The sequence below is a fragment of the Plasmodium vivax genome, chromosome 11 (genome assembly GCF_000002415.2).
Source record: "Plasmodium vivax chromosome 11, whole genome shotgun sequence".
NCBI classification, from domain to species: domain Eukaryota; phylum Apicomplexa; class Aconoidasida; order Haemosporida; family Plasmodiidae; genus Plasmodium; species Plasmodium vivax.
Window position 1 is genome coordinate 1,512,072 of NC_009916.1, and position 509,925 is coordinate 2,021,996.

The following is a 509,925-nucleotide window of genomic DNA, read 5'->3' on the forward strand; positions in this document are numbered from 1 at the left end:
TGCGAGCAAAGGCCACGGCTGTAAAGTCGTTTAACCGTTTGGTTAGCGGTTTGGCTAGCGGCTTGCTTCGCAGTTTGATTAACCGCTCGAGGGACCATCTGAAGCATGCGCCTCTTCTCTGCTTGCGTCAAAAGCGTAAAGGAAAAGGCGAAGTTTCCTTTCTCCACTGCGAAATGGGGAGAATTAAAAAAAAAAAAAAAAAAAGAAAAAAGAAAAAGAAAAAGAAAAAGGTGGAGGGGGAGGGGAATATACGGTGATGCACCCCGGGAATGCTGCCGCTGAAAGCGCCAACGTGTATGCACGTGCATATGAGCGGAAGAACTACGCAGGTATATGCCCCTAAATTCTTGCCACGACTTTTCGCCTTCTGCGCTCGGGGTTCCCCCGTCGGTACGCAATGGTATAATGTATATGTATGCCTTGTGGGGGAAGTAACGACGGGCGCTGCTCAGCACAGATCAGCCACGCAGGAACGGGGTGGCGAATTTGATGAAAAGGGTAAGCGGCGCAGGAGAGGCAAAAAAGGGGGAAAAAAATGAAAAAAAAAGGAAAAAAAAAGCTGAAGGGATGCTTTTTTCCGATCCCGAAAGTGACCGTCACGCATTTTTGGAGTGATTCCCCCCTTCTACGTAAGCCGCCAAACGATGGGTGGGGGAGGGCGCTTCTTTCCCACCTCGAGGCGGGATCGAATTCGCGAGGTAGGCGCCCCCCCGATAGGAAGCTAGAACGTGTCGCGCCACGTACATATGCGTATGTTTATATAGTCACTACGTATACGTATGCACGCTTTTTTTTTTTTTTTTTTTTTTTTTTCCTTACTCCCCCCCGGTGCATGCAGATCGCGCCGCTTTGCAGGGGAAGCACTCCCTGCATGTGCCAGTTTGGCGACTCTTGGGGAACGGCGGAGACAATTTGAAGTGGATACAGCGAGGGGCCCTGGTGGCACCCACTTGCGAGGAAGCGCGCCGGGAGAACTGCGACGAACTGCGGCGAGTACTGCAGCGAGAACTGCAGCCCGACCGACGGAGCGATATCTCCCCCCCTGTTGATGCAACTTTTTTTTTTTTTTTTTTTTTTCCCCACTGTGGAGAAGCATCGGAGTGGAAAATAAAAATAAGCGCGTGGAAGCAGCGCGCAACTTGAAAGAGGCAAATAACTAAATGCGACAAACCGAGCGCAACCCAGTTAAGGGACTCGGGCAACTTCACAAAATTTACCCGTAAGTGAAAGCCGCGGCCAGAACTGGGCGCGCAAAAGTATATAGAGGAAGGAAGGACCAACCACAGAGGAACCTACCAACCGAAATAAGCCATTTTTTTTTGCAAATCTGCAATTCTGAAGAAAGCGCACGTTGGGGGATCCTCCACTTGGGGGAAAACCACAGCCCACGAGGAGCTACGCGTATCTCTTCGCATATGACATGTGAGCAGGACGGGCAACTCGGAAGAAAAAAAAAAAAAAAAAAAAAAAAACCGCGAAAAGTGTGGTAAACGATATAAAAGTTACCTAGTTTGATGAGTTTTTTTTTTTTTTTTTTTTTTGTTCTACATTTCGAATGGCATATTTTACCGCCATCGTTGCGACACGGTTGAAAGGATAGCCGCGCGAGGAACGTCCTTTCCTCATCTTCCAATTTTTTTTGCTAACCGAGTTTCCTCGCAGGGGGCACTTTGGCGAAGGAAGCGAGGAGGGTCAAGCCGATAGAAGAGCGCAAACGGGGGGAGCAGTTCTTCGTAGCTCCCCGGTTGGGACTACTCCTTTTTGATTACGTCATTAGTACTTCTTCACTACGTTATTACTACCTATTTGGTATCTTTTTACTACCCTTTGATTACTTTTTTTTTTTTTTTTTTTTTTTTTTTAACCCGCGGATCCCCCACCCGGCTACGCAGGCGAATAAACCTACCCACTGATTCGCCCCCCTCTGGCCCCTTTCATGTCGCTCCGTGGCACCTCCACCTCCGCAGGGAGACACGCACGGCCGAAAGAGGGGCTGGGGAAAGGGGGGAAGCGCCACGCGAAGCCTGCCTGGGTAGCGCCAGTCTACGTGAGCACCCACCTGGGTAGCGGCGATCTGGGTGAAAGCCCACCTGTGTAGATACCCCCCTGTTTAGCTGCCCCCCTGTGTGGCTGCTCACCTGTTTAGCCGCCCCCCTGTGTGGCTGCCCCCCCGTGTGGCTACCCACCTCCGGGAAAGGCGCCACCGCATGGAAAAACAACCGGTGATGTGAAGGCAGAGCGGAAGAGGCAAAAATGAGGGTCGGCCACTTTTCCTTCGTGCGACTTCTCCTTTTGCAGAGTCTCTTGGTGCAGCGGCTCCCCGTGCAGAAGCAGCAGCAGAGCTCCATCCCCGCGCGGAAGCACCCCGAAGAAGAGGGGGGGGGCCCCTCCCCCCAGAACGCCCTCGCCCAAGTGGCGAACCAGATGAAAGGGACGTGCGACTTTTCGAGGGCGCCCCTGAATGTGTCTTGCAGTGAGAATGAGATAGTGGCTTTGCCGGGCGGGGAGGGCGCCATGGTAAGCGGCACCACCGGGAGCACCGCTAACGATGAACGCGCGCGGCACTGCGTGCAGTTCACGAAAGGATTCGACGTGCTGACCTTCGTTTGTCCCAAGAGGAGCAGCGAGGACTACAGCGGAGTGGAGATCAGACCGATGAGCTGCTTCGAAACAGTCCGACGGACAGACGGAACCAACCAGCAGTTGAGTGAAGTGCTAAAAGGGGTGCAGCTGGAAAATAGGGACACAGACTTGTTAAGCATCAGGAGGGTTTTTATCCCACCGACCATTTACCAGAATTTTATTTTTGAATGCTCATGCGATAATAGCTTGACGTTTTGGAAGAACAAGATGGGGGCCAGGGGCATCATGCGCGTTCACCTGAGGAGGAACATCCTTTTTGGCTGCGACTTTGACCACACAGGGGGGGTGGAATATACAGGAGGTCTGGGGGGGGAGCTGCCCATGGCAGATGAAGCTAGTGTAGGGTCGGCATACGATAGGTCAGCTGGCGGAGGGTCGGCAGAGGATAGGTCGGCTGGCGGGGGGTCCGCCGACGATTGGGCCTTCTGGCGGAACGCTGGCCCAAGTGCAGAGGAACTCGCGGAGAAGAACAAAACGGCCTTCACAAATTTCTACCCCCCCGGGGAAGTGAGCCTCGCCAAGGAGAAGGGCCTCGTGTGCGACGTGAAGATAACGAAGAGGGAAGTGTACCTGGGGCTGGTGTGCCCCCCCGGCTATGAGATGTACCCGAGCAATTGTTTCGAGAGGGTGCTACAGAAAGATGGCAGCATCGTAAGGGTGAGCGAGTTGCTCAAACACGACGTTTCGTTTCATGCGGACGGCAACAGGAGGATGTCCTTTGCCACGTTTACTCTTAACAGGAATGAAAACCCCCAGGGGTTTTCCTGCATGTGCCTTAACGTGCAGGCCCCCGAGGCGCCGCCCCTGCAGGCCAATTTCGCTTTCCACAACTACGAGTCCGCCGGCGTTCGCTTCGGTTTGCCCTGCGCCTTGGTCGCGCTCGTCCTGCTGGCGCTCTGCCTGTGAGGGGGGTGCTGCGCGTTTAGCGCGTCAAGCGGCGCGTTTAGCGCATTGAGCGGCTGGTTTTGCCGCTCCTTTTGCCGCTCCTTTTGCCGCTCCTTTTGCCGCTCCTTTTGCCGCTCCTTTTGCCGCTCCTTTTGCCGCTCCTTTTGCCGCTCCTTTTGCAGTGCCACTCCTCCGCATCTCCTTTTTTTTTTTTTGTAAAATTTTTCCCACCAATTTGTACCCCTTCGTGCCAGTTTACACCCCCCACGTTCGAATCGTTCACTTATGGCTGCTTCACTTTTTTTTTCCCCCCCCAACGAAAACTTTACAGCATTAAAATAAACGCGTTTGTTTTGGTAAACCCACTGTTGTCTTGCGTGAGGCGGCACCAGTGGAGAGGCGCGCGGGGTGCGTCACCCCATGGCTGGCGCCGACCCATGTGCGGTGAATCCTCCCCCCATGCACGCGCATAGCGCGCATAGCACGTATAGCACGTGTAGCACATATAGCACATATAGCACATATAGCACATATAGCACATATAGCACATATAGCACATATAGCACACAGTTAAGTGAAGATTGTGGGGTGGGACATTCGCGCGAGACGGCTGAATGGGGGGTAATTTTTTTTTTTTTTCCCCCCCGTGTGCACGAATGCGTTGGTGCAGTCGAGCGGCCCCTGCCAGACGGGTCACCCGGAGCGATTCGTCCACCCGCTTGGTGCACCTCCCCGCGTAGTGCACCCCCTTGCAAGGGGCGATCTGTTGCTGGGCGGGTCGCAGCATGCTCGTCGCAGCGTGCACCAACACATTCGTGCACATCTGAGCTGACTCCCCATGGAGGGGGGTGCCCCCCCACACCCCGCCTGGGTATGCGCGTTTTTCCAAAAAAAATTCCTCTTCCCTCCGCTTGGGCGAAAGACGCAAGTACGAACGAATGAGTTCCCACGCACACGCGCAGGCGCAAGCGTTCGGTCAGCCCCGCGAAGTAGCACTGCGCGCCGTCGGAAGGGACGGCCGGATTGGACTTTCCCCGCACTGATCGCTAGATAGCGGTTCATATCGGTTCATAGTGGTTCATAGCGCTTCGTACCGCCTCACACCGCTTCGTACCGCTTAACACCGCCTCACCCCGCCTCACACCACCTCCCACCGCTTAACCCCGCTTAACACCGCCTCACACCACCTCCCACCGCTTAACCCCGCTTAACACCGCTTAACCCGATGCGCATTGCGAAGGCCGCGCTGTGCGGGCAGCTGCTCATCTGGTGGCTGTCCGCCCCGGCGGAGGGGTTCACGCACACGTGCGATTTTAATGATGAGCTGAGCCTCGAGTTTGATGAGCGGCAGATGACCAATGGAGAGCAAATCTGCACTCTCAAACCGGACGTGCTGGACAAAGTGGTGATCAAATGTGGGGCGGAGAGGAAAAACTACGAGTTGCTGCCGAATAACTGCTTCGAGCAGGTGTTCACCTCAAAGTCGATAGAGGACGCGAAGAACGCGCATAACGCGCATAACGTGCATAACGTGCAGAACGCGCAGCAACTGGTGGAGTATCTCCACGGAGCTGCCGCCATCGTAAAGAGGAAGCAAAACGAGACCAACGCGGACGAAAAGAAAAGCTACGACGATGTATCCTTTCGAGTCCCACCCAATTTAGAAAAAGAACAGAAGGCACTCTACTGCGTCTGCCAAAATAAAGCCAAAATCAGGGTGCGAAAAAGAAGTGGGGAAGAATACGATAAGGAAATTTTTAACTTGGGAATTATAGAAGTGTTGATTCCCTCTCTTCCTAAAAAGATTGATGGTTGCGATTTTACTAAGAATACTTCTCCTCTGTTTACCAAAGGGTATGATGCGAATTTCTATAAAACGATTGAAAATAAAGATGATGTCATTTGCAAAGTGAAAGCTACTGAGGGGAAACTCATTGGCTTTAAGTGCCCAGCTGATTATGCCATCGAGCCAGAGGAATGCTTCCTACAAGGGTTTAACCTCAGTGGGAAGAAGGAGCAACTCCGCACCAAAATTGAACTCACAGATCTGGTGATGGACCACTATAATAAAATTTTTTATGCCCGTGTTCCCCAGAGGATATATCAAAATATGCACTTCTTTTGTGCTTGCGTTTTGGAAGAAAAGAGACTCGTCGCTCACTTTGAGTTTGCCACCACTCCAGACGATCAAAATAGTGTGAGTGAGCCACGTGCGGCGAATGTTCTGCAGGGCCGCAGTGCTGGGAGTGCAGCCTTTGGACCGGGCCCCTTCCTCCTCCTCCTGCTCTCGGGGGTCCTTTTCTTTATAATGTAGTGCTACCGTGCAGTTCAAGGGGGGGGGGGGGCGGCAGAAGCTGCAAAAGCTATGTAACACCGGCTAGCTGCTGACCCACCTTGGGAGTGTATTCCCCTCGGGGGAGGGGAGAGAAGCAGATAGAACCCCTTGCCGAGCATTTTTTTTTTTTTTTTTTTTTCACCCCCGTCACGGTGGGCGCCAACTTCGCACCAGCTTAACTATTTTGATTTGTTTTTTTAAACTTTGCTAATTTGTTGTGCCTTTTGATTGACAACGCGGAGCGGTTTGGCTTCCCTCTGCGGAGCAGTTTTGCATCCCTCTTTGGGAGTAACTCGGCTACCCACTTTGCGGAGCAGACTGACTACCTGCCTTGCCGCCTCCTCGGGGCACTTCCCCGGCGCACGCCCGACGGCTGTTCAGCTGGCTATTTTCCACCCGCGGAAGTTTGTCCCTGCCGCTTAACGTTGCTTCCTCTTCCACGGGTGACACGCGGAGGGGCGCATAATCAGTAAGGCGCTCATTTCGGGAGAGGCCGCGTGGAGCGCAACAGGGTGGAAGCGTAACCGGGTAGAGGCGTAACCGCCATAGCGCGTACCTCTTACCGATCACCCCTCACCGCTAACGCTAACGCTACCGCTACCGCTACCGCCGCCACTACCGCCTCCTTCCGATGGAGGGGGGGGGCCGCCCCAGGGCGCCCTGCGAGGAGTGCGGGGAGAAAAACATACGCATGGTGAAGCCCTCCGACAGGAAGAAGCTCTGCAGGGACTGCTTCACGGAGGGCTTCGAAGAACACGTGCACGAGACCATCCTAAAGAAACGCATGTTCGAAGAGAAAGACAAAATCTGCATTGCCGTGTCAGGCGGAAAAGACTCTAGTGTCCTAGCACACGTGCTTGTTCAAATTAGGAGGAAGCACAACTACAAGTGGGACCTATTCCTCTTGGCCATCGATGAGGGTATAAAAGGCTACCGGGATGACTCCCTAAAAATTGTTTTTAAGCTTCAGGAGAAGTACCATCTCCCCCTCAAAGTCCTAAAATTCGAAGACATCTTCACCTACACCATGGACGCCGTTGTTAGTTTTATTGGGAAGAAGAACAACTGCACCGTTTGCGGTGTGTTTCGGAGACAGGCAATGGAGAGGGGTGCACTACTGTTTAATGCCACCAAGCTGGTGACGGGGCATAATGCAGACGACTTGGCGGAGACCATTCTGATGAACATGTGCAGGGGCGACTTGGAGAAGCTCGCCAAGGGCGTGGAGGGGGCGGCGGCGGTGGAGAGAGAAGAAGTGGCCAAAGAAGAGGTGGCCAAAGAAGAGGTGGCCAAAGAAGAGGTGGCCAAGGAAGAGGCGGCCGAAGTGGCCACCTGCTGCGGCGGCGAGTGCGCGCGGGGAGAAGCCTCTACAGAGCGGGGGCAGAGGCCCCCAAGTGGAATGGACACTCGAGGCGCCCGAATGGAAGCTTCTCCCCCCACCCATGGGGAGCCCGCCCCACCCGAAGAGGAGCACCCGTTCTTCCTCCCCCGACTGAAGCCCCTCATGTGGTGCTACGAAAAGGAAATCGTTCTATACGCATTTTACAAACAGCTGGACTACTTCAGCACAGAGTGCACCTACTCCCCCAACTCATTCCGCGGGAACTTGCGGAGCTTCATAAAAGACCTGGAGATGATTAACCCGCAGTTTATCCTTAACATCATTCACTCGTCCGAATTTTTCTACCACAACAGCAGCAGGAGGAAGGTGCTCCAGGTGTGCGCGAGCTGTGGCGCCTACACGTCCAACCCTGTTTGCAAAGCTTGCCTCATCGTGGAGGGGCTGCGAAATTATAAGGACAACTCGTTTCTCTACGCCAACAAGAAGAAGGGGGAGAAGGGGGAGAAGGGGCAGAGGCGCCGCATCCCCATACGGTACGACGGGGGGGCCGCGGCAGGTGTGGAAGGTGCCAAGAGCGATGGTAGTGGTAAAGCGGGGGGTGGAGCGGAAGCTCCTGCTTAGAATGAGGTGACACATAATCCACATCGCTATGAAAGATAAGAAGTTTATTTTTTGCTTTTTTTTTTGAGCCATATGATAGGGTTGGCGAATTGTACCCCCTCCTGGCCCTCCCCACCATCTGCGCAGCCGTCGCATAAACGCCCCCCTCAGTTGGGCCATGTTTGGGTTGCTCTTTTCTGCGTGTATGTTGGGTGCAGCCCGTTGTATGTTTTTATTATTTTTTTTTTTTTTGTGTGTACGTACACCAACTGCTAACCGGGAGTGCCCCCTTTGCTCCCCCGTTGCCACCCTTTTAAGATTTGCCTTCGTCTGCTCGCTCGAAGAAAACGTAGGCATGTAGGCATATTGCCACGTAGCCATATAGCCAGCCGGTGCAGCGCCGCACGTCAGTGGGGTCCATTTGCGGAGAAGGGGAAGACCGCGCAGTAGTTATTTTATTTGCTCTCCTACAACTTTGTCATTTTTTTTTTTTTTTTTTCCCAGCTAGCCAATTTAAAAATTGTTGTCCCTTCCCAATTCGCTGTAGAGACAGTTGTCTTGGATGTCTCTCCCTCCCACAGCTGCAACTGCGGGTGTATGTTTTTGGAGGCATCCGGTTGATCCCACCCCCTGTAGGTTGGAGTGATAAGCAGCGGGCACCGGGCTGTAGTGTTACCGCGCAGTATCACCGCCAATTCCCCCTTTCGCGCTTCGCCCCTTTTTGCGCTTCCCAAAATGAGCAAAACCGGCCAGGGCGCAAACATCGTGGAGGAAACCTACCTCTCCTCCATCCGGAGGGTACAGGAAAGCATAGAATCGAGCAAGCACCATTTAAGAGAAAACAACAGGATACAAATGAGCTTTAAGGACTGCGATTATGCAATTAAAAACCACACAAACGAAGTTGCCAAGTTGATGAAGGATGCTAGTCACATGAGAGGAGTGGCGAGCACCACCATAAGTGAGTATTACAGCTGGCTCATCAAGTGCGATGGGTTTATTAAGAGCTTAACTTGTGAAGACATAAGTATGAAGATCAACGAGGTGTTCGAGGGGGTCACTGCGGAGATAAACAGCCGGTGCAAGCCGGTTCTTCTGTAGTAGGCAAGTGATCTCTTATGTGTGCATCCCGGATGAGTTAATCTATCCCCTGAGAGATGCCAATGAGTGGTCAGAAGCTGCTCGTAATGTTTTGTTACCACCCGGTGACTTCTCCCCCCTTTGTAGTTTTTTTTTTTTGTTTTTTTCCTAACATTTTTGTGCCACTCCACGTGTGCGAACTAAGCGGAAAAAACGGCTAACATAACATGCGCAGATGGAAACGCGATGGGTGAGTCGCTCACCGTGATGCCTCTCTCCTTCGCACAGTTAAGCAAATCAACGTAAAGTGGGAAAGCGACTCGGAGGGCCATCCACCCGCACCTCGCGGAGGAAGACCCCCCACACATACATACACACATACAAATATGCACACACATACACATAAGCACATACAAACATACACATAAGCACACACACATATACATACAAACACACACGCACCCTTCCCCGCGCTACTTGTACATGTGGCGGTAGACATCCAGGATGTACCTGCGACTGGCGGTGCTCCTCCTGAAGCTCTTCTGAGGCTCCATGGCGGGATACTTCTCCTTAAAGTGAATATAATTGGTTGTTATCACCTTGCCGTTCATAATTTTTTTATGAAAATACTCCTCAGCTAGCTGAAATGTTTTAAAAATTTTTTTCAGCTCACCATCGCTCAAGCATTCCTGCAAGGCGATCGCAACGGCGTTTTTTGTTTCATTTGGATAATTGCTCACACCAATGCATAGCTGCAAAAAGTGGTTGCATAAAACATTGTTAATTATGTTCGAATTCAAAATGTTGTAAAAATCTGGGCCCAATTTTTCATAAATTTTGGTATAACTTTTGTATTTAAATTTGCCAATTGACCTGTACAGGTCAGGTAAAATTATGCACACATTTTTTAAATCTTCACAATTTAAATAATTTAAAATATTTTTTATTGCCAGTCCACTGTTCTTTTCCAGGGAAGTTACTGGTTTGATTAAAATGATGTTGTTCTTCTCGCAAATGAAAGAGTTAACGTTACTGACGTGGTTCCACTCGTCCATGCTGTACCTTTGCCGCAGGTAATTCACGTACATTCTGGCGACGTCCCCTTTGCACTGATGGGACGCAGCTCCCCTTTTTAGTTCGTTCCCCAGGGCGATTAAAACTTTGGGTCCGTTTCTCATTTGGTGTTAACTTCCGGTGAAGTGAAATTGCACACGTGGGGGGAAATCCTTTTTTTTGGGTGTTCTCTGGGTTTTCTTTTGGGGGGGGTTGCTCTACAATTCGCTCTGCTCCTTCTCTGCGCAGGATCCATCCCTGTTATGCGAAGCGGTAAGTTATCTTTCCTCCGGTGTGGCGGTATGGCGGTGTAGCGATGCGGCAGCCGATTGGGGGGCACCCACCGGTTGGAAGCCGCATATATCGTGGTGACCGTGCTTCCCCTAAACGCGCAGGCAGAGGAAGAGCCCGGCGCTGACGAAGGACAACCCAAGCACGGACTTGAAGGAGAAGGCCCGCTTAAAGAGTGCCATTTCAGTGAGGAAGGTGAATACAAAGCAGAGGACGTTGCACAGAGGCATTACCAAAGATATGTCGCCCTGCCCTAACAGGTAATAATAAAGTACAGACCCTGCTTGGTTAAACAGATATGGGATTACTACATACCAATTGTTCAGCAGACCAATGGTTACACGAAAGAGACCTTTCTGTTTTTCCTCTTCCCCCCTTGCGCATCCTTTTTTCATGAATGCATTCGTGCATCCCCAGAGAAGTCCCACTAAGAGGTACAGGGCTAAGTGCATGTTTTACGAAGGCATTCCGCAGCAGCGACGCGATGGTGACTGCGTTTGGCTAATCCGCTGCTTTGGTGTGTATTCCCTTACGTTGCAACATAATTGGGGGGGAATAATTAAAATGACTTAAACGCATTCCTCGCAGCGGCTTTCTCCTTTTGCCTGCACATGGTCATATTTTTCGCAAACACGCCGGGGAAAAAAAAAAGGAAAGATGCCCCCCGGGCGTATCCCCCGGCTGCGTTGCCATATTGCCACATTGCTGCGTATCCCGCGCATTTTGCGTGTTTTTATTTTTCAATTTTTTCCCCCGAGCGCCGCAAAAAATCGCGCGAGCGTATTCCGCCGAAGAGTTGTATTCCCTCGTGCATGCGCACACTTGTGTTGGTTTGTTGGCTGGCTGGCTGTTTTTTTTTTTTTTTTCTTTTCATTTTATAATCAGCTTGTTCGCCATTGTGTTCCCGTTTTTGCAATTTCCAGTTTCGTTTGGCTGTTTGTAAGTTGTCCATCGCCGCGGAGGGGAGGCCGCGCGCGTTGTCTTTCAGGTGAGGCGGCCAAGTTGAGGCGGCTAAACTGCGTCCGCTAAGCTGCGCCACCCGAGTCGCCCCCCTCGCGGCAACTCCACTTTCAAAGGACGCACCCTTTTCGCCCAAACGTGGATCCCCCCCGGGAATTTTCACCCTTCCGCTCAGAGAACACGCATAAGCTGCGCGGCAGCTAAGGCGGCCCTCGTGTTCGCCCCTCGCGTTCGCCCCCCCGCCGCAAAATGCTGCTGGACCTGTCGAACTGCCACCTGCGGAGCCTGGAGGACTCCGACGTGATCCTGGAGAAGCTGATCGAGCAGAACGCAGACTACACGAGCGTGACCTACCTAGACGCATCCAACAACTCCATCCGCTCGCTAAAAGGACTCAGCTCTTTTGAAAATCTGAAGACCCTAAATATCTCAAACAACTGCTTAACTTCCTTGGATGGAGACTTCATCCCCCCCTCCACGGAAAAAATAATTGCTCACCATAACGACCTCACGGATATATGCTTCAAGGGGGTTAAGAAGCTACCAGGGGTGAAGAATCCATCGGGGGGAACTCAGCAGAAAGAAGTGCAGAGTGATTCGCACCATGGGGGGGAGACAAAAGAGGAGGGGAGACCCAAGTGCGGTGCACCCCCCTCGAGTGCTGTCTCTTGCCAGGAGGAGAAAGGAGAGGACTCACCCAATTCTTCCTACGGCGACTCGTACAGAAGCCACGTAATGAATGAAAAAATATTTTACACTAATGGAGACTTGCCACTTAACAGACTGGCATTCCTAGATGTGAGCTTTAATAAAATTAAAAAGCTAACCACCTTCGAGAGGTACCTACACATCATAAATAAGAAGAATCGAGAGAGGAGCCTCGAAGGAGGGTACTCAGATGAAGGACACATAAAAGAATTTATTTCTAATAAAACTGAGCAAGATGTTATGCTGTTGTTTTTTAATTCCCTAGATACTCTCTACCTTCGGGGGAATAAACTCACCAACTTAAAAGGATTAAGTGTTTTTAAAAATTTGAAAGTTTTGGACCTCCGCTCCAATCTGATTAACCACCCGGTTCAACTGTTTTACCTCCTCGACAACAAGAACTGGCTGAAGCGATACAATGAGGAGCACTCCACTGGCAGCTTCTCCCCCGGCTGCCGCTTAACTGACTGCCGGTCGTACTTCCTCTCCGTCCTGCAAAAGTACAGGAACCTCAAGTGCCTGCAAAACCTGTTTCTGCGGGGCAACCAGCACGTGCTCAGGCCCAAGCACTTGTTCCTCAGCGTCTGCGACGTCCTCCGGTGCGCCAACGCGCGCGGCCGCTTCACCACGGACGTAGCGGGGGGGGAAGCGGGGGAGGAAGCGGATGCGGTAGGTGAGGAAGCGGATGCGGTAGGTGAGGAAGCGGATGCGGTAGGTGAGGAAGCGGATGCGGTAGGCGAGGAACCGTATGAGGTAGGCGAAGAACCGTATGAGGTAGGCGACGACGCGCTGGACGCCGAGGGAGAGGAAGACCTGGTGAGCAATCTCCTCAGCGCCGCCAGCAACAGAGCGGTCAGCCAAACGGGGGAGGGGGGATACTCAGACGGGGGCGACTTAGACGAGGGCGACTTAGACGAGGGCGATTCACATGGAGGCGATTCAGATGGGGGATACTCAGATGGGGGCTATTCAAACGGGGGCTATTCGGATGAGGCCTACTTAGACGAGTCCCTCACCGATAGGGGAAAGGAGCCGTCTGAACAGGTGCAGAATTTGAGGAAGGCGGTGGTGCCCAGTTTGGAGGCCAGCTTGTCGGCCAGCTTGGTGGCGAACGAGGCTGGAGAGAGTAACCTTCCCGTGAGGCACCAGATAAGAGGAGAGAGGAATGCCCCCGAGAAGGCCAGCGAGCCAAACGGCTTGGCGAAAAGAAGGGGCCCCCCGAACGGCGCGGGGGAGTTGGAGGAGACGAGTGCGTACCGCTACCTGAGGGAGGAGAGAGACGACGTGCACGAGGATGCCGCCCCATCGGAGGAGGCACCCGAGGATGCCATCCCATCGGAGGAACTTATAGAAAAGCTCATTAACCGAATAAGCCGGAAGGTGTCCACGAATACCCCCAAGTTGGTAACACCCATAAGTGGAAGGACAAAAGACAACGTGAAGGAGCGACGTTTCCGTGGGGAGGAACCCCCCGTGATGGAGATAAGCCATAGGGGATCGATTAATGGTGGGGGAAAAACCCAGGGGGTGAGGGTCTCAAGCGTTGAAGGTGAAAGTGGGTCGACGTATGAAGGAGTGGTCAGGCAGGAGGGGCTCGGCGATTCGTCTTGCGATGGAGGAGAAGCCGACGAATTGGAAGCCGACGAATTGGATGCCGACGAATTGGATGCCGACGAATTGGATGCTGAACGACCCGCCGCTCCCCCAAATGGCCTGCTCCACGTTGCCCGCGCGCGCAGCGCAGTGAATGTCGAGGAGGACGAAACGAGTTGCTCCTTCTCCTCCGTCGTGAAGACCAACCAGGCGAAGAGCGTTTTAAAGGAAATCCTAATCGGCAGCAAGGGGCTGGACAGGTACAGCTCCCACAACTCTTCCTCCATGGGCAGCGACGTTTTTGAAGGCGACTCGGATGGGGCGAGCACTGCGGGGGAGGACCCAGCGCGGGGGGACACCACACGGGGGAAGCCAACACAGGGGGGGACTACACAGGGGGAACCAACGCAGGGGAATAATCGGAGCGGAAAAGGCGTGGGTGCAGGTCAAATTAGGGTTGCACCCCAGAAGGGTAGTCACGCCGATGCAGCGTTAACTGCTCGCATGAGGGAGCACAAGCGTGGAGAGGGCAACGGAGGGGTTCCCCCCAACGAGCGATTCTGCAGGGAAGGCAACGGAGGAGTTCCCCCCAACCCGGGATTCTTCAGAGGCAGTCAAGCGGGCAAAACGAGGGGAGCAGGTGAACCAAATGATGAGAAGATAAAATGGCTAGCTAAAAAGGGGACTCTCAATGATGAAGTCCATGTGAAGAACGCCAAAACAGCAGCTTCTGGGAATGGCGCAAAAGGAGACTGTCTCGATGGAAGGAGAAAGTCAAAGGGTGGGGGGAACTTTGCCTTGGTGACTAAGGGAGTAGCTAGCAGGAGAACCAACGTGGGAGACCCACCAGGAGAGAAAGGCACTCTGAAGAGAGCGAGCGAAAGGCTGCGCACAAGTGGAGAGGCGAAAGAGGAAAAACAAATTTCCAAGGAGGGAGAGAAAAATGAGACAAAAGTGAATGACAGGGAGATGCGGGAGGAGAGGAAGAAAGCGTTGATGGGGCTTCTTAAGCTAGACCTATGTAAAGGTGAAAAGGGGAAGAGACGTGGGAGAGTAGACACGAGTAACCACCCATGTGTGTACCAGTCGAAGGATAAAAAATGCGGTGACTACTCTGCATCTGTCAAATCAGAATCCACAGACGTAACCGAGAGGGACTCACGTAAGCATGTCCTCCAGGGGGAAGAGAAGCTCCGCTTGAATTTCCCCTACGGCAACGACTTGGGGGAGCTGCACAGGGCGAGGGGGATCAGCGTCTACGCGTACCCGGTTCGCATACAGGGGGTCACGGCCGCAGGGGGGGGGAGCGGAAAGGGGAGCGAAGGGGGGAGCGAGGAGGGAAGAACCCATGACAAAGAAGGCAGCCACGATGAGGAAGGCAGCCACGATGAAGGAGGCAGTCACGATGAGGAAGGCAACCACGAAGAAAGCAACCACCAACTAAGCAACCGCGACGAATTAAGCATGCCTGGGGAAGAGTCCCCCGAGGGCCCCGCCCCCTCCAGCAGCGCCGAAATCCTGCAGAGACTGAGCGACCTGCAAGCGACCAGCGAGAAGGACGCGACCCTCAGCAACAGCCTGGCCCTGCACCTGAAGGAAGTCTGCCTCACGCTCGGCAAAGAAAAGCAACAGAGCGATATCCTTCTAGGCCAAAATGAGAAGCTAGAGATAGAAATAAAGCGGCTAAAAGAAAGCAAGCAAAAGCTAAAGACAAAAATGAAGAAACTGGAAGACTGCTACAAGCAAAAGTGCAAACTTGTCAAGAGGTACCAGCACATGAGGCGGAGGTTCAAAGTGGTCGAGCAGGATCAGGTGGAAATGCCCGACGATGATATGGATCACCAGAACAAATACATCGAAAACGCGATGGAGCAGCTCTACGTGAGTTTTTGCGTGTGAAAGCGGGGCGTCCCTCCATGCGTCGGAAGACGCGCCCTATGTACATATCATTTATGTGTCGTATGGGCCCCATGGAGAACACGCAAAAAAGGGTATCACTTTTTTTTTTTTTTTTTTTTTTTCCCATTCCGCAGAACGTATTCTCCGACGTGTTTGGGGAAAACCACGTCATGACGAAGAGGTAAAGCGGAGGATATGCCAAAAAAAGGGGAATCATTTCCACACGTGGGAAGACCTCGGCGATGTTGTTTTCGGCCAACGAGAATAACTCATGAGTAGCTTTATTATTTTCGTTCCCCCCCCCGCAGGATAGAAAGCCTAGCCAATGTGTACATAAAAAAGGAGAAGAGCGTGGAAATACAAATGGTCACGCAGAGGAAGGTAAGTCAGACTGGGGAGTCAAAAAAAAAGGACAGAAAAATATATATAAATAAATATATAAAATAATGTATAAACAAATGTATGAATAGATAGGCACACCCAAATGGACACACGAAAAGGACACACTCGGCCGTTCCCCCCCTTCCCCGCCGCAGCAACTGGAGCTTCTAAAAAACGTGGAGGAAATCGTAAAAAAGAAAAACGAGTACTACTGCGAGCTGCAGAAGAAGAACGAAATTATTGCCAGGTGAGCGCGAGCGATAGCACTGCTGTGTGTAGCTGCACAGAATGTTACGCGTTTTTCCCCTTTGGGGGGAGTGCTCTGAGGACGCGTTACCGCCCGTGCTAACCCCTTTCCCCTTGTGTGCAACTTCCCCCGCGCAGCTTAAATAGCAATTTGGCCAAAATAACACAAAGCGTCGCGGACATGAAGAATGGCGTTCTCGAAAGCGAACAGAAGATGAAAGACTTGACGGCGCAGCTGGCGAAGAAGGAGGCCCTCCTAAAGGAATTCGAAAGGAAAAACAGCCAAATGATGGTAAGACGCGCTCGTTCTGTTCTGCGCTTGGGGGAAGTTTGCGTCAGCTAGCCAAAAGGAAGAAAAAAAAAAAAAAAAAAAAAAAATCATAAAAAGTGGAAAAAGTGTAAAAAAATACCTGAACCGTTCAGAATGTTCACCCCATTTGGCTGTTTTTTTTTTTTTTTCTGAACAACTCAGGACGAAAAGGAGAAGCTGTTTCAGAAGGAACGAGCGCAGTTGCTGGACCTACTCAATGGTAAAGGTAACAAAGGGGGGAGAATGTTCCCCTTTCCCTGCGTGTGTACAAAGTGGAGAATGTGGGAATGCTTTAGTCAGCTGTACCGAGTTGGATGTATCGCGTCTGGCTTACCCCATTTCGCGCACCGCCCTTCCCCCCCTTCGCTCAGACGAAAACGTCAAAAGCGTGAAGCACTACAAAGAAGAAATAAAATGCCTGGAAGATAAACTGAAAAACTATTTGGACCGCAATGTGCACAGAATGCACGACAAGAACTACGAACTGATGGTCGACAAGCTGCACGACGAACAAATAAAAATGCACTCCCTGCTGACCGAGAAGGAAAAAATTATTAACGAGAAAAACATCCAAATAGAGAACCTGGAGTCCCAGTTGCAGTCCTGGGCCGACGAGGCCACCAACTGGGTGGTCGTGGCGGACAAGCACACCAAACTGATAACGAACCATAACATATTGAAGGTGAGGCGGAGGGGGAAAGCGAAGGGGCGGTCTGCCCTTCAGCCAATCTGCCCATCCGACCATCCACCATTGCGTTCTTTTCTTCCATTTCATTTTTTGCCTCACCCCCTCTGCAGAAAAACTACGAAGAGCTCAAGTACAAATACATCATGGACATGAAATACGTCCAAACGAACAAAAACGAGAAAGTGAAGGAGCTGATGCGGAAATACGCATAGGGACACTTTGGCTGGGCCATTGCGCTCTGGGGTTTTTACCTGCACACGGATGGGGTGATTAGACTTCCTCTCCAGTTTTGTCTCGGCTGACCATTTTGGAAAGCCCCCCTATGATGGTACAGTACAAAAATTTTAACTTTTTTTTTTTTTTTTTTTTTAAAATGCGAAATGGCTGCAAAGTTGTTTTTGGTGTGACGTACGCATCCGCATTGGGGGTCAGCGTTTTTCCCCATTTTTCCCCACCGGCGGCTTCCTTCATCTGCGCTTTATATATGTGTCTCCCCCCAGTAGAAGCACTTAAGAATGCTTTCCTCCCTTTTTGTGGCGCCCCCCGGCAGTTGTAATGTTTTCCCCACGATCCGTTCACGCGCACAACGGGGTGCGTTTTGTTTTTTTTTTTTTTTGTCATTTTTGTCACTTGTTTGCCACTTTTTTGTTATTTTTTAAATTTTCGCCTCCGCGCGCACACGTAAAGAATCATCCGCGCATGGGCAGCTATGCAAAGACATACGTCTACATAAATTTGTATTCTGCACGGTTCACTCGTTCGGGCGGGATGGAAGCCCAATGGGCGGTAATCGCTACTGGTCAGTGCTAACCAGCGTTGCTCCGTTTAAGCGGCACCTTGACGTACGAAAGAGGAAACCAGGGGGGAACGGGGGGTACACATCGAGGGGGTATCCTTCTTATCGTTGCGACCATTCTCTAGTCAACGTTACGGGGAGGCACCATAAGCTCCTGTTTATCTAAGCGGCGTGGTGAAGCGAGGCGAAGCTATCCCCCGTTGAGGTTTCACCAGAGGGATCCATACCGCTGCCGCTCTATGCCCCCTTTAAAACGCACAAACGGGTAGGCGGGTGAACAAAAGTTGTTGCACGCGTTTTTAGGTTAGCAGCTTAGGTATGTGTTTTACTTGGTTTTTCTTGTTTTTCTTTTTTTTCTTGTTTTTCTTGTTTTTCTTTTTTTTTTTTTTTTTTTTTTCAGGGCGTACGTGCTCACATGTAAGCCACATAAAATGGGGTCAGGGGAGATGCCACCTTCGGTAGAGTGGAGGCGGCACCATCCCGGCCGCCGTTACATTTTTTGGCTCTACAAATGGGGGTGAGCGGATACGTATCGCCTACAGCTCACGGTGCACGTTATGAGTAGCACAGCGCCGGCTTTTGCCTTTCAACTGGGGTAAAATTTGGGGCGGCGAAAAGTGGTTGGCTTGGCTTCGTTTCGTTTCGCTTCGTTTGGCTTCCTCCGACTTCCTTCGGCTTCCCTCGGCTTGGTTTTTTTTTTTTTTTTTTTCCAAAATGCATTAATTTCGTTCTGTTTTTATTTGTGCCACTGTGTTATTTTTTCCCTTTACTGTTTTTTTTTCATCTTGACTTCGCTTCGCTTTGCTTCTCTTCTCTTCGCTTTGGTTTTTTTTTTTTTTCCCCTTCGTATGCCGCTAAAATAGCCCGCTTTTTTTCCTCCCGGCTGGCGTACCCACTCGTTCGTGGCCCTCTGCCCCACTTTGCTTGTGCACAAGTGAGCGTTGCGCAGTTTGGCTCTCGCGTCGTCAGCTGGAGGCACGTTGCGGTATCGTTGCCATATCGTTGCCACATCGCTGCCACATCGCTGCCACATCGTTGCCATCTCACCGCTTGACCGCTTAACCGCTTCCCCGCGTCCCCCATGGCGGAGTACCTGGAGGGGGAGGGCGGCGCGGGGGCCGAGAAGCCCGTGAGCTTCGAGGAGGAGGTGGAGACGTTCCTCATCAACCTGCACGACTTCGTGTACCACCGAAACGCGGAGGCGATCAAGAAGCTGTTCGACACGGACTTCTACGCCATTTCGGAGATTTACTTTAAGAACATCCGCTGGCCCTCCATCAAGCTGGTGGACGTCTTTTACAAGCAGAAGAATCGATTTCACAACTTGATTCACTCTCTGTATGAGGAGCTCTACTACCGACATGTGTTCATAATAAACGATGTGACGCTGGAAGATAGGAAGAACTCCTGGGACAATTACAAATGCTTATTAAATTTTATTTCGAGCATTTGTTCTGACCCTTCAGGAGATACAAACGACAATGTGCTGGTCATGCCGAACGTATGGATTTACGACTTCCTCTCGGAGTACATTTACCAGTACCAGTCCATGTGTCATTATAAGTTAAAAATTTTGAAAGAGCCAGAAGAAAATAAAGAAGGAATAGACTTTTTAATAAAACATTCGGACGTATTTGAGAGTAGCATCGTGTTGGAAGTGCTCCACAGTCTTTTGCTGAAGGCAGAATTTGTAACTCTCTCAGAGGAGGAAAGAGCCATATTTGTTCACAACGTTTTTCACGTAAACAATGAAGATTTGACCAGTAGATACCAATTTGCCTACTTCGCTTGCTGCGTTCTTCTGAAGGTGTATGTCCTGATGGGGGACTACTACACAGCGTTGAAAATCATTTCTTATATTGAGTTGAGTCATAAGGCACTGTACTGGAAGGTGACTCTGTGCCATATTAGCGTCTTCTACCACATCGCCTTCTGCTACCTCATGCTGAGGAGGTACAATGACTGCATTAAGGTGCTGTCCCAAATTTTGATATACCTCTCCAAGCAGAAGGTCCACTTGTCTAACCAGCAGAGGTACCAGCAGAGTCAAATTCATAAGCTCATCGATAAGATGTATTTCATTGTGATTATATGCCACTCGCTTAGTAACACCAGGCTAGACGAGACGATCCTGCAGAACATTAAGGAAAACTACTCGGGGAAATTCTATGCCCTTTTGCAAACAACCAATGAGCAAGCTTATGCGGATTTGTTTTACAAAGTGGCCCCTAAATTTATTGATCCCCTTTCGAACATTAGCTTCCAACTTTTGGCTAGCTTCGAAAATGTGCAGAACCAGACGTATAACTCTGACCCCATGACGACGCAGCTGAACATCTTTTTGAAGGACGTGTCCTACCAGAAGAAGGCCTTTCACTTCATCTCCTACGCGAAGCTGTACCACAACATTCAGCTGCGGAAGTTGAGCAGTCTCATGAATTACGGCCAGCAGAGGAGGCCTGCGGAGGGGGACACCGCTAGCCAGGAGAACCACCTGGGGGAAGTGCAAAAGGGAGAGCCCTCCCCCGACGAAGCACTCGCACTCGTCTCCGCCGACATCATGTGCGTTAAGAACTCCGGGAGGCAGCTGGTCTGGAAGGACGGGCCGCTCTACAAGGGAGAAGTGGTCACGTCGGTGTTCGGCTCCGCCTTCGACTTCTACATCGACATGGACATCCTCAACATCAAGACGCGCGCGCAGCAGAAGATCTTCATAGACTATTTCCTGCACCAAATCAACATGTGCAAGAACCTCAGCAGCAACCTGCAGGGCACCCCCGCCCCCCACGCCTACAAGCCCAAGTACGATAACTTCAGGCGCAAGGGCAAGGCCAAGCCGCGACGGAGCGGTGAAGCGGCGACGGAGCGGTGGAGCTGTCAAGCTTCTTAGCCGCGTTGCTGCCTAGCTGTCAAGCTTCTTAGCTGCTTCGCAGCCACCGGGCAGCTTTCCCTGCCGCCCACTTGCTCCACCCCATTGCCCCTTTTCCCCCCCGTGCCATCCACCTCACCCCAACGCTGAAAGAAATTTTTCATTTTTTGCGGAACAGAGAAAAACTCATCCACCCATCGCAAGCGCGGCGAGCGCGCGGCGCAAATGTGACGTAAAATGCCTCCTTAATGTGTAGCGAAGTCGTCGCTATGGCGGCCGCTTCCCTTTCTTGCGCCAGTCGCCTGAACAGGTCAAGCCAGGGCACTCCCGGCTTCGCGCAACTGGCCGTTTCTCCCACGGGGAGGAAAAAAAAAAAAAAAAAAGATGAACATATGAACATATGAACATATGAACATATGAACATATGAACGTATGACCGAGCGAATTATTGACCAAATGAACTGCTGACCAAATGAACTGCTGACCAAACGATTGCCGACCGAATGAACGGATAAAGCGCCGGCCACTGCGCAAGCGTGGAACGTGCTAGTGGCGAGTCATATTGGGGGAGCGCCTCCAACTCAGCACAGCTTCGCCGCGCCCTCCTTTCGCTTCTCCCCCCCGCTGCGCCGGCATGAACGAAGTGGGCTACGCGTCCCATCCGCCGCCCGAGCCCGACTTCTGGATTTACTTCGCCAGCTACCTGCGAAACGCCTGGGTGCAGGTGGGCCGTACGAGCGGAAGACCAGCGGAGGAAAAACACACGTGATGAACAAACGCAGGTGTGCCGCAAAGCAATCGTTTCCCTTCCCCTTCACGACTTCCTTGCAGTGGGCCATCGTCTTCGTCCCGTTCATTATGTTCGCCCTGTACCTCAAGCTGACCATGCGTAGGGCGAAAAGAGGGAGAAAGGAGCCACCTCTGCAAGTGCGCCGCGATGGAGGGGTCACCACCTCTACTAGTGCGCCGCTACGACGCCGCCTCACACCCACCGTGCCACCTCGCGATGCCCCCGCAGCGACCGCGCCAAGCGGTGAAAAAGAGCGCCCCGAGGAGGAAGCCCATTTTGGCGAAGCCAGAGGAGACATAGGCCGGAAGAGTCTATAGAGGATGCCACTTTGTGCAACTTCTGAAGGGTCTCTGCCCCCAGCTAAGTGGACGAGTCAACTCGCTACCCAGGTGAATGCCTATCAAATGAAAGCTTTTTTTTTAATTAAAGCTGTGGGGTATAACTCCACATGAGTTCCTTCAGTGGTGTGCCGCGCGCATGCACATTGGGGAGCGGTCCCTGAAACGCCCCCCGTCGGTTTGAGGGATTACTTCGGTGTATGCTATGCACGCATGGAGAGAAAAAAAAAAAAGACCAACATGGGGTGGTAAAGAGGTAAAGAGGTAAAGCGGCGTTTTTTCTTCTTTTTTTTTTCCCCCCAAGTAACCGCTTGCACGTGATAACTGCATGCACAGCCGTCCAAATGGAGAGTCACCACGTGGTTGCTGTGCAGATACATATGTGCTCTTCACTCTGTGGAAGTCCCGACGCAACCGCTTCCCTCGCGAGGGACTCAGCTCCAATTGGACATGTTCCTCTTCTGGCGAAACTTCGAGATCTGGGGGGAGGAAGCCAAATGGGTGTAGCGCTCAATGACGGTTGGGTCAGGTAAAAAGCGCTTCGCACAATTCAGCGACAACCTGGGGGCATGCGGAACGGCGTCGCTGCCCCAGTTGAGCAGGGCAAAGCGGTTAATCTGGAAGGTGGAGGAAGAAGCACGCACAAGCACGAATGCAAGAATGCACCAATGCACTATCTCTCCCTATCTCTTTCTCCCTATCTTTCTCTCCTTTTCTCTCCTCCCCTACCACGGTGGAGAACCTCTCCTTGAGGTTTTCATTCTTCGCCACGCAGTTGTCCGGCCCATAGGGCGGCTTAATCCTGACTTCTCCGTTGAGGACCAAAATGTCTTTGTTGCTCCAAGCGCAGTCCGGGTGCCTACAGGAGGAGGTGATGGAAAAGGAGAAGGAAATGGAGACGGAGATGGAAAAGGTGAAGGAGGACCGAGTTACTCCATGTGTCTTTTTTAGGGTTTAGGGGTGCCCCTCTCAGCGGACATACGTTTTCCATATAAAGTCGAAGAGCTCCTGCGCCTCCTGCGTCACCCCAATGCCGATGCGTGCCTTGACGCTCTCAAAGTCTGTCAGGGCCTTCTTTTCAATTTTTTCTATGAGGGACCTCTCAATCTGAGGCAGAGGGTCAAAAAGAATTTTTATTCTCCTCACTATCTCTATGTCCACGATGATATCCGTTTTGATAATGTAAAAATTGGCTGTGCCATTTTTGCCCTCCTCTTTGATGATTATAAATTTTAAGTTCGTCTCGTAGCAGTAGAGTTCTCCTTCGAATGAGTGTCCTTCCCTCGTCTTCGTTGATACTACATGGCCAAAGTATAGGGAAGGGTCGAAGATGCTTTTGCTCATGGTACACTGGGGGGGGGGGCACCTCTCAGGGCGTGTGTTAGAACGTTCAGTCGAGAGGCGCGTGGAAGCAAGTTATTTGTTTTTGCAGCAGTGGTTGCACAGGTGGGAGACACGCGGAGCGAGGGCCAACCGAGCCACTCACGCAAAAAAAAAAGGAGATGATGAAGTGCCCACTGATGGGTGAACGTGCAGCGGGCAAATGGCTACTAAACAAAACACCGTTGCCAAAGCGGGACCAGAGCAAAGTTCACCAAAAATGCGTAACTACCCAGGTTAGTGGCAAGCAAAAGGGTCTTTCCACTCGGCAGCGTTGCACATAATATGCGTATCTCTCCCCCGCATATGTGCCTCTTTCCCCCCCTTTTGGAGCAACCTGTACATGCAATTTGTGTGGACCTCCGTTTGGGTGATCCCCTTCAATGTTCTTCCTTCGCATATGAAGAGGAAGGAACTTATTTTTTTTTTTTCCCTTTTTTGCGCAGAAGGGGGCTACTGAAATGCAAGTTGAATCCCGCGTGAAGTGAACCCAGTGGGGTTGGTGCCCTTCCCTCGTCAATCAACTGGCCAAGCAGAAGTGGGGAATATTTGCGGAACGCGCGAAAATGGGATTGCTGTTCTCTCCATGGAAACCTCTCTCTTGTGTTGTAGCATATGCATTATACCTACTCACGTTTATACCTCCGACGGGGTAGATTTTTTTTTTTTTTTTTTTTTTTTTTTCCCAGATATAGCCACAGTGTATACCTCGCGATGCTGACGCGTTGCTCTTCCTTCGCACCAAAAGGGGCGCTCTTACCGTTAACGAAAGAAGTTGTGGGGTGGAAATTTTCGCTGTACGTTTAAAAGGCACCATTTTGGTGTTTACCAACTTTGCGAAAATGTACGCCTACGCGGAGATGCATAAAAATGGGCGGACACCTCGAACGGGATGTGCCATGTAGAAAGTAGCAGCTGAATTGGGGGAACTTCACCCCAATGTGAATTTTAACCTGAGCACGCACACTAAAAAGCTGATGAGTCACCCTTTCGTATACCTTTCGAACGAAAGATAAATCAAAAAAAAAAAAAAAAAAAGGCTGAGATGTTCCCGTGCAGGCGGACTTTCCCCTCCACCAGGGGGCTGCAAAGGGAACTTCCAATCGTGCCACGCAGGAATATCTACCCGCGCATGTAGCAGTGTTGAGCCTACCCACGCTGTGGAAACGTAGGGTTGATGCGAATACGAGTTCCGGCGGAACGCAGTCGAACGGGGTACACCCCCGTAGGTGTCCGTGGTCAAAAAAGGGGGCATCGCATCGCGTTGATAAGAGGCCACGATTTCTTTTCCCATCCCTACCGGATGTGCACTCGCCAGTCAGTTTGGAGGAACTGTGATTTGTTTTTTCTCTCTCAGCGGGTATGCAGTTGTGTTCCCCAGCGAGGGGGGAAATCCTCGAACGGTGGAAGTTCGCGAAGGGGGAAATCCTCAGAGTTAGGGTTAATTTTGCAAAAAAAAAATCGCCATACATACATACGTATGTACACATAAATGCGCACTTTTAACACTGCGGGGGAAGTACACCCCCCGACGAAGTGGCCTAAAAAACCGCGCTGTACTTCTACCCCCCCCCCAAAAAAAAAATGGCGTTCACTTGTGCTCACTCAAAATGTACATTCAGGTTTTCCCTCGAGGAGCATTTTAGCAACGGGGGGAACAATTTTGGAACAGCGTCACATAAAATGTGAGCTAGGTGTGGTTGGTCAAAGTGGGGAGAAAAAAAAAAAAAAAAAAAAAAAAGCGATAAAAGGTAAAGGTAAATGTAAAAACGTCGTATGTGTGATCACTTACATACGTGGTGGTTGCGCAAAGAAAGTTAGCTGCGAAGGAGGCAGTGTCTAAGGAGGGAGTTGTGCAGGACATGGTCGCGTAGGCATTTTTATATGTGTATATTGGCATGCACGTGTTTGTCACGAGAAACAGGTGAAATTTTTGGAGCTCTTCTTTTCATGTGGGTGTTTGTCCCATTTAGACTTTGGGGAAAAAAAAGGAGAGCTACAAAAAGGGGGTAAACATAACGGGGTACAAACAGGGGGACGCAAAATGGGTACACAAAAAAGGCGTACACATGAACGGGATACACATGAACGGGATACACATGAACGGGATACACATGAACGGGATACACATGAACGGGATACACATGAACGGGATACACATGAACGGGATACACATGAACGGGATACACATGAACGGGGTACACATGAACGGGGTACACATGAACGGGGTACACATGAGCGGGGTACACATGAGCGGGTGCCGAAATGGTGTTCTACAAAATTTGCAGTGAGCTTTAAAAGGAGAAGCGTGCACGGTAGCGCAAAAAATTAAAATTAAACTGACGCTGAAATGGTGCTGAAGCTGAAACGTAATTTTACAGCTACATTTGCAGCCAATTTTACGGCCAATTTTACGGCCAATTTTACCGCCAAAAACAAACCAAACGAACAGTCACACTACGACAAGCAAAACAAACGAATGTTCCCAAAATAATAGCAGCAACGATCAGCACATGTAGGGAAAAAGAATGTGCAAAGCGCTGAAAGGGAACACCCTTGTGCCATGTATCCCCAACTACACATAAGTAAATCCCGCCTTTCTTTTAAATGAACCACCATTATCAAACGTGTGTTTCGCCAAACGTGGAGTGTTTTAATTGTACACCCCTTTCTTGTTAACTTTGTTAAGTACACTGTGAGCATACGTGAGGTGCTTACATATATTTATTTTTTTTTTTCATCGAATGGTGTGAAAGTGTCATCACCTCGAGGGAGCCTCCTAACCTTCGTAGAAGCAACTGCTGAGCAAGTGATACGCGAAGGAGCGGTAGTTCGTCTGCATACGAAGCGGTGGATCCGCCTTCATTGTGTAACCTCTTCTTGGGTGTCTCCCTCCAAGGGCGCTTTGTTACCACTTCTGGGTGAACTTACGTTTTTACGCAGGGGCACCATTCGTGACGCACGTGCAGTGTATCCGCCACTGCGATGTGGCGACATCTACAAGGCGAAGACCGCCAACATGCCCCTACACTTATGCATCCCCCTTTTCACCAAAGAGGCCACACCTTTTTAAACACACCAATTTGACACAGCTGGTGTTCCAATTTTGCAAAATAAGCACCCGTGAGCCGCGCACACTCAGTGTATATGATCACACATCATACGTGCGTACGTAAACAAATGTACACATGTGCATAGCGTGTACTTACCATGTATGCAGCCTCTATATGAGTGAATGCACGAGTGTATATATGTGCACGCACATTTCGAAGTGTGCCAAGATAGCCGCTTACCCTTTCTGCGCGTTCGCCGCAGGCCCTCTGCACAGTCCACTCATGTGGTTTTAAAAAAAACCCTGCAACGAGAATTACCACCTGTGCATTTGCGAACAACGCCCTATCGGCGACCTTTCAGCCCCCACAGTACGTATGCACGTTCGTATGCATGAATATACATGTGCATATACATAAGCGTATGTTTCTTTTTTTTTTTCACTACACAAAAAAATATATTGAAAAAAATCCCCCTCTTCAGTGATAGGTGGGGAAAAAAAAAGAAGAAAAACACGGAGCTCTACTTTTAAAAAAAATTATATTACACTGTGATGCCCAACATTGATACATACAGAAGATTTACATTTTACGAATAACTGCTTCTTTCTTTTCTTTTTTTTTCCCTTTTATTTTACTTAATTATTTATTTTTTTTTTTTTTTTTCTTCTGCTTCTCACCCTTTTGAACATACCTTTTGGATTGAGATTCCTGCTGAAGCAGCTGCGCAACGGTTGCTTTGCTGCTAAGTTTGCGTTTACTGCTTAGAGCGAATTGCGGCTGCTTCATTGGGCATACATACGAGCGAATGTGTATGCATGCCTGCTAGGTATGTGCATGTATGCCAGGTGACACACTACGCGCACATTCAGTGGAACGTTATTAAGTGTAAGCAAACGTCAAACACGTGTGGGAGATTTTTATTATTATTATTTTTTTTTTTTACATGCTTTTTACGAATAGTTTATGATAATTTTCCCTTCTCGTGCGCGACCAGCCTGAGTATGCGCTGCTTCTCCCAAATTTTTGCGCTACGTTCATGTAGCGGAAGCAGCACCTTGTTTACACCTTTTCGCATACGTTACACGCGTACAGTACATACGGATGAGCACAGTAAGTACGTATGCATATGCGTACCTTCATGCGTACATACACAATCGCCAAGTCAGCCATACGTGGAAATTGTGAAAGCCTTTTGCTAATAAAAAAAAAAAAAAAAAATTATGTACAGGTCATAATTTTTTTCCATTTTCCTCACCCTGTTCATAATTTTTTTGTTCATTTTTTTTTATTTAGCATTTTTCAAGCTATTTTTTTTTTTTTAATGTTTAATGTTTAATTTTTTTTTTTTCACCCTTCCTTGTTCATACGTTTTTTCGTTCCTACGCTTTTTCGTTGTACGCTTTTTCGTTGTACGCCTTTTCGTTGTACGCCTTTTCGTTGTACGCCTTTTCGTTGTACGCCTTTTCGTTGCACGCCTCTTCGTCGTACGCCTCTTCGTCGTACTCCTTTTCGTCGTATGCTTCCCCTTTTTCTTTTTTTCGTGCCTGCATCCCTTCCTCCTTTGCTTTTTTTCGTTCCTCCTTTTTTTCGTCACAGTTCCATCCCTGCTGAGTTTTCCCCTTTCCACAATTTTCCCTTATGCGCAGCCAGCCCCTCCTTTTTGCCGTTTCTTTTGTTACACGCTTGTTCTCCATCTTTTGTTCCATTTTTGTTCCTCCCTTGTTCCATTGTTCTTCCACCACTGTTGCATTTTTTTTTTTTTTTTGTTTCCACGTACGCGACTTATTGCGCTACAGTTTGCGCGACTTTTTTTTTATGCTACCTTTCACGCGTCCTTCAGCTTACGAACGACGCAGATTTCTTTGCCTACTGCTGGCAAATTTTACGCGTTCAAGCCCAATTCGAGGAAAGGTGTACGCGACAGTGCAAGGTGAAGGAACAAAACAAACGTGGAAAATGCTTATTTGCATACTTCACCATACCCAGGGGTCTATTTTTGAATGTGATTGAGATTTAAGAGTCATAAGGGGGAGAAAAAAAAAAAAAAAAAAAAAAAAAAACATGTGTATTTTGTTTTTCGTTTTTTTTGTTTTCATATTCATTTTTTCTCCTTCCCCCATGTGAGTGTACCAAATGTTTATATAAATGCGTAACATTTTTCAATTTTTTTTTTTTTTTTTTGTGTATTTTTTCCCTTTTTGTGCGTCCAAAAGTATTTAAGCTGTTATGTATATGCACACCTAATTGTGGTAAGAAAAAAAAAAAAAAAAAAATTCGTACAGGAATGCATATTTTTTTTTTTTTTTTTTTCCGAAATGTTCGGTAGAAATATGCCTTAGCATTTAAATGTATGTGACGGGTGTGAATGTGTCCCTTTTTTTGAGACCGTCACCACTGCGCTTTTGCACGGTCGTCGCCGTGTCGAGTTTTCACCCCTGTGTAACCTTTGTTCATGTGTTCATCCTGCATTCCTCCTTTTTTTTTCCCCACCTCCCCTGTTTTACTGCATTCTCTTTGTACCCCCACCCTCTCATTGTGGGTGATATCCATGCGCAACCCCAGCTTCATCCCCGCGTGTCCATTTTTAAGGCCGCTTTTTTATGGACATCACCTGCATCGCTCAGCATATCTGTGCGTTCCAGTCTGGGTAGATACTCGCATGTCCGTGCACCCACTCGATGCATTCACACGTTTGTTCATTTAAGAATACGTCAAGCCTGCACACTGTGCACGCCAGTAACGTTCATTTAGGAGAAACCAAAAGTAATCGTGGAAGTGCCTGCACGCAGATACCCACTCGACCTGCGTTACAAGAGGTTTGCCACGATCTCGTCACGCGCAGGGATGCGCATGTGCAAGCGTGCACGTGTGTACGTATGTACGTGTGCAGGTCATCCCTGTAAACACATTCGCACACGTGCACACGCAAGTGTACAGGCTCCCTCGCCGTCCGTCAGTTACACCTCTATAGTGGCAGAAACACCCCTGGGAGCCAACAACTTGTAAGTAGAAACCAAATTGTCGCCGCCCAAGTGTTACCCCCGTATGCATGCATGCACACACACAACGTACGAGTACGTACAGATAAGTACGAGCGTGTGCCCGCAACGTATCCCTCCTTAGCCGTCCAAATTGATTTTCCCCCTCGATCACAAACATTTGTTAACATTTCGTGCATGGTTTAGCGGCCACTGTGTTGCAAGAAAAAAAAAAAAAAAAGCACAGTTGTGAGTACGTGTGCGGAGAAATACCCGCGAATGGGTCACCTGTACATACATGCGCACGTACGCATATTTGTAGCTACACGTACGTATATTTATAGCTACACATAAGCATATTTACAGCTACACATACGCATATTTACAGCCACACGTATACACACAGGGGCGTGTATTATGGAGCGCGCAGTGAAGCAGGCGCGGGGAAAAACCACTTGCCTAAGGACGCTCGACGTCGACGTGAACATGCACGACCAAGTGAAAATGAGCAACTTCTGCGTGAGCGTCACGTCGAGCGGCAGCCCGAGCGGCATCCCCAACAACGGCTGCAACGTAAATGTGCCAGCATCATCCCCAAACGTAACAAATTATGAACGCGGTCAGAACAGTTTCATGGGACAAAGCGCGAATGGCCACGAGTATAATTTACCGGCCAACCAAAAAATGATGAGTCATCAGAGTGTTCCGCCCGGCCAGCACCCCAGCGGCAGCGCGGGCGATTATGCGGGCAGTTATGGAGCTAATTATGACGCCAATTGTGGGGGCAATTATGCGGGCCGTTATGACGCCAAATATAACACCAATTATGACGCAAATTATGAGGCAAATTATGACGCCAATTACGATAGCAGCTACGATAGCAGGGCGAACGAAAATAAAGCGAACTGGCCGAGCGGGAACTCCCTGGGCAGCACACACAGCGCGAGCGGCATGCACATCGCACTGAATAATGGCCACCCGTCGTATGTAACGGATGGGGAACAGCTTTTATGTCAGGCGAAACTTCTTGTGGGCAGAACAAATTTTGACAGCGCGAGTAGCCCCAGCGGAAACGTGGCGCAGGCGGCGAACTGCGGCCCGGGCAGTTTGCAGTCAAGTGGGCACCAAGTTGCGCAGCAAAAAATGCAGCAAAAATTGCAGCCACATTTGCAATCACATTTGCAGTCAAGTGTGCAGTCAAATGTGCGGCCAAATGTGCTTCCAAACGTGCCGCCAACTGTGCAGTCACCCCCCCGCGCGAGCAACAACGCGCACAACGTTAACCCTGAGCAGAAGAATGCCAATTTGTGCAACTACAGTTTGCAGCAAAACTCTCCGCTCAACCAGGAGCACCAAATGTTGAGTGCACAGAAGGGTTACTGCCCGAGTAGTAGTAACGGCATGGCGAACGGGAATGGCTCTGGTATGGCGAACGGGAATAGCTCTGGCATGTCGAGCGGGAATAGCCCTGGCATGGCGGGGGTGCCTTACCGCCCGCACGACAATTTTTTAACCCCAAATGTGCCCGGAATGGGTGGAGCAAATATTTGCGCGTCGAACAGCGGCGCCCAAGGACACCCAAACGGCATGGCAAAGGGCACACAACAAAATCAGGGTGCCATGGTGAGTAGCCAAATGAATGCCTGGAATGGAAGTTACGACTTGGGGAAGGGCAACAGCACGGTTGCAGGGAGTAACGCTTTTCCCTATGCCAATATTATGAACGGTGAAGGTGGAAAAATGGGGGAAGAAAGCGCAAGAGCATCGGGAGGCAATTACCAAGTCGCGGTGAATAACTACGATGGTAGTTACGTTAGCAAAAATTACGGCGGAAGTGGTGGTGGTGGTGGTAATGGCCATGGCAACCTTGGTGCAAGTTGCGCTGGCGGGGCCAACGACCCCGGCGGGAACAGCCACAGCCGCGCTGTTAGCAGCGGTGCATGCAGGAGCAGCCAATATAAGGGCAACCTGACCCCCCAGCAGAATAACAACAGCAGTGTGGGGCTAAACATGAGTGGCAAAAAATCTGAACACATTTTGCAGAGCATTAACAAAGTAGTAAGTGCAAGTGGCAAGGTGGAGATGATGGTGGATGTTCCACAGCAGGGGGGTCCCATATTGAATAACATCGAGGTGTTAAGTGACTACAGTAAGGTGCAAGGCAATTTTCGAGGGAGCGAGACTAGTGCACTATCTTTTTCTAGTGTGAATAAGAACGGTGTTAAGTTTGTCGACCCGCGGAAAGGCGCCGACGGTTATGTGGCGGTGAGCGGTATTGGCAGTGGAAGCGGCATTGGTAGTGGCAGCGGCATTGGCAGTGGCAGCGGCATTGGCAGTGGCAGCGGCATTGGCAGTGGCAGCTGTATTGGTAGTGGAAGCGGCATTGGCAGTGGCAGCGGAGTAGGCCCCTACACCAGTGTGCCAAATTTTAGCAGCGCAGCGGATCACGGCAAGCAAGTGATGGAGGGTAGTAGCACACACGGCTCTACACTTGACGCCGCAGCTCACCAGTCGAATTTGTTAAGCAATCACACGGGAGGAGCTCTCCCCGGAAGTAGTAACATCGAGAACAGCTTCAGTGCGGGCGGCTCCAACCTGATCAACCAAACGGGTAGCTCCTGGACGATGCAAAACGGTGGTGGGAGCGGTAGCGGGGTTGGAAGTGGGAGCGGCCTCTACGGTGCAGGAAGCACCCCCGCGAGCAATTTCCCCAGTGGCCTACATGGTTCCGCGCAGGTCCCCCAAAAGATAGGAAACTTCACCAGGGGGAATGCCAACGACCCGACCAGCGGTAGCAGCGGTGGTGGGCACGCCAGCGACAACCATGCGAGTTACGCGAATCATGCGAATTTCGCGAATGGAAATGTGATGAGCAGTTACCACAGCCACGTCCACGGCAACTTGAGCAGCACTTTTGCGAGGGACAATGCTGAGTTGGTAATGAACGCAAGGAACGACGATAAGAGCGGTGAGGGCGGTGACGCCTTTTTTAATGGGAGCAGTGGCCACTTAGGTGGCGGGCTGCGAGCGGGGCACCCCGGCAGTTACGCGAATGTGCAGGGTAGCGCGTATGGAAGCGGTCATGCAAGCGGTCATTCAAGCGGCCATGGTACCGCTCACATCAGCAGCCACGGCACCGCCATCCCAAGTGACATGTCCAACGTGTCCGCCAAAAAGGCGAACCAGCAGTTTAACGTGATGAAAAATATGAACATGATTCAGTCGAGCAGCTACCCGGCGAACGGAACTAACAAGCACGACGTGCAAGTGAATAACATGGGTGGCTACCACCAGCCGCATTCCATGAAAGAGGTCAACAGCGGCATGACCGGTGTGCACCCCGGTTCGGTTGGCGGCGCCATGGTGAGCGGCGGCCTGGCGAGCAACGTCATGGCGAGCAACGGCCAAGCGACCCACTTTAATCCCTACGGCAAGGTCAACAACAACAGCGCCGACGCGGCGAAAGGAGGATCCTACCCTGAAAGCGGTTCCCTAAATGGAAGCAAATTTCTAAGCGGCAGTGAGTACCTTAACGGTAGTAGCGCCCTCGGCAGTGGCGCCCTCAGCAGTGGCACCTTCAGCAGTGGTACCACTCACAGTAGCAGTTTAAGTGCGCAGAAGATGAACGAATCCGCCAAGGGCATTTCATCCCCAGCGCACGGCACAAACGGGAGCTACAATGCGAAAAAGGCATTTTACGGTTCCAAGGCGAACACATCGAATTTGTATTCGCCCAAAGGAGGGGAGTACCCCATGAGTGGCGGGGCGGTCAAGGGCTCAGCTGGTATGTACGCAGGTGGTCATGGGGGGAGCAGCGGAATGGGCACTGCCCCGATGAGTGCCCCGATGAATGATCCCGTGAATGCCCCCGTGACTGCTTCTGTGAGTGGGCCCAACGGGCAGGTGAACAGCCTGAACAGCGCGCTGACCAACACTGCGAACGAAATTGATCACCTCACGAACAACCTGACCAACACCCTCTCAAACAGCATGACCAACCACATCACCAATAACTTGCAAATCGTCCACAACAATCACATCACACAAAAAATTAACAACAATATATCCATCAATTTATCCAGCGGGATAAATGGCATGAAGAATGTCAACCTGGCCAACATCAACAGTTTTAAGAAGAATGTTTTTGGCCCAGCCAGCGGGGGGGATGTGCCTCCCATAGGGGGGGTGCCTCCAATGGGTGAAGTGAACAGAAGTGCTTCAAAGGTGGACTCTCCGGAGCATTTCACCGACTCTGTGAAGTTCTCCCTGGCCAACAGCGGCGGAGGTGGCAGTAGCTATGGCAGTGCCTATGGCGGTAACAGCGTGTACGCGGGGGAAGCCGCGGCCGGGAAGCGCAGTGGCACGCTGCCCAGTTATTACCACGCGAATGGGGGGGGCGGCAATGGGAGCGCCGTTACTGGGAGCGGCGTGCATGGAAGCGGCGCCAACTACGATCTGCTAAAAATGATAGCCAAGGGGAACAACCTGAACCCAGGCGACGCAAGAAAGGGCTTGGCCATGCAGAGAAGAGGGGTGCTGGACTCAGGCGCGGCGAGCCCCTACGGAAACGCGGACAAGTTTAACGGCTCAGGCTCGCGCAGCTTAGTGGCCACGAGCAGCATTGCCCAGTTGGGCCTGATGGGGAAGGGGGCCAGCGGTATGAGCGGTGTGGGCGGTGTGGGCGGCGTGAACAGTGTAAGCGGCATGAACAGTGTAAGCGGCATGAACAGTGTAAGCGGCATGAACAGTGTAAGCGGCATGAACAGTGTAAGCGGCATGAACAGTGTAAGCGGCATGAACAGTGTAAGCGGCATGAACAGTGTAAGCGGCATGAACAGTGTAAGCGGCATGAACAGTGTAAGCGGCATGACCAATATGAATGGCATGACCAGCGTGACCACTTCCATGTACAACCATTTCCAAGATGCTCCCAACCAGACTGCCGTGAGGAGCCCCGTGAAAATGAAGCACGCAACTGCGAATGTAATGAGTCCGGGTGGCAGCATGAACGACCAGGTACATAATAGGTATGCCCAAAACGGCGCAAGTGGTGGTGTGGGCTCGAACCACCTAATGATGAACGAGTCGACACTGAACAGTCAGATAATGGGGATGAACAGAAATGGAGGCCTACCGGAAGACAACGGGCAGAATGGCTACCCAGCAGAGGTGAACACAAATCATTTAAGTAGAGACTACATAATGAATAAAGAAAATTTAGAGGCACATTTGGGCCAAAAGGGTGAGCTGTTAGGTTCGCCCATGGGGGGTGGTAGGGGGTCTCCTCCCCACTTGGATAAAAATGAGTTTCCCTATATGGGGAAAAAAAAAAATTTCAATGACTTCAATGATTTTAATGAGATGCACAGTGGCAGTGGTATAATGGCTAGCTCGAAAAGGGGCACCACCCAGCTGAACAAGGTGATGCAGGCTGGCAACCTCGTTAGCAGCAGTGGCGATAGCGAAGCGGTGAAGGCCATGCACAGGGGTACCAACAACTTGCCAGGCATGCACAGCACAAATCGGGTGAACACGTCTGAGGTGAATGGCGGGGTCGGTTTGATGGGCTCCCGCGGCGGTGCCACCAGTGGGTTGAGCAGCCCCAACCACGTGGCTATGGTGAATGCGGTGAATGGAGCTAATGGAGCGTTCCCCGCGGAGAAGGAAAACCTGCGGGCGCAAGACGTGGGCAGGATGTACAGCAAGGGCGCCGCGAACTACGGGCAGGCGACGATGCAGCACGCCGGGGTCAGCGATGGGTACGGCGGAAGCGTCCGAAGTGGTGGTATTGGCAGTAATTTTAATATGAACGTGCTGGGCGGCCAAGTCGATCCGAGCGTGAAGAGCATACATGTTGGAAGTAACCTCCACCCCCATGGGGAGCTATACACCGGTAAGTACGCCGCTTCAAATGATGCGAATAAATATGTGTATGGCAGTAGGGACAACGGAAATGTGGCGAACTATTCGTATGGAGACCACGGGGGGGTGAGTCCCCATGCTGGTGGAAACTACCCCGGAGTGAATCTTAACCAACCCAACAGTGGAAGTTTCCCCAATTCGTATGAAGGTCTGCCCGAAAATGGCAAAAGCGGACTTGGGCAGCACGGGTTCAATCAGGCAGTGGACGTCGTCTCCCCCTCCAACGACAAGAAGAATCCCATCAACTTAAAAAATATCATCAACATTAATAATAATTTTAATATGCTAATGAATAGTATGAACATGGATGGGGTGGGGGGACTAATCGGCATGGAGGGCAACCCCAAGGGGGGGAGCGGCAATTCAATGGGGGGGAGCAACAACCCGAAGGGTGGTTACTATATTAGCAGGAGTGGTGGCCCCGTCGGTAGTGGCACAAATAGCCAGCTGTACAAGGACGGCATGAATGTGGCGTATAAGCCTGGGAGTAACTTCCCGATGAAGGGAAGCAACACTGCCGCTGTTGGGTCCTCCACGGGGTCCTCCCCCTCCGGTGGGTATAGCAGAATGGTGAAGGAGAGCAACGGGAAGAATAACGCAGTTGGTGTGATGCAGGGACAGTTGGAGGTGAAAAATAATGGGGCAGCAAATGGCATGGGGATGAATTACTCCATGCAGAATGTACTTAGCAAGGGTGGCAATTTGAGTCATCCTGGGAATGGGCCAGGCATTATGCCCTCCACTGCCTCCTCCGGGGGAATCAATTTGGAGAGCCCAAACAGTTTGCTCTACAGCATAGGTAGGAATTTGCATCTGCAGGATGTTGCCAAGGTGAAGAAGTCGCGGGTGGAGTCGAAGGCGGAGTCGAAGTCAAAGTCGAAGCAGAAGTCGTCCAAGTCGACAGCTGTAGGTGCCATTCTGTTTGAAGACAGCCCCATGTCGATGGGCGGAGCGAATGCGCTGGGCAGCGCAGGTGCGAATAGGAAGAACGGTCTCGATTACAAAGTGTATGGTAAAAATGGCGAGGAAGTCCTCACCTATAACGGTAATGGGAATGGCCTCATCGACCGGGATGTACAGCTAGCCAATATGGCAATGCGACAGAACAGTCAAGAGATGAAATCTATATATGCGAAAGGATCCTACAAGAGAAAAAAAGCCGATGGTGTAGCCAAATCGAATGAAGAACAGATGAATGCTGCGGATGTGTTGGCTAGTCCCAAGAAGGCAAGGAAGAAGAAGAGTGACCAAGTGAACTTTTCCTCGGGGTCATCCAATAATGAGACAGCATTGAAGGCCCCCCAGATGGAAATGAACAGTAGGAATGATCCCTATTGGAGTTCGAAGCTACATAAGGGCAGTGACTCTACGGGTGAATGTGACAACAGTACGAGGTACATGCCCAACGGACAGTCGTGCATTGAAATTGCTGACGAGGAAGACACCACGATTGGGGACGGTGCAGGGGAAAAAAACGCGGCCTATGTGGAAGCATCTAATGAGTGTAGAATTGCCAGCGAGGGTTATAGTACACCGGGCGGTGGCGCTGGTAGGAAGTACAACCAGCAGAGTGCTGATGAGCAGCGCGTAGCCCACGTGGATGCAGTGGCAGGGGGGTCAGAGAGCAGCAGCAGAGTGGCGGGCGCGCCGAAGGGCGCAGGCAGTTTCAAGCACGAAGGTCCAAATGTTCAGAATGAGCAGTCAGGGGAAGGAAGTACTAACGGGGCATCCGCAGCAGCCGTGGCCGCCTCCGGCGCAGGGTGCACTGCTCCCCCCCCCGGGGGGACATCTCAATGGGGAACCCATTTCAGCAAGCCAAATGACAAGTGTGTAGTCGGTGATTCCCACCGAAGCAGCGGAGTTGATAGGGGCAACCACCAAGCGGAGGACCTCACCTCTGCGGAGGAGAAGCCCAGCCTGATGAATAACCCCAGTGTAAATGATGCAAAGGATGAGCAGAGTATCACCGAGATGAGCATTGCCATGTCGCTCAAAAACATAGAGGAGACCATTACCAAGTACAATGAATTGGGAAAAGCGAAGGGCCCGCAAAATGGGGAAAACGCCACCGTGGTAGGTGTGGATAATGCCATTTTGGCTAGCCAGAGTGCCAACTGGGTCAGTGACAAAAGGGATGGACACCCAAGCGCCAAGGACTGTGGCCGTAGTATTTATTCCACCATAGAAGAAATGTTTAGCGAACCTGTAGGCAGTTCGAATGAGGTGCGTGAGGGCAGGGCGGGCAGCCGGGAGGAGAGCAGCCCGAGCGGTGATGCTGATGGGAAATTCGATGCGGCGAACGAATCACACCAGACGGAACAAGGGGCAGCGCGCAGATGCGCCCTCGAGGGGAACATCGCGTACGATAGGATACGGCTGGACGATATTAGTAAGGTGAACTGTGACGAGCTGTATTTCGGCAGCGGGGGGGATCACCTGGGAGATGGAAAAGGAGCGGCATATGGTGAAGAGGCTAAAGAGGAGGACGTGGCATGCCTGACGCAGACGGGACAGGGCGATAGCAGCACCGCCTTTACGAATGACGCGAGGGGCAGTCAAAATGTCATTCTCTCCGTGTATAATTTAGAGGAGGGGGAGAAATTCCACGTAACCAATAGAGCCTACAACATTTTTGAAGAACAGAAAGAGGGGGGTGAAAAGGCGAAGGGGTTTGAGGAAGGTGGTAGCACTACAAGCGAACTGGATGAGGAGAATCGGGATGGCGAGGAACAGCATGAGGAGGGCACTATGCATTGTGCGCCTGGGAGAGTGGCGGAAAGTGGAGGCCGCGCGTTCGACGTGGAAGAAAATTCCGTTCTCGAGGTCAGCGAGGTGAGCGAGGTCAGCGAGGTCAGCGAGGTCAACGAGGTCAGCGGAGATGATGGCACCCTCATGGGGGAGGAGGCCATTGAGAATGGCTGTAATGAGAATGGCGGCAGTGGGGATGCCGGACGTGAGGACAAAATTGCAGACGAGCGAGCGGACGGAGACGCGACACCCCGAACCGAAACCGCGAGTGGAAAAAGAAGCAATGTCCTGGAAGTGCACAATTTTAGGGCAGAGCACCCGAACAAGCCGCAAAAGCTGACGCTCGTTTTGAACCAGAAGGTGATAGACGAGCTCGAGGTGGTGTACCAGAGAATAAAAAAAGTGAAGTGTGCTGATGGAGACCAAATAAACTTCAGTGCTTGTAGAAAGATTAATCGGGAAGAATTCGAGGCAATATGGAGTTACCTAGCCGGCACCCTGGACGGGAGTTGCGCGAAAAACAGGAAATTAAAAATCGTTAAAGTTGTCCGGTCGACTATGCTGCAGCAGGTTTTTTACGAGAAGGGTAAGTTGCGCGCGAGGGGCGCTCAGCGTACGCGTTCGTTTTGCGTGCTTTTCCATTTTTTCCCCGCATTTTTCCATTTTTCCCCACATTTTCTCATTTTTTTCTCCTTTTTCCCGCCTAGGAGACAAGCCTAAAGTGATCACGCTCGATTTTCATGTGAACTCCTCCGGCGAAATGTGCGATGTCCAGGGCGGGTAAGCTGCGCGCGTCCTTTTCCTCCCCCTTCACTTCATCGTTGTAGTGTGCCCGTGTCCCCCCATTCGCCGCCGTTGGACGCGTGGCTTGTCCGGCCCCCCTCTCAACCGCTGACCCTCCGACCCCCTTCCACCCATCGCAGCGTCCTACGGCTAGAAACCTCGTTCATAACAAGTGAAACCACGAAGAGGGAACTGGACACCCTGGTCAAGGGGAATTTCGACATCACGCTGGACTCCGTCTCTCTGTGCTCTTCGCCAGTTTTTAACATGTATAGGAGTAGCAGCAATTTCAGGTAGGGCGATAAAAATGAAGGAAAAAATGGAGGAAAAATGGAGGAAAAAATGAAGGAAAAAATGAAGGAAAAAATAAAGATAAAGATAAAAATATGCGTGCCGCCTTGGGATGGGGGCCCATCCCCGGCCTGTCCACCAATAGCGCAGCAACGTACGGTTGCTCTGCCCATGTAACCGCAAACCCATTTAACCGCAAACCCATTTAACCGTAAACCCATGTAACCGCCAACCGCTTTTCTCCCCCCCCCTCTGCAAAGCATGCTGTCCTCGTATCGCGGCGAAATTATCAAGTTGCACGTTTCCACGGCGAAGGCGTTCAAGGGGGTCATCGAACTGCACGAGGATGCAAGTGTAAGAAAAAAAAGAGCGAAAAAAAAAAAGGAAAAACATATAAAGGCGCGTTATACACATGCCTGTGTGTGCGCTTCACATTCTTACCTCAGCAACATGCCCATTATGTGTCTCCACTTTTCGTGGCACCCATCGGGTATGCCGTTTCGCAGGGCTTCGAGAACACCGAAAAGAAGTTTTTGATAACCACCCGCGCCAACTGCCCAGACCTTCACGAATTTTTGAATAGCTTTTATGAGTTCATTTTTTAGGCCGTCCCAGTCGTTACTCGGTTGGTCATTTTTTGAGGTGTTTCTAAATTCAGGTTGGAAAAGTGGTGTGAGCGGGATGCATCGCGGTGCTTGCGGCCTTTCTACCACGCCAACCTGGTTTACCCTGTTTTTTTTACCATTTTTTTTTCTCCCCCTTAACCCTTTTTTGTTCCGCTTTCATTTCACAACCGGAAAGCGCTTTCCCCCTCTTGTTTCACTCCGCCAAAACAGCGGTGCCGACATTTAAATGTATAATCTCCCAAAGGGGCTACCCCCCATAAAAAAGTGTTCCCTTTTTGGGGGGTACATAAATGTATAGCTGGCTTGGGAAGGCAAAGAGGAGGACGGGAGGAAGCACCTTCCCAATCTATGCGAAAAGGAAAAAAGGGATGTTTTCCCCATTCTGAACGTTTCACCTTTGTGGAAAAAAATGAAAAAGAGAAGGAGAGGCGGTTCCTCGATCAATCTGTACGTGTGCGCTCTGCCCGAGTAGGCACTGTATGCATTGTGTGCGTTACGCGTACAACAGGTGCTGGCTATACGTATGGGCCTAACATGTTGACACAAAATAAAATGGGAAAAAAAAAAAAAAAAGGAATAACCCAGCACATAAGTAGTGTTTCCAATTTGACCGCATGAGGTTGCTTAAACATCTCCTTTCGTGGCAGTTAAAACTGCTAAATGATAAAGAAAAGTGCGAAGTGGTCCTTTAAGGGGGTAAATAATAACACGGAATGGGAACGCAAACGGGGGGAGAGGCGAACAGTTAAGTTTTTTTATCGATTAATGATGCAAATTTATTTTTTCCCCTTTTTTCATCATTTCGCGTAAAACGTGTAATGAACGAGTTACTCTCATCTTAGAGGGATTCACTTTTTAAAAAAGGGCATATTTTTGCGCCAAGTAACATAGCAAAAGGGAAAGTGCGTGGCTGAGCTGTACTTTTCTCATTTATGCCGCGGCGATTTTTCGCACCCACAGAAGGATTTACCCCCTCTCTGCCCCGGATGACCTTACCCTACGAAGAGTGCGTTTTCACAACTTGGGAAACAAAAGCGAGAAGAAAAAATGTGGCTAGTCATCCAGAGCGACGACGCAAAAAAAATACGCATAAACGGGTGTTGCATACGTCATACATACAAAGCATATTTTTTTTTTTGCTTGTATAGCATACGCGCACCACATTTCAGAGGGGAGGCTGACGGCGAGGCAAACGCGGCGCGTTGTTAGAGGCGTAGGGGCTGCTTTTTCCTCGGGGGGAAAAAGCGTTCCTTCGCTACGTTACGTTACATTACCTTACGTTACGCTTCGTTTCTTTTTTTTTTTTTTCGGGGGGCAACTCTTTATGCTACGCTAATATGGCATGGCGTTTTTCCCACTCATTATTGAGTTTCATTTTGCTCTTTTTTTTTCTCGCCCGTATGGGATATTTATTTATTTATTTTTTTTCTTAACATGTTATGTGAATGAAAAAAAAAGGAATACCTGCAACAATTTTTGCGAAATTTTTTTATTTTACTTTCTTGAAACATATATAGCCTTTCACGCAAATCGCAGATAAGCTAAGCTGCATATTTAGGTTTTTTTTATTTTTTTTATGCCAACTGTTGACCCTCCTGAGTAGAGGTCGCACAAATTAATTAGTACGTCCCCCGCGCGCGTTTTTCAAAATGGTAAGTGGGAGCATTCCAGAGGGGAAAGCGGCAACCCCACGTGGCGTGTATTCATACGTATGTATGTATGTATGTATATATATATGTACCTACGGATGTACATCTGTGTAGTACTTGTACTGCGCGCCGCGCGCAACGATGGGTGACTACTTAAAATGAACGCCGCAGAAATGAGGGGGTGCTGCAGCGCGGCCACAGCAGCATGTTCCTCGTTGTACGTATGCGTGTAGGGGCCCCTTCATATATTTCTCCCCCATGTGAATATATCTGCTTATGCACCTACCCACTGTTGCCCCTTGCAGGGATCCATTAAAAGCTTCAGACTTAAGCAAAAATTGGGAAAATGCAGAAAGAAGAATAGGCCAGTGCCCCACTGGTACAGACTGAGAAAGGACACCAAAATTAGGTAACGCAAAAAAGCCTACTTTATTTTTTCAATAGGACAGCGTGCAAGCGGCAGTTGTGAAACGTGTGCGTACTGGTCACCATCATGAGTAGTACCATCACTGCTATTCCCGTTTTCTCCCCCCCCCTCCTCCTTTTTAGATATAACACGAAAAGAAGACACTGGCGACGAACTAAATTGGGACTTTAACGGATCTGCGGATGGTGCTCTCCTTTTTCTTGGCATGACAACATGAATGGAAATTTTATCGAGAGAGAGGAGGGTGGAATTCCTTTCAAAGAGAAAAACTTTTTCCACCCCTTTATTCTTGCACAGTTGCGTATTTGCTGATTAGCAATTTGTCCCTTTTCATTTCGCTCCCCTACGAACTGTGCTTTTCCTTTTTTTTTTTTTTTTTTTTTTTTAATCATAAACGGTTAAAATGTGTATTAACGCAAAACTTGACAAAAAAAGAAACGATAAATTATATGCCGCTTAACGAATGAAAGGGAAATGTCCGTGTGGAAAAGGAGGTTGTTCCGAAGCCTTAAATGTGCGAATGAAAGCAAAGGAGTGTATGTGTTCGTTAACGGTTGTGCGCCAAGCCCCTGCGCAGTTGGCTCCTGTTTTATCGCCTCAGTGGTGAGAATACTCCCCCGCAGTATGCGTCCCTTCAATCGAATTTTTTTTTTCACGCGAGAAAAAATAAAAAGAAAAACTTAATCGCAGTTGAGCGGCTATTGTGTGTACAGCTGAGTAGCAAACAAATTGGAGAATTTTTTAAAAACACGTGGGTGATGGGGTGTGCGTGTGGCCATGCACAATTTACGTAAGAATGTTGCGTTCCTCTGGTCTGCTTCCCTGGTTCGTTTAGCATGTGCGCAAATTGCGCAAGCAGGCCTAGATTGAAATTGCGAATTGTGGGAATAAACACGCGCGGGAGAATTTCGTTCACGAATACATGCATGTGCATGTGGCATTTGCGTATGCGCATGTGCGTATGCGCGTATACATACAGTACGCCCTGAAAAACACGGCTGCGAAGGGGAAACCCACGTGAAAGTTCCGACGGCACTGAATTTTCTTCCCCCTTTTACTGCGCAAAGCATTTATTCAGATCTGCCTCGTGTTGCTGACAACTTGTGCTGATTTTTCGCGCTTTCTTTTTTTTGGAGGTTCGCAGTTACACCGCTGGGCCATTTGTGCATGGTCGCATGTGTACATATGCAATGCGAATTTGCGCATGTGCGGACGCGTATGCGAAAGTGTACCTTTTTTTCCCACCCCCTGCACACGTACACACGTGCTAAAAGAAAAAAAAAAAAAAAAAAAAATGCTAATATTTCAAAACGGTAATCTCACCAATTTGCTCTTAAACAAAACCAAGAAGAGAGCACTTTCGGCCATTTTTATTTATGCAAAAAGAGGAAAGTATTTTTTTGTACAAGCGAATTTTTTCCTTCACACTTTTGTCTAAATTTTTTTAAAATTGTATGCGTATTACGAAGCGTATCAGCTTCCGCGCTCCTTTGTTACGTCGATAATTTGCCCTTTATTTTGTCCCCCCCCCCCTTCTTCTTTTGGGAACAACACAACTGCAACGATGGTGAAAAGCGCAAGCAAAAGCAATGACACGGAAATCGATGACTTCTCCCTCAACATAAACAACAGCAACGATTTTGACAGAGTCCTAAACGAAATTAAGTTAAAAGAATTTCATCATGAAAAGTCCAAAACGAGGAAGCACACCAAAAGTAAGGTAAAGCTAAAAAATGTCAACGATGTAGAAAATGACATGGTAAGCTTAAACCCGCAGTCAGACAAAGGCACGAAGAAGAACAAAAGGATTCTTAGCAAAAATAAGGGGAAGGAAAAATTGCCGCAAAATGACGTGAGCTCGATGAACGCGCCAAACGTGATGAACACGCCAAACGCAGTGAACGCGCAAAACAGCAATTTGTACGACACGCCCGTTTTCCCGCAAATCACCTCTCTAATTCTCTACCACGAAAAAGAAAACAACAACTCGGAATCCTCCAGCAGCATCAAAAATGCAATAAACGAAAAAATAAAAAGACACAACTCTAATCATAAAATCGAGAAACATACAATATATGACATCTACGCAAAGACGCTAAAAAAATTGTCAATTGAAGACGAAAGTGACGTCCTAAAAGAAAGTGATGAAGGCAACTTTTATTTTAATATGAACAAAATTTCAGACAAGAGAAAAGGCAATCTAAACTTTTCAAATTCGAACTTTTCAAATAACACCTCAGATGTGTCCTCATCTAATTTGATTCCCACGTACCAAACTAAAGGCAGTAACGTGGACAAAAAAATAAACCACCAAAATGAGAAGGACGCAAAATTGAGGGAAATAAAACATAGCGATAGGGGTGCACAACCGAAGCAGCAGCGCCATCACAGTAAGGAGAAAAAGACGCAGAAGGACTTGGAACAGCTTCCAAGAAATGAAGCCCCAGAAAGGGACGCAAATTTTTACTACGATGAGGAAACGTTTAACGCTTCGCACCTGAACAAGGAACGTCACAGTTGCAAAAATGGTGGTGATTCCTCCGATGAAAAGCAAAACGCAAAGGGAATGGTAAAAGGGAAAAGGGCGGGCGGTAGAGAACGAGGCAGAGAATCAGATAAATATGAACATGAAAGGGATACAAATGGAGGTACATACAAAAGTGAACAAAAGTGCAAATTAAAAGGTGTAAGCGCAAGTGTAGATCTAAATTTATATCTAGATGAACAGCCCTACGCGCGTGATGCAAAGCTGCCTGCAGACTTGCTCAACACGAACGAATCAAAATCGTCAGCAAAGGAATACCTCACGCAAAAGGAACGTGATTATTTGAATTTGTCCAACTCCTTGTCCATTGAAAGCTTACACGAAAATGTAAGAGAAGAAACGCAGGGTGACGAAATGGGGAATGAAAAATGTGAGATAGCTAACACAAAGGGAAATGATCAAGTCGTAAGTAACTACGATGATGATAATGTGTATGGCGCAAAGGGATCCATCCAGACATCACTAAAAGATATACCCGAAATTAATACGTACCATTCACTGAACGATCTGTTACACAAAAAAAAAAAATACATAAACGGAAAACCAAACGAGAATTACGCAACATCAGAAATAACCACAACAGATTCTGAATACTCGATAGATGAAAAACTGAATATAAATATGTCATATGAAGATTTTAAAAATAAGAACCAAAGTGACATGCTGTCTGTTGTACAGGTTAGCAAAAGTAAAGAGAAGTTACTAAAAGTAGTAAATAGTAAACACATTTTAAATATTAGGAAGCTGCTAAGAATAATGCGAGAATTTTATATAGGATTTATTGGTCTACAATTAATTTATTTTATAACGTATCTTCTCTTTGGTAACAATAGCGTCTACTTAATTCAAATTGTTTCCATATCGTGTACCTTCTTTTCGCTGTTGGATGCCAATTACCACGGCTACTTACTAAATGGCTTTATTGACCTCTGTGTTGCAATTTTTTTAAATATAGCTATTTTAGAAGACATTGCCGGTTTTAAAAGCTTAAAATCTAATGATGTGTTAAAAAATATAACCCTGTCGAATGTCGTTTTCCTGTACATCTTTTCTGCGTTTTCGTTTTTGAATGGCTATTTTATACACAAGTTGCATTCCATGGAGAGAAGAAATATAAAGCATGTAATACGGAGCATCGAGTCGAAGGCGGAGCAGGCTGTTAAAAGCGCCACACTGGCTACCTCGCCTTCCAAAAGTGTTTACTAGGGCGTTCTTAGCGTGCACGCGCAGGTGTGCTTTATACGTACATACGTACACACGTAAATAAATATATATTTATGCGTGTGTGCAGTTACCAACAAATGCAAATTCGCGAAACGGAAGAGTAAAAACTGTTTGTTCCAACTACCTTAACCTTGCGTGGCCTCTTTCTCACCGTAAAAGTGTTTTGTGTAACAACTATGTTACGCCCTCCTATACCACGTGAGCGTTGGGGAAGAAAAATGTGCGCACATGTGCATACGTGCTGCTGCTTGTATTTCCATTCCTCTCCTATTCGCGTATGTTTTTCTTTGTTTTGCTTTGTTTTGTTTTGTTTTGTTTTTGTTGTAAGATTTAGCTTTGTAGTAGCCCCAAACCTTCCTTCCTACTACACACAGGAAGAAAGAAACTACGCTTTGACGCAAGGTGCTTAAATGCAAAAGGAAATAAAGCTGTTTGCATTTAAACGTCTGCAATAAAAAACATGCGCAGCAATGTGTACTATCATACGAAAATATTCCGCTTAGCCTTTTCGCATTTAACAAATGAACGTTACGCTGTAACAAAATTCTTGCCATAATATTCTCATCAGTTCCGTTCAAATAAAATTTAAATTTTGTAAAGGCCATACTTGGGGAACTGCAAAATGTGGAAAGACCAGACAGTCTGATGGCAAAATCGGTTAAAAAAAGGAACAACACAGTAGAAGTTAATTACATAAAATGGGTTACACAAATGCATGAATTCTTTTCGCACTTTTGGGTTAGCCCCAAAGCAGACAAACGCACATTTCTACAAATGATGCACTTTTCCGTAGCATTTAGCATAACATTCCTGTTTTGCCTGAACAGAAAAAAAAAAAAAAAAAAATTTACATTTTTTTGGCTTTACCTCATTTCCCCACAGTGCGTACCATACATATTACCTGACCTGTTCATATAAAACAAAATTTTTTATCTATGGAGGTACATTATTTTTGCGTATTTTTTTTTTTTTTTTTCATATTTCAAAAAAAATAGGTAAAAATACTCGCTACATACAAATGAAAAAAATGTAAGCAATTTTATGACCACTAAAAAAAGTAGCTCATCCGTGCACATACCTGTTGTCTTATGTAGCAATAAAATGTAATTTAAAGAAGGTTATGAGTTTTTCCTGTAAACACACCATATCGAACTTATTAAAGTGTGCAAAAGGAGGAATAAGGAAAATTCTACACCCTTCTTCGCTTGTGCTAATTAACACGCTCGCAGTAATATGTATAATGCAAGAATGGCAAAAATGTGTTTTTTGAAAAAATATATATCACACTCGTGAGAGGTTTTTCCTACAACTTAGCCATTTTTTAGTTCTCGTTTTTGTTCCATTTTTTTTTTTTTTTTTTTTGTGCAATTATTTCTAATTTAAAAGGCCTGTGTGCTGTGCCCCCGTAGCCCCCCACTTACAAATCAGAAATATAAAAATTGCAATTGCCTATGTTTCACGTATTTCACTCATGTGTAGCATATATACAAATGCACACGTTTTTTGTAATTTAATAGGCCATATAAGGAAAATATTTCTCTAGAAAAAATGCAAAGCAAAAGAACGTGAGAAAAAAATAATTCAGGAAAGAAAAAACAAGCAGTTTACTTCTACAGAAATGATGTACTAAAAAAGACATAATATTACTTGAGTGTCTAATTTCTTTAGTGTGCACTATCAGAACGTACAGTACTTAACAACCCTATTTTTTCTTCTTCATTTTACATTTCACAAAATGGTCGAAAAAATGGAAAACAACAACCATGGCTGCAACATGCACGATGACAATTTCGATCTCTTAATGAAAAAAATATGCAACGAATTAAAGAAAGGAGATAAAAACAAGAACGGACTAATTATGTATAATACCTTTATTGATGTCTTGGATTTGTTTCAAATTGAGTATGGTAGTTCCATTATTGATTATTTGATGAAACATTGTGTTGTAACTGAAGACGGTTTTGTGAACTATAAGAACTTATGGCTCATTCATGACCCATCCAAAACGATGAGAAATAATTCTGAATCCGTAGAAGAATCCATTAATCCTAAATTTATGGACATTCAGGATAGGTATGAAGACATTGATAAATATACCCAAGAAAAAAACGAAATTATAAGAAAATTATACTCCCAGTGGGATAAATGCTTATTAAGAGATGACGAATTCAAGGCCAAGCTAATTAACGGGAATATTGATATCACTCCGGAATTTGAAAGGTCTCTATATTTATATGGCCCAAGTAGATCATTAAGTTTTGCAAATGTAATGAAAACGTTATACATTAACGATAGTAAAAATCGAAAAAATAGAAACAACTTTGTAAGTAAAATAAAGGATGAAAAATGGAGAAAGTTAAATATTGATGAAAATGAACAACAGTGTTTTCAAGACATACATAGAAACCCAATAGCGTGGGAAGGGTCAAATGTAACAGATGCTGATAATCTAATTCAGAATGTTGAACTTATTTCAAATTATTTAAGGGGAGAGGAAAACGTTAACATGAGGAAGGAAGAATTCATATCACACGATTTTTTTAATAATACAGTGAAAAATTTAATAAAAAATTATATTAGTAACAAAATTTCAGAGAGCGAATTCTACTTATGCTTAAATAAATTAAATATATCAGTAACCCCCCAATTAAATAACTTAATCAAATGCCATGAATTAGACAGCAATGGAAAATTTAAAGATTTCGCCACCACAATAAATAGATGCATTCCAAAAAACTTATTACATAGTTTGCAAAGAAGAGTACAGCTATATGGGGCTCAAAAAAATGACAAAGATTCAAAGTTAAATTTTTCTTATAATAATTGCTGTTGTGACCGCTTATGCCCTAACGTTACTGACGACAATCCGTATTCTAACGAGAATATTGACAAACATTAGCTATTGCATTTTAGGAGAAAAAGGAATAAACGAGCTCCTAGGAGGGAATAAACTTCGTAACGTAGGAATGTACATACGTGGGGCACTTTATAATTTTGCATTTACCTAAGTGTTTATAAGTACCGCTCTCTAAATCATGCAAGAAATTAAAATTATTGCAATTTATAAATATTTTTATATTTTAAAAAATATAAAAATGTTTATTTATTAATAAGCCCCAAAGCGTCATTCTAGCAATTTTTTTTCATGTCTTTTAGTTCGTTTAATACTATATGTGCATATGTAGTTGCTGCATGTTTCCTTTTAACCCTCATATAGTTATTTTAAAATTTCAGAATTTCTTTCCGCTTTTTTTTACTCTTTACTCATGCTGAAATTTTGAAATGATTAGATTGGACTATTTTATTTAAAGTATTTTTTTTACATTTGCATGTTCCACTTCTACAATTTAAGTATTTCTGAATGATGTACAACCTGTTACATAAATAAAGAAAACAACATTAATTATGCTAACTATATTAACTATATTTAGTAAAATTTTCCTTTTTTGTAAAATGATAAACGGTAATTGAAAAGAGAGCAAATTGTGCATAGCATAAATAATAGGAATGCAAGTAAAAAAATGGAGGTAAAAAATTATGGAAATACCATCAAATTCTTCACATAATTAGACATGTAAACTCTTATTCGTCTAAGCCATGTTGTCCTATAAACCTTACATATATATATATATATATATATGAGGTATGTGAAGATAATACGTTCTAATCTTCGTTTCCATGGAATAAACTACTACAAAATGTGTTTTTTCTCATTTTTGCTAATTAGACTTCTATAACTTAGCTCCAACTTCTGTCTGTGCCAGGTGCTTATACATATTTAGTCCTTTTTCATTTGATAAAAAAATAACATACTCGTAATTCTGCACTAGTTTAACCGAGCGAAAATGGCCACTAACGTAGATCGTATTCCCCATTACAAAGTGAAAAATTCCCTTTCTGCATATGCATATTTATCTACCCACAAATTAGACCTAATAATACTTTCCATATAAATTAAGCAATGCAAGATTTATGCTCCTATTAAAAAATCCATGAGAAAAAGTGAACAGTTTGGCCATATATTATCTTTTCTAATTGCCTTTTATTTGCTGCATCGAATTTGCAGATCATTTAATATAAACGCTTCCTTTAGAATAAGAAGGTTACATTAAAATGTGTAAAAGTACACAAACTAAAAAATGCATCCGCCACAATTCTTGGGTTTGTTTAGTTCAAAATAACATTCATTAGTGATGTTTTTTAAACACTTTAAATGTTTCGTTCAAATTAAGTGTTTTTATTGATATGAATCTTAAAACGCCTTTTCAATCTGTAAAAACGAATAATGCAATGTATTAATAAGAAAAACAAAGCACTGCAAACGTATGAAGACGTCGTATATTACTAAGAGGTTATGCTGCACGTAATTTGAGCTTTAAGGTTTTTTTCAGAGCAACAATTTTCAACGAAGCTTCAGACAGAGTCTAACTCGCTTCTGAGGTGTTCTAATGACTTATTACTCATGTCAGCTCATCATCATCACATGTATACATGTTTAAGTACTTTCCTAATGCATAGGTAAACATTGATATAGGGTTTCTTAAAGCAAGTGGTAAACCCCCCGAGGACTTTGCGAAGAGAAAGCGCACATGCACTTCGCAAGATATAGTATTCCACATTTTTCATGTAATAAATGAACTTTTCGTAAAATGTTACATATTTGCACCTTTTCTTTTTTTCATTCAAGAAACAATGATTCATAGAATGTAGAAACTATTTCAGACAAGTGTTCAAAAACTTGTAACTTCAGTTCTAACTATTAACCTAATAGTTATTATAAAAACCCATATTCGCTGAAAAGCGTCTTCTATTATGTGTTATAAACGAAATGACATTTTTGTAATGAAAGAAAAAGAGTAGACAATTTCATTAGAAAGTAACATTTTTCTTCTTTTAAAGAAAGGGAAATTGTTAGTTAAGGATGTGTTAATTAATTTTCCTCAATATTTCGATGATAAAAAACTTAATGTGAAGCAATTTCTTTAGATACCCCTTATAGATGTGGCTTATACTTTTACACAAAATAACTACTTTAAAGCTTATTCAAATTAAAAGATACTAAATTAAGCATTTACTGTTTAGTTTTTTTCATAGGTCATTCATTAAACAGCTTCATAGTTAAATAGTTTATTTTTTTTTAAATAATATCACTGTGAAGGGAGGGTTTTATTAAAAGTATGAATATGTTATTATATCCAAAATGCATTATATCTTGAGATATGAAGAAAACGAAAAGAAAAAAGTCATTCCTCAATTAAAATCCATAATATTATTCCTTTGCATATAATGGTTTCTCGTGTTATTGTAGTTCACAATACACATATAACTGCAGTTTTTCATTGACTGGACAGAAAGTATATAGGTGTTAAAGGAGTGCAAAAAACACTCTTATTTCCACATTTCTTCATTAGATCAAACTTTTTTGAAATATTTCAAACGTCTTGCCACTATCATATCTGTAAAATTTAATGAATTTTCTAAAGTAGACACCTAATATTAGGAGTAAATAGAAAATACTAAATAATGGAAACATAATATAACAAACAGATTGATGCAAATTATCTTTTACCTTTAATCACAAGAATACAAATTTTAAGGACACCTAAACTTAAAAACATTTATAAGAACCTTTAAAATCCTGCACAATTGATTCATAAAGAAATTACAAAACTTTGCACTTAATGTTTTATTTTAAAGGAACTGTAGCATGTTAACAGGGTTAAAAAATACAAATAATCTAAAGAGAAATGCATTTAATAACAAAGATAAAGCGCAATAAAAGTTTTACAAATAAATTATAATTAATTATATTTATAATATGGAAAATAGCAATACTTAAATTATATATTCATAAAAAAAAATATAATATATTAAATAGTTAAATTAATTATTTCATAGAATTAAAAGATAATAATATATAAAATTTGTTTAAATTAATTATTATGATTAATTATAATATTTAATAATTATAATTTAAATATTATTTTATAATTAATTAAATAAAATTATTAATATGTATAATTAAATTAATTAAAATAATATTTTATTCATTCAATTATAGGAAATTGTTTTATTAATTTAATTAATTATATTTATATAAGTGCTTAAATTGAAAAATATTTAAATTAATTAATATATTTTAATATGACAATTTAATTAATTCACAAAGTAATATAACAATTTATTTAAATTAAACTAAATTAATATTTATTTAATATAAATATTTAATTATTTAATAAATATAAACATATTAATTAATATTTTATTTAATATAAAATAAATTATTTTAAAATATAAATATACTTAAAATTAATTAATTAATAAAATAAATTATTTAATATAAAATTAATTATTTAATATAAAATAAATAAATACAATTAATTATTTAATAAAATAAATAAATTATTTTAATATATAATACTTAATAATTTAATATAAGGTTAATCATTTAAATATCATGAATAATAATTTATTTATTTTATTAAATAATTAATTAATTTATTTAATATTTAAATTATACAAACAAATATATTAATCATTATTTACAATTTAATAAAATAATAAATATAATTATTTATTTAAAAAATATTATTTTAGTTATTTTTAATAATAAATAATAAAAGGTATTTTAATATTATAAATTTAATTTATATAATATTATAATAATTTATTTAAATAATAAAAATAAATTTTATTTTATATATTTTTAACACAATAAATATATTAATATATTTAAATTAATTTATTTTATTTATTATATATATATATATATATAGTGATTATTTAAAAATATATTAAATGTATATATTTATTTAATTTATTAAACAGTTTTTAATATTATTATTAAATATGTGATGTATTTATAATTAATTAATAAAGGATTAAATTTAATTTAATTAAAATAATTAATTCTGTGTATTAATAAATAATATTTATATATATTAATATAGTTAAATAGTGCTATTATTTATTTTTAATTCACTTATTATTTTTCTTTCTACTATATTATATAGTTAATTAATTTATTTATAATTATTTAATTAATTAAATTTATTTATTATTTATTAATTAATTAAAATTTATTTATTATTATTTAATTAAATTTATTATTTAATTATTGCTTTATTAATTTATTATTTAATTATTAATTTATTAATTTATGCTAATTAATTAATTTAATTTAATTATTATATTAAATAATTATAATTATATTTATTATTTTACTTGTTCATCTTTAAATGTATATTACTATAATATTTTAATATATTACATATAATATAATTATTTTATATATATATTAACCGTTATTATAATAAATATTTTTAATAATTCACTTTATATAATATATTTAACGATTAATTAAATTATTAATATTTATATATATTAAACATATTTAATTTAGTAAAATTAATATTGCATATATAATTAATTAATTTATGTAACATATTTTAATAATTATTATATTTATAATTAATTAATATTTTATTTATATTTAATTAATTAACATTTTATTTATTATATTTAATTAATTAATATTTTATTTACCATATTTAATTAATATTTTATTTATTTATATTTAATTAATTTATATATTTAATATGTATTTAATAATTAATTCGTATAATATATTTTAAAATTTTATTTAATTAATATATAATTTATTTGTTAACGTATATTTATTTTATTATTTAATATAATTAATTAATTATTTATTTAATATATTTGATTTATTTATTATTTAACATATTTAATTTATTTATTATTTAACATATTTAATTTATTTATTTAATATATTTGATTTATTTATTATTTAACATATTTAATTTATTTATTATTTAATATATTTAATTTATTTATTAGTTAATATATTTAATTTATTTATTTAATATATTTAATTTATTTATTTAATATATTTAATTAATTTATTGTTTAACACATTTAATATAATTAATTTATTTAAATACTTATTTGTTATTTAAAATATAATAAACGTTTTTGTTAAGTACAATATATTAAAATTATTTTATATTTTAAATTTAATTAATATATAATTACTTTATTTAATTTTATTTTTATTTAACTTTTATAAGTTAATATTTCTTTTTATTTAACATAATTTGTTTTATTTATATATATTTTAACTGTAATTATACATAAATTATATTCATTTTTAATAAATTATGTTGTAATTAAATTATCAATTGTTGAAATATATAAGATAAATCATGAGTCTTATTCTATTTTTTTATATGTAGACTGATTTTGCTGTTGTTAATTATGTGAATGTGTGTAAATCATTTTTATGCGTATTTTTTAGACACTAAATATTACTTCACATAGCTTTATAATATTATGAAGAAGCTTACTGTTTATGAGTGCAGTATAAAAACAATTTTTTCCCCTTTAGTTTAGTATACGCACACTTATATATAAAAAAAAAATAAATGATAAGGTGTTACCTATGTTTGTAACTTTTTTCTATAGATGAAATAATTTGAAATTATGCTACATGTTTAATGTTACGCTCTAGTTTCTTTTTGTAGAATTTTTGTTAAATTTAAAAACTGCCATATTTTTTTTATTTCCCGTTTATGTTTTTATTAGACTTACAAATACTAATGCATATGATAATGTTAAGTACTTGTTCAGGGGTTTCTTAATTTGTAGATATGAATATACTCATGATTATTGTCTGTGTAACATTTTGAACCTTTTAATCACACAAATTATGGGAATACATTTTTCTTGTAGTTTTACCCTTTTTGAAGTTGTATGACATACATATAATGAATTACATTTGAAAAAAATGGAATATATATGTAGAGAGAACGATTTAGGCAGATAAACTGTTGTAGTGCAAGAGGAACAAACTCATAGTTGTTTGTAATTGGGTACTTTTGCTCCTTGGTTCTTTAGTATTTCTAGAGATCATATTTTTTAATGAATTAACCTCATTTTTCTTTTGAAAGAACACAACCATATTGAGCAGCAAGGAACCATGACACTTTCTACCCTTTTTTCCTTTTTTCAAGAATAGCTAAAAAGTCAAAATTTATGTAGAAACAGTTTAATTTCATCCAATACAACAGTAGAAACATTTCTCAAAATCATCTTCTTAAAATGCACTTGTCTACAATAGAAATTTGCATTATAAGTGTATACTTGCGTTGATGAAAAGATACATACGCTCATTCATTTTAATGAATAAACATATGAAGAAAAAAAAATGATATTTTTTTCAAATTGTATTTCTTTTTTCTGGGTATTTCTAATGAACTGAAGGAAAACCCAAAATTACATTGTTTATCCCATATATTCCTCTATCTATATGTCTATAGAATTGAAGGAAAAATGTAGAACCCTTTCAAACTAATAAATGTAAAATAACACTGTTTTACATGAACTGCGTGAATAAATTGTAAAACAGACGATCTCTTATTTAAATTTATGAAACAAAAGACATAAATAAGAAATTTGCATCCACACGTAAAGAAAAGCTTAGTGTTCTTTTTTCATCCAATAATTGTTTTTTTATGCTAAGGGAGGTTAGAAATTGTATTCTACAATACAACTGTTTCACATAAAAGTAGCTTTAATCATGTGAGTGAGTTTCTTCTTTGAAAATATTTATGTTTTTCACGCTCATTCGGAATCCAGTCATTACAATGGAAGACACAATGAATGATACCCGAGGATTTATATAGAGAAAATACCGTCTTTGAGCTACATATGATTTAAGAAATGCTGTATGAACCCGAAAATTGTTACATAAATGTGTATGTTAAATTATGTATAAAAAATTAAACACCTTAATCTTAATGCTTTTAATACAAAACCAAAAGAAAAGCAGCAAAATGCTTTGAGGAAAACATGGTACACAGACAAGAACTAAAAAAGTTAGAATTTTACGCTTAACAGAAAATTAGTGTAAATTCAAAGTTCTTCAAAATATATCGAATTAGAAGGAGACATAAATTTTGTGAACGCCCTTTACTCGGTTTCAATAAAATGTTTCATATGAGCCACAAAGAAACGTTGGCCTTTTACACATAATTTATATATTTTCGGTTATAAGTGTACATTTCATGTCTCTCGACGATCCACTTAAAACTGAGTATTTATTAGCTTTTTACCCATTCTATGACTGTTTTAAAAAGACAAAGTACTTTTTGAATAAATACAAATCTCTTATAATTTTGCGTTTCTTTCTATCCCAGAGGAAGTTAGGTCTTTTTTATCAATGTTGTTCTTACTACATTTTGCACTAATTCTTAAACTTTTTTTGGTCCATTTACACAAAAAGATGTCTTGGAATAATATTTTTCTTTATTTATGAGTTGAAAAGTTAATTAATACTTTTGGGGAACTCATGTAATTGTTATTGCTCAAGGCCCCCCCTAAGGTTGTTACCATAACAAAGTGAAGATGCATAGAAAAATATGTTATTTTAAGATTATTATAAAAGAATTTTAGGTGCCCAACGCGTATGGTTTTTGTTAATAAACGGAGATGAAAGAAAGTTTACACGGAGTAACGTACTTATGTTATATTGTTTAGTATAACGGATATGTGTTATTCCTAATTTTTATATTTGCATTCGCAAGTCCTAGTATTATTAAAGTACGCAGAACAAGACATTGTACATATAAGGCGTAATACTATTCTACATTGTAATAATGTACCAAATGAAATTTATTCTAACAAAAACTCTTTAAAAGATAAACATACTCTTTTCATCATATTAAAAGGAAGGAAAATGCTAAAAAATGTTATTATAATTAACAGCGGACTTTGAAAATGTTTCTACACAAAACAGGTATTCTTAAATGTTAAACCATCATATATTTATGAACAAAAAATTTATAAAACAAGTTCATTTATTAAAATTCGCTAATGAAGCGTGTTCATTTTTTCTAAATCGTGAAAACTGTTGCATTTTTATTGAGTAAAAGAGATAGTACCTTTACGTTGATTAGGTTTTAAGGTTTATTCTTCCTTATTTTGTAACACCCCTTTGCAAGGCATTCGGTAAAACCTCCATTTGTATTTAAATTTCACCCTTAAGTGAAAACTTTATTGTAAAGTGTACCTGTTTATGTTGTTTTGTGGTGCTCAGCAATGCAATCTAATGGACATAAAACCATTTTGTACGCATAAATGATAGGATAAAAGCGCATTCTGCAGACTCATTACTTTTTCAACTTAGTAATCGATAGTACAACATGGCAAGCGTGTTTTTAATGCTTCCGTCGTGTGTTAAGTATGAAACCTTTAAAAGGAGTAAACCGGGACAAAAGGAATTTTCTCTCAAATAATAATACCTACAATCATTTTTTATCCTTTAAATGGGTTCAGGTGAAATAACATTTCATATAAATGAACTTTTATGGAACACGAAAATGGAAGTAGACAAGCATAAATAAGGCCATATGCATGCTCTTTTGGAATAAAAAAGCAATGCAGCTTTAATTTTGGGGAAAATGCATCTCATCTTGAGTGTTCCTCCTTTTAAATGCATTTTAATTTTCCAAAAAAAGATGAACACCTACTTTGCTCATGGTCAATGTAATATGTATGTAGATGGAGCCATTTTCAAGGCAAGCAGAGCAAGTATGGCAAACACTTAATAACTGCTTCATTGGGGTATAATATCAAGCAATTTCAAGCGGATTATGATTATTGTTTTTTTCTCTAATCACATGTTGTTCATGTTTCATAGGCGTGTGAATTTGCCCTTCACCATAAGAAAAATGTATGCAGTTCATTGTGACTAGGAGAATTAACTATAGATGCAATGTTAGTTTATTTTTTTAATTCGACGTGTTACGTCACAAAAGAGGCCTTTGAATGAAGAATGCTAAATTGTATGTATATTTTTTTAGCACACGAGTAAAATTGTTTCTCACACTAACGAGAGGGGTAAAAACGTTTATATATGTGTACATAAATAATAATTTATGCAATGCAAAAGAGGGATAGCTAAAGCAGTACCAAATTACCTTAAACCAAAATCAAATGAATATAAAATATGAAATGCAATACGCATGCAGCACAAATTTTCACACATGAAATGATTCACTTTGCTCTTTTTAATTTATTTTTAATGAAATTTCCCCATGTGCGCACTATTGCTCACTTGTTAGGTGAGTTTGTGAACATACCTATTTGAATGAAAACAATTTGGTTAACCTTGTTGTACACTGGTACTACGTTTAAGAGGTAAAAATTCACGTATACCTCTCACTGTATTTCGTACAGTAAATCCTTTATCGTTGTATTATTATTCAATGCTCCTATTCTACATGCTTCAAATACGTGTACCACACGCTAAGGGGGGCTTTTTTTAAATGATACTTTTTTTTTTTTGCCAGCTTAAATATAAGTTTTTCACGAATGAAAATTTTTTTTATTTTCCATGTTATTACTTTATTTTTTGTTTGAAAATTCAAATGCGTTCTATATTTTTAAAAAATGCATAAAATGGGATTTTTCGCGTTATGCATGTATGCATCTTTTCATGTGATGCATAATTGTAAATTTTTTGAGCCATCGTTCAGAATTTTTTTCCCCATGATGGATTATTCCTGGACAAATATTTTTCCTTTTCAAGTTGTGCTGATATAATTGATACTGTTTTTTAAAAAGGGTGTTTTTGGTCCCAATTTGGTGAAAGCATCATTCCAAAAAAAAATTATTTATTTATTTTATTATTATATTTTTTTTTGATGTTATGGTTTTAGATATAATTTTGGGGTTAGGCCACTTTTTTTTTGATTATTCCTTTTTTTATAAGTTTTTTTTTTTTATGCACGTTTCCTTTATCTGTGCTCTGGTACTTTTTTTTTTTCCTTTTGGGAATGGCACAATATTTTTACAATTTTTTTTTTGGGGGTTTCTTTTCCTTCTTAAAAATGGTCACATTTGGATTGTAAAATGGCACATGCATGTATTATGTATATAACATATACATTTACATTTACATTCACATTTACATTCACGTTTAATTTAATGAGCATTTTTTCTATGTGATTTTACATTCAAGTACAGCTACTTATGTGTTTTTGTTTTTGTTTGTATGTAAAAAGTAAAATTATGAGGATATTATATATATTTTTCATTATTTGTTACCATTAAGAAGTATACATTATGGAATTTGTTAAGTGGACTTTTTTTTTTTTTTTTGTGTTTTTTAAGGTTTAAAGTTAAAAGTTAGTACAAAAATGAATGCAAGCTTTTTTTTCCCCCCCACCTTTTTTTTTTTAAAGGTAGTTTTATTTTTTTTCAACTTTTTAATTTTAACTTTTAAATTACAAAACTTCAATGAATGATAACTCACCTGTTAGCATCACTTTGCATGTTATTAACCAAACACAAAGATAACGGAAGGATTTACGAAAATTGGTTTGGAGCTTTTGTTTGTTACGCACCTGTGTACATACTGTTGGAAAGTCCTCGCTCAATTCGACAGAATACATGGAGCCTATAGATCGTTTAAATTCGAATTGCCTGTTTGCTGATAGTAACTACTATGACAAGGAGGATGTTATTAAGAATTTATATAACACAGTGCTTACCAGGACGGTTAAAGAGATAGACGAAAAAAACTACAATTTAATTGAAACGTTGGTGAAGTATGAAGGGGAGATAAATAGATGTATTGACATGAGCAACTATTACATTAACGAAGCATTCTCATCAACCTTAAAGACAGAAAAGGTAAGACGCAGGTTGAGGGTACACATCTACACCGTTTTCAATGATGGCGACAAAGAAATGAATTATCCAGCTGATATTGAAATAGCAGATTCGGAGAATATTTACAAGTATGCTTCTCCCTCGTCTTTTACATTTAACATTCATGGCTATATTTTAAATGCCGATGAAAGTGATTACCATAATGATGCTGATTCGCCTGGCGTGCATACGGTCCCAGCCAACGCAAGCAAAAATGATGATAACGATTTGAGCCATTTAGTAGACGAAAGTAAGACGAGAACTAAGGATGCGGACAGCAAATGTTCAGGCACAGACATCGATGATTTATCGGACGCGAATGAGCAGATAGATTATTGCAACACCACTGTTATGAAATTCACATCCTTCTTTTCAACCATCATGGTTATGCGAGACAAAGAAACGATTATTTATGATAAGAATAATAAGAATTATTACGATTGTGATAAGCTAACATTTAGTCGTATAGTGAATGAAAAAAAAAAGGAGACAATTAAAATATTTCTTTTTTTAGACCAAAAAATACCATTTTTCGAACTTTCGCCTCAGTTAAAGAATTTTATGCAGTCCCCCGAAGAAACCATGCCGGAAGTTATAAAGCGTATTTATGAATATAGCCTAGAAAAGGAATTAATTGATTCGAATGGGATTATGAGAACGGATGAAGTGTTAAGAGACGTGTTAGAGGTAGATGAATACGAATTTTGTGAGTTACCCAGAATTTTACAGAAGCATGTTTCCATTCAGAAGCCGATAGTTCTAGAGCACGTCGTTGATCTAGAGAAGGAGGATGAATCGGAGAGCATCTACGATATCGTAGTGGACATTTTTGAACCCTTCATCGCTTTCGAAGATGGCAAGCTTCAAAAATTTGTTCTGGATTCACATCGCCTCAGTAATTTGTTACAGTTTTTGAAAATGAATGAATCGAAGGATGGCAGCAGCGATAAAATGAGCAAGAGTCATGTTGAAAATGTGGGGAGTTCCAAAGAAGGCAAGCAAGTAGACGAGTGTGATGGGAAAGCGGACGAAGCGGACGAAGCCGTTGAGGCGAAGAGCAGCGCCGAGCAGAATGGAGATGCACCAGAAGAGGAAACCTCCCATCGTGAGAACGCCGAAGAGGAGGGCGAAACAAACGTGTGCGAAGAAAAAGGTAAGAAAGAAAAGCGGTCAGGTAAAGAAGGCTCTTCATCGCACAAGGACAGTGATAAAAAAGAAGCGAATTTAAATTCGCCAACAATTTCTATATTTGAAAAGCTAAATGGAATACAAAGCGAAATAGACAACATGGATGAGGAGATTATAAACATCTTATGTAAAATTAAACAGAAAAATAGCCTAAGGCTACGTTACACAAATTTTTATGAAAACCCATGTGGCTTTATTGACCATGTGATGAATAGCAAATTCCCAGTAGACTTCGAAAGTGTAAACGATAATAACTATATATACGACCAAGCGGCAAATATCAATGATGATAATTATTACAAACTGCCGTGGGTTCATAGGGGAATTTCAAAATATTTGTTAATTAAAAATAAAAACTTTGACGACGTGCTCAAGTCCGTCTTAAATTCAATGAACTTAGATTGTAAAAGGAAGTTAGACGATATGAATACAAATGAAAGTAAAAAGCAGAAAGTACATCTAGGTGCAGAGGAAAGTTTCGATAATAACCCCTATAAATTTAACATGAATTATAGCTATCAGAGCCAGCCAGATTTAAATAACAATGCGTATTTTTACTATCCAAACAAAAATATGAATTTTAATAATGCACCAGAGCCGTTTATTAACAACCCTATGCCAAATTTCTGCAATAATATGAATTACGAAAGCAGCAACATGCCTGTGCCTGTGCCTGTGACTATGCCCGTGCCCGTGGCTATGCCTGTGACCATGCCTGTGGCTGTCCCTGTTCCCCCCCCCTTTCCCATTGAAATGATGGCATTCAACGGGAATGGCAATAAATTGCCAGAAAATATGAATCCACAAAATAATTTCATGCAGCATAACGAACAAGGTAATTTTAACATGTATGCGCAGCAAGTTGCACCATATGCGCCATACATGATGAATTACCCCCCTTTTAATGAAATGCCTCCGCAAAACGGTTTTAATCCTTTGTACCCCGGGGCGGTTCCTATGGACGGAGTGTATCCCAATGGGAACTTCTACAATGCGAACAACTACATTCCGTAGGTGGCGCCCGGGTTGAGCGGAGGCCCACTACGCTTCCAAATGTGCGTATGTGTATGCGCATGCGTACTATATGTAATATATATATATATATAAATGTATGTATGTATATATGTGTATGCCTGGGGTGAGGCACGCACCGTGCGTGACCAGCATGACTGCACCCCCCCAAACTGATTTTTATAGTAATCTCATTCGTACCCCATTCGACTTTTTAACCGTGCACACATCGTGGTTAATTTAACTCGATTTTTTTTTTAATTGCATTTTTTTAATTTTCGCTAAATGAACGAATTAAAGCAAATTCATTTCGCACATGACATAATTTTTTTTTTTTTTTACATTTACATCCTTTTCAAATTAATAATTTTTTCTATTTATTAAAAAAAGGCGTACACGTGTACACACATGTGCAATGTATGTTACATGTGTGCGGTGTGCGTCACAAATGTGCAGCGTGCGTCGCAAATGTGCAGCGTACGTCGCAAATGTGCAGTGTGCGTCGCAAATGTGCAGTGTGCGTCGCAAATGTGCAGTGTGCGTCATATATATGCAGCGAACGCATGCCGCGTTGTACACACATATATGTACACTCGCGTAAACGCAGGCGACTTCGCAACTCAATTGTTTTTAAAATTATTTTGTGGCGGGTATTATTACATCCGTGAACATGTACCTTGACGGTCTTAGCAAAGATCCCTTGTTGTCTCTTCTGTCAATGTAATCTCCCCAATTTCCTGAGAGATTATTATATGTGAAGTTTAATGCAAAGGATCTAAAGGGCTTCTCGTGTGCCGGAATTTCAAACGTCTTCGTGTCTGGGTTATTTTCGCCATAGGGAATCATGTTATATCTCCAGATATGCTTGGGCTTAAAGTTAACTATGGGATCGCCATCCTTTATGACCAAGTAGCTGCACAGTTGGTCAAAGCTATTTTTCTGCGTCGCGTCCTTCAGTGCCCGTTCCCTAATCATGGAGGCGAGAGGGGTAAAACGTGGGCAAACATTTGCGCGAAAATTGCACATAATTTTTAGTGGCGCGCAGGGGGAAGCATTTATTCACACGAGGGGTGCACCGTGGGATGCACTATGGGATGCACTATGACATGCAGGAAGCCCCCCACACGTAAACGTCGTGCACACGAAACCTACCACAAGTCGGTCAACCTTTCATGGTCCTTACTATAATCGTCGATATTTTTGCCCTGCATTTCGCTCTGCGTGTCGAAAAAGCTGTTGTCCTTCATATCGTCTACTACTCCCAACTCCAGCATATTTGTCACATCAATAATGTTCTGGTAGATGCCATTGTGGTAGCATGTTATGGCTGACGTGGTTCCGAAAAAAGCCATAAGCGCTACCAACTGGTAACGAACATCTGGGTTGTGTTTTAATATAATATTCTTCACAGGATTGAAGAAAAATTTTCCACCATTTTTAACAGATCTGTAAATGTTCTCCACTATATAGTCAATATAATACTTGTATGATCTTAAATGTAGGATAAAATTGTTGTATCTGAAATTTTCCCCATAATAGGAATTATCATACGTGTATATGTTATACTTTTCTTTGTCCTTTACAACCCATTTGGGATGCTGCTTGCCGCCACTTAATCGAATTTTACTTTTGAAAAAAAGTCTTGCATTGTTTAGCCGCAACTGAAGGGGGGAGAAAAGGCCATATATTCGGTGTGTTGTTAGGTGAAAATTTAAAATGGACCACACAGGAGAGGGACGGAAGGATGGCTCAGAAAGGCTAAACCTTGTAGCGCTCTTTTGTCATCTCTTTCTATGCTTACCATAATTTATAAAGTGTAGTCAACGTAACATTAGGGGGAACTTATTCAAAAGGGGAAATCCCACTTGGTGAAGTATATCTGGTGTGAAGTGGCTTATCCTTTTTTGCTCTCTTTGCAAAGGGGTGAGTTTCCAATGTAATGTTACTTATTTTTTGGGTGGAATCACCTGCTTTTACGTAAACACGCACATGTTCACATACGCTTGCAAGTATTCACATTCGAAGGTACCAAAAAAAAAAAAAAAAAATGTAATGTGGGGCGTATCAAAGTTGCGGAAAATATGAACGGCTTAAATTGTTAAAGGGAGTAATGTTTCTGCTCCTGTAATTTAGAAAAAGTTTGCGTGAAAAAGAAGAAGCATAATGAAGTTATTTTACACAGGTAAAATAACTTAGCAAAAGTGGGGATTATATTTCTACGCGCTCGTAAGTTTCTGTTTTTATTTTCATCTCGTTACAGTTTCTTTTCATTAAATGTTTTTAATTGACGGTGTTTCAACGTAGAGCGGTTTCTCACTCTACGCATTTCTGTTCGGCATTTTTAACTGCGTGAAATTAGCGACGTGCGCTTATCAAGAAAAAAAAAAATAATGAAACTATTAAGGTATAACAAAGGTGCAAAAAAGTAACGCAAGACCTTTTTTTTGCTCCATTCATTTGCAACATTTTCAAAAAGGCTAAAATGATTTTCTTATTTTTTTACAATTTGTTGATAACATCCGAGCGGCAATTTTACAGGGGCGGAAAAGAAAAGAAGAACAAAGTGTAAACATGCGTATGCGCTCCAAATTCCTTTTCACAATTTTTCGTTGCGTAAACCTTTTGCAGACGCTTCATTTAGGGGGTGGAGGGAAGAGAATAAAAGCTCTACTGTTTTATATTTTGTGAACATCATCGCATGTATTTAACCGTTTTTGCGCATATGGAAAAAGAAAAAAAAAGAAGACCATTTAAACCGTTTCGAGTTTAAATTACACCCTAAAGTGGTCCAAAAAGGAGGCAAATTATATGTAGATTAATTCAGCTATTATGCAAAGGTTAATTTAATGAATTTGTGAAATGAATTAGAAAGAGTATAATTAAAAAAAAAAAACAAATTTTGTTTATAAACGTGTCTAAGAAGAAGAAACACATGTTCCTGGGTTAACAACCAGGTTAACACAAGATGACCAATCGAATTAGCACATACGGAAAGCGCACAAATAAAGTTAAAAGCCAATTTAGTGATAAATGGGGCTCACCCTTTTGTCACAATATTATTTGCACATTATCTTTCAAGTTCCACCAGCTACGGGTGTATACCCACTTAATAGTTTACGTCTTGGCGTTTTGAATTTTCTCCGTAGTACCCCTCGTCGTCCTTTTGTTCACTATCTTCTTCCTGATCAAAGTTCTCGTTATTCTTCTTGGACTCTTTTATCATTTTTCTTTTTTTAGCATTTTCCCTGAATAGGTGATAAAATTTGAAAAAAATTATGAACATGTAGGATATTTACACACATTTACATGAACGTTAAAAAAAAAAAAAAAAAATGCACAAATTTGGCTATCTGGAGGTTTAATCAGCTACAGTAAATTTACTGCTGTTTTGCTCTTTCGTTATTTTTTCTTTTTCGTTTTTTTTTCCATTACATTTCGATTTCCTTCCAGCGCTTCATGAGCAGTATGTACTCATACTCCAACCGTTTCCTGTACCGAACGGCGAGTTCCTTGCTTTTTTCAAAACCGTAAATACTTACTCGAAAATAGCAGTCACATTTGACAAAAAAATTATGCTGGTAATTTCTTTTACAGAAGTAGACGCGCCACGCCCCACTAGCATGCCACCTCACACCTTTGACATTGCAACAATACTTTTTCCAGTTAATGTTTTTTAAATTCTTTAAAACGTGTTCCCTGTTAGAGTAAATGGTTCTTCTTATGAAGGAAGATGACAACAGGGATAGAGGCAGCGGTGCATTCTTCTCAACTTCCCTTTTGTTGTATTTATAATTTAGTAAATAATTTTCATATAATTCGACTTCCTTTTCATTGTCGATGTTGATGTTGTTTATGTCAATTTTTTCACGTAGGTTTTCCTTTTCCAAAAAGGTTTTGTATTTTTCCGCGTCAAACTTTTCCTGGTGCGGTTGTATTAATTTTAGCATGTACTCTGAGAAATGTTTGGTGGGTGGAAGAGAAGTGACACACACATGTACATACTCGCATGATGTGTAGACAGACGTGCACGTCAAAACATATGGCTGTTCAACTTTGCATTTCCCCTTCCGTTTTAACTGAAACGTTTAAAGCGTAGAAGTTAAACGCACGTTTGTCACAACGGTTACATTTCGTAATATGCAGACATATTTTTCAAGCTGCATTCAAATTAGCCTTACTTCTTTTCTGAACAACTCTTTTTACCCCGAAGAATTTTTTTTGACTGAGGAATGTAGGTCCAAATGGTGGCTGCACCTGGGGTTGCAACTGCGGTTGCGCTTTACATAGCACTAAGTTGGAAATGTGCCTGTGTGATGTCTGCTCGCTGTTTGCTGTGCAGATGTTTCTCTTAGTGACTTTACGAATGGGGTGACTGCGCATAATACATGTTCTGAGCATTTTTTCGGAGAGTACACAATGGAGTTAAATTCGTGAATTATGCGGAGTGTCATTATCCGCGCTGTTCGTGGAAAAAAGGGTTCCCCTCTTTCGCAAAAAAGGGGAAAAAAAGAAAAAAATTCCTCAACATATCCCAATTTTTATGTTTCTTCGAATTGTTTCATTTTGCCGGTACTTCGTAGCCTCTCACTTTGCCATTTGTAACGTACACAAACGAGTACTTGGGCATTTGCATATTTACGCATTTATACATTTGTGCCTCTCATTTACGTACATTTTGGTATAGCAAAAATAGAACAAAGGGATTGCATGTTGGGAAAAAAGAAGCAAAGCGGCACAATAAAACGTGGTAAAAGCGTAAGTATACACATACCCCACCGGCACAAACGCGTCAGCATTTTTTTTTTTGCTACATGGCACGTGTTCGCCTCATCGCTCTCTTTCCTAACTCACATTTCTGGTGCAAATTGCGCCAAGTTGTGTAAAACTTCAAATGATTGTAAATTCTCGAATGGTAAATTGAAAAATAATCTGCGATACACAAATATGCACATTAGTTTGCGTTTTTAAAAATGAGAAAAAAAAAAAAAAAAAAAGTTTTCCTTTGGTTTGGATGGACAACTTTTTGCATTCCCATTTTCCCTTCAAGTTAAACCTTTTTAAATGACCACGAAAATAATGCATACGTGCATACATACACATGAAATATATGTAAATGTATAAAGGCAAATAATGTTTTCTTTTTACGCATATTTTGAGGAGAAAGGCGCACCCGTAATACATGGGCAGTGTTTACGATACCTTCCCAAATTATGAATTTGAAGTAAAGCCATTCTGTTTTACCGTGATACACGTTTGAAGCATGACTGCCGGGGAAGACTACTGAATGTGTTAAGATTGTACGAGCGAACGGAGAAGGGGCACACATAGATTTGCATATGTACACGTTGCGTATGCTCCACGTGCGCACCGCGTTTGCCAGCACGAAAACGAAGGCGAAGGCAAAGACGAAGATCGCCCGTCCACCTTGGTAAAATTAAAAAGATAAAAATATGCCTAAACGATTCCTGAGGAGAAATGCATTTTACCTACCAGCGTTGTTCCTGGGCGGAGCGTCCTTGAGCCACTACTTCGCATCAAAAGAATTGGACGAAATAGAAAAGGAAGCAACAAAATCCATTTGGGGATTTTCAACCGGACTAGTCATAGGCCTAGTAATAGGCATTTGCATAGGCACAAATTATTACTACATTTTTAATAAAATATTTTCGCTCTTTGATTATTTCATGCGGGATGATTCGGAAGAAAAGGGTGGGTGAACCGGCAATTGCAAGTTTTCCATTTTAAAGTACCCACATAGGTTGTGCATATGCACACATATAGTCGTATGCGTGGAGAACTGCTGCGCAATGGGTGATACGTTCAAATGAGAGGTCTGTGCGAAGCGGAGGTTCTCTTCAAACGAGATGGTGTAATTCGGGGACCGTTTTGAAAGAAAAAGGGGAGTCCATATTCACAAATGGAAGTGTTCTGCACAATTATTTTACAACATCGCGCACAGGGAAAGATGGAACAATTCGACGTGTCCATTTGTACATATCTGTAGTGTGCAATTTGCACATTTTCGGCTGCTACAGAATGTGTGCCTTGTTCGAAGGTGTACACATTTTTTTTTTTTTTTTTTTGGTTATCAAGTCCATTTTGCATTTCGCTCAAATGGAAAATGGCATATTTGAAGGGGAAGTGCCAATCGGTGTGTTTATAAATAAATGCACGTTTACATACGCACATACGTTCTCTTAAGTGTATAATCACATAGGGAATGTTGTCACATGGCAAAGCTGCTTTTGACTTCCTTTTTTTTAGCATTTGTGAATAATTTGTTTTTTTGCCCTTTGAAAAATCTAGCTATTACGTGATAAACAGCCAAAATTAAAAAAAAAAAAAATAAAAAATAAAATAAAACTTTCTCAATTTTAATAATGTAAAGCTAGCAGCTGCGGATGGCGCGAATGGCGCGGATGGCCCTGGACATCAATCCTACTGCACAGCGTGTTCCACTTTTTGGAAGGGAAAAAGGCCTGACCTTGGGCAGCAACTAAGCGTCGCAGTGCGCCTTTATCGCGTAAAAAAAAACACACACACAAACGTACATGTAGCATAATGTACGTATGCGCGGAAGGAACGCAAATGATCGTAGCTACAGATGGTTGCATAAACGAGTTGACACGCGTGGGGGGATGAAGTAAACATATAAAAGGGAAAAGGCAGGCCAATATATATACCCGCGCGCGAGTGCATACATATACACAGGCACGCGCCCAACAATTGGGTGACAAAAAATCGCAGAGCACGCAAAGAGCGCGAACTTCCTCTTAGGGAAAGACCGCCGCCTGATCGAACATGTACCACTGCCCAGTGCTCCAGGGCTGGAGCAACCATTCACCTGGACGAACAGGAAGCGTGAGATGGTGGCACCATGGAAGGTGAGGGAAAAAATGCAAAAATGTGAAGAAGTGAAAATACAAAAATGTAAATATGTAAATATGTAAATATGCAAAAATGCAAATAGCTAAAACGCAAAAGGCAAAAACTAAGAGTTGGTGCCGGGACGATAAATTATTATGCAACTTTTTCGTGGCACCCGCACAAGTGGCGCTTCACAAGTTTTTCATTCCTTCGTGGTACTCGCGCCAGCAGCGCACGTGTTGTGAGTAACCTTTCACAACGCTTTGGAAAGTAATAAAAAAAAAAAACACTTTGCGCAAAAAAAAAAAAAAAATTACTCCCCAATATACAGCATACGCGCATATATATATGCTAACCAGGCGAAGCACATTACGTGCATATGATACGCAAAAAAGAAGTTAAGTACTTTGCATACAAGCTAATAAAAATTGAAAATGCCTTATAAAAGCAGCTAAGCGAATTATTTAACTGCATACCCGTTTGCTTGTTTCATTTTAAAGATTTACGTGATTATTTTATGGGACAAGGCAGCGTCGCGCAAGTACATGACTGGCCATAAACGGAAGAGGAAAGAAAAGGGGAACCGCGCAGAAAGTCCAAGCGAGAGGGGGGACACACAGGTGAGAGTTCGCTCAAGCGCGCGAGAACATCTGCGGAAGTGCGCACAATGCCAGCGGACGAGATTATATGTTTGTAAATGCGTACCTATCGGCGGGCATGACTGCATAACATATGCGTACACGCGCATATGTGCCGTACTGCTCACTTCCTCGCCACCCGTGGACACCGCACACACCTACAGCATCGCATTAACGTGCAGGCAACTTTAACTAGACCATGCAAGTCGCAAAGATGAAAAAAAAGGAAACACAAAATGTGACAAACGAAACTGATATATTATTCCTCCCAAAAGTAAAAAGCAAAGAGCTGAAGTTACACCTCGTTTACCTCTCCCTAATATTCGTATCTTTCGTCGTGGTGATTACGATATATGTTTGTCTCATTCCGGGTGAGTCAGCTGATGCGCAGCGCGCACGTGTGTGCGTATACGCTTATGTGCTCATCGCCGGAGCGTCTAGCCCCAAGGAGAGCGCACACCTCCAACTGTTCAGAAATGTAACCATTATAAGAGGTAACACTTGAGCAACCCCCTCATACCGCTCCTTTTTTTTTTTTTTTTTTTTTTTTTTTTTTGCCATCCCCTTCCATGCAGGCCTAAACATAGAAAGCAAGCAGAAGCTAAAAACGCTGATTCCAAAAAATTTTAATGATATCGTAACATTGAACAGCAAAGGGAAAATTAAAATTCTGTATGACTCTTTAATTTCCTACAAAAATGAACATGGCTTTATATTGCTCATATTGCTCTCATTAATATATATTTTTTACCAAGCCTTCCCCTTATTTTTATGGTGGATGACAGGGACGGGGAGTATCATAACTATACTAATTGGTGCGTTTTACAATTATGCTTTTTCCATATTTTATTGTTCCCTACTTTCGACAATTTCCCCCCTAGTGACTTACTTTATTTTTAAGAATTATGGGCGTACAGTAATAGAATATTTTTTTAAGAAGCCACTTACTAAGTTTGATGAGCAGATAAAGAAGAGAGTTAAGAGTAGACTTGATTTGTTTTTTTACATTGCCCTTTTAAGGTTAACTCCTGTGTTTCCCAATGCGTTGATAAACATTTCGGTAGCGTCCCTCGCCCTTCCCGCGATCCCCTTTTCGCTGGCCACGTACATAGGGCTCATGCCCAACACGATCATCCTGGGTAAGTGCGCACGTGCGAAATTGTGCCTATGCGTGATTTGCCCGTCTGTCCGCATCGACCCGGTTCTCCCGCATACACTCATAACGTTCCACTGTCCATTTTTTTTCCTCTTTTTTCTTTCCTTTTTGCAGTTTCCGTGGGCCAGACCATCAGCATGCTGTCCTCCGTTGATATGAAGCAGAAGTTTTACATCCCCATAACGTTTATCGCCCTGCTGCTGCTTTTCCAGACGATCATAAAGTACAAGTACAGGGAGATTGGGTTATAGCTCTAAGCCGGCTGAGCCATTCGGCTGAGCATTCGGCTGAGCATTCGGATGAGCATTCGGATGAGCACTCGGCTGAGCACTCGGCTGAGCATTCGGATGAGCACTCGGCTGAGCATTCGGATGAGCATTCGGATGAGCACTCGGCTGACCACTCGGCTGATCATTCGGGGAAGGCACCCATGGAACATCGCGTTGTTTGCAGTTTGAAGAAACCAAGTCGAGCGTGCAGTTAGGACGCGCCATTCGGGGTATATCACCAATGCGCGCAGTTCCGCATGCATCGCAGCAGTTTCGTGCCCCTTACCCCTTTCTCTCTCGCTCTCTCTATGTGTGTGTGTTTGTGTGCGCATGCACAACATCGGTACCCATTCGTACATGTGCGCGCAGTTCGCCTAGTTACCACTTGATGATTGTTTGCCCTTTGTTCTTATTGTGACAAACGCGTGGTCCGTATTTATTTATTTTTATTTTTATTTTTATTTTCGCCCCCGAGTTGTTAAGCAGTGGTGAAAGCGGCACTCCTATCTGTGCGCTTTCCCCACACGTTTGCCTCCTACGTTTGTTCCCCGCGTTCTCTCCTCTCGTTTTCTCCCCTTGTTTTCTCCCCTTGTTTGCCCCGCACGCTTCTCTTTCCCCCCTTTTTTTTTGTGCCGTTTTTAGAATCCCCCCTTACCTCGAATTAGAATACTTCGCGCATTCATATTTTTAATTGCGTCCATTTTTAATTAACACTTTAATGTGGCAGCGTGTTAGCGCTTTTGTATTTTTTTTTATTATATCTTTTTTTTTCTTTTTTTATCCTTTTTTTTTTTTTTCTTTTTTCTGTTATGTGAACTGCGGACATAAAGGCGGGGGCAAATTCGAAAGGAAATAAATATTTCTTTTTTTTTTCTTGCAATGGCGAAGGGGTTATAAAAATGACGTTGTCATTTGGAAGGAGCATCACCGCGATGCAGCTGCGCAGTCAGGCCTACATTTTTGTACCTGCCCCTTCATGGCAAAGCTGTTCTGTTTGCCGTCAACGTGATGGGCATCCTCCATTCGTCTGAGTTGCGCGTTCGCTACGCCATAGACTGGAGGTTGTGTCTGGGTCTATAACCAGGGGATAGACGTTTTCCCGTGCGTCCTTACGTACCTGATGTAAAGGCCCATTTGGGATGCTCACTTTGCAAGTCCAGTAGGGAGACCAAATACGCGCACGGCCATGACCTTTCTGCGGCTTCTCTCAGCAAAGGAACACTCAGTGGGGGTGGGGAAGAACACGCACACAGGGGTGAATTTCCCCCCACTGGTGATTACCCATATTTTTTTATCTTTTCATTTTTTAAGCGCGATGCAAAGAGGCTGTTAAGACTTATTGTGCCCCTTAAGTGTTTTTTATGTCCAATCAGATGGCCGAACGGGTGAGAATGTGTGCGGGGGGTTCCACCGCGTGCGGTCACGCGAGATGTGCCTTTTCCACGGGGCATCCACCTGTATAAGCGGCCAGACGGCTATGCGGTTATGCGGCCATGAGAACAAGTGACTTGACGCACACAGGGTTACCAGTTCCCCTTTGTGAAGCAGCTTGCAAAAAAAAGCACCTCATTTTGTGGCTCCCCCGTTTTGGCGAACAAACGGCTGCTTCATTTTCGCGCGCAGGAGAAAAAAAAAAAAAAATTTAATAAAATAAAATAAAAAACGTTGCATCAAAAATGAGGGGTCACAAAACGGAGAAAATAAAATGATAAATGTATAATGTATACCGATTTTCCTTTTTTTTTTTTTTCTTTTTTTTTATGAAAAGGCGTGACGCCGCATTAACAAATGAAACGCCCGAGTGGACTACAAACTGAGCGCAGCAAAGATGAAGCGCCGCGCGGCATGCAATTCGCTCGGCCTTGCGACAGGCATATGCATTAAAATACATATGCGTATGATACAATTTTACATACCGTGTGACATGCGCTGAAGGTGTTTTCGCGGGATTGGCCAAGTGGGCGCAGTAAGTTTGCAGTAAACCCGCAACTCCCTCGCGACTTTGCCCATTTGCGCATTCGCGGAATTGCCATGTGGTTATTTTTCCACGTGCCGGCCCATCCTTTTGACTGCTCACCCATTTCGCCACGTGACGCTTTTGCAAAGTGGAGAGGCGCAATTTTTAAGGTTCCCTTTTAACTCGTTTGCATAGCTTGAGCGCCCCCCCGAAGAGGCTGTAACATCCCCTTGCGGATCTGCTTGGGGAGCGCGTTCAGCGGCCCACCACCCTGTAAGCGGCGTTACGGGAAGAACGTGGCGTAGCGTACATATATTTTACCGTGCGAAGCGGAGGACCGGACCCCAACCGCCTTCCATCCTTCCTTCCTTCCCTCCCTTTTCTGCTCCCCCCCTGGGCGAACAACATGAGCGAGGCAAGCGTGGAGGGAAACGAATTGTTCAACGCCGACGATGAGGAGGAGCAGGCGGAGGGTAACGCGGCTGATAAAGCGGTGGGCAACGCGGATGACCGGGCGGATGACCCCGCCGAAGGGGGCGCGCGCAGGAAGCGGAAAAAGGAACACCAGCATACGTCCCCGTACGTGGATAAGGAGGCGGAGGAGGACGACGATGAAGAGGAAGACGGGGGACACGACGGTGATGACGACGATGACGACGGTGATGACGATAACGATGACGATGATGGGGGAGACGCCGAGTACAGGGAAAGAAAGGCCACCAGCAAGGGGGGGGCGAGTGGACTGAAAAAGAGGAAACTGTCAAAGAAGAGGTACCTGTCGACCTTCCTAGACACAGAGGCGCAAGTGGGGGACGATGACGAGGAGGAGGAGTACGCCAGCTCCTACGTAGAGGAGTTTGAAGAGGCCAAAAAATTGGAGAAAAAAAAAATGTACGAAACGAAGCTGAAGAGTGGAACGAACCACCTAGCGCAGACCATTAACAAGCTATCGCAACGGTATGAAAATGAAAAGGAAATAAAAGATACCCTTACAGATGGGGAGACACTAACAGATGAGGAGATGTCCGGAGATGAAGACGAGTATTTCGATGAAGGTGAATGCTTGTCGACGTTTGATAGCCCCAAAATGTGGCTGATAAAGTTGTTCAGAAATGGAGTGGAGAGAAATCTAGCCATGGGAATTTACTACAAATATATGAAATTGAAAGACAACGATTTTAACATCAAGGGGGTGTACGTCTCGGATAACCTCAAAGGGTACATCTACGTCGAGGCGGACAGTCTATACATGCTAAAGAGATTCCTCTTAGGGTTCAAATTTATTAACCTAAATGAGATTACCATAGTACCAGTGCAAGAGTTAACATCCATTTTTTCCATGTGCCACTCCAAAGTCATCATCCCAAAGGTGAATGAATACGTCCGCATTAAGAGAGGAGTGTACATGAATGATATAGGCCAAATATTTGAGGTGCACGAGAAGGGCATCTATGCCATCGTCAGGTTAATCCCCAGAATCGAATATGATAAGTACAACCATTTTAAGAAGGGGAACTACCACCTGGGGTTGACTGGCTCCATGAGCAAGGGACCCTCAGCCATGTTCGATGAGCACAGTGGGAAGACTGAATCGTATTACTTGGGGGATAAATTCGAAATGAATAGCCACGGTAGCAGGGCCATCATACCTGTAGGAACTGCCATCGGAGGGGATGCCAGAAATGGCCAAACGGCAAATGAACAACTGGAATTGTTAGACGAAGCGTTACAAATTAAGAGGAAGAAAAAAAAAGAAAGGCCATTAAAAAAGCTATTCGATCGGGAAGAAATAGAACAAATAGGAGGAGTCATTGAACATGGACCCTACCCTAGAACGATAAAATATCAAAATAACATTTTTGAAGAAAATGGCTACCTTTTAAAAAAAATGAACATAAAATATTTAATCTCGGAAAATGCCAACATTACTTTGACGGAAATTAGAGACTTTAATAAAAATAACACCAATGAGGAGGACATCAACCTGCACGTGAGCAAATCTTTCATCAATAAGAATTCGCTGCACCTATTCAAGAAGGGGGAGAGGGTCAAAATTATGAAGGGAGAGTTATACAACCTTATAGGTACCATAACCAATGTGAGTGAAAATGTCTTGACCATCAATCCGGATAATTTGGCAAAAAATTTTAAGTTCCTCCCAAGTGATGTAACTAAGTATTTCCTCGAAGGGGATAACGTAACGGTTATTAATGGAATTCATAAGGGAAAAAGTGGACTCATTTCGCTACTTGATTATAAGGAAAATGTCGCTCTTATTTTTTCTCCCTCTTTGAACACCGAATTTAGGTCCTCCATTCAAGACCTCTCTGCCTGTGAGCATAGCAGTAGTGAGGGACTCGGTGGGATTAACTCCCTCAATGGGTTCTCCATTGGCGACCTGATAGAACTCACCGACAGGCAAATTGGCATCCTAACCTACATCGATAGGAACAAGCACATTAGAGTCCTAACAAGCAATAACAAAACTTTGCACACCACCATTGGAACCATCACTTCGAAGCGGTCTGCGATTGGCCAAGTGTGTAAAGACGAAAATGGAAACATCATTCAGGCGAAGGACGTCATCCAAGTGGTGCGAGGGATTCACAAAAATAAAGTGGCCGTGGTGAACTACATTTGGAAAAATAAAGTCTTTGCTAAGATTAACAAAAAGATTGAAGACAATGGGTTTGTCGTTCTGGACAATGAGAATTGCATACTCACGGGGAACCAAAATGAGAAGAAAAAAATCGTCACCCATAATAATCTTTTTAGGGTGAATAGTAGCATGCTCCCCAGGAGGGTTAATACCTACCAGTCGTTCATTGGGAAAACTGTCAAAATTTTAAGCGGCGTTTATAAGGGCCTCCTCGGAGACGTCATCGATGCCGAACGGGATGAGTTTACCCTCCTCTTGAAGATCAAGCCCAAGACCATTAGGCAGAAAAGAACCGAGTGCGCCATTGCGGACTCTTTCAGGGAGAATTACAACCTCACGGATGATAGGTATTACAACGAAGGGGGGAGCAACGGGCTGGGCGGCGCACTAGCGGGCGAGGGGTTGGACGCCTCCCCGAGGTGGAGAAACAGGAGTGACCGGCACGACTGGCGAAGGAGCGACGGGGTGGTTGGCGGTGCGAACGGTGCGTACAGCGCGAGCGCCTCTTCCCACGCCGCGCCGTGGAAGGGGACGAATGGCAGCCACCAGCTCCCGCTGCCCCCACTGCCGCACAGGAGTGAAAGCGGAGGGGGCTTTCAAGTGGAGCACGACGCGCTTCGCCCGCACGACCAGAAAGGCTTCGAAGGAAACTGGGCCAGGACTTCACACGAAAATCACCCAAACGGTAACAGCAGTTATAGCTACAATCGCAACGGGCGAGCAGGTGACCCGATTAGTTTTAACGAGCCACCTAGCAGGGGAGGAGGAATGAATGAGGATGGCAAAATAAGTGCCACCAGAGGGGGCAACCCGGAGGGAGAATTCCCCAATGGACAGTACGGGACAGGACCCGGTTCCCACGTGCTTAATGCCGACCAAAGATATGACGATCTCAGGGGAAGAGGCGGTAAAAGCGGCACCTCCAAGGGGCTAGGAAAATGGGATGACGCCCCAGGCACTGGTGGCATCAATGGAGGGGTGAACAACCCTGGAGCGACCAGTGCGTCTAATTTCATGGACGCACATCGAGACAAGAACAATGAAGGGAAGGCGTCCCCCCTTTGGCTAGTCGAAGGGATTATGATTAAGGTCATAACCCCGGGGCCCTTTTACAACGAAATTGGGAGAGTTACAGAAGTAATGAAGAAGAGCCTGTACACTATTCTAAAAATAGCAACCGAGAAAACGTCCTTTAGCATCGTGTCCGATGCCGTGATTCCTTTGAAGCCCAACAGAGTAAACGACGAAGTGCTCGTCGTGGATGACGGCAAGGTCGTCGAGGGAACTGTCCTTGACATACAGAATGACGACGTCCAGGTGAGTACCGCGCAGGGGATATTTACCTACCACGTGGGGCACATTTTTTTGTTCAAGAGGCAGTTCCCGTGAGGGGTGGCAGCGGGGCGGCAGCCGCTTGCAGTTCCAAAGGACCACGGTTCTTTTTTTCCCCCAATTTGTGCACCTTTCTTTATCATTTTTTTACGTCTGCGTGGTGTTAACGTTAATCTGTTGCCATGTTAATCTGTTGCCATGTTAATCTGTTGCCATGTTAATCTGTTGCCATGTTAATCTACTACCACGTTAGCATGCAACCGTTAGGGGTTTCCTCCCCGGCCCACGTGATGAAGCCGTTTCGTTGCTGGCATAAACAGCGGCAGCAACGTGAGAAGCTCGTGGCGGACGGTTAAACCGAAAGGGTCGGAGCAAAAAGGAGGGTGCCTATTCGGACGCTGAGGTTAAGAAGGCCCGATCCGAAACGGCACCACCTCATTATTCTGCTACATTTTACTCTATTTCGTTTATTAATATACTTTTAACACATTTTGCTACAGCACTTTTGAGTGTTTTCTTTTTTTTGCTGCTCACCCCCAAGCGCAGGTGGCAGGGCAGCCGCGCCACTTTTGTAGCTACTTCAAAGGAGGTAACCATGAAAGGGGGGCATAAGCTAAGGAATGCACGTTCGTTCTATGTAAGGTGAAGCACAACAAATATGGGCGGCTTTCTTTTCTTTTTTTTAAAGAAAGCGCTAATTCAAGTGGGGCTAAAGAACAGTGCATTTTGTGTACTTTAAAAAATAAGGGGGTGAGAAAATGAACGGATGCGGGGCCGACTGCAGGGCGCAATTTTGCGCCGCTACCGCACCTACCGCATGTACCGCCTCTTCCACCGCTACTACCCCAGGTGGGCCTCTATAAAGGCCAGCACCTTCCGAACGATGTTCTCCGGGGTGAAGCCCAGGTGCTCCCATATTTGGTTCTTCGGGGCGGAGTAGCCAAACTGGTTGATGCCCAGGTAGACATTAAAGTAGGTGTCGAATCCGTGGGTGGACGCAGGCTCTATGTAGAACCTGACAACCTTCGCGTCGTGGTGCATCATCACGGACTGTTGATACTCCTCTGACTGCTGTTGGAATAAATTCCACGAAGGGAAACTCACAATGCGGACGTTTAGATTGTGCTGCTCCGTTAGAATGCTCTTCGCCTCGAAGCAGAGATGCAGCTCCGAACCGCACCCAGCCAAAATGACCTTCTGCTTATCATTCGAGTTGTTGAAGTCTTCCAGAACGTAGGCCCCCTTTAGGACCTGTTCTGCCGAGGTGTTCTTCAAGTGGGGCACTTTATTTCTGCACAGGGCAACCAGGGTGGGAGTCTTCAGATTCTTAAAGTGGCACAAATACGCACCTGACACTTCGTTCCCGTCAGCTGGTCTAATCACATTCAAATTGGGAGTGGCTCTTAGTAAGGCCAGCACTTCAATGGGCTGATGAGTCGGTCCGTCTTCCCCCAATTCGACCGAGTCGTGGGTCGCTATGCAAAAAATGTGGTACTGGGAGAGGGCGGCTAATCTTAGCGCACCAAATGCGTAGGTGTAGAAATTCAGGAACGTTGCGCAAAAGGGTTCGAACCCCCCATAGGCAGAAATCCCATTGGTGATGGCCACCATCCCATGCTCCCTTACCCCATAGCGTATGTATTTATTTGCAAAGGAATCTCTCGTGATGTCCTTTTCTTCCTTCAAGGCGGTACAGTTAGACTCCGTCAGGTCTGCACTTCCGCCTATCAACTCGGGGAGGATCTTATTAATACAGTTTAGGGCAACCCCGGAGAGATTTCTAGTCGCACCGGGAGCATCCGAAGTGGTATACTTGGGTAGCACTTCCACCCAATTGTGGGGAAGCTCCTTGGAGAACCTCCTCATAATTTCTTGTGCCGTCTCTGGGTACTTGACGGTAAAATCGCAAAACATTTTTTTCCATTTGAGATAATTTTCTTTTTTTTTCTCTACAATATTTTCATAGAAATTTTTTACTTCCTCTGAAATGTGGAACTGCTTCTCTGGGTCTAGGCCAAAAAGTTCTTTCGTTTTTTTTAAATCTTCTTCTTTTAATGCCAGCCCGTGAGACTTACATGTCCCCTCTACCTTCGTCCCATACCCACAAGCCGTCTGCACAATGATTAATGATGGCTGCTTCGTATTCTTTTTCGCCTCCTCAATTTGGGTTAATATACCTGCAAAGTCGGTATTCCCATTGGGCACTTTTCTAACCTCCCATTTTAACCCCTCAAACTTTTTCTCTATATCTTCGGTGAACGACAGTTCTGTGTTCCCATCAATTGTTATTTTGTTGTCATCATATAGCAGGATTAACCTCCCCACGCCTAGGTGCCCAGCGAGGGAAGCGGCTTCACAGAATACTCCCTCCTGCATGCAGCCATCCCCACATATGGCGTATACGTAATTATTAAAAATGGGAAACTCCTGGGTGTTATATTTCTGGGCTAAATTATGTGCACAGATGGCCATCCCAACTGCGTTGGATGCTCCTTGTCCCAGTGGCCCCGTTGTCACTTCCACCCCTTTGGTGATGTGTTTCTCTGGGTGACCTGGGGTTAGACTCTCCAGCTGCCGGAAGTTCTTCAAATCCTCCATGGTGAGTCCTTGCTTGGTCAGGTACAGCATGGTGTAGAGGAGCGCACTGGCGTGTCCGTTCGAGAGAACGAACCTGTCCCGGTTCATCCAGCTCGTGTCCTCATTGTAGTAGTTCATTACGTAGGCCCACAAGATGTGCGCTATGGGCGCGCACCCGATGGGCGCTCCCTGGTGCCCGCTGTTGGCCTTCAGCGGCAGCTCCGCCGACAGCATGCGGATTTCGTTGATGCATTTCTCGTCAATTTCGCCGTTCATTTTGCCGGGGGGGGTGGCCACTTCGACGGGTGAGAAGTTTCGACGGGTGAAAAGTTTCGACGGCTGGGCTGTTTCGACCGCTTAACAGTTTCGATGGCTGGGTGCTTGCCCTCCGCGCGTCAGGCAAACGTTTCGATGGTTTTAAAAAAAAAATGCAAATAGTCGTAAATGTTTTTCGCCTTGTACCTTATATCCTCGCACGTGCTGCTCTGCAATTCTCTGCGGAAACAAATCGGGGAATTAAAAAAAATTTCCAAACAGGTGCGCTCGCTTATATTTTCTTGTGCTATTGCGCAAATGGGCACATGCGCGTTTTGCTTTGCTCTCTCCGTTTGAAAAAAAAAAGGCAACATGTAGTAAATTTTCTTTTCCGTGTACACGCGCGGGGCATACGACGTAGTGCTGCGTAATGTACCGCCTGCTTACACATCCGGCTGGGCAAATGCAGAATGTACGATGAAACGAACGGAAAGGAACAAACAAAATGGAAAGTCATGAAAATGGCCGAGGGGGAAGCGATAAAAAAAAACGCCTTGCACGGTCAGGTGAAAAAAAGCAAATTAAGGAACGCAAAGCGAAACGGGGCAAAGAGTGGCCAACTGACGCGACGCGAAAGCAGCATACTTCCGCATACTGCCGCATAATGGCGCCACCCCGCGGCGTACGCCTATCATACCACACGCAAAACGTCCTCACATGGAGCACATGCAGTAGGACCGACCGTACTTTTTTTGCTTCGTGGTTTTCGCTTGTAGGGGGGAGGGCGCGTGCGCGGTGTACGCGTGGCGAAAAAAAAAAAAAAAAAAAAAATAGGCAGGCAAGTAACGCGGCAAATGAAGAGGCAAACAAAGAGGCAAACAAAGAAACAATTAGCCAAGTAAACAAACTGATCGCCCCGCTGGTGGCTACCTCAAGCGCGTAACTCCGCGGCACATGCCGGGAGAAGTTTCCAGGCGACGTGGGGATACCCAGCTGCGCTGTGGGGCAGCCGGGGGTGACACATGCAAAGGGCGCGTAAAATGAAGGAAGCGCGGCAAAAGGGACGTGGAGAAAATTTCCATGTGGTTTTTCTTTTGCTTAGTTTTGTTATCTTTGCATCGTTGCATTGTTGCGTCGTTGCATTGTTGCGTCGTTGCATTGTTGCGTCGTTGCATCTCTCTCTCTATCCCTCTCTCTCTTTTTTTTTTTTTTTTCTTTCCCTTCGCGCATTACATTTTTATGAGGCTGCCAGATATGTTCACACGTTTGTACATTTCATTTTGCTTTAAAGACTCATCGCTTGACAAGCACTTGTACAAAATATTGCTGTGATTTTCGGATAGGCAATTTACTTCGATAATGCTGCAGAGAGGAAGACGAAGCGGTGTGTTTTCCCTCGTTTGTAATCACTCCTTTGTGTGCCCTGCCAGGGCGCGCGCAGCACATGTATGCCACAGGTGTTTACATGTCAGCACACGAATGCGTTTATCTGAGCGCACATATACACGTAGGACACTCCGTGCGACATACGCGGGGTGGAAATTCATCCCACCCCCTCAATCTCATGTGGGGCGCTCCAGTTTTACTGCGTAATGAGGTGATCTCCCCCAGCCATGATAAACGTTTCACTCGCGCTCGGTAAAGGAATTGCAAAAATAGGAGTACAGGAAAACTTCCGCGGAGGGGGCAGTTCGCCAAACGTACGAAGCGCGTCAATATGCGTACGCATCCGTTTGTACGTGTAAGCGCGTATCCCTATTCACCATTTTGGCTGTTCGCGCGGACGAGTGTACGCCGTCATGAATGCATTTTAAACGAAGAAAAGGAAGCAGTAGTTATGTGGAAGCGTTACTTTCAATTTTTGAAAAAAAAAAAAAAAAAAAAAATGTGGGACGTCCCTACTGGCAATACATTTCAACTCAGCGAAAGGTTACCATTCTGTTTCTCCCCTTTTGATTATCTACACTTGGGGCATTTTTAACACGTCGAGTTTTTCTCTTTTTTTTTTTTTTTTTTTTCACCTTAGCGTTACATACACATGGGGGTTCACTCATCAAAATTGACGTGGCCCATTCGATACACTCACGTTGTGTACATTTTTTTTTATGCGTTCGAAAGGAGGGCCAACCACAGGGTGACGCAGGTTGGAAGAATTGTTCAATCCGTTCCCATTTGCTCACCACGCACAGGCATAAAGAAAAATATAAAGAGGGCCCATTTTTGCAATTCCTTTTTAAAACACCGGAGGCGCAGCTGAGTGAGGCCATATGTAGTAAGTCCTGTTGCTCTGCTTGGAGGGCTCTCCCCCCACTTGGTGATGACCCACTTTAGTGAAAAGCATAGTCAGAGGGAGTGCACACGGGAAAAAATGAACGAGGAGAAAGAACATATGGTGAAGAGAGGGCAAACGGAGGGTAAAATACGTATGCCTACGTGTGCATGCTTCCTTACCTCGTTGGAAACGCGGAAGGGGGTCGTCCAATGGGATGCGTACTTCCCACCTGCACTGGCTAGGATATTCCCACGTGGGGTTACGCAGTAGCACCCATTTAGGAGGAAACAATTCCCCCCAAGTTTTTACCTCACTTGAAGGTTCACCTTTGGTATGTTCGCAACGGTCGTTCTTCTTTTGGTGAGTGGGTAGAATCCCCACTGCTAGGCACATCGCCCCCCTTATCAGCATATGTAGTGCTTCTATGCGGGATTTACTTCTGTACGGAGGCATCCCCCCCTTTGTGGTGACTCACCCCATTTGCGAGGTTTGCCTGACTGGTCATGTCAAAAGGGTGCAGATCAATCACCACCACCACAATCACCACAGTTACCACTCCCATGGGGGTCATACCCTCCTTGAGACAAAAGACTGGCATAAGGAAAATCTCGAGGGGGTGAGCAGATTTACAACGCGTCTGTCCCACGGAGAGTGTGTAGCTCCTTTCTTTGAGGTGATCTGATCCAGCTCACCAAAACGGTGATCTTTTTACTTTTTTTTTTTTTTTTTTTTTTCTAATCACATTTCTGCCATAAGGGTGGATCACCTGAATGCCCTTCCAAACGTCAAACACAACATATGAGCAACTATGCTGGTGAGAAAATTTCACCGTTTCCATTTTTTGGAAATGCGTTCCCTACCCTGTTGGTGCGTTCCTCTGGGTGGACGTCATTTTCTATCCTTTTTACAGCCACATTTTTTTTAAAAAAAATAAAAGTCCCCAATGAATGGGAAGTGTTATTTACCCATCGGACAAGTTGGCAAAAATGTAGAAAAAGAAATAAGCAAAATGTACCTTTTGGTGAAATAACACTGGTAGGTACACATGAGAAGAGAGCATTCGAGCTTTTCTACCCACCGTGCTCTCAGTTTGTTTCTTCTTCCTCTGTAGAGCTGTTGAGTCCTTCTCACCTGAGTTGCAGAGACGTAGCCAAAATGGCCCCTATGCCGAAATGGGAAAGACGCACAACGGGTTGTTGGACCCATTTGAGCGGACTACAACTTCCTTCCTTCTGACCCCCATGAGGCTTGAAGCAGGGGTAGTTACAAAAGGAGAACGTTTAGTGGCTTTCCAAACAGCGGTGTAGAAGCAAACCTCCGCTCTCCGTTTGTGTGTAGTAGGAGCTTATGCGAACGTGCACCTGGTTGGGTCATCCCAGGAGGCAAACGGAAGAAGCAATGTCGGGAGATGACCCAGCGGGCCACTCTTACGGGTTGTGCCGAAGGGAGACCACACAGCTGGGCTGCGCAACTACCCTGCGCAATTGCCCTGCGCGGGTACATTAATTAAACGTGAGAGCTACATGGCGAAGCTGACAACACCGTGGTACGCCGCATCTTCCGAACTGGCGTTTTGATGGCATCCACTCCAATTGCAGTTTTCATCGCATCCGCCTTGGGAATAGCCGGCTGTGTGGCTGACCTGGCTGCTAACTCTTGGCTGCTCCACCTCCCCGTTCAGTGGAGCCGCTCCAGCAAAAGAACGCAACTTCGACCAAGGGGCCCGTGTGCACACGTCAAACTCATTTCTACATGCCCGTTTTCGCAACGAGGCAAAATTTTCGGGGATAGAAATCGCCTGACTTGTTCAGATTTTATTTCGTCCCCACGTAAACTGCATAAACTGCATAAACGTGTTAACAAAAGAGAAGCAGTTCCACCTTCGATTGCTCTCCTTCTGTAGCTGCCTACGCGAAGAGAAGTCCTTTCCCCCCCCATTTCTACGTGTTTGCAATTCACCTGTTAAGTGGGGCCACTCACAAAAAAGGTATCATCCGGGCAGTAAGGCAAAGTTCGTGTTTGGCCAGTACGCACATTCCAGGTCAGGCCCACTCTGCTGGCACTTTGCTCATTTGACGCCTCTGCCATCCCAAAGGCATAAAAAAAAAAGGAAACCAAAACGAAAGCAAACTTTGCGAAGAGCCCAATGCAGGAAAACCCAATCGTGCAGTACATTTTGGTTAACAAGGAAATTTTGGATAAGAAATGGCCGCTGGGGTCTGTCATAGCCCAGGCATGTCATGCGTGGTGAGTTTTGCCCACAAGTGGGATTGCCCTTTACCGCGCGTTTTAAAGAAGGCTCTCCGTTTGATGAGCGGTAGCGAGGGTGCGTAAATGCGTGGATGTGTGTTTGCTGTGCGGCGAGTATGTGGACTTCGGGAGGTCTACAGGGAAGGCTGCCCCGCTGCCCACTTACCTGCACGGGTTCCCTCATAAACGTGCAAACACATGGTAGACGTTTCCCTCCCCCCCCCTCAACAGCGTCGCCGTCATTGCCGAAAATCAGGAAGACCAAGTGGTGAAGGAGTACCTCTGCGCGGAAAAAATAAACAACATGCACAAGGTCATCCTACGGATCGAAGATACAAATGAAATAAAAAATCTTTCCAACATTTTAGAGGGCGCATCTTTGAAGTACAAAATTTGGACGGAGTTCCCGGAAAACATACAAACAGCTGTGGCGTTGAAGCCGTATTATAAGGACACGGTCAAGGAGTATTTGAAGAAATATCCGTTGCTAAGGAAGTTGTGATGTGTGAAGAGGACTTCTTCGGGGGAGACATATCCGAGTTGCGCTCCCCCCAATACTTCTTTGAACGTGCTAACTGTGCATTTTTTTTTTTTTTTTTTTCTTTTCTGCGACGGGAGAAACAACCTCGAAGGGTTGACTCCCAATTGTGAAGAATTTTGAAGTTTATTCCAGCGATGGTAATGGCTTCTAGTGAAGCCTTAAAAATTTGCAAAAAAAAAAAAAACTAAAGTTGTACATGTAAAACGAATGCTATAATGAGAAAAGAAGGGTAGCAGGGTTGGATGTACATGATGTGCCTGCATATGTATATATGTTTATATATATATGCACACGCGTGGGGTACACTGATGCGGATGCGGGGGTTCACCAGAGATGCCCCCCCAACCTTCTCGCATGGGGACCCCAAAGCGTAGGAGCTCGTACATGCGGGCGCATAAACGCGCGAGTACTACACTCACATACGCAACACGTAGGCACACACTTGGCAGGTGGCTACCCATTTTATAAAAAAAAGATAAAACCAATGGGTAGTATAGCAGTTCTGAGTTCAGGGCCTCTCTCTTGAGTCGTACGCAGAGGGGTGCTTCTCTACGCGGAGTACTCCCGCTTATGATCTTTCTCCACGAATACGTCTGGCTAGCTGTATATCCTTTGGCATGATGGTAACTCTCTTGGCGTGGATGGCACACAAGTTGGTATCTTCGAAGAGTCCTACTAAGTAGGCCTCCGCTGCCTCTTGGAGAGCCATGACTGCAGATGACTGAAAGCGCAAGTCGGTTTTGTAGTCCTGTGCAATTTCTCTCACCAATCTCTGGAATGGCAATTTTCTAATTAAAAGGTCAGTGGACTTTTGGTATCTTCTAATTTCTCTCAAGGCGACAGTTCCTGGTCTATATCTGTGAGGTTTTTTAATACCCGCAGAAATTGGAGCTGACTTTCTCGCTGCCTTGGAGGCTAACTGCTTTCTGGGGGCCTTACCGGCGGTTGATTTCCTTGCCGTTTGTTTTGTGCGTGCCATTTTTTCGAGTAAATAGGAAGTTTAGTTACGCGAAAATATAAAAAGAAAAACGTATGCGTGTATGAGTATATAATTAGTATACGAGTGGGTATATATAAGTGCTTACGCGTGTGTGTGTTTTAAATAAGTGAAAGGAAAAAATAAAAAAAATAAATCTCTTTCGAATGTTTTAAAACGTATATGTATATGTCAAAAGGATGCGTAAAAAAAAAAAAAAAAAATATTTCGCAGTGAAAAAAAAAAAAGAGTACATATGCGTATATACGATGTATCCCAAATATGGTGAGCGTTTTGGACGATTTTTTTCGTTTTTTGACTTTTTGGAAATGTTTAATTTGCGCGCATGTAAATATATATATTTTGCAAAGTGTACGTTTGTGCGCGTGCGGTATGTGCTCTTTTTTTTTAAGTGGGTGGTGGAAGTGTTCAAATGGGGGGAGGCCTTTCCGCGTGCCACATGGCCGAGCTTCGCCGAGTTACTGCGTTATCGCGCTATTGCATTATTGCAATATTGCCTTATTGCTATTTTTTTTTTTTTTTTTTTTTTCTGAACTGTTAAGGTAAAAAGCTGCAATTTTGCGCAAAAAAAAAAAAATATGATCATGCGATTGTGCACAGCGGGAAAATGGCTATTTCGAGGGGGAAAGAGGGGTGTGCGCTAAGGCGGGCATACACAAGGGCGGGCGCGCGCCCTCGCCCGTAAAGTGTACATATAAAGCGTATGCCATAAGCATACGTATATATATAATACGTATATATACATATATGCATATGTACATACATACGTAATACATATATATATATATTCGTGTGTGCGGGCGCCTCCACATGGACGCGTTATGCGCGCGCGCCGCCGGTTCAGTGCACTTGGCCCCCCGATGCGCGAAAAATGCGCGCCTTACGCACACGCGTGTGCGAATACGTATCCCCCTGCGTACGCACAGGGGGGAAAAGGCGCACCGGCACGTAAAAGCATACAGCTTATGCGTGCGTCAAAATGTATATTTATATATATGTACGTATTTATATATATTTATATATATGTATACATTTATATGTGCTTGCGCGCGTCGAGTGCGAAGAGAAAGTTCAAGCGGCGGAGCGGTCAGGAGAACGCGCATACGTATGCTCCTGCATGTAAATATATACACGTATGTATGTACTACATATGTACATAAGTATTATATATGTATATATCATTTACGTATGTATGATGCCCCCCTTGTGCACTCCCGCGTGCCTGCATGTGTGCGCCAAGTGCCCCCTCATTGGGGGTAACTGCCGAGCTGCAATCCCAGGCCAAAGCTTCATCAACACGAAAGGGAAAAAAAAACAAAAATAAGAAGCGGGGAAGGGGAAAGTAACCCCATTCCGCGTTGCAACGGTTTAGCCAACTGTGCCTCAGCGCATTCGCACGTGTTTCTCCCGAATGGCGAAAAATGCCAAGGATGCCACTTCCAATTTGCGGATAACTGGGGAGTGCCCCTTTAATTCCCCTCCCTGTTCGTCAAATGGTCGGTTAAAAAGGGGAAGAAAAAAAAAAAAAAAAAAGTACCCCGGAGTTTAAATCAAAAGGACAACTGTGTTGCATCGCACAAAGTGTGGCACGCATATGCCATTTGGTAAGATAAACGTTTGCTCACATGTAGCGTTTTAAGCGGACGAATGAGGTATTGCTGTTTCCCTCTTGTGCTCCCCCCCTTGTCGCGCAATTCCAGGTTAAACAGATTATAACTTTGCCCTGTTATTTAGGGAACATAACACAGTTGTTTGGAATTTGTGGGAGGTCCAGTGAGTGTTCGACAGGCAGCACTGCGCACGTGGGAAGGGGGACACCATGCAACGCCGTCATCCTTTCCGTTCGCGGGGGAAGAAGTAATCGGCAGGACCACCGTGGCTGCTTCGTACCAATATGGCTGCTTCCCCCCCCGTGAAGGCGGAAATTAAAGATGCACCAAAGCGAAGTGGACGATCGGAAAGGGTTTCCTTTCACATGCGATTTCCCAGCGTGTACATCACCACCCAGTTGCAGTGTAGGCCCTTTTCACCACCTATGGTGTGCCGTTCCGCAGCTACACGTGTTCATCGCTATGTGTGCTTGTCTGCTCAACGAGTGAAACTATGTGGGTACCATCACCGGTTCATAGTTGTGCTGCGCCAGGTTTAAAAATAGACCCATTAAACGGTATACGTGTGAAGGGACCAAATGGGGGAACGTACGTAGTAGTGGGGTTCTTCACCGGTCAAGTCCTTTTCCTCCCCCGTTCGATCGGCATTCACATGAAGGAGCGTACCTAGTAATTTACATGTCCCAATGAGGTTGCACAATTCACCTCTGCGACCTCCGCGTGGTGTGGCCTCTGTGACGTTTCTGCCACGAGCAAAAATGCACACATATGAGGGGAGATGCTTAAAAAGACTTGTGTAGCTGTTGTGTTTTCCTTATTTTTTGCTCCCCTGCAATTGTTTGGCTTGTCAACACATTTAGCAGGTGGGGAGTTCTCCCCCCGTAGGGTTATTTCGGAACGTGACCGTGGTTCCCATCATGCGGAACATCGCAGGGGCCACACTGATTGGAAAATAAAAGGATGAACCAAAGGGGGGTGGGCGAAAAGAAGGACATCTAAATGTACCTCAAAAGTTCGTGCGGGATATATTTTACAAAATTTTTTAAAAAAAAAAAAGGGGAAGACGATTTGGGGGGGAGGAGATAAACTATACTGTGCAGTCACATATCTGGTGAAGGGATATTATGCCCCCTGAGTCTGTTCAGATTGGGAAGCCCTCTGTTGGTTGATTCACGCTGCTACTGTACTCGCTTCGCGTGCGTGGGATGGCTCTCCAAGTAGAGGGCGCGGTGCTGCCTTCCCGCCGTGGGTTTTTAAAGGAAAAGGCGATGGTGATAGCGAAGGCGGCTTTCCTTGTGTTTTTATTTTTTTCTTCCCACATGCGCTGTTAATGTATTGCCACTCGTGCAAATTTATTGCCACTGTTCGCAATTGTTTTCCGTTTTTTTTTTGTTTTTTTTTGCCTTTTTTCTTGCCCTTTTTCCCCCGCCTTTTCCGCGTGCCCTTTTGCCAAAATTGCAGAACTGCTCAGAAATTTGGGGAAGCCCCAACCGCCCGCAGCCGCATTCGAAAGAGGATAAACGCCTACATGCTGACAGCGGTGAAATCGCTGTTGGTTACATGTGACGTGCACGCGAGTTTGCCCACCTCTGGAGAGCAGCTTCTTTTTCGCGAATAGGCCACGCGCACTGCTTCGACGTGATAGCCCCATGAGCGTAGCGTGATGAGCTTAGTGCGATGAGCATAGCGCAATTGCGTGATGGCACCACTGTTCTGCCACATGTAGGCTCGGCCCACGGTGCGTAGCTTAGAGCATCTGCGCTGGCACAGCACCCCAGTGGGTATTTATCGCAAGGCTAACGCGGTCACCGCGGTGGAAGAGTGAAGAGGGGGACGAGGCCATCAGAGGAGAAGAAATTAGAAGAGAAGAAAAACCCTCTCATCAGTGAACACGTGGCGTAGACAAAATCAGTTGATGCCACCTCGTTTTCTCGCCTCTCACACGTTCACCTTCGCGTTGTGCCCCTCTGCGGTGTCTGCTCTAGCGTGAGCGCACTGGGGGAAGTTGAAAGAGGAACTGGGACGACCGCTTTGGGGGGGAGGAATTGAATCTGCCCCATTGGCCGTATATTTTCCAACCGAAGGAGGAACGGGAGAAGGTGTGCACTGCGGAGGAGTCGCTCCACAGGAAGGCGGCTTTGTAGGAAAACCACCCCTCATCGAGCCGCTTTATAGGAAGATCGCCCCCACCCAGCATGGACCTCGCGACCAGGGAAGGATTCCCCAACGGGCACCTGATGCACCACGGGGAGGCCCCGCAGAAGGGGAGGAAGGGCCAGAGGCACCTCGGAGACCCCCGAAGCTACCCCAATCACAGTGCCGACGAGTTGGACGAGGCTAACAAGGGTCACCCCAGCGGGATGAACAGCAGCCACCTCGCCGCAAACAACCACTCCGTCGCAAACAACGCAGAAAAGGAGCATGCGAATGGAGAGACAGAAGGAAGAGCCAACTACGTGAGCAAAGAATATAAGGTGCACTGGAGGGAAAAGGAAAGAATACAAAAGGTTATTAATAAGGAGAAGGAACTGGAAAAGGACTTTGCGAAGAGGGAAAAGGAATGGGTCGAATTGGAGGAGCAAATAAGAAATGATACTTACAAAGAGTGGAACAAACTGCAGCAGATAAAGAAGAAAGACATAGCCAAGATGATAGAATATGATTTAAAGGGGGAGCAGGAGAATGCGAATTTGTCTACGTCGAAGAAGAGGGAGATGAGGAACTCGAAGAGGAAGAAGGAGAAGGAGCTGGACGACTTAGACCGCCTCGACGAGATGAGGGAGGCGAGTGAGGCGGCGAGGGAAGCCGAGAGAGAGGCTGCCAAAGAAACCGCCAAAGAAGCCGCCAAAGAGGCCGCCAAAGAGGCCGCCAACGAAGCCGCCAACGAGGCTGCCAACGAAGCCGCCAACGAGGCCGATAAAAACGCCCCTCACGGGGGGGAGAACCAACCGGAGAGGAAGAACTCAGACCAACTTGCCGAAGACGCAACCGGGAAGGAACCCAATCAACAAGAGGGCAAAGACAGTGGGAGTGCGTCTAAGCCCAAGAGCAGTTTTTTTATGAATGCCTTGTCCTTCGTTTTTGACAGGAGTGGTGAGGCAGCGGGGGAGGAGAAGGGGGGCGAGGCAGCGGAGAAGGACACTGCGGAGAATGAACATGCGAAGAACGGAAATATGGAGAAGGGCAATACGGAGAAGGGCAATGTGGAGAAGGACACTGCGGAGAATGAACATGAGGAGAACCCCTGCGTGGAAAAAACTTCTGCGCAGGGCTGCACCCGGGAAGAGGCGGAGGCGCGCTCGAGCAAGCGGAAGCCCCCCGCCGCGGAACCGATCAACATAAAGGTGAACGAGAAAAAAAAAAAAAAAAAAAGCGGAGACCCGGAGAGCGCGAGCAGGGTGTCCACCAGGAGGGGCCTACAAAACGTGTTCAGCGGGACCGAGGAGGATGAGCTGTTCGCAGGGAAAAAGGGTAAGGACGGAGCAGTCGCATCGGAAGGAGTAGAAGCAGCCGCGGACAGAGCAGAAGCTGCCGCGGACGTGATAGAACAGTCGAAAAAAATTCTGGAGATGGTCCCCTCCAGCGAAGAAGAGATATTTAACTTCCCCATAAACTGGGCGGTCCTAAATCAAAAGGGAAATATAATTACAAAGCTGAAGCCGTGGATTTGTAAAAAAATAATAGAGTACATAGGCTCCGATGAGAAGGAGGTGACAGGCGAAATTAGCAACTACTTCGTCGACCAAGTGTTGAAGGAGAGAGCTCCAAAGGAGATGCTCGTTGAGGCCGAGAAGTTTTTAGATGCGGATGGCAAGAAGTTCATTTTGAATATGTATAGGCTGATCATCTTCGAGCAGCTGAAGCTGACCAGCGCTGTGTGAGTGAGCAGGGGGGGGGGTCTCCCCGTTGAAGCGGCTTTGTGGGGTGTCCCCGTTGAAGCGGCTTTGTGGGGTGTCCCCGTTGAAGCGGCTTTGTGAGGTGTCCCCGTTGAAGCGGCTTTGTGAGGTGTCCCCGTTGAAGCGGCTTTGTGGGGTGTCCCCGTTGAAGCGGCTTTGTGAGGTGTCCCCGTTGAAGCGGCTTTGTGAGGTGTCCCCGTTGAAGCGGCTTTGTGAGGTGTCCCCGTTGAAGCGGCTTTGTGAGGTGTCCCCGTTGAAGCGGCTTTGTGAGGTGTTCCTGTTAAAATGCCTTTGTGAGGTGTCCTTCTTTTTACTTCACAGAGGATATTTATTTTCCCCCTCTCCTTCTTTCCCTCTTTCCCCCTCTCCTTCTTTCCCTCTTTCCCCCTCTCCTTCTCCCTCCTTTTTTTGTTAACTCTGCCCTGCGCAGCTACTACCCCGCGAGGGAGCACACCACAACTCGCAACGAACAAATTTAAACACGTCGTTTTTCCAGCCCACTAATGGGTCAGCACGTGTGGAAAATGGTAGCCCGTGAGGGAGGTTTTTTTTAGGTGCCCCCTTTGGAGGTCAATTGGCCCAACTGCTTTTCCCTCCACCGCATTTTATAACAGGTGGGCCTCTTCACCGCGCGAGTGAAACTGCTTTTCCGGGGGGAAGGTGAAAGAGAAAGGGTTGGCAATAAAGGACCCCCATTCTCCCATGAACATTGCAAGGAGTAACCTCACCGTGAGGCTTACTCTCGATAAGCTGCGCCTGCTCCAATTTGACTGCGAACTGAAGCGGCCCGCACATGTACGTACATGCGCAGTTGTAAGGTCGCCTCACCCGCATGCACGTACCGCTATGTAGGTAAAGCGGAAGGAGAAAAGGAAACTCCTTCGCCTTCTTTGCTTCTCCTTCTCTTTTTCTTTTCTTCTTTTTTTTTTTTTTTTTCCTCGACACGCGCAAAAAAAAGCTCGCAAGGAGAAGCGGGAAGAATTAAATACATCCACCGAAGCATGTTTGCAGAAATGAGCCTTCCAGTGGGTGAACATCTCCCAGCGCAAAATTGGCACTCCACGGGGGGCGCGTAGGTAAGCAGGCAGTAGGCCAGCAGGCAAACAGGCCCGCACGCAGGAAGCGTTCCTCCCTGGGTGAAGCCCCCGTTGGAGCAGCGATCAGCACATGTAGGCACGTATACCTACCTACATGCGTACACTCATACGCGCATACATGCGTACGTGCTTCTGTGCGCACGCACGTGGGGCAAGTGGGCCACCTGCGAGGCGCGACCGCAGAGAGAGAGCCCCCGGCTGAACCCCTCGCGGCGGAGGTAACCCCTGTGGGGGGGAAGGACAGCCCAGAAGCCACGTCCGGGAAAAAATGAATACCAAGAATGTCACGCGGGAGGAGAAGAAGAAGGAGAAGGAGCTGAACGAGGCCCGCAAGGCGGGTAAGTGCCGCAGCCTCGGGAGCGGGCATATCTGCGGCCATGCATATCTATGGGCATGCTTGCATGTCCGCGTTTCGGCCTCTGTACTTTTCACGTCTCTGCTTCTCTGCTTCTCACTTCTCCCTTATCTACCCCCCCGCCGTCCCCCCCCGCGCAGGCAAAATCGAAGCCCTGAAGGACGAAGAGGGGAACGACATAAACCCCCACATGCCCCAGTACATCATAAAAGCCCCGTGGTACCTGAACCAGACCAAGCCGGGTAAGGCACTTGAGCGGTGTAGAATAACCTAATGGGGCGCCCAGCAGTGAGGCCCGCCCATCCGAATGAGCCCGCGTGAACGCTCCTCTAACCGCTCCTCCAACCGCTCCTCTAACCGCTCCTCCAACCGCTCCTCTAACCGCTCCTCCAACCGCTCTTCTTTCCTCTCCTCTCACTTCCCCCCCACGCAGGACTGAAACACCAACGGTACAGGGGCACCGAGAAGGTGAAGATAGAAGAGGAGAGAAACAAAAAGGTGTACGTGAAGAACCTGAAGCACATCTCCGATTTTTGCAAAAATTGTGGAAGCGCCACCCACAAGGAGAAGGACTGCCTGGAGAGAACGAGGAAGAAGAAGCTAAATTTTGCTAACAGACAGAACGAAGAAGATTTTGTGTGCCTGACGCAGGACCTGGGGTACGACGGGAACAGAGACAGGTGGGTGGGCTACGACCCAGAAAACTTCGAGCAGGTGTATAGGGAGTATGAGAAGATCGTGGAGGAGAAGAAGAAGAGGAAGGCGGAGGAGCTCAAGCAGAAGTACGAGCGGAAGGCCTCGGCGGGGAAGAAGCGGCGCGGGGGGGTTAGCGGCGATGGCGGGGGAAGCGGCCATGGGGGGGTTGACGATGCGAATGACCACTCCCGCAGCGACAGCGATAACGAGGAAGATGAGGCGGACCTGGGGGACGATGCGCCCAAGGGCGCCACCGGGGCGGACGACCCACAGAAGAGCAGCGTAAACGCCGGCAACCTGAATGCGAGTGAAAAGCACAGAAACGTGGCGAGGAACCTACGAATCAGGGAGGACACAGCCAAGTACCTGTACAACCTCAGCTTGAACTCAGCCTTCTACGACCCGAAGAGCAGGAGCATGCGAGAAGACCCATTCGCAACCACAAGGGGGAATCTACCAGAGGATAGTAACCATTATAAGGGAGAAAACTACTATAATAATACAGATGAGGCGATAGAATCCAAAAAATTAGAAATCTTCGCTTGGGAAACGTATAAGAGGGGAGAGAATGTTCATTTCAATGCGCAGCCGACTCAACTGGAGTTGCTATATAAAGAATTTTTGGCAAAAAAAAAAAAACTTATAAAAAAAAAGGAAGAGGGTATTTTAAAAAAGTATAAGTGTGAAGATGCAGTGGGTACGGATGGACCTGTAGGGGAGGAACTCAGTCAGTCTGAAGTTTACACAGAATATAAGCCCGTGGATCAAATCGATTCTAAGGTGAAGAGGGTTAAAATTTTGAGTAGGTACGAGGAGGACGTCCACCTCTTTGAGCACTCCTCCGTTTTTGGCAGTTACTACGATCGGGAGAGAGGGAAGTGGGGGTACCGCTGCTGCCGCTCCACCGATCGGTTTCAGAAGTGCTTCTCCGCCTGACGGGCCGGGCACGCGCATTTGGAGATGTGGAGTGAAGCGAAGTGAAGTGAAGTGAAGCGAAGCGAGCGGTTTGAAGTGAGCGGTTTGAAGTGAGCGGTTTGAAGTGAGCGGTTTGAAGTGAGCGGTCTGTTCTGCCTCCTTTTTTGTTTCCCTCCCGTTTATATTTTCATTACTTTTTTTTTGCCCTTTTTTTGCCTTTTTTTTTTTTTTTTGTCTCGAGTACGCCCTTTGGGCAGGCCGCCCGCCTGTCGACCCCTCAATTTGTACCAACGCCGTTCGAAGGTGCACCTGCGCTGTGCAGCTGGATGGGTGGTTACTTGCCAGAACTGCCAATATGGGCACCCCGATTTGAAGCTCCCTGTGTGCCATCTTCTGGGGAGTGCAAAGCGGCGATGTCATCATCGCACCCCGGTGGGAAGGTCATCCCGGGGGATTCTCCCCTAATCACCCTAATCACCCACGCCTCACCGCTAAAACCCCCCTAATCAGTTCCCCCTCTTAAGGGATGGCTGGCCGGCAGAGCCATAAAGGCGTTGTCGCCGCGGGCCCGATTAATCTTATAAGTGCTCCAGTTCTCCCGCTCCCGCCTCCTGTTGAGCTTTTGCTTTCTCCTGTTTTCCTCATCGAGCGCGTAGATGAGCATCCGTCGGTATATCTCTGCCCGCACCAGCCTGGTCCTCTTCCTCGTGTACTGTGCGTAGACTCCACCAAAAATGTAGGAAGAGAGATTGCTCTCGATTCTTCTGCGCATGTATTTTTTCTTGAGCTTAGCTAGCCGTCTTCTAATTTTGGGTTCTAAGGACCTAATGCCGGGCTTGTGCTGCCCCCTCGGCCTCTCGTACTTCCCCCGGAAATTATACTGCCACATGTACCGGTAGTCCCTCGTAATGGGCTTGTTAATTTGGTAGAACCTTTTGGCCTTCTCCTCACTCATGTTGTGGAGGCTCTTCACAATTTTAACGTAAAGAATCCGCGGGGAGTAAAACGGGATCAGCTGCTCCACCCCCACCCCGTCGAAGATGTTCTTCACGATGAAGGACGAGTCCAGCCGTTTCCTGCGTATCTCCACGCAGTAGCCTGAGGGTAGCGAAGCGGTGTTGAGAAGCGGTGCAGCGAAGCGGTGTGTGTGGGGACGCGGTGCAGCGAAGCGGTGTGTGTGGGGACGCGGTGTAGTGACGCTGCCAACCACCCGCTCGGCTTACCCACCCTGAAAGATGGCGAAGGTCTGCTGCGACCTAGACAGCTCGTACTTGACTTCCACCAAGTCGCCCGCGTGGATCTTGGGCATTTTAAAATTCCGCAGCCGCTTCATTTTGCTCATTTCCTGGAGGTGCAAGTTATGAATAAGCTGCCTGCCAAAGAAGTCGTGCATGTAGTTTTTGTAGTAGGGGATAGTTTTGGGCCTCCTCTTTTCCTCTTCAGTTTTTTTCGCCACGTTTTCTTCTTCCTGGTCGATGCAATCGACGTTGGGCCAGCTCCTGGCCGTGTGCTCGTTCCCGATGGTGTAGCATTTGAACTTGCTCAGGCTGGTGATGACCTTCGTCCGGATGTACCGCTTAATCTGCCATGGGAAAGCGGGGAGGAGGGGCGGCGGAGCTGTTGAGTTGGTCTCGTCAGCGGTGGGGAGAAGTTACCCGTGGTGGGTGGCTATCCATGGTGGGGGGTAGCCCTCCCGGAGATCCCCCCTGGGCGTGCTCCACCGCGAGTCGTTCTCTCACCATTTAACGGAGGGGCGAAGTGGGGAAGGAGCAAAACGGGGAAGTATCAAATGGGGGAGATGCAAATGTTAAAAAGGGGAAGAGGCAAATCCGCGTGAGGGCAAAATGGCATTCCCCAATATTGCAAGGCGTTACTATTTTGCGTGGAAGGTTTCGTTGCCCCCTTTTTTTTTTAACCCGTTAGAGGCGGCTCCTTTTTCTGTGCTGTGCATGAGGCGGGAAAAAAAAAAGGCGCCTCCAGGTGTAGGACGTGGCCCAGGAGGGTAGATGCACCCGGGATGCCGAAACGTCGAACTGACACACCGCTTAGTAGATCGCGAGCTGCTTCCTCTCAGCTCAGCGGTTGAAAGAAAAAAAGGGGAAGTTTGTTTTACACCCATGGGGGGAAGTTCTCGTGTAGGGAAGCTTCCCAAACGAAAAAGGAGCGGCATGATACGGCGCGGAGAACGCCTCAAAAGGGAGAAGCTGTGGTAGGGTTACACCACCTCACATTGCATGCACGTGTGGAGGAGTTCTACATCATCTCCACCACGACGATTGCTAGGTGGGAAAAAAAAAAAAAAAAAGGAAGTGCAACAGAGAGGGGGGCGGGTTTCACAAAATGGTGCACTCTGCATGTACGGCAACGCGGTTGGCACATCGGTGGATCGGTGGATCGGTAGATCGCTGCGTCGGTGCACCTGCGCATCCGCGCTTCTTCGCTTCGCTTCCGCTCCGCTCAATCCCAGAGGATGTTCCCCAGCACGTGCTTGGCCTGCTCGAAGCGGTTGAGCTTCCTAAAGATGACGCCCAAGTTGTAGGCGGCGGAAAAGAGGAGGTGGCGCCGGTCGAAGAACAGGAGAAACAAGCTGCAGTACTTGGTGTTCAAATTGCCGTAGTAGTTGGCGAGGTGGTTCAGGGGCGTGGCTGGTCCCCTGGGGCAAAAGTAGAGGCACGAAAAGCACATGCACCGATTCATGTTCACGACGTGTTCTAATATAAATCTCCTGTTTAGGAGTAGCTTGTTGGCGGAGCAGATCCTTTTCACTTGTTTGTCTGCCCGCCTCACCAACCGGATGACACTCATGTAAAGCTTCATGCACTCGGAGAAGTAGGAGAGCTGATGTAGAGCCCTTCCTAGGTTATATAAAATTTCTGCAGTGTAAATGTACTTATATGGCTTGTAGAAGAGGGACCTCCGCTTGTATTTCTTCTTTTTGTGAATGACCTTCTGGTGGTACCTCTTACCGATGTAGTCGTTGAGGAGGCAGAAGGAGGTCATCATCACTGACTCCCTGTTCTGCACCCTGTAGCCGCTGGCGTAGTTGAAGTAGGACGTCATCAGGCTGAAGAGGAAGTTCAGCTCGTCCGCCACGCCCTCGAAGCCGTCCTCCGCTTGGCTCCGCCGCCTCCGCTCCCCGCACAGCTGCAGCTTGCTGAACAGGAAGTGCTCCTCCTCCAGCTCCTCAGCGGGGTTGGCGGAGTTGGCGGAGTTGGCGGCGTCACTAGGTTGGTCATCCGATTGGTCATCCGATTGGTCATCCACTTCGCCATCCGGTTGGCCAGCCGCTCCGCCAGCCGCTTCCCCAGCCGCTCCTCCAACCGCTCCCCCAGCCGCTCCTCCAACCGCTCCCCCAGCCGCTCCTCCAACCGCTCCCCCAGCCGCTCCTCCAACCGCTCCCCCATCCGAGTCGCTGGCGCGCCCCTTGACCCGCTTCACCCCCTTGACCCCCTTAGCGCGCCGCCCCCGCAGCAGGCGCTGCCGGTTGGCCTTCCTGCCCTTCAGCAAAAAGGCATACGCGCGCGTGTGCTCGTGCACCGAGTTGACGATCATGCAGGACAGGTTGCAAACATTGCCGATGAGGTAAATCAAAAACGGATTGCTATTCTTGCAATGTAGGGTCCTCACCAGGAACAGTCGAAAGGTAATTAGAATGTTCTTATGTCTAGACCTCGAGATGGAAGACAAGTAGTTTTGGCAAAACGGTCCCGTCAATACGATGTCGCAGTAATATTTTAAAACTTTATACTCGTCCTTTTCCTTTCTCTTAAAAATGTAAACGTCGTTGAGGCATTTGACTTGCCTTTCAAAGTCCCCACTGGATATGTAGAGCCGGTTGAGGAGCAGGTTAATGCGGAAGAGGAAATACTTGCAATCTACATGCTCATTCATTTTGCAAAAATTTTTATATTCACTTCGCATCTCCTCTTTGATCATACCAGAGTAGGTGCTGTTGAAGAAGTACACCCCTACGTTGCGAAAGCGGTTGCTAATTCGGTGCTTCTGAAACTCCCTCTTCACTGCCTTCATGTAGGTCAGGAACTTCATTTTGCTAGATTTCCTATTTTTTAAATAAACGCTCAGGATGTGTATGGCGTCTTCGTACATGTTCATCGTCGTCACGATGAAGAGGCACTCCTCCAGGAACAGCAGGCTGAAATACAGCCCCAGGTAATTTTCGAACGAAAACAGGTTCATTTTCTTCCTCATCATGAGGAAGGAGAACCGCTTGCTTCGCTTTGGCGCCTCCTCCGCAGGGAAGGCCTCCAATGGGGGTCTCTCCAATTGGGGGAGGGGGGCAACTTTCCCGGTGGGGGAGCCACTGGGCGGCTCGCCTTCCTCACGAGCATACCCCGGCGGCACGAAGAGGGACCGCCACCCCCCCGGCGACGCCTCCATCGCTGCCACCGCCGCCACGTCACTTCTCCCCCTTCTGAAGCTCATAACGTCCTTCTCCATGGCGGTGTGCACTCGCTTGAAGTCCTGCTCCGTCTCGTACAGGAAGGAAAAGAAGCTGTAGCTGAACTTGTAGAATTTCACCACAATTTTGCTGCTGAATATTTCCAGCTCGACTCCCCGCGCGTGCCTCCGCAGGCGGCTGCGCAAAGCGGCGTTCGCAGCGGTGGGGGAGGCAGAGCTCGTAGCGTTAGGGGAAGAAGCGTTCGCAGCGGTGGGGGAAGCGGCGTCCACATCGTTAGGGGACGTGCCCATTGCCGCGCGCTTGGCGAGCACCCGCTGCACGTCGAAGACCAGCGCGCCCCTATAGTACAGGCGCGTGCCGTCCAGCCTCAAATCCTTGTGCACGATGTCGAGGTCCTCCGGCTTCTCCCCCCTTTTGAAAATGCGGAAGGACGTGGCGAGGAACACCACGTACTCGCGGTAGGTGTGCAGGCTGGCAATCCGCCGCCTCAGTCTAGCGCGGGTGGAGCGGTTGCCGTGTTCGCCACACTCGCCGCGATGCCCGCGATGCCCGCGATTGCCCTTGGCGCGGGTGGAGCCAAGGAAGAGCAAAACGTTGTACAGGTAGAGGAGGCCCAGCACGCTGAAATTGTACCTGACGCAGAAGTAGCAAAAGCAAATGTTCTCCCGCAGCCTAATGATGTCGTTTACATCCCGGCTGGGCAAAAAATGGTCGTGTTGGTGGAAGACGCTCTCCTTCTTTTGATACACGTAGAACATGTGTAGGATGTAGCTGTTATGAGATAGGTAGAGCAGCAGTTTGTTTTTCCTATTTAGGATCTTCAGGAGGAGGAGTTCCCTCTCTTTATTGCCCAGAGGGGTTGGGATGGAGCCCATGAACCTGAGCTTCTTCTGCTTAATGGTTAGGAGGATGCTGATGGCCTTGTTGTGCCTCTTGGTCTTGTGGAGGATATCTATGTAGAGCGTTTTTATATCAATTTCTAAGTTGTGTTTTTTTAAGTGTTCGCTCTTCAACATTTTGGCAATTATTTTTTCTGCCTTGGTGTAGTTCTGCAGGTAGTAGTGGCACTTGACTAGCTTGTACGCCGTGGCGGGGAGGTGCACGCCGCCTTCGTAGCCCACCAGGGTGTCGCGCTTGGTGCCGCGCTTGGTGCAGCGCAGGGAGGGGGGGTCATCTGGGGAGGGCTGTTCCTCCCCCGGGGAAATGGTCCTCACCGATTCGTTCACCGCTTCGCTCGCCGCTTCGTTCACCGCTTCGTTCAGCGCTCCCCCCTTCCGGCGGGCGTAGACCAACCTGTAGAAATAAATGGCGCCCTCGAACAGGCCCCGCGCGTAGTAGGCCTCCGCGAGGTGGAAGACGAGGTCCTCGAAAAGGGCGAGGTTCCCCAAAATCACCTGCACAAAGTGGCACTTAGTGAGGTAGCCATAATCTACGTGGCCGACCATCAAGAGGGCCCTCACAAACTGGGTAAATACATCCACGTGGATTCTCTCGCTGCTCATCCGGGTGAGCATCCAAAAAACAAAAATGCACTCATCGTACTTTCCGTTTAGGATTTGACTTTGCATGAAGAAGCAGATGGTGCTTTTTTCTTTATATGACCAGCCGTCCGCGCGGGGGGGTCTTTCCTCCAATGGTGCGGTTCCTCCCCGCCGCTTCCCCCTCACCACGCGCAGGAACATACGCTTCAAGAAGTGGTAACTATCGTGTGGGTTCCGCACCACCGCGAGGCATAAGCAAATGTATAAATCCACCAGGGTGTCTACTTCCCCCCCGCAGGCGTTCTTCAGAAGCAGCAGCCACTTCAACCCATTCTTATAATCCTCCAGCAGCAAATACGTAAAGGCTACATTAAAATAGAGGTGTTTCAAAAAAGGGTCCAGCTCCTTCATGTGTTCGTTTCTGTTAGCTGGTCTGAGGTACTCATCACAGGTGAGACCCTCCTTTGGGATGGCATCTCCATGGTCATCACCGCAAGAGGGGTGACCCCCTTTGTAATCGACTTGTCCCTGGGGAGACCCCCCCACGATGCGCCTCTTCTCCCTCTTGGCAATCTTCTTCTTATATATCCGTAGCACCTTAAAAAGGCAATACAAAATGAGGCGGTACTGCTTTTCCATCTTACACAGCTCAATGAGATTGTACCATGAGAGGTGATCATTCCTCGACAGATGAGCTGCAATCAAATAATAGTTGATGGCCTTCTTCACATTTTTATATTCCCTCTCTTGTATCAATCCGAGCAGGTGAAAGGGGTCGTGTAAGCTGGGCGCCAACTTAATCACCTTCTCCAGGACGGCTATACATTCGTCGAAGTTTTGGCTAATGTAGCAGCTGTTTGCCTTGTTCATTAGCGATTCTACCTCTTTGCTCATTTTCGTTGGCTCAGCGGGGGACGGGGTGGCGGAGGCTCCCTTCCCGCCGTGCCTGCCGCGCTTCGCGCTCCGTTTTCTCTTCCTCCTGCGCAGGGGGTTCTCAGTACAGCGGCCTGAATCCTCCCCGTGGCAGTCTGCTTCCTCACTATAGCAGCCCTCCTCCTCACTAGAGCAGTCTGCCTCGTCGCACTCCCCCGCGTAGCCGCCCCCTTCCTCGTCACCGTACCGCAGCAGCAGCAACTCCTCGTCGCTTATGGAGCTCGACCTGGAGCTGCCCTCCGACGGGGCGTTGCTCGAGGCCTCGCTCCCCCCCTCCAGCCCCTCAAAGGCGTACGAATCATACGTGTAGACGCGCTTCCCCCCCCCCTCCAGGCACGCCAAGGCGTCATCCTCATTGCAGCAAAGGTAAAAGTACAGCAGGTTGTTCAAATGAATGTTGCTCATGTTTAGTAGTCTCTTCTCGTTGAAGGTGATGTGTGTGCTGTTGAGCGAGTGAGCTATTTCGCTTCCACCCAGGTGGTCGCCTCCACCCAGGTGGTCGCCTCCACCCAGGTGGTTGCTTCCTCCCAAGTGGTCGCTTCCATCCGGTTGACTCACCCCTACTTTGTCGCCGCTTGGGGGGGCGCCCTCCGCTCGTTCCCTCAGCGGATGCTTTTTCACCCTGCGTAGGTCCTCTACAAACCGGGGCAGCAAAACTGTTCCGTCACGGTCAGCGTCGTCCTGCTGGCTTGCCTCATCTCCCTCATCTTGCTGGTCTGCCGCATCTCCCTCGTCTTGCTGGTCTTTCTGGTCTGCCCCCCCCTTCCAGCTGCACAGACACGGGTCGATTCCCTCATCGTTGGCCGAGCCCCAAAGCAACTTCTTTTGCTTTTCCTCATACGTTTCCACTTTGCTGCTGAAGTTCAGCAGGTGGTCAATTTCTCTTTGCAAAATCTGGTCGTTCATTTTGTTGCTCTTCACTACTGCGTAGTACTTCATCACGTCTTCGTCTTCCCGAGTGGGCTGCCCCTCCTGCTCCCCTGCCTCGACGTAGGGAATGCCTCCCCCACCGGGTGCTTCCTCCGCATCGTACCAGTTACAGTCTCCATCCCATGGGTCATTTTCAAACTGGGGGCCTTGTCCATACAGATTGCCCCTCCTCCCTCCAGGGCCTTTCCTATTCACATTAAACAGATGCTCAACAAACGAATCGCTATACTCGCTGTCTTCATTATCATTCCTTTTTGGAAAAGATCCTTCGCCCCGTTCGTTCCTTTCTTCATTTTGGGTACCCGGCGTGGTATTCATTTTTGCTACATGGTTTTTTTTCTTCTTTTTGGGAGGGGGGGATTTACCCCCTTCGTACAGATGGAGTGAGGAGACGCGAAAGAGATCCGTTTGGCAAACACAGGTCACTCTGTCGTCGCTTTAATCGCTGCCCAATCAGGGGCGGGGGAATTATTATCTCTCCTCCCCTACCACGTGTCACCCCCTCGATGGGCAAATTGCATCTCATTTGACCAACTCTCTCCCCTTTGGAGTGTCAGCATGGTGAAAATTAAAGTAGCCTCCATTTGCACGCAGTCAAGCGGGGGCGTATCCTTCGTGCGCTCCGTTGGCAGCGAAGTAGCTGCTCAGAAGCTGCAAGGAACCGCTACGCAGCGGGCCAAATGCAAACCCGCGAAACGGCGGAATGCAACTTTTCTAAGGCACCGCCCTGAGTGTTGCTAATCGAACAATGGTAAGGTAAATCAGAGCGTATTTTTTTTTATTTATTTTTATTTTTTTTTTATTTTTTTTTTATTTTTTTTTTTTTGCTGTGAAGAGGAAACGTGGCGCGGGGCAGGGGCATGCAACCTTGCATGCATGCAGAGGTGAGCGGGAGTAAAGATACATGGGGACCTATGCAACGTGCGAGGTGATAGCGGTGACGCGGTGGGCGCGGCGAGCGCGACGTGGTGCCTCTTGCAGCCCTGTGCAAACGTGTACACATGCACGTGAACATGCACATGAACATGCACATGCGTGTGTGCAGGCATGCGTGCAGCCATGCGGCCTACTCCCAAGGGGTGGGTTATCCCCCCCTCCGAACGAGGGCCACAGAAAGTGGCGCTCTACAAGCACTCACAACAACAGCATACACTATAGGTGTACATGCGAGCAGATTCCCAGGTGCACTGCGCCCCACTAGGGGCTTCCTCCCTTTGTTCAAGAATTCCCCCCAGGTGACGCTTCTTTCCTAATAAATAGGGCAACCCCCTTGCATAGCTAAAAAGTGACGCCCAAGTTAAGCGGTTGCTTTGAGGGGCTGCCCCTACAGGGCTACCGCTAACTGGGCATACGGCCGACTGACAAACCGCCCCGGCTGCGAAATGGGCCCACGTTGGAGCTCCCGGTGCGTTTGCTCCGCCCGCTTGCCTATACAGCTGTGGTAGCCACGCGAGTGTACTATCGTGTAACTTTCTCATTGTACTCCCTAGGTGGAAGGAACGGAAAAAGGGGGAAAAACACCCTTAGGGTTTTGCGCCTATTGAAATGTGTTTCACTTTCCTGTGACCGATCAATCTGGTGAAGCAAAAGGGAATACAAAGAGAAGCAGCGTTGGGGGTGTTGCAGGGGGTTTATTCTGTTCATTTTTTGTTCCCTGTCGCTTTTTTTTTTTTTTTTGATACCCCCCGGGGTAAGATTATTCTCCATTGTTCTTGTCAGGCCGGTCGGCCGCTCTTTCTTTCTTTTTTTTTTTTTTTTTTTTTTTGTCCGCTCGTTTTTTTCCTTTTTTTTGTTCTCTTTAACCGAACGTGCGCGTTTTTGCCAGCTAGGGGGAGGCACACCCCTGGTAGGAAAGGGGCCATTTTAACGAAGCGCGCATTTTTGCCTGGTTTGTTTTTTCCCGTTAGCCGCCCATTCGTCCGTTCCCCTGTGTGTGTGCGTGTGCACATGGGCAAAAAGGCAGAGTAATTGGGGCGCGGCAATTTGGCCGCAATTTGGCAGCAGCTTGGTTAGCACTTTGCCAATGTATTGCCAGCATGGTGTCACACGTTGTCAACATTTTGTCAGCAAAATTGCCACCTCTTTGTAACCGCTTTGTAACCGCTTTGCAACTGCTTTGCAACTGCTTTGTAGCCGCTTGGTCACCTCTTTGCCATATCTTTGTCAAAATTTTACCCTCTGTTTGCCAGCATTTTTCAACACTTTACCAACTTGCCGACTGCTTTGCCTCCCAAACCGGGCGCACCCACCGTATGCACGATTAGACTGAACTCATTTCGCCTAAACTGTGACCACCTCTTTGTTTCCCCTCAGCCAATTGGCGCGTAAAGAGTAAGAGCGAGGTTAGGAAGAGGCAAAACGGAAAGGAACATGTAACAGTATACTTTACAGGGTGTACCCATTTGTCGTAAGACAGAGTATTTTTTTTTTTTTTTTTTTTTTTTTCTTTATTTTTGTATGAACAGTTCATAATTTTTTCAAAGCTACTTTTCCTGCTGGAGTGTGGCTGCTCGCCTCTGACGTCCGCGGTAATGAGAAACAGAAGGGAAGATAGCCCACCGTCGCGCGCATGGGTACGCGCATCGATACACGCATGGGTACACGCATGGGTACACGCATGGGTACACGCATGGGTACACGCATGGGTACACGCATGGGTACACGCATGGATACACTCATGGTGGATGCGCAGCGTGGGTGTAAACTCTTAACCGTGCGGACTACTCGCGCATGCTCGCACGCTGTCACGCTGCCATTGTCACGCGCGCCTACCGGGGGTGAAAACTTGCGGCGAGTCCAACCAGAGGGGCAAAGCGCGTTTCGCACCCAACTTGCGCGAAGTAGAGAGTATGCAGATGCTTTATCCTATTTTTTTACAGCGTTGATTTTTCGTTGTGAATGTGACTGAAGGGGGGTAGCGACGAGTGATTTGTGCCTACCACGGGAAAAGAAAAAAAAATCGTATGGCTATGCAGGGGGAGATACACATGTGCGCATGAGGGGATAAATATATTTATGTGTGTATTAACGTGTACATGTATTTATGTGTATTAACATGTTCATATATTTATGTGTATTAACCTGTACATATATTTATGCGTGTACACGCGTGTGTGAAAAAAAGACTCCGGTGTGTGTGTGCCTGCATGTAGCAGTGTGCAAGCTGTGGAGGGATATCTTTGTTGCCTCCTTTGAATGATCCTTTCCGCTTTTCTAAATGTCGAAATTGTTCGTTGATGAGGAGTCCCCTTTTGCAGTTAGCTTACGCGCGAGCGTGTGCACATAGCTTTGCAGACGCGTGTGCGCATGCATCACTCACTTGCGTACTGTCTTTGCGATAGATCGCCGCGCACAGTTGACGTCGCAACGGTGGGGGCAGCGTGAAATGCGAGTGCACGCTGTTCACGTGAGTATGCATGTATGCATCTTCGCAAGTATTCACATATGCATGTGCATATTCATATGCGTACGTGTGTGTTACCTTCGCATCGCGCCGCACGGTGCATGTACGCAGCATACGTATGCGCATCCACGTATGCGCGTGTGCAAAAAATGGCGCAGAGGACACTCCCCCGGTGTTCGCACTCATTCCACCTTAACAAAAAAAAAAAATAATAATGAAATAATAATGAAATAATAATGAAATAATAATGAAATAATAATGAAATAATAATGAAATAATAATGAAATAACAATAAAATAACAATAAAATAATAATAAAATAAAAACTAATAAAAAGTTAGGAAAGTGCAACAAAGCGTAGTACAGCCTTACGTCCATGCGTGCATGTACCCACTAGTATTAAAAAAAAAAAAAAAAAAAAACAGCGATGGTAATTACTAATTATTAAATTTTTTTTTTTTTTTTTTTTTTTTTTTGTAGAACTACAAACACGACAATGTAAAAACTAACATTGATTTTTGAAAATTAAAGGAATACAGATATATGTGTATATGCTTGTACTTATGCGTGCAAGTACATGTGCATGTCATAGGTTTTATCCGTGTGCGCATGAAGACACTTGTGTGCGTGTACAGCTTGAAATGAAGGATTAGCACATTTTCACCTAACGACGAAATCAAATGAGGACAGCAGCGCGCGAGTGGTAATTCGCACAGGAGAGAAAAACACCAGCACATAGTTTGATGCGTCCCGTCTGTGAAGAGGAACCCCCGGTGAAGAAGAACTCCCGGTGAAGAGGCACACCTGGTGAAGAGGCACACCTGGTGAAGAGGCACACCTGGTGAAGAGGCACACCCGGTGAAGAGGCACATGTATTTTTGCTCACGCACATGTACCTCTGTGCAAGCAAATGCTTAAATGTACACAACTGGAAGAGAAAGCTATCCCCATAAAAAATGAGACCTAAATACATGCAGCCTGCGCAAGGACAAACAGAAAAAAAGAAAGGTGGTTCCATATTCATATTCATCGTGTTCTTCATACTAAGTAAGCGCGCCAGTATGCAGCCGGCGCAGTAGCGGTGTAGGAGCGTTGCGGCGAGCCCCCCTCCCGATAGCGGCGTTATGTTGATCGCGTACCGTCGCGCTGATGTTGTATCTACCCGTATCGTCAGTCGATGTTATTTTTTTTTCCCTATTTTTCCCCCCCTTGCAGCCTTCATATACATAGGGTACACGGGAATCGTCCTGCGGTCTTGGTTCATCCCGTACAGGAGTGGCTCCTTCACAATAGCCGCCTTGTTCCACGTCTTTTTTTTTTTGTTTTTGCTAAGTTTTATAAAAGTAAAATTCTACAAGAGGGAGATAAAGAAATAGAGAGATAGAAAGAAAGATAGATAGATGGAGAGAGATAGAGAGGTGGAGAGATAGATCCAGTTGGCGCGTTGAAACGGTCCATTCCGCGCATGCGCGCGATTGTTCGAGCGTTCGATTGCGCGGTTGCGATAGCGCTGGCACTTGTGTGTGTGTTTTTTTTTTTTTCTGAACTGTTCATATATTTTTCTCATTTTTCGCGTTTTTTTTTTTTTTTTTCCCGAACTGTTCATACATTTTTCACCCTTCTCACCATTTTAGTTTTTTTTTTTTTTTTTTCTCCAATGTGTGTGCATGCATTTCGCTACCACAGCTAGTTGCCGCGTTTGTTCTTCCCCCCCTTTGTATGTTCTTCGGTTTATCTTCGCGGAGTCCTGCCTACTTCTGTTCAGTACTTATGTTTACCTATAATCGCACTCATCTTCTATTACTTCCCCCTTCACCCCCTCGCAGTGCGCCTCGACGGACCCCGGGAAGGTCCCGCGCAACTGGGGCTTCTACATTGGCGACGACGTGAAGAGAAGGCGATACTGCAAAATCTGTAACGTGTGGAAGCCCGACCGCACACACCACTGCTCAGCATGTAACAGATGTGTATTGAACATGGACCACCACTGCCCATGGATTAACAACTGTGTGGGTTTTTTCAATCGAAGATTTTTTATACAGCTTTTATTTTATGGCTTGATTTGTCTGTTCATGGTGGCCCTGCAGACGTTCTACTACATTTTCATTGACAATGCAAACGCATATATAGAGGATGGGTTCCACGACAAATCTTCCTTTGTGGCTCTGGAATACACGTATGCCTCCATTGTTTTATTTTTAACGTTCGTTTTGATTTTCGCGTTGGTCCCCTTCACCAAGTTTCACTTGAAATTGATTTCCAAAAACTCCACCACCATCGAGAACATGGACATATACAACCAGGACTACAACATGTACAACGTGGGCTGCGAGGACAACGCGAAGCAGGTGGGTGCGCGCAGTGCGGTGCAGCGCAGTGAAGCGAGCGCGCTGATGAGCGGGGTGGTAGTGGCATGCGGGGGGTGCCTCTATTGTGCGCGGTAGACGCTCGGCCGACTCACCTACACGCCTCCCTTCCTTCATTTCTTTTTCCCCCCCCCTTTCGACAGGTGTTCGGAAACAACATCTTGTGCTGGATGTGTCCTTTCCACTGCATTTCGAATCGACCCGCAGGGGACGGGGTGCGCTGGAGAGTCAGCGTGGCGCACGAGAATATGATCTGAGCAGGGGAAGCTGTAGAGGTGGAGGAAGAAGAAGCTGAAGAAGTGGAGGAAGAAGAAGTAGACGTGGAGGAAGAAGCAGACGCTGGGGAGCCGCGCAGGAAGGGCCAAGCCGAAGAGACGCTCGTGCCGACACGACCATACAGAAGAAGTCACCACCACCGCCTACACACAAAAGCCTACACATCCCCCCTTTTCTTTTTAATTTAAAGTCCGCTGAACGACGCAATGAGACGACGTTTTAATGAAGGAGAAGCGCGTTCGTTTAACTTGAGCTGATAGCTCGGGAAGAAATTTCCGGACAGTTTTGTGAAGTCTTTCCGTACCTCTCTAATTTTGTCCTTTTGCCCGTTTCGCCGTCTGTCTACGCCACGCCAGCAGGGATGGCGTGTTGCGTTGTTGCAGTCCGCTGCGTTTAGCAGCCCTCTGCGTTTAACCGCTACTTTGTGGCGCGACCCTGTGCCGCTTTACATTTCAGCCGCTACTTTGTTTTTTTTTTTTAATTGTCCCCAATTTTGCCCCTTTTTGTGACGTGCCTTTGTGTGCCTTTCTCCTTCCCACGCCGACTGAAATGTGCGCGATGTGCGTAATCCGCGTGGTGTGCGAAATCCGCGTGGTGTGCGTAATCCGCGTGGTGTGCGAAATCCGCGTGGTGTGCGTAATCCGCGTGGTGTGCGAAATCCGCGTGGTGTGCGTAATCCGCGTGGTGTGCGCGCTTTGACTGGAGAGAAAGGCACTCCAATTTTTTTTTTCAAGCGCGTTCTGAAGTCGGGAGGCGTTGCGCAGGTGCGCAGCTGTGCAGCACGACGCATCTGATCAACTGCGCACAGCTGCGCACCCGCGGAGGACCCCCCCCCCGTCGCTTCCCTCCCTTTCCCCACGTGCAGTAGTGCTTCATATTTAAAATATGAGAAGTCTATTCTTACGTGACGCGGTTTTTGAATTTATTTTTTTGTAAAATTAAATTTCCACCAAAAGTGATTTTCTCCATAGGTGACAGTGTTTAGGTTATATGATTTTAAATTAACATGTCCGTCGTTGTTGTTGTTAGATGTTTGTTTGCTCGTTCGTGCGTTCGGTCGGTCGGTCGGTCGGTCGGTCGGTCGGTCGGTCGGTCGGTCGGTCGTTTTTTTTTTTTTTCCTTTTTTTGTCCGCTTGTTTGTTTTGCCGTGTGTTTGTCAGGGATGTGTTAGAAGAAAGAAGAAAAAAAAAAAAAAAAAAAAGACAAAAAACTGCTCAACCATTTCTTAATTAAAAAAAAAAAAACAAAAGCTGCAGAGGGGGTGGGCGAATTAATCAACATTGAAAGAGCCCAAGTGGGGGAGAGCCAATCAGGGGGGTGAAGCAGTCAGGGGGGTGAAGCAGTCAGGGGGGTGAAGCAGTCAGGGGGGTGAAGCAGTCAGGGGGACGAGGCAGTCAGGGGGGCGAAGCAGTCAGGAGGACAGGGCATAATGCCGCATTCTTCTTCGGGATGGATTCCCACAGGGTTGCCTCACTTGCGGATGAAAAACAAACCGCAGTAGAAGCAGGTGAATCCTTTTGAGAACTTCTCCAGGCACTGCAGGGGGGGAAAAGGGGAGTCAATCGGGGGTGCACATAAGCGCGGCGATACGGCAAACTGTACGTGTGTGTGCACGTGTGTACGTGTTACTGCATGCACGCACCGCTCCGCGGGCCTACCTTCTCCGAGTAAGTCGCGTCGCACAGCTCGCAGTGGTACTTGTAGGTGCAGTGGATGAGGAGGTAGTAGCAGACGTGCACGTACCGCTGGCACACTTTGCAAGACCGCGAGAAGGAGTTAAAGGCATGCTTGCAGTGGGGGCAGTGGCCGAAAAATGCGGCATTCATGCAGGAGGAGCCGGAGGAATTTAAATACACATCACGGTTCACTTTGCTCATGAGGCGATCCAGTTGATCCCTCTTGCTCTGTTCGGTGGAGGTCTCAGTTGGGTTCCCCATCTGAAGGAAGGTCTCCAAATTGTGGTTGGTTTCTTTTCTAGAGAATTCGATGCGCCTCATATTGTCATCGATGATGTAGTAGCTCCTTTTTTTCTTTTCGTAGTTGGTCAGGTAGATGTATAAATCGTTTCTCTTGGGTTCTTTTTTGTTGCTTCTGTCTAGATCGGTGCACGCATCTACTGTTGCGAGTTTGCTCTCCTTTGTGGGTTCACTCGGGGGGGCGTCCTCCGGCAGCTGGGTGGGGTCGCCACAGGCGGGGCCACCCTCAGGGATACCCTCAGGGATATCCGCAGGGATATCCGCAGGGCTATCATCAGGGCTATCCGCAGAGCTGCCCACGTCGCATATGGCCTGCCGCTCCAGCTGCCCCTCCCCCCGCCGCGTGGCGAAGTCGACGGCCCTTTTCAAGAACCCGTTGAACTTGACGCTAGAGGAGAAGATGTTAAAGTTGCTGGTGGTGTAGATGTAGTAGCCCCACTCCGGAGAGAAAAACTCCACGCACTGCTCGAAGTTGAAGTGGTAATTATTAATCATGGCGTATTTGTTGCTCTTGTAGCAGGAGGAGTAGGCCAAGAAGGAGTTCCTGCAGAGGGAAAACACCTTGGCGAAGAGCGGGTGGGTCCGTTCCTTCGGATACATCAGGAAGAGAAAGGTGCAGAGGGATTCTACACAACTGAGACAGCCCCGCAGGAAGAGCAGCAGGATGAATTTCTTCAAAATTTTTCTCAACAGGGTGTAGCTCGTCACAACCCGACAGAGGACCGACTGAAGAACCAAAATGAGCGACGAGTTTTCGATGTATTTGTACCTCTTATACTCCTTCATGAGGATAAACACTTTACAGATGATTACATTCCGCACGTTCGTTTTTAAAATGTTTTTTAACTCATCCATGGTGATGTATGCGTGGTCTACGTTTAGGCAGAAGTCGGCGTACTGGTAGGGGGGCTCCTGTCGTTGCTGTCGTTGCTGCTGTTGCTCTTCTGGAAATCTCGCCGAGGAGGGAGGGGACGGCGGGAACGACGGAGAGGAGTCCCCACTTAGGGCCCTCCTCCTCAACACGCAGTAACTGCTGACGAAGTTTTTGATATACTCTCCATTCTTTATGCAAATTTTTAGCCCCTTCTTAAATTTCTTCTCCTGAATGCACCTTCGGCTACTCCTCAGCATAGATTTCATCATCGCTATTTTGTATCTTATGTAGGCCACGTTCAGGGGGGTTCTACAGATTCCTCCTGTTGACATGAATAGCTTTTCACACGAGAGGTACTTCTTGTTTCTAAATTCTTTAAGCTCCTCGCTGATCCCCTTTTTGTGGAACCTCCTCAGGAGGAATAATTCATAGGGGGTCAGGGGGCATATGAAATGGTAATAAAGTTTCCCCGTTTTGATTGCTTCGTTTATTTGGTTGTGTCTATCTCTACGATTTGGTTGCTCTTCGCTCGGGAGGAGGGCCGAGACGCTCTTTCGGTGGTGCCCCTCCTCGGGCAGCAGGTCGGTCTCGTTCGACGGGAGCACTCGGAGGGCGCTTTCCGGGGAGGGGCGGTCGTCCCCCTGGAGGGTGGGCCCACCATCGCGCCCGTCACCACTTCGGCGCCCCTCACGACCGCTACGCCACTTGCGATCGTCAGGAGAGCCATGACCGCTACGCCCCTTGCGCCCGCTGCTGCTCCTCTTCATAAAGGTAAAATCGCTAACGTCTGACTTCTTCTCCTCGTGCTCGGCGCGCTCCCCTGCGCGGGAGAAGGCATCCCTGCTTGGGTCCATCTGCGCGGGCAGCTCCTCGCCACTTCCGAGGTTGCCCCCCCCTGCGAAGATGTTGCTTCCATCCTGGTACTGCAAATTGACGATGGAGTGACTCCCGTCCGAGGAGCGCGAGCTTTGCCTAACCGAGCTGCAGTCACTGAGCGGTGCCCCCTCCTGTTCATCCGCGCCAGGCAGCTCCCCTCCGTACGGCCAAGCACCCTGAGGAGGGCCCTCTTCACTCTCCTGGTCGCTTACCTCCTCTCCAGCGCAGCTGTATTTCTTTATATAGTGCTCATTGAGCAACTGGTTGTCCTTGATGTAGCTGCTTAGGTTCCTCTCCGCAGTGGATTTCTCCTTGACCTTCTTCAACTCCTCCTTTATCTCCTCATGCATTTTGCTTTTTTGCCTCTCCTCTTTTGTCTTTACTAAGGAGAGGTACCTCTCCCGGATGTCACCTGCCTCGGCGTGGTCCTTCTCCCCCATTCCACTTGACCTCAAAGTAGAGACTATTTTTTGCTTGTCCTTTCTCTTCAGATGAAACTTGCTCCCCAGTCTGTCTATCATGATATTTACAAATTCGCTTTCGAACTTCTCCTTCAGTTCGTTGAGCAGCAGGTTCACATCTGCTCGGTTGAGATCGCTAGCTGCATCTGGGTCGTCTTCTTTTGCTCCCTCCACGATTTTGCTAAGGTACTTTTTCATGGGGCTTTTCTCTCCCTCCGAGGAATGTTTCCGATCGACCGAAAGGGGGAGTTTCCCCGCGTCGTCTGCTTCGTAGGGAGACCTCTCCGCGTGGCCTTCTTCCCATGACGGCTTCTGCGCTTCTCCTTCCCATGATGGCTTCTTCGCCGCTCCCGCGTGGTCCTCCTGGCTGGCCTCCCCGCCTTCATCCGAGAAGTTAAAGTAAAACGCGGACTCGTCTTTCCTCTTTGCGTTCAGTTGGGGGGGCCTCTCCCAATGGGACTTCTCCGCATGGGAATGCTTCTTCACATGGGACTTCTTCACAGGGGGCTGGTCTGCCTTTTCCCTCTTTACGTCGCTCCTCCCCTTTCCGAAGAAGTCTTCACTGGGGGGGGCGCTGCCGTAGGGGCTGGCCTTCCTTCCGGGTTTGGAGAAGAAGGCGTCCTTCACGGAATCGTCCTGCTCCTCCTCCGAGTCGAATTTGAAGAAGTCCTCCTGCGCGGGGGGGGCGGCGGCGCTCCCCCCGTTCACCTCGCCGCTAAACCTGTGGAACCTCTCCTTCATCATCTCAAGCTCGTTGTTCAGCTCGCTGCACCTGTTCTTGATGTCATCCCCCTCGTCGCTGCTCAGCTTGCCCCCCCTCGAGTGCTTCCTCATGCTGTTTGGGTCTCCCCCGTTTGGGGGCCCCTCCAGCCAGGCGCAGTCCAACACAGCTTTGCTCTCTTTAACCACCAAATCGGCCGACCTACTCAACGCAAAGAGCCTTATTTCGGTGACGAGGAAGGACACAAAATCGCTGCTCCCTTTGTGGCTTCTACCAACCTTGGATGACCTCCTCTTCTCCTTATTCATCTCTTTTGCGAGCGGGTTGTCCTCTCCCTCCATGGCATCACTCCCATCTGAGTCATCAAACAGAGTGTGTGGCTTCGCCCCCAGGTAAAGAGGCAAGGCCATCGCACTATCGGTGAAGAAATTGGTGGGGTAAAAAACGCTACTGTAAAATATGGCATACAAATTTTTACACGTCTGCATGAAGTAGCTACCCTCTCCTGTTAGAATTATATAAATGAGATCTATGGTTAGGTTGAAGGTAATTGATACATGGCTCCAGTAGTAGCCATCAATTTTTTTTGTTTTTAAATGCTCCAGTGGAAAGGAGTCGAATTGGAACTTCTCATTCTTAAAGTCGATTAGGAAATGACACTCATCGGTGTCTATCACTAGGAGAACGCTCCACTGGTACGTTTCCTCCTTCCCCTTCTGCATCAAGCAGATGTATTTCTTTTTCCTTTTTTTTTTCCTCTCTCCTTTTTTTTTCTGCTTTTTTTTCCTCTCCTCCTCGAAGGCGAACTTATCTTCTTTGATGCCTATCCACATCTCGAACGTAAACCCTTCAGCGTTTTCGCTTTCACCGCCGTCCTTTCCACCGTTTTGGCCCCCTAACCTTTTGGCAATTTCGTTTTTTATCTTTATGGCCCTCTCATCGGTGCAGTAGTTTCCCCCCAGGAGCTCCAGGCAGTGGTCCGGCTCCACCCGCACGTAGCATTTGGATTTCCCGCTCAGCCTCAGGCAGAAGTTCGCCTTGGCCCTTTCTCCCCTCTCGTTTTCCAGCTCGACCAGCTGCTTGTTCTTCAGCTTGAACATCCACGGGGAGTCTGCAGTTGGGGGGGGAAGCGAGGCGGTGAAAAGAGGCAAATTGACGTGAAATGAGGCAAATTGACGGCGGGGCGGATCAAATGGACGGCACACTTGGCCAACTTCTCGTCAGCCCCTACCTGCACCCTGCTCCCGGTAGTTGCGGATGGACGCCGCCCGGTGGCACCCGGAGGAATCCCCCAAAGTGGCGTGCTTCCCCTCTGTGCAGCGGTAATAAGCCACTAACCCCAGGGGCTTTTTGCAAAACTGCGTCCTTACATGGATGCTGAACTCCCCCTCCGAATCGTCCCTCTCAATCATGTGGTCGCCACCCACGTCGTCATCCTGGTTGCCCTTCTCCTCCTTGCTGGTGGACGGCGCCGACTTTTTGAAGTACCCTTGGAAGGAGAAGTTTTTTTTTTTCTTCTTCTTCTCCATTTGGGTGCGTTCAAATCGGGGGCAGCTCCACACGAAGTGTATTAATGTGCTCGCTTGTGTTGACTCTCCCCGCGCTTCCACCGTTACGCGGGACGCCCTCGTCACGGAAGCAACTGGCTGGAGGTCCCCCTCCTTTTGCAGTGCGAACGTCTGCGAAATGAAGCAACCGTTTAGGGGAAAAGTCGAGCACGTGGGGCGAACGCTATGAAGACAACGTCCTCAGCACGGCAGTGGCGTTTTTTATCTTTTCCCCCGGCCCGCTTCAAACCTGTTTATTACGTTCTCCAGGGGACTCCCTTTTTCGTTTCCGCTTTGTGGGAAGACACAGCTGCGCGTCGCCAATCAGTAGCGGAGCGGTTTGCGTGCTCGGAAAAGGGAGAACATCCCACGGGGGGGGATAGCAGCGTTGAGGTTTTTATATGTATCCCCACTTCTGCATTCGCAAGCGATTCGTCGCTGCGCCCTGGTCGACCCCCGTGCAGGAAATGACCGGACACGCCCCTTCCAGTTGCACTCTGCAAGGGGGTAAGCGGTAAAGCGGCAAACGGTAAGGTGACAAACGGTAAGGTGACAAAGCGGCAAAGTGCCAAACCGGCGAAGGCTGGCCGACATGCGTAACAGCCACGTTCGGGAAAATCACAAAAAAAACATGTACATAAGTTACGCAAAAAAAAAAAAAAAAAAAAAGGCAAAATGAAGAGGGGGTTTTACCAATCGGTGGCGCCTAAATTTTATGGGCAGGGAACTGTGCAGGAAATTAACCATTGCAAGCACTTCTGCCAATTGCAAAGAATTTCCCTCCCTCTCAGAAAAACTCGAACCGATTAGGCACCCCCCACCGGTATTGCTACTTCATATGTATATGCATAATGCGCATGTTCATGTGCACGGCCCCTTTGCATCCGCGGCGTATGCAAGCAGGTAACGTACCAGTCGAGCAAAAATGTGAAGGGGAAAAAATTCCTAAGCGGAGGAACCCTTACGGGGAGAAAAACCACCGACGTTACGGCAAAGGGAAACCCCTATCATTCGCGCGGAAAATTTAAATGTAGAGAGAAAAAAAAAAAAAAAAAAAGCGACTCCCTTGGGGAAGTGCAGCAAGAGGACGCACGTATAGGTATGTACACAACACATGTACGTTTGCATACCCCCTCAAGTTAGCGTATTTTTTTGCTCCACATGCTGCCACCGCGTCAACCCAGCTTTCTAAATTTGCAAAACACACGAGCAAATGGGTAGACATACGCAACTGCACTGATGCAGATGCTAAGTAACGTCCCTCTCGTTACAACTCTGGGGAGGCAATTCCCCATCGGGGTGGACGAAGGCATTCACATCAAGTCACACAGACGAAGGGAGAGCATTTGGAGGAGTCTCGCAAACGTTTATCCATTTGGCAACTGCAGGTGAGTACGAACAAATTTGTGCAGACATTTCCATCTGCGGCACTGCACCGACACGCGCACTTCCCAAAGATGACGAACCAGGGGAACATGTACGCGGTTGGCTGAGGTGAAACGATTGTAGAAAAAGGCTATTCTGTAGGGTAGACCCATCTCCCCCCATACATAAATACACACACACACGCGCACACCCAAATGCACTACCTTGCACATACGTGAATGTACATGTCGGTATGCACTACACCGAAGGTAGGGGTATTCCCCCCAAGGAACGCTTCCCCTCTGTAGTCAATTTAGGAGAAAGGGAAAAAAAACGAAGGGGGAATGAACACCCCTATGTACGTGTGCATATAAATTATATATACATTTTTACAAACGGGCATCATCCTGCAAAGCCATAAATCTGAAAGTGGCGTCATTCAAATGAAGAACGAACAACGTGCGAGTTTTTAAAGCCTGCTGTAGGACCCATGTACTTTCGCCTGTGTTAATGCTTCCCCAAAAAAAGGAGGGGAACAAACGGGTGCTTCGGTCCATGGGAAGGGCAAATTTGTCTTTCCTCCCCCCGTTTCACAGTTGAATGGGGCGGTGAACAGCACAAAGGTAGCCCAAAATGTTACGTCTGTCTGACTGTACTCTCTTTGTAACTTCAAATTGGGTACCCCCACACTGCTTGCCATTTTGTGGAAGCGCAAGGTGGCACGGAAAGGAGCTCTCCAGTGCGTGTACGTCATGATATGCTTTCCTCCACACACACACTGCTAAATTGGCTACGTTGCATCTTGGCAGCTTTTACGAAAAGGCTCCAGCTGGGGGGAATGCTCATATTAAAAGGATGAACATTGGTGTAGAGCGCACGTCATCTTTCCGCAGAATGAAACTAATTTTGAAAAAATTGCACACGTGTGTGGGCGAATGTGCGTAGGTAAAACACTCCAGCTAGCTGCTACTTTGCTGCCTTTTTTTTTTGGAAAATGGCTATTTGTATGGCCAGGTCAGGTTTTTTTTTTTAAAAAATGGCAATTTGTATGAACGAGTCAGGTTTTTTTTTTAAAAAATGGCAATTTGCATGAACGGGTCATTTTTTTTCTTATTCTTTCTCTCTTTTGAGAAGCGCTATTTCGACGAAGTCGCGCAAACGGCCGGCGCACCGCCCAGCTAGCCGCAAAAATGGCCGACTGACGCAGGCGCCGCGCGGCTACCTATGCCCCAACAACTGCAGCTGCGTGAAAATGTTGCACATGTCCTGGTAGGAGGCAGCGGAGGAGTTGTCGAGCACGCTCTTGGCCTCATCAGCCGAAATGGAATACTCAACAGTTTTAACGTTCTTGTTGACGTAGAACAAGTGCAGTTTTCTTGTGGTGGGGCTGTTCTTGACGACGTTGTACCTGCATATGCCTATTAGGTACCACGCCGTTTTATAAATCTGTGTGTGCAGGAGGATGTAATCTTGGATGGCTGCCTTGGCGTAGTGTACCATGAGTTCCTCATCAACAGTGTAATTGTGAAACGAGGTGAAAAAAATTCGGTCCGTTTTCTTCTTATTGTATGTGTACATATTCTGAACGTTCTGAATGGACTCATCAGGCATACCATTGCTGTTGGAGAAGTCCTCCCCCTTTTCAAGGGATAGGACGTAAATCCTCGAAAAATTTCTCTCCACATCATTTTCGTTTTTGACATATTGACTTGTAGCCCCTCTCACGGTGTCCATTCCTTCGATGTCGGTCAGCAACAAAATGCTATACTCGCTGTGCATGTAGTGTGTCTCCTTCGCCTTTACATATTCAGCAAAGGAGATGACTTTTTCCAAAGCGGCCACGACGTGTTGGACGTCTGACGATTTCTGAACGATGTCAATTTTTACCTTCCCAGCATCGACGTATGTGTACATGCTGATGAGGAGGTTTTGGTTGGAGTAATTAACTACGTAGTGTTTATTGTACGGAAGGGGGAGCATTTTTTTTTTTAAAAATTCTACAATTTCCGCTTCTCTATTTCGCATTTGAGAGTTTAAAAAAAACGCGTCATCGATTAGGATAATGGTGATGATGCTAATCAGGTGATGATCGAAAATGAGCTGCGAAACGGATTCGTAGTTTACAGGGAATGTCTGCCGGTATGTTTTCTGGAAGGTAAACTTGTCTCCATGCTGTGACGAATCCGCCTTTGCATGGAAGCCTTCACTGTTGTGGTGGTTAATCAGGAAGGGCTCATACACTCGATAGCAATTCACCGCTCTGAAGAGGAGGAACAAGTGGGACTCATACGACTGATACTTTCGCAATGCTACGGTTAGGTTATTTACGCACGGCGCTTTGGCGTTATGGGTTAGCATCTTCTCTACGTCCACGTGCAGATCTCTCTGCACACGTTTGGAGTGCTTCTTCGTTTCGAGACTCATTTGTAGGGAGAACTGCGTCTCTCCCTCCGGAATGACAAGTGGGAACAACACGGTGAAGTGCTTGTCCGTCGATCTGTAGGAATTAATTTTATAAGAAATGGTCTGCTTCTCCTTCGAGCATTCGTGGTAGACCAGATCGTAGCAGGAGGTGTGCACGTACGCGTCGCACGCGTCGGTCAGGTGCGTCCTCTCCGCTGTCTCCATTGCGTCCATTCCACTCGGGGGGGGTGCCACCAACGGCGTGGAGCTGCCCTGCAGGGACAACTTAATTTCCACCTCCTTCTCATCGAACAGGAACACATGCAGGTAGAAGAGGTAAGTCCTTTTGGCAAGCTCCTCCCCCAAGTTAAGGTCACTGAGGAACATCTTCTTATTTGGTAGGGGATATGTAAACAGGGCCTGTGCCTCCCTCACGTATTCGTTCTCCCCATTTAAGCAGCTAATGGTGATTTTCCAGTAGTCCCTACTGTTGTACTTGGTAACGTTGAGGGAGAACTGTATCAATTCATCGTTTCGGATGGATTTCTTTTGGACATGCAATCGGTGCTGGTCGTCTGGGACTGGCTTGGATGCCGAGTTGGGCAGCATCAGCTTCAAGTTGTGGCGGTCTAGTCTCTGCTCGCTGCTGCTCGTGACTGACGCGAAGCTGTGGATGGTCTTCAGCTCCACCCTGCACTTGCTGAAGAGGTGCGTCTCCGGGAAGCGCAGCTTCAGCTGCACGAGCAGGGGGTCCTCCAGCAGGCCGTGCTGGCCGGTCGGCTGCGGGGGGGGGAGCGGACATGCAGCGTGGAGATAAGCGGATAAGCGGATAATCGGCCGGGTAAGCGGTAACCTACGTGGCGGCTCCCCACATATTTTCTCCCCCCCCTGCTGCTGCTTTACCTCCACCACGAGGGGCGTCAGCGCTGGCGTGGGCACCACGGCGAGGTGGGAGTTCATCCACGTGACGCTGTCCGAGTGAACGTCCACAAATTTGCTGATGAACTTCCTAGAGCACAGGTCGTTGGAGACCTTCTCCAGGATCTCCTTGTGTTCCCTCCTGATGATGAAGTTTGAGCTGTCCACGGTGAGGAGGTTGATTTTCCAATCGTTGTTGCTCTCCAGGTTGACGAGGGGGTGGTTGATGTTGTTGAGCAGCACTTCCACTTGGTCGGGCGCGTCCTTCGGGGGGGTGGCGGTTTAGCAGTTAGGCGGCTAACCGGAGAGGCAGATACGCAGTTCAGGCGCTGCGCTTCTTCGCTTGCCCCACCTGGCCCGCGCTGGACTTCAACACAAACTCGTAGTTCCTAAAGGTGTACGCGCACTGCTCGAAGGGGCCCGCCTTTACGTTCCGGCAGGGGTCCTCCTCGTTCGCACCGAAGCAGGAGCTGGCGTAGCAGAGGTCGGGGGGCATCTTCAGGCGGATCACCACTTGGTCTTGGGGGCCACGGGGGGGAGAGGAACAAAAAGGGGAAGAAGAAGAGAAATGAGAAGAGGAAGAGGGAGAGAAAGAGGGAGAGAAATAAGAAGACGACCACGAAGAAACAAACGAAAGCGCACACACATAGGCATATCCCACACGTCTACACACTCGCGACGGTCTGCACTCCTAAACGACCCGAAGGGACCTTCCCCGCAAGCTCCTACCCAGCTTCAGCGCAGGCGCGATTTTGCCTAAGCCCATTTGAACCGTGTACTTCACCCCCTGGGCCCCATAAAACGTTTTGTTGGCGAATATTTTTACGTCGAAGCTTTGGCGTAAGTCTGGGACTAAGTTGAGGAGCTTCGAGAGGGAGCAATTGGAGTTGCATGTTGGTGAGGAGGGACAAGGGGGCAGTCGAGCCACTCGGGAATGTCCACTCGAAGGGGAAGCAGCCCGAGCACGTGGGAAAGACCCACTCCAAGGAGACACCCACGAGTGAGAACACTTTGTTTTCTTTTTTCTTTTTTTTTTTCCCCTTTTTTCTATCCCCTTTTTTTTTACCTCCGCGTTGGTGGCGCTGTTGCAGTACAGGAGGGAGAGGCCGTTGTGGGTGGCCGTCGGGAGGAACACCTCTGCCAGCTGACTCGAGTAAACCGTGCACTCTTGGTTCCCCGTGCTGGAGCTGTTCTTTTCGGCGAGGGCGAAAATCCTGCGAGGGGGTCGCAAAGGGGTGCGTGCGGGTTGGTTGCAAATTGCTTGCGGATTGCTTGCGGATTGCTTGCGGATTGCTTGCGGATTGCTTGCGGATTGCTTGCGTATTGCTTGCGTATTGCTTGCGTATTGCTTGCGGATTGCTTGCCGGGGCATCCACACGACTGTCCACACAACTGCATACTCCTGATGGCGGCGACTCACCAAACGCCGTCCGAGCTGAACCCGCCCTTGGCAACCTCCACGGAGATTTTTAAAAAGTAGTTTGAGGGGTGGATGGTTCCTTCGCTGGGGAGGAAGGTTTCTGCGTGGAGGAAAAAAAAAACAAACAAGCGCACAAGCGCACACACGTATGTGTGTATGTATGTACGCATGTATGTGTGCATGTATTTATATGGGCACACTTAATCGCGCCAAGCACGAGCGCAGTTCTGCTCGTTGCTGTCTGCACATGGCTGTCTGCACGCCGGCTAAAGGATCTAATAACTTAGCGAGTGCTCCGAGTATTCGTATTGGGGGGGGACAGGCGGGGGCTTCTCTTTGCTCGAAAGGGGGTAGCGGTGTATTTTAAATTTCGTTAGCTCCTCCGTGGAGAGCTTCAGAAGATACATCTTCGACGTTATTAGGTAGTCACATGGGTCTGAGTGGGGTGCGGGGAGGAGAGGCGATAAGGGTTATCCTCCATTCGGTGGTAGATGCACTGGGTAGATGCAATAGGTAGATGCACTGGGTAGATGCAATAGGTAGATGCACTGGGTAGGTGCAATAGGTAGATGCACTGGGTAGGTGCAATAGGTAGATGCACTGGGTAGGTGCAATAGGTAGATGCACTGGGTAGGTGCAATAGGTAGATGCACTGGGTAGGTGCAATAGGTGGATGCACCTTTGGGAGGGACCCCAGACAAGTGCATGTGGTGTGGGGGTGATTACCTTTTTCTCTGGCAACTTCCTTGTTCAGGCGAATTTCTACATTTTCCTGCACCGCCTTGTCGTCTTCTCTTTGGAAGGCCAGCACGCGCAGGTTCTCTTGCGGGGCAAGCGGGGATAGCGGTGTTAGAGGGTGAGGGGGGGGCGCATGAACATCGCTTCCTCTCTCGGCCTCCTCTCTCCGCCTCCTCTCCCCCTCTCCGAGTTGGGGCTAGTCGAAGCGAGACCAGGTTAGGACAGCAGCCACACCCCGTGCACCTGCTACCCACCCCCGGGTGCCCTCGGACACAAGCTTACTGGCAGGGATCAACGCCGTTAGGAAAAATTCCTTCGCAGTCTTTGCCGTGTTGAAGGACAAAACGAGCTCCATTTCAAATTTGAGGAGGTCACTTTTGGTTGTGTGCACCTTTGGAGGGAGGAGCCATTTGGGGTGTGCATATGCGTGTGCGTGTGCGTATGCGTGTGGGGGTTACGCCCCGTTTGCACCTTCGCCGGGGTGCACTTCTCCCCCTTTGCAGGGCACATCTGACTGCTCCCCCCCCTTCACCTCCTTACCCTTTTCACCTCCTTAAAAGTGAACGCAAAGCTGTCGTCGTAGATGCAGACGACGCTGCCCATCAGCAGCCAGAATATAACCGAATAAAGCAGTAGGGACCCCATTTTGGCAACCTCCTCTCCTGGTGGTCTGTTCACCCGGGATGCTCACCTTCCTCGGCGCGCAGCACGCGCTACCATGTGTGTGGTGAGACGATTGCAAGAAGCACACCGGGTTGCCTCGTCCGCCGGTGGCCCTTCATTTTAACCCCCGCAGAACAGGAAGGAAGGAATGAAAGAAAAGGGCGCGCCCACATATGCGTACGCGTATACCTATATACACGCACCTACCTCGCTGCTTCTATCTTAGATGCAAAGCAGCCGCGCTTAAATGGGGGAATTCCCCTTTTGGCATAGTTTTCCCTCAAATGGGTTCTTTTTTTTTTTTTTTTTTTCGTGGCGATACTACCAAAAAAGGGGTCTCTTCTCTTGCAAGGTAGGCCACGCCACACACTGAAGAAGAACGATTGGTGTGTTCCTGGCTGACGCGTCTTTGCCAATTTCGCCGTGCGGGGAATTGCGCATGCGTTTGCGCGCCGCCCTTTCGTGCCGTGCGTGCGTGCACACTCGCGTTTCGCGAGCTCAGCCCTGTTTTTCGCGTCCAAAAGAAAGGATCAAAGGGGGGGGGAAAATGAGGAAAAAATGAAGTGAGAAAATGGGGAAAAAATCAAGTGAGAAAATGGGGAAAAAATCAAGTGAGATGATGAGGAAAAAATGGAGAAAAAATGAAGTGGGGAAATTCTGTCAGCCCACATCTGGGCTACCGCGTCTGCCCCCGTTCCTCCTATTAACTCGGCGCATGCAGAATCGTGGCGTGATGTGTTCAAGCGGCATAACTCATATTTGCGAGGCTCCCCTTTTTTTTTTGTTCTGCCACTCCGATCAGCGACCGTTTCAATGTCATTCTTTCTTTCTTTTTTTTTTTTTTTTTTTTTTTTTTTCGTTCACTTCTCTTACAACGAGGAAATGCCCTGACGAGTTGACCTGTTAACACTTCACGACGAGTTACACACCGCATGCAGTCTGCACAGATGGGGTGGATTCTCGCAGAGCATTGAAAGTAGCCATTTATTTTTGCTTTCTTTTTTTTCGCCTCGTTCATTCTGGCAGGGGTTACCAAGTTGAGCTAACAAGGTGAGTTAACACGGTGGTGTTATTCACTCTTTTTTTTTCTCCTCGCCTTTGCGCTTTTCTTTTACACTTTTTTGTTTTTTTCCTTTTTCGTTTTTCCTTTCTCGTTTGTCGTTTATTTGGGTCAGTTCGCATGCGCGGCCGCACTACTCCCATCGCTTCCGCCACTACTCCGATCGTCTCTACCACTGCTACTCCTCTCCCCCCCATTTGTGTATGCCCCAGCCCGCGATGCTGAAGGAAAAAAAACTTCGCGTTGTGCACTGACACATTGGCGTGGTCAGCTTAACGCCTATCCGATCATCCACCTTTTTTTTTTTTTCCTTTTTTTTTCCTTTTTTTCTTTTTTCTTTTTTTTTTTTTTTTTTTTGTGCCATTTTGAAGATTTGCCTTTGGTGTGTTGGGCGGTTCAATGGGCACGTCCTTCTGGGGTCATTTCCTTACTCCTCCCTCGATTTCAATTTTTCCGTTTTTTCATTTTTTTTTTTTCTGTTTGAGCATGCCCGGTATGCGAGAAGCCCTCTGTACTTCGCCCAGAAAGCGCCCTGCAGGATGAGTTCTCGCGGCTGCTACATCTTGGCGGAGGTGGGGGTGGAGCCCCCGGTGCAGGTGTCCACACGGGGGGGGGCAAAACTGGTGGGTGGGGAGGCCACTAGGGGGAAAGCGACTAGAGTGAAGGCGACTAGAATGAAGGACGTTGGGGGGAAGGCGACTAAAGTGAAGGCAGTTGGAGGGAAGGCAGCTGGAGGGCAAACGGCTGGAAGTGCACCCGCCGCTTCCATCCCCGCCGCTTCGCCCCCCCGGGCGGCCGTGCTGAAGGCGCAGCGCGATTTGAACGGCAGCGCGTGTAAGACGGCCAGGAAGAGGGTCGACCCGCAGGGAAAGGGCGGAACGGAGGGCGACCATGCGGGGGAGGAAAAAAAAAAAAAAAAAACCGAGCAAAAAAGAGAGCAAAAAACAGGGCAAAAAAGAGAGCAAAAAACAGGGCAAAAAACAGAGCAAAAAACAGAGCAAAAAAAAGAACCAAAAACGGGGCCAAAAAAACCGCAACAAATTGACATTGAAAAGCTAGTGGAGGAGAACGTGGAGCAACTGCCCCTGGACAGCAGGGAAAAGGAAGTGATCAAAAATAAATGGAAATACATTTTAAAAAAAAATAAAGAGAAATATGGGAAAGTGTCTGATGGGAATAAAGTAAAAATTTATAACGACGGACATGCAGCCTTCAGAGACATCCTCCAATCTATAGAGAAAAGCAAAAAGAGGGTTTGGCTTGAGTCCTACATATTTGACGATTCTGAGTTGGCCAAGGAAGTGGTTGATAGTCTGTGTAACGCGGCGAGGAGGGGATGCGATGTCATTCTTTTGATAGACTACATTGGTAGTATGAAGATTAAAAATAAATGGGTGAATCAACTGAGGGAGAGTAACGTGCATGTGCTTTTCTTTAACACCTTTTTGAGCTCCTTCTTGAACATGTTTCCCATTCTCTTTCGAGACCATCGGAAGATCCTCATCGTGGACGCCGCTGCGTACTGTGGTTCGATGAATGTGTCCGAGAGCGTCGTCCCCAGCGGCGTGGGCTGGCGCAGCGGGGGGGAAGCGGCGAGCGAGGCGGTGAGCGAAGCGGTGCACGCGGCCGACGCGACGGAGGGAGCGGTGGACGAAGCGGTGGAGGTAACGGAAGGGGCTTCCTCTTCCACTGCCGCTTCCCCTTCCACCGCTTCCTCGGCCTCCTCTACGGGGGGGGGAATCATGCCCGGCCGGTGCGAGCATTCCGAAGCGAGCCAAAGGAAAGGCAGCGGCAATGATAGCGGCAACGACAGCGGCGGGGGCAACGGCAAACGGCTGCGGTACTACGACCTGCACATAAAGATGAAGGGGCCCGCGGTGAAGGACCTGGCGGACGTGTTCTTGGACTCCCTTAAGATGGCCAAGACGTCCCTCACGAGGGAGCCAATCGAGGAGCAGCCAAGGTATGAGGACGAGGAGGGGGAGTCTTGCTTCGTGCAAGTGCTGGAGTCCAACGTGCTGAGGAAGGTTCGGTCCATTCAGTCGACCTTTGATTGGGTTATTAAAAACGGAGCGACGAAGAACATCCACATAACGACTAGCTATTTCATCCCCCCCGGGTTCCTCAGGAGGGCTCTGTTTTCTGCCCTGAACAACGGCGTGGACATTTCGTTCCTCCTGTCTGGCAATTCGGACGTGCTGGGCGACGTGCCCGCCACATACCACATTGTTAAGAAGTTCCTGCGGAGGTACCACAAGGGGGGGGGCGGCGCGAGTGGAGGCGGTGGAAGCGGTGAAAGCGGCGGAAGCAGCGGAAGCAGCGGCGGGAGTGGTGGCGATGAAGGGGCGTCCTACCTGCAGAGCCTGCGCAAGCGAGCGGAATCCACCATAGGAGAGAACTTCCGGAGGAGGCAGCACAAAGGGAAAAGCGACTTTTACTTCTTCCAGAACAGACACTGCCATGCAAAAAACCTAGTCGTAGATAACCTGTGGTGTGCCGTGGGCTCCTACAATTGGGACCGCTTCTCCTCGAGACGTAACTTGGAGGTGATGGTTTCAATCTTCAATAAAAAGATTTGCGACGAATTTGTACATGAGCATAAGAGCAAAATAGAAAGCGATGCCAAGCAAGTGACTCTGGCCCACCTCGTCAACCGCAATGCATTTCAGGGCTTCCTCAGCTGCTGTGCCTACCACTTGACCAAGTGGTCCGGCAAGAAGATCCTCGACGGGCTCTCCAACGATAGCAAGAACGCCGTTCTTAGGAAGGCCGTCGTCAACAAGTACCTCTCGGACACCTGCGTGGAGAACATCTCCCTCAACATGATGTGGGGCGCCTAGCCGGAAAGCGGCGGGGAGTAGCGGTGAGCATGGTCGGCATGGTCAGCCGCAAACTTCAGCAGCAAACTTCAGCAGCAAGGCGTCGCGGAGGCAGGCGGTTGCCTCCCGCGTTATCTCCCGCTTTACCTCCCGCTTTATTTTTTTTTCCTCCTCACTGTGCTGCTGGCCGTGCCGCTCCCCCCTGAGGGTACACAGATGAAGGCAAATTAAAAAGGCAAGTTTCAAAATGGCAACGGTGGGGGGAGGAGCAGATGCCGGAGGAGAGCCCCTCTCCGCGGTCGCAGCGGCCACGGCGGCCATTCGGGAGACAAACAAGTGACAAAAAAAAAAAAAAAAAAGGCAAGCACGAAAATGAGTAGCACGAAAATGAGTAGCACCAAAATGAGCAGCACCAAAATGAGCAGCACCAAAATGAGCAGCACCAAAATGGATCAATCTATATTCACAAAAAAAAAAAAAAAAAAGGAGGGGGCAACAGATGAGACAATCCTCAGTGGAGAGAGAACCAACTGGAGGAGTGTTATGTTTTGTTTAGTTTTGCTTTGTTTTGTTTTTTGTTTTTTTTTTTTTCATCCCCCCCTCCAGGCTACTACCCACGAGGGTTGTCCTGCCCAGCGCCGTCACCCTTGACGCATTTGGCCAAGGTGGCCAGGTCCGAGCGAAGCCGAATGTTTTCGACGAGGGTCTCCTCCATGATCTTCCTCATTTCTGCGTACGTGAGTTGGTTCTTCAGAATGGGGAGGCTGCTGTCTAACCTGCGGCAAGGGGGGTAGGGCGGTTGGTTGGTGAAGCGGCGCTCTACATGTAGGAGTAGGAAGGTGCGTTAAAGTGAGGCGAAGGGGGCGTCACTCCAAAGGGGGCACAACTCCAAACGGCGCTTCCACCGCAGTTCCACCGCAGTTGCACCGCGGTTCCACCGCTTATCCGCGCGGGGAGGGGCCTACCTGAAATGCTCCTCGCTGAGGGCGTGCTTCTTTATAAGGTGAACGATGATGGTGCTTTTCTTCTTCACGTCCTCCTGCAGGAGCAGCTGGTCCTCCCGCAGCCTTTCGACTTCTCTCGCTAGGAAGTTCACTTCGTCTAGGAGTTCCTTCGTTTGGGGGTGGTCCCCCTCTTGGCGGCTAATCATCCCGTTGCCCAGGTGGCTGTCCATCCCGCTGCCCACTGCGCCACCTCCCTGTGCACCCCTGTCGAGCGACCTCACCCTCTCCAAAAGCGTTTGATTGTTTCTTTCCAGCATTTCATTTTTTGCAACCTGCTGTGACAGCAGCTTTTTTGTTTCTTTCAATTCCGCGTCTTCTTTTTTTTTGCGTCTAACCGATAGGGACTTCCATTCGCCTAAAACAAATTTGTACCTGTTAACCTTGCGGGCGAGTTCCTCTGGGGAGTCTCTGCTGGCGTGCCCCTCTGCTCTGCAGTTGGCACCACCGCTGGAGTAGCTGATTGTGTGGCTGGTGGGATCGGCGCTGCTGGTGCGGCGCGGGGGGTAGGCACTGTTCAGGTGGTATACACTATTCGGGTGGTAGACACCGTTTGGATGAACCGACGGGGGAGCCCCCTCCGAATCATCACACGCGCCACTCTCTCCTCCACCACGCAGCTTCAGCTTCAGCTTCAGCTTCAACCGCCCCTTCCTCCTGTGGCGCTGCAGGGGTATCCCCCCAACCCTGTCGCCATGAGAGCGGACGAGGCCCCTAAACTGGAAGGCGAGTCGTTTCTCCCCGCGTTGCATGTGTAGCAGATTCATACGGCAGGCACGCAGGTCCTCCTTCGAGAGTTGCACCTGCTGACGGCACCGCTGCAACCTTTGCTGCAGTTTGAGTTTCTCCCTCCATAGGGAAACACACAGGAGGGACTTCTCCTTTAGAGTACCCTCCAACGATTTTATTAAACATCCTAACTCGTAGCTTTTCTTTACGTATGCATTCTTATCACTTGCTAGTTCTTCCAATGTGGCGATTTCTCCCTTCAGTTGGGTTAGCTGCCTCTCCATAGCGTCTACCTTAGCACTTATGTAGTTTCGCTCGCTTCCTTCAGAGTCACTTTTAATGTTAGAGGAGAGCTGGCACGACAGCTGCAGCAGCTGCTTCGTTTGTCTCTCGTTTATGTCGTTCAGAATTTTGTTCCTCCTCCGCAGCTCGGCTACTTCGTCGCGCGGCGTGGCTCGGCTGCCCCGTTTAGCGCTTTCGCCGTGTTCGCCCCGTTCGATGCGCCCTCTGATTGGATGAGCACCCCGAATGGCTCCCACCTCCGTGCTAACTTCGCTCCCCCGGCGAGACTGCCCCGTTCGTGTCTCCTTCTTCTTCCTTCTACACGCAACCCAGTCTGCCGCCCCGATTGCAGCCACCCCTACCGCTTCTTCCTCCCTTTTTCCCTCCTCCTCACATCCACTTCGCGCACTTCCCTTCGCATCACCGCTGGGTTCAAATGAGTCGTCCTCGTCAGATTGGCTTGAACTGTCCTCGTCGGGTTCGCTTGAATTGTCCTCGCCGGGTTGGCTTCCATCTCCCTCGTCGGGCTGGCTTGCATCTCCCTCGTCGGGTTGGCTTGCATCTCCCTCGTCAGATTGGCCTGAATCCTCCTCGCTGCTCTCCCCCCTTCTTAGGAGCGAGCGCTCCCCCGCCCCCAGTGCGCCGCTCATGGTGGGTTCGTCCCCCTGGAAGAGGCACTCATCGTCTCCGTTGGGCAGCGCCAATTTGTTGTTAATGGTGTTTAGGAGCTTCCTCTTCGCCACATCTATGTCCTGCAGGAATTTGAACATCGTTCGCTGGGCAGGGGGGAGGCGGCAGAGGGGAAGCGGCAGGGGGAAAGCGGCAGGGGGAAAGCGGCAGGGGGAAAGCGGCAGGGGGAAAGCGGCAGGGGGAAAGCGGCAGGGGCGGAAGGGAGGCTCCAAACAGGGCCGCAAACCGCAGCAGAAATGCAGTAAGGCGTTCACTCAGCTGTGCGCGCGTGCTCGCGTCTGCGGAGGGAGAGGACTACTTACCCGGCTCTCCCCCCCCAAAAAAGGCACACACGAACAGGAGTGCATCCATACCCAAGCGAAAAACAAAAAAGCAGGAGCTCAAAAATATATTTGCAAATGTTTGCAAATGCTCGTGCATGTGAGAACCCTTGCGTGCAGCTGCTCACCCGCGTGTACGTACACCTGGGAGTGCGGGGGGAGGAGTAAAACCTGCGGGGACTTCATTCCAGTTCGCCGTCAAATGATAACGCGCGAGGCTACAACTGAAGCGGCATCGAGTTAAGCTGAGTGGGGATGAAGCCACGTGCGCCCAAGGGGGGAGTTCAAACGGAAAGAAAAGAAAAAAAAAACATACGCGTGGTGAGTGGTGCGTTCGTACGTTGGCACATTGGCACATCGGCACATTGGCGCATTGGCGCACTGGCGGATCGCTCATATGCGCTTATTTGCTGTGGCGTGCCCTCCCCCGAAGGTGCAAAAAATTTTAGGGGAAAGAGCTGCCCCAGTGATAATTCAGGAGAAGGCCGCAATTATCTTTCCCCCGAAAAAAAAAAATGTTTAGAAGAGGTGGGGGAGCGGGGTAAGCGGGGGAGGCGAAAGGGTCCCCCCACAAGTGGGACTCAAAATGGCAACTCAGAATGGCAGCTCTGAACAGGACATACAGAACGGTCTGCCAAAAGGGGGGTACACCACGCAAGGCTACTTTGCCCGCTGCGACCACCGCGTTTACACTTGGGCATGACCGCTGGGGCAGCAGTAGCAGTAGAGCTACATTGTGAATGGCCCAACTTGGAAGTTGACCGGTGAACCGCTTCCACTGTGAAGTAACGCGGGGGGGGGGGAAAAAAAAAAAAAAAAATCCCAATTTGATCGCCCCATGTCTTTTTCGTTCCTTCTACTGTGCAGATAGAAAGGCAACAAAAAAAAAAAGAAAAAAAAAAAAAAATATATAAAATAAAATAATAATACTAATAAACCGCGCACCCACTCCAACCGCGTGAAAAGAACAGAAAGGGGGGCGCTCCCTCAAGGGGGCGACATACCACCACGGTGTGCTACCTCCCCAGGTGGTTCCCCCACGTAAACGCCCGCATACCTCACCAACTTGTTGTTGCGAATTTGTTCCTGCCGGTGAGCCGTAAAGGAGAGTAGCCTCATTAGAAAAAAAACAGGTGGCAGCAAAGGGAGAGGGAGACCCACAAGGTGAAATATCAAAAGGGGGTAGTAGTAGCAGGAGGCGTATCTGTTTCGTCTCTTTAAAAGGAATTCTTCCAGTTGCTCAAAATGGTGTAGGCAGAGGAGGTTCTCCTCACTTGTGCTGTTGCAATACTCGTTCAGGTGTTCCTTAAGGATGGCGTTTTTTTCCCTGCATCTGTTTGCCTTGTGGAAGAAGAAATCCTCACTCGGGGGGGTGGCGGCCTCGTCGTGCGAGTGGTCCTCCTGGGGAAGCTGCTCCCCTGCAGGTTGGCGGTGTCTGTGAAGCTGTTCCCCTTCAGCTTCCCGCCTTTTTTGAAGTTGCTCCCCTTCAGCTTCCCGCCTTTTTTGAAGTTGCTCCCCTTCAGTTTCCCGCCCTTTTTGAAGATGGCCATGCGCACCCCCCCCTGCCGAAGTGACAACACACGTGAGGAAGCCCTCCAGGGACTGGCACAGATCGACGTGCCTGAATGCATCGATGTAGAAGGTACTAGCCGAGAGGCACAAGCCGAAATAATCGTGGCGATCTACACTACTTAGCATGCGGATGAAAAAGGTATACTCGTTGATCCCTTGTTCGCACATGCATAGGAGAAAGGCATTTAGCAGTTTTATTTTTTCTCTCCTCCACGGATGGGGAGTGCGGGTTCCCCCCTTGGGGTCCTTCATCTGGTGCGAACCCTCCACATCTCCTTCACCATCTTGTTGTTTTTCTGCCCCCCCCTGGGGATACGCATCAATGAGGAAGGAAGCCAAATCTGCGTAGTTCCTCATACGTGGAGAGACCGTCTGGGGATGGCCCCACCGCAGCAGCAACCGTAAAGAAGCAGCCAATATTTTGAGGTACTTCCAAACGGGGTCGTCGCTGTTTACTCCTCCCACTTCCCCCCCTCCTTGGTGGGAAAACTCCAGTAGGGCTATCCGAATCAGCTCCAGTGGGCTCGACGCCTTAAGCAGTCTCCCCACTTGCAGCACATCCCCTCCGCCGAACCGGTCTAATTCCTTTTGAACGAAGCAGTTTGCTCGTTTCAATTCACTTCCGTTTGGTAGTCGCTTGTGTAGGAGCAGAAAAATAACTTCGTCGAAGGTAGCCCGCCTGCACAGGTCCCGCACGTCCATTCCCCTGTAAAAGTGGCCTACAGCGGGAAAAGGGGGGGGAAGTGCGCGCGAGCAGGGGTGTGTTGAGGGTGGCCATTTGGGTGTACCAGCTGCTGGTCACGTGGTAGGGCGGGTCACTTCGCGGTTTGCCACCACGTTGCCGCTCCTATACTGCCTCTCCACCGCCGCTCAACCTCCACTCGCTGCCACCTTTGAAGTCCAAGAAAAGTTCTGACTCTAACATGACGCATGGCTGTGGCCGCCCGCAGGTGCCCTTGACCCGGTCCCCATCCTTAGGGGAATGAGAAAGATGCCTTTTGATAAGATACACCGGGTTGTTAGGCGGTTGAAATTCGTTGCCCCTCACGGTGGAGAGGGCCCGCTTAAAGCTACGCATGCTGGTGTGCAAATTTTTTTTTTTTTTTTTTTTTTTTTTCCAAAGGGGAGGTGCGGCACTTAATTATCCCCCTTATGGGTTCTCTACCCTCCCAAAGGGTTTAACTCAGCACGGAGCGGGTTCACTCGCATAGAGTGCGTGTGTAAAGATAAGCGGTGTAGATTTACTCCTTTATACCGCCCTGAAGGAAGGGCTACCCTGGAAGGTTCCTTTCTTTTCTTTTCTTTTCTTTTCTTTTCTTTTCTTTTCTTTTCTTTTCTTTTCTTTTCTTTTCTTTCCTTTTTTTTTTTTTTTTTTTTTTTTTTTTTTATTCCCCCTGCCGCTACTACACTTGCACAAGCATGCTGGAGACCACTCACAGTTGTGTAGTTACGCCATCCCGACCATAGATTGATTTCCCCCCTCCGGTCACAAACCATCAAGTGGAGTGTAACCACGCGTAAGTGCTTGACCACCACAAGGTGAGACTCCAACTGTGTACTGTCGTTTTCTCCTTTTTCCGCTAAGTGTATAGAAGTTGTGGAGGGCTTAAAGGGAACTGCGCCGGGGTGGAAGCTGCTCATTCTTTGCTCCATCAAGGTGCCTCTCAGATAAAAAAATGGCAACCCGTGTGGCGCTCGCTCTAACCTGTTATTTGCGTTCGAACAAGCGAGGGGAAATTAACTCCCCATCGGTGGTAAAAAAAAAAAAAAAAAAAAAAAAAAAAATCTCGCAATGTTGATTCTCGCTTTAAGCAGTACACGGAGCGGCAGCAAAACTGTTTGTCCGTTTGGAGCGCTTCTCCCGTTTGCCCCTTCGCAGCGGCGCGCTGCAAATAATTCAGCCAGCGCGCGGGGCGAGCGTACATAGGTGCCTGCTAACCAAACGTACGCATGGTACTACATATGTGCGCTTGTATATATGCCCTCCCCCCCCCACAACAATGCGCGCCTCTATCCACCACGCCTCTCTACGACGACTGTACCCCGCGATTTATCTCCTGCCCATCCAGCACAGCGGACAGTGGGAGCGCCTACGCCACGGAGAGAACACCAACGGGCGAACTGAAGTACACCGTCGAGAACAGCGCCCATGAAAATGCGGGAAAAAAAAAAAAAAAATTTTTCTTTTTTTTTTTTTTTTTTTTTTTGTTTCGGTTCGCTTCGATTCGGTTTGGTTCTCCCCCTCTACATATTACTGCAAAAGGAGTGTTTGCGAAATGGTTTGTGTACCTCCTTTGACTAACTTTAACAGCCGCAGTCATGTTAGCCTTCCACTTTTAAAATGAAGTTGAGCAGAGAAAAATCGCCCGCCGCATTTTGTTTTTAAACGCAGCGCAACGCCAACACGCCGCGTTCGTCGTGCCATCATTGTAAAAATTTTGCCATCGCGTGTTCAAACGGATGTACAGTCGTGCGTGCGTATTGTATATATACGTATGAACGTACATTTGTATGTGTGTTTTTTTTTTTTTTTTTTTTTTTTGTTTGTTTGAGCGCCTGCCAGGCAGTGTCCCAGTCACTGTCCCAGTCACCTGAGTGGGTGTGTTGGCGAGGGGAAGCTCCTTTTTCACGTTTAAGTCCGTAAAAGGAATCGCCGCTTGTGTGTGCCGACCAGTTGAGGGCGCGCATGACTGATGTGCATGTGTACGTGTGTACTTGCGTACTTGTGTACTTGTGTAGTTGTGCACGCATTTGTATTGCGCGTAGTTTTACGTACGAAGGCACCCCCGAGCGGAGCTGTCCTCCCCGTTTCGCCGTCGCTTTGTCGCCCCTGCCCCCCCTACTGACCTCCCTCACAGGTGCGGAGAAGCAGCTCCAGCGTTAGCGTCACCTCACTGCGCCCCTTCGAGTGGCGCACTTCGCACCGCAAGTTATCCACCTCTGCTCCATTTTTGTAGCTCCCAAGTGTGTATAACCCCTTCGCATTTTTTTTTTGCAGGCTAGGAGCGCGGGACAGAGAAAAAAAAAAAGAAAAAAAAAGAACAGTTTGGGGGAATTTCCGTGAGAAGGGAGCCACGGCAGCAGGCGCTACCCCTGTTCGAAGGCATCGAAGTGGGGATAAGCTCACCGCAGGAGTCGCAAGCGGGTCCGTTCGTTTTCCGCTCCATTCGCCGCATAGCAGCATAGCAGCGTAGCCGCCTACCCGTCTCCGCCTCCAACCCCCTCCGTGTGCGCGAAAATGGAGCTGCTGCTGGCGAAGGCCATTTGCATATTCACCTTCCTGTGCGTGGCCACGTTCGGCTGCTCCATCCCCTACCTGATAGGGCTGCTTGGGAAAAGAAAGAATGCCGAGCATGAAGACAAGATTAAGGGCATCCTTTCCAATTTAAATTGCTTTGGCTCCGGTTTTATCTTTTCCATCGTGATGTTTCACCTCCTCCCAGAGACCATTATGATAGTGAGTTCTCACAAGCACATTGTATTGTTTAATTCATCCGACCCAGAAATTAAAACTCTTTTTATTTTTTTTTTCGTTTTTGTGGGCTTCGCCATGCAACTCGCCCTGGAGTACGTTCTCCCGGTGGACGGCAACATGTGCTGTGTGGTCAATGATAACGTCAAGTCGATGCTGGACGATAACTTTGCCAAGTAGGTTCCCTCCAGGGGGGGGGAAGCGAGAGGGAGAGCTAGAGGGAGAGCTGGAAGCGCTGCCTTGGACGCTCCGCCCCATCCCCAGAGGCGCACACCACATTGCTTCTACCCCCCCAGAGGCATACACCACATTGCTTTTCCCCTCCCGCAGAAACAAGCCCAAGAGTAAAAAGGGCGAGGCCGTCAACATCGAGATGCACAACGTGGTAAGTCTGGAGCTGTCAGCCGCATAGCGGTCAGTGGTGTGCCTATCAATGGTGTAGCGCCTACCTGCCGGAGGACGTCACCTGACCCCTCGCGACTTCGCGACTTCGCACCTTTGCAACTTCCCAACCTGGTCATCCATCCATCCATCCATCCATCCATCCATCCACTCCTGCATCTCCACCCGCCGCTCCCCCCCAGACGGTGAACGAGCACCAGTACCACCACGCGTGCGACAGCGAGAACTTCAAGAAGAAGCAGAACATCGTGAAGTTCCTCCACGTGCTGACTCTGCAGTCGTTTTTTCTGACCATATCGCTGGCGGTGCACTCCTGCATCGAGGGTAGGCCTTGAGCGGATGAGCGGTTGATCGGTTTAGCGGAGTAACGACACACCATGTGAGCGTCTCCCCCTCCCTCGCTCCGACCAGCACGGCTGCACTACCACCGCTAACCATTTTGCATGCATATCCCTTTTCCCCCCTCCCAGGAATGATCGTCGGGACGTCAGACGACGTTAACTTCGTCTTCATAAACTCCTTTTGCATTCTATCTCACAAGTGGATCGCGGGGGTGACGGTCGCCCTCTCGCTGAACCAGAACAACATAGTAGGCTCTGCGTGCGTGTGTGTATGTATGTGTGTGTGTGTCTGTGTGTGTGTGTCTGTGTGTGTGTGTCTGTGTGTGTGTGTCTGTGTGTGTGTGTGCATGCGTTAGTGCATGCGTGAGTGTTTGTCCCTCCCATGGCTACGCTGATTCATCACCGCTTCCCCCCCGCTTCACCGCAGAGCAAAAACCTGAAGATCATCCTGCTGATCATTTTCATCTTCTCCTCCCCGCTGGGGATCATCATCGGCCACCTCATAAAATCTTCGGGTACCTTCGCGCGGGGCATTACCCACCTGCTCGCAGTGTACCCGTTTGCATAGATCTCCGTGTGCATAGACCTCCGTGTGCATAGATCCCCATGTGCATGGATCCCCATGTGCATGGATTCCCATGTGCATAGATCCCCATGTGCATAGATCCCCATGTGCATAGATCCCCATGTGCATAGATCCCCATGTGCATGGATCCCCATGTGCCAACGCGCCCTTTGTTTTCCCCCCCTTAGGCGAGAAGGTCACGTGCGTGATTAACGCGATTTCCATCGGGACGCTGCTCTTCATCGGATGCGAGGTGCGCCAGCGGAGGGAAAAAAAAGAAAAAGAAAAAAAAAGAAAAAGAAAAAATATATACATATATGTGCAGACATATGTGTAGTTGCAAGGATAACCCTCCGCCTGCCTGCCGAACGTTTCGAAGGGGCACCGAAGTGACTCGGTGCCGCTCACTTGACACTCTCTCCCCACTTGCATATTTCCGCTCACCCCACGTGCTCATTTCTGCCGCCTCCCCTTTGCAGATTTTGCTGAACGAAATAAAGCAAAAGTTCAGCCGCAAGATACGGTTGGCCAAGTGGTTGAGCTTTTGCTCCTCGTGCGTCATTGCGTTTTGTCTCATTATGGTGACGCAGCACTTTGCCCCCCACACGCACGCGCATAGCCACGATCACGACCATGGCCACGGCCATGACCACCACCACCACGCCCATTAAGTGCGGCGCGGCCACCAAGTTGGGGAGGCTTGCGTGCGCGATGCATTTTTAGTCACTGCCGAGGCCCATTTGTGAAGAGCCCCCAGTTAAGCGGTGGCCCCCGTGTGGTCAAAAGGGAGTAACAGGAGAAAGGGAAGAAACGGGAGGAGCGGAAGAAACGGGAGGAACGGAAGAAACGGGAGGAACGGAAGAAACGGGAAGAAAGGAGAAACGGGGGGAACGGAAGAAACACCTTTTCAAACGCCAGAGTGATGGCAAAGCTGCCCCACAGGCATGACAGAGACAGAGCTGCCGTTGGGAGCGCCCTATCCCACGGGAATGCCACTCGGGAAACCACTCGGAAATACCACGTGGTGTTTTTTTTTTGGTGCAATTTTTTTTAAAAGCTTTTTTTAAAATTTTTAAAATTTACAGTTTAAGTCCAGCGTTCCGCGTCTGCACGCGCGCGCCGTAAGCAATTTTTAAACATTTGTTTTCGTTTGTGAGTGCCCCTTTTTTTTTTTTTTTTCTGAGGCGCGACTTCCCACATGTGAGGGGAAGTGCGAGCTGGTGAAAGGAACATGTGCAGGTGGTAAAAAATGGAGAGGTGAAAAAGAGGGGTGCAGTGGCTCACACGGTGCTGCGTAGATGCTGCCGCGTAGAAGCTGCTTAGGCGATGCTGTGGCGTTACCACTCCGTCGCTATCGCTTCGCTGCTCCGTCGCTATCGCTCCGCTGCTCCGCCGCTAGCGCCTCGCCGCGTAGCTGTAGATGAGGTAGTAGATCTGCGTGGACCGCTGGAGGATGAAGGTGAAGACGTTGAGGATGTTGCTCTTCTCCAGGTGGGAGTTGGCGAGCTTCTTCAAATCTATGCGGTCGATGTGCTTGAGGCTGATGCTTTCGATGTTTATTTGGCTGACCTTCTGGTTGCTGAGCATGGCGTAGGTGAAGTAAATCACGCAGGTGAGGATCTTCTTCATCACGTGGATGTCAATTTCGATGTTTTCGAAGAACTTCTTGACGCTCTCCGCGTGGGGGGTGGGAGTGGCAGTGGGAGCGGAAGCGACCCCCCCGGCCTTCTTCTCCCCAAAGGGGGTGTAGTCCGCGTTGAAGAGCTCCGCGTTGATTTGGTGCTGCTCCTTCCCCGCAGCTCCGTAGGTGGGCGCGCCCCCCGCCCGGTCGGAGACAAACCAGTGGAGCAGGAAGTTCTGCACGGGGGACTTCTCCTTAGACGTTAGATTGTTTAGCAAAAAGTAAATGATGTTGGTGAGCTTCTTCATGGCCAAGGAGACACTCTTCAACATGCTGATGTTTTCAAATTTGATCAAGTTGATGAAATAGAAGCAGGTGTTCATGAAGACCTTTAAAATCATTTTTATATATTCACAATATTTCGTTTTTGATTCTTGCACATACTCATCATACAACCCAATGTCATATTCTATAATATCTAAGCAGAGGTTAATGCAATGGAATTTTATGGAATATTTGGGGATAATGTTTTGCAGAATTCGGTGGGTCCTTATGTTTTTTCTCCTCTCCTCTAGCATGTCCTTGTTCATATTTTTGCTCAACAACTCATTTTCATCATTCAGGCTGATGTCATAGACGACGAAAATGGAGAGGATGCTCAGCAGGTCCTTGATGTACTGCAGGATGTAGTTGTGCTCCTTTATGATGTTGCACATGTTCAGCGAAATTTCGTTGTACTCGAACTTTAGCGACGAGTCCAGCGGAGCGTCAAGCGGGGTGTCGAGCGGTGTGTTCAGCGGTCCAGCGAGTGATCCTCCCCAGGAGAGGCTTTCCTCCCCCTCCTTGGCCGCCCCCTGCGCCACGTGGGCGGGGTGCGCGCTGGCCCAGTTTTGCACCTCCCGCTCGATGAACAGGTCGTCCGCGCCGGAGTGGAGGCTGCGTCCACCCGGGCCTCTACTACGTATGCCTCTTCCGCTTCTTGCGCTACTTCCAATTCGTCCGCTTCTTTCACTTCTTCCACTCCTTCCGCTTCCCCCCATCACCTGCTCGTCGGGCTGCCGCGCAGAACCGTGCTGCGCGAGCGCCTCCCCGTAGAAGCCCCCCTTCTCCCCCGCGCCGCCATTCGCACTCGCGCCATCCTCGCTGCTGTCCTCTGAACCGTCCTCCTCGCTGTCTCGCTCGTGACCAACCCGCTCGTCATCCTCCTCCTCATCGTCCGACTGGATTCCGCCCTGCCCCATCATGGTTGTTACTCCGCTTCCGCTTCGCTTCTTCTTGGCGCCGCCACTTCTGGAGGCAAGTCCCTGCTCCCCCCGCTTCATCCTCACAATGTTGAGCTTCTTCAGGGTCAGGTAGTTCTGGTGGATGTAGAGCAAATAGTTCTTATATAGCCTCAGCAGGTAGTAGGTGCTGGCGTAGATGACGTCCAAGTTGACGGCCCCCAGGTTGGCGTGGTTTATGAACTCCTCCGCGCTGGCTCGGTCCTTCTGGGGGGCGCCCAGCCAATCGCGCTGCGCGCGCCGCTGCCCCGGCCGGGTCCACTCGGAGTGGTGGTCGCCTCGGCCCCGTTCATCGCTTCCCCCACTTCCACCGCTTCGCTCACTTCTTTCACTTGGCTGGTGCGAAAAGTTGCACGTGCTGGCGTAGCAGAGGCACTTGTACACCAACTCGTGGTTGTACGTGGTGAAGTTGTTCACCTCGTGGGTGATCTCCTTGGCCTTCATCAAATAGTTATTAACAATCAGGTGGTTAACGAAAATGTGAATGTTCCTGACGACCCAGCTTCCAATCCACCTGAACAAGTGCAGGCCCTTCTTATCTACAAGCTTCAAAATGACAGTGACGTACGAAATGATGAGGGAGGGAAGGGGGAGGTAAATGTTCTTGTTCTGTAGGAAATTCGTGGGGAAGGTCAAAAAGGGGATGCTCGAACAAAGGTAGTGGAATTTATACTCATACGAATTATCAAAAATATTGCTGCTTAGAAATAAGTTAAACAGATCTGCGTTTTGAACCAACTCATTCACGTAGGTGGTGTCACAGAGGGAGCTAAGCAAAAAGCACGTGTGTAGAATTTTCCCATCATTATTGGCTTGCCGTTCCTTTACATTTTGCATAATAAATAGGTTCCCCTTAATAAGCTTCTTTATGTTCTGCTCGTCTATCTTGATGTCAATTTCGTGTATGCCAATCTTGTTCAGCAGGAAGATGAGCAAATTGATGCTTAACACGTTCAGGTCATTCCGGTTGTAGAAGAAGTTGCAGCAGAAGGATTCCTCGTAGATGTTCAGGCTCCGGTTGTTCAGGTGCACCTTGTTTTTGAGGTGCTCCTTGAAGTGGAAGCTCACCAGGTTGTTCCCCCCAAAAGGTGGTGGTGGCTTGCCGCTCTCCCCCCAGTTGTTCTCCTCATATGGATCCTCGCCCATCAACGCAGTTTCCCCCGTGTTGACGAGCATACGCTCGCCGGGAGGACCTCCTCCCCCTCTCCCGTTGGTATACAGAAACACCTCCGTGTTGAAATCTATAAATTTGTATACATTACTGTAGAAGTACACGGGAATGATGAAAGTCCTGTTGGTGATGAAGCTCCTGTACGAATCTGTGAAAAGGCTGCAAATAAAATCGTTCAGCACATCCTGGTCGATTCGCTTCATAAGGGAGAGGAACAGATTCTTCGTCTGCCCCAGGTCGTTCTCTTCCTCCCCCCCCGATCCTCTATTACGCTGGTAGTTGTAATGATAAATATTCAGAAGCGTGTAGAGGCACTCGTAAATGTAGATGACCGTGTATTTGTTCAAAATGGGATGCTTCTTGGTGATTAATAAAATGAACAGCTCCAGGAGGTCATCGAAAAACTCGTTGCTCTTTAGAATCAGCTTGGCATACTCGCTGTGCACATCGTAATGTATTTTTTTTTTGCTTCCACTTTGCTGCAGGAGCTCCATTTCGTCTTCCCCCGGGAAGGCTGCCTCTGCGCAGTACTTCGTTGCGGCTCTCCCGGTGGGGGGGTAGCCTCCCACACGGTTGTCTCGCATCCGGTGGAGGTAGTTTCTTGTGTAGGAAGAGGTAGACTGCCCTGCCCCCCCATCGTCATCCGCACCGCCACAACTCTTGGGGAGCCTCAGCACGTTGTCCTCAAACTCCCTGTTCAGAATCCTCTTGGAGAAAAGGCTCGACATTTTCAACTTCTTGTGGTAGTTCAGGTGCTCCGCTTTGTGCGCCTCGCCGCGCTGCGCGGCGTTTTCCGCCCGGGGGGGGTTTCCCCCGCGTTCGTCCGTGCCGCCATATGTATTGCTATCCCCTTTGTGATCCCCTCTGCCATCCGCCTTACCATCCGCCTTACCATCCGTACTGCCTTCCCCTTTACCACTGGCTTTCCCATCGGAGCTGTCCTTGCCGCCCTGGAGCAGGTTCTTCAGCCCCCGGTTGGTGCGCGCCAGGTAGCTGAAGGCGAAGCCGCTATTGTGCGAGAAAAAAAAAATGGTAATGAACAGATACACGATGAACATAATGGGGGTGATCTGAATGTTGAAGTTTATGTAGTGCGAGGACTTGATGATGCAGGTGATTCCCCGCAGGTGCTTCTGTATATTGTTAATTATGTAAAAGTAATTCTTCAAAGAATAAATCTTCTTGTTCACTCTGCTGTTCTTGATCTTCAAAATGAGGTCCACCAGGTGGGTCACCTTCTCGATATACGTCTTGTACACCAGCAGCCAGTTCTTGTAGTTGATGTTCAGGTAGTTCAGGCTGTTAAAGATGTACACGCTTTTCTGCAGGTACCGCCGCTTTGAGTTCGTAGCCACCCCGCCAGTGCGGCGCAACCGCTTATCCGAGCGATCGCCCTTCCCTTTGCCTGACCTCCCGGGGGGGACGACCTGCCCGCCGCCCCCCTGCAGGCAACCCCTGTTCAGGTAGTACCTGTTCAGGAACCTCCGCAGGTGCTTCTTATTCCCCATAATTTCATTCAAATGCTCAAAGTTGAAATTTTTGCCTGAACCGTTCAGGCGATTATACTTTTGGGAGTCTTCCACATGTTCGTCATTCTGGGTGGGCATTCCATCTGGGTGGAGTTCGACCAAAACGTCCGCCTGCGACAGTGGGTCGTCGTATTTCCTCATGAGCTCCGCGGGCACTCCCCCGCCGCTAACGCCGCTAACGCCGCGAACGGAGCGAACGGCTTGAACGCCGCAAAAGTTAACATACGTGTTGATGATGCTGGTGTACAGCACATGCACGTTTCTCTCCGCCGAGAGGTTCACCCCCCCCTCCGCTTGAGCGGCGCAGTCATTCTTCACATAATGCACAAATTCGACATTGGAAAAATTAAAAACACTTTGAAAGTGAAAATCGTAATTGAACAAGTAGTAGTGGTAGATGTAGTGCTTCAAATAATGGTCGTTGTAATTTCTGACCATGTGCAGGTAGTGGTTCACAAAATTATTTGCATTTTCGCAGCTGAAGATGGGGCTTAGAAACTCGAAGAGCGTTTTCTTTTCGTTAAAGTTGTCCTCATTTATGATGGAGTCGAAAGGGTTGACGTTGTGTCTTCCCGTTTGGTCCTCCCTATTACGTTGCTGTTCGTTTGGAGATATTCCAGCCGGGTGGTCGCCCCGCTCCTCTCCGCGCTCCTCACCGTCCTCTGCACCCCCCAGGGCGAAATTCACATCCGCGAACTGCTCCACGTGCTGGTCAATGTTGTTAAGCATATGGTCGATGATGGGAACAAACACATTTAACATATGAAAGGAAATTCTGAAGAAGATAATCTTCTCTGTGTCCTTGAGCTTTTGTATATTTACATTTTGGGTGAGGTAATAGAAGACGTTGAACTTGTTCACCCACATGGAGGTTATCAACGCGATGACGTAGTCTTTTATTTTTTTATTCTTTGCAATCATGTGCACGATGTTGAGGCTCTTCGTCAGGTGGGAGTTCTTCTCGAATATATTATACTGCCTCCAGTTGCTGGGGGTGCTCAGGTGAATGTTCCTTTTGTAGTAGTCCCTCCGCTTGGCGCGTTTGCGCGGGGCCTCTCCCTGCGGGGGGTTCGCACAGTTAGCGCGGTTTGAGCGGTTCCCCTGGGGGCGGCGCGAATCGGCACAGTGCATCTCGCCCAACACGTCTACTTCCTCCTCCTCGTCGTCGTCCTCTTGCACCACTTCTTCCTCTTCCTCCCCCATCGCTTCTCCCCCCTGCACCGCTTCTTCTTCCCCGGGGCGGTAATCCACGTGGATCAACTCCCGCACACTCTCGAAGGAGGAAAAGTCCACAATGACGCTGTCAATGATGGTGCTGAGGAAGCACTGCTGCTCCATCTCCATCCCCTCGTCGACGGTGGTGAGTACGTTCTTCTTTTCGCTGTGCTTGGCCGGGATGAACGACAAGCCGAGGAGGGACAAAATGCAACTCTCAATGAGAGAGTCCGCGTTGTTTAGGAACAAAAACTTCCTCGTCAGCACTTCATAAAAGTACAGAATAAGTTTCGTAATGGAAATCTTACTGTAATTATTTAAAACCCTATTGTTGCTCAGCCCTCGGATGTCATTGTAATCGATGTCAACGTTAATGAGGTGACTCAGTTCCACCCACTCACACAGCTCGTTGCTTAGTAGAATGTATTTCCTCTTCATCTCTGTGCTGATCGTTTTGGCTGCCTCTTCTTTCTTTTCTTTGAGTAGCTCCTTCATCGGAATGAGCAAACTCTCCTGCTCTTGGTACTCCTTCCCATGAGTTTCCTTTTCACCCCCAACGGATTTCCTCAAATGGTCCAGGTACTTCATTTGTTCCTCTCTGCCATCTGGGAAGCTGCCTGGGAACAACATATTCTCGTTTAGCTTATTCAGTCGGTTGAAGAAATCGTAGAACTTTAGCTCCCCCTCGATCGTCCTCTCTATGTCTTTCGCCTCGTCCGTTTTGTCGTAGCTGCTCCGTTGGTGGGTGAATACCCCCTGCGCTTCCTCCTGCGCTTCTCCCTGCGCGGTGGGGGGGGGCACACGGTCGCGAAACTGGCCGCGCAACTCACTGCTGCCCGCGCCGGTCGGCTCCTTCGGGTTAAGCGGTTCGTTAAGCGGTTCGTTAAGCGGTTTGTTAAGCGGTTCGTTAAGCGGCGCGTTAAGCGGTTCGTTAAGCGGTTTGTTAAGCGGTTCGTCCTGCCTTCCTCCCTCGCCGCTAACCGCGCCGCTAGTCTCTCCGCTAACCGCGCCGCTAGTCTCTCCGCTAACCGCGCCGCTGACTCCGCCGCTACCCTCTGCGCTGCCTATCCGGAGCAGCCGCTTAAAGTAGGCGTGGCGCTTGAAGGACTTGACGTAGAGGTACAGCCTGAGGTCGCTCACGTGCACCAGCTCGGACTCCAAAAAGTCGTATTTCTCGGTGTAAAACTTATTAATGGGCAGGAAATTAAACGAGCTGCAGTACCCCACCACCTTGGCGTCAACCGATTTCACCTCCCTATAGTAGTCCTCCCGGCAGTAGTTATCATTGCTATAGTCACACGATAGATTGTAGAGACCCAGATTGTCCTTGTCCTCTTCCTTTTCTTTATCGTCGTAAAAGACGCATATCTTTTTACTCTTAATGGTGTCTATTAGGTCACTGTCGGAGAGGTAATCATATATGTACTTCATTTGTTTTTTTTTTTTCATCTTCAGGCGGTACGTGGTTAGCAGTTCTTCGTCCAGCTGGGGTTTCCTCTGCCTGCGTCTGGCGGGGGGGCGTCGTGAGGGTTTACTTAACCTGCTTGGCCTGCCTGACCTGCTTATCTCCCTCCCTCGGCTTCCGCCCCCTCCGTACAGATTATCGCTCAGGTAGAGCGGGTCCTCCTCGTCGCTGTCGTAGGAGGGGCTGCCACGACCAGGCGAGCGGCTCCCACCATAGGGGGAGTCACTCCCCTCACCGTATTCGTCGCACTCGTCGCACTCGTCGAGCTCGTCTTCATACTGATCGGTTTCCCCATATGAAGCACTCTCACCATCGTAGTCCTCCTCATCGTGGTACCCCTCGTCACCGTCAATGTAGGGCTCTGCCCCCCTGTTGCCTGACTGCCCCGCACCCGTGGCCATTCGCCTATCCCTGCGTGGGTGGAACTTCGCCCCCCTCCTCCTCCTTCCCCCCTGCAGATGGTCTTCCTCAAACTCATCACGTGGGTCACTCTCCTCGTCTTCCACCGCGCAGCCATTTCTCTCCTTCTGGTTCTTCAAATAGGTCAACCAGTTGGCCGCGTTCAACACTTCCTTACTGCGTAGCCCCCCCCCCTGGGTGGGCAGTAGTCTCCTTTTCCTTTTCGCATCCACAAAGGGTTTGCCTCCCCTACGGGTGGGAGATCGTCGGAGGAAATACAAAAGAGGTAAATCCAAAAAGTTATTAACAATTCTCTCCATCTGAATGGTCCTATTGGAAATGATAAAGCAGTTGATAAATTTCTGTCTGTTCAGGTGATATGTAAAAATGATTCGCAAGGCATATTTTAAAAAGTTAAAGGATTCTTTGTCCCTCTTAAGTATATTAATGGTGGTTCTACAGTCGCGCACGATGATTTGTAAAATTAAATAAATGATTAGCTTGTCTAGTTCTTTTGTCCTGAGGAAGTTCTTCAGAAGGAGGACCAGGTAGGTCGTCCTGGAATTCACGTTGATGTTTTTGAAGAGGAAGTTGTGCACGCACATTGGGGTGCACAGCGATTCGGTCACGCTGATGTCTTTTCCCGCGCGGGGTTCCCCGTCGTCCTCTGCATCTGCGGAGACGGTTCCGCTGGCCCCAGCGCTAACCCCGCCGCTGACCACTCCGCTAACCCCCGCCTCCGCCATCCGCGCGGGGGCGGACGGCTCGCTCTTCGCGGCAGTCGCGTCGGCCAGGTTGACCTCCCAGTGGAACTTGTCCAGCTTCCTGTGGAGCATCTTTTCATTTTTCCAGAGGGTGTACATGTGAATGAAGAGCACGTCTCGCTCGAAGAGGATCTTCAGGATCTCCAGCCCCAGGGCCTTCACCTTGCAGAGGAACAGGGCGGTGTAGAGCCCCTTCGAGTAGGAGCACGTGGGGTACTGCATCTTCTTCTCGTAGTACACTTGGCAGGTGGCCGAGCTGAACGGATCGCGCCCCCCGGGAGAGCGGTCTCCCCCGGAGGAGCGGCCTCCATCGGTAACGCCGCCTCCCCCGCCTCCCCCACGGAAGAGGGCCCTCCGCTGGCCGCACACACTGATGTAGTCCACGTAATTCTTACACTTGAGGACCATCTGGAGCATGGCCCGGTTCTCCTCGTGCATGATGTTGTCCAGCAGAATTACATTCAGAAAAACGCTCATGAACTTGCTGGACTCTCCTAAAATTTGGTCGAACAGATACATCGTCGGTCTAAAATCGCACGAAAAATTGAAGCGCTCATTCATCACTCTGTTTATGCTCCTATTGTTATCATTCAGGGGGAGAGGCCCCTTGAGGATTAACTTAAAATAAATGAAAACCAGGACAATCAGGATGTACATCTCTCTATCCCTAAAATTGATGTCCGCGTTACTCTTGGTTTCCCTCATTTTGTTTTCTTTAATCACTTGGATTTTCTTCTCCTTCAGCAGGTTGTATTCGTTTTTCTTCAGCTCGAAGCGGTGCTTGTAGACCTCTGCGTAGAGCGCGTTCGTCTTCGCCTTCAGGCTTTCGTAGGCGCTCTGCAGGGGGGGGACCATGCCGCCCAATCCGCCCACTCCCACTCCCACTCCACTCAAGCCGCTTAACCCGCCTAGCTGAGTGCCACTTCCGAAGAGGCCCGCCCTCTGGGGGGCCGCCTGCCCGGACAGCAGCGACGAGTTCGTTTGGCCCGAAAAAAGGCCCAGCGAGGTGTTCATTCCGCCGGTGCTGCCCATATTGCCTGCACTGTTCTGTCCGAGAGGGTTATGCGCACCGGATAAGCTCCCCCCAAATAAGGAGCCTCCACCCAGGTTACTGCCGCCGCTTAAGTTACTGCCACCGCCGAAGCCTGACGAAGTGGTGGTCCCCCCTCCCAACATGGTCGAAAAGGAGGACGCAGATGTTGTCCCTGTGCCGGCAGCACTTCCTAAGGCGGTAGACTTGTTCATGAAAGAGAAGGACGAGTTTGGCTGCATCGCTTGGTTGGTCGCTTGGTTAGTCGCTTGGTTAGTCGCTTGGTTAACCGCTACGTTACCCGCTTGACCCTGCATGGGGTTGCCGCCGAAGGAGGAGCCCGCCCCCTGCGAGAACAAGCCCGTGCTCTGCGAAGGCATAAAGATTCCACTCTGGTTCTGCTCTCTAGACGATGTAAGATTTCCAAAGCTGCTCGCTCCGCTGTTTTGAGCAACCGGGCTAGACAAAACGTTTGTGCTGGCACTTCCGCTGAGGAGGCTGCTCGTCGAGGCATTGGTGCCAATCCGATTCGTGCTGAACAACGAGTTGGACGTGTTGCTGCCAGAGAGTAGGGACGTGTTCGTGAAGGCGCTGCTTTGGCTCACTGGGGTGAATAGGCTGGGCTTGTTCAGGCCACTAGATCCTGCACTTGCAAATTGAGAGCCCGCGTTGTTATTCTGCAGGAACTGCTGGTTCGGGTTCGACGAGGTGCTGCCCCCGAAGAGGCCGCCTCCACTCTGCTGCGCACTTCCGAAGAGGCCGCCTCCACTCTGCTGCGCACTTCCGAAGAGGCCGCCTCCACTCTGCTGCGCACCTCCGAAGAGACCGCCTCCACTCTGCTGCGCACCTCCGAAGAGACCGCCTCCACTCTGCTGCGCACTTCCGAAAAGGCCGCCCCCACTCTGCTGCGTTCCCCCGAAGAGGCTTCTTCCTCCACCGCCCAATCCGCTCACCCCCGACGTGGCTCCTCCTTGAGTGAGCATCTGGTTTGACGACCCCCCCGCGTTGCTGCCAAGATTGCCACTGCTGCCGGGGGCGCTAAAAAGCTTGTTCGTGTTGCTCATCAAGGCACTGTTGGAGGCAGCCCCGCCCTGATTGAACCCGAATGCGCCGCTACTCGTCGTGCCAGAGGGGCCGAACAAGCCGGTCGACGAGGTCGTATTGGATCCGAAGAGGGAAGATCCGGTCGCCGGCTTGTTCGCGCTGCTGTTCGTTACAAGGGCGCTCGTTGGAGTGTTGAATAGGCCACCGGTGGTGCCCACGGCCGCCCCTTTGTTGATCGTCCCGCCGGACATGAATGAGGAGAAGCTCGCCGCTGGGGTTGTGGCTGTCCCCGCGAGGGAGGGGGAGGCCCAGCGCGCGGAAGGCTCGTACGCTGTTCTTGCATTCTCTAGAGATGATGCCGCCATGCTGGGGGAGGCGGAAAGAGCGCCCCCCCTCTGTGTGCCAAAGAGACCTCCTCCAGTTGTGCTGTTCATTAAACCGCTTGGTGATGATGAAGATCCGAAGAGACTTCCTGTACCCCCAGATGGTTGAGTGGCCAGCCCGGTGGAAGGCATTCCCAAAGTGGATGTGGCCCCGACTTGATTATCTGTTCGCATAAAAGAAAAGGGAGAAGCTGCAGGTGTTGTCCCGATGGTCCCCGTGTTGGTCAGGCCACTCCCAAATGTTGAAGAATTCATTCCGAAATTGTTCCTTTCGTTGAAGAGCGTTGTGGTCGTTCCTCCTGGGTTAAACAGCCCACCAGGAGTGGCACTCTGTTGGGTAAAGAGCGAAGGGGGGAGCAAACTTGACGATGCTGCACCGGGATGGGAAGAAAGGGGATCCCCAAAATTGCCCACCTCGGCAAAGGACTGGTTGAGCATCCTCTGCGCGAAAGCGTATGGCTCAAAGGGAATGGCATGTTGCCTCAACATCTGCTCCATCTGCATGATGCTCGTCGTATTCGCATGAATTTCGTTCTGCAACTTAACGATTTGAGATTCTAAATTTTTGGATTTCTGCATGTAGTAATTGTACCTCCTTCTAAAGAGAGAGTTCTCCTGGCGACTCATGAAGAGCTCCAGCTTGATATGCTCTTCTAGATGATCTTCACTTTCATATTTATGGTCTCTTATTTTTTTTAAAACGAAATTGTTTACTAGATTGTAGAAAATGTTTTGAACCACGTAGTTGGTGAGCATGATTAGATGCTTGCACACGTTCTTCTCGCAGTCCTCTATCATTAGTTTCTTCTTCAAGCAACTTTCGTATAGGTCATCACGGTCGTCACGCTCGTCTCGCTGTGCCTCCGCGTGTTGGTTCCGCCCGCCCACACTCCACCGTGATGAAGCAGCAGATCCCTCTGCTCCCTCTGCTCCCCCGTTGCCTCCGCTGTGCGTTCCCCCCCCAAGGGGCGCGCTGCTGAACTGTTTCTTCTTCCGCCTCGGGGCGCCCCCCCCGCCATGGGCAGCCTGCTCATCGTAGCGGTCCCCGTCCCCCTGCTGCTGTTCCTGCTGCTCCTGCTCCCCCAGCGGCTCTCCCTGCTGCTCTTCCTCTTCCTCCTCCTCTGTGTGGAGCTCGTCGAAAAACCGGTCGAAGTTAAAAAAAATGTCGAAGAAGATGTAGTTCCTTCCCTTGGGCTCCTTCCTCCCGGCGCGGTGGGCATCCCCCAGGTGGTCGGAGTAGTAGCCCTTCTTCCCGGGGTCGCGCCGCTGTTCATGCCGCTGTTCATGCCGCTGTTCATGCCGCTGTTCATGCCGCTCCCCCTGCCGAACCTTCCGGTCGATCTCGTCAATCCTGTCTATGCTGTTGAAGAAGTGCCAGATGCGGGTGAGGGACAGGTTGAACTTCCTCTTAATGCCAATCATGTAGAGCAGGAAGTTTACGCACTTCATAAAGGTGATGACAATTTTGAGGTTAAAATAGGGAGTGGTGAAGTTACAGGCGAGCGCTTCCAGCGTGTTGCTCTTCAGCTGTCCCAACGAAACTAGCCTGTCGACCTGCTCAAGGTGTTTCTTCATGCGGTCGTTCTGCTCGTTGTATTTCTTCGTTGCCTCGAATAGAAGATCCGGGAAAACGTCCGTGAGGGTGCATAAAACAGACAAAGCAGAGGAGGAGTTCTTTACGAAGCTAGAGCAAAGGATTTCTAAACAAAGGCATTTCAAATTGATCACATCAATATGGGAGTTATATTTCGTCTTTATAACTTCATAAAGGATGTCGAGCAGGTGCATGGTTCGGTACTGTTTGATGCTCTTGTCCTTGGACTCACTCACTTTGTTTTGCAAATTTAAGTGGTGAATGAACACGTTCTTAAAGTTGGTTGTGCTGATTGGGTCGTCCGTTTCGACAAGTGAAATTAGGTTATTGTACTTTCGGTTTTTTATTTTGAACAGATTGGCGTCCCGCTCGAGGGGGCGCGGCTTGCTTCTCTTCAGCTCCGCCTGGAGGTGTTCCGCGCCTCGGGAGTTGGGTCCTCCGCCGCCAAGGGCGTCTCCTCCAACAAGGCCACCGCTTCCGCCGCTAACTCCGCCGCTAACTGCGCTTCCCCCATCGTACTGCTCCAGCAGGATGTAGTCGATCAGCAGGTTCTTATTCATCGGCAGGTAGTAGCACAGCTTGTTGTTATTCACGGAGGAGAGGAAGAGGAGGCACTTCTCCAGCATCTTCAAACAGTTGTACGGATACACATTCTGCTCGAAGATGTTTGCCAGGAGGTACCTCGCATCGATATTGCTACCCCTTCTCTCACTGTGCAGTTCATTTTTCAGAATGACTTTGGCCCTATTCATGAGGTCCTCATTGGAGGTAGTAAACGCGTCGTCCTTAAGCATTGACCCTTTGAGCTTACTGTCCAGGAAGAACTCAACTGCGTTTTTGTTCTCCTCGAAAAAGATTTTGATCGCCTCCTTGTTGTTATAAGACCCGTCGTTGTTCTTGCTGATGTTTTTTATTTTCTCCTCGTAGTCCAGGATCTTCTTCACGTCGTATTCGTTTCTGGTGAGTGCCTTGAGCCCGTCGAGCTGCGCTTCGTCCAGCTTGTTTCTGAAGAGCGCGTCCGCCACGCCGTGCCGGGTGAACTCGCTCTTGAGGAAGTTGTTTTCGCGCAGCAGGTTCTCCGTCAGCTTGTTCTCCTCCAGCAGGTGGTCCACGCAGTTCCCCTGCGCGAGGATGTTCGCCAGAAGGGGGGTAGCCGTGTTAGCCGCGCTAGCGGTGGTAGGGGAGTTGACCGCGCTAGCGGTGTTAGCCGTGGCCGAGTTGTTAGTAACCTGGCCGCTCTCAACCGCTTCCTTCGCAACCTGGCCGCTCGAAACCTCACCGCTGGCAACCGCTTCCCTCGCAACCCCGCCGCTGCCAACCAACTTGCAGCCCGCCAACGGGCGCAGCCTCTCCGTGCCCAGGGCGATGTCCTGGAGGAGGCGGCTGGCCTCGCGCACGCACCCCGCGTGCTGGTCCCGCTGCAGAGACAGCCTCTTGCAGAAGGACTCGTACTTGGCGCGGTCGTACTTGAACACGCCGCGCTCCACCAGGTGCCTCTCCACCAGCGCATTCTCCTTTATGAGGTTGCTAAGATAGGCGTTATTGCTCTGCAGGAACTCCAGCAGCTGGTGGTTCTTCAAAATCGCCTTAAGCGCATTGTTCTGCTCGAACAGCTTTTCAATCAGCAGAATTTTAAAGTAGTACAAATAGGTGACGTAGCAGCTGTTGTTACTTCCTCCCGTTGCGCTCACCGAGGTGGGGACTTCACCATTGGGGGAGGCTCCCGTACCGCGGAAGGCAGCAGAGCTGCCCGCTCCTCCACTCGACTCGTCCACAGATGGGGTGGAGAACATCCTCCCGTTTAGGACATTCCTGTATGGGTCCCTCTCAACGAATTTGCCGGCACCCATGAGGTTTCTATCATCTAGAAGGTGAAGAACTCTTCCGATTCGGTCACTTCCTCTAGTCCTCCCGTAGACATGCTGCTGATTGGCAATTTTAGAAAACTCATTGTACTTGCCACTAAGGGTGCATACAAACTGACTGTAGAGCTTCTTCGTCAAGTTGAAGATGTTCAAATTGGCGGTGAGTGGCGTCTTGAAGCAGAGGACCACATGCTCTATCACTTTCAAATCGTAGAGGTTATTGCAAAGGACAGAGGCGAAGTCCAGGACGTTTACGAAAACGTCCGAGTAAAAATCCAAACAAATCTTCATCTTCTCTTCTGCAATGATTTTTAGATTTTTGTACCTCATTATGGTGATTCTCCTTTCCTCGTTTAGGTTGGCCATCGTGCTTTCCTTTGCGGTGTGGTGACCCCCGCTGTGGAGGTGAACCCCACTTTGCACATACCCCCCGCTGTGCAGATACCCCACGTCGTGGCTTCCCCCCCTCGGGCCGTACTCACTCACCTGCTGGTCAACGCTGTGGTGGAACACCGTTTCTTCCATTTGGGAAAACTCCATGATTCGGGAGTGGTACCGGTTAATTACGCTCTTCAAAATGCAGACGTACTTCTTTACCAGTCGCGGGTACCCATTGCAGAGGGCCTTCAAAAAAGTCAACGCGTCGATGACGTGCTCCCCCTTGCGCTTGTATATGTGGATGATGTTGTTCGGGCCGTCCTGCGGGGCCGCTTCTCCGCAGAGGGCGTCGCTTCCTCTCCGGCGTTTGTAAAAATCGGACGCGTCCACAAGGGGGAGCGGTTCCGCTGGCAGACCCATTGGCGGCTCTGTTGGCGGCTCCGCTGGCAGACCCGCTGCCAAACCCACTTCCAACCCCGCTGCCATCTCCACTGCCAACCCCGCTCGAGCGGCGCCCCTCCTCCTGCGCCGAATCTGGAAGTCCCTCCTTATGTGATGGTCTATAAAGGCATTCCACAGGTCAGTCGTCCGCGAATTCCTTATAAACGAGTAGGAAAATAACATGTGGAAGAGGTGGAACATGAGAGTGCCAATGAGAGTTGCGCTCGAAACCTTCTTCAGCACCACGTCGTAGAGCACTCTGAAGACGTTCCCCTCGAAGATGGCCCAGAAGGTCTCCTCCTTATTGTGTGTAAACAGACTCACAACGAAGCGTAAAATGGTAACGTTCGGGTCTACCGCCTCGGTTGTTACTTCCCCCCCTTCAGATGTGGTTACACCCTTCCAGAAGTCGTCTCCCTGGGGTTGCTGCTCTGCTGAGGTCTGTCTTGACCCTTCCATCCTGTCGGCACTCTTCGTGTTCTTCCTCTTCCGCTTGGCCTCCTCACTTATCTTGGTAAAGAAGGCATAATAATGCGACACGTTTTCTTTTACGAAAGCGGAGCTCACCGAATAGGTGCTCCTCAAACTGCTCAGATGCTTCAGCTCCTTGTGGGAACTCATACAGTTGTACCTCCACGTATCTGGGTAGTAAAAATTTTGGAAATTTATTTTTTCTTTCTTCCGTTCGAGGAGGTAACTCACGTCTTCCTTACTGGGGGAGGTCTCCTCCACAAGGATGTTCTTCTTTTTCTCGTAGACGTATTTTTCCACGTTTGGGTGTAGGCACAATATGAGGAGCAAACTAATCTGCGTCGTTAGGGTTAGGCTGGAGGCGTCAAAATCGCCCAAGCTGCAGTTGCAGTCGTACCAGTAGCCCTGGCAGTCCAGGCAGCGGCTCAGGCACTGGCTGCTCCGCAGCTTGTCGCTCTGCTGCTCGTAGAGTTTGTGCCTTCCGTCGCGCGAGGCGTTCGGGGGGGGGGCGCTCCACGGGGTGTCGGCCAATGTGACTGCTGACGTACCTACAGATGCGCCCCCCGGGGTGCCTCCCAAAGTGCTTCCCGAAGTGCTTCCCGACGCACCTACTGATGCGCCCCCCGGAGTGCTTCCCAAAGTGCTTCCCAACGTGCTTCCCAACGTGCCCACCTCCTTGCCCTTCTCCTGGCCATTTATCAAGATGCTCGGCACGCTGCCCTGCGCGGGGGCCCCCCCACTTTGCGGGGCTCCGCCAAACGGTTTTTGTTCCACCCCTCCGGAGAGGTTCCCCAAAATGGGTGCTCCCCCGCCGCTGCCACCATTAGCCGCGCCACCCGCCTGCTGACTGCCGAACGGGGCGGCCTCGACTGAGCTCAACGACCCAACCACATCCACAGGCATGTCCAGTCGGTAGTACTCCTCCATCTGGGAAACGAATTTATTATTGCGAACGGTCTTCAAATATTTGAAAAAGTTTTTCCTCTTCTTCCTCGCATGAATGAAGAGCAAATTGTCCAGCTCCTTCACATAATGGTCCGTCGTTACAAACTCAAAGTATCTCGCCGAGACTACATGGTTGATGAGCTTAAACAAGCTCGTGACGTGAGTGGTGGTGGCATGAAATTTAGAAAAATATAAAAAAAGAACATCCACCAGGTTGAACAGAACGTTTATCTTGTGAGCTTTGTAGCTAAACACGTAATCCATTTTGATACAAATGTCATCGTATTTGATTAGGAACTTTAAAATTCTTTCCATTTCCGAGAGGATGTGCTCGATTAGGTCATTTTCCACCAGGTGGGTGAGGACGTAGAGGGAGAACCTGTCTGCGTTGATTCTGGCGCTGGAGGTGCGCTCCGTGGAGACCCTCCTGGGGGGGGGCAGGCTGCTCGCGGAGTTGTTGGACGAGGAGGAGGCTCCGCTGGACGTCTTCAGGTCGTCCTCCTCCGCATCCGCGTCAGCGTCGTGAGCGTCTGCCTCTTGAGCGTCTGTCCCGTCCGCCTCGTTTGCTTCCCCCCCGTCTGCTTCCCCCTCGTTTGCCGCGTCACCCAGACGGCGCCTCCTCCCCTCCCCGTCGGTTAGATTTTCCTCCCTCTCCTCGCTGCAGTACCCATACCGCGTGGTCACCCCGACCTTCTCATCTCTATTGAGGTAACTCAAAATGGAGACCAATATCATGAGGATTAAATTCTCCTTTTCAATGCAGGCCTTCAAAACTTCGCAGATGAATTCTGCCTTGGTCAGTTCGCTCCTCACACACTCGTTTTGAATCCGTTGGTACACCTCATTAAACATGTGGCACACCTGGAAGGCACTCCGGTTGAGCATCACGGAGCACTTAATCATATCTTCCATGTAGCTTAACAAGTAGGAGCAATTGTCCGTGATGTAGTTCCTCAAGTCATTTTTATTTACGTCTTCCTCTTCGTACTGGAGGAAGTGAAATGGGTTTGAAAAGAGCTGCACGTTTTGGTCAAAGAAATCGAGTAGCTCTCTCTGTACTTGCTTCAATTCGTTAATGCTTTTTTTCCTCTTCAGGATTTTTTTGTTTTTTCTCTCCTCTTCGTTCACTGCACACTCGTAGTAGATGCTCATCTTCTGGTACACTTGCAGGTACACCTCCGTGGGCGGCTCGCCCTTGGGGCTCCCCCCCGCCTCCGCCTTCATCCTAAGCGGTCAGCGGGATTAGCGGCGTTGGCGGGGTTGGCAGCGTTGACTGGGTTAGCGGCGCTTCCCACAAAGGCCACCCAACCACCCGGCGGGCGTGACGAGGTGCCACGAAGTGCCTCTTTTTCCCCTATTCCCTCAGCCTGTCCCACGCATTCTCCCTATGCTACGCGGGGCGCTCCGCTGGTTGTGCGCGTACAAGCGCGCAGCATGTAAGTTCTTTTTTTTTTTTTTTTTCACGAAGGGGTTATCCCTCGGGGGTGAATGCGCGCGGGGGAACAGGCGGGCGAACAGATGAACGAACAGATGAGCGAACAGATGAGCGAACAGATGAGCGAACAGATGAGCGAACAGATGAGCGAACAAAAAATAAATGCAAAGGAGAACCAACGTGGGAACAACGAAAAGAACGCAAAAGGGAAAAAAAAAAAAAATGCAACACAAATGCGAGCAAAATTTCACATATGGGAAAAAGAGTAAACCATATGAATGCGCAAAGTGCTTAAATTTTGCTCTTCCATTTGTTTATATTTTTTATTTTATTTTTTTTTATTTATTTTTTTTTTCCTGTTCTTGTGCTGGCTTCGTTTCCTTTTGTTCAACACCCGTTTGGCGCCCCCTTGCGCGATTGTCCCGCATGACTTTTTTTTTCCCAAGTGCATACCAGAGGGGGGCTGCTTTATTGGCGCAACTTGTGATCCGGTTGGTATTCTCCCCCCGGGAAACTTACTCATTCGCTTTTCCCTTTCCAAATGAACGCCCTACTCCTCCCATTAGCGGTAACGGGAAAAAAAAAAATAAATCACCACCACCCCCGTCACTTGTGGAGCGACGAACTGGTGTGTTCTGGAAGGGTGCCTAAGAACAGAAAAACCCCGCAAGAAGCTAAGTATTTTTTTTTTTTTTTTTTTTTTTTTTTTGTGCATCCCGCGGAGTGTATGCCGATTGGGCAAAGCGAAATGACGTTCCCGTTTTGGCTAGCTGCATACACTACTTGCCCTCCGCACGGGGAATAAGAGGAAACACAATTAACACCTCCACCCCTTTCACCCAGGGGTAGCTCCAAACACCCCACAAGTGGCATAACTGGGGAGGAACTCACCCCTTACGCGTTCACCCCCCGGGGTTCCATTTTCCCACTCGCGGGATTTTCCGAGCGGCCGCGTCGTTGCGCAGAAGGGGAGTTGCTCCCGTTGATCCTTCCATTTGCCAGCATGTGAAGTTGTGCATTTTTGCCTTTTTGCATTCCCTTCATTTTCGCGTCCCTTTTAACAACGTTGATGACCGTGGAGGGGGGAAATACAACTTCCCCCAAGTGGAGCCAAACGAAAAAAAAAAAAAAAAAAAAAATCACCTCCCGTTTGCCACTTGTAAACTAAGCTTAGCCAGCTCGGGAGGAGCCCGCTGGGCGCATCTTCGCCAGGGGTACGGCAAATCGGCCCCCCTGGAAATTTGTTCCTCGTGGCAAGCGCAAAGCGGAGAGCGGAAATGAGAAATGAGAAATGGAAAATCAGAAAGGAGGGTTGCTTCGTACGCACATGTGTGCACGGTGAACGTTCTGACGTTCTGACGCTTGGACGTGGCTGCCGCGACGGCCTCGGGAAGCCCCTCACGCGCCAACTCCGTAGCTGTCCAGAACATGGAAGATGCTCTCCTGAAGGGGGGAAAATAAAAAAATAAATAAAAAATAAAATAACATAGTGACCATCGCAGCAGTAATGAGCAACTGGGCCACGTATCCACCCTGGGGGTGATAACCCTTTGGTAGGCGCAGCTGGGGGAGCCCCAGGCGGAGTGGCCATCCCCACCGTCGAACGGGAGGTGTCCACTTGGAAAACGCGCGACAGGAACGAAAAGCTGAAGGGGAAAATTATCTTAAAAAGGGACTCCACGATTAGGTGAAACGTAGAATACTTAAAGTTCATATTTTGATTGCCCAAATAAATCATTACCAATTTTTTTACCACCCTCTTGAAGGATTCTTCGAACAATAAAATGATAATGTAGGTGAGCGACTTGTCTACGTAGTGCTTTATGCTTTTCAGGAGGAACAGGAGGTGGAGGAAGTAGGCGTTCAGGAAGGCGTGCTTCTGCGTGCGGCGCGCGCGGTGCAGGGGGGGTTCCCTGGCGTCGTCCTGCCGCTCTCCCTGCAGCTGCCCTGCCTTCACATCGCTCCCTTCCAGGTGTGGCTGCCCCGTCTGCTCATCGCTCCCCTCCGGGTGCTGCTTCCCCGTCTGCTCTTCGCTCCCTTCCTGATGCTGCTCGCGCAGGAGCCACAGGATGTTCTTCCCCGGCTGAGCAAACTCCTGCTGCTCACCCTCATCGAAAAATAAAACGCTCTCATAAAAGTGAAAACTGGCTCTCTCCAAAAAGTGGTAAACGTACAGGATAAAAATCTTTTTTAAAATATTGTCCAGAAGGACAGGCGCGTTTAACCCCGTAATGGAAATTGCCCTCCTGTTCTCCTTCGCGAAGGCAGCTTCTTCGCAACTCTTTCGCCACTGGAGCAAATCGTGCACGGAGTCTTTTATATTTCCCCTTTGAACCAACGCCTGTATTGATAGGTAGTTGGTAAAAATGGTTTGCTTCATTTCTGTTGTCTTTTCATTTTGCTTTTTTCGTTTCCATTTTGCGTTTCCCTCCTCGTACAAGGAATTCACCCACGTGTAGTGGTTTTTGCGTAACGCATTTGCACAATTGTGTAGATTTTCTTTCTCGCTGATTTTTTTTTTCCTGTGGGGAGCTGGCGTTTGGTTTTTCCCCCCGTGGGGCAGTTTTTCCTCCTCTGCTGGAAGCCTTTCCCCCCCTTCCTCCCCATGCTCGCTCCCTCGTGGGGGGAAACAAACTTCCTTTTCACATTTGAAAAAAACGCAGTAATACATGTAGTTGAAGAGGGCGCTATTTACATTTACAAAGGGGTACCTTTGGTTGAGAAAAAGGCGCAGGGGAGGCTGTCCCCCTTCTTCGCCGTTGCTCTGTCTGAACGACGCGTTCGCCTCTTCTGAGCAGTTTGCCAATTCGCCTGCGAGGTATTCTCGGTTGAGTTTGCTCAGCAAATGCTGGCTGTGAGCATTCGCGTGGTACTTCTCCCCAGCGAGCTTGTTCGCGCCGCCCCCCGGCGGGGCTCCACTCCCCTGCTTTATCTTTATATGCACGAGGGAAAGCGCGAAATAGTAAAGAAACACGACGTGCCTAAAGAGATTCGCGTCCGCGGAATGGAACAGCCTCTCGTAGCTGCTCTTCAAGTTTGCAATTTCATGCAAAAATATTTGGACTATTTCATGTGCACTCAACGAGTTGTTCGCTCCCCGCTTGCTTATTTTTTTCTCCAGTTGCTCCCTCACCGATTGTAGTATGCGAAAGTGCTTCAGCGTTAAGAATGTGTGCCGCGTGTACTCCTCGTTCGTCATTTTCCCGTCTTTGCAATTCGCGAAACTGCCTGAGCGGGTCAGATTGTTTTCCCGTTTTTCACCTGACCCGCTCAGGCAATTTTCGCCATTCTCACCATTCTCACCATTTTCACCATTTTCACCTTTCTTCATTTCGCTTGAAAACTTCTCATTCGTTGTTTCCCCCCCTGGAGGTAGCAAAAAATAATCTCGTATGTTGGCCAGATACTGAAGATACACTTTTAGGGTGTCCACGTCTTCACATTTCATGACCAACTGGGAGATAAGTTCCCTCGTTTTTTTTATTTCTTTGTTGAGTTTTTTTTTATAACTCCGTAGGTAGTTCGCCAAATTGCGGTCACTCGATTGGCAGCTGCGTAACGCACACAGATGTAGCTTCACCCTTCCACATAGCGGTATGTACTTCATGCTGTGGTGCACGTCCCCCTTCTCGTTACTCCGGTGAATTATTAAAGGAATTTTGAGCATGTCTGCCGGAAGGCCACTTCCTAAGGTGTCATACACACTGCTGGGAAGGTTCATCCCCTCCATGCTGCTCTTGTGATGACCCGCCTCGAACAAGGCTACTACTTTCTCGCAATTATTTCTTAAGTCATCGACGACGATTTGGATGTCCTGAACGTTTTGTTGGAACTCTCTCGATAGGATGGACGACTTGATAAAAATGTCTGGATGTTTTGAAATTAATTTTTTCATATTTTTTACGTTTTCGTTTTTTTCCTTCGTCAAGTTCATTTTTTTGCTAACTATATAATTGGTTATGTCTTCCTCATCGTTTTGGACTACGTTTTTGACCTCTCCTTTGACCTCGCCTTTGCGCATCGCGTACTGCTCTGTGCATTGCTCTGTGCACTGCAGTGTGACCGCGTCTTCCGAAGGGGGGTTCTCCATGTTGGCCGCACAGCAGGGATGTAAAATTGATTTGGGCGGTGGAAAGGCCAATGGCGCTAACTTGGGAACGCTCCCCTGGATGCGCTCCTCAAGGGGGAAAAAGAGGAGCCCAACTAATACGCATATGCAAGATAAATACCGCTGATCATGTGCTTATCTAAACGTACGTGTTGCAGGGGAAGGGGCGCCAAGCCAACTTAGGCAATGCATCGCATCATCGGAGGTCCCCCACTGATTGGTTAAAAAAATGGCATACGGGAGAAGGGAAAAAAAAAAAAAAAAAAATCGCGACGCAGTGCATACTTATATTTTTAAACCGGGTCGACTAGTTCGTTGGCCAGTCATCCCACGCGGCAACCGTTCGGTCATCCGTTTGGCAACTCAGTCGGGAAGCGGCTCACCAAGCAGCGGAAACCATGCCATCCTCCCCATCACATCGTCCAATAAGTTAGAAACCCAAGTTGGTGACATTCCCTTAGAAAACAACTCCTTTTGTGTACTATCACCGTGAGAGGAAAAAGAAAAAAAAAACGTTCACGCACATACGCATGCACATGCGCATGCACATGTGCATATACTTCTGTATGCACGCGGTGTGCGACTGTTCCGGGGCGACGCCCTCAGTGGTTGCGAGTGCAAATGGTACAAATGGCACAAATGGCCTATTCGTTTAGAGGAATCATCCCGACGTTGTAAGTTTCGCGTTATCGCTCAAGCGAATGGCCATGCGGAAGCGTTCACGCGCACGCGACAAATGGACAAAATGGGCTCACGCAAAAAAGGGTGCGCGGCGCAAATGCAAATCAAAGGCAGAAAGAATAGGGGGCGCCACGAGGCATGCGTCGAGGACAAAGCAACATGGAAAGCTTCGAGAGAGCGACGAGGGGTATGAAAAAAAAAAAAAAAACCCTCTGCTATCAAACAAGTGCCCTAGATATCTAACGGGATGGCAAGTATAGTCTAGTCAGCAACGTGGGGAGGAAAGAAGCAAAAGGAGGGAAGAGAGCTAAACTTTTTTTTTTTTTAAAGGATAACCGAACGGGAAGGAGGAGGTAGAGGGGGGAGCAAAACGGAAGGGGCAAAATAAACGGACGTGGTCGGGAGGAGGGTCCCTAGCCGCGAACGCAGGGTAGTTGTTAGAAATTGAGAAAAACAGAAGGGTTCGGAAGTCTCAGTTGGGAAGTCTCAGTTGGGAAGTCTCAGTTGGAAAACTGGAGGGAGGGGGGAAAGACGGTAGAGGTGCGCTAGGCGGGAGAAGCGCGTGGGATGAAAGAGGTGGGGGAGGGAGGAGAGGAGGGCGTTTCACCCGGGGGGTGAAAGAACAATGGGGAGGTCAGAAGGCACGCTCGAAAAGGTGAACAGTAGAAGGGGACGAACTGGGCATGCAGGGTCATCAAAAGGGGGAAAAAAAGGGGGGAAAAACACGAGAAAAAAATGGGAAAAAAACGCAAATTGAAAAAGAGATGTGCAAAACTCAAATTGAAAACGAGATGTGCAAAACTCAAACTGCAAAACGCGAAGTGCAAAACTCGAATTGCACAACGCGCGACAAAACTCAGGCAAAAGCTACGCTCTACAAAAAACACACACACAGACACGAAAAAAGCAAAAGGGATAGACGAGGAGAAAACACTACATAGGAAATCACTTCACTATATGTAGCAGCAAAACACGTACAGGGAAAAACGCTCACACGTAGGGTGCACGTCCACTAATACAGCTGACACACTGGGCTGAAAGGCCCCTTTTCGTGCGCTTGGAAAGATGGAGAGAAAGAGGGGTAAAATAAAGTGCATGCGGAATTGCAGAATGAAGAAAAAAAAAAAAAAAAGAAAGAGGAAAAAAAAAAAAAAAAGAAAGAGGAAAAAAAAAAAAAAAAAACTCTCATCAGCAGTACAGCACACGCATGAGGTTTCTTTTTCTACCCTCCAGGTGTGGGGGGAGGAGGAAAAAAAAAACTTTGCACAATTGAGCAGCTCTACAATCTGTCGTCAAAATATTTAACCGTCTTGGAAATAATTTCCAAACATTCGTCGAGCTGCTCCTTGGTGATGCAAAGTGGTGGAGTCAATCGGATGGTCTTGTCATGCACAGATCTGGTGATGAGTCCATTTTCCTTAAATTTGAGGCAGATGTCCCAGACGTTGATGATGTCATTTCTAAACTCAATGGCACAGAGTAGACCACGTCCTCTAACCTCACGAACGATTTTGCTGTCCTTCAGTTCTTCCTTTAATGCCTTTAAGAAGGGTCCACCTAACCTGTCTGCATTTTCGCTAAGCTTCTCATTAATTAAAACGTTCAGCGATTCTACACAAATGGCAGCAGCGAGGGGGTTGCCTCCATAGGTGGATCCATGCTCACCTGGTTTCAAAACCAACATAACATCATTGTTAGCCAAAATGGCCGAAATGGGGTAATGACCACCTGAAAGGGCCTTACCAAGAAGAATCACATCAGGTCTCACACCATAATGGTAAGTACATAACAATTTTCCTGTTCTTCCCAACCCCGTTTGTACCTCGTCGGCTACAAAAAGGACATTATATTTTTTGCACAATGCTTCCACTCCTTTGAAGTATCCATCGGATGGAAGGATAACTCCTGCTTCTCCTTGTATCGGCTCAACAACAAATGCACACACATTTGGGTCTTGCAATTCCACTTCCAATGCTTCCAAATCGTCATAAGGAACTTTTAAAAAGTTGGGAACGAAGGGGCCAAAATTATTTTTACATTTCCTATCAGTAGAGGCTGACACACATCCTAAAGTTCTTCCAGAAAAGTTATTGTTGCACACAATTATTTTGGCTTCATTTTCTGGTATTTTTTTCACTTCATAACCCCATTTTCTGCACATTTTATATGCCGTCTCGTTTGCCTCTGCTCCGGTATTCATCATTAACACTTTGTCGTAGCCAAATAAGGTGGTCAAATACCTTTCGCACACACCCAGGGAGTCGCTAAAAAAGGCTCTGCTGCAAATGGTTAATTTTTTGGCTTGATTTATCATTGCATTCAGGATGTTGGGGTGGCAGTGGCCCTGGTTCACGGATGAGTACGCAGACAGGAAGTCGTAGTATCTTCTATCTTCGATGTCGTATACAAAAACGCCACTTCCTCTCTTGAGGACCACGGGGATTGGGTCGTAGTTGTGCGCTCCATAGGTCAGCTCGTTGTTCATGTAGTCTTGGCTGCTCTTGAGTTCTTTTATGAAGTCCATTTTGGCTCTGCAGTGGGGCCCAAAAAGGTTAAAATAAGCAAGTGGGCAAATAAGCGAGCGAACAAGCGAGCAAATAAGCGAGCAAATAAGCAAGCAAATGAACAAATGACAACGTTAGGCGAATGTGCATGGGGGGACGGCAGCGCCGCGGCAAATTTGCAAAAAAAAAATTATGAACGTTCATACATTTTTGCAGATGAAAAAAAAAAATATACATTTTAGCTAGCTCAGTTAGCCATTTTGCTCGCTCAAAAAAAAAAAAAAAAAAGTGGGGGATACAACACAAAAATATGAACGTACGAAGAAGAGGCACACGAACGCGCGGTGCGGGCATACTTCGCGTATGAACTCCTCCCCTTTGCGTGTGTTGTAAGCCTCGGCGCGCACCAACACAGTTGCTCAGTTTACGCGTATGTGCCAAAACTTACAGTTTAGTTGGGGAAAAATAATATGGGGAAAGGATGCAAAAGCGGGGTGGAAGAACGTAGCGTAGAGGTTGAGTAAACGCGGGCAAAGGGGATTATTTTCCTTGTATGGAGAGAAGTGCTAAAGCGAGGTGCTTGTCTGTAGGGGGTAAATAGGGGAGAGCACAGATGGAGGGGGTTCGCTCGCAAAGCATCGCGTATGCATCGGCACAGCATCGCGTATGCATCGGCACAGCATCGCGTATGCGTCGGCACAGCATTGCGTATGCGCTGGCGCGGTATCACGTATGCGCGGTGGAGTTCATGTGCTTAGCGCAACATGTACTACTAGTACGCTCCTCCGCCAGTGCGCACGTAGGAACGTAAAAAGCTATTTCGCGCAAATGATTTTTCTCTCTTCTCGGCCATGAAAAACGTACGTGCAGATTTGAAGCTGGGCTAGTATACATAAGGGCGGCGGAGGGGGAAGAATTCACAAAGAGTTTCCTTCTTTCGTTGAAAGGGGCGAAGTGGTGAATTGCTTCTAACGTATGTGTAAAGAATTCGCAGAAAGTTGGGTTACGTTTTCTTTTTTTTTAAAAGAGAAATGATGCAGTTTTGATAGATAGAAGGATGAAAGGAAAATTTTTGTTTCGATGCGTTTGGGAATAAGATTTGCAGTTTAGGTTAGTAGCTTTGGTTATTTTTTTTTTTTTTAATTCAAATACTTTTTCTCTTCGCCACGTTCGCTCCTCCCACGTTCGCTCCTCCCACGTTCGCTCATCGCCATGTTCGCTCCTCACCACGTTCGCTCCTTCCCCACCTTCGTTATTTTTTAATTTTGCGAAAAATAGCTGGTCACTTGGAGGGAGGGGATCTACATAAATGAATGCATATTTTACCCTCTCATGCATGTACGTATGCGCGTATGCACCTACAGGGGCATGCGCTCATGGGGTTAGCTCAAAGGTGCCGATCCCTCCCTCCAAACATGTAATAAAAGTTGAGCGACCGCAGTGGTGCACTCACGTTAGTTTAGCGCATTCGCAGCAGCGGTGCACTTACCCGCCCCGGTGGCGGGCATACTTGAGCGCTCCTCCGTGGGCCGAGGGGGATACTAGAAAATGATGCAGCTACCCACTGCACGGAGCGCAGCGCACGTGCCGCATGGGTTCTACAGGAGAGGAACCGCGAGGGGATGCATACATCTGCTCAAGCGTATGCGTATGCGCATCCGTGTACGTATCTTTATGCATATCCGCATGCCTGTACGTATAGTATATATGTACCTCTACCATATTATATATATATATATATATATATTTTTTTTTTTTTTTTTTTTTTTTTTTTTTTTTGCATGTAGAGGTGGGCTCAAGTGTAGGCGACCTTTATGAGCTAAAAAATGTTTATGGGGTGGGTAGATGCTTGCGCGTGGCTGCTTTTCATGAACGTACCCGGTGGTGGAACCTCGGGGTGAGGCGCGTACCTACAACTTGTGCGCTCACCGAGGGAAAAAGAAGAGAAGGCCTCTTCCAGCAGATCTCGCACGCAACCCCCATGTGCATATTAGCAGTTCCTCATTTTATAGGCCAAAGTGCACATCCTTCGGTCATGTATATAAAAGGGCACTTACGCCATATGTTTTGCAGAGCAGAAGCCTCCCCAATGAGCACACAGAGGGGCGAATCAGCACGTGTGCCGCAGTGGTGACGGATTCGTGGCGGAGGACTCCTCATCGAACATAACGAGCTGCCCTTGGTCGGTTCATTTTGTTTTCCCCCTCTGGTGGTCCTCCTTCACAGTGAGATCCGCCTACTAAGGGGTCATTCCAAAAGTGGTACATCCCAACGCGGATGTTAATTTTATAAAAAATAGCACCTACCAATTTGCAGTACTGTGCCATTTGTACCCTCCCTTACCGCGGCACTGGCACAGAGCTGGTGAACTGACCCATGTAGCCTTCGTGACGATGGAAAAGGATGATTTTTTCTATGCCCCTTTTTTAAGCGATGTGCATAAACATGTGGGGTGGAAGCCTCCCCCACGTGCTTCTTTTACATCCCCTGGGTGACCAACCCTTTGGTTTTTACTACCGTCGGGGGGCAGCGCTACGGGGGGTGGGGGACTTTATAATTAGGGGAGCTTCAAGCACATCCCATGTGTGCAATGTTGCCATGCTGTTAAGCTGCAATGATATTACCCCATTATTGGGGGCCCTGTGGGCTGGTCGTTTTGGCTTACCCATTTAGATGCGCGCGCATGTACGTACACATGCATGAATGTAAAGTTACGCACACGTAAAGGCACACGCGTAATCGCATGTGCTTTGTGGATTTTTTTTTTTTTTTTTTTTTTTTTTTCTCCTCCGTTTGGGGGGGTGAACAAGAAATGGGGGCGCGGCAAACGCGGCTGCGCAGTAGTAGTAGCGCTTCTGTTAGTTTGTATGTATGTACAATGGGCGGTGCGCACGAGGGGGTCCTTCACAAGGCTACGGTTACGCGGTGCACACGAGGGGGTCCTCCGCAAATGGCGTCAGCGCGCCGATGCGCATTGCCGGGGACGTCCGGGAGGTGCCTTCCGCTTGGCAGCCGCGGACAATTAGCGGCCAATAGGTACCACTCGGCTACCACTCCGTGCTACGCGCCTTCCTTCCTCACTTCTCCTCGCCCATCGACTTGCCCGCCCGTATGATCTCGTCGACGAGCAGGATCTGCTGCGAGATGGCCGTGGCGATGGAGATGATTTGCTTCTTCACGCAGTAGTTGTCGTATATGCCTGCGGGTAGGGGGGGAGTGGACGGTTTGGAAGGGGCGGCACGCAGAGCGGCGTCTCCCCACAGATCATGTGGAGGCAGTAGGAGCGGCGTCTCCCCACAGATCATGTGGAGGCAGTAGGAGCGGCGTCTCCCCACAGATCATGTGGAGGCAGTAGGAGCGGCGTCTCCGCATCGCTCATGTGGAGTCACTCCGCCGCTTCTCCCCTACAACTCACCCTTCAAATGGGCGATGATCGGCTCGCCCGTGTCCAAGTCAACGCCCAGGGGCTCCGACTGGTCGGCCATGTACTTGTCGATCGCATTGAAGAGCGTCTCGTGGATGTCCAGCCCGCTATTCTCCAGCAGAATTTTTGGGATGTTGAGCAGGCTATTAGCATAAACGTCGAAAGAGAACTTCTGCTTCCCTCGGATCTTTTTCTCTTCCTCTTTTAATTTACAGTAAGCCGCAATTTCAAATGAGCCCGCCCCGGAAATAACACACTGGTCTTCTATACAGTTCTTAATGCTTCTGAGGCCATCCCGGATGGCGTCCTTTATCTGCTTAATGGTATAATCGTTGGGGGCCTGAATGTAGAGGGTACAACTCTTAGGGTTAACCACATCTTCAATGAAGGTGTATTTCTCATCGTTAATGCAAATTTCGTATACGAGTCCAGCAAATCCTACATCTTCCTCCGACAAATCGTAGACATTATTGCATGCATTTCCACCACAACAGAGGACTATACGTTCTAGATTTCTCCTTTTAATTCTCCTCAAAGCCATGATGTTTTCCTTGGCCAGTAGGTCCAAACTGATTGGGTCGATTCCCTTCTGATTGAAGACAGCAAAATTGTACATCTCGTTTGTCTCTTTAAATTTCCTTTCAATTAGGCTTTTCTTCAGCTCTATGATTTTCTTCACCTTATCGTCTGTGAACTTCCTCTCCGATGCGACTAACTTGTCTCTATCCTCCGCGGTAGAATAAACGAAGGAAGAAAAGACTTCACTCTTTTCGTACTCTAAGCTGACATTCAACACTAGGGTGAAGCACTTGGTCAGTTTGTTTGGCATGTTGGGATGCCTACAGCCATGGTCCAGGACCATTCCTCTAACCAATTTTGTATTTATACTCATATTTTTCTTAACGTCCACCACTTCTACCATGTGGAGATCTATCTGCTTCTCTGGGCTATAAATTATTTTGATGCTTTCCACTAGGTCATCTGCCAGCTTATCTGCCAGTACGATGGGTAGTTTGGTCCTAACGCACGTCTTGGCAACGTTATAGAGGAGCTCCTTATCAAAATGCTCCTTTACATTTATGGGGATCTTCATCGATTCTAATACATCTAGGAGAATCGCTTTGGCTTGATCGAACCCCTGCGTGATGATACGGGGGTGGATGCTCTCGTACAGAATGTACTTCTCCGAAAGGTATATCAACGACGTCGCGACGATGAGGTTGCTGCTGGACCCGTCTCCTAACGTCTCGTCGATGGAGGAGCATATTCGGCTCAGCATGCTCGCCGTTGGGTGCTGAATCATCATCTCGTTCAGCAGGACGTTGCCATCCTTCGTTATTTTGATCGCCCCGGAGCTGCTCACCAGCATTTTGTAGCTCCCCTTGGGGCCCAGGTTGCTCTTGATTATGTCGTACATCCCCTTGCTCGCGTTGATGTTCGTCAGCAGCACGTTCGTGGACCGCAGGCTGTCCGCCTTCTTGTTCAGCAGGTGGATGGACATCTGCGGGGGAGCGGTGAGCGTGGGGAAGCGGTGAGTGTAGGGAAGCGGTGAGTGTAGGGAAGCGGTGAATGGAAGCGGTGAATGGAAGCGGTGAGCGTGGGGGGCGCAAACAAACAGGTGCACGCCTACGTGGGAGCGGCCATCGTGTGCGCTGATCTGCGTGTGCCCCCTCCTCCGCAGCTGGGACTTACCTTTGCAAATCGCGGCGGGTGGAAAAAGAGGTTCTTCAGTTGGGTAGGCGGTCAGCTGGGCAGCTCTTCAGCTGTGCATTTGTGCAGTTGTGCGGCTATTCCTGGATGCAGCTCGGCTGTGGGCTGCTCACCTGGTCGGCCGTTTCGCGGAAGGCGGCACTTTATTTCAAGCTTTGCAGTTTCTCCAGTTGTGGCTACCTTCAAGGGCTTCCTCTCGCTGTGCGCAAAATGGGTGGTCGCTTTCTCGTTCCCTCTTCGCACGCTTTTTTTTTTTCCTTTTTTTTCCTTTTTCTCCCCTCTCTTGGCGATGTTATTTTTCCGCTGCTATTTCTTCCGCTGTTACGTCTTTGGTCCTCCCACTCGGTTAACCGTTTCTTCCCTTTTTGCGGGACGACGCGGGGGCGAAATTTGTAAACGCGCCCGGGGGGCGACGCAGAAATGCACCCGCGTTTGCGGGCGGGGCTATGCCATCCCTTTAGAGCGCCAGCCCACCGAGGAGATGCGGTGCGGGCAAAAGGCGATACAGCGCGGCCACCAAGGCGACACAGTGCAGCCACTAGGGCGATGCTCCCATGGCGTGAATAACTGCGCGCAAGTACGCAAAAAAAAAAAAAAAAAACGCGTACATGTGATTGCACAATTGCATATGGCACTCCTCGGGCACATGTGACTGCACCTGTGCATTTGCTGTTAGCCCACTTGTGGAGCGGGAGCGGCCGTAGTTTGCTAACAGTGGGCATTGGGTAACGGGTACTCTGTTGGGGCACTCTGTTGAGGCACTCTGTTGAGGCACTCTGTTGGGGGGAGCTGCAATCCCGCAGGTGAAGGCTGCTGACCCCGTAGAGGAGGAGCCCTAATTGAAAGGCAACCCACAATGTCAATCCATCCTCTCCACCCCTCTCTCTAACCACCCGCGGGGAGGAACCTACTAAGGAGCACATATAATAGAAACGGGGGAGGCATGAGCAGGGCTGCTTTTCCCCTACCCTTTTTTTTTGAATAGAGGAATGCACCGCAGGGTGTCTCTTTGGATGAGACGTCCCCACCATGTGCAGTGGTCAAAAGGGACACTTCCAATTAGCCGATTGGCTTTTACGTCAATTGAGTGCGCACCAGCTGGGGGTGGAGGACGCCACATCTTTTCGAAGCGAAGCGGAAGAACAAGGGAGGCGCCGTTCAAGCTGCGCACATGTGTATGTCCATGACCAATAGAACCCCATTTGTTGATGTTTTTTTTTTTCTCCTTTTTTTGTTCTAAAATTGGCACACCTGGAGGGGTAGCCAAACTGGGCGTGTCAACCGGGGTGCTGGCCAACCGGGGCGCACAGAAGCTGCGCACAGGATGACGCGTGCATTTCGTACAACAGGTTCACAGTTCGTTACAGTTCATGTGGGGGGGGGCGGCTCAGTGGGTTCGCCCCGTGTGCAGCCAGCCGCGTTAGCGGGATGGTGCGGCGGTGTTTTGTTTGTTTATTTATTTGTGTAAGTGTAACGGGGGGAGAGGGAAAATGCGCATAGCTATAAACGCGGCGCATGCGCAGGTCTAGGTCTGGGGGGATGCCCCCACCGCGGCAGGTAGTGACGCACCGGGCAGTAGCGCATCAGGCAGTAACGCACCAGGCAGTAACGCACCAGGCAGTAACGCACCAGGCAGTAACGCACCAGGCAGTAACGCACCAGGCAGCACCGCCTCTTTAACCTCCGCTCCTATGTGCACCACCATGGGATCGCCTAGGATCACCGCGGCCGCCCCCGACCCGCCCTAACAACAGCGCAGCTTTTTTTTCCTAATTTTGGGGGGCACCGAGTTGCGAGACACGTGGGGGTAAATCAGCAAGTAGCCCTCAGAAGGATTCAAGCCGTTGTTGTGTTTATACCCGAGTTTTTCAGGGGCGAAATGATACATGGTGCTGCTCTCTTCCTCCTTTCCAGGAATAGGAAAATCTGTAGGAGACAAAGAAGGGAACGTAAGCTTTTTATTTATGCCTTCAAATAAACTCATGTCATTCTGATTCGATGGGTGTATTATAAAGTGCTCATATCTTTTTTTGCCAAGTTGGATGGGATCCATAGGGTTAAGGGAGTCATTATCTATGTGGCCATTTTTGCCCTCACCATTACTGGGGGGGTTATTTGTTTCGTTTGTGTTTGTGCCGAACTGTTCTTTGTTGCTGGGAGGTTCATTCAGCGTGTGAGAGTAGTCGTCCTCCTTCTTGTGTGTGTCTTCTTTGAGACCGCTTTTTTGCGGGTCTTGGAGGAGGTGACTCTCTCCGTCGGGGCCCTCCCCTGGTTGGTCTTCGTCATGCGGGTCGGCATCTCCTTCGTAGTCGCCCTGTTGGTGATCGCCACGTTGGAAGGTGCTGCCACGTTGGAAGATATCGCCACTTTGGAAGACGCCGCCACTATGGAAGATATCGCCACCCTGGAAGATACCCCCGTTTTCCGCAACCTGCTCGACATCCCCTTCGTTGGCGCTTTTGACGTCGTCTAAGTCGTCCCCCTGGGCATTGCCTAAACCTCCCTCTTTAGCGTCGTGCAGGCCGTCCTCTTCACCATCGTGCAGGCCATCCTCTTCAGCATCCTTTAAATCGTCCTCCTCTGCGTCGTGTAAGTCCTCTTCTTCGACGTCGTGCAGCAATTCCCTTTCTGCGTCACTTTCGGCTTCCTTCTGCGCGTCCCTTAAGGCATCCTCCACGTCGCTTGCGGCTTCCTTCTGAGTGTCCTTTAAGGCATCCTCCACGTCGCTTGCGGCTTCCTTCTGCATATCCTTTAAGGCATCCTCCACGTCGCTTGCGGCTTCCTTCTGCATATCCTTTAAGGCATCCTCCACGTCGCTTGCGGCTTCCTTCTGCATATCCTTTAAGGCATCCTCCACGTCGCTTGCGGCTTCCTTCTGGGCGTCCTTTAAGGCATCGTCCACGTCACTCATCTCATCCTCCTCCACATCACTTATCGCATCCTCCTCCACATCGTTTAGCACATCCCTCTCCACGTCACTCATGACATCCTTCTCCACATCACTCATCGCCTCCTTCTCCACGTCACTTAACGCCTCCCTCTCCACCTCGTTTAGTGCATCCTTCTCCGCATCATTTTCCTTCTCATTCAAGTCGCTCTCCGTGGAAAACTCCTCATTATCGTCCGCTTACAAATGGGTAAGACAAAAAAACCAAACAGGTAAGTGAGTCAACGGAAAAGGAAAACAAAAATAATAAAGGGGTCCATATCGTTCCCCAAAACGAACAATCATCTGTGTAGCAAAGCACAACTTTTCACTTATGTATGACCATACACCAATTTTGCCTGAACGAGCTAGCTTTTTTTTTTTTTTTTTTTTTTTCCACCCATTTTGCATGAACCGTTCATGTAAAAATACAGGTGGACACAAAACAGTTGCAACAAGGGGAGACACATTCACATAGTGGTAACTTCCCCCACTGAAGTATCATCGTGAATTCCCACCACGATTCGATTGCACATATACGTGTGCAGAAACAAAAAGGGGCATACCTGATCTGTTTAAGTCGCTGAAATCATCCATCCTTTGAAGGCAGCGGGGGAGTTCCTCAAATCAAGTTCGTGTGTACAGTGGTGAAATTGGCAAAGTGTAAGTGTGTGGAATGGTCCTCCGCGGTTGGACATGTGTCGAAGGGGACAAAGTGATAAAGGGAAAAAATGGGAAAAAATAGCGAGCATAAATACACAATGCGAGGGAGTTTCCCAAGGTGAAAAATTGACACAGCAAAGGCTACTTCCTTTTTAACTTTTCCCCTTTTCCGCTTCTTTTTTTTTTATTTTTGCACTTTGCCGATGTAGCCAAGCGAAAGCGCAGCTGCCTTCCAAGCGCTAGTGAGTCCCGTCGAGGCAAATGGAGCGAACATACCTCTACATAATTTTTTTCCGCATCAGGGAACGTAGCACTAGCTAGTTCGTCCCCCCCCTATTAATGTACACATGGGAGGGGCACACTTTGGGAATTCCTCTTTTTTTTTATAAAATCATTGATAGGGTGAAAATGGGGAGATAACCAACGGGGGAAATGTCCACATATTTTTTTTTTTTTTTTAAGCTGAGCTAAAACGAGTGTATTAACATCGTCCAGGTAGGTATCCCAGGTGTGTAATGAGTCCCCTACGTGAACCCCACAAATGGGTGAGGCGCAGCTTGGGTGAGTACGTAACTATGCAGGAGGGTTAACGGCAGGTGATTTTCTATTCACATAGGGAAAAAGGCGAGGTGAAAAAAATCTGTGGAGTGTTCGAAGCGAAACTGTGAGAAAGGGTTCCACGAAGGGTTATATGTCGACTCGTTTAAGAAAGGCGGAAGTTCCCCCTCGTCTTCGAAGTACCTGTCATGAGAGCAGCGAATGGGGAAGTCTAACAAACGTCCACTTGTGTGTTTCCCTTTTCTTTTTTTTTTTATTGCAACGGGTTGATCTCTTCTCCCTTGCACCCCACCCCTCGAACAGAACACACATTAACTACTAACGCAGCGTTAGCAAAAAAATGTCTTTCCATGTTGAGCGGTGTAGTGAAAGTGGCTTCTTAATCGGGGGGGGGAACTGGCTGAGACGCTGGTCACAAGTTCGGTGGCAACTCCCTGGAGAAGAGTGGAGATAAAAGAAAAGAAAAGAAAAGAAAAAGGGGTCCCTCGCCTGGGCCTAACCGCAGTGATCTGCTTTGGAGACTGCCCTCAGATCTCTTCACTGGTGATGCACCCCATGCCTATTGTACAAATATGTGCAAATATGCAAATATGCATATGTTCACATGCGCAATTTTTTACCTATGTATGCCCCCTCATGTCAACACCCCCCGCTGTAAACTTTTCAATTTAAGAAATCCTCACCCATTTGTGTACATCCTGTTGTGCTACCTTTTGTCGGCGCGCCGGGGAGGCAATGCTGGCCCCAAGCTTCGCCCTGCATGTGTCAATGTGAAAAAAAAAAAAAAAAAAAAAAAAAAAAAGGGAAGCAAGCTACGGAAGCTAAGTGCAACAAATCGAAGCGACGCGAACGGGTTGGGGGCACACTGGATAAACTGAAAGTGAGAGAAAAATATATAATAAAAAGTAAAAAATAAAATAGGAAAAACTAAACAACTCGCTCATGCGCTGGCATGGTTGAGGCTCACCCATAGGGAAAACCCACTCCACCCATGTTCACGCGCAATCGCACATTTGCATGGCATTATATAAGATGCTCGAATGCATCCCTGCAGGTGAACACACAAGGGTAAAGCTCGTCAGTGTTCGTTCGTTTGCAAATTTGGTAGCCCCCCCCCCCCCCCTACATCCACTAGGAAGAGATAATAGCGTAGCGTAGTGTGGTGTAGCGCAGTGAAGCACACCTCTTTTTTGTTTTTTTCCCTTTTTTTTTCTTTTCTTTTTACATTTTTGGAAGGGGAAAGATGGCCGATGGGGAGTACAGCTTTTCCCTGACAACCTTCAGCCCCACGGGGAAGTTAGTTCAGATTGAATATGCCCTGAACAGGGTCTCCAGCAGTTCCCCCGCCTTAGGTAAGCGCTCGTGGCGATGGAGGCGTGGGGCCATTCCGCAAAATCACCCACTCACATCTTCCCCCCCTCGGATAACACTCATGTGCATGGGCATGCCCATGCGTAACTTCTCCTCCGCTACACTGCGCTGCTACACTGCGCTTCCCCCCCAGGCATCCGAGCCAAGAACGGAGTCATCATCGCAACGGAGAAGAAGAGCCCAAATGAACTGATCGAAGAAAACAGCATATACAAAATCCAGCAGATCAGCGAGCACATAGGAATTGTCTACGCGGGAATGCCTGGAGACTTCCGGGTGCTTCTGAAGCGTGCCCGTAAGGAAGCGATCAGGTACTCCCTACAGTATGGCAATGAAATTTTGGTGAAAGAACTTGTAAAAGAGATAGCTTCCATAGTACAGGAGTTCACCCAGACGGGTGGGGTGAGACCTTTTGGCTTGTCCCTCCTAATTTGCGGCATAGATGCTTATGGGTACCACTTGTATCAAATTGATCCCTCTGGGTGTTACTTTAATTGGCTAGCTACGTGCATAGGAAAGGACTACCAGAATAATATTTCCTTTTTGGAGAAGAGGTACAGCAGCGACATTGAGGTGGAGGACGCCATACACACAGCCATCCTCACCCTCAAGGAGAGCTACGAGGGGGTCATGAACGAAAAGAACATCGAAATTGGCGTGGCCTGCAACGACAAGCCCTTTAAAATTCTCACCCCCAACGAGATTAAGGACTACCTCATCGAGATAGAGTGAGCGGCGGGGCGGTGAGGCGGTGAGACGGCGAGGAGCAGCGCAGAGCAGACGCTGCAGGAGGTTGGCGGGAGGAGACCCCCCTGGTGCACATTTGTTTGAACACCGCCAGGGGGAGAGGTAGCCCTGTGGAAGCCCCGCGGCAGCCATGTGGTATCCCCCTCGCTTCGTCCCCCTTTGCCGCTTTCCATTCCACTCCCCCTGTGCCTTTTTTTTAAAACCTCGCACCGTTGGAGAAGAGTCGAGACGCTCCAACGTGTGACATCTCCCCTTCGGTGACGAACAAAACGGCATGCCGCTCGAAACGGTTTAAATAGCTACATACTCCATGTGCATACGTAGGTGTGCGTTTTTTTTCCCTCCCCGGTGAAGTAGCCTTCTTGGGGGGAAGGGCCCCAAAGGTGTTTCTCCTCCTGGTGCGTGGCAGCAACGCGGGTGATGGGGCGGTTGGCCCGTACGGCCATGTCAGTTGGGTACACAATCAAATGTAAACTGTAAATTTAAATCGTCCATATCGCTGCGATCACCGAGTGCGTTTCGCCCCTTCCAATTAGTGCGCCCCTAACTGGCAACGAAATTCTCCCGGAGTAGCCTCCCCAAAAAAAAAAAAAAAAAAAAAAAACTCCACATGCATGTACCCCGGCACAACTCGCGGGAGGAACGCTTTTCGAGTTTCCCCTCAAATTTGGCGAACGCAATTTACGGTTAGGATACGGCGAAGTGTGAAAAATGCCTCAAGGAAGTAGCTCGCCAGGCATACACCCCACGCACACGCGGACGCAGCACATCGCAGTGAACATGTTAGCAGCCAGCACATGCGCCGTTAACAGTTGACCACTTGCGAGCGGTTTGCCACCCCCCCCACGATAGCGAAACGCAGAGGTGACCCAAAATGAAGTGCCTGCGGGCCATAGTTTGTAAAGGCCGCCAGGCGGCCAGGGGTGGAAGCGCCCCGTTTCACATAAAGAACAATTTTAACCTCCTTGGAAGGAGGGACTTCAACATGGGCATGAAGCACCTGAACAAGGACCCCCCCGGTGAAGGAAAAAGCTACACGACCAACCAACCCAAGGCAGTGCGCGTACCGATCATGCGTTTTTTCTACGGAGGAATCATTCTTATGGCAGCCGTCCCTATATGCCAGACGCTCTACGAGACGAATAAGTACTACGAGGAGGTAAGCAGGGCACTTTTCCATTTGGGGGGATTCACCCACATATAGAGGCGCATGCATCCACCAGCCCCCCTCATTTGCTCGCATTTAGCACCCTTCTACATATGCACCTTCCCTCCGCTTCTTCACCCCCTACGCAGAACAAGCACTTGTACGAAAGGGGACAGAGTTAGTTTAACCAGGGGGGAGCGGCTTCTCGGTCTCTCCCATGTGGAGAGTCCACCCCTCAATCGTCGGTACCCCCGACCGGCCTTTTTTTTTCCCCCCCAACGACATTTCCATCTCCATACATGTGTGCCCTTTTGGCCACGTCTTTAATTTTACCTGCCTGTTGTGGCGCCTTTAACTGCGAAGTTGGCTGTGCACCCCCGGCGCGCGGGGTGACGGCACTCAAATGTGGGTAACGCGCCCAGCGAGGCAAGAAGAAAAGGGGAGCAGCTGAGCAGTGGAGTGGCGTTCCAATGGAGCCGCGCACCCGAATAAGCTCATTTTGCTAACACGTAAAAAATGCGAGGAGTCCTCCTTTGGCGGCGCCTCTGGCCGCGGCGAGGGCGAAAGGGAAGGAGGACAACAAAGGGGTAATGCCGATTCGCACCGGGGGGGATTTCCCCATCCCTATAGCATCCCCCTAAAGCTTAACCCCACCTGGAAGCACCTCGTCCGGTCGTTCCAATGGCGCAAAAGGGGGAAATTAAAAAAAACCTCCAACGAGACATTCTTCTGTATATATGCCATGAGTCCCACCCCAGTGGACACCCTCATGTCTCTCCTGAGCTGGTCAAAGGAGGGGAACAAATGATTGCCCAGTCGCCCCACCTGTACGTAGAAAAACAGAATGGGGTTAACACTCTGGAGCTTGCAAATGTATTTAAGGAGAAATTGAAAGCTCGTGATGAAGTTGGCCCCCAAGTAATTATAACAAATTTGGTAGTCTCCTTTCTTCCTATCAAATTTGTACCCCTGGTCTGCGTGCCCAATGCTGTTGTGTTCGAATCCGCGGAAGGTTAGGGAGCTGCCGATGCTTCCACTAAAGTGGAAGGCCCCCAGCTGGTAGGGGGCGGCCTTATCAAAGTCGTGTTTCACTCCATTGGTAAAGCTGACGTAGGTTAAGACGTTTTTGCGGAGCCTCTTAACAAAGAGGTAGTGCAGGTGGTTTTTAAAAAACTTCGCTTCGCAAAAGGGCAAGGAGAGTTCGCTCTCCATTTGGTAGAAGTGCCCCTCCGTGGGGTAGTTCGTGTGCTCCACGGGGTGGAAAGGGTTATCACGTCCATCATCTGTATGTTGATTGGGTGCCTCTTCATAAGGGGGAGGTGCTGCTTCCCTAGGCCAGCCGTAAAACAGAGCGTCCCACGTGTACACATGGCGCAGAGTATGTTTGACGTACCTGCCTGGTAACTTCAGCAACGATTCGGAGGGAATATAACCCCGGCTGATGCGTTGAAAAAGGGTATTAAAATTTACATCCCAAATGAGGGTGTGCCTTCTTCCCACGAGGAACGTTCTAAGCGAGTTGCTCTTCACCGTATAGGACCCCTGCTGTGTGTTACTTACATTGCTGAGGTCTCCTTCAAAAATTAAATTAAAATTGGCTAGGCTACTCACTTGGGGAATTACCAATCGGAGGGCGAAGTTATTTGTGTATAAGCTACTTACGTTCGCCTTGAGCTGAAGACTGTTAATCGTTTTGAGGACATACGGTAGGTTCATTTCCAAGTCGGCTGTTACCTCTCCGCGGTTATTTACATTTGTCCCTATGGCATAGCTGTTGGTTCGCTCCCTCAGAGTGTACTTCACCTCCACGTCTGTTTCTGTTAAGCTCCTCAGGTTGATTAGCGGGGCTCCAGCGAATACGTTTAGCCGATGAATCTGCTCGTTGCACTTGCTAATCTGAAGGAAAAGACCCTCCAACGTTTCGCTTTTCTTTATACCTTCAAAGAGGAAGTTCAGCTTCTCCCCCTTCACCTTCTTCACCCCCTCCACGTGGACTTGCACGCTCGTGAGCTTCTGCTCTGGGGGGGGGTTCTCCTCCATTTGGCGAAAGGTACCAACACATGTGGGGGGGGGTGGAAGCTGGCCTAGGGGTGACGCCTTAGCTGTGTGGCATCTCCACGATGGGGAGCGGCACTCACTTGGGAAAGATTGGCTAAGCCACGTGGGGCAATTCCCTCTCTCTGGTTCGCCTATCGCAGAGAGGATAGCCCCCCGGTTGCCGTGCACTCTGCAATTTCGCTTCAGTTTTGCCTTTTTTTTGGGGGGGAGGTGTGAAGCCCCCAATCCGAAGGGGGAGAAGCACCACCGGTTAGGTTAGCGGCTCGCCAATCGCACAGCTTCACAGATTAGCGGCTCGCCAAATGCATCGCTCCACAGATTAGCGGCTCGCCAATCGCATCGCTCCACCGATTAGCGGTTCGCCAATCGCACCCCTCCACAGATTAGCGGCTCGCCAATGGCATCGCTCCACATGGGGGGCAATTCGCAGAAGGTGCGTAGTAAGATGCCTCCCTAGGTGGAAAAACAAATTGCAGAAAAAAAAAAAAAAAAAAAAAGGGAAGCACAAATGGGGTCGTCGGGCGAAACAAACAATTGGGGGAAGTCCCCCCCCGGAGCGAAGCACACCACATAGCGTAACACTCTTCATCTGCGATGAGCCGCTTCTCCCCCGGAGCGAAGCACACCACATAGCGTAACACTCGTCACCTGCGATGAGCCGCTTCTCCCCCTCCGCGCCAAATCAGCATATCGACGGAGTACATATAAACGCCGTACGTGGACAGCAGCGTGCAGTTGGCGCCGCAGCCCTTCCGCTTGAGCAACGCCGCGACTGTCTGGTAGATGCTAATTTCGCCTTCTGAGATGGAGGGCCCCAGCCCCCCACCAGGGGGCCCAGTCGGGGGCGCATTCGAAGGAGCAGTCGAAGGCGCAGCCGGGGGAGTAGTCGACCTCTCATTCTGCTGCTCGCTCGACCCCTCACTCGGTCGCTTACTCTGCCGCTCGCGCTGCCACTCACTCTGCTGCTCACCCCCGCAGTAGTTGGTCAGCTTCCGCCTGTTACCCACCGAGTTATAAACAGATGTGTACCTTTCAAACGGGGCGAGGGGGCTGAACTTTAAGAAGAAGAGCACATATTGCAGTAGCCTGAGTGGGTAGCTAGCCAAATTGGTTACTTCCCACTGGGGTGAGTAGCAAAACGGGTTCAGCGAACCCAAATGGAAGATCATCAAGATGGTCATGTTTATCTGCCGGATGCTCGCCGAGTCGATTTTCCCCCGAACAACACTTTTTATGTCTCTCTCTTTTTGGCTAGCACTTTGGTCATCGCTCAGTTGCATGCTTTCCCTTTGGGGGGTGCCTTCGTAGAGGAGCTCGCGCAGTGGCCGGCGCAGGTTCAGCCGGTCAACCAGGAACCGAAGGGAGAAGAGCAGCAGGTAGGAGACAATCTTGGCGTATCTTCCACTTGGCAAACGTATGTGTGTGTTTATAAAGGCCAGCGTGTTCATGAGGATGCAGGCCGTCTGCGTGTTGAGTTTGCGTCCGCTTAGCAGAGTGGCGACGGTGGGGTCATCCGCCTGCGCCTCTCCAATGTGTATGATGTTCTGGTCCGCTTCGCGCTTGTAGGGGGTTCCTCTCGGGGTGCTGCTCTGCACCCCACTTGGGGAAACACCTCCAGCTACCCCCCCGCTTGTGCCTTGCACCCCAGAGTAGATGCCCTCCAAGTACGCACACATGACGTAGGCGCTGCCCCTGTAGTGGGGGTCATTCTTTATGAGGCTTCTAACGATGTAAACCGCGTTGACGAGGTCCTCCGTTTGTAGTTGCGTGCAGAGGGTGGACATCTTTCCGAGGAGGTCTCTTTGGTCTTCCCCAGCATCAGGCACGCTCGTCTTCCCCCTCTGCAGGTGCACCACTTTGAAGCTGCTCGACAGGAGCGCCCTTATGTACCGATCGGGGGTCAAGCCAAACTTGCTCACGTAAAGCAGGTACATGGTGAGGGACCTAGAATCCATTTTGAAGATTTTTTTTTTTATGTTTCTTAGGCACTGCTCGTATATCTGCCAGTCGTGTGTGCCCAACTTGCTCATCGTGGCAAGGATGCAGCAGGTGTGCTTGGCGCTCAGGTTGTCGATGATATTCCTCCGGCTGTAGATGCGCGCGTGGTGCTCCGGGTGGGGGCAGTTAGCGCCTGCACCGTTCAGGTGGATTCCCCCGTTGGCGGCTTCGTCCCCGGGAGGACTTCCCTGCCTGTTAGCCCCCCCCCGCAGCAGCTCCATCATCGCGCGGATGATTTGGCTAAACTGGCCAGGCGGGGCCCCCCTCCAGCGGTCCCCCGAACGGTAGTCCCCCGAACAGCGGTCCTCCCATCGCTCTATCTTCCCATTCCCCTCCATCAGCGAGAACGTCGCCAGGCTGGTAAACATATTAATAAACTCAACGTACTTCAAATTTGGGTCCTCCAAATGCCTCTTTGCATGTCGTCGGATGAGCTGGTAGATCCCTGGGTGGACGTAGCCGAAGCGCGCGTACGCACTGGTGATGTTGAGGAAGTCCAGCTTGTTAATTTCGTTTCCTTTTTCTTTTTCTTTTTCGTTTTCTTTTTTTAAAATGAGGTGGGAAAAGAGCGCAAAGAGGTTGGCGTCCGCGTGGTTGAGCTTGCTCAGGTTGTTAAGCAGGTTGGTCAGGTGCTTCGTGAGGAAGCCCTCCAGGAAGGCGCTGCGCCTGGGTTGTGTTGGGCTCCGCGGGGTGGCGTAATGCGGGGTGGCGCTCTCCCCCGTGCCGCGCTTCCCCTTGCCCCCCTCCTCAGTGCCGCTTCCCCCTGTTCGCGCGAACTCCCGGCGCAGGCGGGCCTTCACGAGCCCCAAAAGGAAGCGCGCCTTCTCCTCGCAGAGGTACCTATACGCCTTTGTAACTACGGTGACGACGTTCGACGTGCACTGGTTGGACAAGCCATTCACAACTTCCCTCCTGGCCAGCTTTCCCAAGGCAGCGTTGAACAGCCTCACATTAATAATCCCCACGTTGACATAGCTATTTAGGATGATGACCAGTGCCTTCACATTCACCCCATCGAGGTTGGCACACACATACTCTGCGATGGCGTTGTAGAGCACCCTGTCTCGGTAGGCGAACGAAGAATACGAGTGCGTTACGCTGCTCACGAAGATGTCGGAGCATTTGTTCTTGTCCTTCTTAAGTTTTAAAATTATAATTATTTTGAGGATGTCTAGGAGCGACTTGTTCTTTACGCTCGACTTGGTGCATGCGTTTAGGATGAGCGCGATGCTCTGCTCGCTGATGTGGTTAATTTTTTTTACGCTGCTTATTAGTCGTTCGATCAGCGCGCCGGCCGTCCGGCTGGCCTCCTCCCCCGAGCGGTTGCCACCCGCTTGGCTGCTTCCAAATTGGTTGCCTCCCACGTGGCTGCCACGTACGTGTCCGCCGCTTACATGGCCCCCCCGCGTGAGCAGTACCCGAATGAGCACGCTGATGTCCCTCTCCGTGAGGTTCCTACTCACTCGGTCGTAATTGTGGCAAACGTTGTGGAGCGCCTGCCCCATGGGGTCCCAACCACCTTCATGGCTACCTCCTCCGTGGGAACTAGCAGGGGTGGCCACGCCGAAGCTGCCAATCGCTTTGATCGTGTTCACCAAGTGTCTGTTCATTTGAAACTCCCTCATTATCTTTTGCGAAGCGAGCTTCAAAATCTCGTCGTTCCGCACGTTGACCTTTGCCAGTGCGTTGAGGACCAGGCACAGCTCCTCCATGGTGAAGTGGTATAGTAGCTTGTCTTTCCTGGGGGTGTTTGCACAGTGGGGGTCACCCCTGTGCGCTTCGCCATCGGAAGCGTTGCCAACCGTTTCTTCCCTAACAGCAGCGGTTGCCGCGTCCCCTCCCTGCTGCACCCCCCGCAGGCACTTGAACTTGCGGAGCACCCCGACATCCGTAGTGGTGATCACCCGGCAAACGTTCTCCCAAAAGGCCTTGTCCTCAAAAGGAGCCTTTGAGAGCTTATTCAAGCAGAGAGAGATTTCCTTTGTATCTAGCAGGTGCATGTTCTGCAGTAGCTTCTTGCTGAGGTGCACCACGTCGGCTCTGTCCTGGCATCTGCTCACTCCTTTAAGGAAGTACGCAAACATGGTTTCGTCTTGGGTTCGTCTCTTCTTCGCTTCGGTTTTGCCTCTGCTTCGCCTCTGCTTTGCTTGGCTTGCTTGGTCGATGGGGCCGTTTGACCAGCCGCCCTTCGTTAACCTGTCGCTTGTACCTTCCGGGTGATTCTTCACGTGGTCACTCCTGTCACCCTCGCCCATGAAGTGACTTTTCGAATTGGGCGCCTTCTCCCACAACATGTAGGCGGCCGATTTAACTCCAAAGGGGGGAGGTGCAGCGGGGTTAGCTGCGGGGTTGGCAGTGCGGTTAGAAGTGGCATGGTAAGCGGTATTGCAATTTGCGGCGGGGGGCTGTTCGCTGGCCCGCACGGTTCAGCGGAGAGGCATTTTGCTGTGCCACAGTTTGTTGCTACTTTGTTGCTACTTTGTTATTATGCTATTTTGCTACTTTGCTATTTTGCTGTGTGTTTTTTTTTTTTTTTTTTCCCGAGGTGTGCCCAAGGAGAGCTCACCCCTACGTGGATGCCGACAGGGACCATCGGAAGGGGCCCCCCCCTCCCAGATAGGGCTCCAAAAGGCGTCATCACCACGGGTAGGACCCACAGGGGTATAGCTCTTTCCACGGATTACCGTACCGCTCAGTAACCTCCCCGTAGATAGCAGTGCAACGGAGGGGAGCCAACCCGCACGGACCCATGGAGAGCGGCAAATGCTTCGGCCTCTGTCTGCGCGCCATCCACTTTAGGAGCGCCCGCGAGTGGAAGCAGTTCATGAACCCAAAAATGTAGGCGGTGGAGGGAGGGCGGCAGCGGGCCGCAGTCGGGGCGCAGCCTGTGGGGTCTACCCAGCCGCTAGCAGGCACTACCATGGACCATCACCCTATGCCATGCATCACACACCGCCATCTTGCACCACCCCCCTGCAGAGACGGGACGAGGGTGAAGAAGATCCGCAACGTCAGCGAAAACGACCTGCTGCACAAGCACCGGGTGCACAAGTACCCCTTTTTCAAGATGAAGAAAATTGGGAAATACCAAAAGGTAGAGGCGAATGACAGCCGCCCCTTCAATCGAGACGTAGAAGTGCTGTATGACCACCGGTACGCAGACACCTTTGTGAAGCTGAAGGAACTCATTTCGGCCCACCTGGGAGGTACCCCCTTTTCTTGTCTACTAGGCGGTCTGTCATTTGGGGGAAAGGTGAACCCCGCCACGGAACTGCTTCCCCATGTGCGTCCCTCTCCACCGCCATGGAATTGCCTCCCCATGTGTGCCCCTCTCCACCGCCACGGAATTGCCTCCCCATGCTTGTCCCCCTTTACGCCGCTCCACCCCCTCAGGAGTGACCATCCGGGAGAGATGCACCGATGACGCGTCCTTCGAAGTGTACGATTGCCTACGTAACAGAACCCTCCTCAAAAAAAAAAACCAAGGTTAGCCAAGGCATCAAAAAAAAAAAAAAAAAAGAACGCAGCGGGGGTAGAGCAACACAACGAATGCAACGAACGAATGCAGCGTGTTACGGTTGCTCACGTGCGCAGATTAAAAATTAAAACGTCAGTGGGGTAAGGGGCAGACGAGGCGCAACTCGATGTGCGGGAAGAACCCTACCGACGAACAAACGGATAAGCAGTTTTGCGAATCGTACACATGAAAGGAGAACACGTGGGGGTGACAAACACATGGGGGTGATTAGCTTAAGGGCGCGATTCACCCCTGTGGAGGGGTGAGGAGGGATCGCCTGCCTGTGGACCCTTCTTCACCTGACCAGTGCGACTTCCCGCGGGGAAGTGAAAATCGGTTCTCCCCCCTCTGTCACCTCATCACCTCTGTCACCTCATCACCTCTGTCACCTCTTCCACCTCTTCACCTCTTCCACCTCTTCACCTCCCCCCCCTTTGCAGAGTTAGAAGCTGAAGGGCTATTTCGCGAGATGGTGCAGAAGATGCAGCAAGACGTGTGATTCTGCCTGGGGGGGAAGCGACGTGGGGGCATGCAGCTTACATACAGCCTACATGCAGCTTAAGTGCATCTTACATGCAGCCTACCCCCCCTCTACCCTTCTACGTACATTTTTGCATGTCCTCTTTTGCCAAGCCGAAGGAAAAAGAAGCGACGCGCCTCTATGGGGGGTCCTCCACTTTGCCCGAGCGGTTTCCCCATTTGCTTTCACGCTGACTGCATATTGGTTACACTTTACCTTTTTTTCGCTCCCACTTTGCTCGACTTCGACTTCGACTTCCCCTTCGCCATGGTCTTCTCTTTCGACCGCGCCTTCAACTTGGTAACGACCCTCTGGACCCTTTGATCCCGTTTTTTCATTTTGCGCATCTTAATCAGATGCGCCTTTTGCTTCATCTCGTCGATTTTTTTGAGCGTCCTTCTTCTGAAGGCCAACCACTTCTCCTCGCTCTTGGAGAGCTTCTTCTTGCGCACCCTCTTCTGGTAGGGGACGAAGACGTCGCTGTGGTTTGTCGTGCCCCTCGGGTTGCTCTTCCTCTCTCTGGTCGCTCTGGTCGCCTCGCGGGTTCGCTCCCCCCCGCGCTTCCTGCTCTTCATGTAAAGCGTAACGTTGTCTTCTTCGTTGACGATCGAGTGGAAGAGCTTCTTCAGGGCCAGCGCCTTGGGGGCGTGCTCGGCAAAGTGGTAGATGGTCACGTCGCCCCGATCGTCCAGCGTGTCGCCTCTGCCAGGTTCGCCGCCACGATCGTCCTGTGTGTCACTCCTGCCTGATTTGTCTTTGCCAGGTTCGACGCCACGATCATCCCGCGTATCACTCCTGCCAGATTTGTCTTTGCCAGGTTCGCCGCCACTCCTTTCGCCGCCCCCCCCCGCAGCCCGCTCGGACAACCCGCCGCACACCTTGCGCAGCTCCAGCGTGCTCGCCAACTCGCCCATCAAGACGAAGCACGCGCTCTGGAAGTTCCCCCCCTTCTTCATGTACCGCTTTATATTCTTTATCCCGCCAACAATCTCCTCATATTCGACTCCCTCCACTGTGCACTTCATCCGAATGATGTCTCTCTCCTCCTCGTCCGCACACACGATCACCTTCTTTTTGTTTTTGCCCTCCTCCTTCAGTATAACCATCAGAAGCTCCATTTTCTCTTCAAAATCTCGGGGGAAAATATTCTCAAATTGGTGTCTACTCTTGGTGCTTCCCCGGGTGCGCAGGTGCATCCGGAGCTTCTCCGCTGCGCCTTTGCCGTCCCTGTTGATTTTTGCCTTCTTCCCTCTCGGGGGGGGCTCCGCGCCGGTCCAGTCGGTTCCCAAAGCGGCTTCCCCAGAATCGTCTCCCACATCTTCACCAGACTCTTCTCCGATCTCTTCACTATCCTCTTCGTCAACCTCTTCTGCCATCTCTTCTACCACCTCATCGTCAACCTCTTCTACCACCTCTTCGTCAACCAATTCAGCAACCTCTCCCACATCTTCACCAGCCTCTTCACCAAACTCTTCTCCCAACTCTTCGTCAACCTCTTCCACCTCTTCACCAGCCTCTCCCAACTCTCCCACCACCTCTTCGTCAACCAATTCAGCAACCTCTCCCACATCTTCACCAGCCTCTTCACCAAACTCTTCTCCCAACTCTCCCACCACCTCTTCTTCCCCCCCCCCCGGCAGCGCCCCCAAGACGGGCTGCCCCCCCTGCGGGAGGCGCGCCGAGGAAAGCTCCTTCTCCAAAATAAAATCGTTAAACTCGAAGAGGACCGAGTCTTGTCTTGGGGTCACGTCGAAGTATTTGAGGACGTCTTGGTCCAGTTGGGACAGCCCCCCCGGGTTCGCCCCTCCGCCCTTCTCGCCGCTTGCCTCCCCAATACCCCTCTCCTTCGCCGTATCCCCCTCAGCGTTTTTCCTCTCCTGGAGTGCCTTTCTATACGTTATGTACTTCTTCAAATTTGAGAGGGAGAAATCGGACAAGTCGACTTTTTCGTCAGCGCGTTCTTCGCCCTCCCCATCGCTGCGCACATCCCCGCGGTTGCGAATGTCCCTGCTGCTGCGAATGTCCCGGACTGTAACGCCGTCTTCCGTGGCGTCGCTCGTTTTAGGGGCGTCTCCCTGGGTGTCTCTTTGAGCACCTCCCTGTGCCTCTTCCTGTGCGAGGCCACCCTCCCCGCGCGGCCGCAACCGAATGGCCACATCCACATCGTGCGAATCGAGGAGCCTGTTCATGCGCCTGACTACGTTCGCGCAATTCTCCGGGCCCAGCGTGCCCCCGCCACACCTCTTTTTTATGACCTCTTGTAGACGCTCTTCCTCCACTTCGTGCAGGTCCATGCGGCTTAGGTTTTCCCCAACTTGGTAGCCATTTTTTTTTTTTTTTTTTTTTTTTTTTTTCTTTTTGGCTAGCTTGTCCGAGTCTCCCTTAGCCAGAAATACATTTCTCCCCAAAAGTTCGCTGATGATGCTTTTCAGCTGGTCCTCGCTGAGCTTCCCCCTTTTCTCCTCCTTCTGTCTGGAGGTGCGCTTCTTGAGGAGTGCCTCGTACCTCTGCTCGATCTTCCGCAGGTGCTCCTGCTTGATTTGGGTCTCCCCCCCGCCACCAGCGCCACTACCGCTGCCAACACCGCTACCGCCACTACCGCCGCTAACATTTGACGGGGCAAAGAGGCGGGGGACCACGTCCCCCCTGCAGCTCTCCCTGGCCAGGAACGCCGACTGCAGGATGGTCAGGTAGTCCAAGTCCAGCAAGCCGTCTCGCATGCAGTTGAGGAAGATCTCCTTCACCTCCCCCTCCGCGTACCCCCTCAGGCGCTTCAACGAGCACAGGTAGTTGGCGTCCTTATACTTCGTCAGCCGAATTATGTAAATCATAAAATTGGTGTCGAGGTGCAGGTCGTCCGGACTGTAGTTGTGCCACTGGTCCGTTAGGCTGGACCTCTTCAGGTAGGAGGCAATTTCTTCTCGCTTGCTTCTTTTGCCAATGCAGCAGAACAGCCCGCTCACCGCGTCGACTAGCCGGGTGAAGTGGAGGCAGAACGATTTGTACCTCTCGTCCTTCTGCAGCAGTTTGCTCATTTTGGTCTTTCCGCTCGTCCCGTTCGTCTCTCCCCCCTTGAGGATCTGCTCCGCGGCGTCATCCCCCCCCGCCTGCTCCTCCGCAGCGTCGCCTCCGCCACCTACACCTACACCCACGCCGCCAGAACCCCCCTCATCGCCCTCTAAATTGCACTTTCCGTTGAAGGTGAAAAAGCTGAGGAGGTGAACAACTTCGCTGACATACACAGAGACGTCCAGCACCCCCTTCGCGTAGTACTCAGTTGCCTTGAAGAGGTACGCGGCGGTGTTCATGTCCAGGCACTCTTTCAACTCCCTCTTGATGTAGGACCTTACAGATTCGTACTTAGTGGGGCTATATAGATACCTTTGCTTCTTAATAATTTTTACCTTTTTGCATATGTGGTGCAGATACAGGTGGTAGTAATCGTCTTCCTTCTTCGCATTTAGGAACTTTCTCCTTTTCGGATGGTGTATTTGCTCTTTGGGGGGTCCCTGGTCTAGGAAGCCCCCCTGCATGGGCTCACTCAATCTGTCGTGCGTAGGCACAACTCCCTCTTGGAGCGCCCCCCCATTTTCACACACCGGTTCTTCCCTCCAGCTGGTTAGGAACTTCCTCCCAACACTCCGACCCTTAGCTGCTTTCCCCCAGTTGGAGTGGCCCCTCGTGAACCCTAATAAGCCACTCTTCTCCTTAACGAGGAAGCAGAAGGAAGACGCTAGCAGTGCCACAAACACAATGAGTAAGCTCCCCTTCATTAAACACAAGTGCCGTCCTTAGTACCACGTTGCGTTCATTTCGTTTCTTCGCAATAAAGGGAAATAGGGGGGTGACAAAAAAAAAAAAAAAAAAAAAAAAAGTCACTATTTTACACCCGTGTGAGGATCTGGGGCGATTGAAAGAAAAAAAATGGCAAGGTGAAAAAAAAAAAAAAAATTGCCCCCCCCCTGGGGTTACCACATGGAGGAAGCAAACTTACAGCGGAGGAGAAGCAGCAAGCACAACTGTGTAATCGCTCGTGGAGCTTCCAGATAGGACCTCACCTCCCTAAAGAGTAGCAGATCATTTGGGAAAAACCTCTTTGCGTTGCCCCACAGAAAATGATTAAAAGGAAATACAATTTGAAGTACTGTTGCGATGACATCTGCGTGTTCCCGAGTAGCACATGGCGGAGCGGCAGCTGTAGGCAGGCAAAAAAGAAGAAAGCAATAGAACGAAAAAGCTTAAACGGGTGGAGCCCGAACGAGAACTGTATTTAACTCTGTTTAACTCTGTTTAACTCTCCATGGAACACCTCTACACACAACTTTTTTTTTTTTTTTTTTTTTTTTTTTTTTTCTTCTTCCTTTCTCCCTCACTCCGAAGGGGAAAAATTCAGCCCCAGTTTCGGCTTAACGGCCATTTCGACCTACCAGCTGAAGGTCCCCGCTGAGGATGGCGGGAAAGGTGGCGGAGACCCCACAGTGGAGACGCACCACGGGGAGCAGAAAAAAAAGGGGAAGGTGTATCTGTACCGACTGGAGGAAGACACCACTGAGGATGGAGACCCATCCGAAAAGTGAGCACTGAGAGTGTTAAAATAAAAGGGTGTCTGCGTCTGTGGAGTTCGCTTGTGGCTATTCGCCGATAGGTTGTCTTCCGCACATGGATCGATTGTCTTTCCGTCGAGCCACCCATTCAGCTGGTCCCCATGTCTTTGCCTTTTTAAAGGAGCCCCCTCTTGACGTACCACAGTGATATAAACTTCCGCAGCGGCGTCCTCCAGTCGAGCTATCTGTTCACCCACGACGTAAGTGCAGGGGTATTCACGCGTTCGTTTCGCTTGACTGTGTTAATCCGATCAACTGCAGTTTTACTTTGCACAGGTTTTAATACAGCTCATCCGAATTTACAGTTGTATTTTTTTTTTTTTTTTTTTTTTTTCGCATCTACCCACGTTGGGTGTTCCCCCAATCCATTCGCAGAGCCTCTTGCTGGGCAGCGTCTGCGTTAACGGTTTTCACTTGGCCCACGTGAAGGACGGAAGTCACCACCTGCTTTTCGCAACGCCAAATGGAAGAGACATCTCGGGTTAGAGAGCCAACGGAGGGAGTGAACCAACAGTGATTGGCACGTCCTATTGGGGAGATGACCCACACGACTCACATTTTACAACGCATTCCCCTTTTAGGTCTTTCCTTTGATTCGTTGGATGGATCCCCCGAGTAATGGCCGCGTGGGGAGAAACATGCCTCGATAGGAAGAGCCACACTGGGCCCTTCACATTTATTCCTTTTTACTCCCCCCCCTGTAGCAAAGTCTGCGTCACGTTTAGCAATGGGGACGTGTGTCTCCTCGTTGATGGGAAGGAAACTCAATTATGGTAAGTGTGCTGAGGCATTCGTAAATGCAAACCGTATGTTTTGTGCAAATGTCGGGGAAGCGATCAGCTCGCAGGAGACTCCACCCGTCGGTTATCTGCCACACCATCCGTATAGCTGCCCATACGATTCACAAATGGATGAACATTAGAAGTACCCCCCCCTCCCCATTGCAGGAAGGCCCATGAGTACCACGTGTGGACGTGCACATTTAACGGAAGTGAAAACGTAGTGACAACAGGTTGGACGTGTCTTCCTCTGTGCAGGCACCAATTGGTAGTGTATCCTCTGGCTAGTAATGTAGCTAGCGTTTTTTTTTTTTTTTTTTTTTTTTTTTCCTCCACATGGCAGGGTCTGACGATTGCTCCTTCGCAATATGGGACCTCAGAACGATGGCAGCACCGTCAGCAAGGAATACAAAGTAGCACACTCTTCACAGTTGCCCTTCAAAATGGAGGGAAAAAAAAAAAAAAAAGACCCGAATGTTTTCTTATCGTGTACAGGATGGCTTACAATACCCCTGTGTGCATTTTCATGGGGGTAAAGCTTCATTCTTTTCGCTGCTCCCCTTTGTAGGTCCCACTCGCAAGGCGTCACGGCGGTCAAGTTCGACAGCTTCAGTCAGCAGCTGTACACGGCATCGTAGGAAGCAAGCGGAGATAAATGCATAACCTGTGCGTTTCGCCACGTGAATGTGCACGTATGCACTTGTGTGTTTGTACTTACCCCACCTGCAGGTACGACAACAAGATTCGCATCTTCGACGCGCGAAATGTGCAGAACCCCCTCCGAACAGTCGACGTGAAGTCCAGCATTTGGCGGCTTAAGTTTCTGTACAAGTAAGCGGGGCGCGGCAGAGCGGTGGCTTGTGGCGGTCGGCTGCTGCGAAATGGAGCGGTTTAATCGCTTTGCGAAGTCATTACTTTGCCGCGTCACTTCTTTGCCGCTCCCCCCCCTTGCAGAGGCACGGACGTGAACGAACTACTAGTCGCGGCCTGCGACGGCGGGGCTCAGTTATTCAAGAAGATCAACGACGGTGCGGGAGGAGAAAGCGCGCATGTGTGTGTGCGGGTTTGTCTACGTTTTTCCACACTGCCGCATATCGGGTGAGCTGACTCAAACGTGCGCCCCCACCCCCCCTCTGCAGAATTCATTTTCGATAAGGGAGTCCCCAATGGGAACGAACTGACCTACGGGATTGACGCCATTGACCTTGCCGATATGGGAAAGGAAAAAAAAAAAATTTACCTGTCTTGCTCTTTTTACAATAAGGAAGTCCAAATGTGGGCTTAGCGCGCAAAATGGGATGTTAAAAGGGCTGACATAAGGGGGGAAAAAAAAGGGGATAGCCCTCCGTGTGTGTCTGCATTAGGGAGGCCCACTTTTGTTCTGCACAGCTGCTTTGCAATTGTGCACATTGTGAGCGCATTTTTTTTTCTGCCTAAGTAGCTAGCCAGATGGCTACCTGGCTAGCCATATGCCCAGCTAGCCATTTTGCTTTTTTTTTTTTTTATTTATTTTTTTTTTTTTATAAAACACCTGAACAGTGCATACTTTTTTAAAGCCAACTTTTTCCCACTTTGTTTTTTCCTTCGATCTACTCTCCCACACTTTGATCGCGCCCTTCGTCGTCATACCCATCTGAGCCGTACGCCCCATCGCACTCTCTTTCATCCTTCTGGTAAGCATCCTCGTCTTCATTTTCTTCATCCTCCTGTTGTTGATTTTGCATATTTTGAATAAATTCCTCCTCCTCCTGCTCCTTTTCTGCATCCTTATCCGACTCTTCCACATCGGGACTTGGTGCCCCATCCTCTCCGTCGCCCTGCGCACCTTGATCATCCTCCCCAACCCCACTGGCTTCACTTTCCCCCGTGTGGAAAATGTCTATCCAGCTGGTAAGGTACAACAAAATTTCGTTAAAACTGCGCAACGTGTTTAGGGAATACTTACTATCTACACTGTAAATAAATGGGTAGTCAAACTTTTTGTAGTAAAAAAAATGCTGCGCATTTGAAGAAATTACGTGGTTGCGTTTATCTGTATGTTCATCCAAGAACATGAAGAGACAGGACCTTTTAAAAGAGGAAATGTCGTAAAACTTTTCTTCCTTTTTCATGAGAAAGACATAATTTTTAAAAATTTTTTTCATATCGTATAGGGGTACAAATTTCCTGTTAAAAATGTGCGAAAATTTTACATCACTTAAGTTGACATATAGGTATTCTTCCTGCTCACTCTTTTTCCCTGTGTGAAGATTTTTAAATAAATTGTCCTCCTCTCTGTTTAGAAATTGGTAAAAGAACTTTGCGCTTGCGTCATCAAGGCAGATCACGAAGAGGTTCTTTATGTCGAAATAGAACAGCATGAGCATGAGCATCCTTTTTACAATTTGGACGCTTTTGGGGAAAGCTTCTTCACTGCCATAGTTCAGTTGCGGCCATATGGAAAGGCTCTGTGTTAGGTAGGAAATTTTATCGCAAATATTTCTCACATGAACGTTCAGCTGCTTGTCGTTGGCGCTCAGGATGAGGATGCCTTTGTCTGTGTCGATGTTTAGCTCCTTGACGGGGGGGAGGTGGTCCCTTTCCTGGTCCCCCTTGGCGGACAGGTTAATGACGATGGATTTGTCTTGGTACTTGAGGAAGCCGCGGTCACTCAGTTTGGGGACTGACACATAGGCGCAGCGCTCTTCGGCGAAGGTTTGCTCGTGTTCGCGGTTAGCCACCCCCGGGCCGTCGCACCGCTCTTGGAGGCACACATTGGTCCCTTCGTCGGGGGAAGGCCTAGTGACGCGCCCCTGCCGAATTCGCCGCACGAACGCCCTCATCGCCTTAAACAGCAAGGGACAGTCGTAGTTGTAAAAGCTGAAGTTGTTAACTCGTAAGCTGTTGAGGAAGCTGTTCCTATCGAGGAGGTTAAAAACGTTAAAATTTTTTAAGTCCTTAAAATTTGTCTGCAGTTTTGAGAGTCTTTGATTAACGTCAATGATTTCTTTGATGTTCTCTACGGACAGTTCCGTGTCTATCTGTTCGAGGCTTTCCGGGTCTTCACTGCTCGGCTGCAGGAAGCTAACCCTAGCGGTGTTGTCCTTACGTGGGTTATTCGCCTGAATGGGAGCGTTTATCTGCGCGCTTTTACGGGTTGATTCGTCGATCGGATGGTCACTCCCGTTATCGCCGTGGTCGTCACTTCTACTATCGCCATCCTGAGAGCTAGCCCGGTCATCCTCCCCCTCCTCGTAGACCACCGACACGTGCTTGTTAATGTGCTCCGCGCGCGTCTCCTTTTTCTGCTTTAGGGCTTGAATTGCCTCTTTGTAGTTTCGCAGGTACCGATATTTTAAGTGTATAATATGCTTGTACATGCTGTTGCGCAGGACGTGAAATTCCTTGGCTGAAATGGAGTTGACGAAATTCGCGTCCAGCCTGATTAGGTACCTGCCAAGGCTGTCGTCGATGTAGAGGTCGTCGTCAACGTAGCGGTCGTCGTCAACGTAGCGGTCGTCCGTGTGGCCATCGTCAACGTGACCTTCGCCAGCGTAGCGGTCGTCCGGGCGGCCATCGTCAACGTAGCCATCGCCCGCCTCGTCCCCGCTCCTCCCCCCCTCCCTCTCCAGGAACAAGCTAACTCGGTTGTAGTGCTCGTCTCCGTTTTGCTCCTCCCCTTTTAGGTCCTCCTTCAGCAGCAGGTTCAGCACGTCATAATTTATGTTGCACAGATTTAGGAAATTATTTTTTTTCAATTTCTCTATTCGTTTAATTTCCTCCTGGGGGGTCGATTCGGGGGGGCTCCTACAAGTGTCTTCTCCTTTCTGGTGTGTACTAGGGATTAGCTCATGGTTGCTTTCGAGGTCATGGTCACCTGGCTGTCTCTCCCCTAGCCCTAATTGACTGCCTAATTGGCTGCCTACTTGACCGCCTGCCTGACCGCCCGCCTGACCGCTCACCCTTCCATCTGCTGCGTTTGCCTTTTTTTTCCTCTCCTCCTCCTCGTACTCACAAATGATCTCGTTGAGGATCTCCTCGTATTCCGAATTCCTCCCTTCGTCTAGGTAGCCGTAGTTCTCCCCCGCGTGATGGACTTTGTTTTCCTGCCCCCTGCCGGCCCTCCTTACCTTCGCGCGGTATAGCGTCTGCCTCCGGTCGCCTCCGTCCAGGGGCAGGTTCCACAGGTAGAACAGGCACAGGGCATTTTTCATGTGCGCATCTGGGGGGTGGCGGCGTGAGGTGAGGCGATGTGATGGCAGGCGAGGTGGCGATGTGATGGCAGGCGAGGTGACGATGTGACGACCGGCTCTGTGGTGACGCTCCGCATGGCAGTGTTGCCTCACTACGTCATTACGGTGCCGCGCCTACCAAAGGAGGTGCACTCGGGAGAGTAGCTGGGGAATACTGAGGTGTATTGACCCCTTTGGGGGGACAGTGGGGAGAAGGCCATAGAACGAGGACTCCCCATTCATCCCCCCCCCCCTACACATTACTACACAAGTTGAGTGGGCATCCGCAAAATTGGCAATTTATAAACAAACACGTAAGTTACGAATGGGTAAGAGGAAACGCGAAAGAGATAGAGATGAAACAAAGTGAACATGTGCACGTGGACGACCAGTGATTGCCGAGACCCAAGCGTGCATAACCCTAAAGTGCGGTGCACGGCAGCTTAACCGCAGCGGCAACTTTTGCTGCAAAAAAAAAATTGGGCCCCTCCCCCGGTATGCGGTGTGCATCTCGCGGGTGATCGGGTGATCTCTTTTTTTTCAGCTGTTCATTTGACCGCTAGGCGGTGCGATGGATTTGTTGCCACTTCGCAGGGGGGAGCCCCAACAAGGTAGGCGGTAAGGTAGGCAACACGCTAGGCAGCAGAGGGGGTAACTCGCTAGGCAACTGGGCAGAGCACGTGTTCCCCCGTAAAACTGCCTAGTCGTGACTGACCACCGCCAGTAGCACAACCCCGCCCACTCGCCAACACGCGTCTTCCCCGGAGAGGCCATAACCCAAGCGGCGAAACGAATTAACCAGGAGAGTCCTAGTTGAAAGGAAAAAAAAAAAGCGGCACCCCCCAAAACCATGGGGGTACTATCACTACCCACAAAGGGGAGACGCCTGTACAGCATAAAAATTATTGACAAGGTGACAAAGAAGAGCGTAAAAACATATGAGCATTCGTTGTTTGTGCGGAATGGGAAGGGAAAGAAATCCACCGAGGAGGGTCCACATCATGATGGTGGGAGTATGTGCTCTACTGATGGGGGACTTACATTCGAAGAGAAGAAGGGGACCCCCATAGTGGGCGTCAAAACTGATGTGTGCAAAGTGGCCACAGGGAGGAAGTCCATTTTTTATGAAAGTGAAAGAATTATTAAATGCGAAAGTGGAGCAGGGGGAGACGGAGCTGTCAGCTTCAAGAAGTTTAAACGGAAGGTGTTGGGACCGTTGGGCATACCAAATGGGGGGAAGGGAGGAAACGGTGGCGACGTGTACTTATGTTATTGGGACCCTAAAGGGGGTGGGCCTCTCACCCCGAAGAGGAAGCGAAGAGGGGAGGACAAACATGTGTATGTAAACAACTTGGCGGAGTTACCCTGCGTTATTTCGGCCACGGGGGGAGCGAAGGGAAGGGCTAATCAGCTGAGAGGGGAAAATGGAATGAGCGTTTTTTTGCACCTTAACAGGATGTGTCACGTGTATCGAGTGTTCCCGCGTGGGGGGGGAGAAGCTACATGTGGGGCGGTGGCAGAAGGTGCATGCAGACCGGTGGCAGACTCAAAGTGCACAGATGAACCGTTGCACTTCTTAACAGGACGCACATACAATGCTGAGGGGACCCCCTCGGGTGACTCACAAAGGGACCCACAAAGGGACGCACCCCTGGTGGGGAGGAGCAACCAAGGGACCAACCCCCACACGAAGGGAGGTCACCACCATGTAGTCACTTACAAGTCCCAATATGAAGACAAAGTATATAAGGTGATAAAGAAGGAAGCCCCCGTTTATGTAAAAAAAAACATGCACATTTTAAGGCAGCTGATCAGGATGGGACCAACAAGTTGGCAGCGAAACATGCATCGGGATGTTAAGTCCAAATAACAATTCAATTTTACTCTCCAAGGGAGGAGAAGGAGGGAAAGGGAACAACATGCAAGATACCTACACGTTTGGGAAAGGAGCAAAGGGGAGTACTGCCTACATAAGGATCGTTTACCGATGCATTAGCGACACCTGCTTTTTGGGGGTTGCCGGCTCGGGCAAGTCCACCCTGCTTTCTTTGATCGCGCCGAAAGTACACACGGTGAATAACCTGTATGTGCTGAAAAAGATTTTCTTCGCGGACAACTTCCAGGTGTCCGTCGCGGACTTTGCGGGCGACTGCGCAGAGGGGGCAGGCGGCATAGAAGGTGTGGGCAGAGAAGATGTATGCGGCATAAAAGATCGAAGGGCCTTACCGGATGGAAGAGGCGTATCGGATGGAAGAGCCGCATCAGATGGAAGAGCCGCATCAGATGGAAGAGCCGCATCAGATGGAAGAGCCTTATCGGATGTAGGCGGCGCACCAGCGCAGAGCCCCCACTTCCGCATAAGCCCCAACGTGGCCCTCCACTTGGAACTCGTCCACGTCCTCGTCATCGTCCTGGACATGCATCGCGAGCTGATGCCCCAGTTTCGCGCCATTAGGTGAGCAGGGGGGCAGCACGGGTCGGCCGCCTCGGTCACGTTGGTCACGTCGCCCAATTAGTCACTTTACCTCCTCACCGCCTCACCGCTTTACCGCTTCCCCGCTCCACCTCAGGGAGGAACTGCGCCGGAGGGACGAGCGCCTATCCCGCAAGCCATACATCGTTGCCATAAACAAATGCGACGTCCACTTCGCGGAGAAGATCAAGCGGGCGGAGGAAGCCTACCGGGACATCAAAGCCCACGGCGGGGACGACGTCCCCGTTTTCTTCATCAGTGCCAAATACGCAATGGGGATTGACAAATTCGTTACGCACCTGCGGACGTGTGTGCAAAAGGTGAAGCACGCCAAGTGTTGAAATGACCAGTTAATGCTTACGCAGGATAAAAAAAAAAAAAGGAAAAGGAAAAAAAAGCACATTCCACAGTTAGAACGGAGGAGATGGACACTTTAGTGCCATTTGGCACGTCCCTACACGTGCACACAGTGATGCACATCCAAATGGTCAACGTTGCACACCATTTTGGCTAGCTGCATGAACAGGTCAGGCAAAAATGGGGGAAAAAAAAAAAAAAAAAAAAAGTGTAATTTAACAAATGGTCCCTCCCCCGGGGTATTTACCAAAGGGGGGGCGGCGCACTGGCGAGGAAGGCGCGAAAACGTAAAAGAAATGGCGGATAACAAAAAAACGAAGCTACTAAAAGGCGAAGCTACTAAAAGGCGAAGCTACTAAAAAATGAAGCTACTAAAAAACGAAGCTACCAAAAAACGAAGCTACCAAAAAACGAAGCTACCAAAAAACGAAGCTACCAAAAAACGAAGCTACCAAAAAACGAAGCTACCAAAAAACGAAGCTACCAAAAAACGAAGCTACCAAAAAACGAAGCAACAAAAAAACGGAGTAACAAAAAAATGGGATAACAAAAAAATTACAACAGACGCGCAGCCGGTGTGCACACCCGCGAGGGCGAAGTTAGGGGTGGAGGTTACCTATCACCACTCAAGGTGATTAACCCCCCCTAAACTTCACTGAGGGGAGCCTGTTCCCGCACTTGTCCCCCCACCTTGAACGCCCCATTTTCCACAAAGCTCGGGTCCGCACCCATTCTAGCCTTCCCCTTGACGAGGGACGAAAACTTGACGTACTCGTTCGAAGCAGGAGGTACGTCGACGTTGCCCCTATTTTGGTAGGAGTAATTTAAATTAGCATTATAAAACTTGTTTGTCTCTCCAGGGAAATATTTTCGGGGGAATTGATCCAAATGGATGTTCCTAATTTTGCACATTTTGCCAAAGTTCGCAGTGCCTTCACTGGGTAGGGGCGTTCCCGTGTCTGCTGCGTAATTGAAAAACTTCCTTAGCTGTGGCTTCTTCACCTCCCTGTGGATGCCATAGGACGTTTCTACATCCCCGTATTTGACGAAGCCGCTTTTTCTATTTTGATGGTAGGGGAAGTAACTGCTTTGGAGGAAATGATTTTTCGCGCCTGCGTTGTGTTTGTGGAGCACCGTGTCGGCAGTTCTCCCCAAGTCGTTTACACGGATGTCCATTTTGCTCACCATTGAGTAGTTCCCGTCAGGTGTGCGTTTTTGCCTTTCTCCCTCTCCTCCCCCTTCTGCTTCTCTTCCGCCCTGCTGGTATCCCCCCTCCAGGGGGGTAAACACCTGGTGGCTATTCTTCTTCCTTTCCTGACTGAACCCCGCATTAGGGTCAACGTATTTGTTCCTTCTAAGAATGCTCCTGCTCTTAAAGGCATGTTCACTTTTGTCGTTTCTGTAGTGAAAGAAGCTGCTGCCATTGGGGGTCTGTGGCTTCTCTTGCCTTGCCGTGTTCATCGTGGTAAGAACATTTCGAAATTTTTTTTCCTCACTTTTGGGGGAGAAAAAGAGACCCTCTCCTCGGGCATGATTTTTGACGCTTAAAAGGTCTGCCAGTTGTGGGTTACTTTCAATTTCGTTTTTTTTAAAAAAATTTTTCCTCAGGTCTGCTTCCCTCCTGTATCCTTCCCTCAGGTCTGTTTCCCTCCTGTATCCTTCCCTCAGGTCTGTTTCCCTCCTGTATCCTTCCCTCAGGTCTGCTTCCCTCCTGTATCCTTCCCTCAGGTCTGTTTCCCTCCTGTATCCTTCCCTCAGGTCTGCTTCCCTCCTGTATCCTTCGCGTACGTTGGGGCCTCCCCCATATGGCGTAGTGGCACAGGTGAGCGAGTTCCTGCTTTCGAATGGGTTGTACTGCCTCTTCCCTGGCTCGCTCTCCTTGTCGTTCCACTTGTAGGTAGCTCTCTTTTTGTCGCTCGGGGGGAAGTTCTGCTGGTGGGTGTGCTGGCGGGTGTACTGGCGGCTGTACTGGCCATACTCACTCTGCGTGACGCCGCTGACGGGGGTGTCTCCCCTGAGGTTTGCCCCTACATGATGTGCCTCATCACTGCCGGGGCGATAGGTGAGCGGCTTGGCTGACCCCCTGTTTGATCCTTCCACCTGACCGCTTAATGGGGCAACCAGCCCATCCATCTTCACCTCGGCACTTTCGTGACCAACCCGGTTCGCCGCATAAACATAGCAGTCGTTTTCACTTCTCTCCGGGGTGCCTCTAACCTGTGTGTTGCTGTCTCCACTGTGGTAATCGCCAGCCGAGTCGCTATGACCCCAATGGTTGCTCCCCCCATTGTTGTTATTCGCAACAGTAGTGGTCGTCGTCGTTGTGGAGTTACTATTATGGTCGGTGCTTCCTCCTACTCTATTTAGATTGCAACTCATGAAATCTGTTTTTTTTAAATATGCACATTTGATCGCATCGTGTATGTCTCCCGCTTCATGTGCAGGTGGCTTGTCAGTGGAAAGGGCGCCACTGCTTGGGAAACCATTTTCTCCCTCCACATGGTGCAGCTTACCATTGGAATGGTTTAATGAGTCATCCTGGGCATGCTCCGAGTCTTTCTCCGAGTCTTTCTCTGAGTCTTTCTCCTTCGCGTTATGCATTTGTTCCTCGCATTGGGTACCTACGTATTGTTCGCCCATCAGACTGTTCGTGCCATGTTGGGGGGGAGGTACCAACAGATCTGCGTGTTTTCCCCAAATGGTAGTATTAGTAGAGAGGTCTTCCATTTGCCCTCCTTCGAAGCTGTTTCCACTTTGGTTAGCGGAGTGACCCTTAAAAGGAGTCAATTCCACAGGGGGGCTTCCCTCTCGAATGGCGTAAATGGACGTGTCTCCACCTGCTTGCTCATCATTTTTGCTAACGTTCATTTGGCTATCTGCCCCGTTTGGCTGTTCCGTCCAGTCAGATTTGGTCTCCCCGCTGAGCCTGTTTGTATCTTTTCCCTGGGTCAAATTATAGGTAAAAAAATTCGCTCGGTTCTCCCCCACGCAGGGGCGCTCTTCACTTGTTCCTTCTGGCGGACTGCACCTCTTGTCGACGCTGCATACGGTAGTGGTGCTACCCATTGGGGGCACTCCGCATGGGTTCTTCTCACCTACGTACCCATTATCTTCATCTAACCGAGCAGGTTCGCACATGTTCAGGTCATTCTCCTGGCAGTAGTCTCCATAGGGGGTAATTTCCTCCCCCCCTTGGGGGATTTGCAGCTGCCCCTTTGCACTTGCACTTGCACTTTTTCCTGTTTGGGAAGTATCCTCCCAGATGTTGCAGCCCTCATGAGGGATGCCCTTTTGAGCAACTTTGCCACCGCTCAGTTGGTTTTCCGCTCCGTCGAAGCGTCCAGGGGGGGCGTCGTATCGTGTGGGCTGCCCGCTCTGCTTCTCATTTGTAGATGCGCACGGGGGGAGGTAGTTTGGCGACGATACTGGAGGTCGCACTGGCGGCAGCAGTGGGGACTTCATCACGGATTGCAGTGGAGACCGCGTGGGGGACCCCCTTTCGCGAAGCACTTCCCCCAGGGGCGCCGCCGACGAAGGAGAGTCTTTAATAAAGCTTTTCGTTCTTTTGCCCAAATGGTAGTTCTGAGGGGGACTTCCCCCTTGGCTCTTCTTCACATATTGGAAGAAATTCTGCCTGACTTTGTTCAGATCAAAATGGGACTCCCCCGAGTGGTCATCCTCTCTCATCGAGTTGGCAACGTAGTCTGCACTGGTGAACGCCCCCTTCTCATAAAAGCCATTTTTGCCAAACGGTCTAACACCCTTTGGTCCCTCCATGTCTACCACTGTAAGAGGGGAACTACATAATTGGGGGTCCCTCCTAAAACGGAGGAATTTATTCCCTGGTGATCCTGTTGGAACACTTCCCATGGAGGGATCATTTTTTGGGAAGACCCCCTTAGTGGCACTCGACTTGCCCTCATCATCATTCTGTTGAGGAAGGTCCTCCTCGCTAATTTTGCTCCTCCAAATATCGCTGCTGCTATTTCCTTGCTCGAAGAGCAGTCGGTTGTTTTTTTTTTTTTTCCTTTTGTATTTTTTCATTAGGGTGTAAATGTTGAGCAGCGGGGGGGGTGGTGTTGCCATGTTTGGGGTCGCCACGAAGGTGCTGTTGTCCTGCGTACCATCACACAGTGGTGAGTAGTGCCAGATGTTATCCTGCTGACTGTCGCTCTCGTCCGCGGGGCTCTCTCCACGCTGGTCCTCCCCGCCAGCGAAAATTTGCGTTATCCCCCTCAGCTTCTCAGCATGCGCATCCTTCGCGTCTAGGTCCATGAGGTACAGCGTGCTGAGGACGCTGCCTCCTCCAGCGGGGCTCTCTCCACTCGGTTTGGCAATATTAGGGTTGGCAATACTTGGTTTGGCTTCCTCGCCCCTATTAAGGTTGGCTTCCTCGCCCCTATTAAGGTTGGCTTCCTCGCCCCTATTAAGGTTGGCTTCCTCGCCCCTATTAAGGTTGGCTTCCTCGCTTCCACTCTGTTTGGCTACTTCGCCCCTTTTGGGGCTTCCCCCCTCTGCTGCGCACGCCATTCGCGACAAAATCGAAAGGTACCTGTCGCTTCTCTCCTGTGGATCTTCCCTTGTGGGGTCCTCCTCCTGGTCTGCGAAAAACTGCGCCACGTCTTCCATGTGTAGAAGTGCACACCCATCGTCTTCCTGACTCTCCAGGGTCATTTCTATGCTTTCTCGAATGAACAGCGGGAGGTTCTTCAAGTTTCTGTAGCTGAGATCTTCCCGTTTGATGAATCCCCTCGGTTGAGTCGCTTCTCTGCTAATTTGCCATTTCGGTGGCGCGTTGGAGGAATTCCCCTGTTCGGCGCGAACGGGGAGACAGTCGTGGGGGGGCTTGTCGGTCTGGCCCGTTTGGCCCGCTTGGCCCTCCTTACTCGGGAAGGTCCCCCCCTCGGTAGCTGACTCATCTGCTGTGTCCCCACGTTCTTTGCCTACTTGGGAAGGTTCATACGTCTCAATGTGTTGGTTCGGTTCTGCTGATTCTGTTTGGTTTTCTCCCCCGATTGGTGCAGTTCCCCCGTTTTCGCTCTCCCCCTGGGGGTGAAGCAGCCCATTTGTGTTGCTTCCCGTGGGTAGCGGCGCGTCCGGTGCAGCGGCTATTTCGTCTACTGCTTCCTCCGCTTCCGCTTCTTCCTCCGCTGCCGCTTCTTCTTCCTCTTCCTCCGCTGCCGCTTCTTCTTCCTCTTCCTCCGCTGCAGCTTCCGCTTCTTCCTCTTCATCCTCCCCCGCGCTGCACCCGGCGACCTCGTGGTGGTCGATGAACTCGAGGAAGGACCCCACGTTGACGCTCTCCTTCTGGAAGATCCTGCAATTGTCGGGCGTCCGGTACTTCTTGTGCTGGATGTGCGTCCGGTGCATGTTGCAGTTGGGGATGTAGAGCTTATAGTGCTTGCTAAAGGGTTCGGCCAGCAGCAAATTCTGCAGCTTCTTATAGCCGAAATGCAGGCTGTTTAGCTCCTTCTTAAATTGCAAAATGAACTGTTGCTTCAGTTGGGCCAGGACCAATCCATTGGGTTTGTGGTCGACCAGCAGGGAAATTATCCTCATGACTTCTCCTAAAGTTTGGCAAAGCTCATAGTTAAAGTTTTTAATTTTTGGGTACAAATCGTCAGCACTTTTTTCGCATGCCGAGACGGGCAGGAGGATTCTTTGGGAATAGACAAATATGCCTTTGTGAATGGCTAGCTGCACGAGGTGAATAATATCTCCCAGCCTCTTCGACTTGAAGTGCTTAATTTCGTTCTTGAGCTTGGCGGCAAACGCGTACCTCCCTCCGTTGAACATGTAGGATTTGAGCTTCTTGGTGGTGGGCGAGCAGAAGATGCACTCGCTGCCGTCTTCGCTGCCGCCGGGGTTGGCCGTCGAGATGGCCGTCGAGACGGTAGTCGAGATGGCGGTCGAGGTGACATTCATGTTGGGCGCCACGTTGGCAGCCGCTCCCGTAGCCACTTCGCCAGTCTCTTTCGCAGCCGCTTTCGCAGCCACCCCCGAAGCCACTTCGATTGCCGCTTCGATTGCCGCTTCCCCCGCGGCGAGCGCCACGCTGGCAGGCGAGAGCAGCTCCATGAGGCCGCCGCTTTGGTGGAGCAGTTCGCCTGGTAAGTCGGCGCCGCCTCCGTCTCCGCTTCCAGCGGGGGTGCCACTTTCTCCGTGCACCTTCTGATGTCCCCCCACCGGGGAAAGGTGCCCCCCCGCACCGGCGAGAAGAGCAGGCGAAGCGGAGTTCCCCCCCTGGTCGTCACTGCCCTCCCTCTTGTACTGCATCATCTTAATGGCAAATCTGTGGAGCAAAATCCAGTCCTTCTTGGTGAAGGTGTCATTTAAGTTGTGGCTGTCTACAAAGCCTTGGAACCCCTTAGGGGCATTGTTCAAATAGATGACGCAGCCGATCTCTCCTTTGACTCTCACCTCAATTTGGATGCTACACAGATTGGTTAGCTGCCTCAAAATGTAGGCCACTTCAGATGCAGACCAGAAGTTATAGTTGACGTAGATCTTCATTTGGTTCGCTACATCTCCTAAGTATGACTTGATTCCCTCTTGGTATAAAAAGAGGACCGATTTGTAGAAATAAAATTTGAGCTTAAAAAAAAAGGCATCTAGATCTAGATCCTCTTTCTTAATGATCAGGAGGACCTTCTTCAGCCAGGTGTTCTCAATAGTGGGTTCTATAACATATTTACTTGTGCAGAAAATATTTTTCTTAATCAAATCTACGTAGGTGTACTCACTATCGGGAGTGTCCCCCCCATTCAGGGGTGCATGGTGAGCAGGGTAAGCAGCGTGTGCAGAGTGAGCAGAGTGCGGCTCTCCCTCCAATCTGTCGTAATTGATCATCACCTGCTTCTGCCCCTTCGTAGAAGGGTACCCCCCCTGGTTGTTATAAACGATCCAAGTGAGTCCTCCTTTGCGGAAGCTACTTACGCTTTTGATGTTATTAAACACGTAGGAATTTTGGATGCTAGACTTGGTCAACTCGCCCAAGATCTGTAGATCCTCTTCCGAAAAAACAATCTCTCTGTTGATGATCTCGTGTATCTGTTTTAGGTATATCCCATCGTCTATGTTCAGACACGCGGTGCACAGATTTAGGCTGAAGTTTTTACTTCCCTTTTTTTTCCTACTACTTCCTTTGGCATTATTCGATAGGAAGAGATCTGCCATCGGGTGCACTCTGTGGTTGACGCTGCTGCTGCTGCTATTCATGGGGAGGCTCTCCACCCCCATCCCTTTCTTGGTCTTCTTCCTCAGGCCAACACTCAGGCATGCATTCAAGCTGGAGGAGGTTCCCATCTCGGGGGAGAGGCTTCCCATCTCGCGGGAGAGGCTTCTCATTTCGGGAGAGAGACTTCCCATTTCGCTCGAGTTAAAATTGACGAAGCTACTCTCCACAGATTCGTTCGATTTGGACAGGAGGCACCTTCCCTCTCTGTTTCTGCTCACTACACTTAGGACGCCCCCCCTGGGGTGTCTCACCGTCAGGTCTATTAAGGCGGCACGTCCTTCCTGCCGAGGAGATGTGCACAGGGCAGGGGCGCAAAGGAGGGAACTCCCTGCGGGGGGGGCAATCGCCTGTGGTGGGGGGATACTCACCTGGGGTAATGGGCCACTTCCATAGGGTAGGAGGCCACTTCCATAGGGTAGTAGGCCACCTCCATGGGGTATGATGCCACTTCCGTAGGGTACCCCTTCCCTACGTCTCCCATAAACCGGCCTGTCAAAAGCACGGTCAGCTTTGTTGCTCGAACCGTACCCCCCAAAACCAGCGGGGGGCTCCTTCTTCAAAAAATTTAGCCTCTGCTCATAGGGGGTGAAGAAGCTGTTGTAGGCCCCGTTCCTGAAGCTCCTCCTTTTGCTGGCAAACTCGAGGTTTCCTCTTTCTCTCACCGGGGGTTTGGCCAGATGTTTCACCTGACTGTAGTCGTCTCGATGGCCGCTACAGCTGCTGGGGTAGTCAATTTTGCTAATAAGGCTAATGCTGCTCTGCAAGGTGAATGGTCTCACGTGCAACTGCCTCACCGTTTGGTTATGATCAGAGGGGGGATCTACTTTGCCCCGTTGTAGGCTCTCACCAAGGTTGGAGACCTCTTCTGTCCGCTGTTCCCCCGCCTGTAGCTCTCCTCCCCGTTGCTTGTCCCCCACTTGGGCATTAAAAACCGGGTTTTGCTTCACCTCTCCGCTGATTGCATCACGAATGAGCACTTCGCCCGTTTTTTTTTGTTCCTCCTTCGAGACGTCTACCTTCGAGACGTCTACCTTCGACACGTCTACCTTCGAGACGTCTACCCTCTCCTCGCGCGTCCCTTCCCCGTACCCAGGGGGGGTCTCCTGCATTATGTCCGAAGCGGCCATGCCATTGTTACACCTTGGGGGGAGGTTCAATTCGTTTCCCCTATTCAGCACAGCATAGCAGTTTCTCTCGTTCCGATAGGTACCACTGAGCTTCGGGCCACTCATCTTGTAATCTCCGTAAGAGCCCCTCCCAGCCGCATTGCGCATCACCGGATCTTTCACCAACATGCAGTTTTTGCTTCTTCCCTCTCTGTGGCCACCGAACTGGTGCAGGTGGCTCGATTCTCCGTTGCCATTAAAGGGAAGGGGGGTGCCGTTCATTTGGGTCCGACTGGGGGGGTCTCCCACCAGTGCACCCATCGGTGCAAGCACTGGCCCATTAACTGACTGGCTAACAACTGGGTGGTAGTTCCTTCCCTCCCCTTGGTACCTACCATTTCCACACAACTTGGTGAAGGTCACATTTGAATTCTTCGTTTTGCTCATCGGGGGCAACCCCTTCCCATCGTCGTTTTCGTTCCTCCTCCGGGTGCCCTGGTACGCCGTGCCGTTCATGGGGTGCCGCTTGTTCTGGCCTTGCGCGAGGGGGACGCCTCCAATGGTGGGAGCACTTCCAATGGAGGGGACACCTCCTTGGGGCTGCTGACTCAGGCTCGTCTCGCCACTCTCGTAATTAGCCATTTCGCAGATTATCTCCTTACCAGTGCGTTTCTCTCCTGCGTTGTTTTTCCCTGCTAGTGGAAGCGACCTCTCCGAGTGGTCTCTCAGTGGGGCACACGTTCGTATCTTTTTTTTTTTTTTTTTTTTCTTCTTTTTTCGGTCTACCTCGAGGGGCTCCTTCCTACGTGTGAGTGTCTACTGCGATGTGTCAACAGGTTAGTCGAGCTGCCTGTCACGTTTGCATAAACGGGAGGGCTCTCCAACTGGGCGTGAAACAAAAAAAAAATATATCCCCCAAGTGGTGCAGCAATCCAAAAACTTGGTTAGCCAAACGTGACGTTCAAATGAAAGGGTGTGTAGCTGCGCGAAGGGGGGGGACTACAAATCGAAGTTACTGCGGCGGATGGAGACAATGACGGAGTGGCTTCCTCGCTACCGATTTAACGGGTAGCACTTCTGGGGAGGATGCAGCCCGGGCGAAGCAGGATAGCACAAAGGATGCAAACAAATTGCAACGAATTGCAACAAATGGCGTCGTCGTGACGGGGCAAACAAAATGGACGGCCCAATGAAGGGGGTGCAGGCACCGAAGCTCCAACGTTCTGTGCGTCGAGGCAATTTTTCCTCTCGTTCAAATCTGCTAATCTTAAAAAGGGGAGCTCCCCACGCTTTCGGGAAAAAAGAAAAAAAAAAGATCAAACAGGTCAAACGGATCAAAAACGGGGGCACATAAAAAAAAAAAAAAACACACATACATATACATGCACACACATATGCACACGCGAACGCACCGCTGCTCCCACACGGTGTTGCTCTTTCGGGTGAGGACTCTAAAGGTATGGCAACAAACGAATCAGCTCGCAACGTAGCAAACGGACGGACAAAACAAACGTGCCACGGCGAAACGCAGTTCGATGCGGTTACTTGTAATGCAAAACAAAAAGACAAGTGGCAGGTGGGTTCTTTAGGAAGAGGGTGATAACAATGAAACGCACGTCCGCCGAGGCATGCACATGTGGGGGGGCACAACTGTAGATTCACTCGAGTGCGCCTTCCGACGTTTGCGTCGTTCGGGGTCAGCACAGGGGTGCAGAAGGAGACACAGAAAAAGACGCAGAAAGGGGGTGTAAAAAGGGGGTGTAAAAAGGGCACGTAGACAAAACACACATTAACATACACACTTGGACGTGCGCGGAGAAGAGGACAAAACTGGAGTCAATGCAAAACGGAAGGCGCACCGATTGAGCCACCCGTGCAGCATTAGTATTTTCCAATGCTGTGAGCTCTATTCATTTAAAAACAAAAGCTACTTCGGGGATAAAGGCGGCCTCGTGTAACTGACGAGCCATTCAAATGGGCCATGCGGCGCAAGCGAATTGGAGTTCCTCAAAGGGTAAAACAAAACTTGCCGAGCTGTTTAGGCATGCAGTGTTCGCTTGCACGTGTGCTTACTCGCACAGAAGAAAAGAAAAAAAAAAAAAAAAGGGGGAGGCACAGTGAGTGGACCAAACAGAGTACATAAAACACCTGTGGGTGTGGCGACCACCATGCTGGGGATGCACCTCCCAAGGAAAAAACAATTAATCAGTGCGTAGGCAAAATGCGTTTCGAAGACGTCTATCAAATTAAAAACAGACAGAATGGGTATGTCATGGGGGGGGTAAAACACAATTGCAAAGAAACGGTGGTGAGGAATGAAACAGGGAGTGGGAAGAAGATCGGACTGGCAAGGGGGTGATTAACAAATGGGACAAACGTGGAGTGTGCGCTACTCGGGTTGGCTCTCCGAATGGTGTTGTGCCCTGCGGAAGCGCGGCACGTATTGGGGGCTAACAAATTGGGGCGAGCTGGTCGAGGTGGGACAAATACAAAAGAGGCCCAAATGGCGGTCTTCCCAAATGGCGGTCTTCCCAAATGGCGGTCTGCCCAAATGGCGGTCTTCCCAAATGGCGGTTAGCCCAAATGGCGGTTAGCCCAAATGGCGGTTAGCCCAAATGGCGGTTTGCCTAAATGGCGGTTTGCCTAAATGGCGGTTTGCTCACTGGTGGCAGGCGCGGCGAACGGGTTAGCCAAACGGACAAAACAAATCGGGACAAAAGGAGACGTAAAAAAGGGACTGACAAATGGGTTGGACGGAGGCGGGGAAATGGTCCGTCAAGTGGGCCTCAACAGGGCTGCTAGGCGGCTGCTAACCGGACTGCTAACTGGACTGCTAGCCGGGCTTCCGAAACGAAAAAAACAAACGAACGCAAGAAATGTAATTATTACAAACTTTTCATTCAGTCCAAAGAATACGTATTTAATTAATCCACTCGGAAAGAACGGGAAAAAAATAAAAATAAATAAAAATAAAATAAATAAGTAAAACGAAGTAAAAATGTGTAACAAGCTGACTTCGAGTTGGCAGGGAGTACACAAAAAAAAAAAAAAAAAAAAAAAAAAAAAAAAATACAGCCATGCATGCATGCACGTACATGTACACAAAGCATTTTGGCGATTGTGTTGCTTGCGCAGTGGACTTTGACGTGTGCTTTGCGCGTACGGTACGCACATTAGCATGTTAGCATATTGGCATTTAGCATATTGGCATTTAGCATATTGGCATATAAGCATATTGGCATACTGACATATTGGCACACTTTGCACACTCGCGCGCGGTGCCATGGAAAGGCGCACACAAAACAGGGACTGCGGAATGGCGAGAAATGCATAAGGTGAGGTGAACAAAAAATGCGCTGAAAGAAAAATCAGGCAGACAGGGGAGGACAAGAACGAATGCGAAGGCGTAATGCGTAGGTGTAATGCGTAAGTGTAATGCTCATTGCGCGTTGTGTAACTGCCGGGAATTCGCGACCGCACGCACACATTTGCATATGCATATGCATATGCACAAGACCTAAGTGTGTTTTTTTTTTTTTTTTCCCCCGGATGAGCAATTCTTGGGTACCATTCTGCGCCAAAAGATGGGCGGTCTTCACTACGTGCATGACATGAAGGCCTCTTCGGCTTTGGCGAAATTGCCATTTTTTTTTGTTCGCGGCACATGGGGTGAGGCAACACGCTGGCGGTATGCAAACTGGCTGATATTCCGCCTGTCCAACCGGAAACGCGGGGGCATAAGACGCGTGCGTGTGTGCATACGGTTTAGCGGCTTAACCGGTTGGCCGCCTAACTCCTTGACGGGACAACCGATCAACGCGCCAAGTGGTGAACGCACGAGCGTGTAAAGGCTGCCTCTCACAGGGGCGTTACAAAAAAAAAAAAAAAAGTGACCAGCTGGTGTGAAGCGCCGTATGGCTGCGTGCACAGAACGAGGCAAAACTGGGAGGCAAACGTGGCATAACTGGGGGGCAAACGTGGCATAACTGGGGGGCGAACGTGCCAGATGGCCCAAACGGACGACGCGAGCCGTTACGGGGCAGAACTGGCCTAACGGAATGCAACGGAGGGGGCGGCCCATTCTCAGTTGTCTCCGTACTGCTCAACTTTTTTCGCTGTGCACACATTTGGTGTGCCCCCCTCCCTTTCAAAAAAAAAAAAGAGCACCAAATGGGTGGAGAAAAAAAAAAAAAAAAAAAAAAAGTATACCCGCGCGACTCCACCATCGGACAGTCCCCACCAGGAGTGTTGCCAAACAAATGGGAGCGCGTTAAGGCACTTCCCCCGTTCGGTTGCACTGCGCAGTGCGCTTGGGTTTAGCGAGCGGTCCTCTCATTTCTTTTTTTTTTCCCCTATTTTTTCCCCTATTTTTTTTCGCTTTCATTCCTGCCTCTCTGCACAATCCGCTCTTGCAAAAGGGAGGAGTCCCGCGCAAAAGGCATGCGCCCCCTCCCCAACGTTCACCCTCTTGAGGAAATGCAAAGGGCAGGGGAGAGACCATAAGGGGGGGCTTAGACAAAAGTTTGCTTTTCCCCAGGAGGGATTTTCTTGCCCAAAATTGCGATGGCAATATTTTGTTAAGTGCACTACGCTTTGGGGCACACTCCCCGCGAAGCACTCCTCTCACGGTACCCCCCTCACGGTGTTCCCCACACAGCCCTCCCCACGAGGCAGCTTCCCGCGCTTCCGCCGCCCTCCGCCCATACGTACACATGCCTGTGCACAAGTGGGAGCCCCCCCGAAGGTGACACACGGAAAATTTCCGCCCCTGCTTGGAGGGGAATCTCGCCTTTGGGGGAATTTTCCAAAAGCGCGGAAAAAAAAAAAAAAAAAAAAACACGCATGCGTACATGTGAACATACATATGAACATGCTTATACCGCGCAGTGCTGTTTTATTTACTTTCTTTTTTTTACGCCGTTTTAACCCTCTTTGCACATTTTTATTTCCCCCCCCGGCGTTTCCGCGCAAGGCAATTTCACACACACTTGGCTGGCACGCCATCTTTAAGCAGGCTGACGGTCTACTTCTCCCCACTGGGAAGGGTCACTCCGCCCCCCGGTTTGCAACAACTTGGAGGTACTGAAAAGTGAGAAACGGCTCCGACGGGAAGGCATACCTTCTCCCCCACTGGAGGATACACACGCGCGTGTTCATGTTCACGCTGATGTTCATTCTCTTACCCATGTGCATGTGTGCGCGAACGCGGTAGACGGAGCGCTGTGGTGAAGGCTGCCCATGCGCGAAGGTCAGCAGGGGGAAGAAAAAAAAAAAAAAAAAAAAAAACGAAGCGAAGCGAAGGAGGCCCTTTTGTTGAGTTCAACGTGAGTTATGTACCCTCCCCCACTTCTCTGATATCCGGCATACTCGCATTTTCACCGTGTTGAAGCGTAGTGGCGAAGTTTCCCAACGCGGAGTTTTTTCCTCTCCCCCCCTGTGCGCCATCCCACTTCGGAGTGACAAAGATATAATGTTCGGGTCGTCGCTGCGGCGCGCGAGAGGCACGGTTGTTGTAATGGACACGAACCTGCCAACATGAATTCGGGACCCAATTTCCGCGAGTGTTCCATCTCGCACGGGGAGAGTGCGAATGGGGAGTCTCGCGCGAACGAAAATGACTACAGCTGCCACAGCTACGGTGTCAGCGGCGAGAAGAGGAGCGACTACGCAGACAGCCAAAACGATTCCTCGGCCATGATGTACATCCCACATGTAAACTTGATGGGGAAAGGGGCATACCCTGTGGGCGGCCCCAAGATAAATATAATCTGCACAGCTCACCGAAGCTGCAGCGAAGTGAGCATCGCTGAGGAAAGCGCCTCCAGAAAGACGCCCGAAAAGACGGCCGAAATGGCCAGCGCAGTCACTCGCAGTGGTAACGCGAACGTGGGGACGAAAAATTCTCTCAAGATAAAATTGCAAAAAGATGTAGACATGAGTTTTATATATAATAAATATGACCAGAATGGACTGCTCTACTGTAAGGCTATTAAATTTATGATGAAAAGCGAAACGAAACATAGCTATGTAAAAGCGCTGACTGTAAAAATTAACAGCCTTAAAAGCATCGGGGGGAAGCAGTACATGCGGTTGGAGCTGTCCGATGATTCAAATGAGCTATTTTTTTATTACCTAGATTTGTATGAAGAGAATTATGAAAGCATAAAACGGGAACAGACGCTGGTTATTAACTTCGATTTATTTCCGTTTAAATTTATTGACCTGTTGGAAGAGTGCGTTCTTGAAAATGAGCAATGTGAAAAAGTGGAGGACCAAAGATTGCGCGCTGTGCTCATGCTGGACGGCGGGGGGAAAGCGGGCGAAGGGAATGCACACAATTATGGCAACAATGGCAACAGTGGCAACAGTGGGAAAGACAATGGAGGGGGGAAGGTGGGTGGGTCCTATCCCTACTACGGTGGTTACCCAAACACGGGCTACAACAGTGGGGGGAGTAATAACCCAAGTTATGGCAGACCATATGCCTGTGGGGGGAGCAGCGCAAATGAGGAAAAAAATGCAGAGTGTGCAATTCTCAATTTGGTCGAAATTAATCAGTTTAAAGAGCTCACCCATTTGTCGCTCCAACTTAAGAGGGCTGACCACGAAAATGTCATCAGCTACCTCTGCAACAATATGAAGTATATGAAGGCGTATAATGGGGAAGTGATCACCAGGCTGAACGAGGAAATTGTGCAGAACAGTCAGAACGTGGTCGAAATTAAAAATCTGCAAAAAACGATCGAAATTTTGGAAAAAAATATGGACAATTTGAAGTGCGATTTTAACAACACACTCAATAGCGATATAAACAAACTGAGGAAAGAACACGAAAGGGTCATCGAAAAGAAGGAGGAAAAATTCAACTGCGAAAATGAAGAACTGAAAAAAGATTTGGAAAATTTGAAAAATAAATTTACGCAATTAAATGAAGTTAACCAAAATTATGAACAAAAAATTTTTCACCTGAACGGCAAGGTAAAAAATTTGAAAAATGAATTGGAAGAAAAAAACGCAAACTTTGTAAAACTTCTTAAAGAGAAAGAAGACATCGAGTGTGCTAAATGCGAATTGGAGAAATATAAAAGCACTTTCACTGTAGAATTTAATAACCTCAAAACGAAATATGAAAAGGAGTGCGAAAGTAATATCTCCAATAGCTCCAGCTTTGAAAGCATTAAAATTAACAACTCCAATTTGGAAAACGAACTGAAGAAGTACAAAGACAGGAATGGAAAACTGGAAAAAGAAATCAACATCGCCATTGACGAGATTAACAAGGGGAATGACATCATCACCAAGCTGCAGACGCAGCTACGGAAGATGAAGGACAAGCTGAAGAGCAAGACCATCGAGCACATCAACGTGGAAAAAGTCAGCTCGCAGAACGTCAGCGAAATTGGGAAGCTTCAGGGCGAGGTCAAGGCCCTGCAGGACAAGCTCGCCCAGCGCGAGTCCGCGGAGGAGGCGCTCCGCAGGGAGGTTGACGTCTTGCAGCGCCGGAACGACGAGATGGCCAAGGAGTTGAGCATATCTCGGGAGGGTGAGCAGTAGGAGGGGGTTACCCTGCAGAAGGGGGTTACCCCTGTACACGCCGCTTCCCCACTTCACCGCTTAGCCGCTTCCCCGCTTCCCCACTTCACCGCTTAGCCGCTTCCCCGCTTCCCCGCTTCACCACTTCACCGCTTTACCGCTTCACCTCAGTCAACCTCCGCCTGAACAAAGAAATAACGAACAACAACCTGGACATGTACGCCGCGAAGCTGAACATGGGCGGGCCCCCGAACGTTGTGCCAGGTGCGGCCCAAGCGGCTGGGCAGCCGCCGTTACTCGATTGGTTCGATGCGGTGTGGTGTGATGTGATTCGATGTGGTGTGATTCGATGTGATGTGATTTGATGTAATGTAATGTGGTGTGATTTGATGTTATTTTTTTTGTACTGTTTTGCTTTATTCTATTTTGCTTTCTTTTTTTTTGCCTTATTTTGCCCCCCCCCCCCCCCCGCAGGCGCCAACTTCCGCGTCGACGCGAACCTGCTGGACAAGGACTTGTTCACCAAGTTGAAGGCGAACTTGAAGAGCTCCACGACGCCGGGCCCGGGCCCCGCGTACGCCATGGAGGGGTAGGCCATGAGGCAAAAAGAAAGAAGCAAAAAAAGAAGCGCAATGGAAAAACGGGCAAACAAAACGACAACGAGCGGAGCGGCAACGCTTCCACTGCGCAGCCCACACGATACACACAAACGCGCGCCCCTTTCTCCCCCCCCACAGGAACATGAATCTCAATTTAATGAATGGAAAAATAGACACTCTGGGTGAGTAGCCGCACGCGCAAATGAGGCGCCATGGAAGGGGAACACCCAACCATACACAAAAACATACACATGTCTTTTAAGAGCTCTTTCCATTGTAGTTATTCCCCCCCCTGCTTCTTCTTTTTTGCTCCTTCCCTGGCAGACATCAATGACCGGTACAGCAAACCTGTGAAGTTTATCCCCCCCGGAATTTGACCCCCCACTGCGCCCTTCCTCCTGAGCAGTGCTTTAATTTTTTTACGTCTTCAGGTTGATTGGCGGTCAGGTTGGCGGTCAGCCTGGCGATTAACCTGGTGATCATTTTTAAGTGCCTTTTTTAAGTGCCCTTTTTAAGCGCCCATTTTGCTTGCCTCTTTTGATTGCCCATTCTGCTTGCCCATTCTGCTTGCCCCTTGTTTTTGTGTCAACTGACTTGCGCAGCACGCATGGCGAACTCATTCGAATGTACATCGTGAGGAGAGAATCAGGCGGTTCCTTGCTGAGTTTCCCCCCCCGTGGGTATCTTCTCGTCTTGCAGGACCTCCCCGGGTGGTTGCCGCCACCTCTGGTACGCCTGGCACCCCTTGGCGACGAAAGCGGCGAGTACAAATAGCATCAACACATTTTTGCTCTTTTTAAAGAAGCGCATGCACTTCTCCTTGTCCCCCAGATCAGTCTCCCCAATGCAGTGCAGCAGGTAAAGCACATTGCATGTAGCCATCACGTAGTAGCAGCAGTGTAAGTCGAATAGGTACCCAGAAAGATAAAACAGATACGTCATGTTAACGGCTAGCAGCTTCGAATACACCAGGGTGTTGTCCCCCCATTTTATGGCCAACGACTTTAGCTTCAACTGAATGTCCTCCCATCTATCCTGGTGAGCATATATAGTATCATATATGACGGTCAAATAACACAAGGGTAGGAAGCTAACACACAGAGCAAGGGCGTTCGAAGCTAGCTCCACATGCTCACTGCAGGAAATGAAAAAGCCGAGGTTAAAGGTGATCGACAAGTAGACCTGAGCGTAGTAAGTTACTCTCTTCATCAAAGGGTACGAAATGATGAAAGCGGTGGAGAGTAATCCTGTGGAAATGGTTTGATGGCTAAACTGAAAGAGGGTAAGGAGGGAGAGCGCGGAGTGGAGAGCCAAATAGGCAAATGCTCTGGCGGTGGTCACTGTGTTGTTTGCTAGTGGCCTGTTTTTCGTTCTCTCCACATGTCTATCGTAGTCCCTGTCAAAGAGGTCATTTATGATGCAGCCAACGATACGGCTGTTGAGACTTCCAAAGGCAAAGAGGCAGAGGTCTCTTCCTATTTTGGTTATGCATTCCCAGTTGATTTCATTCCCTGGGGTGAAGAGGCTCTCCACGGGGAGGGTTAAGAAGTAACCGTAGAGGGCTGAATTCAGGAGGAGGTGTATGCCTGTTGGGATGTGCAGCCTCGATAGGGTTACATACGCTCTTAGGTTCTCCTTCACCTTGTCGGGGAGGGGGACGGCGGCCAGCCAGTGGGCGCACCTTCCAGGGGCGCAACTTCTTCTTTGCTCCTTATGGAGATGGCTAGCGGGGTAACCTGCTGGGTTGTTCACGTGATTGCCTGGACCCACCTTTGGCTTCCCCCTCTGCGATTTTTCTCTACCACTGGCATTTGCGGAGTAGTGGTGATGCATCCTCATCGCTCCTCCCCCGTTCGAGCTGTCCTCACGTTGGTTACTTCGTGTGGGGGCCACCCCCCTGAAAGCAATCCCAACAACGCTTCTTCCGCTACACGTCGCGGCTGTTGCATTGTACTGCGGGGGAGAGCTCGTCTGTTTAGCCATCCCCGCGTGCAGAACAGACGTGCACGTCACTCCCCGCACGGGAATGCTCTTCATCGGTTGGAGGCCCTTGGACAGGCTGCGCGCTGTCTGCTGAGCCCCCATTTTGGGGCGCGCGCTACGCCGCTGGCCCCGTTTGGGGGCCCCCCCTTTGCTGAGCAGGAGCCCCAGGTTCACATGCATCCCTTCCCCCGCTTCGTTCGCTCACCCGGTTGGCGCAGTTAGCGGCGTTAGCGCAGTTAGCGGCGTTAGCGCAGTTAGCGGTGTTAGCGCAGTTAGCGGCGTTAGTGGAGTCGCCCCCTGATGAAGTCGCCGCGTTGATGGTGTTTCCACGCATGTGAAGTTTCCCTGCTGGTCACCGCACCATGTCAACACTTGCTCACACCTGCGCGCCACAGGGGGAAAGGTGCGGGGGATTTTCTGCGGCACTGTTCGTGGCGACTGCAGGTTGGGTTTGCCGCGCGTGGGGCAGCACTTTGGCGGCGTTTTTTTTTTTTTTTTTTTTTCGCGTCCCGTTTTCTCGACGAGCCTTTTCCTTAACGTGGCTTTTCCTCGGCGAGCTTTTCCTTTAGTGTGCCTCTTCCTCGCCCCACATTTTTTATTTCCTTTCAACTTTGCCGCGCCCCCCGCTCGTCGGTATCTCCCCCCTTTGACGATCGCGTTTCCACCTCTCCCCATCTCCGAAGCCACATGCAGCTTGACGCATCGAACGAACAATACCCCCCCCCCCCCCCCCGCCCGGTCAGAAGCGCGCGCATGATATGCCTCTTTGAGCCTGCGCAGGTTTGTAGCAGGTTTGTAGCAGCTTTGCCGCATATTCGCTCCACATCCTGGTAGTCGAGTGGGCCCCCCCCTGTCCGCTGACTCACCTGCCAGGGAGGCGAGCACAAGTGGCTGAGCAGCGGGGAGGAAGCGCGCAGAAGAACGCTCACCGCGAATCTCTCTACCCAGAGGGGGTCGGAGGAAGGCGGGCAAAATGAAGTTCGCAGAGAAGCTGAAACACCTGAAGGTGAAGTCGTGGGAAGACAAGTACATCGATTATAAGTTTTTAAAAAAAATTATTAAAAGGAAACGAAATGCAGAGATCTGTAGCTTATACGAACGGATAGAAAAAAACAACAAGGACGTGTTGGAGGTCTGCAACTTGTTAACGTCCGAAGATGGGGGTGAAAACGGAAGAGAAAAAAAAGGGAGAAGAGATGAGGACGTGGAGCTCTTAGACATCGATTACACGTACCTATTCTTTTCCGTGCTGCAAAATTATATTAACATGGTCAGGGAGCACTACGAACAGGAATTTAACTACCTGGATGATAAGGTGAACGAGATTAGGTCGTTCCTCATGAGCGATAAGATTAACTTGAAGGACATGGACGTCATGAAGACCAAGTGCCTGCACATCTATAACCTGTTTGACATCCTCAATAACTACCTGAACATTAACGTTCTCTCCGTGTATAAAATTTTGAAGAAGAAAAACAAAAAGGAGAAGCTCTCCACGTCGCTCGACTTGTACCAGAAGTACTGCAACACGTTGCACCAGATAAGCCGCGAGGAGCAGTTCAACGTAAGAAGCGAGGCCGCTTCGAAGAGGAGAGGCAGAGCGGCAAAGCGGCAAAGCGTAAAGCGGCAGCTTCGACCGCCCCTGTGTTTGTTTCATATGTGTGTGTTTCCTACTCCCCATGTGTGTGTCTCCTCTTTGTGTACCGCCCCCCCCCCCTGCGCAGGAGAAAATAAAGTCGACCTACCTGTCCATCCAGAAGAAGCGGGGAGACAACTGCGAGAAGCTGGATTTCCTGAACTTCAAAATTTACCTGAAGAACAAAATCGAGAGCATCGGGCAGTACAGGGGCATCCTCTACACCCTCTGCGGCATCCTGATCATCCTCGTCATCAACACCATCATCTTGCTGTACCTCAATAAGAATAACATAAATGTGAATACCATTTTGTCTGTCCTTCCGATCTACCGGCTGCTGTACATTTTGAACTTCTTCTTCCTCTTCATTTTCGGCTCCTTCCTGTTTATGCAGCTCTACGGCGTCAACTTTACGTGAGTGGGCGGCGGGAGCGAGGGGAGCGGCGAGAGCGGCGTAGCGTAGCTCCTTTGAGTGTGGCTCCTCTGAGTGTAGCTCCTCCACGTGTAGCTTCTCCACGTGTTACCCCTCCACGTGTTACCCCTCCACGTGTTGCCCCGTAGGTACATCCTCGACCTGAACAAGATCATCGTGGACGAATACTACTACCTCATCAACGTGGTGATCTTCCTGCTCTTCCTCACGACGCTCTCGCTGCTGGTGTTCCTCCTGGACGTCCTCTTCAAGCTGAACATCTTCTCGAACATTATTTTCCACGTCGTCATCCTCTTCATCCTCCTCTTCTGCACGACCATCTTCCCGGTCAATTTTTACAAGTACAAGGAGACCAACTTTGTTTTCTCCTCCCTTCTGCGGGTTCTCTCCAGCGGGTAGGTGGCGCCCTTCCCCCCCTAGGGGTAGCACAACTGGTGTTATTAAAATGAACTAGCTATTCATGTATCACTCCGTGTTTCACCATTGGCTGTACTTTTTTTTTTTTTTTTTTCCCTTTTTTACCTTCCCCTCGCAGGATTTTCCTCGTCAACAGCGTCAACCTGCTGGACAACATCATCGGGGACATCCTGACGAGCCTGTCGAAGACCTTCTCGGACGTTCAGTACTTCGTCTGCTTCCTTCTGTAAGTGGGGTGCCGCGATTAGCCGCGATTAGCCGCGATTAGCCGCGATTAGCGGCTCTCCCCCCAATTTGCCTCCATTTTGCCTCCACTTCCCCCCAATTTGCCTCCACGTTGCAGAAACGGGATGAACACAAGTGCGCCTGCCAAGTGTCCAAGTATGCGCAGCTGCACGGGGGCGGCATTTTGGTCATCCCCTAGACCGTCCGCCCACGTCTCAATTGGCAGTTCCCACGTCCCTATTCCCACTTCTTAATTACCACGTCTATGTTGCCACTTCTTAATTACCACGTCTATGTTGCCACTTCTTAATTACCACGTCTATGTTGCCACTTCTTAATTACCACGTCTATGTTGCCACTTCTTAATTACCACTTCTCCCCCCCGCAGTCCTGGAAGGCTACGTCAACCCCGTCTTCGTGGGGCTCCCCTTTTACTTCCGCTTCTGCCAATGCCTAATCAGGTGCGCAATCGACAGTGGGAGGAGCAGCGGAAGTAGAAACGGAAGTAGCAACGGGAGCAGCAGCTGCCGAGCTGAACAAGTCGATGCGGCTCCTCTGCACCGACCCCCCATGAGGACCCACTTCTTTCCCCCCTTGCAGATACAACAACGAGAGAGAAAAGATCCACATCTTCAACATGCTCAAGTATCTGTCCGGAATAGCCATCGTGATCTGCACGTCCTTCAACTGGTGAGGGTGCCGGCAGCTATGCGGCAGCTTCGCAGCTTCACACCGCCCGCTTACCGCTTACCACACTGGCCGCTCACTGCTCACTGCTCACCGCTCACCGCCTCCCCCCCGCAGGGCCTACCTGGGCTTGGACGCGAACACGAGCAGAATCATCCTCATCTGCGCCTACGTCGTGGGGTCCACGTACATGTATTTTTGGGACCTGTACTGTGATTGGGGGCTCCTGAAGGAGTATAATTATTTGTTAAGGTGAGGGCGAGCCACGAGAGGTGTAGCTGAAGACAGGGGGAGAGGAGCAACAATGCGAAGGTTGACAGATTAAGGGGCGACTCTTCCAAATGGTTTTTATTTTATTTTATTTTATTTTTTTTATTTTATTTTTTTTTTTTCCCCTCAGGAAAAACAACAACCTGATGTACCCCCCGCATTACTACTACTTCGCCGGATTGCTAAATTTGGTTAGCAGCGCTGCGCCGGCGTCCGAGTTGAGCGGTCTAGCGGTCGAGCGGTCAAGCGGTGTACCCAGGATGGGGAGTGTGTCCCGTCGATCGCTTCGCTAACGATTCGCTAACGCGTCACTGTTTTCCTTTCACCGCTTCACCATTTTACCGCTTCACCCCGCGCAGGTCTTCAGGCTGACGTGGGCCATCACCCTCATGCCGATCACCATCTTCCAGAATAAGGTACCTCCGCCAGAGGCAAAAAGGGGAAAAAGAGGAAAAGCAAACGAGAAAACGAGAGAAATTAACCAATCAAACCAAGTGCAACCCCTTTCGAACGCATTTACTCCCCCCCCCCGCAGGAAATAAACGCCTTCCTAATTACCTTCGTTTTGATGTTCATCGAAGTCCTCAGGCGATCCATAGTAGGCAGACTGAGCGGTCGCATTGTGCAAAGGCGTGTTTACATGTTTATGCATGAGAGGAAGTCACTGCAAACGCAGGCCGGCATCGCCTTCCCACGCCCACCCGATCGCTCACCCGATCAACTACTCCCCCGATCAACTGCTCACCCGATTGACCGCCCCCCCCGCGCAGTGGATTTGCTTCCGCCTGGAGAACGAGCATGTGACCAACGCGTCCAGATACAGATCCATTCTATGGGTAAGGCCCCAGCAGGTCGAAAGAGGAAAAGGAAAAAAGAGGACAGCCCCAAGGGAGACGCGGTTTCTGTTTCGATTGCGGTGTGTAGGTTGGCGTTCCTGACGTGCTGTCAACCCCCTTCGTCACGGCTCTCTCTCTCTTCTCCCCCGTAGGTGCCAAAAATGACGAAGAAGAAGAAGTTCTGAGGTCCCCCCGCAGGGGCCAAGCGTGACGAAGGAGAAGAAGAAAAAGAGGAAGAGGAGGAAGAAGAGGAAGAAGTTTTGAGGTCCCCCTCCGCCGCTTCGCTCAACTTTGCGCGTTCATTTGCATTTCACTTTCGCCGTTTTTTCGCAGTTTTTTTTCCTCCTTTTTTTTCCTCCTTTTTTCGCCTCTTTTTTCCCCCCTTTTTTTACCCGTCAATACTGATGGTTGTTTGGTCTGTCTCACTGGCTGCACCCCCAGCGGGTCCTCCACGTAATCGCCCCCGCTACCCTTTTCGCCTCTTTTTCCTGGCTTCATTTTGGGGAACATTCGTACGTGTAACTGCTAAAGCGGCAGGGAAGTTTTTTTTTAAGACGTATGGAGTTGCCCCGTCGAATGGGGAAGCAAATAAGCCGACAAATGGGGAAGCAAACGGGCTAACCGATGGGCTAACCAATGGGTCTCCAAACGGGCTAACCGCTTGCCAAACCGCTTGCCTAACCGCTTGCCTAACCGCTGCCTAACCGCCGTGCCGCTCACCCCGCGCGGGGAGGTGCGCCCCCACGGCGCGGATAAAGGCGCGCACATTTTCGACGCGCGAGCCGGGCAGCATCCCGTGGCCCAAGTTTGCAATGTACTTGTTGGTGTGGCGAATTTGATTTATCATTTGGGATGTATGCTGGGAGACGAGCTCCTCATCCTGCAGGAGCATAATGTGAGGGTCTAGCGCCCCCTGGAGGATAATTTTCCCGTCAAACAGATTGTAGAAAAAGCTGGAGGAGTTCATGGCAAGCTGCTTATGCGTAATGGAGAGGACATCAATGTGTAGGTGCTTCACATCTGGGTGGAAATTCTCCTTCAGAAATAAAATGATAAATGCATGTGGTCTCAATTTCTTTACCGTGTTGACGACTCTTTTTATGTAGAACAAACTGAAATGAGCAAATAAGTGGGTGTCTATAACATCTGCATTACTGTCGAAGAGCTGCACCACATTTGCTCCACTGTCAATCTGGTTGACCAGGTGACTTACACACACATCGCTTAACTTGCCAAGAATCTTATGAACATCCTCCGGGCATTCATAAATCATTCTAATGCTATCTTCATAGGTCCTCTTGTTATTCTTAGTTAAATACGTAAAGAGAGTAAATGGAGATCCTGCGAACCCTAAAATGGGGACTGCGTTGTTAATTTTTTGCTTCGTCAAATTGATAGCATCATACACGTAGTGCAGATTCTTTATAACCTCCTCCAGGGGGAGACTTACCCTTTGGAACTCTTCAAAAGAGGTAACCCTCTGGTCAAAGGTAGGCCCCACGCTTTCAATAAAGGTTATGCTAATCCCCATGGCCACAAAAACGATTAAAATGTCAGAAAAGACGACCAACATATCACATGGGAATCGCTTGAGGGGCATGATGGTCACTTCGGAGGAGAGATTTGCATCCTGGCACATCTCGAAAAAATCGTGTTTGCTTCTCATTTGGCGGTACTCCGGCAGGTAGCGGCCCGCCTGCCGCATGAACCACACGGGGATCCTCTCCAGCGCCCGCCCCTCCGCCTTGTTCTCGATGACTCTCAGCACCAGGTCGTTCCGCGGCCGTCCGAACGCTGCGGGGGGAGCGGTGGAAGTGGTGATAGAAAGCGATCAATGATGAGACGCGCTTCGCATCGGTGAGCATCCGCCCAAGCGCACGCCCACCTGGCTGCGGGACCAGCCATACCTTTATACTGGGCACTCTCCGGCCGCACGAAGACCTCCATCTCGCCCGCGTCGCCGCTCACCGCTCTGGGCTCCATCGTCCTGAACGAGCCGAAGGATGCCTTTCTGTTGTGAATGAAAAAGAGAAAGTCACGCAGGAAGAAGGGGGCCAGCGCGCACACCAACGTTGCTCTCATATTAGGGCGCACGCGATGGGGATTTACCAGAAGAGCGGCGCAGACTAGGTCACTCTCAGAGAAGGGAGACGCCACGCACTGCTAACGCCTTTGCGATGATGCCACGTGAGTTTAGACCTCCCTTGGGGTGGTGCACGCGGGGGGCACTACGCGGTGGGCACTAAGCGGTGGGCACTAAGCGGTGGGCACTAAGCGGTGGGCACTAAGCGGTGGGCACTAAGCGGTGGGGATGATATGCCCTCAAGGGGAGTAACAAACAGGGGATGCACAACGGGGGTGGCACAACGGGGAGGGGCGAAAAAAAACCTATGTAGAATTTTATCAACTTGGAAAAAAAAAAAAAAAAAAAAAAAAAAACACCTCCGCGTGAGGGCCCCTACAACGAGCTGTCACCTTCCACTCGAGTGTGCCACTTTAGGGAACAAAATTTTTTTTTTTACACCGCGCACCTCCTCCACCGCGTGATTTCCCTCTGATGCGACGCCGCTCCCACCCCGCGCGAGCACTTTCAGCCTGCCAAGTGCGCCACTCAGCAAGTGCAAAGAAAACGAATGCGAGCGCTTTTTCTTTTTTTTTCCCCCACTCACAATTGTAACGACTTCGCACACGTTAGAGGCCCCTACCCGTTGCCACTTCTCCTTTTATCCCTCGCGCGAAGAGAGGTAAGTGGCTCACATGAGGAAGTATCCTGCACGTACACAAAATAAATATATGTGCATGTGCGTGAGCTCGTCGGCACATGTGTACGCATGTATGCGTGAGCGCTTCGAGGGGGGCGTGCTCGGAGAAGGTACAAGCCCAGGGGAAGAAGAAGAAGAGAAGCAGAAGAAAAGGAGCTGAAGAAAAGGAGCTGAAGAAAAGGAGCATAAAGGGACGGACCATCACGTGGAAGGCCATCACGTGGAAGGCCAACGCGTGACACCTCGAGTCACTACCCAGGGGCAACACACCCACCGGAGTTGGTACCACGCCGCTTCAGCTGCGCGAAACCCAAATTGATCAACGCAGACGGTGAAGGGAAAATGAATGAAGAGGGGGGCAACACGGGTGGCAGCGGTGAGAAAGACCAGATGGGTCTCCTCCATAAGGAGGTCCAGGGGGAGTAACCCCCAGGGTACACCCTCGCGTGGATGTTTTGCAGCACTGCTTGTTCTCTCCTTTTCTCCCTTTCTCCTTTTCTCCTGTTCTCCCTTTTTACTTTCCTTTTTTCCCTTTTTCCTTTCCCCCCCCCCCCCCCCGCAGGGCACTACGTCGAGATGGGCGCGCCCGAAACCGCGCTGTACAGGCACCTGACGACGGTGCTGCACCTCGTGCTGCTGGCGAGCATCCTGGGCCTGCTGGCCATGGGCATATACTTCCTGCGCACCCCCTGCGAGCAGTGTGATTACTACAATCGAGTGCTGGCGATAGCTATATGGGTCAAAACCATCTGCCACGTGAACTTAACAATTCTGCGGGTGCAGAAGAGAGACGAAATAGAGAGCGACGAGCGGTTGAGAGGTCTAGTAGTGTACCTAATCAAGCTGTTTAACTCGCTAACGTTTCTCCTCCTCCTGTTGTCCCTTCACCTGCTGCATTTCTACAGAAATAAATGCTCCTTCAGCACAGTGGCTTTGAAATTTATAAAGCTCTATTACTATCTCACCATCACTTTGTATTTTCTACCCCTTCTCTTTTACATTTCCCTGGGGTTGTTCCTTTCAATCATTATATGCGTCCTTGTGAACCTCTCCGTGGATGAACACGATCGCATCCCGACGCCGGAAAATGTCATAAGCAAATTGACCGTCTTAAAATACAGCGAGGTGGACTCTGTGCATAATGCGGGGAATGACCATAAAAGAAAAAAAAAAAAAAAAAAAAAATTAAAAAAACCTTCTTTTGAAATTATATTTGATAAGGTTAAGAGGGTCATCCAGAGGAAGGGCAGTCCAGAGGACAAGAAGAAAAAAAAAAGACTCGGGGAATCTCTAAGTGTGAGGAATGCGTCCCCCCTTGTTGATGACCCCATGAGGGAGATGCTAAACCCCCTTAAGGGGGGCAGTGACCCGAATGAGCTTTCTAACTTTGCCAGCGGGGGGTCCCCGGGGCGGGCGCCCGGCCCTGGCTCGGAGGACGAGTCGAACGGGGCAGACAGTTCGCTCCACGCGAATGATAACGAGAACGGTCAAGAGGGAGGTTGCGAGGGAGGTTACAATCACGTGAAGGGCGGCGAAGAGCGCCACGAGGACGACGAAGAGATCTGCTCCATATGTATGATGAACTACGTGCAGAGCGATGACGTCATGGTGATGCCGTGCGACAGGCGGCACTTCTTCCACGTGGCCTGCCTTACCAAGTGGCTGTACAAGAGCCAGGCGTGCCCCATCTGCAGGACCAACATTGTCAGCTGCCTCACCGCGCGCGGCGAAGTCGTTTGAGGGGGGCGGTCATCCGCAAATGTGAATGCCACGCCCAAAGTTTTTTTTTTTTTTTTGTTGTTTAGCGTTCCCTTTGTGCGCAAATAGTTTTGTGACGAGTTAATCGCCTCTGCGGGGTGTTTGGCATATATATATTACCCACAAGATGTCTGCGGGGTTGTTCCCCCCCTTGGGGGTCATGCCCCATGGGGAGGAGAGAGAGAGAGAGCAAAGCAGGCACAGTTAAGCTGAAGGAGAGCTGGCTCAAAGAAAGACCCACTGAAACGGATGCTGCCGCCTCCCCTTCCATCATTTTTGCATTGTCTTGTGTCTGCCTGCTCACGTAAGAAGCAACTCCGAGCATGCCGCTGCGCCACCTCTTCTTGTTTTTGTCTAATTGATGGCTGATGTTATGCCGCGTAGGAGCAGACCTCTCTGTGGTGAAACCAGTCCTTCATCTGTGCGCGGCACGGGGGGGGAGAAAGGAGAGATGGACAAGCAATAAACGGGAGATAGACGAGGAGGAAACACATGTGCGTTGCCATTTTGCAAAAAGTCGCCCACCTGGCACTCCTTCGAGCAGTAGTACGCCCGTTTGCACTGCGAGCATTGTAGTTCGGCCTGAAAGGGGGGAAAGCGGCGGAAAAATGGGGCGAAATGGCGGAAGAATGTGGGCCTTCTTCCAGCCACAGGATTTCTCTCCCTCCCTTTTGTTAATTACAATCTCCTTGCAGCTGTCGCAGAGGAAAGACTCCTCTGCTTCATCCTCTGGTGTTGCTTCTCCCCGTTTGGGGTCCGCGCCCTTTTCGTCACTCGAGTGAGGACCGCCCTTGTCTGAAATTGGGTTAGGAAGTGAAAGCGAGGGGGTAGTGACGGCCGCTGGTGCACGTTTGCGGTGTTTCTCTCTTTTGCGTCGTTTCCACTGTTGCTTCGTTTCCACTGTTGCTTCGTTTCCACCGTTGCTGCTTCCCCCCCTGGAGTGTTACCCTTCTTTGGGCCCTTCCCAGCCTGCTGGTCAAATTCGTACACTGAGAGGTACATGTCAGAAATGCTGCCCAAGAGGTCCCTCTCGATGGTGACGCTGCTCAGGAGGGACGCGAGTCTCCTTTTGTTCTTCAGCACGTCCGCTTTGATTTCTTCGAAGATTTCCGGCACCTGCCAGGGTGGGAGGGGGAGCGCCGTGGAGCGGTGTGGAGCGGCGATAAAGCGGCAGTGAAGTGGCGATGGAGCGGCGATGAAGTGGTAGGCTTTATTTTTTTCTTCAGGATGATTCGCCATTATTTCTTTCCCTTTTTTTCTTTTCTTTTTTTCTTTCCCCTTTCGCGCAGGCTCACCACGTCGATGATCAGGTAGGAGTTTTTGTTCTCCGGGAAGACGCTCTTCGAAATGTACAGGTGCTGCAGGCGGGGGGGAGGGGGTGGCCTCGCAGTTCATTTGGCGGCGAGTTCGTTCGTTTGGCGGTGAGTTCTTTCGTTTGGCCGTCCGTTCGCTTGCCATTTGCCGGCCGCTCTCCCGGGGCCCCGCTTCCGCTTTACCTCGATGAACGTGTGCAGCGTCTTCATGGGGGGCAGCTGCTCGTGCAGGGGCTCGTTCATGTACTTCCGCAGCTGAGGAGGAGCGTAAGCGGCAGGATGGACGCAGTGGAGCAAACGAGACGGGACCAACGCACACCTGAACGATGCGCACCCCCTGTGTACCTTCAGAATGTTGTTCCTCCTATAGTTGGTCATTTCGTACCTGCCATGATGTAAAGAAGAGAAGAGCAATTAGTGGCGACACACGTGGTGGTCGCGTAAGCCCCAATTCCAGTTTGGAACTCCTTCGCTCAAAGTGATTTTTTTTTTACTTTTCTTGGCAGCTCCTAGTCAGTATCAGGGTGTAGAGTATCAGCCACAGCTTGGGGGAGGGGTAGGGGGTAGACGCCGTGTGCAGTTCAGTGAAGATTTGTTTGCCATATGGATGTGGGCATCAAAAAAAAAAAAAAAAAAAGAGATGCAGATATGCAGAGATGCAGAGAGTACACTTCGCTACTAGCACTGCTCCCCTTTCGTTGCCTCTACCTGTTTCTCAATCGTACATAAGGTGCTGCCTTCCCGTTTTACCCACCTGCATGTGTGTGAACGTTAGTGGGAACGTAGTGTGGGGAGTAACCCCAAGGGGGGGTCCACCACACACATGCGCATGTTCATATGGACGTGTACTCATCAGCGCGCTTAAACAGATCGCCGCTGAGTATCAAGTTACTCATTTCCTTCAAACACGTAGTTGTCATGTGCCCATGGTCTCCTCTCCAGGAGCGGAATTAGAATTAGCAAAATGTCTGAGGGAGGGAAAAGGGGGAGGTGCATCTTGTGTTGTCCCCCTTTAAGACACCATCTGGGGGGAAAAACGTTCGTTTGAAAGAAGCGAAAGGGAGTGCCCCGCTTCTCGCCCCGCTTCTCGCCCCGCTTCTCTCTCCTCTCCCCTCTCCTCTCCCCTAACCGTAGTCCACTATCTTATTGATGACTGTGTTGTTTAGCAGGTGAATCCTGTCCGTTATGTTCCGCAGGGCGTTGATGACGCTGACGTATATTTTGAGTCTGTCGATGCTTTGAGACTTATCGTTTTCTTCCCTCAGCATCTGAGCGGTGGAGGGGGAGAAGGTCACGTGTGTGTTAGTGCAAAGGTGTATATGTGCGTTAGTGCAGAGGTGCGTGTGTGGGGGCGGCCTCAAACAGTTGATGCGCGGACGGCACAGGAATGACGCGCCTCTTGCGTCCCCCTCCTGGTGACCTCGCTTATGGACATCTCGCTTGTGGGCTTGACGAAGTACTCCTCCGAGTTGCTAAGGGGAAAAAAAAAAAATAAAATAAAATAAAAAAATAAAAACAAACAAATATAAAATATAAAGTATAAAACAAAACCTTAACACACGTTGCGCGTGTCCACTGAGCTGCTCCCCCCTGGTCAGCACCGCCGGCCGACCGCTTCTCCACCCCCCTACCTCTTGAGGAAGGCCACCAAATTGGTGTAGATGTACGCGAAGAGGTTTATCATGTGGCTGTCTATTTTGTCATAGGCGTGATCTGCGCAGAGGACCCACTCGAGGATGTTCAGCAATGTCACTTCGTGGTACAGCTGGGGGGGGGAGCGGTTAAATGGAAAGGAAGACGCGGCGGTTATGGGGATGCGTGGCGGTCACGGGGAGATGCCCCCCCTTTGGACATGTACCCATTTGTTGGGTGCACAGCCATACCGCTATGTAGCTGGAGATGCGGTTCTGCGCGTTTGTGTCTTCCCCCTTTTTTGCATCTACGCTGGCACTCTGCAGTTCGCTTCCCCCCACTTCCTGTGGCGCTGATTTGTCTTTACTGCACTTTGTTAGTTCTTCCATTTGGAGAAATCGAACGAAGTAGGTGGTGATTAGTTCCCTAAGCAGAGTCTCAAACTTTGCAGGGGGGGAGTCCTCCCCATGTGGTGAATATACATGTGTGGTATGGCAGTTTTCACCACTTCGTCGCGGCAAAAAAGGTGCGCAACTGCTAAACCGCTCAACTGCTAAACTGCTAAACCGCTAAGCCGCTAAACTGCTAAACCGCTAAGCCGCTAAACCGCTCAACCGCTCAGCTGTCCATGGAGGTACCTTCCCCACGAGGGCATCCACCCGCTCGTCCCCGATGGTGTCCATCATGTCACTGTTGCGGTGGACGTATAGGTTGATCGCGACTAGGCTCTTGTGGCATTCAAACCATCTGAGGGGGAAGACATTGAGGTAACAGGGGGGGGGTTGAAAAAAAGGGGGGGAATTCCCAAGCGGGTTCGGCACGTCGCCATGGTGTGTTAAGTTTATCCGTGCCATGTGTCGTTTTGTCCGTTACGTTTGTTTTTTCTCTCTCTATTTTTTTTCTTTTTTTTCTCTATTTTTTCTCTTTTTTTTCTCTTTTTTTTCTTCTTTTTTCTCCCCCTCTCTTTCTCCCTTTCCATACCCCTTGGAATAGATGTCCAGGGCCCCCCCACTCCGAAGGCCACCAACATGAGTGAAGAAGTCCACGTCCGTAACGTCCATTTTGGCCCAAGTCAGGCTTGGCTGGAGGTGCTGATGACTGCGTTAAGGAAGAAACGTCGCTTAGTTTGGGGATTGGAGGGCAAGTTAGGCGGTCAAATCAGGCGGTCACGTTAGGCGACCCTTCAATATGGGAACCTATCTTTTCGCGGAAATGTGTGCGCGCACGGGGGGGAAACATTCTTTAGCTGAAGCGGGAGCTCTCATAAAATGGTGCACAGCGCTGCGGGATTCGCCACGTCGCTGTGCCTACTATGCTGCTCCCGATGGTGTCCACCCTTACGGGTACGCGCTTGCGGAGGACACCTCGGGGCCAGCCACAATAGCGATCGCTCCGCCGCTTAGCATGGACAGAGAGCTAGCTGGGATGGCTGAGCCAACCGCGCAGCGAAGTAACATGGGAACATGTATCATGGGAGGAAGGATGGATAATTTTTTTCCGCAAAAAAAAATTGCTGCCACAGTTTTGGGGCACCCCTTCATTTTAAACGATCGCGACGATGTTTCGTTTTCACGCAAAGACATGCCGACACAGTGAAGCTCATTGGAGAAGGCGCCCTCGCTTTTAACGTCCCCGCCATTTTGTAGAAACTTTTCGCGAGTTCTCCCTCGGTGCACAATTCATCAATTCATCAGTTCATCTATTTGCTCTTCCCCGTATTTGCCACTTGAACTGTTTTACCTGACCTGTTCAGGCAAAAAAAAAAAAAAAAAAAAAAAACAGCCAGTAGACAGGCAGGCAGACCGGCAGACGGGACGGAGAACCCTCTGAGGAGTGCCAAACGTTGGGGCGCTCCTAACATTCCTCGTTAAAAAAAAAAGAAGCCGGTAAATACAGCTAATCGAGTGCGCGTAAACCGTTGCAACGTTCGGTGTGACAGCCCCCTGTTGAGAAATTTTGGAAGGGCCTATCATCCCCGCTTGCGCATTTTTCGGGGGAATACCCCAGAGGGGGACCCACCTTTGCTGGATTAAAAATGTCAATTTAAAAATGTCAATTTAAAAATGTCAAATGTTAACTTTTGCCGTTTTAACAATGCTACAATGACACGACCATGCAGCGACGCACGCAGGTACCGACGCAAATGAATACAGCACATATGGCAACATTTCAAATAGGCCTTTTTTTTGGAGGTGATCAAAAGGGAGGGTAGGTGTGTGCAGCGGTGCGCTGAGGGGGGAGAGAGGCCCTTAGCACGAGGGGCGCACACATGTTTGAGCACATGAATGGGCACACGCACGGACGCACAAATACGCGCATGAACGTGGCCCATTATGTGGGGAAGAGGCGGTACGAGAGGTACGCGGCGGTACGAGAGGTACGCGGCGGTACGAGATGGTACGCGGCGGTACGTTTTTTTTGGGACAGCCTGGGGCACGCAACCTTTTGAGTAGCCCCCGCAAGTGTGCTCCTCGCGCGTGACTGGTTATCCTTTTCAAATTTAGCGACTGGGGGGTGCCGATTAGGGGTGAGAAGGAGAGAAGTTGGAGTGTGCGTTCTTCTTTGCGTTGCTTTTCCCCTTGGGGTGTGGAGGAAGGGATCACCTCGATGAAACCACCTCGAAGGGATCACCTCAATGAAACCACCTCGAAGGGATCACCTCGAAGGGATCACCTCGAAGGGACCACTCGAACGGCGCAACTCAGTTGTGTGACCCGGCGGAGGGGCCGCGCCGCTCAGATGATGTTGAAGATCTTCTTGAGCTGCACGACGAGCCGCCAGTCCTCCATGGTGAGTTCGCTCCTGAAGTACTCCTTCAACACGTCGATGCTCTCTCTGGTAATTTTGCTGTAAATCTTTTGGTTAAAGTCGAAGTGCCTTCCGAAGGTGATGTGGGGTTCTCCGCAAATCTTAATGGAAACTTCGTCCCCCTTTTTGGCTTTTTCACAGGTTTTCTTGTTCAGGAGGATGCTAACCACGTTGCCTATTTTTAGGCTCTTCTCTGGGATGTACAGTGGGGTCCCAATTTTTAAAATACCACAATCTACCTTAACCCCAATGACGATGGGATCCTTCTTATTAAACACGCAGTCGTTCACAATGGAGAGTTCGCATGGGAAAATTGCATCAGTCAATTTGCTCTGTTTTTTCTCCTCTTCAATTTTTTTAATATAACTGGTGAAGGCATCAAATAGGTGGTAAATGATATCCTTCTGCATGATTTCCACTCCTAAAATTTGCGCTTCCTTTTCTGCCTCCGGATCGATTTTTACATCAAAGGCTAGGATGACTGAGTATTCGGGTTTCCCCTTTTCCCTCATGACGCTGGCTTTCTTGACGTCTTTCTTTTGCACCGTCCCGATGTTCACAGCAAAAACGGGGATCTTAGAATCTTTTAAAAAAATGAGTAGTGCTTCTAACGAGCCAAGAGTGCTAGCCATGACGTAGAGACCTACCCCTGTCTTATCTACGTGATTGAACACATCCGAAACGTCGGTCATTGCTTTCTTTTTGTAGTCTTCAATTTCGTTTGTATTATTGGCAACGAATAGGGAAGTACCACAGAGGACCTCTTCCAATCCATTGGCAGAGATTTTTACACCAATGCATGCCTTAATAGATTTGTGATGCACATACTCATTTTTTATTCTTAACTCTTTTAGAGGTTGCGGAGTTAGGAGGGCCCTAATGACAGTCACGATCGGTCCGTTGATACCACATAGGACAATCGTGTCGGACTCTTTGAGCACCCCATTGGTTAGAATAACATCGATGGTGGTGCCTAACCCTTCAATGTTTTTTACTTCCAAAACGGTGCACTCTAATTTCTCGTGGTATTCAATATTTTTAAGCATAAAATTTTGGGTCAATTTTACTAAAATCATGATGAGGTCCGCAATACCCTCCCCCGTTATTGCACTAGTGGGTACAATGGAAACGTATTTCCTCGGGTTGGGGTTTTCCCAATAGAGGTGACAGTTCAACCCTTGCTCGGCTAGCTCGTTAAGGATATTCTTCAGTCTATCCTGGAACTCCTCCTGTGTGTTTTCCTTTTGATTTTGAAATGTGTAGTTGAATGGGGACCAGTCACTTTTGCTCCACATGTAGAGCCTATCAATTTTGTTCAGCGCAATAACGAAGGGGCAGTTCCTCTGCTTTAGAATTTGGATGGACTCCTTCGTCTGCTGCTCGAGGCCGTGCATCAGGTCAATCACCAAAATGGCTATATCGCACAGGGAGGAGCCTCTCTTCCTCAGATTGTAGAAGGATTCATGCCCCGGAGTGTCTATAATCATAATTCCCTTCGACATGCACTTGATGCTTTCGTCCACTTTTTTTATTTGCTTGTCGAGGATATCCTTTGGGAAGAAGGTCGCTCCGATTTGCTGCGTAATTCCTCCCGCCTCGTTATCCTGCACATTGGTATGTCGCAGCTTGTCCAGCAGCTTCGTTTTCCCCGTGTCCACATGCCCCAATATGCACACGATGGCTGACCGGTACTCGCTCTCGCCGTCTGACTCACCCTGCGCGTGGCTGTTTTTTTCGCCGCCGCTGCTTTTGCCCGCATCCGTTTTTTTTTTCCCCTTCTTGGCGCTAGGCGCCTCCCCCTTGGGGGATTTCTTCCCGTCCGCCGCTTTCCCCTCTGCCGCTTTCCCCTCCGCCGCTTTCCCCTCCGCCGCTTTCCCCTCCGCCGCTTTCCCCTCCTTCGATTTGTTCCTTTCCCTGTCGGCCTTCTCGCCACTCTTCTGCTCACTGGGCTGTTTTTCCTTTTTGCCCTCCTCATCCACGTTGAGGAAGTCTTCCCAGTCGTCCAGGACAATTTCCTTGGGGTCCACTTTCTTTTCCGCGCCGTCCTGGCCCAGCGACTCGTCCAGCTTGCCCCCCTGGGGGGTTGTGCCTCCCCCCCCCTCCGCGTTGTTATTCAAGTTGGCACCCGCGCCCACGTTCGCATTAGCATTCGTTTTGTTCTTCTTCTTCTTCAGGAAGGCCTTCGTTTTGTTCAAATCGATGCTGATGATCTCCGCTTTGGTCTTTTCCTTCGGCTCGACCAGCACCCCGGACTCCTTCAGCGTTTTCAAATACAATTCTTTTTTTTTTTTTTCTTCTTTCGCCTTTGCGCTTAGCAGTTTGCCCTCCTTTTTTAGCTGCATTTTTTTTTCCAATTTGGCTAGTCGTTTTTTTTCCTTCTCTTCCTCCTCCTTTCTAATTCTTTCTTCTTCCTCTTCTTGCTTCCTCCTTTCTTCTTCTCTTTTTTTTTCCTCGTATTCTTTTAGCAGCCTGAGTCTCTCCGCGGCTGCCTTGGCCATTTCGGACATCCCCGAGGTGCCTTTCTTTTCGTTGGCCTTCTCCTTTTCCTTCTTCTTCTTCTTTTTGTTCTTTTTGGCGTCCTCATTCGCGTCATTCGCGTCCACCGCGTCGACCGCTTCATCCGCGGCGGCACCGGGGGGCTGCTCGCCCGGTCCCTTCTTCGCCTCCCCGCCCTCTCCCTCCTCCTCATTCTCCTTGCCCTTCATTTGCTCCTTCTTCTGCTTCAGCTTTTCCTTTTTCTTTTTCGACTTGGACATTTTGGCCGCCTCGTTTTCCTCCGCCCCGGCAGGGGCCACTCCGCTGACCACGCCGCTGACTCCTCCGCCACCCGCTTGTCCCGCCTCTTCCTTCTGCTCCTTCACTTCATCCTCCCGCTTCTCGTCGATGCCGAATTCGGCGAGGATCGCATCCAAGTCGTCCTTCTTCTTCCCCTTTTTATTTTTGCTCATTTTGGGGAGGACCGTATATGGGAGAAGTGAAACGGAGCTGTGCAGCGGGACGCTGTGTGTGGGTATGTATATACGGATGGGGGTATGCGTATTCGCGTGGGTATGCTTGCATATATGGAGGGGGGCAATCTGCCTCTACCCTTTTGCCGTCCCTACAGGTACAGCCCACTGCACAATGCGGGGTCGTCCTATCCCATGTATTCGCACCTCCGTCAGGGCTTCTCTTTTCGCTCGAAAGTGATATCTCCGAGGGGGTTAAACTTTCGTGGGAACGCTTCAACCGTTAGGCTGCTACGTTTGGGGGCATGTTTGGCGATGGCTGCAGGCCTCCTCACGTGCATTCGCATCTGCGCGTTGGAGGAACTGTGGAGGAACTGTGGAGCAGCTGTGCAGCAGCTGTGGAGGGGTATGGCATACGATAGATGCCTATGCAGAGGGGGTGCCTGGGTTCTTCGTTTGGGAATTCCTCTTAGAAGTGCCTTCCTCGCACCCCCTTTCACTTCCGCTTCGTTTCCTCGTCTTCTCTCTCTTTCTCTTAGTGCACGAGAAAACGTTCATTCCCCTTGGCGCGGTGACTCCAAACGTTGCAGTTGCGATTGCGAGATGGTGCGACAGTTGCTCCTGAGCATCTGTTGGGGTTACATCTCCGCGGGGTTCTATGCGCACGGGTTGGGCCTTCCTCCGGGGGTTCAGCGGTGGTTGCTTCAACAGCGGTTACTTCGCCCACGGTTGCTTCTGCTGCCCCTTTAACCGCTCGAACTTCTGTGGAGGTTTCCAACGGAGGGGGAACTCTTCTGCCTATTCAGGGATCAGGGTGGCCCACTTTCTCCATTTGCCGGCTTCGCTCGCCCATCACTAAAAAAAAAAAAAAGCTTCGGAAGGGTTGGCTGATGATGACTTGAAGTTTTGCCTTCTTTTAATTTAACTGTTTGGTTAGTTAATTTTGCCTTTTTTCTTTTTTTTTTTATTTTTTCTTTTCTGCGTTGTGAATTTGCTTCCATTTCGCAGTTTACCAATCGTTGGAGTGAAAAAAAAAAAAAAAGTGACTCGCAAAACTGAAGCGCCGCTCTGCGTTCTGCGTTCTTCGCTCTTCCGCCTTTCCTCTCGAAATGCATTTTTCTGGCAGCCGCGAGCTCCCCCCCGTTATTTAATTTTTCCCCCCACCTCGGTGTACCTCTGCATATGCCACGCGTATGCGAGCGGCGGCGCGAACGAAGCGCCTACGAGGAATACGTGTACTTCCTGGAAGGCGGCATACGTGGGGGGGAGAGGCAACACTGCACGTGTTTTTTTTTGTTTCCCACTTGGTATTTTATTTATTTATTTATTTTTTTTTTTTTATAACTTCACTGGAGCGTAACATACGGGCAGATCTATTTAACAAAGTCACTACAAAAACGGGGAAATTTTTTTTGGCGCAGACTGGGAAGGGCGTTTCCCCACGCGTGGGCTACTGCTGCTGAGCGGTTCGGAACTCAAGTGCGTCATGCACTTTCGCGAACCCCGTTTGGTCTAGTTGCATGGCGTAGCATATGCAACGTGGTTTACCACGTGTGTGTGCGCGTTGGTATGCCTCCCTCTACAATGCGTTAACGAAACGGCTGCAAAGTAGCTGCGAGTTAGCCGCGTCTGTAGTTAGGCCACTCCGTTCCAATTCATCCGTTCGGCGAAGTGAAGCGGGGGGGGAGCACAGACTGGGAAACAGAGGATGCCTGTTCTTTTTCAAAGGATGCCTGTTCTTTTTGTTTCGTCCCATCAACGGTTTTTTTTTTTTTTATTTATTTTTTTCTTTCTCTGCTGCATTTCGCAAAGGGCAAATGGGTGAAAAGAGGGAGGGCCACACCAACTGCTCCACTGCTTTACAGTTAACATTGCGCTGAACAGAATGGGGGTCGTCCGCAACAGGCAACTGAGCCGTTTGCTGTCCGACCGAAAGGAACGTTTATCTGTGTATGCACCTGTTTTTTTGGGAAGCGCTCACAGGGGTTGACTCGGAGTGGGGGGTGCGGATGCTGCGGAAGCTGCATGATTGGCAGTGAGCTTCTGCCCGGTCATCCCCTTCGTTGTAGTGGTCACGTTCGCAGGTGGGCATTAGCTCACTTGGGGGCGCTTCGCCAAGCGGCGGCAGCGTTGCCCTCACAAATTGTTCCTCTGACGAATGGTTCCTCCGACGAAAAGCTGCCCCGAAGAATGGCTGCCCTCCCCCTGTTGGACGAACCTTCCGCGCACACATAATGGGGAAATGTGAGGAGGAGAACCGAATGGCATACGTACGCATGGCGGATGTGCATCAGAACAACACCTGGTGTTAGCACTTTTTTTTTTCTTCCAGTGGGGCAATTTTTCCTTCCATTTCGGGGGGAAGTTGTGCCTCTTCGCCCACCACGTCGCTTCAGTTTATAAAAATACACATGCACGTGGTACCGCGGAGGTCCTATCGCCTCCCCTCCCCTTCTGCGTACGCTTACTAATTGATAGCTTTCCATGGTGGGAAGTCCCCTCAGCCAAAAAAAAAAAAAAAAAAAATTCCCACGCTTAGTGAGCATATTTAAAATAAAATAAAAATATCCCTCTGTGGCATCCCCCTGTGGCATCCCCCTGTGGCATTCCCCTGTGGCATCCCCCTGTGGCATTCCCCTGTGGCATCCCCCTGTGGCTTCCCCCTTTTGAGAGGAACCTCCGTTGCCTCCCGCGCCGCTGCTAATTCGGCCAATTTGCGTTTTCCCCACGTTGAGGAGTCAACAGGGGGTATAATTTCTTCCCCCCTTTTGGGACCCCCCCATGATCGCTACGCATTTTTTTTTCACCTCCCCTCCTAGTAATCACAAAAAAGAATTAAAAAAAAAAAGGAGCGAACATAAAAGAGACCAAAATGAACTTCATTAAGGCAGAAGAAAAGGACAAGTGCGCGGAGGAACAGGGGGTAAAGCTATTCTACCTCAAGTCCTGCAAGGAAAAAGAATACGAGCTGCACATGGATGTTTGTCAAGCCATTGTAGAAGATTGCCCTTTGCTGGAAGTGTATGTGGTTAGTCGAGGGGACGGAAGCAGTGAAAGCGGAGCATTTGAACTGTATGATAATGGCCAGCTTATAAAAAAATTTACCAATTGCAATGTCTCCACGGTTACGTCTTTCATTAGGAAGTATGCCCAGAAGGGGGGCTCCTCTCCGATGGAGGCTACCCAAAGTGGTGAACTTAACTCCACAGGCAAAACAGATACGGTGAAAAAGATTGAGCACTTGATAGGGAGCAACAAAATCATTCTCTTCATGAAGGGAAGCAAGACCTTCCCCCAGTGTAAATTTAGCAACGCCGTTGTGTTTATGCTAAACAGCTGCAAGGTAAAGTACACCACATATGACATTTTACAGGACGAGGACGTTCGTAGCGAGCTGAAGATTTATTCTAATTGGCCCACCTACCCGCAGCTCTACATCAACGCGGAGCTGATTGGCGGCCACGACATTATCAAGAGCATGTACGATAGCGGCGAGCTGCGCGACGTGGTGCCGCAGGACTGCTTCGAGGGCTGACCCGCGTAGCGGTGAGTAGCCTCTGATAGCGGCGGGTGCGTACTTCACGAGGTGAGGATAATTACAAACCGGGGAAGACCCCAGGGAGGAGGGACGCCCTGTGGGGAGAGACACCCCGTGGGGGGCTAAGAAGAGGCGCCCTTTCCATCCCCCTTGTGAGTCATCATCCTCAGATGGTCCTGACTCTACGGAATGGAAACTCCCTCTCCTGTGTCCAACCGGGACCCTTTTTTTTTTTTTTTTTTTTTTTTTCAATTGCATATGCCATTACGGTTGCTTCCCACACGGAGCTACTTTTCCACGTGCCCCCCCCCCCCTGGGCGCTCAACCCCTTCAACAGGTTCATCACTTCTGGGGGTTCTCCATTTCAAAGCCATTTTTGGAGTGTCAACCCTGCTGAGCTGACTTACCTCTCGTGGGAGCCTCACCCCGGTGCAGCGCCCTCTTTGCAACAGGGAGGCCACACTTATGGGGGCCCTCTCTTCCCAATGGGCCTCCCCCTCAATCGTTTGAACCGTTTGCGTGGTGACGGAGCTGCATCACGAAAGGGTTAGCAATTGTAGATGAACGTAGGTGCTGCATTCATCGCAACCTTCTCCAGCGGTTGACAAATGAGCCAATGTGAAGATGCGCGCGGTGGTTCGCCCGCTTTCCATAGTTACGCGGAAGGCGCTGGTGTGCATGTGTATATAAATGTATAAATGTATTATATATGTATTGTATATGCATTATGTATGCATTATATATGTGCATGCGTGTGTCCTACACCACACGTGGAGGCAACTGCGGGGCGCCAAACTGCTCATGCAATCGAATCGCGCCACGCTTAACAAAGAAAAACGAAGGGAATGCGACTCGGCGGAGTTATTCGCCAAGCGGTAAACACAGCATCGACTGGACGGCAAAATGGGTGACGATTTGAGCCGCGTCAGCCGCGCCAGCTGAGTGACCTCTCATGGTGCACGCATGTGCGCAGTGGGGGAGCTACGATGACGAGTTGCCCAGTTGCGGGGACGCCCCGTTTTTAATTAATCATTCCAAGTGTGTACATCCCTCGAGCGGGGGTGATGAACGGTTTGTGCTCTCCCCCTGGGGGGTACTCTTTCTCTCCTCCCCCCTTATGTGACGCTTCTCCAATGTTGAGGCGGGGCGGCACAGCTGGCGACTGTCCACCCATGTGACTGGTAAATCTCCACACAGATGACACTTCGCAGAGGGAAGGCAATCGGGGCCAAACACCTTCATCAGGCGCTCTTGTTTAGGAAGTCAAATCCGAGGGCCTAAAAAAAGGGGGAGGAATGCAGATATGCATGTGGCACCATCTCTGGGTGCATTCGCATAGACCTCCCTTGCGAGTCACATCACAGCCGCTTTGCTACCACATTACCTTTTTGCCCAGCTGGGCGATCAGACAGTTGGGGCACATCTTGGAGGTGTACTCCCGCTTGGACACGGATTGGCAAAAGGGGCAGCTGACCGTTTCTTCGTTCGGCTTGATCCTCGTTAAGCTGACGCTGCACACTTTCATGTTGTCTGTGGGGGGAGGGAGGAAAAAGGGGGGCCATGTTAAGTTATGGACCCACGTGCTTCCACCTTACTGTTGAGGAGTACATGTGAGTGGAGGCAACGGTTTGAAGCGGTTTTTTTTTTTTTTTTTTTTTTGCATCCTCACGGTAGTCGTTCGGGTCGTAGTCAATGCTGTGCTGCTCGGTGCTTTTCTGCTCGCACATGAGCAGGATTTTCTTGGCCTTGACGATTTCTTCCTCGGAGCCCTTGATGCTTTCGTAGTTCCCGTTTATCAGCCGTTTGGCGAACTGCGGAGGGGAAGCGGTGAAAAAGCGCTTGAGAAGTGGTAGAGAAGTGGTAGAGAAGTGGTAGAGCAACGACTGAGCAGCGGAGATGCAGCCGCGAACAAGCGAACAAGCGAACAGGCGAACAGGCGAACAGGCGAACAGGCGAACAGGCGAACAGGCGAACAGGCGAACAGGCGAACACGCTACCGCTATCGCTACCGCTATCGCTACCGCGGGCGCAACTCACCGATCCAGCCGTGACGTAGTTCTGCGCCTTCCAGGCGAGGCCCATGCCCCTCCTGAGGACTAGGTACAGGTGGGAGTTCTGCATCGGGCAGCAGGTGAAATAGGCCATCAGCTCTAAGCTCCTCCTGGGGTCCTCCGCAGCCGTGGCGTTCCTCTCCTCCTCCAATCTCATGGCCAAGATGTAGCTGGTGCAAACATGAAGGTACTCATTCATTTCGGTGTCCTTATCCGATGGGGTTATAAAAATCATGTGGTACAGAGTGCTCCTGAAGAGACTCAACGCAGTGGAGAACTTCCCCAAGGTGACTAGCTTGTGTGCCTTCTTAATTTGGTTGAAAAGGAAGTGCTGATTGATATAAACGTTCGCATTTGCCGCCTCCTCATTTCTGTTAATGCCAATTTTCAACGGAGCGAAATTCGGAATGGGGGTCAAATAAGCATACGTAGAAATGTATACATTTTTTAAAATTATTTTTAATGGCTTCATATCTACGATGCCAAATTTTTTTGAAATTAAATTCAGAGCGTTTGTTATGTTCCCCGTCCTTATGTGGTCCATAATTCGGCCGTATTTTTTGGCCATCACTTCGTATAGGTTTTCTCTCCGCTCAATTTTGGCACTCTTAACAGGCGTGGCTGTGCTTTTGCTCAGCAGCTGTTGGTGGTCCTCCAGGTCCAAGTCGATGTTGATGATGTCCTCATCGTTGACTTCGTCCTTCCACACGTCGGACGCGGACGACGCGTTGCTCCTTTGGTCTGCGGGGGGGAGCGGTAAATGAATAAGCGGTGAATGAAGAGGCGGTAAATGAAGAAGCGGTCAATCATAGAACAGATACAATAACGTGATGCATACAATAGCGTGATGCACACGGGGAGGGCCACTGCTTGGCCCCCCCGCTTGGAGGGCCTGCTCCCTACCCGGCTTGGGCGCGGCCTTCTTCTTGGGCCCCTGGGGCGCGCAGCCGCTCGGGTCGACGCTGGGCTGGAACGTCTTCTCGAGGTTCACGACGGGCCAGTTGTACGACCTGTTCCACGCGGCGGGCCTTCCCCCTTTCAACTGGCTATCCTTCAGGGGGGGCGCGCCCTGTGCCCCTTCGCTTATGTGCTTCTCATCTGGAGACCGCTCCACCGATGCGCTCCTGTTCTGGGGGAAGCTCGGGTCAACTCGCACAATCGGCACGGGGGGGGAGAGGTAAAAGGACTGCTCCGGGCAGTAGGTGCACTCATCGATGTCAAAATCGAAGTGCTTTTCGGACAGGTTGATGGGGATGTTATAGAGCTGGGAGCAGGCCAAAGCCAAGTTCACCTGGTTCTGCTGAATGAACACGTTTATCCTCTGTTGCATGTCTCCCAAATATAGGGAGTTTAGAAAAATGGAGATTAGGTCTTCCCTTATGATGGCAATGCTTTGCATTTTTTTAAGTTTCTTTATGTTCCCACTGAACAGGTACAGAAAGGACAGCTTGTCATAGGCCTTCATCCTCAGCAGGGCATATTCTGCCACGTCGTAATTGCCCAGCAGCAGCGCATGCACGCTTAGGAGATTCCACATGTGTTTCTTGTTAATCTTCTTGGCTGCCTGGAGGGCATTATGCAGGTGGCCCAGCTGAATGGAGAGGTTAAACAGCGTGTGGTTATTGTTCACCATCTGCACCGCCAAATTGGCGAACCCCTTTTTCTTGATGTACCCGATCAGGTTGTAGCTGAAGTAGAGCCTTTTCCTCCCCCCATCAGGGGAACCACCCGCGAAGGTGCTGCCCTTCTGCTGGATGTCCAAGTAATGGTAGGCGCTCCGCTCGTCGTTGTTCGCGAGGGCGAGCTTAAACAGATACTCCGTGTCGTTGAGGGGCTCGCTGAGCACCTCCTGCTTCCTCGTAATAAAGAACAGTCTCTTGTTGTGCACTTTGAACAGGTACACGGGGTCCTCCAAACATTTGATGAGCCCCTTCTCTCCATTTACCAAAATAAACTTCAAGTGACTCAGCGTGTTGTAGATGAAGACGCTTTTGTTCCCCTCGTCCCACACTCCACTTTTCACTCGGATGTATTCATGCACTGTACACAGGTGAACCAAATCGATGGTGGTCAGAACGACATTATATTTAAATACAAAGGCGATGTAGTGGTCCTTCAGTATCTCCACCGAGATGATGGTATCCGTGTGGTTCATTTCGTTTATAATTTTTTTTACACTTAAATCGTACAGGTATATTTTGCTCTCCGAAAGGATCACCACTTTGTTGTTGTTCAGGGGGTACACTCCTTCCACTTTGAAGGGGACCTCCACTCGTTTGGAGGTGGTATCCTCTGGTATGTTTTGAATGCTCAGGAGGTAGTTCCCGCTTCTCTTCTCCACAAGGAGGTACTTATTTCTCGTGTAAAACGAAACAGAACAACAGTGTTTGTTTTTAATTAGGTACTTTACACTTTCCTGGTTGAACTCTTCTGCGCTTCGAGCTGCTTGTATGCTCTTCTGGGGAGACACACTGGCGCTGTTCGCGCTGGCGCCCTTCGCCCACGGTTTGAAGAAGTGCAGTGCGGAGGCGGAGGCCGCGAACGGGGGCGCGGCAGAGGTAGGGGGGGTCGCTGAGGAGGTCATCCCTAGAACGCCTCCCCTGGAGAGTGATCCGCCCACCGCGCGACCGCCACCGCCGACGCCGACGCCGCCGACTCCGCCGCTACCGACTCCACCGCTAACCCCATCGCAAACGATCAGGTCGAAGGAGAAGTGCTCCTCCTCCTTGTACATAAAAAGAACCATCACGTGGGTGGTGCAGAACTGATTGTACACCAACTTGTGGTGGCCCGACACCATCGCGTTGCCATTCTTCCTCACGGGGCACAAGCAGGAGTGTCTGTTGCTCCTAACATCGTAGGAATAAATCCGTTTCTCCTTCACATATAGGAGGAGATTCCCCCATTTGTCGAAGGGGCATTTCTCCTTTTCAAATTTGAAGATAACCATCCCTGAGTCATGACCGGAGGCAATTAAATTGGAGTTCGGTTTGAAGGCCAAAATCCAGAAGCGATCATTTTCTCTCCTAAAGGTATGAATGCAGGCCCGCTTAGTAATGTCCCATATGCGGATGGTTCTGTCTTCACTATTGGTCAGCAACAGATCATCATTCGTTTGGTGGAAAACCAGACTGGAGACGTTGTTGAAGTGGCCCCTCAGGGTGTCCAGCTCCCAGCACTTGTTTTCATTGTACCTCCAGAGTTTCACCAGCTTGTCATCGGACCCGGAGGCAATGATGGGCAGGCGGTGGTGGAACGTGCAGCAGTTCACTCCCTTCTCGTGGCCCTCCAGCACGAACTTGCAGATGGCGTCCGACGCGCCGAACATGTTATTGCTGTTCTGCTGCTGCTGCTGCTGCTGAAGCTGCTGGAACTGCTGACTGTGCGACACGAAGGAGTACATGCCCATGAGGTTGTCTCCACCGGGGGCCAGCACATCCGGGCCGTAAACGCCCTTCGGCAATCCGTAGGGCAAATCGCTCATCACATTGTCGCTCCTCAGTATGACGTTCTTTTCCCGCAGCAGCTTTATGTCCCACACGCGGAGGGTCTTATCTAAACTACTGGAGATGATTAGGTCCTGCGTGGGGTGGAACTCCGCACACATCACGTAGTGGTTATGCCCCGTCAGGATGGCGATACACACTCTGCTTTGCCAATTCCATATCCTAATCGTCTGATCATCTGAGGCGGATAGAATCCACGGGTAGGTCAGGTGAAACTGCACCTTCCGGATGTAGTCTAGATGGCCTACCAAGTTAAACACGCATTTCTTCAAATGCATGTTCCACACCTTAATTAGGTAGTCGTCTGCTCCACTGACGAAGAGGGGCTGCACTGCGTGGAAGTCTATGCCCCTCACTGGCCCCTCGTGCTCTTCAAACTTGTCGATTAGGATCCCGATGCGGTAGTCCCATAGCTGAATGATTCCATTGTGCAGCCCCGCCAGGATGAGGTTGATCTTCGGGTGGAACGAGATGCTCTTCACTCTCTGGCTCTTCGTCTCGCATTTTACCAGCATTTTGGGGCGGCCCCTTGGCAGGGTGCGTTGGCAGGTAAGTAGGAGCTTCGACCGGCGCTTCTTTGCCACTTCTTCACCACTTCTTCACCACTTCTTCACCGCTTCTTCACCACTTCTTCACCGCTTCTTCACCACTTCTTCACCGCTTCTTCACCACTTCTTCACCACTTCTTCACCGCTTCTTCACCACTTCTTCACCGCTTCTTACCACTTCACCACTTCTTACCACTCGCGGCGCACCGCACGTACGCAAATGGGCCGCCCTGGCAGGCTCACAATCGGGAAGAGGTGCCTCCCCCCTTGGTCAAGCGCCCAGCGTAGCTGCACGTGTGAAAACAGAAGCTCCTCTTACTGGGAGGCAGCGCGCGATTGCAGATGCAAACATATTTTTGTTTTTTACCCTCCTCGCGCAACCCACCTCTTGGAACTCAGCACGCTCCGCAAGGGAAGAACAAACTGAACAGCAAATATGCAAAGCTTAGTTAGGCACGCAAAAAGGAAAGAGATGGAAGGGGGAACTCTTTATTAGGATAAACGGGCTAAGCGTTCTTTACGGATTGGGAGGGGGAAATTATAATGGGGGAAAAAAAAAAAAAAAAAAAGAAAAAGAAAAAGTGCTACTATTCAGGGGAGTTAAATCATCAGATAGCACATGTGCCCTTGCGAATGCTACGCCCCAAACGTTTTATTTTTGCTTCGTGGGTAGGTTATGCTTGCCCATTAAAAAGGAGTCAATTTGGGCGCGCCCCCTCTTTGGTACACGCCCCGAATGTATGCACTGCGCCTCGGCGAGAAGTCCGCTGATCGATCGTGCCGTAAATGACTCTTGGGTCGCATTTGGTGCAGATCATTTAGGGGAAACGCAACAGAGGTGTAAGCAAAAATGAGCGTACATGCGAACCAGGGGCTGCTACTCAAAGGAATGTTCCTCTTTGCCTTTCCTCCCAGTGTGGGGTCACCCCGAGTGAGGCGAGAGAGTATACACCTACCTTGGTGTACGCCCGTGCTGTGCGCCACGCGCCACGGGTCACTTTGATAATCGCGCAGTGTATTAGGGGCAACCCTTCAGAAGCATCAACATGGCGTGTGTGAGCGGGGCGGCAGCTGGAGGTCCCAGCAAAGCGTAAAAGAAAAAAAGGAGAGCAAAAAAAGAAAAAAAATAAAATAAAAAAATAAAAAAACAAATGAGTGACCCCCCTCCGAGCTGGCAAAAGAGGCCTTTCCCTCTGCTCGCTCCCCCCCATGGATGCGAAGACACCTCCTGAGGGGCTTCCCTTTTTTCTGTTCATTTAAGAAGGCACACCAAATAGGTAGCGGCAACCTCGGTGTATACTGATGGGCATGGCAGTGCGGCTGACTTGCTGTGTAGTTCGAACGTGGGTGAGGCGGCGGGGCAAAGACAAAGGGGGGCAGCCAAAGGGGGAGCAGCTGCCATCGCCAGTGCCACCGCTAACACCACCGCTAACGCCCCTCCAATTTGAAGCGAGCGGCTTTAGGCTCAACGCATATGGACTAAGAAGGGGAGCCCCAGTGCTACGCGGGGAAGTGCAAAGTGGCGATTTCGGCCCCCTTGAGGGGCATATCGTATGCTCCCCATTTAGGCATCACAGGGAAGTCATCCCTTTGCTCTCCATTCGTTCATCCCCACCTCTTCCAGTGGGGCCAGCTCCCTTTCTATGTTTGCCCACCAGGTGTGTATGCCCTTTGAGGGGAGCAACAGAAATGAAAAAGGGGGACTACTCGTGGGCAGACTCATTTTTAAGCGGTCCATTGAACTGGATGGAGGGAGGTTCTTCTTGTCCCACCTGGTCGCTTCGGCTCCTTTGCCCTCTCAGCCTCAAACTAAATGGTCTCTACACTTTGCACCATTTCACGCATCACGAAGGGGAAACAATTTGGGAGCGCACCGTGTGAGGGCATTCCCAACTGTGCAAGGGTGCAAGCATGTGGGTGACATCACCACGGTGGTGGCGGTGAGGAGGAAAAAAAAATCTTATGTTGACCAGCTTGCGGACGTTGTTACACACAATTTGTGCTGACCAAAATGGGAGTGGTATCTCTCCTCTCAGACGGGGGGGACAAAAAAAAAGGAAAACACTTCGGAAAGGGGGTGAACGGGGAGAACGCCCAATCTGGTCATTTCAAATTGGGGGCTCATCACAATCAGCTTTGGTAACCACCGCCAATGGGAAAATACACACCGGGGTATGGCAGCACTCGTAAGAGGATTACATTCCGGGGGGTGGATGAACATGCAATGATGCTGCATGATGAGAGGCATATGGCTGACCCTATGGTTTACGAAGTGTTTAGCCTGAGGGGAATACCTAAGGCATCTGACAGATTACACTCGTGGGCAGGAAGTTTTCGCCGCCCTCTCGCTGGGCATACATCAAATGGGAAGTGGGCTAATCCGTTGCAGGCGTTAAGATGGGCCATGTTAGGCGGGGGTCGTATGCCCACACAGCCCGATGCGAGCGTGACGACATGGCCCCACCACCGCGGAGCAGCAGCATCGCCTCGACTGCCACCCCCCCGGGGAATTCATCAAATTGGCAATCCTTATTAGGCAGGTCGCGGCTACCTCTTTTCACCGCAACGCCCGTCCGGGGGGAGTTCATCAACGGAAGATGCGCCTGCTCGGGGGTAGAGGCGCCGCCACGAACGAATGTGCACGTACGGAATGGGCAGTATCCTCACATTGCCGTGCAGTGGCGCAGTTGTATAGTCGCTTGTATCTGTGCGTGCCGATAGCTGACGTAGGGAGCAGATCGCCTTGGAACGCGCCACTTGTGCCTTCCCCGCGGTAACCCTCACATGAGGTATGAAGTCGACGGGCATATAGCTGCATTTACATACCCGTTGGGAGCATACCATCGGAAAAAGCACTGACCCAAGTGTACAATTCTGGAGAAGTTTTTTTTTTTTTTTTATTTTGGTGTGGGGGGCCGCCAACTATACAACGCGTGGAAATACATGTTGTTGAAGCGATAGAGGCAGCGCTGGCTGGTCGGCTTGCGCGTTTTTACTCCACCGGGGAAGCGGCAAAGGGTGGGCCCCCCTCCTTCACAAGAGGGGCACAAAATGGGGCCCACCTTGCGCGCAAAATGGGGTACAGAAAAAAAAGAAAAACTGTAAAACATCAATTTTGCGATAGAATTTTTTTTTTTTTTTTTCCTTTTTTTTTTCTTTTTTTTTTTTTTCTTTTTTCCGCTTTATCTGCCAAGGAAAGATTTACCGGCGGAACGAACTTTACCAAAAGAAGAAGCGAACATGAGGCGAGAGAAAATTTCGTGTATGTTGTTTGAATGCTCCTTTTAGCCCTTTCATCGTTCGCGCAGAGATGAACATTCCTATGCGCGCCAGCGTAAAAGCAGAAATGTACTTTCCTTGTGTACATGCCTGTGCGAGTACGTTGTATTAACTTTTTAATTATCTTTTTTTTTTTTTTTTTGCATATTGTCTTAGCAACATATTTGTGAGCTTTGCTTTTTTTTTTTTTTTAATCCTCCACCCATTCGTTTTGTCCCCCGCAGTAGCGCGCGAGCGTTTTGTGTTTGTGGGCGCGGTTATTGGGGCGGTCATTTGGGAGACCACTCGGTGGACCACTCGTGCCCCTTGCACCCCCCTCGGCGCGCCTCCGCTGTGCATGCCGCACATGTGTAGATGCACATGCCGCCGAGCGGGAGCACGGCGAGCTGAGATAGCCCGTCAGGGTAGCAGCCATCCTTTCTAAGTAGCAGCCATCTTTTCTAAGTAGCAGCCATCTTTTCTGAGTTGTAGGCAGCTTATCTGTGTAGCAGCCAGCTTATCCGAGCTGAGCCAGCCTGCCCAAGCCGCTCCCAACTTGAGTTTGTTTCACCTGCGGGGGCGCCTCGCGCACGTTTGTTTCAATTTTGAGTTGGCGTTTATCCGGGTGGCCTCTCATCGCTGGGCGATCGGGGTAGACACGTGAAAGGAAAGAAGGGCAGTAGCACCCCAGCAGGGGCACACGCGCATAGGTGCACACTGCTAAGGGCTGAGAGAGATAGTGGCCCCCCCAAGTAGCTCATCGGAAGAGCAAAATGAAAGCGCAGGAGATAAACGGGCACATAATCGCCCAGGGAAACTACACCCGAAGAGCCTTCCAAACGAACAACATAAAAATAAAAACGAGCAGCATAGTAAGCACCATCGAGAGCGTCCAACCGAAAAGCACCAACCTGCTAACCCTCAATGAAAATTTAATATCCAAAATAAGGAGCGATGGGTTAGAAATTATAAAAAAGGAAGGAGAAATTTTAGATGTCAATTCGAAGAACGTTTGTTACGCATTGAAAAACGGAAAGTTCCGTTTGATCAATCAAAATGGGATCAACACGACGAGGATAAAGCTCCCCTACGACAATGAGGTGGTTTATGTGACGTTTAATAAGGAGAATGGGAACTGTTTGCTTCTCCTAGACGTTAAGGGGCATTTATATGTATACAGGATTAATGAATACAAAGTGGAGTTGATCCTCTGTTTGAATTTCCCCCCCTACCAGAAGAAATCGTCGTCGTGGACCTCTTTGTCCTCTTCCAACAATGTGGGGGTTGCAAATACGTTGAAGAGTGGCTTCCCTCTGAAGGCCAGTTGGCTACCCAAAAGTGAAAACTTCTTTCTAACGGGGCACAACAACTGTTTATACATTTGGAACATTTCTTTGCTGACTAACGTGATGGCTGCGAACAAGTGGAAGGACGAGGTGGATGTGACCGACCAGTTGGTGGCCGGGTGCGCCGTCACGCTGCCCTTCGAACCGATCATGCGCAGGTACAGTTACGTAGCCGCTAAGGGGGATGGAAGTCAATCGGGTGGTGAAGCTGGCAACCCGTCGCACGCCGCTGATGAGAAGACGCGGCTGAACACCTACTGCATGAGCCTCAATGGGAAGTACCTCCTCGCGCTGTTGAACAATCGGTACGCCGTCATCTGGGAGCTGCAGCGCAGCGGCCCGGGAATCAGTTTCACCCTCGTGGGTTTCAGCTCCCTCCAGAGGGAGTTGCAGAGGGTTAAGGCGACGCTGCAGGGTGGGGACGGCGCAGCGGAGGAGCGTTCAGCAGACCATTCGGTGGACCACCCAACAGACCACTCAGCAGACCATTTAGCAGACCACTCGGTGACGCTCCCACCCAGTGGGGCGAACACCCAAAGCTGCGCCGACGTGGAGATATCCTCCGTGCACATACTGAATAGCTTCTTCCAAGCCAACGAGGGTGGTGAAGGAGCAAACCAGAGCACCTACTACTTGCTCGTTTTCCACAGCGCGTGCTGCATATCTGTTTTTCCCTTTAATAATAAAAGCGGCCCCAGCGGAGGAGACACAACGGAACGTATTGACATCCTGAGGGAGTGCAGCGTACAAAATATTTTTGTGGAGAGAAACCACGTGAATATAGAAAATATAGAACTGTTTGTGGACCCTTCGGAGTTCTTTGTCTTTTTTAACATCTCCTACCGTACAGGTGCCTCCAACTCAGCGGACAACAGTAGGAGCCTCATCTTCATTTTCGAGATTTTTAATAAAAAGAGACTGGACTTTAAAATACACCCCAAATATTTGCACCTCCCTAATGATACCATCTTGCCCCTCTGCTCCATCAGACTCATCAAAACGAACGACTGCCTTAAATTTTCCAAAGTTCTAAACGTTTCTGTGTCTTCGTCTTCATTAAATATAATTAACCTTTTTATGTTTTCCATTATTATTAATTCTTCGAAGAAGAGCGTGAGCGTGCAGTCGTTTTCAGCGCCCATTCCGCTCCTCATGGGGGACGTTTGCGGCGGCGGCGGTGGGGAGGGCTCTCCCGAGGGGGAGAAGCGGGAGGGAGAAGCAGACAATGAAGAAGCGAAACGGGAAGAGGAGCCAAACAGTGAAGAAGCGAAGCGGGAAGAGGAACCAAACAGTGAAGAAGCGAAGCGGGAAGAGGAACCAAACAATGGAGCTGCCCCTTCCGCTTCCCCCCCCTCGGCGCACCCTGGCGGGAAGACCCAACCGGATGGCATCCAAACGGAAAAGGAACAAACTGTCAACATACAGAACAACATAGCTCACTATGAGGAGTTCCTAAACGCGATAATGACCACGGGGGTGGGAAGTCAGCAGACACCCGGTGCAGGGACAGGCAGGGGGGCCATAACGGGTCTACTAGAAAACGCCAACGGTGGGCACCAAAGTCAAAGGGAGGTTACTACTCTACCGGGTGGCAGTAGTGGAGACGCCCTCCAGCCGATGAGTAAAAGCGAAATGGCATTTCTCGCTTCGATCAAAAGGAGAGGGGTCGACGCGGGGGTAACAGAAGAGGGGGGAGTAACCGTAGGAGCATCTACTGCTATATATAATGCCACTGCGGAAGAGGCGAACCTGCGAAGTGACGAAGGGCGTGTGAGCGTAAGAGAGAGGCTAGGGGATCTCCTGGGCAGGGGCAGCAGTGACGGTGAAGAGGCGGCCCAGGGAACTCAGGCACCCCACACACCCCACGCAGCCCACTTAGCGGAAGAAGGAGCCGATGCAGCAAAGAACCAGCTCGCGGGTCACCCCGAAATGGAGCAAGTGAATGTTCCGACAGGCGAAGGGCACACGGGGGAGCCACTGGAGATGGCGCGGAAGGTGCTTGAGGGTGGAAGGGATGCCTCCATTGTTAGGGGCACCATTGTTAGGGGCACCATTGTTAGGGGCGCCAATTTGCACGTGGAGGAGACCCCCCCGCAGAGCGCAAACCGCGTTATAGAAATGCCAACCAAAGAAGTGGTCGAAAAATTGGAAGAAGTGGCAAGCACGAAAAGACCAGCGCCAACGACGTCGCATAGGAGCAGCAGAAATGAGGAGCACACAAATTCCCTTTTCTTTTCCCCTGTGGAGGGAGGGAGCAGCGCTGCCCCCCAAGGGGAAGCCAACCAGATAGCTGCCGACATACCCCTTTTCCCCCACGCTGAGGCGAAGGCGGAAGTTAACGAACAGGAGGAAAAAAAAACCGTCGAACATAACAGCAACATTGACATTATTATGTCTACACACGAGGATGCGCTGAGGCGGTTCATGGAGTGTGAGGATGGGGGTGAGCCCAGCGAGGTGGACCACCAGGAGAAGTCAGACGAGGAGAACATACCCAAAGTGGACACCCAACATAGCGTTACCGATGGGGAGGTGGCAGCAGAGAAGGTCCCCCTCGAGGAAGACACACAGCAAAACGAGGTTGGCCTGAAGAAGGAGAAAAATTTGAACTCCTTTTTGCACAAATTAGGGTTTTTCAAGAGCAGCCCCTCCACAGTGAGCAACGCCAACCAGGGGGACCCCCTAAACGAGGGCAAAGACGAAACGGAGAAGGAAAAGCAACTGGAGGTATCACCACCCAAAGGTAAAAAGAAGTCAGATGAGTGTAGTGAGGTGTGCGAGATTGGTGGAAGACAGCACTTAACTTCGGATCCCACAGAAGGAGGAACTACCATGATGGGTAAGGAGACCAAACGGATGGCGAAAAAAGAGGGAAGTGAAATGACCGGACTGAACAAATGCCCTAATAAAGAGAGAGAAGCGGTGAGCGTTAAGGAAGCGTTAAGCAGTAGCTCTCCTGTGAACACTACTGTGGAAGAGCGAACGGGGAAGATCCCAGACGACGTGCTCAAACAGATGTGCAGAGAGATATGCAGAAAGGTCAGCGACAAGATGGCAGACATCGTGTACGAGGAAATTAGAAGCTCCGGATTGGCACCCCCGACGAAGGAGCAGCACCACTTGGAAGGAAGCACTCACCGGGGAGGAGTCAAATCATTCGACGAAATGGCAGCCTCGGTTAGCAATTGCAACAGGAGGATGAATGAACTGGTGGAGGAGATGGCCATGCTGAGGAACGGGAGCAAAAGTATGAGCGGCAAGATACTGCCCATCGGCACCACGGTGGGGAAGATCTACGACGCGCTCAAAGGGGGTGGTTCACACATTGGCGGCGTGGGCTGCGCGAGCTGCGGGGGCGGCCAGGGGGGCCTCCCGCGCGGACAGAAGGCCAGCGGGTATGAAGCCAAGGTGGAGAAGCTCATCAGCGAAATGAGCGCTTTCAAGAAAAATATGAATAGCGTAACGAGCAAACTGTCCGAGACGCTATCCTGTATGTCCGAGGATTTGAAGAGCGCCTTCGCCAAGTCCCTAAAGGGGAACAACGAGCAGTTGAAGCGGTGGGCCTTGCACGATGTGCGGCATGGACGTAAGGAAGAAGAGGGGGAGGCTCATCAAATGGGTGTCCTCACGGAAAACGGCGTAGACCACCACGTGGACCACGATAGGGCCACCATCCAGACGGGAAAGAAAAACACCCCCCCTTTGAACAAAGATATGGCCGACTTCTTTAACAGCGCGCATCAAAACGCAGTAAAGAAAGTCATGCCCGCTGTCATCTCTTCGGAAATTCAAATTCAGTTTGCCAAAAGTGTTATCCCCGGGATGAAGGAGGCCTATAACACGGGCTTCCAGTCGATGAAGGAGTCTCTAAATTCCTTGTTGGTAGAAAATAGGGAGTGGCTGAGCAAAGAGCTGTATGCCATAGAAAAGGCGGTGCTGTGCGAGAAGGGCGGGGGAGCAAAAAGGGACGACGCGCTAATCTCGATTAGCAACAAGCTGGAGGAACTGCAAAGCGAAATGAAGCTTTTCACCTTCAACATGCACAAGCAGATTTCGTACCTGCGGGAGGACATCAACGGGATTGGGAAGGCCCGCATGGAGGAGCTGCCCGACGGGGGGGAACTCGACCGCGCGATGTTGCGCGAGGGGGGAGAAGAAGCGGAGGAGGAGGAGGAGGAGGAGGAGGAGGAAGAAGCGGAGGAAGGAGGAGAAGAAGAGGAGGATGAGGCCAGCTCCGCGCCGGAGGAAGAACTGGGCCCGCTCAATGAGCAGCACGGTGACCACCGCAGAGATCACCGAAGAACCCCCAGCGGGGCGAGGCAGCACGCTCTGCCAAACCAAAGCAGCGTCGATGATACCCAAAATAGAAGCAGCAGCTCCATCGCGGAGCTAAAGCAAGAGGAGGATTACCCCCCCAAGCCGCGTAACGACACCTCGGACATCCTCATCAAAGGCAGAATAAACCACCTGCTGAGCGAGCGAGAAGTGAACCAAGCATTCACGTTAGCCCTCTCCATAGACATCGAAAGGAATACAAATGCTTATTGGCTGCTCCAGCTGTGCCATCGATTCAATGTGAAGCACCTCCTCAGTGAGAGGATGTCTCTAACCCAACCAGTGCTACTAGGAATAGGCAAAATATTATGTGAGTCTTTTATAAAAACACCCAACCTAACAATGGAAGAGGCGGACTTCAGGATGAAGTGGGTTCAGGAGTGCCTCCAAGAGTTGGACGTAAATCACTCAGATTTGGTGAAAACAAATTCCTACATTTTTGTGAAAAATATGGTAAATAACATTTCTGCGTTTAGCTACCTCGTGGGGAAAGAAATTGGGAAGCTGAACGATAGCGTTGTGAATTTGGCCAATCTGGACCTTAACAAGAGGATTCTTTTAAATGAAGATCCGCAGCTCAGGGAGAAGAAGATGGCTGGCAGGTCGGCCGTGGAGGAGACGGAGGCCCTCGCCAGCAGAAATTTGTATATGGGCTCCCCGCAGAAGTATTATCTGTACAACAAGAATATGCTCGTCGCGCTGCAGGAGAGGCTCATGCTGATTAGGAAGCTCCTCAAGAGGTACTGCGGGGTGGGGAAGTGGTGAAGCGGTGAGGCGGCCACCGCGCACGTACGTGCGTGAAAACTGCGTCCCCCTCGCCGGGGCTCCCCGCTGGCCCACGTTTACCGCTTATCACTCCCCACCGCTTAGCCCTCCACACCGCTTAGCACTCCCCACCGCTGCGCATTCTCATAACTTCTCCTTTGGCACCTTCTCTTCCCCCCCCCGCAGCATTATCGCCAGCCTGGGCACCAACGAAGACGCCCCCATGTGCAGCAGGTAGTGTGTCGAAGCCGCATCGCAGAAGGGGGCATACCCCCCCAGCATGAAGAGACACCATTTTTACGCTCACTTGCGACAAATGGGAGATAGACCCGGAGATGCTCAAAGGGAAAGTGAGAAGCCCTTTTGGATGAACGCGCGAACAGCCACAACGAATTGCACACCTGTGCGAGGTGCATAACTGCCAATTTGCTGTGCGTGAGGGAGTAACAAGCTGTTTTGTCTTGTTCCATCGGGAGAATGTCACCCCCGTTGTGCAGATGCCCCCAATTGTTTAGCCATGCAGTGCCGCTCTCCTTTTTTTTTTGGCCACATCGCTGTTTGTGTATGCATCGGTGGGGATTTTCTCCCGGCATAGGAGCCCCTGTTTGTGCCCCCCATGTGTGACCTTTTTTGGCCATTTTTTCGCCCCTTTTTGGGCCATTTTTTTTCGCCCTTTTTTGCCCCCTTTTTTTTTGCGCCTTTTTTTCGCCCCCTTTTTGTTCTCCACCCCTCTGCAACCATTCACCAGCACGCTGGCCACTCATTGCAAGTCACCTTTGTCATCCCCCTCGTGAAAAATGAACGGGGGGAAAAACGCAAATATGTTTATTAAGAATTCGCTCGCGTGTCTCTGCGAGAAGGGTAGGTACTCGTATACATATGTGTATAGGTCAGGGGAGGATCTTTTTTTTTTTTTTTTCCTCCCAAGTGGTGAGCAATCTCTCAGATTGAGAGAGTCACCATCGGTGCTGTGACTACCTTGGCCCCGCCGCTTTGGGGAAGGAAAGCCGCTCTGGTCGGGGGCAATACATTACGGTGCATCTTCTCACATGGAGGAAGGCACATCCCCTGTCGGGTGCACATCCGTACGCATTCCAGGTGATGTGCGGTAGTGGTGAAATGCGGCCGTGGTGATGTGCAACTCCTTCCGCTGAGGTTCTCCATCCAAATGGGGTTTGTCCGGCACGCTGCCCCCTCCGTGCGCGCGAAGGACGCTACGTAAGTGGGTATGTTACGGTAGATGCCTCCCATCCTAACGTCCAACATTCTCCCCCACGCGCATGAAGATGATGCACATGTGTGCACTTCTAACCACTCTGGGGGTGCCTTATCGCTCTGCCATCGCTAAGGGTTACACCTTCACGGAGTCCTTTTCATGACGCATATGCAGTGGGCACTTACCTAAAACGTTGCCATGTGGGTTTAACCCTTTTTGGGTATCCCCCAAGGGTGTCAATCTTTGGCCCAACTAGCAGCGCCCGAGACGAGTCGACAGGCAGGTTGGTCTTTCGGCAAAAAGGGGAAGACCTGAACGGAGGGGGATAAATGCATCCCTGCGGAGTTTGTTCCACCCTAAGCATCGTGTTATGCTTTGCTGCGTTCTGTTTTACCCCCTTATGTTCCACTTTTTCTGGGGCAACGGGTAGGCACATCCGAGAGAGGAAACCCCCACGCATGCGCATGCAACAACCACAGGCATGTTCTCCCCCTTCTTTTGAGCACTTGTTTTTTGTACGAAATGGGGATGGGGGGTTCTCTTCCAGAACTTGGTTTTTTTTTTTTTTTATTTTATTTTATTTTATTTTTTTTTTTTTCCCTCCACCAGTGTTGCCGCTTTCACTTGGGGGAAAAAGTCAGTTGTAAATTTGCAGAGCATATTGGTCTCTGCCGCTTGCGCTTGAGAACACCTCTGATGGGCCGCGGTGAGCGCGTTAGGCCATACGGTCATCAGTGCATACTTACTGTGCATGTATGTATTACTACTATATGTACACTTTGGGGGGGCTCGCGGAGGAGGCGAAATGGTGCTGCCCGAAAAGTCGCTGCCGAAAAGCCGCTGCTCCCGCGTGCGTTTCTTCCTGGATTACGCTGCGTACGCGCAATACGCACCAAACATGCATACCATACGCGCTGCTTTTGCGGTGGAGGGCATATAAAAAAAAAGGGAAACGACCTTCTCTCTTGCGTGGCACAAGTTTATGGCGACACAAGGCAGCAACGCGCAAGCGGGTTATATGTGAGGGGGTAAGGCCGGGCCAGGGCAGGCAGGGAATCCTTTTTTTCCCCTCCATATGCCCCAAGCTGCGCTTATTTTCTACAAACCAGTGCTCAGCAGCAGTCACGACAAAATTTATCGCCCCTTTCTTCTCATCGTTTCCCACGTCGCGCGGTAAAAAAAAAAAAAATAAAAATAAAATAAAAAAGTAAAAAAAAAAATAAAAAAAAATAAAGAGAATAGAAAAAAAAAATAAAAAAAAATAAAGAGAATAGAAAAAAAAAAAAAAAAAAATAAATAAAAAAAATAAAGTAGCAAAAAGAACAGCAAAAAGAGCAATCAACAGGGAGGTTAACTCATCGGATAAGCGATCACATAAGCGTTTGCTTTAGCTGTTTGCTTAACTGTTAGCTTACCGCTTGCTTACCGTTTGCTTATCGTTTGCTTATCGCTTGCTTTACCTGTTTGCTTACCATTTGCTTCCCCTTTTGCATACCCCACCGAACAAACAAATGGCATAATCCCGTTCGTTACACGAACACTGCGCAGTTTTCTTGCGTCGCTTCACTTTTCCCACCCGCAACTACGCGAGTACCAGGCGGAAGAGAAAACCTATGTGGCGCAACGTATGTGCTTATGTGACTACCTGTGCAGGGAGCCCATATGTGCGTACTTCCCCAAAGGCGCCGCATACGTATGCATAAATATTTGAATCCTTTTTTTTTTTGTTTTGCCCCACCGTTTTCCTGGCCCCTTCTGCATTTCGCCATCGCCCCTACGTTAGCGTGCGCGAGCGAATGCTCTTGCATAAGCTCACCGCGAATCCGCTAACCGGCTAATCTGCTGATCTGCTAATCGGCTAATCCGCCAATCCGCCCGTCCGTTCTTCTGCCCTTTTGCGCCAACCCCCTGTACATACGTTTAACCCTCCATTGTGGGCCTCCCCCGAGTTGACTGCGTGTCGTGTTTGCCACTTGGAGGGTCCCCTTCCGCCCCCGGCCTTGCTACGAATATAAGGACTCCCTGGTGCAGTTTGTGTGGACGCTCTTTTTTTGGGGGGAGACCACGGGGGGGAGGCCACTGCGAGCGTGCAGGTCGACGTCCATTTGCCCTCCCGTTGTTACCCCCCTCTCTCCGCGTACATGTTCACTGTTGTGCTCATCCCGCCGCGCCTACATTTGTCAGAGGATAAAAAAAGAGTGCCCCACGCAGCCCCCCCGTTTTAATCAAGCGCGCAGTAGATCACTCCGCGTGAGGGTAAGTGTAAAAAAAAAAAAAGAAGAAAAAAACGCAACAGAGCGCAGAAGAAGGCCAATTTCCCAGGCACACATCTATAGGAGCATTCCCCAAAAAACAAAGGAGCAGAGGAAAAATGAATAAGAGGACCCTTTCCAATGACGAAAACGAAAACGAGAAAAACAAAACCGGCGTGAAGAGATACCTGATGAGCAATGATGACCCGTTTGAAAGTCAGAAGATATTCCACGAAAAAAACTGCGCGTCTAAAATTAGTGCCAATTCGTTAATAGACATGAAGGAGGAGGATGGGTACGTTCTGAGTGACTTGAACAGCAACATGAATGGAAATGAGAACGACGGGGAGATGAGTTGTGGCATGGGTCGAGGCACCACCCTGATGGATACCACTATGAGCAATGAGCGGGAGAATACCAAATACGGGGGGGTTACCACGATGGGCGAGTTTGGCTACGGAGGTGTCGTGGGGGGAGGCTGCGTTGGCAACGGCTGCGTGGGGGCGGGCTGCGTGCCGTCTCCCTGCGTGGCGAACAGTTGCCCAGCCAACAATTGTGTGGCGAACAATTGCGTGGCGAACAACTGCACCGCCAACAGTTGTGCAGCCAACCCCTGCACCCCCAGCGACGGCGGGGTGAGCAACCAGCCCCCAAACATATACTACCCCAGCGACAGCAAGAAAAGGAAGGGTAGCAAGTACAGCGGAATGCCATTCCTCAAAAAGGAAAAAAACTGCGTCAACACATTCCTCGTTTTGAAAAACGTACCCAGAGATGCAGACGAGGAGGATATCAAATCGTTTATGAGGCCATTTATAAAAAATACCAGCCCAGAAATTATTTTTGACCGGGACGGAATTATTGTGAAGCTGTACGATGACGAATTGAACAAAAACATTTTCAACTACTTTGATGAGCACCCCACGCAGATTAAGGGCTCGTTTGTCAGCGTCAAGCTGTCGAAGCTGAGTGAGGATAGTGGCGGCGCCGCCGTTAATAAGGAGAACCTGGACGAGTACGAGGGCGGGGGCGTCGCCGCGAACGCCGCCGCGGGTGCGGGGCAGATTAGCGGTCAGATTGGTCAGATTAGCGGCCAGATTGGTCAGATTAGCGGCCAGATTGGTCAGATTAGCGGCCAGATTGGTGGGCAGATTGGACAGATTAGCGGCCCCATTGGCGGACAGATGAGCGCCCCGATTAGCGGCCAAATTGGCGGGAGCGGAAGCAACCTGGGCAGCGTGGGCAACGTGCCGAGCGCGAAGGACGCCCTAGAAGGCGCAAACAAAAAAACGGGCAAGCAAAACAAAAACGAGTCCTCGAGAGTCATCCTCGTGTCAGTCCTCAACCTGCACTACCCAGTCGACATAGAATTAATATACTATCTCTTCAGCAAATGTGGAACGGTAGAAAAGATCATCACCTTTTCCAGAAACCCCCTAATCTACCAAGCCCTAGTTCAGTTCCAGAACATCGAGACTGCCCAGGAAGCCATCAAGACGCTACACAACAGGAACATATACGATGGCTGCAACACGATACAGATCCAGTACTCCTTTTTGAAGGAGCTGGTTGTGAAGGCGAATAACTCCAGCTCGAGGGACTACACGGCCACCAACCTGGGCAAGAATAAGAACCTCCTGAACTTCCAGACCTCGCACGGCGTGCTGCCCACCCCGACACGTAAGGGCGGAGATGATCTGCCTAGCAGGGATCTGCGTAGCAGAGAGCTGCTTAGCGGCTAACTGCTTATCGGCGAAATGGAGAGACACCTCCTTCTTCATTTGCTGATGTCTGCCGCTTCCCCAGTTGGGGCCCACACATCTTTGTGTAACCCCCCCGTCAAAATTGCCCCCTTTCTTTTTCGCCCCCGCAGGGAAGGGAAACGACTCCGAGCTGTACCTCATGTTGGAAAGGAAATTCAAGCTAGTCGACTTCGACGCGAAGAACACCTCCAAAACGCCCGTCCTGATTTGTTACAACATCCCGAAGGACTACACGGATGTGCACAAGGTGAGGAGGGAGCGGCATGGAAATATGACCCTTGCTGACGTGTATATGTCTTGTGCGAACGGTGTGGTGAACGTTGCCCAGACTTATTTAGGGGTCCCTTTTTTACGCCCCAGTTTTGCGGCCCATTGTAAGCCTCACTGTTACGCCCCACTGTTTCACCCCAATTTTATGCCCCCCTTTTACCCCCGAACAGCTCTTCAACCTGTTCAGCGTCTACGGCTTCGTGTCTCGCATAAAAATCCTGCGGGAGAAGCCCGACTCGGCGCTCATCCAGTACGCGGGCTACCTCTTCGCCTCAGTGGCCCAGGAGTGCTTGCAGCACGCGAAGGTTGGCGACCAGGTTTTGGAACTCCACTTTTCAAAAATCCTAGACATCCGGATTGCGCCGCAGCAGAAGAAAATCGAGTCGTACAAGGCCAAGACATTCAGCAGCTACGACCAGCGGTATTTGGTATGGCCCCCGGGGGTGACGGGCGCGTTTGAGAGAGCACCCTGTGAACGTGCGCGTTTGAGAAAGTGTACCATTTGAACATACACGTGTGCGGGCGCCTGTTTTGTGTGGGCGCCCATCAACCCCGAGAAATTACCTGCACACTTGTTTTTTGTTGCCCCCCTTCCCGTGCAGCTGGCAGACCAAGCGAAGTACATAAAGGGCGCGTGCAAGCCAACCAAAACGCTGTTCATATCGAACGTCAGCGAAGAAGTGACGGAGGAATGCATGATGAATCTTTTTATGAAGTACGGAGAGATTAAAAAAATAAAAATCCAGCCCATAAAGGAGGGAAAGAAGCACATAACCATCACAGTGGAGCTCAGTTCAGAAGACACGGTAAGGAATGAGCAGAGTAATTAAGCCACGCTGCAGAGCGAAAACAGAACAGGCAACGTAAATATTGTATAAAAGCATGTGGGAGGAAAAAAAAAAAAAAAGATTGTTAAACGTGCCCAACAGGAGTGCTAAAACATATGCCTTTTTTTTTTTTTTTTTTTTTTTCCTCCTCCGCCTCTTCTCTTTTCAGGCAACAAGGGCGTTAATGGACCTCCACAATTTTTACCTGAAAGATCGCTTCATCAAAGTGTCGTACACCAAAACTCGATTATAATTAAAAAGAATAGAGCAATGCAGAGCAAAGCAAAATGAAGCAATATAAAGCAAATAAAGCAATATAAAGCAAAATGAAGCAAAATGAAGCAAAATGAAGTAAAGTCGAATGGCTCAGACGACAGAGGAGCCAGCGTGTTGTTCCTCTGACCACAGCGAGGGAAGACACATGATGACAAATTTGCTTCATTATTTATTTCCCCCATTTTATTACCATTTTATTACCATTTTTACCTCATTTTTTTTTTTTATCGAAAAATGCCTCTTGTTAAGTAACATAGCGTAGACCTCGAAGCGGGTTCTTTTTACGTGCGAGTATGATGTGTTGTTCGTCCATTTCCCCTTCCACGTGCAGTGGCAGCATTATTCGTGTGTGCGTGCAGGTGTATGCGTAGGTACGTTTGTATGTGCGTAGGTACGTTCATGTACGCATGCATGTGCGTATTCTGTGCGGCCTCCTCGTCCTTCCCCATGTTGTTATGTGTACACGAGCGCACATGAGATATATTTCCTCTACGTCATATCTGTTTGTCAACATGTGCACTGCATGCATGCCCCCCCCCTCTCCTCCATCCTTTTTGCCTCTCCCACGTCGCTTCTCCCATTTTGCCCCCCTCTTTTGGCCCCTCCTCCTTGGCCTCTCCCCTTTGGCTCCCCCATTTGGCCCAGCTCCCACCTCACCTCGACAATTAATTTTGTTTCAACCCCCCTTTTTTCTGAAAACCTTATCTACCTATAAAATCCTTTTATTTATTAATTTTTCGGAAAGAAAAAAAAATAATAAATAAACTCTCAGTAAGGATCTGCTCCTGTCTAAAGCACCACCACCGTCATCCCACCATTACAATCCCACCGTTATAATCCCATCCACCATCATCATCTCACCATCATCATCTCACCATCATCATCTCACCATCATCATCTCACCATCATCATCTCAACATCATCACCCCACCATTATAATTCCATCCACCATCATTATCTCACCATCATCATCCCACCGTCATCATCCCACCATCATTATCTCACCATCATCATCCCACCGTCATCATCCCACCATCATTATCTCACCATCATCATCCCACCGTCATCATCCCACCATCATTATCTCACCATCATCATCCCACCGTCATCATCCCACCATCATTATCTCACCATCATCATCCCACCGTCATCATCCCGTCCACCATCATTCCCATCACTATCCCACCCGTATGATTATCCTTTTTTTTTTTTTTATTTCTGAGCTACTTTCGCTCCTCAGGGCGGTGCGTTCCGTGCCCAGAGGGAACCCCCCCCAATGAAATTTGTTTTAGTGATTTTTTTTAAGTTTTACGTTTGCCTGGCTGACGTTTGTTTTCCTCCCCGTGCGTTGCGCGCGTGCGTCGTCTATATGTGCGTGTAGGTGTACGTGTATGTGTGCACGTGTATGTGTGCACGTGTATGCGTACGTACGTACGTACGTGTGTATGAAGTATGTACTCACGTTTCCGTGTACCTATGTACATATGTACGTATGCGTGCTCGCGCCACGACGGGCACTTCCCCCCATTTGTCGTTTTTTTAAGTCATTTGCCATGTTTATCCCAATAGTCCCATTTACTAACCATTTAAGCGAATTCACTGTTGTAAAATTTCGACTTAAAATTTGCCTGACCTGGTCATATTAACTAGCTTTTTTTTTCTTTTTTTTTTTTTTTTTTTTGGCACAATGGGTTTGGCTGTTTTTGAGAATGATAAAAATTTGTCATTTAATGGGGTGGAGTAAGCGGAAAAACGAAAAAGAAAAAAGTGGAAAGAACGCGAAACTGAGAGAGCGCCAGTGTAGACCAGTTCAGCGCTCATTTTAACGAAAATGTTTTCTCAGCAAAATAGTGGACGACGTTTATAAGGACAACCTGAACTTCCTGCAAAAGGTGTGACCCGTGCGGGGGGTACATTCGAAACAGCGCCCTTCACCATCGCCATCACCTCTGTGTGCGCATTTCTTTCCCCTTCATTTCGTTTTATTTATTTACTCATTTTTTTGTCCATCACCGCCTACTTCCAACCACCCGAAGAGCAAGAGCGAACTGGAGCGGAAAGAAACCGACCAATTCAGTTTCAGCATCGATAACCTGCTGATTCTGCTGGAAGAGGAGGAACAGCGGCGCCACGGCGAGAGGGATAAAATGAAGGAAGCCTTTCAAAACATAGGTTTACCAAATGACATTTTTGCATGCTCCTTAAGGGACAAGTAAATACATGCGTTATTGTATGTGCCTACACAAATGGGTGCGCCCCTAAATGTACACAAACGCTTGTCCACGTGCGTGCCCCTGGCGCGGCACGCCCTTTACAGCTTTGCAGCTAAAAAACGTGAAAAAATCAGTTAAGAAGGCGGAGAAATATCTTGAGAAAAAGGTGCCCCCCAAAATGCTCAAGTCGAATACTGCCCTTTCCAATGCGTACTTATGCTCACCGTGTATCCCCCCCTTCCTGTTTCGCTCCATTTCAGGAAAACGGGGAGATGATTGCGGGCTCGCACCAGGCGCTGGAGGACATCAAAAAGCGCATCGATGAATTGTGAAGCGGCACGCGCCGGTGCGCGGCGTGTCTGCGTTTTCGTTTGCATTTGCGCTGTACTTTCGTTTGCATTTGTGTGACGGGGAGTGTTTCCTCTCCCTGTCCCCCTTTCCATGCTGTTCCCTTCCTTTTTTTTAAACCTTTTCACATACGATCACTCATCATGTGGATGGTGTATGGCGTCCAAACGGGCGTTTAAGCGTAAAGGCTAAACGAAACAAACGAAGCGAAGCAAAAGGAAACAAAACGCAACTGTGTTAGCCGCGCAAATTAACTGGGCGTGTGGCGGCCCACATTGTGTCGCCAATGTACTGACGCAGCGGGGAAAATGGCGATGCGTAAGTGGCGATGCGCTATTGGCGATACGCGAGTGGCGCAAATGACAAATTGGGAGGCCAAACTGAAGTTTTAAAACTGTGTTTGCCAAATGCACGATCGCTCGCGCGAGAAGCGTGGCACGCCTGTATGCGTATACACGTGTATGCGCCCGTATATGTATGCCCCGTGCGCTCACCTTTGAAGGTGCGCAGTGAGGTACATCTCCCGGTACAATTTATCCGCTACGTCATTTTCCGCCATCAAGCGAATAATGCGCTTATCTTTCACTCGGATTTCTTCCTTCAAGTTTTTCACCTCCGCATGGCACAACTGTACTTCCCTTTTTAAACAGCCATTTTCTTTTTGCAGCTCTGCCATTTTCTGTTTATAATTTTTTATTTCCTCCCGCAGTTTATACACTTCTTTCCTCTTAACGAATTCATCTTGCATGGCACAAACATTGTTTTGAAATTTGACTGCCTTCTTAAACCTCGCCTGGTCCTCCTCGTCCCTCCGTCGAAGTTCGTTTTTGAAAAACGTTACCTTTTTTTCGAAGCTCATTTTGCAATTGGAGTGGAGGCGTCGCCCGGGGGATGCGCACATTTGCCACTTCACGTGAGGACACGTTTAGGTAGACGCTTACGTCAGCGCTTACGTCCACGCTTGCTTACGTCAACGCTTGGTTAGGTCCACCCTTGCTTACTCCCACTCGCGCGCAACCGTGGCATGGGACTGGCCAACAAAACATAGAAACTGGCTCCGCGAGGCGTTTCCACCCACAGGAAGGGACATGCCAACGCGGGTGACGCAGCGTACGTGGTAGCCACGTGATCTGTTGCAATTCGCCTCGCTGGGGGAAGCAGGGGGCAAAGGGAGCACTTAATCGAAGGCAAAAAAAAAGGATAAAAAATAAGGGCACACAAAAAGGACACAAAATGGACATTTTCAACTAACCTGAAGGAAAAAAAAAAAAAAAAACGCTCCTTATGCCTCTTCACCCTCAGTGGAACTCACTTCCTACACAAACGTAAAAACGCAGAATATCTGCGGCACATTTGGAGTGGTGCACAGGGGGTTGCATCCTGAATGGACAGAAACGAGCAAGAAAGGGAACGTAAAAGGAAAAAAAATAAAATAAAAATTAAAAGCAAAACGAAGGAACGCAATAGAGGAAGCGTTGTGCAGTGAAAAGAGGAAGGCATAATAATACGATAGGCGAAGAAACCCCTTGCGGGAAAAGTAACCCTCCCTTCCACACACACCCCTGTAGAATTAAAACACAAATGTATTGCCCTGCCTGATCTGAGCTCATCTACAACAGACAACACAGAAAAGAAAAGAAAATTTTTTTTTTTTTTTTTCACCTTTTCCCCAGTGTGTCTAACCACCATTAGCACAATTTTTTTTTTTTTTTTTTTGCCAATTCATATGAAAAGCATGACGAAAAATAGACTCCTAATAGAATCTCGCGAAGCCAAAAAGCAGAATGACCCAGACATAACACTCACCCACAGGTACATGCAATTGATAGGCACAACTGTTGCGAGCAACCCTTTTCTGTGTTTTTTTTTTTGGCCCCATTTTTGCGTCCGTTGGTGCGCCCCACTGGAATGCCATTTCGTGCAGATTTCTTCTGATCGTTTTATTGGCTTCGTATGTGTGGGTGCCCGGACGGTTGCCTTTTTTGCTTCTCCATTTGATTAGCGCGCATAACGGGGTTACCGTCTGAGTAGCAGTTGTGTGCCTGTATGTAGACACAACCCCTGTGCATGCACCCCCCCTGGAGAAGCCGCTCACTTTGCACCAATTTCCCCCATTTTGCCCCTTCTTCAGTGATTACAATCTGTACGAGTGGCAAGCAGTTATACGGGGCCCGAAGGACTCCCCCTACGAGGTAGAGGCAAACTTGCTCAGCAGCTTTTCAGTCAGCAAGGCAGCTCCTTTCGCGGTGCAGATTTGCACAAATGTGTATGTATATATCTATGTGCATGTACTTCTGCTCAAATGTGGCGCTTATTTCCTCGCCGCTTTCCCCCTCAGGGCGGAAGGTGGAAGCTGAACATAAAGTGCAAGAGCACGTACCCGATAGACCCCCCGGTGATAACCTTCGTCACGAAGTTTTTCCATCCCAACGTAAATTTCGTAACAGGTAGGGCGGCGCGCTTGAAGAAGTAGCCTTATCACTTCCCCCCTACGAGGGTAAATAGTGTTGGCATTACCCTGCGTACACAGCGCACACATAGCGCACATTTTTCTCCACATTTTTTTTGCCCCCCCCAAGGCGAACTCTGCATGGACATTTTGAAGGCCAACTGGAGCCCCGCATGGACCATTCAGTCCCTCTGTCGAGCGATTCTGTTTTTGTTCACCGAGCCCAACGCGGACAGTCCTCTCAATTGCGACGCAGGTTGGTTCTGCGGCGCGTGCGGATGAGGGGGTACTCCAAGAGGACCCCATTCAGCACTTCGTTTTCAAACGGTTAAGCGGATGGCAGTTATGCGGCTGCCGGTTTTACATTGACTGTTTTGCCGCTGCTGCGATTGCTCTGGTCATGCGGCCAGCCCTCCACAGCGCTCACCTTGTTGAGCTAAAGTGTGCAAAAAAAATAAAATAAAAAATAATAAAATACAAATCGCTTCTATCGCTCCACAGGCAACCTGCTGCGGTCAGGGGATGTTAAAGGATTTCAATCGATGGCCAGAATGTACACGCACGAATTCGCTATGCAGAATGATTAATTTTGTGAGGAAGGATGAACGTGTTGGGGTCACCCATTTTTTTTTTTTTTTTTTTTTTTTTTGTGTAAAAAAGACCCCTTTGGCATATACCCACATGGAAGGTGCCTATCGAAGGGGGGAAGTCCAAATTGCAGACACCCTCCCGCGTGTGATTTTCCCCGCGTTGCAATTTTGGTGCCGCACTGAGGCCACTTCACCATGTTATGATGCCTACGGATGAACACTCACCCGTATGAGGTGTACGTACACATGTATCTTTTCATGTGTACCCTTTTTTTTTTTATAGTAATTTTAAGGGTGTTTCTGCGTGCATAATACCTTCCCACCCCACTACTGTTTATGCCCGTCTTTCCTCTTCTGCTCGAAATGGTTCATTTAATTTGTTTGTGTGCATTGTATGTCCCCCCTCCCACTGTCACGTGGAAACACTGCACACACGTCTTAAAAAGGAACCCACCAATTTGAACTGCTCCAAGTTGTATCACACGTGGTGCCCATTTGTTGTGCAGGAGGCCTCCATCTTCAAGTGGTCTGCATGAACCACACCGCAATCACTCTCCACTTACATGTAGATGACCAAATGGGAATGCCGCCGAACGGTCAAGCTTAGTATATGAAGTGAAACTTTAATTCGTTAAGCGCACGGAAGGGGATGTGGCGCTACACATACAGTTTTTGGAGTGTCAAAAAAAAAAAAAAAAAAAAAAAGGGGGAAGACACGCATGATGAGGGGTAAAAATAAGCAATACAAAAAAATTGTGAGGAATGTAAAATGGGACAAAGTGATAGAAAAAAAAAAAATGTCCTCTTCGTTTGTGCAGGAAGGCGTGCTGGCAACACGTTTATGCCACTACGCAGAAGGGGGAGGAGAAAACGCTGCTCATTTAGTAGTCAGCGCCGTAACGATGTGGTCACCTGGGCGGGAAAGCACCTCTGTTAAGAAGCCTTTATCACCACGCAGAACAGCACATGACGTCTGAGGGGATTCTCCAACATTTACGCGTCACAAATGTGCACATGCCCATGTGTGGGTAGCCACCTTCCAATTTTAGCTCATCCACACAGAAGGGGGAGGGGGAGAACAAACCTTAGGGTAACGAAATCCAACCGGTGACATTCCTCTCCTCTCTCCATGGACAGCACACATACCAGGTGAGTACTTCCTCCCATTTGAAAGTTTCCCTTTTTTTTGGGGGGAGGATAAAAAAGTATTTAAGCTGGAGGGGTATTCAAAATGGGGGTGACTATAATTACGTTAACATTGTGGGGGGGGTTTTACTCTTACTTTCATTTTTACTTTTATTTTTACTTATATTTCCCTTTGACCTTTGCCCGATGAATAGTGCACCCGTTTTGGGTTATCTGGTTGGGCACTTCCAATCCACAATGCGGGGCATAATTTTAATTCGGCACAATGGGGCGGGGAACCACCCCTAGAACCGCCCCCAATACGGTGACCCCTGCTACCGTCTGTACCTCTCTCGGTAGGCCATTTCACGCCTCTGCCTCTCCTTCAAGCGCTGCCTCATCTGCATTTTCTCCGACTCTTTAACCCACCACGGTTTGTTGCTGCTGGACCTTTTTCTCCTTCGCCTGGCAGAATGAGACGAGTTACTATAGCTGACGGAAGAGCTGTGGCCTCTCTTCCTCATTTTCCTAATTTTGCTTTCTCTCTCACGGTACCTGCTTCTTCTATCAGACTCATAAGAACTTATCGAGTCGTTACTCCTAGTGCGGTGGGAACTCCTGGTGCGATGGGAGCTCCTGGAGCGGCTATCATATTTCTTCCTTTTTCGAGTGGTGCTGCTGTGCTTTTTATGGCTACGTTTTCGCCTGGAATTTGTCTTGGTTCCGTGCCTCCTGTAGCTGCTCCTGCTGCTGGAGGATGAGCGGGAGCTGCTTCGAGACGAGCCAGACGATTCGCTGCTGCTGTATTTCGCGCTCCCAGATCTTTTGCCTTTCCTCCCTTTGTCACGTGTTTCATCCGCGTCGTTTGCGTCTCTCCCCGCGGTTGCCTCTCCCTCCGCGTGTTTGTCCTCCGCTCCCTCGCCGGCGTTCTCTCCTTCCTCTTTGGCCTTTTTCTTCCTCTCCGCCTTCTCCTGCGCTTCATTCACGTTGGGCTCGCCGGGCCGACCGACCGACCCGTTGTTACTCTCCGCTACCGCTTTGGGTTGCTCGGCGATGTTAGCGGCGTTAGCGGCGTTCGTGACGCCAGTAATGCCAGTAATGCCAGTAATTCCAGTAATGCCAGTAATTCCAGTGACACCAGTAATGCCAGTGACTCCCCCTAATCCCGTTACCGCCGCTACTCCCGCTACCCCCTCTGGGGTGGCCCCGATCAGCTGCGGATTCGCCTGCACGAGGTTATTCGCAATCACGGCACTCGAGTTATACATGGCAAAAAGCTTTTGACTCAGCTTGTCCCTCAAGGCGAGGACCTTTTCTACCTTCTCATTAACCACGGGTTGTTTCTTGGCTGGGGGAGGCTCACTCACGTCCCCCTTGGTGCTCGTCACACTTGTGCTGTTGCTATAAAACGAAAAATTATTCTTCATATTGTCTCTCTCGTTGATTAAGCTGTATGCATCTCTTATAATTATTTCGTTTGTCCCTATTTTGGTTCCATTCAAAAGCAACGCAGCCTTGGCATGTTCTTCGTTTGTAAATTCTACAAAAGCGGTGTTCATTTTTTTCTGCTCGTTATACTGAAGCTTGTAGCTGGTGGTGGTTCCCACGCTCTTGAACAGGGCCTTTATATCATCTTCGCTGCACTGTGTGGGGAGGGTAAAAAAAAAAAAAACACACATGGGTGAAACGATGCTTCGACGATTGCAGAGAGGGACAGGCAGTTCCCTGCGCCCAAGTGTCCCTAATCAGATTGACGCAACTGAAATACGCATGCTTACATTTGCGGGGACATTTTCCATATAAATAATTTTGGAGAAGACGTCAAATTTGTTGTTCTTTTCGTTCAGCGAGTTTTGGAAGTCCACGAGTCCCTTCTTCTGCTCCGAAAGGAGTTGCTGCTGGAGGAGGATGTTCTGCAGGGCCTATGCGGTGGGAGTGGGGGAGCGATAGGAGTGATGGAAGCGGTGGACGCGGTTGAAGCGATTGGAGTTGTAGAAACGGCTCAGAAGAGGTGCGTCACCGCGAGGGTGCGTTGCGCCGCTTGGAGGAAGGCCTCATCGGAGAATGCACTCGGGGCGCTCCTCACCCAGTTTCGCCTTACCTGGTACTGCACGCTCTGCGCGGCGGCACTGTTCACGAGGGCGCCGGCTCGTGCATCTAGGGAAATGGCTAAATTTTTATCCGTCTCAGTGCTACCGCTAGCCGCGTCGGCAAAGGGTGGGTTCTGTGAAATGGGTTCGATGACAGTTACAACCATGGGGACGTTCAACAGCAGCTCGCCATTGAGGCGAGACGCTTTCGTTATCCCCTCTGAGCTCTTGAACTCGATTTGGCAGTACTTCTGGTTCTTCCCGGGAAAGCTAAGAAGCAGGGGAAGGTGTGAAGAAGAAAAAGACGATGAAGAGGGGGAAGATGAAGAAGAGGAAGGCGGCGGGGAAGTATCCTCTCTGTTATCCCTTCGTCGGGAGGTATGCCGAAACTGCGTGCTCGCATCCCCTTCAATGTGTAATCGCTAAAGGGGGCGAACGAATACACATGTCCACACAGATGCAGGCACATTCACCGGTAAAGCGCAACTGCTGTTATAGAAAACACGCCCCCTTTCTCCGGTTAGCACAAACTCACTTCTTAAAAACGACGCCGATTATCTCATCACATGATTCAAATTTTTCTTTGATGTCCTTCTCTGTCACATCGGTGGAGAGGTTCTTTACATAAACGACATTGGCTATGCTGAAATTTAAACTCATGATAGGAGAAGCTGCGTTTTACAAAATGTCACTCGGTTTGTTTCTTTTGGGGGCGAGCGCGCAAAGGGGGATGTATGTACGCACGCGTGGAAGTGTAGCGGCATGGAAGTGTGGCAGCATGGAGGTATCGCAGCATGGAGGTATCGCAGCATGGAGGTATCGCAGCATGGAGGTATCGCAGCATGGAGGTATCGCAGCATGGAAGTGTGGCAGCATGGAAGTAGGCACGTATAGAAGTAAACACGATTTGAAGCAAGCACGTATGCACTTATGCGTAAACCTCTGCACGGTTCAACTGCGCCACATACGTACATGTCGAGCGGCGACGCAGCAGCCGGGAGGTGTTTCCACTACAAGGAGGTATCAACAGATGGGGGCGTACAAACTGAATGAACTTGTTCCCTTTTCTTTACATTTTTAAAAACTCGCAGATGTTTTCTGTGTACCGCGTTGATGAGCAGATAGGGGGTGGCATCTACTTTTTTTTTTTTTTTTCCAAACAGATGGATGGAAAAATTTGTGCGTAAATATATATGTAGCTATATACGCATGCTAGCTAAATGGAAAAAAAAAAAATTATCTTTTCCGCTTTTTTTTTTTTTTTTTTTTTTTCCACAATATGCTTAGCACATCACAGGGAGTGTATTAAAAAGAATTGGCTCCATATATACGTAGGGGGGGAAGGAAAGATAAAACTGTGCCTATATAAGGTCCCATTTCGAAACCTCTGCAATTCGTTAACAGGGGGCTGATCGGCAATTAACTTCAACTTCCTTTTATGTAGAGTGTTGGACCCGCGTCCAACGAATTCTGCCAAGGGAAAAATTGTAACGCAAAGAGGGGGGACCTGCTTAACCAATTGGAGGGGAAAAATACAATTTTGTAAAGGCGTAACAATTGCGAGAAAGGGTAATCTCACCCAGGGGGGTATATGCCTCTGGCGGGCGAGGGAAGGATCGCCTTGGAGTGCATCACCACGTTGGGTGGAAGCGGTACACTGGACTACGTCACCACGTCGCTCCCCACCGAATAGCCTCACACACAGAAAACACAAATTTGGGGGGAAAAAAATGCCTGAACGGTTCAGGCGAATTTTGAAATGGTCACAAAGGTGGTTTCCCCCATTTTCGAAAAAAGGGAAGCGTGAACGTTAGCCAAGTTCGTGTTGTGAGAAAGGGAAAATAAATTGAAAGGCCTCAAAAGAAAGCAGTGAACGTCTTTGCTTTTTGTAAAGTGCAAAGCGATAAATTGCGAATTGAGCGCTGGTCCATTTGGTCGCGTTTAACCGTGTGCATAGCCCACCACATGTTGAGCAAGCGTGCATGTTTGTTAAGTTGGATGTTTGTCAGTAGCGCATATGAATAAAATGGGGGGGTACACAGCATACTGTAGCGGAAGAAAAAAAAAAGGGAACTCCCATTTTGCTACTGTTTTGCCGGTCAGTCACCGTTTTGAAAAAATTAAACTCGACGGTAAAAAGACGCCTCGATGGCCTTTGCAAAGAGGAATATAGTCATGCTAGTGGGCAAATAAACATTATGCACGATTCGAAATGAGGTTTGTTCCGTGTGTAACTGGCAAATGGGGGTGCACCCAAGTAGAGGCCATTTTGTAAAAGCACACAACTGGGGAAAGCCTCCCCAATTATTCCTCTCAGCATGTGAGTGGGTAGGATGGAGGTGATTTAACATTTTGACCAACTGTTCCATCATTTTAAAAACAGTTTGGAACGTGGGCCCAAAGGAAAGGTCAGTCATGCACTTCGAAGAGGAACCAAAAAATGAAAGGGCAAGTGGCGAAATGGCATGTTCATTGTTAGCGCCTTTCACTGCTGCCCATGACAAGTACCCCCTTGTATATGACCTCATACGACTGGCATATATTTAGGGATGCCTTGCGCATTTGGACGGGGCATACCCAAGCGTGTCGGCCAACTGAGCACAAGCTCCCTTTCGCCTGACGCGAATGAACAGTTTGGAGATATGCTACTGGGGCCCCCTCGAAATGGGAGATTCACACATTGGTCAATTTGTGTACAAAGCAGTTGCGACAAATGGGCGCCTCTCAATAGGGTGGTTCCCCCGAATGATTGATCACACAGGCAGATATTTAGTCCACCCATGATTCGCTTCATCCCTAATGCGGTTATTCCACACGTGGGAAACTTCGCCAAATTCGGCAAGATTAACTGGAAAGATAAGAATAGGAGAACATATGCGTGCTTGCGGTTTGCCCTCTTCATTCCCTTTGGGAAAAAATAATATTAAAAGGTGGCCCATCACTCACGGTAGGTACCTCTCCGCACATTGCTTAGTACGAAAAGGGGCATGCAGGAAAAGGTGTTCTCTAATGGCACGCCCGCATGAGCAAACAGGATTACCCCAAATGGAGATAATTTTTTTTTTTTTTTTGCCTCAATTTTGTACATTTTCAAAAAATGTCATGGGTAAAATAATGTTGGGTCGTTCCCTCCCCCCTGGCACAAAATTTTATCGAAGCTGCAAAGGCATCCAAGTGGACACAAGTCAGTGTCTACTCGGTTATACGCCTTTTTAGCAATGTTCGTCAAAATGAGGGCTCCAGTTTGGAAAAATAACCACAGAGTTGCAATTTTCGGCAAAAACAAAAAAATGCTGCCCCTAGATGTATAAAATTATTTTAAACAAGTTGCTCCTTTTCTCAATTTTGTATACATCCATTTTTTACAGATAAACAAGTCTGCCTTTTTTTTTTTTTTTTTTTACAACAATTTTTTTTTTTTATTTTACATGCGTTAAAAAGGGGAGAAGGAAAAATTATGAACGGCAAGGTAAAAAATACAGCATGTAACGAAATTTTTTAATCTTTTTTTTTTTTTTCCTGGGATGAGCCAAAAAAGAAAAAAGAAGGGAAACCTTCCATTTGAACAAAATGACGTTTAATTGCTACATAAACATTTTCGCCTGGCGAGTCTAACATAAGAAAAATAAATACGAATGATGCGCGCAAAGGGGTAAGGGAAAAAAAAAATTTGCTTATTGGAGCCGCTCAGCAGTGCACGAATTGGGGGTGGGTTATGGGGGCGCCGATTTCGCCTGCCTCGTATTATGCTGCCACGGATGGGCGGCGGGTTGTATTGTAGAAGGGACAATCTGATTAGAAGCTATCAAAGCGAAGCAGACAAAAAGGTTAAGAAGAAAAAGCGACATTGAAAAGAAAGTGCTTAAATTTTAAAGCATCAGCAGAATTGCCACTTCTTCGGTCACGTCTTTTGCCAGTTCTTTTACCAGTTCTTTTGCCAGTTCTTTTGCCAGTTCTTTTGCCAGTTCTTTTGCCAGTTCTTTTGCCACTTCTTCTGCCAGTTCTTTTGCCAGTTCTTTTGCCACTTCTTCTGCCAGTTCTTTTGCCAGTTCTTTTGCCACTTCTTCTGCCACTCCTTTTTTGCCTTTTTTTTTCTTTTTCATTTCGCTTCCCTTCCCCCTCCCCCGAAAAGAAATCCTGGGAACGAAAAACAATTTTCAAAAAAAGGCAAACTGCACCACGCATATGTAGAAAAAAACGCGCGCAACACTCGCATGTATAATATACTGACTACTTATACAAAATAACAAACCGCCGGTGTTTTTTTTTCTATTTTTTTATCATCTTTAAATCGGCAAAATTGCATAACGTGCTGCGCGTAGCATTTTCGCGCATACCGAAATAATTGATGCGTAGACCACTGAATGGATTTTTTTGCCATCAAACGTTTTTTTTTAGCACAAAAAAAAACAAAAAACAAACAAAAAAAGAAACAAAAAAAATAAAAATAAAAACAAAAATAAAAATACCAACAAGCAAACAAAACAAAACAAAACAAAACAAAACAAACTGTTGGATTGCATACCCACCTGCTTTTCTTCCGCGCGAAGAAGAGTACATACGTCATATGCATATATTTTCAGTTAGAATTTAATTCCGCCTTTTAATACAGTTAAAATTGTATTTTCCTTGCCTTTGCGTTTGCGTTTGCTTTCGCGTTTGCTTTCGCGTTTGCTTTCGCGTTTGCTTTCGCGTTTGCACTTGCCTGTTCATTTTGTTCGTCCCCCCCCACGTTTTGTACAATTTCCGCCGCCCCCATTTGGGCTAACCAGTGTTTTTCCTTTTCACTGCCTAGTGAGGGTGCCTTCTGCGTTGAGCGTTTCGCGTTTAGCGTTTAGCATTTTGCATTCCGCGTTCAGCATTTTACATTCCGCGTTTAGCAATTTACATTCCGCGTTTAGCAATTTACATTCCGCCTTTTGCGTTTCGTTTGTTACGTCCCGATTTTTGCGCCCCAATTTTTGCGCCCCAATTTTTGCGCCCCAATTTTTGCGCCCCAATTTTTGCGCCCCAATTTTTGCGCCCCCTTTTTGCGTTTTTTTTTTTACGTTGCCTTTTTTGCGTTGCCCTTTTTACCACTCACCCCGCACGGTTCACCTTTGTCGTATGCATCACTGCCAACCCTCCAGGACACGTTTTTTGTTACCACCTTCCACTTTTGCGAAGACGTTTGCTCGCTGCTTCTGCTCTCAGCTGCATAGCGTTATATTTTTTCCGTTGCCCATCCCGTCTGCTTTTTTGTTACTCTCCCTTTTATCAATTTTTTCAAGTCTTAATTTTTTTTTTTGGCCCAGATTAGCAAACGTGGTTGGTTAAAAATGATGCGCGATCAGTGACGCCGCGGTTGTGCATGCATTTTGAAACGTCATACGTGAGGGAAAGGGTGAAATTTGGGAGGCGTGATAGCGAAGGAGGTGAGAAGCGAACGGGGGTAAAACAACTGATTTGTGTTGAACAGAAAGTGCTTCGCCATCCGTGAGGGGTGAGTCCGTTAAAGGGTCTGTGTGCGCGCACGTCTGAAGAGTCGTTGCGACGCCATTGTTGTAACGACGCGATTCGTTCTGCGAGACGGACTCCCCCGTTGCAACGTTACGTGGTTGCCAGCCCGCTTGGAAGCCAGCCCGCTTGGAAGCCATCCCGCTTGGAAGCAGCCACCTTTTTACGTAGCCCCACCTTAATGTAAGCGAAAATGAAATTGGACAATCAAGGAGATGACACGAAGGGGAGTGACGTCCTGTGGGAGTCCCTTTATAACGACTTTAACGAAATTACAAAAACGAATAAGCGGCACTGTAACTATATCGAAAATAGCTTGTATAATTTTTGCAAAGGAGTGAGCTCACCAGATAACTTAAGTTACAATTTGAAGAATAGATCGAATGAGTCGCTCCTTTTTAACCACTCGAAGGACGTTGCAGGAGTGGCACTCGCTGGAAGAGAGGAGAATGAGGGGAGTAGAGATAGTCCCAATAGGGGAACAACAGAAGGAGGAAGTGCCAGCTGGAGTAACCTTGCCATCCAGGCATACTTAAATAACGAAGAGGAAGGGGAGGAACGATTTGCCAACAAAGATAATGATGCGAAGAGTGTGATCAACCACCCGGTGCTACAGGATGGTCAGAAAAATGATCCCTTGAGGAGACGGCACTCGTCGTTCCAAGTGAGCAAAGACTGCTACGATGGGCAGTACGTGAGGAACAACTTACTGGACGTTGACAGCGAGTACTTGAAGAATGAAACGTACGTCAGCTGCAACGATGTTGTGAATAGCGAAAAGACCAGACACTCGGAGTTTCAAAATAATATCAGTGGCAATGCGCTTCTTCGAGAGAAGAGGAGCGCGAGCGGTGAAAATGGAGGGGTTGCCGACCACCTTGGTGGTCATTTGGGTAACCACTCGGGTGTCCAGTTTGACGCCCCCTTCCGTAACGGCAGCATGTTCAATCTGATGAAGTACAACGCTGCTTTGAAGGGGCTCGGAATCGATGGAGGCATGGGCCTACGCAACGGAAGCAGCATCGGCAGTAGCAGCCATACACATAGCAACGTAAACAAAGGAGTGAGTGCCTTCTCCCTTTCTGATCAGCAGCATTATGAGAGTGCCAAATCGGGAAGGTTGCAAGTGACCGACCCGAAGGGGCTGTTTTCAAAAAGGGAGGATTATACCTACTTGCTGAGCAATAAGAAAATGTATGACCATTTGTCTGTGGGGGAGAGGGGGCACAGCGGTGACCTCCTGGGGTTCTCCCCCCTTGAGAGCGGCGCAAGGAGTGCTGTTGGAAGCGGAGCTAGAAGTGGCCTGGGAAGCGGCGCGAGAAGTGGCCTGGGGAGCGGAAGGAACGTCCTCTTCCACAACATGAACAAGTACAGGCACTTCCCCGTAAAGTCGGACGAAAGCCTGACGTGCCCGAGCTTCAGCTACCGGCGCAGCGGCCTGGAGGGAGGCCTCCTGGGCGGAAAGGCCTCCATGGTCGACGTGGGGAAGCTCGATGGGGATGACGCAAATGATGCGAATGGCGAGTATCACTACGAGGAACGGGGGAGCGCCCAGGAGAGCCGCCAGAAAGACCAGCGGGCGAGCTGCAACTCGTTGGAGAGATTGGACCAACTGCTAAAAAGCAAGTGTAGGCATGTGAGCAACAGCAAGCTGAGCGAACTGGACTTTTTATTTAAAAAAAAAAAAAAAGCAAGCAGTGAGCACCTGAGGAAGTCCTTCATAAGTTGCGACAATTACAAAATTGACTCAGTGATGTCGGAGACGTTTAATAGAAACACCGAAATGGATAAGAGCGAGTCTCCTCCGTCCGAGCAGATGGGTGAGGCTAGCCACAACCAACTTATAAGCCGATCCAAGCGGCTAATTGAAATAAGCAAAAAGTGCCTCAGTGGGTACTCAGATGTTGATCATTACGATATAAGCGAGTTGTACGCTCGAATGGATAAGAGCAAACGGGGGACCAGCGTTGCTGGCAGAAGTTATAGCAATGTGATGGATGAGGAGGAGTGCGGGTCGGTTCTCTCTGCGCAGAAGCTAATTGGGAAGGAAAGCGCGCTTGGCAACAGTTACGGCCTTGCGTATAATTACACCAATGGGGAGCTGGAGGAGGTGCTGTGCAGCTACGTTGGGGGCAAGCGAGGGAGCAGCGAGGAGGAGGACTCGAAGGGGCGAATGGCTGAGGGGCGAACGACTGAGGGGCGAATGGCTGAGGGGCAGATCGCTGAGGGGCGAATGGCTGAGGGGCGAATGGCTGAGGGGCAGATCGCTGAGGGGCGAATGGCTGAGGAGCAAAACAGCAAAAGTGTTAGTAAGCTCCTCGAAGCATACGACAAGGATAAAATTTCCGACGTCAGTGCACCCCTGGTGAGTAAGGCGCAGAGAGGTAACCCCCAAGTGGAGGCACCTCGCAGGGATAGGAAAATGAATAAGAAGAGCAACCGGGGGCACAGCGATGATGTGGTTGGAGGTGCCACTCGGAAAGGAGCCCACAGTAGCGAGTCCCTCTATAGCAACAGCCAACCGAATGAAGAGCGCCACTTTGGTGAACACGAGACGGTTGGAAGGATATCCCGTGTGGGGTTAAGTACCCCCCTTTGTGATGGTTACGACGCGCTGGGAGGAACAACAGAAGGGAAAAAAAAGAAAAAGAAGAAAAAAAGCAATTTAGATAGTATTGCAGATAACGCAGAGAAGTTATTACCCCCTGGTGGTGAGTTGAAAGGTAACCTGGAGGGCAGCAGTCCAAAGGCGGGATTCAAAATGGCTAGTATAAAATTCCCCGGGGATGAAGAGGAGGACGACGACTCCCCTTTCGGTGGTGACGCCCACAAAGGTGCAACTGACAAGCACGAGGAGGAGCTCCACGGGAAGGTAAATAACGACGTGTACAGTTACGAGGTAGAGCAGGAGGAGGACGAAGTGGGAGGGAGTAATAATATACCCCATGGTGAGGACCCCATTAGTGAGAGCGTCGAGAGGGGATCCCATCCGAAGGGAGGAGACACCAACAGCGTAATCACGAACAGCTCCAGTGCGCGCAATGTCATTAAGCAAGCAGAATTTGCAAAAATGTACTACAATCAAAAGAAGGAGAAAGTGCCGTACGCAGAGGAAAGGAAAATAAGTGATGGCCAACAGAAGGCACTCGAGCAATGCTACGACACCATTAACCATGCCAATGATGTTAAGAGACTCTTTCGGGAAAAAAACTTCCTACAGGATTTATGTGAAAAGAGAAAGGTCATTATACAGAAGAGCAAAATAGAAAACACCAAGTTAAACGTGGAGATTAAGTCGCTACTCAGCTTTAATAACAATTTGAGCTACGCATTGAAGGAGAAGGAGGCCGAAATTAAAATGCTAAAGAAGCAGAAGGAAGAGCTGGAAATCAATTTAATGAAGAGGATAAATAATAATGGCAGCACCCAGTATTCCCTCCTTAGCAACTTCACCTCTTTTCCTACGCTTTGCAAAAATGAGAGATCTACTGGGGTGCAGAGTGATAGCGGCACGTGTCACCTGCTGCGCAACAGGAGCAGTTGCACCGTTTTGAATAACATCGCCGACGCTAACGCTAGTGTGAGCAGCGGCGGAGGCAATCAGGCCGCCCTCATCCAGAGCTACGAGGAGAAGATCCAGGAGCTCCTCATGCAGGTGAAGATGTACCAGACGAAGAACAGCGACTTGCAGGAGCAGCTGCGCATTTTTATGAACGAGTAGTAGCGGTGGTGGGGAAAAAGCCTTCCTCAAGGGGGGAACCCCGTTGAAATGGAGTAGACGCCCATCTGGCAGGGTTGCTCCTCCGGTCGTCCTCCACCCGCACGTTGCTGCATTGTTTGCCACATTTGCGGTATTTGCCACATATGCGGTATTTGCCACATTTGCGGTGTTTGCCACATTTGCGGTGTTTACCACATTTGCGGTGTTTGCCACATTTGCGGTATTTGCCGCGCGCCCTGCGCGTGTCCCCTTGTTTGTGTTTAGCCTTTTTAGCCGCGTGGCCACTGCGCCATTGAGGCGTTTCCCGTCTGCGATTTTTCCAACACGTTGCAGCTTCCCTGCAAAGATGGGCAGATGGGCAGATGGGCAGATCAGCAGCGCGCCTCCCCCGTGCGTTGCCCTGTTGGCCCCGTTGGCCCCTGTGTTTGTGTTAATCTCTCCCTCCGCGCGGGTGCACATAACATTTGGTAACATGTGTGCACTCCCGCGGTGCACTTTTTTTTTTTTTTTTTTTTTCCACTTCGCTTTTTTTTTCATCATATGATCAACTTGTTTTAATTTACATAACAATTTTTTATAAATTTTGTGTCATTCAAGAGGAGGAAAACAATTGGTTAAGTTAAAAAGGCACACATGGAAGGAGGCGGGTAACATTACACTGCACTGCAGACCGTTCGTGCATAAAACATATGTGCGCGTGTGCACTGCGGAACGCGCGCATCGCGGGCTGCAAATGAGGAGCAGCAAATCGAGGCGCGATGGCGCAGCAGTAGTGCAGCAACAGCGTAGCAGCGGCGTAGCAACGGCGAAGCAACCGTGCGGCTGGTATGCTCCTCTGTTTTATTTTGCTCACCACGCAGTGGGTCGCGAATGGCCACTACGCTGCCCGCATAAACAGGGGTACGCCGTTTAAGAGTTCGACGTAGCGGCGCGTGTAATGGCCACTTGCAACAACTCCGCGGCGGCAACTGCAGACCGCACCCCCCTCAGTTGCTCTCCCCTTGGTAACTAAGCACAAACGGTTACTTGAATTATTTCATGTGTTTAATTATAATTTTGCAAGTTACTCGAGACAAAAATTTGAAGGTGAAAAAAAAAAAAAAAAAATGAAAGGAAGGAAAGGATGCGAGGCAAAGGATGCGAGGCAAAGAATGCGAGGCAAAGGATGCGAAGCAAAGAATGCGAGGCAAAGGATGTGAAGCAAAGAATGCGAGGCAAAGGATGGGAGAGCAACGGATGCGAAGCAAAGGGCGGGAGAGCAAAGGGAAAATATTAAGCGACTTTTTTTTTGGGTCGTATGTACGCGTTGTAGGCAAAATGAACAAACAAAAGTAGCAAAGAGATGCAGTAGTAAAAACTCAAGGCGATCAGTCTTCTGGGGTAATAGGAATTGTATTTCAAAAACAAAACGCAGAACGATGGGATGATGATGGCGAGGAACTGCAGAGTGGGGGGGAAGGGGAAGCGAAAAATGGGGGAAATAACTCTCATAAGCTAAATGCGCGTGCATCTCTCATATGCCGAATGTGGGTGCATCGTTTGGGGGGGCACAGCCGCAAAAAGAAGGCCATGCTAGGATACTCCCTCCCTCTAGGTCACTCACCTGTATCATTTGGATATACGTCACGCAGGCCTTGGCGAACACTGGGACGTTGAATTTCATGCTCGCGAGGAAGTAGTACAGGTACATGATGAAGTGCACGATGGAGCTGCGGGGGGGGAGAGAGGTAAGCGCAGGTGGGTACGTAGCGGTATCGGTAGTGGTATCGGTAGTGGTATCGGTAGTGGTAGCGATAGCGGTAAATGCATCTCGGCACTGATCGCGCTGCGCACGAACGGGTGGGGGCACCCCTCTTGCCCTACTTGACCGTGATGACGTAGTAGATGTCCCCGTCGTATCCCACGCTGGTGTTGACCCACATGATGAGGAAGACGGAGATGTGGTGGTACACGTGGAGGAAGGTGAACTGGTTCCACTTCTTTCTCAGCACGATCAGCACGGTGTCCATGAAGTCAAACAGTTTGTTCCTGGAGGGGGAGCAGTTGCGGTGGTAATTGCGGTGGAGGACGCGGTGATGTGTGGGAGGAATAACCGAGGGGGTTACGTACGCGTACACTACATGTCTGGGGTACGCTTCACCAAATGGTGGATGAACACCCCCGAGTAGCTGCCCAAACTTACACGTAGAAGAGCCAGCAGCAGAGCGCAATGTTGGTCTTTGAAAAGTCAACGTAATTGTGGAGGAGGGCGAATTTTCTCTTGCGCACTTCGAAAATGGTCATCACGGTGATTACTAAGCTGAGGAGGACCTGTATTGGCAGGAAAGGAAAAAAGGGGAAAGCGTGTGTGTATACGTGCACCCAATGGGGAGGTGCACATGCACAATGAGACTTCACATACGCGTGTGTGTGTGTGTGTGTGCGTATGTGTCTGCCTCTCTGCACTGAAGCGGCTAGGGGTGGCTACCCCCCACTCACCTGCAACAAGTTGTACAGGGGGATGGCCTTTCCCAAAATGGCGTCAAAGCGAGCATTCTTCGTCTTGGAACTTGAAGAAGACTTTATCTTTGACAGCCCCTTGTCTGCCTTCAGCTTAGAGGCGTAGTAGGCATTATACCCATAGGTGGCCAGAACAAATAAAACGTAAAAGAGGAAGGCCAAAAAGAAATGGGTGGGGTTCATCATGAACCAGTTCTTCGTAACTCTTCTGCCATACTTCAACTTGGGGTTAAAAAATTTTAAAATGTTCTCTCCAAGGTTGTTTATGAAGGCTATGTTGAGGGCCATTTTGGAGCGCGCGGGGGGGGAGGCTGCGTGGGCGGCGGGGAGAAGGGCGTGCGTGCAGGTGTCAGCGCAGCTGTCAGCGCAACTATCTACGCAACTGTCTACGTATATATCTACGTAGCTATCCTCGTGTGTGCGCGCGGGCCACCCTGGCGCCGCTCAACAACGTATCTACTCCGAAGCTGGGACGACTCGGCGCGCCCTTTCTCTCATGTTGGGCTCACTTTTCGCTGTTCACACGGAGGGCGGGGGGAATATGCAACGGGCAAGCAGGAGCTCTAATTCGAACGATGAACAAATTAGGCCACAAACAGGTGCAACAAAAAAATTAAAAAATAAAGATTAAAAAAAAAAAAAAAAAGTAGGGGGTGTAAACTGCTACATGGGGCAAGCACGCGCACGCGAGGGGGGCAGTGGGTGTACGTGAGTACAGAAAACAATGGAATGTGCAACGAACAAGGGATGTGCAACTAACAAGGGATGCGCAGCGAACATGGGGTGTGGAACCAACAATGGGACGCCTATGTACATATATAATATGTAATGTAAAATATATGTACGTGTACACTGGGGCACAAATCAAATGCACGTGTTATGAAGAGAGAGCGAGCTGCAACAAAACCATTGGGCAAACAACTTTTTTTTTTTTTTTTCCTCTTTTTCGATGGGCCTGCAAACAAAACTTTCATGCCTTAACCGTAGCACTGTACTACACTGAGTAACGCGTAACTGGTAAAACTACCGCTTAGCAGATCTATGATGGGGTGGAAGCACTGCGCGGGGGAAACATAATAAAAAAAAAAAAAACTTTTCTTTTCGTTGCGCCTTTCTCCAGAATAGGCTTGGCGAGGAGGGGAAAAAATAATGAATAGGAAAAAAACGGTAAATATGAAAAAAAAAAAAAGCTGGGGGAGGAATGACGAAACGGTGATTAAGTAAAACTGAACGAAGGCGATGAATAAAGTAAAACTGAGAAAAGAGGTTAGCAAAAATAGTAACTGCACAAAATTGTACACGGCATTGTTCACTTATCAGTTGAATGACCAATTGGCGTATATTACTACGATATGAACGTGTTGAATTTTATCCCAAGTTAATTTTTCCGCGGGGGCAAAAAAAAAAAAAAAAAAAGGAAAGAAAATGAAATTAAAGAAAAAGAAAAGGAAAGAAAAACCTCGCAGGGCGTTTTTTCAAGTGAACAAAATTTACATAATAAACCTGTTGGCAAACCATTAGGCGGCACTGTTTTGCCTGGCGCCCAGCGCGAAATTGCGGGTAAAAAACGCACAGCGTGTAAGTGTACGGCGTAGCGTGGCGCAACACTCCTCGGGGGTGAAAAAAAACACCTTCGCACTACGCTCACAGTGTTGCGCATTGTGGGGAGAGGTGACCTAACAGAAAATTTTCGCGCCGCACAAATTCACTCCCTTTTGTGAAGAGCGCGAGAAGGTTATACGCAGAGGGGAAAAGGCCTCGGAATGGTACCATTTGGAGAAATTCCAAAACGGCATTGTCGATGCGTAGCAGTTGGGGGAGGAGCGTCGCGGTGAAAAGTGTAAAGCGTTAAGCGACTTTGGTAACTTTGGCGACTTTGGCGCGAACATGGGGGGAGGCGCTTCGCCAGGGTCCCCTCGCAAGGGTGTGGCAATTCTACCCCCAATCCGCCGCATTTCTACGCCAATTGCGCGCGCGGCAATGTAACTGCCTGCTGCGCCCTGTTTCCCCCCCTCCCCGCGGTGGCCAAAGAGGGTTCAGTTCCCCTGGGTCACGCCTGAGCGTCCGCACACGGTAAGTGGTAAATGGCAAATGTCACACGACAGTTAGCGCTGTACACGTGTAAACCGCTGTTCCATTTTTTACATTTGTGTGACTTTCCTCATGGGGGGAATTTCCCCGGTGAACATTTCCCCCTTTCAATTTTCGCCATGCGCAGATGGGATGGGGAGCTGTGTGTTGGATCGGCGCAATCGCTCATTGGTGAGTAGAAAAAAAAAGGGGGAGAGGAATAGGGGAGCCACCTCGCTTGGAAACTCGCAGACGTGGCCTCCAAATCGAGCAGCCCAAAATGGTAAGAGGGTGAACGCTCAGCTGGGGGGAAACCCTTCTGGGGGGGTACATTTCACCAAATGGTCGAGCGAATTGCGAGACGTTCAAATGGTAGTGAAAGGGAAGTAATCGTTTTTGTTCCCCTCCGCAATGGTACAGAAGAAGCAAAGTGGAATTTCCCACTTGCTCAAAAGTGATAATTCGTTTTGTTTTCCTCTTTGCGTTTTTGTTTTTTTGTTTTTTTTTCTTTTACTTGGATCTGTTGTAAAAGGGAAACTGAACAGTACAGGCACTCCATAACGACGTGATTTTTTTTTTTTTTTTTTTTTTCAAATTTGCACACCTCCCCTCGTACAGCTAAATTCCACCGCTAACTTTTTTTTTTTTTGGATAACCACTCAGCTGAAGGATTACACAGAAAGGGGGAAAAACGTCAGAGGGGTGTTTTCACCAAATAGATCTATCTGCACCCTTCGATTATTTTTTTTGCTTCGGAGGAAATCTTTACGGCAGGTTCTTCATGATTGCCCCCGTGGGTGCGTTCACTACGCTTTTAATTATCTCCCCCGTGTGTGCACGCTCGTTCTACATTCGCTGCTTGCCCCTTTTTAACTGCACACGGGAGAGGAGGAAAGAACGCGCTAACGGGTGAGGAGGCACTAACGGATGGGCGGCGCTAACGGATGAGCAGCGCTAACGTCCCAGTGGAGTTATTCGAGGCAGCTCCTTTTGGTAGCGGGGGGGTTAAACAGCGCCGCTGAAGGGTGCCTCTGAATGGTGCCGCTAAAATGGGAACGTTGCTCACGCAGTTGTCGCGTAGGGAGGGGAAGTCACATCACCATCGCACGTGTGTGCATGCACCTGCGCATGGTTGGAGCTAAAAAGTGATGTTCCAAAGAGCCACGTTCAATTGTGCGTCCCACCTCATCGTGGCATATTTACAAAAGGGGGGTAAGTCTCCCCTAAGCGGCACTCTGTCAAGTAGCCAGAAGAAATCTGCTTCATCGTGTATGGTGTAGGATGGCCCTACTGCAGGGGTTACACAAAAATTTACTCCTCTCTCTCTGCATGCACAAAATGGATTGGGTTAAAAATATAATTTGTTCCATTTTTCCCCCTTTTTGTTTAAAGGCATGCTAAAAGGCACGTTAAAAGGAAGGCCCAACCCACTTGTTGTGGAGCAAGTGCGTGAGGAACACTGCCTCCTTTGTAGCGACAACTCGGAAGAGCAGCGCCATTTCGATTTGCCTTTACGATGACTACCAGTCGTTGTGCTCTCCCTTTTGGTTCCCCCCAAAATATATCTGATGTGGCGAAAAAAAAAAAAAAAAAAAAATACACAGCGGCGGAGGCAAATAATGCCGAAAAGGGGTGACCAACTAGGGAGCGGGTGGAGGAGCCTCATCCCGAATGGAAATAAAAGAGGAATAAACAAAATGGCTAAATTTAAGTGAACACGGGTGCACCGTTTTGGGGGTCCCCCCACTGCTAAGGACCCTCTTCAAATTGTCTGGTTAACTTGTGCAACTGCCCCACGTCGCGCTCTTCACCCTGAAGGTGTGGCCCCTCCCACTGCCATTGACGCGTGTGAAAGTGGAACCCACGTGAGAATGCGCGGAAAATGGGCGTAGTCCTCCCCCCCTGCCCCACAACGCATCGAAAGTGGGCAACCCTCAGATGTGTACAATAACAACTCTTCATTGAAGAAGCATTTTTCTCGTTTAAAATGGAGTGAATTTTTTTTAGCTATTTTTCTAGCTATTTTTTTTAGCTATTTTTTTTAGCTATTTTTTTTTTTTTTTTTTTTTTGGTAAGCTGATGGCCCTCAGTAAGGTACACCTTGGGGCCAGGGCATACCACCGGATTGGTCTCCTCTTCCCCCCTGGGCCTTTTTTTTTCTTTTTAACTTCCTTTTAGGTTGTCATGTTAGTTAGCAATTTAGCTTATTCTTTTTGGTCGGTTAAATTTTGGGGGAAGTGCCCCTTATGGCGTTCCCATTTAACAAAATGGTGCATTTTTTTTTTTTTTTTTTTTTTGGCAAGTGTGCGTACACCTTAGATTTGTTTACGTCCGGGAGTTGGCTTCACCTCCATTTTTGATTTGTTCACCAGTACACGCACAACTTGTTTGAGCGACCCTGTGTGGTCGAACTGTGCGAAGCAGTGGTATAGCCAGGGGGATGCCGAGGAGGGATGGTTCTCCCCCGTTGCAGATAGGCAAAACGAGGGAGAGTAACGTGCTTAACTGACTTGCTTCATCGTTTGTGCCCAGTTTGGCCCATTGCTGGTCGGAACTTTTTTTGCGAAGAAGTCATTTCGGTTGGGCCCCCTTCAGTGGGCGTTTCTGGAGCGAAGGTGTGTCTCCCAGGGTGGCCAACTCGGTGCACCGGCTATGCGCTTGCAAGGGTGCGCATAGTGGGGGTGTCCACCACAGCGCCGTTGCTACGCGGCGGCTGCACCGTTGTTACCCCGCTGCTACTCCGCCGCTAAACCGCCGCTTCACCGCCGCTACACTGCCGCTTGCCCCATGACGACGCTGGAAAAGATCGGGATCCAGGGGATACGGAGCTACGGCGACGAGGAGGCGCAGGAGCTGGAGTTCGCGTCGCCCATCACGGTGATCTACGGAAACAACGGGAGCGGAAAGTCGACGATCATCGAGTGTCTGAAGATGAGTTGCACGGGGGACTTCCCCCCCAACGCAGACAAGGGAAAGTCATTCATACACGACCCCTTAATATCTAATAAAATGAACATCAGGGGAAAAATAAATCTGCTCTTGAAAAATTACAACGACAAGAGGATTGGCATCTCCAGATCATTCACTCTATTCTATAGTAAAGACAAAAATAAAAAAATAAAACACACCTTTAGAGCATTGGATAATAGCATCATTATAAAAAAGGAAGAGGGACAAGAGGATGTAATAATTACCAATAAGTGCCTAGATATAAATGAACACATTCCAAAATTAATGGGAGTTTCGAAGGCTCTGTTGGAAAATGTAATTCTATGCCATCATGAGGAGAGTCTGTGGCCATTTAGCGAGTCATTAAAAATAAAAAAAAAATTTGATGAACTTTTTGGAGATGATCATTTTTCAAAAATTTTGGACGAATTTACAAAATGTAGAAAGACAATGAATGATGTGCTGAAGAGGAAGGAATATGAGTTGGCCACATTGAGGGAGTGCTACGGTAAAAAGAAGAATATCGCTTTGGAAATTCGAAGGAACGAGCAAGAAATAGGAGAGTGCCAAACGGTTATGCAGTTGGACGTGGAGCAAATAGAAGAAAGTGTTCTCATTTTAGATACACTAGAAAAAAAAAGGTCCTTATTGGGAAAGCTAACTTCCAGCATTGACATGTTTTTTGCTATTCACGAGAAATTTCAAGACGACCTTCAAAATTATAAAGCCCTTAAGGAGATATATGAGGAGGATGTCTCCGAGTTGGAAGATTTTGCCCGACTCTTCCAGATGGACTTGGCCAAATGTAACTCCCTGATTGAGCAAGTTAGTAATGAGATTGCCTCGTTGGAGAAGCAGACCTCTTTGGCTATCCACCCGTGTGATGAGGAAGATGTCAAACGAAGAGATTCAATTTGCTCCAGCTTATTTCATTTGGAGGAACGACGGGGGGAAGCACACACGTTGGTCAAAGCCATTTTGGATATGAATAACTCAACCACCGCGAGTGGAGGGGAGAGGAGGCATCTTCGGGGGAACCTCTCTGAGGAGCGTACCCGGGTGGGTCGCCTTATCCAGGAGAACGAGTCCTTTTGGGGCGGCTTCCCGGCTCAGTGGAGGGCCCTCTTGGGGGGAGGCGGCCCCAAATGGGTGCTCCGCGGGGGGGGTAGCAGCGGTGCGGAAAAAAGCGGTGGGAGTAGCGGCGGTGGGAATAGCGGTGGTGATGGCATCCGTGGTGACAGCATCCGTGGCGATATCATCCGCGGTGCTAACCCCACCAGTGGAAGCCCCCCCTGTGCGAAACAAATGCGCAGGAAACGCGCGGAGGCGCTGGCCCGGCTCAGAGCCGAGGTGCGGAAGGACGCCTTGGAGAGACTCCAACTGAGGAGGAAAAAAAAGATCCTCACGGAAAAGGCGAAAAGGTGGAAAAGGAGGATATCCAAAATGGAAAAAAGAATTGCCACCATGGAGAGGCACAAAGATGATTTGGCCACATTCAAAGGGAGCGACGAGTCGTACAGGCAAAATTGCAAACATTTAGACAAAATGAACCAGCTGGGATGCGTCTACGACAGCATCGGCTTGGGCGAGGCGAACTGCGGGGAGGGAAGCAGCCACGCCGATGAGGACATTGAGGGGAAGAAAGGGCAGCTCAGAAAAATAGAAAAATTGAAGAAGCAACTGGACCAAGTGCTCCTCCTTGTAAACCACTATGAGAAGGTTTGGGAATATTTTTTGAACCTCCGGAGGGTGCGTCGCAAGGTGGCATCCTTCCTCGATGAGAGGAGAGCCCTTCTTTCCGAGCTGGAGAAGCTACCCAAGGTGTGCCGCTCCATAGGGGGGACTAGCGGAGACTGGGAGGGAGAAGCCGATTTGGCAGAGGGGGTAGACGACGGGCAGGAGTGCTCCACGGGGGAAGAGGAAGAGGAGGAGAAGGAAGAAGTTGAGGGGGGAGGCCAGGACGAAAAGGAAGACCCCAATGAAGAGGGGCACGCTGAACCGGAAGGAACAAATAACGTGCCCAAAATTGCCAAACTGGAAAGTTGCACACTGTTAGGGGGTCCCTCCGAAGCGGATTTGAGGGAGCCCCCCCGTGGAGGGGCCATCAGTGGAGAGTGCTTCACAGGAGAGTCACTCACTGGAGAAACTCGCAACAAACGAAACAAACGGACGAACGAGCCCCGCGAAGAGACCCACAGTCGACTGAAACGGAAGAAGCTACTCAAGGAGGAAGCCCCCCCTGGGCAGAGCTACTTAAACAAATTAAACGGAGTGATCAGCCAGCATATAAACAGATATGAAGACAAGATAAAAGAGGTGGAAGAAGAAGCCTCCAAGTTGAAGCAAAGGTTGGTTCTAACTTGTGAAGCGGTGCGCGATGTGAGCAAGCGGGTAGGACGCTACCCAGATGTGCTAACTCAGTTCAGGGGGGTGCTCGAAAAGAAGAACTTCAAAAGTGTAAAAGATATGTTCGCCCATTTTGGTAAAGTCAGGAGGGACATGAAGAAAATCAAAATGGAGATGGTCGCTTTAAAAACTAAGGAAGAATCGCTCAGTCGTTTTTTGCAGCATGCCCAGGGGGGGAAGACGTGTCTGCTGTGCAAGGGACCCATTAGTGAGGCTACTCCGGAGGGGTTCTCCTTGCTAGAGGTGGATAAGGAGAGGAAAGTCATAACCCTAGAGATGGAAGACAAGGAAAAAACGCTCACAAATTTAAGAGGCGAAAAAAAAGAATTGATGCTTCTGCTGCGGCGTTACTACAAGGAGGTTGATCCCCTACAGAGGGACAGCGCCTCCCTGGGTGAAATGATCAACTCGCTTAAAAAGGAACTTTTGAATCTGCAAAATGGGGTAGACAGATGCTCCGAGAGGATAAATAAAATGAGTGGAAAGTACCAACTGATGAAGCTTTTGCAGGAGAGGTGCGCCCACCTGGTGCAGAGCGAAATGGATATCTTTCGCGAGAGGGATCAGCTGGATGTGCAGCGGGCCGAAGTGAGGGCCGCACTGAGTGGGCTAAGACAAATGCTCAGCGGGGGGAAGCACCACAGGGAAGCTCTGCAGTCGATGTTAGAGCTGCTCGAAGGGGGAGAGGCACAAAAGGATCTGCGGCAGCTTCTCCGGGAGTTTCTCCCGAACGTTACTCTCCTGTGTGAGTGTCCACATGTCCACTTCATGGTGGAGAAGGTCAGCGCATATATGGAAGACAGCTGCGGCTTATTTGGGCGAGACGACCTGTTCTGCCATCTCGGGGAGACATTGCCAAATTGGGCGGAGAGCAAGACGCACCAGGTTGTCATTGGAGAAGTAAAGCAAGACGAAGCGGGGAAAGAGTGCACAGGGGATACCAAATTGGGGGAGGAGCCAACAAATGAACCGCAAAAAGTAGCTGCCCACTGCACTGCATATGGGGAAACCCACCCGAGGAGTTTCTGCCCACAGAAGGGAGACTGCCCTGTTAATTGCGCAAAACGTGGGGAAGAAAAGGCGCCCCCCTTGAGTAACACCCGCATGTGTGTATCTTCCAAGTGCGAAGTGGACGAACGAGAGGAGTTAATCACCCTCGAGTCAATAGCCATGCATAATGAAAAGTTCATAAAGGCGTACGGCAACCTGCAGATGTGCACCACCCTGGAGGCACTGAAGAAGGAGCAAGAAATAGATCTCTCAGTTCGTTTCAAAGCAGCCATTCGTGAGAGGAAGGAAGTCATTAAGAGGAAGACAGAGGAAGCACAGCGCAGCGTAGAAAGGGAAAAACAAATTAGGGAGTCCATCCGCAAAGCGCAGGAGTATATAGAGAGCCAATTGCGTAGGAAGAATAGCTTATACAGAAGAGAAGAGGAAGCGGTGACAAGCATAAAAAAACTGCACCTGAGGGATAGGCAGATGGGGAGGAACATCCGAAGGTGCAGAAACGACATGGTGCTCCAAAATAAATTGCATTACGTCAAAGTGGAGATGGTGAAGCTGCTACACCGACACATGGCCGCCATTCAACTGGACATGGAAAGGAAGAGAGAGGAACTGAACCAAGTGGAGGAAAAAATACACAGCAACGAAATGATGCAAAATGAATCAAACGAGCTTGCAAAAAAGGTGAGGCAAAAGAAGGAGCAAATTTTGTCCCTACAGGAGGAAAAAATGAACATCGAAAAAATGCACCACAATGTTGTCATCAACACAAATTTGAAGAAGTTGCACGAAAAGTTTTTGCTCCACCAAAGGAGTTTTATTTCCTCACTGGAGAAATTTAGAAATGCCTTCTTCCCCCCTGAACAGAAGGGGGAACAGGTGCATAAGGTAACCTCCTTAATTGCCTTGCTGGAGGAAGTGTACCAAACGGATTGCAATATTTACAAATTTTTGGAAGAGAGCTTTTCCTTCTTGGGTTACAGAAGCGAGTTACTCCAATTGGTCCAGCTGGAGGAAGACAGCTTGAGGGAACAAATAGACCTCCATTCGAAAGCGACCACCAGTCTGAAAATGAAGGAAGCGGAAATGAAGGGGAAAATCGAGTTGCGGAAAGAATACATAGACAAGCTAACCAGCGAAATGAACTCAGACACTTACGCTGACGTAGAAAAAAAATATAAAAAAAAAATAATCGAAATTTTTGTATACAAAAATGTGATCAAAGATATATGCAACTTTTATAACTCCTTCGATCAAGCAATCATCAAATTTCATTCGCTCAAAATGCAGGAAATTAATTTATCCATTAGGAACTTATGGAGGAGGGTCTACAACAGTGCAGACATTGACTACATATACATTAAGTCGGAGGCACAAACGGAGAGTAATGGGAAAGTGCAGCAGAGGAGGTCCTATAATTATCGTGTCGTTATGGTTAAAGATAACTGCGAATTGGATATGAAGGGGAGGTGCTCCTCTGGACAGAAGGTCCTTTCCTCCATCATCATTCGACTGGCTCTAGCGGAATCCTTCTCCATCAAATGTGGGATTCTTGCTCTAGACGAACCCACCACCAATTTGGATAAGTCTAATTCTAAAAATCTGGCTAGCCTCATTGCCAATATCGTCGACCTCCGGAAGGACAGCTCCGCCTTCCAGCTCATTCTCATCACGCACGACACGCACTTCGTCGATGTGCTTTCGCAGTACGGGCTGACCAACTGCTTCTACAAGGTTAGGAAGGACCGCCGGGGCTACTCGACCATCGCCAGGGTGCGCCAGTAGGGCAGCGGTAGGGGGGAGGGCGAAGAGGGAGTAGGGGGGTAGTAGGGCTGGTCCACCCCAAGTTTGACGATCCACCCCAGTTTGACATATTTGCCTCAACGAAGCATCCCATTTGCACAGCAGCATCGAATTGCGCCACGTTTATATGCCCATCCAAGCAGAGGTGCACACATAAGCACCCATTCAAAGGGAGTCATTTTTTCCCCCTTTTTATTTGGAGCATATTCCACCCCTTCTTAACGTGTGCTGTATGTTCGTTTCCCCCATGGCTTCCACTTTTTACACCCTCCGTGTGAAGAAGCAGATCTGAATGGCTCGGCAGGACACCTTCCCCTGCCACAAAAGGGACAAATTTACTCCAACAGCTAGTGTGTGTACGTACACCTGTGGTGGTGTACCCCCGTGGAGAGGTACTCCCCACGAACGGCGGAAGTCTGCTTAAAGGTTGTACAAAAGTGAGCCAGGCTCCTGGAGGGCGCCAACAAATACCGCTATACAAACAGGGGCGCACAAATAGCATGCCACCGCTTAGCATACATTTTTGACAAAAAAGTGGGACGGGGAAATATTTACATAGTGCGTCGTGTGTACCGTCCACGGTGGCGCTTCACGGGAAAACACTTCTGTCAGTGGCAAAGCAAAAGCTCACTTGCTCGTACGTATCGTATGTTAAGCATGCAATTGAAGTTTGCACCGCTATAGAGAGAAACGCATCTTACGTGGGTGCTTTCTTTTTTTTACGAAGAGGTGTGTGCAAAGGTACACTAATTGGGGGAGGGGGAGCATTTTGGGTGGCGCTCAGCTGCAAGTCCGCTTTGAACCCCCCGTGGAGTGACCTTCGTGGAGTAGCCCGCTCCGCCGCGACCTCAGCTTGTTCTCTCTTCTCCTTGGGCGACTCCCCACCCTGCGGACGGCGCGGCGTCCAATCACTGCAGCAACTTGGAGGGGTCGTAGGGGACTCCGTTCTCCAGCCTCTGCTTTGAGACGATTATCGGCTTCACATTCAAACTCACGTTGTCGTACAGCTGGCCGTGCTCGTCCAGTCCAGTGGCGTCCAGGCTCTTGTTTTGGGACACAGCCAGCGACTCGAGGTACTCGTCTACCAAATAGTAGTTGTAATAGTACTTAAATTTGGAGTACTGATCTTTGGCGCTGTTAAGCCTGCAGGATTTTTTGGAGCCGTTTTTTCTGAAAAGGCAGTTGCTGCCAAGCTCGGGTAGGTCCTCCCCCTGGCTGTTATCCTCCTGGTCTTCATCCTCCTGGACGTCTTCCCCCTTCTGCCTACGCCCCAACTGCTGCGCAACCTTCTTTTGACTATCAACCCAGTCGTGCAGCACCTCTTCTGGCAAGGCTATTTTCGTCACACTTTCATCCACCGGCAGTTTTATCTTACAAGTTTCGCGATACACTGGCTGCCATTCTACATTCTGCTGATGAGTTGGAACGAATTCGTGTACGCTCCTCTCACTTGGTTCCTGCTCTTGTATGCTTTTATTGGCTGTAAGTTTCGTTTTCTGCAAATCTCTTATGGTCTGATCATGCTTGCTCGAAAAGAGCCGTCTTATTTTGTCCCGGATGCTCGTCCCATTGCCTTGTTCCGTTTGTTGGCTTTCCGACCCGTTCCTGACACTCTGGTTCATGATGCTTCTGGCCCGATTTTTATAAACCACGGGCTTCTGAAATTGGGGACTCTCGTTCGACGCTACGGTGGAGGAGTTATTCATTTTGGCGTTTTTTTTTTTTTTTTTTTTCAGTGTACGATAAATGTGAGAACAAAATAGTTGTCACTTCGACGGGGGAAGAGGGGGTTCACTCGTGGGCAGTAAATGTGTACATGCAGACACGCGCGGGATGGTGTGTAGGGACGTGAGCATGTGCGTTTGTTAACAGTTGGGGTTAGCCTAACACGCTCAACTTGTTTATGCATTCGGTTGTTGGCAAAAATGGCACTCCACTGTTATTCGAGATATTCTTCTATGTAAAATGGTCATTTCTACGAGATGCTATCCCACGCTTTTATTTTATGAGTGTATGCAAATTGCGGGACAAAGGGGAGTGCATGTACAAAGGTGTGTAGCTACGTGCGTGCATGTTCTTTTGTGCACAGCGCGCGCAAACTAATTTAAGCCTACTTTTTTTTTTTTCAGTGAAATGGGGTAAATTGTTGAAGATTTACAAACCGTTGCTGAGACATTTCTGCAACGAAAATTGGGAATCTCAACAAATCGACGAGAAACGTAAGCATAGAACAACAGGAGTTAATGTAAAAATTGTGACAACGGTTAACACGCACGAGGAGGCAAGCACGCAGCCGCTAATGCAGCACGTTTGCGTGGGGAGGCCTGTTAAAAATTAAAATGTTTTTCGGCCTTATGCTACACAGCGCGAAAAGCGTGCATTTGTTGGACAATGTTGGAAGGGAGGAACTGCTACTGTCCTATTTGTTAAAAGTCCTTTTTTACTTGCTCATGAAGGAAAAGACTCCTTGTTTGGCGAATGGGAAGTACGTTTTGGAAGTCCACGTCGTATGTGCACACCTTGTGCAAAAAGGGAAAATAAATACCCGCACGGGTGTATACATGGGTAGGTATGTATGTGTGTATATTTTTTTTTTTTTTTTTTTTTTTTTGTGAACAGCTAATTTACAACGGCACAAAACAGCCAGCTGCTGCGCGCCCATGGCTGTTTAAGGACCAAACATATGACCCGTTCAGGTAAATTTTACCTACAAATAGATATGAAAATTAAAAAAAAAAAAAGTTTTTTTTTATGAACAAATTTGAATAGTTGTTCAGGTAAAATATAACCCACACTGTTTTGTAGCTAGTTACAGCTATGACCAATTAGATAGATAAAAAAAAAAAAAAATGCACACAGTTTCGTCTGTTTTCTCGCTATAGAGCAGCAAAGAACGCATTGGCGAACTTTTGCATGTGTGTGTATATCAAATTGGGGTACTGGCACAGACTTCCCTCCCTCCGTATTGCCAGCCCTTTCCTTTTTATTTGGAATTTCTCTTCGATCGCTACCAGGGGAAATGCTAAAAAGGGGAGCACATACACCGTTGCGTAGTTGTTAAAATGGACGAGAATTGGAGGCGATTCCAAAATGAGAGCTTCTGCTGGTAATTATTTCTTTTATTTTTTAAGAATGCTTCAAAATGGTGTGCACACAAGAGAGCGACGAGTTTGCCAACCCGGCAGAGAGGTTGACCATGGCGTCGCTGCAGTTGATGTCGAGTAGACCACGTAAGAAGTGCACAGCCGAGTACAATTTGTTTAAAAAGTAAAACTTGCGAGGGGAGACTGGAGTGCCCTTATGTACACATGTGTAGGTGTGCATGTATATGTGCCTGCTTATCCATTTTGCAGGGTGTAACCGTATGGGCCTTTTTAAGAGGCACTCCGCAATTAACAATTACGTTACTGCGAAATTGGTATCGACCTCGCGTGAGGCCACGCTACAGCTAACGAGTGACCGCCATTCAGCATAGTAAAAAATGGCATACATGCGCTATGGATGAAAAGCCTGGAGAAAACACACATTCGATAAGCGAAGCTAAAAGGAACTCCTCTTTTAACAAAATTTCTTGCAAAAATGGGCGAGACGCAGGGGAAAACAAAAATTGTCTTGATTTTTTTTTTTTAATGCATAATTTTTTAACAAATGGGGGAAACCATATTTCCATGTGGAAAGCATCGCAGTTTAGCACTCTCCAAGATTGATGGGCCTTTTCCTTTTAAATATATACTGCACTTTTTTTTTTCTCTTTTTTTTTTTTTTTTCCTACGCATGTAAGGCTCTGCGCATCATTTGCTGAAACGTTTTGTACGTAAAAAAATTTCCGGGGAATGTCTAAAATGCCTTTAAACCCTTTTTTCATTGTAAAAAAAAAAAAAAAAAAGGAGCAAATTTAAATGGCGTCATCCATATATTTGTAACCCTTTTGCTTGAACGAATGAGCATCAGAAGGAACTGCCTTAAGAAAGATTATTCAAAAGGAGAACACCCCTTTTTTTTGTGTAGTATGCCTGGCGTAATGACAGTACACCTTCACACGCATTTCTCCTCTTCTGTCAGTACTCGCGCTGAATCATGATGAAAGACGAAAGATGTATTTTTATCATATTGCCGGACGTTACCAACAATTTTAAAGTAACAAATGGGAGAAGCGATTATGAAGCGAACTGGCGCAGCTTATGCAATGAGTGACGCAGGGGGGGAAATGCATACGTTTCACAGCAGACCCGTGTGGACATGCGTATGCATACGTACATCTACACATGCGCAGATGATCACACACACCCATCGTTCGCCCGACGCAGGATGAAGAGGTTTTAGAAAAACTAGAAGAAAAAAACTTCATCATTTTGAAAAGGAAGAAAGTGCACTTGACAGAAGTAAGCGAACTACGAAGCAGTTAATCATCCGCATGGGCGCATGGGCGCGTAGGCACGTGTTAGGCAGTGGAGCGTATTGAATAGACAGAATGAGCAAAAGGGAACCAAAAAGGTGGAGAGACTAGTAGGCACAATTGGTCCATAATTGGGCACACGAGGTGGAGGCATGCTGTGGAAGATGCTACTAACGATAGTGGAGAAAAGAACAAGCGGAGTTTTGGCGTTCGTTCCGCGTATTAAACGGATGGAACCTGTCTGGGGAGACCCCTTTCACTACAATGCATTGTACCACTTTACCATTTTGTCATTTTTTTTTCCTAAATTTTTTCCCCTTCTCTTCCCCGCGAAGAATGAAATAAAAGAAATATTAAACGACAAGCCCGAGCAGTACAGCAGTTTGGGCGAGTTTTACGCGTACGTGGAAAGCGGGCTGTCCGTCATTTGTTTGGTAGAGCACATCGAAGGCAACACGGCGGCGAAGCTGAATTCGCTAGTTAAGAGCACGTCTATCTTGATAAAGGACGAAAAATACTTCGAATGGTTATACATACGTGTGTGCACAGATACGTGAATAGACACGGGCATGTGCCTCCTTCCACGTGTTTAGGCGTGGCCACTTGACACTGACCCACCATGTGTCGCGTCTTTCTGTTGATTCTGCTGATTTTTTTTTTTTTTCCCCCCCTTTGACAGCCTAGAGTACCAGTGCAACTTAACGTGCAGGAATGTCCCATTCTACTTTAGCAAAAATGACTGGTACTTCAGCAGAGACCTGAACTACTTCTTCCCCCCCCGGGACCACAACTTTTTGGAAAGAACTTTGATCGTATTAAAGCCGGACGTGATAGATCAGAACAAGATAGGTGACGTAGTGAACGACATTTTGAACTTCGGCTTGCTGATCGTGGCGGTGAAGAGGGGCGTCTTATCTGCGGAGCGGGCGCGCAGGCTGTACGGGGGGTCGGCCGGGAAGGTACGCACCGCATCGCATCGCGGCGTGGTTGCTTGTGCAGTTGTGCAGTTGCGCAGTTATGTAGTTATGCAGTTGCGCAGTTGTGTAGTTATGCAGTTGCGCAGTTGTGTAGTTATGCAGTTGCGCATTTATGTATTTTTTTTTTTTTTTTTTTTTTTTTCCCTCCCAACAGCCCTACTACGATGCCCTGATAGAATTCATGACCTCTGCGAAGGGAATAGGTCGGACGCAGGGGAGAAAAATAAAAGCTCGTCGATTCGGCAGCAAGTGGACGTGCGTGAAAAGACGCATGTGTGGCTGCACCAAGGTGTTCATCTATCATATGTGCACCTCATGTGTGCTTACCTCATTTTCGCTTCCCCCCCTTTCAGTGTGCCTAATTGTCGAAGCGAAGAACTGCATAAGGCTGGCGAAGATTTTGTGTGGCCCCTGCTCTTCTGCGGTTCCCTTTGAAGACATGCCGAGTGCCTGTTTGAAGAAGAAGTATGGGACTTGCGCGCTGCGGAATGCTGTGGTAGGGGTGGGGAGGGGCGGAGGACAAACAGAGAAAGAGAGTTCCATGGGGGTAAATGTGCACCCAGATGGGGGAAGTGCTCTCCTCACGGGTGATTTTTTTTTTTCTTTTTTTCTTCCCCCCCGATGCAGCACACCCCCAGCGAGGACAACATAGACAGAGAGATAAACCTATTTTTTGATAAAGAAAATTTTTGCAGCGAAAATGGCATTTTGCTAATAAGGAGGGGAGCGCTACGTGGAGAGGACTTAAACGATCTGCGAGATTACTTGCATGGTTACGGATTCAACGTGTTGGAAGAGAAAATAATATCGGTTGACGAGGATAGTTTGAGAAAGATGCTGGAAGAACCCGGGGTGCTAGTCCCCACTGCAGAGCCACAGACGCAATACGTAATCATCACCCTTTCTAGGGTGAACTGTATCACCTGTCTGCACTACCTAATGGGAGGGAGGAGCGCCAAGGAGTCCAAACTGAAAAGGCCAAACAGTATGAGAAGCATGTTCAGCGTTGATAGCGATGATATTATCTTCGTGAAGGATAAAAGGAAAATAAACAGCCTCATTAGACAGCACTTCCTCTTCGAAAAATACAACGAGTCGATTACAGTCGACATGGTAAAGAATTTTTTGTTTTGCAAAAATGTTACTTCATATGAGAAGGAAGAGGAAAATGTCAAGTTGAGGGAGGTCCTTCTGGAGTGCTTTACCAAAATGTGTGAGTCAAGACCGAGTGGTGAGGAAGCCATAGTGTGGCTCAGCGAGTGGCTTCGCCAGAAAAGGGAACAAATCGAAGGGGATGTAAAGAAGGAAGAGGCGGGGAGAAAAATGGGCCATCTGTCCCCACCTGGGGGGAAGGAAAAAGATGGATTAACTAGCGTAGGCGGCGCGGAGAAAGTTAAACAGAGTAGCATTCCCATAGGAAGCAGCAGTGGTAATAGTATTGCAGGTGGGGGAACCAAAGGGGAGGGTCCCAACCAAGTAAGCAGCTTGCATAAAGCAGCCAAGGGGAAGAAGAAAATTCTTATCATACCGGACATTGACGCTAGGGGGAAGGACAGCCCGGTTGGCGGAGAGAATGATGAGGCCAACTTAAAAATTGTAAAGCATTTGGAACGACTAGGTTACATCAACTTATGTTTTAGCGAGCTGTGCATGAAGGAGGAGAAGAAGAAATCCTTGCTGGGGAAAAAAATAGAGTACACGAAGAGGAAGTACAAGAGATTGACGGTAGATTTGATGCGGCGAATTCTGAAGGAGAATCTGGAGAGGAATCGCTCCTACAGTAGTTACGTGCTGACTGGCTTTCGCGGCGTGGTCGACTTGGCCTACCTGACGCGGGAGGATATAATCCCCACGGCGTTCTGCTTGCTGGTGGGGAGAAGCGAGATAGGGAGCGGTGAAGGGGAGAGCGGTGAAGAGAAACGCGGCGAGGTGGGGAGCGCTGCACAAATGGAGTCGTTCCTCTCGCTGCTCCACGGAGGCGGGAAGCACCTCATAGAGCACTTCCTAAACAAGGGGAAAATACTAATCTACCGAAAGGGGAAAAATTTCTTCGACAACATGGTTCAAAATTTAGAGAGCGAGGTAGTGGTCTTTTTGGGAGTGAACTTGAGCCACCTGAAGGGTGCAATTCATTTTTTGGTGGAGTGTTATAACTACCTGTTCGTCGACCATGTTAAGCTTTTTACCGAGGAGAGGCGGAAGAAGGCGGGGGAGGCATGTGAGGACGGACTGAACTGCTCTGCGGCTACCTCGGATAGGCTGCTCTCCCTCCTCATTGAAAGGTTGAACTCTCTAAGGGGTAGAGATTACCGAAGATTTGTCCTGTGCAATTTTCCCCTTAACATGCAGCAGGTGGAAGTGATCAAAGGGAGGACAAATGCAAAGGTGGTGGTGTTTCACTTTAACTGCAGGGGGGGTGAGAATGCGCTTCATTTGGAGTGGAAGGAGACTCAACAGGGGTTGCTTCAACTGGGGGGTAGCGGCAAAAGGGGGAGACAAAAAAAAGCGGCTCACTATAAGGTGGACGGTTCTTTCGCCCTATGTGGGGGGACCCAAATGAGTAAAGGGGTGACAGTCCACCAATTCGATGTGAACAACAAGGCAGAGAAACTATCCTCAGGGGTGCACCACCTGTTTGATTTGATAAATGTGGCAAAGAGGAGCGTCATTCTAATTTCTAACCTAACGTTGAAGAGCGTAGATTTCATTGGCCTATACCTGCAGTATGAATACCCTCGCGTGGTTTTCTGCGACTTGAATTTTATGAGTGAGGGGGAGGCGCCCAGGGATTGTCCCAACTGTGTGCGGCGTCTCATTGACGAGGTGTGCGACGAGGGTAGCGGCACAAGTGGAAGAAATCAGGAGAGGGTAAACCAACTAGTAAATAAAATGAACCACTTTGCGTCTAAGTTGAACGGCAGCTATTTTGCATTTTCGGGCTTTCCCAGCGACTTGGGGGTGGAGGACTTCCGGAAGTTGGAGCTCTTTTTCGACGTCAAGCTGTGCATATTGGTGGTGCCCGTGGGGGGAGGTGCAGGAGGTGCGGGAGGTGCGGGAGGCGGGGTTCACGGGGGTGAGCAGTCCCACCCAGTTGAGAAGCCCAGCCAGACTGAGGTACTCCCCCCGCTTGACCTATTCAACGCCGCATCCGCGCAGGCACCCCCCCTGGCGGGTACTGTCCTCTGGTTCACCAGCAGGGGACGTCTCCTTACAGTGGAGGTGAGTTCACCTGGGGGAGCAGTCCAGAGTGCTCTCAGCAGTGGTGGTGGTGAAGGGGATGAGACAGCTACCATGATTGGAAACTCCTCAGGGGAGAAGCTTCGCCCCACTGACCAATTAGGGGAAGGCGCCCAAGAAGATAACCAATTGGAGGACGAAGAAAAGAAAAAAATTTTGAAAAAAGTCGAGGACAGAATTAGACCCAACCTGATTTGCTACTGCGCCCCAGACAGCTATGATGTGAAGGAGTTTGTAAAGAGGAAAGTTGGAGGAGACTCCAGCGGGGGTTCTTTTCACTGCTTTTTTTGTGAAGACGTGTTAAGGGAGTTACCTTCCATCTTGGGAGAAAAGTCGGAGGGATATGTAAAAAAGCTAGCTGAGAGGATCAAAACAGAAAAGGAAAAAACGATAAGCGAACTTTATGTGATGTACTTGGAGGGTGTCTTGAAGCATTCGAGCAAATACCTTTTTGCCAATGTTGTGTTGTGCGATGTGCCCTTATGGGCGGGTGGTGAGAATGGCAGTTCTGTTGAAGCATTTGATCGCTTCGCAAATTTTAGGAAGGTCGTTCAGCTTGTTCACAGCGCGCAGGGGGGGGACGCCCACATGATCCATGGCTCGAACACTTGCGCGGCACTGAATGACGACCGGGTGTTTGGAGTCGGCGCGCCTGGGGGTAGCAACGCTGTGGGGGAGGAGCTGCGGGAAGATGAAGACGAGGTAGGAAGTGCTAATAAGGAGGTGAAAAGAGATAATAAGGAGGCGGGAAGCGATCATAACGAGGCGGACAAAGCTGACAAACCTGTGAGCAGCGCTGATGAGGAAGAGGCGAACGACGGGGACAAGCAGAGGGGCAGGTCGAAGCGCAAGGACAAGCTGAGCAAGTATAACGAAGCGGCGAGAGACCTACGTATCGTTATCTCCAAGAAACACACTAACATCGAAGTGACGACCATTTATGTGAACAAGGACATGCCGCGAAATGTGGAAAGCTTCTTCTGCCCCAAAATCATTATCCTGTTTGTTCCTCAAAATGAGAAGCTTCAGCTGCTCCTGTCATCTCTTCTTTGTTTTCATTTGAAAAATTTCGCCTCCATCAATATGGCGCAGCTGGTGCGTGAGGAAATGGTGAAGGAGGGGCTAAGACGGGCGGTGGCCCGTTTCGAGGCGGGGAAGCCGGAAAAGGGCGGCACCGGGGGTAGGCACCACAGCGGTGGGTATGGCGACGGGCACAGCGGTGGGCACAGCGACTGGCACAGCGATGGGTACGGCGACCTCCTCAGTGACGAGAAGCGCACCCTCGATGGAGCGTTCACATCCCTGCTTGGTCAAATAAAACGGGCAGACAGAAACGTGTTGGTGACTGGGTTCCCCATTCTTCAGAACAAGTACAGCAAGAGTGACTACTTCGAGCAGTTTCGTTTTCTTAAGGCTTTTCAAATTGGGGGGATGATTTGCCTCTCGTTTGATGACATCTATTTGCAGAGTTTGGTGGGTGATGCTACCCCCAATGGAGCGTACGCTGGCAAGTATGACGAAGTGACGCAAATGATAAAACAGGAGTTCGGCAGCAAAGGCGAGCACAAGCATAAGTTGCACTTTGCCAAAATAGCAAGCAAGGAGGATTTGCAGCGCGCGGTTGGACAGATTGCGGCGGTTTTTTCTGGCTGATTTTGCGAAGCCATTTCATTTTTTGTCGCTCCTTTTTGCCGCCATTTTGCTGCTATTTTGTTGCCGCTATTTTGTTGCCGCTATTTTGTTGCCGCTACTTTTTTGCCGCTACTTTTTTGCCGCTACTTTTTTGCCGCTACTTTTTTGCCGCTACTTTTTTGCCGCTACTTTTTTGCCGCTACTTTTTTGCCGCTACATTTTTGCCGCTCTTTTTTGCCGCTACATTTTTGCCGCTACATTTTTGCCGCTACTTTTTTCTGTGTCTTAGCGGGTGCCCATTTCAGCCGCGGTCTGGGGGCATTCGCCCGCGATTCTTTCGGAGCGTCCATGTTTACGCGGTTGCACATAGGATGTATCGCCGCGAAATCCGTTTTATGCCTCTCCTTTGGGGCAGCTTGTGCCCTCTCCCCCACTGTGCTGCAATGTTCGCTGCGACTGAGGGGTCTCAATAAGCTGACCCCCAAAAAAGGGAACATTAAAAAGGTTGAAGTCACCAAGGGGAAGTGGAAACTGCATTCGGGTGAAGTAACCTTCCTACCCTTCTATTTGGAAGTGTCGTCATGTTAGGCATTTCAATGGGGGGTCCCAGCTGTTCCACTTTTTGTGTCCATTTCGCCTGCTCTCTTTTCCCCCTTTTTCTGTGTGACTAACCTTTCCCCCGCCACCAAACGTGCAACCGAGCAACCGAGCAAGGTAACAATAATAACCAAGCAGTAAAGAACGCGGCAAAAATTGCCTTAAAAATAAGACACTTTTGGGGCGTTCCTATTCCCCTCTATCCCTCGATCGATACTTTTTAGTCATCAATTTGGTTGTGACGACTGAGCGGGGTGAAATATGGGTAGGTCATCCGCTCGTCCGCTAGTCCACTGATCAGCTCATCCACTTGTGAGCATTGCGCGATTTAGCTTTCCTTTTTTTGCATTTACTCCCCATTTTGGGAGCGCCTCGTTTGGGACTTTTACTTTGGTCGGTTCGCTGGAAGGGCGCACATTCGGTTGGTGGGACTTTTGCTGTTTCTGTTTTGTTTGTTTTTTTTGCTCTTTTTTTTTTTTTCTTTTTTTTTGTTTTTTTTTTCCGCATGAGTGCCCCTTCCGTGCGAGGTGTAACCTGTTAGGGGGAAGGGCCGCTAAGGCGACGAACAGGGTGGCTTGACCAGCGTACAGATTGGCGCGTTAGGGCGGCCTTTCTCTCCGCTGCACTGGTGGGTTCACCTGTTTGGCGGCTCCCCATTTGGCGGTTGCCCTTTTGCCGCCTCCCCCTCCAAATGAAGGAAGTGAAGTACTTCAGCGTCTACGAGGACTTCTTCAAAGACGCGAAGACCTTTCTGAACACAGCCGTTGAGACGAAGAACAGCATTTTCGACGTCAGCAGCAGTGGGGAGTCGAGCTCCGGGGAGAAAAACGATGGCGGGGCGGAGGGCCCGGGGAAGGAGAGGCACATCGACTTTTACCTGAACGACCAGAGCAACAAGGCGGTGTGGCACAAGGACAGCAGCAATGAGGGGAGCACCACGGGGAAGAGCGCCGCGAATAGGAGCGGCCTAAACAGGGGCGCCGCGAGTAGAAGCGGCCTAAACAGAAGTGCCTCGAATAGAAGCACCGCGAATAGAAGCACCGCGAACAGACGCGCCGCGAACAGACGCGCCGCGAATAGCACCGCGAACAGGGGCCAGCAAAACGCCGAAGCGGACGCGCACAAAAACTACCACTGCTTCTCCAGCATGAACCACGGCGCGTCGAAAATCCTGCTGTGCTACCAAAACACGCACACCATGTGTCTGTCCTACAAGCCATATAACGAAAATGGGTGCCACGACTCAGCGAACATGAATTACTCAATTTCTATTTTTAAGAAGAGGGTACCCAATTTGGAAATGGAGGAGGAGGAGAAATATGCCTTTGATGGAGCAGAGGAGGATAACAGAGTGGTGCGCTTCTTTAGGAGACTGGCATTTTGGCGTTACAGAGAGACGGGCAGGAAGTTCCTCTTGATAAACGAAGAAAGGAGGCAACTCGGGGGGGTAGAAAAGGGAAGAAGTAACTCCCACGCGGAGGAGGCAATGAGGAAAAGAAAGGAAGTACCCAGAGGGATGGAAGGGGATTCCAAAAAATATGGTAAACAGTTAATGGTGAAAGAACCCAGTAGGAATTTCACCACTAGTATGGGAAAAGGCAAAATTGAGGAAACCGCTGAGGAAGCGAAAAAAAAAAAAAATGTAAATTTCAACGAAATGAAGAGGAAAAAAAAGGAAAGGAAGAAAGGCACCTCATATGAACATTTGCTAACTCCTAGTAGACATGAGTATGATGCGTTTTGTTTGTTTAATCCCCGTTTTAAGCAAGGGAAGCATCACACAGTGATGTGCTTGCAAGGGTATAACGTGTCTGTGATTCCCTTTGTGAAAGCCAAAAAACTGAAAGAAGAAGTGAATGAATTATTTAATGAAATAAATCCGTGGATTCACAAATCGCTAACATTATCTAAACTGCGAAATTTAAAAATTGATCTTTTCAACTTGATGTCTACCATTCCTCAAATTGACATCTCGACCATCTGCTGTGCGTGGGTGTTCTTCGAAAGGCTCGTCATCAAGGGCTACGTGCATAAGTCCAATCGGAAGCTCTACGCAGCTACTTGTCTCATTTTGTCCCTCAAATTTTACCAGCATGATGATATGCAGATTTTGGAGAAGCTGCTCCTCTACATTCAGAAGCTAGACAAGAAGGAGAACTTAACTCCCTCCCTCATCTTCTCCGTCGAGTTTTTGGTTTACCGCCTCCTCGACTTTTCGCTGCAGCACACGTACGAGCACATCCGCCCCCACATCCACCAGTACCTGGAGTCCAAGGTGAGAGCGAGCGGCGCGTTTAGCGGTCAGCGGTCAGCGGTCAGCGGCGAGTTTAGCGGCGCGGCATTTGCGGAGTTTTTTCTGCCCATTTTCTGCTCATTTTCTGCGCGTTACCCGCGTGCCCCGTCGCCGCTTCCCCATCACCCGTGTGCCATCCCCCCAAGCAGGAGCTCAAGTTCGAGGACGTCTACGGCATTTCGGAGGAGGTCTACCTGTGCTCGAACTACCCCAGCGAGGCTTGAGCGCCGCAGCGCAGCGCCTCGGTTGGAAGCAAACGGGGTTAGTCACGCCCGCGGAGGGGTGGCTAACCCCCACGAGGCTGCCTATCCATCGTGAGGGCGCTACTCCCTGCAAGACCGCCAACTCCCCGCGAGACCACCTACCCCTCGTCAAACCGCCAACCCCCCCGGAGAGGCTTCCCAAAATGGAGGAACACCACCGGGGGGGGAAAAAAAACGAAAGCAGCTACAAATTCCTAAACGCGGACGAAATAAATAACCTGGAGTATATTTTCAACAAAATGAAGAGGAGCAAAAATGAAAGCGTCACCATCCAGAATGTGCAAAAGTTTCTCCACGCAAATCACAACAAAGACATTTCGGATGACCTCTTAGATTTATTTCACATGTATGGCACCACCATAACTCTGGAGGACTTCCTCACGTCGCTCAACTGTGACATTAACAAATTCAAGTCCAAGGAGAAAATGAAAAGCTTGTTCAATTTGCTGGATGCCTCCAATCGGGGCTACATATCCACCAGGAGCTTCATCCAGGCGGCCAAAGAATTTGAAAACGAATTTTCGGAGGAAACCCTCAGGAGCATTTTCAACATCATGGACTTGAGCAGCAGCGACCGGATGCACTTCGACGAGTTTAAGAATGCGATAGCGAACATGTGAGCGGTTAAGCGGTGGGAGGTGGAGCGGCGGAGCGGTCAAGTAGCCAAGAGGCCATTTCACTGCCACCATTTCGCCGCTGCCATTCCACTGCTGCGTATTCTTCGCCCCCTTTGCACGTCTTCACACTTGAGCCTTTGCTCCGTATGATAACCTGCTCATTCGTGTGCCCTTTTAGAAAAAAAAAATTTCCCTTTTGGAAAGAAAAAGTTTGCCTTTTCGCAAAATTGCTGGGGGGATGTACATTCGCGCGTGTGGGCAGAACGCATCCCCGCGGATCTCCCTCAGGTGTAGTAACGCCGGGGGGGTGCGGAAAAGGGGAAAATGAGTCCGCGAGGGAGGGGGACCCGAATAGTAGCCACGCAGGACGGTCGAATAAACGCCGCGCAGAAGGTGGACCCAAAAGTAGTCACACATAACGACCGAATAGGTGCCCCTCCACGGCGCACGAAAAAAAAACAAATCAAATGAAACTCCCAAGTGAAAGGGGCAAGCGCGTTGCACGCGTTACACGATTTGCACACTTCACGCACTTTGCACACTTCACACGCTCTACCGCGAGTCTGTCTACCCCTTATTGTGGAACCATATGGGCGTGAGGAAGGAGCCGTCCTGCTCATTAAACCCCTTGTGACTCAACTTAGGCCCCTGCTTGCCTCTCGGTTGGGTGGCATAGGACTTGATGCAAGGCCTACTCTTGTTATGAAGAAAAATAAAGGGGTGCTGAATTAGCGTTTCTGCTGTTGGTCTCTTCTTAGGGTTCTTATCTAAACAAAGGTTTAAAAAGTCCTTAAATTCTGGAGATAATTTGTCAATCAAATCTTGTTTCATCTTTTCGCAAAAGAGTTGGCTCCAATGGTAGTCCTGAATTCTATTCATAATGACTGTCTCTCTTTCTTCATTGGTAGACCCAAATGGAGGTCTCCCGAATTTGAGTTCAAATGCCAAAATGCCTAACGTCCATATGTCCGTCTTTTGATCAAATTCTCCAAAATTTTGTTTTTTCTTTTGATGCCTTGCACACTGTTCTGGGGACCAATAATCATGGGTCCCTCTGTAATGGGAGATCCCCTTCTTTTTATGCTTCGACCCTATATGAGCTGATAGCCCGAAATCCGCCAGCTTACATTTCTCCTCATGATTTACTAGCACATTCTCTGGCTTTAAATCCAGGTGAGCGATTCTTTTGTCGTGGCATGTTCTTATTGCCCATATAATTTCGAATAACATTTCTGCCACCTTTTTTTCGGCGAATGGGCCATGTTCGTTCAGGTAGGTGAAGAGGTCTCCGTTCGAGCAGTACTCCATCACGAAGAAGACGTGGCTGCTCGTGTGGAACCACGTGTACATGCTGGAGGGGGGGCATAAAGGTGTGCAGACATAAAGGGGGAGGGAAACTCATCCGCACATCACGCTGTAACTGCTGCGCCAGTTTGTAACTACTTCGCCACGTGTGTGTCCTTTTTTTTTTTTTTTTTTTTTTTCCCTTACCATGCTATGTGGGGGTGCTTCAAATGCGCCTGTAGTTCTATCTCTTTTCTGAGCAGGGCCTCCTGTGTGCTCCTAAAAGGGGCAGTAAGGGGGAAGAAAAAAAAGGAAACATTGGGAAGGAAGGAAAGCAGGGAGAAGAAAGGAAGCAGTGAGAAGAAAGTAAACATTTAGAAGAAACGCAAACACGATGGGCAGACGCGCAAACACCATGGGGGCCGCACGAACAGATGCGCCTCGAGCTTTACTTCACCAGGTGCGACTTCGATATGCACTTCAGCACGCAAATGAAGTTGGTCCTCCTTTCGCAGGCCAGGAACACGCTGCCGTGGGCTCCGTCTCCCTGGGGGGTGTGTATGTGGGGGGGAAAAACATCACGCAGGGGTGAGAAACGGGGTGTACAGGCGATGCGGCTGCGCGGCGGTTCCGTTGAGTAGTGCTACACGACGGTATAGCGCTTCCTCTGTCGCGCCTCCTCTATCGCACCGCTCTCCGCTTTACCAAAAACCCCGCGATGTCGAAGTCTTTTAAGCTGAAGGTGAAGGAATGCAGGCTGCTCTTCAAGGCCATGTCCCTGCATGTGGCCTTGATTGGGCTGCTAACTGACTCGTTCATTTTTCCGTGCAATTGGTTTGGAAGTTATGGTGTAGGCCAACACACCTATAGGCGCATTATCCACGCGTGGTCGATGGGGAGAGCGGCTACCAAAAGAGCAGGTGCACACGTTTAGGTGATTATTTGCATCCTGTGGGGTCCCATACGTTCTGCTTCCTCGTCCAACACGAAGTTACGATGCTGACTCAAGACAGGCACTTCCTATCGCGTGAATTGGGAAAAAATTGGACCAGTGAAGAGTGTCTCTGGGAGGCGGTATACACACATCAGGAAATGCTCTTAAGTCTACATCCGGGTGGGTCACTCGGAACGGGGCCTGATCGCCAAATGGATGGGCGGACGGACGGACTGACGCACGCGGTGTGGAGCGGTTGGCCGACTGGCTAAATGGCCTGTTAGCTGATTCGTCAAGGGAGCGGTAAAAATAAGCTACTTTCACATTATTGCAATCTTGGGGGGGAAAATAAAACATCAAACTCGTTCACGTGAATTTATTTCCACTCCGTTTGCGTCACCATTGAAGGGGAAAAAAAAAAAAAAAAAAAAAAAAAAAAAACTGACATGAGATGAGATGAGATGTGGGAATAAAAAAAAAAAAAAAAAAAACGCAACAGTTAGGATGCACATATGACGCTTATGCATAACCCCACGCATGTGCAGCAAAACGAACGTAAAATGTGGCCCCCCTGGGACTTTATTTTTCACTTGTTCCCCCCTTTAACGGAAAGATAAGTCAGCCCGTTTGCCCCTTTGCCGCACTCGCAGGTATTCTCCGCAAGGGGCGCAAATTTGGGGAGGCCCCCTTCCGCCGTCATGCGAACGAGTTGGCGGAGAAATCAGTCGGTGAGCTATTGGCCGGGCAGTCACTGGGGGAGTCAGCCGAGGCGGCCAACTGAACAGCCACGTAAACCGCCGCACACCCACCCGTGTGAGTAGCTTCTCTCCTCCTGCCCCCCCTGTGCGTCGCCCAAATGATACCCACACCAGTTTCGAAGAAGATAAGGAGCAGGCTGAGTTTGTCCATCCATAGAAAGCCCCACTTTTTGTTTCGCCAAAATTTGCTACTAGACAAGGGGGAAAAATGGGAGCCCAAGTTAAGGAAGGGCCACCCTGAATTCGCCAAGCAGTTCGACATACTGAACCGGCAGGTGGACCAAAAGAGGCGCAGCAATGGGCATCTTTGTGTGCAATAGAACGTGTGTTGTTAGTGTGTGCCGGGGAGAGAAGCAGCAATGACTGCCAACACAGATGCCTACTGTCATGTCCTTTTGCTCTCCCCCCTCTTTCCTCTCACCGCGGTGTGCCTATTATTATGTCCTTTTCCCCCCCCGTACAGGTCACCGGCTTCCGCAAGTACAAACCGCCTCCAGTGAAAAGAGAAGAAACGAAAAAGGACTACGACATAACGAACTTTCACGAAGTGAAATCCAAATTTAGGTTTGAGATGAATGGCTTTTTCGAAGGTCAGTCGAGGGGGGGCGCGCCCCACATCAGAGCAGCGTCACACCACGCCGCAATGCCGCTACACAACACCGCTTCCCCCCCGCAGATGAAGGGAACGTCTTCTGCCAGGAGCTCTACAGAACCGCCAAGCGCATGTTCCTAGTTGGCTGGATCAAGTGCAGGCGGCGATTTGCCATGGGCCACGTAAGGGGTCGAGGGGCAGGGAGGCCAAACAAATGGCCTTCCTTTTCGTGCATTTTGCGATGTACATTTTTCCCCTGTCTTTTCACCCGTCTTTTCACCCCCTCTCGCTTTGCTCCGGCCCATCCCGCAGTTCCAAGGAGACGCGTACGCCATTTCCTATTTGAGGCACTGGTTCGACATGTACTCGTCGCAGACGAACAGGATCGACAAGCTGAGGATTTTCGACGAGAACCACGGGATAGCCAGCTTCGATTATTAGTAAGGGGAGTGGTACAATCGGCCGTTACGCATTCCCCACCGCGGAGGATCGCCTTAGTCACTGCCCTCCACATTAGCACCCCCCCAACGTGCGTAGAACATCCCGCTGTTTCCCCCCTACCCCCTGCGCAGCAACATTACAGTGGTGAAAGATTACAGGAGCCCGGCGAAGAAGAAGATGCACCTCATTCAGGTAGCTCCTCGAAAGAGGAAAAAAAAAAAAAAAAAAAAACACACACATGTGCTAATATACACATACGCACACGCATCGAATGACACGCACTGCGAAAGGTGGCCCATTTTTTTTTAGAGGCGGAAAAATATTTTTCACTCCTTTGCGTTTATCTGTACTTGCCTGTTTGTTCATTTTCCCCTTAGAGTCAGGAATTTTTAAAAACGAAGGCGCTCTTCAACTTGAAGTGAAGCGACGTGAAGCGACGTGAAGCGAAGCGAAGTGAGGAGCGGCACTGGCCTCACCGCAGAGCGCCGGTGTGTGTGCCAAGTGGGGGACGTAAACCGCTTCACCCATTTACCCTTTCGCTACATTTTTTTTTCCAAACGTAATTAAGAGAAATAATTTCGCATGAACGGAAGTGTGCATACAGTGATACGTTTGAGAAGGGGGTTTCCGGTCCAGGTGGATCACTCATGTTCATGTATTTTTTTTTTTTTTTTTTTTTCCTCCTCATTTGGGGAAAAAACAGAAAATTTGTCGCGCAAACTTTGTTTAACGTTGTAAGACAATTCTGTGCAGAGGGCACACATGATACGCCTCCCTGTGTTGTTCTTCAAGGGTGCCGCGGCGGGGTGAGACAGAGAAAGAAAAGAAAAAAAAACGAAAGGGGCTTCTCCCCCAAGGAACATGTGCCCATTTTGGGATTGTAAATTTTGAGGAAACTACGGGTTGGTGCAACCTCGTATACATATAATAAGTTGTGCTAATTTGCGGGTTAAAAAAAAAGGGGAGAAAAAAGGAGCGAAAAAAATGAAAAACTGGGTAACCATTTGGTGAAACGATGACAACGTAGAACGTGATAAGGAAAGGGGGGAGGGAACTCGGCCGCAATGTGCGTCGAATTTTGTACATTTGGGGGTTGAAAAATTGAAAGAGCGTTTTTACGAAGGGGGCGCACTGTGCAGAGGTACACCGTGGAGAGGCACACCGCGAAGAGGCACACCGTGGAGAGGCACACCGCGAAGAGGCACACCGCGAAGAAGCACACCGCGAAGAAGCACACCGCGAAGAAGCACACCGCTGCTCTGCGCTGCCACTGCCGCCGCTCAGAACCAGTCGAACTGAAATATTTTGGCCTGAATCATGAGGATGGCGATGGAGTTGGCGAGGGGGGAACCCGTGATGGAGAGGATGAAGGTGTAGGAGGAGGAGTCGTTCGAGTCCGTGCAGATGGAGATGTTGCAGCCGGACTTCTCAATTATTTCTTCAATTAAAGATTTCCCATTTTTATTCTGCGAGTCGAACGTTTCCAAATACACATCGGGCATGTTCAGCTCGATGGTGTACGGCTGAGTGATGGATAAAATTTTGGGGAGGGAGGAAATGGGAAAGGATTTGTAAAACTGCTGGAGGAACATTTTTTCCACCTTGTCTTTCATATCGTTTGGGTTTTTCAGTGAGTTATGGTGGTTGCTCAGGTTCGCATGGTGGTTGCTCAGGTTCGCGTGGTGGTTGCTCATATCCCCGTGGTGGTTGCTTAGGTCCGCAGGGTGGTTACTCACATCCCCGTGGTGGTTACTGCTATGACTCTGCATCGCGTGGTCGTCGTAGGGGTAGCTATTATTCGCGGGGCTGTGGCTCCCGTCGTCGTGGCCATTCGGGTAGTGATGGTTCGCGCGGTGGTGGTCCGGGTGGCTTCCACCTCCACCGTAGCCGCCGCCGTTAACCCCGTGGGGGGAGGAGCCCCTGCCGTAGTGACTGTTGGGCATGGAGTTGGGAGAGAAGTACCTGTCGCTGTGCGCGTTCGATTGGTGGTGGTTATGCATAGGCTTGCTGTGGTTCCCCCCCCCGCCGTTTCCGTAGCTGTTTCCGTAGCTGTAACTGTTGTTGTGGTGGTTGGCGCTACTCCCGTTGTTGCTGCTACCCCCGTGGTTGCTGTGGGTGCCCTTCTTCACGCCGGCATACTTGTTCGCGCCCAAGCTGAAGAAGACGTCATTCAGGGGGATGAGCAGTCCCTCCCTGACGATGGCCGGGTTCTCATATTCTTCTAATTTTTGCAAAACTAGGATGGAGGCCAAAATTTTAGAATCTGGCGAACCGCTAATCAGGACTAGCTTTTCATTTTCACTCTCTTTATTTTTCGCCACTTGTATTTGCGAACCGGACATCTCCGTGATGTACTTTATAATGGAGCCCTTCCTACCGATAAGGAAGCTAGCTGCCTTTCCAGGGACTAGCATACGCATAGGGTGGTTGATATTTTTTTCCCTTTCTTCCATTTGTCTGACGATTAATTTGAGGGCATTAAATTTATTTTCAGCCGATCCGGAAAGGGTTAAAATTCGATCACACGTTTTTACATTTTCTATATTATCTGGGGCGTCTACTATAACTGCACCTGCTCCTGTTATGGTTCTTATTTCCTTTATGTGGCACCCCGCCTTGCCGATTATCCACGCGGTGGTCTCTACGTCAAGGACGAAGCGAATCACGCAGGCACTCACTTCCTTTCCGTATTTGTGTAGTAACAAATTCCTCTCCTTTGGAACTGAGAAATTGTCGTAATCGTCTCCGCTCATATGCTCAAAGGAGTTACTGTTATCATTTTTTTTCATGTTATATTTCGCGCCGTGGTTAAAGTGGTTGTGTGCGCCTGGGTGGAAGTGGTTACTGGGGCCACCCCCACCGCCACCCATGTGGTTACCCGCCATGTTGTTCATCTGGCCGCTGCCCCTCATCGGGTCGTCGCCACCCATGCCGCCTGGGCCATCCCCCATCGCACCGCCACCACCCAGGGAAGAAATCACAGCGCCACTTTTGGGAACCCCAGGAAACTCAGACAAGGAAAGAATACCATTATCAACGATATCCTCCAGCAAATCATAAATGATGCCTATGCAGTCGATAATTTTTCCAATTTTTTTTGACTTAATGAAAATAGCCTTATCCTTAATGCCTGGAACGTCATCCTTATGTACATTTATTTCGCAAGCTGATTTTTCAGAGAGGGAGGCAATTTTGGAGCCCTTCTGTCCGATGATGATGGGGATAGATCTAGTAGGTACGATGATAACGATGGACTCTTTCCCATCCTCTTCATGGAAATCCATGACCGTTTTGGATTTACCTAGAACGAGTTCTAATGCCTTTTTTTTATTTTCCTTTTTTCCAAAGATGGTTAGAATTTTTTCCGATGGAGGTGGATACACTGAGACGTCAAATTCCTTTTGGCATTTTATAACCGCTCCGCAGGCCTTTTCAATTTCACGTACATTGTTTCCTGACTTACCAATGACAAAGCCGATGGCCCTATTGGGTAGGAGGAGACAGTAGGGGATTCTCATTTCTGTGGTTGTGCCACTAGCAGAGTAACTCATTCTTTCATCCTTTTCGTTTTCCTCATCGTTGTAACTTCCGAAGGACCTATTGCTGCTGGCACTTTTATTTCGGGGCCTTTTAAATGCGCCTTCCTCATCGCTGTGGTTGCTCATTTCGCCTTCGTTGTTGATGCGCGTGTACGACCTCTTTTGCTTTATCATTTTGGGCTCTTTTAAGAAGGTGTGCGAAGGGGAGGCGAAGCGGACAGGACAGCACAGAACATACACGCGGTGCCTATCAGCAGGGGTGCGAAGCGGTGCGGACGTTCCTAAGACAGCACTCGAATGCGGTTAACTTGTGGGCCACTTTTTCCCGAGCGTGTGTCCTCTCCGTTTAGACTCTCGGTGGGGCAAACACCAGAACGTAGGATAGGGGGGAGAGCAGGAGGATACACAGTGGGGCCTTCACAGCACGCGGTGAAATGCTCAAATTCGCCGCTCACCTGCGCTAACCGCTTGCAGAAATCCACACGGAGGTGCTTACACTTGGGGAAATGCCGACAGCTGTTGCGTTCCTGGAGTATACCTACGATCGCACGCGATTCGTCACGTGTGCCTTTTTTTTTTTTCCACACGTAAAAATATTTCCTTTAACTTTGACGATAAATCCCTTTGCCAAAATGAATAAATAAATATGTAATCCTTCAGGCACGCGAAAAAAATGTGGGAACCGCGCCGATGCAGTACAGAGGGTGTGCGTATGTGTGTGTACGGTTGGTTGTAGACTTAGGTAGACTCGATCAACAGGGGAATGACTTGACGATGTGCACACGCAGCGGGCGAGCGTACCATACCACGCGTTATTCACACAGGTGCGTTCGCTGCGGGTAGGGGTGACTGGCGTGGTGATATGCCCCTCTCCTTTCCGTTCCGTTAAGTTCCTTATTTTTTTTTTTTTTTTTTTTTTTTTTTCCTCTAAATGTGGCTAACCCGCGGCTCCGTCAAACTGGGCTACGACGAATGAGAAAACTGAGATGAGGGGGGGGAAATCGAGGCAGGGGAAACGAGCGAGGGGACGAAGTGGTGACAAAACGGGGATAAGTAAAGACGTATGGTGACTATATAACTACGTAGGTGATTAAATAACGACGTGGGTGACTATATAACGACGTGGGTGACTATATAACGACGTATGATAACTATATAACAACGTAGGAATGACTAAATAACGACGTAAGGATGACGAAAAAATGGGAAGATTAACCAACGGAGGAAACAAAAACTCCCTGAATTAAACCCCTAACGTGTGGAAAATGCTCGCAAAAGGATATTAAAAAAAAAAAAAAATTAAAATGTACACATGTAGGCATTCAAACGTACGCGATTCCTCCGAGGCAATGGTACGTACATTAAGATAATCTCACCAAGGGTTCGCGCCTTCTCGAATGGCTTTAACATGTGCGTGGAGAAGTGAGTGCAGAAGCGCGCGACGAAGGAGCGTGTGATCTTCCTCAGCTTTAAATAAATTTCCGCGCGTACAATCGTGCAGTCAGCAAACTAACACAATTGTGCGCACGTACACGTACGTATTTTGCATATGTAAGTTTCACTTTCGTCCATTCGATTGCGCTACAGGACTGAGTTTTTACCTCCTACGAGCGCACCAATCCTTCATCTGCTGCTTATGCTCCTTCACGTTGAAACGGGCATCATTCACATGTGTACAGTATGAGTAACAGGTGCTCTTTTCTCCTTTGCCTTACAAAACGCGCACCTCTCTCTCGATTGCTCCTTCGCGCTCAACGAAGGGCATGTTTTATTTTTATTTTTATTTTTATTTTTATTTTTTTTATTTTTTATTTTCCTTTTTAATTCGCCCTTTTCGTGTGAACAAACTTTTGGCTATTTCTTTGGCGAATGGGGAACAAAATTTGCCCTTTTGATACGGCCTACTGGGCGTACATGTTCATTCAGGAGTGTACGTACATATATATATACACGTGCACGTAAAGATAAAGGCCCTTTTTTTTTTCCTGGGGAGGAAGAATTATATTGAGAAATGGCGAACGGGAAAAAAATGAACAGGCATAAGGAAGCGAGTGAACAGTACAAAGGAATATAGTACCTTTGTATCTACTGACTCGCGCGTAAAACTGGTTTTAACTTGTTTTCTCCTTTTTTTCCGTTCACGCTTTACGCGTTAAAGGGTGAGAGGCAGGTATACATTTGCGCATAAACGGGTGAGAAGCTGCCAAGGGGTCAGCTATGCGAAGAAGTAAAAAGAAGAAAAAAAAGAAAAACAAAAATATAAAGAAAAAAAAAAATATAAAGAAACAGTAAAAGTAAAATAAAACGAAAAGAAAAAAAAACTCTTTTGCGAGATGGTCAAGTTTTGACCGGCAGGCGCAAAAAATGAAGTGATTTTTTATGCATAAGTGGGCAAAAAAAACAAACGAAAAATAAACAAAAAAAATAAGAAAAATGAATGTATAATTAATGTACAATTAATGTATATGTAAAATACCTAAGTAAAAAAGTTTGGGGCATAAACGCCTTCCAATAAAAGATGCATTTGCTCATGGCGTATTTTTTCGATCGCTTTAAACTGCGTTCCAAAAGTTCAGCTTGTTCGCACTTATTAACCGCTTAACGGGTTAGCAGCTTTTAAGCTTTTTCATGTTCGCGCGAAGGCTCCTCTCTATAACTTACATGTAAACGTGCGTTCAAAAAATGGAATGCATAAATATATATATATATATATATATATGTTGCGTCATTTTGCTGTATGTTTTGCTTTTATTTTTTCTGCCGCGCCTTCAATTAATTTTTTTTCCTCCAAAAATTCGCCCCCTGCTGAAGTGCGCATGTCGAGCTGAGCGCAACATGGGGCGGTCGGAAGCGCATACGAAATGGCTACGCATACGAAAATGGACATAGCTGCAGTGCGAATTGTTTACATGTACATATAATATATATATGTAATTATATATATTATGTAATGTATATATAATATGTATATCTTTTTTTTTGGCGCGGGGCGGTTTACGCGCAGCGCGTGTAGCGCCCCTTAGCAGCTCAACCGCTTAGCGTAGCTGCTTCACTTTTACGCGCGTTCCGCATACGTCCCTTCCCTTTACCTTTTGGCGGGGGGGCGCTCCTCGGCCCCGCGAGCCGCAAGCCACTCTACATACAATACAGTATTTACGTAATGTTAATCGTATGTACAGCATATTTGTACGTAGCATACCTATGTATATATAGTGGCGCGTTTATATGTACGTACCCCACTGTGCATACAGCCCCAGCAGCGAGATGTACTGTTATGTATATTGTACCGCGGGGCATACGCACCCGATGCAAGTGGCTCACCATACACCATAGTTCGCCCCGCGCTTCTTCCTTTTTTTTGCTAACAGAGTTTTGCGGGGCCCCCAACGTGAAGTGCATATATCACCTCTTAGGAAAAAAACCCACTTTACATTTTTTTTTTTTTTTTATACATTTATGCCCCGCCCAGGCAGCCGCAACCTCCTCCTTCACATTCTTCACGTTACCAATTGGGGGGATTATATACATCCACTTGCTGGTAGCCTTTTTATTTGCTGCATACGGTCTATATTTAACATAGCGTACATTTTGTACTGCTTCGTACTGCCGTTCGGGGGATTAAGCAGCGAGACGTCACTTCTTGGTTGTCCCCATTTGTCACGAAAAATATAAAAAAAAATATATAAAATATAAATTCTTTTTAAAGCGAATTTTTTTGGGGAGTCGTCGCAGTGGCTGCTGCCAAGGGGAAAAAAATTGAAACAAAAAATGTTAAAAGGATGAACAGAACAACACTTTAAAAAATATGAGGAGAACATTTTCTGAAACGGGATGGGGAGGATGATCCCAACGGAGGCAGCCAAAGGAAAAATTAAAATAAATTCACACTTAAGAAGCACCTTCTTTAAATTGTGAGCGAATAAACTAAACGAATGTAATTTTAAAGTAAAGGGGGATGGGGGGGCTACCACTTCTAGGTGTAGGATAACTCGTCAAATTGACCATCGGGCAGCTAAACAATTCGCCCACGTATAAATAGATTTGCGCTTTGTTTGCCAACGGCCAAATGAATGTGTGGCCCGGACGGTTTGGCATCCCAATTGTGTTTACTCTCTTTGAAGCGATTAAACATGGTTTGCTAGCATGTGCCCACTGCTGTTACCCCCCACGACCCCCATGTAGATGCAGCACGGTGTACACGACTGCGGGAATTGCGCCCATCCGAGGCAGCCACAGTTGAATAAAAAAGAACACCATATCGGGTGGTGCTCTATAGTTGTGCAGGCGCCCCAGGGTGTGTACTACTCTTCTTTTCCTTTTTGTTGAACCTCCCTGGAGGTAAGTATTGCACCTCTCCACCGTTTAGCCACACGGGTGCTTCCTATTTTTCACGAAAAAAGGAATTCAATTAAGTGAATTAAATCAAGCCAAAGCTTCATATCCATCGTTCAAAGCGAAACATGGCTCCGCCTATTGGGTGTTCAGCACCGGTTGGCAGTTAAACCTGCCCGGATTTAATCCCGCACACAATTGTGGCGCTCCCCTCTCTGGATTGGCAAAGCAGTGTTGGACGCATGGCTGTGTCTGTTCCTTTTTCCTTCTTGCACTCTAGGACAGTTCCCTGTTGTATTTGTTAACCGTCTGGCGCAATATATTCATGAACTTCACATCGGCCTTGTAGTCGTACGTCTTTTTGAGGGCCTCCTGCGGTGGCGTATCGAGGGGATTTTCCTCCACATCGTCAAACTCGTCCTCTTTGTTCGTCTTGGAGGGCCACGGAATGACAATTCCGGACTTTTTCGATATCCGTATAACCTGATTGTCATCCGTGTACCTAATGCACACCTTGGTGTTTGTCTTCAAAAAATCATCAATCAGTTGGACATTCGAATAATGGATTTTTTTTTCGATATAAACAAATTTATTATCGAGGTAGATTTTTCTCAAATTGCATCCTTTTACCTTAACCATGTTCCGGAATTTATCACAACTTAGTACCTCCCCTATTTTGCCCTTATCCTTTCCCGATATCACCTTCACTTCGTCCCCTTTGTTAATTTTCCATAGCTTGATGATGTTTCTGGGTTTGATAATTTTATGGTTTCTTACTTGTACATTTTGCAGAAAGGGGCAGTTCATCCGGTTAAGGAGGAGTTCGCTCACCTTGCTCGCAACGTTGTGGCAAAGCATTTTTCATTTTTTCACTGACGCGGTTTCCACGAGTGGGATTCGCAGAAGAGGGGGCGAAGGGGCGAAGAGGCTACAAACATGTATTCCTGCGGCGCTCACGGCATATGCCTTATCATTATACGTACTAAGCAACCCACTGTTCGGTTTGTTCGCCGTTCACCGTTCGATTTGTTCCCTGTGTGCATCCTTTTCGCCTCTTCCGTTTAGCTAACTATTTTTTTTTTTTTTTTTTTTTGGTCATAATTTTTTTGAAAATTCTGTAAAAACGCCTGAACGGGTCAGTCAATTTTCAGCGACGTGGCTAGCAACTCGGGAAATGTGGCCCGAAGTGGCGTAAAAAACGAGTAAACTTATGCATAAGGATGTTCCTCCAAATGTGCAAAAGTATAGAACAGTTTGAGTACCCCCTTGCAGGGATTTCGCTCAAGCATGCCAAATTGCATTTTGAAACATTTTAGCAAAAAAAACATCCAGTCCAGCCGAATGAAGCACCGGTGTGATGTGATGTCAAAGCTGTTGCGGAAGAAATGGATAAATTGAAAAACCTGCTTTTCGTGAAAAACGGGAACTTTTCGGTAATTTTAAATGAGGGGAGGAGAAGGGAAGGAGATAGATCTCCACTGCCGTTGTGGATGAGCGGAGAGTGCTCCGAAGAAGCGCCGGAGCAGCTTTCCATGATGAGCTGCCCATGTGCGTGCGCACAAATGTGCTTACATATGTGGACATACTAACATGTGTGAGTCTTAATCTAATCCATACGTATACCCAACGATGCGCTCCCCACACGCACCCACTTCAGAACGCGCAGATCAAGCTGCTGGCCTTCACATCTCTCAGCATGCTGGTGCTAATGGTGACCGGCGACGGCCTCCAGACCCCCCTGGGCTACATCCGAAACGTCAAGCGGGACCTGCAAAAGGAGGCGCAAGAGTCGGAGGAATCGATGGAAAAGAAGCTGCTCAACGAATTGGGACACACCACGTAGGTTGCAAGGGGCGCGCCGCGTATTATGTGTGGTGTTTTCCCCGTTTGGTTGCATCTGCCCCATTTTGTTGCGTTTGCCCCGTTTGGTTGCGTTTTCCCATTTGGTTGCGTTTGCCCCGTTTGGTTTGCGTTTGCCCCGTTTGGTTGCGTCTGCCCCATTTGGCTCGTTTTTCCCCCCTTTAAGCTACCACGAATGGAAGAAGGCTGGCATCATTCCGTCGGACGATGAAAAGAAGTGAAAACCCAAGTGGGGTCCGCCGCTTGTCTCGTGCACACACCCCGTTTGAGAGGGCTTCCACCAGCTGCTTCTCTAAGATTAACCCCATTCGATTTTGTCTTCACTTATTCCTGCGAAGTTTCAACATTGCGTGAGCGAAAAGGAAGAAGAAAAAAAAAAAACCATTGAATGTTTCTGCTTTTTTGTGATAAAGGGACGCGACGTCGATATTGTAGCGCTTACGGTTGCCTATATTCACTTGAAAATAAAAAAAGAGAAAAAGTACACTCTCTTTTTTAGGAGGGCTATCCTCACTTACAATGCGTAGCAGCTCAACTTGGAGGGAAGAAAATACCAATGGTGAGGTGCCAAGGAAAATGAGCACAGTTGTAATGAGGAGTTGACAACATTTGCGGCGGGTTAACTTTTTTTTTTTTTTTAATACCTCTTCACCCTTAGGGGAGCACCCCAATTGGGGGATTTCCCTTCTCTCTTTTGTGGGAAGAACACGGGAGTATCGGCAACACTGCTGTGTGTCCCATTGTGGTTTTTTTTATTTTTTTACCCACCTGGAGATCGCCCAGATTGGCTCTTTTTATGAGCCCTATTGTAGCTGCCCTATCTCATTACCGCTCCTGTGGGGCTGCCCATGTAACTTCTCCCAACAAATGTATGCAAAAAGGTGTAGCGGCTTTTTGGACGCCGTGGAGACGCTCCTGCGTAAGGCCGCATCCCGCAGCAGCTTCAGCTCCATTGTTGTGAAGAGGCTTCGGGGAAAGCCACTGAACATTGACGCTGTGAGGAGGAGCAACAGAAGGGGGGACAAATACGGAGAGGAGACACGAAGTAGTAAATATCATCTCCACGAAAAAGAGCAACAACTTCCTGGGCAGGACCCAGTAGAGGAAAGAAACAAAAGGAAAAGAATAACCAAGCTGTGTAAATTGCTAAGCGATAATTTGAAAAATGGGAAATATGAAACGTACGAGAAGAACCTAAGTTATGGATTATCTGTGGCTGAAAATCCAATCGAATTGTCGCAGCTGATTAACTCAATCAGTAAAGGGGGGTACTACAGTAAGGGGGTGAAGGAAATTTACACAAAACTGGTGGACAAAGCTTCGGCCATCTTCCAGAATGTCCCCGTGATGAGCATAAGCTTAATTTTGAATAGCATGCTAAAGTTGGACGTATACAATGAGAACTTTTTGTTTTTATTTTTCAAAAATGTGGACCAAATTTTGGATGAAAGTAATGCGGTTGATTTGACCATCCTTTTTCATTTTTACGTCAACGGGATGGGGCGCTTTAGCGGAAGTGCTAATCCTCACTGGGTTATGCCACCTCTCGGAGATGCCTCCCCAGGTGAGCAAAGCCAAGTGTTGCTGAACTCATTTTTGAGAAGACTGCACAGCGTGGTGCCATCTTTACAGGTGCACGGCATATCGTCTGTACTGCGATGTGTTAAGAAGTTGGTGATGGGGGTGGCGAGGGAAGGCGAACTGGGTGGGAGAACACTCGATGGGGTTAAGCGGTTAGACCACGTGGAGACCATTCACCAGGGGAAGAATCACCCCTGTGAGTCCCCCACACAAGGAGAAGCCAACCGGAATGGCCACCAAAACAGGGAGTCAATTTTGGAGCTAATCACGCAAATAAACTCCCGCCTTAGAAATACCTTTTACGAAAAAATGGCCCAGGCGAATACACAGCAGCTTTGCAACATTTTAGAAGACTTGCAATTTTTTAACCTCATCGATAATGACTGTTACTATGATGTGTTGTGCAGATTAAAAGGGTCCATACAACGAGGGAAGGAACTGAAGGATATGGACTATGTGAATGTCCTAAACACTATCAAGAGTAGGAATATAAAGCACCACGATTTGTTGCCCTTTTGTTATTTTTCATTTCTGTTTGACTCGCTGAAGGTGGAGGACTTTTCTCATTTTCACTACGACCGTGTGGCTGAGCTAGCCAAAATTATTTTTTATTTTAAAAAGGTTTATCATGTGAACTTTTGCATGAACAAGATGGAATTATTTTTGGATAAGAACGACACCAACTTGATCGAGTCCACCTCCACGATGATTTATTTGTTGGACGAGTTTTGCACAATTGGTAAAAGCTCTGCAGTGAGGGGGTCCTTGAGGGGGAAGTTGTTTTCCTGCGTTGTGCATCGCGTCTTTGGTGGGGGTAGCGGCGTGAACGGCGGTGCTAAGAACCTGCAAGGAGGAAGCACCCTAACCCTGGAGGAGTCGCTCCTCCTGACCAAAGCAGCGGAAGGGCTTGTTAGCCGCAAAAAGGAGGACTACCCCAGCATCGCTAACCAAGTGAGAAGGAGAAGCTTCTTCCTAATCAACTGTGATGAGGAAGTTTCTATCCCATTTGAACACCTCGATAGGTACGTCCAAAATGTGCTGTACAAGATTTCTCTTCTAGGCAAGGTTAGATATAGAGATGCCCCCCTTTTTCTGCACCTGCTGAAGTGCTGCCTGCTCTGCTCAGTGCACTTCTCCCTTAAGGACATTTTGCTCCTCCTGAGGGGGCTGTACCACTGCCTTTACTTTTTTACGAAGGAGAATTACGTCCTTTTGGAGAATGTGCTGAATTATTTGAGCGCCCTGACGGTGCTGCAGTGTCGGTTGGTGGGCAGGAGGAAGGAGCGCGCGCGTTATCGCGCAGATGTGGAAAAAATTATGAACCGTTCAGGGGTGGACAAAATTATGAACCGTTCAGGGGAGGACAAAATTATGAACCGTTCAGGGGCGGACAGACTTCTGAACTGCTCAGACGCGGACCAACTTCTGAACCGCTCAGGCAGCTTGCTCAGCAGTGAAAATGCCACGGGGGGGATGGTTGACCAAATGGGGTGCAGCGAGTTGAGCGAGGCGTACAGGAAGATCGAGCGGGTGCTGGAGACGAACTGGGCATACCTGAGTGGGGGAGGCGACGAGGGGGTAGACGCTTCAGATAAGGTTGCTACCCTAGAGGAGGAGGTTAACTCTTCAGGTAGGGTTGTTACCCTAGAGGAGGGGGGCATCCTCTCCAACAGCAGGCGAACAAAAATATGCCCAGGAGATTGCTGCACCTTGTTGTACTATTTGCAGAGGTTAGGTTACGTGAACAAGGGGGTCGTTCGAGTGGTCCTGTCCAACCTGTATGACCATGTGCATGCGTTGAAGAGCGAGCAGATTCTTAAGCTGGTCAGGGGGCTCAGCATTATCCGCAACGTAGACACGGAGTTCAGCTCCTTCAATTCGGTTTTTAAAAGGATTTTACTTCGGTTTGTGGGGTCTCACCGGGGGGGGGCAGAAGTGACGAGGGCAGAAGCGAAGAGGGCAGAAGTGAAGACCGAAGAAGTGAACACCGCTGAGCTGAAGACGGACGAACCGATCAAGCTGCTGTACCTAGTGAGCAAGCTCTCCATAAAGGTGGACCACAGGAATGCCCTCATAAGGAAATACCTGCTGGTTTTCCTGGAGCGTCAGTTGGGGGAGGGCTCCATGGGCGTTCCTCAGCTGGAGCTCTTGATGAGGAGCTTTAAAAATATGTACCCCTACCGGTACGTGTGTTTGTTGGAGTGCTGCTTGAGAGCGGTCAGCCAGGCGCTCCGGGGGGGGGTACCAACCGAACAGCAGCGCAGCAGATCACGCGAATCGTCGTGCAACCGATTGGGTGGCGAATCAGTTGAAGGAGCGGCGCGACCCCCATTGTCACTGCCCTTGCCGCTCCCCTTCCTGAAGAGCTACTTCTCCGTCGTGCCGCTGCTAATCAACCCAGCCACCAACATCCACTGCGGCGTGAACGACCTGTACATGCGCACAAGTCGGGAGCTCCTCGACCAGCTGTACGAGCAGATCAAAGCTGACGCAAAACTCAAAGAGGAGTTCATCCCCGTGCTGGTAACTTTTGTAAATCTCTCCTTCCGGGACATCCCCTTTGTGGAGAGGTACCCCAACTTGATGATCGGCATTTTCCAGATGAAGCAGTTGATTCCTCCGGAGCAGTTTTTCTTTTTTCTGTTGAATGTGAAATTTTTTGGGACGCAGAAGGGTCACGCCGAGGTGGACTCGCTGCTGCAAAACGTGGGCAGCCTTGTGGAGGCCCACCTGGGGGAGTCGCTACAATGGGAAGGGGGGAAATCATCACCATTAATAGGGGCACCCCCCCCTCCACACGACTTCACCTTTGACAGGAAGAAGCTCGTCCTCCTGGACACGGAAGATGATAACGAGATGGAGATCATCTCTCGGGAGTACAACCATATAGACCCCGCCGAGGTGCACACACGAGGGGAACGACCGACGGAGAAAAGAAGTCCTCATCGTTCGGACTGCCACGAGCATGAGGACCCCTCCAAGGAACGCAGCAAGCGAAGCAAGGCAGCCCACCACGAATTTGAAATCATTTTGAAGAAATATGCCTACTGTCAAAACAGCCAGAAGGACAAAATAGAAATTACGAAGAACGTACGGATGTTTTCCCAAAATGTTAAATATGTGGACTTGAAAAAGAAAATTATTTTTGAATTTTTGGAAGAGGAGAATTATTTTAAAGAAGTGGATGATGCCTCCATCGAGGTTTTACCGTTTGTTTATTTGCGTTTATTTTTTTGGAGGAAATTAAATTACAGCTTAGTGATTATGCCCTTTTACGAGTGGCACATGTGTTATGGCCGCCTTGAGAGGGTCAAGGCCATTTTTCAGAAGCTGCTAAACGTGGCCCGCGACGCCGATTCGTACTTGCTCGAGACGGGGAAGTCTCGCGCGTTTGCTTCCGTCGGGCGATACGAGTGAGGTGTAGCGGTGGTACACCTACGCGGTAGTATATCCCCCCCTGCGGAGCGCACACTTTGCCCAACACGACCCCGCTTCCCTATCGCAAGTGAGTCTCCTTTGCAGCAACTACACCGGTGCCGAAGCACACACGGTATGCACTCGCGTGGCTGGCACCCCTGGTGGAGGCGCTTCCTTCCACAGGCGTTCTCACAGGTTGGCGGCTCCTACGGTAGTTGCGGCAGTTGCGGCGCCGCCTTTTGTTCCCGCGTTGAGGGTTGCCCGCCCGACCATCCTGCGGGCGGGTATATGTGCGTACGTTCGTAAGTATGCATGTAAGTTCATTAGTATGCATGTTTTTTTTTTTTTTTTTTTTTTTCCGCCCGAACCTGCTTGCCATCCATTTCGTTCCCTGGTGCGAACCTGTTTTTCGCCATCCTCGCGCAAACCGCTTCGCTCACATCGCAGTAAATGTAAAAGGTTTTGCGGTGAGCCAAGTGTAGGACCCACCACGTGGGCATCAAAACGTAGCGATTACAGATGGGTTCCCTCTTTGCATGCCCCCCGAACATTAGGCCGTCACTCCCCACCCACTCGTTACACCTGCGCACACTGGACACACATCTTTTTTTTTTTTTTTTTTTTTTTTGTATATGCTGGCGCGCATGGCAAAGGTCTCCTGGATGAAGCGCGCCCTCCTTTGGTCAGCCCTGCTCTGCTTTAAGGGTTACCACTTTTTGAAATTGCCAAGGAGTTCGTCTTATTCCTTCCTGACCAGCAGCAACATCGTCGGGAAGGAGGTTAAAAAAACGGGTGAACCACACCGAAATAGGAGGCTGAAATGCAGAGTGGAGGGCATAGAGTACACAGTCCGTGATGTGGACCACTCGATCGAGTTTTACAAAAATGTGCTGGGTTTTCAAGTGCGCGAGAAGGGCGAGGGTTTCGTGAAAATGGCCTTAGGCCCGGAAGAGGCTTACATAAAGCTAGTGCAAAAGGGGGAGCAGCAGGACATGACTGTAGGAGAGGTATCTTCGCCAAGAGGTGTGGCGGGGCGCTCCGCCTGAATGGCAAGCGGCTTTGCTCGTGCCACTTTGCTGCACCATCGCTGCATTGTGGCTGCCTTATCGCCGCCCTTTCCACCATTAGTGAACCGCCGAAACAGCCCGCAAACCCTTTTTCCCCACCTGGCAGCACTCCTTCCTGGGGCTGGGCGTAAACTTAGAAGAGTTCCAAATAAGCAAAACGAAAATCTACGGAGGCAACGTGGAGGAGGGGATAGACAAAAGGCCGATCACGGCGTGCATACTGCCGGACGAGGACGTAGGAGGAGAGAGCTTCTGCACGGGGGATGCCAACTCGGTGCCATTGCAGTGGTGTGATCACACTTAGGGCTATCCCATTTAGCGCGCTCATTTTTCGCCCCCTCCCCCCCACACACTCTCGTAGGCGCAAATTAGACGGTTCGCAACAAACTGCTTCGTGACGGACCCGGACGGCTACGGAATCGAGGTGGTGCTGCAGGGGAAAGGCAGCAAACTGGACAGGGTTCGCACATAAAGCAGGAAAATAAGGGAAAAGAGCCCCCCTTTAAGCGCACGATTTTTTTATACCTACACATTCGCTCACGTTTCGTCCTGCTGCCCAATCGGTAATGCCCCTTTTAACAAAATGCAAATTTACAGATACGCTTCTTTACCACGTCGACGAAGGATTCGCAAAGGTTTTACGCGGACATTTTAGGAATGGAGGTAAGAAAAAGAGCAAAAAAAAATAAAAAAATAAAAATAAAGTTTCCCCGTTCCGAACAGTTACTCTGTTCAGCGTGCCCATTTCGATCTTCCCATTCGGCCCCCACATTTAGCTGATAAGGATACAGAGCCACTTGGAAGAAATTTCCTACCCCTGGAGTGTGTACGGCGGGATGAGCTACTTCTTCTCCTCGGGAAGGAACGCGACGGTGCTGCAGATGGCGTATGCCTACGATGAGGATAAGGTGAGTGGTGCGAGCTTACTAGGATGAGCAGGTCCATCCTTTTCCAGGCGTGTGCACAGTTTAGTCCAGGCGGCCCGTTTGGCACATTCACCTGCTACACAGCCACGTCGCTACTTTCACCCCCTTCTCTAAGCTACACATGGGAAATTCCCTTGGAAATTTAATTTTGAGTTTCGACGACTTGGCCCCCGTGGAGCAGAGGCTGCGGGAAAATGGCATACAACTGGGGGAGTCGCACGGCGGCTGGGTGGTCAAGGATCTGGACGGGTACAGCGTTCGTTTGAAGAGCGACAAGTGAAAAGAAGGAAAGAAGGAAGGAAGGAAGGAAGGAAAGAAAGAAAAAAAAAAAAAAAAAAACGCATGAACGGTTCATAATTTTTCCCCACTTGGGAGGAACACCCCCCTCCGCATTTTACACACGCATTTGTGGAACTGAGGAGATTCGCTGAAAACGGGTAGACGCGGTTCAACGGGAAAGTGCCAAAATGGGGAGTTCACAAATTTGTGCACTGTAAAAAAATCTAGCGAAATGAGCTAGCCAAAATGGAAAAAAAAAAAAAAAAAAAAAATCACGTAAAATCAGGTAAAATCCAAAAGGAGGAAAAAAAACACACACATGGACATACACACACACGTTGACATACACACACACGTGGACATACACCCGCCCGCGGAAAATATACCAATTGAATCATCCTGGAGGGGCGCTCTCCACAGGATTACCCCGCTCCGCCCTCTTCTTAAAATCGTCCTTTGTTTTTTTCTTATGGCAGAAGGTACACAAAGTCTGCAGGTTGTCAAAGGAGGCCTCTCCGCCCCCCCTGAAAACAGGCAAGATGTGGTCCACGTTCCAGATGTGTCCCTCCATTGGTTTCTCAAGTATATGGGTGAGATGATTAATATCTTCAATAAATAGAGGATATCTTTTAATAAAATAATCAATTTTTTCGTTAATTGGAAAGTATTTTTGATTTTTAATTTGTCTAATTAAGTTTGTGCAATCCAATTTGCAAATGTTACAAACGCCTTTATCTCTTTCGTAAATTAATCTGCGTATACTGTTGGAACTTTTTTTTAAAAAATAAAACTTTCTGCACTTGCCCTCGCAAAACATATTGCTCTCATCACATATGAAAATATTTTTAACATTACAACTTTGCAATTTAATCGTTTCAAATTCGTGATGAAATTTCTCGATCGTGGCGCTGTCCGAGTGGTCCTGCAAATATTTCATTACGTTGTATTCGCCTACTATGGCACTGGTACAAGGGGGCAACTCACTTTTACAGTGTAGACATTTAACTGCGTTTCTCTTTTCGTCATACTCTTGGTAATAGAAGACTTGGAGTTTCCCCTTGAAGCTGTTTTTAAGGTACGTCTTCACGTATGTCTTATCGCGTGCGGCGAAGTTTTTTATGTACCTCTCAAATTTTAGGGGCTTCGTTTCATTTTCTCCATCCCGCAAATGGCGAAGCAGCGATATGTGCATGTCGCATTTTTTCTTTTCAATTAACTTCTTTTCGTTCGTGCTTAGTTTGTTGTAGTTTTGCAAAAATTTCGCCGCGCATTTTTTGAGAAGCGTCCCTGATTTGTGGTCCCCCACACCGTTGGCCAAGTGCTCCACGGGAAAGTTGGTCTTCTTGTTTTGGTCGTACGCGTGGATTCGGTTTGTGAGGGTGTTTATTTGGAAGAGGAATTTTCGTTTCCGGGCGGTTCGCACGTTTTGCGGTTGGCCCTTCAGTTCGTTGTTAAGCTGACCACTCAATTTGTTGTTCGGTTGGCCGCTCAATTCGTTGGGGGGGTGGCCGTTTGGCTCCTCCGGGGAGTAAACCCTTCGGGAAGGCTCGCCACTCCCACGTGACCCACTCTGACCGCTCAGCAGAGGAACGTCCCCCGAAACGTTCTCATAAAGGAGATCCTTGGCAACAAACTCCGTGCCGTCGACGATCGAGCGAGTGCTATGTGCACAGAGAGTGAACCTCCTCCACGTTTTGTAGTCACTCCCTAAGCCATTTTTCAAGAGGAAGTAAAAAACGTACGTGTCGAATTGCTGGTTCTTCCTAAACAGTCTGCTTTCGCATTGTTGCAGGTGAAAGAAGTTTACAGGAAATTCTAGGAAAAAACACAAGTGGCAGAAGGTGAAGTCTAGTCCATGGCTAACTGCGCAGATGGTGAAAATGCCATACTGACATGTGTCGTTCATGCGAAAGAATTGTATTTTTTCTCTCTTTTCCTTTTCGCTTAAACTGCCCTTTAGTACAACGTAGTCTATAATGACTTGTTCAGTTTGTTTTTTTCTTTTTATCATTTTTAGCAACTCCTCTTCAATGCACTTGCACACAGTTAGGTGGTAGCAAAAAATGATTTTTTTTTTTCCTGGGAAATGTTCCTCCATGTATTTCATCGAATGAATCACTTTGGAGAGTCCCTCCTCTACCTTTTTGGATTTAATCTTGACTTGAAAAAACTCGCTCAGTGTTTTTCTGTTGGGGGGAGTGAAGTCTGGGGCAACCGACTGGGTCCCCTCTTTTGAGTCCCTCCCGACACTTTGGAGGGCATTTTCTTCCCCACTTGGGGTACACCTGGGGGGGGACCACGAATTGACGGGGTTACCACTGCCTATGGTGTAATCCCCATGTGGAAGGTAGACGAAGAATCTCTTCAAGTGTGGAAAGTTGGACGTAAAGACCTCCGAAATGGAGCGCCTTATCATGACCGTTTTTTTTAAGAAGAGGTGGAATTCCCAGGAGCGTAAATTCTCTTCGAATATCTTTTGCCCTCTGCAGAAATATTTTTTGCAGAATTCTTCCCCAAAGGTGATTTTATTTTTGCAGAAGAGCCTTTTGCTGTTTATGAGGTACTTAATTTGGTGGTATATATTGATGGGTCTGTTTATGGAGGGGGTTCCGCTCAGGAAGATGACCCTTTTTGTCTTTTTAAGGGTCCCTTTGATCGTTTTGGCTAGCTGACTTTGCTTCCCGTAGTGCACCGTCCTTATGAAGTGGCTTTCGTCTACGATAACTAGTTTGAAGTTTATTTCGTTTAGCAGGTGGGCCAGCTTTTTGTACAGCTCGAAGGAGACGATGATGATTCTGCGGGGGGTGGAGGCGAAGGGGTGGAAGTGAAAGGGGTGGCGTAGTACCAGGGGGGGTGCAGTACTGGTTTGCCTCGTGGTGGTGCCTTATATGGGCCGCTTCCCTCTCTCCTCTCCGTGCGCTCCCCACTCGTTTGCCCCCTCTTCTCACCTGTACAGGCGGGCCCCCCTCGGGAAGTCGTTCGACCCCCCAACCACGAGCACCTTGGAGGGGTCCAACGCAGGCAGGAACTTCTCAATCTCGCAGGCCCAGTTAAGCTTCAGAGACGACGGAGTCACAATGAGGGTGGGGTAAAGCCGAAAAAAGTGGAAAATACAAATGGCCTGCAGCGTTTTGCCTAGTCCCATTTCGTCTCCTATTAATATCCTCCCATTCTTCTCTTTAAAGAAGTACACCGATTGTAGTTGGTACGGTAGAATCACCTTTTGAATCCTCCTGGGGAGCCTCTTTTTTATTTCTTCAAGGCAGCTATTTTTAATTTCGCCCCAAATTTCTCTCCTAACCTTTTGCTTTCCTTTCGCGTAGTGGTGTCTCAGTATGTGAGCTCTCAGTTCCGCTCGGCTGAAGAGGTAGGACGATTTGGCTAGCTCGTCCAAATTGTACAATCTGGTTATTCGGTTGTCTTCTTGGGAGGAGTACTCGGGGGGGCATGCAACGGGCGATTCTATTGCCCCTACTTTTTTAGCAGTCTCAGCAGGGTGTGGTGAATCCGCTCGGTGGAGAGGCCCCCCATCCGATTGGTGCCGCTCCTTCGCGCAGGCCATCCGCATAACGCTGGAGAATCTCCATTTTAAAAAAAACTTCTGCACACGTGTTTCCTGGCGCACCCTCGGGTAGACGTGTCCAAAGAAGTGGAAGACGCAGCTGGGGATTTCATAAACAAAGCAGTGGCTGTATAAACGGAAGATAAAATAACGCAGCATTAAAGGGTAGGAGCAGAGGTCGAAGACACACCCGCAGAGGTAGTTATTATTGTTAACGCTGAGTCTTCCGAAGGAGGCTTCCTCCTCCATATCTTTCGAAAGGTGGAAGGGGAAGATGCCGCTCTGTATGTAGTCCCTCCTGGGTTTCCAAGTCAGCGGCAGGTACTTGAGCTCATCGAAAAAGTCGCGTCCGTTTATGCACCACTGGGTGTACCTGTCAATTAGGGTTTCAAATGAATGGCTGTTTTTTTTTCTTCTTTTTTCCACGCGCTTTGCAAATTTGGAGTTGTACAGGAAGAGTAGTTTCGCTGCCTCTTTTGCTGCCTCTTTTGCTGCCTCTTTTGATGCCTCTTTTTCGGCTTCGTTCTGTGCCTCTTTTCCTGCCACTTCTTCTGCCTCTTCTCCTTTTTCTGCTTTTTCTTTCCCCCCGCTGGGCTTCACCTTCGCGTAGCCCCTCTTCCTGAGGAGGGCTGCATACCTCCTTCGGATGAGCGAAAAGTTGCACCTCCAAGTGGGCCTGAAGACGGAGTGGGACTCCCCCTGGGATGCTTTCCTCGCAGAACGGAAACGTGTCACTTCGGCCCATCTAGACCATTCGGACCAATCGCCAGATGTGTTGATCCTGTAAATGTACTTTATAATGTCCCTATATTGCACTCTATCTCTTTTTAGCTCCCTCAAGTCGGTGATGATTTCTTTTATTACGTCGCTTACCATTTGGTTAAACTCCTTGGCAAAGCTGGTGTTCCCAAAGTGGTGAATGCGGTAGGAGTGGGTCGTTTCCATTTCGAAGGAGATTCTTTTTTTATTTTGAAGGAATAATTTCTCTCTTTCATTATACAAGGAGTCCTCTACTCTCCTTTTGGAAATCCTCTCGTGGCACTGTGTGCATTCGAAGTAGTTCCCATACATCCCCTCCTTCACAATTATTGAGCCGCTACTGCATGTGGAGCAGTTGGCATGCCCCCCCAGTTGTTCGTTGCTTAACTTTAGCTTCCTCATCAGGTTGGTGAAGGTGTGGTAGGTGGAGATTATCCTGCGAAATTTCAGCTTTAAAGAAGTATCCCCCTCAGGGGGGGGGCTGCCACTTTGAGGCCGCGTCTGATCCCTTTCGAGGGGGGTATCATCGGACAGTCCCGCTTCATCTTCTTCTACTACCCCCCGTGTTGCTCCCCTACCAGCGAGCTTCCCACGCAGAATGGTCGAGTTGTACAGACTCGTCGAGACGGGGATGGCGTAGTCCCCTGCTCCCCCCGCGTGTGTCCTTTGCGAGGGGGTGCTTTCCTGCCTGGGGGTCTTTCTGCTCGCTTTCAAAAAGTACTTGCTGCGCCTCTTCGTGGGGCAGCGGTTGGCGCCGCCTGCGAGTGGCGATGCCCGCGGGGGTTGGCGCTTCATTACTTTTGTGCGAGTTATCTAGTGGTAGTGAATGTCCCTTTTTGCGCAAATTTTCCACGTGGAGCAGCGAATTGGGGGTCCCTACATATATAGTGGTGGAATGGGTATCTCCTCTTTGCCCCTGCCCTAGCTACAGAGCATCACACAACGGGGGCACTCGCTCTATCGCGATGATGACGCAGAAAGGGGCGTGCGCCGCTTCCGTGTGACAATTTAATTCACAATGAGGGCGCTTCTCCCCTGTGGAGGGAGGCCTCTCCCCCTTGATGTTTTTCACGACGTGGCAATACGCCGCTTGGCTGAGCGAGAGCGGCTTACCGTTTCTTCGTTTTAATTTCACACTTGGGTTGGAGCGCCACAGTTGAAGCGGCACAATGGAAGCTCGCATGCGGATTGGCACCATGCACCCCTGTGATGGCCCTCCGCAAACGCATCGTACGTGTGCACGGGGGGCACTCTACTGCCATGTGTCAATTGTGCAGGCCAGTTGGCAACACGTCAGTTGGACTGTTTTTTTTAAATGGGTTAGGGGATAGGTGACGAAATCAAATGGAAGTTAAAATGAAAAGGAAAAAAAAAAAAAAAATTCCACCTGGATGGAACAGAGCAGTTCACCACAGTTGAAGCAACTCTGGGAACGCAAAAAAAAAAAAAAAAAAAATTAATTTAAAAAAGAAGAGAGCTCAGCGAGGCTACTACTCGGCTGATTGAGCAGCGCGACTACTTCTTCTTCTTGGCAGCTTGACCACTGACGTCATTCTTGCTGTTTATTTTTATAAACTCCTTGGCAAACTGGCTCAGCTTCTTCTTATCCTCCACGCTGTGCTGCAGGAAGGCGTATATTTCGTCGGCCTTCTTGAAGTTCTTTAGGAAATTCAAGAGGGAGTCGTCCAGGGGGAGCTTGCACAGGCTCGTCAGTTGCTTCAGGTCTGCGCGGCGGGGGGGAAGCGCACAATAGGGTGAGAAGGGAAATAAGGAGGAAGGCAACACACTGGGGGGGGGGAGTCACCCCAATGGGGGAACCACACTGCGGTGTCTCCCATTAACGTTGAGGCTTCGAACGGAATGTGCAGCCGTACCTGTTAGTTCCCGCTCGGGGGGGCTGTTCGTCTTCTTCTTGGTGCTTTCGACTGAGAAGGGGAGGAAGGGAGGGGCACGTGTAGTAAGCGGCACACGCAAGGGTGTGCAAACGGGGGCGACAGCGCGGCAAAGGAAAGTCGCGCAGAAGCAAACCGCATCCGCAGCCGCATCCGCAGCCGCTCCCACTAGCAACCGCTAACTCCGCCAACGCGGGGGCCGCTCGGCAAAATGAGCCTTACCTTTGACGGCCGCCGAATTCAGGAGGGGGGGGAACTTCTTATCCTCCTCGCTCGGATGCACATCGCCGCTTTCGCTTTTCCATTTTTTCTTTTCACTCTGTTTTTTACCAGACACATCTGCGCTGTTCTTCATGCCAATACCGCCTTTTGCGTTGCTGCTATCGACTGCCATTGGGTAGGGGAAGAGACTACCACCACCGCTGGCAGTCCCGTTGGCAGTCCCGTTGGGAGCGTCCTTGTTCGGGGAGCTGACTTTACTGGGCAGGCTGCCCTTCACCCCGGCCTTTGCCTTGCCTTGTTTGCCTCCTCCCCCTATAGACAGATGAGGAAAATTTACGTTGTCCGCGTTTTTCACACTGGTGCTGAAGGAGACGTCCCAGCCGGACTTCTTCACCGTGCCATTGGCACCACTTGCGTTGTTTCCATTAGCACTTGCTGCCATTTTCTTTTTTGAGTTTTCTATTTTTATCTTCATGTTGATGCTCTTCTCTTCTCCCTTCATGATGTCCACCAGCTTGTCAATTTTTCTTTCGCCCGTTATACTCCACTTCATTTTTTCCGTTTTTTTTTCGGCCCCCTTGGGGGTGGAGGTGCTAACTGGGTTGGTCGTGCTGGCCGTGCTTGGCGAGATGGGAGTTCCCACTTTGCCCGCGTCCGACTTCTTCCCCTCCTTCCCCTCCTTCTTGGCCTTCTTCTTCTCGCGGTGCTGCTGTTCCTCGCCCTCCGACTGCTGCGGCAGGGGCGCTTCACCACTTTCCTTTTTCTTCTTTTTGGCGTTGTTACTCTTTTTCGCTACCTCCTTTTCGCCTTCATCAGCTTTGACCGTACCACCCATGTCATCGCTCTTTCGCTTTTTCTTCGCCTCCTCCCAGGGTGCCTTGATCGCACTGGTCCCCGGGTCGACCTGCCCATCCACCTGTGCCGCCTCGGCCACCTGGTGGAGGTTCTTCTCCTTTGGTTTGCCACTTTCGTTGGCCTTGTTTCGCTTCTTCTCCGCCTTATCCGCCTTATCCGCCTTATCGGCTTTGTCTGCCTTTTCTCCCTTCTCTGCCTTTTCCCCCTTCTCCACCTTCTCCACCTTCTCCGCCTTTTCCCCCTTCTCGCGCTTTCCCTTCTTCCCCTTCTTGTCCTTCTTCACCGTGGCGTACCCCTCGCTGGTGTCCTCTTCCTCCTCCGGCTTCACCGCAGGGGCCCCCTTGCCATCCTTGGCCTGTTTTCCGCTTCCTCCAGTGGACGGGGACATTTTCGCCTTCGCCTTTCCTCCCCCCTCATGCTGGGCGACGTTTCGTTTGGCGTTGACCTCGGTCGGAGAGGGTAGCGTGGGTTCATTCACCACCACGTGGTTGCTCTTACTGTGTGTGTTGAGCTTATCACTGGGTTGATCGTGGCCGCTCTTCCCATTGGGTGCATAACCTACAGTGTGCTTGTTCATTTGCCGATCATTAAGGCTACCGCTGTTGTTGCTGCGGAATTTTGTGGCCACCTCTTCTTCATCGGCAGCCCCGAGCTGATTCTTTTTTCGGGGCGGGACTCCACCTGGAGGTAACTTCCCCCCTGACTCCTTTTCTGCCTCCGCCTGCTCCTCTGCTCCTTCCCCCTCCGCGCCCAGCTCAAACTCGAACATCTGCGGGAAGTTGGTCAGCTTTTCCGGCATCCACCTGATGGTCCTGGAGAAGGGGTCGTTGTCTTTATCTGCTTCTTCATGTGGAGCATTTGTTCCTTTCTCCCCGCTGCGTAATTTGGTATCTTGGTGGGGGGAATTGGCAGCGAATCTGCTAGCATCGCCTCTGTTGTGTGACGTATTACCCATGGCGCTTCCTCCGCCTTTGTAATTTGCGGGAAGGCTCTGCACCCCAATCGCTACTGCTGCGGAGGAGATGGATGCTACTGCACCTGAGTGGTGCGCTCCCGCGTAACTATTCTGACTGTGCATGTTTCCCTTCGCTTTGTATGCCTGCGTGGCCGCCTTAACACGATCGTCCCGATCGTCATCCGAGAGGAGGTACTTCTCCATGTCGGTGGCTTCCCTATCGGTGCGCGCACTGCTACCACTGCTGGTGGAGTTAATGGTCCTTCTGGGGGTATCTCTCTCTCCCCTCGATGGCATGAGGCCTTCCACCTTTGGTTTCGCTCCATCACGCACGTCTGCATACTCTTTCTCATTGTACATGCTGGTCGTTGCTGTTCCCTCAGCAGGGGGTAGCATCCCACTTGGGCTCTTGGCCACATCTACGTTATAGCCCTTTGCCGCCAAACCACCCTGGTTCTTCACCAGGTGGTTCAAACGGTTCAAGCCGCTTAAACCGCTTAAACCGCCTAAACTGCCTAAACTGCCTAGGCTGCTCAAACGGCCAGACGTGACATTCGCGTAGGGGTAGTTGTCCGTGCCGCTCATCTGTTGACCGCCGCTACTTAGGCGGTTCTTTCCCAAAGACTCGGCCTCCAAAGAGGACCTCGCCTTGAAGCCCTCCAAAGAGGACCTCGCCTTGAAGCCCTCCAAAGAGGACCTCCCCTTGACGCCCTCCAAATTATTGGCAAGTTCGCTACCCTGCTGAGCAGAAGAATGCTCGTTCTCCTTCTTCACCACGTTGTAATTACTTTTGGCAAAACTGGTCAGAGGCAAAACAAAAGGGAACGTCCCAGGAGGGAACATCTCGTTGAAGCTAACCCAAGGCATATTCTCATTAAATCGGATGGGCAAGTTTTGTGGAAAGTACTTCAGAGACCACCAGTAAAACATCAGCTCGGATGAGAAGGGGCCTTGCACATTGCCTGCGGGGTCTTTGTACTGCCAAACGTCTCCTCTGACTTTATTTACTCTGCTCATGATGTGCACGTAGTGATTATTGGAAATGTCCCCACTGCTCTGGTCGTCACTATGCTTGTGTGTGCCTTCTCCTCCAGTGGAGTAGTTCATTCCCTTGCGAGAGTAATCCCCCAAGAGGTTACGCCCCGATGGTGTGGTACTGCTAACATTTTCGTTACGAGAGCTCAGGGGAGAGGACACATCCATCCTGTCGTACGGCTGACTCTTCTTCTCCTCTTTCAGACCACCCATTAACGTTTTTACAACATTCGCTTCTTCATGCAAATGGTTTGAAGAATCTCCTGTGTAGTTAGCACTACTGCTGGTGTGGCCTTTCTGTGGAGCTCTCCTTCCTGTGTTCATCACTCCTTGGGCGTTATAGCCATATGCTGTGGGGGTCTCCTCACTATTGTCATCCATCTGCATCGCATCATTTGTTTGCATCACCTCATCCGTTTGCATGGCCTTCTCCTTCGCCGACGCGTGGGCGCCCTCCACCTGGCCGCTCCCCCTACCGCTGCCGAAGTATTTGAGCCACCTGCTTACGTTCATGAGGGAGCTCTTCTCGTCACTCTGCGCGGGGAGGGGGGCGTTCGCGTGGCCGGCCGCGTGTCCACCAGCAACGTTACCCGAGTGACCACCGGCAACTTTACCCGAATTGCCTTCCTTCTCCCCCTCGTCCAGTGCCGCCCTCCTCTGCCCTCCTTCATACAGGAGATGATGCCGCCCGGCGGACTTCACTTCCTGCGCGTAGGAAAAGGCCTCACCTTTGCCCATATGATTAACGCTATTTTTCAAGTTACACTGGTCTTTGTTTCCATCATCAGTGGTAACTTCCCCGTCGTGGCCATAGCGAGTCAAGTCATCGTCTGCGCCCCCTTTGGAGTAGTTATTCCCGAAGGGGGAGGCAGAAGCATTTGGTGTGGCCACATTGGGTCTGCTGTTCCTGCCCTTCACACCGGCACTACTGCCATACATGTGTTTGATAAGCTCCATGCTGCTGGTCGTGTTCTTCATATTCAGGTGCGTCCCTTCAAGGCCACCACTATTTGCAGTAGCCGAGTGGTGCAGATGTTTCCCCATCATGTTAAGCAGCGGGGAGGAGGGAGTATCTTCCTGAGCATATGCTGCATAGGGGTCCACAAGCTTGGCATTGGTTAAAGCTAGCTCCTTTAGCAATTCTTCCTTTTCACTTTCGCTTAACTTGTTGTATATATTTTCCTCCATTTTAATTTTGTTCATAATTTTTTTTAAAAGGATATTTTGTTTTTCCATCATGGCTAGCTGTTCTTTGGCCATTGGGCCTTCTTCACTGCTTCTGTTATTATCCGTTGTTGCGTAGTACTTCTGGTTGGTCATATGCGGTTGGCTTACATTGTGGGGGGAGGGTCTTGCGCCCTTCCCGGCGCTGGCAAAGAGGGCGTTCCCACTCCTGTTCGCAGTGGTCGTCGGCGTGGGTCTCATGACGGCGACACCGCCTCCGGCTGCAGTTGCTCCCATCGATCCCGTCGATCCCGCCGCTCCCCCTGCTGCTCCCCCCCCTGCGTTGTTCATGAGGGACAGAAGGTACGATAAGTTACTGCTGCTGACCGACTGGTCCATACAGTTGCGGCTACTAGCCAGGTTGACTACACTGCCGTTTCGTTTGCCCAAGAGCTGATTAGGGTTAAACTGCTTATTCAGGTGACTGATGGGGAGGGCACCTGCGTGCTCCTTGTGGTTGCTCTGGTGGGCGCAAAGACCACCGCTCGCACCGCCGCTCTGATTGCTGGTGTGGTCCGTGCCGTCCAAACTAAGAGGATGGTTAGCAGAGCGCACATCATTCGGGTTACTCACACTGTTTGGGGGGTGGACACCGCTCATGGGCTTCCGTTTAATCTTCTGAAGGAGACTCTCCTGAGGAATGTTGCCCATCATGCTGTCCCTGTCTTCGGAAATTTTCCTATTCTTCAGTTGGTCATATTTGCCGTATCGATTGGCTCGGAAGAAGCGTTCGTTCAGGTTGCTGCTGCTGCTCTCCTCTTCCTGGAAGGGGTAGCCGGGCTTGGCGTTCTTACTCGGGTCATATAAGTTCCGCTTGTCCGTTTTTCCGATGAGGGTGCCGTGCGTCGGGAGGAGGCCGCCATAGGAGTGCTGCTGCGGTTGCGATTGCTGCGATTGCTGCGGTTGCTGTGGTTGCTGCGGTTGCTGTGATTGCTGCGGTTGGAGGTGCCGTTGCTGTTGCTGCTGTTGCTGCTGTTGCTGCCGTTGCCGTTGCTGCTGGTGGTGCGCGGAGGAGGCGCCACCCAAGGTGCGGTAGGGCTGCTGACTGGGCTCTCTGCACAGGTCGTGCTCGTCGCTTTTCTGGGCAACCATCATCAGTCCCCTATGTTCTTCCTGTAAATTGATTTTATCAACATCATATAATTTATTAAAAATGAGTTCCTTTTTTTCGTTAGGGTTTTTATTTTTATTTTTATTTTTATTAGCATTGGCATTGACATTGACATTAGCATTAGCATTGACATTAGCATTAGCATTAACATTAACATTAGGGTTAGGGTAAAAGTTAAAGTTAAGGTTAGGGTTAGGGTTGTTATTCTTATGGACATGTTTTTTTTCATTAAGGGCAAATTTATAGTAGCTGCTTTCATGAAGTGCAGAATTATTTTCTTCATGAAATGAATTATATATATTATCATTACTTGTGTCCTTAGGGTTCATTTTAACACTTTCCCCGGGGGTTTTCATTTGTCTGCCGTGGTCTTCCGTTCCCTGTGCGGTACGCAAGTCTTTGTCTCTTCCGTCTTTCTCTCTTCCGTCTTCCTTCCCGCCGTTCCTTTCGCCGTTCCTTTCGCCGCCCTTTTCGGCGCCCTTTCCATCGTCCTTCTCTCCCTTCTTCTTCTTCTTTTTGCTTTTCTCCGCCGCTGCCTTGTTTGCTCCGCTTCCATCACCGGGTTTGTCCTCCGCCGATGGGTGCTGCTTCGCCTTCAAAGCAGGGAAGGCACTTCCGCTAACGTTACCTCCAACGTTGCCACCAAGGGTGTGGTTACTCCCTTCTGCTCCGTCCTTCCTTTCATTCTTCGCACCACTGTTCGCTCCCCCGACGGTGATGTGCTCAAAGTTCCTACCTCTGTTTAGAGTAGCCGCGATGCTCGGATCCGTTTTGAGGTAAACAGAATCGAAGGACATTTTATTGTTCTTATCGAATTGCTCGCTCATCTTATGCCACATGAAATCGTCCGTGGCCTTTTTGTTTTCTACAAAGCTGGACTTCCTCCTTATGTTGCTCCAGTCATCTTCCACTACGTTCTTCTCATTTTTGTTTTCTCTTTTTTGGTTTCCCTTTCCGCCTCGGTTGGCATTAAAGGCGGTGTTGCCACTGCCGCTTTGGTTGTTTCCGCCGGTGCCGTGGCCGGTGCCGTGGCCGGGTGGACCTCTCACCATTTCGTGGGACGCGGAGAAGCTGCCCGCCGCGCCTGCTCCACCTCTGCCAATCTTCCTCCCCATGTTGTTAAGAAGCGAATCTGCGGTGTCATTTGGGCCGGTCCTATTAACTTCGTCGATGCTGTGGTTGCCTCTTCCATCGGTCAAGTCACTGCTAAGCATGTCTACGTTGGGTAACGTGCCCACCCCGCTGCCCTTCACATTGTGAGCCACGTTCGGGTGTACCCCCCCCGCGTGGGCAGAGGCTCCACTGGCACCGTTTCCACGATGGCTGTACAGATGCATCTCGTGCCCGGCCCCCATGCCATGCATGCTCAGCTTGCCAGAGTCGTTACCCTTGTTCATGAACATGCTGGCAAATTCGTTTCGGCCGTATCCCCTCTTGGCCTTCTCTTCCCCCACGCGCGGCTGCTGCGGCTGCTGCGATTGCTGCGATTGCTGCGATGGCTGCGATGGCTGCGGTTGTGACTGCTCCGCGTTGTTGCCACTGGCGGGGACCTTCTTATACTTCTTCATCTTCCAATCGTCGGCCGCGTTGGCACTATTGCTGCCCGCCATGGCGCCGCCCGCCGCGCTCGCACCCATCATGTTGTGCAGGTCGCTGAAGCCCTTTTTGGGCCCACTGCTGCTGCCAATTCCTTTATTGCCATAGAACGCAGAGGGGGGGGAGGTGAAGTTGAAGTTTTTGTTTGTCCCACTCGAATGGTTTAGCAGGCCAGGGGCGTTCTCCACCGCCCTCTTGTTGGCGGCGTCCGCCCCGCCCGCTGCGCCGCTTCCCCCGCTGTAGCTATAACCAGGAGCGGCAGCGGCAGTAGCGGCAGCGGTGTTGTTATATTGGCTGATAAACGCACCGCTGCTGCCCATCTGCCCCATGCTGTGGGCCATATTCCCATTTTTGAAGGCAAAGGGGTGGTCGCTAAACAGGTCTTCCCTCTTCATGTGCATGGGTCCTCTGTCCTTGGGGTAGTTACTCCTGTGCGTGTTCTTCGACGCGTCGTTATTGCTTTCATTTTCGTCATCTGAATTTTGGGGGGAGGACGAAGGCATCTTCATATTATCTGCAAAGGGTTTGCCAAACCCTTTGGAAGCACCTCTTAGCTTGGGATCATTCTTCACATTTTCGTTTGCCTTGTTGTTTGTTTTGGAGAACCTCCAAGAGGAAATGCCCTTGTCGTAGTCCCTCCACAGGGTTTTGTTCGCCCCATTGTTGCTTCCTAGGGGGCCACCTCCCATGGGGTTACTTCCCAGGGCATTATTCCCTGCGTTGTTTTGGCCCATGAACGCGGGGTTGTTTCCATCCCCGTGGAAACTCGTTTTCCTGGCGAAGCTATTCCGGTTGGCGTTTTCCCCCAGGCCAGCCTCAAACTGGTTTTTCGCACCTCCATATGGCTGATTACCGCTTCCGCCGCTGTTACCGCTAACGTTGAGTGCACCTGCATTCGCTCCGTCGAAGAATTTGCGAAACTTGTTGTTCTTCAGCAAATGGTTGCTCCTCTTATTCATGCTGAGCAGGGGATTGTTTGCGTCTGTCGAATCTTGCAGATTATTTTTGTTCATAAAGGCGTTGCCATCTCGGGTGAAAAAGTCATTTCTAATTCTTCCCCTCTCAGGATCGTTGTTATAAAACCCTGAAGAAGTGCCTCCCCTTTCTGCAAAGTTTCTGTAGTGGTGCTTGTTGTAGACACCTCCATCCTCCTCATCGCCCATGGCGTTACTTTTGCTTTGGTCATTCTCTCCTTCTTCACCTCCCATGGGGTTGTTTTCATCGTCTCCCTTTCGTACATCGTTAAGTAGCTCGGGGAACTTAAACTGGTTGCTGCAGAGGGGCACGTCGTGGTCCTCCCCCAAGTCCTTCTCATTTAGGATCAGCTCAACGTAGGCATATAAGAATTCGTTCTTCGTGTACACAATTTTATTTTCGTCACATAGGAAGTCTTCTGGGCTGAGTGTCTTCTCCCCACTTAGGGTGCCTTCTTCTTTTGGAGCGTTCTCTCCACCCGGCGCGCTCTCCTCATGTTGCCCCTTCTTCTCATTTGGGTGCTCTTCCTGTGGGGCGCTCTGCACGGCCTCCTCCGCCACGTTCGTTTCCTCCATCGCGCTGCAGCGGTGGGTGGAGATGTGCCTGCGCGAGGGGGTGCTTCGGGTGGGTCCCGCTGGTGGTCAGTCTGCTTGTCAGTCTGCTCGTCAATCTGCTCGTCAATCTGCTCTCCACTCTACCGGTCAGTCTTCCCCTTTGGCGCCTCTCAGCCTCCGTAGGGCATTCCCCTCCCCCTGCGCCTGGGCGTGCTCTGGCGGGAGAAATGCCGTACGGCCTCGCGGAAAGCAACGGGGCGTATGAACACAGAGCACACTCGTCTTACACGTTTGGCATAAAACACGGGTGCTCGTTATCACAACGGGATAGGCAAAGATTGATGAGTGTAATCGTTCAGGTGGAAGAACAACCAAGGGGGGTGGGTTGCAGGGGATGTGAAAAAAAAATAAAAAAATTAAATACGACAAGGGGGTACGTGTACTTACATGTGGATGCAAACAATTTCGTGGAAGGCTTCTGGGGGGGGTGATGTCACATACACACGTACACACACATGTGCATAAGGGTAAGGTGACGTATCTGTGCAGCGTATGTATAGTTTTTTCCTCGTTCTGAATTCGTTAGTTGCCCATGGTTTTTTTTATTTTTTTTTTTTTTTTCCTTGTGAGTGGAGGACTGACTCTGCTTCCTCTTTGTGTTGCCCCTTTCGCAAGAGCCCCTTTTTGCGATTACATGGAGGTACGTCCGTATGTAGGTCGTTGGGGTGTTTTGTAACTACTGCAAAGGAGCGCCGCCTGCAATGTTTTCGCAAAATGGGTGACAAGTTGGAAGGCGAGCTGGCTGGCGAGTTGGCCGAGTTGCCTTCTTCACTCTACTGGTTTGAACGTTTGACTGTGTTGCGCGGTTGGTGGTTGGCCGTTCGCACAGTTCGCACGGTTTGCGCTTTGAAATGCTTCAATTTCGTTCGCTTCGCTTCGTCGTTTTGCCTCTCCGCTTCGTTTGCTAAGTTTTGTTTTCCTCGGCGGGAGCTGGCAAGGTGAACATTTTATTTCATCACGTAAAAAGGTAAAAAAAAAATTCCAGCCGGGGGGAAAAGGCGCGCTGCTGCTGTGCTAGCGCGGTTGGTGTGGAAGTGGGATGGCGCGGGGTACGTGCAGGTGAAAAGGTATTCGCGCAATTGTGCGGGTGAACATACGTTGGAAGGGAACATAAGTTGGGAGCGAACATATGTTGGAAGGGAACATATGTTGGATGTTAAAATACGTTGGAAGTTAACATAACTTTGGCGTTTACGCAGGGGAGCGTAGCAAAGATGGCACAAATGCGTACGCGTACGTACTTGCACGTACTGACTGTTCAGCACGCGGTACCACACAAATGGCGCTTTTTTTTTTTTTTTTCTGGCGTTAAAATTGGCACTACAAAAAATGTTGCTATGCGCAATTGGCCGTGAAAAGCGGCTTTCAAAATTACCAGGCAAAAGTCACTTAAAGTGAAAGTCGCATGTACTACATGAAAGTGCGGGATATCTCCTTCACGAAATGGGTGAAAAGGGAAAAAGATTTATTTTCATTCCACGCGTGAGCGTTAACGTGAATGCGAAGGTGAAGCGAATGTGAAGGTGAAGGTGAACGCGAACATGAACGCCTTTTTTTCTTTTTTCTTTTTTTTTTCTTTTTTTTTTTTTTTTTTTCTTCCAGTGCGCGCTCGTAAAAAACGTAAAGTGATATGCTATACAATACGTGTACGTGCCCAAAGGGACGCAGCATGGGGGAAGGGTATGTCACGTTCGCTATCAATTTTACATGTCACTTTTTTACATGTACGACGTATGCATGCCGTACGTACATGCGGGGGGAATTTTTACGAGGGAAACCCCGCGGGGGAAACATTTACGGGGGAAACTTTTCGGCGGAAACCTTTACGAGGGAAACCTTCGCGGGGACGCGTGACTCGAGAGGAAGCCAAGGGGGGGGTACCAATAACACGTGTACTTATGCGCAGCTTTGGGCACGGCCAACACGTACGGCGACACGGGTACGTATGAATACGCAGGAGAGCATTTCTTTGTTAAATTGGCAAAGTCGCCAGAGTGTGGCATTTGTGAAGGTGAAAAGCGAATAGCAACATGCGCACATATAAACGCAATGGAAAGCGGCAAATGCACAAGGCCTCCGTACTGAGTTATACATACCCCGCATGGCACTACAAATGTAATAACACATGCATATCATTTTTTTTATAAAATGAGCCGCTTACATATGATATATGTTTTTTCAGGCCTCTCCCCCCCGGGTGCAGGAAAGCTCTGGCCCACGGTCGCCGACCCTTTCGCCGCAATTCAAATGGGGATATACGCTCCGTAGAGGCGCTCTTCCCTGGGAAAAGAGGGGGTTTCTTCTTCGTTCACTCGGGTGCATGGCGCGGGATGAAGGGGGGAGACGGCTGACCAGCCCCGAGAAGGAAAAGCGAAACCGGTTGGCCGGCCCGACCGCCGCACGACTGCCGCCCAACTACTGCAGATGGTCGACCCCCCGATGCTGCGCCCAAAAAAGGAAGCGAATCGACAGCGCATACGTTGCATTTGTTTGATCCCGTATTTGCGACGAATGAGGGGGGGAAGGCACAGTTCAGAAGAAAAAAAAAAAAAAAAAAAAAAAAGAAAGCGCTATCGGTGAGGTGACAAAACTGGGGTATAATACATGTATATGTACATATGTTTGCCTAACCGTAAGAGGAGGTAAGAAAAAATGATACGTCGCCCCTTTTGGCTCTCCTTCATTTCACGGGGCGATGTCGGTTTTGCCGCTACGGAGGAGAGCGGGTTTACCGCCTCGGGGGTAGGAATGACTCCGGGGGACCATCCTACTTATTGAGCTAATCACACAAAGGGGAAAGAAAAAAAAATAAAATAAAAAAAAAAAAACCCAGTGGAGCACCTCACGTGAGCAGAAAATATGTAAAGAATGGTCAAACTGTTTGCATCTTGCAAAAGGGTTGACAGTGCTAGTAGGGTGAAGAGAAGGGGGGGTTACCCGTGTGGGGGGTTACATCAGTAGGTGCGAGTACTGTTTCTACCCCCTCCCAGTGAATAAAAAAACGAACACGTTAAAACATATGGATGATCGATGGGGATTACCTAAGTAGGCATACCCATGTTGACGCCTCCCTCCTGTAGAATTTGCACAACTTTTACTTCACCTCCCCCCCAAGGGGATCACTTCTAATCTGAACGCACGAGTTAAGCGGCGTATTGGAGGTTTCTCATTTTTCTTCCCATAAAATACCCTTCACTTGGGTAGACCTACGCGTTTGTACAATCACATGGTGGTGAAATAACATTCTTCTCCCCCCCCTGTTGGTTCATCATGCTGACGTGTAATATGACCCCTTTTTGCAAGCTAGCCAGAAGGAGCATGTGGAAAAGGAGACCAACGGTGCCTTCATATCTGAACATCAGGTATTGCGGTATACGTGTAGAGGTACACACATATGGATGGTATGTGCAGCATCTACTCCCGTTAGCCATAAGCCGATTGTAATTTTATGCTGCCTTCCCTGTGTTAGCAGCGTAGAAACGGGTGTAGGTAGCTTTGCCGACGTGGGTGCTTAGCTCTTACGTGTGAGCCCCACTGGGAGCTCCTCTGTTTGGAAATGTTTGGAAGTCTGTTTGGAATTTTCTTTAAAAAGAGCCCAACAGGGGGGGCACAAAGGTTTTACCCGAACATCCATTGCATCGGAGCTGACCCCGACTTTGCATTTCGTCGTAGCAAGCCAATTTTGATTACCTTCACGGGGAAGTGGCTAAGCAATCTGCACTTCTGCGCGAACCCGCTTTGAGTTCGTCCGCATATGCAAACACGCGGAGTGAAGTTAGCATGTTCGTTGGGGTGACCCCGCGTGGGTAAAAAAAAAAGAAGCAACAGGAACGGTTGCACCACTTCAGTGGAGAATTTTTTTTTTTTTTTTTTTTTTTTGTTGAGGGGGGCAAAACAATGTGTATGCATTTAACCCTCCTCAGGAGGAGAAACACAATTTGGGAATGCTGGCACTGCATTGGCAGGCGTCCGCTCGGAGGGCCAACCTAACAGCCCCTCATTGATCGAGGGGGAATTCTCCCAAACAGTTTGAACGGTGAAGTGCTCATTTGCGCTGCCTTTACACCTGCTGAGGAAATGCGCTTAAACAGTTTACCTCTCACTGGGGGTAGAATCCTTTAGCGTAATGCGACACTTTTTTTTTAATTTTTCGGGTTCGCGTCCAAGCGGGCCATTAACGAGTCAACAGATTTGAAGCGCTTCTCTGCAGTGGGTGGAGGGATGACGCGAAGGGGAAAAGAAAGAAAAAAAAAAGGAAAAAAAGAACAACTAATTGTAACGGGCTCATTGTGGGTGGGGGAGGATGAAAGGCGAGCCGCCCCGCACATTAGCAGAACCGATCGGGGCTCTTCTCCCCGCGGAGAGCATACCTATGGTCGAGTACAGCTGGAGAAGGTTGGCCTTTAAAAATCGATACTCCCGGAGCTTTTCCTCGACTGCAAAGTTGCGTGGCCATTTGGGAAGGGGATAAAACGGGTGGGGAAGTTGCTCGGTTCGCTCAAATGCAGTGTTCCTTTTTTTTCTTTAGAAGTACCCACTTCGAAAGGGGTTCTCGTTTGGGTGCCCCTTCTTACCGTGTCTTTTTTTATTTTCCACGCTTAGGCCGTTGATGAGGTCCCGTTCGTTGCGTATTTTGGCTTCGACTTGCGTGCTGCGCGGTGTGCAGAGGGGGGTGCAGCGGGAGGTGCAGCGGGAGGAGTGTTGGCTGTGCATCTCCATCGCATTTTCGCTTCACTTTTGCCGCTTTCCCGTCGTGGCGCGGGGTTGGGCGAGACCTACCGGTGCGCCCTGCGCTCGCTGCGCATGGACAGGTAGTATTTCGACAAAGGGGTGTTGAGGCCCTGCAGGAAGTCCAAATGCCCCCTCAAGAAGAGGTCCTTCAGGAGTTTTCTTTTTTCCTCCTCGTGGTCGTTCGCAAACAGGTAAAGAGGGAGGTTTGCCCTTTTCTCGTTTAATGCGTTATACATTTTTCTAATTTGGTTGGTCCTCTTTTTTAGGGAGTTTATTAGTTGCGTCTTTTGAGCATGTTGACTGGTGTCGCTTGAGCTGCCACGTGTGGGGGAGGTGGCTCCCTTGGGGGCTTCGCATGAGCAGAGCGGGATGCACAAGCGGTGGAGAGCAGCAAAGAGAAGCAGTAGGAGGGGGAAAAACAACCTCTGGTGAGGCGCCATTTGTATGTTATGCGCACGGGTGAGTGGTAGAAAGGGGAAGAAGCGCGTGCGTGGGTTTGTTCCTTTGTGAAGTGGAAAAACAAGTGGAAAAACAAATGGGGTGAAACGAATGAAGGGCCGCTTTTCCCTACTGATTGTATGCTGAAAAACCGTTCGGCAGTTTTTTTTTTTTTTTTTTTTTTTTTTCTTTTTTGTCCGCGTTGTGGAGGACGCGGCGCACACATGTTTGCGCGTGGTGAGCATTTGTGTGCCATCCTGGAGGGGTGCATTTTTTGGGGGCGCTTAGTTCGGCACATTTGCGTAGTTTTTCTTCCCCCTTGGTTGGCGCTTCAAATGGGGGTGAAAAAAGCAAAAAAAAAAAGAAAACACAAACAAACAGTAAAGTGGGAGGGTAACAAAATGGACGGACCGCCAGTCGAACTCCCCCCCGCGGCTAACCGCCCACCGCTCACCGCTCGCCGCTCCTAATCCCCCGACGGGTGGCCGCTCACGGGAAGCCTACTCCGTGACGAGGATGGACCCCAAGTCGACGTAAAACGCAGCGTCGTTCAGGCGATTGACAATTTTGACGAAGGGGACGTTGTGCACGCCGAACATGATGGCGAGCATTCGGACGCTGACGGACCTGCGCTGAAATGGTTTGATGACTCCCACGTGGATTAGCGAGCTAAAGGAAATGAGCGAAGAGTGGACGTCGTTGTTCAGGGTAGCACTCTCGTCTTGCATCTCGATGAGGATGTCTATATCCTCGTGGTGGGAGTTATAAAATGAAAAGACGGCCATAAGGACGGAGGAAGAATTGATTTCCTTTACGAAGGAAACTTCCAGGCTGAAGCTGTGCGGTGTTGGCATCTCCACCTCCATGCAGTACTGGGACCATATGCAGTTATCCGGCGTATCGTCGATGCTCCATTTGACCGACAGGGTGATGATGCTTTTGTCGCTTTGGCAGTGGAAGGACAACCGTTTGTTCTTATCTTCAAATGGGACGCACGAAATTTGATTTCTATTTTTTAACCTCTTCGTCACGTCTGCAAGTTGGCTTGCCCGCTGGTGCGCGTCACTGCTGCGGCGTTTGCCCATCTGGTGAGGGGCCCCTCCTTCGGCTCCGAGGAAGAAGGGGTTATACAGTGAAGCACCTGCATCGATGCCGTGGAGAGTGTTCTGTAGGCCAGAGCTCACATCAGCAGAGTAGATAGAGCTACGCTGGGAGCCCCTCATCCTCTCCCTGTCTTGGGAACTCCTCTGCGAGAGTTCCTGTGCGAAGCTTACAATGGGAAGGTAAAGACTGTAGGTCTCTTCCGGGAGGAGAGAAAAGGGAAAGGGGTCCCTACTGTCAATGTGCACCGATCTAGAGAAGAGCTCATGAATATGCACGCTGTTCTGTTTCGTCACATTTTCAATTTCGAGGTGGAGGTAGGGCTCCATTATGGTGCACTTGATGTTGAGCGGCTTGGTGACGACGATTGGCTTGGTGAGGCTAATTTTTTTGAAGCCTCTGTTTGCGTAGCTCGCGCTGTGCACGTGCTCCTCCAGCTTGTTTATGCCTCTGCATATGCTGTGCATGTCGACGCTCGGCGGGAAGCTGCGCACGTCCTCTCCGCTGTGCGGGAAGGGGTCGCCCTGGTCGCCACGGTCACCATCTTGGTCATCGTCATCATCGTCGCCATCGTCGCTATCGTTATCATCGTCATCATCGTCGTCACCGCCGCCAACCGCGCCACTCCCCTCAGTGTTCCTTTTTTTTTTCCTCTTCTTTCCCCCTTCGAGCGCCATTCCAGACGTAAAGGTCGACGACCAGCGCACATTGCTCAGCAGCAGCGACGGGTAGGTGAAAATCCTCCTCAAGTCATTCACCTGTTTATCGTTGAGGAAGCAGTTCCCACTCTTCCACGTGTCAGCCTTGGAGCTTTCGCTCAGCTGGACCTTCACCAGTAGCTTCTCGTTGAGGTACCTTTGCGAAATGGTAAGTGGGAGCTCCAGAAAATAAATGACCCCCTCCACTTGGTATTGCTCCGTTGCAAGGAGAGAATCTTCCATCTCATCGCATGCCTGTTTGTGACTATCCAATGGGAAGAGAACTCTCTCTTGGTCCACCTGCCATGCAATCTCCCCTGGGGGTGTCCCACTGGTTGGTGCATTTTTCTCCTGATTTTTTTCTACCCCATCTGAGGGGTCCCCCCCGTTGTGAGGAGACCCCCTTCTCCTGGCCAGCACCCTCCTGTGCACTCTCCTCTGTTCACCATCGAAATAGTTTTCCTCCTGCAAATGGAATTTATATGCCAGTGCGGATGCTTCCACCCCATTGTCACTCACGAATACGATGTCCACACGGACGTGATAGTTTGCACTTCGCTTTAACCAATTTTTAATGCTTTCTTTGGAGTGTAATTTATTGGCATGCTTGATGATGACCCCTATGTAGAGGAGTTCACCCAGGAGTTCTTCCGCTATGCCATTCGCGTCATCTGTGGGGGGGTAGTCAGCGTGGCTCCCCTGGGAAATGCCTCTCTCCTGGTGTGTCTCCTCCTCTTCGCAGAAGAATTGCAAAGCCTCCTCGGTGCTTTTGTGCCGGTTGCTGTTCGTCAGCACAAGTTTGATTGGTGTTTCGCTGGTGGGCAGCGTCATGGGGCCCGCGACCTCCTGGTCCTCCCCTTTTTGCTGCCTCTGTTCCCGCGTTACGGCTGCGCTGAGGGGGGCTCGGCCATTTGCTCAGTGCATTTCGTTAATGTGCTTACGGCAGTTCATGTTACGCTTCACGGGTTGTTTTTTTAAATGCGCCCTTTCAAAGTGTAAATGGGCAAAAAAAAAAAAAAAAAAAAAGCGCTACACATGCATACGAGCAGGCCTTTTTATCATCTTTTGGCAAGTTTCAATTTTGCGATTCGGCTGGCGCGCTTTAATTTAACCACCGGCAGGAGGAGGGAACGCTCTGCGATCGAGCGGGAAAAAAAAAAAATCAACACAAAGGGAGAAGCAAATAAATGAGCGACAAATAAATGCGCGATAAATAAATGGCGCCAAAACTGCGTAACGTAGGGGCCATGTGCTCAATTCAGTTGAGGATTTTTCGGCGGGGGCCCAACTGCTTCTTCATGACGATGAGGGGAGTTTTCTTCGAGACATAAGGTTTTAGCTAAGAGGGGCCCACACACAAAAAAAAAAAAAAAAAAGAGGAAGTTATTTCGTGCGTTATTCACGTTAAAAGGGGAGGCTACCCACAGATGGTATCCTCCACTGTAGAGGGGTTCAAAAAGGAAAAAGCTGCTCATCTGAGAGAGCAACTTATGCTGGTCTCGATGGAAAAGGCATCGATATGACACGTCTCCCATTTGTACGCTTCACATCACTGCACTGGTAAGGCAGTCTTCACTCATGTGTTGCGAAGCGCATTTCCGTTTGAGCAAAGGTACAAAATAAGGTTCTTTTTTTTTTCTCTCCTTGGGGTTCTCCCCTTACGTTGCAATCGCTCAGGTCTGGGACTCGAAAGTTGGGCACCAGCATTTTGTTAATGATGAAGAAGCCTAAAGAGGAGGGCAACAAAAAAAAGAAAAAGTGCACACATGGGGTGTAACACACATGGAGAGCCTCACGGTTGCCCTATATCATGTTATGCCTCTCTCCTGGGGGAGCAGCACATCGACGGAAGGGTACGTGAAATAGCCCCCCCGAGGAAGCTCCGCCTCCCGTTCAGCAGTGTACCCTTTTTCGTGTGCCTTCCCAGCCCGATAGCCCCGAATCCTTTCTTGAACCCAACAGGAGCGTACTTCGCGATGAGTGGCCCCTTCCCCTTACTCGGCCCCATTTTGGCCAACTTGAAAACGTCCAGTTTGATCATCGTGCGGGTGGGGGAGGGGAACAAATCGAAAAAAGAGGAAAAAAAAAAACGGAAGAAAAAAGAAGGCTAAACTAGTCACTTCCTATTACGCAGACTCTGCCTTCCCCACAGTAGTACCGTTTGACGGGTGCGACTTGGGGGAACGAGGCGCCCTTCATCGGATGCCAGTGTGACGTGGTGTACGACCGGGCGATGGATCATTTGTTAGCTACGGCTGTTCAACGCGGTCACAAAGGCATGGTCATAAATCTGCGCGGCTGTTTTGAGGGCACCTCGCTTTATTTTCCCGGTTGCTCTGTGTACGCTTTGATTTTTTCGCCACAGTTTAAGTGGGTAGCTAGCGAGGAGAGAGGGGGGAGTGTTCTCAATTTTTGGCTTCGAAACGAACCTTCTTTTTCCCGCTTCGAAATTTCCCTCTTTTCTTTCGCTCCGAAACGCACCTCCATTTTTCCGCTTCGAAATTTGCTTGGCCTCCCCCGAACGACAGTGTCGATTTGGGGAAGCGGAACAGGGAAAAAAAAAAAAAAAAAAAAAAAGAAATAAAAAGAAAGAAAAGAAAAACCCGAGCGGAATTACAAACTATATGTTCACATGCGCAACGCGCTGCGAACTGCTTCGTGCAAGTTGAACCTTGCGCCTGGATGAAAAGCTTCGCATTTTAAAAAAAAATAAATTGGAGGATAAAATGCCCTGACCTGTTCAGGCGAAATAGCGCATGAAAGCAGAAGGATGTGTGCAAAGTGGTGAGTAGGATGGGGAAGGAGCCACGAAAACGACTTTCTTTCCGTCATTTTTTTGTTAATCTGTGTGAGCATTCGATGTGTAAGTCTTCCCGTTTGTACAGTCCCGCAGACTCGGTCACAGGTGAAGACGATACACAGTTGGAAGTTCCCCGTTGTCGCCTTGCAGGGAAGGCATTTTTTATGGCATCCACGTATTAATTGTAACGCGGTGGGGAGATGACCGAAGGGAAATAAAATGGCAGGCGGAAGGGCCCCAGCAAGGGGGGGGAGTACTGACTGAGTACTCCCCAAATGAAGGAGCATACATGTCAGGGGAGCGTCGTAACCATTTTGGGAAAATTGCGAAAATTGCCAAATGGAGAGAACACAAGGGGAGAAAGAAGTGCGCCCCTTTTCAGCGTTCAAACGGTTGCGCATCTTGGGGTGGGAAATACGACGAGGAGGTTGTGACCTTTTCATAATCGATTAGTAGCGACGGTTGGAAGGAATGGCCAAGCGCAGCCGCGTCTTCCACCTCATTTCCCCTTCAACGTACCCAGCGTGGGAACAATTTGATACAAAAAAAATTCGCGCAAGGATGTAGGAACACGCCACGTTGGTCCCTTTGTTAGGAGATCCGTCTGGACAGAAAAAAAAAAAAATAAATAAATACATACATACATACATACATACATACATACATACATACATACATACATACATACATGTGGGGGAGGAATTTTTTCCTTGTCGAATTTTTTGTGTGCATGTAAATTTGTGTGTACACTTGCTGGTTGGCCAAACGGGCAGGCAGCACAACAGATGGGGAAGCCAAAGTGTCATTTAAGGATGCGAAGCGTGAGGAGGGAATAACACCTCATGTGTTGCATGTTTCTTCGCCCATTCGCCAATTGGCATATTTTCCAATTCGCTTCTCCATTTTTTTGCCTTCCCGCCTTTTTCCGCCATATCGCCCTATCGCTTTATCGCTTCCACTAGACCGCAACAGAAATGAGCAACTTGTTCGCACCCCGCGTGGCGTTTGCGTTGCCTTTGCGTTTCCTTTGCGTTGCGTCATTTGGAGTGGCCAGTAAAAGGGTTTTTTTTTAAACGCGTACCCTCGAAGGGGCGTGCATGTGGACGGAAATGCGTGTGTGTACTTATGCGCGCGGCTTGGTGGCTAGAAAGGGAAGAATAAAAGAGGCCAAGCTTTATGTGCATGCTATTTTGCCTTTTTGCTTTGGTATTTCCGTTTTGTTTTTTTTTTGCTTTGTAATTTCCGTTTTGTTTTTTTGCGTTTTTATTTGCGTTTTTTTTGCTTTTTTTTTGCTTTTTTGTGAGTCCCCGTTTTAATGCAGCGCGTGTGCAGGAAAGCATGCCGAGTTTGGGGAAGTGGCGTGTGTGCAAAGAGGGACTGTCGGCGGAAACGGGGCGGCAACAGAACAAAGCTGAGCGGAACGAAGTGAACTGACCGGAATGAAGCGAGCGGAGCGGAATTCCGCTGGACGAGGTGTATACACACATTCGTACGCACACACGGACAGGGACATGTGCGAGGGCGAACATGCGAGCCACTCACTTGTGCCAGCAGGCAGTGAAACAGTTAGGACAATTCTGGGACGTACATGCCTAGCACGTGTACCGAGTTGTATCATTTTTTTTTTTAAACGCATATGCGTATATGCCTTTATTGCTTATTTGTATGTAGCCTGTTTGTATCTCTTGAATTTTTTTTATTTTTTTTTATTTTATTTATTTATTTTTTGCATGCGTATGTTTAACTGTAAACACGCTTGGGGTGGCAATTCATTTTGTTTTTTATTTTTTGCCATCATGTTTGTTTCGTATGGTTTTATTTTTTCCGTTTTGTGGCGCGACTTCTCCGCCTGGTTGCGTTTCCTCTCATCCATTTTGCGTTCCGCGTGGCCCCGCGTTTCTCATTCCCATGGTCTATTTTTCCTTTTTTTTTTTTTAATTTCCCCCGTTTCCGCAACCGTCCACGTTCCTCTTAACTTTGCAATTCCATCAGTTCATTTTTGCCCTTGCGTGTGAGTAGCGAAAAAATTCTTTTCTTTCTTTTTCTTTTTCTTTTTCTTTTTCTTTTTCTTTTTCTTTTTCTTTTTCTTTTTCTTTTTCTTTTTCTTTTCTTTCCTTTTCTTTTCATTTTTTTTTTTTTTTTTTGTATCGTCCGATTTTATTTTCGTATCGCAATTTGTTCTGCTCATTTGTCCTGGTCATCCACCGTTCGTTTGTTCGTTTGTTTGTTCGTTCGTTCGTTTGTTCGTTCGTTTGTTCGTTCGTTTGTTCGTTCGTTTGTTCGTTCGTTTGTTTGTTTGTTTGTTCATTTGTTTTTTCTTTCGTTTGTTCGTTTATTTTTTTATTTTTTTTGTTGTTCCCCACTTGCGTTCGCTTTCGCGCGCTTGTTTTCGTCTTCGCGCAATGGCACGTCTTGCGGCGGAGGAGAGGAAAAAGGAATAGGAAAAAAAAGAGAAGCAAAATTAAATAGCAAAGCATAGCAATACAGAGGAATGCAGAGAAATACAAAATAGAACAAAAAAAAAAAAACTTTCCATTTTGCTTCTTTATTTTTTTCATTCCAGCTCGTCTGGCGTGCACAACGTTGGACATGTTTGTCTTTTTCTTCCTGCTCGCCCCTCTGGACGTGCTCCTCTTTGTTTGCTTAGAAAAACTCGCGCGGCCTCGTATTCTTTTTGCCGCATCGTAAGTTTGTTCATTTGTCTCCCCATTTGTTTGTCTCCCATTTGTTTGTCTCCCCATTTGTTTGTCTCCCCATTTGTTTGTCTCCCCATTTGTTTGTTTCCCATTTGTATGCCTCTTTCGTTGTCTTCCCATTTGTTTGTACTTTCTCTTTTTCGTTTGTTACCTTCCCATTTTTGTTCCGTCGCGACACGCCCGTTTGACCGAAAGGCAGACGCGCATGCCCACCTTCATTCCCATGGGAGGCGCACCAATTTGCCACTCCGTCATTTGCGGCGTTCGGCCAGTTTGCAATGCATGAGTACCCGTCATTTGGTTGAACTTAATTTTTTTTTATTTTAACATGCAGAGAAACGAAGTTGCGTAGGAGTTCATCCCGCGCTTTGTTTATTTCTGCGTCTGTTTTGTTTGCGTATTTTTTTGCGCACTTTTTTGTGCATTTTTTGCGCACTTTTTTGCGCATTTTTTGTGTATTTTTTTTTGTGCGTGCTTTTGTGCGCGCTTTTTTGTGTGTTTTTTTTGTGCGACCCGCTTGAGGCGCTCCCTTTTTCGCCACCCAGTGCTCGCAACCGCGCCATAGACCCGTGGTGCCTGTCTGGGCGCGAATGCATTTTCTGCCAGTCAACAGAAGAACATTCCTAAATTGTTTCGGAGCACTTGTGTCGCTGCGCAGGTTCCAGGGGAGAGTTCCGCCCGGCGAGCCCGACGGGTGCGCGTTTGTTCCTGCGTTTTTTTCGTGCGTTTGTTCCTGCGTTTTTTTCTGCGTTTGTTCTTCCGTTTTTTTCGTGCGTTTGTTCCTGCGTTTTTTTCTGCGTTTGTTCTTCCGTTTTTTTCGTGCGTTTGTTCTTCCATTTTTTTTGTGCGTTTGTTCTTCCATTTTTTTTCGTGAGTTTGTTCTTCCATTTTTTTTGTGACTTTGTGCCTTAGCGCTCCCACCCCTACGGGCGGCCCCTCAATTTTAACCGCCCCGCGCGTGCCCCCATTTGGGTAGATGCACTCTCCGTTGTAAACGTGTTCGCGATTGTGTAGATTCGCTCTCCACTTCCCAACGTGTTGACGCTTACGTATGCTCACTCTACATTTACCGTCGTGCCCATGCCCATTGGGAGGAAACTTGACGAAGCATTTTTGTTTGCCTCCTTTGTGACTCATAAGTGGTCGCAGCTGGAGGGGTTCCCCATTCGTCATGTGAAATTCTGTAAACGTTTTTTTTTCCCGAATTGTTGCAGAATTGTTGATGAATTTTTGCTGTATTTTTTTTCTAAATTTTTTTCATAATTTTTCTGAATTTTTTTTTTTTTGTTTCTTGCAAATTTGTAGCTGCTCAGCTTCAGTCTGTTTTGCGGAGTTCCCTTCGTCTGTCTAGTTCACACAGTTTGGCTAGCTCACCCACTGAGGGACAATCATTCGTCGCGCTCATCGCGCATAAGGCGCACGTCGCACATGCTGAGACCGCTTCCCCCCATCTACACTTTTTTTTCCCGCGTTTCCATTTGTACACCTCCCTAATTGCCCCCTTTTAAACATCTTTTCTGTTGCGCGGGTTATGTGCGTGAGTTGTCTCCTTTAGGTGAGGCCACTTCCACGGTGAAGGTCAGAGCAACCTCTTTTTTGTGAGCAGCAGGGCGCCTCCTCGATCGGTCCCGCTGCAGTTATTGGGGTGAGGGACACCTCGGTTGAATAGACCCAGAGGGGAGCATCTCCTCAGAGCGCAGTGCGAAGACAGCCTAGTTACCCTCCCCAATGTGTTTCCCCTTTTTTTTGTTTTAAATGACAGATGCTAATTTGTTCGCATGAGCGGCAATGTGAAAAGTTATTCCCTTGTAGCGCCCCAAAATCGATTGCAAGGTAACTGAGAAACGTGTTTTCCCTACCGAGTTAGAAGACAGGGAGGTGAGCAGCCAACAGTGGGGGAGTTTTCATGTGGGGTGGACACTAAGGAAGCGTTTCAGCAGAGTCAGGCGCGAATCCAAACAGCGGAACGCTCGTGCGGTGGTAGCATCCTCCCCCCCCATGCGTGCATACATAGATGCGGTGTAACCCGCAAGAAGGTTCCCTCCAAGTGTTTTCAGACCGCGTAGGGGCAAATGCAGAGCGTCGGCCTGGAGTCAGACCCTGTGGAGGCAATCGCGGGGGCTCTAGCGGCCGGGGCCGATGTGGATGGCGGTGTTAGTGGCGTTAGCGGCGTTAGCGGTGGTGGGAGTGACGATGTGAGCGGAGATGCTAGCGGTCATGTTAGTACCGATTCAACTTCGGATGTGCGTGCCGCTGCCCCTGCCGCTGCCACGGCTGGTGAACCGCTCCTCGAGGAGACCACCCAGATGGGAGACCCACCCAGGTGCAAGCAAGTGAAGCTGAAGAGCGAGCCAGTCATCCTGATAGACAAAGTCGAACGCTGTCTAGTGGTCGAGTGGTTCGAAAATGAAATCAGAAGGGAGCAGAGAATTTCCTATAAAAAGTATGGAAACGATAAGGCAAAAGTAAGAGCAAAAGAATTGATAGAAAAATTAAAGGCAGGCATAACGTTCGAGCAGCTATACCCAGACAAAGGACCACCCATCGTTCGAGTGTATAAAGATGTGGGAATATACAGAGTGTCTTTGATAAGAGACAGAACTGAAAGGGAATGGAGAGTCGAATGGACAGACAATGAAACTCCAATGAAGGCCAGATGGTCATGTAAAAAAGTGGGCAATAATGAGGCAAAGCAAAGAGCAGAGACATTCGCGCAAAGTATGATCGAAGGGGTTTTTAATCCCATTTTGCTTCACAAGGCTACGGGCACTAGGTTTTCAAGGTCAGACAGAACCGTTGTAAAGATAAATGTGTATATGAAGAAGAATGTCAAGAGGAAAAATAAGTGCAAGATGCTCAGGGGAGGGGATAAACCTCCCTTGGTTAAAGGAAAGGCAATCAAAAATGGGTTCAGGAGAGGAAAAATGAAACATGTGAGTGACACCGTTGATGGTTCACTTGTGGAAGGATCGGATGCTCTTAATAGGAACGAGACCTACAGTGGAACCCCCTTGAGCAATTTTTTTCTTCAAAATGAAGGTGCCACGTTGGATGGAAGGACAGATGCTAATTATGGGGGGAGAACCGAAGAGGAGGATGCCAAAGTGGCTACCCCTGAGGAGAGTTACCTCCTGAGTGAGTACCATCTCGGGGGAGGAATGCCTATGAAGAAGAGGCATTACAAGCCGAGGGGAAAGGGCGCGAAAGGGGAGAGGATGAAGAAGACGCCAAAGGAGGGTTCAAAATTGAAGGGGAAAATGGCGCACCGGGTAAAGGACTCGACGAGGGGTGCAATGGGAGGCCCTGCGGAGGAAGGTTTGGCGGGTGAATGCGGAGCGGCTCAAACGAATGGCCCAGCCGAACTGGACCTTTTCAGCTGCTGCGCAGAATTGGGTAACGTAGACCCTCCTCCCTTCTCATCCAACAGTAACCACCTGAAGAATGAGCCAGACAGGTGCGACCCCTTGTCCATGCCGTATAGCGACAATGGGGGGGGGATCTTCAATTGTAATAAAAGTGGGGCCCAAGAAGTTGGGGGCATGACGAGCGGCTACCTCTTCCCCTGTGAGCAGTACGAAGGGTACCGCGCGGGGGGGGACTACTCCAGGTATGCGTATGCAGCGAGGAGCGCAGCCCACGCGGTTTACGTGAATTACGGCGTGCAGCATGGGGCTCTGCATTATGGGGGTGAGCGTTATGGAGGTCTGCAGCGTGGTGATCTGCAGCGTGGTGACTTGCACCGTGGCGATGTGCCCGCTTTCCATTACGGGGGGGAGGATCCCTTCGCGAGGAGCCACACCACTCGGAGTGAGTATCTTCCGGGGGGAGGCGCTCTGCCTGCTGGTCACTACGCGAGCGGCGCTGTGTTGAGAGGAGAGCGGTATCCCCCCTACATGGTGAGTTACGGCGGGGGAATGGCCCCCCACATGGGGGAGATGCATAGGGGGGTAGCCTCGGTGGCTATGCATAGAGGGGCCGCCGCGGAGGCTATGCAGAGGGACGGCTTCTTCCACCGTAGGGACGAACCAAACGGGGGGTCATTTCGCGACGTTGTGGGGGACCCCCAGGGGGGTGGCCTTCTCCCCCAGAAGAGCCACATCAAAAGTAGGAAACACGTCAGGCAGCGCATCTGTCATTTGAAGAAAATAAAGCGCGAGGCGGGTGGGAACGACGTGGAGGGGAAGGACCCCCACAAGGGAGGCGAGAGGAGTAAGGGGACCAAGTGCTTGCCCGTAGGGGGGAGCGGCATTATGGGGGTTGGCGGCATTAGCGGGGTCGGCGGAGTGGGCGACCCCCCCCCAGCTTCGCACAAAGCAGAAAGAAAAAAACGAAAGCGAAGCGCGAATCGGAATTTCAAAGGGGAGGACTTCCTACTGGATGAGGAGTTGTCTAAGTATTTTTCCACCTACCAGAAGGTTCAGTTGAGGAAAAATCAAAAGGCCCTGCGGAATCAGCTGAATGGAGTTATGGGTCATGTTGTGGGTGACTCCATGGGAGTGTGCAGAGGAAGGCGGTATAACCACATCACCGGGGACGTGTGTGGGGAGAAGACCACCACCACCGTCGTGCATGGGGGGGGTGCTCATTTGAGAGCGCTTAGTCAGCAAGAGTTGGGGGGAGGACAAGACGGCACCTACGGGCATAGCGAAGTGGTACCCACCGTGAAAAGGAGCTCCAGTGTTGATGCTAACAAAAATGATAACGTGCTGATGAACGCTAGGGTGATCCCCCTTGAAAATGCAGGGGGGGACCTCCTGACGGAAGAAGCTGCAACGAAGCCGAGGAGACGAACGAAGCATTGTAGGTTCAGTCGCGCTAGCCAAAGTGCTCTAAGCAGGGTAGACACGATTAACCAAAAGGAGGATTCACTTTATTATGGTAATGCAAATGGGATGATGGCGTCTTACAGGATGTTCAAGGCAGATGGGGAGAGAGACGCCTCTGCGTGCGGCGCCTTCGGATCGTACGCGGTGGGAAATATGGCTGGTATGCTGGTCAGCGACTCTGGTTTTGCCCCCCAATTGAGTAACCACCATGAGGGGAGCAGCGGTGATGTGATGAATGACCGCACGGAAGGGGATTCATCTGCAGGCGGGCTTCTCCCGAGCGGGCTGCATTACGGCGCGGAGCAGCAAGGGAGTATTGGAGTTGACTGCGGAGGGAACGCCGGAGAACTGGTGGACCCCTCTCGTAGTGACGCGGCCGAAGGGAAGACTCACCTAATGAACCTAAGAAGGGCGAGGAGGAGAAGCACCCCAATGAGTAGTGACCACCCAGTGGGTAGCGACCACCCTGTGAGCAGCGACCACCCTGTGAGCAGCGACCACCCCAGTGAGGTCCTCAAAAAAGACATCTCAAATTGCCCCCCCGTGAGAAACAGCACAATCGAGTTTGTAGATAATCCAAGGGGGTACAGAGTCCCATACGAGTACCAGTCGCAAGTATTTTATGAGCATTTTGAGGTGCCGCTAAATTCGCAAAAGGAATTTGAATTACAGCAGAGGTACTTTGCCTGCTTGTTCTCTTTGCACATTTTAGCTGTTGGGTGGAACACGAACAAGAATGCCCGCGTGGAGGACTACATGCAGGAGCTGTCCGACCCTGCCTTTCGACTTCTCGCCATGGGTGGTGTGGACAGCTGTGGGGATGCCCCAAGGCATGATGGGTCTCCTGCTAGTGAGAAGGGCAGACAGAGTGGACAGCTGGAAGGAAGGCTAACCGTGCTGAATCGCGGCGAATTACAGAACGGGGGATTCCTTACGTCTAACAGATTGGCAAATGAGACGAGCGGTGCAGACTATTGCTACTTCAACCCCGCGGGGGGTACAGCGGGTGGGTCCCTGATTAACGATGCCCTGAACGAGGCGCACCAGTTGGGACCACCGGGTGGTGAGCAGGAGGTGGGAGGCATGAGCAAGTATGAGTGTGAGCATCTCATGAGTGGTCCACATGGTGGGGGTGGTTTAAGCGGTTTTGGCGGTGTTAGCAGTTTGGGCGGCCTTGCCGGACCTGGCTATGCGTGCGCGCAGGGCGTCGGCGGCATGGGTGGGCCGTACAGCGCGTGCATGATGGGAAGCATAAACGGCACAGTAAACGCAGCAGTAAACGTCGCAGTAAACGCAGCAGTAAACGTCGAAGTAAACGCAGCAGTAAACGCCGCAGTTGGAGTGGATTACCAATTGGGGTCTGCGCATGGAAAGGACGCCGCGGCATGCTTGAACGGGGTGGACAGCAACCCGAGCGGAGTAAACGGAGCATGCGCCAACTCAGGAGAAGGAATGAACGACGTAAGAGGGGCCAATGCGGAGGGTCTGATGCTTCCCAATGTGAATTATCCTAACGGATTGAATTCAACGCATCTGCATGGAGAGCATATGGTGAACCCCAGCATGCACAGCAATGGTAATATGCCTTATGACCATGAGGGGGAGAGAAATTTAGAATACACGCAGAATTACATGTATAAGGTGAACCCGCTTAACATGAGCAACGTGGATGAGGCTTCCTATGAACATCCGTTAAGTAGGGATACCGCTTTGCCCTTCCACAAGGAGGTGACCATGGTGAATGGCTCCCCATGGGAAGGGAGAGAGGAAAACGAAGCCGCATTTGATGCAGCGAACACGGAAGTGGCTAACCATTACAATGGCTTTACTAACCAAGCGAATCATATCCCCATGGTGGGTGCCCAAGGAGAAGAGGGCTGCTACCCCAATCTGCAGAGTAGCATGGGAAAGAACAGCGAGTTAGACGCGTTAGCGGCATGCGGGAGGGATGACAATCCTTACGGTGTGGGAAGTGTTGAGTATGATGAAGTACCAATTGGAGGAAGGAGGGACGTGGCCAGTGGAGGGCAGTGCTCACTTGGAGATACTTCATATGTAGAGAGTGCCGACTTGTGTGTGAGAAAGGGAGGAGCGTTTGAAATGGTTGGAGAGGTGCACCACGGGCAAGGAGAGCAATCCCCTGTTAGGCAGCCCCCCGTGAGAGAAGTCCCCGCCAATGAGTACGACCTCGTGACGATTGGTGAAAAAGACGCACCGCCCCAAAGAATGGGCTACATAAATCTGCCATACGACAGGGGAGATGCACTGAACGGCGATAAGCTAAACTCGGAGGTGATGGAAGAACATGCAGAGGGTACTGGAAAAGGAGACTACCTCTACTATAGCGGATACAGCCATGCAGACAATGGCACCGGGATGCCAGAGCGAGACTTGCATAACTGTGGTGAAGAAGCCAACTACAACACCGTTGCTAAATCAAATGACGAGTGTAGCAGTGGTAGCCCACACGGAAATGGAGAGTACTCCGTGCACGACAAGCCGCACTACGAATTTGGACACATGCTTCAGGTGTTTCCAAATTATGAGCAGCTGCAACGGGAAGGAAGCTGCCAGGATAACGTGGTTGATAGGCAGGCGCAGTCTCAGTTTGGCGACGCGCATTACCGGTTCGGCGTGTGCAGCGCGGGGGCTCAGCCGCCCACTGGAGAGGTGGTTCCCGGCCAGCAGCACACGGATGAGCTGAGCGGGAGCGGCAGCCAGAACGGAAGTCCTAGCGGAAGTCACAGCGGCAGCCAAAATGGCAGTCATATGGGCAGTCATAGGGACAGCCGTAATACCACCCCAAACAGCTACGACGACGTGGCGTACAACAGCTACTTTAAGAAGGCCAAGCTGACCTCCACGTCCATCTCCACCCCCTTGACGAACATGAAGGATATGAACAGCTACGAATATTTCGCCAGCAGGAAAATGATAGACAAGCTGAGGTCCACCTCAAATTCGAGCACCATAAACACGGAGTACCTCCCGAGCAACCTTTTAAATTCCATAAGCATGAACAACGTGTGTCTGTCGAATAATGTGAATGAGCAGGGGCAGAAGTAGCGGAGAAGCAGTCGCGAAGCAGTCGCGGAGTAACCGCGGAGTAGCGGCGGGATATGGGAAGGGACGTCGAGGGAGGTGTTAGACGGGTAGGAAAAAGAAGAAAAAAAAAAAATACAATACAATACAATAAAAGTACAATAAAAGGTAACCATTTAATGGCTAGCTTGGAAGGACGAACAGATCGGAGCTCTTCTCCACCGAATAATGCGCGGAACGTTCAGCACAACTGGAGAGGAAGGAAAGTCACGCACATATGGGTTTATTTGAATCCGCCTTACGTTTTGCCACGTGGAAGGAGCCGCTTAGAAGGGGAACTCACCTTTAACTGGTGCAGTGTGTAATGTGGATCCCAATTTTTACCCCCCCTTAGACAACATAAATAGGTGTTATTTTATTCGCTGTGTTAATTTTTTTTTTTTTTTTTTTTTTTTGTTCAAACTGTGTAAAGCTCATAGTTGGTACATACGGAGAGCGTGCGTTTCCATATCGGAGTGCATGCCTACCGCACTTCAACCTTTGCCTTTATTTTTTGACGCGTTTGCAACTTCTACGTTCCTTTCGCGCGGTGCGTTTGAACTTTTGGGAAAAATTATTCGTAGGAAAAGTTGTAGTAGGGTGGAGTGGGAGGCCGCTCAGCAGGTCACTTTCTCTGTAGAGAAGCATACCCCATGGGTGAGAAGCGCATCTGTGTGAGGGGTCACCGTTCGGGGCAGCGAAAAAGGGAAAAGATTCAGCTCGCAATGCGTACTTATGCGTATTTTTCTTTTAAACGGTTCGAGCGGGAGCCGTTACTCACTGTCGACAGTTGATAACGGGGAGGGGGAGAGCGAGCACTGGCCTGCTGCAAACATACACAGGAGGTGCAGCACGCGCGGAATCAGGCGGTGGGGCTACCTGCACCTACGTGTAGGTATGCGCATGTATGCCCACAACGGAGAAAAATAAAGATTGGCTGAGATAAAAAAAAAAATCACCTAAACGTGTACACGCCTACATGCGTAATGACTAATCGGCTTTGTGATTCCCCCGTTATTTAAATTTTGGTGGGCCTCATTTATCCCACTATATTTTTTTCCTTTCCTTTTCCCATTTCGTGATGCACTTACGCGGTAGTGCTGAGAGGAAACAAATTGGCTACCTTCAGTGACGCTGTTTAAACAATGCTGAAAAAAAAAAAAAAAATAATGTAAGAAAAAGGAAAAACGTTCGAGGCGGGATTGGAGTGTGTACTGTGTACATATGCGAATATATTTATGCTACTTCATCTCGCGTGACTAAACTGCGGCCCATGTAGTTGCTGCTCTACAGGTGGGATGCGACTGTGGGAGGTGTTACCCTTTCTTACGCGAGTAAATAGGCCAAGTCGATACGAATGTCCTTCCGCGCGCCCATTCATGTGAGCACGTAAAAGGCGCAAAGCTGACTCGCCTATACATTATGTCAGTTTTGTAACCAGCACACAGTTCGGTTGTGCTACACGGAGGGGTGTGCGAGGAGAAAGAGAGGGAAGACGAGCGAAGAGCGAGAAACTTGCGTTGTGGAGGTCGAAGCTTGAGTTGTTTGTAGGGATGCTTCGTTTAACCACCACTGAGGGGAGATCCCAGCTACGCGCAGCTGCAAAGTAGGAGAACACCCCAGGAAGGTGTAAAAGCGAAACGCACACAACTGTACACACAAAGTGGAAAAAAAAAAAAAATATTGACTAGCCAAAAAGGGGGAAAAAACACCTGAACGGTTCAGAAAAAGTGCGAAAAAAAAAAAAAAAAAAAAAAAAAATTACACATCACAAAGTACAAGTGTTAAATTACAAGTGACACGTTACACGTGACACGTGACAAGTCACCAACCCGGGAGGCGCAACAAGCGGCCTAGCAACCGAGGGAGGTGGGCCAAAATACCCGAAACTCTCTGGAGGTGACCGGGAAGGAAAACCACTTCGCAGCGCGAGAGGAGAAATGATGAGCAGCTTTGCGATTAAAAGGGCGTACACGTGTGAACATGAGTGTAAAAAAATACATAAATATATCAGTGTAGGAATTGACCGTAAATCCAGGCTTCCCGTCAGCACGTGTGCAAGGAAATTTGGAAATAGCGAGCTGGTCAGCATCAGTCGGAAATTGTTCCTACATAGTAACACGCAAGGGAGGAGATCGTCTAGGAGAAAACTCGCCAGGGTGGTATGTTATAATTTTAAAAGAGGAGGTGCCCCTGACGTGTGCAGCGCGCAGGATAGTGAGGCGTGCGCGTGGCGCAGAGTAATAAAGGGGAGTGTATTGGACAAGGGAGAAGAGCCGAAGCAGGTGGGGAACGCCCCAATTGTGCACACACACGTGAGGTCAGGGAGAATTGGAGAAGAGGGAACCCGCAGCGCAACATCCCCAAATGTACCAAACCGTAAAAACATTTTAAGTGTGTCGAGTAACTGGAGCAGCACAGGCATTTGTACATCTGGTAAAATGAAAAAAATAAAATTTAGGAGCTTCACGCAAATTGTTGCCGTTTCGAAAAAAAAAGACAAGTGCGTGAAATTCTCCCGATTAAGTCTGAGCGAATTGCTTCAGTACATACTTGTGTATTTGTCAGAGGAGGGCGACGTGAAAACGTGGAACGGCATATTTTTGCAGGTAGACAAATTGGTGTCCAAAAAAGGGGGGGGCGAAGAGTACAAAGCGGAATTGAACGCCTTTTTCGATAAGCTGACCAACATGGAGTACTACGGTGTGCTGGACCATCTGAAGGATGTGGAGGAGGGCGTGAAAAACGGCATTTTGAATGGCGCCTTTTTCGAGTGCCTCGTGTTGTCCCTCAGGGGGAGGGACATAACGTATTTGCACGAGCGGGGGGGGGAGCGGCGGCGAGGGGGAGAAGCAGAGTTGGCAGAGCTGGCGGACTCGCCGCAGATGAGAAGCGGCAGCCCGGCGGAGACCACACATGGCGACCCCGCGCAGGCCGCGAAAAAGCGCGAAGGTAAGGTAAAATCGTACGTGAAAAACTTGAAGCATCTTTTAAACATCTCAGGCAGCAGGAGGGGGTCGACATCGCTTGAGGAGCAGCAGTGGCAGTCGGGGGGTGAAGAGAAAAGGCTGGACCATTTCTCCGAAAAAGGGGAGGCATCACGTGCGAAAAACTCAGCCATTTTCAGAGACACGCAGAACGACGTAACAATGATCAGGAAGTGGTTTACCCTGTTGAGTCACTTCCCCAGCAAATCTGAGCACGTCCCCATGTTAAGAGATTATTTGAATAGAATGTTTAGGAAGCACATCGAAGAGCTGATTCGAAAGGAGTACTTTTCCAAAACGGTGCACCAGATGACGAACCAGATAAACAGTAAAAGCATACACGCCCTTATAATGACCTACGAAAGGAAGCTGGGCCAGATGGAGGCATATGATTTTAGCTACAGCTTGATTATTCTCCTTCGGTTTATGCTGTTCAGCCATAGTCTGTTTAACAGGATTGTCGAGCATGCCATTGGGAATCCCTTGGCCAAACTGAAGAGTGAGAGGCACTTGGTCCGTTTCATGAAGAGCGTGGATGGCTACCCGCTCGTCCATCCCTCCGGTGCAGGGGTTAGGAGTGCAGAAATTAGCGGTGTAGGGGGTAGCGGCGGAGAAATTAGCGGCCAAGAACTCAGCGACTCAAATTTTAACGGCACGGAAATTTTTCAGTGCAACATGAACGACCTGTACAATTCCACCTTTTCCATTTTCATCAAAAAGTTGAGCAAAAAACTGAAGTGCTACTCGCTAGATAATTTGCTCTTCCTTTCCGAGTGCCTGGGCAAGGTGATCTTTATGCCGAGCACGCAGAACCAGGTGCTGCATGTCTTCATTAACAAGCTGCGCTACTACATCGATAATGCTTTGCACTTTTCCACGGTGGATAACCAGACGCTCATTCGCCTCTTTAAGATAAGCTCCTTCTTTTCCTTCGTCCCTGAGGTGGACATTTTTGTGAGCAGCGCGGTAAAGGGGAGTGGGAGGGTACGCAGGTTTGTAGGCGGTGGGGTAGCTGTCCCGTCGAAGGGTCCCCCCGTGGGAGGGGCGGAAAACGTACCAGAAGGAGGGGCAGTCCCCCCATCGGGAGAAGCGGAAAGTGTACCAGTGAAGGACAGCCCGCCGCCCACAGGGAACAAAAAAATACTCAAGGGGAGAAATGACGATACATTGGATGAAAAGAGCAAAAAAAAAAGCATATGTTTCAACCTGAGTGAGAAGGGAGTGATCAATTATTATTATGACAAAGCGGAGGAGACGCACACAGTTGCCCATCCCAGGAATGTTCTAAGGAGCTACGACTTGCTCCAGGTGAGGGACAATGTCTACGATGTGAATAAGTACCTCCTCAATTACAGCTTCAATCAGGACTCGGGGAAGAAGCATAAGAGGAGCAAGTTTTCGCTGAAAAATATGGTGACGCTCCTGTGCGAGCAGATTGATAGGAGTTTGGACGACGTGGTGAGGGAGCTGCGCGGGGGGGTCCCCGCTGGTAGGGAAGCGGTTAGCCAAGCGGTTAGCAAAGCGGCTAACGAGGTGGGCAGCAAAGCGGTTAACGAGATGGTCAGCCAAACGGACTACCCCCCCTGGAGCAGAGACCAACTGGTGGACGAAATAAAACGCATCAACGAGAAGAACGCCGAGCGCGGCGGCAAGTGCCCCGGGGGGGACCACCCCCACAGGGAGAGCGAGCTCTACAAAAGGTACCTCATCTTTTACGATTTCAGCGTGCTGAGCGATGTGGTGAAGTTCACCCACTTTTCCATCAACACGAATAAGCACACGTACGAGTTAGTCAAGACGATCAAGCGGAGACTGGAGGAAATGCTTCTCTTTTATGGCTTGAGTGGAGTGCCCCCCAAGCGGGGAGCCGACCTCACTACGAGTGGGTTATGCGGCCACAAGATGAAACACATTGCCACGTTTCAGCTGTACCACTTTTACTGTGCCTGTAAGAACTTCAGCCCGTCTTTCTTGTTCGAATTTTTTGACACCCTGTTGAAGCTGACGCCTAAAATTAATGTGATTGACTTGGACAAGGCTAGCGATCTGTTTAGTAAGAAAAGAATGAACCGAATGGAGCACCTGGAGATCTTCCATAAGGTGAGGGACCGCCACGTGACCATCCCCTTCGTTGTCTCCCTGTTGCAATCGTTGAGGGTGATCATTTCGTCTAATTTGTTCCTCACGAATGATGTTCTTAGGGAGCATGTCAGCACCATGGTGCAGTACTCGTACTACGTGTTGTTCTTTTATTACTACAGTAAGGAGAGGAGTGGGCGTCTTCTCAAGGGTGGCGGGAAAGAACGCGTCGATGATGGGCAGTCCCCCATTTGTGAGGGCGGCCAAGTGGAGGGCGGCCAACTGGGGAGCGGCCAACTGGGGAGCGGCTACGTGGAGAGCACCCAGCGTGACGGCGGAAGCGACCGCTCGGCCATCTCCAGCGTAATGAAGTCAACCGAAAGGCGCAGAAAGTTGTGCCTCTTCGATAACGTGCATTTGGAGGACCTGTGCAACACCTACTTGTGCCTGTCCACATCGCTGTACTTCCTAAACAGGGCGGAGGAGAAATCCAACCAAGTGAAGCATCTCATTTTTCTGGAGGAGAGGTTCCTAAAGTTAGTCACCAAGGTGAAGTACATGAAGTACCTATCGGATAGTTTTATTTTTTTTTTATTCAAAGCACCGTGCACGCTGAAATTGGAAGAAGCGTTCGATGGGGTCATTCCATCGTTGAAGATGCCCAACCGGAGGGGCAGAAAGACGAGCGAACTTCTCTCCTCCATAACGCATTCGCAGAGGGAGAAGATTTTGAGTGTCCCTGCAGCGACTGCCTTTTTCCTGTGCAAAGTTAAGCTGACCATGTCGGGCGGCGGCGGCAAGGGGGAGGTGAATGCCCTTCGGGTGGAGAACACGCGCAGGCTGTTTGAGGCGCTCATCGACGGTTACAAGTTGCTGGCGAGCTGCGTCGAGCAGGTGTTCATTACTGGGGGGGGGGAAGCGGTCAACAGGGGGGGCAACTCAACCGATGGGGAGGAGTACCCCTCTGACAATTCGCACATTTCCAACCAGGGCACATCCTTCCGAGGGGGGGCGCACTTCTCCGTGGAGGACACCCCGGGAGGAAGCAGCCTGTATGGAAGCAGCCCGGATGGAAGCAGCCTGCATGGAAGCAGCCCGTATGGAAGGACCTATTCTCATTTACCCTACCTCCTGTCAAGCAAACTGGACGTGAAGCAAAATGGCCATTTGGAGGCCCTCATGGGAGACATGTTCTTCGGCGTGCACGAGGTGAAGTCTTTGCATGAGCTCCAAAGCACGCTGCTGAAAACGGTTAAGCATTTGGAGGTGGCCCAAATAAACTTAAAGGTAAATTATAAAATAACGCAGATTCAGCAGATACATAATGACGTCTTGGGTTACCTGGCAGAGCTGTCCAACGTGGTTAGGGACTGCCTGTACATCGTCTTCCTCTCGCAGCCCTACGTTCATAAGTCCCCCAAGAAATACGCCACCAAGAATTTGCTCAACTACTTCATTAACAAGTGCAAGTTTGTGAGCGACTACAACCTCTTCGACGACTGCAGCGGGGGGTCCTTCGGCGAGTTGAGGCGCAGCAAGTACATGGCGAACGAGCTCTGCCGCTAGGGGGTCTACCCCCGTAGTTTGTGTCCCGTTTTTCTGTTCACCCGTTTGTTTACCCTCCTATTTGCGTCTCCAGCTTTTTTGTCAACCACTACCAACCGCGTCCGTCTGTCCGTGCGCGGTGTGCGTGTGTATTTCTTCGTCTACCCGTGTTTGTGCTGCGCCTGGCACCTTTAAAGAACAGAAATATGCGTTAAAAGGTATATTCCAGGTGCACACCGAGCGGCAGGCAAAACAAGACGTATCTGACGTTTCTCCGGCGCCGCCCCCGTGGGGGGAAGCGGTTAGACATATTGCGAACGCCACCTCAGAGGGGAGAGGCGCATATCTCGCATCTGTGCACTCGATTGGGGTAAAAAACTGTTCGAGTAGAGAAACAGCATGGAAAAGGATTTTTTTTTCTCTCCTTCCACGCGTTTTCTTTATGGCAAGATGCCCCCCTTGGAAGGATGCACCTTTCGAAATGCTTCTCGAAATGGAGAGCGGTGTATATTCTGCGTAGTAGCCCCTTTTTAGTGATGCACCATAGGGGAGGGCAAACTGGAGGGAGCGAACGATGCGGGGAAAGTAATTGCCTTTCACGTCATCGCTGCAGAAGGGGTAAGTTGACTTTTTTTTTTCGTCAATTGTTGGCTCTCAATATGGCCACATAAATCTCAAAGACGTATGCGCGATTATCGGAAGGTAGACACAATTAAGCGAATCGAATGAGCGCTTTAATTGTCCGGGTGTGGGGAGGCACCATTTAGAAGTTTGCCTACGTACACACATGTGTGCGGGAAGTGGCTAAGTTTTTTTTTTTTTTTTTTTTTTTCGCGTTAGTGTAGATAGGAGCATACACTGTGAGGGCTATATCACTGATGGGGGAAGTATCAGCAGGGCCTTGCGGTATCACTTCTCCTATGCGCGGTCTAAGCCTTTTTGCGAAGCTTGCGTGAACAGGGGCGAAGGAAACGCCTGCGAGGGCATGTTTACCTCTACGCATACGTAGGTCTACGTGTAGGTACGCGCCTCCTCATGTGTATGTGCCTCCGCACACGTTTGCATAAACGCCCCTATGTGTAGCCCAAAATGACAACGGAGGAAGAGAGCCAGGCGGGCGCTGCGCAGGGGGGGAGTCAGCAGCTAGAAAAAGATGAGCCAACCATCGAGGGCACAGGCAAAGCTGAAGCGAAGAATGAAGACGTGCAGAAAAGGTTCGAAGCCCTAAACAACACCATCGAAAATATGAACATCCACTTTAACACGATTCTGAAGGACAATGAGGAGAAATACATTTTGGCATTCAACACGTATATGTATGACGTACAGAAAGAAATCCGCGTTTTAAAAAAAATTGTCAAGGAGGAAAAAATAAGGGAGTTGAAGGAGGAACGGGTGAAGAAGCTGCAAAAGGAGCTGAAGTGGTACATAAATGAGTGCCTACGGTTGGACAACGTTTCCCAGTTCTTGAAAAAGGAGGCGGAGAAGTGGAAGAGGAACAGCGAGCTGATGAAGAATCATATGCTCTTTCTGGAGAAGAAGCTCGCCAAGATGTATGACAAGGTGATTCTGAAGGAGGAGACGGGGGTGGGAGCGGGGGTAGGAGCCGAAACGGGAACACAAGCCAAAGAAGGGCCCTTTTACAGAAAGGAGGGCAGCGCACAGAAGAGAAATGCCGCACCAAGGAAAGCGCAGAAAAGAGAACAATACGGTGGGGGAGCGCAATGTGGCGGACAGAGCGAGGGCGGCAACGCCGAGTGCACACCGAAGAATAAAGCGAAGATGGAGGAGAACAACGCCAAAGAGTTGCAGCACAAGGTAGCCAATTTAGAAAAGAAACTGAAGAAGCAAATAAACATAAATTGCAGTTTACAAGAAAAACTTACAAAGCATTACATCGAAAAGTCGCAGTACGAAAAATTGTTTATGGAATGTGCGCAACAGGTTAAAAAGGACCTAGCGAAATTAGCCATGAGCAATGACAAGGAGAAGTACGTAGAAGAAAATTTCACGTCATTAATGAATGAGGCGGAACTGAGTTACTTTACCAAGGAGGAAAAGAAGAAGTTACTCGTGTCCTTTTTCTCCTCCAACGATTTGATCCAGTTTGTGAAGAAAAACGTTTTCTGTAAGGAGAGGGCGTCCTTCGATTTGCAGTCCAAAAATAGCTACCCCAGTACAGCCGTCAAGTACCAGAAACGGTCTGACATTTCGCCCTTCATTTTGTGAGCCAAGCGTATGTGTGTGTGTGTTTGGGGGGCGGGGGACCCACACGAGGCACCCAAGCAGACACACAGGGGTGGCCTTCCGCCTGGGTAGGTACTCCCCTTTGGCAAAAAGCCGGCATACGTATGCAAGTGTGTGCATAAGTATATATATATATATATATGTATGTATGTTCTTCCTAGCAGTGTGCGCCATTTGCGAACTAGCTTTTTTTTTTTTTTTTTTTTGGCACTTTTTACATTCCACGTTCAGGCGATTTTTAGTTTTTTTTTTTTTCTGGCACTTTTTACACACAATGTTCATACGATTTTTAATTCTTTTTTTTTTCTCAATTTTATTTTGACTTTTTAACAAAAAATGGTTAAAAAGAAAACGCATTTGAAGGAAAGGCCTGAGAGTGGAAAATTGGATAAGGGACAAAATAGAACTATTCACCTTTTGGAGGGCAAGTTTTTAGGCTAAATATCTACAGATAGGGGGGGATAGGTAACTCCCTTTTTTTTCTCATTTTCCAGCATTTAGAAAAGCGCAAATAAAAAAAATAAAATAAAGCAAAATAAACGGGAGCTGCGTGAATGGTGTACTTGGAAGAAGGGGGCACACAAGGGAAGAAACAAATGTACAATCATGTGAAGAATAATGACAACCATCTGGCGAGGTGCACATCCCCTTTTGTCTTTTCCTGCACACTGGTTTAAACTCCCCAATGGTCACTTCTCTGAAATGCGAGAAGAGGAAGTAAAAAAAAAGAAACACGACCGTAGGGGAGAAAAATTCAGATGGTCGCACACAAGAAAAGGGGGAGTTACCCACAAGCATACACAAAGCGTGCTTATTTCCCGCGTTACCAGCGAGAGCGCCCCAATTTTAAACGCTAAAAAAAAATGTTTTTGATGAATACCATTAAGGGAATCTTTCATCACGAGGAGGAAGCAAACAATGACGCAGCAGGGGAAAAGGAAAAGAAAAACAAAAGGGTTCATATTAGTGAGCTGAAGGACGAAGTGTGGTTATACAAAAGTGAGGATAAGAAGGAGCGCCTAAGTGAAGACTACGCCAGTGAATACGAAGATGAAGGTGGGAGCTTCTATGATGAAGAGGGTGGGAGGAAGCCAAAGGACCATTTTCTGGAGGTGCCGCTATTCGATGAAGACGAAAGTGGACGGAGCATCCAAAAAAATTTGGTTAAATTGCGTAAAAAGTTCCTTATTGTGTTTTCCTTTTGGCATTACTTTTGAGAGAGTGTCAAGTGTGCACCGGGATGTACGTCCACCCCTTCCATGCGACAGCGGCGTTCTTTTCCTGTATCACTTCCCTCGCGCTGTTTAACACATCTGTGCAGAGGTCCCTCCCGAGCAGGAAAATAAAAGCAATAAAAAGAAGCGAAGAGTCCGAAGTCAGCGAAGAAAGTCTAAGCACCACCGATGAGGAAGAAGACATGGAGGAGCCTTTCCTCGACCTGTACGAGGAATTAAAGGTTAAGATGAGAGCCTTCTCAGTTGTGGACACGTCTAAGCGGCGTGTGCATCGTTGCTTGTGGAGGGTTGTCTCTTAATCGGTTCGGACCGCTCTTCGTGGTATGGCCGCCATAAGAGGTGGTGTCTGCCTCACTTATCTGCTCCCCCTCCCGTCGCTTCTTTGACAGAGAGAACAAAGCGTAAAGGAGTTCTACAACCCGATGCTGCGGCCCAGACTGTGGCGCTTCGAATTTTTTATAAAATACATCCATAACCTGGAAAATCAGTTGCAGAGAAATTTTTACTTAGTGTCCTTCGGGAACATCAAGTAGGGCTCAAAATTGGGGAGAGCACAATTCCCCTTTCGCCGCGCTATGGGTAATGGCGGGGTGACAATGTGTGTGACCGCTCTAACCTTACTGCTTACTTTTCGCAGGAAGCTGAAGCTCTACGGAGACCTGAAGAAGGAGGTGCTGTACACGCCCGGGTATTCCGTAGAACCGGGGGAGGTCAAGTACTTGAAGGTTCCACGTAAGGGGGAGTGCGCTTCGGCAGAGTGTGCTGGAGTGTGTGTTTATATGCACGCACGTACTAGTGCATATTCACTGGTATGTGCGCGAACGAGCCTCCACGCGCGAACATGTTGAAAAGGATCTCCCTCCTTCCCCCCCCGCAGTGCCCATCTGGGCGGAAAAGGAGTTGAGCATATCCTACGAGGACTTGCAGAACTTCGAAGTGGCCATCGAAATGTGGTGCATAAAGGGGTTCATATTCAATGAGCTGTACGCCTCGTCCAAGAAGACGCTGAAGGAGGTCATTGAAAACGACCCCGACACGAACATCATCCTCAGGCGGAGGATCGAGAAGAGGAACATCACTTTTGAGGCCCAGCGCTTGGGGGTAATTCCCGCCTGGCGTTAGCCACCGCTGCGATTGGCATTTACCACCGCTACACATCACATTTGCCATCTGTACATTTCCCCCTCTTCTGTGATGCACTCCCCGATGCGATTTTCCCTGTGCCTCCCCTTGAGGTGCACTGAGGGGGGGCCCCTCCAATCGCAAGTCCGTACTGACAACCGTACTGACAACCTACTGACGAGCGCACCGCCACCCGCTCCACCCCGCAGGTGTACATGCAGCTGTCCGAAATCTTCGAGTTCCACATGGCCCTGGACAGCTGGTGGTTCATAGCGAATTCGGAAATGCCCAGTTACCTGAAAACCCTCCCCAAAATTTTGCGGTTCAAATTTCCCCTAAGCGAGGACGACTGGGTCATTCACAGCTCGCACAAGTCTCAGAACAACTTTTGGCTCTACCCGGGATACTTCTGTTTCATTGGGACGTACCATCAGCTGGCCAACGCCTTTTTCATCCTCACGGTAAAAGAAGCACATGTGTATAGGCCCAGTATGCTTGTTTCTGTGAGCGAGGGGAAACATCTTCGCGCTGGCTGAGTTTTGCTTCTGCGAGTTGTTCCCCTCGTAACGCCCCATTTTAACGCCCCCTTTTAACCTCTTCAAGGTGCTGTCCCACAACACCAGCTACAGATACAAGCCGCCCATCCTGCTGGGGTCCTGCATCATATCTTTAAAGTCTGTGACGGAGCACCCCTTTTTCAAGTAAGGCCGCGAATTGCTCTTCTGCAAGGGGATGCGATCGCGCTAGAGGAGGCCCGTTCAAAGGGGGTTCCCCTGCGTGTGAGCACTTTTGACTTCACTATGTGGTCTACTGATTGTTTTTTTTTTTTTTTTTTTTTTTTTCGCTACCTGGGTGGGGGTTATCTCTCCCATTTGGCATTCTTCACTGTGGTGATTATTTCCGTCACCATATTGCTCTTTACTACTTCGTTTTTCTGATCTTCCTCTTCTCTTTGCCCCCCGCATGATCAGAGGAACTGTGAAGAAGCTGACCCTAGACAAGACCAAATTCAGGCAGGGGGAAATTGTGGGGAACATCAAGTGCTTTGTCAACAGCTACGGCATAGAGGAAGGGGACATCCCTGTGCAGCGGCCCGTCCAGCCGCTGAGCGACGCCACGCTGGTGAACCAGCTGGTTTTGAACGACCACTACTTGGTGATCAGGTGGGTGGCACGGGGCGTGTGCGTCGGTGTGTGCATGTGTATATGTATATGTATGTCTGTGTGTCGGTGTGTCTATGTGTGACTGTATGCCAGTGCGTCTATGTATGCCTCTGTGCGCCCGTGTGGTTGCACTTCCAGGTGCCCACGTGTCCGCGCCCGCCCCCCCGCAGAGTCATCAAGTGCGAAAACCTAGCCATCAGCAGCATCGACTTGAACAACGTGAACATAAACGTGTGGGTGAAGTGGGACGGCATAGTCAACAAAACGGACACCGTTTCGAAGAGCACCTCCCCTTTCTTCTACCAAAATTTGTATTTCCCCATTCGGCTAGTAGATAAAAAGGAGCTGACCCATGAGAGTCTCATAAAGAATGTGTTGCCAGTGGACTTGATTTCCAAAGGGGAGATATGCTTCGAGGTGCACAATAACAATGAAGTAAATTCCACCATTTTGGGGATCTTCGAGCTCCCCTTCGCGGACATTTTTAACTACGGCACGCCGGATTACCGCTCCCTGGCCCAGGTGCGTTGCTCCCCTGCTCAGCTGTTTAGCAGCCCATGTGTGTTTTTCCGCGGCACGGGCTTCTGCAGCGTGCACTCAGCGAGCGTGCCCCCCGGCTGCCACTTCGCAGTTACGCTGCTCAGTTTTGCTCACGTTTGATGCGCGCCACCGCCCCCTCAGGAAGCCTCCCAAAGCAGCTCCCCCTACAACGACTACAAGGACAACTACGACGCTGCGAATGAGGGGGCGGACCTTGCGAGCGACAATTACGACGACTACTACGTGAGGAAGTACAAAACCGTCGTGTATAAGAACACCTTAGGTAGGAGAGGGAGGGAGAGAAGCGTGGCCTCGTGAGAGGCTACCATTTGGGGGATAGTTCCAACTAGAGACGTGGCTTTGTTGAAGCCTATCCGTTGAGCATTCCTGTGGGCATCCCTTTCAACACCCGCTTCGCACCCACATATGTGCCTTCCTCCTTGATGGCGCCCCGCCCACCGCAGAACTGATGTACTCCACGCTCCACCTGAAAGCGTTGAACATGGAGAGCATACAGACGAAGAAGGAGTCGACCATTTCGGTAGAAGCCTTCGTCATCCCCCCACTGCCCAGTGGCTTGGTCTTTGTGGAAAAGGAAAAGATTCAGAACGCTTCGATGATTTACAAGTCCATGTCGAAGAGGTGGGCAGAGGAGCGTTGCCTCTCTGTGGGAGTGGCCCCATTTGTTTAGCGGCGTCCTTTGCAAAGGTGCACCCATTGCATATGTACGTATGCGCATGTGGGTGCTAATTTTATACGACCATTTTTAACCTGGCCTGCTCCTGTTCAGGTGGGAACGGGACTTCGCCAAGTTCAAGGACACCTACACGCAGTGGTTCCCCCGGGCGGATAAAAGTAGGAGGTACGAAGTGGCAGATAGAACCGGGAGGAGCGCGTTTTCGGCTTGGCCCGGGTCCACGCGGATGGGAAGCCACACGGGTGTGTCTCCGCTTGTGTGAATTTCCACCCGGGTGCGTCTCCGCTTGTGTGCTCTCCTTTCATTTCTTCCCCCTCCTTTCCAGCTTCCCCTGTGTGAGCAGAAACGAGTTCGACGGCAACCACTACCCCCTGTGCAGCTTCGTCACTTCGATTAACTTGCCCGCCCAAGTGTCAACTCCGGGTAGGTGCGGCGCCTCTAGGGGGGCACACCATTGGAGGCACTACAGGGGGGAAACTCCCGACGTGCCATCGACATCTGCATCTCTCCACCTCGTCACCTCCACATCGACATCTGCATCTCTCCACCTCGTCACCTCCACATCGACATCTGCTCCTCCCTGGCAGGCCCCCTCTTCCACTGGCTGAACAACATTGAGTACATCGAGAACGAAGACGAGTCGTCGATCTTTACCCCCCCGTATTTTTTCCTGTCTTATAAGAAGGGGACGATACAGGACCACGTGCTGTTGCTGTGCTGCTGCCTGAAGGGCCTGGAGTACGACGCGTATGTGTGCAAAGGTAGGGGGTGTGCCCTCGCGTGCGGTGGGCATGCGCACATGTGGGGGGTGTGCACCGGTGTATCCTCCACATATGTACGCTCACTTTGGTATAGCTATCTCCCCCGCTGCCTCTCCCCCCCCTGAAGGCACAATAAACAACGGGAAGAAGAACCACTACTGGGTCATGACGAGGCACGAGGACGGGTGGGTGTGCTTCTGGGAAGTGACGAACAAGTGCATCATCCACCTGAAGAGGAGGTGGAACAACAGCAATTTCTCGAGGAACGCAGAGGTGAGAGCTCAGGAGGAAATGATCAGCAAGGTGGTGGAAGGCAACGACAGGGAAAGGTACTACACAGGGGATTACTTAATGAGCTTTGTAAGATACGGGTTGGAGGAATTAAAAAAGAGGGAGAAGCAAATCAAGGAGGAATACGACTTGAAGGAGCAAAACAAGCTATACACGATGGAGCTTTATCGAGAGAACCACATGAAGGATGAGCAGGTAGATGTAAATGAAGTTCTTTATAACGATGAGGAACTCTTTAACAACATGTTCGAGGTGAAATTTGAAAAGCATGAAACGTACAGTTCTAGTAAGGCGTTGAAATATTTGCTGGAAAATTTCTCCAAGCATATTCCCATTGCTCCGAAGATGTTTCTTCTAGATTATGAGAGTACTTTAGCTTATGTGCCCTACTCGTCCGTCGAGGTCGTTTTCAATGACGAGCAGTTGTATGGGAACCTGCAGAACCACCACCCCGCGTGCATTCTCTACGACTTGGAGAACAACTTCCACTGGCGCCCCCTGCTGAACCACTCCCCCGTGCCCATCAAGAGTGAAATCACCATATCGACCCCGTTGAGCGATAGGCTTTCGTAAGGCAGAGCGGTGTTAGCGGTGTGGGCGAACAGTTTGTGGAGTCTTCCCCCGGGGGATAAGCCCTCCCGGATTGCCCCTTACCACACCTCCCGGTTTTTCCCTCACGACACCTCCCGGTTTTCCACCGCTACTCTCCCCCCTTGCAGCGTGAAGTACACGAAGGACCTCGAGGAGGAGATCCAAGAGATGATACTCTTCATGAGGACCAAGGAGGGGCTGGACACCTCCTTTGAGCATTCCAAGGAGATTAGGCACTTCCTAGAAATGTACATCGACCTGTGTGAGTACAAGCTCAACTTGGATAACAATTACAATACCAAGCCTGAAAATTATGACCGTGCAGGGGGGGGTGAAGCAGCGGCAGTTGGGGGGAAAGCAGCGGAAGTTGGTCAAGCAGCGACATTTGGGGGAGAGGACAAAGCCCACTTGCATTTGAGGAAAACGTGGTCTCAGTACAAAAACGATTATTACCCCAACATCGAAGCGCAGTACGTTAACAAGGAGAACCTTAACTTTTACGAAACCTACCACCCAAGTGGACACAACGAAATGATAAGCCACGAGCAGAAGAAGCACCTCGCCAACATCCCAGAGGATTACATATACGGGATGAATGATGAGGTGTACACGCAGGGGAAGGAGCAGTACATAAAGAACTACGTTTTTTGTAGGGACAGCGCGGATATACTAAACAATTATGACAGCAGTGTGAAGAGGAAGAATGTGAAGCGGTTCAGCAATGCGCCTGTGCACTACCAGGAGAGGGTCCACGCGGGGGGGGAGGCAGCGATGGGGGGTGTGGAGATGGAGAGTGTTACGCGAAGTGACAGTCGAAGTGATACCAATGATCCACCGGGGAAGGAGCCCCAACTGGGGGGAGAGAAAAACCAAGAGGAGGATATCCCGAGCATCTCGGGGGATGGTAGCATCCAGGAAGGAGACCCAACAAGTGAAGCCAACGCGGAGTCGAAACGGCGGCCCCGCTGCACTGACCGAGCAGATGTGCCAAACAAGTATATAAAGAAATATAACAAAAGGTATGATGGCCTGCTTAAGCTTGAAAAAAGTTTGAAGAAGAAGGAGAAACAGATGAAGGAGGAAATGATGGACGTTAAGTTGGGGGGGGAATTCCTCCAACGTGGTCGGCTAGGTAGGCAGTCCTTCTTCAGCTATGTAGACACACAAGCATTTTTGAAGCACACCTTGGGGAGGAAAACACGTACAAAAAAAGGGGTTAATAAGTCAGTGCATGAGAAGAGGTGTGTCAAATGTGATCATCTGTTTAATGGCTACCTGATTATCCCCTCGAAGGGGGACCACTCGGGAGACGGCACTGAAGGTAGGTGCAATGGTGAAGGGACACAGCGGGGGAGGAGAAGTGGTGACGGAGTAGGTCCATCGTACCGCGTGAACGAGTCAAGCACCACGCGTAGAAGCACCCTCCTGAGGAAGTCGCACCCCAGTGGGAAGAAGTTACGTGAATTAGTCGCCAAGTGTAAAAAACGATATTGCATGAAGAAGATGGGAAGGGACATGCTTAAGTTAAAAGTGGCTTTCTTAAGGCGTAGGATTAGGGGGAACGGGAAAGGAAGAAGCGGTGCGCGCTTTGAGAGGAACCCATTCGTTAGTGAGAAGAAGGCGGAAGACAGAAAAGATGGCGCCGCTTCATCCCCTGATAGAGAAGTGACGGGCGCGTTGCAAAGGGGGAGGCTGTTCCTTTGCCAGAGCCACCATCAGATGTACGCGGATCAGAAATTCCTCGACGTGGGCGGCGGCCCGACGGGGGCTTACCAGGTAGGGGTTCCCCATACTGTCGCGCCGTTTGAGCGGTTTCAGCGCGGCTTTAGAGCAGTTTCAGCGCGGCTTTAGAGCAGTTTCAGCGCGGTGTGCGCAGACACTTGGGGTATACCCCATCACGGCAATCACTCCCATAACACTAATGCCCTTTTTTTTCCCATCCGGCCAACCAACCTTTTAAGCAGGGCACCCCACAGGAGATGATGGAACAAAGCTCCCCAGACAACCCGGTGGCGCAAAACCGTTTCGCAGATTACAACGCAAGTGATATGTTACGTGGGAACAACTTCCAGGGAACCTTCTATGAACATGTGCAGGGGAAAAATACAAACGAAGGACTGGGGGGTAATGTGAATATGCAAACTGGTGGGGAGCATCTGACGGGATTAACGAAGTCAAAGGAAAAAGCCCCCACACCCATCCCGCCAAAAACGTGGAGCAGATTAAACCCCACGTCCAAGTATGCTGCTCATCAGATTTCACAGTGGAACTGGTATTACTCATTGGTAACAAATTGGACAGCGCCCCTTGGGGGCAACTTTAGATACGAGAGGCGGTAGTGCGAGGGGGAGGAGGAACGCGCGCGTTTTGCCTCCAAGGGGGACTCGCTTATCATTTGTGTCTACATGGGTACACATCGTGCGCCACCAGTTTGCGCCTCGTTCGAACTCACGCCCGCGCGGCCCGCCCCCTTTTCGCACCTCAGGAGGAGCAGTACTTCAACTGGCAATACTACAAGTTCCCCGTGCCGCCGAACCACACCTTCGTTGGCTTCCCGATTCATTTTTCGACCATCGGTAAGGTGCGCTGTTCAGCGGTTGACCGACCCATTTACCAACTGCACTGCTGGCTAATTGACCGACCCATTTACCAACTGCACTGCTGGCTAATTGACCGACCCGTTCACCAACCGCGGTGCTGACCGATTGACCGCCCTCCCCGCAGATTTCTACGAAGTCAAGTCATTCCTGCTGCACTCCAAGCGTTTCGAGAACATAATGAAGCTGTCCATAGACAACATCTCCTTCCTCATATACTGCAAAGTGTTCCCCCTAATTGGCGGGATCATGTCGAACTGGATGTTCCTTGGCTGTTTGGTACCCTGGATGGTAAAGAAGAAAAAAAAAGGGGCAATTTGCCTGAACGGTTCATAATTTGTTGTTTTTTTTTTTTTTTTTTTTTTTTTGGAAGAACAAAAAATGGCTGTTTAATACGCACGCAAAGGTGTGCCTGTGCGTAGATGTTTGTATATGCGTTGAGACGAAAAAAAATTCCCCCCTTTGCTCGTAGACTGCACAAGAGCGGGAAACCAAAATGAAGAAGCCCCCGAAGAAGGACATCAACCAGAGGTAGAAGTGGGGACGAAGGGAAGAAAAAGGGAAAAAAAAAAAAAAGTATAAAGGGAGGTGGAGCCTCCACATGGCACATATTGACGATTCATAAAAGGGTTGGATGAACACACAGGGACGAGCGGTTTCATCCCCCAAAAGGGGAGACACCTTTTAATCGTCACCTCGTTTAGCATTTACAAACTGTTACGAAGAGGTTGTTCCCCAATTCATGGGTTAAATTGGCAGTTTCCCCCATAATGATACACTCAAACGTGGGGAAAAGGGGGGAGCAGAAATCTCTCCCTTTGCCACTGCGTAGAATGCCACGACACGCGTTATGGCAATCACTACGCCCCTTTGTTTGTTCTAAACTGTTCATTTTCCGACTACCATTATGAAGTTTTGTGTGAAGTCTGCACGGTGTTTCCCCTCGAGGGACTTCACTTCCCCGCGTTTTGCAAAGCTGTTGCTTTCTCGGAAGGAGGGACGCGCTGGGATTGACTTGCCGGATGGCGATTGCACACGGCTTATGGGATGGCGATTGCACGCTGCTTACCGGATGGTGACTGCACACTGCTTCACCAACATTTGGGCAATTTTACTTTGCAACTCATTGACAGCCTTATGGGTGAGGTTCTGGCTGTGGGAGCGGTAGGTTATTCTATAGCAGACGCTCGTTTGGTTATTCCTGGGGTTGTGGTAGGAATCTATTTTTTTCACTTGCTCGATATTTTCGCTAGCTATATCTCTGCAGATTTGGAAGAATAAAGCTTCTTTAAATTGGCTGCTGACATAGAAGGAGATGTCTTTTTCCACAGGAGGGAAGTTGCTGAAGGGGTGGAATTTGGTTATTACGTCTTCCTCAAACTGGTCTATGAACCTACTGTCGGTGCTCCAAAACAGACGTATGTCGTGGATGTGGTAGAGCAGCATGGCTAGTCGTTCGAGTCCTATTCCGAAGGCCCACCCTTGGTACCTAATCGTTTTCAAGAATTTGTTCATTTGAGTTTCTATGCGGTTGTTGAGGGGGGCGCTGCAGAGCTTGTCCAGGATGCCCTTGGGGGGGGCCACGTTAGAGGTAGCCGGGTTAGGGGTAGCCACATTGGGAGTAACCTCGTTAGGGGCGGTCCCCTCCGCGGCTGCCCCACTGGCGGCGGCCTCCATCGAGTGGAGCTCGCCCAGGAGGCCCCTGTCATGGCGGGCAATCTCGTCCTCTATCATTTGGCGTATATCTTCCGCGTGCAGGGCCATGGCGATGACTTCCTTTTTGATTTTCCCGCACCCGAGGACTTCCACCCAGGGGGGTTCCCCACCTCGAGGGTCTCCCTGTAAGGATGCAGAAGCAGCACCCCCGTTGTTATCATCTCGCGTAGTGCCTCTTCCCCCTGATGGTACCCCTCTGATGTACAGCTCGTACGACGGGTCTGTAAACGGGAAGGACGTGTTACCATCCCATTTCATTTTTATATCCGAAGCATCGAACAAGTAGCGAATCAGCTGTTGAAGGTTCGTTTTCAAATCCGTTTCGACGTCAAAGTTGTCTGGGCGGATAAGAAACCCATCGGTCTGATGAAAAATGGGAAAGTGGAACCTATCGATTTCGTCCCTTCTGTAGACACTTCCCGTGTAGATAACATTTTTGTAATTTCGCCTTAACAGGTCAGGTAAATGAGCGGTCATATGGGTCCTCTTCAGCAGGATTTTGTGATGACCCACCAATTTCGTGGTTAAGTAGTACTTATAAATGCCATTGGTATTTTCTAGCCGAGTGTACAGATCATTATGGAGAGTGGAAAAATATTTTACGTAATTTTTACACAAGTAAAAAGTATCTTTTATATTCCTAGCGGGGTGTGTGAGGGGCACAAATAGCTCGTCGAAGTTTTGCCTCACGCTGATGTCACTGTTTAGGTTATCCAAAGATTCGTATTTGAAGAAACTTTCGATCTTTTTTTTAACTGTCCTTATAGGGTGGTTTGCAATATGGTATAACACTCTCCCTTCATTCGACTGGATGAGTTTTGGAAGTGGCAACACCATTGCGGTGTGGGGGTGGGGGGAAAGAGAGAGGTTGCTTTGAGTGTGTTTGGCGTGGCTATCACATGGTTGGTAGGCCCACATAGGGGGAGGAAGAAAAAAAAAAAAAAATACCACCCTGAAGAGAGTTACCTATGGAAGAAGCTCACCTGGAATGGCAATATGCACATAACGGGGGTTGCCTTCTCACCGGTTAGTTTTCTACCCGATTTGCTTTTTCGCCCACCCGACTGCCTCCTCCCCGCAGAGCCTTTCGACGCTGCACGGGGTGTGTGGGGTGGCATGCATAAGGGTAGTGCATATGGCTATATGTGCCTATAGTTCCTATGCTTCTATACGTTCCTATACGTTCCAACATATGTTTACGTTGCACAGCGCGAGCGTCGATTCCTTACGGGCGCACTCGAAATCGCAAGTAGATGCACCTGCATGCGCGCTGCAGAACCGACCGGAGTGGGAAATTCACACGTTCAAAAAAAAAAAAAAAAATAAAATAATAAAATAAAACCGTATCAGGGTCGCTCACCATGGGAAGAGCGTAGGATACCAACGTGGCTGACTGGGAACGATTTATTCCTTTCGTCATGCTCGACAGCTGTGGGGGCACCGCGAGGGGTCCACGCAGAGGTGAAATGAAAGCGTTTGGTGTAGAGGAAGTACGTGCAGAAGCACCTGTTAATGCCCTTATGCAAAACCACGTTTGGTGTTAAAACCTGAGGGGTAAATTCCCAATTTTTTCGCCGCACCCTTTAAAGGGAAGAAAGGTCCCCTTATCAGTTGGAGTCTACCCCCTTCACGGTTGACGAAGCGGTTGCATGCAGGGGAGGGAGTGAGAATACGCCAAGCTGATGCGATGTGCCGAAGGTGGTACCAATGTAAGTTCGCACGTTCGCACGTTAGTATGTTAGCACGTTAAAGTGTGTGTGTGCCCTTACGCTTCTATCTATCCATGTATGCCCCTGGGGGCGCTGGACCTATTCCGAACCACGCGCTTGGAGAAGCTCACCTGCAGGGTGCCCCTTCCGTCCATGAGAAGCGGCGCGGTGACTACACCCACCGGGATGCTTCTAACCACTCCAACCACTTTCTCGAAGGAACAAATCCCCACAGCTGCGTACGCAGGCACACCACACCTGGTGTTCTTGCGCTAGGGCACCCCTGGCTGGGCAGATAATCTGCTTCGCCTATGCGTGTCTGTCTATCGGCTTCGAACAAATTGGAGCCTTGTCGATTTATAAGTACAAGCCGGTTGGCAGTTCTATGTCTTTAGGAAGGAAAAAAATAAAGAAAATGAACGAAGCCAGAAAAATGCCAAATAATGCCAAATAATGCCAAATAGTGCCAAATAATGCCAAATAGTGCCAAATAATGCCAAATAGTGCCAAATAATGCCAAATAATAGTAAATAATAGCAAAACATTCGAAAACTCCCCCTTTTAATGCGTAAGGCGGCTTCACGTAAACCCTTTTTTGTGCCATTCAGTTGGAAAAACACTGCCATCCATTTTTGTTCATTTTTTTTCCATTTTTGTGCGATTTTTTCGCTGAGGAGTCCCCCTTTTTTTGTTTACATTTTTGAACTTGCTTTTTTTCGTCGAGGCAATTTTTTGGGGCAAGCGCAGCAAAAAAAAAAAAAAAAAAAAAAAAAAGCCAAATGGGTAAGAAGTGACAAATTAAGAAATGACGAAATGACGAAATGACGAAATGACGAAATGACGAAATGGCGAAATGGCGAAATGGCGAAACGACGAAATGACGAAATGACGAAACGACGAAATGACGATATGACGATATGACGAAAGGATTTATTAAGAAACAAAATTAAGAAACGTAAAAAAACAAAAAAAAAAAAAAAAAAAAAGCAAAGAGCGCAAAAAAATAACACGCTCTTCTCTTCGTATGCTGAAAAGATACATTTTATTTTTATTTTTTTTTGTTAGCTTTTTTGATTTTTAACCGCGAAAGAGGAATTACTTAAGTGCGTGCTGGCATTACGCATATGTATGTATACATATATATACATATTTACATATGTACATATATACATTTGTATGTATTACGTGCTTGAACGCTCGCTTGCACGCTCGCTTGTATTCCCACCCGCACGCTGACGTTCATGATTGTGCCTAGGGAGCTGCACCTACCTGTATGTGCCTCCTTTTTGTTGGTGGGGGAGAGGGATACGCGATGCTGGTCGCCTATCTTTCTTAACCCCCACCAAGAATTGTACCTGTTGGAGGGATTCTCTCCAGCCGGAGAGGGGGGGTGGAGAGTCTACATGGGAGAGCTTCTATGCCCACACGCTTGAGAAAGTGCAGCTGGCCTAAAGGGAGGGGGGAGAGACCAACCTGAAGTAGCTCCCATACGTGCATACCTTTACATCAGCACAGTTTTGCCCCGTTTGTTTTAATCCCCCTATATCGGCGTACCTTTCGGTTGTTCTGCTACCCCCTTCCCCTGCGTAGCTACCCATTTCCACCTCTTCGCAACATCTCTTTATGTGCAAAATTGATATAGAGGGTTCATTTGTATGTGCTCGCGAAGAGGAGCGGTTGGGGGATAACATAGCGCAGTCCAGTTTGCCATTCGCTTTAGTGTGCCTTCCCTCCCTCGTTGTGCCACTGGAGGGGGAGAGGGGGAGGGCCGCTTCCCTTCGAGGAGACTCTCCCCCAGAGTGGGCTACTCGCCGGCGGCTGGCGGTTGGCGGCTGGCGGCGTGCCGTATGCCACGTAGAGGTAGGCACACACACACAACACACGTGTGAAAGAACAGAAGTGCGTGTTACACTACTTGGTGGCAGGGAGTCCAGCGGGCGGGCTAGAGGCTCCTAACAAAGGGGAAAGGAAAAAAAGAAAGAAAAAAAAGAAAGAAGCCAGAACGAGTAAGCGCCTTTTTGCAGGGCAGTGAGCCGCACGCTGTCTTCGTTAGGGCAGCGGTGTTGGCGTCTCCTGCACCACGTGTGCACCCTGAGCGGCATCGTTTCCTTAGCAGCACCGTTTCCGCGTGGCATTCTTTCACCACCTCACTGCGTGACCGCTTCCCCGCGTGACCACCTCACCGCTTGACCACCATGGAGAGGGGCGAGTTTTACCGGAAGTACCAGGAGTACTACGAAAGCGACATAAGCCAAATCCCGCCGCTGATCGAGGGCATGGGCATCGAGCTGTATGACTTGTACCTGAGTGTGCTGAGCCATGGGGGGTACTCCTGTGTCAGCAGAAACTCCAAGTGGATTAAAATAGCCAGGGAGTTTGGCCTCATAAATAAAGAGAAAAATATAAAACTAATTGAAGACATCAAATGTATTAAGGAGTACTACCTCACCTATCTTAGGGAGTTTGAAAGAATCCATGATAATCTAAAAAAGGGAAAGGTATCCCCGAAGAAGCTCCGGGCGGGGAAAACCCCCAGCAGTGTCGACGTACGGTATAATAAAAAAATGTCCGTTAGTAAAGCTAATAATAAGAAGTTGAAGACAGAGACGCATATGCATAACTTGAGACGTCCGGAGCAGCTGACCGGTGTGAGCATCCCCGGGGGGATGGTTCATCCGGGGGTCATTAACAACGTGGAGCATTTGATGGGAAGTGCGAAGGGCTCCTGTAAAACGTTACACCCATATGGTAGTAACGGAAACGTAAATCCTACATACGTGGATGTGTATAATGTAACCCCCTCGGCGAAACTGTGGAAAGACAACCTCCACCAGAAGGGAAGTGCCTACTGCTTGGAGGACTACCTCGATGGGAGTGCACCCTGGTATGGTGGAGACAGCATGCAGACACAGATGAGCATGGGCAGCAGTCCAGTTGAACGGAGCAAAAGCAAAAGCAGCCACAAGAAGGGACTCACTAAGAAGCGCAGCTTTAAGACTGAAGGGGACTTCGCCGACGCGGACATGCGGCCGATGCGCCTGGCGGATGTTAACCTCGCCAGTTATGGGGCCTACGCGAATTACGCGAATTACGCAAATTACGCAAACGGGGGGGGGGTCATCAGCGGGGGAGGTTACCTAAACTATGCTGGCTACCCAAACTCTGCTGGCTACCCCAACTGCGCTGGCTACCCAAACTGCGCTGGCTGCCCAAACTGTGCAGTCTACCCCAATTACCACGTGGGTTCCTTTCACGAGGTGAATGGGGGCGCCGGAGGGTACTACAGCTACGGCGGGGAGCTGCCCTATGCGGTGGCGGCGACCGGCGAACCGAGCAGTTACGTGGATGCGAGCTCGATGGGCAGGGGGAAGTACCTTTGTAGCAACCAAGTGGTCAGTCTGAACGAGGTCGCTGCGGTTGGCAGGGGGGAGCTCATCAGAGGTGAGCTTAACAGAGGAGAACTTGGCAGAGGAGAACTTGGCAGAGCTGACCTCAGCAGAAGTGACCTCAGCAGAAGCGCCAACATGGGGAATTATTTTTTTCATTATGGGTCAGTGGGCCTCGTTGGGACGCCCCACTCGATTGAAAACTCGCTGGAGGGTTACAATTGTGTTAGCACCCCCCCCCGAGGGGGTATCGTCTCGAGCAGCATGGGTGCCTATATCGGCAGTGGTGTGCATAGTGCAAATGGCGGTGCGCGGCAGGGGGTGAACTACGGAGTGAATTACGGCGTAAACTACGGCTGCAATTATGGCAGCAATTTCGGAAGCAACTACGGAGTGAACTACGGCTGCAACTACGGGGGGGAGCAGTACCAGGGTTATTACTACCCCCCCTATGATGGGAACGTCAAGTGGAACCCCTTCGCAGGGAACCCGAATGAGAAGCTGATGGTGGGAGCCGGTAGCCAGGCGAACCTTTTGGCGTTGGAAGGCTACCCAGGGTCATTGCCCTACGGACTGCAGATAAGGAACGACAGCAACATAGACGCGAGGAACTGCACCGACATTTATAGAATCCTCTTTGGATTGAAGAGAAGAAAAGAAAAGGTAGCAGATTTTATATTTTGCCTGAACGTGTTGTATAGCCTATCGGCCATGAATGACCTATCCCTTTCTAGAATGCAAATTAGGATAACCATCTGTATGCTTTTGCAAGTGCTGGATGAGATGCTCATCATTTTCTACTCCAAGGTGAGTATGAAGGAGAGGGCACTAGACATAATGGTAAAAAGTTTTGCAGATTACCTATCGGATCGTAATGGATGGGCACCTGGGAAGGGACTTACAAGTGTGCGCGGTGATGATTACACTGGTTTGGCGGCTACAGCGGAGGGGGAGCACCTCATGGGGTGCGCTGTATGTTCATCTCCAGGGGGAGACAGTTTGGACTGCAGCGGAGGGAACGCTCCGAAGGGATCTCCCCAGGGGGGGAGGAGCGCCATCATGGGGGCGCTGCTGAGCGAGCAAGTGAACGTCAGCGAGATCGCGCGGTTGTACCTGTCCTACAGTGGGTACTGCCGGGATAAGAGGCGCAAAATCAGGCGCGCGGGGGGGTCAGAAGGGGGCAGCAAAGGGGGGAGGTCAGAAGTGAACCACTCAGTAGAGGCGAACCGCTCAGCGGAGGCTAACCGCTCAGTAGAGGCAACCCCCTCGGGGGAGGAATCCGCCGGGGAGGGAACCAGCTCGCCCGACGGCGGAAGCGACTGGGAAGAGGCGCCCCCCTGGAGCTCCAACCCCCCCAGCAGTGTAAACAGCTCGGACATCGAAAATATAATTACGGGCGGCACCACCACCAAGGGAGGAGGAAACCAATCGGCGGACAGTCTATACAGAGATAAAGAGGAATCCAAGAAATCTCTCATGCGAAAGAGCAGCCAAGAATTTGTCTTCCTAATTTTGTATATCATAAATAACATTTTCCAAACGAGAAAGTATAGCCTTTATTTTTGCAATAAAAAAAGTGATGACGTTAGGGAAGGCTCCCTAGGGGAAGAGAGAGACATTGTGGAAGCATCCAGGGGTAGGGGGACTACACATGCAGGTGGTGCCTTTAACAAAATGGATAGCGGAATGGTTAGGGAAAACCTTAAGAGGGAAAAGGCCCTTGGGGGAAACTCCACCTGTGATGATATGCCTGAGGAGACTAAAATGAACGAACTGGGTAGGGGCAGCCAAGGGAGTGAAAAAATAAATGTGGATGAAGGGGGTGGGAAGGATGATGGGGGAGGGGGAGGTCACCTCTTGTCCGGAAGAACTGCCGAGAAGGAGTTCTGGTCCGACGACTCGTCCGATTCTGCATCAGGCTGTAGCGTGTGTAGTTGCAAAGGGGGAGTCGTCAAGAAGGAGGTTGCTCCAAGTAGGGGCATGACTAGGGGGTATGCCAAAATTCTGAGCGTTAAGAAGAAAATGATGGAAGGGGGGGGCGACCTGCTCGGGGAGGATGCACTCGTGAGGGTGAAGGCTCAGGGGGATGAAGAGGAGACCACCACGAATCTGTGTGACAGGGGGGGAGCGGCAGATGGGGGTGGTTGGACGGGGCAGGTAGCCACTGCGGCGCTTCTCAAGGGGGACGCAAATGGGCCAAGCGAGGGGGCGGCGTGGCCGAACGGGGAGACCAACGCGTGTGATAAGCTTAAGAGCAGCCACCTGAGCAGCGTTGGCGGTTATTCTCCCCCCCCCAGTAGCGAAGTGCCCCCCATTCGTGAGGAGGGGTCCTCTTCTCTGCAGACTGCCAATTTTTCCATGCCGCAGAGTGAGGAGCCGTTCATGGCTGACGATAGGCCACCTCATGTAGGAAGTGTGCCCAACGGAGATGTCACCCAGCAGGTGAGGGACGACGTAGATTTGGAGAAAGCACAAGGTGTTGGTTGCACAAGGGAGAGGCTTTACCCAGAAGGGGGGAGCCTATGCGATAGTAATTTCCCCAGTAACGGTTCGAGCGATGCGCCAAATGGAAGCGCAGATGGGAAGGGCCTCCTCATCAGGCAGAATAACGAAGCCGTTTGTGGGGATGACGGTTTTGCAAAAGAGATGAAGGTGAAGGTGATGGTGAAGGAAGAAGAGGGTGCTACAATTGGCGTAGTAGGCGAGCGAACGGATGACCCACCCGTTCAGAAGGACAACGAGGATGGGGCTACCCCGAATGGGGGAAGCGGTGTGGGCATGCAGCTGCACCCCTTGGAAGGTGCCACTACTTCGAGTAGCCACCATTTAAGTGACAATCGGAGCGCAGAGAATTACGGCAGAGGGGGGGAGCACAAGTGTGATGACGTTGCTCTTTCTCATGTAGTTAACAAAAATGGGGGTGAGGAATCTTCCCCCCGGCAGATGAGTAAAAGCAATTATGGGGGATACCCGCATCCGGGCATGGTCGAAGGTATGATGCAGAGTGGGAATGACCCCCTTTTGGTGGGAGGCATGTATAACATGACTAGCCACGTGATCCCAATGGGAGGCAGTCCCGTAGGTGGAGAGCAATTCGAGAGGACCTACAACGGCCAGGGGGACGGCATCCCCTTTGGTGGGAGCCCCTTTAGTGGGAGCCCCTTTAGTGGGAGCCCGTACGGCCATGACTTCCCCGCTAATCACGACGGGGTGATAAGCAGCCTTTACTACGCCCCGAACGGAGATGATGGAAGGAATGGCCATTCCAGGGGAGACCACCAAATGAGGAAGCAGGAGGGGGCGACGACAACCCAGAAGGAAACAATCAGGAAGGAAAATAACCTGCTGGTGAGCGCCGAATGTGGGAGCCCAAATGGGAAAATCCATGAGGAGGAGAAAATTTGCAAAAAGTGCGGCACCGCACGGGCACACACCAGCAAGCGGGATGGGAAGCGGGACAATTGGCAGGACAGTACGCAGGACGGTGAGCAAAACCACAAGCAAGAAATGAAAAGGCTCTTTAAAAACATGAAAAGGGAGGTATACGAGGAAATGAAAAAAATATTTAAAGAAAAAAAAATAAAACAAAACAAACTGCTGCACTATTTTGACATAAGCAAATTTCTGAGCATCTTTGAATTAATTTTTTTAAAAAATTTCGAAAATATTATTTTCCATGAGAAGGCCATACAGAATATTTACCTGAACATGTTCATATGTGTAGACATATTAAACAACGAATTGGGAAGAAGCATTTCCCTCAAGTACATATTTTTTCCTTCCCAGTTTTTGCAACGCACAAGTAAGTTGAAAATTACGGCCCATTTCGATCGGAAGAATAAGCTGTTCATTCAGTCGGAGGCGCGCACAGGGGGGTCAAGGGAGTTTTATCACCCGGGGGATGCTCACTCGGGGGATACTCACTTTGGGGGGAATACCGAACGGGAGAACTTAAGGGAGGATAAAATAAACTGCTTCCCTAGCCATTTGGAGGGGGACCCCAATGGGGAAAACGTCGCACACAATGGGGCTGCGAAAACGGCAGAGAAAGTCGAAAGGGAAGAGACGGAGGCCCCCCCGGGGATGGGGGGAGGGACAGACCAACTGAGCGGAATGGAATACAGGAAAAAAATAAAAAAACTGTTTTTAAAAATATTCAGAAGAAACAACAAAAAATATAATATTTATAAAAAAATTGATTACGAGTTTTTAATGAGAAAGTACAAGTATAGGGGTCCACTCAATTGTGAAGAAAAGGAAAAATTTAAAAAATATATCATCCTGGATTTGCACGAAATTACAAAAAAAATTCTTTTAAAAGTGTATAAGCGAGTTAATAGTCACCTGAACATTGCCATATTGTCCTTAAACATATTAACGCACATTTTGTATTTAATTCCGAAGAGGATGTTACATGTCTCCTTTATTTTTTGGATTTTAAATGAAACAATAAATGTGAAGTGTACCTACACTTATTTAAGTGTTCCCTTGTGCATTTTAAATTACAATGGATTTCTTTTCCTCGAAACGATGATGAAGCTCATCATTCGTATGATTGAAAATGATGTGATGCCTTTGCACTCTTACATGTTGTCCTTCCTTCGTTTGTGTTCCTTCCCATTGTACATTTATCTTTACTTTGATATCCCCGTTTCTCACACACTTATCATTACGGCCCTGTCTGCGTTGTACTTGCTGGTTACCTACGACCCTGACTTTTTGGCCACGGGCTTTGTCAGTGCGAAGACCGGCGGGGTGCGTTCCTCTATGGGGAGCTGCGTCAGGGGCGGCGACGACGCGGCGCCCGGGGAGGGAGCCGCCAGCGCCGACCACGTGTGCAAGAAGAGGCGGCTTTCGGACCTGCCCGCCCCGGGGGAGGATTGCGGCGCGATCAGCGGCGAGAGGAACGGCGAGAGGAGCGGCGAGAACATAGGTGACTACACCGGAGAGTGCCCCGGCGACTGCGGCGGAGAGGTGAAGAGCGAAGTGAAGTGCCATGTGAAGTGCCAAGTGAAGCACGAGGTCAAACGCGAAGGCGCGCAGGAAGAGCCGCGGGAAACCGCGCACGAAGAACTGACGGAGGAGAGGAAGGAGCTCCTCGAAAAAATCTTCATCAAAACCATGTTGCTCTTCCTGAAGAAGTCCATTTACTTTAAAAGCATTTTCAACTGCGCGAATATAAACGAGAAGGAGGAAATGCTGGTGGACAGCAGGAGGGTACAAGTCATTTTAAAAAACTGGAGGATGCACAGCGAAGAAATGGAGAAGGAAAAAGAGGAGTTGTATTTCTCCAACATTGAAAATAAAGTTTTCTATTTACACGACAATTTGCTTTTATACGCCTTAGACAATTTACCCATTTCTAGCCCTGCCAAGGACATGAAAATGTGTGAAAATATAAAAAACCAATTCATCAATCAGTACTGCACCACAGTTGCCTTTTCGTATGACTTCGTCATGTCTGAGAATACGGAAGTACAGAGACTTAGCATTTACGCGCATTCCATAGTGCCCATTTTTTTGTTCCTATCTTCTCACCGCATCTTATGGCAGTGTCTGTCACCCCACATCCCGTTGCTGACGCAGGTAGGGCGTGTGTAGCGGCGAAACTGTCTTTGTGCGTTTGGAGGGCCAGCCTGGAGCGGTGCCCATAATAATGTTAACTAACAACCCGTTTGGTACTCCTTTTTGGGGAACCTCCAACTGGGGCAAGTCGCACGTACGTTGCCCATCCTCCGCGAAACGGTTTAGTCATTTTTTTTTTTTTTTTTTTTTTTTTTTCCCGAGCAGATGGCGTTCATCCAGACGGACATCAGTCGGTCCCTGTGGGTCATACTGAAGGAGTACTACTTTAGAAGCTTCATGCGGGAGAAGCGCAGTGGGAAGAAGCTCGACTCGTGCTTTGACTCCCGGTTGGTCAAGATTGAGAGGGTGAAGCGGAACGTAGCGAGGTGAAGCGGGATGCAGCTAGGTGAAGCGGGATGCAGCTAGGTGAAGCGGGATGCAGCTAGGTGAAGCGGAACGCAGCTAGGTGAAGCGGAACGCAGCTAGGTGAATCGAATTGACGCCAGTTGCTACTTCCCCGTGGTTCGCACTCTTTCTTGTTTTTTTTTTTTTTTGTGGATTTGTACTCAGAAAGAGGGGAGCCCCGCCTCGTCGCACACTGCTAAGGAGGCACCCCCCTTGCCGGGCTAAGCAGATAGCTGGTTATTTGCCCGCGTGTCTACCAGCGTGTGAGCGCACATATTCACCGGCGTATTTATTGGCCTGTTTATTGGCCTACTTATCGGCATGTTTATCCGCACGCGCACCTACCCATTGATTTTTCCCCCCAAACTTACTCCACATGCGCGTCCGTCAACTTGCTACGTGGCGCGAACTTTGCTACATGGAGCGCGCGCGCGCGTGTGCACTTTTTATTTCAATGAATTAGACTTCGCCGAGTTTGATGGCTGAAGAAGTGACGAACTGGCAGTTGTGCCGCTGTTGCTGCTCACCCGCGTAAGTCGTTTTTTAAAACGCCCCAAACGGACAGCGAAGGAAGCGCGCATGCCACGTCTGCGCGGCGGTCACGCCAGTGTGACTTAAATACCCACCCGCATGCGCAGTTGCATAGGTTAATGGGAGACACTACGAAAGGGAGGTAGTTTTAAGAAGGGGCTTGGGGAGATACCAAAATGAGTCTATTCTACGTACGTATCTCCTGCAGCGTATTAATTAACAAAAAAAAGAAAAAAAAAAAACAATAAAATGGGGAATGAACAAAAAATGCATAGCGTGTGGACATCAAATGTGCAAATTAAAAGAGGTCATTTTTTTTAAAAGGTGAAAATGGCTGTTTAACATGTGCAGTTTTTTTTTTTTTTTTTTTTTTTTTCCAAGGTGAAAATGGCTAGCTATTTGGTCCCTTTTGCCTGAACGGCAAGGCACTTTTACTCCATTTTGCGCAGTTATTTTTAGTCTGTTTATTCTGCTTAGTCTGTTTATTCTGCTTAGTCTGATTATTCTGCCTATTCCGCTTAATCTGCCTATTCCGCTTAATCTGCCTATTCCGCTTAATCTGCCTATTCCGCTTAATCTGCCTATTCCGCTTAAACTGCCTATTCCGCTTAATCTGCCTATTCCGCTTAATCTGCCTATTCCGCTTAATCTGCCTATTCCGCTTAATCTGCCTATTCCGCTTAATCTGCCTATTCCGCTTAATCTGCCTATTCCGCTTAATCTGCCTATTCCGCTTGCTCTGCCTTTCAATTAGTTCCCCTTTCTGGACACCTTCACGACGTGTCGAACCAGAAGACGACCCCCACGATGAGGTACGCCGTGATGAGGAGAACCCCCTCCAGCCAGTTGCTCTCCCCGTCTTGCACAATGGCCATGGTGACGATGACCGAAATGACTAAAATGACGCTGGAGAGGGGCGAAAAGGCGAGGGTCATGGGTTTATTTAAAATCCAGCCAAAAAGAACAGTAACTGGGACAACGAAAAGGGCAATCTGTGCAGAGGATCCAACGGCTACCCCCATGGTTAAGTCGACTTTGTTTTTTATAGCCACCGTAACGGCTGTTAAATGTTCCGTGGCGTTACCAACTACGGGCAAAAGAATAACTCCAATGAAATTTTCAGATATGTTATAATACTTGACGACTGCTTCGATAGTGGTAATAAGATATTCCGAGTGGACGCTTACAAGGACAGTTATGAGGATTAAAAAAATGGACCCTGCGAGGACGGACAGCTGTGGCACTTCTTCAGTCATTTCTTTGTCTTGAAATAGCGATATATGCGTATACAGCTGAAACAGCAGAAATAAGCAGTAGGTTAAAAAAATCAAAACTGCAGTTATTCTGGAAACTTTTAAAAGTACTTCTACGTTATTGTTTGTGGTAACTGATGAGACGGTCGGAATGGTTATGGCCAGACTGGAAAGGAGCAACAGGGACGTGCTGCACGTTGCTCCTTTTTCATTAAATTTTTGCACATGATGATATAGGCCACCTGCGAAGAAGGACATACCAAGGACTAGCAGCAAATTGGAGAGTATACTCCCGAGGAGTGTCCCCTGCACGACATTTATCAACCCAGCGTTTAAGGCCTGAATGGAAAATATCATTTCCATCAAATTGCCAAAAGTAGCATTTAACAAACCGCCAATGATTTCTCCTGTGTGCAGGGCCAAATCTTCTGTAACATGTCCCATCAGAGCTGACAGAGGTATCAACGCCATGAAGTTAAAAAAAAAAATGTATATGTCTTTGCACCCTATGAGGTAACTTATAATTCCTATTGGCACAAAAATTAAAAATATATTTAATTTATTTTTTAGCATATTGTATATCCCTGTGACGTCACTTTTTTTGAGCGAATAATATGCCCCTATTTCTCTGTAGCCATAATTTTGCTCGAGATCATCATCAACTCCTCCATTGGGCGTTTTGTTGTTACATAGCAGTTGCAGGTGCAGGTTTTTGTTTCGTATTAAATTTGTGTCGTTCAGGCCCGTTGTGCTTTTGGAGCTTTTGATTGGGGCCACGTTTTTGTTCAGCGGCTGCGAAATTGTGCGTCTTACGTAAGACGTGGCGCGCACTCTGCCCATAACCATTTTGGTTCTCGCGGGGGGGAAGCAGTGGTGAGGGAAGGCGGCTGCAAAGCGGCAGCGAAGGGGCAGCGAAGGGGCGTAACGGCGTAGCTGCCCAGGGGTAAGGTGTAGGATATATCCCTGGGGGGGGCGACTCGACGGGTTGGGCTAATCACTAAGCAAACATGTACAAGAGATGACTACAAAAGGTTTGGCAAGCAACAATGGCAATCGAAGGGTCAACGGCTAAGCGGTACAACGATCCACGTTGCGGTGATAGGGGGAGCAGGAAGTTCGCAGCGTGGATATGAAATATTCGCTTGTACAGCGCGAGGGGGCGAAAAATCACAACTTAAAAAAAAAAAAAAAAGAAAGAAAAAAAAAAAAACTACTTTTTTAATCGTGAAAAGAGTAGGGGTGGCCTTCCCTTTTCTTTTCCGTAGCGTCGGGGCGAGCACGGCGGGGAAATAAAACGAGGCATATCTCGGTTTGCCTCGCTACCCTCCTAGGTGCGATTTGAGAGCTGTGATGTGGCCTGAGAACCTCGAAGGTGAACAATGGGGAATTGGAGCCGAGGAGGAACGATATACCCCCAAGTGCAAAATTTGGCGGCACACATAAGCGCAGCTCCGCGCAAAGGTTCACGTATCCACAGGGGGGGGGAGGAAAAATGGCCAACCGGAAGTTATCTCTTTGGGGGGTACGGAAGTTGGTCGGCTGGGTAAAATCGCGCATGCCAAATGAGGGCAGAGGGAGCGAAGAGGAAAAAAAAAAAAATAAACAAAGTACGCAAAATGTGAGGAATACGCAGAATACACAAAATGTACCAAAAGCACATTTATGCAAAACAAGTAAATCACAAATGGCAAAAAGCGGATGGCTCACGAAATTCGCTCTGAGGGAGATCCCTAGGGTGGCGAACGCGGCCAAGCGAAGTGACCTGCGCGGAATTGCTTTTTGAGCAAGCTTCGCCTACATTACCTTCTCTTTTTTTTTTTTTTTTTTTTTTCCCTGCTAAATGAACGTGGGGTAAAATCGCAAAGGGGAAGGTTTGAAAGGACTTTTTTTAAATCTCCCCCAAAAATATAAAAAAAAAAAAAAAAAAAAAAGGATAATGACATGCAGACCAGATATGTGTGGCTTTGGGGGGCGGGGATTTCTACACCCCTTTTGTGCGTTCCCACTGGGGGTCGAATACGTTCGAGAGGATACCTTTTTTTGCAGTGGTGCAAGGAGGCGATTCACCAGGAGGGGTGCATACGATACATGAGTTCATACGTTCTTCTAAACGTTTTTATATTCATGTGCAGTTTACACAAGTATTCATTTCGTGGCGGGATATTTCCCCCCATTTGCGATTACCCTATTGGGTATTGCATTACCAGCAGTAACGCAGGAGTGGCTTTTACGACGGTACGTTTGCGGGGGGTGGGGACCCCAAAGGGTTGTTCCCCCCTGGAGGGGTTTTACTTATGTGAGGCCGGACCGGGTGTGCAGGAAAATTAGGTAACGTAAATTGGCACAACGAACTTGACTTCGAATTGTGAACTTTGTTTTTTTTTTTTTTTTTACTTTATTTTTTTGGGGAATCGTTTGGAATTATCCCCTTTCACTATATTACATTTGAGCGATGTGTTTAGCCTTAAGGTGGTACAGCTAGCCAGTTGAGAAAGTGTGCATTTGTGGGGGGGAGAGAAAGCAATCGATTGGGTAGCTCACCATTGTTGGCCAAACAAACGTGTGAGATATCCCCCCCTAACCGCTCAGCATGCAAACGTCAGTTTAAAGATGTAATATAATTTATCTTTCCGAAGGGGGGCCCTTTTTCGAATTTTGTATTCTCCCACCATTTGCAATTTTACGCACCTGTTTGGTTTGTAAATCGTGCTGTTTGGGGTTCCTCTGGAGGGGCCACACGATGCAGTTATGCGGACAACGCAACGAATGGCGCGCGAGGGGGCAGTGACTGCGCATATGCGGTAAGGGAGGGGGTAGCACTTTAGAAAAGGAGAATGGAGAGTTGTCTTTGAGTAGTGCGAAAATGGCTTTCCCTAGCGAGGCTCCAATTTGGAAGCTAATCGTTCCATTCGGGCGAGCGAGCTGCCATTCCCTTGTTGTGCATCACGATCGAGGGAGCAGGGGTGAATCCCGCTGTCGTTTGCTTCCGCTTGCTCGCGAACAATGGGACTTTGTGGGTGATCGAGCCAACCTTTTACTCACCCCCAGTATGCAGGTCTTCCAAAGGATGCATGCACTTGCTTAATATACACCAGGCAATCCCTTTCGGAAGTGATTCGAGTGATGACGCATTGCTGGTGGGTGGGGAGAGGCCACTGCACATAAAACCAAATGGGTGGCGGCGGTTCTAAATAGTGCTGCCTATGTTCGTGATGTTAAATTTGAGTAAGGCGCGTATATCTAAGAGGCCATTTTTTCCAGCGTGAAAAGGGGCGACCGGCATCAAAACCACACCGGTGGAGGAACCATCCACGCCCCTCGGGAAAGTATACGACGCTATCGTTTGTTTGTTTGTTAATTTATGCTTAGTATATCTCGAATTAAAAAAAAAAAAAAATGGAGAGTCCCTCTCTGCGAAGGGGGAACTATTCTCCCACGTTGGTTTACGCGTCACTGATGCTGCTCCGCGGGGATTTAAATGGGGAATTTTCCGGGGGAAAAAAAAAGCGTTTCTTCTTCTTCACCACGTTGTAATTGCATCGTTAATGCATCGCTAATGCTTTGTTGATGCTCTGTTGACGCGCTGCTGACGCTCCGTAATGCTCTGTTATGCCCTCCTAACGAATCCTTTTCCGCCTTTTTTTTGTGCCATCCCTCTGCAAGATAAAAATTGGCATTTTGCATTTCAGGGCGACGCCGCTGAAGGAGTGACGTGGGGCGCAACATTTCCCCCTTTTCTGGGTGCGCACAGGAGTTTATCATTTTTTTTTTAAAAAAGCGGCAGAACTGCAAAGCAACGCGGAGCAAGGAGAGCCCAGCCCAATTGACCATTTCTTGTGCCAAAGGAGCAGCGCTGAAGCGCCTTCTTCAAAACTGCGCTTTCTAATTTGACGTTCCATCCGAGCGATGAGAATCCGCCGCATGGCCATCACTACATACCACGACGGCTGTATGCATATGTATTTTTACTTGCTTGCCAAGGCCGAGTCCCCTTGGCGGCGCCTTTGGTGTGGTTCACGCTGCGTTGAGGCATGAGCTAAGTTGCGCAGGGGCCCCCGTTCGAGCGCCTCCACGTGGAAGCCTAGGAAATGCCTCAGGTGCAGCGGTGGCGATCATCGCAGTTGTAGCGGCCGCGACCGTCGCCGCTAACGCGTAGGGGAAGCCAGCGCACGCGCTTTAACATCGAGCCGCATTTCCATCCGCACGTGTATGCATGCGATTGCATGAGCATAGGCGTCGCACCTGCATGGGTGGCAGGTAGAAAAATACAACCATTAGGGGGGGCACCCTCATTCGGTTGCGTCAAAGTGTATAGTCTTTTCCCAAAAAGGGAATAGTATATAGCACCCTTCAAGAGACGTAAGCGAAAGCAGTCACGGAAGTGACTCCCCCCATATATGTCCTATTGAGAGTCATCAACACCACCGCTCCCCCGCCAGCAAAAGTCAAAAGAAATGAATAGCAAGAAAAGGAACAGAAGTGGAAAAAGCGAATGCATAACTTTGCCACTAGAAAAAACGGAGCTCCTAATTGAGAACATTTATAATTTGAGGAACGCAATATCTCTTTATAGGAAGGAACTCCAGGAGAAAAACAAATGCATTAGTGACGTCAAGGGAGAGTTGACCTTTTACGAGTGCTTGTTGAGCAATGTTAGCGTTGTGTGGGGTGTTTTCAACGATGATTTGTTGAGACTGGCGGGGGAGGAGGGGGCGATCGGGGATGGGCGGTGCGACGGGGGGGGAGTTGGCGCAGTTGGCGGCGACTGTGGCGACTGCGGAGACCCCCGGTGCGACGGCGCAGGGCAGGCGCAACCATCCACGGGGCACTGCAAAGGAGCAGCCGCCCCCTACTACGATGTAGAACAGTTTAAAAGAATTTTTTTAAAATACGTGAGTAAGAATAACCAGGAGAGCGACGAAGAGGAGGACTCCCAATTTTCTGAGGCCCCCTCGGAGGATGACGCTTGTGGGGAAGGGAAGGGCGAAGTGGAGGAGAGGGGGGGGCTGCCCAATGGAGGTGCCATAAAGGGGGAACCCCTCCCGGGCGATTTGAAAAAAAGCCAAAAGAGCAAAGAAGCGGTGTGCGGAAAGGACAAGGAGCGAAGCAGAAAACAGCGGAATGAGTTTTCGTCGTCGAAGGAGGAGACACACTTGGAGGGCGAGGCGGCCCAGAAAGAAGCCCACAAAGAAACCCACGAAGCTATCACCGCTGACGCACTGAGCGGAAGCCCGCTTAACAAAAAACTGCAGACGATCCTTTTGACCAACATGAGGAGAACCCTCGACGTGCTTAACAAAGTGGTGGGCTCCCCCCCAAAGGAGGTCCAAAAGGAGGTCCCAGAGGAGGCCCCAAAGGAGGCCCCAAACTACAGCAAAGAACACGTGAGGAAATTAAATTACGAAAGGAGGCTATACTATGAGAAGTATATAAGTGAAAGGAAAAAGAAAAACGAAATGGAGAGTAAGTGTGATGAACTGAGGATAGAGTTAGACCGACTGGAAAAGAAGAGGACGTCTCTCCTTTTTAAGTTAAACAGTGAGAGTGTATGTAACAGCATTTTGGAGGAGGAGGACGCGGTGGAGAGCTCGGCGAAGGACCCGCTCAGTGGGGGGGGGTGCGCCAGGGGGGAGGAAAGCGCCACCGTTTGTGGGAAGTGCGGCAGCGCCTGTGCGAAGTGCGGCTTTGCCAGTTACGCCAGTGGGCGGTCCGGAGATTCTGCGGTGAAAGGACCAGGGGGGGAGGAAACAGTAGGTGGTGGCAGCGCCCTCCCAAGTAACTCCCCCATTGGCCCCCAAAGTGGTGACGGCCCCCCCGGGGAGGACCCCGCAGCGGCCTGCCTGCTCAACTTCGAAAAGGTCATAACGAAGGAGAAGATACTGCAGAGCGAGCCGTTCAGGCAACTGGTGAAGGAGTCCACCGAAGTGTATAAAGAGCTGAAGGAGAGGGAAGGCGAAATTGCGCTGTTGAAAAATGAAATTTTAAAAAGGGAGCAAATGCGTGATGAGGAATATGAGAGCCTCCTTAACGATACTATAAATGATAGGAAGAGCCTCTCGAGCAAAATAAAAAGTTTGGAAGTGGAGGTCATGACCAGCAGTATGGAAAGGGAGAAGATGCAAAAGAGGGTAAATCTGATGGAGCATGAAATTAAGACCATGAAGGGGGTAGAAGCGAATCAGGTTATGCAATTGGAGCAGAAGGAGAAAGAAATTTGCAGATTGAGAGTCTCCATCGATAAGTTAAAGGCATCAGAGAGTACCCTACGGGAGAGGATTACCTCTTTGGAAAGTGGAGCAGTTACCGGGGAGACAACCCTCAATGGGGCATGTGACGAGTTGGTAGCCGCGCCTGGAGCAGATCTACACAGCGAGCTACTCGTGGAGAATAAACAGCTAAAACGCGCTCTGGAAAAGAAGCAAAATGCAGAAAAGGAACTCTCTGTGTTGAAGAAAAACTACGACGCAATGAGCGAAGAAATTGAAGAAATAACAAAAGAATTTGAAAAGAAACAGGAGCAAGTGGACGAAATGATCATCCAAATAAAAAACAAAGAATTTGAGTCGCTTGAAAAGTATAAAAATGCGATGAACAAAATATGCGTGGAGGAAAACATCCAGCAACTGGAGAGGAGTTACCAGGAGAAAGTGTCCTCTATTAATCGATTATATGAAAAGTATGAAAGCTTTGCACATGTATATTTGACTCTCTTTTATTATGCTAGGAGAAGTGCCGTCCTTTCGGATAGCGCTCGTGAGGAACAAATGAGTTTGTTTATAAAAATGAAAGATAAATGTGAATCTATTTTCCAGAGGAAGAACGAGCTCGCGGAGATTCTTCAAACGGTGTACGGCTCGAATCGGAAGCTCATGGATAAGTGCAACGCGCTCTATAGGGAGAACCAGCACCTCGAGCGGGTCGCCACCCCCACCGGCGGTAAAGGCAGAAGGGACCCGAAGGACGCATCGTGCAAGGGGGAAGCAAAAAGAGCGGGAGCGGAAGAAGATGCAGACGAAGCTGACGAAGCTGACGAAGCTGACCAAGCTGACCAAGGCGAAGAAGAGCTGGAGGAGAGGCAGCTGCTAATCGAAGAAAACAACGAACTGCGCAGACGGCTCATGTGCAGCGTCTGCATGGAAAACTTCAAAAACTACATCATCGTCAAGTGCGGCCACATCTACTGTGAGAGCTGCATCTTTAGCAACCTGAAGACGCGCAACAGGAAGTGCCCCCAGTGCAAAATCCCCTTCGATAAGAAGGACCTGCAGAAGATCTTCCTCGACTGAGGGGGTGGCGGCGGAGGGGATAGCGGCGGATGTGGATCGCGGCCGTGTAACCGCTACTCAGTTGGGTCGCCCTTCTACCCCCCGATCGGGTCGTAACGGGGCATGTGCCCACATACAAACTTATGCGCATGGGAGGGTGCACTCTTGTCACCTCAGAGTTTACCCCTTGGTGATGGTCACGCTTAGCCTTCCCCCCCCCGCACTTCCACGTTCGCAGGTTTATTCGCCCCACTTTTTTTTTTTTTTTTTTTTTGGGAATATACACCAAAGTGCGCTTTTTTAATTATTTGTCTATTTATCCCCTATTTTTGTTTGCCCTGTTATGTTCCTAGTGAATCATGTGTGGGGGGGATGCCGTTGTGTCATCTGTGTGTGTGTGGAGGGAAGAGGTGGCTCTCCGTACCGCCTCCGCCCCATTTGCCTGTTCACGTTTGGCCTCCCTTGGACTGGGTTGCACCGCTTAACCTTTTAACTTTTCCCCCCCGCCCTTTTGATTTACGCTCCAAGCGCTGATGAGTGGTCGGCGGACGTGAACATCGTTTGCGCGCACAGGAAAGTAGCCACAAAGGAGCAACACTGCAAAGCTGCGTAGCTCCGGGGAAACGTCGTCTTTTCCCGCTGAGCGGAGAGAGTCCTTTGAGCAGCTGCCCCTTCAGGTGCGATGTGCGCTAATTGGGGGTCGCTCACCTGAGGCAGAGCTACCATGGGTGCCACTGACCGTTTGAGCTCCCCGCCGGGAACCTAATGATTCACCCTATAGAAGCACCGCTTAACGGAATGGCAAAACAGCAAAAGTGTATGCCGTGTAGCCATACATACATATAGTTATTTAAAAATGATTCTTTGGGGTGGGGGTTCCAAACGATTGAGCAAATATGAAGCTGGCTGGGGAGGGGATACTTCGCGTAGTAGGTGGTAAGTAGGGGCCACTTAATAAACGCAGGGCCATTTCGGAGGTGGCTTCCACCAGGCTGGGTAGCCGCTCCCATTGTGTCAGTCCACTTGGGAGGCTCCCCCGAAGCACACAAAACAGCTACCCATTGTAACAAAAAAAAAAATCTCACCGTTGTTACGTTTTTTCAGTGTATGTTCGCTAAGTAGGATTTTTTTTTTTTTTTTCTTTTTTTTTTCCTGGTGGAAGTTCCTCCCTTGGCGCACTAGATTTTTTTTGAAGCTGATTTCGTCGGTTGCTTTATCGCGTCAACGGTTGGGGAGGTGGCGCCGCCGCAACGCTGAAGAGGATGACTTCCCGTCGGGAGAGTGGACCACGTGGCCAAACGCGTCGAGTTCGCCGCGGAGCTTTTCCGGACGAGTGAATTCCTCTTGGAGAGTTCTTCCCCCTGTTGGTTAAAAAAGCAAAAAATAAATTTTCCCAGGGGTAGGGCTTTACATCCTGATCTGCCTTTTTCCGTTTTGCTTTTCCCCGCCATGCTGCGACATAGCTGCCTGCGCGAGAAGGGGAACCTAATTGGGGGGAGCCTCTTGCGGGGCATCAGCGCCCAGCTGCGCGCTGCAGGGGGTGGCACCTTCCGAAGCTTCCACAGCTACAGGAGCTTCTGTAGCTTCTGCATTTTCCGCCGGGCGAACAAAGCTGACGCGAACTGGTACGGCTGCTTCCCCGGCCATGTTGCGGGGGGAGCAACCTGCGGACCGCTCCGAGGGGACTGCGCGGAGAGGCACAAGTTGATGGCGCACGTTCGGAGGTTCAGCGGTGAGTCGACTCGCGCCAAAGGGGGAGACAAAAGAGAAGGTGACATAGAGGGGAATCGAACCAACGGGAGCGATAAAACAAAACAACTGGAAGAAGAAATGAAGAAGCTGAATGAGCAAATAGCGAGGGAAAAGGGGAACCACAAGAAAGCCCTCCTTTTCATTTTTACATGTGTAGTAGCTCTATACATGTATTTCGAGTCCTACGACCCCGAATTTTTTCTGTATGATGTATTTTTAAAAATGCTTTTAAAATATGTTGATGGGGAGACATGCCATGAGCTTTTCCTCCTCATGGGGAAGTACAAGCTGTTGCCCTACGACACGGGAAAGGATAACATTTACTCTTGCTCAGAAATAAAAGGATTAAATTTTATAAATCCATTTGGAGTAGCTGCAGGATTTGATAAGAACGGGGTGTGCATTGATGGGATTTTAAAGTTGGGTTTTTCTTTTATAGAAATTGGGACCATCACTCCTAAGGCTCAGAAGGGAAATGAGAGGCCAAGGATCTTCAGAGATTTGGAAACGAGGAGCATTATAAATTCCTGTGGCTTTAATAACATGGGTTGTGATGAGGTGTGTAAGAATTTGAAACGCTTTCGGGAGAGGCAGAAGACAGACAAGCTGCTGCAGAGACATTTGGTGGGCGTCAGTTTGGGGAAGAACAAGGACTCCCCTGATATTTTGCAGGACCTCAGTTATTGCATCGGGAAGATCGGCAGGTACGCGGATTACATAGCCATCAATGTGAGTTCCCCCAATACCCCCGGGCTGCGCGACCACCAGAAGGGGGAGCGCCTGCACGGGATTATTCAGCGCGTGAAGGAGGAGGTGGCCAAGTTGGACGGGGGGGGGGCGCCCCTTGGAGGAGCGACCACTGGGGGAGCGGCCATGGGGGGAGCCACCACTGGAGAAGCGGTCGTGGGTAAAGCTCCCCCTGACGAAGCTGCCACAGGTGGCGAGCCCTGGGCGAACACGACCAAGCGCAGGCCCCTCATCTTCGTGAAGCTGGCCCCCGACTTGGAAGAAGGCGAAAGAAAAAGCATCGCAAACGTGCTGCTCAACGCGGAAGTAGACGGGATGATCATTTGCAACACCACGACGCAAAAATTTAACATAAAAAGTTTTGAAGACAAAAAAGGAGGAGTCAGTGGGGAAAAGTTGAAGGGCGTGTCTACTCATATGATTTCTCAAATGTATAATTACACGAATGGGAAGATCCCCATAATTGCATCTGGGGGGATATTCACGGGGGAAGATGCGCTGGAGAAGATCGAGGCGGGTGCGTCCGTGTGCCAGCTGTACTCCTGTCTGGTTTTCAATGGGATGAAGGCGGCCGTGCGGATTAAGCGCGAGCTGGACCACTTGCTTTACCAGCGGGGGTACTACAAGTTGGGGGACGCCGTCGGGCGGGCCCACCGGCGGGCCGCCTAGGCGCGGGCCATTCATTGGCCAGTGATTTTGCCATCGATTGGTGGTTAAGTTGTTCCTGTGTAAGTGGTTCTTTTGCAAGTCGTTCTTTTGTGAGCCGTTAATGTGTAAACCGTTAATGTGTATGCCGTTCGTGCGTGCCCCCTCCCTTACGTAACACTTTTTTTTTAAGAGGTAACTCACGTGCCCCGTCAGAGTGAGCCACCATTAGGATGTATCCCTGTTGGGAGGTAGCCCTGTTGGGAGGTAGCCCTGTTGGGAGGTAGCCCTGTTGGGAGGTAGCCCTGTTGGGAGGTAGCCCTGTTGGGAGGTAGCACCGCTCTACGAGGGCCCCCGCACCTTCTGCGCGTAGGTCTGCACCCAGTGGCGGGCATTCTGAACGGTCTTGTGGGGATCATCTTTGGAAAAGAGAAAGAAGGACTGAATCTCCGCCATGCTGAGGTGGAAGCTCTCAAATATGGTTGCAAACTCGTGGGCCAGATCCTCATGTTGCGGAAAGAAACGCAAAAACATTTTTTTGTATTGATATCTGTTCGCATAGGGTATAAATATTTTTAGGTCTACTCTCCCTGGCCTGATGAGAGTGCTTGGGAGCCTCTCTATGTTGTTGGTCGTCATGAAGATGATTCTCTCCTCCGTGGCGACGATGCCGTCCAGCGCGTTGAGCAGTCCGCTGTAGGAGACGCCCAGCGTTTTGAAGTTGCCTCCGCTGGGGAGGGAGCTCGAAATGGTGGAAGCTACCATGGGGGAGGGTACCTCTTTACTGGGGGGTGCCGCGTTAGAGCCCACCCTCTCTGCTACATCGCTCGGGCCGGGAAAGACAAAGTCAATGTCCTCCAAAATGAGAATCGTCTTGGGCGGGACAGTGGCGAGGAGGTGAATAAATCGATCATCGGTTAGGTACACATCATTAACGTTGATGGTGCAGATGTTAAAATCGAAATGACCAGCGAGCGCAGCAATAAGGCTGCTTTTGCCACAGCCAGGAGGGCCATGAAGAAGGTAGCACCTCCTATAGGGTATCCCCTTTTCAATGTACCATTTGCTAGAATTAAGAAATGTATTAATATCATTTATGATATGCTCACTGAGGTGCTCAGGAAGGATGACAGAATGAATGGGTCTTTTATTTTTGGGATTTCCAAAGGGTCTCCACTCATGCCCAAACGTTTTATATAATAAGGTCTTTCCCTCTTCCTTCTTTTCTATGTACAATTTAGCATCTGTTAATATTTTTTTAAAAATATGTTTGGACCATATGAATGTGCTGAGCTTTATATTTTCAAAAGGAACTGATCTGTTGACATCTGACGTCATGCTCTTTTCTCTACAGCGTTCTATAAATATAAATCTGTTGTTATATATAAGTAGGTGATTGCCTATGCTTGGTAGGAAGGAGAAGGAAACGGTTTTTTTATTTCTGTCACTTAGCATGTGCGTCTTCAGACTCAGGTGTCTACTGATGATTCCCTTTTTCACAATGTATTCTAGAACCCAATAGTAGGCGCTGTCGTTGATTGTGATTTCTAGAGAGGTGAACACGTTTTTTTTCACCGCATGGTAGATGTAGCTGTTTAGCCTGTTCGCCACTGTGACGACCGCCCCGACTGAGATGATTCCGACGCCTGCGCTGAAGTACTCGTTCTTCGTTATGTTCTTGAAAACGGACTCCACGAACCCGCCGCCGTTGCCATAGCGGATGCCGTTTTCTTCTACATTTTCGCCGCTTACCACGCTGCTCTCTAACCCCTTGTTCACCATAAGCTTCTGCATCTGTTCGAGGGTGTGCGCCTTGAAAAAGGGGAAGTCAGGGGGGGAGCCTTCTGCCTTCTTCCTCTTCCTTCTGCCTTCTTCCTTCTGCCTTCTTCCTTCTGCCTTCTTCCTTCTGCCTTTTACCTTCTGCTCGGGGGGGTTCTCTCTCTCGTTGGGGATTAGCCGAGCTGCCAAGTGTGCCACTGCGCGCGGATGTGCATTTTTGCGGGTGCTTATTTTGCGGTCTCGCGTGTTCGCTTCTTCGCTTCTTTACTTCTTCGCTCCTTCGCTTCTTCCCTTCTTCGCCGCTCCCCTGTGTGCTTTTCCAGCGCGCGCTCCGCGGCGACGTCGAGTTGGGCGGCCGCGCACCTGCAAAATTGTGCACGCGCCTTTTTCACAACTTTTCAGCATCGCTCTTCGCACAGCAGCGCATCGAATGGAATTGCATATCATCTAAGCTCATCCCATCGTGTCACCCCTGCCTAGTGGGAGCCACCCCCCCATTTGCTTCCTCCCAGGGGAGATAAAGAAACGGCTATGCAGGTTGATCACCTCCCATTTTGGCAAATTATTCTTTCCCACCCACAGAAAGGCTAATGGTGCATGTAAAGTTCATTTGGTTGAATACCGTTCGCCGTAGAAGGGGTCGCAGCGACGACTGTGCGGCTACGCCCTTCTGCTGCTCCTCCTCACCAATCTGATTTTTTATCCCCACTGGTGCACATGCGTGTGTACGTGCGATCAGTTCGATGGGGGCTGAGATGGAACTGCCCCGAAGAACCCAAGTGAGGCGAGGCGGCGGTTTCCTTTTTACATGCCGCCTCACCATGTGAGTATTCCCGTGTGATAAGAAGCGGAGTGGGGCCGCACGGATGGACCGCTCTGATGGACCGCACTGATGAACCGCTCTGATGAACCGCACTGATGGGTCATGCGGAGTGGTAACATTCGAGACGGACCCTCAAGGGGGACACCCGCCGTGAAGTTACACACGTGACTGTACAAGAGTGGCTGGCGAAAAGACAATTTTTAGCTGCCTGATGAAGTGGAGCAATCTCCTCCGAGAGCGGCTTCCTCCCCTTTAATCGCTCCGGTGGGAAAGAAACCTATCGGCGTGAACCCCGACTGTGAGTGGCCCCTTTGTGGTACCACACATGAAGGAGTGCCTTTTGTTCGGTGTGTATGCCATGTTCGCGGTGGCTGCGGTGGCTGCGGCGGATTCGAACGACCATGCCACGTGCCGCACTCTTAACGGAGGAGAAAAAGAAAACCAAACGAATCGCTTACAAGTGACACCTCTGGGCAGTTGTGCGGCAAGTGGAGCTACGCTTTTCCACGCTTTTTTTTTTTTTTTTTTTTTTTTCTCATAAAAGGGTATGTACATACTGTTGTGATGGGTCTACAAAGGGCGTTTTCAATCACCTCTACGGGGGTGATTTTGCAGAATGCGATGCGGCACCTGTGTTTCTTTTGCTCCTTAGAGGAAGGTAAAGCCGGCGATGGGAAGAGTTGGTCAGTGGTTTTCTTTTCTTTTCTTTTTTTTTTTTAAAGGGGTGTGGGGGAGAATCAATCCTCTGTGTGAAAAGGTTAGGGGATAACTTCTCCCCTACCTTTCATGTCGCTTCCACTTTACATTACCAGCACAGGTGAGCCCTTTTTGTATGCGTGTGGACCACCTTCACATGGGAAAAAAAACACATCTCTCCTCATGCGTATCAAGATGAAGGAGAGGAACGAATGTTTCCAAAGATCAATTCGTTGAAGCGTTTTTAAATGATTAAAGCGGGGAGGAAAAAAAAAAAAAAAAAAAAAAAAAAAAGAAAAGAAAGAGGTGGAGGTGGGTGGGCGTAAAACATGCGCATTGTTGAAAATTGCCACGAAGGGGGAAGTCGCTTTTTCTTTTTTTTCTTTTTTGCATTTTTTTTTTGGCTTTATTTATTTTATTTATTTATTATTTTTTTTTTCGCACTGCATAGCAATGTGGGCATGCTAACGCGGGGAACGAAAGGTTAAAGAAGATACACGCCGACAGCTCACGGCTCACTGCTCGTGGAACACTTCTGCGTGAGAGCGTACTTGCGATCCTTGCTTGAAAACAGTGCTCGCTCGTCGTTCGCGATTGAGCGGTTGCGAAGGGCGGCGAAACGGCGGCGAAACGGCTGCAAAAGGGCTGCAAAAACGCTGCAAAAACGCCGCTAAACTGCTGCCAAATCGCCGCCAAACCGCCGCTAAACTGCTGCCAAATCGCCGCCAAACCGCCGCTACACAGTGCGACTGAACCTGGCGAACGGCCACCAGGGCGAAGAAGCCAAATGTGTGAGAGGCGCCCCTTTGCTCTTTGAGCAAGGCCTGCCGAGCGCGAAGTGAGGTTGCCAACCGTTGTTCGTTGGAGAGGGCCAGTGATTTGCGCCAGAGGGGGGGCGCGCCAATCGTAGACTAGTGGGAAGGAGAAGAGGAGGAAAAAAAAAAAAAACACTTATCTGTGGTAAGTACAAATATATGTACATACGTGCATACGTTTGAATGCTCTTCGACGGAGGGTAAGTTTGTTAACCCCAAGTGAGTCCCCTCTGCGCGCGTCGGCCATTTTGCACGCACACACCGCAGCTGCTCTTCACCGCAGCTGCTCTTCACCGCAGCTGCTCTTCACCGCAGCTGCTCCTCACCGCTGCACTCCTGCCGCCAAAATGGAGGGCGACCGGAGGTTCCACCTGCAGGGCAACTGCGAGCCGAACGCCAGCTACTACGAGGGCCCGGGGGGGATGCCCAACGGGCTGTACTACAACGGCTATGAGGAGGAGCGGGGGGGAAACTTCCCCATGGGAAGGGGAAGCGGTGTTTACATGGGGGAGGAAAAGGGCATGATGATGAGGGGGGGCGGTGGTGCTGCTGCTGGTGCTGCTGGTGCTGCTGCTGCTGGTGGTCTGCACGGAGGGAGAACGATGCACGGGGTGAACGCCCCACCGAACGTACTCTACAGTAGGAACTATCACATGAATAGTAACCCAAATTACAACGCGGGAAGTTACCCAAGCTATAACAACGAATACAGTGAATACAGTGAATACAGTGGCGTGAATTACCAAATGATGAGTAGCAGCGGAGGTGGAAACAGCTACGCAGGGAGCATGATGAGTAGTGTGCCTCCTCCTAGCCCCTACCCAAGTGAGCAGTACGTGCTTAATAAGAAGGCGGCAAAAATTCTGTATATACACAATATAACGAGCAAGTTAGCGGACGAAAATTTCATTTACAGCCTCTGCTTTGTCTATGGAAATGTAGAATCGGTGAGCTACATGAAGGGGAAGAATCTGTTCATTGTGAAATTCGAGTCGTCCGATGGTGCCTTCAGTGCGTATAAGTACCTACCCACTCATTTTAAAAATGTCCATTTGGAGCTGCGAAATGAGTCGAGGAAAATAAGCTACTTTAATGAAAAGGCCAACAGCAATAAGTACATCTCTCCAAATATTTCGGAAAAGAAATTCCTTTCACTAAGTTTGGAGAAGAGGGAACAAATTATGAGCATCAAACAGAAGGAGCTGCTTCGCAAATGCAAAGAGAAACTGAACCAATACATTAACATGTTTAATAATAAAAATATAACTGATGAGACGAAGGAGAAGCTCAAGTGTCTGATTGATCACTTAAAGACAAGGATACAGTCACTTAACAATCAGTGCGATGGGCACCCTGTGGTGGACTCCCCTAGCGCCACTTCGTTTAATAACTACGACCGGGGCCCTTCCGGCAACGTCGGCGGGGGGGACCTCTCGGGGGAAGCGGCAGTAGGGGAAGCGGTACGAGGGGGGGCTCCAATAGGTGGAGCGGTAGGTGGGGTAACTCTCGGAGGGCCTTCTCTCGGAGGGGCGGACCCGATGAACTCCCCCAGCACAACCATCAAAATTAACTCCATGAATAACATTCAGAACAACGAAGAACTGAGCAACTACATCGCTCAGAATAACTCCATTTTCCTGAATGAGCACATCTCCTACTTTTCTTTATTTTCCTTTGGAGAGAGGTACGCCATCATCAAGTATAGCAACGAGAATATTGCCCGCAATGTGTTTAAGAACTGCAGCATGTGTAACATAAATGTGGAGTTCGTGCAGGACGACGCGGATGGCCAGGTGGCCAGTTGAGCGGCGCCGTCAGCAGCGGAGGGGGTCAGCACGGCATTCCATGCGTAGTCCACCAGCACGGCATCCCAAACGGAGGCCTCCAGGCTGCGCTGCTCAATGCGCATACCCAATTGGGCCCTTTTTTTTAAACTGGAAAATCCGCGTGAGTGCGTGGCGGGCGGTTCCTTCGTCCGTTTCGAATGAGCAGCGGCAGCGCGCGTTTGATGAGTCGGTCGGATGGTCGGTTGGTCGGCCGATTGGTTGGTCTTTTTTTTTTTTTTTTTTTTCCCCATCGTTATATCGACTTTTCCCAACCCCTTCGATATGTTTTTCCCCAACCCTTCGACATTTTTTCCCCAACTTTTTTGACATTTTTTTTCAACCCTTTTAACATTCTTTTCTTTTTCCCCATCGTATGGTTAAGTGGGGAAGGCATGCCAAACTGTTGCGAAAAAAAAAAAAAAACACCCAGTGGGAAGTGCTAGCCATGGTGAAGACTCGAACGATACGCTGCGGGTCGCCACATGGGCTAGCCGATCAAACGATGCAGCTAACAGGATATCCCCACATATGGAGAGTCACATGTATCCGCAGAGAAACTAAAAAAAAAATGAACCATGCAAATCGCCACGTGTGACCCCGCGGGGACACCTCACAAACAGGTGTACATATTTTCAATCGACTTGAGGTTCCTATTTTTTCCCCGCCTATCCTTGTCGATTTTTTTTTTTGTTTTATCTTTTTTTGTCTTCCCTTCCTGCACTATTCCGTTGGACACGATATCGTGCAGGTGGCTTCCCTGGTGGGGCGTCGTCTGCATTTGAGTGTTTTCTGCATGGGGGTGGCGGTCCCCTGGGAGGTCTCCTCGCCGTTCACTTGATGGGATGGCCCCGCCGTTCCCCAATTCATCCGCGTTGTCATAGGAGAGGTCCTGAATGAGGGGCGGGGCACTGCTGAGCTTCTCCAGCAGGATCTGTTCCTTTTCCCTTTTGCTGATTAAATTTTCTGTAGTTTGCACGATCGTGTCGAGGAGGACTCTATTTCCTCTTATATTTCTGGAGGCATCATCAAGGATGTTTTTTTTTTTTTTTTTTTTTTTCCTTTTTTTATTTCGCAGGTTGGCTCCAAACCCGCCCTTGCCTCCCTTCAAACGGAATAGAAGGTATATGTCTAGGAACTCATCAAAAATGTTGATTCCCAATTTGCTGTCACTTTTGTTAATCAGTAGGATGCCCCTCTGCTCGGAGAGGTTTTTTTCTCTACAAGAGCTGTGCACTTTGCTAGGGTCACAGTGGGTGTTTTTCCTGGGGCAGTAGCATTCCTCACTTGCCTTGGCCTTAAAGTGATTCATTTTGCTTTTAATTTCTTTAAAGTAAAAGGAGTTGTTATATGAGGACAGTTTCTTTTTCACTTCCTTTTTGTATTCACTTCTTACACCCCCAACGAGGTTTAAATGATGAATTGAGGGTCTGCTCCCCTGGAGGGGATGCTCCTCATAGTTATGTAGGAACCTTTTCCATTCCACTAGCCTGTCTGCATTTGCATTCGTCAGCATGTTGGGCAGGATGCTCTGGTGAGAAATGTCTTTTTTTTCATTCATAAGTGGGTTGTTTTTTTTAATTGTGCTGTCTAGGAGGACCGTCTTGGGTCGGCAGCGCCACGCGGGCAGGAGGCTGGCATTTGCCTCGTTGACTGGGGCTTCCCCCGTGGCATAAGAAGTGCTATCACTCTCGTCCACGCCGCTCTCATCCCCCCAACAGAGGAACCTTTCCTTTACGCTAATATTGTTCAGCACGAGTAACTTCTTCGTTATGGTGAAGACGGCATCGACTTTTTTTTTTTTCTTCAGAAAAATGTATTTTCTATTTATGACCAAGCGGAACCGTTCAATTGGCACGTCAAAAATTAGGTTAATTAAAATGTAGAAAAAGGCGCTGGCGTTTTTTTCAATCACCCTCCGCTCGCATTTGCTCAGGTACTCGCTGATCTTTAGTCTCTTGTTTACGATGTGGTTGCCGATGTGGATGATGTAGTTGGACGTCATCTTGGGGGGTTCCAGTGGGTAGGTAGATAGGTAGGTGGGTAGATAGAAAGAGAGATAGCGGCTGACTGATTTGCCTCCCCCCTCGGATGGGAGATCCCCTTTTGGGTACCCCGTACGATGGAGTGGCAAACTGGAGTGCTAACTTCGTGCGCAGGGCCACAAACGAGCACGTCGCGGTGTATGTTCAGCAACTCCAATGGGTAACCCCTCGGGGGGAAGCTCCCAACGGGCAGTTCTTCGAACGGCTACGCGCAGCTGCACACACGGGTGTGTTCTGCGGCACGGAAAAAAAGGGCTACAAAAAAAAGGGAAAAAAAAAAGGCCGCTCCAATTGGGAGTTATCCCCACACACGCAACTGAAGTGTTCGACGCGTGATGAGAGGAGAATCCCCGGGAGGAGGCGGCGCGCGGTGGGGAAAAGCTCCGCGGTGATGAATTCAAGGGGTACAAAAGTGTGCATACAATGGTACACTACTGCGATGTGGCATTTGCGACGTAGCTTTTGCAGTGTAGCTTTTTGACGTAGCTTTTGCAGTGTAGCTTTTTTTTTTTTTTTTTTTTTTTTTTTCCTATCCCATCCGCTTTCCCAGCTGGTGATATGGAACAAAACACATCAAAGGGGTATATACGGGGAGGGAAAAAAAAAAAAATAATCTACGGGAGGATGCTCTCTCGTCACAAACATCAATTTGGGATGCCCCTCTCAACGGCTGTACCCGTTTGCGTGCTGTACAGGTGTACGAGGGGACGACAAAAAAAAAGGCAGACAAAAAAAGAAAGTGAAAAAAGTGGAAATAACGAAAAAAAAAAAAAAAAAAAAAAGAAAGAAAAAAGGCGCACTTGCTTAAATTGGCACGTTTCCCAGACGTCAGGTCCCTAAGCAGGCGCTCGTGTCTGCCGTGTAGCCACTTAGTTACATTCAAACGCATGTAGGTGCAGGAGTGTTCATATGGACCCTCACCATAAAAAAGACGTTTCACTCCTCATTCAAATAAAAGAGTTTGTTCTAATGCAGGAGGGCTGCGTTTGAGCAGGGTCTCCAACGTGCTTCTCTTTTCCGGGGGTATGGAGATACGGATCCTCCGCTGCCACCTCTTCTTTAAGCACGCCCCCGTTTTGGTCTCTTCCTCTTGGAGTGAAAATGTAACCTTCTCCGTATGGCAAACATAAAGGGAGCCCTGGTGGGAGCTGCCCAAATGATGGAAAAACAAAAAGTGAAAGCAGTAATCCTGTCGGATGTTCACTCGTTAAGTAAAACTCTTCTTCGGAGGGAGGGGGTACTACTGTTTCCCCTCTTCCTCTTTTATACGCCAGAAGGGTTAAAAAAGGGGCGAAAAAAAAAGGCAGTTTGATGAGGATTTTTTCTTTTTAACTTGGCAAATTTTGGTGGATGCAAAGGGGGAGAAAAAAAAAAAAGGTCATTTTGTTTTTATTATTTTTTTTTTGCGGCACGTAAGTGAGTTTCGTTTGGGGCATTTTTGCTTTTTGTGTTTGTTGGGAGTGGCTCGGATCGGTTTTCGCTGTGATCAGTTCGGCCCTCTTCGCCCCGGTTCAGCTCGGTTCAACCCGGTTTAGCCCGGATTGTGAATTTTTTTTTTTTTTCCCGCCCTCCAATTTGCATATATTTTTTTACTCACTGCCCCTGCGTCCTTTCCGGCTAGCCGAATTAATCTTCAGAAGGGAAAGAAATAAAAGGGGGGAAAGGGGAAAGGGGAAAGGGAAAAGGCAAAATAAGGCAAGGGCGTTTTTGCTTCTTTTTCTTCTTTTTTTTCCTTTTCTTCTTTTTCTTTCTTTTTTTTTTTTTTTTTTTTTTTTCCTTTTTTTTTTTCTTCCCTTTTGTGCCCTTAAGAAGAAACAAACGCAATGGAAGGGGGCAAAGGCACAGTTGTTCTCGGATGACAGTGGAGGCAGCGCAAAGTCCACCAATCGGAGATCTCTCCCTTTGCCATTTAAACGTTTGGGGTGAACACCTAGTCAGTCCATCAGGCACGGCCGTGGGGAGAAGCCCCCCGACAGTTCGACCAGGTCCGCGGTGAAACAGTTGTGCACATATTTTATGGCTGCACGAAATTGCAAAGGCGTGCATGTGTGGCTTACCTCCATTTTGTGAAGCGCCAAAAAAGGTTTGCTGACCATCCCGTTGGGGGAAGGTATACCCTCACGCGTGCGTACATGTGTGTATTTTTTTTTCTGTTCATTTTCCTTGTTTTCAAGCCGAGCGGGGAGCGAGATACAGCCACGCTCAGGGGGACGCTCACCGGCACGCTGACTACCTCGCTGACTACTTCGCTTACCACCTCGCTCACCGCGTCGCGCATTGCCTCACTCACTGCAACTGCGCCCATTGTACACACCGCCCAGAGGAACAAAAAAAAAAAAAAAATGTGCTTCCTCCTCGAGGCAGTTGCGAAGTAAGTTCCTTTTGTACGTGCAGAGGAATTTGTACCTCCGTTCATGCACGTTTTTTCATGTGTGCTTTCGTGGGGTGGAGGATAGCCCTTTCGCTTCACCTTGTGCGGCAAGACTTTAAAAAAGGCATATTGTGGGGGCTTTCCTTTTTTACTTGCTTTGGGGTTGTTCTCCCCCCATGCGAACGCACGAGGAGTTCATTTTTGCCGTCAAGCCAAGCACAACAAGGAGGTGCTATTGCCATTGCTACTGCGATTTCGATTGCGATTGAGAGTGTGCCGGTTGGCGCGCGAGCATGTCTGGAGGTATGTAGGCGCATGTACACGCGCACGCACACCAACCCCACAAACAACTGAGCCAAATGACGCGACATAACAACCGCTTCGCCAAATTGACTAACGCGAATAAGACCGAACATGGGACGTCCCCTGGAGAGATGAAGGGGAAGAAAAAGGACCTCCCCCCCATGCCGTCGGCCTGTTCTTTTGCCTTTACTCCCTCGAACGAGTTGCAAAAAAGCACGGGGAATAAGGCGAGGAGAAAGAAAAAAAAAAATTCAAATCAGCGGGGGCAAGCTAGGAACGACACCAACAAGGCAGATGGGTGTGGGAACCACCCCAGTGGTAACAATCGAGACGGAACGGGTGACGACCCTGTTGTGGGTTCCCAGAAGGGGGAAGAAGAGACATCTGACCAAACTCTTTCGCCCAGTGACGTAGTGCCAATAAAGCCGCTACACAAGGAAACCATTTTAAATTACAACGAGAGGGAGGAAGTGCCGCAGAACAGCGAGACCCTACGGCGAGGTAGCAACAGTGGAGGGAAACTCCACGTGGTGCATGGCCAGGGTGACCACACGAGCAGGTCCCTTAACGGGGGAACTAGCCTACGCTGCAAGGCACGCAGTGATAGAAGCGGGGGGAGCGGTCGAAATGGGCAAAGCAACAGCGAAGGTGAGGAGGCCATCGTGCCGCGCATCACCACAAAGAAGGTCCTAATCGAGGGAGGTGTCAAAATAGTGAAATGTGAGGTGCGTGAAGTTGGGGCAGGAAATGAGTTAGGCGCTCCAGAAGGGGGCGAATTGGACCAGCCCAAGATGTGCCAAGTGGATCAGCCCAAGATGTGCCAAGTGGATCAGCCCAAGATGTGCCGAGTGGACTCACCAAAGGCATTTTCGTCGGACGGGCCCAAGCCAAACGAACCCTCGGCGCGCCCAAGCGCAAGCTCAAGCGGCAAATCGGGAAAATTGGGCAAATTGGGCAAATCGGTCGAAGCCGAATTGACCAGGGAAGAGCCCCCTCCCCAGTATGAAAAGTACAAGCGGAAAAAGAAAAAAAAAAAGAAAAAAAAAATAAAGTTCAAATTATTTAGGAAAAGCGTCCTGTACTCCAACTACTTCGGCCCAGATATTCTCACCGCGCTGAACCAGACGAAGTTGAATTTGAGTTTTTACCAGCGGGAGGTGGACGACTTTTTGGCGGTCATTAGGAATCTGCAGAATATGTAAGTGGGGGAGGGCACGCGGCCAACACGAGGAAGTGAATACGTCAGCGTAGACGCAAGTGTATGCGTCATTGTATGTGTGAGTGTACCCCGGAACGAAGGAGCGGAGGGGCAAAACTGCCCATGTGCCACGTTTAAGGCCTCTATTCCCGCTTCGTAAAAAGAGCAATCCACATGCTCATCCACATCCTCATCGTATGTGCAATCCGTGCTACCCCCCCCGTGCAGCGTCCTGGTCGAGCGAGAAAAGTACACCGAGTTGAAGGAAATGCTCAAGTACACCACGGAGGAGATCGAAAAGGAAAACACCAAACTCTATGAGGAAATTCATTTGTATAAACAAAAATATAACAAGCTCAGGAGGGTCATATCAAATATAGGGTATGGTATTTTCTTTAACCTACATAGTAGGGAAGTGTCTACGGGCACCAATAGGGAAAATATATATTTGGAGGAGGAAGGAAGTGGGGAATACAGTGCACAGGTAAACGAGTACGATTACGTTATGGTGAATGAGCTGCTTTGCTCGGCCAACGGTGGGAGCCCGAGGGGGAGGAGCGGCAAAAGCGGCAACACATCTTCGCTGTTGAAATACCTCGATTTTTAGGCCCACACGGGTTGGCGCTTTGGCGGTTGGCCAACCGAGCAGTCCAGCAACCTAGCAGGGAGTACCTTCCGGTGCCCCCCCTTTCACATCTGAACTTCTTTTTTTTTGTCGTTTTTTTTTCCCCATTTTGAAACTATCCATCTGCCGGTGCAGCGAATGCCCTCCATTTGATAAAAGTTTTTTTTTTTTTTTGTCATTTGAAGGGGCACGTAGGGAAATGCCATCGTACAGTGTTCCCAATGCGAAGTGGTTGTGGTTGTGGCTGTGGCTGGTTGTCTGCCAATGGGTGGTGCTATTCACACGTACTGCTCATCCAGATGGGCGTGCAAAACGCCTTGCAACTTTTGGAGGTAGAAATTCTTATACTTGGGGGGCGCGGCCAGCAGCGGTTCTATATCGTGTTGAATTTTCTTAAACAGCTGGCTAGCCAAAATGATGTCTTGGTTCCCGTATAGGTCCTTTTTGCTGAACAGGGGTCGCTCCTTTCGCTTTCTGAAGAAGTAATTCACGCTGATGTTTAGCTTAGCCGAGGAGCAAGTGTTCCCATGGGACGTTTGCCCTCGTTTTGTTTCCCCGTTAGAATTTGCTTGAAGCTCATGTTGGGGGTTCCCCTTTGAATGAGGAGTCTCCCCTTCGCGCGCCTCTCTAAGGGTTGCTGGAGGGGTATCTCTTTGGGGGGCTCCGTTATTGGGAGACCCACCATCAGAGGTCCTCCCCTCTGCGTGGCTAACACGAATGCCAAAGTGATGTTCCAAAAAATGTTCATAATTTTCCAAATGGCTGTAGTGTTGTATCAATTCGTCTTGCGATATATCACTTGGTATGTTTGAAGACGCCTCGTTAGTGTTACCCCTTCGTGGAAGTAACTCAATTTGGGGACCATTATGTTTGTCACGGGGGGGGTTCCCCATGATGGATGCATATCCGCCCCTCCTTAGAGTAAAGCGGTTCAGAGAGTTGCGACAATTTGGGGGGAATTTCCCCTCCCATTTGTTTTGCTCAGCAAATTGCACCGCTTCCCCCTCCGTCTGGAGGAGCAAATGCTGGTGATACGATCTGTACTTCCTCTTCACGTAGGTGTGTGCCGGCATGTTATAAACGTAGTGCAGCCACAGAGAGGGGATGAACAGAATGTCGCCTTGGTACAGATCCGCCACGAGGGCAAACTTGCAGAGTACCTTTTTCACAATCTTTTCCCGTTTACTCAGTTTTTTCCCCCCCATCAAAATGTGGAACAGATTGTAAGGGGATGAGGAATTTACGATGTTAAAATATTTTATAAACTTCGGAGGGATGAGTAGAATTTTTTTCCTTCCTTTTACTTGAATGAGGAAGTTGTCTGGGATGTCATAGTGCAGCCAAATGAAGATGTTCGTTTGGCCTATTCTTAAAACGGAGGAGAAAAACTCAAATTCGTCATGCGGGGGGTAAATCTGTGCAGGCAGGAAAAAACTGTCTCTGATGAAGTGGTTCATTTTTTTGATATTCGAGACGTCCTTAAATTGGTTACTCCCCAGTGATCTGTAGTAGTAATACCGTTTTGCGCTATCTACCCTTTTTTGCTGATTGGCATCCATTTGATGGTCCCTCCCCTGGTTAGTAGTTTCGACAGCAGGGTGGTGTGGAGGCGAGTTGTGTTGCCCCTCCCCTGCCTTGCACAACAGTAGGCGCACTTCCTTTCCACCTTCATCATACCGAAGGGAAAATCTGTTCTTCTTTTGATCTTCCTCCCCAATGAGTTGTATAAAATTCGTTAAGGAGGATAACTTGTAGTGGAAATTCTTCTGTATGTTGTTAAGAAATTTGGAGGTGCTTATGTGTATGCTTACTTTCGTGTTCCCTATATGGTCAATAACATTTTTGTTGCTATACGTTTGTGTGCATTTCCCAATTTTGCGGCCCAAATTTGTTATGATGATCGGTTTGTTGGCTACATAGTGATCGTTAAAGAAAGAATCCGATGATGGGGAATGAATATCTCCATCGCTCACTGGCAGGCAGACTCTTTTCACTTTTTTTATGTTATATTTTGTTATCAGTTTTTCTAAAAGTTGAGCTGTTTCTACTTCGTCTGGGCAGATACGTTTTACCTTCTTCTCGATCAGTTGGCAGTACTGGTGGAAGTCCACCGGCACTCGCCCCTTCATCTTGTTGGCAGCATCCGCGTGTTGCGCCATTTGGAGTTCCCCTTTTTGGAAGTCCTTTCTTTGCAGCTTCAACTTCGCATTTTTGTAGCTTTCCATTTTTGTAGCTTCCCATTTTTGCAATTTTTTTTTTTTTTTTTTTTTCTGACCTGTTCAGATTTTTTTTGTTCACCCAGTTGTGCGAGCTGCGCCGCGCCGGTTTTATTTTTCATTTTATTATTTTTTTTTTATCCTCCCATTTGGCTTTTACTTCACCCCTTGGCGCTTACGCGAAATGGAAAAATGTAGAGAAGCGCCCGTGAGACAACGCATTTTGCGGTAAAGTCACACACAAAGCGATCGTAATGTACAATTATGCACGTCGCTGAGAATGCAGCAAAACGGGGGGGGGTCTTCACTGTCACGTTTTTGTTAACACCATCATTGAGTTGGAATTCCCTTTTGTGCGCTCCACGGGACGTAGGTGGACGCCCGTGCGGATCTGCGCATGCGTGTAGGGAAGAACAAATAAACTTTTTTTTTTTTTTTTGAACATAACACAACAGTTGCATAGTAAGTAGTGAAAATTTCAAAGGGCATTATTTGAAGAGGCAAATTTATTCTCGAAGGGCGGGAAAGGGGTAGAAAGCTTTTTTGTGTCCATTCAGCGGCGAGTAGATATCCGCTCGGAGCGTACCTCTGTCGTTGCTGCTATCCGAGTGACTTTTTTTATCTAAATAGATTTAACAAAACGGAAAGGTGAATGGGATCGCCTGGTTCGCCGGGGAGTTATATGCCCAATGGAGAAATCCGTGCAGGGGCAGGAGCAAATGGCACTGAGCACATTGACAAAGTGAACTATTTCGGAAGCCTTAAATTAGGGGACATGCACGGGGAAGGTGCCACCACCGGTGAGGCAATCTTTCCACTTGGGGAGGAAAATCCAGATGACATAATAACCAACTGGGAGGGACAACGAACAAGGGGAAACCGCAGAATAAGTAGAAAGCTGGCTGACATTTCCATTCTCAAGAACGTTTTAAATGTGTATTTCCTGTTTGACAGAGACAATGTTGGGCACATCGATAAGAAGTATGCCTGCTATGTAATTCAGATGATTTACGAAAATGACGCGAAGTTTATGGTAGCAAATGTTAAGTTAAATGGAGAAGACGTGGCTGGTGAGGAGGAGCAAAGGCGCAAATTCTGCTCAGCGGAGGACGCGCAGAAGGGGCAGGCATTTTTCTGCACCAAGTCCTTCGCAACCCTTTTGCTAATCCTCTTGCGGGATGTATCCGCGTTCCAACCTGTGGGAGAGTTTATAACGAAGGAACTTTTTATTGATGTCGTGACGCAATTCGTACGGAGTAGCACACACGGTAGGGATAGGCATATATACGGAATGATGAAGTACCCACAAAACGTGATTACCAAGTTTTACAGCTATGTGCATTATTTGAAAGAACTGGATAGTGAACGGAAAAAGAAGGAAATCAAAATTAAAAAAAAAACAAAGGAATTGAAAAGCATATGCTTCTTGGATGACCAATTAGTAAATGCCAATTTGGATGCTCACATTAAACATTTTAACGAAAAAACGAGAAAAAAGCTACAAAACGTTAAGATAGAAAAGGACGCGCGAGAAATGAAGGAATGCACATTTTACCCAGAAATTGCAAGGAAGCCACTGTATTTGTTAAACAAAAAATTTGAGACAAAAATGAAAAAATTTTATGAAGAAAAAAACACGAATGGGAAGTACACCCCAATTGGGATCACCTACGATATAGACGATTCGATTGAGAGGACGTTGCATTTGCCGGAACGCGTCTCTTTCAAAGGTGACTATGCGTCTATTACAAATTTTAGCGATTTGCAACATTTACACAGCGAAAGTAATGCCCAACCGGAGATCCAGCTGAAGTATATAATTCACCAGGGGTACGAAAAACCGAAGAAAATACAATGGAACGATACGCTCAGGAATAAACGAGCCCTCTCTCTTAGAGAGATGGATGAGGATCTCTAGAAAGTAGGGAAGATGTAATGTGAAAGGCAACCAAAGGTGAAGATCCACAAGTGTAAAATAATTTCGATCATTTTGCGCCTTAATGTGTGTGCAAATGGTAATTAAATGCAAATTTAAAAAAAAAAAAAAAATGCACCATTAGGTTCGATTTGCCTGACCAGTTCATAAATAATTTGAACGGAAATGGGTACGCGCTGCATGTGAATATGTGTGTTGTCCGGATTGCCCACAGGTGACGTTCCTGATATGAACGCACTGATGGACCAATAATTTCGCACTTTTTTCTTCGTGTTTTGGTTTACCCCTTGTTCAGGTGTCACTGGTGTTAGCACCTCACAACAGCATTAGTGGGATTGCCCTTTTTTTTGTGTTTCTATTTGGTGGTCACCTTTGCTTGCTGCACTTTTGAGGCTACACTGACGGGTCCAAATAGCTGTAAAAAATGTATGAACAATTTGGATAAAAAAAAAAAAAAAAAAAAAGAGCTAGCCAGCTAGCAAGGTAACTACCCACACACTGCGCACCGTATTCCCTGAACGGTGAAGCCTAAAGTGCTGAACACGGCGTTGCATGCTTAACGTTGCGGTCGTGGGACACATAAACGCAAACGTTTGTGATAAAGTGTGAGGCCATGCAGTAGGAACAAATGCGGGCGAATAAACCGTATGCACATAGCAAACGGTGGGCTATTTTATGACTCCCTCAAATTAGGAAGTTGCATGTGCAGGAATGGTTTATAGTGGATGGTGTAGCACATGAGAATGGGGAGACGCATCTGCTTTGGCAACTTAACTGATTGTTGTGAGCGAAAGAGTGATCAAAATGCATATATTCGCACAACTATTCACGTGGGGGGAAAAATTGCCCCATTTGGCGATATTATCAATTTACACACGCACTCAAATGAGTTGCAATTTTGTAAGTGCTCCGTGTTCACGAGGGTTTGTTCAGCAGATACACATTAATGCCAAAAAAAAAAAAAAAAAAAATTAAGATCATGCTGTGCCAGGGTTCCTACTTTACCATTTGGTATACGTACAGGGGGAGTATGTTAATATGCTTACCGCCGATGAGCACTGCAGGCAACCGGGGAACCCCCATTGTAAATCCCAACCTAAAGGAAGCCAGAACAATCAAACGCATTCATCAAAGTAGGTATACAGCTAGTGCAGGGGAAAAAAATGAGGAAAGAGGAGTTGCTCATTTTTTATAAGGCACACACTTTCACAAAATGGCAAAACGTGGGAAGTTCTCCTCAATTGAGTAACCCCGGAAAGGAGAGATACAAACTACCGTGAGAGGCGTGGCCCCCCTTTGCAACAATGTAGAAACATGGGGGTAAATTCACAAACGGGGTAGGCATTAAAACGTACACGTGGGTGGTAAGTCTGCGTATCCTCTTGTACACACATGTAGGCGTGTGTGCTACGTATGCAATGTAGGCGCGTCGGTACGCAGGTGGGGGTACGCGCAGGTATGTACGTATGCAGCACATACGCACATGGGTACTTACACGGCCAAACGACTGTCGCTGTAACTGCCCAAAACGCAAAGGTGCCAGGTGCATGCCATTTCGATCAACGCGATGTTCTGATGGGTGTACCCTCTCACAAACGTATTATTTGCATATACACAAAAGGGGAGGGGAAATGCCAAATACACGTTAAAACGATCTGGCGAAGTCTCTATGGGGGTACTTCCCTTTGTCATACTTTTGCCAAATTGGCAAAACGCTGTACTTATTTTCATGGCCTTTTTATCTAGCGCTTTTTTTTTTTTTTTTTTTTTTTTCCTTCCTTGCATAGCATTCCTCTGTCAGGCAAATTAAAAAATATTTTTTTCCTTTCTCCTTTCACTTTTGAATTTTTGTTCGTTTCGTTCCTTTTTAATTTTTTTCACCGTGTTCATTCGTTATCCCTTTTGTTTCATTTGGAATTTTTTCTTCCCATTCGTCGTTCGTTTATGCGTTTTAGCGGTCATGTGTTTTTGCCCTTTCGCCCTTTTGCCTTTTCACCCTTTTGCGTTTCCCTTTTTTTGCCTGTTTTGCGTTTTTCCAGCTTTGTTCCCCCCCCCTTTCTGCGCGCCTCCCCTATAACCCCCTTCGTTCATCGTTTTACGCCGTTCCCAGCTTCCGCGCCCAATTTTTAAGTGCGTATTTTTTGGGCGCGTCGGACTTGGCTACTACAAAGATATACCTGCCGTGTTTTTCTTCACTTCATTGATGAATTAAAATTTTTGCATTTATTTTAGCGCTGCTTTGTGGCGAACGTTTGCTTCGTGAAGAGTTCCATGGGCAATTCGAAAAGTTGTGAGTTATGCGAATGGGCTTCGCGGGCATGAGTTTGCGTCGCTCGGGGCCCTGTACAGCATTTGAGAGAGTTCACGTGGGCGCATATGAACATGTGAAGATATACACATGCACGTGCGGATAAAGATACGCGCATGTAGCACTTGTTCGCGTGTGCTATATGTGCGCCGAGCAGCTACTGCCTTGTGTGCATAGCGTTTCAAGTGCAGGCCCGTACAGGGGTTGCAAAGGGGGGCGGCGATTTTGCCAAGTTGACGCAGGATATATATATAGTGGCAGCGATAGTCAGGTTATTCTCGTTTTACCCCGTTGGACACGTTTAAGTGCCGCCTACGTGCCGCCTACGTGCCGCCTACGTGCCGCCTACGTGCCGCTTACGTGCCGCTTACGTGCGTATGAAGGGACCTCTGGTTTGTTCCCGCCCCCCGTCCGCGTGTTAAGTGGCGAGCGAACGTGTCGTCGTATAGCCGCAGTACCTCCCGCGCAGCTGCCTCTTATCTGCCGCATACCCCCCCCGTAGTGCCGAAGGATGAGCGAGGCGAACAGAGGGGGTGGCCAGCAGGAGGGAGGGAAAAACGACGGCGCGGCGTTCAACACCACAGGAAAGGGTGGCGGTATGTACCAAGCAAGTCCAAACGAGGGGAACAAGTACCTGTACAATAACGCCAATTATGGAGGGTATGGCGCTCCAGGAAGTGGTTTAAGCAGTCTGCAAAATTTTGGCGCGTTGAATAGTCCCCACAGTGGCTATCCAAATGGTTACCAAAATGGCTATCAAAATGGCTATCAAAGTGGCTACCCGGGTGGGGGGTACCAAAATATGGCCTACCAAATGGGTGGGAACCCAAGTGGAAGTTACTCAAATTTCCAGAGCGGAAACTACGCCTATAGTAAGAATGAGAATTATTTCTCAAATTTTAACCCCAGTGGGGATAGCACTAGTTACAGTCAGGCGAAGGATTGTGGTAACGCTAAGGAGGTGCCCGAAGAGGAGGCGAAGAAGAATGATAAGCAGACGGACCCACCAGGTGGCAACCCAAATAACGATGACAAGTATGTAGAGATGTACATCAACAAGGTGAAGGAGATTTACTACTTCCACGTGTTTTACCATTATCTAAAATTAGGCTACCCAGAAAAGGAAGCCTCCATGGAATCGAAAAAATACATTTTCATAACGTTGAGCAGATACTTCCTCTTAGTGAAGAATGCCATCTTGTCATCAGCAGAATCGATTAAGCAGATAAATAATTGTGTGTCTTCAAATTTGGGCTACTATCAACAGCAGACAAACCTGCAGGAGTTTTTACTCAATCAGCAGGCTAATTTACAGAGCATGAATTTGGGTACGTTAAACATTGGGAATATTAATTTGCCTTTGAGTGATCATGAGAAGTTGGGCGATCTGTCTAAGCTAAATTGTGGTGAGGCTGGGAGTGGGCAACCCCGGGTGGGTGAAGCACCACAGGGGAGTACCCCCCCGAACAGTACCCTTCAGGCGAATGACTCGACGGACGTGCAAAGTGGGAACAACCAAAATAATGTGTACAATTTTAAGGCGGAAAAAATTAACAATATGATAGACTCAATCGAAGAAATGAAGAAGCTAAGCAAAAATAAAAAAATGAATAAATACACTTATGATGAGCATACCAGCGGGGTAGGTGGAGAGGCCAACAACGGCATGATTAACGCCGGCAAGAATTGCAAAGACTATTCGTTTAGCAATAATGAGGAGGCGAAAAAGAAAATTAGCTTTTCCCTGAGTAAGTCAAAAAATAAATTATTTCAAATGTATAACAGAGGTGGGAATGACCCTAGTCGGAGGACTGCCGGTGAGGAAGCTGGTGAGGGTGGCCTCTTCACTGATGAAGGTAGGAACAACGATCGGAAGGTGCAGGGTGGTAGTATGTATCCCCCCGCTGCGGTTATGATGAAGGGCCCAAGTCAAGTTGCAGGGAATAACTTTGTCAGTGTATTTCCGTATGATCAGCAGCGCAGTCGTAATGATGGGGGGGGTGATCCCACTGGCGGGAGTGACTTCCCCGAGAGGGCTCAAATGAAAGGGGGCCCCGGGGGGTATGCGAACCGAGCAAGGGAAAGTAACGCACATGACGGGTTTAACCACGACGGGGTGGGCAGTTACGCAGGTGGAGAGCACGTAAAGGGAAGCAGCAATGGTTTTCACCTGAGCAGTCAAGCGGTGAAGGCGAACGATGAAGGTGTGGCGAATAGCAAGTACAAAAGGAATGGTGCGTCAGGTTTTGGCAATGTTAGTTACGCTTCTTATGGTGGCGAGAGGGAGTCTCATTTGTTCCCAAACGGGATGCATATCAAAGGCGCTTATGACGCGAGCGGCAATCGCCTTGGCCGGATGGGTCACCGGGGAGGGACCGGCAAGGAGCAGTTCGTGCCAGGCGCTAAGCAGAGGTATGACGGGAAGCACACGGCGGGCGATGAAGGCAGCGACGTGGAGGAGCGGCAGCAACTTGCGCAAATGGCGCAGCAAGGGAGGGACGGCTGCTTTTATAAAGATGTAGGCGGCAGGAAGGACGCTACTGACAGGTACAGAGTGCAGAAGGAGGGCATTCGGGAGGGCGAGGACCTGGACAGGGGCAATCGGGGCGTCCATAACGAGGGGGACTACGATGGGGACTACGCCGCGGATAACCTCAGCAGTGGCCTTCTCAGCGGGGGTAGCAGGTTTCCCCAGGTTGCGAGGGGGCACAGGACTTCCGCGGAGGAGGAACCCCCCGACGGACTGAAAAAGTGTGACACCTTTAAGATTTACATAAACAACATACAGGAGGAGTTCAAGGAGGAATGCAAGAACGCCGATTTTGCGAAGATCCTGAAGGAGTTCATTAGCAGGCTAGTAGCTTGGAACAGGAAGAGAGCCACGAACACGAGGTTTTGGAGGTTCAACGTGATGCCAACGAAGGAGGATATCTTCGCCATGGACATGCTCTTCTTCACGCGCAGAAGTAATTCTTTTTTTTTTTTTTTTTTTTTTTTTCGCGCGTTGGAGGGAGTTGGAGCGGCGGTGGGGCCGAGCAACCTGTGCGACCCGTCCAGCGTTCTACCGCTCCATGTTGTGTTGCTCCACTTTGCTGCTCCACTTTGCTGCTCCACTTTGCTGCTAACCACTTTGCTGCTCCACTTTGCTGCTAACCACTTTGCTTCGCCCCCCCTGCAGAAGGCAAAAAGCGGTACGCGGCGAACGACGAGGACAACGACATGGAGTACGGCCTCAACTTCAGCGACAAGAAGAAGAAGCTAAGCGCGGAGGAAATCGAGAGCAGGGATAGGCGGCTGGAAAAGTATGGGGATGTCTCCAAGGGGAGGAAGAACGAGCAGGCGGACAGCTCATTTTACCTTGATTACAGCGGAGCGCACGATGGGGATCACAGTGACTACAACACGCTGGAGAAGCTGCTCGACAAGTACAATTTCTCCAGCTGCTATAAGAATAAGAATTTTGTGGGGCTGTGCAAGAGCATTCAGAAGTTTTTTTTCAGGCTGACGTCTCTCCCGGAGCGGAAAAATGTAATGGCGTAGTTGGAGGGGGGGAGGCCCGTCTACCAGATTGGCCCCCCCGTATTGCCTTGTACATGCCGATGCGTTGTATAGTCTCGTTTAGCTATTATTTTCTCCTTGCGTTACCGCTTCACCGCCGCTGCACCGCTTCCCTCCCACAGGTGAGAAGCTTCTCCGTGATAAAGTGCACCTACGCGTACGTGCTGCACAAGTACAACCAGGATAGGAACTACAAGTACATCAACGAGCAGTTCAGGTCCATGCGCCAAGACATGAACATCCAAAACATTTTCCACGACGACGTCGTCAACATATATGAGACGAACATCAGGATCTGCATCGTGAATAATGACCTTTTCCAGTTCCTGCAGTGCATCAACAAGCTCTTCGAGTTGTACCAGCGGCTGAACATAAAGAAGTCCAAGGTAGGCGGGGCCTCGGTTGGGCTGCCGGGTGGTCGATCGTCATCCGATAACCCGTGGCTTTACCGCGTCTCCTCACCGCCAACCGGCAGCTTTACCGCCTATCCCCTCACCACTTCCCATCCACTTCCCTGCACCACTTCCCCTCACCGCGCAGGTCGAATTCCTGTGCTACAAGCTGATCTACCTGACCCTCCAGAACATGCACCAGGAGTTCCTCGTGGAATACCTAACGCTGAGCGACGAGGAGAAGAGCCACGAAAACGTGCAGCTCTGCTACTACCTCAACGAGTGCATCAAAAACAAAATGTATTTAGTAAACATCAATATGGTGTCCCCCCTAGACGACGAAGCGAACCATTTGTACATCTATAAGAGAGTGTTCATCAACGAGCACATTTTGACGTACCTGCCTAGCCTCATGGGGTTGAGTGAGAATAGGGATTTGAACGTCAATATGAATTTGCTAATCCAGTTCGTGAAAGAGCACAGTGAGGTGAAGACTGAGGAGGTGGCGGAATGTTCTGAAGGTGGTGCAGGCGCGAAGAGGGACGCTGTAAGGATGCCCTATCTGACCAACTACCTGATCGTTTTGTTCCTGCCCAAGTACCGGCTCCTGGCACTCATAAATATATGCATGTAAGGGGTGTGACGCCTCTGTGGAGGGTTTCCACCGTGAGCCCTTGCCCATTTGCATGATTCTTTTAAGCATATGAATGAACCGTTTAAGCGTATGCATGAGCAGCTTCCTCATTGTTGCCCGTCACTACCATATGGCTACCACCATTTGTTTGCCTCTTTCCCCCGCCCCTCTCCAGGACCAGCATCAAGGTCGGCCTGCCCACCCTGACGAAGCTGCTGAACTTCCAGAACGACGAAACGTGTCTCAGCTTCCTCGAAGAGGTAAACACGATTATGAAAAATAACGAAGTGATAAGCAAGCCCTCCCTGGACAACCTGATGAAGTCCCCCCTTTTGAAGAATAAGTACATTAATCATATCAGGTGAGGAGAAGTGGCGCGGAATGGAATGCACTATACCCCTGCGTGGGGGTGTCCCTTTTATTTTTTATTTATTTTTTTTTTTTTTTTTTTTTTTTATTGTCATTGTGGAAGTGCACTGAGTATGCCCCCCAGGTGTGCCATTCGCGTTCGTGGCAGTTTCTTCTCCCCGGTTAGCCCGTTTCATTTTTTTTTTTTTTTAGTGTATGTGTTGTATGTATAAGTACACGTATATGTATGCCTATACCCATACGTATGTGTATACCTATACGTATGTGTGTAGTTCGCCCCGCACACGTGCATACCGCACACGCGGCGAGTGGTCATGCACCAACGCAGTTAAGCGGAGTGACTTGTTTTGCCCCCCCGCCCAGTCGCCGAGGGCACCGCGGGGCGCGTGCAGCTAAGGATTTGGAGATGCGCAAGGTGTGCAAGGTGCGCAAGAAGCGCAAGAAGCGTTTATGGCGCCGATTAAGTCACAAAGGGTAGAAGAGGGAAACGCGCAAAATTAAAAAATAAAAAAAAAAAAAAAAAAAGGGAATGCTCCGTTAATCTGCACGCAGAGAAGTTCCTCTACGAGTAGGGGTAACCCCTTCGTGCGAATCTCGAGCAAACGGATGGCCCCCTTCTCCGCGCCGCTCCTTCTACCCCGCTTCCAATTCTTGATGGGGCAAGCCCCTTTCCCGCACGACGTGCAGCGGAATTGCATACACGGGGTGCATTTGTCGTAGGGCCAAGCCCCCCCCGCCGTCTGATCCGTGCAGGTTGTCTATCAAGCTTAGCGCGGCGAGGCCGAAGAAGGTGTGGCAAATGTCGGGCAGGCAATCTGGATTGTCACTTATGCCGCCATTATCTAAGTCCTGGCAGAGAAGGATGTAATTTTTTAAGGCATCTTTATTTACCCATTTGTATTTTCCCAACAGAATTAATGAGGAGAAGATCCACCATGAGTAGCATGTGTCTGTTAATTTTTCTGCACGTCCATTGAACCCTCCATTATTTGTTTGCCGTAAACTTAGCCACTCTCCTATTTTTTTTTCATTAATTAGGTGCATTTTTTTAATTAAAAATAGAGTTGCCACTGCACAGAAGACGCTGGCAGCATGGGGTTCATTTCCACTGGTCCAGGAGAATCCATTTTGGCAAATGGCATAATTGGTTAAAATGTACGAAGCAATTTTTTCCGTTGACACTTGGCTGAGTTGGTTTAGGATTGTTAGGCAGCTGACTGCGCTGTATACAAAGCGGGTGTCGACTTCCCCCCAAATGTCCCCCTTAAAGGAGCCGTCTTCATTGAGCAGGGTCAGGATATATTCCGTGGTGCTCTCTGTTATGCTCTTTTTCTTTGGTGGGTTGTTACCTCCATTGGTGGAATCCCCCCCCTGATGGAGATACGGGTTGAACCCGTCAAACGAATGGTTAAGCAGGAGGAGAGACAAAATCGCGTGGTGAGTTGACACAACATGAGAGTCATATTTTGTGTTGTTCCCAAAGCCCCCATCGGCATTCTGGCACTGCAAAATGAAGTGGATGAATTCCTCCCTTTTCTCAATTTGGTGGGACAGAATTTTGCAAGAGCAGATGTAGTAGAACACGCCGCACATCTTCAGCGTTTCGTTGAATATGAGTTCTTCTGCGTTTGCAGCGGCGGTGTAGGTGGTCAGGTAGCTTACGTGTTTGCCTTTTACGAACTTGATTGCGGCCATCTTTTGCTTCGCCGGGGGGTTACGCGGTGAGGGGGCGGGGCGACATGCGCGTACGCAAGGGCGAAGTTATGTTTCTCAATTTGTTGCGTTTCCTTTTTTCTCTTTTTTTGGGCGGCCCTTCTCACCTCGCCATTCCGTGCATTCGATTGCGGCGGAGAAGGGGAAACGCTCGGGAGGCCTCAAATTTTCGGGGAAATGTCGCAATGTAGTGGAGGGGGGGGGCCTATCCACAGCTGCTTCGTTGAGGCGGGATAACAGATCAGCGTGCGGATTGGCTCGAAATGTGGCGATAACGTTGTAGGGGTGGGCACTAAAATGGGCACTCGAGCACTCCAAATGGCATGTGTGGGGATGTACGCACACGGAGATGCCCCCAGTTGAACCCACGGTGCGGTGAAGAACCTTTTCAGCTGCACGACCCCACCGCCCATATTTAAAGAGGACCCGCACATGGGTGGATGGGATGGCTAGCTTGCGGCTGCGTTCGTTGGTGCTAAAAGGCCCAGGGGGGGAGCGGCTACCCATTTGATTTTTTTTTTTTTTAAGCGAAATTGTGCGAGTTAAAGGGGACCTTATGGTTAGTAATTTACCGCATGTGTTAGTAAGTGGGAAGTTCGCTAGAGCGACTTTGTTGTACTTCTCCTTTTTCGCGGTTTTTTTTTTTTTTTTTTTTTTTGTGCACGGGGGAAGAGATACATTTTGGAAGAGTTGCTTCGGCACATCATTTCGCGACGGCAGTTTTGTGGCAATCGGTAAGCGGCACGCGGAACAAACCACGCGCGCATGGCAGACGCGAGAGAAATGAGGAGAAAAATGAAAGGCAGCCAAAACGGAAATGTTCAAATTATTTTTGCGGAAGGGACACGACGCCTTGGCAGTGCTTGTCCTTTTGTCCCTATTTGTGAAGGGGAGCTCAGATGCGGTGGTCAGCGCCTTGAGTAGGTTTCGCAGAAGGGATGGAGGAGCGACCCATCGTTGGTGTAAACCCGTTCAGCAGTCCTTCCTGACGAGTGGGGGCCACACTAGAAAATCGATCTTTAGGACTTCCAGTCGAAAGCAAAACAAAGTGAAGACATTTCGACTGATGGGAAGCAACGTGTTCGCCAACAAAAATGTAGAGTTAGAGAATTACCGGAACATCGGCATCATCGCACATATAGATGCAGGAAAAACGACGACGACGGAGAGGATACTATACTACACAAATGTTATTAAAAAAATAGGGGAAGTACACGAGGGGATGTCAACGATGGATTATCTAGACATAGAAAGGGAGAAGGGAATAACCATCAACGCTGCGGTGACTACTTGCTACTGGAATGGGAGTGAAAAAAATTTAGGAGATTACAGAATTAACATAATTGATACTCCAGGGCATGTAGATTTCACAGCGGAGGTGGAAAAAAGTTTACGGGTTCTTGACGGTGGTGTGGTTGTGTTTGATAGTAGCGAAGGGGTGGAATCTCAGTCGGAGACTGTCTGGAAGCAAGCCAACAGGTATAATATTAGCCGAATTATATTTCTCAATAAATTGGACAAAGTGGGGGCCAATTTCGAGTCCTGCATAGAAGAAATAAAAAGAAAATTAAATAAAAAGATACTCATTCTGTTTGTGCCCGTTTTTGAAATGACCAATTTTGTTAGCACAATTGACATTTTAAGGGAACAAATGATTGTATATAAAAATGCACACGAATTTGTGTATGAAAATATTCCAAAGAGTCATTATGATACATTTTTAAAATATAAAAATATGCTGTTTGAGCAAATCGCTGAGAAGTTTAACTCCTTTTTGGACGTCTACTTGAGTGATAAGCCTATCAAAGTGGAAGAGGTGGAGCAGTACATTCGGAAGTTGGTCGTGGAGGAAAAATACAACGTTGTTATGTGCGGCTCTGCTTTGAAAAATAAGAACGTACATATGCTGCTGGACTCGGTCGTGAAGTATCTGCCCTCTCCAATTGATTCGATACAGAATTATAAGAAGCAGGTCATTTTCAAGCATGATGTTAATAAGCGGGGGGAGAAGATATCCCCCCTTCAGCTTCCCACCGCGGGGGGGAAGCAGCAGTTTGGTGCGGCCACGAGGGAGGGGGGCACTCCAGGTGGGGAGGTCACTCCTGGTGGGGGAGCCGCTCCTAGTGGGGGAGCCACTTCCGATAAGGGGACACACCTGCAGGTTACCTCCTGCAGCGTGGCGAAGCCGAATGATCAAATGTCGGAAGAACTAAACCACCTGAACATAAAAAATTTCAAGAGGAAAGTAGTCGCGCTGATTTACAAAATTATGAATGACCAGCATTTGGGAAATATAAATTACGTGCGCATTTACGAAGGGCAAATAAATAGGGGAGATTACCTCTATAACAACAGAACGAAGAGGAGTGAAAAAATTTCGAAAATATTTTTCATACACTCCAGTGAAAAGTACGAACTGGAAAATGCGCGAGCAGGGGATATCGTAGGCCTCGTTGGATTGAAGGACACGCAAATTGGAGACACGTTAAGCAGCACTTTCCTCAGGGCGGAATTAAAAAAAATTAAAGAAATTCCCCCGATTATCAGCTTCTATATTTACAATAAAAATAAAAATGAATACGAAAAGTTAATTAACGCGTTGATGAAGATTAAGAAGGAGGACCATTCCTTCTTTTACCACATCAATCCGGACACGAAAGATTTGCTAATCAGTGGCGTGGGGGAACTCCACTTGCAAATTATTATTAACAAAATTGAGAAGGATTTTAATATCCCCATCATTTATGGGCAGCCGCAAATTTCCTACAAGGAAACCTTCGTTGAAAACGTCGAGGCCAGGGGCAAGTACATCAAGCAGTCAGGCGGGCGGGGGCAGTATGGGGACGTCCACATTAAGATCGAGCCGATGTACAGCTACCAGGAGGAGGAAGGGGAAGAAGCAGACGAAGGGGGAGGAAGCGGAGAAAGCGGAGAAAGCGGAGAAAGCGGCAACGGGGAGAGGCATAACGATGAGCAGAACTCCAAACAGGCGGAAGATCGAAGCGGTGAACAGGACGCAGACAGAAACAGCATGAACATTGACACGTCCGAAGTGAACAATAATATTATTATAAAGAACGAAATAACCTGTGGGGCCATTCCCTCGGCGTACTTCGACGCGATCTATACGGGGATACGGGAGCAGTGCAACTTGGGCGTTCTCTCAAACTCGCCACTGATAAATATTATTGTGAGGATCGTGGACGGGTCGTTCCACCCCGTCGACAGCAACGAGCATGCGTTCAAGTTGGCTGCGGGGATCGCCATTCGGGAGGCTGCGCGGAAGACGTCCGTTCGGCTGCTCGAGCCGATGATGAACGTAGGGAGGCGGTGATGTGGTGAAGCGGCGAAGCGGCGGAGCGGTCGACGTATGCACGGCTCCAACGCAACGCCATCCACATGGAACCGCATACACGTGGAACCGCTTACCCGTGGAACCGCTTACCCGTGGAACCGCTTACCCGTGGAACCGCTTACCCATGGAACCGCTCACACATTTGCGCGCGCCCCTCTCCCCCTTTGCAGCTCAACGTGTCCGTGCCCACTGAGTACCTGGGAGACGTCATCAGCGACTTGGTTAAAAAGAGGGGCAAAATACAGCACATCGATGAAAGTAAGAATTTGCGAGCGACAAGCGCGCGACAGTGCTTCGCATTGGATGGCGCAAGTTACGTTCGTGCGTCATGGCGAGGGTGAAATTTACTACATGCGCGTCCCTTTGCGCATACCCCTTTTATGCACACCCAAATCAGGCGATGAATACACCAAGGAAATAGTCGCGAGAGCACCCATGGCTTCCATCCTTTCCTACGTTAGCGACTTGCGGAAAATAACCAAGGGGCGAGGTTATAATTTTTGCATTTAAAACGTTTTCGTGTCTCGCGTCTGAATGGGAGCAAATGGGTAGTAGACTTCTCTGCGCCAGGCGAAATGGTGTATCATTGCGCACTGTAATTTTTTTTTTTCGCCCCGCAGGAAATTACACCATGACGCTTCACAAGTACGCCCTGGTGCCGCAGTACATCCAGGAGCAAATTTTGCAGAAGAAGGAGTGAGGAGGAGAAGCGGTGAGGAGGAGAAGCGGTGAGGAGGAGAAGCGGTGAGGAGGAGAAGCGGTGAGGAGGAGAAGCGGTGAGGAGGAGAAGCGGTGAGGAGGAGAAGCGGTGAGGAGGAGAAGCGGTGAGGAGGAGAAGCGGTGAGGAGGAGAAGCGGTGAGAAGGCGAAGTGGTGACGTGGAGAATTACCGCGATGCCGAAGTGGTAACGTGGTGTAACATGATCGCCCTTAATTTTTAAGTTGACAAGCGAAACACTCTCCATTTTAAATTTTGGCTTTTTTTTTTTTTTTTTTTTGAAGTTATTTCGAAAAAAAATATGAACAGTTCATATTTTTTTTTTTTTTTTTGTTTACAAATATTTTTCCGTTGTTTTTAGCTTTTCTCGTTTTGTCTTTTTGCCTGGCTTCCTTTTTTTCTCCATTCATTATACGAAATGGGAACGAAGGACGTGTGTTCCTCCCAGTTTGAAAGTAAACGTTCATTCGTTTTACCTTTTTTAGCAGTGTTACGTTTTAGGTCAATTTGATTGGCACATGCTGGGACGAAATTGGGAAAAATCGCGCGCAAAAAAAAGGAGTCGATTTTCATCCTTTTAGCAAAATGTAGGGTTTGTTCAGAGTGCTTATTTCACTGCGATTTTGTTTCCCCGGTTGGGACGCTAGTGGGTACGCCCGTGGAGACTCCCCTTTTGGGGGAACTATTCCATGTGCGCCTTGCGCAGATTGGCTATGCCACATGGGGTGCTAAGCAAAAAGTTCGTTTGTGTCAATTTTGTGGGAGCGCTTTTCCGGTTGGCATGCTACGCTGTGAGGAGCTCCCGGGTGTGTAAGGGGTGGTAACCCGTTTGGCCATTTGGTAAAGGGTAAGAAAAGGAAGTGGGTCACCCTACACTTAGGTGCATATATACGTAGGTAATTTTTTTTCACCAAATGGTGTGAAGAACAGTTTATTGGAGTCCTTTCCCAGGTTCTGTCTCCCAATCCGCTTCCTCCCCGTGGGGGCTATTTCGCATAACTCTCCGTTTACCACCAAATGATCAGTTACAGCGTCACATGACCAGCCTCATACATATGGTTGAACCGATCCAAAGTGAGCAAATAATGGTCGACAATTTTTTCAATCTTCCTTTTGTCTTCCTCCCGTATGTCCTTCGTTTGGTAATAATATTTAACCTTCTTAATGTTATTCAAAAATATGGAGTAATAAACCCCATAATGTTTAAAGTACGTAAATAGTTTGAGCAAAACTGTGGGGGAAAATAAATTAAAGTTATTAACTGCAAGGGAGTATTGAATAATTTTGTTCAGCCGCGTACATTCAAATAGTATGTCTTCCAGTAGATCTTTCCTCAGTTTCGTTTCTCCATCGATTTGATTAAATATTTCTAATTCGCGCTGATACATTTCCTTATTATCAACGGAAGATTTTAGCGTTTCCACGATTTGGGGATTTCCAAAAAAGTCTATGTACTTCATTACATGCAGCTTGAAGAAGGCGTCAAAGTCGTTTCTCCTTTCGTAAATGAAAGAGCATATTTCTTTGTTCTTCACGTTGGAGGTGAAGATCTCCACATTTTTGATGTAATTGTGGGATGCTAGACAGGCCTTTAAAAGAAGGGCAATATTTAGGGGCGTGCTTTTATCCCTATCCACGTCGAAGATGGTCAAGTGGGAAAGGGTGTAAATGTATTGCTGCAAAATGTTTTCATCTTTTTCGTCCTCATGGTTTGTGATGGATGCCTCGCCATTTTTTGAAGAGGTCTGTTCTACGTTTCGGTTCGCATGCAGGGGTTGATTGGAGAGATATTCTGCACTTCTCGTTGGTCTTTTACATATGGGCACCTTCCTTTTGTAATTTACGTTCACTCCGTTGAGTAGATCCACGAAGAGCATTTTCTTACACAGGGCCACTGTAAGGGAGAGCCCCAACCATGCGAGAAGGATGTTACGGGGGAGATTCGTCCGCATGGCTGCAGTTCGGAGGGTTCGCGATTTGAATGCGCGGCGACTAGGGAAGTTTATCCGAACGTTGTACTGGGAATAGTGTTGCGCAGAACGATACAGTCTGCTTGAATCAGGTTTTTATTTATTTTATTTATTTTTTTTTTTTTTTCTATGCCTTTTGTTGTTCTTCCCCAAGTGGGTTGAGCACATGTGTTCTTTCTTTTACGTAAGGGGTATGCAGCCGTTTAGAAAGATTTATACTTTTTTGTTTTGCCGGACAAAATGTGGTTACTTCGTTAGGAACATTTTTTTCCGCCACACAGTTTTGTTTCCCCTTGAGGCGACGGTTGCAATTCAGTTGGTGGGGAAAGGCGGCATTTCGTTCCGCGCTCAGGTGGAGAATAAGAGCATGCGTCGTTGGAAGGGGGGACGCAGCGATAAGCATAACCGTGGCGCCATTGGAGCTAATTCGACGGGGAAAGATAAAATTAAGGGGAAAAAGGGGGGCCACTTGGGGTGAGTAAATCTGTTCTATGTGCATGGGGACGCTAAAATGGCTCAGCATTGCTTCCTACTTGCGCAAGTGTAGAGAGCGAGAAGGTGGGGTAACGTCCCATCAAATGGTTACTTTGTCATTTAATTATGCATGGTGGTTTCCTTTAAAAAGTTTTTATATTTTTTTTACATTTTTTTTTTTTTTTTTTTGCAAAAGTGACGAGGCGAACACGGGGTGTGTGGTGGGGGATTTCAAAAATTAAGAACGATAAACGTGCAACAACATAGCGGTGCGCCTGTTCATGCCTATGCGCGAGGGTTTTTACGTGGGCAGGCATACTTCTTTCGTTTCATCCCAATGAGCCACCTCTCACGCGGGAGAAGTCGCGATGCGTTAAACATAAACAGGGATGTGTTAGCCAATTTGATAAACAAAAAAAACAAAAAATAGGTGGTCTCTCCTAAACGACAAGCTAGTGGACGGGGGAGGGGAAGTCTCCTCATAAGCAAATTCTTTTGTGAAAGACAAAGTCCTTTCGTTGGCACTCTATCGAGCAGTAGTAGACCTTTTTGCACTTCCCACATCTCTTGAGGTTTTTTTCCTGCAACGAGGGGAGGGGAGGAAGAATGATGGGATGTGTGTGAGCGGTTTGGTCATTGTTGATGGGATTCCATTTCGTTCCAATTGTTTAGCTTTTTTTTTTTTTTTAAGAGAGCGGGTATCCTCTCCATACCGTATAGCAATGTTCGCACACATTCGGGCGCTCAGTCGGCTTGCTGACGGCGGTGCTTTCCTCCTTCTGGGTCTGCATCTGTTTCAGCAGGTCTTGCATGGCTTGCGCCTGGTCCCACCTGCGAGGGGGGGAGAAGTAAGCAGAGAGAGGGTGGTGAATGGTCAGCAGGGCGTTCATAAATATGGCTCAAAATGGTGTGCTAACGCGCATGCATAGAAGCAACCGTTTTGATGTTCTTCTTAAGAATGAGGGAGGGAGGGATGGTCGGCTAGCCGCTTACACACATAGTGTCACTCGGTGGGTACCTATTTTCGGCCTTGGGGGGGTTCTGCAAAAACTGCTCATATTCCGAAATGGTAAAATCGCACCTCCGGAAATCCTCATTATCGTACGTTTTCGATAGGAAGGCATCTCCATAAATTTCCGTGCTGCAGATTCTGGAGGCTCTACTGTTGTAGGGTAATTTTTTTATACGGCCAATGTCGTCAATGTAGCAGTTGACAGCGAAGAAATTTGTTTTCTCTGTGGGGATGGTCAGCGGGATTATTTGGTACGTCTGGGATGACTCCACTGCGTTGTTGATTAGGTCTGGGGTTATTGCGCTGGCGTTTAGTTCTGCTCCGTTCGGTTGGCCGCTCTTCTGCCCGTTCTGGTCTCCCTCTTGCTCTGCTCCAGCTCGTTCAGTCCCCCCATTATCATTTTCCTTGCTCACTTTAAGCTTCTCCTTTATGACCTCCTTTAGCTCATTTTTCCCCTTCTCGTCAAAAATGATTCTCCTAAAGTAGGACGCCAGGACGCCCTGGAACTTCCTCTCGCTCCCACTGAAGGTTAGCTCTTTGATTTGGTCGTTTATGTCGCTGCTTATCAGCACGTATTTGAACTCTTTGTGAACGCACTGGAGGATGTCGTCTGCCATGTTGGGAGGGGGGGGCTGTTCGCTTCTTTCCGTTGCTGCTTGGTGAGGTGTGCCGTTTGGTTAGCACGTCTCAGGGGGGAAGTGCACAGGGGGGGAGGAGTACATGCGTATTGATCGGTATGTAGCCCTATGTAACCCTATGTGACGCTATGTAGAGATGCCCCCTTTTATGTCATGCGAGCATCCCTACATATGGATGACCAGTTGGTGGGTCTGCCAATTGAACGAACAGCGCTGTTGTTGGTGGGTTTGCCAATCGAAGAAAAAAAAAGGTCAGCACAAATGTTTCGTTTCCCCCTGTTGTGGTTGTTTCAAAATTTGGGATCTACCTTTCGGCAAAGCGGTGGAGCGGAAAATGATTCCTTGGGAGTATGCGCGAAGGAAAAGGTCACACGGAATGAACCTTTAAAATTAAAAAAAAAAAAAAAAAAAAAATATTACTTTTCGCAAGTGGCTATGCTTAAGAAGCGGCAAATTGTATGCATATCAATATGCGCGCATGCGTACGTATAAATGATGCAGCGAGAGGAGAACGCGATTGCGCACGTTGCTTTTGCGGTTGTCCCTGCTCCCGTTGAGGAAAGCGAACCTGACGCTGAACTGGTGGGGGGAGGGAGGACGAACAGGGAATAAAAATTTAAGCAAGAGGTGGAAAACAAGGAAAGGGAATTCTCCTCAAGTGGTCATTTTAAAAGTGGGACCATTCCAATTTCGCCTCCCAAAAAGTTATTGAGATGATTTAAAAGGAACATGCATGTATCACTCTGTAGGTGTGAGTGGCGCGATGGTTGCCATTTTGTAGGCCCCCTTGGATTTCCCCTGGCGTGGGCGGCGTCCCCTTTTTCTGCTCTGAAGATGAGAGGAGAACTGCCGTTTCTTTGCCTCTAAAAACTGCAGCTGGGGGCTGCGTTAAAGTTGAGCTGCGAGGCCATTTTTGCTGCCACGAAATGGTAAAACGTGGGGGTATATATTTGCCCCTCGCGGCGTTGCACAATTGTGTAGTGTACATATGAATAGGCATACACATTTTTGGAGATGCAAAATTGGGGGCCAATCCGAATACGCACATGGAGAGCTCTGTCAAGTGGAATAATGCACGCTGTTTTGTGGCCCACTTAGGGGCAACTCGTTCGGTTTATCACTGCAGATGTGCATATTGCACAGGAATTATGCGCGCGCGAGTTTTTTTTTTTTTTTTTCCCTTTTTATTCTTCCCCCAATTATCGCGGGAGGGCAACAAATTGTCTGTAGTTAACGTTTTACTATGCACAACATATGGAAGGCGAATAGCTGTACAGGGGGAAGACGAACAAAGTGGGGGTAGTGGAGGTGAAACGAAACAAGCAAACAGTGGAGTTACATTTTTTAAAAGGCAAAAGGGGGAGAAAAGCACAGCAATGGGCAGAGCGACGAATTTGCCGCATTGCTGTGTGTGCATTTTTTGGGGGGCATAATTTGAAAAACGTAAAAAAAAAAAAAAAAAGGAAAAGAGTTCATACGAAAGAATGTATTCATGTACATGTGAGGGAGAGGATCGTCCCGAGCGCTTTGGCACGCGGAGGGGGAAACAAATGGCTAAGTTATAGGTACAGAGAGGGGGAGAAGGGGATGCCGCGTCGCAGCTTTTTGGTCGCCTCCGTCAAAATGTCGCACATGCTGTCGTTGTTGATTCCTCTGAACGCGCAGATCATCTGTCTGAGCAGTTCGTCCAGGCGCCTGAGGGTGGCCAGTTGGGAGGGGGGGGGAAATAAATGGGGGATGGGCACGGTTGCAGGTAAGGATGTAGGCAAAGGTGTAGGCAAAGGTGCACGCAAAGATGTACGCCCTTTTGTAGACCCTTTTTTGCACACCCTTTTGTACACCCTTCTGTACACCCTTTTTTGCACACCCGGGACTCACCTGAGCGTCCGTATGATAGACCCCTCGTATATCTGCGAGTCGGTGAGAATCTCCATGAAGGAGTAGCCGCGCACCCACTGCAGGACGATGGGCATGATGGCGGACTTGAACTTGTCGAGATAGTCCTTCAAATTAATGTTCATTCCGCATTCGTTCATTTTATTTGAAACGTGCGTGGCGGTTTTAATTATCTGCTGGTAGCCCTCCACAAGAACTGGGTCGCTGATGGCGATTTCTTTGTTTGAAGATTCGTCGTAGACAAAGCAGGAGAGGAAGGCACATATGTAGTCGTAATTGTATTTACTAAAAAAATTGGAGAAGAATAACTCCGCAATTACTAATTCGTCTACGCTGAGGATGGCACTGGCGATTTGTCCTTTCATGGTCACGACGTAGCTTTTTTCCTCGCTCGGGGGGGGGTCTCCCCCGCTGCTGCGTCCGTTCTGGTGGGTCTCATGCGTTGATTTGACTTCCTCCGATTCGGCCTTCTCCCCATGAGTTCCTTCCCCATGGGTTCCTTCCCCATTGAGTTCCTCCCCATTGGCTTCCTCCCCCCTGAGTTTCTGCACGGCTTCCCCCTGCTGCGCGGCCTCCCCTTCCCGGTTGTGCGAAATTTCGATGTAGTTGAGGCCTTGCAGAAGGACGAGCATATTTTTGAGTTCCTTCTTCAAGACGATGAATCGGCACTTTTCTATGTTGGCCTCCAAAAGGTTCTTTTCAAACTGCAAGGCGATATACATGTTATAGAGCTGGTAATACTTATGCAGATTTCTACTGTTAAGTAATTTATTTTTATTTAGCAAATGCTCATAATGGTTAATATTTTTTACAACTTTCAGGAAGGCTTCCTCTTTGATTTCCATTTGGTGCGGGTTAATGACTGGGATGTTTTTTTCTCCGCTGAGGCAGGTCACCATGGTGTTGTACTTCATTTTGGCGTTCATAATTTGGTCTTCATTTTTTTTATCAAATGGTTTTTCTAGATTTAACACGACAGCTGAAATTTGGTAAATGCACTTGATGTGAAAGGTGATGAGTTTCCATTTGGCCTTCATCCTCTCGGTGGCTGGCTCGAATTCCTTCTGTGCGTCTTCTTCCTCCTCGTCGTCACTCTGGGCAAGTTTCCTCTTTCTGCTTTGGCTGTAGGGCACTAGGCAGTCCACGAGCAGCACGTCGCCATCGGTAGCGTTGGCGGCGGTAGCGGTGGTAGCGGCGTTTGCTGAGTGTGCCGAGTTTGCCGCGTTTACGTTTGCGCTCCTGGCGGCGCTGTGGCGCCCGGCGGCGCGGCCCCCGTGCGCCCGCTCCACAATCTTTCCCTCAATGCATATGGCCCAGCCCCATATCAGGTCGTCCTCCACCAGGTAGAGCAGTCTGCCCATGGCCAGGTACGGGGTGATGTTCTTCCTGGCCGTCAGTATGTTCCTGTAGGTTTCGCCCAGCTCGACCAGCTTGTTCCTCAAGATGTAGTAATTGGAAATGCAGGAGAACACCGTGTGGTAGTGTTTGAGCTGGTCGCAGGTGGTGGCGTCAGCGGTGTGTTCGATGTAGGTGCTATCGTTCGCGTCGATGCCCCCCTCGTCGATGCCCATTTCTGCGTCCACCCCTGGAGGTATACCCCCCTTCGCGCTGCCATCTTGGCCGCCCTGTGGAGTGCTCCCCAATTCAGTCGCACCCAGTTGCTCCGCCCCCCCAGAGGAGCACTCATAATTATGGTCCATAATTTTCTTCAGGAGATTTTCTCTGCTGATCTCCTGGTCATCCCCATCCAGGTAGACACTAGTCAGTTGGTTAAAAATTTCTTTAATTTTTTCTTCGACTCTTTTTTTGGCCAAAATTTTCTGGAAGAGGTTTTTCTTCATTTGGTATTGAATGAAGGATCGCTCGATCATAAACTCTGGTCTTATGCCTTCTATTCTGAGTAGATTTAAAATCATGTTGTAGCCCAGGTGGAACTGACTGACTAGTCGGTTGGCTTCCCCGACGAATAGCTTTTCCGCCTCTCTCCAGTGCAGTGGGGTATCTAACATGATGATAACGATTCCTCTATCGTCTAACCCACGTCTGCCAGCTCTGCCAGCCATTTGAATATACTCCCCCGATGTGATAAGCCTTTTTTCTACCCCATCAAATTTTGTTAGGGACGTAAAAACGACCGTTTTGGCAGGCATGTTAATTCCCATGGAGAAAGTTTCTGTGCTGAATAAAACTTTCAGTAGCGATTCCTGAAACATAATTTCGATTATTTCTTTAATGATAGGTAGTAGGCCACCATGATGGATTCCTATGCCTCTCAAGAGGAGGGGAAGAATAAACTGGACCTGCGGTAGGGCCCTATCATCATCGGCTAAAATTTGAATGGCATTTTCGTACAACTCTTTTATGACCTCCTTCTCTGTGTCGTCTGTCAGATCCACCTTATGCATGGAGGTGGCATTTATTTCGCACTCCTTTTTGGAAAATGCAAAAATGATGAGGGGGGTGTAATTACGTGAGTGGCACATCTGCACAATTTTTTCAATGTCGTGGATATTTTTTTTTCCCCTTCTCTGATGCTTATTGTTCCCATTTTGGTGTTGCCCATCTTCAGATAGGTTCATTTTTTCCTTAATAGCATTAACAGCTTTTATAAAATTATTTTTTTTAAAATCTTTATTTTCATCACAAATGAGAAAAACACTTTCGCTAGATGTTGGGTAGATATAATGCTGCAATGGTGTGGGTCGATAGTCCGTATACACAATGTGGCAAGCTTGGCTTTTGATGCTGCTTACCCATTCAGCGAATTGAATACCATTTGGGATGGTCGCACTTAGGAAGATAAAGCGCACCATGAGTGGTAGTAAAATGATGGTTTCCTCCCAGATGACTCCTCTATCTCTGTCTCGCATGTAATGGATTTCGTCGAAAATGACCCATTTTACTTCCTTCGTTAGGGAAGACCCTCTATACAGCATCGATCTCAAAATTTCGGTCGTCATGACGATGATGGAAGCATCCGTATTTATTGAAATATCTCCTGTGATTAACCCGACGTCTTTAAATTCTTCGCTCAGGTCTCTGTACTTTTGATTGCTTAACGCTTTTATGGGGCTGGTGTAGATAACTCTTTGCTTATCCCTTAACCCTAGGGCGATGGCGTACTCTGCGATGACCGTTTTTCCGGCGGAGGTGTGTGCTGAGACGAGGACGCTTTCGTTTCTCTCCAGACACTCAATGGATTTCTTCTGGAAAGTGTCTAATTCGAATTTGTAGGTCCTGGCTGGGGTGAGGGTCTCGCTGAGCTTGTTGTGCACGTAGCTCCTCGGCCGGATGCACTTGTGGATGCAGTTGACGTCGCTGCGGAACTCCTCCAGCACGAGCACGTCGTCGTTGTTGATCGTTTTGCTGTTTTCGATTAGCGTTTCTTCCACGGGTTCGTTTGCGTCGCAGTGGCTGTCTCCATTTTGGCCGCTTCGGCCGTCTTCGCCGCTTTGGCCGCTTCGGCCGTCTTCGCCGCTTTGACCGCTTTGGCTGCCTTGCCCGCCTTGCCCGCTTTGCTCCCCGTTCAGCTTCCTCACCTTGCTGCCTGCAGCTCTGGTCGTGCCGTCGACGTTTTGAATCTCGTTGTATATTTCCTCCTTGATTTGGCTCTGCACCTTCTGGTCCCTCTTTTTGCACGAAATGAGGTTTTCGACGTTGATTTGGGGGGTCCCCATGGGGGCGGACGGAGCGCTCCGCGGCTGCGCGTTCGACTGCGCATTCGGTTCCGCTTCCCCTTTGGCGTCTCCTTGTCCGCCTCCCCCTGCATCACCCTCTCCAGGGTGGGTACCCCTTTCGTTTTCCCCACCGGGGTGTGTCTCTCCTCCCACTGCGCCTTTCGCAGTATGCATCTTACCGAGTGTACCCTCGTTCACTTCCCCCTGACGGTGGTTGTCCAAGGGGACTCCGGCGCCCCTCCTTTCGCCCGCTTCATCTTTTGTGGAAATATTATCTACAAGGTCGTTTTCCTCAAACACGTTAAATAGCTCATCGATGTTACCGCCGGACATAATTATATCGTCTCGATTGAAGCTGGGGCACTTTTGTGGGGGGCTACAACTTTGGGGCGATGGGGGGTACTGCTTGTGCGTATGGTTAGGCTATTCCACGGATACATACTTTGTTCACCCAAATGGGGGGGGGTAGGGGGGAGTTATATATCTCTATCAACAAATGGGTATTTTTCTGAGCCTTCCAAAGAGAATGCGCACTTATGGGGGAGAATATTCCTTCCCGTTCTATCCGCCCCTACTATATACTGGGAAAAGAGGAAAAAATGAAAGAAACGAATCTGATCTGAGCTGTGGGTCAACCCTTTTATCTTTCGCAAAATGAGGGGGAGGCTCACTCCAGTGTGGTTTTGCTATTGTGCGTGTTTTTTAATAGCAACTTGGGGAAAAGGGGGTAAAAAAATGGGGTAAAAAATGGGTAAAAAAAGGGTAAAAAATGGGGAAATATTGCTTTACGCGCAAAAGATCGTCTCTATATGCAAAACAACGTAGCTTTTATAAGCATATCCCCAAAAAGAAAGCGTTTTTTTTTCCTATACTTCCCCCTTTGCCGCAATCTCCCACGCTTCATTTTTTATTTTACGGCATGGCGCCCCTCGGCGTATACCCAGCAGAATGTACATATGCATACGCGTCGATGTACGCTGTACTATTTTGCGCGTGCTGTTCGAATGGCCAGTATCTCCACGCGTATTACATTTGAGTGCAAAATAAATGCAAAGTTGGCGCAAAAAATGGTTGAAGCTTTTTCCTTTTTTTTTGTTTCCTCCGTTTATGTTGCCCATTTTGATGTTTCCACATGACGGGTGAATTCATGGGCGAATTTTACGTTCCTTCCATTTTGTTAGCCTGCATAGAGGAATCGCCCAAAGGAGAAGGTGGGGGAATTAGAGGCTGCTGTGTTAAACACATTGCAGAAGCACCTCCTCAGGGGGACGCTAATTTTGCCCATAAGGTATATAAGCAAATTTTCGAACAGAATATGCCCAGACTATTCGGCCACCCAAAGGTCATTTGGCATTTCCTTTGAACATGAACCGTTTGATGAGGGGAAATAAAACCCTTTTCTTTTTTATAACCGAAACATACGTGGGTGAAAGGTACACATATGTACCCATTTTTACTTTCTCTGCTCTGTCCCCATCGAAGTTAACTCGCGAGCACTTTGGAGAAACTGAACGGAAGAGCAACACTGGTGTGGAGCCCGGGTGGCATCGATTTGTTGCTGATAATGCAACGACACCGTGGGTGGTACTTACGCTTACGCCTCTGCTCAAAGTTGCGGCATACGCGTATTTTTCGTTGTGCATGCCCCATCACGGGGTACAATTAAAGTGAGTTTATTCCACCTATCTTATTGTGTCGATTCGCACGAGGGGCAATATCCTTAGCGGGGATCGCGGTTTATTGTTCATCAGACATTCCATGCTGAAATGGGCGATCAAAATTGTGTGCACGAACATCGGGGTAGCAACACTTATGCGTCTCTTCCTGTCAAAATTGGACGCGCATGATTGTTGAAAGGGGGACAGAGGCATGTCACCCCTGATCAATAAATATTTTCCCCCTTTGGGAGCATTCCCAACGATATGCGTATTCTGCTTATTCCTCTTATTTCGCGTATGCCTTTTCGGAAAAGGTAAAATTTTGCTAGCGATGGCAGCTCATGAGATGATGAGAAAGACGAGGAAAGGTAAAAATGGGGAAAAAAAAAAAAAAAAAAAGAGGGGGACAAAAGTTTCTTTAAAGTTGACCTCAACAATGCTGCCACATGTAGATGGAAAAACCATTTTCGGTACTTCCCCATTTGAGCATTTTACTTTTCCCCCCCTGTGCACTTGTGCGTACAGCGACGAGGGTGATCCTTTTAATGTTCCACAGAAAATATGTCACATGACCGCGGCGAGGAGTGTACAACAAATCTGAGTTGTTTACCCCCTTTGCAGTTTTCCTACACGAACGGATAAGCGTGCGCGGGTGTATACCCCATGCGCGAGTTTAAGTCAGCGTAATGTCCCCCCCGCATTGGCGTTGTTTTAACGAGTTAGTGCAAAGCACGTGTGTTTGCTTGTTTATGTATGTTTACTTTTGCACGTTTGCTTATGTATGTTTATTTTTGCGCGTTTTTTTTTTTTTTTTTTTAATTTGCCTCAAATGGCTGAATCGTTTGTGGCCCGTTATTGCGGTTGCCCATTTGGTGCTTAGCCTGGTTAAAGTTGAGTTTTATTTTATTTTATTTTTTATTTTTTTTTTTTTTCAGTCATTTGAACGTTTTTCCGCTTTGCACAGGGCCCCTTTAGCTCATCTCCCCACTGCTTAAATTTGTTCTTCTGTATGCCATTGAGGAGGGTCACATTTCGCGAATTTTTCTACATGAAGTGAGGGGAAAGAGCGCATAGCGGATGTGTGCGGAGATGGCCATAAACTCGTTTACATACGTGCAATTGAAAACGTTCGCGGTGAACCGTCGCCGAGTTGGCTTGTAAAAAACGTGGTTGAGAAAAAAGGCGAAAAAGGTGAAAAAAGGGAAAAGCGCGAAAAATGAAAAAAGTGAAAGGGTGAAGGAGCGAAGCGCACCGCAGCGTAGCATAGCATAACATAACATAACATAAATTAAAGGTGTATGAACACTGGGTTATTTTTTTTTCTTTTGCAAACACAAAAATGCCTACGTATGTAAAGGCTTGTTTACACACGAGCAGCCAAGCCATTATGGTTTTCACCAGCTACCCCAATGTAAGCCTTTTTTTTTTTTTTTTTTTTTTTTGTTGTTAAAGCAGTTATCACATCCTTTTGCTTAATTTTGTGAAGTTTATCTTGTAGGAGGAAGTAAGATGTTTTTTCTTTCCTTTCCTTTTTGCATCATTTTGCTTAAGGTCTATGGGTATGGGCATACCCGAGTGCGCATTGCGGGAAGTCAGCCATGACTCTCATCATTTTGCGTTTTATAATTTATATTTTGTGCTACATAGTATATGCTATATAGTATACATTTTTCCTTTTTTTTCACCTCTTCGCGCTTTCCTTGTGTTTCTACATTTGCGCATGTTCATTTTTGTACTCCTTCGTTTGTGCAAGTACGATTTTACATTTCCCTACTTCGCCTTTCTACTTTTCCTTTCCACTTTTCCTTCCCATTTTGCTTTCCCATTTTGCCTCCTCACTTTTCCTTCCCATTTTGCTTTCCCATTTTGCCTCCCCTCTCTTCCTTCCCATTTTGCCCCCCACTCCTGTGAGATGCCTTTTTTTCGTAAAAACCAAGCCATGTTGATTGCCACAGCTTCACTTTAAAAACCGCGGTCAAGGGCGCCACTTGTGTTTGTTTAAAGATATGTGTACATGTGCGCGTTCGCATAAACATACATATATACCCGTACGCATAGGCGTATGCATTTTTTTTGTAAAATTTTTTGTATTACTGTGATAACTCGAAAAAGAAAAAAGGAAAAAAGGGAAAAAAAGAAAAGCGAGAACGCACACAGGAACGAGCGAGCTTTGTTTACCTGAGGTGGGGAAAGATTGCCATCTGCAAAACTTTCGTACCATTACCCATTTGCAGTGTTCACCTGCCCGCTGTGCGAAAGCCTTTTAAGCTGCAGAATTGTTTCATGTTTGATGCATGAATGTGTGTGTGCTGGGCGTGTATGCTTCGTGGGTGTACGCAACCTCTGTGTGGGCAGCAACCGCGTGAGCAACAACCGCGTGAGCAACAACCGCGTGAGCAACAACCGCGTGAGCAACAACCACGTTAGCAACAAGCGCATACGCAGAGCCGGTGTGGGCCTTTCCCCTTTTTTAAACGACGGAAGAGCGGAAAACCAAGTTGTAATCTTCCCCCCCTACGTGATACGCCTTTTTCCTCGTATGAATGCGCAACAGCGCTGAATAAACCTCAATTTTGTTTTATTTTTTTTATTAAAAGAATTTTTTTGATTCATTTTTGCGTTTCCAGCCTTTTCTTTCCTCGTTTTTCTTCCTTTCATCATTCAATTATATTTTTTTTTTATATATTTTTTATTTTTTTATTCAAGCGAATTCACACTACGTGGGTGTAAAATATACGAGTGTGTTTCCCTCATTTTTTGTGGAGAGAATATTTGAACGTCCATAAAGCTTAACGTTATTAGTTACACTACGCCTCGGCAACTGTGTGACTGCATTTTTGGATCACCAATGTATGCATGTGCGCGAGTAGTACCTCTTTGTACCTTTGCCTAAGACGTACATTCGTGCACACACACATGAGTGTGTGAACAGACACAGGTGCGTACAAGTGTTCTTGTTCACGCGCGTGTTTTCCCCCCCCGTAGGTATATATCTGCGAGTTTGTTTGTAGCCATATGCTTACGTGAAATGTGCATGAATATGTTTGTCCCACGTTGATAATACCTAAAAGGGGAGGAAGAAAGTAACAAAAAAAAAAAAAGAAATTGCACAAAAAGGGAAGAACAACGGTATTATTCGATGGGGTAATCCCGCATGTATCATTTTAAACACTTTATCGTTATTCACTTTGTGCAAGTAAGAAAAAAAAAAAAAAAAAAATTGGAGTGCCTTTTTTTTTTTTTTTTTTATCTCAGTAGATAGTAGTACATACAGCGCAGACTCCCCATGACGTAGTCGAAAAAAAGATGAAAATAAAAAAGAACAAAAAAAAAAAAAAAGTGAGATATACATATTGAATGATTTTATCAAAGTGCTTTACACAAAATAGTAAAAGGGGCTGGACAGAGAAAAATATGAGTTGTGTTTTAAGTGCTTATTTACACATTTAGATAAATGCAGAAGGACGCAAATGCATCCACGTGTGTTTATTTTGCCATTTGAGTAAATGTCTTATTTTGTTTGAGTTCGCGTGTTTAGGAAACTTGAGGCAGTTTTAAGGAAATTTTTTCTTTTTTGCTTTTTTCATTTCCCTGCACTTTTTATTTTAACACATTGCAGAGAAGACATAAAAATTAGCGCAATTGTTTATCACGTTTATGGTTTTTTTTTTCCTCTTCTTTTTCCTCTTCTTTTTCCCCTTCTTTTCCCACTTTTTTTTTTTTTTTTAATATACCAACTCGTTTATTCGAACGGTTTGCCTTTTTTTTACACGCCCCCTTTGTGTCTCTCTGTGTGAAAGCATTTGTTATGTGAACGTACGCACATCAAGGCGTCCTTATCTACATGCATGCGTGCCATACGTTTATCTTAGCGATCTTCTTGGGTAATAATTGTGAATACACAAAAGGAAGCTCACTTTTTTTTTTATACCTTTTAAAGCGCGTACAAGTCCAGCCATTATGTGAGTCGTTTTCCCCTCCTATTCACAGGAGCAGTTTTCGTAGCGGCCATACGTATAGTAATTTTTTTTATTTTTTAACTCATGTTATTAATATTTGTGGGAGGAAGTGAGACGAACACGAGTTCATATGGTTTGCCTAAGTTGGTCATTCGCGCTCTGCATACCTGACTGTGGGCTGGCCTGCCATCGCGTTGGTGTGTCATCGTGTTGGCGTGTCATCGCGTTGACGTGCTATCGTGCCATCGTGTCATCGTGTTGGCGCGTCAGCTGAGGCTACCCCGCGGCATCGTACCTCACCGAGATTGCGCCATCGAAATGGGGGGGTGACAAATCGTGTGTATACATGTGCATGCCCATATGCGTACGTAACCGCGTAATAGCGTAATTGCGTAATCGCGTAATTGCGTAATTGCGTAAGCGTGCCTGTGCCTACTGCTCACATACGTACGTTCGCACATACATACACGAAATACCGACGCACGAACGAAAGAGCCAATTCACCCAAGTTCTGCCAAAAGAGGCAAACAAAACATACACGTATCAGTGCCCATATAATGCTCTTTGGCCGAATGGTCATTGGAAGAAGTGTGCCTCGTTTTTCCTCCCCCCTTTTTTCATTGTGTTATATAAAATTTTTTTTTTTTCCACAAGGGAACACACCCACATATAGGGTGCGCCCTGCGTGCAACCCTCCCTCGTGTGTGCATACCTGTCCACCAATTTGATGATGTTTTAATTTTAGTTTTTTTTTTTTGTGAAAAAGTACGCGCATTGGAAGGGAAGCGGAAAGTGGAAAGCGGAAATCGGAAAGAGGCGGAGACGAATCGGAGAAGAAGCGAAACGAAGCAAAGCCAAACGAATCGGAGACGAAGCGAAGCCAAGCGAAGTGACAGTTTTGTTCCCGTATAGATATGCAATCAAAAGGCCCGCTCGATCTCGAGGACACAGCACGCTAACGCAACGGCAGAGAAACAATTCAACACGCATTCACAAAGGGGAAGAATAAAATCTGCATGAGCTACCATGGTCTGTGTTAACCCTAGTGGACGCATGTTTCCTCCCCATTACGTGGGCACAGATATACGTATGCATGAATCGGGCCCGAGCATTTCCCCGTGCCGTTTTTTCTGTTTTGTGTAGCGGCAAAGTGCGCATGATAAAACTTTTGCGAGTTTCCTTCAAGAATTTTTCGCCATCTCAGCACTTCGTCATTTTGCCTTCTCAACACGTCGCCATTTTGCCTCCTCACCGCTTCGCCTCTTCACCACTTCCCTTTTTCTTAAATTTCCAAATTCCCCGCATTTCTGAAACACACGAAGGTATCGCCTCCCCGCGTGAAGTCTCCGCCACCCCCCCCATTTCGCCACCTCACCGAAGAACAAGATGAGCGTGGGAGTGCCCGTGACCAAGTCCTTCAACAAGCTGAAGAAGTACCCGTACGAGATAAACAAGTTTGATAGGCGAGAGACGAACGAATATTTTTACCTTCCCGTCGATTGTCCCCGTATGAAAAAATGTGATGATGCATACTGCCCGTTAGCTCACACTAAGCTGGAAAAGATTTTCCACCCCATAGTATACAAAACGCAGGCATGTCAGATGGCGAAAGATGGGGCTTGTGATTACTTTCAGAAGTGTGCCTTTTACCATGACTCGAATGACAAGAATGAGGCTCACTTGAATTGGACCATTTGGGAGAAGAAGTGGGACAAGTGGAGGAATAACATCGATAGCATTTTGACGCAGCATAATAAGAATGATAAGGAAATCAGGAGGAAGGTGGAGAGCATTTTGAAGATCCGCATGCCGCACTTCAATTACAATTCAAATAAGAGTGGCCTCTTTTTGAACAAGAATGTGTCGTTTCACTCGACGTGGTCGAGCAGTGGCGGCAAGATGGGGGGCGGTATTGGCAGTCTGAGCGGTGGTATTGGCAGTCTGAGCGGCGGAATTGGCAGCAGCGTGGGGGGCGGGCTGAACAACCTGCTGTGCGGCTCCATCAACGCGTCCATCACGCACTGCCCCACGACCATTTTCAGCAACCCGTGGAGTGCCAAACCGTTGAGCGGAGGAAAGAAATGCGTGAAAAGCGGCAATGAAAATAAGAGTGGCAACAACGGTGGAAACAACAGTGGCCACAACAGTGGCGGTGGCTCCATCTGGGCAAATGAGCTGAGCGATTTGGGAACCCTAAGTTACGACAAAACGGCAAACATGAACACATCATTTATGAATAAAAATAATGTGTATTATGATGAAACTCTGAGTTATAATAGCAATACGACGGAGTGTGGACTCAATTTTGATATGCTAGACAATAATGCCTATAAGGTTGTTGAGTTTTGCTTCACCGATTATGAAAATAATAGGACGAAGGGTGGTTGGAGGGATGGCTCCGATGTGGTGAGTGTGCAGGCGACGAATTCTTTCTTCTCGCACGGCGCGAAGGCGCAGGAGGGGGACCCCAAGGGGTCGTCCAACGTTGGCGCGGCGGGTGTAGTGAGCGGTGCTGCCAATGGTGCTGCTAGCAGTGCTCCCAGTGGTACTCCCAGTGGCGGTATCGCTGGAGAGGGCAGCTACGCCGTCCAGGATGGTACCCCCTTCCAGGAGCTGACCTACAACAAGGCGTGCGAATATTTTCCAGGCGTGGCAGAAATGGCAAGCGGAGAAGACGCAGCAAATCAGCCAGACGGAATGAACGCAAATCTGTGCAAAAAGGATCACTCACATGTGGACAGTTTTAAGGAGGACATGATAACAAACATGAGCAGCAGCCCAGAAGGTAACTTCGATTTGATAGGCTCGAAATATTTTTCCAACAATTCAAATAATACTTCCATTTTTGAGAATTATGCAAATCTGTCCACCATATTTGATGCGAGTGAAAATAATAATAAGACGAGCAGCTTCGCCAACATCTCCAACTGCAATACGTTTGATCATCTCAGTTTTGATGACACGGGGAGAAGTGGGGCGAACAACTGCTTCCTTGCGAATGAGCATGTGCAGGGGGGAGAGGGCCCCAAGGGTGGCGTAGGGCATGCAGGAGGGCATCTTGCAGAGGTGGCGCTTGCCGAGGTGGAACACTCAGGCGTCGAACTGGCAGATGTGAAGCTGGCAGATGTGCAACTCGCAGATGTGGGAAGCGTAATTCGATTCGTTGACGCCGGGGCGAGTGAAGCGCTCAGTGGCGTTGGCACCCCAGCTGTGGCAGTTGCCAAGGAGGCGAGTGAACCCAACGGGGTGAACAGCGAAAGGGAATTAAAGCCAGAAGACGGGAACAAAAATGGCAGTGTTACCTTGACAGGAAACACCACAAAGGGGCAAAACAAAATGTCAAAGAAGAATAAAAATAAAAAAGGGGGCGGAGCAAATTTAGCAAACAATAACGGAAGTGGAAGCGGCAACGGCAGTAATGCACAGAGTGGAGGAAGCAATACCAGGGTAAGCACCTTTAGCGAAGTCCTTTGCACGGGGGGTATTGAAGTGAAGAGTGAACCGAACGAGAAAAGGAAAAACGCCAAAAAGGAGACTCCGATCGGCAAAAATTGCAACAATGAAAAGGACCAAGACGATAAGAAAAATGGAGGTAGCAAATTTTTGAATTCGCAGGAGAGGAACGATGAAGATTTTGGCAGCGTTGAACAGGCATGTGTAGAGAAAGAGAAGGGGAAAAATGCCAAGGGGAAGAATGGCGAAGGTCAGGGCGCAAAGAAAAGCAGCAACGTATCCAGTACGAACAAAAGTGGAAGTAAAAACGCGAAAAAGGGCACAGCGGAAAGTGGCAGTAATGGAGGCACGCCCAGGAATAGGAAGCAGGTCGAAAACGACCACCGGGAGGGGGAGCAAAACGGCGGCAAGGAAGTCGAAGTTGGCCTCAAAGAAGTCGAAGTGGGCAGCCACGGGAGCGACCACCCCTTCAGAGACAAAGCTAGCAAAAACGGTAACGCGAGCGAGAAGAGTAGGAGCAGTGCTGTAAGCGGAAGAGACCTTCTCCTCAAAGGGAGCAGCAGCTGTGGTGGGGTGAATCCCATGAGTGAGGCGAAAGCTCCCAGTGAGGAAGTAAGTACCGTTGTGTGCAGCAGTTCCAGTGCGAACTTTGACTGGGGGAATGGCAACCAAGATAGGGAGAATAAGATGCAGAGTAATGAGGGCACGACATTTAACAGTGTAGCAAGTGTGCAGAACAGGGGGAAGCTGATGGAAATTCATAATGGGAGTAACTCGAATCATGGCCTTACGAGAAAATCCACCACGGAGTCCACCCTCAACAATGATAACCTCGTGGAGGATAAGAGGCAGGTGGAGGAGAGCTGCTGCCAAACGATCAGCTACTCCAACTGCACAGAAAACGGTGTGCCGTTGAAGGAGCAGAACGAATATGCCATTTCGAACAAGCAACTTGTGCAACATAAGGAGGGTATGTTTTATAATTACGCGAGGGGTAGCCTGGATAGCAAGCTGGCCGGGTTGGAAGCTGCTGGGGGGAGAGACGGCGTAGGCGCGGGAGGCCAAATGGGCGAAGTGGGGGGCATCCTCTTTGGAAGGAAGGGAAACCAATCTGCGTTCGCTTTGAAGGAGGGGGAGGACCACTCGGGCATGTCCATGCAGGGGGGGAGCGGCGGAATGGGTGATGAGTTGGGCAGCATTTTTAACCTCAGCCTGAACATGGGGAACCCGTTCAGCGAGGGGAGGGGAACTCCCTTCAGTGAGGGGAGGGGAACTCCCTTCAGTGAGGGGAGGGGAACTCCCTTCAGTGAGGGAAGAAGCTCTCCCTTTAGCGAAGGAAGAAGCTCTCCCTTTAGCGAAGGAAGAAGCTCTCCCTTTAGCGAAGGAAGAAGCTCTCCCTTTAGCGAAGGAAGAAGCTCTCCCTTTAGCGAGGGCAGGGGAAACCCATTTAGCGAAGGGAGAGGAAACCCCTTTAGCGAAAACAACCCGTCGAACGACACGTACAGCCACTTTTTTATAAAAGAGGAATCCTTCCACCCGCTGCAAAATAGCCAGTTTGAGGAGGCCTCGAAATCGAAGGCGTTTAACTCAAATGAGAAAGAAGCGAACGAGTCTATGGATTACACAAACAACCTGCTAAATATATTCCTCTCCTGTAATAGCATTAACGAAAACTTCGAATGCTCAAATGAAGGGGACAATAGGTTCGCCGATTTTAAAGACGGCACGAACTTTTTCAGTCACAAGGAAAAAGGGGTGACAAATGGAAGCGAATTTTTTAATTCTTCCTCCAACAGTTTTAACCCATTTGGGAATTACAATTTTTTGGGCCCTTCATGTTTACAGTGTAAGCAGTACAAAAATGAAATAAAAAATTTAATGGTTCAAATAAAAATTTTAAGAGAGGAGCTGTTCAAGTGCAAGCAGATGATAATGGCCTCTGGGCTGAATGGAGGTAACGATGGTAAAGTGAATCCGTGTAATTACAATTGGACCAACACGAAGAGTTTTTTGGACGTTTATGAGAAGAAGAACTTCGTGTCTTCCATCGAGGCGAATGATTGATGTGGGGTTTTCACCCGAGGGGACAGCCTAGCAGAGCTCCCCCCGATCAGCGGAGGGTACCCCCCATAAAACCGCTTCTATATAGCAGCCATCGTGCAGACAATTTCGATGCGTTCTTTTACGCCCATTATAATTTTAGAAGTGGTTATGGAGCTCCACCCACGCACGTCCCATTTGAAATTGACAGAGAGTTAGGTCGCATCCCCGTTTGGAGGACTGCCCAGACGGCACTCATAATTAAAGAGTGCAAAAAAGCACACCATGTTGAGTTACTCCCATAGAATGAACAAATTTGAAGAATCGGCTACTCGCCCATTATTTATTTAATTTCCTTTCGGATTTTTGCTTTCTCAAAATGGTAGAAGTTTTTTTGGGCACAATGCCCCGTGGGAGACTGCACACATGTACATATACATAAATATGTACGTATGTTATGTAGGTACCCCCATGTGTATTCTTTTTTTTTTTTTCCTTTTTTAACGTAAATATGAACGTTTGTGAATATAATGCCCATTTTTTTTTTTTTTTTGAAGCACCTCAGTTGAGACGCGCGCGCTGCAGATTCATGCCCCCGTCTAGCGGGAGGCGAGAGTCAGCATGTGACGCGATGCGCATTGTAAAATAGCACCAAGGGGAGCGGTTCGTACGGCTATGTGCAGCTGTGTACACATGTGTACATCTAAGCACATATGTGTACATCTATGTGCATATGGGTACATTTTTTGTGCGCGTACTGCGCGCTCAGGGGGGCTTGAATTCCAAACAGTTCGTCGTCCTCCCCCCCCTCCCCAACTGTACCACTACCTTTTCATGCCCACTTTTGAGATGTATTGTTTATTTGTGGACTTGTTAAACTACTTTCGACGCCCAAGTGATGCGAACGCCAGGGGGGGGGCATCCCTCCCCGCGCGCACAAACGCGCACGTGCCCGCGCAGGAGGTCGACTGGGTTCATCTAATTAACTTGTTTGTGATTTTATGTTTTTTAGTAACCCTAGAAAAACTGGAAAAATAGACACTAGAAAAATAGAAAAATAAAAACTATAAAAATAGAAACTAAAATAGAAAAATAGCAAAATAGACACTAGAAGAGTAGAAAAATTCTGCGACGAGAAATCAACTTTAGCCCGTCTGCACACCAGCCGCTGAAAATCTTTTGGACTGAAAAGTTTGAAGCGTCCCGTGGGAGGGCGCATCGGTAGACATTTCTCATCGGGGGAGATAAGATGAACGGGGCACACCAAACAGCAGAGAGGGAACATAATGGCACCTATGTAACCCCTTTTTTGTGCGTGTTAGAAGCAGCCCTTTCTTCCAACCATTATATGTGCTCGTGCGGAGCTGCACATCTGTTTAAGCGTGGATGTATGCGGCAAAATGCGTGTATCCTAATTGGTGTCTGGGGCTTTGTAGCCATGTACACGTGTTCCTACATTTCAATTTTACACATTTTCCGCCATTTAAATAGTTGTCCGCTTGCTTAGTCTCCCTTTTGTTTCTCTCTCTCAACGGAACTTTTAACAGGTGCACATCTCACAGAAATGGGAAGCGATTAAGAGGCTCTTCCGATGTTGTGAAGAAAAGGCACTCCTTGCGAAATGAAAGTCATACAAATGGGGGTGTACTCTCCAGATTATTTGGTTTCCATTTTCATTCCGAAGATGGCTACCCAATGCGGGCACACATCTGTCGCACTGTTGAGGGGAAGCGTGAACCGTTGTGCACATGTAGATGTACAGAGGCATCAGTGGGGTTATATGCACTATTATTCGTGCCCCTTCGTACGAGTGAGGCGATATTTCTCACGTCCTGCGACCGAATGATAAGTGTGCGAGATGGGAAACTCTTTTGAATTCTCCTTTACGAGCATGTTGCCATGGGGAGGTTCTACAGGCGTTCCCCTAAAACACGCTCAAAGAAAAGAATTAACAATTTGCAGGTGAAAATGAAAAGGAAATAACTGCACAGGCTACATGACGTAACGCCTCTCTGCATTGTTTTTTTTTTTTTTACACTGATTTTATAACTTTTTAAGCTGCTAACGAGTTAGGCAAGAGAGTAGATCATTTCGTTTTCAATCCCATTTGCAACATATTGAATATGTGACTACCTTTTGGTGAGGATCTAATCGAAAGGTAGCTCGGAGCACCCCTGTGTTAGATGCGGCTTCCATGAAACTTTAAATTGCGTTCGATTGGCTCTACATGGGGTAAACACCTTTGCATGCGTAATAACGTAACAGTTCTATATGGGTTAATCAACGGAGGGTGAAATGCCTCTCCACTACCGCCTTTATGAAGAAGCCTTTTCCTTTTCGCGAACGAGTTGGGCATCGTCCAAGCTGGCCTATCCTTCTAGGCGTTCACCAGGTGGCCACGCGCATGTGTAAATGTATGAACGTATGAACGTATGAACGTGTTCGTGCCTGCCTCTTACCTATGTTAGTATAGGGGGAACAAAACTGCAGTTACGAGGGAGCTACCCATGTAGATGCTAACCTACAAGATTTATCGCCACTCGCTCATCGCACGTGTAGGAGGAAGAAAGAGTATATGTGCGAATGGCTGCCCAGATGCTGCAAAGCGTCCACATAAAGAAAACTGACGAAGTAGCAACTACCGTTGTGTGAGTGAGAGCGCAGTGGTTTTTGCCTGTGAAGAAAGGTTGCGTGGATGTAATTACATATTACTGGAGGCATTTTAGCTTCGGAACAAATTGGAGAGTTCCACTCGTTCGTCAAAATGAGCTTAGATTGACTGCCCCGGGAGCACACTCAAACAGGGGCCATTCCCCTTATGGAAAGAAAAAAAAAAAAAAAAAAAGAAGCAAATATACATGTAGTATTTTTTAAATGTGTACAATTTTTTTACCACTGGAAAGTGCACACACCAGTTAGGCACAGCGCTGTTTAAAATCCTTCAGCCGTTGCGAACCGCGACGAGTGAAACGCTGCCTCTTTTAAGGTCAGGTGGTATGTGGAGAACCTGTGTAGCGGTGCAACGCGCGCATGTGCATGTTCATATGCATGCCGCCAAATGAGTAGGTGTAGTGTGTAGAGGTGCACACCTTTTATATGTGCTTATATACACCGACGTGTAATTAAATTGCTCGCATGGAGAGCACGAACATGTGATGAAGCGATAACGCATTGGCCACAACTTTAGTTTCGTCGAACCCCAGTTGTTATCTTTCACTTTGCGTGGTAATCTCAGCATAAATTTTTATTTTCTTCACTTGTGCGGATGAGAATGCATGTTCGCGGGCAGGCGGTAATTCACTACATAACGAGCTGACGTCAAGTTTTACGGGAAAAGAACGCGGGTGAAGAGGAAATAGTAAAAAAATAGTCGCAACTGATGGGAAGAAAAAATTTCACATTTGTGGGGTGTCAAAATTTTTGGGGGGAGTTGAATTTACTGAAATGTGCCACGTGTGTGTGTTCGGCTGGCAGAGAAGAAGGGGCGCTGCGCTGAAGTGGTGAAGAGGTGGCAAGCAAAACACGCAGATGCTGTTCTAATAATCGTACTCGCAGGCAGGAACGGAAGCGCGAATTGGCGAAGTACGGAAGGGCAACTGAAGTGCTATTCGCTCGGTTAAATCGCAAAAAAGTTGCCGCGCAAAGGAGACAAGAGGTGCCAGGGTACAGGTGTTCTTAATTTATCTCGCGCCATGTTCGTGGGAGGGGTGGTAGAAAAATTCTTCACGAGTTGTTCATAGAGTTGGTTGTACTGGTTAAGTCACCTTTTGGGAGTTTTTTTTTCCGCAAATTTAAAAAAAAAAAAAAAAGAGAAAGAAACAAAAAAAAGAAAAAAAAGAGAGAGAGAAAAAAAAAAAAATAAATAAATAAAAGAGGGTGAAACAAAAAAGGGACAAAACGGCAAAATAAACGCGACAACTGAACCCCTTATAAATTTTTCTACCCACGCGGTGTATTTAATATATACCGCGTTCGTTCAACATTTAGCAGTTGTGCGAAGGACGCTGCTAACTACATGTGATGAGCACATGGCCACCGCTTAGCCAGATATGTGGGGAAGAATTGGTGCAATTAGCAACGTACTTACTGTATGTTACACTATTGTGTATTTAACGAAGTTTCAACAGGGTAAATTGCAAAGTTGATAGTTTTCCCTTTTTAGAGGCAAAAAAAAAAAAAAAAAAAAAAAAAAAAAAATGCGCTGAATTTTCCTGCCCAGAGAGAAACGTACCGATAAATGGGAAGATCTAAGCAGTACGTACGGAAATGTGTGTAGTTGTTCTGGTGTGTATATGAGGAACCGTTCAGTTGTCGTAATAGGTAGGGCGGTCCAATCCTTTTTCTTTTTCGTTCTTTTTTTTTTTTTTTAGAATGAAAACTGAAGAGAGAAAAAAAGGGATAGGATTATTGTAATTTTTCAGCACACTGAATTATGGGTTACCTTTCCTTCTCGGATGACCCCGTGAACTTAAATTATCTCATTTTGAAATGCCAATGTACTTATTTTGGCTATATTATTTGAACATTCTGGTAAATTGGAGTGTTGCCCCTGCTTCAGCATCGACCGCCAAGCGTTCGCGGTGGTAAAGTGTGTGCCCCCCGAGCCCCGAGCGGCTTGCTTTATATAGATTTTTTTTTTTTTTCACCTATTCATTTTTTGTTATATTGTTTTTCCCCGTTGTAGATAGAAGTGCTTTTGGGTATACACATCTCCGGATTTGACTCACTCCTGTTGTTCGGGTAATACGGAAAGGATTGGAAGATGGGCGGGGTGACTGCCTCTCGGTGGGGGACCATCCTTTGGTGCATTTTATTCTTCTCACTTTTGGCGAGTAGCGCGTCCGTCGAATGGGTTGCCACTGAGCAGTTAGCGTGCAATTTCCACCGTCACTCTTCCTCCGCGTAATTATTACCGCCTCGCTTCCCCCCCCTGCAGATGCCCGCCCAGCGCTAGCTCACGCGGAAACTCAAGATGGAAGAGGACGTTGGCAGATACCCTCGCCGAAGGAGGCGAAGAGATTGTAAACGACAACGGGCTGTCCATAGCCCAAGTGGAAGATATGTGCAAAAAGAAAGACGCAAGTTTGTCGGATAAAATATACGGCTTGTATCTGCATGACACGAAGGATCTCTTCGTGGAGCTAATCAATTTCGTCATGTACACGGATTATGAAGAGCATGTGAAAACTGAGAAAAAGATTTTCACATCCACTCACCGTTCGTTAACATTTATGAAGGAAAATATAAAAAAAAAAATGGAAGAATTGATTAATTCAGCTAGGAAGTATATCGATGAGCTGTTGGGAAGTTACGATTTTTTAGACAAAAATGAGTGGGAGTCCATATCTAAGTTAAATTTATTCTTAGATATAAATGGAGACCAGGATGTGTTGTTGATAAATGGAAGGGATATATTTTTTCACGTGATGGAAGTGAGTTTCACGAAAATAATTCCCCTAAATACGCAGGACGTGTTGGAAAATGTTACTGAATTGTTTAAACATAATAAGAATATTTATGAAGAGTATGAAAAGAAAGTTTTTAAGATTGAAAAGGACATAAAAACATTTTTAGGAACTGGAGGGAATAGGTTTCCCCTGAATTATACCCACTGGAATAATAGCTACATTAATATTACCCAGAATGTGGCAGTGAGAGCTTTTATGGATGATTTTTACAGCTATTTTGGCCGCCTAGAAAGGAAGCTCCTATATAACCCTAAGAGATTGACAAGGATAGACATATCCTTCTTAGATGGGACGTTGGAAGCGATTAATAACATTATAAAATCCACAATTGAACACAAAACGGAGATGTTATTTAGTCTCTTAAACGGCATATTTGAGGGAGATTTAAGGTCCATTTTGGGTTTTTTCACCCACCTATTTGATACAGAACGTAAGAAGAACGAAGTGGTTTTAAAAGCCATTGAGACAGAAAAGGCGGGGATGATGTACGACAGTAACTTTCTATTCGACGTAGAATCTTTATATGTGGAAGAAAAAAAAGATATACAAAATGCCTTGTCCAAATTCAGCCATTTTATGAAAGTCAATTTTGGTTTCGATGTGGGCAGCACAAGTGTTCACTTGCTCAAAAGTAAAATTGAAGACGCGGAGGTGGAGCAGAAGGAGCAGCAAATTATGAAGCTGTTCAAAATTATCGTCCACGAATTGTTGTGTAGAAAACAAGTTATCGAATTTTTTGCCCTTGTAAATTCGCTGAAGAAAAACTCCAAAACGGTCATCTCCTATTTTAGGAAAGTTTGGGGCTGCCTGACCACCAAAAATGACACTTGCATATTTATCGAAACGAGGAGGTTGATTCCGCTCATGTCTAGGTATACAGAAATTAGGGAAAAAAATAACTGCGATTTTAAACACAATGACAGTGAAGAAAATGTAGTAGATCTGATGAAGGATATAAAGAGTACGCTCTACCGATATAGGATTGCCATCAAAATATTGTTCCTGCTGATTGAGGACCTCAAGTTGGCCAAGCAGCTTAACGTCGACTATGAACGGCTGGTCAGGGAGAAGAAGAAAGCGCAGAAGGAAAATTACGACAGCAGGGAGAGGGACAGGGAGAAAAGGGAGAAAATTTACAAAAAGGCCGTCGAGGAATGGACCAGCAAGTTGGAGACCAAGAAGAGCGCCATCGACTCGAACAAGAACGCCATCATATTCTACCTCTGCTTAATTAAGGAGTTCAAACTGGGTTAGACTGAGCTCCTTACAGTTTCGATTTTGCCCTCAAGTGGCACTTCAGGTTGGCCCGCTCGTTCGCCTTTCCTCTCACTTTCGCTTTCTCATTTTGCAACCCGTTTTGTGAGCCCCGATTAGGGGTGGACAATGCGCAAATGGTGCATTCCACCTGCGCGGGGGGACAATAAGCATTACGGGTGATGATGAAGGGGGGGAGGACGACGATGCTTCCACCTAGGAGAGGTTCCCCTGCAGAACTCCCTGCACGCGAATGTGCACCCGCATCTGCTTCAATGTGTCTGTTCCTGCGGAGATGCGTTCACAACTACGCTCATTCGTGCGCGTACATTTAGAAAGCTAATTCATGCTGTCCTTCTGTGAATTACACATTTTTGCGCTGAGCAGCATGCCTATTTGTTTTTTCCCCTTTTAATGCCTTTTTTCTCCCCCACCCCTGGCACATACACTCTTCACTGTTCATTTATTTTGTTTTTTTTTTGCGTTTTCCACACCTGAGTTATGTTTTTCCGTTATTGGGATTATGACCATTCCGATGTCGGACAGTTTTCTCATCAGGTCAATCCGCCGCTTGAGGCGGAGTCGCCTTTACGAGCAGCTTGGGAAGCGGCGCGACCCGATGTGGTGTGATTAGCTCAGATTCTTGTTGCACTTAATCAAAATTGCCACTCCGATGAGCACTCCTCATTTATTTGATTTGATTTTATTTTAGTTTATTTTAGTTTATCATTTTCCCCTTCACTTACAACTGCTCATATGGGTGGAGTGCCCAAATGGGGTGAGCTAAACAAATTAAGTGCAGCGACACAATTTAGAGGCTGCATGTTTTGTTACGCCAAGCGGCAACAGCGATAATCCCACCTGGGCAAACTCCATCTGTAGGAAAAATCGCTGGAAGAGGAAAAGTGCCCTCGGACAAGAAGCAGCTAGCCAAATGATGCGGATTTTTTTTTTTTTTTTTTTTTTTTTTTTAAAAGATTATATCGACGTGTTAAAATAGCTAAATTCTTCCGTAGCATTATGAGTATAAAAAAAAAAGTGAGACGATGTAGAAACCGTTTTACGTGTGAATAAAACCGTTTCATTATTTTTCCTTTCCAGCGTATTCTCTCTTTTTTTAATTGTGATATTTATGAGAACGTCTCCTGAACATAAATGTGTGCAACACGTATGCGGAATATTTTTGCTTTACAAAGTAGGAAATTAATTGTAAAAGGATAAAGTTTTTCAAATGAATAAAAACAAAGGTACGTAAAATGGGAGCGGTTTTAAAAAATAGGAAAAAAAAAAAAAAATGGGCAATGATTACGCAATCTGTGGGGGTGAAAAGGCGACGTGGTGAAAAGGCGATGTAGTGAAAATGAGATGAGGCGAAAATGCGATGTAATAAAATATCAATAAAGTCCATGCGACATGGCTGTACCTTGGGTCAGAAATGGCGAAATGTAAGTATAAAAAAAAAAAAAAAAAAGCTTAAATTTAAAACAAATTGTCATGATATATATAAGTGAAGCACTACACAAAAATGAATTACATTTTTTTTAAAGGAGTCCCCAAGAAACAAAGACAACACAATACAAGTGCATGGCCTATGCACATACACAAGGAATGTGGCGGGGACGACATCACAGCATATATAATTCCGCATAAAAAAAAAAAAAAAAAAAGTTGTAATAAAATTGCCGTTCAGTTATTTTTTTGTAAATTGCACATTAAGTAATCAGTAAAAATTTTTCAGTTTTAAAAAAATTGCAATCAAATAGAATGCACGCCATGGGTACGATGACTCACGGATGCAAAGTGCATTTTTTTTTTTTTCGTAAACGTGTATAAAAGACAAAGGGGGTGCACCCACATACGCACGCGCATATTTACACATGCACGTGTCGCTTCTTTGCGATTATTGTAACGAATAATATTCTTGCAATAAAAAGCAGCAAGGAAAATTTTAATTATAACAAGGTATGAATATTTCCTTCTTAATTACGATGAGTAGTGGAATGTATATATGAGTCATGGCCAGAATTTGAACGCGACCAAGAAGCGAGCAGGGAGGGCTTTCTTTTCTTCTTTATCAAGGAATTTTCAAAAAAGATTTGGTTCTTCTGAGTGTGCACATAGGCACGTGTGAGCAGGTAGATACATCTGCATTAACGAGATGATCAAGAAAAAAAAAAAAACGCGTCTTACGGATGGCTTGTTTCTTCTAACTGTGGAGGAGGCATACAAAAAGTTGCATTACAAAAGGGGAGTGACGATAGGTCATAATCTTAAGTCTATCCGCGTTATCATCAGCGTTGGTCGCGCGCCATTAGCGGCGTTGCCAGCGGTATATGTGATGTTCACCTCTATACATAGCGCCCACTTGGAATGCCTTGAAACGGTTTACAGTAACGAACAGCGTGGTAAAACAGTCGTGCATACCACCCCACTTTCCTCCTCCTCCCCCGCGACATAAGGGGCCTCTTTTTCCTGTGTGGCACCTATTTTTTGTGCTTTTCCAAGGGGATCGCCCGCCCTGCTACTTCTCCATTCTTTTTAATTACATGGACCCGCTAAGTTCTACCTTCCATTGATAAGCCTACAGTTGGATTAAAAACTTAAGAAAAAAAATTGAATTTTATGAAGAGGTAAATGTACAAAAAAATGTGGCTAGGGGGGGGGAACCCGGTGCGACGGGGTGCACAGCTGGGTTCGCAACTGAGTATATAACGAATTGGCATGCACAGGGTTGGAGGGATGCAAAGAGTTAGGGGCATGAACAGCGTAGAAACACGCATGCATATGCGCATGCACCCCGCAGTTTGGCGCGCTCCATTCTAGTCACTCATTTTCTATATTACGTTTCTTCCTAGCTTGTGGCCAATATACACAAGAGCGTTAAAAATCAGCACGGCCATCACGACGGCTGGAATGTAGTTACGTTGGCATGCCTTTTCTGATTGAACTACACACGTTTTAAAGGCTTCCTTAATGATGTTATCGATTTGTGGGCCAAAGTTGTTAATGTCAATATCTTTCAAATTGTCTGCCATTTTGAAATGCTGTATAGATGTACGTATATGATAGTGGTAAGTGTCCGTATGCTACGTTCGGGGGGGGGTTTACTGATGTACGACGTTTGCGTTAATCTTCGCAAATTGAAATTTGTTTTTACGTTTTGCTTGCAATACAAAAAAGTCTACTTCGTCGAAATAGCGATTAGGTTCGCAAAATGGGAAGCGTAAAATGAGAATGCAAAATTAATTTTTTTAAATGCACCTTGTTTTGTTATGTATCAAAAATATTGCTTAATTCGGATGAATAATATTTTCAAAATGTTACTTTTTTATTTTTTCGTCGGCAAAAAAAAAAGTAAAAAATGCATAAATTAGCTAAAAGTATTTGTATAATAATATAGCAAATAATAAAATTCTTGAATCTTTTAGAATTATGATCTTGTTCTTTCCTACATATTTATTAGTTCTTTATATTCGTCCATATTTTTTCGAATGCGTTATTTTTTGTTTTTCAATTCGACATAAAAAATATTTTATTTTTGCGATACGTTTTTTTTTTTTTTTATTTTAGAAAAATGGCCATCAAACGAGAAACGCTAAATAAAATATATGCAGTGCGACGAAATATGAAAGAGAGAAAGAAAATAATTTTTTCAAAGCATAATTCTAAAATAAAAGTTAAAAAATAATAATCATGAGTAATCGCGTGGCAAATCATATACCGCAATAAAACAAGTGTTCATAAAATAGCAATTGCTATCCCGATTTCAATTTTATCCTTATTTACCCGAAAAAACAAAAAAAAAAAAAAAATTGCGAAAAGAATACTGTAATTTTTTAGGGAACAATTTCAGAGAAACCCTTTTTTTCTTTTTTGCATACAAAATGATCAGGAGGATAATAAATGTATATATTATATACATAAGGACGTTCACGTAATACGTATTTAAACGCACACGTATATATTTGTACGCATAATAAATAAATAAATGTATATTTAAGCTAAAAGCAATTCTTTAGAGATATTTTTTTCGACGAACGTAAGGTAAAAATGGTGCGGGAATTACATCCTACGATGATGCGCACTTGAATTCTAAAATTGTATGTCTGAGGTGATTTGCAAGATATGCAAAAAAAAAAAAAAAAAAAAAAAAAAATACGTATGAAAAAGAGCAAACCCCGGTGGTGCATAAAAATAAATAAAATAAAAATACATTGAAAAAAAAAAAATAATAAAATAAAATAATAATCAAGGAGGATAGATGCAGTATGTAAAAATTAAACTGACATATAAATATGCATAAACATTATATATATTACTTATATTTTGCTATTGGTTCCGTCCCAAAAAAATGCTCTTTTTTTTTTTTTTTCTTGCTTACATTGTAGAAAATGTGTTTCGCAAAAAAATATACAATTGAAAACAACCAACTGGTGAATGCATGTTGTAATAAAAAAAAAAAAACAAATTTGCATTATAGCAACATATTTTTGTATGTTAACAATTTGATCTTCTCTCCCTCTGTTAAGCAAACACAAAAAGAAAAGGGGTGTTTGACTTTCATGTGAACTTAAATAAAAAATTCCTTTACCCAAAAATGCTTCCCCCTTTTTATTACTTAACAAAAGAAAAGTGCTAAATTTAGGTGGACAAATATTTGCCTTGCCGAGTTGGCGAAATTTCAAAGCACATAACTTTGACATATGAAGTAGTAAAGCGAAGTTACCCTTTTGGCTTCCTTCATTGTCCGCCCTATATTTTGTTATGTTATGTGTCTCGCCGCATGCCATGCACCACACGGTTATATTAAACATTCTAATCTTTTCAGTGTATGTACAGAGGGGAAAAAAAAGGGTGCTGTGGGGCGCACTACATAAATGCATATGAACAATATGAGGCCACCCTATATTGGGTACCCTCTTAAGTTAAAATGCCTCCCACTGTCCATTCATCAGAAAATGATTTCTGGTGATTACTTGCTACAAAATGGTACCACTAAAATGTGAGACGCGTTTCTTTGTCATTATTGCATGGGCTCCTTTAAAGCGAAAATTTCAATTGCATCTTTTATGCCATATCAAAAGGGAAGTCTGTTTGGGTGGTATCGAACAGACTAATGTAGAAGGTTATTGCTCGTGGCGGTGGTAGTGTAACTATTGCGTACATTTCTTACGCCTCTGCTATGTCGTATGCATATAACTTTCATTCGAACTATGTGAAGAAAGAAAGAAAAAAAATAAACACAATGGCAGCCTAGCTAGAAAGGCACCTTTTTCACCTTCATGTTAAATGGCGTCAACGTTGAGTACTTAAGGAGGTGGTGGCAATTTTTTCGCCTTTTTCCTGCTCACCAATTTTGTTAAGCTTTACGTACGCACAAAAAAGTATGTGGGCTAAGGCAGCTTATATTTCCCCCGCAAAGGCTTATTACGACGTTTTTCCTCACCTCCCTAATGTGATGCTGTTATATGGTGTAATAATAGGTGAAACGCAAGCTAAAAGTTGGCGAAGAGAACTACATACCGATTTTGCACTACTCGTTTTGCCTTTCCTTTTTCTCATTGCACAGGCAGACACATTAAGTCATTTCGCGGTTAAAGTACGGCCTAAACCGTTTGAATTTTGTCCCTATCGCAAAAAATAAAAAAAAAAGAAAAGAACCTCGCACAAATAGCTGCAGTGAAGTAGCAGTAAAACATATGTTCTACTGCTCTTCGTTCACCGGGAATTATTTTTACAGTCGAAATGATTGGCAACCCCAGCGGGTATAAATCTCCGCGTTGCTACTGCGTTGCTACTGCGTTGCTATTACGCTGCTATTACGCCATCTTTTTTGATTAACCTTTTACATTGGAAGGGCCGTCTGGCTATATTATTTTTCCCCCCATTAAAAAATAAAAAAATTGGGGACCCACGGGGTGGTGCCGTAAAATGCGAATCGAGGAATATAACGGCAAAAATTTTTCGCGGTTAAAAAAAAAAAAAAAACTTTGTAAAACGCGTAAAATTTGTTTTCCTTCTCTACTTTAACAAATGAATTGCTACTAAATAGATAAATAATTTCCCAATTTTATTAACTCATTCATCATGTAAAGTAGTTAACAAAACGTTCGTTAGTATACTTTTTTTTGGCCGAAAAATTGTTTAAAATTTGTTCGTCGCTACCCTGCGCGTGCAGTTATTGCATGTAAAATTTATGCGTACAATATTTCCTTTACCTGGGAGTCACAGCGCACTTTTTTTTCCCCTTTGAGGAATCCGTCATTTTATCGAATAAAAGAAAAGAGAGGACATTATAAAATTAATGCCAACAGAAAAAATTACCTCTTCCGTTAGTATATATAATGTTCATTATTTTACGTTTTATTTTTTTATATATATATATTTTTTTTAATTTTAGTTTATTTTTTTACGTAAAATATTAAAAAAAAAAAAATAAATAAAAAGAAAGAAAAAGGAAAAAAAAGAAAAAAAAGAAAGAAAAAGGAAAACAAAAGGAAAACAAAATGGAAAGGATTTAACAGAGCTGCGTGAATTTACTAATTCAACATTACACGCAAATAAAAAGCGAAAGAAATTTATCATATGATTTAAATTACGGAGGATATTCTTACAAGTATGTCAGGGGAAATTATTACCCCATAACAGTGGAAGAAAAGGGCAATAAGAATAATGAAGAAAATTTTTAGTACAGTTGTTATCTTTGCCCTTTTAATACTAAGATTAGAATATTCCCAATGCGATGTAAGATATACGTGACAGCTTTAGCGGACCGTCGCCGTCCTCATTTGTCCTATTCCGCGTTTCATCCGAAGCGTATACGAATAGAAGGAATAGGACAAAACTGTTCGCGTATACCTACGTGCATATATTATATTCGCTCGTTTCTGCGCATTTGGCGCATTAGCATGCCCGCAGGGGTCTTTAATTAACGATGAACTGTACAGCCATTTTTACCTTCCCTCGTTTTCCCGTTTCCTTTTTAGGGCACCTTTGAATATTCCCTTGCGCGAAATCCAGACATAAGGAGCGCATATTCCTTGGCTGAGAAATATAAGAAGTACAGATCTTATGATAGTGCCGAAAAAAGTGAATATGAGACAAGTTATGTACCATTAGATGAGGGATATCAGTTTAATGATTATTATTTCGAGAGTTATTATCCCCCTAATGTTCATCGGAGGCAAAGGAGGGCAGAAAAAAAAAGTTTTTTTTCAGATATAAAAAAATTGGGTGCTTGCTTAAAGTCGAATAAACCATCGAGCAGGAGGTCAAAATATATAATTTTTATTTATTCTTTCATTGTATCGGCTCTAACAACAGGTTTATTTACACTTTTGGGACCATACTCTTTATTCATTTTACTGATTGGAACGATCCTTTTTTACGCATATCGAAAATGTGTGCTTTTAAAAAAAAAAAGAAAGTAGCTATTTTAATGGGGAATTTTTTTTTTTAGCCCTGTAAGAAAGTTGTAAATTTTTTTTTTTTTTTATCACTTATTTGAAGTTGGGTAGGGGCTTTTATTATATGTAGCGAACACGTTGTGCAGTGCAGAATGGCGTGTTCGGGGTGGACTTACATTTCTGTGTACACTTGATGTAGTGTATGCGTAAAGGTATGCGCACATGTGCATTTATGTGCCCATCTATGCATGTGCCTTTAGCGTGGAGCCCCCCTTCTTCCACCCCCCAGTACGCGTGCTGCCGCGAACAGCGACACCGTTGGATGAGCTGCCTGCGCGCGTGTGACGTTGGTACATTTTTCTCGAATGGGGGAGCACATATCAGTTGTTTGATAACCTAGGTGTTGTTACTCTTTTTTGTGTGCCAAATTAGCTGTATATACATTTAATTCGATCAATTAAATTTTGCTTTGTCAAAAATGAATTATCTTTTTTAACTTTTTGAACAAATATATATACCTAATTCTTTTTTACATTCATTTTAATGTGCACTGATTGATTGATTGTTTTTTTCTTTTTTTTTAAGTCTTACATTTAAATTCGCTCATGCTTTTAAAAAACGCTACGTGAAATATGCACATGTATGCAATTACCATTTAGCATTCATGTTGTATATAATTTTTAGCTAACTTGAAAGCAAAAAAAAAAAAAAAAAAAACTCTTTTTAACATCTGGTCATTTTAATGTAGTTCATTGCAGAATAACTGCCTTAGGCGCTGCCCCCCATTTGGGGAGTGAACAACGTTAGGTGTTTTCCCACAAAATGGCGATAAAAAATCACTCGTTTTGCAGTGTGGCGCTGGCTTGGATAGTCTGCTATACTTGTGAAGCGTAACAATGTTTGCCATTTTTTTTTGCAAAAGTGTGAGGCGCTCCCCCAGTTTGAGTCAATCGTACCATTCAACAGCGCTGAAGAATGAGTTTTAAGAAGTAGGATAAATGCGCATAAGGTAAATTATAAGCAGTGGGTTGCTTGGGAAAACCCCTGTGGTCTATTTTGCCACACAGTTTAAGCGCTCAGTCGATGCTGTAGACAATTTAGCAAATAGCTCAAAGGCAACTTTGGCATTCTTCCAGTCAGGAAAAAAAAAAAAAAAAAAATATATCACCATTGGGAAATAAAAAATGTAACTTAAAAATTTAAGCAAGTTAGCAAATGGTCTAAACACTGTTTTGAATAATGGTGGAGATGGCATCAGCAATGCCGTTTCGTTTCATTTATTTTGTGTTTACGGGCACATCTCACGTTTGTGCAAAATGAAAGAAAAGAAGTTCAAATTTTGTGCGTGAAAGAGGGTAAGCCATCGGGGTTACGTTGCAAATGCATGTGAGAAACTTTAACAAAATAGTTTAAAGTTGGACGTGGCACTGTTTGTCCTCTTCGATAGGTAACGCGATTAATATGGACGTTTGAGGGAAGTAATTTTTTTTATACACTCGATAAAGAGCATAGGAAGTAAACATGTAGAGTATGGCTTTTCAAATGCACTTCTTTGAAGGGAGCAGTTTGGGAAGAGGTGGATTTGACGTGCACTTTGAGCCTGTCAGCATAGCTCAGTGTGGACTGCATGTGTGTTTTTTTTCCCAAACATGGAAAAGGATGCGCTTTACGGTTTGGGAGGAAATCTTTGCTGTGCATCCGAGCGTTATCTACATCGACATTTGTCTCAAAGGATGCACCATGCGTACGAGGTGCATACAAGCACATACGCAGCATCATCATGCACCGTTTAAACAGAACCGAAATGTTAAGACGGTGAGTGTGCTTGTATACTTGCTGGAGCATGCACGTGCTGGGGGGGGGGGGGGTATAAGTGGACCCTGTGGAATTGTTGCTCATTCCGTATATAGTTCGTTCAGCAGTTTATGTAGCGTTTGTTAATAAAAAGGAGACAAATTTAAAGAATTCATTTTTCACTCTGTTTGGAGCGTGAGAAGGTACGGAGTTAATACAAACAGGTGAATTGGCAAGCCTACTTCAAACCCGCGTTTTCAATTTTTAGCAGATTTATCCTCCCATATATTTAGTCACAGTGCAAGGGAGGGAAGGTTAAACTGTTTATGTCACTAGGAGGTTAAAATGAAATAGCGTTGTTCGGCGCCCCGTTCGGAAGACCCTCCCATTTGCAGTTTTGCTCGGGGCAAAAGTTGGGTGACGCAGTGTTTGTCTCTTTGGAGAGCCCTTTCTCTCAACGCATCTGCATCACTCTTTCGGTAAAGTAGGCGATTTGTTTCTTCCCCAAGCCGCAACCACCAAGCTGTTTTTACTGAACAAATGGCATTTTTTCTATTCGCGCATTTGCATGTATGTAATAAAATAAGAATAGCCCCAAAAAAAAAGGAGAAGGGACTTTTTACTCATGGCCATTTTTCCATCGAGTGAATTGTCCTCCCCCCCTTCCATTTTTATAGTGAGTTATACGAAATAGAACATTCATTCATTTATTGGCATTGCAAATTATTGCCGCAAATTCGGATTAGTCATTATAAAAGAGGGAGGAAAAAAAGTAGCAGCCTAAAGGCAAAAGCAGCAACGGTGGCAAAATGGCGCAACGTAATATCGTAATGACAAAAATGTCAGAGCCCCCCCCAGAGTAAAAAATTGCTGTAGTAGCGCATCCGTACTAGTTAAACCGTACATACAAATTTGTTTCATTAGAATGATAAATTCTACATGTACTTGCTACCATTGGGTTCTATTGGCCCCTCGCAACCGCGTTTTTATTTTTTGAAAGAGGACATGAAAAAAAAAAAGGCAACATGCAGGCCAGACGCATAAAATTATGCTGAATTAAATTATTTGAACGAATAAAAATTAACGCTAGAATTTTGCCAGCCGAACTACAAATATGTATTAATTTTTTTTGACATATGAAGAAGCCGTTTTGAGCGATTAATTGGCAGTTAAGCAGTAAAAAATAGCTGCGTAATTTTTTATATTGCGCCACGCGCCTGATAAGTATATATAAAAATATATATATATACTATATATTATGTTTTACCATGGCTGTATTTTTTTTTTAGTCGAATATATGCGCATTTTCATATTGCTTCTTTTTTTGCGTACTTTTTGCGCACTCGCACTTCGTTTTGGCATGTAGGAATTCTTTGTAACGATACATATGGCTATTATTGCACGTAGTATTTTTTATAATTTATTTGTAGTTCACTTTTTTGTAAACCCTCGGAGTATAACTCCGCTCGGAAGTTAAATTGGGATAAAAAAAAAAAAAAAAAAAAAAAAAATAATCGAATAAACGAATAACGAAAAACGAAAAACGAAAAACGAAAAACGAAAAACAAATAACAAATAACAAATAACGAATAACAAATAACGAATAACAAATAACGAATAACAAATAACGAATAACAAATAACGAGTAAATTTTTCTCAGAATTTTTAACTATTTTAAAAAATTTTATTACCATTCAATCTTTGCAAATTTTCCAAATTTTTAAGGTAAAATAAAAAGATAAATAAAAAGAAATATAATGATACATGCTTCGTTTTGCGCGATTTTTCACAAAATATAGAAGTTATTCGCGTTTTTGTGATGTATTTTATCCATGTACATGGGATGTTTTAGTCATATACATTGATAAATTTATGTAGCTGAATAAATTACCGTGTTACATGAAGAAATATACCTTTTTAAAGTTTCCCTTTTCGATTTTATAATATTTTTTTTTTTTTTCCACGTTAGGAAATAAAAAATTACCCATCTGCATCCCACTTAATACTCTAATTTTCCAAAATGGTTGATAATAAGAATAACTGCTCCGGGGGATCCCATGGATTCAGCAATGGAAGTGCTGGAAGTTTAAACAAAGTCAACACTTTTCTCAAAGTTTTTGTCTTTACTTTAGTAATTTTGGCCATCCAATGCTTTAACGAAAGTGTAAGTGGAGGAGGAAATTAGTTTCCAGTTTTCATTTTTCATTTTTCAGTTATGAGTTATCATACCAAATGCGCGCGTACGCGCTGCGTACTTTGAAGAGATATGCTCCTTTTTTACATCACTTTACGCGTTTTGCGTGGAGGAAAAAAATCTTTTATAATTTTTTAAGGAGAGTCTTTCTCACGTTCATTTTTATGCCCTTCTTTATGCCCCTTTTTTTTTTTTATCCTTTTCTGTACGCAGATTTCCGCATCTGTACAGAAGAGCTCAGGAAATGGAGCCATCGTGGCTAGCAGACTGTTAAAAGACGATTTTAATGACAGTACTGGTACCCTCGCCATATTTGAAGAGGACGGTTCATCAGAAAACCTATCAGTTGGTAAGTTTGGGAAAACAGTGGAAAAAGTGAAAATAAGAGGCTGCCAATGCTAGCCCTGCTGCTTCTGTTCCTACTTCTGCCCATGCTGCCACCAATTCTTTCTAATAATAAAAAAATATTTCCCCACGTGCAGATGGCAGCGAAAGCCAACTAGACGAATTTGGAAGCGCTGGAAACCTCTCCTTATGCAGTACCCTTGATGGTGAAGTCCAAGTACCCGAAGAAGATGTGCCTGAAAAGAAAAGAAAATCATCCAAAGAAAACGTCCACGTACACAAATTAATGGGAGAGACCACCATGGCCGATATGGAATATGAAGAGAATTTCATGAAGGAGTGCAGAAATGAAAAGAGAAAAGGAAAGTTTCACAAAAGAGTGTTAAGATTCCTCAAGAAACACCACTACACTCTTCCAGCTGTTTTGGCCATTATTTTGGGAATAACAATCGGAAAAGAAGTAGCAATAGGAGTGATAGTAGTATATGTAGTATTATTGGTACTCCGATTTGTACACAAAAAATACGTGTAAGGAAATGCGTAGCAGTTGACCTGAAAATGAGAGTAGGCGTTAAAAGCACCTGTTTGAGACCACTTTTTGCCGAAAGAGGAAATTTGTGCTTTACCCATAGGGGTAGCTAAGGAAGGAAAATAAAACAGGTTTAATGTCTTGTTAACTTTTTTTTTTTTTCACGTGATAGAAGTTAAGTATAACATACGTTTTGATTTGTTAAATATGATGCCTTCAGTCATAGGGAGTGGCAATTTTTTTAGAAATTTTTTCCGTTTTATGTTATATATTATATGTGATATATTACATGCTATATGCTATATGTTATATGTTATATGCTATATGTTATGTATATTTTTTGACACTTTTGGTATATTGCGCACAGTACATAATGCAGAAGAGGTGCATTTTTTTTTCAAGTACAAAATTTCGTAATTTTGTTTTTTTAAAAAATTACATGCACATTTATTATTGTCCAATTTTTTCGTTAGTGCCAAATATAAAAAAACGGTTAACAAGGATATTGTACTTTTTTTATTATTAATTCAGATATGTGGATATTTTTTTTTTTTTTTTTTTTGCATTTCACATCGATTGATTGATTGATAGGTAAAATTTCATTTCTTTTTTCACCTTTATTTTGAATTAACTTTGAACAACAGTTTTAATAAAATAGAACAAAAAAGGATGCTCACCTTAGGCATGCATGTATTTGTGGTGCTTTCACTCACGCACACATTGTAGAATGTGAAAACAGGGCCATCGGGGTGGACACTGGAATGGCCGTTCATGTGAGTATACACTTTAAATAATAATTTGTGTGGTCACTTTGTAATTGTTTCTTAAAATGATCAAAGAAAAAAGGATTGACGATATTTTTCTTCTTTTTAGATTTAGGAGCTTCGAATTAAATGGCCATAAACAAAAGGGCACGCTCATTTTTTGAGCGTGGCACAGAAAAGGTACTTGCTTTTCTGAAGTTTTGTTTATTTTTAAATGCTACCATTTGGAAGTTCATACAATCTTAGGTGTGCAGTACCCGAGTGGATATTAAGCAAAATGGGATATAAAAAATAAAAAAAAAGGGCAGATATACCTGGCAGTTGCCACGAATTAGTTAAGTGTAAGGCGAACATATTACCAAAATGGAATGGAATAATCGTACCTCTGTAGAGCATATTAGCATTTTTTTTTTTTTTTTACGCTAGGAGGAGCATTTTTATTTACCTTCTTAGATAACGTTATTTTAAAAGAAGAAACACAAGACAAGTAATTTTTAGGAATATAAAAAAAGGGGGTGCAAGCACAACGAATTCGTTATTGGACGTGATTCAAAGGTGTAGAAGCCCCCATGCGAGATTTAATGGAACGATTTATTAGTATCAATTTCTTTCGACCATACTACATATACCTATCTCTTTCGCAGGGCAAAAATACATGCATGTTGGTATGTACCCAATATGGGCATAGAACACTTTCCCGTTTTATTCGCAAAAATTGTCATTACTTGGCGAAATGTGAACCGAAAAAATTGTGAAAAATAAAACGTGGCATAATCAGGTGCAGAACAACACTTAAAAGAAAGTTGCGGTTTTTTTAATTCACAAAATTGTGCAGCCACTTTTTTGTACAGCCAGCGTTTCTTCAGCATACAAAAAGGGTAGTTTTATAAAACGCTAGGATAACCTTTTTTTTTGGAAGTTCACCAATCGTAATGATAATAAAATTTTGGTGCCTCAAAAAAGTTAAGCTAATTTTTTAGATTTATAAATTGCTCCAGAAAAAAATCGTACATTAAAAGTGCTCAAAGGAATTTTTACCTTTTTTGGTATATGCCAAGTGCGCGCGAGATGAAGGCGATTCTAAATAGGAGCTAGTTTATATTTCTATTTTTATTTATAGGAAGAATACGAACGTTTACATATATATATGTACAAATATGTATCGTTGTGACGACCCTTATAACGTACAAAATGAGCAAAGCGCCTTTTAGGAACTACTCAAAATTGAAGCAATTTGGTGCCCTATTTTTTGTCATTCCGCTCAGCAAAAAGGTTATCATAATATCATTTTGGTTCATACGAAATTAAAAGGTAAAATGATTGCATATAATATTATGCGTTTTTTTTTTTTTTTTTGGGCCCTATTTTTAGTGAGAAAAATATTTCGATATACAAAATTTTTTGCATGCATGAATATTTTTTAAATTTGAACCTTTTTTGTTTCCACCTAAGATTTACCTGCTAAATTAGGTACTTTTGCGTAAGCATTAAAAAAGCGATTTATGGCAAAAATAGGAAAAAATAAGTATTATTAGCATATCACCCTTTGGGGACGTAATTGCAAATATTAACGCGGTTATAAATCTACATTTTTGTTATTCCCTTTTGCTAAGAAGCGACATATTTAGGAATACTTAAAAAATACCATTCGCATAAAATTTGTTCACTATTTTCACTGCATTTGCGGCGATGGCATAAAAACCTATTTAACATGTTATATATTTATTAATTAAAATTTTAAGTAATAGAAAGGTTATTCCCATTCGGTTTTTGTTAAAAAGTGAGTAATATGCCGCATACTGGTTTAACGATATGGCGATGATAAATTAGCAAAACAGCTAAGAAGAATTATATTAGATATTTTTACGTAGGAAAAAAAAAAAAGTAGTTCAACGAAAATTTGCATCGTCGAAGTGGTAAAAAAAAAATGATATTTTTCTTTCATGTTAAATGCGTTATATGCAGCGTTGCGTAAAAATTATTTTTATTTCGTTTAAAAATTGTCTTCATAAAATATTTTTACCTATCTTCTTTTATTCACCGCTATTGTTATACTACTATTACTACTACTACTACTATACTATCATTATTATTATTTTTTTTTTTTTAATTAAAAAAATTCATAAATTATTTTTCAACCTTCCTCCTCTGCAAATTACTTACCATTCTAACACTGTTTCGAAAAGAAAAATTAGAAAAGGATAGAAAAAAATAGAAGAAAAATTACAAATCGCGCTTTTATTTTATTCATGCAAACGATTTAATTAACAAATATCTTTCACTTTTTAACGTATTAAAAAAGTAGCAATTTTTATAAAAAAATATTTTCTAAATATAAAATATATTTTTTCCCATAATAAAAGAAAGTATCATTTTTTTAAAAAAACCTATCATCTTCTAAACCCACAAAAAGTACGTACTACGTAAATTTGCTAATTAAATTTATTTGCATAATGTACAAAGCATATTATTTTCTCATATAAAATGTACGTATTGTATGTATTTTAGATAATACCTACTCATGCATTAATTAATTTTGACTTGGCAAAACATACTTATTAATAGCTGCTGCATACACATGGTCATTTCGTTATCCCTTACCATTTTTAGTTTGCTGCGAAATATTTAAAAGCAGTTAGAGTTATTAAAAAAGGAAAAAGCGATTCTCCTATTTCGAATGCTTCCATAACAATTCAGTAATCCCACGAGGAATCAAATTGATCAGAAGATATACAAAGCAGTTATATTTGTATATTTATATAAGTAGCATATAGGCATTATATAATAGCCCCCTGGCATTTGTCACAATATCCTCTAAACTTTTTAGAAGACTTTCTAAATTTTTACTTACATATAACCTTTTACCATCGTGAATAAAAATGAATACCTTTAACCACATCGTCAAGATTGCCCTCTTCACCCTCTTCATTGTAAGGAACACGAAATGCATGTGAAAGCGCCATTGCGCCTTCGCTCGTATATGTAGCATGTTTTTTAGTGCGAGAGTGATAAACTGCTTCCTTGGGGGTTCTTCCATAGGGGCGATATTTTTTACCAATTAGCAGCGTTTGGCTAATGATAAACGGTATGCACGTGGTGGGGAAACAAAAAATACATTTCGAGTGTGTCTTCTTTTTTTCTTCCTCCCGTTTAGTACACCTCCGCCAACAACGGAATTAACGAAAATGGCCTTGGAAAAGCCGTAGGCTCAAAAAATATAAGATGTCTCTCTGAAGTGAACGGTAATTATGCAAGATCAGAATTCGGCTCTCAAGGTGAACAAAGCCAATTTGTCAATGGGGACAACACAAATGAACAAAGAGATGGCAGCAGAGATAGCTTCGGCTCTCAAAACAGCCAATGGAGTAACGGCTACCAAAGCCAAACTGGCTCTGACCCACAAATGCACGAAAGAGTCTACAGAAACAGTGATGTCCCAGAATATTACAACAGCAATAACAACATGAGATACGTATCCCCAGGAAATAACTTCAACAAGGAGTTATATGAAAAATTAAAGAACAACGCTGTGTTTATCATCCCAGCGTTGCTAGTAGGTTTCTATGTTCTGAGGAACACCGGAACCCAGAGCTTGTTAATGTTGGCCGCCATTGCTGGTATCCTCATGTACACGCACCACTACGTTAAATAAGCAGCTGAACGGGCCATGTACGTGTGGATATGCATATGTATATGCATATGTGTGTGTGTATGTATGTATATGTATGCATATGTATAATGCATATCTTATAAAAAAAAAAAAAAAGTCAGTCCGCAGATATGATGCTCTTTCTTTTACAAGGACTCCCCAATTTTTTTTAAACACTGTATAATATATTCCGCGGAATTATCACAGCTGTGTTGAGAATATTAACACCATTATGTACTCTTATGTTTATTTATATTTATTTTTCTTCTATGTGCACCGATGATTTTGAAAATAAATAATCCCACATAAGGACGACATGGCTGATTAGCGGCGAAGAAAAAAAATGCCCCTTAGTTAAAGCCGCGTTTTTTTTTACACTTGCATTGAAATGAGATAAAAAAAAAGGGTTTTAATACACAAGCGTAGCGATACACGTGAATGAATGAATGAACAAATAAATATATATAGTCCCAATATATATATGTCTTTCTCTCCGTATGCATGGGCGCACCATGAGAAGTTTTCATATAAGTGGCACATGTGTATGTTTATAAAAAGTGTATCATTATCATCCCCTACATATATGTTTATGTGCACGTATATATTTATATATACTTTTTTCTCTTCCATGTATTGCATTTTTTTCTTTTTTTTTTTCCTGGTGATGTATATTTTTTGTTTTAATTTATATACCATACGTTACTGCATGCTCTTTTTGTTTCATTTGTTTATTCAGAAAAAAAAAAAAAAGAAAAAGAAGTTATACTATATAAACTGAAGTAAAACTCCACATCATCCCCAATAAAATATTATGTATAGTTCTTTTTACTCCTCCCTCCCAATTGCCGTTATAATATTATTTTTTTATCACTTCTGCGCAAGTGTGGAAAAAATTATTTGGCCCCCGCAAAGATTGTTGGCATGTAATTCCCGTTTGTATGGAAAGGTGTAGGCCCATGTGAATATGCATAAATGTATACGTTCGTAACGCACGCCTGTGTGCATATTGCATATATTTTTAAGTAAGCACGCACTTACACTGCAGTGGTGCTCGGTGGAAGGAAAACACTGACATGGCGAATTGCTTGGAAGTAGGCAAATTCAAGCAGAAGCTGATTTATTGCACCTGTGTAGACCCAATAAGTGTATACACTCGTTGCATGCAAAATGACTATGTGATGTGGGGTTTACGAATTAATGTATGATTATAAATTTTTTTTTTTTTTACACTTTCTTAAATTACGCTTTAACTCTGTGTATTATTTAAGGGCTAAAGGGGGAACAGAAAATGGCCAAAAAAAACAGCAGCAAATAGGATCAAACAGCACCATTATACTTTCAACCATTTAAATTGTATGATACATATAATGAATTATTTATGAAACATACTTATGTGTAAAAAACTTCACATGAACAACAAAAGTTTTGTCATTAAAAATACTTTTTAAGGGCACACGTGGGGTATACATCACTAGGGAGGTATATGTGCTCCCTTCGAGCGAATTTCTTTGCACCGAGGGGAAAGCAAAAGGGTGCGTAGTACACGCGCAGATATGCATAACGTAGTGTACGAATGTTATCCTTTTGCCCGTTCGAATTATGACTGCCTTTTGCAGAGTTCAACAGTGGATACTACAAAATGGTACTGTTTGGAAGATAAGAGAAACGTCCTTCATTTTCATGGCGAAGGAATTGACCCCCTTTGCAGTACATTATAGTGTACGTGCTGATTTCTTGCCAAAGTATCCTCTAACTGGCGGGATGATAATAGGTAGGTACATTCCGAATTTGTAGAAGCAGCGTATGAGAAATGATAAGGTTTATAATTCTGATGGTATAGTACTCATTTAGACTGCCACCATTTGAGGCTTGTCCCCCACACTGTGTTCTCCTATCATTATGATAAGATTGAACTTTGCGGTTGGCTCTTCTTTGGTTTTCCAAAAAATGGGAAGCGGTGCGAAGCTGAATTATGCCATTTTGCACTGGAGTGTCTGAATGTGTGTAACGCACACATGCTGCCCGTATCGGTATCTTGGAAGTTTTTTTTTTTTTTTTTGCGATGGCATTTGTTATATTTGATGGCACTACGCGAACGATTTTGATAAGTACACAAATTGGCCAATTTTCTTGGCAAATGTATTCCACACCTTTTTTATAAAATGGGGAAATATGAACTTATTTAGCGTCGCCCGTCTTTCATCTAGCACGTTTTGCAGAGTAGTCAGGCAAGGGGAAAGAAAACCGTTGGCACGTCGGTTTTCTTTTCTTTTATGGAATTGTATTAGATGCCAACTCAGGGGAGTAATACGAAAGGGGGAAGAAATGAAAGAGGAACTAAGCATTTGCGCAAAATGATTTGCATTCACTTTTTTCAATTTGGTTAAGGAGTATTATGCAAAGGAGAGCTGACAACAATATTGATAAGGTAAAGCAGTTATTAACATCAAGTGGGAAGAAAAATGTTACTTATATTTGGAGCAACAATTTAGGGAATAGGGGTTTTATTTACAAAGTGCGTAATGTTACACCTTTTATTATTTGTGGCATATAAAAATTAGCGTCCTTAAAATTGTAAAAATAGGTGAACTTTCCCATCATTTGGATTCATAATTGGAAGGGGGTGTTACCAGCGCGCAGAATATTACATGCGGATTTTTTTCGTGTTGACTTTTCGGAAAGGGTGCCAGTTAGTGGTTACCCAAAAAAAATAAAACAGATTAGATTTAATCTAGAGGAGACACACCTGGAAGGAGAGCAAATAAATATACGCTAGAAAGGAGCTACAACCGAGCGGTCATTTGGCGAAATAAATTAAAAACCCAATATGAAGAAATATAAGAGACGAATTAAGAAGTCCAAAATGCTACTACGCGAAATGTTCCTTTAGCGCTTTGGAGGCATAAACCATTTGTGAGAAATAAAAGGGGAGATAATGAGTTGATATGCAGAAGTTTTAACGCCCCAGTTTTGGAAGCCCTCTTCATCCTAACAACATCAGTGGTAGTCGTTTTTGCAATTGTTAACGTTGTACGTTCGTTTTGCAGGCAAATTTGCGAATTGCACTGTTGAGTTAATAGTGAGGACGGAGGCGAAGCTCTTCCCTTAACAGAGCCAAATAAGAATGAACACTAGGGGGTTATTAAAATGTGAATATTTTCATCTATTTTGCAACGATCATATAGTTGCTTTGATGGTCACATTTTTCTCTTATAGTGATAGTAGTTGCTTCGATGGCCTCCTTTTTTTTGCGCTACTACATTTTGTTGTGGGCTAAGAAGAAGCCCCATTCAAGAATCGGGATGGGCAGAAATAATCTGCAACTCATACTGCTATGGCGCGAGCATCATTGGAAGCACTAAAAATTCGTTGTGAAGAAAACTGTTTCGTAATATACTTATTGGCGTACATTACATGTGAGGCAATTACAAATTGGCTACAGCGAACGTCTCGGAAGCTACGAATGCAACGTGTGGCTTCTTAGTTTTGGTAAAAATACATGCAACCAGGGTTTTTTTTTAATGCATTTTTTTCATTTTTGATATCACGATTTAGCGATTGCTATTGTTTATCAGCATATTTTTGTTCTACCTTTTTTTTTTCGCGAACTTTTGGGGTAGCACAAGTTTGGTGCTAATTATTATCTCTTATAAGAAGAGTTGCGAAAAAGAATGAAAAAATTTGCCATTTTGTGAAATGTAGGATTAGATATTTTTTTTCATTCAAAGGGGCTAAAAATTATGTTTACATTTCTGTAAAAATATAAACATACTGGGTTCGTATGCACCATATAAATGTAGTTATCAAATGAAGATTCAATTAAACAAAAAAAAATAGAACAAAAAAAAAAAAAAAAAAGTCGTTCTTTTAGGACTAAAAATAGAGCACAAAAAAGAAAAGAAAAAAAACGACATGTTGGCATGCCATGCTTTTTCATGCAAATTATTTATAAAATCATTTATCCGTTTTTATGAAGCAAAATTTGTAGGACAAAAATGATGTAGCGTTCCGTGTCGTTTTTTCTTTCATCATTTAAATTGCTTAGAATTGTTCGTCATGTGCAATACGTTTAAATAGATAAAACGAGTGATGTACATCGTGTCCTATTTTGTCAGCTTTTTAAATAAAGAAGAAATAAAAACTCGTAATGTTATGCGTTCGTGCATTTTTATCTGCATTTTGCATTTCAAAATTGGTTTTAAATCATCCTCTCTTTTGTTTTTAATTTAAATTCAGCGCTAGTATTTTTTTAAAACGAAGCGATGATTCGATCGTTTCTTTGCTTTTTCTTTACAAAAGAAGTTAGAAGAAAAATTACGGCTCATTTTAAATCATAAAAAATTTATTGCGTACGCATATTTGAAATAATTTTTTTTTTTTTTGATGGTATTTTTTTAATTGTACTTTTTCATTTTATTTTTTTATAAAATATAATTATTTTTTCTAAATTTTTAATTTTTTAAATCATTACCTTTTTTTTTAACTGTTAATATTATCAGCTTAATAACAAATTGTAATTTTTTGCAATTTGAAAGGACAATTTTGTTTAAACAAAACACGATAAAAAAAGTAGAGGATTATTTTTAGGCTTCCCTCCCTACGTAGCTTTGCAAACATAAATCGAACTACATAAAACTTTTCACTTTAAATACAAAATGGTGAACTCAAAGAATAATAACTCCGGAAAGAAGGCTTTTGGCGTTTCTTTTCTTACCAAATTGGCCATATTTTCTGTTTTAGTTGGGAGCTTGAACACCTTTACTTTTGTAAGAAAATGAAAAAGGAAAAATGAAAAAGGAAAAATGAAAAATGAAAGAACGAAAAATGAAAGAACGAAAAATATGCATCGATTGAACATACATATATATACATATGTGTGTTAACAGCGCGGACGGGAGATGGAAGACGCCATTTGCATTTGCGCAGAATGTGCTCCCCCGATCCCGCTCCACGCAGTGCCAAAAAATTACATAGAAAAATGCACATTGTGATCGTACGAGGCGCGAAAGTGATTATAGATTATATGTAACCTTCATGTGCATATAGTGATATGCAGTACTTCCATGTATGCACATGTCTTATGTGTATAATGTTTTTTTTTTTTTTTCTCTCCCCCTGTAGAGTAACAATGGTGAGTGCTCAAACAACCAAGTTGCCGTCGGATCCGCGTCAACTGCACAATACGGCAGATGGTTAGCGGAAAATGAAGAACCATCATCTTCTTCTTCCTCCGGCAAAAAAAGCAAAGGTAAATCAAGTAAAAAAAAGAAAGATTCCAAAAAAAGCAAAAAAAAAAATGAATGCCCATTAGAAGACGAATCATGCTGCCCTCAGTTTCCCCAAGAAGTTAACGAAGAAGAAATGGAACAATTAGGAAGCATATTTCAAGAGTTATCAGATAAGTTAAATGTAGGAGAGCATTTAAAACAATATGAAGGACAGATGGAGGAATTCGCAAAGAAATTTGAAGAAGGTAATGAGGAAAGTCTAAACATGGACTTTTGTAAAGATTTATTTGGAAATTTGGCAGATTCTTTGATAGAAGCATATGCTAAAGATACAAGTGATGAAAAGAAAATGAAAATGAAAAGAAATGCTCAAAGAGCTACCAACAGGTTGCTTAAGTACTGTTTGAAAGAGCAGAAAAAACAACACACAAAAAAGGAAAAGAAAAAGAATAAAGGAAAGGGTAAAGGAAAGGGCAAAGGAAAGGAAGCTGAAATTGAACATGAACCTAAAATTGATGAAACAAGTGTAGAGGAATTTGAAAAGGAATTTGAAAGGGTAATGGAAATGGATAATGACACAGAAAATTAAAAAGAGAGTACAAAATAAACGACCTCTTTTGCCACTCCCTCCCACCACCACATATTGTTGTATAAGTAAAAAAAAAAAATGCACACTTGGATTGTAATTATACAAAGAAAGAGAGGTGAGGAGGAGGAAGAAAAATGCGGAAGACTCAACCGGTAGAGGTTCCTCTCAACGTATTGTTAATTATGTACATGCTTAAATAAATGCGGGATTAGCCGAATCGTAACTTTTCGTGTTGCTGCTGACACGGTGACTTTCGCCTCCCTCTTTTTAACACTGAGATGATAACAGCACAATTTTGAGACAAATGCATGCCGTAGTAGATAATGTGTAAACAACTCCTACATGCGTGGCAGTGCAGACATTCGATTTTTGTTCTTTTTAACTTTGCAAAAATGTTTTCTTATTCCTTTTCACGTTGTTTATATGTGCATTATATATGCTGAGCTTTTCATTTATTTTTTTTTTCCCCACATATTAGCAGTATGGGCGCCAGACACAGGCTTTGCTTTTCAACGCGTGTATATATATATATATACACATATATATAAATTATACGTACCTTCTTGTTTGTGTAAAAAATAAAATTTTCCCCTTTTTGTTACTTCTTTCGTGTTTGTTGATTAGTGTCCATGCACCTGCATATGCTTACATGATGACCCCCCAATATATTTCCCCCTTTGTGCATATGTGCGTGTATATATGTACGCCTCTCATGTTTTTATGTACATACACGCGTGTAATGAAAAAATTAGCTCCAATGTTTATATCACTTTATATGATTATAACGAACTGATGAAAATAAATTCGTATCAATTAAATTACCAATGAGAAAAGAAATCCCCCCCCCCCAATGTTTGGGCTTCCTTTCCCTATAAAATGGGGCAACTGCAGTTCAATTTTTATAATCACCTATAAATGAGGGGCAAAAATATGCTCATTCGTCATTTAGGGACTCGAACATGCGGTGGAGCTACTTTGTAATATTATTTATTTTTACCTTTCAACACCTTTTTATGAAATGATTCTTTTGAACAGTTCTGGGCAGAGAGAGAAGGGGTGGTCCAACTAACGGTACACAAGAACAGACCTTTGAAAAATGGGTAAGCGAATGTAGAACTTCCCTGTGGTCCTTCTTTCAACGCGATGAAGATGCTCACTGTGTAGCAGAATGGACTGTTTTTCCTACTACGGGGAATCGGCTAATTATTTCGTGACATGCGCGTAAAAGGACACTGCTGTTTTTCTTCAATTTGCGTATGTGCTGTTAGTGGCACTAAGGGGGGAGTGACATGCTGCACGTGTGTTTACACATTTATGCAATTATGCGGCTTGTGCAATGTGCTTTTTCCATCCTACCCGTGTACCCCTTTCTGCACTTGCTATGTATATGTGCGTATGCACCTCCAATAGTGTGAGACTTTTTTTTTTGCAATTACGTACTTTGCAGAATGGCAGAAGGGAAGAGGTGTTTTGGGTAAAACTGGTGCACAGGTGCCACTTAATGTTTCTTTCAAATGAGCATTATCATATAAGTGTGCCTTTTCATTTGCCTAAATGCACAATGGAGAAAATGGCACACTTTTGAGTTAGTGAAGCGTGAAAAATTGGAATGGTCTTTTAAAAAATGAGAGTATCAAATATGAGGAGGCAAGTGGTGGTAAGTAGTAAGTATAGCATAAAAAAAAGACCCTTTATATGTCCTCTCCTAACGAATGAAGATAAAGCGGTAACCAGCACTCATTTGCTCCTGGAGCGATGGGAATAATTCTTTTTTACGCTGCACTGCTTTTTTCAGCGGTCCAAATGTATCAACTGCAAGAGGACCCAAATGGTCAGGTCATGTATCCCCCCTGCAGATGAGGGAGTGATCATTTTTGCTAAATACCTAATATGCTATGGGGAAGCATGCTAAGACGATATATACAGCATTGGTGCGTCATAGGAGAGCGATGCCGTTTTCTCCGCTTTCGCTACAATTTGCCTATGTTGTGCACCTTATTCACCCTGGGTGTTAATGCCTGACTGAACAAATTTTTTTTAATTAATATGTAGTCTTATTAATTTATAATTTGTTCGCTGCGAGCACTAAAGTAGAGAAGATCAATGTGTTATTTTATAACATTAGATCTCATTCGAAATTTGCATGTGTAATTCTAAATAATAAAAAAAATATATATATATATATATATATATATATATATATATATATATAAATTATGGGAAAATAAAAGTATAAATAGAAATATAATAAATAGCAAAATTGTCGTTTTCTTGGTAATCTAATTAAAAATCATAAATCTTTGAGGTTTTCTTACAAACAGGTAATGAAGTTGTAGCATCAGGCATAAGCATGAATGTAAATATAAATATAAATGTAAATATATAGACGTATACATAAATATATGCACATAAATACTTGCACGTAAGTGTACATGCACGTAAATGCATGCACGTAAATCTACATAAATCTATATACCTAAATATATACCTAAATATATGTACATAAATATATACATAAATATATATATGTATATAAAAAAATAATATATGAATACATATCGTATATATATACACATGGGAATCCTTTTAAAACACACATGTTCCGGCAACAATTATACAAAATTAATAATTTAAATGTACAGTCATGATTATAAATGATCTATTAAAATTACAGGAAACGCACGTAGTGATAAAGGTATTTTTGTCTTTCCTTCCTTTTACATAAATGTAAAAAAAAAAAAAAAAGGCTTCGAAGAATCTAATTTTGAAGTGGTAATCAGATATTGGTGTGTATACATATATATTTATATATATCCATTTGGGGGGTAATGTACTATTAAATCACAGCAACATTCATGGCTTTATATATGATACATTTTGTTCATTTTAAGTATTTCTTGAAACTGCTTCTTCTTCTGCTTCTACGTCTACCTGTTGTTGTTCTTTTCTTTTTTTTTTAATGCATGTAGTGCTTTAGCCTTCTTCTGGCATTTTTTTCTTCGGTTCCGTAACGATGGCACATTTTTCTGCACTTTTTCAGTTTACGGAATACGTATACTATTGATAAGAGTAAAAGGATCATGGATGATATCAAACCGGCATCAGATGTTACCAGTACGGATATGATTATGAAGACGATGTTTACGATGACTGGGGAAGCAATAGTAAACAGTTTGGTGTATTTTTTTCTAGCAACTGGTCCTCCTTTCATGTGGCCTTTGTAGTTGGTGGTCAGAAAATTGAGAAGTTCAGTTTCGTACATGGCATCAGATTTTTTAAGGAATTTCATTACGCATGATACTGCACATTTTTCTGATTTACCTTCTTGGGGTGCATCAATGTAATCATATTTTGGTTTTCTTGACTTTCTTCTTTTGAAATATCTAACTGATTCGTCATCAGTGGAGCCACTATACCTGGAGGTTACATCAGATCGATCTGTACTAGAATGTCCTTCACTGCCATAGGAAGATCCATATGAAGTTTGAGCTTCGTCATCATAAGCATATTCGCTTTCTAAGGTAGACATATCAGCAGTGTCATCACTGCAGTAGGATGCATCATCATAGTAATCGTTGTATAATAGGGAAGCTCTAGATTTGCTCATATTGTCATATCTCTTTGAGCTTTTAGAACTTCTGGAGCTTCTAGCGCTTCTGGAGCTTCTAGAGCTTTTGGAACTTCTAGAACTTTTGGAACTTCTAGAACTTTTGGATGTAGCCGAAGATCTGGTTGTTGCGTATGATCCCTCTGATGCGAATGTTCCCGTGGATGCTAATGATCCTTCTGATGTGTATGTTCCCGTTGATGCTAATGATCCTTCTGATGTGTATGTTCCCGTTGATGCTAATGATCCTTCTGATGTGTATGTTCCCGTTGATGCTAACGATCCCTCAGATGCGAATGTTCCCTCTGATGCTAATGATCCCTCAGATGCGAATGTTCCATCTGATATTAATGATCCCTCTGATGCGAATGTTCCATCTGATATTAATGATCCCTCTGATGCGAATGTTCCATCTGATATTAATGATCCCTCTGATGCGAATGTTCCATCTGATATTAATGATCCCTCTGATGCGAATGTTCCATCTGATATTAATGATCCCTCTGATGCGAATGTTCCATCTGATATTAATGATCCCTCTGATGCGAATGTTCCATCTGATATTAATGATCCCTCAGATTCGTATGATCCTGCTATGCTTGGGCTGTATCTGAATTCTGATGGAGCTCTTCTCTTACTGCTGCGGGTACTATACAAATTGGATGATTTTCCTAACTTTTCGCTTTTCATTAAGGATTTAAAATCGTTTTTAAAGCCATCATCTTTCATAAGTGATTTTGCCCTGGATTCAAAATTGCCATCACTTTCGTTTACAACATCTAACAGTTTTGCCTTAATGACATTAGATTTCCTTTGAGCCAACACATCGGTTTCTCCCTTTAATATTCTTCCAGCTCTATTGCCTACAATACTGTTTTGTGAGAACTGGCCATCGAAAGAGCTGCAGAGGGGGGCGGTCTGTAAGGCGAGGAGAATAATACGTATAAGAAAGTGTATAATGTATGTGGGGGTGTATACATATTAAGCACATGCATGCATAGGGGTAAAAATGCTAGCCACGTAACAAAGCGCGGGAGGGCACATGCCAATCAGGCACTTTATATGTATAAGCGCGCATCCGCATGTATACAAATGTCAACGCGCTACATTAATTTCTCAGTGCATATAAATGCATTTTTAGTGGAAAAACAAAGCAGCGTGGGGAAAAAAATGCACTAATTCGCTAGGCGTGCATAGCAACTATTCATTACCCCATTGGAGTAGTACTCCCAACTCCATATTAACACATTGTATGTGAAGACTTTGAAAAGAGAAAATTTATTGCTTTGTTCCTTCATTTTTTAGCATTTCTTTAATATTCCTAAATGGCTTTAGTATCAAGAAAAAAAAAAAATTAGAAATGTAATTAGTTAGGAAAGAATAAGGATAAAGTACAATAATGTACTGAAGTAATTTTTTTTATTTTTTCGCTTTGTTTATATATTATTTTTAAAATGCTGCGAAGCGTTTATCTATTCACGTATTTTATTATTTCATTAATTTATTTTATTTCCAACCTTTTTTTTCACGAATTGAAAATTAACGTTTTGTTAAAATACGCGCTACGATAACGTTTAGTTTTAGTAAATGGTAAAAATAGTATAATAAAAAATTAAAATGTTTTTTGCAGAGTAAATTTCCTATAAAAATATTCTATTAAATAAAATATAATTCTTTTCAATAGAATAGAATATGCAATAATAACATTTCCATAAATTTTACTAAAAAGTACAGCACATGAAAATTATGCAAAAATTGTTCCTTTCTCAGTATAAATGATAATACGTTTTATAAATAATTTTTTTTTTTTTATAAAAAATATATAATTTTGATGTATGTATATACTTTAACTATATGGAAATAATTAAAATAATAAAATTTTACATACTTTTAAAATATATAAATTGGGTAAAAAATTTTCACCAAATAAAAATATTGCATTATGCATTTTTTTTGCGTAAATTATAGCGGGAATGCAGCATAATTAAATATATTTTTTTAGTGAAAATTTCTTTTTTTTAGAAATTAGAAAAAAGAAGATAAAATGCAATTTTTTTAAAATAAAATTTCACATTATTATCAACGAATTGTTCGTAAAAAAAAATAAAATTGCAATAAAATAAGGGTGATAAAAAAAAAAAAAAGAATAGTAGTGAAATAAAGGGGTATAAAATGATAATCGTTTTAGAGTGCTATATCGCATAAATAATGGGTATATATATAAATTACGAAAAAATGTAATAAATTATTACATTTAATAATTGCTGAATTAGAATTAAGAAATATGCGTTTTTTTCACATTTTAAGCTAAAAAGGGTAATCATTAATAGGAAGTAAAAAATTTGTAAAATATCTCAATTTTCCTACCTGCGATTTTTCGTTTTTAATAACTTTTCATTAGGCAATGTAAAAATAAATGTTTTATTATTTTTTCCGTTAGTCAGATAACGAAAAGCTCAGCCAACCACACCCCTTAGAGTCGCGGAAAATATCACATGTACATATGACAATGTAGTAAAAAAAAATTTCCAGTAAAGTAACGCGCATAAAAAAAAAAAAAAAATATAGTGCGCATAATATGCATAATGCGTATCGTGTATTATATATTATACATGTTATATATATATTATATAGGATAATTAAAATGGAACGTAAATTTATTTTTCGAACGCCCCTCGATTATTCTATAGTAAAAATGAACAGGAAAAATTAATAAAAAAATACTTATATCAAAAGGGGGAAAATGAAAAAAGGTTACCACAAAGTGAACAGTTAGTGACCACTTTTTTCTCGTAAATAATTGAATGCGTCATTAGGTAGTTACAATTTTATGTAGCAAAATGGAAAAAAAATAAAAAACGATTAAAAAGTTATTCCTTTAAGAGGAAATAAACACTCTTGGTTGGGTAATGGCACAGGGGAAATGTTTTGCAAAGTTATGCGATTAGTAATTAGCTAATTCGTAGTTTTACTAAAATGTTAATTTTTTATTAGTAATGTATGCTGCGCTTTGCGTAGGATAATTGCCCTACTTAGGTAATCCATTTAATAACACATCAAGGTTAAGTTTAAGGCAAATGCCGCGCTGAAAATGCGTTCGCATCTCCGTGGTCCCCCGAGGGTACATACGTAATAAAAAGTCACATCCTCCATGTAGGTCTTCAGTATGTATGCTGCGTGGACTAGTAAATGCGTACGTGTATTTACATGCACATACATTAACATGTAAGGCGTGTAAAAAATAAAGTCAGCGGTGCTTCTAATAATAAAGGTGATGGCTTTCCGCGTGCTGGAATGGCACTTTGGCGAGGGAACCGCGTCCTAACGATAGTTAAAAGGAAACGAATTTGGTACCTTCACATATATATGTGCACATACATGTATATGCAGTTTTATGTACATTCCGTTCCGTTGCGCAATTTTAACCCCAATCGGAGCATATGAAAAATAAGCACATTTCGCGCTCTCTGTTGCTCTCTTGAGGCGTTATCAACTGTTTACTGCATTTCGGAAGTTTCATGAATTTTGGAGATAGCTATAAATGAAATGGTGTGCAAACTTTTAGAAAGGGTTATTAGGCAGTATGTTTTTATTTAACACTTCATTCGTTTGTGATAAATATATTAGAGTTGCTATCTTCTTACTAGGCAATTTCGTTCACTTGGCGTTTCGCCATAATGGACGGTTTAAAATCTGACAGATTTAAAACGTTATTCGATGTTTTCCCTCAATGGAATGTTCTAATTTGTGTATCTGTCTAACCATTTGACCTGTGCGATTGGAAAGAAGGGGATATTTAGGTATGCCCCTCCTGAGAAAATGTGCAGACGACCCACCTAAAAGTAGTTCGAACATTAATGGACATGTTTTAGTTTTTTGGGACTTATCATCAATGAGAAGAAGTCGCCTACATGTATAACTATGTTTTACTGACCTTTAATGGTAGCGATAATGCAAAGGGGTACTAGAAAATAAACATATACTAAAGTTTTAACCATCGGTGCGTTTTTACCTTTGACCTTTTCGAAAAAAAGTCTGGAAGTTTTAATTGGCCCTTTGCTTATTCCGTTTATGTCTTAATAACGTGCATCGTAAATACAAATATCGAATGTGTGTTATTAAGGTATAAACGAAATATGCTTAAAGCGGGCATTTTTATTTTAACCTTTGTTTTCTGTTGTTGTGCAAATGGCACTTCTAAGAGGTGCACTTTGGGCCAAAATTGTTTCATGTTATATGTGCTAGGGGTGGTGCATGTAGAAGGGACCTCTGCATTGGCTGATTCGCTAAAATGATAGTGCGCTTATGAGTGCTTAGCCTACGTCTATTAGGTGAACGATTTAGCTATTTGCCCCTTCGCTTATATTCAGACGTGGCTGATTAATGAAACTAAATAGAGTCACCCTGTTATGCGCACACATGTATGTACCCCTATCTTGGTATTATTTCAAATGCGTTTTATAATTTTACGTGTGAAACTGTGAGGAGTGGAAAACCGTATCGTTAGGAGCTCATTAAATGATCGACGCGCTAAGGTAAGGCACAATTTTCATGAAGGTGAAGGAGAAGGACTTGCAATGAACGTAACTGCACAGTGTGTCTCTAAGAAAATGGTCAATAAGTAACATTTCTGCTATTCCTAGAGCGTTACAAAATAGGACTTTTGTATTATCCCCACAGTGGGTATCACCTTCTTCAGATTAACCAGAAAATGAGGAATTTCCCCCCTTTTTCGCTACTTGATGGGGAGAATAATTACCTTTTTTTTTGCAGTTACCTGTTTGAGTGTCTATCACCATCTGGAAAGGAAAATTCGTTCAGCATTATCACGAGACATGAATTTTTGCAAACGAGGTAAATTTAAAAGTTTGTCATTTGGTTAGTTCGTTTGGGTAGTGCGGTACGGTATATATTTTTTTTTACAATTTTTTGAACCGGGGAAGAGCAAATAAATGTGCATAGGAATTTCCCCCCCTGGAAAAAAAGAAAAGAAAAAAGATCACTAACTTTATCCTTTTCTACTCAAACAAATGGTCATTATTTATTGCGCTAAGTTTGAGGTGAGACAGGAAAAAATGATGCAAAAGTTAAAGAAGATTTTTTTAAAAGAACGTTGCACCGCGGAGTCACCTGTTTGGCCATTTGTGTGTGCAAATTATGGAACCATTTTTAAATATTTTCAAAAATTGATAAATCTGTGTGCAATTTGGTAAAAATGGCTAAATACATGGCATGGTTACTTTTACAGAAAAATTAAAAAAAAAAAATGCACACATGTTTGTACCGCTAAAGGTAGATATCTACAGTTAGCTCAAATTTCAGTGAAAAAAGGAAAATTGTAAAAATGTGTAACCTTCCCAAAGCATTAACACATTTTAGTAATTTTGTTTGCAATTACAATATTGCTATGATTAGGTAATTATTCAAATGTGGCACGGACCAGAATAGTGCGTACTTGTGGCAATTGCGAAAGACGTGGTTGAACGTGACATACATTTCGAGCTAATAAATGATACAAATGGGAATAAGAAGCAAAGCAATGGTTATCTTTAAATGTAAAATGCTTAAGTTCTAATTCGATATGGAGTTATTAAACAATCGTTTATTAGGAGGTCTTTCCGATCACCACGCATCATTGGCAGTATGTAATAACTCCTTGTGAACCGCGCCGTATGCAGTTCACTACAAACAAAGCATAACATTTTTGCAAAAACCATGTGCATGCAATACATAAGAATGATAGTTCATGGGAGCCCACCATTTTCTGTTGAAAAATGCATACAGCTAATGATGATAATTTTCCCCTTCTGCTAATGCCGAGCCTTTTTACAAAATAGTGAACTAAAAAGGTAGACATAATAATTTGACCTTAATCTTATAAAGGTTGTATTTTTCCCTATTATGATAATTTAAAAATGAGGTTAATTCGAATGAATAATTTACCTGCCGGTGTGGTAAGTACGTATATAGAGATGTGTACCTATCCGTGCATGCGCTAATTTTTTGCGGGTTGGTTCAAAGGGGGACGAACCCAATTCGGACACCCTTTGTTAACCCCACGGGGAAATAATAATGTTAATAGGGATGATAATAATACTGATAATTGTAACAGCAAAAATGGCAGACACGAATCGCGCAGCAATATTCCCAGAGGGGCAAAAAATGTCTACATATATAAGTGCCCATCTTATTCGCACTATCAGCTTAACAAGTGCAATACTTCCGCGTCAAAAAAACAGTTCACGAATAAAAAAATAACAGCAATAGCGTAGCGATCAATTTTCCATTATTTTACACATGCATGTTAGAAAGGGCACTTATTACTAAGGGCACCAAAAAATTAGAAACACACATGCGTACAAGTAGGACATGTGAACAGTTGTAAAATTGTGTACTTCAAAAAGGCAGCTTCTATATGAAGTTTCCTTCTTAAAAGGAATGTCCTCATTTTGGAATCCCCCTTCTTATAATGCTATACCGTTAAAGGTATTCGTAAAAAAGACCAAATTATGGCAGTGCGGTCAAGCCAGAACATTCTACCACTCTACCTGACACAGTCAATTCTTAAAAAAAGAATTATCGTAAAATGAGGGGAGGAAGTATTCCAATGAAGGCGTTCATCTAATTTGGCTTAATAAGACAAGTTAGTCATACATTTCGATAACTTACGGTCAAAAGGGTGATAAACCTTTTAGCAGGATGACGAAGAAGGTGATGTTTCTCATGATTTCTGCGTTTACATTTTATTTACGCAAAGGTAACGTAAAAATCGTAGACTCGTTAAAGAACGGGGTCGGGGAAACGGCTTTATGGACTACGCATATTCGTTACAGTTACACAAGAAAGGTACATATTAAAAATATATCCTCTCACAATTTTTACCTTAAACCTTTACGGTTGGATTTTTCCCAAATGGTGTAATAATTATGATTTGTTTTAATTTCTTTTTTTCTGGGCACACTTGTTCGTGATGATTGCTTACAGTTCGGTACTTCACAAAGAAGGTTTTTTTTTTTTGTTTTTTTTTTTTCACATCGCGGGATTGTTTAATTTTTGCAAGGCAATATCATCAAATTGGAACTGAATGGGTTTATTTTTTTTTGTGGTACGGTGTCCCTCACTAAATAGTGAAACGCAATTTAAGTGTCGTTTTAGCCCAAATGTGTGTATGTATATGTGTACACATTCCAGGGCGCAGTGCTTTCTTGGACGTACGCAGCAAGCATTTTAAAATACTGTGTTATAACGCTAAATTACGTACTAAAGGGGGACCAATTAGGACCGTAAAGGAGGCACGCGCGCATACAAAACTGTCCATTCGATTACATCATAAAAGGAATATATATTCGTAAAAGCGATGTACCAAATTAGTGCTCGTGAATTTTATTATAAAGTGGAGGGTTTCACACGTACGCAGGTGGACGTTTTAAGAGTCATACCGTGCGCATGATATGCACTTACATAATAGGCTATATAATAGTTTCTTGCGCTACATTCACGATGGCCCGAAAATAATGGCAAAACGTGATAACGCCGGTAACGAGGACATTTCGCAAAATAAAACGTGTCCAAAAAAAAAAAAAGTGTAAAAACTGAGCAGTTCGGGGATGAATATGAAAATGGTATTTAAATAATTCCTTTTAACTAATGATATAAATTTCCCTGATCCGATAATATAACACGCATGTGTACAATTTTTTTTGCAAAAAAAAAAAAAAATAAAATAATTTGTAAAAAAATAATATGCTGCTCGTGCGTTCATTTTTAAAAGATTTAGCATTTATGTTTCGAGTAATGACATGAAAAGTACACCCGGCTTTTCCTTTTCGCCAATTGCCTCCGATTTATGTTTCGTTGGACGAAAAATAAAAACTAATGCTATATTCCAGGGGGTACACAAATAGGAAAAAGATTCCGCGAGTTCAGCGAGTTCAGCGAGTTCAGCGAATTAAGCAAAATAAGCAAATTCAGCAAATTAAACAAAGACTAAATAAGGCAAAAATAACACGTGTACACAGAAGCAAATCCCCAAAAGTGCGTGACCAACCTATAATTACGCATTATTTGAAGCAATTTACACAATTTAAACTTACGAACATGTTATAATTTGTAAGCATTGATTGTATATTCACATTGTACATATAGAGCTGCATCAAATTGTTTTTTTGGGGGGACTTTTATGTCCATAAGTGAAGCATTATGTGTATACCTCCCGCGTCCTTATGATGAATGATTTTATACTTATTACTGTGCGTACACTTTTCTGTAATAAACGAAGCTGTACATTTATTTAATTCGACGGTGTTATACGTGCTATATTGCGTGACAGTGTTTCCCCTGAGTGTGCCCCCCAAGGGTAATTAGCAATTAGGAGCTAATAGTTACCACTTAGTTACTACTTCTTAGTTACTACTCCTTAGTAGTTAATAGTGACCAGTCAAAGTCCCGCAGAAAGTTTGTTTGAAATTGTTCATCACTTTTTTTGCGATATAGGGCGAAACAACTTCACTTGCGGGGTACTATTTACCAGCATAGCACATAAACCAACCAAACAGCTACATGCATTACGTCGTTTTGTATAAATGTAAAATGAGTATGTAATATGTACACTTTGCAGTGCGGCATTATACGCGTTTAAGAGGTTTATGTGTTTATAGGGTGTTTAAAAATTATAGTTATATAATTAGTTAAAATATATATACATGTGTTTATGTACGTATATACTTTATAAATAAATTGGGGCCTCCCTTTACGCATTAGTTTTGCACGTTGTTGTACGCAAAATGCGTTGAGAACGCAGATTTTTCTCGTCGTAATTATGGCACAACATGAACAAGTATATGTACAAGTATATGTATAAATATGTACAAATATGTACAAATATGTATAAATATATATTATATTTATTTATATATTTATATACACAGCGCTGTTACTTTCTTTAAGTAGAAAGATTCAGACCTGCTGAATTACTGCGCCAATTTGATTACTCGCGGTACATATTTTTTTGCGTTATACGTTTGTACGAGTTTTTTTTACATTTTAAAAAACATGGTTGAACAATTTTTTTTTTAATTGCTTGCCAGTGTACAATACATGTATACAGTAAATAATCGCATTTAATGTTTTTAAAAGCCAAAAAGTACGTTATATGAATAAATATATACGAATATACATATATATATATTATATATATGTACGCGTATAGCAGAATTTAAGCTGAGCGTTGTAAAAGCGAAGCCTCGTAAGAGTTAAAAAAGAGAAATATTCAAATACCGATATAGGGGGGTATGAGTCAAGGAGGCAAGCCACAGCGTGCATTTGTGAGGGTGCAATCGGGTGGCAGTAGAATAGATTTTTATTGCGTGGTTTGATAATAGATAAAAAAATAGCCTATCAAACTAATACCCCCGTTGCGTATAAGCATATTGCACATATGTATAACGTTTATATATAGCGTATACAAAGCAATATGTACGAAGCAATATGTACGAAGTAATATATGCAGTACAATATATAGATGGTATATGATGTATATATACGTACATGCATGATCTAGTGCCAAAGTTAGCTTTCTGCAATTTTTTCTATTTATAAAAATGTGACAATTTTTTACGAATGCTCGCAATTTTTTATTTTTATGTAAAATTGAAAATGATGTTATATTAATGATTAATGGCGCGATTTAACTCTACAAACGCGATAGCACATGTTTGTACATATTTAGTTTTACCTAACGCAAAAATCGAGTGACTTGTTTAGCGCAAAAGGAACGTCCTCCTTCTGTTAGCCAAAAAATAACAGTTTTTGCCGGCAAGGTGTTTATACAACGGGCGAAGTACAGTACCTGTAGATATACACTTACTTTTGCATATATATGTTTATATATGTTAATATATATATTAACATATATGTTTATTTACATGTTTATTTATACATGTTTATTTGTACGCATATACGCAATTGCCTAGGCAATGCTTTCTTCGAACCAACTTGTACGAATCGCGAGCTCGTACAGGTTTATCTATGCATATATAATTGCAACTTTCCTCATTTAAAAATGAACCTTGTGATTTTTCCCCATAAATATATACGTACATTTGATTAAATGATTTTTAAGTTATAATTTTAGCGCCATTTTTATTATTTACCATTTTGGTGTATATAAATATTGAGTCGCTTTTTTATATAGTCGAGCGGAGCAGTTGTGTAATGGTAAACTAGCGTTCATTTTATGATGGATTGTTTAGTAATGGGCATTATGTTGTAACGCTTTGTTTTACAAGTGATTATAAGTGATTATAAGTGAATAAAAGAGAATAAAATTCATTAAAAGTGAATAAAATTGATCAGAATTGATTACAAGTGATTACATTGATTATAACTGATCAGCAGTGATTGTTTCTGTCAGTTGAAACGGCAGTTAGTGTCCATGTGCAGTGTGCTTCAACAAGTTGCGATTTTTCGTTTATCAGAAATAAGCAGTTAATGCGCCGCAAATGTTATTAGTTTAAAAATAAATATTGAACGTCCAAATTACAGGAACCTTCATAAATGGAAAAAGTAAGTCCCGTTTTTATTGCACATCGTTATGATGTACACTGTTGTGATGCACGCGATTTTGTCATGACCGCTATTATAGTTGTCACGGGGACTGTTCTTTCATCATTCCGTTAAGTGGTGCTTGTTCGCATGTTGCACACCCAAGGGTGTTCCCCCGGCGAGCACACCTAACTGGATGTTTTTTCGCCAAGGTGTGAATTTATCAACATGCCGTTGTGTATATTACTGTTGTCATTCCATTTTTGTCTGCCGTTTTTTTTCCACAGGATCCGAAGTACAAAGATTTACCTTCCCAAATATATTACGATAAATTGAATGAAGATATAATCGAAGAAGAAGATGATGAACATGAAGAAAATGAAGAAAGTCAAGAAAACGTTTACTGGGAAGCTATAGAAGGATCATACGAGCAAACACCCTGGGTTCGAGATGTTTTTTTTAAACTGGAAAGGAACTTAACTGAGATAAATGAAAGTCGTGGCGAAGATAGTCTAAGCAAGAAACATTGTTATGATTTGAATTACTGGCTATACGAACAAGTGTATGAAAATCTGAATAACAACGAAAATGATGAAAATTTTTTTAAAATAATTGATGGCCTTCAAAATGCATGGACAAATATAAATAATGATAAGTTCCCCAATGCCGATAATATATGTCATCCCGACAAAACGCTGGTTGATATGAAGTATTTAAAAGATGTTAAACATTTGTTTGATTTTATTGAAGATTTTTCTACCATCAAAACGGCAGCTATCAAAGATACGAATAACGCTTGTCAGAAATATATTGACTACCTTAAACTTAAGGTTCCTTTGTACTATGAATGGAATGACGTATGTACAATGGAAGAAGAAAACATTTGTACAAAGTACATTGATGATTATCCAAAGTATAATCCAAAAAATGTGTTGGAGAATTTATCTGTAGTTAGTCTTGCATTGGCATCCATATTCAATGATTGTTATCAAAATATTATAAATTTGTTTACGGAAGCTGAGAAGATCGAGCCACGCACTGTTCTGAAGCATAGAGACATTACAGGACCATCCGAAAGTAACGTCGTAAAGATAGGCGGAAGAGCTTTAGCAGAAGCGATTAGCGATACCTCCCAGTCTGGGAACATGTTAATTGGCATTAATGCCTTGGCTACTTCGCTCTTTTCCGTGGTGAAGAGATTCAACTCTTACGTGTTTAGCCTGGTCGCACCGGTGGGCCTTTCCCTGCTGGGCCTGCTGTTATTTCTGTACGTCCTCTACAAGGTGAGCAAACGGATGAGCGGACGGATGAATGTATAATGTGTGCGTGTGGTGTGTAGCGTGTGAATTTTTTTACCATGCTGAGATGTCCACTTTTTTGTGAAAAGTGTGCATCTACAGGGTGGAATAAGCGGGCGTCATCATTTATACTCCATCCCACCGTTTTCCTTTTCTTTAGTTTACCCCCATTGGGAAATCGATTTCTCGCACCCACAAACGAGTGAAGAACAAGTTTGTTCGCAACAAGAGGGATGATTTTGATGACGACGAGGATGATGACGATGACGACAGCGACAACAGTAGCGACTTGAAGTCAAGCTCAAGTATGGAGTCATTACTTAGTAATTCATAGGTGCACATGAAAATGCAAAGGTCGAATGACGCTTCCTTACATCGAGTATAAATTGAGAGTAAAACGAGTGTTAGCTGGCGCTATGAGAGCAAAGCCGAAGTAATGTTTCACGTTAAGAGTTAAAAAAAATATATGAAAAATAGCGAAATGAGAAGAGTGGAGAGAAGAGAGGGGGGTAGGGGTGTGTATTATATATACAACACATATACACTCTCATCTCAAATTAAGATAACTATAATAATGTTAAAAAGGGTGATGACAAATGGTTCCTTGATAGAGATATGGTATATAACCTATCCTTTGAGAATGAAGAAGCGCATTTTGTAAATGGAGAGTTCGTCGGAGAATTCTCTGCATGGCTAAAAGGTAGCAATGTGAGATAGCTAGAGTGGGCGCATAGAGGGGTGTCGCGTGACATCAAATTAGGATAGTGCGTGCACGTGGTTCACAAAGAGATAGTGTGTTGTAACTGTAAGAGAAAGGAATATCCTTTGCAGCGGGAAAGAATGACCCCTCCCCCCAAGTGAGTCAGAGTGTGTTACCCCGAGTGAGTGTCTCCCACGGCCTGTTTGTCTGGAACTTACGAAATTGCCGAAGTGTTCCTTTCAAACAAGAAGCAATGGTAAAATTATGGGGTAAATGGGAAAAGGTGCCCCGTGGTTAGAACTAATATGCCACCGAGTTGGTGTAACTCTCCTAATTAGAAGTAGACAACGGGTAGTCGTAATTGGAAAGTTTATGCGTGTATGATTCTGTTACGTGGAGTTATCTCGGCCAAGTATAATTTAGGACCCGTTCTATCCAAGTTGGTGTGCTACGATTTGTGATAAGCTCATGGTAGAGTTAGTAGTACTGTAAAGCTAGAAGAGTGAATTTTGTGAAAGGGACAGAAAGGTGTAAATAGGTAGAAGGCAAAAACATACTGCACAAGATCGTTTTGCAAATGCCTAATGATAAGCAGATAGCTTCGATAAGCAACTTTGCAGAGAAGTGGTGAAGCATTAATCGTAACACATCTTATTTGTGTAGAAACGGTCCCATTACAATGGCGCTATGAGGAAGATGCTATAGTCGTACATTTTACAAATTTTCGATTGTATACTTTTACAATTTTGTGCTCACCTGATGATGGCACAGTGACGCATACACATTTGAGTCTACTATACTTGCCATATGTAAGAAGGCAGAAGAAATGTGGAAGTGAGAGTTAGGGTTTATTATATACAAAATTTCTCTTCTGCGATGTTCTTTCTTTATACATTAATAAGTATAAAAGTTCCTACAGCAAAAATGAGACACAACAAAATAGAATTTCTCTTTTTCGTAGTTAACATTATATAAGTTAGCTTTTTGTTTTAGTAAATAAATCTTCAACTTAGCACTTCGTGTGAAGATATAAATAGTACCTTTTTTTTTTTTTTTGATTAAAAGAGGGGAAAAAAATCATATGATGAATTTTTTTTATCATATTGAACACATCTCAAATAGATTCTTTTATTTGAAATGTTACCGAAAGGAGGAGTGCTTTTGTGCGCGAAGAATTACCATGCGTAAGTTTACAGGAGCAATAATAATGTAATTAAAAGTTAATTTTGTTATTCCTGGACAACATTAACCATTTAGCAGAAATACTAAAACGAGTTAACTTGTTACAATAATCCGCTAAGTATCGCGTCCATTGCGATCGTTTAAACACATCACGTTCTTTTCTGCAAAGCCTCACAAGGCAGAAGACTTAGCAGCAGAGCGTATAGCATATGTATAATATGCATAACATGATGGTAGGAAGGATGAAAAAAGCATATAATTGAAGCAAACTTTAAAATGCTAGGAGAAATTTTTGTAGACTAATTTTTAGGACTGAAAGATGTTGATAATTTTATTAGTTGACAAAAGCAGTCCACTAAAAAGGGATGCTTTTTGAAAGGTGGTTCTCATTTGAGGAAAAGTTATGGAAATTTTGTGAATTCTAACAAAAGAGTGCAGCTCATTTAGATATTATATTATATGCCTTTATAGCTTATTATATATGTTTACATAAATGCATAAACCATTTTTATTTTTTCATATTTTATATTTATTTATTGTTCTTTTTTTTTTAATTTTTTTTTTTTTTCTTTTTTTTTTTGGGTATTCTTTGCTTAATTTATTCATTACTATTTGAAGCATTATGTTTTTTAATTAATAACATTATAAATTTTCGTATTGTAAACAGATTTCTTCCATTTAATTAAAGAATTTAATAAATTACGAATTAAGTCATCGTAGTTAGTGGCAGATTTAGTGGTAAAAATGTACTTTTAGAGCAATTTTATTGGATTTCCTTTTTTCTATATAGGCTAAGTAAATTTTATAATAAAAAAATATGAAAAATTGTACTACCTACATGATGATGATGTACAAAAATTTCATGCGGTAAAGGTAAACAAAAAGGCACTTCTTATCCGAAATAGTAATATAATAAATATGCGTATAAAAAGCAATGAATGATGGGGAAGCAACCGATTGATATTAAAATTGCCAAAATTTTGATAAATCACCATTATAAATTTGTTTCTTCATTATGGTTATTGCCTTTTCTTTTCCTGCATGTTTTTTTAATACATATGGACAACCTCGCTGGGGTAGCGTTATTCGGACCACATGTTAAATATGCTATTATTTTGCCAAAAAAAGGGAAAAATGTCGTTTAGTAAAATCATTTGCCTTTAACTTATTGGTAGCAAATTTTATTTGAAATAATACTAATACATATTTGGGAACCTCTGTAAATTATATTTCAAAATAAAGACCCCATATATTTTGTTAAATATCTTTTAAAAATATAAATTATTATTTGCATTTGCAGCGACTAAAAAATTATTAAATTTTTCCGCGACTGCATTATACCACAAGTTTACAAAAATACGCAAAGCATTAGCCTATTTTTGCGTTGTTAATGCGGGAACGTGTTTCCAGTTGTCATAAAAAGGTTCTTTTCAAATGTTGCATTGTTGGTTTATTGTAATTATAATAATTACTGCTATCATTATTATAATAATAATTATTATTATTATTATTGCTGTTAAATGTATTATAATATGGTCTACTGATTATTCTCATAATTATTATCGTCATTATTATCACAATTATTGTCATTATTATTTTATAGCTAAAAGTGCATTTAGATGGATAACTCCGTGCTGTAGAATTATTTTGACGGGGTAATTATTTAAAAAAAGGCACGCAAAATTAAGCTCTGTGATTACTTTGATTTAATGCATAGAGATATATGTATCATTTACCTTTTTATTCCCCTCTCCATGTTAAATAATTTTTCGGAGTTATTCATAATGATTAATTTTTTTTTTTTTTCCCCCCTAAATGGCAACATTATTACATGCTAAAAAATGTCTTAAAAATGCAGCACCGAAAAAATTAAGTTATCTATTTTGAAAATTTTGTTCGAAAAATTTGTATATTTGGAATATTCTTTCGTAAGTTCTATTTAATTTCGTTTTTAATTTTTTTACAAATAAGTTATGTAAAAATATTTTAAAATAGTTTTTTTGGTCTTGTTCTTTTGTAGTTTTTCCTTTTCGTTATTATATCTTTATGTAACATTTAGTTCGTTTGAAAATAATACAGAAAGGAACCAATCAAAGTGAGAATACGAATTCTTCTTGTACGTTTCATTATTTATACTTATTATTATACTATAGCGCTCTTTTCAAATTCAGCATTATAGAAAATTTTGACAGCCTTAATAATTAGCACGATGAAAGAAAATAACGTAAGGTCTCTCCTTTTCGTTAAAGTTGCCACCATCCTCCTTTTGGCGTATACAAATCAGACTTGCAACGATTCGGTAGGAAAAAAATTACAAAATGGCAATAGCGACATGAGTGATAAAATATGGATGTGACGATTTCGTGTTTTTTTTTTCTTTCTTCCCTTTCGAATCCGCTTTATGGTTTTATTTTTCGAACCATTGCATCAGCGCAGAAACGAATTGACGTATCTATCTTTGTAAATAAGAAAAACTAACTTGCTTTCCTATGTCTTGCTACCCTTTTTTTAGAACAAACTTGGAACATCATTGGTTGAGGATGCGACTGCCAATGGCGAATTTGGTTTAAGAGTTCAACGATTGTTAGGAGGAAGCCGATCGAGCCGAGATTCCATTTTTGCAGATTCTTTTTATGATGACGACGATGATGATGATGATAATAATGATAAATTATTCGATTATGATTCTGATCACAAATCAAGACGTGAAGTAAAAGATAGGCACCATCGCCACCGCCACAGTCATAGCCATCGTCATAAACGTCGACACAGCCATAAACACCGCACATCATCAAGATCACGACGTGAAAAAGAGGAAAGTAGTACTACTAATGATGATGATGATGAAGTACTTAGCTTATCCAGATTTGATGTTGACGACGATAAGGACGACCGAAGTCACTCCCGATATAGTGTAGACTATGATGATGAAAACGATGATGAACCCAGTTCATCACGACCTGCATCTACTGATTATGATGATATAATAGATCTTACGAATGCAAGAAGATCTGGTTCAAAATACAGAATATCATCAATGGATATCGAATTATATCCAGAACATGAAGATGAATATCTTTTTGAAGGAAAAAGACGATCTGGGGGTGTGCTTAAAAAAGCCGATAATTATTGTGAAAATAAAATCTTCGATGCCTTGAGTGCTTTAGACAAATATAAGGAATATTATGGGGAAGAGAGAAGAGTTATGAAACAAGCTGCTTATAGGAAAGCTACAAAGGTATTTGCTATTCCTGGCGCAGCTGCACTATCTCCACTCATAATAACGTTGTTCTTAACGACGAGTAATGTTGTTGCTTTACCTTTGGCAGCTTCCGCTGTTATATTGGGTGGAATTTTGTACAAAAAAAGTAAAGACAAAAGTGACTATGGAAGACCTCACTTAAAAAGCATAACTTACTAATCCCGTTAAGAAAAGAAAATTGTCTCTCAAATTGTTAAATTTTAAGCTATATATAATGTACCATATAGAGAACGCGAAATGGCAAAAAAGATAATCCTTACCCATCAACTCCCCCTTACGCTGAATAGTACTCAATTTTTACAATGTAGAGCGTAGGGCATATCTACCTATTTTGAACTACCTCGATACAGAACAATAGCAAAAGTAGTACCCTTTTAACTTTGCGGAAACTTTAATGTTTTGTTATTTCTTTTTCTATTTAAAATTTTTTTCGAGTTAAATTCAAAGATTTGACGTAACATACTAGGTATGAACACCGATTTTTTGTTTCGCACAAATGCGTGATTTGATGTTGTGCGAGATTGCCGCACCTGGAATTTTCATCACACACACGGTTAAGCGCATATATATATGATATATATATATATATATATATATATATATATATGTACGCGTGTATATGCGTATACGTGTGCCCGTTTTGCGAAGAACCTGCGCTTGTGCATTACTCGTGACACACGAATTGACACTGCATATGACTCCATTTACTTAATGCGGTAATTAATACTCTTACATGCTAAAAATGAAAATTTGTTTCGTTTTTTTTTGAGTAAAATTTTGTTTGATGTATTGCCTTAGCTTAAAATATACCCGTGGCATTATTATTGTTAATTTTGTTTTTGAAAATGAAAGCTTTAGAAGCGCCATATCATAGATGCATATATGCATGTGTGTACGTATGTATATGTATACATAGGTAGCTATGTTTTGGCACAGTTGTTTATCACCTTATGCAACCCTAAGGTTGCATACTTTTCATTTCTAACGTGACTGCTTGGAACCCCAGGAAAAACTTTAATTACTCAAAAAGTACAAAGAAACTTTATGAATTTTGAAATATTTATATTATGAATTATATGCTAATCGTATGGCGGGCGTAAAATTGTGCCCGCTAAATTATTTTAATGAGCAAAATGGATTATGCGTGTGCGGCATAAAAAAAGTAAACGACGCAGCTTCAATAATTACGCAGCTGTTGCGGTCACCAAGACGACGCATCATTAGGGGAAAAGAGTTGTGCTTGCTTAGATTCCTACAACACCTTGGCGGTGAAATGTTAGAATTGATTCGTAAAATATTTTATTATATATATATATATATATATATTTTTCCATATGACGTAAACTGCGCAAAGTTTTTGTCAAAGAAAAATTTTTAATAAAATATTTTTTCTCAGAAAAAGTAAAAACATTTTATAAATCAAACACAACAGGGATGATAAACCCATTTGTGCACGCTCAAATAGCACGAAAAAAAAAGGTAACAAGAACAACAAGGTGAACAATTGATAAATGTGTGATGTGCGCAAGCATAGTCATAATGACCTTTTAGGGGCATATGTTTTCACTAGTATATATGAGCATTATAAACAAATGCATATCGATCTGTTTTGCTTCCCATGATGAACGTAAATTTCTGAGTGGTTACATCCCATTTGGTTAACCAACAGTAATAAACTATTATTACGTTTATTTTTTAATTGGTAACCTCATGGTGAGCACTTCAGGCAAAATCGCTTACTACGCATTATAGTGCGGATAAACGGAGTTGTAGTTCCCCCACATCAGCGCCTTCTACTATATTTTATTCTGCTTGGTAAGCCATACGATATTGCATGTTTTGGGTTGGTGGAAGCATACGAGATGGCATGTTTTGCATTGGTAAAGGCATGCGATATTGCATGTTTTGCATTGGTGTAGGCATACGATACGGCACGTTTTGCATTGGTGTAGGCATACGATACGGCACGTTTTGCATTGGTGGAAGCATACCATGCGGCATGTTTTGCATTGTTGGGGGCATGCCATAGAATAGATTGTTTCCTAACGGGGCTGTATAACCATGCATCATATCATTTATTTCCTGGTTCTTTTTTTTCCTCCTCCGGTAAAAATATCCAAGGGGACTGAACTGTTGTGCAAAAGATAGATAAACGTATATTAAATGTCTTTACGTACACGTCATGTAGTGACAACAAAGAGGTATCATAAAACGTGTCTAGCACATCTGTACTTGTATGCTTAAAAAGCTGAGCATAATGTTATACCTTATATATCACAAAGAAAAGTGTTAAAGCACCTCCAACTCCTATTCCAACGTAGAGTAAATTATCTTGGATAAATGATATACCAGGAATATACTGCATATAGTCACTTATGTATTGTAGAAATTTGCCAAAAGTAAATGTTTCCGCCGCTGGACAGTGCGGTATAGATTTGATTCTATGTGGCATTTCATCATTGCTGCAATGGCCATAAGAAAATGTTTTAGGAATGTCATACAATGTACAATTATCATTAATCTTTAAAGGCTTTTCATTTCCATTATTAGGATCCAAAATGCATGTGTTCTCATTAAAAAAAAAATCATATTTTTCTTTCACATATGTTGTTAATCGATCACAATCTTTATTACTATTATCTAAATATCCATATAAGTAATCCCTATTTTCACAGAAATCATCTAAATCCTTTTTTATGGGTATTCGCTTTACATAATCCTCCTCCTCTCTATCACATTTAAATTTATCAGAATGTTTAAATAATGATTTCATAGATTGTTTTACAGTATCAATTTCCGTTTTCGATGCTTTAACCCTTTTTCCACGGTTACCCTTAAATTCTAACTCGCTTATTAAATCTATTATATAATCTACATAATAATTTAAATCTCTACATCGTTTACCATGAATATTTTTATGCCATTTTACAGATTCTTTGTTATAATAATGTGAAAATTGTGTGGTAAAATTCTGTAACCAATTTACAATATTAACTTTGTTTTCTTTATATAAAGCAGCATTTTCCAATGTGTCTAAGTTTATAGATTGTCTAAATTGTTTATCGAATTCTGATGAAGGCAAATTATCGTCTAGGGATTTCTACAGTTTAAAGAGGGAAATATATTTGTTATATGATAAATATTTTATTTTATATTAAAGATAATTCGAATATTAAAAATTTCGTAATAAATTTACGTATTAATAAAAAATGCTAGGGTACACATTTTGATCCAAAAGTATCCATACTATATTCTTAATTGTGGAATAGAAAAAATTGTATAATTTAAAGTTATACAAATTATACAAACAAACACGTGATTAATTATTTAAGTTTTAAGAAAATAGCATTACATTTTTTTATCATATATCGATCTATTTATGTGATATGCCAAAACATATAAAAGCATAATTTCAAGATTTAGTTCTATTTTGGCTCGATCTTTGTTATAATTTTTTTAGTAACCACAAACATTTATGTAGTATTTATTAATATACGAATTTTTATAAGGATAAAATTATTACGTATAAAAATGTATTATAAAGTGTGGAAGTTACATATAATAACGCAAAATATAAAAATCACAAAATGCATAATTTTAGATAATATATAAGGACCGGCAGTTCGTACAAAAAAAATAGTAATCGATCGTGCTATTCGTAAAAAATAAATGAACATACCACGGTACAATTTAATAAAGTACTAAATTAAAATAAACGCTTCTTTAATTTTAATGCGACAAAATTAAACATATCTGAAAAATGATTTTTTATTATATATTTTTTTTCAGATAAATGGCTTATACGAAATTAAAAAGGAATATATCAAAAAGAAAGACAAGAATTCATAAAAAATATTGCAGCAAAGTAAAAATAAATATAATAACATAGTGAAAAAAATATACATAATTAAGCAGTTGAACTTGATTCATAAATTTAAGAATTTAATACGGGTTATTTTATCGAAGAAAATAATAATTTAGATATTACATAAAAATGAAAAATATGCTTTTTTTTTATTAAATTATGAGCCAAAAAAGTTGTACGTAAGTACATATATAATATATTATTTTTGCATAAACGTCTCTAAATTAGTTGTAATAAATAGCACAAGACAGAATAAATCTTAACCACAAAGGAATGTTGCAAAATATGGACAACGAAAATTTATTTGGTCCAATTATATATACTAAGAGAACTTTATATATTTTTAATTTCTCCTAAATTGATAAAAAAAAGTATATAAATTATAATTACGAAAAATTATAATCGAATGAGGCCTTCATAAATTTTTTTGACATTCACATAATGTCTAATTTAGTCTTTAATAACAAAATAAAGAAAAAAAAAAACCCAATAAAAAAATATATGATAATGTAGTTTCCGCATATATAAAAGATAAATACCATAAGAAGTAAAAAATAAAAGCATAAAACAGCAATTATTATTATTTTTTCATTGTCATCATATAAGTACTCCTTGTTAATATATACTATTCATTAACATTTTTATTATCTTACGGTAAAAGCGATAAGATAAATGTCGCACTAAATAGTCAATCAGACGAAAAAAATGTTTTGAAAAAGCACATCTTTAAGTAAATATTTGAAATATTTTCTCCGCTCTTCGTATATACAAATATTACCATTTGGTATAATTTCTTTGAAATAGTTGAGAAATGAAGGGCCATAAATGTACCGAATGGAACGAACAGTATAAAAGTATCACTTCTGATTTATGAGTTTATATATAACAAAAGTAGCAAACGTTTTTATAATGTGTTTTACTCATTCTATTTACCTTATCTTCACTATGCAAATAACGCTTTTTTTCAAAATTGAGTCTATCCCTTTGTTGGTATACAACAGGAAAGAAAAAATGGGGTTACTTTTTTGATTATTGTGCATTATTTAATATCCCCATTTTTTGAATAAATTTTTGCTCGTCTAGGTTGGGGCAATGTGTTAAAAAAAAAAAGATGCATACGTTGAATGTGCTTTCCGTTGTAATGTGCAACAGTACAGTATTTCGCATTTCGATTAGATAAAATGAACGGGGTAATAAAAGGACCCCCTTTTTTGCCACACAATGTAACTTTTGAAGCAACGTAGTTTTTATTAACCTAAACGTGGTAGCAGTTACATTACGATTTAATATGTATATGCTACTTTGTTACATTGAAGGATTTTTCTCTAAAAAGTAGATAGGATATAACACATTTACATTTTTCATTATAATATATGTTATGCACCTTCATGTAAATATTTTATTGCCCTTAAAGAGAATTTTAATCCCTTTGGGGAGAGAAAATTATCTTTACCTTTTTATTTTTTGGGGCTTTTTTCGGAACGGTGTGCATTTATCTAAAATTAATAAAATATTAACTACCATGTATGGTTATAAAATGCAAACAATTAAAATGTCTGTAAAAGGACTATTTAGGAGGTGTTAGCGCAGACGCATTATATGTTTTTATTCCTTGAGATTGACATAATGAACATTAGAACTTTGATCTACGTTATTAGTTCACTTAGTATCATGCAAAGTAAAACCGTTACTGTGATTATTTAACCTATGGGTTATGTGAGATAGTAAAAGGTAATAAGCAGCATGCCGAAAATAACACCACCCCTTTGAGTCTTGTAATGATATTACGAAAAATGCAATTATTAAGAGAAATAGGAATGCCGTGGTTTCCCGCAAATGGAAAAAACAGTTATATCGCTTTTTAGAATACCTCGTCTGGATGAAGTGTAGTTTATGCCATGAAGGAATTATAATCGCAAGGAATGCCCCTTATTACATAGGGTCTACTCCACGTTTATATCATGGCATGAAAAATTACGATATATGTAAGAAATCTTCAGTGGGGTAAAATGAAAAAAGTTCCTTCAAAAATTATATCGGGCAATATGTAAACATTCTAGATGAAGCATAGAAATGTAATTGCGGAAAATCATTATTTTAAAAAGTAGGCATGTGTATATCAGAGTCAATTTAAAACTGAAGAAATATCCTGTGCAGTTCGCATAAAGCGCAAACGAAAAAGTGTATTAACTTTTTCTAATTAAAATAATTTTTTTAATAGTTAATTTGAACACTCTACGGTTCATTAAAAATAGCAAACATTTTTCTATTGAAAAAGACTTTGTGAACGTTTTATACAGTTAATTATTTCCATCAGCATTTGGGAAGTACATGGTACATGTAGCACTTCGAACATTACACGATAATTTTGATTGTATAAAATGGATCATTTGTCAGCGTTAAAAATATATTTGCCTATAAATCGGCAAAATTTCTTAAATAAAGGAAAAAAAAACGTACACAGTGTTGTTAAAAAATTATGTTGCCATTTTGGTGGAAATTTTTATTCTGCTGTGTATTAAATGTGGAAAATATCAGCTGATTCGGGGTCCGATAAATTAAAATGTAATATGCTCGAATTAATAAGCATAGTGCATAAAAGTGTTCACAAATAGCAGATTTAGCATTACCATCATAAATGGAGAAGTGATAGAAGTACACGAATGATCATTTTGAATGTAATTGAAGTACTATTAGAAGTATTACTTTTATTGAAATAAAAATGATTAATATTGCGTTATGCAAATGGAGTAGTGCAAACGGTGTGGCTAAATTCGGTGCATTTTTTTTTCCGATGATTATGGTATAATTTTGCGTAATGCATTAAGCATTATGAAATATATAATATGTAATACGAATTGTATTTATTTAACTGTAAAATGTGAGGGGGTCGCAATTTCACTTAAGGGTAAAACGTTTTGCATAATATTGTGTTAAGTGCTCTAGATTTAACAGTTAGCGGTACCCCGAAACTACATGGAAATTTCATTTGGTTCAAATTTTTACATTTCCATATTTGTTCATTTTACGCACTCGGAAAAAAAATTCACATTTAATGTAAGAACGAATATATATTTAAAAATGTAATTATTTTATGCTCTATATGTAATTTTTTAAACTTGCACATAATGTTACATCGCGCGAATTGATAATTTATGCAAATGTGCAGCGGAAAAATGTAAGAAGAATTATTTTTATGATCGGAAAAAGAGTAACTTTAAGGTAATTCAAAAGTAACATCTCATGAAGGAAAAAAATAAACGTTAATTTGTATCTGAATTTACTAAAAAAAATTTACTTATGGTCCAAAAAAGTATATTTCCCTTTTGAAAAAGTAAAATTCACATGAGTGCATTATTTTGCGCATAAAATTTTTTCTTAGAATGTTACATCGGTTTGAACATTTTTACTATGGATCAAAATGTCACCTTTTTTCTGAATAAATATAATTTGTGATTAACATGTAATAACCTACTTAAGTATAATAGCAAATCCTCTTGGATATTTAATAACATTTGGAAAATTCAATAAAATCGATTTATATTTTGCTCTTCGTGAGTGCTGCGAATGGACTCCTTTTAGGGAGTATTACCTTACATAAATAAAAAAGTGTCTCAAAATGATTATTAAAACTCACTTTTTTGTGCATCAATAGATGAGGTTCAGATGTGCAATTAGCACTCCTGCTTTCTACCTATGTTAGGTGTAGCGATAATTCTTCTGCCGTTATTCATTTACGAATGAGGAGACTAATTAAACATATTCATACTGCATAAATAACCATGGAAGTGCGCAGAACAGATGAACTATATTAAATATCTATGTAACATGAAGAAAATTGAATGAAAAATGCGTTTCTACAGATCCAGGTTTATTTTCAGGATTGCGTTTAATTAGACAGATTAACGGAAATATATTTTGAGTTTACATTCTTAGAATAAATTATTTTTCACACTTAATGATGATTTTTGTTTAGATCCTTTTAAACTTGTAGAATGTGGGAATGAGGTAATTATGTTGCCACAAATTGGTAAGATGTCAAACAAAAGGGTTGAGAGTATATATTATATATATAGTGTAATAGTGCAAAATAGGTAAAATTGATATATGAATTATGTCACCGTAGACATTTTATTTTAAAGGAGCATTGGAATGTGCGCAGTACGTATATGTTAAATGTTTAAATTTTTATTTGGGGGAGTGTATGTGGGATCCAAGCTAAGTGTTAGGAGATCCCACTTTTTAGTTAATAATTGAAAAAATGATGATAGCTTGTGAGTAGTAATGCCATTTTAACCGAATCATTATATATTATGAGAACTTTTGTATATTTTTAGAAGAAATATGAATATTTGTTCCTAAGATGAAAAATAGTTATAAAGATTTGTGCATTACTACAATGTGAAAAGATGTTTAAAATAAATTACGAAATTTTTATAAGAATAATAATTAATTCATTCCGGAGTACAACCTTCAACGTAAAATTAGCTCGTTTAATGTTGTATCTATTGTTATTAAAAATTATTACCTGTATGTATGATGTGGTTTAATGGTATTAGCTTCCTCTTATTTATAAATTTTTTTAATGAGTAAAAGGATCATCAAACATGCGCATTAACAAAGCTATTATGAATATTAATAGGTAACACAGGAACGCAGTTAACAATAAAATGTAATTTCGACTGTTAAAAGCCGTTATGTAATTACATTTTCATTATATTCGCCTTTTGAAGGAAAAAAAGCGTAGAAACTTTGATAAGGATGTATAAAACCTTTAGTGAAGTGTTTATTACAAGTGATTTCCTGAACGAAAGGTGTATCGTTTAAAATATAAACATTTCTAAGTTCATTAGAATAATAAAAATTGTTTTTATTATGTTTTCGAATGTTCATAATAATACATGTTATCATTTTCTCCGTTTAGTGCATTAAATGCGTTTATTATGCACGTTGAGAATTGTCATATGCAGTGGAACATTTAATGCAAACTGCTATTCTTCTGATTAAGGAAATTAAAAAATGTTCTAATAATGCAAGGAATAACATTCTATAGCAATTTTCATCAAATTAGTGATAAATATTATTCTTATTTTAGAATTAGCGTGAGGAAAACACTATATTTTTTTTTTTATGTCGTATAGCATATAATTTGTTAGCGCAATTTTAAAACGTATGCGTATTATATTTTTTCATAAATTCGTAACTCTTAGTTATACATGTGTTTTATACATTTATTAAAGAGAAAACTAAGGATTAAAGGAAACTTATGATGAAAAGTCATTTTTATAAGTGCATCATCTTCACTTCTGTTATTTGCCCTTTGTAAATTTAATGCAGGTATAGCCTGTGGAAAGCATGAAATTCTCCTTAGATCTCTTTCACTAATACCCAGGAACGTCACATTTTTATTTTTAAAATGAATTTTAAGTTGTTATCAGAAAATTGTTTACGCTTTTTTTTAATAAACACACGAATATATTTTTGTAAAAAAATTACCTTCTAATGTAGCACGCGCATTACACATATACCATGAACGTTTCTTTAGTTATATTTTTAGAAGGCGTTATGAATTGTTTGCATACAACATTTCACAGATAAGTATTATAAATTTCCTATTATATAGTTTTACATCCCATCAGCTAATGCTATTTGATTAGCATACTTACATTCGGTAATTACTAAATAGGATAAAGAAAGATGAGCTAGACTTAAAATGCTATTTCGATTTGATTAACAAATGGGAACAATAACGGAAAAGAAAA

At 47.1% G+C, this 509,925-nt stretch overlaps 110 protein-coding genes and 8 non-coding genes across 118 annotated transcripts, besides 749 other annotated features; 65 read left to right on the forward strand and 53 right to left on the reverse strand.

Annotated features, from left to right (window-relative positions):
* Positions 1-793: 793 nt before the first annotated feature.
* Positions 794-828: a microsatellite.
* A 1,596-nt stretch (positions 829-2,424) lies between these two features.
* On the forward strand, positions 2,425-3,549 carry PVX_113780 (hypothetical protein, conserved; the record flags this gene model as incomplete). Its single annotated transcript, XM_001616095.1, has 1 exon — positions 2,425-3,549. One exon carries the CDS (start codon positions 2,425-2,427, stop codon positions 3,547-3,549), a length of 1,125 nt encoding a protein of 374 aa, XP_001616145.1.
* Positions 3,550-4,753: 1,204 nt separating this feature from the next.
* On the forward strand, positions 4,754-5,842 carry PVX_113775 (membrane protein pf12 precursor, putative; the record flags this gene model as incomplete). The annotated part of the gene is made up of 1 exon (XM_001616094.1): positions 4,754-5,842. The coding sequence occupies one exon, from the start codon at positions 4,754-4,756 to the stop codon at positions 5,840-5,842; it is 1,089 nt and encodes a 362-aa protein (XP_001616144.1).
* A 298-nt stretch (positions 5,843-6,140) lies between these two features.
* Positions 6,141-6,170: a microsatellite.
* Positions 6,171-6,494: 324 nt separating this feature from the next.
* Positions 6,495-7,826, forward strand: PVX_113770 (hypothetical protein, conserved; the record flags this gene model as incomplete). Its single annotated transcript, XM_001616093.1, has 1 exon — positions 6,495-7,826. One exon carries the CDS (start codon positions 6,495-6,497, stop codon positions 7,824-7,826), a length of 1,332 nt encoding a protein of 443 aa, XP_001616143.1.
* Positions 6,976-6,999: a microsatellite.
* Positions 7,827-8,304: 478 nt separating the features above from the next.
* PVX_113765 (hypothetical protein, conserved) lies at positions 8,305-9,247 on the forward strand. The gene has a single exon (XM_001616092.1). It carries the CDS (start codon positions 8,541-8,543, stop codon positions 8,904-8,906), a length of 366 nt encoding a protein of 121 aa, XP_001616142.1. The 5' UTR covers positions 8,305-8,540; the 3' UTR covers positions 8,907-9,247.
* A 111-nt stretch (positions 9,248-9,358) lies between these two features.
* PVX_113760 (hypothetical protein, conserved) lies at positions 9,359-10,848 on the reverse strand (the record flags this gene model as incomplete). The annotated part of the gene is made up of 1 exon (XM_001616091.1): positions 9,359-10,848. The coding sequence occupies exon 1, from the start codon at positions 10,061-10,063 to the stop codon at positions 9,359-9,361; it is 705 nt and encodes a 234-aa protein (XP_001616141.1). The 5' UTR covers positions 10,064-10,848.
* Positions 10,849-11,438: 590 nt separating this feature from the next.
* PVX_113755 (hypothetical protein, conserved) lies at positions 11,439-17,226 on the forward strand (the record flags this gene model as incomplete). The annotated part of the gene is made up of 8 exons (XM_001616090.1): positions 11,439-15,371; positions 15,524-15,570; positions 15,698-15,770; positions 15,926-16,017; positions 16,155-16,308; positions 16,489-16,552; positions 16,698-17,008; positions 17,125-17,226. The coding sequence occupies 8 exons, from the start codon at positions 11,439-11,441 to the stop codon at positions 17,224-17,226; spliced, it is 4,776 nt and encodes a 1,591-aa protein (XP_001616140.1).
* Positions 15,686-15,725: a microsatellite.
* Positions 15,984-16,048: a microsatellite.
* Positions 16,596-16,647: a microsatellite.
* Positions 16,737-16,762: a microsatellite.
* Positions 17,227-18,891: 1,665 nt separating the features above from the next.
* Positions 18,892-20,700, forward strand: PVX_113750 (Eukaryotic translation initiation factor 3 subunit 6 interacting protein, putative; the record flags this gene model as incomplete). Its single annotated transcript, XM_001616089.1, has 1 exon — positions 18,892-20,700. The coding sequence occupies one exon, from the start codon at positions 18,892-18,894 to the stop codon at positions 20,698-20,700; it is 1,809 nt and encodes a 602-aa protein (XP_001616139.1).
* Positions 19,251-19,275: a microsatellite.
* Positions 19,658-19,681: a microsatellite.
* Positions 20,701-21,079: 379 nt separating the features above from the next.
* Positions 21,080-22,173, forward strand: PVX_113745 (hypothetical protein, conserved). The gene is made up of 3 exons (XM_001616088.1): positions 21,080-21,403; positions 21,511-21,568; positions 21,698-22,173. Exons 1-3 carry the CDS (start codon positions 21,314-21,316, stop codon positions 21,784-21,786), a joined length of 237 nt encoding a protein of 78 aa, XP_001616138.1. The 5' UTR covers positions 21,080-21,313; the 3' UTR covers positions 21,787-22,173.
* Positions 21,093-21,112: a microsatellite.
* PVX_113740 (hypothetical protein, conserved) lies at positions 22,015-23,833 on the reverse strand. Its single transcript, XM_001616087.1, has 3 exons — positions 22,790-23,833; positions 22,537-22,666; positions 22,015-22,286 (listed from the first exon to the last, which is right to left on the reverse strand). Exons 1-3 carry the CDS (start codon positions 23,149-23,151, stop codon positions 22,242-22,244), a joined length of 537 nt encoding a protein of 178 aa, XP_001616137.1. The 5' UTR covers positions 23,152-23,833; the 3' UTR covers positions 22,015-22,241.
* Positions 22,067-22,111: a microsatellite.
* Positions 22,626-22,668: a microsatellite.
* Positions 22,782-22,852: a microsatellite.
* Positions 23,111-23,205: a microsatellite.
* Positions 23,834-23,915: 82 nt separating the features above from the next.
* Positions 23,916-23,965: a microsatellite.
* Positions 23,966-23,993: 28 nt separating this feature from the next.
* Positions 23,994-24,014: a microsatellite.
* A 624-nt stretch (positions 24,015-24,638) lies between these two features.
* Positions 24,639-24,696: a microsatellite.
* Positions 24,697-27,588: 2,892 nt separating this feature from the next.
* Positions 27,589-28,159, reverse strand: PVX_113735 (hypothetical protein). The gene is given in 2 exon segments (XM_001616086.1): positions 27,589-27,685; positions 27,701-28,159. The coding sequence occupies 2 exon segments, from the start codon at positions 27,944-27,946 to the stop codon at positions 27,620-27,622; spliced, it is 312 nt and encodes a 103-aa protein (XP_001616136.1). The 5' UTR covers positions 27,947-28,159; the 3' UTR covers positions 27,589-27,619.
* Positions 27,638-27,805: a microsatellite.
* A 1,476-nt stretch (positions 28,160-29,635) lies between the features above and the next one.
* Positions 29,636-38,847, forward strand: PVX_113731 (hypothetical protein; the record flags this gene model as incomplete). Its single annotated transcript, XM_001616085.1, has 3 exons — positions 29,636-38,474; positions 38,596-38,668; positions 38,826-38,847. 3 exons carry the CDS (start codon positions 29,636-29,638, stop codon positions 38,845-38,847), a joined length of 8,934 nt encoding a protein of 2,977 aa, XP_001616135.1.
* Positions 29,761-29,831, reverse strand: PVX_113730. Its single transcript has one exon. It is a non-coding gene; the product is annotated as a tRNA-Gly (tRNA).
* On the forward strand, positions 30,335-30,406 carry PVX_113729. Its single transcript has one exon. It is a non-coding gene; the product is annotated as a tRNA-Cys (tRNA).
* PVX_113728 lies at positions 31,915-31,988 on the reverse strand. The gene has a single exon. It is a non-coding gene; the product is annotated as a tRNA-Arg (tRNA).
* Positions 32,093-32,131: a microsatellite.
* PVX_113727 lies at positions 32,794-32,865 on the forward strand. The gene has a single exon. It is a non-coding gene; the product is annotated as a tRNA-Trp (tRNA).
* Positions 33,751-33,824, reverse strand: PVX_113726. Its single transcript has one exon. It is a non-coding gene; the product is annotated as a tRNA-Arg (tRNA).
* Positions 34,615-34,634: a microsatellite.
* Positions 35,323-35,348: a microsatellite.
* Positions 36,949-36,979: a microsatellite.
* Positions 37,339-37,400: a microsatellite.
* Positions 37,510-37,572: a microsatellite.
* A 736-nt stretch (positions 38,848-39,583) lies between the features above and the next one.
* Positions 39,584-39,632: a microsatellite.
* Positions 39,633-40,102: 470 nt separating this feature from the next.
* Positions 40,103-40,132: a microsatellite.
* A 2,591-nt stretch (positions 40,133-42,723) lies between these two features.
* PVX_113725 (hypothetical protein, conserved) lies at positions 42,724-45,415 on the forward strand (the record flags this gene model as incomplete). Its single annotated transcript, XM_001616084.1, has 1 exon — positions 42,724-45,415. Exon 1 carries the CDS (start codon positions 43,229-43,231, stop codon positions 45,413-45,415), a length of 2,187 nt encoding a protein of 728 aa, XP_001616134.1. The 5' UTR covers positions 42,724-43,228.
* Positions 45,236-45,255: a microsatellite.
* Positions 45,416-47,168: 1,753 nt separating the features above from the next.
* Positions 47,169-48,332, forward strand: PVX_113720 (hypothetical protein, conserved; the record flags this gene model as incomplete). The annotated part of the gene is made up of 1 exon (XM_001616083.1): positions 47,169-48,332. One exon carries the CDS (start codon positions 47,169-47,171, stop codon positions 48,330-48,332), a length of 1,164 nt encoding a protein of 387 aa, XP_001616133.1.
* A 131-nt stretch (positions 48,333-48,463) lies between these two features.
* Positions 48,464-48,483: a microsatellite.
* A 154-nt stretch (positions 48,484-48,637) lies between these two features.
* Positions 48,638-48,657: a microsatellite.
* A 3,531-nt stretch (positions 48,658-52,188) lies between these two features.
* Positions 52,189-52,210: a microsatellite.
* A 422-nt stretch (positions 52,211-52,632) lies between these two features.
* Positions 52,633-52,658: a microsatellite.
* Positions 52,659-52,845: 187 nt separating this feature from the next.
* Positions 52,846-52,876: a microsatellite.
* Positions 52,877-53,051: 175 nt separating this feature from the next.
* Positions 53,052-53,111: a microsatellite.
* Positions 53,112-54,308: 1,197 nt separating this feature from the next.
* Positions 54,309-54,334: a microsatellite.
* An 837-nt stretch (positions 54,335-55,171) lies between these two features.
* Positions 55,172-55,193: a microsatellite.
* Positions 55,194-55,788: 595 nt separating this feature from the next.
* Positions 55,789-55,816: a microsatellite.
* Positions 55,817-58,215: 2,399 nt separating this feature from the next.
* Positions 58,216-58,235: a microsatellite.
* A 389-nt stretch (positions 58,236-58,624) lies between these two features.
* Positions 58,625-61,369, forward strand: PVX_113710 (hypothetical protein, conserved; the record flags this gene model as incomplete). Its single annotated transcript, XM_001616082.1, has 1 exon — positions 58,625-61,369. The coding sequence occupies exon 1, from the start codon at positions 58,907-58,909 to the stop codon at positions 61,367-61,369; it is 2,463 nt and encodes an 820-aa protein (XP_001616132.1). The 5' UTR covers positions 58,625-58,906.
* Positions 58,696-58,737: a repeat region.
* Positions 59,036-59,076: a microsatellite.
* Positions 59,423-59,487: a microsatellite.
* Positions 59,709-59,741: a microsatellite.
* Positions 60,930-60,952: a microsatellite.
* Positions 61,330-61,381: a microsatellite.
* A 264-nt stretch (positions 61,382-61,645) lies between these two features.
* Positions 61,646-61,693: a microsatellite.
* Positions 61,694-61,699: 6 nt separating this feature from the next.
* Positions 61,700-61,749: a microsatellite.
* A 229-nt stretch (positions 61,750-61,978) lies between these two features.
* PVX_113705 (hypothetical protein, conserved) lies at positions 61,979-63,614 on the reverse strand. The gene is made up of 3 exons (XM_001616081.1): positions 63,168-63,614; positions 62,519-63,027; positions 61,979-62,333 (listed from the first exon to the last, which is right to left on the reverse strand). Exons 1-3 carry the CDS (start codon positions 63,168-63,170, stop codon positions 62,003-62,005), a joined length of 843 nt encoding a protein of 280 aa, XP_001616131.1. The 5' UTR covers positions 63,171-63,614; the 3' UTR covers positions 61,979-62,002.
* Positions 62,052-62,086: a microsatellite.
* Positions 62,536-62,565: a microsatellite.
* Positions 62,850-62,884: a microsatellite.
* Positions 63,615-63,923: 309 nt separating the features above from the next.
* Positions 63,924-64,070: a microsatellite.
* Positions 64,071-64,743: 673 nt separating this feature from the next.
* Positions 64,744-64,769: a microsatellite.
* A 25-nt stretch (positions 64,770-64,794) lies between these two features.
* Positions 64,795-66,133, reverse strand: PVX_113695 (hypothetical protein, conserved; the record flags this gene model as incomplete). Its single annotated transcript, XM_001616080.1, has 2 exons — positions 65,545-66,133; positions 64,795-65,318 (listed from the first exon to the last, which is right to left on the reverse strand). Exons 1-2 carry the CDS (start codon positions 65,762-65,764, stop codon positions 64,795-64,797), a joined length of 744 nt encoding a protein of 247 aa, XP_001616130.1. The 5' UTR covers positions 65,765-66,133.
* Positions 65,311-65,332: a microsatellite.
* Positions 65,530-65,570: a microsatellite.
* A 45-nt stretch (positions 66,134-66,178) lies between the features above and the next one.
* Positions 66,179-66,203: a microsatellite.
* A 38-nt stretch (positions 66,204-66,241) lies between these two features.
* Positions 66,242-66,266: a microsatellite.
* A 370-nt stretch (positions 66,267-66,636) lies between these two features.
* Positions 66,637-66,658: a microsatellite.
* A 38-nt stretch (positions 66,659-66,696) lies between these two features.
* Positions 66,697-66,747: a microsatellite.
* A 69-nt stretch (positions 66,748-66,816) lies between these two features.
* On the forward strand, positions 66,817-67,083 carry PVX_113690 (hypothetical protein, conserved; the record flags this gene model as incomplete). Its single annotated transcript, XM_001616079.1, has 1 exon — positions 66,817-67,083. One exon carries the CDS (start codon positions 66,817-66,819, stop codon positions 67,081-67,083), a length of 267 nt encoding a protein of 88 aa, XP_001616129.1.
* Positions 67,044-67,073: a microsatellite.
* A 30-nt stretch (positions 67,084-67,113) lies between the features above and the next one.
* Positions 67,114-67,161: a microsatellite.
* A 342-nt stretch (positions 67,162-67,503) lies between these two features.
* Positions 67,504-67,530: a microsatellite.
* An 85-nt stretch (positions 67,531-67,615) lies between these two features.
* Positions 67,616-67,654: a microsatellite.
* A 621-nt stretch (positions 67,655-68,275) lies between these two features.
* Positions 68,276-68,353: a microsatellite.
* A 228-nt stretch (positions 68,354-68,581) lies between these two features.
* Positions 68,582-70,278, forward strand: PVX_113685 (hypothetical protein, conserved; the record flags this gene model as incomplete). The annotated part of the gene is made up of 4 exons (XM_001616078.1): positions 68,582-68,853; positions 69,054-69,242; positions 69,447-70,010; positions 70,142-70,278. The coding sequence occupies exons 2-4, from the start codon at positions 69,071-69,073 to the stop codon at positions 70,276-70,278; spliced, it is 873 nt and encodes a 290-aa protein (XP_001616128.1). The 5' UTR covers positions 68,582-68,853; positions 69,054-69,070.
* Positions 69,285-69,394: a microsatellite.
* Positions 69,300-69,330: a microsatellite.
* Positions 69,553-69,573: a microsatellite.
* Positions 70,044-70,094: a microsatellite.
* Positions 70,279-70,321: 43 nt separating the features above from the next.
* Positions 70,322-70,406: a microsatellite.
* Positions 70,407-71,869: 1,463 nt separating this feature from the next.
* Positions 71,870-71,906: a microsatellite.
* Positions 71,907-72,051: 145 nt separating this feature from the next.
* Positions 72,052-72,078: a microsatellite.
* Positions 72,079-72,212: 134 nt separating this feature from the next.
* Positions 72,213-72,237: a microsatellite.
* Positions 72,238-72,659: 422 nt separating this feature from the next.
* Positions 72,660-77,148, forward strand: PVX_113680 (trancription factor, putative; the record flags this gene model as incomplete). The annotated part of the gene is made up of 1 exon (XM_001616077.1): positions 72,660-77,148. One exon carries the CDS (start codon positions 72,660-72,662, stop codon positions 76,299-76,301), a length of 3,642 nt encoding a protein of 1,213 aa, XP_001616127.1. The 3' UTR covers positions 76,302-77,148.
* Positions 72,675-72,700: a microsatellite.
* Positions 73,130-73,183: a microsatellite.
* Positions 73,240-73,271: a microsatellite.
* Positions 73,413-73,455: a microsatellite.
* Positions 73,956-73,986: a microsatellite.
* Positions 74,031-74,057: a microsatellite.
* Positions 74,078-74,168: a microsatellite.
* Positions 74,356-74,377: a microsatellite.
* Positions 75,900-75,926: a microsatellite.
* Positions 76,037-76,070: a microsatellite.
* Positions 76,761-76,786: a microsatellite.
* PVX_113675 (transketolase, putative) lies at positions 77,085-80,886 on the reverse strand (the record flags this gene model as incomplete). Its single annotated transcript, XM_001616076.1, has 3 exons — positions 80,663-80,886; positions 80,310-80,438; positions 77,085-79,316 (listed from the first exon to the last, which is right to left on the reverse strand). Exon 3 carries the CDS (start codon positions 79,095-79,097, stop codon positions 77,085-77,087), a length of 2,013 nt encoding a protein of 670 aa, XP_001616126.1. The 5' UTR covers positions 79,098-79,316; positions 80,310-80,438; positions 80,663-80,886.
* Positions 77,137-77,276: a microsatellite.
* Positions 78,594-78,621: a microsatellite.
* Positions 79,663-79,790: a microsatellite.
* Positions 80,281-80,397: a microsatellite.
* Positions 80,399-80,502: a microsatellite.
* Positions 80,645-80,687: a microsatellite.
* Positions 80,887-81,161: 275 nt separating the features above from the next.
* Positions 81,162-81,216: a microsatellite.
* A 1,093-nt stretch (positions 81,217-82,309) lies between these two features.
* Positions 82,310-82,337: a microsatellite.
* A 148-nt stretch (positions 82,338-82,485) lies between these two features.
* Positions 82,486-82,591: a microsatellite.
* Positions 82,592-82,958: 367 nt separating this feature from the next.
* Positions 82,959-83,013: a microsatellite.
* Positions 83,014-83,117: 104 nt separating this feature from the next.
* PVX_113670 (hypothetical protein, conserved) lies at positions 83,118-84,309 on the forward strand. Its single transcript, XM_001616075.1, has 2 exons — positions 83,118-83,595; positions 83,830-84,309. The coding sequence occupies exons 1-2, from the start codon at positions 83,495-83,497 to the stop codon at positions 84,098-84,100; spliced, it is 372 nt and encodes a 123-aa protein (XP_001616125.1). The 5' UTR covers positions 83,118-83,494; the 3' UTR covers positions 84,101-84,309.
* Positions 84,310-84,312: 3 nt separating this feature from the next.
* On the reverse strand, positions 84,313-85,321 carry PVX_113665 (histone H3, putative). The gene has a single exon (XM_001616074.1). The coding sequence runs from the start codon at positions 85,116-85,118 to the stop codon at positions 84,708-84,710; it is 411 nt and encodes a 136-aa protein (XP_001616124.1). The 5' UTR covers positions 85,119-85,321; the 3' UTR covers positions 84,313-84,707.
* Positions 84,487-84,561: a microsatellite.
* Positions 84,693-84,714: a microsatellite.
* Positions 84,816-84,852: a microsatellite.
* Positions 85,322-85,461: 140 nt separating the features above from the next.
* Positions 85,462-85,489: a microsatellite.
* A 177-nt stretch (positions 85,490-85,666) lies between these two features.
* Positions 85,667-85,688: a microsatellite.
* A 2,888-nt stretch (positions 85,689-88,576) lies between these two features.
* Positions 88,577-88,655: a microsatellite.
* Positions 88,656-88,941: 286 nt separating this feature from the next.
* On the forward strand, positions 88,942-90,627 carry PVX_113660 (hypothetical protein, conserved; the record flags this gene model as incomplete). Its single annotated transcript, XM_001616073.1, has 1 exon — positions 88,942-90,627. The coding sequence occupies one exon, from the start codon at positions 88,942-88,944 to the stop codon at positions 90,625-90,627; it is 1,686 nt and encodes a 561-aa protein (XP_001616123.1).
* Positions 89,033-89,080: a microsatellite.
* Positions 89,244-89,266: a microsatellite.
* Positions 90,226-90,283: a microsatellite.
* Positions 90,628-90,964: 337 nt separating the features above from the next.
* Positions 90,965-90,984: a microsatellite.
* Positions 90,985-91,935: 951 nt separating this feature from the next.
* Positions 91,936-91,986: a microsatellite.
* Positions 91,987-92,007: 21 nt separating this feature from the next.
* Positions 92,008-93,862, forward strand: PVX_113655 (step II splicing factor, putative; the record flags this gene model as incomplete). The annotated part of the gene is made up of 3 exons (XM_001616072.1): positions 92,008-92,077; positions 92,235-92,336; positions 92,528-93,862. 3 exons carry the CDS (start codon positions 92,008-92,010, stop codon positions 93,724-93,726), a joined length of 1,371 nt encoding a protein of 456 aa, XP_001616122.1. The 3' UTR covers positions 93,727-93,862.
* Positions 92,126-92,158: a microsatellite.
* Positions 92,205-92,250: a microsatellite.
* Positions 92,528-92,547: a microsatellite.
* Positions 92,691-92,746: a microsatellite.
* Positions 92,753-92,829: a microsatellite.
* Positions 93,437-93,478: a microsatellite.
* Positions 93,863-94,207: 345 nt separating the features above from the next.
* On the reverse strand, positions 94,208-95,580 carry PVX_113650 (50S ribosomal protein L19, putative; the record flags this gene model as incomplete). Its single annotated transcript, XM_001616071.1, has 3 exons — positions 95,445-95,580; positions 94,933-95,287; positions 94,208-94,803 (listed from the first exon to the last, which is right to left on the reverse strand). The coding sequence occupies exons 1-3, from the start codon at positions 95,445-95,447 to the stop codon at positions 94,208-94,210; spliced, it is 954 nt and encodes a 317-aa protein (XP_001616121.1). The 5' UTR covers positions 95,448-95,580.
* Positions 94,519-94,669: a microsatellite.
* Positions 94,647-94,672: a microsatellite.
* A 582-nt stretch (positions 95,581-96,162) lies between the features above and the next one.
* On the reverse strand, positions 96,163-101,787 carry PVX_113645 (hypothetical protein, conserved; the record flags this gene model as incomplete). The annotated part of the gene is made up of 1 exon (XM_001616070.1): positions 96,163-101,787. One exon carries the CDS (start codon positions 101,785-101,787, stop codon positions 96,163-96,165), a length of 5,625 nt encoding a protein of 1,874 aa, XP_001616120.1.
* Positions 97,235-97,254: a microsatellite.
* Positions 97,564-97,656: a microsatellite.
* Positions 98,729-98,750: a microsatellite.
* Positions 98,947-99,006: a microsatellite.
* Positions 101,203-101,229: a microsatellite.
* Positions 101,638-101,688: a microsatellite.
* Positions 101,660-101,736: a microsatellite.
* Positions 101,788-102,768: 981 nt separating the features above from the next.
* Positions 102,769-102,807: a microsatellite.
* A 1,579-nt stretch (positions 102,808-104,386) lies between these two features.
* Positions 104,387-104,414: a microsatellite.
* Positions 104,387-104,435: a microsatellite.
* Positions 104,436-104,631: 196 nt separating this feature from the next.
* Positions 104,632-104,671: a microsatellite.
* A 417-nt stretch (positions 104,672-105,088) lies between these two features.
* PVX_113640 (hypothetical protein, conserved) lies at positions 105,089-107,494 on the forward strand (the record flags this gene model as incomplete). The annotated part of the gene is made up of 7 exons (XM_001616069.1): positions 105,089-105,257; positions 105,352-105,703; positions 105,738-105,918; positions 106,087-106,214; positions 106,698-106,757; positions 106,959-107,219; positions 107,381-107,494. Exons 3-7 carry the CDS (start codon positions 105,828-105,830, stop codon positions 107,492-107,494), a joined length of 654 nt encoding a protein of 217 aa, XP_001616119.1. The 5' UTR covers positions 105,089-105,257; positions 105,352-105,703; positions 105,738-105,827.
* Positions 105,684-105,704: a microsatellite.
* Positions 105,955-105,981: a microsatellite.
* Positions 106,399-106,449: a microsatellite.
* Positions 106,452-106,475: a microsatellite.
* Positions 107,495-107,625: 131 nt separating the features above from the next.
* Positions 107,626-107,648: a microsatellite.
* Positions 107,649-107,712: 64 nt separating this feature from the next.
* Positions 107,713-107,743: a microsatellite.
* A 140-nt stretch (positions 107,744-107,883) lies between these two features.
* Positions 107,884-107,914: a microsatellite.
* Positions 107,915-108,484: 570 nt separating this feature from the next.
* Positions 108,485-108,553: a microsatellite.
* Positions 108,554-108,983: 430 nt separating this feature from the next.
* On the reverse strand, positions 108,984-113,950 carry PVX_113635 (hypothetical protein, conserved; the record flags this gene model as incomplete). Its single annotated transcript, XM_001616068.1, has 3 exons — positions 108,984-109,049; positions 109,172-113,532; positions 113,653-113,950. The coding sequence occupies 3 exons, from the start codon at positions 113,948-113,950 to the stop codon at positions 108,984-108,986; spliced, it is 4,725 nt and encodes a 1,574-aa protein (XP_001616118.1).
* Positions 109,233-109,258: a microsatellite.
* Positions 110,235-110,370: a microsatellite.
* Positions 111,871-111,959: a microsatellite.
* Positions 112,624-112,643: a microsatellite.
* A 237-nt stretch (positions 113,951-114,187) lies between the features above and the next one.
* Positions 114,188-114,207: a microsatellite.
* A 2,344-nt stretch (positions 114,208-116,551) lies between these two features.
* PVX_113630 (hypothetical protein, conserved) lies at positions 116,552-121,457 on the reverse strand (the record flags this gene model as incomplete). The annotated part of the gene is made up of 10 exons (XM_001616067.1): positions 116,552-118,516; positions 118,640-118,918; positions 119,007-119,173; positions 119,384-119,519; positions 119,721-119,868; positions 120,075-120,174; positions 120,358-120,510; positions 120,801-120,896; positions 121,095-121,203; positions 121,353-121,457. 10 exons carry the CDS (start codon positions 121,455-121,457, stop codon positions 116,552-116,554), a joined length of 3,258 nt encoding a protein of 1,085 aa, XP_001616117.1.
* Positions 116,681-116,738: a microsatellite.
* Positions 117,803-117,834: a microsatellite.
* Positions 118,013-118,033: a microsatellite.
* Positions 118,195-118,235: a microsatellite.
* Positions 118,390-118,412: a microsatellite.
* Positions 118,523-118,552: a microsatellite.
* Positions 119,695-119,719: a microsatellite.
* Positions 120,092-120,115: a microsatellite.
* Positions 120,247-120,274: a microsatellite.
* Positions 120,310-120,345: a microsatellite.
* Positions 120,602-120,637: a microsatellite.
* Positions 120,989-121,013: a microsatellite.
* A 795-nt stretch (positions 121,458-122,252) lies between the features above and the next one.
* Positions 122,253-122,272: a microsatellite.
* A 327-nt stretch (positions 122,273-122,599) lies between these two features.
* Positions 122,600-122,669: a microsatellite.
* A 540-nt stretch (positions 122,670-123,209) lies between these two features.
* On the forward strand, positions 123,210-125,375 carry PVX_113625 (cardiolipin synthetase, putative; the record flags this gene model as incomplete). Its single annotated transcript, XM_001616066.1, has 1 exon — positions 123,210-125,375. One exon carries the CDS (start codon positions 123,210-123,212, stop codon positions 125,373-125,375), a length of 2,166 nt encoding a protein of 721 aa, XP_001616116.1.
* Positions 125,376-125,964: 589 nt separating this feature from the next.
* PVX_113620 (hypothetical protein, conserved) lies at positions 125,965-128,136 on the reverse strand (the record flags this gene model as incomplete). The annotated part of the gene is made up of 3 exons (XM_001616065.1): positions 125,965-126,130; positions 126,320-126,814; positions 127,181-128,136. 3 exons carry the CDS (start codon positions 128,134-128,136, stop codon positions 125,965-125,967), a joined length of 1,617 nt encoding a protein of 538 aa, XP_001616115.1.
* Positions 127,119-127,141: a microsatellite.
* Positions 127,318-127,349: a microsatellite.
* PVX_113622 lies at positions 127,810-127,891 on the forward strand. The gene has a single exon. It is a non-coding gene; the product is annotated as a tRNA-Ser (tRNA).
* Positions 128,137-128,350: 214 nt separating the features above from the next.
* Positions 128,351-128,372: a microsatellite.
* Positions 128,373-128,550: 178 nt separating this feature from the next.
* Positions 128,551-128,631: a microsatellite.
* Positions 128,632-130,225: 1,594 nt separating this feature from the next.
* Positions 130,226-130,263: a microsatellite.
* Positions 130,229-130,268: a microsatellite.
* A 311-nt stretch (positions 130,269-130,579) lies between these two features.
* Positions 130,580-130,612: a microsatellite.
* Positions 130,613-131,811: 1,199 nt separating this feature from the next.
* Positions 131,812-131,849: a microsatellite.
* A 729-nt stretch (positions 131,850-132,578) lies between these two features.
* Positions 132,579-132,598: a microsatellite.
* A 478-nt stretch (positions 132,599-133,076) lies between these two features.
* Positions 133,077-133,104: a microsatellite.
* An 82-nt stretch (positions 133,105-133,186) lies between these two features.
* PVX_113615 (transporter protein, putative) lies at positions 133,187-135,399 on the forward strand (the record flags this gene model as incomplete). Its single annotated transcript, XM_001616064.1, has 7 exons — positions 133,187-133,596; positions 133,751-133,805; positions 134,005-134,146; positions 134,293-134,411; positions 134,591-134,678; positions 134,917-134,981; positions 135,208-135,399. 7 exons carry the CDS (start codon positions 133,187-133,189, stop codon positions 135,397-135,399), a joined length of 1,071 nt encoding a protein of 356 aa, XP_001616114.1.
* Positions 133,450-133,486: a microsatellite.
* Positions 133,706-133,733: a microsatellite.
* Positions 134,762-134,786: a microsatellite.
* A 724-nt stretch (positions 135,400-136,123) lies between the features above and the next one.
* PVX_113610 (hypothetical protein, conserved) lies at positions 136,124-153,547 on the reverse strand (the record flags this gene model as incomplete). Its single annotated transcript, XM_001616063.1, has 3 exons — positions 136,124-142,324; positions 142,574-143,051; positions 143,103-153,547. The coding sequence occupies 3 exons, from the start codon at positions 153,545-153,547 to the stop codon at positions 136,124-136,126; spliced, it is 17,124 nt and encodes a 5,707-aa protein (XP_001616113.1).
* Positions 136,273-136,295: a microsatellite.
* Positions 136,627-136,660: a microsatellite.
* Positions 137,358-137,449: a microsatellite.
* Positions 137,581-137,602: a microsatellite.
* Positions 137,630-137,658: a microsatellite.
* Positions 138,119-138,144: a microsatellite.
* Positions 138,132-138,154: a microsatellite.
* Positions 138,155-138,178: a microsatellite.
* Positions 138,373-138,451: a microsatellite.
* Positions 138,756-138,781: a microsatellite.
* Positions 138,857-138,948: a microsatellite.
* Positions 139,097-139,118: a microsatellite.
* Positions 139,108-139,411: a microsatellite.
* Positions 139,763-139,798: a microsatellite.
* Positions 140,602-140,629: a microsatellite.
* Positions 143,064-143,092: a microsatellite.
* Positions 143,141-143,261: a microsatellite.
* Positions 144,135-144,158: a microsatellite.
* Positions 144,685-144,710: a microsatellite.
* Positions 144,937-144,956: a microsatellite.
* Positions 145,444-145,464: a microsatellite.
* Positions 145,746-145,791: a microsatellite.
* Positions 147,790-147,810: a microsatellite.
* Positions 149,186-149,205: a microsatellite.
* Positions 149,550-149,569: a microsatellite.
* Positions 150,390-150,431: a microsatellite.
* On the forward strand, positions 150,721-150,801 carry PVX_113614. The gene has a single exon. It is a non-coding gene; the product is annotated as a tRNA-Leu (tRNA).
* Positions 150,833-150,864: a microsatellite.
* Positions 152,177-152,248, reverse strand: PVX_113612. The gene has a single exon. It is a non-coding gene; the product is annotated as a tRNA-Ala (tRNA).
* Positions 152,243-152,267: a microsatellite.
* Positions 152,327-152,362: a microsatellite.
* Positions 152,679-152,709: a microsatellite.
* Positions 153,548-154,029: 482 nt separating the features above from the next.
* Positions 154,030-154,056: a microsatellite.
* A 495-nt stretch (positions 154,057-154,551) lies between these two features.
* Positions 154,552-154,583: a microsatellite.
* A 573-nt stretch (positions 154,584-155,156) lies between these two features.
* Positions 155,157-157,848, reverse strand: PVX_113605 (hypothetical protein, conserved; the record flags this gene model as incomplete). The annotated part of the gene is made up of 3 exons (XM_001616062.1): positions 155,157-155,201; positions 155,356-155,637; positions 155,716-157,848. 3 exons carry the CDS (start codon positions 157,846-157,848, stop codon positions 155,157-155,159), a joined length of 2,460 nt encoding a protein of 819 aa, XP_001616112.1.
* Positions 155,530-155,565: a microsatellite.
* Positions 155,684-155,710: a microsatellite.
* Positions 156,355-156,374: a microsatellite.
* Positions 156,375-156,413: a microsatellite.
* Positions 157,340-157,374: a microsatellite.
* Positions 157,740-157,759: a microsatellite.
* Positions 157,743-157,763: a microsatellite.
* Positions 157,847-157,881: a microsatellite.
* A 696-nt stretch (positions 157,882-158,577) lies between these two features.
* Positions 158,578-158,609: a microsatellite.
* Positions 158,610-158,937: 328 nt separating this feature from the next.
* Positions 158,938-158,974: a microsatellite.
* Positions 158,975-159,017: 43 nt separating this feature from the next.
* Positions 159,018-159,041: a microsatellite.
* Positions 159,042-159,218: 177 nt separating this feature from the next.
* Positions 159,219-159,245: a microsatellite.
* A 157-nt stretch (positions 159,246-159,402) lies between these two features.
* Positions 159,403-159,426: a microsatellite.
* A 121-nt stretch (positions 159,427-159,547) lies between these two features.
* Positions 159,548-159,582: a microsatellite.
* Positions 159,582-159,610: a microsatellite.
* A 141-nt stretch (positions 159,611-159,751) lies between these two features.
* Positions 159,752-159,775: a microsatellite.
* Positions 159,776-159,826: 51 nt separating this feature from the next.
* On the reverse strand, positions 159,827-162,197 carry PVX_113600 (ornithine aminotransferase, putative; the record flags this gene model as incomplete). Its single annotated transcript, XM_001616061.1, has 3 exons — positions 161,916-162,197; positions 161,500-161,635; positions 159,827-161,078 (listed from the first exon to the last, which is right to left on the reverse strand). The coding sequence occupies exon 3, from the start codon at positions 161,069-161,071 to the stop codon at positions 159,827-159,829; it is 1,245 nt and encodes a 414-aa protein (XP_001616111.1). The 5' UTR covers positions 161,072-161,078; positions 161,500-161,635; positions 161,916-162,197.
* Positions 160,121-160,156: a microsatellite.
* Positions 161,920-161,951: a microsatellite.
* Positions 162,198-164,128: 1,931 nt separating the features above from the next.
* On the reverse strand, positions 164,129-166,525 carry PVX_113595 (T-complex protein 1, zeta subunit, putative; the record flags this gene model as incomplete). The annotated part of the gene is made up of 3 exons (XM_001616060.1): positions 166,168-166,525; positions 164,467-165,976; positions 164,129-164,250 (listed from the first exon to the last, which is right to left on the reverse strand). The coding sequence occupies exons 2-3, from the start codon at positions 165,974-165,976 to the stop codon at positions 164,129-164,131; spliced, it is 1,632 nt and encodes a 543-aa protein (XP_001616110.1). The 5' UTR covers positions 166,168-166,525.
* Positions 164,532-164,558: a microsatellite.
* Positions 165,409-165,429: a microsatellite.
* Positions 166,135-166,161: a microsatellite.
* Positions 166,425-166,461: a microsatellite.
* Positions 166,526-167,752: 1,227 nt separating the features above from the next.
* Positions 167,753-167,774: a microsatellite.
* A 155-nt stretch (positions 167,775-167,929) lies between these two features.
* On the reverse strand, positions 167,930-169,895 carry PVX_113590 (hypothetical protein, conserved; the record flags this gene model as incomplete). The annotated part of the gene is made up of 2 exons (XM_001616059.1): positions 169,678-169,895; positions 167,930-169,311 (listed from the first exon to the last, which is right to left on the reverse strand). Exons 1-2 carry the CDS (start codon positions 169,706-169,708, stop codon positions 167,930-167,932), a joined length of 1,413 nt encoding a protein of 470 aa, XP_001616109.1. The 5' UTR covers positions 169,709-169,895.
* Positions 168,833-168,855: a microsatellite.
* Positions 168,898-168,926: a microsatellite.
* Positions 169,137-169,159: a microsatellite.
* Positions 169,220-169,240: a microsatellite.
* Positions 169,896-170,542: 647 nt separating the features above from the next.
* Positions 170,543-170,576: a microsatellite.
* Positions 170,577-170,599: 23 nt separating this feature from the next.
* Positions 170,600-170,725: a microsatellite.
* A 71-nt stretch (positions 170,726-170,796) lies between these two features.
* Positions 170,797-170,818: a microsatellite.
* Positions 170,819-171,016: 198 nt separating this feature from the next.
* Positions 171,017-171,046: a microsatellite.
* A 70-nt stretch (positions 171,047-171,116) lies between these two features.
* Positions 171,117-171,143: a microsatellite.
* Positions 171,144-171,575: 432 nt separating this feature from the next.
* On the forward strand, positions 171,576-172,435 carry PVX_113585 (20S proteasome subunit alpha type 2, putative; the record flags this gene model as incomplete). Its single annotated transcript, XM_001616058.1, has 2 exons — positions 171,576-171,684; positions 171,837-172,435. The coding sequence occupies 2 exons, from the start codon at positions 171,576-171,578 to the stop codon at positions 172,433-172,435; spliced, it is 708 nt and encodes a 235-aa protein (XP_001616108.1).
* Positions 171,738-171,771: a microsatellite.
* Positions 172,193-172,357: a microsatellite.
* Positions 172,436-172,793: 358 nt separating the features above from the next.
* Positions 172,794-172,816: a microsatellite.
* A 306-nt stretch (positions 172,817-173,122) lies between these two features.
* Positions 173,123-174,031, forward strand: PVX_113580 (hypothetical protein, conserved). The gene is made up of 2 exons (XM_001616057.1): positions 173,123-173,609; positions 173,747-174,031. The coding sequence occupies exons 1-2, from the start codon at positions 173,325-173,327 to the stop codon at positions 173,777-173,779; spliced, it is 318 nt and encodes a 105-aa protein (XP_001616107.1). The 5' UTR covers positions 173,123-173,324; the 3' UTR covers positions 173,780-174,031.
* Positions 173,825-173,849: a microsatellite.
* A 190-nt stretch (positions 174,032-174,221) lies between the features above and the next one.
* Positions 174,222-179,947, reverse strand: PVX_113575 (hypothetical protein, conserved; the record flags this gene model as incomplete). The annotated part of the gene is made up of 2 exons (XM_001616056.1): positions 174,222-175,615; positions 176,626-179,947. The coding sequence occupies 2 exons, from the start codon at positions 179,945-179,947 to the stop codon at positions 174,222-174,224; spliced, it is 4,716 nt and encodes a 1,571-aa protein (XP_001616106.1).
* Positions 174,921-174,947: a microsatellite.
* Positions 179,315-179,463: a microsatellite.
* A 245-nt stretch (positions 179,948-180,192) lies between the features above and the next one.
* On the forward strand, positions 180,193-181,797 carry PVX_113570 (hypothetical protein, conserved). The gene is made up of 4 exons (XM_001616055.1): positions 180,193-180,491; positions 180,633-180,859; positions 181,047-181,139; positions 181,611-181,797. The coding sequence occupies exons 1-4, from the start codon at positions 180,403-180,405 to the stop codon at positions 181,667-181,669; spliced, it is 468 nt and encodes a 155-aa protein (XP_001616105.1). The 5' UTR covers positions 180,193-180,402; the 3' UTR covers positions 181,670-181,797.
* Positions 181,330-181,351: a microsatellite.
* A 1,108-nt stretch (positions 181,798-182,905) lies between the features above and the next one.
* Positions 182,906-182,965: a microsatellite.
* Positions 182,966-182,997: 32 nt separating this feature from the next.
* Positions 182,998-183,019: a microsatellite.
* Positions 183,020-183,101: 82 nt separating this feature from the next.
* Positions 183,102-183,130: a microsatellite.
* A 183-nt stretch (positions 183,131-183,313) lies between these two features.
* Positions 183,314-183,339: a microsatellite.
* A 655-nt stretch (positions 183,340-183,994) lies between these two features.
* Positions 183,995-184,015: a microsatellite.
* A 440-nt stretch (positions 184,016-184,455) lies between these two features.
* Positions 184,456-184,490: a microsatellite.
* A 70-nt stretch (positions 184,491-184,560) lies between these two features.
* Positions 184,561-184,608: a microsatellite.
* Positions 184,609-185,338: 730 nt separating this feature from the next.
* Positions 185,339-185,362: a microsatellite.
* Positions 185,363-185,805: 443 nt separating this feature from the next.
* PVX_113565 (WD domain, G-beta repeat domain containing protein) lies at positions 185,806-188,358 on the forward strand (the record flags this gene model as incomplete). The annotated part of the gene is made up of 9 exons (XM_001616054.1): positions 185,806-185,887; positions 186,071-186,263; positions 186,416-186,494; positions 186,670-186,775; positions 187,417-187,486; positions 187,642-187,707; positions 187,803-187,904; positions 188,028-188,101; positions 188,213-188,358. The coding sequence occupies 9 exons, from the start codon at positions 185,806-185,808 to the stop codon at positions 188,356-188,358; spliced, it is 918 nt and encodes a 305-aa protein (XP_001616104.1).
* Positions 187,145-187,169: a microsatellite.
* Positions 187,284-187,307: a microsatellite.
* Positions 188,359-188,662: 304 nt separating the features above from the next.
* On the reverse strand, positions 188,663-191,266 carry PVX_113560 (hypothetical protein, conserved; the record flags this gene model as incomplete). The annotated part of the gene is made up of 1 exon (XM_001616053.1): positions 188,663-191,266. The coding sequence occupies one exon, from the start codon at positions 191,264-191,266 to the stop codon at positions 188,663-188,665; it is 2,604 nt and encodes an 867-aa protein (XP_001616103.1).
* Positions 191,068-191,091: a microsatellite.
* Positions 191,267-191,469: 203 nt separating the features above from the next.
* Positions 191,470-191,491: a microsatellite.
* A 316-nt stretch (positions 191,492-191,807) lies between these two features.
* Positions 191,808-191,842: a microsatellite.
* Positions 191,843-192,041: 199 nt separating this feature from the next.
* Positions 192,042-192,072: a microsatellite.
* Positions 192,073-192,134: 62 nt separating this feature from the next.
* On the forward strand, positions 192,135-194,098 carry PVX_113555 (hypothetical protein, conserved; the record flags this gene model as incomplete). The annotated part of the gene is made up of 3 exons (XM_001616052.1): positions 192,135-193,113; positions 193,181-193,739; positions 193,855-194,098. The coding sequence occupies 3 exons, from the start codon at positions 192,135-192,137 to the stop codon at positions 194,096-194,098; spliced, it is 1,782 nt and encodes a 593-aa protein (XP_001616102.1).
* Positions 192,304-192,346: a microsatellite.
* Positions 192,883-192,962: a microsatellite.
* Positions 192,950-192,976: a microsatellite.
* Positions 193,311-193,335: a microsatellite.
* Positions 193,684-193,704: a microsatellite.
* Positions 194,099-194,121: 23 nt separating the features above from the next.
* Positions 194,122-195,575, reverse strand: PVX_113550 (hypothetical protein; the record flags this gene model as incomplete). Its single annotated transcript, XM_001616051.1, has 1 exon — positions 194,122-195,575. The coding sequence occupies one exon, from the start codon at positions 195,573-195,575 to the stop codon at positions 194,760-194,762; it is 816 nt and encodes a 271-aa protein (XP_001616101.1). The 3' UTR covers positions 194,122-194,759.
* Positions 194,920-195,014: a microsatellite.
* Positions 195,576-195,969: 394 nt separating the features above from the next.
* Positions 195,970-196,000: a microsatellite.
* A 303-nt stretch (positions 196,001-196,303) lies between these two features.
* Positions 196,304-196,323: a microsatellite.
* A 36-nt stretch (positions 196,324-196,359) lies between these two features.
* Positions 196,360-196,386: a microsatellite.
* Positions 196,387-197,567: 1,181 nt separating this feature from the next.
* Positions 197,568-197,602: a microsatellite.
* Positions 197,603-197,924: 322 nt separating this feature from the next.
* Positions 197,925-197,947: a microsatellite.
* Positions 197,948-203,606: 5,659 nt separating this feature from the next.
* Positions 203,607-203,632: a microsatellite.
* A 1,210-nt stretch (positions 203,633-204,842) lies between these two features.
* Positions 204,843-204,878: a microsatellite.
* A 42-nt stretch (positions 204,879-204,920) lies between these two features.
* Positions 204,921-204,944: a microsatellite.
* Positions 204,945-204,951: 7 nt separating this feature from the next.
* Positions 204,952-204,975: a microsatellite.
* A 220-nt stretch (positions 204,976-205,195) lies between these two features.
* Positions 205,196-205,241: a microsatellite.
* Position 205,242: 1 nt separating this feature from the next.
* Positions 205,243-205,272: a microsatellite.
* A 1,810-nt stretch (positions 205,273-207,082) lies between these two features.
* Positions 207,083-207,133: a microsatellite.
* An 859-nt stretch (positions 207,134-207,992) lies between these two features.
* On the forward strand, positions 207,993-210,779 carry PVX_113545 (hypothetical protein, conserved; the record flags this gene model as incomplete). Its single annotated transcript, XM_001616050.1, has 4 exons — positions 207,993-210,000; positions 210,162-210,254; positions 210,465-210,579; positions 210,728-210,779. The coding sequence occupies 4 exons, from the start codon at positions 207,993-207,995 to the stop codon at positions 210,777-210,779; spliced, it is 2,268 nt and encodes a 755-aa protein (XP_001616100.1).
* Positions 208,535-208,566: a microsatellite.
* Positions 210,291-210,310: a microsatellite.
* A 273-nt stretch (positions 210,780-211,052) lies between the features above and the next one.
* Positions 211,053-211,076: a microsatellite.
* A 158-nt stretch (positions 211,077-211,234) lies between these two features.
* On the reverse strand, positions 211,235-212,428 carry PVX_113540 (para-hydroxybenzoate--polyprenyltransferase; the record flags this gene model as incomplete). Its single annotated transcript, XM_001616049.1, has 1 exon — positions 211,235-212,428. The coding sequence occupies one exon, from the start codon at positions 212,426-212,428 to the stop codon at positions 211,235-211,237; it is 1,194 nt and encodes a 397-aa protein (XP_001616099.1).
* Positions 212,272-212,307: a microsatellite.
* Positions 212,429-212,769: 341 nt separating the features above from the next.
* Positions 212,770-212,907: a microsatellite.
* A 218-nt stretch (positions 212,908-213,125) lies between these two features.
* Positions 213,126-213,282: a microsatellite.
* A 160-nt stretch (positions 213,283-213,442) lies between these two features.
* Positions 213,443-213,539: a microsatellite.
* Positions 213,540-213,545: 6 nt separating this feature from the next.
* On the forward strand, positions 213,546-217,261 carry PVX_113535 (hypothetical protein, conserved; the record flags this gene model as incomplete). Its single annotated transcript, XM_001616048.1, has 13 exons — positions 213,546-214,136; positions 214,297-214,622; positions 214,770-215,036; positions 215,177-215,284; positions 215,402-215,439; positions 215,672-215,744; positions 215,884-215,973; positions 216,088-216,222; positions 216,371-216,431; positions 216,600-216,656; positions 216,776-216,838; positions 217,011-217,076; positions 217,229-217,261. The coding sequence occupies 13 exons, from the start codon at positions 213,546-213,548 to the stop codon at positions 217,259-217,261; spliced, it is 1,908 nt and encodes a 635-aa protein (XP_001616098.1).
* Positions 213,622-213,796: a microsatellite.
* Positions 214,513-214,584: a microsatellite.
* Positions 215,281-215,346: a microsatellite.
* Positions 215,892-215,960: a microsatellite.
* Positions 216,169-216,216: a microsatellite.
* Positions 217,172-217,200: a microsatellite.
* A 314-nt stretch (positions 217,262-217,575) lies between the features above and the next one.
* Positions 217,576-217,600: a microsatellite.
* Positions 217,601-217,744: 144 nt separating this feature from the next.
* Positions 217,745-217,765: a microsatellite.
* Positions 217,766-217,776: 11 nt separating this feature from the next.
* Positions 217,777-219,158, reverse strand: PVX_113530 (uroporphyrinogen decarboxylase, putative; the record flags this gene model as incomplete). Its single annotated transcript, XM_001616047.1, has 2 exons — positions 217,777-218,870; positions 218,984-219,158. 2 exons carry the CDS (start codon positions 219,156-219,158, stop codon positions 217,777-217,779), a joined length of 1,269 nt encoding a protein of 422 aa, XP_001616097.1.
* Positions 218,855-218,950: a microsatellite.
* Positions 219,159-220,180: 1,022 nt separating the features above from the next.
* PVX_113525 (hypothetical protein, conserved) lies at positions 220,181-221,926 on the forward strand (the record flags this gene model as incomplete). Its single annotated transcript, XM_001616046.1, has 2 exons — positions 220,181-220,232; positions 220,401-221,926. 2 exons carry the CDS (start codon positions 220,181-220,183, stop codon positions 221,576-221,578), a joined length of 1,230 nt encoding a protein of 409 aa, XP_001616096.1. The 3' UTR covers positions 221,579-221,926.
* Positions 220,375-220,407: a microsatellite.
* Positions 221,291-221,610: a microsatellite.
* Positions 221,473-221,502: a microsatellite.
* Positions 221,860-221,883: a microsatellite.
* A 41-nt stretch (positions 221,927-221,967) lies between the features above and the next one.
* On the reverse strand, positions 221,968-225,602 carry PVX_113520 (MYND finger protein, putative; the record flags this gene model as incomplete). Its single annotated transcript, XM_001616045.1, has 16 exons — positions 221,968-222,015; positions 222,122-222,178; positions 222,279-222,391; positions 222,544-222,712; positions 222,892-222,954; positions 223,093-223,164; positions 223,255-223,294; positions 223,404-223,453; positions 223,618-223,663; positions 223,802-223,877; positions 224,039-224,177; positions 224,330-224,381; positions 224,541-224,674; positions 224,793-224,984; positions 225,180-225,288; positions 225,523-225,602. The coding sequence occupies 16 exons, from the start codon at positions 225,600-225,602 to the stop codon at positions 221,968-221,970; spliced, it is 1,440 nt and encodes a 479-aa protein (XP_001616095.1).
* Positions 222,502-222,522: a microsatellite.
* Positions 222,911-222,942: a microsatellite.
* Positions 223,172-223,202: a microsatellite.
* Positions 224,141-224,188: a microsatellite.
* Positions 225,178-225,202: a microsatellite.
* Positions 225,603-227,037: 1,435 nt separating the features above from the next.
* Positions 227,038-227,065: a microsatellite.
* A 146-nt stretch (positions 227,066-227,211) lies between these two features.
* PVX_113515 (translation initiation factor IF-2, putative) lies at positions 227,212-231,324 on the reverse strand. Its single transcript, XM_001616044.1, has one exon. The coding sequence runs from the start codon at positions 230,295-230,297 to the stop codon at positions 227,277-227,279; it is 3,021 nt and encodes a 1,006-aa protein (XP_001616094.1). The 5' UTR covers positions 230,298-231,324; the 3' UTR covers positions 227,212-227,276.
* Positions 227,336-227,356: a microsatellite.
* Positions 227,382-227,467: a microsatellite.
* Positions 228,724-228,833: a microsatellite.
* Positions 228,834-228,857: a microsatellite.
* Positions 229,036-229,166: a microsatellite.
* Positions 230,912-230,974: a microsatellite.
* Positions 231,325-232,402: 1,078 nt separating the features above from the next.
* Positions 232,403-232,426: a microsatellite.
* A 743-nt stretch (positions 232,427-233,169) lies between these two features.
* PVX_113510 (glutaredoxin-like protein, putative) lies at positions 233,170-233,832 on the forward strand (the record flags this gene model as incomplete). The annotated part of the gene is made up of 1 exon (XM_001616043.1): positions 233,170-233,832. One exon carries the CDS (start codon positions 233,170-233,172, stop codon positions 233,830-233,832), a length of 663 nt encoding a protein of 220 aa, XP_001616093.1.
* Positions 233,833-234,143: 311 nt separating this feature from the next.
* Positions 234,144-234,187: a microsatellite.
* Positions 234,188-234,674: 487 nt separating this feature from the next.
* Positions 234,675-239,907, reverse strand: PVX_113505 (coatomer alpha subunit, putative; the record flags this gene model as incomplete). The annotated part of the gene is made up of 5 exons (XM_001616042.1): positions 234,675-235,112; positions 235,220-235,365; positions 235,505-235,646; positions 235,873-236,627; positions 236,790-239,907. 5 exons carry the CDS (start codon positions 239,905-239,907, stop codon positions 235,077-235,079), a joined length of 4,197 nt encoding a protein of 1,398 aa, XP_001616092.1. The 3' UTR covers positions 234,675-235,076.
* Positions 234,762-234,781: a microsatellite.
* Positions 235,101-235,128: a microsatellite.
* Positions 236,611-236,632: a microsatellite.
* Positions 237,586-237,671: a microsatellite.
* Positions 237,897-237,932: a microsatellite.
* Positions 238,152-238,193: a microsatellite.
* Positions 238,328-238,352: a microsatellite.
* Positions 238,368-238,387: a microsatellite.
* Positions 238,371-238,394: a microsatellite.
* A 264-nt stretch (positions 239,908-240,171) lies between the features above and the next one.
* Positions 240,172-240,227: a microsatellite.
* A 39-nt stretch (positions 240,228-240,266) lies between these two features.
* Positions 240,267-240,288: a microsatellite.
* A 1,813-nt stretch (positions 240,289-242,101) lies between these two features.
* Positions 242,102-242,123: a microsatellite.
* A 59-nt stretch (positions 242,124-242,182) lies between these two features.
* Positions 242,183-242,206: a microsatellite.
* A 246-nt stretch (positions 242,207-242,452) lies between these two features.
* Positions 242,453-242,475: a microsatellite.
* A 970-nt stretch (positions 242,476-243,445) lies between these two features.
* Positions 243,446-243,480: a microsatellite.
* A 463-nt stretch (positions 243,481-243,943) lies between these two features.
* Positions 243,944-243,963: a microsatellite.
* An 8-nt stretch (positions 243,964-243,971) lies between these two features.
* On the forward strand, positions 243,972-249,644 carry PVX_113500 (hypothetical protein, conserved; the record flags this gene model as incomplete). The annotated part of the gene is made up of 1 exon (XM_001616041.1): positions 243,972-249,644. One exon carries the CDS (start codon positions 243,972-243,974, stop codon positions 249,642-249,644), a length of 5,673 nt encoding a protein of 1,890 aa, XP_001616091.1.
* Positions 244,329-244,358: a microsatellite.
* Positions 244,506-244,544: a microsatellite.
* Positions 245,875-245,904: a microsatellite.
* Positions 246,571-246,590: a microsatellite.
* Positions 247,257-247,281: a microsatellite.
* Positions 248,576-248,596: a microsatellite.
* Positions 249,645-249,856: 212 nt separating the features above from the next.
* Positions 249,857-250,021: a microsatellite.
* A 611-nt stretch (positions 250,022-250,632) lies between these two features.
* Positions 250,633-250,652: a microsatellite.
* A 377-nt stretch (positions 250,653-251,029) lies between these two features.
* Positions 251,030-251,094: a microsatellite.
* A 187-nt stretch (positions 251,095-251,281) lies between these two features.
* Positions 251,282-251,309: a microsatellite.
* Positions 251,310-251,650: 341 nt separating this feature from the next.
* Positions 251,651-251,728: a microsatellite.
* A 449-nt stretch (positions 251,729-252,177) lies between these two features.
* Positions 252,178-252,234: a microsatellite.
* Positions 252,235-252,936: 702 nt separating this feature from the next.
* Positions 252,937-252,965: a microsatellite.
* Positions 252,966-253,076: 111 nt separating this feature from the next.
* Positions 253,077-253,103: a microsatellite.
* Positions 253,104-253,231: 128 nt separating this feature from the next.
* PVX_113495 (polypyrimidine tract binding protein, putative) lies at positions 253,232-256,583 on the forward strand (the record flags this gene model as incomplete). The annotated part of the gene is made up of 5 exons (XM_001616040.1): positions 253,232-254,792; positions 254,986-255,122; positions 255,316-255,573; positions 255,748-255,951; positions 256,142-256,583. The coding sequence occupies 5 exons, from the start codon at positions 253,232-253,234 to the stop codon at positions 256,223-256,225; spliced, it is 2,244 nt and encodes a 747-aa protein (XP_001616090.1). The 3' UTR covers positions 256,226-256,583.
* Positions 253,792-253,813: a microsatellite.
* Positions 254,180-254,204: a microsatellite.
* Positions 254,274-254,307: a microsatellite.
* Positions 254,487-254,519: a microsatellite.
* Positions 254,747-254,788: a microsatellite.
* Positions 256,521-256,540: a microsatellite.
* Positions 256,584-256,798: 215 nt separating the features above from the next.
* Positions 256,799-256,945: a microsatellite.
* Positions 256,861-256,881: a microsatellite.
* A 135-nt stretch (positions 256,946-257,080) lies between the features above and the next one.
* Positions 257,081-257,124: a microsatellite.
* A 184-nt stretch (positions 257,125-257,308) lies between these two features.
* Positions 257,309-257,329: a microsatellite.
* Positions 257,330-257,826: 497 nt separating this feature from the next.
* Positions 257,827-257,859: a microsatellite.
* Positions 257,860-257,929: 70 nt separating this feature from the next.
* Positions 257,930-259,008, forward strand: PVX_113490 (hypothetical protein, conserved). The gene is made up of 5 exons (XM_001616039.1): positions 257,930-257,988; positions 258,092-258,140; positions 258,285-258,420; positions 258,566-258,627; positions 258,722-259,008. Exons 1-5 carry the CDS (start codon positions 257,936-257,938, stop codon positions 258,791-258,793), a joined length of 372 nt encoding a protein of 123 aa, XP_001616089.1. The 5' UTR covers positions 257,930-257,935; the 3' UTR covers positions 258,794-259,008.
* Positions 258,205-258,296: a microsatellite.
* Positions 258,840-258,859: a microsatellite.
* Positions 258,891-258,919: a microsatellite.
* Positions 259,009-259,299: 291 nt separating the features above from the next.
* PVX_113485 (hypothetical protein, conserved) lies at positions 259,300-260,064 on the reverse strand (the record flags this gene model as incomplete). Its single annotated transcript, XM_001616038.1, has 1 exon — positions 259,300-260,064. The coding sequence occupies exon 1, from the start codon at positions 259,708-259,710 to the stop codon at positions 259,300-259,302; it is 411 nt and encodes a 136-aa protein (XP_001616088.1). The 5' UTR covers positions 259,711-260,064.
* Positions 260,065-260,087: a microsatellite.
* Positions 260,088-260,544: 457 nt separating this feature from the next.
* Positions 260,545-261,540, forward strand: PVX_113480 (ubiquitin-conjugating enzyme E2 I, putative; the record flags this gene model as incomplete). The annotated part of the gene is made up of 4 exons (XM_001616037.1): positions 260,545-260,621; positions 260,941-261,001; positions 261,148-261,256; positions 261,389-261,540. The coding sequence occupies 4 exons, from the start codon at positions 260,545-260,547 to the stop codon at positions 261,538-261,540; spliced, it is 399 nt and encodes a 132-aa protein (XP_001616087.1).
* A 104-nt stretch (positions 261,541-261,644) lies between these two features.
* Positions 261,645-261,664: a microsatellite.
* Positions 261,665-262,920: 1,256 nt separating this feature from the next.
* Positions 262,921-262,969: a microsatellite.
* Positions 262,970-263,102: 133 nt separating this feature from the next.
* Positions 263,103-263,127: a microsatellite.
* Positions 263,128-263,174: 47 nt separating this feature from the next.
* Positions 263,175-263,197: a microsatellite.
* An 11-nt stretch (positions 263,198-263,208) lies between these two features.
* Positions 263,209-263,251: a microsatellite.
* Positions 263,252-263,308: 57 nt separating this feature from the next.
* Positions 263,309-265,723, reverse strand: PVX_113475 (RNA binding protein, putative; the record flags this gene model as incomplete). Its single annotated transcript, XM_001616036.1, has 4 exons — positions 263,309-264,616; positions 264,752-264,895; positions 265,075-265,333; positions 265,599-265,723. The coding sequence occupies 4 exons, from the start codon at positions 265,721-265,723 to the stop codon at positions 263,309-263,311; spliced, it is 1,836 nt and encodes a 611-aa protein (XP_001616086.1).
* Positions 263,450-263,483: a microsatellite.
* Positions 264,221-264,275: a microsatellite.
* Positions 265,061-265,087: a microsatellite.
* Positions 265,652-265,678: a microsatellite.
* A 287-nt stretch (positions 265,724-266,010) lies between the features above and the next one.
* Positions 266,011-266,070: a microsatellite.
* A 134-nt stretch (positions 266,071-266,204) lies between these two features.
* Positions 266,205-266,226: a microsatellite.
* A 514-nt stretch (positions 266,227-266,740) lies between these two features.
* Positions 266,741-266,760: a microsatellite.
* A 529-nt stretch (positions 266,761-267,289) lies between these two features.
* Positions 267,290-267,351: a microsatellite.
* Positions 267,352-267,656: 305 nt separating this feature from the next.
* Positions 267,657-267,679: a microsatellite.
* A 437-nt stretch (positions 267,680-268,116) lies between these two features.
* Positions 268,117-268,191: a microsatellite.
* A 54-nt stretch (positions 268,192-268,245) lies between these two features.
* Positions 268,246-268,287: a microsatellite.
* A 1,758-nt stretch (positions 268,288-270,045) lies between these two features.
* Positions 270,046-270,070: a microsatellite.
* Positions 270,071-270,159: 89 nt separating this feature from the next.
* Positions 270,160-270,183: a microsatellite.
* Positions 270,184-270,188: 5 nt separating this feature from the next.
* Positions 270,189-270,270: a microsatellite.
* Positions 270,271-270,752: 482 nt separating this feature from the next.
* PVX_113470 (hypothetical protein, conserved) lies at positions 270,753-274,280 on the forward strand (the record flags this gene model as incomplete). The annotated part of the gene is made up of 1 exon (XM_001616035.1): positions 270,753-274,280. The coding sequence occupies one exon, from the start codon at positions 270,753-270,755 to the stop codon at positions 274,278-274,280; it is 3,528 nt and encodes a 1,175-aa protein (XP_001616085.1).
* Positions 271,195-271,219: a microsatellite.
* Positions 271,642-271,716: a microsatellite.
* Positions 271,788-271,814: a microsatellite.
* Positions 271,794-271,822: a microsatellite.
* Positions 272,950-272,974: a microsatellite.
* Positions 273,524-273,549: a microsatellite.
* Positions 273,747-273,844: a microsatellite.
* Positions 273,828-273,847: a microsatellite.
* Positions 274,006-274,191: a microsatellite.
* Positions 274,196-274,344: a microsatellite.
* Positions 274,345-275,308: 964 nt separating this feature from the next.
* On the reverse strand, positions 275,309-277,067 carry PVX_113465 (long chain polyunsaturated fatty acid elongation enzyme, putative; the record flags this gene model as incomplete). The annotated part of the gene is made up of 5 exons (XM_001616034.1): positions 275,309-275,720; positions 275,884-275,989; positions 276,144-276,308; positions 276,463-276,590; positions 276,759-277,067. The coding sequence occupies 5 exons, from the start codon at positions 277,065-277,067 to the stop codon at positions 275,553-275,555; spliced, it is 876 nt and encodes a 291-aa protein (XP_001616084.1). The 3' UTR covers positions 275,309-275,552.
* Positions 276,869-276,901: a microsatellite.
* A 733-nt stretch (positions 277,068-277,800) lies between the features above and the next one.
* Positions 277,801-277,882: a microsatellite.
* Positions 277,883-279,479: 1,597 nt separating this feature from the next.
* Positions 279,480-279,591: a microsatellite.
* An 852-nt stretch (positions 279,592-280,443) lies between these two features.
* Positions 280,444-280,471: a microsatellite.
* Positions 280,472-281,133: 662 nt separating this feature from the next.
* Positions 281,134-281,158: a microsatellite.
* Positions 281,159-281,218: 60 nt separating this feature from the next.
* Positions 281,219-281,238: a microsatellite.
* A 188-nt stretch (positions 281,239-281,426) lies between these two features.
* Positions 281,427-281,448: a microsatellite.
* Positions 281,449-281,636: 188 nt separating this feature from the next.
* On the forward strand, positions 281,637-286,994 carry PVX_113460 (hypothetical protein, conserved; the record flags this gene model as incomplete). The annotated part of the gene is made up of 1 exon (XM_001616033.1): positions 281,637-286,994. One exon carries the CDS (start codon positions 281,637-281,639, stop codon positions 286,992-286,994), a length of 5,358 nt encoding a protein of 1,785 aa, XP_001616083.1.
* Positions 281,654-281,675: a microsatellite.
* Positions 281,843-281,866: a microsatellite.
* Positions 282,127-282,147: a microsatellite.
* Positions 283,133-283,154: a microsatellite.
* Positions 284,334-284,368: a microsatellite.
* Positions 285,862-285,889: a microsatellite.
* Positions 286,995-287,028: 34 nt separating the features above from the next.
* Positions 287,029-287,199: a microsatellite.
* Positions 287,200-287,650: 451 nt separating this feature from the next.
* Positions 287,651-287,671: a microsatellite.
* A 105-nt stretch (positions 287,672-287,776) lies between these two features.
* Positions 287,777-287,797: a microsatellite.
* A 123-nt stretch (positions 287,798-287,920) lies between these two features.
* PVX_113455 (hypothetical protein, conserved) lies at positions 287,921-288,718 on the reverse strand (the record flags this gene model as incomplete). The annotated part of the gene is made up of 1 exon (XM_001616032.1): positions 287,921-288,718. One exon carries the CDS (start codon positions 288,716-288,718, stop codon positions 287,921-287,923), a length of 798 nt encoding a protein of 265 aa, XP_001616082.1.
* Positions 288,719-288,921: 203 nt separating this feature from the next.
* Positions 288,922-288,946: a microsatellite.
* A 1,070-nt stretch (positions 288,947-290,016) lies between these two features.
* Positions 290,017-290,103: a microsatellite.
* Positions 290,104-291,092: 989 nt separating this feature from the next.
* On the forward strand, positions 291,093-297,275 carry PVX_113450 (nucleoside diphosphate kinase, putative; the record flags this gene model as incomplete). The annotated part of the gene is made up of 7 exons (XM_001616031.1): positions 291,093-291,149; positions 291,320-291,394; positions 291,744-291,934; positions 292,088-292,367; positions 292,540-292,588; positions 292,739-292,881; positions 293,013-297,275. 7 exons carry the CDS (start codon positions 291,093-291,095, stop codon positions 297,273-297,275), a joined length of 5,058 nt encoding a protein of 1,685 aa, XP_001616081.1.
* Positions 291,332-291,385: a microsatellite.
* Positions 291,387-291,417: a microsatellite.
* Positions 293,001-293,032: a microsatellite.
* Positions 293,044-293,108: a microsatellite.
* Positions 293,045-293,116: a microsatellite.
* Positions 294,385-294,407: a microsatellite.
* Positions 296,187-296,219: a microsatellite.
* Positions 296,238-296,260: a microsatellite.
* Positions 296,428-296,452: a microsatellite.
* Positions 296,520-296,543: a microsatellite.
* Positions 296,760-296,784: a microsatellite.
* Positions 297,003-297,028: a microsatellite.
* Positions 297,062-297,101: a microsatellite.
* A 1,267-nt stretch (positions 297,276-298,542) lies between the features above and the next one.
* Positions 298,543-300,368, forward strand: PVX_113445 (cyclin dependent kinase binding protein, putative; the record flags this gene model as incomplete). Its single annotated transcript, XM_001616030.1, has 2 exons — positions 298,543-300,126; positions 300,294-300,368. The coding sequence occupies 2 exons, from the start codon at positions 298,543-298,545 to the stop codon at positions 300,366-300,368; spliced, it is 1,659 nt and encodes a 552-aa protein (XP_001616080.1).
* Positions 299,189-299,212: a microsatellite.
* Positions 299,444-299,478: a microsatellite.
* Positions 299,479-299,524: a microsatellite.
* Positions 300,020-300,042: a microsatellite.
* A 182-nt stretch (positions 300,369-300,550) lies between the features above and the next one.
* On the forward strand, positions 300,551-301,027 carry PVX_113440 (calcium-binding protein, putative; the record flags this gene model as incomplete). The annotated part of the gene is made up of 1 exon (XM_001616029.1): positions 300,551-301,027. One exon carries the CDS (start codon positions 300,551-300,553, stop codon positions 301,025-301,027), a length of 477 nt encoding a protein of 158 aa, XP_001616079.1.
* Positions 300,666-300,691: a microsatellite.
* A 564-nt stretch (positions 301,028-301,591) lies between the features above and the next one.
* On the reverse strand, positions 301,592-303,653 carry PVX_113435 (serine/threonine protein kinase, putative; the record flags this gene model as incomplete). Its single annotated transcript, XM_001616028.1, has 4 exons — positions 303,014-303,653; positions 302,761-302,855; positions 302,516-302,587; positions 301,592-302,375 (listed from the first exon to the last, which is right to left on the reverse strand). Exons 1-4 carry the CDS (start codon positions 303,125-303,127, stop codon positions 301,592-301,594), a joined length of 1,065 nt encoding a protein of 354 aa, XP_001616078.1. The 5' UTR covers positions 303,128-303,653.
* Positions 303,531-303,573: a microsatellite.
* Positions 303,654-304,098: 445 nt separating the features above from the next.
* PVX_113430 (hypothetical protein, conserved) lies at positions 304,099-305,033 on the forward strand (the record flags this gene model as incomplete). The annotated part of the gene is made up of 4 exons (XM_001616027.1): positions 304,099-304,275; positions 304,464-304,590; positions 304,677-304,774; positions 304,905-305,033. 4 exons carry the CDS (start codon positions 304,099-304,101, stop codon positions 305,031-305,033), a joined length of 531 nt encoding a protein of 176 aa, XP_001616077.1.
* Positions 304,109-304,134: a microsatellite.
* Positions 304,644-304,673: a microsatellite.
* Positions 304,677-304,860: a microsatellite.
* Positions 304,830-304,982: a microsatellite.
* A 9-nt stretch (positions 305,034-305,042) lies between the features above and the next one.
* Positions 305,043-305,118: a microsatellite.
* Positions 305,096-305,119: a microsatellite.
* A 42-nt stretch (positions 305,120-305,161) lies between these two features.
* Positions 305,162-305,190: a microsatellite.
* Positions 305,163-305,198: a microsatellite.
* Positions 305,170-305,480: a microsatellite.
* Positions 305,407-305,427: a microsatellite.
* A 411-nt stretch (positions 305,481-305,891) lies between the features above and the next one.
* On the reverse strand, positions 305,892-308,746 carry PVX_113420 (RNA binding protein, putative; the record flags this gene model as incomplete). Its single annotated transcript, XM_001616026.1, has 1 exon — positions 305,892-308,746. The coding sequence occupies one exon, from the start codon at positions 308,744-308,746 to the stop codon at positions 306,314-306,316; it is 2,433 nt and encodes an 810-aa protein (XP_001616076.1). The 3' UTR covers positions 305,892-306,313.
* Positions 305,896-305,980: a microsatellite.
* Positions 306,244-306,334: a microsatellite.
* Positions 306,457-306,479: a microsatellite.
* Positions 306,779-306,806: a microsatellite.
* A 1,485-nt stretch (positions 308,747-310,231) lies between the features above and the next one.
* Positions 310,232-310,320: a microsatellite.
* Positions 310,321-310,402: 82 nt separating this feature from the next.
* Positions 310,403-310,537: a microsatellite.
* A 241-nt stretch (positions 310,538-310,778) lies between these two features.
* Positions 310,779-310,874: a microsatellite.
* Positions 310,875-311,046: 172 nt separating this feature from the next.
* Positions 311,047-311,066: a microsatellite.
* A 48-nt stretch (positions 311,067-311,114) lies between these two features.
* Positions 311,115-311,158: a microsatellite.
* Positions 311,159-311,738: 580 nt separating this feature from the next.
* Positions 311,739-311,785: a microsatellite.
* Positions 311,786-313,168: 1,383 nt separating this feature from the next.
* On the reverse strand, positions 313,169-313,959 carry PVX_113415 (50S ribosomal subunit L24, putative). Its single transcript, XM_001616025.1, has one exon. The coding sequence runs from the start codon at positions 313,760-313,762 to the stop codon at positions 313,181-313,183; it is 582 nt and encodes a 193-aa protein (XP_001616075.1). The 5' UTR covers positions 313,763-313,959; the 3' UTR covers positions 313,169-313,180.
* Positions 313,187-313,206: a microsatellite.
* Positions 313,960-314,114: 155 nt separating the features above from the next.
* On the forward strand, positions 314,115-315,378 carry PVX_113410 (hypothetical protein, conserved). The gene is made up of 3 exons (XM_001616024.1): positions 314,115-314,337; positions 314,562-314,743; positions 314,931-315,378. Exons 1-3 carry the CDS (start codon positions 314,290-314,292, stop codon positions 314,983-314,985), a joined length of 285 nt encoding a protein of 94 aa, XP_001616074.1. The 5' UTR covers positions 314,115-314,289; the 3' UTR covers positions 314,986-315,378.
* Positions 314,855-314,879: a microsatellite.
* Positions 314,914-314,936: a microsatellite.
* Positions 315,149-315,169: a microsatellite.
* Positions 315,379-315,631: 253 nt separating the features above from the next.
* Positions 315,632-319,762, forward strand: PVX_113405 (hypothetical protein, conserved; the record flags this gene model as incomplete). Its single annotated transcript, XM_001616023.1, has 1 exon — positions 315,632-319,762. One exon carries the CDS (start codon positions 315,632-315,634, stop codon positions 319,760-319,762), a length of 4,131 nt encoding a protein of 1,376 aa, XP_001616073.1.
* Positions 315,980-316,000: a microsatellite.
* Positions 316,442-316,461: a microsatellite.
* Positions 317,921-317,943: a microsatellite.
* Positions 319,456-319,506: a microsatellite.
* Positions 319,763-320,149: 387 nt separating the features above from the next.
* Positions 320,150-320,191: a microsatellite.
* A 215-nt stretch (positions 320,192-320,406) lies between these two features.
* On the forward strand, positions 320,407-322,035 carry PVX_113400 (glyoxalase I, putative; the record flags this gene model as incomplete). Its single annotated transcript, XM_001616022.1, has 6 exons — positions 320,407-320,769; positions 320,936-321,064; positions 321,191-321,289; positions 321,427-321,492; positions 321,606-321,737; positions 321,871-322,035. The coding sequence occupies 6 exons, from the start codon at positions 320,407-320,409 to the stop codon at positions 322,033-322,035; spliced, it is 954 nt and encodes a 317-aa protein (XP_001616072.1).
* Positions 320,620-320,647: a microsatellite.
* Positions 321,525-321,551: a microsatellite.
* Positions 322,036-322,051: 16 nt separating the features above from the next.
* Positions 322,052-322,082: a microsatellite.
* Positions 322,083-322,355: 273 nt separating this feature from the next.
* Positions 322,356-327,150, reverse strand: PVX_113395 (helicase, putative; the record flags this gene model as incomplete). The annotated part of the gene is made up of 2 exons (XM_001616021.1): positions 322,356-324,829; positions 324,983-327,150. The coding sequence occupies 2 exons, from the start codon at positions 327,148-327,150 to the stop codon at positions 322,429-322,431; spliced, it is 4,569 nt and encodes a 1,522-aa protein (XP_001616071.1). The 3' UTR covers positions 322,356-322,428.
* Positions 323,317-323,353: a microsatellite.
* Positions 323,996-324,070: a microsatellite.
* Positions 325,838-325,870: a microsatellite.
* Positions 326,138-326,160: a microsatellite.
* Positions 326,237-326,345: a microsatellite.
* Positions 327,079-327,100: a microsatellite.
* A 414-nt stretch (positions 327,151-327,564) lies between the features above and the next one.
* Positions 327,565-327,587: a microsatellite.
* Positions 327,588-327,870: 283 nt separating this feature from the next.
* PVX_113390 (hypothetical protein, conserved) lies at positions 327,871-336,795 on the reverse strand (the record flags this gene model as incomplete). Its single annotated transcript, XM_001616020.1, has 3 exons — positions 327,871-328,079; positions 328,230-328,280; positions 328,470-336,795. The coding sequence occupies 3 exons, from the start codon at positions 336,793-336,795 to the stop codon at positions 327,871-327,873; spliced, it is 8,586 nt and encodes a 2,861-aa protein (XP_001616070.1).
* Positions 327,987-328,062: a microsatellite.
* Positions 328,049-328,071: a microsatellite.
* Positions 328,489-328,513: a microsatellite.
* Positions 329,750-329,769: a microsatellite.
* Positions 329,809-329,854: a microsatellite.
* Positions 330,383-330,410: a microsatellite.
* Positions 330,484-330,513: a microsatellite.
* Positions 330,800-330,837: a microsatellite.
* Positions 330,937-330,968: a microsatellite.
* Positions 331,298-331,327: a microsatellite.
* Positions 332,169-332,201: a microsatellite.
* Positions 332,605-332,631: a microsatellite.
* Positions 333,086-333,115: a microsatellite.
* Positions 333,238-333,258: a microsatellite.
* Positions 333,471-333,517: a microsatellite.
* Positions 333,798-333,847: a microsatellite.
* Positions 333,855-333,895: a microsatellite.
* Positions 335,154-335,188: a microsatellite.
* Positions 336,253-336,276: a microsatellite.
* Positions 336,796-336,825: 30 nt separating the features above from the next.
* Positions 336,826-336,848: a microsatellite.
* Positions 336,849-338,524: 1,676 nt separating this feature from the next.
* Positions 338,525-338,548: a microsatellite.
* A 915-nt stretch (positions 338,549-339,463) lies between these two features.
* Positions 339,464-339,487: a microsatellite.
* Positions 339,488-340,238: 751 nt separating this feature from the next.
* Positions 340,239-340,258: a microsatellite.
* Positions 340,259-340,437: 179 nt separating this feature from the next.
* Positions 340,438-340,477: a microsatellite.
* A 243-nt stretch (positions 340,478-340,720) lies between these two features.
* Positions 340,721-342,145, reverse strand: PVX_113385 (hypothetical protein, conserved). Its single transcript, XM_001616019.1, has 4 exons — positions 341,614-342,145; positions 341,409-341,485; positions 341,205-341,270; positions 340,721-341,038 (listed from the first exon to the last, which is right to left on the reverse strand). The coding sequence occupies exons 1-4, from the start codon at positions 342,003-342,005 to the stop codon at positions 340,977-340,979; spliced, it is 597 nt and encodes a 198-aa protein (XP_001616069.1). The 5' UTR covers positions 342,006-342,145; the 3' UTR covers positions 340,721-340,976.
* Positions 340,727-340,780: a microsatellite.
* Positions 341,541-341,576: a microsatellite.
* Positions 341,703-341,763: a microsatellite.
* Positions 342,057-342,106: a microsatellite.
* A 358-nt stretch (positions 342,146-342,503) lies between the features above and the next one.
* PVX_113380 (hypothetical protein, conserved) lies at positions 342,504-344,633 on the reverse strand (the record flags this gene model as incomplete). The annotated part of the gene is made up of 1 exon (XM_001616018.1): positions 342,504-344,633. The coding sequence occupies one exon, from the start codon at positions 344,631-344,633 to the stop codon at positions 342,504-342,506; it is 2,130 nt and encodes a 709-aa protein (XP_001616068.1).
* Positions 342,552-342,586: a microsatellite.
* Positions 342,623-342,761: a microsatellite.
* Positions 343,058-343,084: a microsatellite.
* Positions 343,481-343,586: a microsatellite.
* Positions 344,634-344,859: 226 nt separating the features above from the next.
* On the reverse strand, positions 344,860-346,269 carry PVX_113375 (hypothetical protein, conserved). Its single transcript, XM_001616017.1, has 3 exons — positions 345,708-346,269; positions 345,465-345,529; positions 344,860-345,141 (listed from the first exon to the last, which is right to left on the reverse strand). Exons 1-3 carry the CDS (start codon positions 345,841-345,843, stop codon positions 345,061-345,063), a joined length of 282 nt encoding a protein of 93 aa, XP_001616067.1. The 5' UTR covers positions 345,844-346,269; the 3' UTR covers positions 344,860-345,060.
* Positions 345,239-345,284: a microsatellite.
* Positions 345,805-345,833: a microsatellite.
* Positions 346,162-346,181: a microsatellite.
* Positions 346,214-346,256: a microsatellite.
* Positions 346,270-346,324: 55 nt separating the features above from the next.
* Positions 346,325-346,347: a microsatellite.
* An 820-nt stretch (positions 346,348-347,167) lies between these two features.
* Positions 347,168-347,224: a microsatellite.
* Positions 347,225-347,411: 187 nt separating this feature from the next.
* Positions 347,412-347,438: a microsatellite.
* Positions 347,439-349,497: 2,059 nt separating this feature from the next.
* Positions 349,498-349,518: a microsatellite.
* Positions 349,515-349,539: a microsatellite.
* A 1,831-nt stretch (positions 349,540-351,370) lies between these two features.
* PVX_113370 (hypothetical protein, conserved) lies at positions 351,371-357,190 on the forward strand (the record flags this gene model as incomplete). The annotated part of the gene is made up of 1 exon (XM_001616016.1): positions 351,371-357,190. One exon carries the CDS (start codon positions 351,371-351,373, stop codon positions 357,188-357,190), a length of 5,820 nt encoding a protein of 1,939 aa, XP_001616066.1.
* Positions 351,981-352,003: a microsatellite.
* Positions 352,128-352,182: a microsatellite.
* Positions 352,187-352,280: a microsatellite.
* Positions 352,767-352,792: a microsatellite.
* Positions 354,053-354,079: a microsatellite.
* Positions 354,466-354,506: a microsatellite.
* Positions 354,830-354,855: a microsatellite.
* Positions 355,279-355,299: a microsatellite.
* Positions 355,913-355,935: a microsatellite.
* Positions 356,924-356,943: a microsatellite.
* Positions 357,046-357,078: a microsatellite.
* Positions 357,191-357,605: 415 nt separating the features above from the next.
* Positions 357,606-357,628: a microsatellite.
* A 1,075-nt stretch (positions 357,629-358,703) lies between these two features.
* Positions 358,704-358,749: a microsatellite.
* Positions 358,750-358,940: 191 nt separating this feature from the next.
* Positions 358,941-359,018: a microsatellite.
* A 319-nt stretch (positions 359,019-359,337) lies between these two features.
* Positions 359,338-359,367: a microsatellite.
* Positions 359,368-359,646: 279 nt separating this feature from the next.
* On the forward strand, positions 359,647-363,837 carry PVX_113365 (hypothetical protein, conserved; the record flags this gene model as incomplete). The annotated part of the gene is made up of 1 exon (XM_001616015.1): positions 359,647-363,837. One exon carries the CDS (start codon positions 359,647-359,649, stop codon positions 363,835-363,837), a length of 4,191 nt encoding a protein of 1,396 aa, XP_001616065.1.
* Positions 360,107-360,144: a microsatellite.
* Positions 360,215-360,261: a microsatellite.
* Positions 360,775-360,813: a microsatellite.
* Positions 361,256-361,287: a microsatellite.
* Positions 361,667-361,697: a microsatellite.
* Positions 362,155-362,188: a microsatellite.
* Positions 362,999-363,041: a microsatellite.
* A 96-nt stretch (positions 363,838-363,933) lies between the features above and the next one.
* Positions 363,934-364,090: a microsatellite.
* An 85-nt stretch (positions 364,091-364,175) lies between these two features.
* Positions 364,176-364,196: a microsatellite.
* A 709-nt stretch (positions 364,197-364,905) lies between these two features.
* PVX_113360 (hypothetical protein, conserved) lies at positions 364,906-366,045 on the forward strand (the record flags this gene model as incomplete). Its single annotated transcript, XM_001616014.1, has 1 exon — positions 364,906-366,045. One exon carries the CDS (start codon positions 364,906-364,908, stop codon positions 366,043-366,045), a length of 1,140 nt encoding a protein of 379 aa, XP_001616064.1.
* Positions 365,149-365,168: a microsatellite.
* Positions 366,046-366,171: 126 nt separating the features above from the next.
* Positions 366,172-366,206: a microsatellite.
* A 546-nt stretch (positions 366,207-366,752) lies between these two features.
* Positions 366,753-366,774: a microsatellite.
* A 152-nt stretch (positions 366,775-366,926) lies between these two features.
* On the forward strand, positions 366,927-375,611 carry PVX_113355 (hypothetical protein, conserved; the record flags this gene model as incomplete). Its single annotated transcript, XM_001616013.1, has 20 exons — positions 366,927-367,226; positions 367,385-367,519; positions 367,688-367,827; positions 367,936-368,030; positions 368,176-368,399; positions 368,630-368,881; positions 369,024-369,121; positions 369,392-369,583; positions 369,754-370,105; positions 370,265-370,406; positions 370,588-370,765; positions 370,914-370,985; positions 371,146-371,243; positions 371,408-371,581; positions 371,709-372,441; positions 372,592-374,239; positions 374,425-374,748; positions 374,949-375,039; positions 375,188-375,351; positions 375,533-375,611. The coding sequence occupies 20 exons, from the start codon at positions 366,927-366,929 to the stop codon at positions 375,593-375,595; spliced, it is 5,475 nt and encodes a 1,824-aa protein (XP_001616063.1). The 3' UTR covers positions 375,596-375,611.
* Positions 368,263-368,283: a microsatellite.
* Positions 369,590-369,610: a microsatellite.
* Positions 369,991-370,015: a microsatellite.
* Positions 371,239-371,309: a microsatellite.
* Positions 371,570-371,635: a microsatellite.
* Positions 371,739-371,770: a microsatellite.
* Positions 371,928-372,068: a microsatellite.
* Positions 373,990-374,021: a microsatellite.
* Positions 375,183-375,209: a microsatellite.
* Positions 375,612-375,956: 345 nt separating the features above from the next.
* Positions 375,957-375,980: a microsatellite.
* A 145-nt stretch (positions 375,981-376,125) lies between these two features.
* Positions 376,126-377,613, reverse strand: PVX_113350 (phenylalanine--tRNA ligase, putative; the record flags this gene model as incomplete). The annotated part of the gene is made up of 1 exon (XM_001616012.1): positions 376,126-377,613. One exon carries the CDS (start codon positions 377,611-377,613, stop codon positions 376,126-376,128), a length of 1,488 nt encoding a protein of 495 aa, XP_001616062.1.
* Positions 376,531-376,572: a microsatellite.
* Positions 377,021-377,045: a microsatellite.
* Positions 377,117-377,147: a microsatellite.
* A 154-nt stretch (positions 377,614-377,767) lies between the features above and the next one.
* Positions 377,768-377,814: a microsatellite.
* Positions 377,815-377,885: 71 nt separating this feature from the next.
* Positions 377,886-377,905: a microsatellite.
* Positions 377,906-378,084: 179 nt separating this feature from the next.
* Positions 378,085-378,109: a microsatellite.
* A 425-nt stretch (positions 378,110-378,534) lies between these two features.
* Positions 378,535-378,569: a microsatellite.
* Positions 378,570-379,924: 1,355 nt separating this feature from the next.
* Positions 379,925-379,947: a microsatellite.
* A 141-nt stretch (positions 379,948-380,088) lies between these two features.
* Positions 380,089-380,110: a microsatellite.
* A 393-nt stretch (positions 380,111-380,503) lies between these two features.
* Positions 380,504-380,540: a microsatellite.
* Positions 380,541-380,680: 140 nt separating this feature from the next.
* On the forward strand, positions 380,681-388,310 carry PVX_113345 (ARID/BRIGHT DNA binding domain containing protein; the record flags this gene model as incomplete). Its single annotated transcript, XM_001616011.1, has 3 exons — positions 380,681-387,457; positions 387,662-387,902; positions 387,923-388,310. The coding sequence occupies 2 exons, from the start codon at positions 380,681-380,683 to the stop codon at positions 387,824-387,826; spliced, it is 6,942 nt and encodes a 2,313-aa protein (XP_001616061.1). The 3' UTR covers positions 387,827-387,902; positions 387,923-388,310.
* Positions 381,762-381,782: a microsatellite.
* Positions 383,083-383,103: a microsatellite.
* Positions 384,387-384,407: a microsatellite.
* Positions 384,408-384,443: a microsatellite.
* Positions 385,077-385,124: a microsatellite.
* Positions 385,318-385,348: a microsatellite.
* Positions 385,730-385,756: a microsatellite.
* Positions 386,416-386,458: a microsatellite.
* Positions 386,433-386,453: a microsatellite.
* Positions 386,650-386,682: a microsatellite.
* Positions 386,770-386,795: a microsatellite.
* Positions 386,886-386,933: a microsatellite.
* Positions 387,644-387,667: a microsatellite.
* Positions 387,968-387,996: a microsatellite.
* An 835-nt stretch (positions 388,311-389,145) lies between the features above and the next one.
* On the reverse strand, positions 389,146-390,471 carry PVX_113340 (calcium antiporter, putative; the record flags this gene model as incomplete). The annotated part of the gene is made up of 1 exon (XM_001616010.1): positions 389,146-390,471. The coding sequence occupies one exon, from the start codon at positions 390,469-390,471 to the stop codon at positions 389,146-389,148; it is 1,326 nt and encodes a 441-aa protein (XP_001616060.1).
* Positions 389,531-389,554: a microsatellite.
* Positions 390,357-390,410: a microsatellite.
* A 979-nt stretch (positions 390,472-391,450) lies between the features above and the next one.
* Positions 391,451-391,479: a microsatellite.
* Positions 391,480-391,776: 297 nt separating this feature from the next.
* Positions 391,777-391,800: a microsatellite.
* Positions 391,801-393,078: 1,278 nt separating this feature from the next.
* Positions 393,079-393,101: a microsatellite.
* A 978-nt stretch (positions 393,102-394,079) lies between these two features.
* PVX_113335 (hypothetical protein, conserved) lies at positions 394,080-396,911 on the forward strand (the record flags this gene model as incomplete). Its single annotated transcript, XM_001616009.1, has 1 exon — positions 394,080-396,911. One exon carries the CDS (start codon positions 394,080-394,082, stop codon positions 396,909-396,911), a length of 2,832 nt encoding a protein of 943 aa, XP_001616059.1.
* Positions 395,210-395,233: a microsatellite.
* Positions 395,860-395,882: a microsatellite.
* Positions 396,014-396,047: a microsatellite.
* Positions 396,703-396,807: a microsatellite.
* Positions 396,912-397,100: 189 nt separating the features above from the next.
* Positions 397,101-397,161: a microsatellite.
* Positions 397,128-397,154: a microsatellite.
* Positions 397,162-398,339: 1,178 nt separating the features above from the next.
* Positions 398,340-400,058, forward strand: PVX_113330 (dihydroorotate dehydrogenase, mitochondrial precursor, putative; the record flags this gene model as incomplete). The annotated part of the gene is made up of 1 exon (XM_001616008.1): positions 398,340-400,058. One exon carries the CDS (start codon positions 398,340-398,342, stop codon positions 400,056-400,058), a length of 1,719 nt encoding a protein of 572 aa, XP_001616058.1.
* Positions 398,751-398,777: a microsatellite.
* Positions 399,071-399,090: a microsatellite.
* Positions 399,491-399,554: a microsatellite.
* Positions 399,756-399,787: a microsatellite.
* Positions 399,788-399,810: a microsatellite.
* A 318-nt stretch (positions 400,059-400,376) lies between the features above and the next one.
* PVX_113325 (bcs1-like protein, putative) lies at positions 400,377-401,828 on the reverse strand (the record flags this gene model as incomplete). The annotated part of the gene is made up of 1 exon (XM_001616007.1): positions 400,377-401,828. The coding sequence occupies one exon, from the start codon at positions 401,826-401,828 to the stop codon at positions 400,377-400,379; it is 1,452 nt and encodes a 483-aa protein (XP_001616057.1).
* Positions 400,574-400,617: a microsatellite.
* Positions 400,782-400,810: a microsatellite.
* Positions 400,926-400,950: a microsatellite.
* Positions 400,970-401,039: a microsatellite.
* Positions 401,418-401,479: a microsatellite.
* An 841-nt stretch (positions 401,829-402,669) lies between the features above and the next one.
* Positions 402,670-402,776: a microsatellite.
* An 80-nt stretch (positions 402,777-402,856) lies between these two features.
* Positions 402,857-402,925: a microsatellite.
* A 356-nt stretch (positions 402,926-403,281) lies between these two features.
* Positions 403,282-403,450: a microsatellite.
* A 188-nt stretch (positions 403,451-403,638) lies between these two features.
* Positions 403,639-403,693: a microsatellite.
* A 124-nt stretch (positions 403,694-403,817) lies between these two features.
* Positions 403,818-403,855: a microsatellite.
* Positions 403,856-404,494: 639 nt separating this feature from the next.
* Positions 404,495-405,952, forward strand: PVX_113320 (hypothetical protein, conserved; the record flags this gene model as incomplete). The annotated part of the gene is made up of 1 exon (XM_001616006.1): positions 404,495-405,952. One exon carries the CDS (start codon positions 404,495-404,497, stop codon positions 405,950-405,952), a length of 1,458 nt encoding a protein of 485 aa, XP_001616056.1.
* A 631-nt stretch (positions 405,953-406,583) lies between these two features.
* PVX_113315 (hypothetical protein, conserved) lies at positions 406,584-407,975 on the reverse strand (the record flags this gene model as incomplete). The annotated part of the gene is made up of 1 exon (XM_001616005.1): positions 406,584-407,975. The coding sequence occupies one exon, from the start codon at positions 407,973-407,975 to the stop codon at positions 406,584-406,586; it is 1,392 nt and encodes a 463-aa protein (XP_001616055.1).
* Positions 406,898-406,919: a microsatellite.
* Positions 407,344-407,364: a microsatellite.
* Positions 407,689-407,710: a microsatellite.
* A 143-nt stretch (positions 407,976-408,118) lies between the features above and the next one.
* Positions 408,119-408,146: a microsatellite.
* Positions 408,147-408,472: 326 nt separating this feature from the next.
* Positions 408,473-408,508: a microsatellite.
* A 125-nt stretch (positions 408,509-408,633) lies between these two features.
* Positions 408,634-408,762: a microsatellite.
* A 2,002-nt stretch (positions 408,763-410,764) lies between these two features.
* Positions 410,765-410,789: a microsatellite.
* A 31-nt stretch (positions 410,790-410,820) lies between these two features.
* PVX_113310 (hypothetical protein, conserved) lies at positions 410,821-412,494 on the forward strand (the record flags this gene model as incomplete). Its single annotated transcript, XM_001616004.1, has 2 exons — positions 410,821-411,887; positions 412,116-412,494. The coding sequence occupies 2 exons, from the start codon at positions 410,821-410,823 to the stop codon at positions 412,492-412,494; spliced, it is 1,446 nt and encodes a 481-aa protein (XP_001616054.1).
* Positions 412,232-412,278: a microsatellite.
* A 296-nt stretch (positions 412,495-412,790) lies between the features above and the next one.
* PVX_113305 (hypothetical protein, conserved) lies at positions 412,791-414,737 on the reverse strand (the record flags this gene model as incomplete). The annotated part of the gene is made up of 1 exon (XM_001616003.1): positions 412,791-414,737. The coding sequence occupies one exon, from the start codon at positions 414,735-414,737 to the stop codon at positions 412,791-412,793; it is 1,947 nt and encodes a 648-aa protein (XP_001616053.1).
* A 643-nt stretch (positions 414,738-415,380) lies between these two features.
* PVX_113300 (hypothetical protein, conserved) lies at positions 415,381-416,754 on the forward strand (the record flags this gene model as incomplete). The annotated part of the gene is made up of 1 exon (XM_001616002.1): positions 415,381-416,754. The coding sequence occupies one exon, from the start codon at positions 415,381-415,383 to the stop codon at positions 416,644-416,646; it is 1,266 nt and encodes a 421-aa protein (XP_001616052.1). The 3' UTR covers positions 416,647-416,754.
* A 100-nt stretch (positions 416,755-416,854) lies between these two features.
* Positions 416,855-416,886: a microsatellite.
* A 210-nt stretch (positions 416,887-417,096) lies between these two features.
* Positions 417,097-417,151: a microsatellite.
* Positions 417,152-418,790: 1,639 nt separating this feature from the next.
* Positions 418,791-418,836: a microsatellite.
* Positions 418,837-419,483: 647 nt separating this feature from the next.
* Positions 419,484-423,921, forward strand: PVX_113295 (hypothetical protein, conserved; the record flags this gene model as incomplete). Its single annotated transcript, XM_001616001.1, has 5 exons — positions 419,484-421,938; positions 422,151-422,500; positions 422,653-422,916; positions 423,071-423,552; positions 423,732-423,921. The coding sequence occupies 5 exons, from the start codon at positions 419,484-419,486 to the stop codon at positions 423,919-423,921; spliced, it is 3,741 nt and encodes a 1,246-aa protein (XP_001616051.1).
* Positions 419,783-419,811: a microsatellite.
* Positions 420,373-420,403: a microsatellite.
* Positions 420,629-420,654: a microsatellite.
* Positions 420,775-420,800: a microsatellite.
* Positions 421,017-421,062: a microsatellite.
* Positions 421,522-421,549: a microsatellite.
* Positions 421,622-421,653: a microsatellite.
* Positions 421,860-421,893: a microsatellite.
* Positions 422,175-422,227: a microsatellite.
* Positions 422,630-422,655: a microsatellite.
* Positions 422,843-422,867: a microsatellite.
* Positions 423,740-423,763: a microsatellite.
* Positions 423,922-424,558: 637 nt separating the features above from the next.
* PVX_113290 (geranylgeranyltransferase, putative) lies at positions 424,559-425,620 on the reverse strand (the record flags this gene model as incomplete). Its single annotated transcript, XM_001616000.1, has 1 exon — positions 424,559-425,620. The coding sequence occupies one exon, from the start codon at positions 425,618-425,620 to the stop codon at positions 424,559-424,561; it is 1,062 nt and encodes a 353-aa protein (XP_001616050.1).
* Positions 424,883-424,922: a microsatellite.
* Positions 425,621-425,756: 136 nt separating the features above from the next.
* Positions 425,757-425,783: a microsatellite.
* Positions 425,784-426,126: 343 nt separating this feature from the next.
* Positions 426,127-426,154: a microsatellite.
* Positions 426,155-426,296: 142 nt separating this feature from the next.
* On the forward strand, positions 426,297-429,693 carry PVX_113285 (elongation factor G, putative; the record flags this gene model as incomplete). The annotated part of the gene is made up of 4 exons (XM_001615999.1): positions 426,297-428,957; positions 429,164-429,251; positions 429,391-429,483; positions 429,614-429,693. Exons 1-4 carry the CDS (start codon positions 426,456-426,458, stop codon positions 429,691-429,693), a joined length of 2,763 nt encoding a protein of 920 aa, XP_001616049.1. The 5' UTR covers positions 426,297-426,455.
* Positions 426,916-426,947: a microsatellite.
* Positions 427,552-427,588: a microsatellite.
* Positions 427,977-428,023: a microsatellite.
* Positions 428,048-428,166: a microsatellite.
* Positions 428,351-428,370: a microsatellite.
* Positions 428,614-428,647: a microsatellite.
* Positions 429,598-429,617: a microsatellite.
* A 394-nt stretch (positions 429,694-430,087) lies between the features above and the next one.
* Positions 430,088-430,119: a microsatellite.
* Positions 430,120-430,426: 307 nt separating this feature from the next.
* Positions 430,427-430,459: a microsatellite.
* Positions 430,460-430,735: 276 nt separating this feature from the next.
* Positions 430,736-431,587, reverse strand: PVX_113280 (hypothetical protein, conserved; the record flags this gene model as incomplete). Its single annotated transcript, XM_001615998.1, has 1 exon — positions 430,736-431,587. One exon carries the CDS (start codon positions 431,585-431,587, stop codon positions 430,736-430,738), a length of 852 nt encoding a protein of 283 aa, XP_001616048.1.
* Positions 430,853-430,881: a microsatellite.
* Positions 431,252-431,353: a microsatellite.
* Positions 431,521-431,546: a microsatellite.
* Positions 431,588-432,144: 557 nt separating the features above from the next.
* Positions 432,145-432,276: a microsatellite.
* A 66-nt stretch (positions 432,277-432,342) lies between these two features.
* Positions 432,343-432,363: a microsatellite.
* Positions 432,344-433,783, reverse strand: PVX_113275 (hypothetical protein, conserved; the record flags this gene model as incomplete). The annotated part of the gene is made up of 3 exons (XM_001615997.1): positions 432,344-432,735; positions 432,868-432,985; positions 433,173-433,783. The coding sequence occupies 3 exons, from the start codon at positions 433,781-433,783 to the stop codon at positions 432,634-432,636; spliced, it is 831 nt and encodes a 276-aa protein (XP_001616047.1). The 3' UTR covers positions 432,344-432,633.
* Positions 432,808-432,830: a microsatellite.
* Positions 432,867-432,890: a microsatellite.
* Positions 433,303-433,329: a microsatellite.
* Positions 433,784-434,293: 510 nt separating the features above from the next.
* Positions 434,294-434,318: a microsatellite.
* PVX_113270 (ATP dependent RNA helicase, putative) lies at positions 434,313-439,710 on the reverse strand (the record flags this gene model as incomplete). The annotated part of the gene is made up of 2 exons (XM_001615996.1): positions 434,313-435,499; positions 435,683-439,710. 2 exons carry the CDS (start codon positions 439,708-439,710, stop codon positions 435,364-435,366), a joined length of 4,164 nt encoding a protein of 1,387 aa, XP_001616046.1. The 3' UTR covers positions 434,313-435,363.
* Positions 434,942-434,963: a microsatellite.
* Positions 439,694-439,754: a microsatellite.
* A 304-nt stretch (positions 439,755-440,058) lies between these two features.
* Positions 440,059-440,080: a microsatellite.
* A 173-nt stretch (positions 440,081-440,253) lies between these two features.
* Positions 440,254-440,291: a microsatellite.
* Positions 440,292-440,395: 104 nt separating this feature from the next.
* Positions 440,396-440,418: a microsatellite.
* Positions 440,419-440,715: 297 nt separating this feature from the next.
* Positions 440,716-440,742: a microsatellite.
* A 434-nt stretch (positions 440,743-441,176) lies between these two features.
* Positions 441,177-441,205: a microsatellite.
* Positions 441,199-441,222: a microsatellite.
* A 390-nt stretch (positions 441,223-441,612) lies between these two features.
* Positions 441,613-441,646: a microsatellite.
* Positions 441,647-441,873: 227 nt separating this feature from the next.
* Positions 441,874-441,903: a microsatellite.
* Positions 441,904-442,211: 308 nt separating this feature from the next.
* Positions 442,212-442,240: a microsatellite.
* An 81-nt stretch (positions 442,241-442,321) lies between these two features.
* Positions 442,322-442,365: a microsatellite.
* Positions 442,366-442,567: 202 nt separating this feature from the next.
* Positions 442,568-442,674: a microsatellite.
* A 3,706-nt stretch (positions 442,675-446,380) lies between these two features.
* Positions 446,381-450,511, forward strand: PVX_113265 (hypothetical protein, conserved; the record flags this gene model as incomplete). The annotated part of the gene is made up of 1 exon (XM_001615995.1): positions 446,381-450,511. The coding sequence occupies one exon, from the start codon at positions 446,381-446,383 to the stop codon at positions 450,509-450,511; it is 4,131 nt and encodes a 1,376-aa protein (XP_001616045.1).
* Positions 446,936-446,955: a microsatellite.
* Positions 447,646-447,684: a microsatellite.
* Positions 447,949-447,969: a microsatellite.
* Positions 449,736-449,761: a microsatellite.
* Positions 450,181-450,205: a microsatellite.
* Positions 450,512-450,894: 383 nt separating the features above from the next.
* Positions 450,895-450,930: a microsatellite.
* A 1,479-nt stretch (positions 450,931-452,409) lies between these two features.
* Positions 452,410-452,451: a microsatellite.
* A 70-nt stretch (positions 452,452-452,521) lies between these two features.
* Positions 452,522-452,544: a microsatellite.
* A 556-nt stretch (positions 452,545-453,100) lies between these two features.
* Positions 453,101-453,124: a microsatellite.
* Positions 453,125-453,364: 240 nt separating this feature from the next.
* Positions 453,365-453,389: a microsatellite.
* Positions 453,390-453,862: 473 nt separating this feature from the next.
* Positions 453,863-453,901: a microsatellite.
* Positions 453,879-453,908: a microsatellite.
* Positions 453,909-453,968: 60 nt separating this feature from the next.
* Positions 453,969-454,019: a microsatellite.
* Positions 454,020-454,042: a microsatellite.
* A 477-nt stretch (positions 454,043-454,519) lies between these two features.
* Positions 454,520-454,553: a microsatellite.
* A 696-nt stretch (positions 454,554-455,249) lies between these two features.
* Positions 455,250-457,209, forward strand: PVX_113260 (hypothetical protein; the record flags this gene model as incomplete). The annotated part of the gene is made up of 2 exons (XM_001615994.1): positions 455,250-455,353; positions 455,424-457,209. The coding sequence occupies 2 exons, from the start codon at positions 455,250-455,252 to the stop codon at positions 457,207-457,209; spliced, it is 1,890 nt and encodes a 629-aa protein (XP_001616044.1).
* Positions 455,793-455,873: a microsatellite.
* Positions 456,283-456,352: a microsatellite.
* Positions 457,138-457,311: a microsatellite.
* Positions 457,178-457,204: a microsatellite.
* Positions 457,239-457,265: a microsatellite.
* Positions 457,293-457,313: a microsatellite.
* A 68-nt stretch (positions 457,314-457,381) lies between these two features.
* Positions 457,382-457,506: a microsatellite.
* Positions 457,453-457,496: a microsatellite.
* Positions 457,507-458,010: 504 nt separating the features above from the next.
* Positions 458,011-458,109: a microsatellite.
* Positions 458,055-458,080: a microsatellite.
* Positions 458,110-458,322: 213 nt separating the features above from the next.
* Positions 458,323-458,344: a microsatellite.
* Positions 458,345-458,661: 317 nt separating this feature from the next.
* Positions 458,662-458,696: a microsatellite.
* A 91-nt stretch (positions 458,697-458,787) lies between these two features.
* Positions 458,788-458,809: a microsatellite.
* Positions 458,810-459,103: 294 nt separating this feature from the next.
* Positions 459,104-459,130: a microsatellite.
* A 577-nt stretch (positions 459,131-459,707) lies between these two features.
* On the reverse strand, positions 459,708-460,731 carry PVX_113255 (hypothetical protein, conserved). The gene is made up of 2 exons (XM_001615993.1): positions 460,053-460,731; positions 459,708-459,808 (listed from the first exon to the last, which is right to left on the reverse strand). The coding sequence occupies exons 1-2, from the start codon at positions 460,242-460,244 to the stop codon at positions 459,791-459,793; spliced, it is 210 nt and encodes a 69-aa protein (XP_001616043.1). The 5' UTR covers positions 460,245-460,731; the 3' UTR covers positions 459,708-459,790.
* Positions 460,055-460,130: a microsatellite.
* Positions 460,291-460,345: a microsatellite.
* A 532-nt stretch (positions 460,732-461,263) lies between the features above and the next one.
* Positions 461,264-461,363: a microsatellite.
* A 21-nt stretch (positions 461,364-461,384) lies between these two features.
* Positions 461,385-461,409: a microsatellite.
* Positions 461,410-461,457: 48 nt separating this feature from the next.
* Positions 461,458-461,477: a microsatellite.
* A 422-nt stretch (positions 461,478-461,899) lies between these two features.
* Positions 461,900-462,003: a microsatellite.
* A 1,143-nt stretch (positions 462,004-463,146) lies between these two features.
* Positions 463,147-463,204: a microsatellite.
* A 45-nt stretch (positions 463,205-463,249) lies between these two features.
* Positions 463,250-463,270: a microsatellite.
* Positions 463,271-463,567: 297 nt separating this feature from the next.
* Positions 463,568-463,602: a microsatellite.
* Positions 463,603-463,851: 249 nt separating this feature from the next.
* Positions 463,852-463,871: a microsatellite.
* Positions 463,872-464,356: 485 nt separating this feature from the next.
* Positions 464,357-464,412: a microsatellite.
* A 717-nt stretch (positions 464,413-465,129) lies between these two features.
* Positions 465,130-465,155: a microsatellite.
* A 121-nt stretch (positions 465,156-465,276) lies between these two features.
* Positions 465,277-465,297: a microsatellite.
* A 177-nt stretch (positions 465,298-465,474) lies between these two features.
* Positions 465,475-465,600: a microsatellite.
* A 271-nt stretch (positions 465,601-465,871) lies between these two features.
* Positions 465,872-466,043: a microsatellite.
* Positions 466,044-466,287: 244 nt separating this feature from the next.
* Positions 466,288-466,346: a microsatellite.
* Positions 466,347-466,514: 168 nt separating this feature from the next.
* Positions 466,515-466,615: a microsatellite.
* A 754-nt stretch (positions 466,616-467,369) lies between these two features.
* Positions 467,370-467,400: a microsatellite.
* Positions 467,401-467,922: 522 nt separating this feature from the next.
* On the forward strand, positions 467,923-469,480 carry PVX_113250 (hypothetical protein; the record flags this gene model as incomplete). Its single annotated transcript, XM_001615992.1, has 4 exons — positions 467,923-468,134; positions 468,379-468,573; positions 468,817-468,952; positions 469,086-469,480. Exons 2-4 carry the CDS (start codon positions 468,430-468,432, stop codon positions 469,478-469,480), a joined length of 675 nt encoding a protein of 224 aa, XP_001616042.1. The 5' UTR covers positions 467,923-468,134; positions 468,379-468,429.
* Positions 468,795-468,833: a microsatellite.
* Positions 469,228-469,260: a microsatellite.
* Positions 469,481-470,530: 1,050 nt separating the features above from the next.
* Positions 470,531-470,553: a microsatellite.
* A 267-nt stretch (positions 470,554-470,820) lies between these two features.
* Positions 470,821-470,876: a microsatellite.
* A 131-nt stretch (positions 470,877-471,007) lies between these two features.
* Positions 471,008-471,043: a microsatellite.
* A 1,373-nt stretch (positions 471,044-472,416) lies between these two features.
* PVX_113245 (hypothetical protein) lies at positions 472,417-474,574 on the forward strand. Its single transcript, XM_001615991.1, has 3 exons — positions 472,417-472,653; positions 472,852-473,171; positions 473,396-474,574. Exons 2-3 carry the CDS (start codon positions 473,121-473,123, stop codon positions 473,891-473,893), a joined length of 549 nt encoding a protein of 182 aa, XP_001616041.1. The 5' UTR covers positions 472,417-472,653; positions 472,852-473,120; the 3' UTR covers positions 473,894-474,574.
* Positions 472,757-472,779: a microsatellite.
* Positions 473,074-473,130: a microsatellite.
* Positions 473,630-473,662: a microsatellite.
* A 57-nt stretch (positions 474,575-474,631) lies between the features above and the next one.
* Positions 474,632-474,652: a microsatellite.
* Positions 474,653-475,010: 358 nt separating this feature from the next.
* Positions 475,011-475,038: a microsatellite.
* Positions 475,039-475,042: 4 nt separating this feature from the next.
* Positions 475,043-475,072: a microsatellite.
* A 117-nt stretch (positions 475,073-475,189) lies between these two features.
* Positions 475,190-475,214: a microsatellite.
* Positions 475,215-475,411: 197 nt separating this feature from the next.
* Positions 475,412-475,475: a microsatellite.
* Positions 475,476-475,702: 227 nt separating this feature from the next.
* Positions 475,703-475,737: a microsatellite.
* A 130-nt stretch (positions 475,738-475,867) lies between these two features.
* Positions 475,868-475,900: a microsatellite.
* Positions 475,901-476,254: 354 nt separating this feature from the next.
* Positions 476,255-476,326: a microsatellite.
* Positions 476,327-476,410: 84 nt separating this feature from the next.
* Positions 476,411-476,470: a microsatellite.
* A 191-nt stretch (positions 476,471-476,661) lies between these two features.
* Positions 476,662-476,735: a microsatellite.
* Positions 476,736-476,920: 185 nt separating this feature from the next.
* Positions 476,921-476,942: a microsatellite.
* Positions 476,943-477,350: 408 nt separating this feature from the next.
* Positions 477,351-477,381: a microsatellite.
* A 760-nt stretch (positions 477,382-478,141) lies between these two features.
* On the forward strand, positions 478,142-480,534 carry PVX_113240 (hypothetical protein). The gene is made up of 2 exons (XM_001615990.1): positions 478,142-478,656; positions 479,012-480,534. Exons 1-2 carry the CDS (start codon positions 478,546-478,548, stop codon positions 479,705-479,707), a joined length of 807 nt encoding a protein of 268 aa, XP_001616040.1. The 5' UTR covers positions 478,142-478,545; the 3' UTR covers positions 479,708-480,534.
* Positions 478,382-478,405: a microsatellite.
* Positions 478,492-478,549: a repeat region.
* Positions 480,504-480,532: a microsatellite.
* A 578-nt stretch (positions 480,535-481,112) lies between the features above and the next one.
* Positions 481,113-481,139: a microsatellite.
* Positions 481,140-481,492: 353 nt separating this feature from the next.
* Positions 481,493-481,520: a microsatellite.
* A 104-nt stretch (positions 481,521-481,624) lies between these two features.
* Positions 481,625-481,646: a microsatellite.
* Positions 481,647-482,172: 526 nt separating this feature from the next.
* Positions 482,173-482,196: a microsatellite.
* Positions 482,197-482,560: 364 nt separating this feature from the next.
* PVX_113235 (Pv-fam-d protein) lies at positions 482,561-485,168 on the reverse strand. The gene is made up of 3 exons (XM_001615989.1): positions 484,832-485,168; positions 484,526-484,643; positions 482,561-484,232 (listed from the first exon to the last, which is right to left on the reverse strand). Exons 2-3 carry the CDS (start codon positions 484,610-484,612, stop codon positions 482,664-482,666), a joined length of 1,656 nt encoding a protein of 551 aa, XP_001616039.1. The 5' UTR covers positions 484,613-484,643; positions 484,832-485,168; the 3' UTR covers positions 482,561-482,663.
* Positions 482,603-482,659: a microsatellite.
* Positions 482,680-482,701: a microsatellite.
* Positions 483,665-483,709: a microsatellite.
* Positions 483,775-483,798: a microsatellite.
* Positions 484,036-484,065: a microsatellite.
* Positions 485,169-485,541: 373 nt separating the features above from the next.
* Positions 485,542-485,568: a microsatellite.
* Positions 485,569-486,100: 532 nt separating this feature from the next.
* Positions 486,101-486,125: a microsatellite.
* A 652-nt stretch (positions 486,126-486,777) lies between these two features.
* Positions 486,778-486,891: a microsatellite.
* A 219-nt stretch (positions 486,892-487,110) lies between these two features.
* Positions 487,111-487,130: a microsatellite.
* A 113-nt stretch (positions 487,131-487,243) lies between these two features.
* Positions 487,244-487,311: a microsatellite.
* A 1,120-nt stretch (positions 487,312-488,431) lies between these two features.
* Positions 488,432-488,604: a microsatellite.
* A 1,030-nt stretch (positions 488,605-489,634) lies between these two features.
* Positions 489,635-489,735: a microsatellite.
* A 221-nt stretch (positions 489,736-489,956) lies between these two features.
* Positions 489,957-489,982: a microsatellite.
* A 548-nt stretch (positions 489,983-490,530) lies between these two features.
* Positions 490,531-490,560: a microsatellite.
* Positions 490,561-490,629: 69 nt separating this feature from the next.
* Positions 490,630-490,663: a microsatellite.
* A 530-nt stretch (positions 490,664-491,193) lies between these two features.
* Positions 491,194-491,218: a microsatellite.
* Positions 491,219-491,825: 607 nt separating this feature from the next.
* Positions 491,826-491,851: a microsatellite.
* A 389-nt stretch (positions 491,852-492,240) lies between these two features.
* Positions 492,241-492,266: a microsatellite.
* Positions 492,267-493,159: 893 nt separating this feature from the next.
* Positions 493,160-493,189: a microsatellite.
* A 679-nt stretch (positions 493,190-493,868) lies between these two features.
* Positions 493,869-495,871, forward strand: PVX_113230 (variable surface protein Vir14-related; the record flags this gene model as incomplete). Its single annotated transcript, XM_001615988.1, has 4 exons — positions 493,869-493,877; positions 494,144-495,139; positions 495,315-495,477; positions 495,717-495,871. 4 exons carry the CDS (start codon positions 493,869-493,871, stop codon positions 495,869-495,871), a joined length of 1,323 nt encoding a protein of 440 aa, XP_001616038.1.
* Positions 494,858-494,888: a microsatellite.
* Positions 494,930-494,951: a microsatellite.
* Positions 495,149-495,195: a microsatellite.
* A 2,238-nt stretch (positions 495,872-498,109) lies between the features above and the next one.
* Positions 498,110-498,148: a microsatellite.
* Positions 498,149-498,562: 414 nt separating this feature from the next.
* Positions 498,563-498,596: a microsatellite.
* A 649-nt stretch (positions 498,597-499,245) lies between these two features.
* PVX_113225 (hypothetical protein) lies at positions 499,246-500,457 on the forward strand (the record flags this gene model as incomplete). Its single annotated transcript, XM_001615987.1, has 2 exons — positions 499,246-499,335; positions 499,549-500,457. 2 exons carry the CDS (start codon positions 499,246-499,248, stop codon positions 500,455-500,457), a joined length of 999 nt encoding a protein of 332 aa, XP_001616037.1.
* Positions 499,289-499,318: a microsatellite.
* Positions 500,202-500,227: a microsatellite.
* A 642-nt stretch (positions 500,458-501,099) lies between the features above and the next one.
* Positions 501,100-501,178: a microsatellite.
* Positions 501,179-502,558: 1,380 nt separating this feature from the next.
* Positions 502,559-503,543, reverse strand: PVX_113220 (hypothetical protein, conserved; the record flags this gene model as incomplete). The annotated part of the gene is made up of 2 exons (XM_001615986.1): positions 502,559-503,398; positions 503,520-503,543. 2 exons carry the CDS (start codon positions 503,541-503,543, stop codon positions 502,559-502,561), a joined length of 864 nt encoding a protein of 287 aa, XP_001616036.1.
* Positions 502,980-503,020: a microsatellite.
* Positions 503,140-503,173: a microsatellite.
* A 500-nt stretch (positions 503,544-504,043) lies between the features above and the next one.
* Positions 504,044-504,063: a microsatellite.
* Positions 504,064-504,159: 96 nt separating this feature from the next.
* Positions 504,160-504,216: a microsatellite.
* A 1,270-nt stretch (positions 504,217-505,486) lies between these two features.
* Positions 505,487-505,506: a microsatellite.
* Positions 505,507-506,316: 810 nt separating this feature from the next.
* Positions 506,317-506,341: a microsatellite.
* A 950-nt stretch (positions 506,342-507,291) lies between these two features.
* Positions 507,292-507,327: a microsatellite.
* A 1,237-nt stretch (positions 507,328-508,564) lies between these two features.
* Positions 508,565-508,735: a microsatellite.
* Positions 508,721-508,991: a microsatellite.
* Positions 508,975-509,143: a microsatellite.
* Positions 509,009-509,283: a microsatellite.
* Positions 509,248-509,435: a microsatellite.
* A 1-nt stretch (position 509,436) lies between these two features.
* Positions 509,437-509,552: a microsatellite.
* Positions 509,457-509,476: a microsatellite.
* A 6-nt stretch (positions 509,553-509,558) lies between the features above and the next one.
* Positions 509,559-509,647: a microsatellite.
* A 3-nt stretch (positions 509,648-509,650) lies between these two features.
* Positions 509,651-509,800: a microsatellite.
* Positions 509,801-509,925: the final 125 nt, after the last annotated feature.

Excerpts from the sequence above, each read along its gene's own strand:
- PVX_113410 (XM_001616024.1), top strand. The coding sequence starts at position 314,290 with ATGGATAAATTGAAAAACCTGCTTTTCGTGAAAAACGGGAACTTTTCG. Across the intron at positions 314,338-314,561 it reads TGAAAAACGGGAACTTTTCG|AACGCGCAGATCAAGCTGCT; the intron begins GTAATTTTAAAT and ends CACCCACTTCAG. Across the intron at positions 314,744-314,930 it reads AACGAATTGGGACACACCAC|CTACCACGAATGGAAGAAGG; the intron begins GTAGGTTGCAAG and ends CCCCCCTTTAAG.
- PVX_113740 (XM_001616087.1), bottom strand. The coding sequence starts at position 23,151 with ATGAGCAAAAGCATCTTCGACCCTTCCCTATACTTTGGCCATGTAGTA. Across the intron at positions 22,667-22,789 it reads TTCGACTTTATATGGAAAAC|GCACCCGGACTGCGCTTGGA; the intron begins GTATGTCCGCTG and ends CTCCTCCTGTAG. Across the intron at positions 22,287-22,536 it reads AGGAGAGGTTCTCCACCGTG|ATCTCGAAGTTTCGCCAGAA; the intron begins GTAGGGGAGGAG and ends TCCTCCCCCCAG.
- PVX_113745 (XM_001616088.1), top strand. The coding sequence starts at position 21,314 with ATGAACGAAGTGGGCTACGCGTCCCATCCGCCGCCCGAGCCCGACTTC. Across the intron at positions 21,404-21,510 it reads TGCGAAACGCCTGGGTGCAG|TGGGCCATCGTCTTCGTCCC; the intron begins GTGGGCCGTACG and ends ACTTCCTTGCAG. Across the intron at positions 21,569-21,697 it reads GTACCTCAAGCTGACCATGC|CGACCGCGCCAAGCGGTGAA; the intron begins GTAGGGCGAAAA and ends ATGCCCCCGCAG.
- PVX_113705 (XM_001616081.1), bottom strand. Across the intron at positions 62,334-62,518 it reads GAAAGGTTGACCGACTTGTG|GGAACGGGCACTGAAGGACG; the intron begins GTAGGTTTCGTG and ends CTCCATGATTAG.
- PVX_113580 (XM_001616057.1), top strand. The coding sequence starts at position 173,325 with ATGAAGTGCCTGCGGGCCATAGTTTGTAAAGGCCGCCAGGCGGCCAGG. Across the intron at positions 173,610-173,746 it reads CGAATAAGTACTACGAGGAG|AACAAGCACTTGTACGAAAG; the intron begins GTAAGCAGGGCA and ends CCCCCTACGCAG.
- PVX_113255 (XM_001615993.1), bottom strand. The coding sequence starts at position 460,244 with ATGGCAGACAATTTGAAAGATATTGACATTAACAACTTTGGCCCACAA.
- PVX_113735 (XM_001616086.1), bottom strand. The coding sequence starts at position 27,946 with ATGGAACAAAAGATGGAGAACAAGCGTGTAACAAAAGAAACGGCAAAA.
- PVX_113490 (XM_001616039.1), top strand. The coding sequence starts at position 257,936 with ATGGGTTTGGCTGTTTTTGAGAATGATAAAAATTTGTCATTTAATGGG. Across the intron at positions 258,141-258,284 it reads ACCTGAACTTCCTGCAAAAG|AGCAAGAGCGAACTGGAGCG; the intron begins GTGTGACCCGTG and ends AACCACCCGAAG. Across the intron at positions 258,421-258,565 it reads GGAAGCCTTTCAAAACATAG|CTTTGCAGCTAAAAAACGTG; the intron begins GTTTACCAAATG and ends CGCCCTTTACAG.
- PVX_113515 (XM_001616044.1), bottom strand. The coding sequence starts at position 230,297 with ATGAGCAAAAATAAAAAGGGGAAGAAGAAGGACGACTTGGATGCGATC.
- PVX_113415 (XM_001616025.1), bottom strand. The coding sequence starts at position 313,762 with ATGCTTTGCCACAACGTTGCGAGCAAGGTGAGCGAACTCCTCCTTAAC.
- PVX_113765 (XM_001616092.1), top strand. The coding sequence starts at position 8,541 with ATGAGCAAAACCGGCCAGGGCGCAAACATCGTGGAGGAAACCTACCTC.
- PVX_113570 (XM_001616055.1), top strand. The coding sequence starts at position 180,403 with ATGGAGAGCGGCAAATGCTTCGGCCTCTGTCTGCGCGCCATCCACTTT. Across the intron at positions 180,492-180,632 it reads CAGTTCATGAACCCAAAAAT|AGACGGGACGAGGGTGAAGA; the intron begins GTAGGCGGTGGA and ends ACCCCCCTGCAG. Across the intron at positions 180,860-181,046 it reads CATTTCGGCCCACCTGGGAG|GAGTGACCATCCGGGAGAGA; the intron begins GTACCCCCTTTT and ends CCACCCCCTCAG.
- PVX_113385 (XM_001616019.1), bottom strand. The coding sequence starts at position 342,005 with ATGGCGCCTCACCAGAGGTTGTTTTTCCCCCTCCTACTGCTTCTCTTT. Across the intron at positions 341,486-341,613 it reads AGCGAGCGCAGGGCGCACCG|CACGCAAGTCGAAGCCAAAA; the intron begins GTAGGTCTCGCC and ends CACACCGCGCAG. Across the intron at positions 341,271-341,408 it reads GGAAAATAAAAAAAGACACG|TCGAGGAAAAGCTCCGGGAG; the intron begins GTAAGAAGGGGC and ends GCAACTTTGCAG.
- PVX_113245 (XM_001615991.1), top strand. The coding sequence starts at position 473,121 with ATGAATACCTTTAACCACATCGTCAAGATTGCCCTCTTCACCCTCTTC. Across the intron at positions 473,172-473,395 it reads CCCTCTTCACCCTCTTCATT|TACACCTCCGCCAACAACGG; the intron begins GTAAGGAACACG and ends CCTCCCGTTTAG.
- PVX_113375 (XM_001616017.1), bottom strand. The coding sequence starts at position 345,843 with ATGATCAAACTGGACGTTTTCAAGTTGGCCAAAATGGGGCCGAGTAAG. Across the intron at positions 345,530-345,707 it reads GGGAAGGCACACGAAAAAGG|GCTTCTTCATCATTAACAAA; the intron begins GTACACTGCTGA and ends CCTCCTCTTTAG. Across the intron at positions 345,142-345,464 it reads CAGACCTGAGCGATTGCAAC|CTAAAACCTTATGTCTCGAA; the intron begins GTAAGGGGAGAA and ends GGCCCCTCTTAG.
- PVX_113240 (XM_001615990.1), top strand. The coding sequence starts at position 478,546 with ATGGTGAACTCAAAGAATAATAACTCCGGAAAGAAGGCTTTTGGCGTT. Across the intron at positions 478,657-479,011 it reads GCTTGAACACCTTTACTTTT|AGTAACAATGGTGAGTGCTC; the intron begins GTAAGAAAATGA and ends CTCCCCCTGTAG.
- PVX_113235 (XM_001615989.1), bottom strand. The coding sequence starts at position 484,612 with ATGAAGGAACAAAGCAATAAATTTTCTCTTTTCAAAGTCTTCACATAC. Across the intron at positions 484,233-484,525 it reads GGGAGTACTACTCCAATGGG|ACCGCCCCCCTCTGCAGCTC; the intron begins GTAATGAATAGT and ends CTCGCCTTACAG.
- PVX_113670 (XM_001616075.1), top strand. The coding sequence starts at position 83,495 with ATGCAGGAAAACCCAATCGTGCAGTACATTTTGGTTAACAAGGAAATT. Across the intron at positions 83,596-83,829 it reads GCCCAGGCATGTCATGCGTG|CGTCGCCGTCATTGCCGAAA; the intron begins GTGAGTTTTGCC and ends CCCCCTCAACAG.
- PVX_113665 (XM_001616074.1), bottom strand. The coding sequence starts at position 85,118 with ATGGCACGCACAAAACAAACGGCAAGGAAATCAACCGCCGGTAAGGCC.